This window comes from Astyanax mexicanus, chromosome 15 (genome assembly GCF_023375975.1).
Source record: "Astyanax mexicanus isolate ESR-SI-001 chromosome 15, AstMex3_surface, whole genome shotgun sequence".
NCBI classification, from domain to species: Eukaryota; Metazoa; Chordata; class Actinopteri; order Characiformes; family Acestrorhamphidae; genus Astyanax; species Astyanax mexicanus.
The window spans coordinates 23,616,501-24,145,288 of NC_064422.1; the positions used below are offsets into that span (position 1 = coordinate 23,616,501).

The 528,788-nt window shown below is 38.1% G+C and overlaps 13 protein-coding genes and 2 long non-coding RNA genes across 32 annotated transcripts; 10 read left to right on the top strand and 5 right to left on the bottom strand.

The window, feature by feature from the left end:
• Positions 1-2,050: 2,050 nt before the first annotated feature.
• On the bottom strand, positions 2,051-8,716 carry si:ch211-141o9.10 (probable endonuclease 4). 6 transcript variants are annotated; one of them, XM_007251259.4, is made up of 8 exons: positions 8,588-8,716; positions 5,104-5,312; positions 4,809-5,018; positions 3,885-4,064; positions 3,513-3,644; positions 2,947-3,051; positions 2,672-2,801; positions 2,051-2,374 (listed from the first exon to the last, which is right to left on the bottom strand). In XM_007251259.4, exons 2-8 carry the CDS (start codon positions 5,288-5,290, stop codon positions 2,317-2,319), a joined length of 1,002 nt encoding a protein of 333 aa, XP_007251321.1. In that variant the 5' UTR covers positions 5,291-5,312; positions 8,588-8,716; the 3' UTR covers positions 2,051-2,316. The 6 variants fall into 6 exon arrangements, with proteins under 6 accessions (XP_007251321.1, XP_007251320.1, XP_022524943.1 ...); XM_007251258.4 differs by having other exon boundaries at positions 8,476-8,599; XM_022669222.2 differs by lacking the exon at positions 8,588-8,716 and adding an exon at positions 8,235-8,332.
• tnrc6ba (trinucleotide repeat containing adaptor 6Ba) lies at positions 6,876-23,829 on the top strand. Of its 8 annotated transcripts, none has more exons than XM_049464481.1 (22): positions 6,876-6,965; positions 9,683-9,770; positions 9,892-9,913; positions 10,087-10,437; positions 10,561-13,329; positions 13,545-13,712; positions 13,877-14,049; positions 14,208-14,276; positions 14,391-14,597; positions 14,802-14,924; positions 15,171-15,290; positions 15,556-15,699; positions 16,727-16,843; positions 17,192-17,390; positions 19,401-19,547; positions 19,645-19,797; positions 19,930-20,073; positions 20,168-20,260; positions 20,420-20,653; positions 20,795-20,865; positions 21,171-21,310; positions 21,580-23,829. In XM_049464481.1, the coding sequence occupies exons 2-22, from the start codon at positions 9,714-9,716 to the stop codon at positions 22,148-22,150; spliced, it is 6,072 nt and encodes a 2,023-aa protein (XP_049320438.1). In that variant the 5' UTR covers positions 6,876-6,965; positions 9,683-9,713; the 3' UTR covers positions 22,151-23,829. The 8 variants fall into 8 exon arrangements, with proteins under 8 accessions (XP_049320438.1, XP_049320437.1, XP_049320432.1 ...); XM_049464480.1 differs by lacking the exon at positions 6,876-6,965 and adding an exon at positions 7,362-7,642; XM_049464475.1 differs by lacking the exon at positions 6,876-6,965 and adding an exon at positions 8,665-8,745.
• Positions 23,830-26,888: 3,059 nt separating this feature from the next.
• csnk1e (casein kinase 1, epsilon) lies at positions 26,889-41,090 on the top strand. The gene is made up of 11 exons (XM_007251255.4): positions 26,889-27,169; positions 30,220-30,315; positions 30,463-30,573; positions 30,681-30,829; positions 32,122-32,350; positions 32,997-33,167; positions 34,391-34,539; positions 36,043-36,241; positions 36,750-36,886; positions 38,804-38,871; positions 39,016-41,090. Exons 2-10 carry the CDS (start codon positions 30,240-30,242, stop codon positions 38,834-38,836), a joined length of 1,254 nt encoding a protein of 417 aa, XP_007251317.1. The 5' UTR covers positions 26,889-27,169; positions 30,220-30,239; the 3' UTR covers positions 38,837-38,871; positions 39,016-41,090.
• Positions 41,091-41,196: 106 nt separating this feature from the next.
• On the top strand, positions 41,197-56,642 carry tmem184ba (transmembrane protein 184ba). 2 transcript variants are annotated; one of them, XM_007251250.4, is made up of 10 exons: positions 41,197-41,553; positions 44,793-45,026; positions 45,943-46,108; positions 49,115-49,205; positions 49,500-49,575; positions 50,755-50,846; positions 50,930-51,099; positions 51,186-51,380; positions 52,298-52,324; positions 53,510-56,642. In XM_007251250.4, the coding sequence occupies exons 2-10, from the start codon at positions 44,793-44,795 to the stop codon at positions 53,737-53,739; spliced, it is 1,281 nt and encodes a 426-aa protein (XP_007251312.2). In that variant the 5' UTR covers positions 41,197-41,553; the 3' UTR covers positions 53,740-56,642. The 2 variants fall into 2 exon arrangements, with proteins under 2 accessions (XP_007251312.2, XP_007251313.2); XM_007251251.4 differs by lacking the exon at positions 52,298-52,324 and having other exon boundaries at positions 41,198-41,553.
• Positions 56,643-56,700: 58 nt separating this feature from the next.
• On the bottom strand, positions 56,701-312,239 carry maff (v-maf avian musculoaponeurotic fibrosarcoma oncogene homolog F). 3 transcript variants are annotated; one of them, XM_049464911.1, is made up of 3 exons: positions 312,232-312,239; positions 61,870-61,930; positions 56,701-59,591 (listed from the first exon to the last, which is right to left on the bottom strand). In XM_049464911.1, exons 2-3 carry the CDS (start codon positions 61,903-61,905, stop codon positions 59,148-59,150), a joined length of 480 nt encoding a protein of 159 aa, XP_049320868.1. In that variant the 5' UTR covers positions 61,906-61,930; positions 312,232-312,239; the 3' UTR covers positions 56,701-59,147. The 3 variants fall into 3 exon arrangements, with proteins under 3 accessions (XP_049320868.1, XP_007251314.1, XP_022524945.1); XM_007251252.4 differs by lacking the exon at positions 312,232-312,239 and adding an exon at positions 63,982-64,248; XM_022669224.2 differs by lacking the exon at positions 312,232-312,239 and adding an exon at positions 63,669-63,929.
• tomm22 (translocase of outer mitochondrial membrane 22 homolog (yeast)) lies at positions 68,443-73,147 on the top strand. The gene is made up of 4 exons (XM_007251249.4): positions 68,443-68,766; positions 71,059-71,177; positions 71,422-71,539; positions 71,823-73,147. The coding sequence occupies exons 1-4, from the start codon at positions 68,683-68,685 to the stop codon at positions 71,895-71,897; spliced, it is 396 nt and encodes a 131-aa protein (XP_007251311.1). The 5' UTR covers positions 68,443-68,682; the 3' UTR covers positions 71,898-73,147.
• Positions 76,315-80,680, top strand: dmc1 (DNA meiotic recombinase 1). Of its 2 annotated transcripts, none has more exons than XM_007251248.4 (14): positions 76,315-76,491; positions 77,053-77,110; positions 77,560-77,604; positions 77,695-77,841; positions 77,961-78,043; positions 78,288-78,340; positions 78,426-78,467; positions 78,555-78,627; positions 78,713-78,804; positions 78,887-78,960; positions 79,243-79,357; positions 79,851-79,911; positions 80,056-80,172; positions 80,371-80,680. In XM_007251248.4, the coding sequence occupies exons 1-14, from the start codon at positions 76,472-76,474 to the stop codon at positions 80,438-80,440; spliced, it is 1,050 nt and encodes a 349-aa protein (XP_007251310.1). In that variant the 5' UTR covers positions 76,315-76,471; the 3' UTR covers positions 80,441-80,680. The 2 variants fall into 2 exon arrangements, with proteins under 2 accessions (XP_007251310.1, XP_022524947.1); XM_022669226.2 differs by lacking the exon at positions 76,315-76,491 and adding an exon at positions 76,603-76,748.
• On the top strand, positions 81,780-94,603 carry gspt1 (G1 to S phase transition 1). The gene is made up of 14 exons (XM_022669225.2): positions 81,780-82,281; positions 84,170-84,211; positions 86,973-87,209; positions 87,322-87,355; positions 87,468-87,545; positions 88,302-88,482; positions 88,776-88,930; positions 89,918-90,058; positions 90,176-90,269; positions 90,889-90,969; positions 91,375-91,548; positions 91,636-91,725; positions 92,245-92,413; positions 93,521-94,603. The coding sequence occupies exons 1-14, from the start codon at positions 82,119-82,121 to the stop codon at positions 93,571-93,573; spliced, it is 1,692 nt and encodes a 563-aa protein (XP_022524946.2). The 5' UTR covers positions 81,780-82,118; the 3' UTR covers positions 93,574-94,603.
• Positions 99,869-106,617, bottom strand: rsl1d1 (ribosomal L1 domain containing 1). Its single transcript, XM_015606342.3, has 9 exons — positions 106,503-106,617; positions 105,600-105,736; positions 104,311-104,449; positions 103,875-104,023; positions 102,544-102,645; positions 102,194-102,287; positions 101,537-101,662; positions 101,049-101,243; positions 99,869-100,208 (listed from the first exon to the last, which is right to left on the bottom strand). The coding sequence occupies exons 1-9, from the start codon at positions 106,545-106,547 to the stop codon at positions 100,074-100,076; spliced, it is 1,122 nt and encodes a 373-aa protein (XP_015461828.3). The 5' UTR covers positions 106,548-106,617; the 3' UTR covers positions 99,869-100,073.
• LOC103021631 (uncharacterized) lies at positions 108,491-110,688 on the top strand. The gene is made up of 2 exons (XR_002648641.2): positions 108,491-109,128; positions 110,239-110,688. It is a non-coding gene; the product is annotated as an uncharacterized LOC103021631 (long non-coding RNA).
• On the top strand, positions 114,998-119,251 carry LOC111188876 (tumor necrosis factor receptor superfamily member 17). The gene is made up of 3 exons (XM_022662753.2): positions 114,998-115,256; positions 116,495-116,638; positions 118,961-119,251. Exons 1-3 carry the CDS (start codon positions 115,094-115,096, stop codon positions 119,230-119,232), a joined length of 579 nt encoding a protein of 192 aa, XP_022518474.2. The 5' UTR covers positions 114,998-115,093; the 3' UTR covers positions 119,233-119,251.
• snx29 (sorting nexin 29) lies at positions 120,941-310,587 on the top strand. Its single transcript, XM_049464910.1, has 21 exons — positions 120,941-121,425; positions 123,338-123,402; positions 123,595-123,647; positions 125,728-125,852; positions 129,665-129,845; positions 131,176-131,246; positions 132,774-133,028; positions 136,149-136,509; positions 138,866-138,990; positions 139,795-139,891; positions 139,983-140,065; positions 146,883-146,946; positions 148,116-148,244; positions 159,717-159,802; positions 203,480-203,586; positions 225,542-225,658; positions 231,961-232,016; positions 234,416-234,497; positions 266,926-267,066; positions 296,231-296,370; positions 309,124-310,587. The coding sequence occupies exons 1-21, from the start codon at positions 121,419-121,421 to the stop codon at positions 309,251-309,253; spliced, it is 2,475 nt and encodes an 824-aa protein (XP_049320867.1). The 5' UTR covers positions 120,941-121,418; the 3' UTR covers positions 309,254-310,587.
• Positions 312,240-392,552: 80,313 nt separating the features above from the next.
• shisa9a (shisa family member 9a) lies at positions 392,553-463,607 on the bottom strand. 2 transcript variants are annotated; one of them, XM_049464884.1, is made up of 5 exons: positions 463,515-463,607; positions 456,309-456,895; positions 448,089-448,195; positions 400,214-400,339; positions 392,553-396,529 (listed from the first exon to the last, which is right to left on the bottom strand). In XM_049464884.1, the coding sequence occupies exons 2-5, from the start codon at positions 456,842-456,844 to the stop codon at positions 396,129-396,131; spliced, it is 1,170 nt and encodes a 389-aa protein (XP_049320841.1). In that variant the 5' UTR covers positions 456,845-456,895; positions 463,515-463,607; the 3' UTR covers positions 392,553-396,128. The 2 variants fall into 2 exon arrangements, with proteins under 2 accessions (XP_049320841.1, XP_049320842.1); XM_049464885.1 differs by lacking the exon at positions 463,515-463,607 and having other exon boundaries at positions 392,553-396,526; positions 456,309-457,229.
• A 2,070-nt stretch (positions 463,608-465,677) lies between these two features.
• Positions 465,678-507,244, top strand: cpped1 (calcineurin-like phosphoesterase domain containing 1). The gene is made up of 4 exons (XM_049464886.1): positions 465,678-465,842; positions 477,920-478,138; positions 488,602-489,024; positions 505,204-507,244. The coding sequence occupies exons 1-4, from the start codon at positions 465,779-465,781 to the stop codon at positions 505,425-505,427; spliced, it is 930 nt and encodes a 309-aa protein (XP_049320843.1). The 5' UTR covers positions 465,678-465,778; the 3' UTR covers positions 505,428-507,244.
• On the bottom strand, positions 478,900-488,627 carry LOC125781284 (uncharacterized). The gene is made up of 3 exons (XR_007424492.1): positions 488,538-488,627; positions 487,613-487,735; positions 478,900-478,989 (listed from the first exon to the last, which is right to left on the bottom strand). It is a non-coding gene; the product is annotated as an uncharacterized LOC125781284 (long non-coding RNA).
• Positions 507,245-528,788: the final 21,544 nt, after the last annotated feature.

Below are 528,788 nucleotides of genomic sequence, written 5' to 3' on the forward strand. Positions count from 1 at the left end.
AAACATGTGACTAGTGGTATAAGACTTTGGCCCACATTTACTGTTGACAGTTGATCACTTGTATTTTTTATTTGTATTTACCACTTCAGTTTCTGTGTCAGTTTATCTGATTTTGCTATTTATAGGTATATGTTTGAGTAAAATGAACATTGTTGTTTTATTTTATAAACTATGGACAACATTTCTCCCAAATTCCAAATAAAAATATTGTCAATTAGACAATGGCTGAAAAAAACAAAAAAGATCTGAATCTTGCAGACCTCAAATAATGCAAAGAAAACAAGTTCATATTCATAAAGTTTTGAGAGTTCAGAAATCAATATTTGGTGGACTAACCCTGGTTTTTAATCACACTTTTCATGCATCGTGGCATGTTTTCTTCCACCAGTCTTACACACTGCTTTTGGACAACTTTATGCCACTTCTAGTGCAAAAAATCAAGCAGAACAGCTTCGTTTGATAATTGTGATCATCCATCTTCCTCTTGATTATATTCCAGAGGTTTTCAATTCAGCAGAATCGAAGAAACTCATCATTTTTAAGTGGAGCTTTAGACCTTGACCTACTGTATGAAAGGATGTTTCCAAGATGCTTGAACACTTTAACCCAGCAGACACTATGAGCAAAATGTACAGCATTATATCAGTGCACTGCCTCAGTTTATATTCTAGATTTCTAGGATCAACTGACAGGAATAAAATTTGGTAGGGAGTCATGGCAGACTGTCATGGAGTGATATAGAATCGTGGTTGGTCATCTTCAGTGGACCTTCTCACTTATGTCTTGGTGGAGATCAACAAATCTGTACATGGGGGCACTGTGATCATTCCCAAGGTGAACAGTTTTTCGCTTGTCACATGTCCAGAAGATCTGGTATGCGAGGTAGAGTTTTGTTCGATTTTGTTACAAGCACTTTTACAGCCCAAAGTTACGTAAAAAAATATCCTGCAACTAGTGGCACTAACTTTTCTGAACAGACACTTCAGTATGCTTTTTCTAACAAGACAATGCTCATCCACATACTGCTGTCGTCTCAAGAGCTTTCCATGGCCACTCACATTCGGTAGAATAGTTAAGTTGCATGGGATTGCCATTAGGAACCTCTACAACTCCTCTTGTAGTGTCTGGCATGTGATGTTACACATGCTTTACACACTACTCTTGTAGCTTATTGTTCAGGTAATCTTTATCTTCCTTCTGACTAGCATTGCATACTTCCGTTTCGGTGCCACTATTTTTGCAACTATTTCCTTGATGATAAGTGTATAAACTGATCAGAGGATGCATCTTTTGCCTCTTTAGTTTCCCACCACTTTTCCCACAATTGTGACCAAGAATAAAACTATTATTTTATACAAACATTTTCAGTTTAGGCTTTCAGTTTATATCTTACAGCTCTCCAGGAAGTAAAACTCATGCACTTAGATCGCTGGAACAAATTTGGGATAAAAAAAAAACAGATTTTCTATATTTTTATTTGCTGTCAGATTGTTATTTGTATTATGTGCTAAATAAAGCTGAGCTTTCACATCTTTGCAAACTGTGTCCAGCCCTGTGGTGTAAACTGGAATCCAGGAGGTCAGTTAGTTTGGATGTAAATCTGACTGGCATTTCCTGTAGGCTGGCACTGAGAGGGAGAAAAATTCCTAAGTCAGGCACCTTTCCCTTCCTGTCGAAATTTCACACTCAGACATGTTTCCTGCCTCAGAGACGCCGCTGCACCAAAAAACTGCGACTTCAATCAGAGACCTCATTGTCCAGGAACACCTCATGAATTTTAGGTAGCTGTCAGAGCTAGATTCCATTTCAGCCTGGTTCAGTCTGAGCTTGGACTGTTCCATGTCTGCATATGGCAAGGCTGAAGCAATGGAATTGTGTTTATTGGAGGTCAGCGGTGTTCGTGTGTGGTCTGGCGAGTTGTTTAATGCATTCAAACAGCTGCACCTGAGCAGCAGTGTGGACAAGGCGTGGTAGAAGAGGTGGATAAGGTTAAATGAGTTATTTCCTATTAAGAAGAAACTATTAAGAACAAGCAAGACAGTAAACGGACGAAAGTGGACGTGTTCTGTTTTACTCAGTCAAACTCACACAAGGATTTTGGTTGGGTAACGGCTCCCTCTGCTGATAAACAATACAATTCATACAGTGCCACACTGAACATATCTGAATTATTTAAATTCAACAATGTAATTTGTTGTAACAGGAACAAAATATAAGATCAAAAGATTGCTGGTTATGAACAGAATTGAACAAAAAGAAGGATTAAGGCTTTTGCCTTGTCTTTATCTTTGCCTTGCGAAGAGTCCTCAGGGTCTTCTAGTCCTCACAAAGAGAATATAGAAGCTTTATTTGTTCAGCGTACTCAAAACCTGGGCTGCAAAGAAAAGACAAAAAGAAAATGGCTTTAAATACATTATACCATAATATATAATGTTAATATACCATGCATTTAAAGTAAAACTATTCAGCAGAGATTAACAGCATATAGTTTTCTCCACATCTGCTTTCACAACTTTTGCATCACCATAGTCACTGCATTATGCATATAAACATCTAAACAATTACTTAATATTTGCTCATGGGCTGTGAGTATCCTGACCAATCATACATATTTCTAAATAATGCCAAATAATAATGTATTTTCTCCACAGTGTGAAACTGAAACAATTACCGTCCGGGAGTCTCAAGTATGAGAGGGATGTTGTCCAGGCGAGGCTCATTCACAATGTCTCGGAAAGCTGAGATCCCAATATTCCCACACCCTATGTCCTCATGGCGGTCCAAGTGACAGCCCAATATACCTGTAAAAAAACAGAGGACTGTGAATCTGCTACTTTACCAATATTGTAGAGTATGAAGCAATTACAGCTACAATTGTCAAAGGAATAATATTTCAATATGAATTGCATAATATATAATTAACCACAGAAAACATGGAAAGGATACCTTTTGAGTCATTGAGATGAAATGCTCTCAGGTAATGCAACCCAACCTCCTGATCAAACTGATCAAGCATAGATTTCACTCCTCCAGCCTTTGAAATGTCATAACCTGCAGCGACAAACAGACATGTATTTTTATTTTTTACTAAATTTCAAATTACAGTTTACAAACTAAAAATTTGCACTCCAAATAAATGTTGCATATGCACACTTTTTTCTGATTATTTTGCAGTGGTTATAATCATTTAGGTATCTATTTGTAAATATCTCACATCTCACATGTGGATGATCTACAGATTACTGTAGATTTAGGACCAGCAATAGATTGTATATACATAGACATACTCACATGCATGTAAACATATTCTTTTTCATTACATATCATTCTATTATTGTATTTTTTTCTTACTGTTATGTGTATATAAGTCTTATATCACTCACTTCAAGTCCCCAAATTATGAACAATATGATGCTATACTATATTATTCTCATGTATTTACAGCCAAACATTTTTATCTAACCTGAAATTACATCAGTTACAGAAAGACATAACTTTGCTCCAGTTCTCACCTGCGGCAAATGCATGACATGTGTCCAGACACACTCCAACACGTGTCTTGTCTCGAACGCGATCAATTATTCTCTTCAGCTCATTAAACTGTCCGCCTACAGTACTCCCCTGTCCACTCATATTTTCAAGCACTATTTGGAAATTGAGACATGTAGAGGCACAATTATACAGAGAAAGGGAGAGAGAGAAAACAAAGAATAAATGTTCAATAGAAAATTCAAATAACTAGAAAGGTAACATATCACTTTTTATTTGAAGCACCAAAAACACAACATGGTAAATATTTTTTAAATCTTCTCTTATCTAGCAACAGTAGACACGTGTTCATAACATGGATATCAAATGTGTTTATGGCTGAATGAGAACATCACCAGTGATGACAGCAGATGTTTGATTGTGAGCGTGGTTTATAGCTTGGGCAATCCTCTCGATGCACTTCTCTGTGCTGGAGTCAATGGAGGCCCCAGGGTGGAAATTAAACTGAGTGAGGCCCAAAGCACTGCAGCGACTTAGTTCATCGACCAGCATGGCCTGGCTCTTAGTAAACACATCTGAATCACAGCAAAAAAAGTGCAGAACAACAGAAGCTCCTATATTTAGATAATTATTTAAACCGATATCTGTCTTAGCATGGACTGAAAGTAAAGTTTATTACATCAGGTACTTTACTTCGGCCTTTACAGCTGAGGTTGTAGTTTTTCGAATGTTGACATAATTTGAATCTGGTAGTTTTTTACAACTTTAATCATGGACCAGTTAAAAAGCTCATAAATGACCTGGAACGAAATGTACAAAATCTCTAAAATTTCCTTTATTTTCTTTTCCAAAAAGGTTGCTGATTTGAAATTTGAGTTTTGTGTGAAGGCAACAAGAGGTTTGTTTCTAATGGAGCTAACGAGTTCAGTATGTTTATATAGAGCCAATTTGGTTAGCACTGTTTAAACTCCCTAATTAAGTCATCAACCATATCAAGTAAAAATATTCCCAGTCAGACAAATGTATATGGTTTCGCACACTGTTAGAAAAAGACATAAGGGATAGCAGAGCTATAAACCAGTAGTCTGGACAAACTGTAGATTTAAACATAAACAAATTAAATATAAAAATGCACAAAGTCAGCAGGCATTTAAGATGAAATAAAGCTAAACATCAGTACTATAAACCAGGTGTCTGGACAAACTGTTGATTTAAACATCAAATTAAATATAAAATGCAGCAGGCGTTTAAGATGAAATAAAACTGAACCAGCTTTACCTTCACCTGTGGCCATCAACGTTTAAATGTGGTGGACAAACCTTGCTTGGGTGAGCCGCAGTTCATCAGGTAAGATCCATGAGGAAGGATATGTGTCGGGTCAAATCCATGCTGAGCACAAGCCTTCTGGAATTTTACTGCAGCAGATTGATCGAGGGCCGGCCTTTGCCAGGTGCGCTGGGAGCCCAGAAATAAGGCAAAGCTGCGTCCCCCCAGCTCCACACTGTCTTCCACTGCTTTCCATATGCCTCCTTTAGAAAGTAGGGAATTATTAAACATCCTACATTCTTACATTTCTCTGAGTAAAATCAGCATCATATGCTGTATTTTACTTACCTGATATAGAGACATGAGCACCAATGTATTTCTTTCCTCCTTTAGTCCGGCTCTTCTTTCCGCTCACCACTTTACCTGCACTGCGTTCAGATGATTTTCCTGCTCCACTTGTATCTGCAACCTCTTCATCTTGAGCAGAATTTTCTTCTGCTTTTCTCTTCCTTTCTCCTCTCTTTCGTGGACCCATACTTATACCAAAGTTCAGTTTGCTGAGGGACACCAGACAGCAATAGCATCATTCAGACAACTTAGACCTTTTAGCATTGCTACTTGTCCAATAGACAAAAAAATGATTAAAATCTACCAAACAAATACATTTAAATTTTTCAAGGGTATAGTTGTATCACCTATTGTTTATTCTGGGGAGTCATAGTTGTTAAGACTCCTATACACAAATTCATAATTCATGTGATAACACTATTTCTGGCGATACGACAATTTTTTTTTTCTATTTCAAGAATATCCATTTTTAATACATTCAATAGAAACCAAAAATCTATAAACGTTTGTCTGCTTCATAAATGGAAACTGACCAAACCCTGATTTTGTATAAATAAATAATAGTATAGTGTAAATGGTGTATAAAAAATAAAGTGTAACAACAAAAGTGTACCACAAACCTAAAGTGTGCCATATGTTGTTGTGGCATAGATAATTATTGAAAACAAACAATTAAAAGTAATTACTGTAAATTGCAACATTAATACAAAATAGACTGCTTTTAAGGATATTGCAATATCACTATATGGAGTTTTTTTTATCTTGTCAGAATTTTTAGCAATATTATTGTGTATGATGTGATATGGCACATCACTACTAGACATATTACCAAAATAAAATAGCTTTAATATAATTTTGACTAGTTATGTGTTATCACTGATTTACATGGAATTTTACTTTCTTTTATCTATTACACTTCTACAAGTGTATACAGCTCTGAAAAAAAAGTAAAAGACCACTTAAAATTATGAGTTTCTTTGATTTTACCTAATTGAAACCTCTGGAATATAATCAAGAGAAAGATGGATGACCACAAGCCATCAAACCAAGCTGAACTGCTTGAATTTTTGCATCAGGAGTGGCATTGAGTTTCCAAAAGCAGTGTGGAGGACTGGTGGAGGAGAACATGACAAGATGACAAATGTTGATTTAACTCAAACATATACCTATAAACAGTAAAATCAGAGAAACTGACTCAGAAACTGAAGTGGTCTCTTATTTTTTTTTCCAGAGCTGGATTTTATAAACTAAATTATAGTTTATTTAACACTATCTTATTATACATGTCTGTAAGCTCCAATTATAGATATGTATATTAACTTCTTAACTAGTAAAAAATTGCATATTCCCAGATATCACGAGTCAAACCCCACGAGTTAAAACTGCACATGTTTAAAATACACATTACATTACATACAATTCTACATACAAAACTACTAACCATACCAGGCTAGTCTAACCCTCACACTTCTGCCTAGTAACTGAGAGGGTGAAGAGTGATTTGCATGCTAATGTGATGACAGAGCGCCGCTGTGTGGCTCTTAATCAGTACACCTTTATCTAGATAAAACACCCCCCTGATAGTAATGTAGTTACACAGGTCCTTAACTAGCTCAGAGCCTTCAGCTAAGGAAAAACTTCACCAAAAAAACCTACCTTTTACGTTATTTTAGTAACTTGAACGTGACTTTTCCTCTTAACCGGGACACGGGTTCACCTGAATATCGCCCTCATGCTTACATAGCTAGTTACAGGGCAGTCCAGGTCCAGACACTAAAAGTCCATCCCAGGATTTGGATCAGTTGAATAGGCTGCTCTGCTACAGCTCAGCGCAGCCCAGGCGGCTGGAACAAAAACGTGGGGTGGGTTTTTACTTTCTATACCACTTTTACAGCTACTTTTTTCTAGCGCAGTTTGTGTTAGTTATTAGCTAGCTTACCGAGTTAAGCACATAAAAGCTGTTTTATGACGGTGGCTGGCTGGCTGCTTTTTGAAACATGACGTCATTGTTTGGGTAGCCTTTACTGAAGAGGGGGGTGTATGTAAATGACTGTCTATAATAAAAGACTTTCTCATTCTGATGTTCTGAGTTCTTAACTATTAAACATTAAAACTTTTAATGTAACTGCACATATGTTCGGTTCTCGACCAGCGAGGGTCTGTGGACTTTTAGCTTTAATAGTGAAGGTCAAAAATTTCCCTTGGCTGCCCCCCCTTTCCGTCAAAAGCTGTTCACACACACAGTTCACACCGAGCAGGAAAATGGCCGACCGTCAACCAACTGACTTTTCAGCGCTTTAAAGACGAATTTGCATTCTTTTTCCTTTCGTTTACATTGTCGTAATACAGTACATCGTTACAGATCAGCACTGCAGAGAGAGTACTTTCGTCAGCGGCTGCACGGTTGGGAACTCGATGGAGTAAATGTATTTCAAGTCGCCTCGAATGCCTCAAATTTTAGACTTTCGCACTGAAGCACTTTAAGCTAGCAGTAGCAGCTGCACAGCGAGCTGAATTTCATGTAGGGTTCATTCCTGAGGTAAGTGGCTCTGTTCCATCGACTGAAAAGAAAAAAATACTTTAACAAATTAACGTTTAACGAGGTCTAGTCGCTGGACAGACTAAAACAATGCGCTTTCGACGTTTTCGACGACTGGGAAATGTAGCTAGCTAGCTTAGCATCATTAGCTTAGCACACTTAGCTAGCGTTAGCCTGTGCAAGCTGCTGGGTTTTCCAGCCTGTCAGCGCAAATCTTCTTGCAGCTCTTAGCTAAGCTAGCTGTCTAATATCAACATTAGTTGGCTTACCGAGCAGGTTTTAAATATCAGCATTAACACAGAGAGACCGCCGCTGGTTTGGGAGATAAGGCGGTGAAAATGTTTGGGCGAGGCGCGTCTGTTTGACAGGGGATTGTAACGCTAGTAACGCTAGCTAGATTAGCATAGCCAGCTGCTGAACGCGAGTTGTACCATCTAGCTTGGCTAACATTAGATAGCGTTAGCTAGCTCATCAAGCTAGCTTCTGCACACCGTCTGCTTGTCTGTGACTGTCTTTCGTTATTTTGCTCCCCGCTATAGCTAAATTCAACGAAGATTCCTCGTTTAACAACCACCATGACCATTAACGTTACCTATTAACATCGTACACGTTAACTGCTAACGTTACAGCCAGTTCGGATTCTCTTGCTATAGGATCAGTTGAACTGAAGTCTTGAGTCTTTGGAGGGTTTAATAACGCTAGCTAATTCAGTTCGTGCTAATTACAGTTAATCTAGCTAACGCTTCCTAACCTAGCTACTTGGCTAAACGCTGACTAACTAAGATGGTGATGTTTCGATACGGTTATGTAGTTAGAGAGTTGATTGTACGCACTTGCTCCAAATGCCAAGCTCAGAAGGAAATGGGCGGGTGAATGGAGGAGAGGCAGTAGTGTCAAAATATACGAGCCGATTCACACGATAAAGCGAACTTAACGCTAACCTACCGTTACTAACGCCGCCCGAGTGAGGACTACAGTTTAAATGATGCGCTCAGGGAATCCGGTGTTTTTGTGTGTCCCCCCTCAAATGATCGGGGTCTGTAGGTGCCCCCAATGCCTTACTTGACATTACGGTTTAAAGCCGCGACTCATTGGTTTGTAGTGTGGGTATAAATTAAAAACTAACTTAAGTTAAATAATCATCTTTAAAGACGTTACCAAGTAAAATAAAGGTCCTCCACTAAATCATAATGAGATACTAAGTTAAAATTATAAGAATACCCCCAAATCTTTCATGTCAAAATTATGACCTAGTATCTCATAATTGTCGTACTTCTTACAGTTTTGTCTTGCATTTCATCATAATGTCTTATAATGGTGACTTAGTATCTCATAATTGTCTTACGTCTTAAAATGTAGTACTTCTCATAATTTTGTCTTACGGTTTATCATTGACTTTGTATCTCATAATTATGACTTGGGATTTCATAATTCTGACTTAGTATCTCCTAACGTCATCTCAATTATGTCTTATGTTTCATAATTGTTGTGTGTCTCAATTGTCACCATCATTGTCTTACGTTTCATCATTGTCTTACGCTTCATCATGTCTTGTCAGTTAATTATGATTTAGTATCTCAATGTCTTTTCCTCTCATTGGCTTGTTTCATTATGTCTTATTTTCTCTTAATTATGACACAGTATTTCATAATGTCTTATCTCATAATTATGTCTTGCAAAAAAATAATTCCTTTAGGTTGCAGCTTGAGTAAAAATAAACCGTATTTAAACGTAGTTACTTCAGTATCAAAAAAGGTATGTGACTTTGAAATGTAGTAGAATTAAAGTAAAAAGTCAGGGGGAAAATGCACAGTAAGGAATTACATTTACTTTGTTACTGTCCACCACTGCAGCTGGCATCACTTCTCACGCTGATTGCTTTTGGATAAATGGTGTAGCTGAGAGGCAGGGAGATCACAGTCAGAAAAGGACAACTCACTCTTGTGATTCCATATATCAGTGTGTTGTTCAGTTTCTCCTCTTTAAAAAAAAACGTACATGGGGGAAATCTGTAATTGCAATGTCTTTTTATTTTATTAGAAAGGAGCACCGGGAAAGGGAACAGCAGTTCATGGAAGACAAGAAAAGGAAGAAGGAAGATAAAAGAAAAAGGGAAACCTCACAGAAGGTTATTGTCTTATCACATGTACCGCTACTATGATACACTAAACCTTTATAACTTAAACACATCTTTTAATGATGCTATCATTAACCTGTTGAACTTTTCTTTTTTGTGCATTTTTTTGTAGGTGGTCGAGCAAAAAAACAAAGGTAATTCACAATATTACACTAATATGTAAATCAGGTGTGTTGAATCTTGTAGCTGGAATGAAGTTTTGTGTTTGGATGCCAGTGTGTTGGTCACTTTGTTATATTACTTTAATCATCAAATGTTTGATACGTTTTTCTTCCCTAATTGGTATTTTTTTCCCCTGCATTGACAGTGCCAGAACTGACCAAGCCCCCATCTGCCCAGTCTCTTGCCACACCTAACTCGGTCTCCCCTAGCCCTGGCCCTGTTCCTTCTACAACCTCCTCCATTGCCACCCCGGCTGCTGGCACCCCCCCTCAGGGTGGGAACAATGCTAAGCGGCCGGCGGTGGCCAACGGACAGCCCTCCCCCAGCACCCAGGCCCCCCAGCGCTACATGCCCCGAGAAGTGCCCCCTCGATTCCGTTGCCAGCAGGACCACAAAGTGCTACTGAAAAGGGGCCAGCCTCCACTGTCCTCCATGCTGCTGGGGGGAAGCAACAATGGGGGAGACAGCCCCAGTGCAGCAGTGACTGCTGCTTCAGGTGACACACATTTATACATTGGTACAACATGCATCAATAATTTACTTGAGTGTGAAAATGTCAGGTTTTGTCTGTTTCGTCTTGATCAGTTCTGAAGATTTTTCTTTTGTATCCTTTCTCCAGATTCCAGCCTGGGTTCTGCAGGTCCAGCTGCTCCCTCTCTGTCCCACACGTCATCCTCCTCATCAATCGCTGCTTCTTCTACTACTACTTCTTCAAATTATGCAAATTCCATGTGGGGGGCAAGCTCTGGCAGCCAGCCCCTCTCTCAGGGCAGGGAGAAAGTGATAGTGGATGGGTCGGACCTGGAGGAATGGCCCAGCATTGCTGCTGGAGACGGGGCCAGAACAGGAGATGCGACAGTTACTGGAGGAGCAGATGGCAGCGTAGTACCGAACTGCAGTGCCTCATGGGGTGAACGGCACCTCCAGCAGCAGCCAAAGGCTGTGGGAGGAGGGAATGACGGAGGGAAAAGTGTCAGTTCTGGTAGCCCCTCCCCACCTTCATCCTCCTGTTCAACCAATGAATGTATGCAGCCTAGTAGTGTTGTTTGGGGGTCCCAGGGAGTCATAGGAGGAAATGCAGTAGCAGCAGGGTCATTACCCCCCATATCCAAAGCCTCCCCTCTCCCAGGGACTGATTGCTCTGTTGGCGTCAGCTGCGGAATTCCAGGTGCCAACTTTAACCCTAATGCCAACCCCTCTGCCTGGCCAGCTCTGGTACAGGATGGGGCTGGGGCAGCTGCAACAGAGGGTGGCCCCACTCCTCTCCAAAGCTCAAAGTCATTGTCTGCCAACAACTCCATTTCTGTGAATCAAGCCTCTCATCAGCACCAACTTCACCAAATGCAATACAGAGACGTAGAGCCATCCTGTAGAGACTGGGGTGGTGCGGCACTGGAGCCAGGAGCTGGACCAAAAAACACAGGCATGAAGGAAGGAGGTGATCTGGACTGTGGAAGTTCAGGTGGTGGGGATCTCTCTGCCTCGTCTTCCTCCTCCGCCTCTTCATGTGCTTGGAGAGCTCAGCCTTTTCCTGCAAATTCCAAAACGGGTGCCTCTAGGACTGATGCTTGGGAGAGTGGAGCAACAGGAAGCTCTGTCTCTGCTGAAGGGGGAAACTCATGGGGGTTCAGAGGACAAGATGATAGACAGGGTGGAAGTACATGGGGCACCGGAAATGGTGGTCAGATATCTGGGGTATCTCAGGGAGAATGGGGTGGGGGAGTTGGGGATTGGGGTAATTCAAGCGGTGTTGGCAATCCAAGTGGTGGAAATGGAGGTGGCTCAAGTAGTAACAGCAGCAGCAGTGGTGGCAGCGTAAGCAACCCTTCAGTTTCTTCCTCTACACCTTCGACTATGATAAGAGCTTGGGACAATCAGAAAGGAACTGGAGGAGATGGAGGGACAGGAGACACCAGTGAATGGGGAGGTCAAGGCAGCAGAGGCGGAGGAGGTACCTTATCCTCAAGTGGTGCAGAAAACTCGAGAAGTGGCAATCAGCACCATGGCCACCACCGCTCTCAACAGCCTTGCAACGCTGAAGTGGCCTTACAGAGTCTGCTTAGTCGGACGGACCTAGACCCTAGAGTGCTGTCAAACACGGGATGGGGACAGACACAGATTCGACAGAATGTGGCATGGGACTTGGAGGCAGATAGAGGAGCAGCAAGTGGAGCCAAATCTTCTGCACCAAGCCATCCACTGTATTCTGGCTCTACTGGAACATCAACCACTGCCCCATCATCTTCATCACTGATTCCTGGTGCACCCCAGAACTCAAATTCCAATTCCATCGTCGGACCCCCATCGGTCTCACCTCGTGAAGGCTGGGATAGCAGCAGTAGCAGCAGTGGTTCCTCTTTGCCCAGTCGAGGTCCACAACCCTCTGGCAACAGTATTCAAAACCCTGGTGTTTCACAGGTTGGAAGTGGAGTGGGTAATTCATCAGGGGGGCAGAGCAAGCATTTTGGGGGCTGGGGAGAGCCAAATCCATCTGAGAGCCAAGGAAAATGTTGGGGCAGTGAGGGACAGGAGTGGAGAGAAAACACAGCAGGGAGCGGGTCAAGTGGATGGGGTGATTTTCGACAACAGGGTACTCCAGCAGGTGGAGACTGGGGAAACAGTCAGGAGGAGAAAGGGACCGGAGGTTGGAAAGAGATGCGAAGAGGAGATGGGGGAAATTGGGGACAGAGAAGCGGTAATGAATGGGGAGAACGTGAGTCAAAGACAAGCAGTGGGGGTTGGGGTGGTGGGAAGGATGGTGGAGGTACAGGTGGAGATTCAGAAGTAGGTACATGGGGCAGCTGGGATGAAGGAGCTCCAAGAAAAGCTTGGGGAGCAGGAGGTACCGAGACAGGAGGTGTTGGGACAGGAGGGGGGAACATGGGAAACAAATCTCACTCAAGCTGGGGTGGCAGCGTACACCCTTCACAGATGCCAAACAGCCAGACGGCCTCTCTGAAAGGTCAGGCACAACAGCAGCAACAATCACAGCCCCAGCAGTCGCAGTCGCTGGATACAGGGGCCATGCAAGGGGGCTGGGGAAGACAAGGTGGTTCTTCAGCCCAGAGCCAAAGTTCAGGATGGACCTCAGGGCCCATACCTCAAATATCCAGTGGAACTGGAAGCAGTTCAGACCCTAGTGGTTGGGAGGAGCCTTCGCCACAGTCTATAAGCAGGAAAAAGGAAATAGATGATGGAACATCTGCCTGGGGTGATCCCAATAAGTATGCCTATGTCAATTATTGGGACAAAAACAATGACCCATCTGACCAACCGTTGCAGGCTCAGCCCCAGGGGCCTCCTCCACCTCAATCAGTAAGGAAGCCTGCAGCTCCTGCAAGCAGAGATGTGAACCTCACGCACTCCTCCAACAAGGGCCCTGCAATGGGTAAGAACACTTGCCATTTATAAAACCAACAATAAAATGATTGTAATTTGTCTGCTCTTTTAGGTATTGTAAAGTCTGGTAAAATTTGAACACAGAGACCTCACATATTGTATAACAGCTTTTCTTGCATCAAATATCTGGATACTACAAGGACCGGGGGTCGAACTGTAAGCAATTTATATAATGACTAATTTCTGATTTACAATGCTCTCCAGTAGCTCCGTCTGGATGGGGAGGGAATGGCTCTCCCTCCAGTCCGTGTGTGGACAACGGCACTGCAGCTTGGGGCAAGCCCACAGAAATACCTAGTGGTTGGGGTGACCCAGAAGACACTGGGAATGCCTCGGGCTGGGGTAACCCATCTCCCAACCCAGTAAAATCTGGTGAGTTATGGGCAATTCTTAATTAAGATATTCTAAACTTGCAGTCATTCCTAAAAATGCTTTAGAATCAGTATATATTCATGTAAAAAGCTTATGTTACCTTTATGCTTCAAAACCCCAGGTGTCTCTGCCATTGAGCTTGTCAATGTATTTGTGTTCTGCAGTTTCAAAGTCTATGCAAGAAGGTTGGGGTGAGCGAGAGGGATCTGTTAGTGCTTCACGCCACTCCAGCTGGGAAGAGGAGGAAGAAGGGGGCGTAATGTGGAACAGTGCTGGATCTCAAGGCAGCAGCTCTTCCTATAACTCTGGGGGCTGGGGAAACAAGAAGGGAAACAAGGTAACAAGCCAACATTGGTTTAATAGGAAATACTAGAACCTTGCTGGATCTAGATAGATCTAAACAGTTCTGAAAGCTGTAGTTAATGAATGTAATCTAGTTGCAGTAGTTAACGTTGAGGTAAATACTAAGATTAATGTGCGCTAATTTTCCCTCAGGGTCCAATAAAAAGTGGAGACTCTTGGATAAACCCTATTAATAGACAGTTCTCTAACATGGGGATTCTGGTAAGTGTTGCTTTAGTGCCTATTTCTATAATATAGTGTTACACAGCCATTTCTTTCGTTTGTTCGAAGAACAATACGCGTGCATTTTATTATTTTTTTAAATCCATCTTTCAGGGAGAGGATCCCAGTGGCCGTCCACTGGATCTGGCCCCTGGCCCTCCTCAAGATAAAAAGATGGATGGAGACAAACGAGGAGTGGGTTTGAGTGACTACAATGGAGATATGCGCAAAGGAGGTCGTGGAGGGCCAGGAGGCGTAGTCTTCCGTTCGTCTAGTTCCAAAGAGGTGGGGCCTGGTGAGCCTGGGCCTTACTATGACAAGGTAATTACAACCGGTCAACTGGTTGCTTCTCTGAAGTCTCTGACTTTTTATCATTTTTTGCTTGGTTAACTGAGCACCCTCTGTATCCCTGTGTTTTCCTTTTCAAATATTCTTAACTTCCCTTTATTCTCCCCCTTTCTCACACCTGTTTCCCTTTATTGAACCCTTTACTTTGGCCCTGTCTGCTTCGCCCTCTGTGATCAGCAGACCTTGCCTTTCACCAATCAGGATGGGTGCCTTGGGGAGGAGGGGCCTTGTTCTCCATATTCTCCACCCACAGTCTTCAAGCCCTCTCCCCTCTACAACCACCCCAATCCCCCTAGACAAGTAAGGCTGTGGCAATGTATCTCTCTTAGCCCATCTCAGTCTCACTGTATCACCTTTGGCCAGTTATCTTTTAAATGTTGTCTGAAAAATTATACACATTCATTGTCCAAACCCAAGTGTCACCCCAAATACCCATTTATCTCTGTTATTTCTCTTGGTAAGCTTTTCACCCCTACTGTAGTTTTACACTCATGGACTTGTTCAAGCACATGTTCATACTTTCCTTTCTCACTTGTTTCTCCACAGATGGGTAGTCATATGTTTGGAAGTAGTGGTGGGATGGCGCAACCCAGGCACCAGCAAGGAGTGCCACCCATTAACCCGACTGTACGAGCGCAAGTGCCTCATCAGTTCCTGTCACCTCAGGTAGAGAGCCTTTCAAGTATTAAATCAATGGTTTGGTTCAAAGTGTGTTCTTGGTCAACTTAGTTTTTTGGGGGGCAATGTAGCAAACGAGTGATGAAAGCTTATGTGTTTCACAGCACTGATGAAATTGTGAAGTAGGAGGAAAAAAGTTTTAATTAAGTTTAAAATAAATAATGTGTTTAAGTCAGTTATTTTACGTTTGTACTGTAAACTGGTTGGGAAAATGATGCATAGATAATCTGTTAATTATTATGCTGCCCTTTAGGTGCCAGGCTCTGTTCTGAAGCAAATGCCTCCTCCAAGCTGTGGCGTTGGAGGAGTCAGTGGAGGGGTTTTTCCACCTCAGCTTTCCCCACAGAACATCGCCATGCTCAGCAGCATTTATTCCCCTCAAATTCAGTTCCAGCTGGTGAGTGTCAGATTTGCTGCTGGCTGTTCTCTTCTGCAGAATTATTCATTAGTCTGGGTTGTTGTATTAGTCTTGGCTTGGTAGGTATTTCTTCTTTTCATTGAATAGACCTTTGGATTAAGCAAAATAATTTCTTGTCCCTGAGGTCTGCTTAGTTTGGTAATTTATCTGCCTGGAAATTAACCGATTAGTTTAATTTGGAGTGTGTTGAGCAAAATCACAAACAGTTTTGGACTAAGTTGCTCTGTCACAGTAATTATATTTTTGACATATTGTACAATATAAGGGCGTGACCTCAATAAATAAATAGTTAACAGGTTAATTTGAATAATCTGATATGTCAACTAGAGCTTAGATCGGGCCCAAAAAATCTAGCCCGATCCAGCTCATGCACGTTCTGCCCGAGTCCGACCCGCCCCGTATACTGTCATTATGAGTCCGAGTTAAACCCGACATTTTTTTAGTAAGTAGAGCGTTAAAATATTTTGGAGCTGTTTGAATGAGCAAAATTTTGCTTAGAATGATGGTATTAACATTGCAACACTAAAGAAGCATAGACCTGTTATTTAAGACAAAATGTTAATTAAGAACAGCTACAAACAGCGAACAAGTAGAGGAGCAGATGTGTGCGTGAGCCCCAGAGCTGCGTGATTATAACATTTCTAACTTGTGCAACTTTTATTTAAAACAGATGGATTTGTTACTTACCTATATTGTGATTATTACACCATAGCTTTATATAAAATAAATATAGCACTAAAAACAAACAGCCACTATGAGCAAAAGTGGTGGTAAACATGCCCAAGTTCACGCCGGGCCTCGGGTTGGGTCGGGTTCAGGTAGAAAATCTAAGCTCTACGTTGTTAAAAAGAGTGGTATTTGTTTTGATTTATTTAAACAACACAAATCAAAATAGTTATTGCAATGAGGCTTATTGCAACAACTACTTTGATTTGTATTGTTTTTGTTCCCTGAATAGGATTTCTATATGATCTTCTAATTATGTGATACTCTGGCTACTTCATAGGCCTGTCAGCTGCTCCTCCAGCAGCAGCCTCAACAGCAGCAGCCTCAACAGCCGCAGCTTTTGCAGAACCAGCGCAAGTTCCCTCCAAATGTGCGTCAGCAAGCAGACCCACAACAGGTATGGTTTATAAACCCTGCAGCCACAGTGCACTACAGTGAAACAGTAGCATGCTCTCTCTTTCCAACTCTCTTTCACACAGTTGATCTGGGCCATTCATGACTGCCACCAGTGATTTAAAGTCTTTAGCTAAACCCTTACGTTTAAGCTTGTTAGGCTCTCCACAGAGCTCTTTTGTGTGATGTGCTTGGTCTTATGATGTAATTTCTTATTCTAGTGAGAGTAGCTTATCCAGTGTGAGTGCTTTGGCACTTGAAAATGTTCTGGACAGAGTTTTTAAATTTTAAAGGTTCATGAATTCTAATGGGTTGCAATACACTCCTTGTAATCTGTATTATTGTTTCACAGCTTGCCAGAATCATGGCTGTTCTCCAGCAGCAGAGACAGCAACAGCAGCAGGTGGGTAGTACAGGTGGGAGCTCTAAGCTGTCCCCCTCTCACCTTGGCAGTGGTGGTCCAAAAATGCCCATGCCTGACTCCCTTACTCACCCTGCCATGGGAGGCTCAGTAGCTGACCTGCATCAGAAATCATCAGCTGCATATTCAGGTGAGCTCAGTCTGGTTTTGTGGTTGCTAAATAGGATTAGAGCAGTATGAACATTTCGTATTGTATTATGTACACTCTTGCTTATGCTTTAGAATGAATTTGTAGAATAATATTTAAACTACATATTGCATTACTTATTTGTAGCTGAAATGTTCTGTTGGATAAATGTGTGATGTATTTTGGCATCATGCAGTTCAAATTAATGTAGATGATTATTGTAATGAAACACTGGCATGACTAAAACCTATATTGATTTAAGAAATATTTACACAAAAAAAATCCAAAATGATAGATTTAGTAAATACTAGGCAAAATGAGTAAATCATGTTAACTCTTAACAACGCCAATGTATTAGATTTGACTGAAATCTCTCTGAAAACCCTGTAAATAAATTAACATCTAGGAATAATGTGGTCTGTAATATTCTAGAAATGACGTGTGTGCAATATATGCATATAAGACTGGATATTGGACTTTTATGGTGTAACGATATGTAAACTTGTCAACAATACTTACTGATCTGAAGGATTTGTTAGCAATTGTACAATTATACAATTTCGCTAAGGGGATATTTTTGGAATGAATGTATAAGGAAAATCTGTTTGAGTGTTAAGATGTTATCTTGTGAGTGAGCTTTAACATTTGCCAGCCTGCTCATGGCAAGGTGATGTAAATGAGCAAAGTTCGAGCAGGGCCTCGTAATGAGTGCCAGATGAATGGGACAATACATTTTTGTTAGTTATGTGGACATTAGGGCATAGATCGTGCCCAAAAAATCTAGCCTGACCCGACCCTGGGTAAGAAATAGGCCTTCCTTACCTGAACACACCAAGGAAAGTGGTGGGAGTTCACGGCCATGGCTGGCCTTTGGTCTGGGTCAACTGTTGGGCAGCGGCTCGGGATCAGCAGACAATTTAAACTCACTCAGGTGCTTGTGCAGTCTCTTGTCCTCTCAAGACTTGACTACTGCAACTCTCTACTGGCTGGTCTTCCGCTGCGAGCCACCAAAACCCTGCAACTAGTTCAGAATCAGTGGCAGCACGACTCATCTTCAATCTTCCGAAGTTCAGTCATGTGACTCCTTTTCTGCGTTCCTTCCTCCACTGGCTTCCTGTTGCCGCCCGCATCAAATTCAAAACCATGACGCTGGCCTACAAATCCAAAAACAGACCAGCTCCTTCCTAATTAATGGCAATGGTCAAAGCCAGATCTGTACCAAAAACTCTTAGAGATTCCAGTACGGCTCGGTTCGAGTCACCATCCCTCAAGACCAACAGAAAACAAACCAAGTTGGTGGAATGAACTTCCACTGGGTGTCAGAACAGCAGAGTCCCTTGTGGTCTTCAAACGTTGACTGACTACTCCTCTTTTCAAAGAGTTCTTAAACTAGTCTTTAAAAAAAAGGGGGGGGGGGGGGGGGTTCTAAACATCATCAAGCTTTTTTGTGTGTTTTTATCCTAATCTACATACTAGCTATAGATATTTTGAATTAAACAACAAAGCACTGTTGTAAGTCGCTCTGGATAAAGGGCGTCTGCTAAATACCTTAAATGTAAATGTAAACTCTAGTGGCCATTCAACGTTTCTCATTCCACCATGCACATGTATCTGGAATGTGCCATAGAATGCATTACCATGCACAGTGGACAGCACAGTGGGTGGTAATGATCATGATTAGCAGCGTCTGGATTGAATTGTCTTTGCAAACAGACAAGCAAATCTGGCAGAAATCCACATCACATCCACATTCATTTTGACAATCGTGCTCTGCAGGTCAGTGGTATTTAGCTTCTCTGGGTCATGGCAAAACTCATGGGAGACAAAGTCCTGTCTCTTGACTCATCATGTCAGTGGCATGTCTGTGTATTTGCAAGGCAAAACAGACACTGGCCAGTGCAGACCAAGAATTCCCATATTGCTGTATGCTTACATTAACCTTTGCTGTCTGTCTCAACCAAATGTCAGTTCTTTGTTGCTAATTAGCCTGTTCTGTTGTTCCGAAACCATCAGGGTTTGGTTCTGGCCTTGAGTTGGGTTCAATGGTTGGTGCTTCTTCTGGTTTAAAAGAAGGAGGTGGACAGCAATCCCGGTTTAAATGGATGATGGAAGGTCACTCACCAGCTCCCTCCTCTCCAGACAGCGCAATTCACAAAAATGGTGAGTGTAGACTGTAGATTATCATTATTTTGCCTTAGCTGTGAGTGCGTTTTTTTTTTTAATTCTACAGTTAATGATCTGTTATGTTATTTTTTAGGCCCCATTGCTGCTCCTGTGAAGAGAGGTAGCTCGCCATACTCCCAGTATGAGATGCTGGGGGTGGATAGTTTGGGTGTGCCTTCAGACAGCTGGCAGAGAACCCCTGGGAACAAAATGGGAAACAAAACGGGCACATCCACATGGCCTCCAGGTACATTAGATTTAACAGTGGCTAAAACGTTTTTGTTACACAATATTCGTTTTTACTCCTGATAATGATGTTATTGTTTGTTTCTTAAACATTACAGAGTGATTTGTCATTGGGTTTATTGGTTTGTTATAGAATTCCAGCCAGGGGTGCCTTGGAAAGGAATTCCGAGTGTTGATCCAGAATCAGACCCCTACATGACCCCTGGAGGTATACTGAGCTCATCGACCGTGTCGAGCATCAATGATACTGAGCACCCGTTGCTTCGAGATAACACAGGTACATATTCCCACAACAGAAACATTTCAGTCCTGTTGAGACAAAAAAAAAACAAAGTTGTATTTGATTTCTTGAATTGTGTGTTCGCATTCAGAATCAACCCCCTCCCTAAACACCTTGCTGCCTTCACCTGGTGCCTGGCCCTACAGTGCCTCAGACAGCCCCCTCAACAATGCACACAATCCAGGTAATGCTGAAGCTGTTTTTGTCACCGTGTGTACTACTGTTACTAGTTCTCACCGTCTCAGCTGGCATACACTCTGGCTTGTCCCAAACTTTCCCCCTTTTATCCCTGGCATAAATCGCTGGAAGGCTGTACGATTTATTTCCTGTTCTGTGCCCACAGCTAAGTACACAGAGTACAAGCCAAGCTGGCCCCCTGAGCCTATTGGACACAACAAGCCTTGGAAGACCAATCGCAGCACTTCCCAGCTGCCACGCCCACCTCCTGGACTAACCCATCAGAAGCAGCCCTCTGTGTCCCCGTGGGCGGGAGGAGCACCACGCTTGGGCAGGGGCTGGGGTGGCTCTGGAGGCAGCCAAGAAAGCAGATACGGGCCTGGTAATGTCATGACCTCAGGTGTGAAATATTCAACAACTGTGTATCTGACTTGTGCATTTTACAAATAGGTAAATGTATTTTAATTATTTTTGTTACAAGGATGTGCTTACTCACTCTCTTTCTTTCTGTCTGTGTCTGGCTGTCTGTCTATTTAATTAGGCTCAACATGGAGTGATGGTGGAGCTTCAAGGGGAAGCTGTTGGCTGGTGCTAAGTAATCTTACTCCCCAGGTATGCTGGTAAAAAAGTGAAAAGAAAGATGTGACTATTGCTTTGTTCATAGAAATGCAAATTTATTCAATTTCTGCAAGATTTTATAAGATTTTTGTAAATCTTATTTTAAAAAATAGCAGCAATCATCAGGTACTTTTTATAAAAGAAGTGGGGTAATTTTTCCACTATTCTAATATGTTGAGTGATGGAAAAATGTTGATATTTCTGGCCTGATTTACTTGTCATTGTATTGTATTTTATTGCATTGTAAAAAAAAATATGTATATTTTTTGGATAATTGTTTTCTCACATCTCCTATATAGATTGATGGTTCCACACTGCGCACTATCTGTATGCAGCATGGTCCACTGTTGACCTTTCACCTTGGTCTAACCCAGGGCAGTGCTCTGATTCGCTACAGTACTCGCCAAGAAGCAGCCAAAGCTCAGAGTGCCCTGCACATGTACGTTAATGTTCATTGTTGTCTATGTTTATTCTTCATGACTGCAAATTGTATGCAGTAAAGTCACTTTGTAAATCTACTGAATTTACCTGATATTTAAAAAAAACATATTTAAAAATGTCTGTCATCAAAAAATCTAAATCAAAAATAGCTTCTTTATAATCAGCATTAATTTCAAAGGGGTATAATGAGTGAATTGTTTGTTTGTTTAAATAAATCTTTTTTGCTTTGTTAAAAAAAAAAACTGAATTTGAACCCTTTCCACCCAGGTGCGTTCTGGGCAACACCACAATCCTGGCTGAGTTTGTGAGCGAGGAGGAGGTCGCTCGCTATTTTGCACATTCCCAGGCAGGTGGAGCTGGGAGCACAACTGGAGCCAGTGCGGGCGGCGCCGTTACCGGGCCAACAGGAGCGGCGGTGTCGTCTGGCCCCGGAGCAGTGGGTGCTGGAAGTGCCGGGAGTATACCTGGTGGAGAGAGGGAGCGGCCTGGTGGAGGAAGCACTATTGCAGGAGGTAGCAACAACGGGGCCGTTGGTGGACCTGCAGGGTCTGGCTGGCAGAGTTTGGACGGTACGGGCAACTCCCCTGATCCAGTCTCAGCCCAAGGCTCCGGTCTGGGCATCTTCGCCCAGTGGAGCAACGGTGCAGGCGGAGGTGTAATGGGCAGCGGCACGGCAGGCGTGGAGCCGTCCAGGCAGGGGCTTTGGGGGGGCATGGCAGCAGGGTACCCCAGCAGCAGCCTGTGGGGGTCTCCTGCTTTGGAAGACCGGCACCAAATGAGCAGCCCTGCAGCACTGTTGCCTGGAGACCTGCTGGGTGGCGGGTCCGACTCTATCTGACTGACGCAAACACACACACACACACACACACACACAGCACAGCACACACAGGACAAAAACATGAGTATATTGAAAAAGCACCCACTTATATATCTACAGTTAATTAAATACAAGCATATAGTCACTGTCAAATGAACAATTTGCATACGTAACCTCAGTGGATAGTCCCAGAGTACATTTGATATACAGTAATTAGTAAACACATTTGCCAAAAGAATTATATTAGATGCACTCAGATACATGGTACAGATCCATACATACACTCAAATATATTCAAATGCTGACTTACACAAATGTCATTATTACAAATACCAAAATGCATTATGACATTATGAGTTTCAGACAACACTGGTTGCAGATGTACACACACTGTTAAACACATCAGTTTCACACAGGAGCCGTGCTCCAGACCCTGCTCTCCATAATCCGATATCCATTATAAAGTCCATACTCAGGAGCATGGAGATTCAGAGTATGAAGCTCGGCCATTGTTTTTTGTTTGTTTGTTTGTTTGTTTGTTTTTTGTTTGTTTTTCATAAGTATTTGCAGTGCAAAACTGCTGACTGATATACAGACGCACATGCCTACACATCCCTCGTACACCTTTTATCCTTAAATGAAGACTTTTACAGCAAGACTTGAACAAAAAAAAAAAAAAAATAAACAGTTGGACCTTAAACACATGGAAAAATAAAAACTGGATGAAAATGACAAATATGTATGCATCATTACAATGTTCTATGTGATGTTGAACACTCGGCATAGAGGATTCTTCATATTGTTACAGCTCCCATTTACTGGCAAAGTCAAACACACTTCACTTGGCCTCGCTGTTCTGATGTCTGACTGTATTTTGTCTTTATTTGTTTTAAATGTGGAACAGTGGAATCCAGAGATGTCTCTCTTCCTTAATATGCTGACCTCGTTTTTTCTCCTTTTTTTTTCTTTTCATTTCCTCTTCAGTCAAGTTCGTCATGACTATGACTATGATCACTTGGATGTTAATTAGCTGTACAAGGCACCCTTTTGGCCTACGTGTGCATGAGAGAAGCCCTTAAATGGAGGAGGTGACACGAAGCATTAGTGTGGCATCAGTGAATGTGTGTCCTTGAGAGATTTACAAAGCGTGCTGTGCGTTTGCTAATATCTATGCTGGTTAGGGAGGCGAATAAATGTATGTGTGACAGCTTATTTCAGGTCTTTTGGCGTCTGTGTGCTGGATAAGTGTATGCAGAAACGTGTGAGTGTAGATGGAAAGTTCGAGAACATTGGCACTAATGAATATTTCTTAAGTTGTGGTTTTAGCAGCCTTTTTTTTTGTTTTATATATTGTCTGAATTGCAATAATATTAAAGAGAAAAAGCTTTTTGTTTTGTTTTTGTTTTGTCTTGTCTTTTTTTTTTTCTTTTTTTTTTTTAGAAGAAGAAAAAGAAGAAACAACCAACTGAAGGCATTCATACTGAGACATGCCAAACTTATTGTACCAAGCTGAGCTGGATGGATGTTTTAGGAACACTTAAAAGTTACCAATTGTTTATTTTTTGTTGTTGTGTACCATTTTAAATTAAGGCAGGCTTTATCACTCCTGTTCAGGTTGTTTGTTTTCTGATTTTACAAAGAAAAAGGAAAATTAATTTAACAAAAGAACAAGACGATTAATAAAGGTTGAATTAAAGTTTCTTTGTCATGTGTGCCAACTTTTATTTGTCCTTTTATCATGTTTGTTATTTGTAGCACAATAATGTAATACCCATCCTTAAGCATTTTTGGCCTACACTGAGCAGAGCTCTAATTTTGATGCTCTTTTTTCAGAGATCAGTCGAGTCCTTGTAATTTCTTTCTTTTTTTCAAAGCAAACAATCAACATGGCTCTGGTAGCATGGCTCCTGTAGCAGTCCTGCTAAGTTTTGATCATCTTTGGGCTGATTTTTTTTTCCCAGTGTAACATGAATTTATTTTTGTAATAACTCCACTGTATTTTCGAAACCATGAGCAGTCACACTTTCATAACTTTTTTTGTACCTCAACCTTATTAATCACCGGAGTTGTGTGGCATCATGAAGTGGTTCTTGTCTTTGTTTATTATTATACAAAAGACAAAATAGAAGCTCTTAAATAGAACTCTCTTAGTGTTTAACATTTGTACCCACAGTACAGTAAGACACAATTATGGACAAACACAATAAAACTAGAAACAAACAGGATTTTTTTTAGTAAAGAAACTGACGTTGGAATGGTCTCTAATGGTATTTGGTCTAATATTATTTGCTTATTCAGCTCTGAAAAAATATGAGACCTGAATCATTGTCTCTGATTTTGATATTTATATGTGTATATATACATTGTTGTTTTATTCTATAAACAACAAACATTTCTCTCAAATTCCAAATAAAAATATTGTCATTTAGAGCGTTTATTTTCAGAAACTTAGAAATGGCTGAAATAAAATAAGATGCTTAAATATTGCAAATAAAAAAGTTTATAATAAAATGAGTTAAGAAATCAATATTTGGTGGAATAACCCTGGTTTTTAATTACAGTTTTCATGCATCTTGACAGTCTTACACACTGCTTTTTGGCAACTTAATGCAACTCCTGGTGCAAAAATTCAAGCAGTTTATCTCGGTTTGATGGCTTGTAATCATCCATATTCCTCTCGATTATATTCCAGAGGTTTTTCAATTTGGTAAAATCTTTCTCTGTTACACAGTGTGTCAGCCATTTTGTAGTGCTGTTTGAAATCTCAACAGTACATTTTGTTTCCTATATCCACCTTATTCTGCCATTCCCACCTGCAAGAGTTTGTTGTTTTTTTGTTTGTGTTAGAACAGTGGTCTCAAACATTTTAGATCATGTACCGCTCACAGTCTAAAAATACAAACTGAAAACTAAAAGTACGACCTACAAGTCGTATTAGTAGAAGACAATATGAGCACAACGTGCAATGTTGATATGCTAGATGTTAGATGCTGTTGGATCCTTATATCCAACAATTAACAATTAAATAAATGCTATTGATTTTTTGAAAATATGACATAATATGACATTAGGAGAACATAATGTTAATTTTAGAGGTATAATGTTTTTGTCATTGTCTCCAATGAAACCAGGCAAATTCTGAAGACCCAATGATTTGGACATCTCCTGGTATCGCATGTATTTTATTTCATGTAACACCAGTGGTACACATACCACAGTTTAAGAACCAATGTGTTAGAATTTCCGGTCAGTTCAGATTTCATGATTTTTGGTCGTATCGTTTTTAAAGTAAATGCAGTCTGAAGTAGCTACTGCTGTGGAGACTGATCATTATGAAGCTATGCTAACTCATTTACAGCATAGTCATCTAGCTTTCACACACAACACATAAAAAGACAGGAGTGCTGTGCAGAGCTAGCTCACTAGCTAATCTAGCTAACTTATATCAATTTCAAACCCCCTACTGTCCATTTCTCTAGGCTTAGGCTGTTTTGGTGTTGGTTTGGTAAGAGTCATATAGAGGTAAGAGCAGACATATGGGCATTTGGTTGAATGTGTTCAATTTAGCCCTGTCAACAACTATAGATGCAGCACCTGATCTGTGGAAGGTGGTGAATTTAATATATTATTTATTTTTGTGTTGTGCACAAAACTCTTTTGTTCATGTAAAAATTTCCTCATCTTCTAATTATTGTGACTAACTGATTATATTACCTATTCTGTATGCGACTTATTAAGGCGTGGAAACAAGATAATTAAGTTGTGGGGGGGCACTTATTCAGGCGTGGAAACAAGATAATTAAGTTGTGTGGGGGCGACTTATTAAGGTGTAGAAACGGCATAATTAAGTGGTGGGGGCGACTTATCAAGGCGTGGAAACGAGATAATTAAGTTGTGGGTAGGGGTGACTTATGAAGGCGTGGGAACAAGATTATTAAGTCACAGAGACAATTTATTAAGGCATGGGAACAAGATAATTAAGTCGTAAGACTGCCTTATCAAGGCAGAGGAACGGGATAATTAAGTCGCAGGAATTAATTAAATACGTTCAGTGCTTTACAGCTCTGGAAAAAATTAGAGACCTCTTAAAAATACCATTTAAATATGAGTTTCCTTGATTTAACTAAATCGAAAACCTCTGGAATATAATCAAGATAAAGATGATCACAAGCCATCAAACCAAGCTGAACTGCTTGAATTTTTGCACTTCTATGCACCAGAAGTGGCATAAAGTTATCCAAAAGCAGTGTGTAAGACTGGTGGAGGAGAACATGCTAAGATGCCTGAAAACTGTGATTCAAAAACAGGGTTATTCCAACAAATATTGATTTCTAAACTCTTATAACTTTACGAATATGAACTTGTTTTATTTGCATTATTTGAGGTCTTAGAGATCTGCGTCCTTTTTTTATTTCAGCCATTTCTCATTTGCTGCAAATAAATGCTCTAAATGACAATGTTTTATTTGAAATTTTGGAGAAATAGTGTTCGTAGTTTTTAGAATAAAACAACAATGTTTATTTTACTCAAACATATACATATAAATAGCAAAAGCAGGAAAACTGATTCAGAACCTGAAGTGGTCTCTTATTTTTATTCAGAGCTGTATATCGTGGATTTAATATGGACAGATCACTGCGGTTCATCGGGGATTCGGTTTATTGCGGTTAGATAAGCTGAGCTAGATCACCGCGGTCCATTCGCGCGGCTCCTTGAAGTGATCCGGGTCCTTTCGCTCGGTTATGAATGACATCATTTTAGTCACCACAGTGCGCTGGGATACAAAACAAGGCAGGCGGGCGGGCGGTCGGTCGGGCGGCGGGCAGGCAGGGCTCTCACTGGCTCCGTAACGCAAGTAGGTCAGTCCGAGTGGCGGCGGTTTGGAGCGGAGACTTTAGGACCCCTAAAGAGACGCGGTGAATCAACAACATCCCTCTGGAATGAACCGTCTAAAAGCCCACTGCCACCCCTCGCTCTCCAGGGTCCTGACCGTGCAGCTCCGCCACTCCTCCACCAGCACCACCACCTTCTCCGCGGCAGGTAGGGGCCGCGGGCCGGGCCGGGGTCACTCCGGGACTCTGGAGGGGGTGGGGTGGGTATGAGGTTGCGTTAGCCGGACGGAAAGCCGTCTCACGCGGCCCGGCTGAGCCGCGGATTTCTCCGGAGTCGGGAGGCTGTAGGGCGCGGCTGCACAGCCATCGCCGAGGCCGCGGAGTCCTCCTCCAGCTCGGCCTGCTGGTGGAGCTCTAACCGAGTTACGCAAACGCGCTGCGGGTCGTAAAATACACAGAAAAATGCGTTTTTACAGCAGATCCGCTTTAATTCGCAGCACTGTAGAGATTTAAACAAGGGGCAGCAGCAGTAATGAATGAGATATGTGTGTGTGTGTGTGTGTGTGTGTGTGTGTCCTGCAGTGCAGGGAGGCTGTGTGAGGGTGTGTGTGTGTGTGTGTGTGTGTAGTAAGTAGATGCTGGAAATGGAGTAACAGCAGCAGCAGCTGCTGCCCTGTGTTCAAACCACACCATCAATCATACCAAGGGTCCTTCATATGCCTACAGTAGGACTCTCCCAGTGTTCCCAGTGTTCCCAGTGTTAGCTAGCACTGCAGTAGCCTCTGAGCTCCCCTGGGGAAGAGATGTGTGGCTTATCTGCTAACCAACTAGAAAACCAGTAGGGATTGATAGAATGGTACACAGTGATCTCAGATCAGACTGTTTTGTAATGTAGCTAGGTGTGTGTAAATGTGCATAGCCTATATGTGTGTGTGTTTGTGTGCGTGTGTGTGTGTTTTGGTTGCTAGCATATAGCTAGCTAATGGGTGTGTGATGATAACCTGAATCATCAGTTCAAATATCAGCTTTTGATGTGAAATGAAAAATGTGTCTATCTAGCAGAATTAATTATTACCTACTGTTTAAAATGCCTTTTAAATTCTAGCAAAATCTCAAGCTGATGATGTTTTATTATGTACCTATTGATCTCCAAATAAGCAGAATGTTTAGGTGATGCAGATATCCGATAAAATATACCCATTATATACGAAAGAAATCAAATACTCTATATTGACAAACGTATTGGGACATCTGCTCACACAACTGATTATTCTGCAATCAAAAGACATTTAAAAAGGATGTATCATTCTATTGTAGGAGTAACATCAACTCAACTATTGGATTAGATGGAGCACAATCTTATTTAGAGAACACAGTTCGACTGTGCTTCACAGCTCATTGCTGGAGGCCTTTATACCCCTTTCTTGTCCATGCCTGGCATTAGGCATGGTGTCAATAGGTTCAGGTTTATCTGCTCCATAGATCCTAGAAAGTACTCTGCAGGGCCTAGAGGAGCTGTTTGTGGGCGTGTATGTGTGTGTGTGTGTGTGTGTGTGTGTGTGCATTTGCACATCTGTGTCAGCAATGGTTGCACCTTAATGTACCTACATGCATTCATTAGAAGGGGTGTCCACAGACTTATAGTCGTATCTATAGCACATCTATATGGACGTATAGTGTATCTATAGCACAAACTCAGGCAGAGCTACTTATTTCTATGATAAATATTTAATTGAAAAATATCAGGTTTCACTGCATCAGTGACATGCCTAATTATAGGCTTATGGGCTTCTTCTCATACTATATTACCCTACCTGTGTGAGAGGGATCCTATATAAATCACTCTGGATAAGATCATCAGCCAAATGCTGTAAATGTGAATGTAAATATAAGTAAATATAACCTCCATAGCACCTGTATACCACACTGCTGCTTAAACGCCAAATACTGCAGTTGCCCTGATGCTGACTTTAACAGTTGCTGCTATTTTCACTGTGCTGCTGCTGTTGCTGCTGACATGGAGAAATGGTCAGTGGTGGAGAATTATTCAAGGGATAATGAGACATTAATATCACTACAGCAAGTTAAATAATCCTTTTCTAATGTCTTCTAATTTCTTTTTCTTTTTTTAGATAAATGTCCCTAAAACCAATTTCAGTATTGATAAAGAAGGATATAGTAGATGCCACTTATCTTCAAAAACTTAGGATCGCTGTGGAACAAGGGTAGTTGTGCACTTGTGGGCTTCTAAAAGAGGTTCAGGTGCTCATAAGGAGCACTGGTGAGCACCTTTGTTGGAGGCGTCAATGAAACTGGACGCTCTGTGGCTTTGTACACACTAGCAGTAGAGCTGTGCGTTGACAAGTACCTTTATGATACATAGCACCATACTGGGGTATTGTGATATATTGCGATTGTTTAATTATTTTGTTCATTTTTATTTTTTTAAACTTCTAGTATAAAAACATACTTTTGTATTTTTATAAAATAGAAATTCTTATAACAGAGTATCACACTGCTATATAGTTCTATCTAGTTTAAACACAACACAAAATGAACTACAGTCTTGACATCCATCTTTAAATGTTAACTAATTATCAGAAATTAATACTGTGGTTTTGAAAATGAAAACAGTATTGCAAACCAAAATATCACAATATGATGCAATATCAGTATTTACTTACACTCCTACCTAGCAAGCTTTAGACTTCTATTATAGGTTTCTGATGACAACAACAATAATGTTCAAAATTATATCCATGTGTAATGGCACTTCTTTTGGTCTTCTTTTGCTTTAACTCCTGTAGGTTGTAAGAGAACATGCACAAATACAAACAAAATCAATGCAGAGTATGGAGACAGCCTCCTGTATTTGTATCTGTAGTTAACATCGAGCAAAAATTAGCCTTTGGCAAAGACTATTATTGGGGTAGAGTGATATGTGTGTCCAGTCAGAGAATTGAATCATTGTGCTCCATGGGGATGACAGTGTTGTTATCTATTATGCTACACCAACCGTGTACAGGGAGTATGTACCAACCGTTTATGCACTTCTCTACAGTCCTTAATGCAGTTTTTCACCATTAATACAATTCTGTTTGTGTTACAGTGGCCATTACTGCTCTTACTCAGTTCAGTTCAGTTCTTGTGCTTTTCAAAACACAATATTCATCATCATTAGCATGTATATTTTGTTCACTAATAGCTGTGCACGTGTGATACAGCTTTATTATTAAACATTGTATTTCTATTTTTTAGGCAACTTTTAGAAAGAAATCATGGAGTTACGAGTTGGAAACAAGTACCGCCTTGGGCGGAAAATCGGAAGCGGCTCGTTTGGGGACATCTACCTTGGTAACTGACTGACTGTTTATGTGGATTATATTTGACTGTTGACCATGATTGCCCAAATGTTTGCTCCTCTTATTGACTCAGTAAGCTATTGATGGTCACTGCTTTGAATGTTTTGTAAAGCATGCCCGTCACTTCTATTCGCCGCAGGTGCGAACATTACGTCAGGAGAGGAGGTGGCTATCAAGCTGGAGAGTGTGAAGACTAAGCATCCCCAGCTGCACATCGAGAGCAAATTCTACAAGATGATGCAGGGAGGAGGTGAGGCCTGAGAGAGGCAGCTTAGTTTCCTTTTCAAGAGCAGATTAGAGCAATATGGCGTGGAATACGTTTGTTTGATAAGTCTGAGCGTCTCTTCTGGTTTGTAGTGGGTATTCCTTCCATCAAGTGGTGTGGCGCAGAGGGCGATTACAACGTAATGGTGATGGAGCTGCTTGGTCCCAGTCTGGAGGATCTGTTCAACTTCTGCTCAAGGAAATTCACCCTTAAGACGGTGCTGCTTCTCGCAGACCAGATGGTAATGAGATATCCTCGAGCATGTGTCGACACCATACAAGGTCACAAAGAGAACCAACAAGTGTTCTTTAGAGTGATGCTATTAAAAGAACTTCTGTTGGTTGCTGGAAGAACATCTCAGTTAATGGTCTTTTAAACAGCTTTTGCTGTAAATTATACTTTTAATGGTGAATAACCTGAACAAAATTTAAATATGTGTGGATTAATCCATCTGGCATCCATTATCAGGCCTTAGTTAAACCTCAGTAATTCACATCATTTTGCCATTAGCTAACTCACAAGATAACACCTCACAACTTATGCATTTCCAAGTCATTCCCTAAGGTAGAGCTTCATAATAAATGTACACACTACTATCCAATTATAATGCCATTTTAAATATCAGTGTTATGTAAAGGAAGTCATTTTTAGAACAATTCTTCAAATAGAGCTGAACCTTTACATCAGGTTAATTCTCACCCCTATCTCTTTCAAACATGAACATTTACAGAAAACAATTGAATTTATTCCAAAACCTAAAACCCTTCTTAATAAACAGATTAAACATAATAACAAAAACCTAAATATTATTTCTAAGAACACAAATCTATGCTGTTTTTTATCATCTAGCATGTTTACTTATTTATCTTTTAACATATCATATTATACAGTGTATCCTGTATAAACACAAATAAAAGGGCCCTTTGAGGGCCCTTTGAGGAATGCCATAAAAATTATATAGCGTGTGTACTCTTAATTAAAGGTTGGCAATATAACCCTAAAATATTTTTTTTACAAAATATTTAAATAAAAATATTCTTTTTCATGTTTTTAAATATTTTTAAACATTCAGAAGAAACAATGAAATCTGCAAACTTTTGTCTGTTTTGTGAACAACATTAGTTTATCGAGATTTTATATAAAATAATAATGTAACAAAAAACACACTTGAAGAATAGAACTAAAGGTTTAAGGAATCTTAACCTAATGTTAAACCCAATCAAGGTCTTTATGAAACCTTTACATTATGTAAATGTTGGCCAAACAAAGAACCCATTTTTGAATGTTTTTTATCCAGCTGCCCTTTACACTGACTGAATATTTCATGATGAATAGATCGATAGAAAAGGTCCGCAATTCCTTGGACTGCAGTCGTTTTATGTAAATGTACATCAAATTTAAGCATGGTTGTCTTTATTCCTTTATATTAGTTACCATCTTCCATTTGTTCTCTTTCTCAGTACTTTAATTATTTATTTATGTATTCATTTATTTTCTGATTATTCACTGATGTTCTTATCCCTCTCTCTTCAGATCAGCCGTATTGAATACATCCACTCCAAGAATTTCATTCACAGAGACATCAAACCTGATAACTTCTTGATGGGCCTCGGCAAGAAGGGCAATCTGGTCTATATCATTGACTTCGGCCTGGCCAAGAAGTACCGCGACGCTCGCACACATCAGCACATTCCCTACCGTGAGAATAAGAACCTGACTGGCACCGCCCGCTACGCCTCTATTAACACTCACCTGGGCATCGGTAAGAGCGGTCAGAACTTGGGTGTTTAAATGTCAGGGTCAGTCCAGTTCTTTAAGAAGTGATTTAGTGAATCACTGAATCTGTTCGTTAGCTTTAGAAATATGGTGAATATACTAAAGTGACCAGAGGAGCAGTTCAGACTGGGGATGTCCTGATCTAATCCAGTGGAGTAGCATCAGGTTAATCCAGGTATATTTTACCAGATTATAGCATTGGCTACATGAAGCCTGATCCACTTCCAGTCACTTTGTTGTTTCTTTTTTTGTACTCCAACTTTAGGCAAAATTCCACTACTACACTGTGTAACTTTGGTGAAGCTGCATGAGAACTTAGTGAAACACTGTATTACCTGAATCATATTTGTGTAAAATCGTGTAATATCACTCTACCATCTCAGACTACATGCTTCTTTCACTTTCAGTGATTGTTCTGATTGTTCTGTATGTACTTGTCAATAAATGCATGTGTACAGCTCTCTGCAAGGGGATGCTCAAAGTGTTTTTGTACAGTATATAAAGCTTATACACACGTTTACTATAACAGTTAATTATGACTGATATTAACTTTCTTAAATCGAGTATATCTGAACCACTGGATGTGTCTGTGCTCGTGCTTATTACCTCCCATCTCTTCACTGTTGTTACAGAGCAGTCTCGGCGGGATGACCTGGAGTCTCTTGGTTATGTGCTCATGTACTTCAACCTGGGCTCTCTACCCTGGCAAGGCCTGAAAGCCGCCACCAAACGTCAGAAATACGAGCGCATCAGTGAGAAGAAGATGTCTACCCCTATTGAAGTGCTTTGCAAGGGCTATCCATGTAAGTACAGACACAGATAAGGAATCACCTTAAAAAAGAGTAAAGCTTAATAAAAGCTTATCGGCTTAGACGTGTGATTTAAGTCCAAAGCTTTACATAGCATTACACAGAACTTTTACATATAGAGATTCTTTAAACGACATCAGTCCTAAGTGGATGGAAATTTAAGGGGGTGTAATTGGCCTTGCTCTCTCTGGGTGGGTCCCTCTCCCCCAACACTCAGTGTGATATCAGAGGAAGGACATGATAACCTTCACCCTTCCAGTGCTGGCAGCATTATGTGATATACAGATATACAGTACTTTAGAGTAGTCAGAAATAAGTTGAAAGGTGTTTTGAGTGTTTTAAAAAAACTGCCTGTCCCCACTAAAAACTGATTGACTGTCTCACAGACTGTTTGCAAAGAAGATGCCAATCAGAACCCTCTATGTTTTGCATGCGCTTCATGAATGTGCACATGGAGGGATCGCCTTTCTCTCCCTCTCTTTCACAAATGCGATTGGGGAAAAAAGTCTATGTTGCCTGCGTGCACATCTTGGGCCACTCAGTCTAGATTCTGGGAGATTTTATCTGATCTGCAGCCATCAGGGAGCCATTATTGATATGCGGTAAACAATATCAGTATCAGTAGACACAGCTTTGCTGTAAACAGCTGTAAATAAGGTTAAATAGCTTTTTGAAATGTTGAGTATATATGGAATTGAGTATATATAGTTACTTTATCTTCAGTGTTCACAGCAGTAGCTACTTTCTACTGCATTTACTTTGAATTAAATGCAACCATAAACCACCTAATTTTAACTGAGTGAACATCCTTACACAAACGCAGAGAACTTGAAGCAGAATATGGTGGGTTACATATCAATTTCAGCGATTTTGAATTGACCTGTTTTACAGCTCTTACAGTCAGTTTTGGTTCTCCTGGATATTCCTTTCAGTAAAGAGACACATTTTGTTAATTCTGAAGGTATATTTTAGGCTCTGTCCCATGTAATTTGCAATAGTGTTGGTGTTTTGACGAGCCATTAATTGAAATGTTTTAACAAAAAAGTGATTATTTTAAGGCAGCAATCTGAACACTTATGTTCATTTTTAAATACTCAGTTTCAGTTTTCTAGGCTTCAATAAATGCCTTGATTTTGATATCTTTGCTTGCTCCGAGCTTTTCCTGTTTCTGCCTTTCTGGTTACACACTTAATTCTTCTTCTGTGCTTCTCCTGCAGCTGAGTTCTCCACGTACATGAACTTCTGCCGCTCCCTGCGATTTGATGATAAGCCCGATTACTCCTACCTGAGACAGCTGTTCAGAAACCTCTTCCACAGACAGGGTTTCTCCTATGACTACGTCTTCGACTGGAACATGTTGAAATTCGTATGTAACACTTATTTACTTACAATGACTTTAAAATAAGCTTGATAATTGTGATGAAAAAGACAGAAATCTTTGGTTTTATTTTTACATCAGTGTTAAAAGTGTATGCCGCTGCTTAATTTATACTAATGTTTGTAGTTTTTGTCATTTTATGTACAGAAGTAATTAATATTATATTAATATTATATTAATATTTTATTAAATATTATTATATTAAATATTATATTAAAGTAGATTTCACAGAATTTATTGTTACATAAGTTACATCGTGCAGTGGATCACTAAAGAGATATTTGTTATCTGATCTTTAATACTTTAGTTTAGAATCACCAGTGTAGGACAAAAACATTATATTTTTACTTTTACATCTATTGAATTTAGGCACGTTTTTTCTTCTTTTGTAAAAGTTACATATATAAGTTTATTTAACAAAATTTGCCAGTAAAACTGCACGAATAGACATTTTCATTTAAGTTATAATTAGAACAGTTATTTAAAATGATTACTAGCCAGAGTTTATGTGCAGCTCTGAAAAAAATAAAAGACAACTTAATAATGATTATTTTATTTTATTTTACCAAATTAAAAACCTTTGGAATATAATCAAGAGGAAGATGGGTAATCTGCTTGAAACTGCTTGAAAGTTTGCACCAGAAGTGGCATAAAGTTATCCAAAAGCAGTGTGTAAGACTGGTGGAGGAGAACATGCCAAGATGCATGAAAACTGTAACTTAAAACCAGGGTTATTTAACCAAATATTGATTTCTGAACCCTTAAAACCTTATGAATATGAACTTGCTTTTGATTGTATTATTTGAGGTCTGAAAGCTCTGCATCCTTTTTGTTATTTCAGCCATTTCTCATTTCCTGCAAATAAATGCTCTAAAGGACAATATTTTTTTATTTGGAATTTGGGAGAAATGTTGTTTGTAGTTTATAAAATAAAACAACAATGTTCATTTTACTCAAACATATACCTATAAATAGCAAAATCAGTGACACTGATTCAGAAACTGAAGTGGTTTCTTAATTTTTTCCAGAGTTACACCATTCTAAACCATTGCAAAACAAATGTTTTGGATTTTGGATCCCAGCTAGACAAATTGTAACATTCCAAAAACTAAAACATTAAAACATTGCCATGTTTTCTGGATGTTCTTAGAACATTTTCATTGAATGTTATTAAATACATGCGGCTCTGTATTTGATTTGAATGAAAATGTTCTAAGAACATCCAGAAAACTTGACAGATTGAAATTTCTAAGAACGTTAATCGTAACCTTCACCAAAAACGGTTTGCTGGGAGTTTAGGCCCAGTGTTTGTTAGCAACATTAGCCAGTAATCTTCTGTGGTGAACTAAAGGTGCAGAACATCTTGACAGGCTAATTGTGTCTGGGGTCAGTTCATGGTACTGTAAATCCTATTAATTAGATTTTTTGCTAAACTACTCCACCAAACTAAGAATCACTGATGCTTACATCAACACCTTCCTTCTGTTACAGGGATCCAGCAGGACGGCAGAGGAGAAAGAGAAGGAACAGAGAGGAGGAGAGGGGGAGGAAAGGGATGAGAGAACCGGAGGGCCTCAGGGTTCTGCTGCCCGCGCTCTGCCATCTGGCCCCAATGTGCCAGCACCCAACAGAGTCCGTAACGGTCCTGACCCGGCCGGCTCTGCTCCAGCCTCACGTGTCCCGCAGTCTGGTGAGCCGCACACTCACAAGATCTTATTTCATCTCAAATGTGAACACCATGAATGTGTTGTGGTTATTAGCATGTATTAGCTACATACATGAATTAACAACAGGTTATGTTTGTGCTTCCTCTTTCTATGTAGGAATAACTATTACTAGCAAATATTAAAGTTTAACTTCAAAACAAAAAGCACAATATAGCTTAATGGGAGTTTGATTCTAGTGGGAAGTTGGAAATCGGCATAACACCACAAGTTCTGCAAAACTGCAATATAGTAAAACATATCTGGATACGTCCTTCTCTTTACAGCATTACAGTAGATGGACTATCAACATGGTTTTAAAGCTGTTTTAATGTAAAAATGCTGCATAATGGTGCTGAAAACATTTCCACACTCTGAGATGACTTCATTGGAGTGAATCATCTGGTCATGACCGGAATAGATTATGTAATATGTGTTGTTTGAGGGTCTGCGAGCTGATGTCACTGGGGTGTTGTGTGTTTCTTTCTCTTCCAGGGAACGCATCTCCCAGAGCAGGGCGGGGGGCTGAGCGGGAGAGGAGAGTGTGTCTGCGCCTTCACCGGGGGGCTCCAGCTAACGCCTCCCCTGATCTCCCACTGCGCCATGATCAGATACGCATCACACCCCCACAGGTACACACACACAAACGCACACCAACACACTCTAACCCAGCCTGCAGCGTGCGTTTACTCTACCTCACTCCCCCGCCATCGCAACAGACACTAGTTTTGCATTTGACAGATCTGTCCAGGGTTGATTCTGTCATCAGGACATTGCGGGATTCAGTCTTGATTCCAGGGATGCCACATCCAACTGTGGCCGGGAGTCCCAGAAAGAATAATTGGCCACACTCTCTCTGAGGGTGGGTAGGATGGCTCTTCTTCGCCATCTTTTACTCAGTGCGCTGCTGGTCAGAGTGGGCGTCTGTTAGCTGATGTAACAGAACTGACAGTTATGCTTCTTTCACATGTAGCCAGGCTGCAGTGCCTCAAATCTGCCTCAAATCTGATTTGTTTAGGACTGTGTAGTCATAGACATGGTCTAGTCATAGACATGAGCCAATTTGGCAGTGTTTACACTGAAGGACAAATCTGATTAGTTTTGCAAATCACATCTGTTGACGTGACTGTCCACACTGTTATTTGCAAGTGATCAGATCGGATTTGTGTGTCCAGATTTCAACAAACCTAGCTGCATGGGTTGCTGAAGTAACAAAGTCGGTGTCAGTAACTTCTACTTCTGTGTTAAACCTACGCCGTAGCCTACATGTCCCTGTTTCATAGGATACACATAGCCGTGTACCCTGCACCATAGCCTGTCCCACACCTCCCCATAAATGTAACTCCGACAAACCAAGTCTCCCTGAAGCTGCGGGAGTCTCCGCATTTCGGTAGTGGCTCCCTGATGCCCGCCAGTCACATATAATCTCCCGGAATTCAGAAGGAGTGCCCCAAGCAGTGGCGGAGCGCGGTGGGAAAGTAATGACAGGACGCTGACGATTTTAAAACGCATCTCACCCCCTCTTTTCCGGACTGTAAAGGCAGTTACCTCAAACAAAAGCAGGATAAACTCTTTTTTTGCATATGTACAGGACATACATAGAATTGAAATTACGTTACTCTCCTTCCCAATTTTACAGCAAGTACAGATAATAGATATAATAAAGGAGAATGGGAGACACTATGTGTACAATACAGCAGGGACACAAATAGACATACATGAGACAAAAACAAGGTGCAGTGGTGTGGGGGAGGAATAGATATATAAATATAAGTAAATAAGTAAAAATAGATATATAATTATAATATAAAAGAGTGGGAGACACTATATGTTCAATACAGCAAGACACAATAAACATACATAAGACAATAGTGCAATATTGATGGTGATTGAGATCGAATGACAGTAAAAATAGTAAATAACAGTAGTGCAAATACGGTATATGGTATATAGCTTAAGGCTGGTAAAGTGAATGGGTGCGTAAGTCCTTAAAGTTCACAGTTTAATTAAGTGGAATTAAAGTGTGTATGACAGTGCAAGTATATCAGTAGTGCAGGTGTTGTGTAGTGCAAGTCCGTTTGGAAGGGACCAGTACTTTGTGCATTGTAGTGCAGAGTTTCAATACTTTATTAGTGTTAGCTCCACAAGTAACTGTACCTGTAAAGATTTTCTCCTTGCTGCGACTACAAGACCAAGTTGCCTAGTTCCACTGATAGCCTGCATGCTCATGTTATAATAGTGCCTCCACTATGTTTCAAAGATCAGGTGATATTGTTCCAAATCATGAGTTTCAATGTTTATTTGTCATTAGCACATTACACCTCAGGACATAGAAATGCTTATGGTGAAGCTATGATAACAAATATATGCCAAGGTTATATAAATATACAGCATTAACAGAAAAATATACTAAATATGTAGAACCCTCTCTTTACTTTACTATACTTATAGGCCACACATTGCCCTGAAACTGCTTATTAATTAAGTATCCACTTACTTTTGAACCTGTTAAACATCTTTTTCTCTTTTACTTTATCTCTGTTTCTCAGGTCAGTGTGCCGTTTGAGCACATGGGGAAGTGAGCTTGGATCTTCTGTCATTTATTCTTTTCTAGGAGGTGGGTCATAATCAGAATAATTATTATCATCATAACTTTAGGATTTTATGTAAAATAACTGAAGAAAATTAGAAATTTTAACCAAATTTGTGCTTCAAATTTAGGTTTTTGATGAAAGTGCATTGTTTCTTGTCTCTTTAACAGGATTTAAACAAACAACTCCCCTAAAGCATTTGTATTCATCTTTCTATATAAGTCAGTGGGGGCGAGGAAACAGAAGTTGGGGAGAGGGGCAGAAAGTAAGTAACTTCTCTGTTGCAATGGACAAAGAGATCCACAACCCGGCTGCTCTGGAATGCTGAAGGTTTCTGGGGGATTTGGATGATGAGACATAAATGGTGAACTGGCATGACTCAACTATGGACAAGAGAAGTTTGGATCACAAGTCTCAGGCATAGAAATGATTACTGGAAATGAAAACTTTTTGCCCACAATGTGACTGTTATTCCTGTGTGGTCTGAAGAACAGATGCTACGAAAGACATGGAATAACTTCTTGGATTGTTCAAATTGATTGTTTATTAAGTGTGAGTCCAAATAAATGTATCACTCGCACTCTTACTTTTAACGCACACAGAAGTGTTGTACGTTGTCATACATGCTGATGTAGATGGTTTAGTGGAAAGCATCATTTTTTTTATGTTTGAACATATCGTATGCACAAGCTAAGAATCTTAACAGTGCGTTCAGTCGAACTTTCAGTGGTCGCTTTATTAGCTGGAGATTGGACTAATCATGCAGCGAAACATTAAAGAAAAAATTCTCCATTTGCATAGCATGGACTGACATTTACTGACATTTACCAAGATGTTAACCAGACCAGAGGTTACAGTCAACCGAACTAAAAATCAAAATAACATCCCAAACATCACTGCTGGCCTATATGTCTATATGTCAGATCCATAGAAATATATATGGCATATAAAGTGGAGTTAATCTAAAGAGGTATGTACTGGCATGTTTGGCCATGGGACCCAGATTTATAAATAAATTAATATGTTACAATAATCTGATAAACTGATGAGTTGTTCTGGAAAACACAGAAGTTAGTGGTTTCCAGCCTTGCACAACCCCTACACTATAATTTTCAGTGTTTTCATGATCTAATACAACCTCTCCAACTTATAAAACTTAGGAATACTTTGTAATTTAGCTAATTAGTTGGAAAGATGTGTTAGAGCATTAATGTGCAGAATGGGTCACTGAATGTGCATACTTGGAAACCACTGATGGAAGTTTAAACTTGCATTTTTCTGCAATATTAAAGTCATTCAGAGTGTATAAACAAGTCATTCAGATTTATTCTCTATTAGTTCTGAAATAAGGCTTTGGCCTAAAATGTATTTTTAAGGAGAATACAAATTTTCATATACAGTTTGTGCATGCTTCTCAAAACAGGCAAAATGCATCTAAAATATTTAATTGATTAAATATTTAATATTATTAAAAATAGAAAACATTCTACTGTAAAATCTACTAGGCCACCATTTTTGTTGCACCACAGATTAAACTAGAATATCACCCCAGAGAAGAAGTACACCAAATGTCTTATTTCCAGCAGTGTCACAACAGAAACTCTGCTCTTAAGGGACTTTAATCTATTTTTTTCCTACAGTATGTATATCTATATGTATATTATGATATATACATCTTCATTTGGCTTACACATGACTGTCATTTGTAATAGTGCTTGACATGACTTTTAAACATTATACATTATTTTTTCAGCATTTCATATTTACAGTCAGAGTTCATTTAAAATACATTTGCATATGGTCTTCAAAACAGCCACTTTACAGGAGAGAGGGAAAATGTAACTTTGAATAGAAGTCAATGTAAAAAAAAAAGTTTATTTCAGGTATTTTTTTGAGAATTTCTATTGGTCCATTCATCAAGAAATTTTGACACAGTGTAAAATCCACAAAAACAGAGATATAAAAATACAAAAATAAGGTAATATCATGCAGTAGTACAATTTGATATAAAAAATAGAAACATACAAATTTTCAACAGCACATAAAACCCAGGTTCCAACCAACACTGCAGTTTAAAGAAATTCGATAGAATTTATTTTCCCCACAATTCATTAATTAATTCACCTGAATGACTTTATCATCTTAATGATTGTCTTATTCAGAAATTCAGAGATGATGAGTAAAATGATAAATGATGTTGGTGTACTCCCTCTTTAACAGAGTTTAATAAAGACTTTCAGCAGTATTAGCCCTGTGAGGACTCTTATTTTGAAGGTGTGGAGGAGGAGGGGTCCATTTTGGGGATTGTGTGTGTGTGTGTGTGTGTGTGTGTGTGCGCGCGCGCGCGTGTGTGTGTGTGTTCAGTTATAATCCTCTCAGTGTCTGTCGGGCTGCGCTGTGTTGCTGCTGGTGAAGCGGCTGCTGGGAGAGTAGAGTTACTTACAGACGGGAAGTTTCTCCGGTTTTTCTACGGGACTTTCTGAGGGTAGAGCGGGTCTGAGCTTCTCTGAGAGGACGCTGTTTTTCCTAATGGCGGAGAGGAAAGCTGCTGTAAATCCTACGCTGCTCGGAGAAAGGAGGGTAAATAAACCCGCGGCCATGACGGAGAGGATTTAGGGCCCGAGCCGCTTCGTCTGCTGCTGCTGCTGCTGTCCCCTTCCTCCAGAGCCGCTGCGCCGCTTTCTTCACACACAGCGTTACTGAGCCTGGTGAGTAACGGTCATCTGAACTACGAACAACAAGGAGAATATCTCTCTAATACAGAGAAACACAGAGAGAGTCACTGTAACCTAAACTTACTGTTTATTAACTCATAATGAAGTGTAGCAGCTGAACTACTAACAATGAGGAGAATAAACCACTAATACAGAGAAACACAGAGAGAGTTAGTATAATCTAAACTAACTGTTTATTAACTCATACTGAAGTGTATCAGTTGAACCACTAACAATGAGGAGAATATACCTCTAATACAGAGAGAGAATTACTAAACCAGCTGTTTATTAACTCATACTAAAGTGTAGCAGCTGACTTAACTTTAATTGGGGAACTTTAATCTGTGGAAATTTGAGAGTATAATGATATTCCTATAGTTTTATGATTAACCTGAATAATGTATTTATATTGAGTTTATTGACTGTCTTTTTGTAAACATAATTTATTATATTACCTTCATTTTAAGGCAGTAGTATAACATTGATATAATGATAATATATTAGCATGAATATGTATTTCTATTTCTTTTACCAAAAATTATGAATAATTATAATTATTTAGAAATTAATTCTGTAATTTCAGTTTAAATATAATCTTTTTTATCTAGTTTATATGAGCATCTTAAAAACAATATAAACATAAATCACATATAGCAATATATGAAAGTCTTATACATATTATAAGTAGCCAATAGAATGAAAAATTCCAAGTTATGTTGTGTCCAAGTTGTATGTTCTGATAATGACCCTAATGTGACAGGTGGGAATGCACAGATGTGGGAATTCTTCAGTATTACTATAAATAAATTTAAATATAACATAGATTAAATAAATGAAATTTAAAATGGCGTGGTCAGTGTCATAATGCATTCCAAGTGACAGGCCTAACTGTGCGGTTGTAATGGGATGAACCACACTCTTCCCACCTTCAAGTACTAGAGCTATACGGTAAGTAGATTATCCAACATCTGGATGCAACCATTATTTTTAATAAGTAATAAACAATAATTCCCCAATTCTGGTCAAACTAATCACAGAAAGGGACACAGAAACATGAAATAGTTTTGATCTTCCATTAATACTTAAGATATTTTTACTATACATTTTTCTTGTCCCATACTCATATTGCAGTTACGATATCCTCTTGGTATCACATCTTCTATCGCTTCTTGTATATCTTGGTATTATTTATACTACTAAGGATTGCAGTGAGCTGTTAATTGACTTTAATTGATTCAATTATTTGATTAAATCACACTTAAACTGCTCACTCTCCACTATCCCACAACAAGATGCAGCCTCACACTGAGAGAATGTGATGTTTCTAACTAGGTTTGTTTGAGGACTTGATCAGACTTATTCTTTTATTTAAAATGTATTTAAATATTGGCTCAATTCACCCTTTACCGTAGTTAGCTGGCCATTTAGGGGTTAGTTTTGAAGCATATAGTTGACCTCACTGGTGAGCTTTACTTTGTGACTGATTTCAGATTTAGTGTCAGATTTTAGTTTCAGTAAAAACTGTCCTTTTTCGTCAGTGATGCTGTCTAGAGCCAGATTTCCATGGGTACATATTCTTACGTTATTGGTTGCTATGGGCAACTGGCTCTTTTCTGTCTTTGATAGGTTCATTGTCCAAGATACACCCACTCCCTCCGGTCAGTGTACATCACAACGTCAGTAAGGCGAACACAGTGACTCAGTGATATGTATTTATAGCTCCTAATTTACTAGATATGCTGCATACTTTTATGTTGTGGAGGACTGCCTGCGCCACTGTGTTAACACATCTGTGATGTCATTTCCTGTGAATTTTTTCTGGGAGAGGTTTAGAGACTGCTTAGAAATGAAACACGTTAGCACATCTTAAATTATTATTAATAAAAAAGCGAAACGCTTTATACACAGTATTTTATGTTTTACTGTTGTACTAATGTATATATTTTCTAAACCATTTTATTTATTATATTATTTATACTTATTTCCCATTTTCAAACCAATTTACACGACCAATTACACAACCCACTCATTAGGACTCCCCCTATCATTAGTGATGCCACAACACCAAGAGGGCAAAGACTAGCACATGCCTCCTCCGATACATGTAAAGTCAGCCACCGCCTCTTTTTGAACTGTTACCGTACTTATGTAGCATTACCGATTAGCCAGCGCGCTCTGAGGAAAGCACACCGACTCGGTTCCGATACATTAGCTGTTGTGCTGATCAACATCACTCTTTGGAGTGATGTGGGGAGAGTGTGCCATGTACCCAACCAGAGAGAGCAAGATCAATTGTGCTCTCTCAGGGCTCTGGTAGCTGATGGCAAGATACATGAACAGGATTTGAACCAACAATCTCCTGATCTTAATGCAGTTTCAGTCGATCAGTCAAGACAAGTCAAGTGGTAGTGGTTCTAAAGTGCCTGTAGTTTCGGACACGCTTGTCTCGCATTGCAATAAAAACATTGAAGAGGCCACTAAGAGATCCACTTAAAAATGATGAGCTTCTTTGATTTTACCAAATTGGAAACCTCTGGAATATAATTAAGAGGAAGATGGATGATCACAAGCCATCAAACCAAGCTGAACTGCTTGAATTTTTGCACCAGGAGTAACATAAAGTTATCCAAAAGCAGTGTGTAAGATTGGTGAAGGAGAACATGCCAAGATGCATGAAAACTGTGATTAAAAACCAGGGTTATTCCACCAAATATTGATTTCTGAACTCCTAAAACTTTATAAATATGAACTTGTTTTCTTTGCATTATTTGAGGTCTGACAGCTCTGAATCTTTTTTTGTTATTTCAGCCATTTCTCATTTTCTGCAAATAAATGCTCTAAATTACTATTTTTATTTGGGAGAAATGTTGTCTGCAGTTTATAGAATAAAGCAACAATGTACTCAAACATATACCTATAAATAGCAAAATCAAAAACACTGTTTCAGAAACTAAAGTGGTCTCTTAAGGCTGTATATGCAAATATATGGAATGCGCTACATTTTTAGTAAAGCCTTAAATCATGCATATCTACATTTCTTTTGTAGTGTTAATGAAAGAATGTCTGAAGCCTCTTGTACTACTTGATTGTGTATAAAATTTTAAGGAAAGGCATTTATAGTGTATAGATGAAATCATGAATTATGAGAGGTCACACATTGAGATTTTTTTTGCCAATATTGTAATACTGTGCTGTGATCATAGTGAGTTCATTAATTCTTTGATATATTTTAGATGTACCGGCTGTGGAGACGTGACGTACCGTTGCCAGAACGCTTTGGGGAAGACTCAGTGGCCGCGATGGCTCCAGGATCTCCAGCCACGGCGGCCCCTGCTGGCCCAAACATTTCCTGGCTGCCCGAGGTTCCACTGCTCACCCCCGAGCGCCCCATCTTCATCATGACCACCACGGCTCAGGCTCTTGCTGGATTCTTCGTGTGGACGGCTCTGCTGCTCACCTGCCACCAGGTAGATCAACATCGCACCCTATGTTTTTGGGGATTGTGTTAAAAGTATACGCTGGAAAGGTGCTTCTCACCACGCAAGAGGCCTGAGCAGTTGTGTGCCAGCTGCTTTAAAAACCATGATCAGTGCAGTCCTTTCTTACAGGAACTTGAGGCACTTTTTTGGCATTCTGTGTAAAAAGCCTGTAAATCAGACACTAATTACTGTATATTTAAATGATATTTTTGTTATTATTATTATATAGTCATATAATACATGAATTCTAGTATAACATACAGCACTGTGCAGAAGTTTTAGGCACCTAAATGATTATTTAAAACCTTTTATCTTGTTTTTGCTTGTAAGAATTTCAGATCACATTAGAACACAGGCAGTCAAACATAAACACAGTAAAATAAATAAGAATAAGAACTTCTCATTTTGTAGAAAATACCTTAAAACACTTAAGTTAGTTTGAAGAAAAAGTTCCAGATCTGTCCTGAATGCTTTTAGTATTACCGGCCTGATCTGATTTTACAGCATTTAGCACTGATTTACAAAACTTAGTGATGGTAACTATAAATTATACTAAAATCATAAGGAGAACTTTTATAGATGTTTTAAGGAACACAGTGATGTAAAATAATTCAGTTTAGTATGAATATTATTTGTATTTGTTCTAATATTAGTATATTTAAAACTTACAAGTGCTTGACACATTTGCACAGTACTGTATATGTTGTGTATAAACAAAATAGTTTAGTGTATAAATTGAATCAGTTTCTATCTAATATCCAGAGGACTTTTTACTAGCTCTGCTAGATCTGACAGTTAAAATAAATATACAGTTAGATCCTATTTAAAGGAAATCACATTTGTAAGAGCAGTCTGATTATTTTAAAGTGTGAAAATAAAAAATGCCCTTTTCTTTTCCTTTCAGATCTACATGCACTTGCGTTTCTACCGTTCTCCTAATGAGCAGCGACATATCGTACGCATCCTCTTCATCGTGCCCATCTATGCCTTTGACTCGTGGCTCAGCCTGCTTTTCTTCACTAATGATCAGTACTACGTCTACTTTGACACAGTGAGGGACTGCTATGAAGGTGAGTTTGTCTGGGCTTCACAAAGATTGAGTCTTCTGCCCTCTCAGCACGGTATTGATAAGAAGCGTAAGGAGGCGGGGCTTATTGTAGAGCGAGAATGATAAGTCAGAGGCTGTCAGAATTTTCTCACCATTATTTATCACCATTATACCATTACTGACACCTTAAAACATGCCATGATTAATGCTGTGTTCACTGATAGGTCAGGCTGCTCACAGCGCACAGTGAACTATCACAGTTCTAGTTTGTCTTGATAGTGTTGAGTGGTTAATATTCTGCACATGTTGTGTTATTTTGTGCAGAATTTAATATACATAGTGTGTCCTAGTCTGTCTGGATTTCTACACGCCAGCCTGCAGTGTGTGTATTCAGAGTCGTCTCTGAGGCCCTGTGTATTTGCTCTGGAGCTGCTGCTCTTCTGGGATTGCTTCAGGACTCCTGTCTGTTGCATGGCAACAGTGTCAGATTTATGGAGACGATATGCAGGAAATGGTTCACAGATAGCCTAATGGATCTGCTATTTTATTATCATCAGTCCTCCCCATTATTATTGGAGCAGACAGAGATTGTAACTTGTAGGAAAAACCATTAGCGCAAATAATTATTAAAGTAAATACTCACTGACCCGTTAACCTGCGGATCTGCGCCTGCACTTTAATTGCTCTCTCTCATTACTAACTAATTGGTGTCATGGTACCAATGGAGTTGGGGAGGGTGAATAGTTTGAATTTTTCATGGTAGGATAACCAGCTTTACTGTGTTTATGATGTAAAACAACTCTTTAAAACACATGAGATGTTAATTTAAGTAAATTTAAGGGAAATGTTTTATAAAATGTGACAATAAATACTAAAATAATAGACATTTAAATAAAACTTACATAGCCTTTTACCTTAAACTAACAACTTTAAAATCATGTTGATTCTCCATTAAACTGTAATAGTCAGTATTGTACCTTTTGCTTCTTTCGCATTATGTATAAATGGATAAAGTGGGCATGATGAAGCTTGCAAGAACTGCATAACATCTCATATCCCAACACAAATTTGTGTAAAATCCTGTAACACTACTCTGCCACTTCAGTCCACATTTTTTTCTTCTTCTCTCACTTTCAATGACTGTTCTGTTTTTCTCAGCTTGTCCAGAAATGCATGTGTAAAGCGTGTCATCAAAGCAAAATTACACTTCCTGAATGTAAGGGGAGCACAGGAGCAAGGAATAATTGGTTCTTGCATTAATGCTATTTTTAAATTGTAAAATTTAAAAGAGATTCATGAAGATCTGCCCTACTCTGCTTTGTTCTTTATTTCCTAACATGTTTAAATTTTGGAAGTAAGAGAAGAACATCCCTCTCAACCACTGATAAAATATTAGATATATGAGAAATTGGTAAATAATAACCAGCATATTATCAGTTTCACTATTGGTATTGGGAAAGAAAAAGTGATTTTGTACCATCTGTATATTTTATAATCGCGGTCATTATGTGTAAATTATGTGTTGAAGTGTACATAATGGACAGTTTGATATTTTGTTAATCAGTGAAAATTCATATATGGATATTTATTAGAAATAAATACTGGAGGATAACCCTTTTTTTTATCCTCAACATTTCCAACACTCTTATCCTTGGGGTCAGTTTGAGCCAAGCAACGTACAACTCCTGGAATTGATTATAATTATACAATATGTCAGGTCAAATTGACCATAAATATAATAGGAACTAAAGCGTTCCCTGAAGACTGCAATTAATAGAATCATCAGGAGGTTGGAGGTTTACATCCTTCACTGTTTATTAAATTTTGATACTTTGGTCTACCAGTGTTAAAAATAACTCTGTGCTTCCGGCTGTACAAATGAAGTCATTCTTGCTGTCACACCCGGGTAAAGTCAGCGGGAGCTGCTGAGTGTGACACACATGTGGGTGGGTGATTGTGGCGAGGGGGTGTATTAGAAAAGCTGATGTCTGCGTTAACAAGCCCTTCAGCTGCACTCTGCTACTGCCTGCTTTACTACTCAGCACCAGCCACCCACACTGAGCAGCTGTGTCCCCAGAGCATTCCCACTATATATAGAGACACACACACACACAATGTGTTTGCTCACTAGTCCACAGACCAACAGGCCATGGAATATAGACAAATTAAACCCACAGGGAGGAGGAACTGAGTGTAAGGGTTTGGTTGCTGCATGAGTTTAACACTTGGGAGAATTCTACAGGTCTTAGCAAAGTCTTAACACCTGTGGCCTAGATCCGCTGTATCCCATTGTTGCTTTAAATTGCGTTGATGTGTAAATAGAATGCACAAAAGTAAGTATTATAGTAAGTACTGTAAAACAAACAGTACATGTACTGTACATTTTCTGATTTAATTTTGAATAATGGCTCAAAAAAGGGTAAAAACATTTAGCTACACAATAATTCAGTAGCATGCAGAGAAATGCATTTAGACATGTATTATTAAAAGATAATTAAGGTTTTCATGGATTAATACCAGGCAACTTCTTCAAAACAGTTATTAAACTAATACTATAGCTAAGGATGAAAATGAATCTTTAGCCCTATCGGATGGGATTAGTTTCTCAGGGGGACGTCTGTGAAAAGTATTTCACACTTGTACTCAGTGATAAAACTCCTTCATCCGGACTGCAGTTGAAAAATCAGGAGGACCAGTAAGTTTTTTTTTTTTTTTTTTCCGTTTCCCAGTCACATGACATCACGCTCAGTAGCTCCTCCATTTCCACTCACTGTTGTGTTTTTACGGGGATCTCCGTGGAAAAATGCACCTTGTTTAAAAAGTATTCCAAGCTGAAACACTGTACAGCATAGACTGAATGGGTGAAAATATGCAAATACCTAATTGTTTGTGACATCACAACAGCACTACATTTGAAATGTGTTTATTTTTATTTTTATTTTCTCCATATTTGGGTAGTATGAACTGAGTTTAAAATGTAACAGTGTTTACATACTTTTTTTTGTTGTTTGTGCTTGTTATTTTTCAGCATTTGTGATCTATAACTTCCTGAGCCTTTGTTACGAGTATCTGGGAGGTGAAAGTGCCATCATGGCAGAGATCAGAGGGAAGCCTATTGAGTGAGTCAATGTGTATTTACACAATACTCTGAACTACTGCATGCATAATAAAAAAACATTCATATAGTGTCTGTTAACAATGGCAACCACCAGTGTACAGTAACTCTGCATAGTCTCATTACTGTATGTTTTAGCTACACTGCACAGTAATAAACACTTGAGTTTAATACATTTTTAAGTTCATTTGATTCTTTATCAACCAGACTTTGAGATTGAGGATAACAGCTGCATGTCAGTCATTTTGGTTAAGGCATTTCATCTCGTAAATATGTCATCTGATTTTGTTTCATTAAGGTCCAGCTGTATATATGGGACTTGCTGTCTCTGGGGCAAGACGTATTCCATTGGCTTCCTCAGATTCTGCAAACAGGTAAGACTGTAGTCTGCAGTGTCCTGACTTGCCTTTCTGCTATAAAAACATTCCACACATGTATGCAAACAGTTTCATTCACTGCATCTTAACCAGTCTTCTCTGTCTCAAAGCTATATGCATGGTCATGTGATACAGGGCTGTAGGTGTGTGCCATATTGTATCATAAGCAATAATAATGCCAATATTTTTTGGAATGTCGTGTACGATATTATACCCTGAAACATCGTGCAATGTCACCCACCTCTAATTATCACATCAGGGTAGCTTTTTTTAGCAAAATAAAAATTTGCATTCATTCATTGACTTCTGTTAGAATCTGATGAAAATTCTTGTATTTTTTATATCAGTTAGGGGTGTTCCATATCATATCTTATGCAATAATATAATTTAATTTTCATTTTGTTGTAGTAGTGTACTCTTTAAATAATGTTTGTCATATCACCAAGAGTATCATTATTGCGAAAATAAAATATGAAATATTGTGATATTGTTTTAGGGCCGTATCGCACACCCCTACAGGGCTGTCAGTCATACACATTCTTTAAAAATTTTAGACAATTCTCTGAGATATCTAATGAATGCAATTTGTCAATCATATTTCTGCTTTGTGTTTATATTTAGCTGAAAGCTAGAAATGAACACATACAATTTAGTATTAAAAAAACACAATATATTATTCCATTGTCCATGGGGTTTTAAGTAGGTTCTAAGTTGTTCTTTGTTAAATAAAAGCAAATTTTTATATCGTTGATTGGGGGGAAATATGCTCTGATGCTCTTTATAAACCTACTCATGGCCAGGGTAGCTTACAGCCTAGTATGGAAATCTGTTTTTTCCAATATCTAATTTTCCAATATCATGCAGTCCTGGTGTGTGGGTTGCTAGCTGAAGAGATTGTAGCCATTTGGCAAGGGTTAGCTTTTAGCTTAGCACAGCCCTTCTTCCATTGGTGCTTCCCTTGGACTCTCTCAGTGTGGTGTGCTGCTAGATATCTGAAGAGATCCATGTATATATGAGCTTTGATCAGTTATTTTATACAGATTTCCATTCTAGGACACCTCTAACAGATGGTTAATTTGTACTTTTTATAAAACAGCTGTGGGTGTATTGTGGTTATATATTCCTTGCAAGAGCGGGTGTAATTTTTTAAAATGCTAGAACATGTTTTTTCCTTAGGCCACGCTACAATTCTGTGTGGTGAAACCTCTGATGGCTGCGATCACCGTCATCCTGCAGGCCTTTGGGAAGTATCGTGATGGAGACTTCAAGTATGTATTGCTCTTTTTAAACTAAAATGTAAGATAAATAACATGTGAAAAAGTTTGCCTAATCCTTTGTTCTTCTGTAACAGTGTGGCCAGTGGTTACCTCTATGTGACCATCATCTACAACATCTCAGTCAGTCTGTCGCTCTACGCTCTCTTCCTCTTCTACTTCGCTACCCGAGACCTGCTAAGCCCCTACAGCCCCATGCTGAAGTTCTTAATGGTCAAATCGGTCATCTTCCTCTCCTTCTGGCAGGGTGAGTCTGTGATTCTCTCTTGTACCCAAAAACTTTTCAAAAGAATCATTTGAAACTTACAAATGATGCAAATATTGTATTCTCAGGTATGCTGCTGGCTATCCTGGAGAAGTGTGGTGCCATTCCTCAGATCAGCTCTGCAGAGGTGTCTGTTGGCGAGGGCACTGTGGCGGCAGGCTATCAGAACTTCATCATCTGCATTGAGATGTTCTTTGCTGCTCTGGCACTGCGCCATGCCTTCACATTTACAGTCTACATGGACAAGAGGCTGGACTCTCAGGGTGAGGGTTTGTTTTATCAATCCCAAACAAACTGGCAGAATATTTGGAAGGATTAAAGATGTGTATGTGTATTTCTGTTCTTAGTAAACTATTTAAGGTACTAGGATAAAAAAAAGCTGAAAACTATTTAACTAAACTCTGGGTAATGTTAGCTACATTTTGATTACTCTAACTGATGTTAGCCAGATGATAACTACACTAACCAAATTTAGCTGTTTAGTTAAAAACTACTACTACTATGCTGATTTTGGTTAATTGTTACCAGCTGTTGATGGTGTTAGAAAGACTACACAATTAATTACCACAAGCTGATGTTAGTCTAGAAACATGGTAGATTTTATTTGGCACTGTGTCCAATTATAAGAAGCTTCCTTGTGTATAAGTCCTCGTCTGCCTCCGACACCATACAGGTTAGCTTCGTTCATTCATTAGCAGCTCTTAAGAGTAAGCCCCAATTAGTCATCTGAAAAAAAAAGGCCTACTGATGTCCTGTGGCTATTTTTAAATAATTCACACGTATTCCTGTGTGTGCTGCATGTGAATGAATCATAACACACGCTGATATCTTCTGTACAGCTTTTATATTCTGTGCAAATCAAAAACATTCAACATTCACACATCCATTAGCTGATAAAAATTTGTTCCCACCACTCAAACAGCTTTACTTTTTACTGTTGCTCCTATTTTCATATCTGATTGCTCTTCCTTTCTCTTCTCTTCCCCCTTTCCTTTCTTTATTCTCTTCCTTCCCTTTTTTGGTTTCGTTGCAACAATTTTTTTTTTGTTGATGGAATCACCTTGATTTACTGGTTTTCTGCTGGATATTCCTCCTTGCAAAACCTGTGTTCCTACCATTTCCACTTTTTGGATCTTCTTCCATTCATTTTCTTTTTTCTCCTTTCCTTATGCTGCAAAAGGCCCTGTTCCAATATATGGACAGTACGGTATGCTTTCCTTTCTTTCTTACTGAAGATGTTAGTGTAGAGCATTTTCAGGAGTCTTTGACTAGCTTATGTTTTAAGCAATTAGTAATTTCAGGGCTAAAAGCACATTATCTTTATTACAACTGTAAACAGACACATTTTATTGCTAACTTTGTTGCCTTTTACTTTTTTTATTGTAAATCATTGACTTCCATTAAAATAAGAAGTTTTTTTACTTCTCTTGAAAAATTGCTTTTCAGTTTTTTTTTTTGTGTGACAGCAACATCATATAAACTACTTGTCCAAATATGTGTGGACACCCATTTTAACAAATGCATTTAGCCACTTATAAGTTTCCGCTACTTATAAACGGACACATCTAAATCCGCAAACATACTGACAACTTGATTTAACTATATTAAGTCCCTTTAAAGAAGTACTGCCAATATAATAGACATCCCTGGAGCAGATAAATATGGAACTATTAACACCGTAAGGCCAGGTATAGGTTTGATGTGTATAAATCCCCTCCCCATCCCTGGGCTGTGAAGCAGTGGCAGGATTGCGAGGAGCAGGAGAGGTTGGGCTGAGGTTGGGTGATGATCATCCTATCAACAACTTGACCTCACTTACTCTAGCTCTAGTACAGAATCCAGTAGAACACCTTCCTTGAACAGTTAAACATGAACAGCTCATGCTAAACTTAATTATACCACAGTTAGTTCCGACCCTGCAATGTGATTGGCTGAGAGGCACTCTGTGAGAGCCACTATCATCCAGTTATGCACTGTAACCAAAGCTCTCCATGTATTACTCCACCACATATAGGTAACCTAGCAACGATACAGCGCTTACAAGCCAAACAGCACAGCTACAAACAGAGCAGTAATGGAACTATTTTAACTCGCAGTATGTTTATAACCAAACAGATTATATTGTCTTGTCCTTTTTAACTCAAAATTTTTCAGTAAACAGCTATAATGGAACTGTGGTGTAATCGCAATAATACACTTGAGGTTCGTGCTAAAACATGTAATTTTGTCACTGCTGTGTCATTTTGGTACTCAACGACTCTACAGCCTCCAGCTGTGAGTGTATTATTGCTTAATGGAAGAGCATATGTCCCAATACTTTTGTCAATTTAAATGTACTGTATCTTTGCTTGCCTGTGTGTTTATTGTTCTCATTGTTTGCTTCGTCTCCCAGGGCGATCGGCCCCCATGAAAAGCATCTCCAGCAGCCTGAAGGAGACCATGAACCCTGGGGACATGGTGCAGGACGCCATCCACAACTTCTCCCCAGCCTATCAGCAATACACCCAGCAGTCCACTCTGGAACAGGGCACCACAGCACCACCGGTCTCTCGCAGTCACAGCTGCGTCAGCGCCAGGGACAATGAGAAAACCCTGCTGCTCAGCTCAGACGATGAGTTTTAACTCAGTACAGTAGTCTCCTTCTTCAGTGTCCCAGTCCACGTAGAGGTGCTCTTTTTCACGATGTCTCTAGGAACAGGTTCTGCAGTGCTGCAGTGGCTTCATGTACTGATGGTGTGAGTACAGCTGATTTCTCTTAGGGACACATCATCATCATTAGAGGACCATATGGCAACTAAACAATCCAAGGATTTATATGTTTAAAGCTGGTAGAAGAGTATTAGGATTACTGCTGCTTATTGTTTCATTATTACTCATGATGAAACAACAAAGACTTTAGTGAACGCCTTTTGGTACGCTATGGTCTGCCTTGCTTGCTTCTAGAAATAATAAAAAAAAATATTTAAAGGGTTTAGAACCTGATCACAGTTAAGTTTCAGTAGTTAAGCGACTGTATTTAGACAGTTTAAGAAGTGGTCATGAGCATTTGAGCACATTTATACTTGAAATGAGGTGACTTTGGGTGGGTTTTCCAGGTTGTGAGAATAAAAAAGTAATTTTTGAACTCCAGGAATGTTGCTAACTGTTAAATACGTGTAGGCCTGTCACAATAACTCCAAAAAAGGATTGGGATAAACAATATTATTGTCTTTTTAAGACAGTTATGCCTCTGGCATAATGATAATGCAATTACACTCTTTCATAGAGCAATTCACTTTTGATATTTAAGGATATTAAGTCATTGCATTTAGATTAAATATAGGTTTTGGCATATAAGAGGTTGGTATACTGGCTCATGCACATAAACACTTCACATAAAAACTCTTTACATTTATTATATAAACATAATAGAAAATACATTTATAACATGTTTATAACATTATCATTGTGATGGGCCTAAACATGTTGTTGTTGTTTTTTTTTCTTTTAATTTATTTTTAATATTTTTTGAAGAGGAGGATTTGCCTCTGATGTTTTCCAAGTTGAAGCTCCGCCCTGCATAAGATTGACAGCTTTGTTTTACAGTGTTCCCAGACGTGGTGTAAAGGGACAGAGCGAGGGAATATGCTGATCTGTGGCAGCTGTCTGGAGTACATTGTTGTCATTCTTTTTGTGTTTTTTTTTTGTTTTGTTTTTTTTCCGATTGATGCACAGGGAGCCGAGTAGAGGAGCAGTTGATGGGACTTGATGAGATTACAGATTAAGAGAAATCTGCTCTTGGCTTGGCTGAAGGGGGCGAGTGCTCAGCAGACTGGATTATAAGGGCGTAATTGGGGCGTTATTTTGCGCCGTGGAGATTAGCACAGGCTTTCGTCAATATGTCAGACAGGAGACCACTGCAGTAAAACCCACTATCTGGGTTAGCTGCGTGGGTGAAATAAAATCTAGGTTATAGATGCGCGGTGGAGTGGTCAGGGGCGTACTTAATGCTGCTAATATTCAAAGCAGAATCGTCAACAAAGACCCAGATGTTTCACAGTGAGGTGAAACATATAAAACATATAAGATGATGCTGTAAAAAATTCTTTGTTTTATAGTTTTATCTTTGTATTTTTTTGCTTTTACTTTTTAATGCTTATTAAGGCAGCAGGTATGTTATAAATTTAATTATTATAAATGAATAGGTTTACAATAGGTTCTTTAGGCTTGTTGTTTCTTGATAGCCAATAGAGGGCAGCATCTTGTACGTTTACGTCATTCACATGGGGACAGCTCCACCTTATCTCAGAAGGACACAGCAGCTGCTGCGTGTGTTTCAGTGGGAGGGTCACATTGATATTTCCTTCATGTTTGCTGTCGTTTTCTCTTTGATAGCACTAGAGCCTTACTGACTAGTCAGGGTCTGACCTGTGGGCTTTGATAGGTCTTTAGTATATCTAGTATATCAGGCAGCTTTGGAGTATTTAGTGCAATAGAGGCCAGTATACATGATCTAGCTGCATCAGCAGGCAAGTACAAACATTTATGGTACCTGCTTTTAGTTTTAGTTTTTGGCGTGTGATTATATATATTTTTATGACTATTTTTGCAAATATTTATCACTAGTGCACTAAAGGGGCTATTCTCCACATTCAGAAAATAGTGTCAGGCCTTTTTTTGTTGTTTTTCCTTTAAAAAGATAAGAAAGCTAATCCCTCATTTATTCTGAACAGTTTTTAGAGAGTGAGAGAAAGACAATGTTCACACTACAGAATATAATAAAGACAATTAGGGGTGTACTCTCACTATGTTGGCTTGTTTTGTACCATGCCCGGGCACAAGTGCTTGGGCTTAATCCCTGTCTTGTAAAACTGCCTCAATATGCCTGTTTTTTTTATTTTTTATCAACAACAATAATATAATAATAATTCATTGTGCCTAATTTGAAACTGCAAAACAAACAATTGCAGTATACCTTGGCTCCTACTAATAATCATCTTCTTTGGTTAAATTATTAATGGATAAACACCACAACCGGATTATTTACAAAGCCCTGTCCCCTCCTTATTTTACTTTTTTCTCTCTTTCTATGAAAATATGATGCAAGTCTTCTTAAATTAATACACATGCACAGATTTGGCGGACAGTGCAGACTGTATTTATTTTGTGGTTTATTTGGAGTCTATTATGAAACGGCGGCATGGTTGGTGACGATGACAGTAGATTCATACCGTTCCAAAGTCCAACCAAACTGTTCTTGGCCCACATCTGTAAGCAGGCCTGGGCAAAGTTTACTCTACTGAGCTCACTCTAGCGAAACAAACTGGGCTTTTGATTGGGAGCCTGCTCGCTCATGGTACGTAATTCATAGTGTGAGTAAACCCATAGAGACAGCATTAAAAGATGGGGATCAAGTAAATGCTAAATTGTTATTTTTACATTTTTTAAAAAGCTGTTGTATATTTTTCCTTCAAAGATTGTGCTTCTATTTTTCCTTGTGATGTTGCAACAAAGCTCTAGAACAATAAACAAGAATTTTGTCTGTACATTGACTCTGGGATTTAACAGCATTTTCCTTCATTCATTCAACAAGCACAGACAGAGTTTGTATGTACAATATATACATTTATTTCAATTAATGGTATAAAATAGACAATATATTTACTTTACCATAGAAAAATACAGGTAATAAATACTTATGTTTTGCTACTTTACAAAACATCCAGCATGTTTAGAAACAGAAAGCATAATGATATTAAGTCAAGTGCTCCTCAATATGAACATTGAAATAGCTAAACAGATTTAATAGGGAATTAGCAATAAAAATCTTTCCATCTACAAATATCAACCCCTATACAGCATATTACCCCCTCTTCTGGCTAATAGTTGGCAATTTTCTTGTCCAACTACGGGTTAAACGTGAACATTTACAGTCACTCCTGTCTGTATTTCTGTCCATCTCTCATTCCTTCTGTCACTTTCTTAACAACCTACTTTTCTCCTTTACTTCACTTCGCTGTCCAAAAAAAAAAAAAAATACTTTCCAATATTTTCCAACATTACTTGGAATAAAATCTCCTCTTCTGACTTTCATTTATACCCTTACAATTTCTCATTTTGTAGATACCTTTTATTTATTTATTTAGTTATTTTTTGGACAGCAACATGTTTTCTTAACTTTTCAATCAATCTCTTACCCTCTTTCTCCCCTCATCCCTTTCTTTCCCACATCTTCCTCTCATGTGATACTGTTTAAGCGTCCAGATGTATTTTGTTGTTATAAATATCAATAATTATCATTCTACTTTTAAATACAAAAAAATACCACTACTGACAAGCCACTATACTGTAATAACACAAATATGACCTTCACACACACACACACACTGAATCAAGTTACAGTAATAGAGCCATATCTCTAAACATAGCTAAATTCCTCATTAAAACAGTAAACCCTACATACGAAACCAAAAAAAAAAAAAAAATCATACCCATTACATTAATTCAGACACGGCAACATCCCTAAGCTAGTCATACATAAGCACATAAGCAGTATTTGGACTTAAAATCACAGCTCTTCTTAGCTTAAAGGTCTTCATCTTAAATAGAGATAAAACAGCTCTCGATTTTGCAGATTATTTGTCTTTTGTTTAAGTATTAAAAATAATTATTATACAGGAATGTTTAAGCTTGCATTGACGTGGCATTCTACTGGTCTGGGCCCAGTTTCCCAATAACAGCATCTCCGTATTAAGATGGCCTTAACTGGTAGATAAAGTGGATCACAGTGTGATGATGCTTGCTCTGCCATTTAGGAGTTAGGGTCTATCCTTGTGCCAAGATGCTTTGGGTAAACCGAGCCCAGTTCCGTGACTAATGGTAGTTATCAATATATTCCAGCAGTGTTTGCCAACTTATAGGAAAGTTGGTAGTCAAGAGATATTAAAGTCGAGTTCAGTCGTTACTCCAGTAAAGACCTGTACAGTTGTGACTAGTATCATCATGTAAGGCCAAAAAGTAAAGCATATAATATTAATGGTGTGATTAGGACATCTTTGAGCTAAATAGCATGTAAACTGACCAACAACACCCTACTCACATCTTTTTTTATACTGGTTAAAGTCAACGTTATAGGCTGACCATAGAAACATGAGTTTAACATCAGCTCATGGAGACGAAATGGTCATTCTAAATGTTGAAATTACAAACAAAAAACAAACAAATTAAGTGCCTCACAAGAGAGGCAGTGGACAGAAGCCAGTCTGGGACATTTACAAGAAAGTGGAACTCACCAGCTCACAATGTATGTATGAACTGTAATGATTGGTACAGGGTTGGACGGTACAACAGTAATACCATATTTTAAAGGTATCTCTAAAGACTGACATGCCAGATTTATGCTCTGTGTAAACTAACTAATACAGGCCAAAATAGCTTATTCATTCATGTGCATTTAATATGGCCACAGGATGGATGCGCACTCGAATTTAAGACAGAGCTCCTGTACGTTTAGCAATGTACTCTGTTCAAATCAAAGGAAAAGCCACTAAACTTAAAAACACATGCGTCTGCAGGATGTGCCTTACTCCTAAGATCATTTACTCGCTTGTGTGCGCAGGTTTGAAGCTTTATCTTCTAAATACCGCCCAACCCTAGGTAGGTATACTGTTAGACCTGTATACATGTAAGAGCTTGAGCCAATGACCAATCTGAAAACATACCTCATCATCAGTTCCACTGACTTCAGGAAAACATCTTTTAAGACATTTCTAAATCGAAATGCTTGCCAGTCAGTCCGTTATTCAGTTCAGCTTAAATGGTCCAGTTATTGTATCTGGTCTGTGTTGTGTACCTCTCTGTACACTCTTAAAAATAAAGGTTTCCATGTGCTTCTTGGCTTGGATAAAACCTCTCCTTGATAGGAACATTTTACACCATGGTGAAGATGTGAAGGCCCTTCACACTCACTCTCTCACCCACCCATGGCACCTTTATTTTTAAGAGTGTAGCTGCATGTGATTTTGTGCACCTGTTGCTAATAACAGCCATCCCTAGGACGCTTCCTGTTCTCTGTGGGCGTGGCCCTGCTGTGGGCTCTTCACTATGGTGATGACTGAGGCGGTGTTAAGGCGAGGGGCTGTGGCCAGAAGGCTTCCTCCTCCGGCCTCCAAGCCTCGGGCGAAGCGTTGCAGGGCGGCCAACCGAGCACCCAGCCCCTCCAGCTCCCGCCGCATGCCCGCGTTCTCAGCGCCCAGCCGCTCCACCTCGCGCTGAAGCTCCTTCTTCTGCTGTTCCAGAGCTTCTCGCTGAGATACGCGCTTCACCCTGCAGCTCGCAGCGTAGCCACGGTTCTTGAGCGTGCGCCGCCTCTGTTTCAGCTTCTGGATCTCCTCTCTCGATAAACCGCGCAGGTGCAGGTTCAGCTCGCGCACCGACAAAGACATGAGCTCACTGTCTGAAAGCACAGGAACATTTTCTCCACACTCCCTCTTCACCTGTAAAGAGAAGACAATAAGGTCATGCTTCCTGTGCATTCTGTTTTTTGTTTTGTTTTTTTCTACACAGTAGGGCCATGCCCTCCATCTATGCTTGCTGTGGGTGTGGCTCTTGTTTCTTCACTTCAAGTCAACAGAAACAGCTGAACAAGGGATTTAAATGCCCTTAAAATGTCCACAACATTGCCCTTAAAATGTGGAAAGTGCTGATATTTAATGAGGAAATGTGTAATCTGTTGTGTTTGGGCACTTTTGGAGACACAGGTCGAGTTGAGTGTAAACTGTGTTAGTGTCCCCAGCGCTTTGTGTAGTACTGCAAAATAACGATTAGTCGACAAATTTTTATAGCCCTATTACACAGTAGTGCACTCGATTGAAGGTTAATGATGACGTGGCTTAGGCACATGGTTCTGGGTATTTTTCAGGTGCTCATTCAATGTTTAAAACATTACTGATAACACTTTACTTGAAGGGTAGTTACAAAGGAACTCCATAATACAGTCATGAGCATTGAATAATGCATTTAAGAAGCAGTACTTAAACATTTAATAACAGCAACACAACAGATGTTGATGGAATATTAATTAAATGAGATTGTAATGACATAACATGCAAACATCTTCAATATATTAAGCTTTATACATGCATACCCCCTAAACCACAGATGTCATGTTGCTACATAAGCTACTTATAAATATCCAAATATTGCTTTATAAATACATTATTCATTGCTTAGGAATGTTTTATAGAGCACCTATGTAGGTACCTTTCAAATACAATTTTATCAAGCTATTTAGACCAACATCTAATTCAATTCAGTTTTTAAAAGAATCATTTTAATTAATGTTAATTAGGAAACCAAATGGGGTTCTCATATGGCCTAGTTTCTTCATATTCTTTTTTGGAGGGCTGGTGTCTAGAACACTGTGGTGGTTTCTCCACTCTGACACACCTGGATCACACTGTCTATAAATAATACATAACACATTACTAAACCCTTTAAAAGAACTTTGGACACCTCACTTTTAGAAATAAAACAGAGCAGTTCACTATATTAAACACTGATTATTATGACACCTTTGGCTTTTGCCACACTGAGAACAAAGATGTATGTAAGCAATAAGCTTCTATGGGTGTAAGGGAGAGAGAGATATGAGAGAAATGGGTTCAAAAATCTTAATATTCTTAATATTTCTTATTGCAATTTATATTGTTATTAAATCACTGTCCAGCCCTGGTAAAAAGCATGTCAGCATTCAATTTTGCCCTGTTTTAAAAACACCCTAAAGTAAGATCACAATCTTATCTGTTAAAGGTTAAAAGGGCTGATGTGTTTGAAGGTTATCATTCCAACAAAGCAGAAGCAGCTGATCAGTTATTTAAAAACTGAAACCCCTGATTTAAGAAGTAAAATCTGGTGAGCTCCTACATGGTTGGAATAAAGACCCGTAGCTACACTGGCCCTCACAGAAAGATTCAATTCCTCAAAAAACATGTTGGGGTGAGGAACACTGGAAACCCACTCCTTATACTCTTTAGATTAATTAGGCCAAACTGTGTTCCTTCAGTAATGCCTCAGGATAATCATTTTGGTTGTCTGAAGAACTACCGGTATTAAGTTGGTCAATGGATATGGCAGGTTGTGCCCTGAAAAAGCCTTTGTTGCGACTATTATTTGTGCTACTTGTTTTTGTTTTTAGTTTTTCTATAAAATATAATATCCTTTCTCATTTCTTGATTATTCTTATTTCACCCTAAATAACTGTTCTGAAACCATGATCAATGTAAAAGTTATACAACACTAAGAGTGTTTAAACCTTAAAAGGGGTTTCCACATTTATGCAACAGATTTACAAAAATGATTCTCTAAAGATCACCTGTTGAAAGCTTTTGAGGAAACCAAAACACAGCATTTCAAAACCATTTTTGTACTTTTCATTTTAAAAATGTACACTAGTTACTAGTTCAATTTAATAGTGTTCTTTAATGGATCCTAAATACAGGTGATATGTTTATATAGACGCATTAGAATGCATACAAATATTCTTCGAATTGGTAGAAAACATTTTTATGTGGTTCTTTGTAGCAAAGTGGGTTCCACTACAGCCTCAAGATTAATTACAGAATGCATTCATTTTTCCCATACTGGTTATACCATGAAAGAGTTTTCTGTAAAAATAAAATAATAACAATAATGCATTACTAGGTAATAATAAACATATCCTGATAAAGAGACAGACAAAGAGACAACAAATAGAGAAATATATCTTGAATTTACCTTGAGGGCTTTGCTGGCTCGGGCGTCTGATGTCATTGTTGCGTTTTTGTTTGCCTGGCGCCTGTGAATAGCAATTTATAAAGGTTACACTTCAACCTTATGGCCAGTGTCCAAGCAAATGTTAAGGTCAAACTAAATTACTAAAGTCATTCCTGACTGGACATTTTTTTGGTCTCTGCTGGTAGTAAATCTGTGTGTGAATGCTCATGTACAGGCCATACGATTTTTAATACATCAATGCAGACATGGACAATAAAACCAAAATAAACTAAAACTATAACCAAAATTGATTATAATAGGTCTAAAAGGAATCAGATAAAAATTGTTGACACACAATCTTTAATAATAAAATGTGTGTCAGATCCTGAGAGCTCTATTGTGTAGGGCTCAAGTTACTGAATTAACTCTGAGCTGACGTATTTGTTAGTTTAAAATAGATCGATAACCTGAAACACAAAGATTTGTACACCAAATTTCCATTACTTATCCAGGCCTGGAAATTGCTCTTTTCAAATTTCACACCTTTTCCAGGTTTTGTCTCATGACTGGACAAACGCGAATGTAAAACAATATTGTACATGGAGCTTTAATGTACCTCTAACTCTAACCCAAGATCACACAGTGGAAGGTTTAGGGGCTGTAAGTTTAGCCAAGTTCTGCCAAGGTCAGTGAAGTCTCTTACCACACTGCTTTCCTAATCAGCTCTTAGTTCAGCATTACTTCTCTTTTTTGTTCACTTGAACGGTTTAAAATAAGCTGAACCTGTCAGTGAACAGTGACCACACGTGAAGCAGCAATAGTTTAGTTACTAGTTGTCAAATTGAGAAATCCCAGTGAAAATAGCGACACTCATAACGTGTGTAAAACAGAAGGACACGTCTTCTGACGGCGGTTGAAATGTGGTCAAAGTCCAGAACAAGAGCTACACTTCACTGACATAACTACAGTTTCCAGAAATGAGAAGTGTGTGTGTGGGAAGAGTGCGGATCATGCACTGGGTGTTTTAACTTCAGAGTCACGGTGATTCAGCAGCACAAGTCTCCTCCCCAACGGGCCTCTCTCCATTCACATATTCACTCAGATAACCTTTAATGTGCCTGGAAATGCGGGATACTATATTTATTCAGTGTTTAATATTCTCGGTTAAAAGGAGAGAGCCAAACAACAGTGGCCAAGCTGTTGGGGACTGGGTAATAACGCGAAGGAGATACGCAGCTATCTGCCCAGCCTGCGTTATCTCATACACTTAGCTAGAGTTGGCTAGTTAGCAAACATGCTAGGAGTCAGCTTAGCTAAGCAAAAAAAAACATACAGACGTCAGCAATTCAGATAAAGGGAAAGAAAAAGAGACAGAGAGAAAAGGAGATCAAAGGGAGCACTATTATACTAGATATAGAGTTAATATTAGTAAGCTATTTAGTTGAAGGAACTGGCTAGCTAACTAGCCAAATAGATATAGCTACATAACCAATAGAAGAGCAAGCGTAGAGATGGGAAATCCAGGTCCAGAAAGTTACAATCCATTCCAGGCTTTTGCACTAACTGCCAGGGCGGCTCTGCTGCAGCTCAGCTCATCCCACGCAGTTGGAACAAAACCCTGGGATGGATTTTCACTTTCCGGAGCTGGGTTACCACATCTACAAGCTAACAGTGTGCTTAGACTGAACGTTAGCTCCTCATCATAAATTAATAATAAATTCCTATTTCGACTAAAATAAGAATTGGCTATCTGAAATATAAATAAATATTCAAATTTTTCGCAAAAGAAATAATAGATAGCTTTAAAGCTATTAGCTCACCTAGTTTGCTAGCTAGCGAGTAAAGTGTCATGTCATCCTGTTCTCGTGGTAAACAGACATATACACACACACACACGTAGACCAAGCACAGGCACAGCTCACTAGCTAACATCAATTATTAAAAGCACCCAGTCCTAAACACATAGCCACATAGCCTTCTGTAAATCTCCACCAACACACAAATACACATAAACACCGCTCCGGGTGTTAACCATGCTACACAGTTAGCTATCTAAGCTCGGTTAGCTAGCTAGCCATATAACCAGCGTTAGCCTGGGTACTGGGTGGGTGGGAAGCGCTCTGGTAAACATACCCAGTAAAAAGCAGCAGCAGCGGCAGCGGCTCGCCTGTTGTTTATTTTACTCTTTTCCTCCTCCTGCTCCTCCTCCGTCGCCGCAGCCCAGTAACAGATATCCGTCGATGTGCCTCAAAGTCGGAGTTCGGAAACTGAAGGGAAGACAAGTGAACGCGTTTAAAGGAGAAGCAGAGCGACCCGCCTTTTCCCGGAATCACCGCGGGACTCTCATTCATAAACACTCAGCGCGGAGGAGGAGGAGGAGTGACGCAGCAGCTCAGGAATGAGAGCACAGCTGTAAACAACACGCCGCGGTGTGGGGAGGTGGGGGTGGTTGTGGGGTTCAAGGCCCACCCTCTACTACTACATATTTACTACATATTCACTATATAAAATACATTATACATGCTCTAATTATGAGCGGTGTGCATACATATATGTGTGAAAATATTTTCATTTTGAATACGTAACAGAAAAGCAAAGAATAATTAAATAATAATAAAATAGGGATAAAAACGTTTAAAAAAATAAATGTTGTATGTATTTGTAAAAGAAATTTAATAATTGGAACATTCATCATGACATTTTGGTACTGTGTTATGTTTTAACAATACAGAACAATACTTATTTTGACAGAAACAATATATATTAAAATAAAATTTTCCTGTTTTGTTTACATACAAGGTGAAAAAAAATACATTCTGAACACTTTGTTTTTCACCTTTTTTATCCAATTTTCTCCCCAATGTACAAGGCCTATTACCTCACCCACTCATTAGGACTCCTCCTATCACTAGTGATGCCAAACACCAGGAGGGTGAAGACGAGCACATGCCTCCTCTGATGTGAAATTAGCCACCACCTCTTTTTGAACTGGTGCTGATGCTACATTGTTGTGAGGAAAGCACAGCCACTCTGTTTCAAAACATCAGCTCACAGACACCTTGTGCTGAGCGACATCACCCTTTGGAGTGATGTGGGGAGAAAGCACCATCTACCCACCCAGAAAGAGCAAGGCCATTTGTGCTCTCTCAGGGCTCCGGCAGCTGATGGCAAGCTACATGTTCTAGATTTGAACAAGCAGCATCTTTGTCTGCTGGACCAATCAGAACCTCATCAATGTATTTTAAGTTATTTTGGAGCATCCTATATGTACATTTGTCTTTAACTTTTTGGCACTATTTCAATTATAATTTCTAAAACCCAATTCTGGCAGCTGTCTTCTAATTTATTGCTACAGGCATGTACTAAGATTTCAAATAACATTATTTTACTTATATTATAATATTTATTGTTTTAGATTAAATAAAAAAATGCACTCACAGTTACTAAATTAATTAAATAGTTAATTGCTCTGAAACAAAACTACTAGTGTTAGTGTGATTCAGTGTAAACAATTAATTACAGAAATCTACTGTAGAATATGAAGCTTATGAAGACTAAAATACTACAACTGCTGACTTTTTTTCACCTCAACATTTTAACTTTATAATGTAATATTGAATGTATTGTAGTATTTATTCCTTCAAAGATCAGAAAATAAAAATAACACATTGGAAAATTATTCCAAACAAGTAAATAATAAATAACTCATTTTAATAACTTGTTTTGTTATTTTTAATGAAGTATTTTTGAATGACCCCTTAGTTAATTTCACCCTCTGAAGTAGCTTGAGGTCATTACTCACACATGGATGTTGTAAACTCTATATATAACCCAATATAGACACAATATGACCAAAAATCTCCCCCTTCAAATGACTGACTTCAGCTACTTTTAAGGGGAATTCCACTTATTTTTCTAAATTTCAGTTTAGTTGAGTCATGATGACAGAAAGTGCCTTATTGTGGTATTATTTGAAATGGTTCATTGGTGAAATTGACCATGTGCATCAGGCAGTGCAGCAGCTTTGTCACTGCAGAATTATGCCTTATGTCATGGATATATGTATTATATATATATATATATATATATATATATATATATATATATATATATATATATATATATATATATATATGTGTGTGTGTGTGTGTGTGTGTGTGTGTGTATAATATATATATAAATATATATATATATATATATATATCCATGACATAAGGCATAATTCTGCAGTGAAGAAGCTGCTGCACTGCCTGATGCACATGGTATATACTACAATACATTTAATATTACATTATAAAGCCACTGATATCAGGTGACTGATGTCCACATATATCAGGACATCAGTGGCTGGAACTTTAGTCATCGGAAGGCATGATCTTATATTGTACACTGTGATGTGCTAGGGAGTAGTAATATTCAGCGTTCAGATGTTTCTGAACTCATGGGACCTTTCTGGTTGGGGCTTACAGAAAGGTTACAGTAACTCTGATAACCACTCTGTACAATTGTGGTGAGCAGAAAAGTGTATCAGTATTTACAATATATCTGCTAAAAAAATAATCCAGAGGATGCAGTTGGCACCAAAACAGAAAAGTTGAAAACTGGAAGAATCTCATGAATCTGATCTCATGAATACTGATGTCGGCTAAGATGCACGAATAGTTGGGACAGACCTGTAGAAACGGTGTAATAGTGTGGGTCATGTTTCCTTGGCACAGTCTGGTTCAACTAAAACCAATCACCAATCATTTCTTGAATGCTATCGCCTATTTGCGTATTGTTGCTGACCCTGCGCATTTTTTCATGACCACAATTATTTATCTGCTAATGACTTCTACCAGCATGATAATACATCATGTTACAAAGCAGAAGTCATCTCAAACTTGTTTCATTTTCAGTCACTGGATCTAAATTCAATGCTATGAGATGTGGTAAATATGGAGATTTAAAAAAGTACGCCTGAATAATCTGCAGAAATTGTGTGATGCAATTATGAGACATACCACTATCTCAAAAGAATATTTCCAACATCTTGTGAAATCTATAGACCACTGAAATTGTGTCGTCATTTTGTAATCAGCGTCATGTTGTTATGCCCATATTTGGGACTCTGTGGAACAAGGGCTAGGTGGGTTTAAGGTAGTTTGTAAATGTCTTTTTACTGGGTTCCAAATTCCAAATCATTGCAGCCCACCTTAATTTCACAACCCAGATGGGACTAATGTTGAAACCCTTCTGGCCATATCACTGACCCTAATGGGGCCCATCATTGACATTTATATGTGTAGTCAACATGAAACCTGTGGACAACACTTCCCATCTGTGACCTTGTATTGTACATTTAGTTTCTATTTAATTCTTTCGTTATTTATAATTTTATAATTTGTAAGTCAATTATCGCTTTATGTATTTTTGCTGTAACTTTGGGAAGGAGAGTAACGCAATTTCCATCATCTGTATGTACTGTAGATATGCAGTATTGACAATAAAAAGGATATTCTACTGAATGGGTGCCATTTCTGTCCCCAGGAAAGTAAATGTATAAATGTGCACACAAAATAACTTTAAAATACATTTTACTATTAAGCATGGTGTCTTGTACATTGACCTAATTGCAAAAGTAATATATGTAATTAAATATATATATATATATTTTTTTATAAAAACTACTCAGGACACATATAGCATGTGTTACCTGTCCCCATTCTCTACTTAAAAACTTTACCATGAAATATAATTATTAAAATCCTTCAGAGATGTATTTTGTTTTGCATTGTTGTGTGAGACCAAATTTCCTCTTTGCTTAAAAATATTTTTTTCATAATAAATCCATAATATTTAGGTTAAAATACATATTTAAGTTGTGGCCCTGGGTTTTTATTAGTTCTTGTGACCGTAACACATCAGTTGGTTCTTCTGAAGACCATGTGAATACCAAAATGAAGTTTCCTCGTTTGTTTTTCTGTGTAATTGTTCTTATTTAACTATGAATAAGGAGGTCAATCTCAACACTCTGCCTTGTTACCTAAATTAATTCTTAGATGTTTATTTTTAAATAAGAATGCATTCAGTGTCCTCTTGCTATTAGCATAGCCGCCATTTAGCTATGTTTTATGTTTTTGCTAATTCTATGCTAAAAACTCATTCCTGTTAAAAAATAGGGAAAAAATAGGAATGAGTGCCAGTAACAGGAGTGATTTTTGTCATAAATATCAATTATTTTAACATGCAGTCAACCATTACTTTAAAATAAACACTGTCTTGAGAGACAAATTAAAGGAATTAGTGGACGTGACGTGCTTTTAAACATGCTTTTTAAATGTCACATGAGTTTTGTAACCATCTTCAGATTAGAAAATTTGTGAGAAATTAAGTAAAGCTGCCTGTGTTTAACCAGCACATGTTTTGAATAGTTAAATACATGTGTTATTAGATTCATTTAGAAGGGTTACAACACAGCACTAATTCGGTGGAATGGCCTGAAACTACTTGACTTAACTTGGGTTCTGTATGATGACTTTTTAGATCAGAGGTGGGTGGGTGCAGTAAGTCCTCTCCTGGTACAGGGGGCGCTGCTGGCGGTTCCCCAGCGCAGAGCCGCTGTGAGGACCTGCTTTACTCCGCGCACATGTAACCGAGTTGACCTCCGGCTGGAGCTCCGGATCACTGCAGTCATTCAGTCCGCAGTTCAGATTCATCGCCTGCCAACAGCTCTAAAACACACAGGCGACCGCATCGCCCCGTAGCTGCGCTGTGTGAACTGTCGCTGCGCTGGTCTTAGCGCGGGTTAGTGGGAGTGTGTGAGATCAGTGTGTGTGAGCTGTGTGTGCGGGGATGCAGGCGCTGTCTCCAGACGCGGGGCCTGTGGACACACGGCCTCATGAGGAAGACATCGAAGGAGACGATGAAGACGAAGAGGTGAGTTCAGTCTCCGCTCTGCAGAAACATCACGTGTGTTACTGTACTGTGTGTGGAGCAGCTACATGAGCATTAGCTACAGATTAGCTCTCCCAAAACACTCTCAGTGGAGCTCAGTGACTCTCATTCACTCTCAGTGACTTTCAGTGGAGCTCAGTGACTCTCATTCACTCTCAGTGACTCTCATTGGAGCTCAGCGACTCTTATTGGAGCTCAGTGACTCTTATTGGAGCTCAGTGACTCTTATTGGAGCTCAGTGACTCTTATTGGAGCTCAGTGACTCTCAGTGGAGCTCAGTGACTCATTCACTCTCAGTAGAGCTCAGTGACTCTCTTTCACTCTCAGTGACTCTCCGAGGAGCTCAGTGACTCGTTGACTCTCAGTGGAGCTCAGTGACTCTCAGTGGAGCTCAGTTATTCTCAGTGAATCTCACTAGAGCTCAGTGATTCATTGACTCTCAGTGACTCTCAGTTTAGCCCATTGACTCTCAGTGACTGTCAGCAATGTTGTAGTTTCACTCCTAAAGGATTAGTTATAAGTAATCAGACGGAGCAGTCAGTATATTGATTTGTTCATTAGCTAAAGCTTCCAGTACTTAGATTCTTTGTTCATTAAACAACTAACTAGTACTAGTTAACCAGCTTGCTAATGGCTAAAGTTGAATTTAGGAACACGAATGAATGGGAGTGTAACAACGCAAACTTCAATTCATTTTATACTTCATCTTCTTTGGCATGGTGTTGCCCAAAGACAACAGACCACTTTTTTTTGTTATTACACCATTTTTTTAATGTTCTTTTTAAAATATGTCACAACGTGCTTTCTTCCATTTCAGTTAGGGGTAGAAGTTGTTGATTTGAGATTTTGAAGGCAGAGTAATCATTTTAGGAGTTTGGGATTTTATAACAACAAATAGTTATTAACTAACTTTTTTACATTGTTAAATTTAAATAACAATCAATAAAATTATTGTGCGTAAATATGCAAATCCACACATTTGCACAAAGTTCAAAATGTGAAAATCATGTATTATATAGATGTATTACACACAGCGTGTGACCATCAGCAAATTTTGCATTTCATATGAAAATCAAGGGACCAGAGTCTGCAGGAAAAGTTAAGAGGCACACAGTCCAAACTGCTTGGGGTCTAATGTAAAGTTTCCACAGTCAGTGATGGTTTGTATAGTCATGTCATCTGCTGCTTTTGCAAAATTTTCAGCAGGGCTTGGCACACTGCCCACACTGCTAAAGGTATTGTCTTATACAATTGTTTTAATTTTCTGAGGCACTTATTTACAAGATTTCATTGGCTCTGTAAGCCATAATCATCCACAATAAAAGAAATAGCCACTTAAAATAGATCACTCTGTGTGTATTACATCTATATAATATTTGAACTGAATTACTAAAAGAGTGTTTTTTTTTTAAATGATGTACATTTTTTTAAAGGCACTAGTTTTTACATATGCATATTAAAGTAGTTTGACGTCGTTACATAACGTTACTATTTTATTGAAGTCATGGGGTATAGTTCCTGTATCATTTAAGTGATCTTATTTTTACATGTAGTGACACAATGGATCTCCGAAACAAGGATTAAGCCTAGTAACAGACTGTTTTCCTTTCAATGGGAAATCTCAGTTTAGAATGCTGCACAGTCCAAAACTGTGAAACTGCCTAGTATTTGTACCATATCGCCACCCTTATGTTACCCATGAAAAAATAGTTTTTGTGCAAAAGAACACAAATGTTGAAAGTGTACCTCTAGGTTTTTTTCCAGGATTGTATAATCTTCAGGGATTAGCTGGGTGGTTTCAGAATTGTTTGGGGTGGGGGTTGGATTATTTTTCTACTGCCTTAGTATACCCGGCAACCCTGCTGACCCCTTTCATTAGAAAGAACACAGAAATTGGCCTGTAATTACTGGAAGTGGGGTTTAAAAGAGAGGCTGATTTAATAAAAAGTCTCTATAGGAATCAATAATTAGAACAGCTTTGATTGAATGAGGAGACACAAAGTAGATTTTGTACATCTCTTAGCAAAGAGAGTGACGTTACTTTCAGTGTGACAAATGGACATCCAGACATGGGCTGCAAAAAGCCTGGTGTTGCTTAAATATATTGGAACAGTATTGACTGGGGATGAGTGAAGGGTTGTTGGAAAGCTGAATGAAAACATAAAACATACAAAATAATAACATCTCTACAAAAAAACTAGAACTAGAACATCTTACTATAAAAGTTTAATAGGTTCTGGTCACTAGCATTACATGTTTTTCTGTTTCCCTCAGCTGGATGAGACCATGCTGGAGAGGCTGTGGGGACTGACTGAGATGTTTCCAGACACCCTGCGGTCAGCAGCTGAAGTATCTGCACAGTGCTCACTGTCTGTAGCCAAGAAACTTTACAGGTAATTTCCAAGCTCTGTGCTGTTCATACTGTAGTGGTGTGAAAAGCTTTGAGTGAAATTGGGGTTTTGTAAACATTGTACACTGTCTCCTGCATACAGGTATATTTTTAATGGTTGGTTTATCGCACACAATTAGGATTGTTGCTTTTATTTAAGATTAAAGCCACAAGCTATTTAACCCAGAAGTTCATTCTGACAGCAATAAAGTTTATTTAAATGTTGTTTTTTCTTTTATGTTCTTCAGTTTTTCCCGCAGTGCACTGTGGGTGGGCACCACTTCCTTTATGATTCTGGTTCTTCCAGTTGTGTTTGAAACAGAGCGACTACAGCTTGAACAACAACAGCTACAACAGCAGAGACAGGTAATAGTTAGCAACAAACTGAGAATGCTTTATTTCATGTTTGTATTTTGATTTAAGCCTGATTTGAATTTTTATTAAACTGGTAAACAAAATATTTAGGGTTCAAATGTATCCTGGATCATGTGAATTTTAGCTTTTGGAAAAATAGCAAATTGCTTAAAATGTCCTTTTATTATTTCGGTTATTCAGCTGGAAAGTGCAAGAAAGTTGTCCTAAAATTTGTGGAAACCCTGTACCATGCTACCTGTCAGCCTCTTACTGTAATATTTTATACATCACACAGATTCTGTTGGGCCCAAATGCTGGCATGTCTGGAGGAATGTCCGGAATGATGCCCCCTGCTCCTGGAAAGCTCTGAAGAAAAATGTCCAGCACTGTCTTTACGCTGCAGTTCACAGGGGACCTGGAAAAGAAACACAGAGAGAGGGCGAACTGGGGGGGAGAGAACGAGGAGGTGGATGTCGGTCAACACACTGCAGGACTTAATTGGTTGAACATGGGAGGAAATGTGTCCTTTCTGAAGAGCAGCAAAATGTGTTTCTTTCTATATCTCTCTCACTCTGTGTCCAGCCTACACTTCTGAGCACTGACAGTTTGAGTTCCTTTTTTTATTTTATAGCTGTGTCATTACATCTCTCATATTTCTTTCTGAAAGTAAAATGGGTATTTCTCATTCTTTAGTAAAAGCAAGTTTGTCTGCAGTAAGATGTTCATGTTAACATGTTTAAATGGGTGTTGCATTATAAATGTTCGTTATGAACATTTTCTTAATGGATTACAAAGACCAGCTCTGAAAGACTCAAACATTCGCATGTTTAGTTGTTGCGATTGTCCTGCTTGTAAGTGTTAAAGCTTGGTAAAATTACTGTTTACCAACAGTCTCCTTTACAAATATGTTTTGTAAAGGGGAATTCCACACATTCTTTTACGTAATCTAAGCATACTTTCATTAGTGACATATTAACACTTACTAATGACACATACTGGTTTTATATAAACTGCTCCACTTGTAAGACAGAAATTGGAGTCAGCTACAGCACCAAGATATTGCAAGAAAGGGTTACAAATACATAGTTCTTTCCTGCTGGAGACCTTGAGATCCATACTTTCAATGCTTAACGGTCATATCAAACCACCAAGTTGTTATTTTAGGGATTGAATTATGCAGACATTTAGTAAAAATGTTGGAATTCCCCTTTGTCATCATCTAAAGGAAACACCATACATGCAATACAATGAGTAATGGATCACATTAAAGTTCACATGGATCAGGTTTAGCAACTGCACAACATTTATGGCTTGTAACTGTTTTTCATGGAAAGAGGAACAAAAGAGTTGTCACAAGCATGATGTTAGTGTCAGACTTACTGACCTAGTGGAAACACGGACTTATAAACACTTGTTAAGTAAACTTAAGTGTTTGCATGTGCTTGTAATGCTAAACCTGTACATTGTTTAAGCTTTGTAAGGACACTGCATTTGAGTTTTATGCATTTGTACAAATTATTTAACATCAAAACTATATAATGGCAATTTTTCATGTCAATCTCTCCCAAGAAGGTCTTTGTATATTCAACATGTCTAAAGGAATAAAGGAAAACAAACATGTCTGCTTGTTTGTATCTGCTGTTTTGAGAGATATGCTTTAAAAATAAAATATTACAGCCCACTGCAACAAAAGGAGAGGATTAAATGAGAAAATATACTATCTGTTGTAGCTAGCCTAAAAAAACACCAGTGAAATAAGCAGTAGCTCATTTTTTGTTAGAACTAAAATATTTCAAGTAAAAAAGATGTCAACTATAATAAAGCAAAAATGCCGAGCAAAGTCGAGCATTAACCCTTTCCAGTCTAGGGGCATTATCTCGATTTTTGGATATTTTCTTAATTTTGCCTTTAAAGGCACTTTCATTTAAAATAATACCCACATATTTTATATCAAAATGTTCAGAATAATCTCAACTATCTCAATAATAAGGGAATAAGTGGCCTGGAGGATGTATGAAGAGATTATGTGGCCCTAAACCTCAAAAATGTGAAATACGATTTAAAAATTATTCCTATATAATGTTAAAAATATATTTTACTTGTGTGGATAAAATGTTTTGGTGCTTGAAATTTATTTACTAAAGTCTTAGCTTCACATCAGTAGTTAACTATATATAAAATAATATATAAATGTAAAATAAAGATATAAAATTAAATTTTTGTAAAAACATTTATTCAGTAGCATGTTGCCATTGTACTTGACACAACAGCAAACAGCCATAAACTTGGACATAAACATAAAAAAAAAATCACTGTTCATTAGTAAATGTTTACTTTACTGTATTAAAAAACATTGTCTGTTCATTAGAAAATGCTTACTTTCACATATAAAAGCTAACTAAGTTTCCCTTTCTCCCACTCACCTAAGTGGAATGCAGAAGAGCCCACCTGAAGAGACGGTGGATTTACTCTCTTTTATTTCACTACACTTCACTTCACTTTACACCTAAACAGACTACCAGTGTTTTGCATTCACTACACACACAAATAAAAAATAAGAATAAAACTAAATACAACAAAGTCTAATTTGAACATAACAGTATGATATATATGGCACAATCCATCAGTGGTCATAAAATGTTTATTTGTATGCAATTTGTAAGTGAAGCTTACTTTTACTAAAAGAAAGAAAAAAAACTTTATACAATAAATATTTACTAATGGGTAGAAAATGAATTTTCCAATAGCAAAGTAAATATTTACTGTTTACTAATCAATTTTGTCAGATCATGACTACAGAAACCTAACTAGCTTCAGTGTTTACTGTGTGTGTGCATGAGTGAGTGAGTGAGTGAGTGAGAGAGAGAGAGAGAGAGAGAGAGAGTGTGTCGGTATGTGTGTGTGTGTGTGTGTGTGTGAAAGAGAGAGAGTGTGAGTGTGTGTGTTCGCGTGTGTGTATGGGAGAGAGAGAGAGAGAGAGAGAGAGAGAGAGAGAGAGAGAGAGAGAGAGAGATTCCAGCTTCTCTATCAGCCCTGCGTTTCCCCAAAGATCCTTTCTCTACATACGGCAGCAGCATTTAGCTCGCTAGCTCGCGAACTCACATAACAAAACATCCCTAATGAGTGACAGTTTTATAAATACACTAAATACACTCACAGATCTTCAGTTGGATCCTGATCGGTTCTATATTTTTCCTCATTATAAGAATCAAAGCCGCTGATGCACTTCTACCTAAAACCGCTGCTTCTCTAACGCTGCTGTAACTTGAGCCGCGGTGAACTGTTTACACCCCGCCCCCACGTGTCTTTCTATATGACTCAGACTGATGTAATCATGTGTGGGAGGGTTTTTTGTGATTTTCTGAAAGCCTATTGGTCAGTTTTACACAACCAACAGAGATGACAGACACATGAATCCACCAATTATAGATGAGAGGCTGGTGACAGACACATGAATCCACCAGTCGCAGATGAGAGGCTGGTGATAGACACGCGAATCCACCAGTCACACAAGAGAGGCGGACCGTATTGCTCGTCTAAAAGGCATATAAATCCGGACCTGAGTGACGTACAGACTCAGGATTGGATATCATAAAAGGGCGGACTCTGTTGATTCAGGAAATGTTTGAACTGTGTTTCTGTGCCGTATTATTGCAAATCTATTTATAGAAACACCCAGCAACGCTGCGTTTGACGCGCCCGCGCGTCCGTCGTCTGGAAAGGGTTAAAAAAAAATCAAATTTAGGATATTTGTAATTTAGTTTTGGCTAGTAGTATCCAAGATATTTGTTGTTAAATGTGACGGTTAGGTTGGAGTAGTAAGAAAAAAAAACAGCATTGCAGACTTTTTTTTATACTAATGAGGTCTATGTAACTCTAAGGACATGAGTAAGGATTTGTTGATATTGAAAATATGACAAGTTAAACAATTGATGTTATTACATGTTGCTTTATTATTAGCAAAAATATCTATTGATGAAAATGTATTCTTTTTTATTTTATTATATTATTTTAATTGTTTAAGATTGAATAATTTGTGTCATGAATTTAATTTTATTGGAGGGAAAAAAGCACAGCTTATAATGTCCTGAGGCAACAAATGAAAAACACTGTTTAAATAAATTAATTAAAACAAAAATGTAATTTAAAACCTTAGCATATTTCATTACATATTGATGCACAAATACATTTTTATTATTTTATCTTAAATCTTTTTAAATCTTTAAGTTTCTTTGATTTTACCAAATTGAAAACTTCTGGAATATGATCAAGCGAGAGATGGATAATCACAAGCCTTCAAACCAAGCTGAACTGCTTGAATTTTTGCACCAGGAAGGGCATAAAGTAAACCAAAAGCAGTGTGTAAAACTGGTTAAAGAGAACATGCCAAGATGCATGAAAACTATGATGAAAAACCAGGGTTATTGCACCAAATATTGGTTTCTAAAAAAAACTTTATGAATATGAACTAGTTTTTTTTGCATTATTTAAAGTCTGAAAGCTCAGCATATTTTTTTGCTATTTTAGCTATTTCCATTTTGTGCAAATAAATGCTTTAAATGACAATATTTTTATTTGTAACTTGGGAGAAATGTTGTCAGTGGTTTAAAGAACAAAACCACATTGTTCATTTTACTCAAATATATACCTATAAACAGTAAAATTAGAGAAAGCGATCATTTTGAAGTGGTCTCTTTTTTTTTTTTTTACAAAATTTTAAAACTAAAGTGATTCTGTAATCACAAAAAACAGGAGGACAACATCACGCGATGGGTGTTAAAATAAGCAGAAATATATATTTTATTATATAGAAAGCCTATTTTGAAGATGTTTATGATGAATTAAGTATTTTAGCTAGTTAGCTAGTTAACTAACCTGGCCCGCAGTTAGCCAGAGCACTTTGTAAGGTGTGGTGTGATTAGTGTCAAAGAAATAGCAAATTAAATGTCTGGACGACAGAAGAGGTAACTTATATGAAAGTTTCTCTTTTATTTTTCTAATGTGTTAGTCGATGTATTTTATTAGGGAAAAGTAGTAAAGAAGTTGAAGTATTAAAAAGAGCAGAAAGTAAAATCTGTCCTATTAGAAATTACAGAGGAGGCGGAAAGGAGCACCGGGAGCTGAGAGAGAGCTATTCAGCATAACTAACGCTATAGTACTTTAGTCAGGCATTTATATTCTCCTATTTAAACACTGCTTTTTAAGCGATTTTCATTTAAAGGTAAAAAAAAATATTTACATGTTTTAAGAGCTAAATAAAGAATGGAATGAATAATATTGTTAGCTAACATGGCTAACGTGTCAGAAACACGTTTAGCCGGGAAGCTAGGTAGTTATCTTAGCTTAGCTTAGCTTAGCTAACGTTAGCTAACTAGGTTAACTATTTAACTGGCTGCCTAGCTATTGCTAGCTAACATAGCTGATGTTTTAAATTGTAAATGTTACGTTACACACAGCTGTTGTGCTGTACAACTCACATGCTTTATTATTCTGAATTTTATATTTGATTTGTTATATTTTTACAGTATGAAGTCAGTGGAGGACCAGGTGGTGGAAGATGAGGCAGGGTATCAGGATGATGAGGTGAGGTAATGCTAGCTAGTGTGTTAGCATATAAGTAGCATATAAAGTCTTACCTCAGTTTTTACTAGTGAAACTCTAATCACAGTTCTCTATTAATGTAGTTTTTACTAGTATAAACTATAATTACAGTTATCTGGTAATGTAGTTTTCGCTAGTATAAACTCTAATTACAGTTCTCTATTAATGTAGTTTTTACTACTATAAACTCTTATTTCAAATATCAGCAATAAAGTAAAAAAAAAAACACTAAAAATCATTAACTCAGTGAAACACATTATTATTATATATTGTCCTCACAAATACACTTGAGTAGAAAAGGGAGTCTTATAAATTGAAAGTACAAATCCATCAGTTTCTCTTAAGCACATTTACAGGTTACAGATTTAGTAAGTATACCTAGTTACTACTGACTACTGTTGTCATCTTTTGTCTCTGCCTGCCACCTTCAGGAATCTTTCTTCCAAGACATTGATCTACTTCAGAAGTATGGGATTGTGAGTATATATACAATAATTACATTTTTCATTGATAACCACAATATTATATATATTAGTTTTCTCATTCATGGTGTTTTACTTCCACAGAACATGGCTGATATCAAGAAGCTAAAGTCTGTGGGAATATGTACAGTAAAAGGGATCCAGATGACAACACGGCGTGCACTCTGCAATGTTAAAGGCTTGTCTGAAGCAAAAGTGGACAAGATAAAGGAAGCTGCTGGGAAGTTGTTGGTAATCTTCCTTTGCAGTCTTCTTTTGGAAGTGTTTTTAATTAACTATTGAATTGGTATAGATACAAAACTCAAGACCCGAGTCTAGTTTTCTGGGGTTGTTTTTTTGTTTCACTGCAGATCTCTGGATTTCAGACAGCTTCTGAGTACAGTATGAAAAGAAGACAGGTGTTCCATATCACAACAGGCAGTCAGGAGTTTGAGTAAGACGTAAATTACTGTTAGACATTTAGCATATCACTCACATAAGCAGTTATTAGACTCATTTGGACATTAACTACTTTTCTGGATATATCTTTAATATTAAAACTGTTACATCACACTGCAAAAGACAACAACACATATCCCTCTATCATTTAAATAAAGTTTTTACACACAATTTGAGTAATATGTTGTTTCTATATTATGAAATATCATAACGAAAGAGATCATTGTATTTTTTTTCAGTAAACTTCTTGGAGGGGGAATAGAGAGCATGGCAATTACTGAAGCCTTTGGAGGTAAGCTGCAATTTGACATTGTTACCTCCCCCCTGCCGTATTTTGTCTTTTAAGCTGACTCTTTATTGTTTTAACATTTATCTAGAGTTCAGAACTGGAAAGACACAACTCTCTCACACACTGTGTGGTAAGTCATACAAACATCCATGTAAGTATTATGCATGTTGTGTCTGAGTTAAGAATGAACCTCCGTCCTAAATCTTGCTCTCTGAAGTTACCGCTCAGCTTCCCGGTGAGGATGGGTACACTGGAGGGAAAATCATTTTCATCGACACTGAAAACACTTTGTATCCTTCATAGCTTTTCCTGTGTTTAATGCATGTAATATAGCTGCTGTTGTTGTGGAGTTTTCCCTTTATTAGTAATGCTCAGTCGCCCAGACAGGCTAAAGGACATTGCAGACAGATTCAATGTGGATCATGAAGCTGTGCTTGATAATGTGCTGTATGCCCGAGCCTATACCAGTAAGACTTTTACATCACTTTTAGACTAACAGAGTTGCTGTCAGTTTGTTTGCAATTACTGTTCTGTATGTCAATATTTTAGGTGAACATCAGATGGAGCTATTAGACTTTGTTGCTGCTAAATTTCATGAAGAAGCAGGGGTCTTTAAACTGTTGGTGAGTGATATAGGAAAAACAAAACATTATATCATTGCTGTCCTTCAAATCACATGTATGTTTTAGCATTTTATAGTAAATGGACCAGAATAATGATGTCAATAATTTCCTTCCCTTCTTACATTTTAATTTTGGAAATACATGGATTTGTTTGCAAAGCGACAATATAGGAAGTGCACATATAGTTGGGTTATTGGTTCACTGTTTGAGGTGTGATTATTTGTGTGCTGAATCATTTAATCTTCATTTTAACTGGATAATTATTGAGTGTTTTTTCTTTAGATCATAGACTCCATCATGGCTCTCTTTCGGGTGGACTTCTCTGGAAGAGGTGAGCTGGCAGAGAGACAGCAGAAACTGGCACAGATGCTCTCAAGGCTTCAAAAAATCTCTGAAGGTCTGCAAAGTGTCTCCGTCCTTACTCTCTTTTCATTTATTGGTGTAAACTAATGAACCGACCAATTGTTTTTCTGTTTCAAGTAACTGTATCTTTTTGAAAGATACAGATTGTCTTAATATACAATATTATTGTCATTTTAACATCAACATTTTATGCCACTGATATAATAATTCTATAATAGCTTAATAATGCATTTACGCATTACTTTCAAAGAGCAGTGAGCTTTTAATTATCAGGAATAGTCAGACAAAAAAGTTTTAATATCCTAAATAATTAAACTGTAAATAAAATAAAACCAATGTTTTTAAACAAAGTTAATTAGTGTTAATAGGTTTGCATGCTAAGTAAGCACAATGTGCAATATCAAGGGCAGCACAAATGATTGAGGTCCTATCCATATATTGTCAATAAGACCTAGAATAATTAAGCAAGATATAAAGGAAACACGCTGGTATAAAAATTCAAAGATATTGCTCAATTCATTTGATAGAGTACAACGTTGCAGTGTTTGTGACCAATCAGATGACAGCAGACCCAGGAGCTGGGATGACGTAAGTGTAAAAAATAAAACAACTTTCTGTAAACTTAGTAAGCTATGATTAGTCTCCAGTGACTGTTTAAATGACTAGTGACTCTGTTAAAAAATGGAAGCTGTATTATGGTGCAGCGGCTGACGTGAAATCACTTTGCTGTAGATTTCAGGCAGATCCCAAAAAGCCCATAGGAGGACACATCTTGGCGCATGCCTCCACTACTCGTCTAAGTTTGAGGAAAGGACGTGGTGAAATGAGAATTGCCAAAATATTTGATAGGTAATTCATTTTTGTGACTATACCTCTCACATACATTTAAGGTAATTAAGAGCATAAACTCAAAAACCTGTTACTTGTGATTGACAGATTGACATAGCTTTCTTTTCTATTATAATTAGATGTATTATTACATTGCATTAAAATGTTTTATTAAATTAAACAGCATGTTTTTAACTCTGCTTGTCTTCTTTCTTTAAGCCCCGACATGCCAGAAAATGAAGCCACTTTTGCCATAACACCTGGAGGAGTAGCAGATGCCAAGGAGTAAAGGGACCACTCTGTGTCCTACACACAGGGTTAAATAAGATTTAATAAATTTAGGTTAACACACATGTAATCTTAATATTTATTTATTTATTTATTTATTAATAGTTTACAGATAATCTGGTTCTTTTTATGCATTAGGGTAAAGTTTGATGTCATTTCAGCATTGATTGTGTACTGAGCTATGCTTGATGTTTTTCAATAAACTGTTGGAACTGTTGGTTACTTAGTAGCTGAAAAATCATTCTCGTCTTTCGCGTTTTTGTTTAGCTTGGTCAATAAGTAAATTTAGTGACATAAAGAAAAATGTTGTTCCCAAAGTGATCCAAGAGAGCCCAACTATGGGCTGATATACACCAGGTGTATACCTTATAGCAATGCAAGGCAATGTACATCACTTCTCCATAGCAATGCATAGTGATATAAATAATTATTATGAACAGATGAAAAAGAGACACATAAAATAAATTGAGTGAAAGGCTTCCACCTTTCTTTTACATAAAATGGTTCATAGGGACTTTCAGAGTTCAAGTTTGTATTGTTTATCTGATTTTTTATGTTTAATGTTGTATTGGTTTCAAAGTAATTGCCACATACAGGAAAATAGCACATTAATTAATCTCAAAAACAAGCAAAACACCTTTGTTGGTAGCACACCCAAGATAATGAGCACCAGTGTTATAAGCTCTTAAAGATTCTATAAAATAAATAAAGCAATAAAACAGAAGTCTAAAAAATATTACATATCTACAAGTCAGTCAGATTTAAATATTCTACTGCCTTTTCCCACATTTCATAGTAGAATTTATATTTTGGGTCAAAAGAATGAAAGTAAAATTGTTTTCTTGCCTATTAATGCAGAAGATAAAATCGTTTAAGCTACTACTGTGCTAGGTTTACATATAGAGGTGTTACCTAAAACATTAGATAAATGTTCAATAATACTTTTCCAGAAAGGTATTACACATGGGCGTGAACATAATATATGGAGAAGTGACCCTTCTTCTTTTTTTACATCTCCAACACAGATTTGACACATGACCTTTGATTATAACCTTAAAAACATTATTTACTGACTTGAATCCAAAAACAAACTTAAACTTAAATTCACTGTGACTTTTATTCTCGCTGCTATAATGTAAAATGCTATATTTATACAGGATTTTTTTTATTATTATTTATTTATACATTTTTATCTTAAGTAAAAGAATGTAACGTTATGATAAAATGTTTTAGAAAGGTCAATAACCCACTGATATATGATATATTTTTGTTGTTTGTTTTGTTTCATAAGAGTGACGTCATGCAGGCTCGTGTGAATGAAAAAAATGAACGTGAAACTTCTCAGAAATGGATATTTGTGGGTTACTTTGAAGAGTTGCCCGTTTGGTGGCCATTTTCGGAGATCGTGTCCACCACGGTCGCTGTCTTCACACACCCCTGTCTCTGGGTTCGCCCATGCAGGACTGTCTGTGGTGGTGCTGCTGCTGCTGTCGTAGGGAAAAAGAGCAGGCGCCTCATGCCGTAGACCAGCCGCCCCTCCGAGCCTCTCCGCGCCCCTGAGCCCGCACGGTGACCCGGGAATAGCTGGTAGAATCAAGGCAGGCTGTTTAACCGTTAGTCAGGTGTTGGCTTTCTACTCTAAGTTATCTGTTCGGCTACAGTACGGTAGTGGAGCACTAATGGACTCCAGAGACACAGCCCCGGATAGCTGGGAGCAGGAGGACGATGTGGAGGCCCCGGACACGGAGCTGCAGTCCGCCTTCACCGGCCTGAACGTCAACGCTCCTGAGTTCGTCCCTTCCTTCATCCCCAGAGGAAACGCTGGAAGCGCTGGGCAAGACGGTAAAGACTGTCACAGGGCTCGAACAGACGGGGTTCAGCGCTGAACGCCAGCCTGCGGGTTCACTGCTCTGGCTAGCTAACCAAATGTTAGCATTAGCTAGCTCCGAGAGGTGGGTAACCTCTCGGAAAAATCCATCCCAGGTTTTTGTACCAACTGCCTGGGTGGCTCTGTGTATAGCTTAGCTGCAGCAGAGCCGCATAGGCAGTTGGTACAAAACCCTGGGATGGATTTTTACTTTGTGGCCCTGGGTTACCCACCTCTACTCCAAGAAGGATGTCGCTATGGAGAGTGTTAGCCAGTTAGCTAACAGTTAACTTAGCTAGCTAAGACGCCGCGATAAACAGCTGTTCACATGAAAACAAGCATTTTAAGAGATAAACCAGCCTGTAGGAGAGGACAAAGTGTAAGAAATAAAATGATAACACTCTTATTCGTCTGTATAATAAATGTCCAGATGTGTCGTGACACTACAGGCGTGTAACTTTCTCCATTTATAGCAGTGGTGGAAATAAGCAGCTAGCTAAGAGTTACCTTAACGGGCCAACAACAGCGTTCATTCTGAGGCTGGCTAGCTAGTTCACGTAGTTAACATAGCTAGCTAACAGCTAGTCGTCATTAGATGTAGTGCTGTTCTAATAAATTTATCTATTTAGATAATAGTATGGTAGTTAGTTATACCAAGTCTGTTTTCAATAGTGGAAAATATTAGCTGAAAGCTAGCTAGGTTTGTAGTTAACATCACAGTAGTGACAAACAGGTGTTCTGTCGAGTTATGCTACCCATCGATACGTGCTTCATAAAGGCACTGCGCATGCGCTGACGTACACGTTTTCATTATTTCTCGTGTTTTTTTTAAATAATAATACACCTGGACTCAGTCATTGCACAAACGTGTAAATGGAAATTAATAATATTAATTAATAATTATTAATAATATTAATACTTATCAATAAATTAATAATAACAAATACAAGAATTATTATTTAAAATATTTATTATAAATATTAAATAAAAAGACGAAAGCTGTATGTAATGACTTCTCATTGCCATAACTTGACCATGATACAGTGCTTTATGCTATACAAATATACTAACGCTACCTCTACTGGGACTCCTACTGGGAACATGCTCTAATATAAGTTCTTCTTTTGTATATTTACAGTTAAATATACACTAGGGTAGCATGGTTTGACAAGGTAGCACAACTCGACAGAACACCGGGTTAGTGTTAATGTATTGCTGGATAAAGCTGATCTGTGTAGTTTGTGCCACGTAGCTAAACAGTATTGTTATTTAGTCTAGCTAACTTGCTATTAACAGCTATTACTTGAAAGCTAATTATCAAAAGCTAATATATTCTGTGGGAGGGAGTTTCATGGTTTGGCAGTGTACCTACAGTTGAATGCAAAAGTTTGGACACCCTTGTTTAGTAACTGGCTTCATAAGACCTCCTACAAGAATTGCATAACCCTGTTATATTACTCCACTATCTCAATCCACATGCTTCTCTCACTACATACATTGGTTCTGTATCTCTCAGCTTGTCAACAGACCCTTGTGTACAGCTTTAATAAAGAATAAATTGTATTTACTGCAGTGGTGCAAATGTGGATTACACTCTCCAAAGCACAGGGAGTTATTCTCTGTAGATGATTTGTTCACCTATTTATACCTAGAAAAAAGCTACAATTTAAAGTAGCCTCACACCTTTTGTGCTTTTGTTATTCTGTGTTTTGACGGTCTTATACATAGTTGTGTATAGAATGTTCTGTTCAAATCAGTGTTTTATTGGTCAAACACATTTAACAGCATTACTACTACACTGTTACAAAAGCTGTCAGTTTATTTGCAATATGAACTGAGTAATTGCATTGTATTTCTCCATAGGTACAGATGCAGTTGCACACATGGAGATTTCGGAACCAGCAGGTGGGTGTTCTTTTATTTTTAAAAATGTGTATATAGATATTTTTCGCCTGTTTTTTTTTTTATCAGCACAGGCAAGTCACAGTTGTCATGTTCCTGCTGGTTGAGGTGTTGCTGTACTGTTTCTTCATTAATGTTAGTTCAACCATACAGAGGCCATGTGGAGACTGTTACATCATCCTTGCTGTGCACCCCATGTGTACTCAAATTACATGCATTCTCTCCACTTAACTTGTGCAAGCACAGCCAGCTACATAGTGAGTGAAGTCATCCGGTTCACAGCAGGTTTATCTATCTGTAACCAGGATAATGTGATGATTTGGCCCATGTTTAGTATCTTCTCACATTGCTTCTGAACAGAGGGAATCAAGGAAAATAATTGTAAAATACTTTGAGATACATTTTGTAGACTGTCCTCTCAGTAATGAGTGCAGTTTAGTAAAAAGCACAGCTTTAGGCAGGTTATTGAAGTGTGTAATTCCAGTGACCAGATCACAAGCATGTTGCTTAATCTGTTGCCAATGAAACTCTTTATCATAGCATTGTTAAAAAAAGTTTAACCGAACATGTGGTCATCACTTCAGCTCAGAAGAATAGGTATTCTGGCTGACCCAGGCAGGCCTGAGGTCAGCCAGGGCCAACCTGTCCCGCGGGATCAGGAAAGCTAAGAGGCTGTACTCAAAGAAGATTTCCCAACACTTCAGTGACAGCAGAGACACACAGAACCTGTGGCAGGGTATCCAGTCTATCACAGGCTATAAACCACATCCACAGACCTGCGACAGCGACACGTCTCTGCTGAACGACCTGAATGGGTTCTTCGCAAGGTTCGAGCCACTCAACAACACACCCGCCCAGAAATCCATCCTTCCTCCTGGTGACCAGGTGCTGACGCTGTCCCCAGACAGTGTGAGGAGAGCATTCAGCAGGATCAATGCTCTGAAAGCTCCTGGGCCTGACAACATTCCTGGCCGTGTGCTGAGAGACTGTGCCTGGGAACTCGCAGAGGTTTATACTGACATTTATAACACCTCTCTGAGTCAGGTGGTGGTTCCCACATGCTTCAAAGCCACCACCATCATCCCTGTCCCAAAGAAGGCATCGCCATGCTGTTTCAATGACTATCGTCCAGTTGCACTCACCCCCATCCTCATGAAGTGCTTTGAACGACTAGTCATGCATCACATCAAGTCTTTGCTCCCCCCCTCCCTGGACCCCTACCAGTTTGCTTATCGGTCAAATCGCTCAACCGATGATGCCATCTCCACTGTTCTCCACTCAGCCCTCACACACCTAGACAAGAAGAACACCTATGTCAGAATGCTGTTTGTTGACTTCAGCTCAGCATTCAACACAATCGTCCCCCAACAGCTCATACACAAACTGGACAGTCTGGGGCTGAGCACTTCACTGTGCAACTGGCTGTTAGACTTCCTGACTGGAAGACCACAGGCAGTGCGGGTTGGCAGCAGCACATCCAGCATCACCACACTGAACACAGGGGCTCCCCAAGGATGTGTGTTGAGCCCCCTTCTGTTCACTCTGCTGACCCACGATTGCACACCAGCACACACCTCCAACCTCTTCGTCAAGTTTGCGGATGACACGACGGTGGTGGGTCTCATCAGCAACAACGATGAGTCACACTACAGGAGCGAGGTGAGCCGCCTGGCCTCCTGGTGCAAACACAATAATCTCTCTCTGAACACAGAGAAGACCAAGGAGATTGTTGTGGACTTCAGGAGAACTCACACACTGCACACCCCTCTGTTCATCAACGGAACTGCTGTGGAGAGGGTGAGCAGCACCAAGTTCCTGGGTGTGCACGTCACAGAGGACCTCTCCTGGAGCACCAACTCAGCGTCACTGGCCAGGAAGGCAAACCAGCGTCTCTACTTTCTCCGCAAGCTGAGAAGAGCTGGAGCCCCCACCCCCATCATGACCACCTTCTACAGAGGGGCCATCGAGAGCATACTGACCAGCTGTTTCACCGCGTGGTACGGGGCCTGCACAGCATCCTGCCGCAGGACCCTCCAGCGCATCGTGAGAGCAGCTGAGAAGATTGTTGGCACCTCTCTCCCCTCCCTTCAGGACTTGTACAGCTCCCACCTTTTGTCTCATGTATGTCTATTTGTGTCCCTGCTGTATTGTACACATAGTGTCTCCCATTCTCCTTTATTATATCTATTATCTGTACTTGCTGTAAAATTGGGAAGGAGAGTAACGTAATTTCAATTCTCTGTATGTCCTGTACATATGCAGTATTGACAATAAAACTACTTGACTTGACTTGACTTGACTTTATTTGAAAGTTCAGCATTAAAGCAAACCTTTAGTATGATTATGATGATTAAAAACAAGCAGTCACTATGTTTAAATATCTATGCGATTTAGCTAAACCAAAGGTAAACCTTCACAAGTTTTATATGCCAAACATTATTATGCAGATGGTGGTACTGGAAGATGTGGCCAAAATTGACATGACAATGTATTTTTTATTTCAGTCGATACAATACAATGTTAATGTTCACATGAACTCCTATGCTTTTCTCCCGCCACACCTGACACAGAAAAGCCAATGCACCCCTACACAGATCATTTCATCCATTTCTGAAATGATGGTGCTTTATTTAATACATTTGGTTTGTAGGTTGCAGGTGAGGTGGGATGGTGATCATCCCTCCAGCATCCTAACCTCACTAAAGCTCTCGTCCCTGAATGCAGTTTATCATTAATGTCAGTGACTTTTGCTGTGTCCGCATAGCTGCTGTGGAGAACGGAGAGACTGATGCCAGCACAGCGGAGACATGGGAAGAGAAGGGGGAGCCAGATGAGGTGGAGCCTGGAGGCGGACCCATGGAAGAATGTGGAGCTCTTGGGGATGAGGCCCAAGATGAAATGATGGAGGAGGATGAAGAAATGCCTGTTCCCAAACTGCCTCCTCCTCCCCCAGATGCCCCCAAAAAGGAGCATGTTAATGTGGTGTTCATTGGACACGTGGGTGCGTCACTTTACAGCACCACTTTACAGTACATGCTATTAACCAATTACAGCCATAACTGTGATTGCTACTCTTTTAATTGACTCTCTACACTCTTTATCCCTTTCTTTAGATGCAGGAAAGTCAACCATTGGTGGTCAGATAATGTGAGTAAGAATCTGTTGAACCTAGTGTTGAAAAAGAGGTGCATGGTTAAATTCAATGTATTTACATATACACATACAATGTATATAATTAATTGTGCCATATTGTCTTTAGGTATTTGACAGGAATGGTGGAAAAAAGGACCCTGGAGAAATATGAAAGGGAAGCGAAGGAGAAGAACAGAGAAACATGGTACAAATACTTTGTAAAATAAGTTATCGTAAATTATATTAAAGTGGCATGACCCAGCCAGGGTGTAAAATTTTGGTATCCTTTTCCGTTCTGCATTTTCTCTTTCACTAAATCTGCTTTCTTTCATGTCCGCACAGAAATTTTACTCCCATTTATCATCAGATAGACTGGTTACCAGTGTCTTTTCAGAATAAATAAAAGTTCTTCCTTTGGGTCCTTTATTCTTATATTTTACTTTGCACACTCATGGCTCCATTATAAATACGTAACATGTTGTATCTGAATGACTAAATCCTTTTATTTGTCTTTTATATTGTTATGGACATTAAGGTCTCTGGCTTTTTACTGACATGTGTTTTTTGTTATGTTTCACTTGAACTACACTGTCCCCAAGGTTTCCACTGGTTCCGTACATATTTGTAACATTTCAAATGTGGATAAAAAGAACCCAGAGTCTTTTCCGTATATAATGTTGAGCATAAATGAGCCATTAAAGTCCCTGGCAGTACCGGTTTCTAGGCTTTCTTCGGTGGATGTTCTTAAAAACTTAGACAATACTTAAATACTTAGTGTTCTTAGACACTTAATCACCCCTTTATTTCTTTTAGTTGATTTTTTTAAGTAAATCCTTCAGTTCTGTTTAGTATAACTTTGGGGTTGTAGAATGACTTGAGAGGTTGTCTTTTTTTTGTATTTACTTAATATTTCTGTTTTGTCATTAGTTATACTAACATGTTGAGTTCTGTCTGTTTACAGGTATCTCTCCTGGGCATTAGACACAAACCAGGAGGAGAGAGACAAAGGGAAGACTGTGGAAGTAGGAAGAGCCTATTTTGAAACAGAGAAAAAGCACTTTACCATCCTGGACGCTCCCGGCCATAAAAGCTTTGTACCCAACATGATCGGTGGTGCCTCACAGGCTGACTTGGCAGTGCTGGTTAGTTTCACAACCTATTTATTTTACTGGTAACAGCTTTTTAGTATAGCTGTGCTGCTGTGTGACAAAATACACTTTCATTTTGGTAGTCAAGTTGTAGTTTACATTTCCCTTTTCCTTCATCTTGGGTGGTCTTTTGCTAACTTTCTGAGCCAAAAAGATTATTGATTCATAACTCATTCAACTGCACTGTTTCTGTGTTAGGAGAATCTAGTTAATTTGTTCTCTCGTTTTTCGCTTACAATGTACATTTAGCTAAAATGGACTTCTCCACTTTGGCTCTGTCTTGCCAGGTTATCTCTGCCCGAAAAGGGGAGTTTGAGACAGGCTTTGAAAAGGGAGGTCAGACCCGTGAGCATGCTATGCTGGCCAAAACTGCTGGAGTCAAACACCTGATAGTTCTCATCAACAAAATGGACGACCCTACTGTGAACTGGAGCTTGGATAGGTGAGTAGAGTGCAGTGACTTGTAGAAACATAAAGGAATAGTTTGATATACAAAATACATTTACTTCTCTAGCTCTTTAGTCAAGCAATTAAAATACAGTTTTGTGTCTAAGATTAGCTTGTTACCGTTTGCACTGTTTCTATGAGGCTAATGTAGGAAACAAATAAAACCTTAAAGCTGCTGATTAAAAAGAATATTCAGGCTTTAGGATGACAACTACTGTATGAACTGTATTTCGGGTTCATTTATATAGAAGTATCTTAATATAGAAGTATTTTAGTATCTAAATATATATAAAGAAATCTTAAATTAAAGAAACCTCATCATGAGACAGGAATATTTTTTTATTGTGTCCCATGACATTTGCCATGTCCTATGGAAGCTAAAGAACGCTGCACTGAATTGTGGGATATGCATGTGAGTCGCTTGTCTGTTCCCACGGAACATTTTATTCAGATGACTCTAGTCACAATCATCATTTCCCTCTGCACTGTCCTATGTGGGTGGTAATGCTTCCTATGATGTATTCACAGGACATGTGACACTATGAATTAAGAAACAATTAATGGCTGCACAACTTTAGAAATGCAATGTCTCATACATCTGGCACCCACTGCTATGCCTTGTGTAAACTTGCCATGAGCAGCTGGACAGTGTTTATCCTCACTCACTAGATAACACCACACAACCTATACAGGTGTGAATGTTCCCAAGCTGTCCCCTGAAATAACATTTCCTGATGAATTTACATCCTGATATTCTTTCATTTTTGTGCAAAACTAAACTAGCAAATTAATAAACACATCATAACTGGCTAACAGCAACAGTGGAATGTTAATGTTATTACTTACCTGCATATTTGTTTAGGTATTAAGGCATTGGGTATTTACTGTGTGGTTGTCAATATCAAAACATATTAATAGAGTACAGTCATATATTTTAAAGCATTTTATTATAAGTGTGCTACCAAAACTATTTTTTTTTCAGATATGAAGAATGTAAAGAAAAATTAGTGCCATTTCTAAAGAAAGTGGGCTTTAACCCAAAGAAAGACATCCACTTCATGCCCTGCTCTGGGCTAACTGGAGCCAACTTAAAGGAACCTTCAGATCTCTGTCCCTGGTACACGTAAGTGAAGCTTCTATTACAAAAAAAATACTCTCTATATAAATGTAAATATAAATATATATATATAAATAAATAAAACTATATATAGATAAAACATTGTGTTTCTTTTGTATTTAGGGGGCTACCATTTATTCCACATCTGGACAGCTTGCCAAACTTCAACAGATCAAGTGATGGTCCTCTCAGATTGCCCATTGTAGATAAGTACAGGGTAAGTTGATCATAATTTAATTGTATCAGATATGATTTGTAGATATGATTTTTGACATCAAGCAGACAGTAGACTACTGAAGAATTAGAATTAGAATTTTTTACAGATTTCTTTTAATGTCACACAGATCTTTCACAGATTTGTCAAGACTGTATGGACATGTCAAATCCAATCTTTTTAAAATAGACTGAATGTTCTGTACTCCTAGTAGTACTGGGCAATATGGCTAATAAATACATGAAAAACACATATCTTATGAGAATATGCTTGAGATTGTGATATATAAAAACAATATTAATAAAAACCTTAAAAAATTAAAGTTAAAGTATCAGTATTCGTTCATAACACCAAAATCATAGCATGCTGTTTTAATGATAAACTAAAACATATGGCAGCTGAATATCATTCCTCCAGAAACCAAACATTCACTACACAAATGTCGCGTGCACATTCTGTTTTTAATTAGGGTTACTTGAGGGTATAAGTTAGGAAATACAAAGCTAATGTAATGGGTTGACATTTAAATCAGGTAAACTGACTTGACTGTGATAAGTAGAAAATAAATGTTGTTTATTCTTTCCTATAATTGTTTGAATTGTCTTATTATTTTTTTGTACAGGACATGGGCACTGTGGTCCTTGGAAAACTGGAATCAGGAACTATAAGCAAAGCACAACAACTCATCATGATGCCAAATAGGGTACGTTTATTAATACAATAAACCATATGAGGTTTTGTGTTAAAGCGATTTTACAGCACATTACCTTCAGTAGTTAATGACTGTTGTACTACAGCAACATAATAAATGATAAAAGGGGCTTAAACTAATTTATGTTTCACATTAATTATTGGGATATCAAACAGCATTATCACATATTGGCCTTATTTTACTCCACTAAGTTGCATAGTTTCTGATAGTGTTAATTGGAGCATCTTCAACAAGCTATTTTACAGTGGCTATTTTTGGGGGTTGGATCATACAGTTAGATTTTAAAACCAGAACTGTCTGCAGTAAAAATGAACGGTTTGTCATCATATCTTACGTCAGGCATCTCTAGAGTTTAGGATCTGTGTGAATGAGACATGCCGTGTGACATTTTCACAGCACACTGTGGAGGTGCTGAGCCTGCTGTCTGATGAAGTAGAGACGGACGATGCAGGGCCTGGAGAAAACCTGAAACTGCGCCTCAAAGGCATTGAAGAGGAGGAGATTCTGCCTGGCTTTATCCTATGCAATCCTGAAAACCTTTGCCACTCAGGGCGCACGTTTGATGCACAGGTAGAACACTGACTGTAGTTGCTTGCTGAGCGAGGAGTTATATTTTTGTTTCATTCTTTCTCCTCTGTCTTTTTTTCTCCTCTACAGATTGTCATTATTGAACACAAATCCATTATATGTCCAGGTTACAACGCAGTCCTACACATCCATACCTGCATAGAGGAAGTGCAGATAACGGTAAAGAACTTGTCCCTTTCACCGTTTAACATGTCAGGGCTCCAGAATAATTTTTCCACAATTATCCCAAAGCTTTTGTCAATCCTTTCAAACTGAAATTAGTCAATGTAAAAAAATATATATATACAGCTCTGGAAAAAAATAAGAGACCACTTTAGTTTCTGAATCAGTTTCTCTGATTTTGCTATTTATAGGTATATGTTTGAGTAAAATGAACATTGTTGTTTTATTCTATAAACTACAGACAACATTTTTCCAAGTCCAAATAAAAATATTGTCATTTAAAGCATTTATTTGCATAAAATAAGCAATGGCTAAAATAATAAAAAGAGCTTTCAAAATCTATATAAATAATGCAAAGAAAACAAGTTCATATTCATAAAGTTTTGAGTTCTGAAATCAATATTTGGTGGAATAACCCTGGTTTTTAATCACAGTTTTCATGCATCTTGATATGTTCTCCTCCACCAGTCTTACACACTGCTTTTGGATAACTTTTGGTACCTTTTCTGTTCAAAGGCCTTAATCTGTCTGGTGGACAAGAAGACGGGAGAGAAGAGCAAGACACGCCCTCGTTTTGTCAAACAAGACCAAGTATGCATTGCCCGTCTCAGAGCGGCGGGAACCATCTGCTTAGAGACGTTTAAAGACTTCCCACAGATGGGTCGGTTCACTCTGAGGGATGAAGGTAAGATCTCGGATAGCTTGATCTTTATTACTAGATTCCCACCTGTAGCTAAAAATTATGTTATTACATAATGCTACCAGTGCTGGCAGAATAACATTGGCTAAACATTTTTGGAGAAGAACGCTAAGGTAACATCCTCATATTTTCAGATATAAAAAAAAAATGGTAATAATCATTCTAGAAAAATTATCCCCAGAAGAAAACACAGAGGTTAAATCCCAAATTACACACTGATTTCTATGTAGTGTACTAAAGATTTTAACTGTAAATTATATATTTATAATAGAATAGCATTTACATTCATAAATATGTGAAATCTAAAATCTAGTGGTAGCTTTGCAGTATTTTTATGCCTAATGTAATTTGCTAAATAAGGGTTTTGGAGGTACTTAAGATTCATACAAAAATTCCGGTTGGACTACCGGTTGTAATACCCTATTAATTTGAGTCAGAGAGACGTGGCTTAACTGCAGCTTGTTCAAAATGCAGCTGCTTGTCTTCTCATTAGGAGATAAAATGTAGGGAATATATTAACCCAGTGCTGCCCTCTTTTCACTGGCTGCCAGCGAGATTCAAAATTGATTTTAAAATTTTATTGTTGACCCACCAGGTTGTACATAATGAGCCTCCAGCATACATTACTAAGTTTGTGTTTTCCTAATAATGCAAGATTCCCTAAGGTCCTCCAACCTGGGGTTACTGATTGTTCCACAAGGTAAACTAAAGTTAAAAGTGTAACTGGGTTTTTGCAGCTTGTGCTCCATGAATTGAAATAATCTTCAGACTCAGCATGAAATATATATATATATATATATATATATATATATATATATATATATATATATATATATATATATATATATATATATATATATTTGTAAGGCACTTAAAATAAAGATTACTTACTTAAAGCTTGCCTTAAAGACACAAATACAATGCCATAGCCAGCCACACCTCCAGGCCCATCTCTAAATGAAAACGTGTTTAGAGAAGGATGTACCTAGATAAACTAATCATGCCCATTATGGACCATTAGCTGTAGCTATCTTGCTAATGAACTTCTAAGTGCAGCTTGTCTGATGTGTCCTATCCTTTTTATCTCTGCAGGTAAAACTATTGCTATTGGCAAGGTGTTGAAGTTGGTACCAGAGAAGGAGTAACTGACGTCATATAGACCCTTCTGCTGCTCTCTGGATCGAGGAGGAGGATGCAGCGGCCTTCCAACCGGATTCCTCCACTCTGCTCCATTCTCTTATTTGCAGATAAATCTAAAAGTAATAAGAGAAATCAGTTTGAAAAAGGACAATACGAGAATATGTTTTAGAAAGAACAATATTATAGAAAAAAAGCTCAGTGTGACAGCTTTCTCATATTGAGAGCTCAGCTATGCCACTCATGTAGCCCCATTTTAAAAGCCAGCCCCCTTTCCACTGGCCTAGATTTAATGATAAAATTGATGCAGTTTTGTTTTAAACTTCTGGCTTTTTAACTGCCTTCTAGTTTAAAAAAACTTATTTTAATAGTTACTTTGTTAACAGTCCTCAAGCAGCCTGAAACTGGTCATGTAAAGAATGGGGATTTTTTCTAAAGGAACCTCCGAATGGTCACTAGGATCTAAGCTCATGTTGACAGTTAAATAGGGGGTCTCTGCTCACCCTGCCCCTGTTGACCTTACCAGAAACAGGCTCCATGTGCTTAATAATCAGTGGCCAACGTTGCCTTCTTTTCAGATACTGTGATGATTTACGGTTTCAGACTGGCTGTGGACAGTGAGCACAGAAACTGCATGGAGCCCTTGAAAATGTGTTTATACAGGTAGTCACATCTGAGTCATTTTCATCCTCTTCTCGATCGGATTTTCAGAAACATCATCACATCTGTGGTTTGGACCATGTGCATGCATTTCAGTCAGTGATCAGAAAGTGGTGTTTTATATAAACCCCCAGATCCAATCAACTATTAACGATCATTATCAGCTGCTGTCTGAATGTAGCCAATCAGAATCACACTCACGACAAAGACCACGCACATTATAACCAGAAATGACTTACCCTAAAGAAATAGAGAGACAAAAAACACTCAAATACAAAATAACTGTGTTGGGTCACACATGCCTTTCAGGATCATGCTCCTGTTGGAAAGGTCACCGTTAACCTTCCTGAATAATAAAATCATAAATTGGTCATCTCATTCTTCTTGTTGCCTTCTGTTCCTACTGCAGCCTTGAAGCGGGGCTGTGTGTTGGTTGGGTGTTTTTGCCTTGTTTTTTCTTTTTTTTTTATACATTTAACAGCCGTATTAGTAAACAGGGGACATGAATTGAATGTGCACTTAAAGCAAACAAGTGAAATGTATTAAGATAAGATCTAAGTAGCCTGTAAAAGAACACAAGGAGGTTTGAAATTACATGGGATTTTTAATAATGGTTAAAATATTTTTTCTAAAAATCAGTTATATCAGAATTATTATGATTTGATATTTTCTTGGGATAATTATCTTTAAACATTGTTCTTCTGGGATAATTATATCTTGATAAGTAAAGAAATGTAACTGTGAGAGACATTGTAGATAAAAATTGACACCTTAAGTTACCCCTTCTGCCCTGTAGATGGCACCAGTGTGTTATTCACCGTGAGATACCTGTTAATGGGTATATGAAGATGCATATAGAAATAATTTATATATACAAGAAAGATTCATTTCCAATAATACGATTTTTATTGATGTATTTATTTTATTTTTACCCATTACAGAATGTTTTATCTCGTGTAGAGCAGTCTATTCATCAGATACATTTATTAGATTTTTTTTATTTTGAACATTTGACAGTATGTGTTTAAATTGTATTTATTAATATTGCTGCTGGTTTGTGTGACCAAAAATAATTGAATTAAATGGCTGGAGATCAGGCAGAATTTCTGAATAATTCTTTACAGTAAAATGTCATAGATTTTACCACAAAAAAGTCTACCTTTAATGAACTAATTTCCATAATTTAGTGCTTGTCCACAGTTGGTAAGTGATAAGATATTTACTATACTATAATCTTATCTCAGTAGCTAGGCAGGATGCATTGAATTGTAAAACTCAGCCCGTGTGCAACATTACAGTACAGTTACTCTTATGACCAGAGATGTATAATAACGAAGTATAACTACTTCACTAATGTATTTAAGTACTGAAATGCTGCATCTGCAGAAATATTACCTTTTTCTTCTACCTTCACTTTTACTTCAGTCTATATTTTTTATAAGCCTAATCCTTTAACTCTGACTTTTATGTGCTCGTTATAATTATAAAAATGTTAGAAATCAACCCAAACCCACATTATCACTGCCAGTGATAGATGCTCTGCACTGTGACTGTAATGAAGCTCCTCATCATCGAGCAAATCATGAGATCAAGCTGATCTTATAAGAAGACCGTGTTGCTCCAATACTGCCTTTAACTCTGCTGCCTGCATTTAGAGAACACTGGAGCTTTTATTAGTTTGTTTTGAGATGGAAGGCCCTTAAGAGTCAAATGAAAAATAAATATATAACGTGCCAGATCCTGAATTCCACACAAGTATATTTGTTTCTGCATGTGTAACACAAATAATCCTGGAATCACTTATACAAATTCAGCCATTAAAATACAATTATTGTACTGCTAAGGTGCACAAGAGGGTTAACATGAAAAAAATTAAATAGCTTCATAACTTCTCCAAGGAATAACAACTCCTCAATCCCTGCACTAACTGGGCCTCTATATAAAGTCTTAGCCCCTCCCTCCAGGTCAATCCAAGAAGAAGCTGCAATTAACTAAATTATCAAACATGTAAACCTGATAGTGAATTAAAGGCTATAAACCCAGATATTATAAACACTAAAGATTAGGATAGACACTAAAGCATAAACAAATAAATGTTCCTATCAAAATATGTCAGAAACATGAGGCTTCATTATAAAACCTCCCTGCCCTAACTACAGGAATGGTATGTGCCACACCTAAAGGCGGAACACTCTCTTATAAATAGCAAGATTGGCTCAGCTAGCTCTGTTTGTGAGTGTTGTACTGCTGCTGCTGCTCTCTGTATGTATTTCAATGCTTAGCTTTCAGGTAAGAACTGAATAAAAGCTCAATTAAGTAACTCTTGATGGATTGTGTGTTTATTTTCTTCTTCTTCTTTTTTTAACAGAGCAGGTAATATACTTAAAAATATAAAACTATATATTGTTTTTTTACTCTATGTTTAAATGTATTTTTAGGTAACGTTAAATAATCTTGTACTCTTACTCAACAGAGGTCTGAAGGCAGAACGTCTAATTTTACTGCAGTAATATGTTTCATTTTGAGTATCTCCACTTTAACTCAAGTGTGTAAGCTGTGTATTTTGTCCCCAGACAGTTAAAACATTTGGTTTTAGAATCTTATACAGCTGTTTATAAGCATGTTGAGTGACTTCAGAAAAGAGACATTACAAATTAACATTAAATTGAGTTTAATTACTGAACACAATTATATATAATATAAACAGGCCTTAATTTGAAGACCATGTTCTATTTAAAATATTTACAACCCTGTTTTTTTTTTATTAACAATCCATTAACATGATTCAAAATGTAAGGGATTAAAGTGATGTGCAAGTAATTAAATTCATTTTAGGTGAGCCAGTTTGACTGGCAATCACGAGGGATATGCAGTACACGAGTTCTGACAGGTCAGGCCTAGTTTTGGGTTACATGTCATTTTGAATGGAGAACCGTTATAGAAAGGAAAGTATAATCCAAAGCTAGGCCTTGTGGTCAGTTCTGGTACAGAAAGCTAATTATTTTTTAATTACCAAATTTGCATAGAAATGACTACAAAAATATTAAATGTAATTGGTATGTTATACATGCAGGAAAATATTTGGGTTAAACTCCTAAAAGAACTTGAAAGAGCATTTTTTTGCATCATGCATGCCGGAACCATTCTTTTCTGGGCATGAATTAAGTCTTGTCTAGACTACAGAACATTTTGAATACACTACTGGTCAAGTTTTTGTACTCATTTTTTGTAATCCAGCAGCAGTGCAGTACGGTTCAAACAATCTGCCTTTTTTTGTATCTTAGCAATGACCCCTACTGCACTTCACCTGTCTGACTCTTAGTATTCTCACTGCTAAAACAGATACTCATTCCAATGTTAAGCTAAGCTAAAGGCTTTCCAATGTGGGTCAGCCAGACCTCTTCCTGTACCAGGTTTCTCTAGTTTCAAAGAGTTTAAATGGCAAAAATAAACTGAACAAACTGGGGCTGTTCTAAAATTTCTGACCAGTAGTATAATCTACAATTAGGCTTAATCCTTGTTTGATTACATTTACCCAATATATCTCATTAGTAAGAGGTTTGAGCAAAAACAAACACCATGAAATGAAGGCCAATGCAGAAATAGAAAAATAATTATATTAAATACGTATAACAAATTAAAATGTGATTAATCTTATAAATAAACGTAGTGAACAAAATTTCACACATTTATCTTCTGCTTTAAATTCTGCAGTCCACAGATAACTCTCAATCCTCATCAAAAGATTCCATCGGAGTCTTCAGCCCTTTACGCTTCAGTTTGTCTTTGATGATGGGGAACCAAACCACTGCAACCAGAATGAACATCAGTCCTATTGACAGAAAGACCGGTCCCAGAACTTGGGGAACGCTGTTCTTCTCACTAGAAACCAGTGACAGCGCAACACCTGTACACAACACCAGGCCTCCAATGACCAGCACAAATATGGGTTTGTGGTAATGGGACCAGAGCGGACGCTCCACCGGCCCAGAATCCTCTGCAGGAAACAAAGGACTCTGAAAAGATTTGACCGTCTTCAAGTCTGTCTGTGGATCCTCAACACTGGAGAGCATCCTTGATGTTGACCTTCACACACATAAAAAGGGGGTTATACAGATGAGTCATCTATTAACATTGAAGAAAATGTTACATTAACTGATAATTTATCATTTGAATATAAAAAAATCTACAAAATGTGTAACTAGCACATTACTGCTGTTCAAAATGACACTCTAAACACCACACATACATCTATACATTTTTAAAATGCTCATATAAATCACTGCAGTGTTAGCAGCATAGTTTAAATTTCATTCAAAAAAATGTGTAACAATATTTTTCAAGATTTACTCTGAGGGAACGCATTCTTACAAAATATAGAATGCTTACTGTACCTTTTATATAGCTTACATGGAAAGTGGGTTGTTGGCCATATCCACAGTGCTGCATGATTAATTTGAATGAATCCTTTAAGTGGCTAAATACCACAATTAGTTTTTTTTTATTATACGCTGGGATAACAACCACTTTTAAAAAAGGTCCATTTGACAGCAGTAACATCACAACTTCCACTGATTTCTTTTCAAGGGACTAAAGACACTTGCTGCATATTTAAAAAAAAATCAAACCGGTTGAAACAGGTTGGACACAAGCATAACAGTGTTTAAGCTGGGAAAGAATCTGACGTTTTATAAATATGTGTGGGCAAAGGTCTCAAGTCACATTTTTAAAGTTTTTTCACATTTTTCTGAAAACCTATATATCTATATTCAGCTTTTCAACATATTTAGGTCAAAAAGAATAGGCTAACAATTCATTGAGCCTAACTCAAGAGACTCATTAGCTCCCTAATCTGGCACAATTTGAGACACAAATCCTAGTCTTGGTCTAGTCTGCAAATATAGACTGTATACTGTAAAGAAGAAGATATTTAACAACCCTTTTATGAGCTAAAGAGTGGTTTGCTGGATGTACAGAACAGAAGATAGTCCAAGACCAGTTAAAACCTACCTTAGCTTAAGATCGTCTAAAGACTTACCTTTCCCAAAAATAAGTGACTCCTGAAGATGTTCTGGCCACCCCTGTGGTGAATGTGAGCATTCAGAAGAGTTTGCAACCCCAGTACTGAATGGGTTACCTCTCACAATGTTGAACATGACAGAGGGAGGGGCATAAAAAAGCAGGACTGAGCAAACAAAGCTGCTCCAAGTTACATATCTGTGTCCAGTGCTGAATATATTGTAAATCAACATGGAAATTATGTAAAAAGTCAAGTTATTATAATTAGAAGACAGATCTCAACTTTACGCACCTGTTAAAAATTACAAATAAAAACAATTGGCACCAAACATTTAGGTCCGTTTGTTTCAACTCAAAATTGTTAATATTTTATATACTCAAACCCATAACAATAGACCACAGCTCATCCAAACTGACGGCCCTTAATAGGCTATCAAACAGAAAATGCAAACAGCAGCTGATCCAACACAGCCTGAGGCTCCAGTCTGCATCAGACAAAGCCAGTAACTCTACACCCACAGGTCTATGGAAGCTATAGTAAACAGTGTGGAGCTCTCTGGCTCTCCTGAAGGGACATTAAGTCAGGAGCACAATTAGACATTCAGTAACAGTCAGGCACAGTAATCGAGTACATGATGTTTATTTCTTTTCTTGAAGCTACAAAATAGCCTGATAGAAATTACAGGTACAAATAAATGGCAGGTATGAATCAGTCCTTGCCACAAACACTTAACATGCCATGAACATGAGGAATACAGGAGAACATGAGGAATACAGGAGAACAGGGGGTGATGTGTTAATGAGGGAAAAAGAAGTCCAAACAGCCATTTTAGACAGAAGGCACTTTCTTTTTTGTCTGTTTTCCTGCTTTTTTGCCAGGTTTTCTCTGTCCTGGTCTGGGCTTCATGTTTCTTTTGCCTGCAGTTGGTTTTGGAGCCTTTTTCGGTCCTGCTTTGGCTGGGGTCTAAAAACACAAAATGAGAACATTTAGAAAACCTAAGCACAACACTTTGGGGGAACAAAACAAAAAATAAAACACTGATATAAAGTGGATTTCTTTTGTACTTTTTTTTTTTTTTTTTTTACAGATAGTGCTACACTAAATTAAAGCTATTGAAAACCTTTAAGTGAGAACTGGCCTTTAATTTTTGGTTTAATACTTTATAAAAGTAATTTATAAAAAAAAAAGCTTAAGACAGAAGACAAAGGGCTAAACTAGTCTTATGTAAAACCGCACAGTCAGTTCAGAGGTTGACTGTACATACTGGTCACATGAAACTATTATATAGTTTCTATATTATATATTAAACCATTATAATCACTGTTTCAGTTTTGTACTTTGTACAGAACTCTAAAGCCTGGAGTCCTCCTATTGATGGATAAGTGGAAACTGATGCAGAGTTAAAGTTTTTCCTTTAAGGAAATATGCATCAACAACTACAATCATACACACAATAGCAAACAAAGTTAAAAAAAAAAAAAAAAGAACTCACGCTATGGTGCACAAAAATAATCCTCATTAAATATTTACTGAGCGATTTTCCTGCTTTATTTAAAAAAAAAAAAAAAAAAAAAAAAAAAAAAAAACGGTACAGCAGTGTTCTTAATTTTGCTGTTAACACTGTATTTTCAATGCTATCAGCATACCTAAAGCTACTCTGTTCAACATCATTTCCACACAATACACCACAAAGAACATGCAAAAACATGAAGGATAATTCAGTTTAAAAAAAATTACACAGGTTTTGTATCAAAAATCTGTTTTTATGATAATTCTTAATCAGTCTGTGTTATGAGCACTGACCTCCATCTTAATCTTTTTGACTGGAGTCTCAATGGGCACGAGCTGTGGGATTTCTTCATCTTCAACATCGTCGGCTTTTTTTCCCGGCTCTGCTTTAACGTTTTTCTTCTTCTTCATCTTTAAAGGAGTTTTCTCCATGCTCTTCCTCTTTAATCCAGCTTTCTTTTTGTGTGTTTTCTTTATTTCCTGTGTTCCCTGTAAAAATGAGAAGGTCAATGTAGTACAGGTTAATTCTGCACTCAAGTTAATGCTCCCTCACATACTATATAGGCAGCTTTATAAAGAGATCTTTATATTTATTTGAGCTAAAAAAAAATACACTGATGACAACTTAGTCTTGTGCTTAGTGTTTGTTCATTTGAGTAAATTACACTAGGATATTGTACATTAACTGTGAGGTCATTCCAAAAAAGCTGAATTACTAAAACCTACACAAGGATGGAGAATGAATCACTAATATACACGGTTACACTGATGTGTAGTCTTACCTTGGTTAATCCGGATTTCTGCAGCTCCTCCTCCAGCAGGGTGAGATGACTCAGGTCAGAAGTATAAATTGGAAGAGCAACAGAGGTGTGACTTTTCAAGTGAATGACTTTAATGCATTTTCCTTTCTGCAGGAAAAAAGAGAAAATGAAAAATGAAATTCAGAATCAAAAATTTCTATCAGCCAAACATGGTGAATAGTGAAGTCTATGATAGTGTACATTTATAGTCTTAAACCTGGTCCCTGCTTTAACACAACAAATTTAACTTAATGGACTGTTAATGATTCTGGTTTATTATATATTGAAAAATATTGTGATACTGTAAGCATGGCAATATACTGCTATTGCTTAAATTTTATAAAATAACAGTTTACATCAAAAGTTAACTTAATATGAATTTTTATAAACTTTTTCAACACACAATGAAACCCCAATCTTTATATGTAAACTGGAAAAAAACATATTTATGAAAATCGAATATATTGTGATACTGTACGCAAGGCATGAAAGAAAAGTTAAATGTTGGGATGTAAACTACTGATTAAGAAGTTCATTCTATTTGAAATCTGAATTGCAAATTGGGAAAACCCTGATTCATGTCCTTAATAAATGGTAAAATACTGTTTTATTGTATATTGCAACTTATTATATACTTACCATGTGCATCTTTGATGAAATGGTGTTTACTGTTGTGACTATGTTCTCAATGACCTCATCCGTCGTCATTCCTGTGTGTGCTACACGCACCATGCTAGCAAAACAAAAGGCAATCAGTTAATGAGGACGACAAACATCAAAATACAGCAGCGTTTTATGTAAATGGTGATGTACCAAAAGCTGTAGAGACAAGCTGCCACTGGAGATAGAGGCTCGTCTGGACTAACTCTTGATTTCCTCTGGCAACATTTTAACCCTTCTCCAGCACAGAAGCAGCTGGAGAGAGTTTGCAAAAGTGCCCACTGCTGATATTGAAACAGCAGTAGTAGATAGTAAAGGAGAATGTTTACCAGCAGGAGCCTTTCTTTGTGACTTTGAGGGTGGTGCCCTGAATGAGGCGCTCCATGTCTCTGGCTATGTGTTTGCTTTCCAGATCTACTGACAGCGGAACCCTGAAAAAAAAAACACAATGAATCAGGTCAGAGAGACAAAGAGAAAAGCAACATGGAATTATCTGACTAATGTCAGGCCTGAAACTATAACTTCTGGATAACTATAGCTGATCAAAATACTTAAATTATGATGCTAAATAAGATAATAAAAATATAACTAATTATTTCTGGTTTCACAAAGCAATCAAAACGCTGATTACGAATCACGCAATCAAACAACAATTTCAAATGACTAATCTCAAATCAGGACATTACTGGAAAGCCGGAATAGTGCTATTTATTTACTGACAACCAATCAGAAAGTAAGCTAACGATAATTTGCTTAAGAATAGTAAAAGTCCAGAGTAACTTTTACATTATAGACAGTATTAAAATGTTTATGCTGAAACCAAAAACACAATACAGCATTTGCTCAAATACCAAATATCAAACAATGTTTTGATTTCATTTTGCCAATTGTTCACCACAGAATTAATTAAATTGCCTGCATGTACTTTTATCTATCTTTTCGAATACATTTTTAAATATTTATTGAACATTAATTTTAATACACCAGCAGTCAAACCAACAAAGCACATACACATTCAACCAAATCATTAATTTACTTCAGCGGTGCTATTCTAATCATAGATTAACCTAAGCAGTGCTACTTAAGTGACATCTTTGATGACTTTTATGGTTAAATATTTCCTAACATAAGAGGACACACTGCCAAAAATATAGCAATAATAAGGAATAAAAATATTTTATTTTGGTTTTCTTATGTAGCTGACCACCAAAAGTTTTTTATTTCAGCCTTATTTATTATTTCAGCCTAATAATTTTGGTTGACAAATATTCTATGCACTTCTAGAACATCAGTGGGGGAAATTGAGCGAATTATAACTCGCAGGTACGTAATAAGTACATAACTATATTCCAAGTAGTACTAATCATAGCCACAACTGAGGATATATCAATGGAAAATTCCTGATAATTAGTACAGACATTAATAAAACACCATCAGCGGTTTAGAAGTCAACTTATATGTATAGTCTGGACCTCAGAACTGCAGTTTTGCAAGTTTTTGTGAGATTGTGGGAGAAATTAACTTTGCTGGTGTTTTTCTTTATTTTTTAAATTAAAATCTGTAAAGCAAGCTTTAAGACAGTAACAGCTATTAATAAATTGTACTGTAATGTATTAATAAAGTGCAAGTCAATCAATTTAAGCAGGAACTTCAATCCTACTTCTTCCGTTCGTAGAAATGCTTCCCAATGTGGGAGGGTAAACGACGCAGGATCCGAGCATCTGCAAGGAAGAGGTCAAAATTGCCCAGAAGTCTTCTTTTGGCTTCGAACGGCTTATATTCTGTCTTCAGGGCTTTAAAAGGAATCACCTATAGAGTAGGAGGAGAAGAGTAAATAATCATATCAAACTGACAACTGAATATTGCATTTTTTACATTCTGTTAATAAAACCTGTGTGCATCCAAAACATCTTTTGTTTCAAAGCTCGTAGAGACAAGATCCGACAGTGGCGGATGCTCGTCTGGATTTAACTCTGATTCACTCTTGCACTGTTTTGACCTAAACTCCACCACTGAGACAGGTGAGCAAGGTTTGCTAGAGTGCTTCTATAGCACACATTTCACTCACTCACACATGACAGACACATGCACACTACCTTGGGACTATGTTTCAGGCCCCTCTCTGTGAGTAATTTCTTGTAGAACCTCTCAGTCTGCTCTGCACTCATGTTAGGTTCATCTCGGGTGAAGAGGCACACCTCAGCGGAGTCCGTATGAAGCCCATAAGGCAAGGGACTGCAATAAGAAGTGAACAGAGCATTTGTTAGAAGGAGTTTTAAATAAGCTTTAAGACTGATTAGTAACTGATAATACAGGATGTATTTTCTTTTAAACATACATTGAGTTTAGACCTTTTTAAACAATCCTAATTTGTACATACAGAAAAATACAGAACATTTGTACATAGAGACTGAGACTTTCGAAATCCTATTAACTAAACCAACCATTTTAACTGTGGCATGACAGCAAAATGATTATAATAAACACAGGTCATTATTGATATTTGTATTATTTAGACCCTCTCAATCTACTTATATTTGGGGATGCACCAATGAGGGAACTCCAGACAGATGCAGACAATACACATTTATAACTTACAAATACTACACATTAGGGGTGGGCAATATTATATCGTATACAATATATTGTGACAAAGAAGTATTGTGATATTAAAAATCCATATCGTGATAGAGATGTTCTGTCTTAAAAGTAGTCTATTATTTACTGTGAAGGTTAAAGTGTATTTATTGTATAATTGTTTTAGTTTGCAGTTTATATGCATGCACTATAAATATTATGCAATATTTGTATTCTGCAATTTTTTTGCTGCATTATTTTAATTTATGCTATATTATTTATTTTGCCACATTATGATTATGCTGTTATACTCTTATACTATATTTCTGAAATTAATTAATTATTTTTCTGTTTTCCTATATCGCTAAGTATATACGCTGAAATATCGTGATATTATTTTAGAGCCATATCGCCCACCCCTACTACACACCCTGCATTACCTTATAAGCTTAAAACTAATAAAATGAATTAGTTTAAATTCATTTTAAAGCAGCGTGGTCAGTCCAGATCACTTGCAGTGGCGCTGCCAGCGTTGCTTGGTCCCAAGTATGTTTGGAAACATTGGCTAAATCTAAATGATTCTAGAAAATAAAGCAATTCTCAGCAGATACCAATATTATTTCGATATCACCACGCATCTCTACTTATACGGTCATTTCAAATATTTTTGTAATTTCAAGCAACTGGAAGCACTAAGAATGCATTACTGCAGTAAACACGTTAATGTTAATTACTGATTGTAAACCTAAGAGGGCTAGATGGACCAACAGTGTCCATCAATGACAGAAACAGAAATATAAAAACTTACATGCGGATGTTCTGATCTTGTGCGGGGACCTTCCATAATGTCAGGAGGAGACAGATCTGCTGACTCTCGTCCATAAAGACATTCTTGGTGGAGGTGCTTTTTAAATAAGCCTGTAGCGCCTGTACAGCCTTCTTTACCTGCAAATCAGAGAGCACGGTCACAACACACACATCACTGTTATCTGATCCTTGAACTTTAACTAGTAACTATTATCAGGAGAAACAAAAACAGCTTCTGAATACCAGCATGAGCAGAACTTTGTCAGATTGTTTATAAGTTATAGGTTAGAGGCTTGTACACAGAACACACTTGATTTCTGACTGCAGTAAATCTAAGAAATCCAGTTTGATGTTCCATTGTATGTTTGTTATACGATTGTTGAAGACAATATAGTAAACAAAACTAATATATACTTTTATTACAAGTAATAAACACTAATAAGATTATCATACAACTACCACGATTAAATCCTTATACATAGAACATAGGGCCTTTAAATTGCCGGTCACTGCATAAAGCAACACCGTGACAAAGGGCTGAGAGTTCAGTCTGTAAAGGAGGTCGGAGAACTCTGAAAATTGCACTAAAAAGTTTTAAACCCTTTAAGACTGGCGCAGATCTCTGTGGCGGGAAAATTAGGTTATGCGTTAAAAAAGATCAACATTTATTAATAATTATAAGCGTAGCTGGGCTGATCTAGTGATCTCTGCACTGGAGCGACCGGCTCGTGTATAAACACGCTGGTTAGCAGGCTAGCTAGCCCACCTAACTACAAACACTGTTCAAACCAGTTTAACACTTTAATCACCGGCAGAATCAGCCGCGCGCGCACACACCACACTCACACACACACCGGGAGATCAGTAACTGAACAGTCAGATAGACACACGTAGAGATTTTTACCTGAAAACTGTCGAGGTTGATCTTCTCTCCTGCTGGAGGCTCCATGGCACACGTGTGGAAGAACGAGACCACGCATGCGCGACATGCGTCATCACGTCAGCCTTCTCGCACCGACGCAGAGTTATTACGTAGCCGGTTCTCTGGTCATAAGCAGTGATGGGAAAATATGTAGTGAAGTAAAAGTGGATGTAGGAGAAAAAATAATACTCCAGTAGATACAGATACAGCTTTTTAGTACTCGAGTAGCCAATAGTGAATAGTTCTACTTCATTACTATACATCTCTGATAAGCCTTCAGATGTTTGCTATTTAAAATGGAAAACTGTCCCAATTTTTTAATGGTCTCAAACGATTTAACTCCACATTTTATGGACACATATATATAAAAATAAATAAATAATATATTCTAAACTTAGCTATAAAATGTGCACAGGTATATTTTAGGGGAAAAAAAGAAAAAGAAAACTCGACTTGATAAACACATGTTCTGTTGTCCCTGTAACAGTGTTCCCAAACCCTGGTTCTGGAGACGCACTAATCTAAGAAATTGTTTCCTCAAATCCAGCTGATCTTATAAAAATGTGCATGCGCCTGATTTTACTTTCCCTCCGCTGCCTGCAATTAAATATGCAAACTTTTGACTGCTTTTTGTAATAACTCCATAACAATACCTGTACTTTTACTTTCAGCGCTTGAGTAATAATAACCTACTTGCAATACTTAAGTAAAAATATATATTTAGTACTTCCACTTAAGTTAAAAGCAAAGCTTTGGCCAGACTTACACCAAATGACTTGTGACAAGTGATTTTCCCAGTCAAAGGCAAGTTTATGTAGTTATGATTTTAAGTTTCTATTCAGGTAACTCTCATTTGGATTTTATTAATCAGTAAAGCTTGATTAAATGTGAAATTCATGCCATGTAAAATTGGTTATGCAGAATTCATTTGTAATATTTATTATAAAATTAGAGAACAATGCAAAATAGAAGCCTTAGGCTGGATGTACCATCACGGTGAATGTGTGTGTATAAATAGTTTTATTATCTACTGTGCAAACGTTTTAGGCGTCTAAGCACATTGCTCAAAACCTCAGCATATTTTATTTAAAAAGATGAAAAAGTAACATACGAATGGCAATTCATATTCTGTGAACTAGTCTGAACAACAAAGTTTAGTTCTAGATTTTTTCCTGGATGCCCCAAACCACCATAAGGATGTGTTCAATTCCATCAACAGCTCATTCTGCCGTGATTTAACGTGAATTAAACCAGGTTTTATATGATAACTATAAATAATTCTAAACACCACGAGGAGAGCTTTGGAGATGTTTTAATGAACACAGTAATGTAAAACCATTACATTTGTATTTATTCTAATACTAGTGTTTTACTGAGATTTACTTACTGCCCAGAAAATGAACTTTAAATTAATAATTCCACAGGAAATTTACTATAGTACAGTTTGCACTGTACTGTAGTGCATAGCCAAATCTAATGTCAGCAATTGTAACTTGAAAAAAAAAATTAAATCTGTGAGAAGCTTAATGCCAGTGACAGTTTATGCCAGTCAATGTAGAAATATTAAATTGTTATAACACACTGGTTCATAGCCAATTAGATGGCTAATTACTCTTTAATAGTCTTGTAAATTGAAGATTAGGATTATACATTTCTGTATATACAGTACAGTAATGTTAGTAAGTTTGGCTGCTTTGGGAAAAGTGGAAACTGATTATTATTTAGGTATTACTAAATAATTACTAAATTACTAAATTACAAAAGGTATTTAGTAATTATTATAAAAATGTACATTCATGTTGCCCAATTTGGCCCCCTTGATGTCTTGATGTACACGGGGCTGCTATCAGCATTTGTGTGTGCAGGGATATTTCTGATGCTCTAAAGAGAGATAAAGGTGTAATTTGTTCAGCTGGTTCTTGCCAAAGGTTTATTCCTTCCAGTGAACTTTGACCACTTTTACAGAACAGGTCATGTTTCCCTCAGAACTCTACCACCAGCACTGAGGCCACTCGCCCTGATCCTTTCCCAACATTAAAGTCTTTTGGAAGATCTTGGAGTGTTTTGTAATATTTCAAAGTGGACAAAAGAAAAAAATATATCCTGCACTGAGGAAAGATCATCATGGAGAATCGAGTTCAGGGAGTTGGCCGGTGTAAGTTTGCCTTTTGGTTCGCTGTGTTCCATGATATTCTTGGCCTCCTCATCCTCTTGTCTGGTGTGTTTTGGAACATCTTCTTCCATGATTTTTTGGTCTATGCTGGATCTTTGATCATCTTCCTGAGCCTGATCTGGTGGGTGTTCTGGTACAGTGGTAACATTGAGGTTCCTCCTGCAGAACTGGAGGATGACATTGCGCAGTATAAAAAGAGCAAAGGGATCTCTGGAGTTGTGCGCAAAGTTTCTAATCGTATTTCAAACGGACTGAGGAATTCCTTCAGGAAGAGCGGGAGGTCCGGCAGGCAGGTGTGGAACTCTCGGCCAAACGGCACCAGTGGCTCAGTCTCTGCAGAGTGGCCTTCTATCTCCATGGTCTCCTATATCAACCCACCACCAGTGGACCCATCCAACAGCATGAACAGAGAATCATTATCAATATGACCTAGAGGTAACTTTAAGAAACAAATTTTAAATCAATATACTGTTTAAAAGAAAGGTTTTGTATTGTTTCTGGCCTGGTTTCCTGCTTTTCCGTTAAAAAAGGTAAATAACTTTCAAGACTGGGTACACTGTTACATTTTTATGCTGTTTTAAGGCCTGATTTTCAGTCTGGTTGAGTCTGTGCTGGATTTTTACCTTAATTTTAGCCCTGTCTCTCACTGGCTGAGCTTGTACTAAAGTGTACCCCAGTTTAAAAAAAAAATCTATGCTAGATTTTACAACAATTGTTGTAAAGTGTAGGTTTCCAATCTAGCTGAGTCTGTACTAGATTTTATTCTGATTTTGGCCCCAATTCCCAGTCTGCCTGAGTCTGTGGTGGGGTTGTACCATGATTTTAGCTTTTATTTGAACAAAATCATCAGTTTGCCTGAGTCTGGCATGATTTTCCCCCTGATTTTCAGTCTGTTTTGGTTGGTTCTAGTTCTTTTATAATTGGCTACAATTTTATGACACAGTTTACTTTGTTACTGGTATCTGGATTGTGTTCTTTTAAGATTGTATCGACATGCGTTTACACATGGTAGTCAAATGCATCTCCGTTTAATTTTGTTTGTTGAAAGACCACCTCTTCAGACCACCTCCTCAAGATGTTTGAATTTGAATCTGTGTTATGTGTGTTTTCGGTGTGTTTACCCTGGAAATTTTATGTGGTTTGGTCTTGTTCGGATTTAATCCTCAGTTGTAAATGGGGTCTTTGGGGGGGAGTTGTGTACCCAAAGCTTTAGATGTGGAAGACCTTTACATTCACATTCAGATCCTTCTTTAAAAAAAAAAAACATTTTATTGAGCATTTGGTTGTTTATGGTTATGTCTAAAATGTAACTGGCTTCATGATAAATAGCTATTGTCTTACTGGAGAGTGAACCATTTAAAAGAACCATTTAAGGCACCTTCATTTTTAAGATACAGCATGTACATAAGTATTGTATTTATCATGTTTATTTCACTCATCATGTCATTTGTAACCATGTTAATTATTACCAGCCTTCACACTGAGGTTGCATCTGACCGACTGAGAGAATCAAACAAAACTTATCTTTTACAACATTCTTTGCAGACTTTGCACTACAGTGAGTGGAGTGTGCTGATTGGTTGAAATCCTTGGTCATGTTTCCACAGCAAAGGACAACTTTACCTGCGCTCCATCAAGAAAGCACTTAACCGGAATGATGTTGATACGCTTTGAATCTCCTGCTGATTTGATCAGAACTGCTTTATTCTTGCATATTTATAATATTTTGTAAATGGTCTGTGTAATATGTAATGTACTGTATATTGTGCATATTTACAATATGATAATGTATACCAGTGATTGTAATTTCAATTCAACATATGCTGTATGTCATGTAGCATTATTTACTGTTTTCTTCTGACAAACTCAATACCTTGTATGTTGTTCTATACACCGGCTTGTGTTCTCCTTTTTAAAGTTCTGTTACCCTGTAGAGCAGGGGTGTAAAACTCCAATTACATAAATGAACCATATTAAAAAAATACAAAACTGGGGGCCAGAGGATGTGTATGTTTTTATTTTATTTTTAAATAACATTTTGCTGTATGATCTGTCCATCTGACCATTGTTTATTAAATTATGCCAAATAACTACACAGGCAAAGTGTATCAAGTTGAAATTAAGCAAAATGTTAAGTTAAAAATATTTCAAATATTTACACTGCTAATGTTTGAAGAGTTCAGAAATCAATCTTTGGTGGAATTACCCTGATTTTTAATCACAGTTTTCATGCACATTGGCATGTTGTTCTCCACCAGTCTTACACACTGCTTTTGGGTGACCTTATTCCACTCCCTACTGAAAACCTATGGAATGTAATCAAGAAGAAGATAGATGACCAGAAGCCATCAAACAAAGCTGAACTGCTTGAAGCCAGGAGTGGCGTAAGATCACCCAAAAGCAGTGTGAAAGACTGGTGGAGAGCATTTCGAGACACATGAAAGCTGTGATTAAAAATCTTGGTTATTCTACCAAATATTGATTCTAAACTCTTCCTTAGTTAAAACTTTAATATTGTTGTTTCTAAATGAGTATAAACTTAGTTTCTTTGAATTTTTGAAAGCAAATAAGATTTTCTGCAAATAGATGCTCTAAATTACAATATTTTTATTTGGAATTTGGGATAAATGTTGTCAGTAGTTTATAGAATAAAACAACAATGTTTATTTTACTCAAACATATACCTATAAATAGTTAAATCAGAGAAACTGATTATTTTAAAGTGGTCTAATATTTTTTTCCAGAGCTGTATATATAATGCATATATATGATATTTGATATTAATATTTAAATTTGTATTTTTATTTAATGTTTTAATTCATTCTTGAGATTACTTTCTGAGGAAAATAGAGGGGTCTGAAAAGCAGTTAAATTGGCAACACTTTGTTTCAACAACAACTACTGTTTTTTTTTAGGCACATGCTATTTGCACCCGGGTGTATGCAGCAGTGTGTGCTATTTGCACCCGGGTGTATGCAGCAGTGTGTGCTATTTGCACCCGGGTGTACATAGCAGTGTGTGCTATTTGCACCCGGGTGTACATAGCAGTGTGTGCTATTTGCACCCGGGTGCAAATAGCACACACTGCTGCATACACCCGGGTGCAAATAGCACACACTGCTGCATACACCCGGGTGCAAATAGCATGTGCCACACAGCAAGGCTATTTTCACCCCTTAATTAAAAAAAAAGAAAGAGAACTCATCTGCGCATGTCTACCAATGAATGCGAGGGAGCGAAAAGGCGCAAATTCACAGATGTTGTTTCAGTAAAAGGTTTATTTCCTTTATTCATGACTGGAATTTACTGTATTTATGTTCGTTTGGTAGCAAAAACTAAAATGCGGTGGAAAGCCTCCGTGTCGCGCCGCGCGCTCTCCCTGCACAGAGGAATCTCGCAGCGCAGAGCCGAAAGCTGTAACACTAGAACATTAATATTAAGCAGGTTAGAAACGTAGATAACTGACGGTGATCATGCATGATCTGTTATGAGATCCTGAGATCACCGTCATTTATCTACGTTTCTAACTGACGGTATGTGCTCTTTTCCCTCCGTTCCCTGCGCTGCAGGCCAAGCAGTTACAATTAAAATCAAAATACTGCGGCTTTAATCTCGTAATATTACGACTTTAATCTCGTTATATTAGACTTTATTCTCTAATTAAGAGTTGCCCTAAAACGCCACCGCAGAAGGCATGAACATCGCCGGAGACTGTGTTTATCCTGCCTGTGCATGCATGAACTAGAAATAAGAGTTGGCTTAATCGTTCGCTGGAATAAAAGAAATCGTTCGCACGAATTAGAGAAATTGTTGGCATGAACTGCTACATCGTTCGCTCGATTTAATTATTTTTTTTTACCCACGGCCCCTCCCGGGCTCTGTACTAGCCAGCAATAAGCTAGCTAGCTAGCTAAATTAATCAGAATAAGCAACAAAATACAAAACTTTTTACTTAATAACTAAGATAAGGTTAGATACAAGTTACCTAACTGCCTCAAACTTTAATTCAATCAAATAACTTAAACTGAGATCCACCAAAACACTAGCTTAGCTTATTCGTTTTCAGTCAACAGTGTTCGATAGATAATAATTCTCACACTCTGTCTTAAATATTTATCTTAAAATGTAGAGTTAAATTGAGTGATGGGCCTTTTGTACATAAATAATAACCAAATTCTGCTTACCATTTCCTATGGTCTCCGTTTCCCCATCTGTGAATTTGCGCCTTTTCGCTCCCTCGCATTCATTGGTAGACATGCGCAGATGAGTTCTCTTTCTTTTTTTTTTAATTAAGGGGTGAAAATAGCCTTGCTGTGTGGCACGTGCTATTTGCACCCGGGTGCAAATAGACACTCCGTTTTTTTTATTATTGTTACATTGCAGTGGATACTGGGAATTTTTATGAATAAACTCAATATTAATAGAATACCTAAATAATTTTACGACTCCACTGGCCTTGTGTTTGCCACATGGGCTGTTGAGTTAGTTAGTGAGTTTTAACCATGATCTTTTAGGGTATTAGTTATCCATGTTTGATCCATTTCAAATTTACCTTCCCTGATTAAACTAACTACTGCTTTTAGATGTCATTATTTGGCTGAAGGAGATATCATGGACTAATGTAAGAGTATTTTCACACCTGTAGTTGGTAAGAAGTATATGGTTAAGAGTGAGCAAAAGGAATTCAGAACAGTGTGACACTGTAAAATAAATGTTTGAGAGGACCCTGATCATTTCTGTATGCTAATGTTGATTGTGTTCTAATTATGTGAGTGCTGTGTTGACTATGGCAGTTTATTTCTAAATGAAAATGTAATAATATTTATATTAAAATATACAGTTTTATTTGGGTATTAAAGAATCACAGTGAAGCTATCTGGTACCTCTTTTATTGTCTATTGTAAGTATATCAAATCCTTATAGTATTAGAATGTATTATGCTATTGGAAAGCATTACTTGCTGACTGTACAAATCCTTCTGAGATATACCAATTATTTTGTCCACGGTAGTGAACATACTGTATCAGTCAAGATATTGTAGATTAATGTTCAAGACATGAAAACAATTAAAGGACACATATAAAATTATATTAAAAAATATTGTTGGAGTTGCTAATCAAGGAACTCCTTCAAGAGGCTGAAAAAAAATTCCAGGAGACTCTACCTCATGAAGACACTGATATTAAAATACCAAGAGTGCAGATCTGTCCTCAAAGCTTAGTTGTGCTCCTGTACAGATTTAATATCTTCAATATTAAAATTACAATAAAAAAAATCATAAAAAGAAAGAAAACACATTAGATAAGAAGAGGTGTGCCCAAACTTTTGATTGGTACTTTAACCTACTAGTAAAACTCTGTATGCACTCTGTTTCAACTGTACAGTCAAAAGGACATCCTGGGATTTCCAACTAGGCCCACTTGTGGGGGTGTGGCCAACAGAGCACAGATACTTTCTTTTCAAATCGCAAGGGGGGAGGGATGTGATATATTTTTAGATATTTTGCTGGTGTTGCTAATAATCAATTTGTTTCTTTAAAATGAGATTTTCCAGTTTTGTAAGATATTAGTATACATTTTTTTTACCATTTCCAACCACAGATTTCCTTGGAAAATCAGGAAAAGACTTGAAAATTAATACAACCCCTACATTTTGAGACCAAGCAATATAGCCACAGTTCGCTACAAGGGACGTAAAGCTCTGAAAAAAAAGAGACCACCCTAAATGTAGATGCATTTATTTTCAGAAAATGAGAAATGGCTGAAATAACAAAAAAGATGCAGAGCTTTCTGACCTTTTCAGAAGTTCATATTCATAAAGTTTTGAGAGTTCAGAAATTAATATTTGGTGGAATAACCCTGGTTTTTAATCACAGTTTTCATGCATCTTGGCATGTTCTCATCCACCATTCTTACACACTGCTTTTGGATAACTTTATGCCACTCCTGGTGCAAAAATTCAAGCAGTTCAGCTTGGTTTGATGGCTTGTGATCATCCATCTACCTCTTGATTATATTCCAGAGGTTTTTAATTTGGTAAAATTTAAGAAAATCATAATTTTTAAGTGGTCTCTTATTTTTTTTCCAGAGAATATGAATATTAAAATATTTTTTTCGGGATCTCAGGAGTAAAGTGTAAAGTATCAGTAAGCTAACAATACGTCAGTATCTCTCGTGCTTTGAATCATCATGAGAGTGCAAAGAAGAAGAACAGCAGAAAAGAGGAGAAGAGTAATCATGAGACTTTACTTGAACATCTCTCAGGTTAAAAAAAAACTGAACTTTAGGATGAGTTTGTTCAACTGTACAGGGACTTCCCCTTCCTCAGCGATTATTTACATACTGCAAATATAAATACTGTTTTCTCGAGATTAGGATCGATTCACAGCCCTCGCTGAAAGATGATCCTCTACTTATGGCTTTTCCTTTATATCGCTGCCATAGCTGAGGGCAAATGTGAACCCAATTTCTATCCTGATAAACTTATGGAGAACTGTCAGCACTGCTCCAAGAGATGCAACTCTCCTCCACCCGACTGCACCACGTATTGTAGGCCTTCCTCCTGTAAGTACGCCTGTTCGTGCGCTGATAAATGATTTAGTAGCTATAGGCTTTGTGATGCTGTGACAGGTTAATGTTTATGATGGCCTTATTGCATGTAATGGACCATATGATATAAAATCATTAGCAGAGTAAAAATGTAACCCTCCAATTATCTTTGAGGTAATTTAATTGATCCTATTGAGTGTTTAACACAGTTTAATTTTGTGTTTAACGTCTAATATCTTTTTTTCTAAATTATAGAGGCCAAACAGGTAAATAAAATTAGGATGGAATAATGATCTGATGCTTAAACTTTGCTAACAGGTTTAATAATTATAATATTTTTTGGAGGTGTATATTTTGGGGTCAAACTGACTTAAGGATTATAGAATGTAAGTAAATTCTGAGGATAACAGAAGGTGGCAAGTTTTGTGGTTTGGGGAATGATTAGGCCTTAACATGGGGCATATATTACCAGTCAAAAGTTTGGACACACCTTCTCATTCAATGTTTTTCTTCATTTCCTTATTTGATGTATTTGCTAATAGTAAATACATTTAAACAATTAAGTGACACATATGGAATTATGTAGTAAACAAAAAAGTGTTTATCCTCCACAATCCCCTGATCTTAACCCAACTGATATGGGTGAGCTGGACCACAGTTTGGAGGAACCTCCAGGACCTCCTTTAAGAGGATGAGAAAACTATTCCAGGTGACTCTACCTCATGAAGACATTGAGATTAAAATACCAAGAGTGTGCAGATCTGTCCTTAAAGCTAAATGTGCTACATAGAAGAATCTTAAGCATAAAACATATTCTGGTTTGTTTAACACAAAATAATTCTGCATATGTTTCTGTATAGCTTTAATATAGTCTTCAATATTAATTTTACAATATAAAAAATCATAAAAAGAAAGAAAAACACACATTGAATGAGAAGAAGTGTGTCCAAACTTTTGACTGGTACTGTATATTGGTGTTAAAACCTTTTTTTATTATACTGTTTAGTGTGACAGATGTCCTATTACATAATGTAGTATCAGAAGTATACCACTAAGTGTTATGTGAAACCAGTGCATGTGACAATTATGCAAAAATCAAGAGAGGACAGATATGGCTGAACACTACAGAAATGCAGCAGAGTTTCAGTCAGTTGTGACTAATAAACATCTCTCCTATAATCAATGGTCACATTAATTAATAGGACAGAAATTGTGAATGTGTGAATAAATGTGTGTTTGTGTGTCTTATACAGCTGGGAAGAAAGAAGCTGGAGAAAACCAGAATGCACGTATAATCCTCATAGTGCTTATTGTGTTTCTCGGCACTTGTTTGGCGCTGATGGGAATCCTGACGGTCATTCGTAGGAAGGCCTGTAAGCACGTCCTCATAGCTAAAGGTATAGAGAGTGTTAAAGAGTAACGGTTTATTTTACCTTGAGTGTATTGACAAATATCTTTCAATAATGATTACTTATCTTAGTATCTATAATTACATAATTATTGTGTGAAACCTTGTATTTTATAGGCATTAACCAATACTCACATTATATTTGATCATTTTTACTCACAGTGTATTTTACACGCATTTATATAAAAGATTAACCAATAATCACAATATATCCTTTACACATATAGTAAAACATTGTTTGATATGGCATGTGACTAACACAGACTTTATTATATGACAGATTAACCCACATTAACATATAACATATGAGATGTAGCTCAGGCTTGAAGTATTTTGTTTTACTGCATGACCCTAACTAACGGTCATCAATTCGACTGGTACGGGGCTAATTTGCTACAAAAAGGCTATTAGATCAAAGCAGCCTTTTGGTCAGTGAGTGCCTCCCTAAAAAACCTCTACTTCAAAGCGGGGGGTGACGCACACACACAGATAGTGCCATGAGGTTCCATTCTGGAAGAATACAGTCAAGGTCAAACACTAGTGGTCCAGTCAGACACGTGAAACTTCAGTATTAACACGTGCATGCTAACATGAGATGATTTTAACAACGCCTCATCAACAGGCTTACGTCATTTTGGGTATAAAACATGGAGTCAGATCAGAGGGGGTCAGAACTCTTACTTAGACGGCTGTAACACTGTCTTATATGTATTGGTTCTCCTGAATATTCAGTACTTTGTAATAAATACTTGGTTTGCTTTCAGCTTCACTCCACCTGTCTGACTCTCTCTATCAAACGAACACGCAGGGGAAGTTGTACCCCGGACGAGAGGTGGGGGTAGCCCACCTTTCATTTTCTTTTCTACAACAGTGTTCTACACACCCTTTACTGTAGTGTGTTTTCAGTCTTGGTTGCAGACCATAATTTTATATTTAATATGGGTATTTTGTTAATAATATTGGACAAAATTATTTTTTTCAAAATATGTAATATATCACAGTGGTATACTAATAATGTGTAATATGCTTTTTCTAACAAGGAAAATATTTATTTCCTTTCTATTTTCTTCCAAAAATCTTCTGTAGATCTGTTGAAAATTGTTGTATGATATATACAGCTCTGAAAAAAATAAGAGGACACTTAAAAATTATGTTTCTTTGATTTTACCAAATTGAAAACCTCTGGAATATAATCAAGAGAATACTGGATGTTCACAGCCATCAAACCAAGCTGAACTGCTTGAACTTTTGCACCAGGAGTGGCATAAAGTTATCCAAAAGCAGTGTGTAAGACTGGTGGAGGAGAACATGCCAAGATGCATGAAAAATGTGATTAAAAACCAGGGTTATTCCACCAAATATTTAATTCTGAACTCTTAAAACTTTATAAATATGAACTTGTTTTCTTTGCATTGGTTGAGATTTGAAAGCTCTGCATCTTTTTTGTTATTTCAGCCATTTCTCATTTTCTGCAAATAAATGCTCTATATAACAATATTTTTATATATTTTATAAATGTATATTTTATAATATATATATAGGTACATTTTCAAACATATCCCTATAAATAGCAAAATCAGAGAAACTGATTAAGAAACTGAAGTGGTCTTTACATTTTTTCCAGAGCTGTATATAATTTACACAGTTTTAAATAAATCTAAATAATTTGTCACAGCATTAAAAGTTTTTTTGTTAAAAAAATAAAATCATACCAAAAAAATGAAAAAATGCATGTAAATACCATAAAAAGTAACAAGAATTTCAAATTTCACAAACACACACACACACACACATTTTCTGATATAATGATGGAAATATGAAGTGGACATGCTCTCCATAAACCGGGTGTGGTGTCACCTCTAGAGACAGCTAGTAACACACACACACACACACACACACACACACACACAAATCCAAAATATACGTATCCATATGTTATGCGTAAATGTGTTCCTCCCTTATAGTATACTTACATTTTGTGTGTGTGTGTGTGTTTTGATTTTGTGGCATGTGTAATTATAATTTCATCACATTGTTCCCAAATGCATACAGTCTTATAAAATGATTTGGGCATCTCTATGCTGTTAACCTTAAAAATGTACACAAGTTCACACCCTGTTATAAGGCATCATTACTGTTTATTTCCTCAGGTATAACTTAAAATAATTCCAACATGTTTCACTGGACCAGGGTGTCAACTTTCTTTCTTTGCAAAAGACTGTCTAATTTCATTTCCTAGCATTGGCTATCTGCACACGTTATGTAACTGGTGTTCATAATGATTTATTATTATCCTATTATCTCTCACCAGCAGCTCAAGAACGAGACTCTTCTGAAAGTGAGAGAGGCTCTGATACGACTGAGCAGTCCGAGGACGTGGATGGATCAGCAGCAGCAGCGAATACAGCAGTGAATGTAGAAGAGGAAATGAGCTCAACTCACTACAACACCAACCTGCCTCTGCCCTCCACTGAGGAGGGCACCACTGTGCTGGTCACTACGAAGACAGTGCAGACGTATAACTGCAGTACGCAGTACACACGGGGGGTGACACTAGGTGTGTGGACAACTGCTGCTGTATGAGAGCAGGACGAATCACACACTGACAATATTCTGTTTTTTCTTTAAAACATTCAACAAACAAGACAGCTGCATCACTTATTTACCAAGTGATAGTTTTTGGTCAAATTGGTCAGTTTCAGTAGGCACATGAAACAGCCTGTCAAATGTATATTTAACTGCATTGTTAGATGTGGTGAACATACTGTACAATGAAAACAGAGGGGACGTCAGCTTATGCTAGATTCTATTTAAACTCTGATGTCAAAATTAGTTTTTAGTTAGAAGTAGGAATTCTGTACAGTTTATTATCATTAATATTATCACTGTGTCTTATTTAAGCAGTCATTGTACCTACTGCAAGTCTTCATAATGTAATAAAGTATTATGTGCTAGCAATTGGTATTAATAACAATGTAATGTTTTACTAACAGTAAAATGATGACATTGATCATACATGATCATACACTGTATTGTGTTGTGAAACTGAGAATGTATCATTTATGAAACGTACAGCACTATTTCATCATTTTTAAAACCTTTTTAGCATAGCTTTCTTATGTAGGGAGTTTTTCCTTGCCACTGTTGGCTCAATCACTGTGGTGCTTACTCATAAGAGGCTTGGGCCCATATCTTTGTAAAGCTGCCTTGTAACATATATGCTATTTAAATACAATTTAATTTGAATATGTAGTCTCTGACTAAAATGGAAGGAAGCTGCCTTGCTTTCCCATTATTCAGTACCTTACAAAGCTACAGAGTCCGGGAGGGGCCATGGATAAAAAAATATATTAAATTGAGTGAAAGATGTAGCAGTTCTTGCTCACATTTTCTTTAAATCGTGTGAACGATTTTCAATGTGTGCTTACGTTTTCATAAATTCAAGCAAATTATTACACAATTTGTCCTCAATCAGTAAAAGAAATCTTTTACAATTTGATGTGCAACATGGTTTAAAATTTTTCCAATGTTAAAAGTGAGTTTTAATTTACTATACCTTTGCAAGAAGTTAATGTACATCCTTTTTTTAACCTGTCTTTCTTTTTAAATAAAAGACCTTGTACACCTCTAGTGCACAAAATGGGTCAAAAATGACCCACATTCATTTTCTATGTAACTCTATGTATGAGTGTTTCTTTGATATACCTTATTCAGTATTTAAGGAATTCTTTTATTATCTTGTTTTCGATCATCTAACATTCTTATTTAATTTTTTTCATTCTTTTTTTCTTTTAAAATAAAAGCCCTTTTGTATCACTACACCTCTAATGCCAACATGGGTCAAAAATGACCTACATTCATTTTCTGTGTAACACCATGTATGGCTGAGGGTTTCTTTTCTTACTTTATGAAGAAACTTTTGTATTTCTACATCAAGTTTACACACACAGGTCAGACATTTCACAGCTCAGCACAGCTTCAGTCTCACAACTCAAAACAATGTAGGTTTGAGCGCGTTTTCTCACACACAGCGTCCTTCGAAACGATCTGAGACGTTTCAGTGTTTGTTGGTGGTGAACGTCCCTTTTTGTAGGTAACGGTAACAGTGAGCAGACAAACACTGTAGAATTTATACTAGGCATTTCCTTTATGTTTAAATATATATATGGGATAAACAATAATACTAACTAAAAAACGGTATTAAAGTTATTTAAATACAGTGAGGTCGCTTTAATGATATATAAAACGAGTGGTCGGTTTGGTCACATGACCACAGTAGCGCTGCGTCATGTGACTGAAACAAAATGAAATGCTGTGCAGGGCTGAGGGCTGGCTAGCGTCCTCCCGTCAGCACAGGGCCGCTTAACTCAGCCTGGGAGGTGAAATAACGGCGGACAGCCTTTACAGGATGGTGGTAAATGTGCTGCACGCTGTTTGTGCTAACGCGGGGGGTGAAATTTGTAGTTAAAGGTGTTTTCAGTGTGTGGACAGGCCTCTGTTTACAGCTAACCAGCTAGCCTAGCTAACCCGGGTTACTTAGTTACCCAGCTCGCGCGCCTTCCTCCTCTTCCCTGAACAGCAGTCAGTGAAACACAGCGGGCTTAATGAGGAATTATTACAGCAGCCTCTGCTGTTAAACATGTAAAATATCCTGTTGGGAAGCACAGCTCAGAGCCTGAGTGCAGAAACTGGCGGACCTGAGGAGGGAAGCCTGTATTCATGCCGTTTAATAAAGGGAACAGCTTCATCTTCTGCAGTGGTTTGACAGGATGAACGGTGAGTTGTTCATGACTGGGGGTGCTTTTATACACCGAACAGAGGCGCCTGTTTTTTTTTTCACTAGCTAAGCAAATAAGCCCCGTTGCCACATCCGTGCCAACTCACTATTCCTTAGCCAGCTAGGTAAACTAACCTAGGTTATGGTTCCTAGTTTTAATTTTGGTTTTGACCACAGGTTAGCTGAATGCTGTCTCAGTATTTATAAGTGCCCCCTGTGAGTATTACACATGTTCTATAGGCTGCAGATTGATTGCAGGCTGATTTAAAGTGAAATAAACTGGCAAAATGAGGAAATGTACTTTACTTTCACTTTGGGTTTGAGCGAATCTGATATCCTCCTTGACCGACTGACTGAGTACCAGCATACACCCGCATGCTAGGTTTTGTTTCTGTGTGTTTTCTTAAAAACACTGCAGAAACAGCCACATTTTACAGTTTAAGATTAAGGCCAAACACAGCCCTTAAATCTATAAAACCAAGTGTATCATATCTGTAGCTACATATTAGATTTTTTGATAGCCTCTGCAACACCGGTGTGTTCATTCACTTAGTGACGATTAGTGTTTTTTTATTGATTTAGGGTGCCCGTTATTTTATTAACAGAGGCTAAAACAGCACTGATTTTATATCAGCGGTAGAACAGTAGTTTACTGCTGCACTTTCAGTGATATATTTTGTGAAAATTGAAAATTGTTAATAAATTTGCAGTCTAATTATAGAAATAAATGTAATAAAAAGTGTGAAAATAGCTATGAATATTTTTCAGGGCTGCTACTGGGGCTGCAAATTGCCCCCCTTGGTACTATGCCAGTTAATATATAATATTAAGTAATATATAGTGTATGCAGTAATTGTCATAAAAATGTGAAAATAACATTACATTGAACATTGTGAGGGTTAATGCTGATTTAACAAAATAATGAAATGAGTATCAAGGTCAGTGGGGAGACTCCTATCGTGGAACCAAAAAATACAAAAGACAAAAAAAAACCTTAAATTATATATAGCCTGACAGGCAAAAAATAAACACATAATTAAGGACGCACAGCCAATAGCTAGATTTGGACAATATTTCAAACTGATACTTGTTGATGTTTTTATTGAATGTTGGAATAGGACCAGGTGACACTGGCTGCATTACTACATCTGGCACTGACCAAAAAAAATATAAAAACGTATTTCTCAGGAGCTGCCTTTTATTCTATTGTCTACACACACAGAGTTGGTTGATGTAAAAATGTAAGGCAGGGTGTGTAGTGTCTGTAAATTATAAATGTGTATATTGGTATTGTTAGATACGTACATGTGTGATATCTGCTTTGGCCCATAATTCCAACATTAGTGCCTTCCAACACATAATAATGAATTACATGAATAATAAAGTTACACTCACAAGAAAAATAATAATTATGGATGAATTTACTTTTTGTAAGGTGTTAAATGCCAAATGTAAATCTCAAAAATGTTTAAGGGGTTAAACGTTTTTGTGTTCTGTACGCTGTAGTTTTTCTGTACATTACAGATGTATAAAATATTAGGTTCACTTTTATAGCCAACAACAAATCATCACTTTAGGACAAAACTGCCAGATTTACATTGTCTAAAATACAAAAATGGAGATATAAAGTTTTTGTCTGACAGTAAACTTTGTAAAATGCATTCATGTTTTTTCTTCTTTTTTTTTTAAACACTGTATCAAAGTTTACCAATTACCTACACACCTATCACAGTACGATATCTCTCATTAGTTTATTTTTTACCATGTGATGTGTAATTACCACAGATGTACTTCACACCGAGAATACCAGCTGCATGTAAATGAGCAGGAATTAAGGCACATGAGGAAATGCTTTTTGTTTTTTGAGAAGAAAATATTTTGGGTTTAATCCATTGTCTTTGTCTCTTTCAGGGACACAGCAAAATGATGTGAAAAGACAACACTTGCTAGAGAGACTGCTGGATGCAGTTAAACAGGTGCAAATCATTTTATTTTATTTTCTCTCAGATATTGCACAAATTTTAAACTATTATAACTCTGCAATGATCATATGATCATATCAGGGATTTGATGTTTCCTATATTTGTGAATGTGTGTAGATATCAGAGGAACTAATGATTTTCTAAAATGTTTAATAAAAATATTGTGTATTTAAAAATGATTTGCAGTGCCAAATCCGCTTTGGTGGAAGAAAGGAGATTGCTTCAGACTCTGATAGCAGGTAAGATGAGACTTTGCTCCTTTATTTATTTCATAATTTGGGCTTTTGTATCCTAATACAGTTCTGATATTGTTTTTGATATATGTTGTATGTATGTTTTTATATGGTATGGTATAGCCATAACTAAAAAAAGACATGCGCGTAACCCACTTCCACCCCACAACATCACCATATCTCTGCTTGAGAGATTTTAGTCCTGAAACAGGTGTCGGTGTCGATCTACTGACGTTTTCACACCAATAATTTGTTTGCTCTGGTCAAAATAAAATTAAACAAGTCTGTAAACCTTTAGAGTTTTTCCTTCATTTGGTCTCTATACTGGGGAAACAATCAAGTGCACTGAAATACATCACAGCAACCCATGTGTGAATGTTCTCTCCGATGACTGTGGTAAGAATAAGTAAGTAAAACAGAAAATATTTAACTTAGTTTAACTCAATGATAAAGATTTTAGTTGTTAATAGCTGTGATAGCTCAAACTTGAGGAGTACATCTGATAGTTGGGTCAGTTTGAGGTCAGGACATGTTCTGACTGGACTGAGACCACTTCCTCCCAAGGGTCTTAGTGTAGTTGTTTTTGTTGTAAAATCCGGAAGACATCTTTGGAGATGTCTACCCACAGATCTTGCAAAATAAAGCAAAAAACAAAAATTAAAAAAATAGAAAGATGCTTATGTTGAGTTGCATTTCTCATGGCTTAGCCAACCACAGGTCAGCATAACTGGCCTAATTCCTAATCTCTGGTTGGTAAGAATTTCCCTCTCTCTAAGTGCATTTAGCTCTTAAACAGAGTTGCTTTAGTGATTGTCTAAAAACATTTAGTTAGCTGGCATCTGCTGCTGGGCTTTATAGGTTTGTTTTAATTTGTTTGGTAAAATGCCTAATACTAAAGGATGCAACAGAAAAGCACAGAACAAAACATAAAGCTGTTTAATTTATACATAGATACACACTCACACACACACACACACAGTTTTCGCATCCCAATGATTTTAAATATTCCTAAAGTTTCTGTTACTGTACGAGTAGCCTCACTGTCTTTCTTTCTCTCTCTACAAATATACACATACATGCACACCTGGACTTTCTGAACATGAGACAGTGATGTTGAAAATGCAAATGTTTCTGAGATAAAGTGCACTCAAACAGTCTGTTTTCTTTTTGTTGTTTGTTGATGCAAAATATTTAATAGTTTATATTATTAAATGTAAGTTGTTATTACAAGTTATACAGAACATCGACTGTGTCTAAAAATACATTTTATTTATGCTAAGGTGAACACAAGTGGCAACATTTCATGAAAACCTTGAAAAACCTTTTCCACCAGAAATGATTTTTTTTTTTGTTTTAACTTCAGCTGTTAAATATGTATAACTGTAGTAACATGTCACAAGCCACTGTTACTGTTTTCTAATAGACTTATACATATATTCAACTGTGCCCAGTTTCTATCTATCAAATATTTTCTTTAAAAAAAAGAAGGGATGAAGCAAAGTTTTAACTTCTGGCAGAAACAGAAAACAAATTCATTGGTCATTTGGCGATTTTTAATCGTTATATTTGATTATTATTTTTTGCCCGTACATAAAATATGTTGTTTTAGGAGAAAGCCACAAACCTATATATAAAGTCCCAGTCATGATAAAAAACATAAAAATATAAAAATATAAATGCTAAGATATACTGTGTAACTGACATAATTGTAAAAAAGTAAAACATATTATTAGCCATAGTGCCAATTAATTCCCCTCCAGAATACATCCAGGATTTTCTGCTAATATGAACCTGATACTGATACCTAATTTCAGTTTGACCCCATCTTTAATTTGTGAATCATCACATGCAAATACTAACAAAACCCCACAGCAGTATTGTTATTTCTCACTTTTTTAGAAATGAATAATATGAAAAGAGCTTTGAGTGCAGTGTTCCTGTTATAGCAGCTTTAAATGGAGTTTTTTGCTTCATTGCATTTAGGTGTAGGCTTCTTTTGTCAGCAGGGTAACCATTACGCATCTGTTCCTGTGAGTACTGACTCCCACGTGTGTGTGTGTGTGTGTGTGGGTGTGTTTCTCCACAGAGTCATATGCCTGTGTGCCCAGTTTGAGGCAGTGTTTCAGCATGGCCTGAGGAAGAGCCGGGGCCTGGCTCTCACCGCTGCCGCCATAAAGCAGGCTGCGGGTTTCACCAGCAAAGCAGAAGCAGGTAAAGCAAAACAGAGGAACGTGGAAACGTTGAACTAAAAGCCATGACTTATTCAGAAGGCACATTTTGCACATTTTCACAGATACTCCAATCTTAGTTAGTTAACTTATTTAGTGTAGCACTGTTGCTATAATGGTGATATAGTGTGTAAACTGTTAAAAAAACAAATAACTCAACATGGATTGAGACAAGTGTGTACTGGAGTCCTTAGATTTTTTTGCTGTTAATGTTTGGCTGTAAGACAAATCGCAATCGCACGCAACATACTCTTAACCACCTTGAGTCCTGTAGCGACCTGTAGTCCTGTCGTTTACCTGATCTCCATGTTTTTGGGCTGTTGGGAGAGCCAATGCAGACACTGGGAAAACATGGAAACTGCACCCAGATAGAGACTTGAAACCCAGACCATAGTAATGCTAGGATAGTGATGCTAGGATGGTGTTTACTAGAGCTGAGAGGTGATAAAAAATTAACCAGTCAATTAACTACCCTGTGCCCTGTGATTAATTCATCAAGATTAATAACATTTAAACACATACAAACACATACAAAAGTATTTTAAACAGTACAATTAAATTGAATTTTAGCTTAGAAGAAAATGAATGAATGCATAACTGAAAGACTTAAAAGCTCCCTGTAATGAACCTCAGTCAGTAACTGCTGTAAATACTGTATATCTCTTACAAGACCATTTTTTTTATAGCTTCACCTTTATAAAATTGCAAAACAATTACAGAAGATGGACATGCATGCCAGAGGTTATTTTCAGGAGAGAAAAAAGGGACTACCCTATATTACATTTTTAGCATTTATAGCTGAAATATTTTTTTCTCTATAATAATAAAATATACCTGCCCTGCTTAAAATGCTTAAAAAATGAGATGCAAATATTAACAGAATTCGGATATTTTACCATATTAAAAAGTTTAAAAAAGTAAGTTTACTAGTTCAAGTCCAAATAAATTATAATAGTCCAAATAAAATAAAGAAAATAGATGTACTTTATTAGTATTTTATCATTTAGACTTACTGGCGATGCTGACTGTTTTTAATGGCTGATGTTTGATGACTGATGAAGGGCACTTTGCTGGTTAAATTAGTAGGCATATATCTAAATTTTACTTTTATTCCTTGATTCTGTGATTCCGTCCGTGTTTTTTGCTTTGCGGAAATCATAGGGCCCTACTAGGAGAATCACAAGGCCAACTACAAGGCCATCATGCTGGCCAAAAAAAATGTAAAGAAGATTTGAAATTAAACATGTCTTGGCTGATTAATATATTTGAGATAAAAGCATGTAAGCATATAAAAATGTGTAAATCAGAGATTTTCTGCTCAACACATGGCTTTAAGCTTCACATGCTCTCTGATCATATTCACTGAGAGCCTTCCATGTAGAAGCCTGTTCTAGAAACATGCATTTGAAGAAACTTTGGTGAAAGTTGGCTTTAATAAACAGCTAGCGTAATCAGTTTGTCTTACTTTCCGCTCCTGGGAGGCAGAGCCTCGGAGGTGTCCTTAGTAACAGAGAGTAGCTACAGTGCTGTGGGCTGTCCATAGAGGAAACAGATGCTTCAGAGGGCCCATACAGGGAAAGCAGGTGCCGAGACTGTTTCTGAAACCAGATGGTTATGCAACAAACGCCGCAAAAATGGCCAGAAAAGAGAAACAGACTGTCTCTGAGGTTCAGTCCCAACACCTGCTGCGGTTTTGAGGTTTTAAAAAGCAACAGCAGGACTAAGAACGATACCACTTATCAATGCACAAGAGTTCAGAGTGATTAAGAGTTTTGCTGCAAGGAAAATTTTGTTGACATCCTCGTTTGGCTGTCTTACAGTTGGTGAGCAAAACTAGTGTCATCAGAAAAACGTGCTTCAGAGATGTCTCAGGCTTTTTAATCTTTTTTTCTTTATAAAAAAGATTTTAAAAGATACATATAAAAGATAAAGTTAAAATGAGAGATCTTAGCTCAGTTGTTGGCTATTGCATTGCTATTGAAATACTGCAGATATATTAAAGGAATAATAGGCTTTTATGACACATTATCGCTGTTCATGGTCTCTTGTAAAGCTGCTTTCTAGTTGTTTTTGCTTAAAGAGGCACATTAAATCCCCTGGGTCTCTCACAAAGTGAAGTTTTGCACATTTCTCAGGGTCTTTTTTTTTGTTGCCTTTTTTTTAAAATCGGGCCCCCTATTTTCCTTGTTATCATGCCTCTGAAACTGAAAGCATCTCTATCTCGGATCTTTTTTTTTGTTGCAAAGTTACTGTATAAAAATAATCATAAGCCCTCAGATGACCTTTAATGTAGAGTTTTGTGTATTTGGCACAATAGGAAACAGAAAAAAACTACTACTATCATACAAATAATCACAAGAGATCATGGATGGATTTTTTTTTCTGATCTTCAGTGTTAACATTTGTAAACAATTACGGTGTAACATTTGTAGTCAAGCTAAATATAACACATTTTTTGTAATTTGGCATAACCAGCCATGGAAAAAGTTTTTCATGTTATTTCATCACCCTAATAATATTTTCATTTACTTTAGAACAATCAACTGTGTGAAATGCAGGAAAAGATGAAAGGGGAGAAAAGATAAAAGGGGAGCAAATAAAAAAAAAAAACTAGAATGCAAACAAATATATACAGCTCTGGAAAAAAATAAGAGACCATTTAGTTTCTGAATCAGTTTCTCTGATTTTGCTATTTATAGGTTTTTGTTTGAGGAAAAAATATATATTCTATAAACTACAGATGACATTTTTCTTTCAAATGGTCATTTAGAGCATTTATTTGCAGAAAATGAGAAATAGCTGAAATAACAAAAAAAAGATGCAGAGTTTTCAGACCTCAAATAATGCAAGTTCATACTCATAAAGTTTTAAGAGTTCAGAAATCAGTATTTGGTGGGATAACCCTGTTTTTTAATCACAGTTTTCATACATCTTGGCATGTTCTCCTCCACCAGTCTTACACACTGCTTTTGGATAACTTTATGCCACTCCTGGTGCAAAAATCCATGCAGTTCAGCTTGGTTTGATGGGTTGTGATCATCCATCTTCTTGATTATATTCCAGAGGTTTTAAAATTTAAAAACAAAAAGAGAAACTCATAATTTTTAAGTGGTCTCTTATTTTCAGAGCTGTATATATACCAAATAAATATATATGTTTATCCATATATACATGTATATCCAAACAAAATTATTAACATTTGCATATTTACCTTTTTTTTAAATCTTGTGTTTGATTAATATGTCTTTTATTGTAGTGTTTAAATTAGATGTGTCCAAATTGAGTGTGAATCAGTGACTCTGATGGGTTCTGTTTGTGTCTAAAGAGAGATTCTCTGTTAACAGTTTTTTTCCAGTTTTAGATGTTAAATTTATTTATTTTTTCCAGTTCATTCTGTTTTTTTTGTCCCGTTTTCTGTTGTTGTATTAGTAGTTGATGTATCTCCTAGTAGGCAGAGTGATGATGTTGGGTGGTTATGGATGGATAGGGCAGGAGAAAGGAGGGAGAAAACTTTTTGCCAGCTATTTTAATAATCAGCAAAAAAAAAAAAAAACTCATGTAATTTTTTGGTATTTGAAACAATGAAGAACAGAAAACTAGTATCAATTGATTGAGATTTTTGTAATGAAGTCATTTTAACTTCATAGATCTTTATTAAGCTTCATCTAACCAGAGCTTAAACTCACACTTCAGACTGTGACAGTACAGCAATGTAGGGAAATTAACTGAACTGAGGTAAAAGTCACACTGATCAGATCAGATTGTGTTTAACACTTCTGCTACTGTGTGTTGCAGAATTGACCTTCTGGTTCTTCGTGAAGGAGCACCTGAACCGGCATGAACTGCAGCGTTTCTACTCTCTGAGGAACATCTGGTCTGAGCTGGGTCGCGGCCGGGCCTGGCTCCGCTGTGCCCTCAATGAACACTCCCTTGAGCGCTATCTCCACATGCTGCTGGCTGACCGCACCCGTCTCAGGTACCCCTCAGCTCAATACTTAAACATCATTTAGGTAGCTTGCAGTTAGACAAGCAGAAGAATAACCAAAGCAGAAACATGACAAAACCTCAGCACAGTTAAAACTGCTGTTAAATTGTAGTAATGGGGAAAAACAGAATGCGGTTTTACTGAAGTATGTATGATAAATACTGTTGAATGAGAAGCTGGACTACATTTTGAATAAAAAAAAGTTTTTAACCACCATGTGAAAATAATTTTATACAAATTTTAACGAAACTAATAACCCACATTGTTCATTGTTTTTACTAATAAGCACATAAAGTATAATGCATTGACTTTTTGTAACTTTTATTAAAAGTAGCAGTCTGTATTATTTTGTTGTTCATTCTAAACTGAGTGTGCTGGAACGACCTTCCCTGCTAAGCCTAATACTTAATATATTCATTCTAAAAACTAGGGTGTCGGGTCGCTTTTCGTGGGAGTTCTTCTGCCGACGTCACATGTCTTTACGTACTTACGCAACATGAGCAGCCTCTAAAAGAGGATCCGGCTTAGTTTTACTGAACCCAAACGGCTGGTGGAGCAATGGAGACTTCAGAGGGGGAACTCAGCTCAGTAACTCGTTCACTCATAATAAACCAAAGAAATGAAGGAGTGAAATTTCTGAGTGAGCACGCTCTCTCTCTCTCTTTCTCTGACTGAACATAGTCTAGTTACCACCCATTCTCAGCAGATAGGGCCCTAATCACCCAGTGCTAACATTTACAGATTTTATCAGCCTTAAAGCAACTGTGGAACCAAGACTTCCTTTCTTGTCATCTTAATATGCACACTATTTAACAATAAAGTCAAAGTCACAGTCACACAGAGGTTCACTTACTTTTTCTAGCCTGCACTGTGGATATTTACTTAATGTGCTCAGCCAAAAAAACATAAACAGTACAACTATTTGTTTAATATTTTAGCTAGTTTGTGTATAACTTTGACTTATTTTAAAAAGGATCAGACTGACAAAACAAAATACAGACATATTCAATGCACCTTGTTACTTTGTGTTCGAGCAGAGCAATTCTCAAACTGTGCTGAATAGCAGAAACTGTAGGAGCAAAGTTAAAGAGCCCTATCATACAACTACATAAGCCTGTTACTTATTAGCTACAGTACATTAGCCTTATACTGTAGGTCATGTGTGACGTTAAAGAAGCAAAACTGCTTTAGGGGGCAAGGTTAAATATTTGACTGAACCACATTTTTAACAACAAAATTAACCTAGTCATCATTCCATTCATGACTTCATTCCAGTACTATTTGCACTTTATAAGAATTAATGTCTGATTTGTGTCTTTAGTGCCTTGTATGAAGAGTGGGCCTTTGTTCTTGATGAGGAGAGGGCAAGTATGCTCCCTACTATGGCTGCAGGTCAGTGCTTTTGTTTACTAATATACAACTACAATGAAAGTGTGTTTACTAGGGATGCAGTGAAATCGAATTTTATGTCTGCTAAAGGCTGAATAACCGTTGTTATAAATTACCTAATGTTTTCCACCATTAAATTAAATTGCAAAGCCTAAATGTATTTTTTTCAATCTAAACTGAAAGCAGAAGGATTTCTGAGTGGAGAAGGGACAAAATATTGTGTTTAATGGTACCAGTGTGCTGGACGACCATCCCTGCTAAGCCTAATATATTTATTCTAAAAGCTGGGGTGTCTGGTCTCTTTTCATGGAAGTTCTTGATGTTTTCCACCATTAAATTAAATTACAAAGCCTAAATGTATTTTTTTTGTCTTATAAAATAAAAGCAATTACAAGCAAGTTTAAAATATTGATTGATAACACTACACATGGTAAATACACACTGTACCAACAAAGCAGAATATATTTACTCCAGCAGTGCTATTCTAATAATTCCTGTATTACCGCATTGCTATTTTAGTCACACATTTAGCAAGCAAGCAACCTCAGCAAGAATCACTTTTAAGCATATGTTGTGAAACGTAATTTAATAAAGCATCACAGCTGCAAGAATTCTGCATGAAGGAATGGGAAAAACTCTATCCCTGTAAATGTCAGAGATTGGGTAGATTTGTATAGGATATGTCTAATAGAGATTATTGTAGCAAAACTAGTAAATAACACCAATTAGGTCACAGGTCCTAACCAGGATTTTTTTTTTGATTATTACATTTACAAATTATGTTAAATATTAATTATATGAGCTATGTAGTATTAAGCCCAACCCTTGTGAAAATGAAGTGGACTTGAGAACATGCATGTAAAAGTATGTTTAATTAGGTAAAGAAAACTAAAAGTGCATTTTCAATGTAATATACCTTATAAAAATACACATTAAATATACTTTCTCTGTATTTTCATAAAAATTGATTTTCAAGCAAATATGCTTAAGATTTTATGTTGTATTGATAGAAAATATATATAGTAGCATTAAATACTGCTTAAAGTGCAAGTTAGTGTTATTTTTTTAGCAGTAGCATTAAGATGTACACAATACGTGCATCTATATGCAAAGTAGTACATTTACAATATACTTTAAGTGAATTAAAAAAGGTGTTTGAAAAACACATATTTAAATCAACTTAAGTTTTTAGAAGTTCAAGGAAAAAAGCACTCAAAATCACAGTTTAATGCTTTTATGTTGTGTTTAAATATAGCTTAATTGCAATTAAAATACACTTAAGTTGGCATAAGTTGTTCCAAAATAGTATGTTAGTATGTACTTAAGTACATAATTAATTTTCAATGGGATATATACTTTTAAAATATATATATTTTTTATCATTCCACCTCTAAATCAGACATTCTGCAGTTAAGATGTGCTGATAATGGGCTTCCAGGATTAAATATTAAAAGTTTATATTTGTGGTTTAATCTTTGGTCACTGCTGCTATTTTCTGAGGCACATGCTCTGTTCTGTTTGTGGAAACAGGCCTGAACTCCATCCTGTTCGCCATCAACATTGACAACACGGACCTGAATGGGCAGGTGCGCACAGGCTCAGCCGTGTCTCACCTGCTGAAAGAGGGCACACAGGGCATGAGCAGCTTGTGGAAGGAGTCGGCACAGGGTGTCAGCACTCTGCTGCGGGAGATCGGTACGGCCACAGCTGTGGTACCTGGCTTCAGCCCGCGATCAGACTGTCCCTCGGACCCTCTGCCTGTCCTGCCTCGCAGCACCTCTGCAGGTACGCAGAAGCAACACTAAAGACAGTAAAGAACACTCAGACAGATTGATTTAGATAAAAAACACTTAATTCTTTGAACCTTAAGCTGAAGCTTATTGTGTCCCTAGGTTTCCAACAGTTCACTAGTTCAAGCAATGATGCTACTGTTGATGTTACAGGTTTTTGTATTTAGCTTTAAATGGTTTTTCACAGCGGAATAGGCCATATTAGGACATCCTCAGACCTGCCAACATGTAGCTACGCAGTTTGCGTAATGGTTATGCAATTTGTCCTAATTCCATGCTCTGAAGTATGCATATTGCTTGTTCTTACACTACAATGCGTCGTCCCCCGTTTTTCTGTTGTCTGGGTGTTCACGGCTGCTCACGCTGTTGAGCTGGCCGGTTAGCAAACATGCTAATCCAGCAAGCTACCTGTCGATCCATCTGCTACTTTCATCCACTTAATTTTTCTCCAAACTGTCAAAACAACATTACTGTGCTGAAGAATCTCAGGTGCTCACTCACTCACTCACTCACTCACTCACTCACTCACTCACTCACTCACTCACTCACTCACTCACTCTGTCTCCCTCCTTGGCACAATCCCATTTCATCCTTTGGCCCTACCACTTACCCCTACCCCTTCTTTTCGAATGTAACCCTACCCCTTGGAACAGAATTACAAAGAAAAGGGGTGAAATCCTCCTCCTAGGATTTGGGACAAAACTTTAAGCACCCAATACGTCTTCAGGAGCGCTAAAGTTCAGTAACCTAGGTGCTGCTGGTTAACTAGTTAACTTTAGTGCTTTATTGTATTTCTTCAGGAAGGAGGTAGATGTTGCAGAAATTAATTATTACTGTCCATTTCTTAATTCCTCTGTGATGGGGACGTGAAATTAGCTTTGATTGTATTGAATTTTTCCGTATTCTTTTGTTATTTTATTTTTTCTTAAATGCTGCATCCCCTGCATCTGTTGTACCATTTAAGGTGGAATGGAAAAGTTACTGAGCCAAACTACTGGCAATCTTTTTTATGCTGCTTATGAAGAATTCAGCCATAAAACACTGAAAATACACATTAAACTATGATAATATAGTGCTAATCATCACTTATAACAAGAAACATACATTTGTCGATTTTTTTGGGCGCTTGTTCTGCCATCTTACCAGTGATTCTCATACCTCTCGATCTGTAGTGTGCATCTGAAAAATATCAGTATGAAAGGCTAACAAGCCCTATCCCTTCCCCCCTACCCCTCCAGCCTAACAAGAATTGAGACAAGTATGTGGTAGGGCAAGGGGTGAAATGGAATTGGGCCTTTGTCACTCTCACAAACACACACACACACACACACACACACACACACACACACACACATGTGGGTGCCTGCCACAGCTGGTGGAATGAGAGAATATGCAGCTAGTCTACTGTTCATTTTCTCTATTAAAGCTCTCAGTTAAACTCAGTAACTCAGCACATCACAATATTATTCTTTAAAAAGCATTAAAAGTACCCTTACATATTATAATACAGTGACAAATTGATTCCAATCTGCCAACCTAAACCACACTACACTATTATTATGTCCAAAAATACAGGGAAGTTCCAGCATTATAAAAAACAAAACAAAAAAGAAATCGTGATTTCCAAGATTGCAATTAAGTCATTATTCATTTTTACATAAATATTTAAATAAATATCATTTTTTATCCTTAGCAGTTACTAGTTCAGTTCGAGTAATTAAACTCAATATGTAAGCAGGAAGCTAGACTGCTTTGCTTGTTTTTTTCTGGGTTATTTTTCTTCTCACGGTCTTGTGTTTACTGCACCGTATCTCTACTGTCATCACGTGAGGTATTCTTGTGGTTGCTGGTGTAAATATGTGACCTACTCTGCTCTCGCTGAGCTTTGTGGACCTATAGGCATTTCTGCACCATTTTTCAGGTTAGACTTGTTACAGTAACAGATCTGATTCAAGGGCTACTTTCCTCTGATTTCTGAAACAACAGACTTTACTGGAATACTGAATGAATCTTTAGCATGATTCTTTAGCATGAATGAGCAGCAATGAACTTTTGTAACTACTTCTGTCATTCCTGTAATGCATACAAAAAAATAAGTTCTATTTTGATAGTTGTCATACTTACTTAAAATTATTTTAAGGCATTTACACAGAGCAGATGTTGATATTTTAAGGAAATTCTACTTTGATGTCTTCAGTGATCAAAAATGTAACCAATCTCTTTTATTTGAGAGAGATTTTTATAATAATTTACTGGAGGGGAGATGTGTAAGTACACACAGTTTTTTTATTAATGTAAATTGTCATAACGTCTGTTAATTATTTTTATTTTATTTGTTAATTCATTAGTAATTGCTTCTTTTAGTTTTAATATGTATTTGTATTGCGCTCTTGATTCACCTCTGTAACCCTAATTGCCATGTCTACAGTTTTCCAGCCAAAATGGGTTTGTTTGTTAGTCATGTGTAAAAATTCAAAGGTGATGGTTGCTTTTTCTCTTAGCTACTTTTATATTTGTTGCGGCCGCCAAAAAGCCTTAATTGCAAACCATTCCAAATGAAAATGTACTGCAGTGTGAATGTCTGTGGCAACCTTAGATATTGGGCTAGTTTAAGATTTTGGCAGGTGGGTTTTAGACAGACAGGACATGTTATTTTGCTGGACCTGGCAACCCTGGCTGCAGCTCGTGGTAACTTGCTGTCTGCTTTTTCTTTTTTGATCCAAAGACAGCAGAAGGCATTGGGTGTGTAATTTTAATGATGAGAATATGTTTGAATGTATAATGGACTGATGTACAGTTAGTTTACCTGTTGTCTTGTCCCTAATCTGGTGTGTTTACATTTCTGGAGACATGGAGAGCAAGCAGCGAATGCTTGAGCCCATTCCCTGTGTCACGAGGTGTAGCCCACTCAATCACACATTATGGTGACTAATCGATATTGATGTTCCCAAAGCCATTACTGTTATTAGTATCTAGAAACATTTGGAGCTACAGTACAGTGTACAGTTCTCTGTCTGTTTCCTGCATGGAATAATCCCTCTTGCTAAGCACTAATTCTAAAATAACAGCAGAAGTCATTTAAAGCCTTCCCCTTTCTGTTCCCTTTGCCATTTAGACTCCGGTTTGAGGAAGGAGCGCAGACGGAAGAAGAAAATCACCAACATCATCTCGTTCGATGATGATTTGGATGCGGGAGCGGAGGATGAAGAGGATGGCAGTGAGGACGTAGGGAGGAGTGTGAGGAAGAGTGTAACAGGGCGTGTGAGCTCAGAGGAGACTCTGGAGCCCCCCGACTTCCTGCCCAGCCAGAACGGGCTCCCTGAGCCAGATCACGGCATCGTCAGCTGGGCTGAAACCCCTCCACAGAATGGAGTTCTCCCTGACTCCAAAAGCATTGACAACGAGGAAGATGATGATGAAGATTTTTACGGAAGGAGCCGGCTAGAGCCACGGGAAGACCCCTTGCCTGGAGAGCAGTGAGTTCATGCAGGTTCATTTTATTAGTGGGAAAAGCCATGAAAGCAGTGACTACTTTAAAATGTGCCCCTTGTAACAAGTAGCACTTTCAATATTCAGTAAAGCAAAAAACTGTTAAACAACTGCACTAACATATTAGCTATTGGCTAAAGTTTTAGAGGTCTGTGAATTGATACGGCCCTAGTAAAAATAAATAATCATCTTCACAAAAAAAAAAGCCTGTACCCTCTATTTTAGTGGAAAATACTTTTACATATCAGAAGTCTTAGGAAAGCAGTGTGTAAATTGAGCTTGGAAACGGACACACCTGTATAAATTGTGAGGTCTTGTCTGTGTATGACAAGGTGACTCGTATCATGGTTTTTGGGTGTGAGTGAGGCCTGATGGTGATTGCATTCCATTTCCATTCCAATGTCGTGTGTATAAGGAATATGTCATAGAAGGCATTAACACCTGCAGTGAACAGTGCAGTAAAAATATTTTTAAAGGAGAACTCCAGTGTGAAATTTGTTTTTGGTGTAGCAAAACAACCTTCGTTGAATAGCCTACCTCCGTTCTCTCGCAACTTTCCGACATCCAGCAATTTTGTGCAGTTTGTCCAAGGAGGATAGAATAGCTTTTAAAGGGGCATATTTTCTACCTTTAATGGTAGAATCCAGATGAGCCCTGACATTTAAAATGAGGCATTAAGAACTTTAACATGACGGCGCCCAGAGATGTAGGTTACTCTACGGGTTGTAAACAGTGTTTTTTAATAAACTTCTGCACTTTTAAAGTTCTTAATGCCTCGTTTTATATGTCAGAGCTCTCCAAACTCTACCAATACGGTGTGGAGCTAATTTAAGCCTGGATAACGTTGTAAAATAATGTATCTGCAGGGGCAAAACATGCCCCATTAAAACCCATTCTAGCCTGTTTGGACAAACCAAATAAAATTGCTGGCTCTTGAAAAGCTGTGAGAGAACAGAGGTGGGCTATTCAAGTATAGGCCATCAGTATCGTGCACTTGTTGTCGACATTTTACTAAATCTGATAACAGTGCTGTGACCGCATATCTGGTTTGCTTGTTAACAGTATTAACGTCACCTTGTGTCTCTTGAGCTTTTTTAAACTTGTTAAGCTAACATCAGATTCCAAACATATCTTGCCTGATTAACTGCATTTGTGGTCAGTGATAAATCATGTTAATTTGGCTCTTTAAATGGCAAATCTCTTTCTAGAATAGGTATTTCATAATGGATCTGATTTTAAGTAGTTTTCATATAATAACACAGAAATTTATTTATTTATTTCTGTTCCATTTATAAATGTATTTATAGAATGGAAGCTTAATATTTATGAGAAACACAATGTATTAGACTTATTCTCATTTACGAATATACAGTGTGAATAGGGAATAGTGAGAGGGAATTTTGGAATCTGTTTTTTTGGATTTGCCCTGCACAGTGTGAAGTCTAGAAATGACGGTTCTTAGGAGGTCCACATTTTTAAGTGTATATACTCGCTTTCTTGTTATTATTTCAGATTATTGTAAAGGCTATGGAAGTATAGTTGGTAGTATTTCACCATCCACCCACAAAAACTAGGTCTCAGTTCCACCCAGGCAAGAACAAGAGGTCTTGTTCAAGTCTTTGAGCAACACTGCATTCATCCACTTCAGTAAATCAAATCATTAAATTTTAAATTGCTCAGCATCAGAGCATCTGCCGAATGTATGTAAAGTTAAAAATGGTTTCATTGCGTTTTTTTACGCATGACTGGCTGCAGTTTAGCATGACCTCATCTCACACACTTACATTTCCAGAGTGATTCTTGAGTGTTCCTCTTCTTAGATTCAAATTGTGTCAACAAATTTGCAAAGTGCACCTGACAGCTGAGTCAGAGTCCCTTGCTTTAATGCAAAAAAAAGTAAAATATTGTTATTATAATTTTCCTTTATTTTTTATTTATTTATTATAAATCATTCTGCTTTAAATTATTTCACTAGTTCTTTTTAAAACACTTGTTTATGTTGGTTGTATAGTTCTCCATTATTTGGATTAAAACAAGAAACAGGCTTATAGCAACACAAGTGGGCCTAATCTAGACTTTTACTTTTTTTTTTTTTTAACATTTATTTATGTAAAAACTAGACTAAAAATGTCATTAATTAAGAGAAAATAAGGTTGAATTACTAAAACGTTCATGTAAAGTTGCCTTATTGGGGCCTTCTTATTGAATGATGCTGATATTGCAGGCATAACTTGTACTTTTATTTATATTAATTCCTATTTGTTACGTTTTAGTGATTTTTCATTAGCTAAACTGATGAATCTTCTTTCCTGGTCTCAATGATGTTTGTGTTTTTCTGTTCAGAGTCGTGGTCGGGAGCTTGTCCAGCGTGTCGACATGGAGCCCCAGACAGATCATTACAGAGACTGACAACGACAGCTCTGACGTGCTCATCCCTGTCACCCCAGCAGAGCCTTACACACGACAAGGTCTGAACTGTACACTCTCACTCATTGAGAGTGATTCCTTTTGTTGTATTAAAAAGGAGACTATTTAGAATGTGGCATGCATACTTGTTGAGTTTATATAGATTATTTGTGTCTGTATTGGGTTTATTACCCAGTATGTAGTCATGCAAAAAATGGTTTCCATGAAGAAATGAAAGATTATCATCTTTCACACATCATTTTCTGCTTTGAATGTTATGACCTCAATCAGACTAAATACTAACTACAGTGCTGTCTGTTTCTGATGGTAAATGATGTAGTTTAATATTAGCCATTGCAGAAGCAACCTGTAATTACTGGCAATTGTTGGAGATCTCTTTATGTATACTGCCGTCTGCTCTGCGGCTGAAATTTCTATATCAGAATTTTTTTTTTTAAGTTATTAGTTGAATATTCAGTTATTTTTTCTGACATTTCTTCTATCACTGCCTCCTATGAGCTCAGCTCCTGTTGTATTGCACTCTTACCTCCCATGCTCAAATCTGTACACCTGTGAAAGTCACCATGTTGTATAGTCTCTGCCTTAAAATAATTTTATTAATGACAGAAAAAGCTGTATATAAAACGTGTGAACTGTGAACTGAGTGAGTGAGCAGCCTTCAATCTCTTGATATTGTTCCAATATAGATAAATTGTTAGTATGTTAAATATATTAAAACATTTTATTAACATATTGACTTTAACTGGCGCATTAACTTCTGTTGTACACCACTTTTTGAAAGGATGCTGATTAGTAGAACATTATTGTGTATGTGTCACTGTGATCAGCTGTTGTTTTACTTTCAGATACCGGCTCTGTAGAAATGATAGGATTTCAAGGCCAAGCGGAAAGCTTAAGCTCTGCCACTGACAATGAAAAAGTGAAAGCTCCAGCACAGTTCAGGTAACCTCATTTTTGGAATTCTCACTGATTGTCCCTCTGGCCTGCTAATCATTAACTTCTGTGCGTTGTTTTTTCCTTCTTTTACTCTCAGCATGGAGCCCAGCCCTCCAACCTCAAATGCCTCTTTAACCAGTACACTGGCCACCCCTAGCCTGCCTGACTCCATGACCGTGGGTGAGTTGATTTTCATACAAAACGAGAGCCAGACTCATTAAAGGAGTGCTTCAGGCTGCCCTTTGGCTTCTGTACTCAGTTTGTTTTGAGACAACACGTTTTCCATTCTTTTCTTTACTAAGTGCAGTAAAATGCATCCCAATTACTGCCCATTGTTCTGTAGACTGTGGGCTGCAGTTGTGGCAGATAGACATTAGGTAGAAAAACTCTAGTTATTAGACACTCATAAGACACTTTCTTGCGTTTTTTTTTTTTTTTTTGTAAAAGCACAACCACACTTTCCTGCCATGTCTAGTTGGCACCTGTGTCCCTGCCAATGTCAGTGAGCCCACTGTAGCTGTCTGTCACGTCTTCCTGTGTCAGAGGGGTCTGCCGTGTTCTGAGGTGTTCTTCACTATAACTAGGCCCTGGTGTCAGATAAAACACCTGATGTGCTGGTTGTTAGGGGATTCTCCTGTGCTCATGGGCTCATGACTGGCTCACTCGGCTAATGAGGGAGTAAAATACAATACATTACCAGGGACCAGTATGAAGATTGTGATTTAACTGCATCAATATTGAAAGTTTAAAAATGGTTTAGTAAGAATCTTTATCCAACTTAAGTAAAGTGGAGTAAATTAATGTACAGCTCTGAATCAACTAAATTAAGGCAAAGCATGGTCAGATTTGAGACACTTTGGTGCTTAAAATTAGGATTTGGGCAACTCCTGAATGTAATGAACATCACTGATATATGGAATATATGACAATTGGCAAAATTCTAAAGGTCGCAGCTCCCACTGAAAACAGGGGATGTGTCCCATAGTGCACACTACCACACTAAATAGTGTGTTAGCTTTGGGCTAGATCAGGCAGATTTTTTTTTATGAAATCTGGTTGCCATAAACCCAGATATCGGTTGAGGAACTCTGTCAGTCACAGCTGGTGGATAAAGTTACAGGTTCTTCTGTAGGTATTCTTTGGTATTTTGTTGTTAATGCCATTATTGCTCGTGGATAATCATATTTTTTTGTTTGTATTTCGTTGTTTTCTGCAGTAAGAGCTGTAATCACTGTTGCTTTGAAACATGCTACACAAAAGTAAAGAATGAATTTCTATTGATGATAAGACGCACAGTATTTTGATGAAGTTTCAAGCTCTTAGTCGACTTGATGTTTGCATTGTAGTCATTCTAAAAAAAAACATTGTGTTGTGAGGTAATACTGTGCTTGAACCATGTTTGCTGTTTAGACAACTTGGCATCTGACTGTCCCAAGAATATTTTTTTTAAGATAGTAGTAATGTCTCCGCTCAAGTGCATGCAAATAAACACAAAGACAGGTCTAGCTAAATTCTTTAGAGTTCTAATAAAAGTTCCTGTATAAAACCTAGAACATGTAGTTTTGTCCCAGAATTGTCTTTCTGTTATTACCTTTTGGGAAAGAAAAATATTCATATTCATATATGTATTTTATACTGCCTTTCAGCTAAAAAATAGTGCAGTATTATTTTTGATTAATATTACCCAGCCCTAGTAAAACTATTACATCTTAATATTTAAAGAATTCTTCACAATACACAATATTTATCACATTTTTATCTGTGGGGAAAAAAATACATACATAGTAGTGGCAAATAAAAATGCCTAATAAATTCTACAGTTATTTAGATACAGTAAATTTTATTCAAAATGTGTTGCACTTTATTCATTTAAACAGCACTAAAATTGCACTGTCTGTAACCACATGTGCAGTGGGTCAGTGTTTTTTTTTTTTTTTAAACATTACGATAAAGTCAGAGAAGCAGATCATTCATCACAATAACAAATGTATCATGATACTATAAAATTTCATGTCATGTTGCCCAGCTATAGTAGCTCTCTGTAGTTAATCCCTGGATGGAAATTAGGGGTGAATCACAATTAAATCAGAAGTCTGTGAGTAGTTTAGTACAACTTTTACAGTAGCAAGGTTTAAGTGCAGAAAATGTGCTTTTGACGGGGGAAAAAAAAACTACTGGAGTCATGCTGGCATCTGATATCAGTGCGATAGTAGCTTCTGACTCACTTTATTGCTTTCCTATCAGAATCGTCTGGGAGGTGTAGACCACAGAGAAGCTTGCTGTATCATAACACAGTGATATCGTGTCTCTCTAAGCATAAACAGAGAGGAGGCTGCTGTTCCTGTCTGTCTGCTTTCCTCCAGTGGAGGGCACTGTTGGTCTGCAGTCTACCGTCACCTACCCGAGCTTTCTTCAGTGCATGAAAACACTGTACTAGTAGAGAGCCAGGGGTGGCTCTTGGCTTAGTTTGGCTTTCAGAACTAGAAAGGAGCAAGATGAAAAGAGGGAATGTGTGCCATGTAGGAACTGTGACATGGCTGGAAAACCTATTTGCGCTCCCAGAAGCTGAGCAGGGAAAAACAAAATTTAACACCTAGCCTGATATTTCTTTGCTCAGTATGCACCACCAATAGCACAATAATCACTGAATATGGATCTGCTCAGTGTTTAAATGGCTAAAAAGCTGCTGCCCAGGATTGTGTGATCTTTGTGAAAGGCGGGTGTGAAACCAGATCTCAGCCTTGTTTGTTTAATTTGTATCATCCTTTCATCCCCCAAACTAATCTGAATTACATAAGAATCCCCCCTGTTAATGTAAACAGAACTTGGGTGTTAATTTGCAAGGATAAAGTGCTGTGAGCCTCTTAGTCAAACCAAATATGGCCACTTTTTGTTGCCGTGGTGGTAAATATGTGTGTGTGTGTCTGCCTCTATTTGTTGGCTTTTGTGTGTGTGTGTATGGATACTGCCTCTGTGATTACTCATGAATTATGTGTGGGCCCGCACGACACACGAATGTGTGTCTGTAGGTCCGAGGTGTGGACGAGTCACCAGGGTGTGTTTCTCCTCCAGATGGAGGCTCCAGGGAGAAGGCGGGCTCATCTGCTTCACTCCTCGGGCAGATCCTCCTCCTGTGTCGCACGCAGACACGCACTTACACTCACTCGGACTTTGCCTACACACGCCGTCATTACACATATGTACAGTATGTGAAAGACGTAAGGCGGCGTATGGCCGTGCATCATTCTGCACTGTGTTTCATTTCCATGTATGGAATTTTGGCTAACAGCAGTGCCTGGTCATAATGTTTTTTTTTTTTTTTTTTTACACACAACCAAATTGACCATTGACCATTTATTTATTTGTTAAGCTCATGCTGTATGGGTGAAATGGACAAACAAAACTTTTCAAATCACATATCCAGTAGATATGCTTCTCTACACACAGGGTTTATGATCAGAGCTGGGAAATATATTGTAAATATTGATATATTCAACACAGTACAATTCAATACAAGATATTAAGAATGGCAGTATTGTAATATTGCGTATGGGTAATTTTTTTGTTCTCCCCAATCAATTTACAAGGCCAATTACCCAACCCACTCATTAGGACTCCCACTATGACTAGTGAAACCCCACCACCAGTAGGGTTAAGACTAACACATGCCTCCTCCGATACATGTGAACTCAGCCACTGCATCTTTTCTAACTGCTGCTGATGCAGCATTGTTGAGTAGCAACACAGGGCGCTCGGAGGAAAGCGCAACGACTCAGTTCCAGTACATCAGCTCACAGACGCCTTGTGTTGAGTAACATTTAGGGTGTGGGAAGAGAGCACCATCTACCCACCCAGAAAGAGCAAGGCCAGTTGTGCTCTCTCAGGGCTCCGGTAGCCGATGGCATGCTACATGAACAGGATTCGAACCAGCAGTCTCCTGATCATAGTGGCAGCGTTTAGCCCGCTGGACCACTCAAAGCCCCACAAATATCATAATTAAAGAACCATTAAAGATGATATTTCACAAAAATCTGTGTGGGTTGTAGTGTCCGAATCTGCCCAATCTACCCTTCCCCCAGTCCCATTCTCACACTTAGGGTTGCCAGGTATAGACAACATTAAGCAGTCAGTCTGATTCAGTTACAGAAATGGGAGAACTTGGAAACTTGGAAAATTTACCACAACCATAAGAGAAGTAAACACAGGCATTTTGCATTTAAAAACTTATATATTTACTGATTAGCTACAGACTAAGATATGTCACTGCTTGCCACTGCTGTGTGTCAATCTGGCAACTTGCATGAGCCTTGCATCTGGGGAGGGACAGGTGGGGCAGAAAACTCTATCCAGTGTTTGAAATTTGGAATTTCACACTCTCGCTTGCATTTATTACAGAAAAGTATACTGAAATGCAGTGATAATAAAGGGCCATATGGGCAGTCCAGGTACAACTTTTTTGCTGTTTGTAGCAAAAGGAAAATTCACTCTGTTCTCATTTCCCATTTAATATCTACTGACAGATTCTATCTGTCCAGTGCCATTTATTTTACTTCAATCCTGGATATATGGAGTGCATTATTAGCATCCGGACTTTGATTCCAGTCTGATGAAAATCTTAATTAGGGTAGGGCCATCACATGCAATAATATTGGCAAATAAAATTTTAAGTTTACTTTACTAACTTCCTAGCGTGTTGTGTTTAAACATTTAAATTGCCTTGTGTACAGTATCACTTTATCGTGATAAATATTGTGTAGCCAAGTTTTTGCCAATACACAGCCATGGTCAGCGATGGGTGAATCTTAGTAGCTGAATAATGCATTCATTAGAAGAGGGTACTCTTCTATTGTAAATATAGTGAGTATAAGCTGTGTTTGTATCCTTCAGCTCGCAGTAGAAGTGCTCCTTCAAGTATGTGTGTTAGAGTTGAGTTTTTTCGGGCAGAGAACTTCATCGATCTTCATTGATTCTGGCATTCGCTGACAAGCAGTGTAGCTCCCTGAGAAATAACACAGACGTCTTACTGCTTCGTTGTGCTGAGATTTTACCTGTTCCTTTTTTTGAGACCCCTGAATGTTTTTTTATACACGGCTTTGTCTACAGTTCCACCTGAGATCGGTTTAATGATAATAAGCAGTGAAGAAGTGTTGAGGCTTTGTCTCCTGGAGGCAGGAGAAGCAGGTTATCCCTCAGGTGCGGGGGGGCTACGGAGACGCAACACTTCCGTTCTCTCTGCTGCTGCTGATGCCAGAGTCTGCTGGATTTACGCACCGCCTGCAGCCGCAGCCTTTTGAGTGCCATGTTCTGCTACTTTAGATAAAGCCCTCAGGTCAGTAAAGGCCCAGCACTCTATCTGGGCTAGCTCTCGAGATTGGCTTGAGGTGTTTTTCTTTATCAGTGATTGCTGTTGATTTATTTGACTGCTGTGTCATTAATTGTACATTAATTACTGGGATTCTGTGTTGCTAGTTTGGTTTTTAGTTTGTAGCAAATGCTTATTGATCCAAAATAGTAACTTTGAAGGAGAGGCAAAATATTCCGTTTCATTGCTTGCCGTGAGGCTTAGGAACAAAGCAAAAAAGAATATAGTAAATATACAGAATTAAATATATAATAATATACAGAAAATATAATAATGCTAATATAATAATAATAATACAGAAATATACAAAAATTGGGTTCTAGGTATCTGAACTCTCTACTACAGCTCTGGAAAAAATTAAGAGACCACTTCAGTTTCTGAGTCAGTTTCTCTGATTTTGCTATTTAAAGGTATATGTTTGAGTAAAATGAACATTGTTGTTTTATTCTATAAACTACAGACAACATTTCTCCTAAATTCCAAATTATATTATATCAATATTGTTATTTAGAGCATTTATTTGCAGAAAATGAGAAATGGCTGAATGAATAAAAAAGAAAAAAGAAAACAAGTTCATATTTATAAAGTTTTAGAGAGTTCAGAAATCAATATTTGGTGGAATAACCCTGGTTTTTAATCACAGTTTTCATGCATCTTGGCATGTTCTCCTCCACCAGTCTTACACACTGCTTTTGGATAACTTTATGCCACTCCTGGTGCAAAAATTCAAGCAGTTCAGTTTGGTTCTTTGAGCACTAGTGATATCTATAAAATAATTGTGAAAGTGTGTGTATATATATATATATATATATATATATATATATATATATATATATATATATATATATATATATATATATACAAACACACACTTTCACAATTATTTTATTATATATATATATATTAGTGTGAACTGAATAATTATTGGGTACTAAATTGGTTGATACTTAACTATTACCACTTATTTGATAAAGCATAGATACTGAATAGTTAGTAGTTACTGGATAATTAATGTGGAGTGAATAATTAGTGGGCGGGCAGTTTATAATGTATATAAAAAGGCTGGGGTTTAAGGGGTTAATCGTGAATTGTTTGTTGCTTCCGGTTTTAAAGTGATGCAGCATGAATGGAAATGGTTTGAGCTTAATAAAGGTGTTCAGACAGCTCAGAGTTTATGAACTCTATGGGAAGTTGTTACTGGTTATGTAAATTGGCCAGTAATAACCATTGTCTGTCAGTTGAGTGTTCACAGACAGCCGGATGCTGAGGTGAAATCAGCGGAGTAACGCTCTCACTGTGCTGCGTTATAAATGTCTTACCCTTTCATGTCACCTTCACTTAAAAGAAATTAATGTCTGGCTGGTATTTTAAGCCCCACAAAGTTTCCTTTATTAGTTCCATGGTGCTACACAAATGAAAATGTCAGCAATCTGGAACAGTATCCATTATTGGAAAAAAAGTACAGGTCTGCACGGGACACTTAATCTCAGCACGATATTGAGTCTTATTATTGTTCTTTCAGGAGCGGAGCACTCCCCCCTCCACTCCCCCCTCATAGCTAAGGGAAAATTCAGTCACGCTCGAGTAGTTTTTTTAATTTTGATGCCTTATTAAGATTAACTTCTGTTCCCACAGTTGAACTACGCCAAGCTATTGTGGCCATGATGAACAGGAAGGATGAACTGACTGAGCAGAATACGTGAGTGCTTTTCTTTCTCTTTATACTTTATTCCTGTTCCCTCAGTGAGTCATTGTGTTTAAACTAGGGGTGGGCGATATGGCCCTAAAATAAAAATATCACAATATTTCGGATGTCTGTGTTAGTCCTATATTTGGTAGGTTTTCTAATGACTTAATATAATGTTATCATTCTCATTTCAAAATAAAATACTTTTTTATTTCTAAATTCAGGCTGTGTGTTGGACCCCCTGGTACTCTAAAAAACATATGGAGTAGGAAAGGATAGAAATGCAATCTCTGTCATGAGCTGTAAAGGTGCTCAGAACAAAAACACACTTTAAAAAAAAACTCTACTAGGCCTGTCACGATAATTACGGTTCATAGCATATATGGACATGACCTAAACAATTTTGCTGATCTTGATATTGTAGCTAGTTCCATAAAATGACAACATACTCACTGTTCTTTGAGTATTGTAATTTAGTTAATTTAATCACTAATCCTAATTAAAACAAGTTTTAGGGCGCTGAGTGGTCTAGCGGTCTAAATCGCTGCCACTATGATTGGGAAATCGCTGGTTCGACTCCTGGTCATGCAGCTTGCCATCAGCTGCCAGAGCCCTGGGGGAGCACAATTGGCCTTGCTCTCTCTGGGTGGGTAGATGGCACTCTCTCCCCACATCACTCCAAAGGGTGATGTTGATCAACACAAGGCGTCTGTGAGCTGATGTATCAGAACCGAGTCGCTGCACTTTCCTCCAAGTGCAGCGCTCTAATGCTACTCAGCAATGCTGCATCAGCAGCAGCTCGAAAAGAGGCGATTGCTGCCTTCACATGTGTCTGAAGAGGCATGTGTTAATTTTCACCCTTCTTGTGTTGGGGCATCACCTGTGATGGAGATATACAGCTGAATGGGTAGGAAAATTGACCTACCTTAATTGGAGAAAATGGGAACAAATTTGAAATAAATAAAAAAATATATATATATATTATTTTTTTATTATACATCATCATGCCATGACAAAGTTAGAACAATTTATACAATTTATGACAGAAATGTCAGAATTATAGAAGTAAGTTAATATGCTGTGGCAGTGAGCATCACTGGTGCTGTGAATTTGACACTTGCAGCTGGAGTCCTGTTGTTTTGTCCCGCTGAGTTTTGCACGTTGTGTGTTTCTGGGTCCAGATCTCTGCGCAGTCTGCTGGATGGAGAGATGGAGCACTCTGCTGGGCTGCGGCTCGAGGTGGACAGCCTAAAGAAGAAGCTGGCTGACCTGGAGGAGAGACATGCTGCCAAAGTCCAGGCTCTCGGCAGGTACTGAACGTTGCTTTAAGTTTGAGTAGGACGTTTTTGAACTAAGTATGAATACTTGAGACCGTAGGACTGGGCATGTTTGGAGGAAAGGGTCAACATCACAGGTTTATTTTCACACATGAGAATTTTTGTTGAAGCGTAGATCAATACTAGTGAAACCAGTTGATTACTCCCAACACTGAAACTGTGGGGAACATCCAGCAGTTCTAAATCTTCTCGCTTGAGTTGATTTTTAGTCATGTGGGCTGTCATGAAGAGTGTTTTATATAATAGACTCTGCACTGTACTTTTAACAAAACAAAAAAAGTTTAGTTAATTGGGATGGTCTGTGTTTGCTGAAGAAAAAAAAACACCACAATACACTTTTCATTTCCCACTAAGAATATAAAGAAAAACTAAATCTCTCTGTAAGGCTACATTCACACTGCCATGCTTGATTATCCCAATGTGACCAATCAATTTTTTTAGGTCTGTGTGGACATTGGTTTACTGGTCACTACTTGCGTTAAATTGTTAGCATTGTTAGCATTGTTAGCTTCATTTGCACTAGGTCTCATACATGTATATATTTCTGTGGTGGAGGTTTACCCAAAGCTTTACTACCCAAAGCTAATAAACAAGTGGTAAAGATTTATATACACGTTATATGAAGTATTTTACCTTAAAAGTTATGTGGATTATGAATACTTACACCATTTAGACCTGTTCATGTCATATAAATTTCTATAAACTTCTCTATGACATTTCTTGTGCTGTCCAGTTTTTCGACTACACAGATGCAGAGCGCTTAAAAATATTGTAATTTAGAGCATTCATTTGCAAAAATGGAATATGGCTGAAATAATAAAAAGATGCAGAGCTTTCAGACCTCAAATAATGCAGAGAAAACAAGTTCATGTTCATAAAGTTTCAAGAGTTCTGAAATCAATATTTGGTGGAATAACCCTGGTTTTTAATCACAGTGTTCATGCATCTTGGCATGTTCTCCTCCACCAGTCTTACACACTGCTTTTGGATAAATCTATGCAACTCCTGGTGCACAAATTCAAGCAGTTTAGCTTGGTTTGGTGGCTTGTGATCATCCAGCTTCCTCTTGATTATATTCTAGAGGTTTTTAATTCGGTAAGTGGTTTTAAGTGGTCTCTTATTTTTTTCCAGAGCTGTATTTTCCAGTTTATTTTCATATAGAAAATATTATATTTAAATATTTTAATCGACTCAATCTTTTAAATATTGAATAAATAATTGTACTTATTCTGATACACCACAGCTTTGGTTCAGTAAAGAAACTTGTGCTCACAGATGTATAAAAAGCTTTACTAAAGTATGAGTAGAATGATAAATCCCTGTACTGATCAGTTATGAGTGTAACTAAGCTATACTAAGGCATGAGTAGACTGATAAATCACTGTGCTGATAATCAGTTATTTATCTCAGTGTAACTGAGCTCTACTAAAGCATGAGTAGACTGATAAATCCCTGTACTGATTGGCTACATTTTTGTTTTGAGTTTGTACAGTGTTAGATTCACTATACTGTCTAAAAAAATAGGCTCTCAGGTTCATTTTTAGTACTTCCGGCCTGATCGCAGGAATGTGGGAGACTTAAGCCGGTCTTATTTTGACTTCTCCAGTCTTCGGTTTTTAGACTTGAAGGCAGAGGGAGTCAATCAAAGTGTCTGACTCAAATGTAATCTAGCCAAGTCAATAAAGACTAAAAATAAGGGCAGGGCTGCTTGGTGGGAGATCTTTGGAGCTGTGCTCACAGGCCGCGCAGCATTGATTCAGTCCGGCTCAGTGGGCAGTGCTTAAGACGTGGGCTCTGCTCAGCGCCAGGCTGACATACACACACATACATACACACACACACTCACCTCCTCAGCCAGAATGCTGCCTGACCCACTATGACGTTAAACTTCCCCCCATTGCTGGAAGCTGGCCAGCACAGAGAAGACAGTTTGGGTGAAAGCACATTCATTCATAATGTGGGTAGGTGGTCTCTGTGACCGTCTGTGGCAGGGAAAAGAAAGCACTCCTCCTCTACACACGCGGTGTTGGTAGAGACGTCTTGCTCACGCTGACGTCTCTTTAGCTGTAGCGTAGCGGCGTCTCGTGGGGATAACGCTCAGTTTGAGAGAACAAGCCGATTCGTTTAGCGCAGTAGTAGCAAGGCATCTGCTGGGAGCGGGATGCAAGAGTTAGCATAATTTCCACTGAGAGAACTGTGTCAGAAAGAGGATGAAGGGGTGGGAGAAAAGAAGAAGACCACCACGCTTGCTGTCGCACTGTGACCCTCACCTGTGTAGTAGACTGAGTTGCTGAGTCATTTACATTTATTTTCTATATTGATTCTTGCTCTATTTTCTCACAGTGTAGGTGTCTCTCAAGGGCCAGTCTTGTGAAAGTCACCTACATTTATATACACTGCTCAAAAAAATAAAGGGAACACTCAAATAACACAATATAACTCCAAGTAAATCAAACTTCTGTGAAATTAAACTGTCCACTTAGGAAGCAACACTGATTGACAATCAATTTCACCTGCTGTTGTGCAAATGGAATAGACAACAGGTGGAAATTATTGGCAATTAGCAAGACACACTCAATAAAGGAGTGGTTCTGCAGGTGGGGACCACAGACCACGTCTCAGAACCTATGCTGTCTGGCTGATGTTTTGGTCAGTTTTGAATGTTGGTGGTTCTTTCACACTCGTGGTAGCATGAGACGGACTCTACAACCCACACAAGTGGCTCAGGTAGTGCAGCTCATCCAGGATGGCACATCAATGCGAGCTGTGGCAAGAAGGTTTGCTGTGTCTGTCAGCGTAGTGTCTAGAGGCTGGAGGCGCTACCAGGAGACAGGCCAGTACACCAGGAGACGTGGAGGAGGCCGTAGGAGGGCAACAACCGAGCAGCAGGACCGCTACCTCCGCCTTTGTGCAAGAAGGAACAGGAGGAGCACTGCCAGAGCCCTGCAAAATGACCTCCATTAGGCCGCAAATGTGCATGTGTCTGCACAAACGGTTAGAAACCGACTCCATGAGGATGGTATGAGGGCCCGACGTCCACAGATGGGGGTTGTGCTCACAGCCCAACACCGTGCAGGACGCTTGGCTTTTGCCAGAGAACACCAGGATTGGCAAATTCGCCACTGGCGCCTTGTGCTCTTCACAGATGAAAGCAGGTTCATACTGAGCACATGACAGACGTGACAGAGTCTGGAGACGCCGTGGAGAGCGGTCTGCTGCCTGCAACATCCTTCAGCATGACCGGTTTGGCAGTGGGTCAGTAATGGTGTGGGGTGGCATTTCTTTGGAGGGCCGCACAGCCCTCCATGTGCTCACCAGAGGTAGCCTGACTGCCATTAGGTACCGAGATGAGATCCTCAGACCCCTTGTGAGACCATATGCTGGTGCGGTTGGCCCTGGGTTCCTCCTAATGCAGGACAATGCTAGACCTCATGTGGCTGGAGTGTGTCAGCAGTTCCTGCAAGATGAAGGCATTGAAGCTATGGACTGGCCCGCCCGTTCCCCAGACCTGAATCCGATTGAGCACATCTGGGACATCATGTCTCGCTCCATCCACCAACGTCACGTTGCACCACAGACTGTCCAGGAGTTGGCGGATGCTTTAGTCCAGGTCTGGGAGGAGATCCCTCAGGAGACCATCCGCCACCTCATCAGGAGCATGCCCAGGCGTTGTAGGGAGGTCATACAGGCACGTGGAGGCCACACACAATACTGAGCCTCATTTTGACTTGTTTTAAGGACATTACATTAAAGTTGGATCAGCCTGTAGTGTGTTTTTTCACTTTAATTTTGTGTGTGGCTCCAAATCCAGGCCTCCATTGGTTAATAAATTTGATTTCCATTGATGATTTTTGTGTGATTTTGTTGTCAGCACATTCAACTTTGTACAGAACAAAGTATTCAATGAGAATATTTCATTCATTCAGATCTAGGATGTGTTATTTGAGTGTTCCCTTTATTTTTTTGAGCAGTGTGTATATATATACCCGCACTGTAGTGGGCCTTGAGATATCTACAATTAATAATCATAATATTATTGATAACATTAGTAATCTGTAATATTGCTTTTAGTTGCATTATGTAAATATTTGTATGTGAGGATTTCTTTTATCTAAGCTCCCCCTACAATTTGTGCTCTGAGTCACCAATAAAAGACATTTTGTACACATGCATTTCTAGGCAAGCTGAAAGATACGGAAGAGTTTAGATTCTCTGTTTCTCTTCAATTTCTTTAAGCTCTGTTGCTTAGGCTCAAGAAAATGATCTGTGACATGGGCCTACATTATTTAATGCTATTTTTTGTTTCATATAAAGCTTTGGTATAAGTATCACAATATAGTAATAATATATTAAAAGTAAGAAATCACGCTGTGGTATAAAACCAAAAAAGTTACACAAGTTAGTCTTACAAGCACGTAGCAGTTTACATGTGAGCTCCTAAACTTGTCCTTATTTGTTTATAGCTTTAGCCTTCCGCACAGCTAAAATTAATAGCTCTCCACATTGGTAAATTGCTGTGCTGGCAAAAACTAGGCAAGAAAATGAAAACTTTTGGAGGTAGAAATCAGGAGGTACAGGCACCTTAGATATGTGCCTCAAGTGAGCATAAACACCCCCAACTCCCAAAAATGGAGGGAAAAAACATGGAGGCAAAAAAAAAAAATCAGTTTTAAAATCAAAATTAATATGAAAACACAGCATGTTCTGTCATGTGCTGGTTGACATACCTAAAATTCAATGTGAAACCAAAACTAACTGAACCATATTTATACAATCTAACAAACAAATGGACCTTGGTTTGGACTTTGGGCTGGACTTTTAGGTGTGCAAAAGCAGTTAATCGCTGTAAGTACATAAATTGCATATATATTTATATATTTATTATATATATATATATATATATATATATATGGCACAGTTTTGCCAAGATATTTCCAGCTGAATTCACAGATATTTCCAGCTATTCACTTTTGTAATCCCATGATAAAACTCTCTTATTTACCTTTAAAAAAGCTATTTATATGCCTGATTAAAGGGCCGATTACTGTTGTTTTGCTGTTTTCCTCGCGTTTTGAGAGCTCGGCTTGACTCAGCTCTCGATCGGTCTGAATGCGAGACAGTTTGCGTGTGGGGGCGGGGCTGGCGCCTCATTGTTTAATATTGTGATATATATCGTTGAAAAAAGAAAACATTTACAATGTAAATTATTTTCCAATATCGTGCAGCCCTACTGTGTTATGTTTATTATGTCTGTACGCTATTCTGATCTTTAGTTATGAATCTCAGAACACAGTTATTCGATTTCTGACTCGAGTCCGGTCTCCAAGGGGTTCTGAGTGGTACAGCTCCAAATCTATGTTAAAAAGCATGGAAACATGGAATCCCACAATATGTCCAGAAATGTTTCTAATGTCCTAATTCATCATGCTGCTCAGAACCAATTACTTCTTTGCATACTTCATAAGATCCATTTAGACAAATTATTCATGATTTAAAATCAAAGAAAAATATTTAAAAATCAAGGCAGGTATTGACTGATTCTGATGCTGTTTAGAAGTGTGTTGAATGTGTTCACAAAACAGCTGACAGGTGCTGGAACTTCTGGATGTTTGGAGGTCATGACTGAAATGCCATTTGACCCCAGGTCTGTACAGTAGAGCACTAATGTTAATGATGATGTTCTATTACACTTTAATATTAATAATGGCTGTCCCTGCATAATGGCTGACCTGCCATAAGGGTCAGTGTTTGACATTTTCCCTGTCTGGAGCCTTGAGGACACTTAGAGCGGGGGAGGAGGGGTGGCTGTTTGGGAAAGGGAGGAGGGACGAGGGGGATGGTCCTGCTGAACTTGTCTGTTGCAGCTGTGGTGCACAGTCATTACCTTCCTACCATTCTTTAACATGCGAGGACACTACATAGTGTGACATAGACACTGTGCAGACATGTCTAATTTGAACGGACCCTCCATTGCACCATCTTCTGTGGAGCTCTGTGCCTTTCTCCTTCATTAGCCCTTGTGAAAGGGCACTGTGAGCCTGTGTGGCTCACTCTGTTCCTGCTCCCTGATGGCATTGCCTGTTCTTCTGATACCTTTCTGTGATCCAATTTCACTAATGGCTTTATGTTGAGAGAATCCATTTAGGCTTTTTAAGGAGAGAGTGGGAGGGGGGGGCTATCCCCTCTATGAACTGTCTGGGGCGAATCACGCCCTGTCCCCTGTTAAGAGCGATCCCAGACCTCAGATACACTTATTCTGGACGTGTCTGATGTGCAATAAACCTGCATTCATCACTTCAACAGCAGGACATGCTGTACAAGCTGGTGTGAACAAGCAGTCCTTACTGGCTTGTTGATCTGTTGTTATTATTGTGACCTCAATATCTTCAATAGTATAGTTTTTCTGTATTTTTTACTTCTTTATTGAGACTGTGAGACTCCTGTATACAGCTTCTTCTATAAATCAACTAAAGCATGAGTAGACTGATAAATCACTGTGCTGATAATCTCTACTAAAACACTACTTTAGCTATACTGAAGCATGACTAGACTAATAAATCACTGTGTTGATGATCAGTTATTTATCTAAGTGTAACTGAGCACCAGTAAAGCATGAGTAGACTGATCACTTTGTTGGTCAGTTATTTATCTCAGTGTTACTGTTACATAGTGCACGAGTAGACTGATAAATCATTGTGCTGATGATCAGTTGTTTAACCTAGTTTAACTGAGCTGTACTAAATTAAGAGTAGACTGAAAAATAACTGTGCTGATAATCAGTTATTTATCTCAATGTATATGACATCAACCAAAGCATGAGTAGATCAAAAAATCACTTTGCTGATGATCAGTTATTAGTTTAACTGAGCTCTACTAAAGCATAAGTAGACTGATAAATCACTGTACTGATCAGTTATGAGTGTTACTAAGCTCTACTAAAACAGGAGTAGACTGATAAATCACTTTACTGATGATCAATTATTATCTCAGTGTTACTGAGGTCTGCTAAAGCATGAATAGACTGATTAACCACTTTTGAGGGACACATTATTTTTTGTACTGAATGGAAAAGACCTAAACATCTAAATATTGCTACCTGTTTCAGAAAACAAAGAATACAGCTAAATTCAAAATGCAAAAAAGAATGATTAAAAAAACATTTTTTTTCATCTAAAATGAATAAATTATAATGTGACGAGCCATAAGTAACATGATTATAACGTTCTGAAATGCCAAATCCAAAAAATACTCTGCCGAACATGTCTGCAGTGCTTTCTTAGAACTGTCTAGTGTGTTTGCACTCTCAGATGTGTGGGGCACATTGGCACACCACTTTTATTACATTATCCAGCTTTTGAGCGATTTTAAAGGTTCTTTAAAGGAAACTGACTATCTCATTTTCAGCAAGTAACGCATTTAGCAATGTTGTAACGTTTTGTTTTTTTCTCAGGAACTTTAAAATGGCTCACTTGTTCAAATTGGTTGTTATAATATTGTGAAAGGAGCTGCTCTTTACCACCTCCATCATGCTGCTAAAATGGTGAAAGCTCTGATGATAAGCTGCAGGAATCACAAAGAAACCTTCCATTTCATGATGAAAATGTTAATTCAGACAGTTGGAGAATTAAAAGACTCCATGTATATCCATTAAAATGTTAATGTCATCAGATATGTTCCGTCAGAAGTTTCCTCATTAGCTACATGCTATAGCAAGCGCACTGGCATGCTCCGTGAGAATCAGACTGATACTTCTTCTTTATAAAATACCACTAAAACCCACAGTGCCTACTGAGTTCAGGCTGCTGCGGCTCCATCAAAACGGCGTATTGTGTAGATTTGACAGAAAGAACCTCGGAGAGTGAAAAGAGAGCGAGGCTGCAGAATGCTGTGTAACAATTGCTTTCTTTTATTTCTTCCCTTCTTTTTTATTGTTTCGAATAAAGGATGGGTGCATTACAAAGAGATTTCAGTGCTGCTGCCGTATGACAGAAACAGAATCTATTGTACGTCAGATTTGACTCAGGGAACGAAATACAGCATAGATCTCTATTCATTTCCATATGTAGATAGATACGTGGTACTTTTGCAAAAAGTAAAACATGAGCCGTATGTTTGCATCAGATCATGTAAATAAAGTGAATTTAATAAGTAATGTTTGCATGTTACTGCTGTTTAAAAGGCATTTGCGGACATTATCTTTTAACGTTATACGGCCAAACCTTAATTCATTTAGCTAATTTAACTGTTACCCATTTGCTGACACATGTATAAATGCACTCACACACACACACACACACACACACACACACACACACACACACACACACACACACACACACACACACACACACACAGCCTACCTGCTGCTAAATTACACCATTTGTACAAGACACAGGCCTTATTGATACAGTGTAAATTATATCGCTGATCAGTTATGAGTGTTACTAAGCTCTACTAAAACAGGAGTAGACTGATAAATCACTGTACTGATGATCAATTATTATCTCATTGTTACTGAGGTCTGCTAAAGCATGAATAGACTGATTAACCACTTTTGAGGGACACATTATTTTTTGTACTGAATGGAAAAGACCTAAACATCTAAATATTGCTACCTGTTTCAGAAAACAAAGAATACAGCTAAATTCAATATATTCTATATAAATGGTCTGCTGAAGCACTGGAAAACACGAGGAAACAAACATGGCCCCCTCCCTATCATCATGCAAAATAAGGCAAATAATGCTGGTGTTTAAACACTGATTGTGAATATAGTGTATTTTACTTACAGTTTACTCAAGATTTTTCAGAGTTTTTATGAATTGGTCCATTGAAATGATCAATAAAGGGACTTAAATAAAATATACAGCTCTGGAAAATAATTGGAGACCACTTAAAAATGAAAAAATTGAGATTCTTTGATTTTATCATCATACCAAGCTGAACTGCTTGAATTTTTGCACCAGGAGTAGCATAGTTATTCAAAAGCAGTGTGTAAGACTGGTGGAGGAGAAGATGTTAAGATGCATGAAAACTGTGATTACAAGCCAGGGTTATTCCACCAAATATTGATTTCTGAACTCTTTAAACTTTCTGAATATTATATTTTTTATTTGAGGTCTGAAAGCTCTGTCCTTTTTGTTGTTTCAGACATTTCTCTTTTTCTGCAAATAAATCTTCTGAATGAAAATATTTTTATTTGGAATTTGGGAGAAATGTTGTCTGTAGTTTATAGAATAAAACAACAATGTTCATTTTACTCAAACATATACGTACAAATAGCAAAATCAGAGAAACTGATTCAGGAACTGAAGTGATCGCTTAATTTTTTCCAGAGCTGTATAATAATTCCAGTTGACAGTTTAACCTGAACACAGAACAGCTTTAAAATGGCACTGCTTTTTTACGTCTGTCATCTTTTCAATGAGCGATTTGTCAACCTCACTATAATGATATCCCTCTCAACCTGTGTCCAGACCCCCTCTAATGTGATATCCTGCCTGCGTCATTCCGTCTTCTGGTCAACCTACAGTGTGCTGGGCAGTGCATGTAATGATTTGTTTTTCATGTGGGATTTCTACTTAATGAGCAAATCACTGTTGGTTATGTAATGTTTTTAGCTCTTCAGGCTTAACCATACTGTACGGCTCTACTGTACTGAGTGGCTGCTCTCAGCCTCCTAATTACTGCGCTCAGCCAGGCAGGAGCATGACATAGGAATGTAATACATGATCTACAGTGACTGCCCAAGGTGGTCCTCATTAGATAAACAGATCTTTCCCTTATGGTTCTGTATTGCAGTAGCTGGGACCCCCAAGCCCTTCAGAGAGATGCGAGCGCTCCGGTTCTTGTGTGACATCGTAATTCCTCTAATATGAATTTGTTGGCATGGGAGAATCCGAAGGCCTGTCCAGCAGGGACAATGGAAAAGATGGATGTGGAGCACCTCAGCGGCGGCGAGCTCCCCACAGAGGAGCTGCCATTTATTAGCTTTAATTAAATCGCAGCGGAATTGCACGCGGCTCGCCAGCTCCCGATAACGATGCAGGCGCTCCCCCTTTGTGAATGTGCCGGACGCCTCCGGAAAAGCCTCTGTTTCCACCTGGCTATTGAAGGCTGTAAAATAGGGGTGTGATAAGCGAGCTGCGAGAGAGGCGCTCTGTGAGAATAGGGATAGGCTTCTTTTCACAGCCGTGCAAACCTGAATTGATTTTGATTGATTTTTCCCAAACCAGCAGTAATCAGCCAGGCTTGGTGTAAGCACACATGCTGCGCGGCCCACGGCTTTGGAAATAGACGTCCAAAAGTTACTCACCGGCAGCTGTAAAGCGCTTTCCCCGAATTGAATCAGGTTTTTATTAGACGAGGTGGGAGAGTGCCGTGCGCTGGTTTTACACACACCAGCCATTCTTTAAGAAGCATGAGGGCCTGGTTTGTCATAGAAGCTCCAGGTTAGAACTGATATATGTTTCCTTTTCTCTTTAGAACACACAACGTTCCACCTCCTACAAACTCTCTGTTTTTAGAGCACATGTGGATCTGAGTTTTGTATGTTTTTGCCTTGGGGGCTTTGCACCATAGGTGTTTAGATCTAGGTCAATACGTAAGATGATGAGCTGTCTATAAAGCTGTTAATCGATCTATCGATCTATCTATCGATCTATCTATCGATCTATCTATCATCTATCGAGCGATCTATCGAGTGATCTATCGAGTGATCTATCGAGTGATCTATCGAGCGATCTATCGAGCGATCTATCGAGCGATCTATCAAGCTATGTCAACCTTTCTATTCATTAATTAATCTATATGTCTACCTACCTCTCTTGCTGTAGTTCTGTTAAAAAAGACAAGCTTTGTTTACTTATTCCATTCAAGATGGCCGTTACATTCTTCATTTGCAGTGGATCTTTTCAGTAGAGAATTTACACCTAAATATCAATGAGTGTGTTTAACTTCTAACACCGAATTTTGTGTTTTGTACATACGGAAATCTCCCTGCAGAAACACTGAAGCAGAACTTAGAATCTTCTAGAATCTTCTTTTAGGATGCTGTATGGTCCAGGCGAAGCCTTAATCTCTGTCCATGAATCCATAATATTCAGTCTATAAGTAAATAATATTCATTCAAAATGCTTAACAGTTGGCTTGAGGTTGAACAGTCCTTGGGGTTGAATAGCATACCTTTACTCCTCCAGACTTACCTAATATCATTATGACCATAAAACTATCCTCCATGTAAACTTCATTTTCTTACATATCGAGTGTGAAAAAGTGAAAAAGGAAACTGGAGACATGAGTATGTGCTTTATGTGCTTAAAACATACCATAAATGGACAAATGGAGGAGCACATAATCTAATATGAATAATAATTAAAACAGATGACCTGTTGTGGGTGTATTGCTTTGTCCATTGCTGAATATCTGCCTGTATTTTTTTCCCAGAGAAAACGAGGTGCTGAAGGTCCAGCTGAAGAAGTATGTGGGCGCTGTCCAAATGCTGAAACGAGAAGGCAACCAGAGCGTCGACTGTAAGTCACATTGCAATCCACATGAAAATTAGCCAGGAAATGACTGATATGAACCGGTGTAGCTTCTGCTCATATGTCATTCTCCGCATCACTCCACATCAGAGTAGAAGCAAGAAATGTCTTTTTCATTAGCCTAGTTTCTGAGCATAGCAACTTTTTAGCATGTCCTTGGGGGTTTTTAATAAAAGCTGGTCTACTGGAGGCTGAAAACGTGCTGTGCGAAGGGTATTCAGATAAGACAGCTTTATCAAACCCAAACAAGCTTAACATATAAGATTTCTAGGGGAAAAACTAAGTGCTAATTGCATTTTAGGAGAAAAAGGTAGTTATCAGTACAGCCTGCTGAGTGAATACCCTCAGGCACTCTTTGACCGCCCCTAGAGGCCCACAGTGTGGAACAGACCAGAATAATTGTCTAATAAAAGTATTGTTTTATGGAAATGGAGCTCGACGTGCTTTATTATTTCTGTGACCATGAATAACTTAGAGGTGTTTGAACCGTTTCAGAACCGAATGGATTTGATGTGAATCTTTTGTGAGCATGGCACTGCGCTCTGGTGTCTTTATGTGGTTTATGAATGTTGAGTTTGATGAATGACGAGTCTCTTACAGGGGTGAAATCACATGTGATCAGTCTTTATGTACATTTTTGTGCCACTTCTTCAGATATGCAGGGAATTTCAAATACATGAATGTCATTTCTAAATCTGGATCTGAATCTAGGTTACAAATTTGATTTCAAAGCACTGCTTATGTGTGTGAACTCTAAATATCATGCACCAAAGGCAAACCTTTCACATTGCAGCCTCCAGTGCTAATTGAAAGCTTTTGAGTGGGTTTGTTTGCGTGATTTTTTATTTCTCGGTAGATTCATGTCATGTCATACCCTGTGTGATAAGGTGTTGTGTTTCTCTAAAGGAGTTGATTTGTTTCACGACCTGCCTTTGTATTTTCTACATAGTTTCTCTGAGCAGTGGTAGAAAGTACATGTTTGTAGACTTGTCTTAATGTTTTGTGGGAATATAAACATCACAAACTTTAAAACATTTTTTTTTGTAAATAGTCTTTGCTAGGTTCCAAAAAGTTGAGTTGTCTTCTAGAAAGAATAAACATGTTCATTCTTGCTGTAATACGTACTAATGGTTGAGTGACAAATCACTGGGGTCCACACACCAACTGCAATTATTTATTATTTATTAAGCCAAAATGCATACAGCTCTGAGAGGATGAGAAAATACGATCTGTTTGGTTATAAACACTCCGCGAGTTAAAATAATTCCATTGCTGCTCTGTGTGTGTGTTTGTGTGCGTGCATGACTGTAAGAGAGTAAATGAGAGAGGGAGAGACAGAAAGAGAGAGACTTTTGATGTCCTTTATTTAAACCATTCAACAGTCACACTGTCATCTTAAAGTCCATGAAAATAATAAATGGATCAGTCAATTATTAAAATAAATTGAGGAGATAAAAGTACACAACCCAAATAGCAAACTAGAGTGTAAAAGTAATGTTTAAAGACATAAAAACAGTCTTCAAAAAATCAAATAAAGGAAGCAGCCTAAAACAATGCATAAAGGCTGGAAGCAGAAAGGGCACTGTGGTAAAATCTCAGGGTTTACAACAGAAATAAAAGCGTTAACTGAAATAATACCATGTAAAATTCTCCAATGCTGATCAGCAACCTTTTTAGCTAATGGTGGAATCACGTCACGTCATGGAATGTCAGTTCTTCAGTCTTTTTTTTGTTCAGACCCTTTACACAGGCTCTGTACAGCAGTTTACTCGACACTGTACTCAAGTTCATACTGCATTTCCCCCCCTTACACTCCAGAAGGGAGCGCTCACAGCCCTCCAGGTTGGGCGTGATGGTGACCTCAGGAAACGGGTCATCCTCCTGCCACAAGGAAAGAGAAAGAGAGATAGAGAGAGAGAAAGGGAGTGAAACTTTAGTTTCAACCTCAGGTAGTCTACAGGGGTTCTTGGTGGTATGCTGACATTACCCTGGATACCGTGGCTCTTGATACATCACAAAGACTTGCTGTCTTGGTCACAGATGCGCCAGCAAGACGTGCACCAACAATTTGTCCTCTTTTGAACTCTGGTATTTCACCCGTAATGTTGTGTGCATTGCAATATTTTGAGCAAAACTGTGCTCTTACCCTGCTAATTGAACCTTCAAACTCTGCTCTTACTGGTGCTTAATGTGCAATTAATGAAGATTGGCCACCAGGCTGCTCCAATTTAGCCATGAAACCTCCCACACTAAAATGACAGGTGTTTCAGTTTCATTGTCCAACCCCTGTACCTTCTCAACTCAACAGTAAGAGTTGCTGTGCTATATCGCTAAATACAATTGCTAGTGTGTCACCAGGCTCCGTCAATTGTCACGTGATTAACTTAAAATTAACTTAAAATTAACTAAAAATATTGACACGTTAATCAGTTTACTATTTAACTGCATGCATTATCGCTTTAATGTCGAGAGCCTTACACAGCAAAAAGGCAAGTGTTAAATTAACTCCCACAGATTTGATTTTAACTCTTTTTCAGGGTTTATATAGGTCCACACTCTTTGGAGTTAAATCAATACTTTCAAAAGAGTTAAACATTTAACACCTTGCCAGAGTTCCTTTTAACTCACATTTGTATTTATTTTAACTTCCTAAATTGTTACACTAACCCTGGAAAGAGTTAAAAAAATATATAAATGAGAAGAAGATTAGTTAATTAATATGACTTTTAATGACTATTAATTAATTATTATTTAGGACAGGTTAGCGTGTAATTTTCCATTGTATTTCTTAGTGCATTACCAACACTTTATCACAAAGGATGGAAACTTGCTCTTATAGCCTACAATATGTTGGCTAGACAAACAACCATTAAACAAAATATAACACACTACCCAATGGAAGGTAGCCCTGGTGGGCAGGATTTCACACTGATGGTAAGTTAGGATCTGGGGGACACACCCATTATGCAAATAACATGTTTAACTGGGCGGAGTTTAATAAAATCTCTGTGGAGTTGGCCAGTATTTATTGGGTTTAGTGGGATTAACACTGAAATATTCAACTCTGTCAAATAATTCCAACATGAACACCATTTAACACTGAAAGAGTTAAAATTACACTTTGAGAGTGAAAGTGAACTCTCAGCTGTTTAACTCTGAAATTTCAACTCTCCTGTTTTTGCTGTGTACTTTCTCCATGTGCAGTATATTACATAAGGAATTGGCAAACTGCTTGTGTGTGTGTGTGTGCATGCTCCCAGAGGGTGTGATCCATAGAGAGGCCCCAGTGAGAATCCTAATAATGAGCCTTTATCCAGCCGGGTGTGAGCTGTCCGGGTGTGAGCTCCTGGCAGACGCCTTCACAACAGGTTCTGCTGTCGATTGAAATCTCCCAATTTTGCCCCTCCTCTGCCATGTGTTTTTCCACAGCCTCGCCGCCTTGTTTCTGCAAAGACCTAAATGATCTTGCTCTCTCTTTTGTCCCTCTCTCACTCTTTTTCTCTCCTTGCTTCATGCCTGCTCCACTAATGACGCCTTACTGTAACTCCGTGTGCTTTGATGTTGAGTAACAGCTGAAAGAGATGATGGGAAACACCAAATTGATGCACAGGCATGCAGTACAGGCCTTCTTTTAACATCCTGTCAGAGCGCTCACCTCAGGTGAGGCTTTTTGAAACTCCTCGTTCTTCTCCTTCTTTTTCTGACACCTCTGCCATGTTTTTGAACGTCAGTTCTGTCTGAAAGTCGAGCCTTCTCCCGTGCCGGCGCACGTCTCAGTGTTTATTTCCATCACCCCCTCGTCGATTAAGTGCTACCCTGCACAGTCTCCCAACAAAAAAAAAGAGTGAACGAGTGGCACTCTATCGTCATCTTATCATATTCTGTCTTTATTAAACACTGTAAATAAGCAGGGAAATCATGTAAATGAGCGTGTCTTAAGTGGCCTGTCAGATGCAGAGGGGTTTGAGTGTGGGGTGGAGGGGTGGAGGGTGTTTTTGAGTACCGTAGCTCTGTTTTTATCTGGGTCAGGAGGGAGCATTCGCTGCAGGGAATACCCCAGAGAAGCCTTTCCGCAAGAGGAACAGTGTGTGTGTAGTGTATATTATAGTGAGCGCTATTCATCAGTCTCAGTCTTCTAATGAGAAGTGATGGCCCTGTTGTAGGGTTTAATTTTTTAAATGTGTCATTTGTCTCTCAGTAGTAGATGTGGTTTAATTAAATATTTGTCACAATAATGATTGTTATAATGACTACTGTTCTGTTTTTTTAAGGCGTATTTCTTCAAAAAAAAGTAAAAAAAAAAAAAATCATCTTAACAGGAGTGGCTCAGCAGACTAAGATGCTGACACTTCGGTCTGTAGATCACCATCATCAGCTGAAGTCCACTAATTACTTCCATTGTGATGCTTGCCACAGGCTTCTGTTGGCTGTTGTATCATAGCTGGAAACCCTGCACTTTCCTCTGAGCACATTGCCTGCTTAGAGATGCTGCATTGGTGGCAGTTCAAAAAGAGGTGGTGGCTAACCTGACCCTCCTAGTGTTGGATTCATTGCAAGTGATATGGAGAGGCCTAATGAGTGGATGGGTTAATTTGGTGAAAACAGAGTCTGAAACGTAAAACAGACTAGCACAATTCCAATATATTTAAAATAATGTAAAATAATCCATTAGTAATCCCACAGCTGTGAAATTTGCAATGCTACTGCATTCTTTCGCTATTTTGTTATTTATAGGTATATGTTTGAGAAAAGTGAACATTGTTTTGTTCTATAAACTATGGACAAAATTTCTCCCAAATTTCAAAAACAAAGTATTGTCATTTAGAGCATTTATTTGCAGAAAATGAGAAATGGCTGAAATAGAAAAAAAGATTCAGAGCTTTTAGACCTCAAATAATGCAAAGAAAACAAGTTCATATTCATAAAGTTTTAAGAGTTCAGAAATTAATATTTGGTGGAATACCCCAGGTTTTTAAATACAGTTTCCATGCATCTTCGCAAATAATACATGTACCGTTACACCCCTATTCACTATTAAATTACTTCAGAAGCAGTCGTGTGAACTACACCAAATTTATGTAAATCATTTTTACATTCAGTCCATTTTGGGTGAATCCCATTTCTCCCCTTGGCCCTACCCCTTACCCCTACCCCTCTGTTTTGCGCGTGCACGTCAAGGGGTAGGGGTGTCCCGATTCCTGTTAGGATGAAGTGGTAGGGGTAAGGGGTAGGGCTAGTTAGCCCTTCAAACGGAGATTTTCCAGACCCACACTTCGTACCGAGGGGTATGAGAATGACTGGCAAGATGGCGGAACAAGCGACCAAAGAAAGTATTTTCCATGTTAAAAATTACGATTAGCACTGTATTACCTTAGTTTATTGTGTAGTTTTGATGTTTTATGGCTGAATTCTTCGTAACAAGCATAAAAAGTTCGCTAGTAGTTCGTTTCGGTAGCTAGCTAGCTAGCTAACTTTCCCGTTCCACCTTAAATGGTGCAACAGACGGCAGGCGCTACCGCATTTAAGGCGGAACGGAAAAAATAAATCAAATAAAAAATAATCAGAGCTAATTTCAGCTCCCCATCACAGAGGAATTAAGGAATGGACAATATTAATTAATTTCTGCACCTCCTGCCCCCTTTCTGTACACATACGATGCCCTAAAGTTAACTAGTTAACCAGCAGCTAGGCTACTGAACTTTAGCGCTCCACTGCTATCATCACATCAGCCCAGCAGGGTCACCTACACACCACCGCTAGTAGCCTGGTCATTAATCAGTGCTATTTATTTATGTATTTATTGTTCATTGACAAACGTCATTGTGATATACCAGTGATTCCTCTGTCACTGAGGACCCATATTCTTGCACATTATATTGTTTTTGTAACACATTACCTGCTCCAGGACCAGTGTTGGGAACCAGTGTGATATACAATTTCTAGTATATTATGGAGGCTATTTTCAATAAGATTCACCTTTCACCGGGTTCAAGGGTTGTCCCAATTCCTAGGGGTAGGATTTTACCCCTTCCCCTTGTAACTCCGTTCCAAGGGGAAGGATTACACTCGAAAAGAAGGGGTAGGGGTAAGGGGTAGGGCCAAGGGGAGAAATGGGATTCACAATGTCAGTTTGATATTGACGTTTATTGATTACTATGATTATGCTTGAGTGACTTCTTCTATGCAAGTCTACGCCAGTGTAGAAGTATGACGCATGTATAGCGACAGTTTGACGACAGCAGGGTCATCGAGCTTAGCTTTGTTGATTGTGTTGATGGTAATAATGGTGATCCAGTGATGTAGTGATTGGATTTAAAAAGGGTTAACTAGTCATTAATAGAAAAATATCTAATAAATATGTAAATATGTAACGATAAGTTGGAGCCCTGCTGTTCTATTGTGTGCTTCTGGCCCAATGATGAATCATACATCTGGAAGTGGATTGTGCCAATAAGGAACAATGAATGAATAAACACTCACTAGGCCTTTGATTCAGGGCTGACAGCCACACTTAATGAATCAACGAAGGCCATTATTCACCAGTCTAACCCGGAAGAGCGTTAATAATTTCATCTTTCAAATTCATTACACACTGGCTCTCTTTTCCCCTGGCGGCCTGCTAAGGGTAGCCGGTTTGTTCCGCCACTCTCCTTTTTCTAGCTGAGAGCGCTAGCAGCAGCCGCGGCGTGTGGGGGAATGTGGATTATTGTGTTTACTTTGACTAATGCGGACCCCTGGTGAGCGCAGGAGGGGCTGCCCTTTATTTAACAGAAGGGGTGTGTGCGGACGGCGGAGAGGAGGTGAGAGAGCCAGGTGGCCCGCTGTCCGGGAGATCGCGTCCCCGTCACCTGTTAACGAACGGTGTTAATGAACATTTTAATCATCACCTGCAGGTTAAACAGCGTACCTGACAGCACTCCACCTCCGCCTCCCCTCCTCCCCGCGTCAGTTATTGCTCTGGCCTCGTCTCCCTGCAGATGGACCGAGCGGATTGGCTGACGGCCGGGAGCCCTCGGGAGGAGCACCTGGACGGGCTCTTGGCGATGAGCTGTCTGCCCGGCTCCCGTCACCCACGGTTATTTTTCATCTCCTCCTCCGTCAATCCTTCAACACCTCCACAGGTGCTGCCCCGCAGCTATGCACTCCCCTCCGGTCCCGCAGGTCCGCTCAACACAGGACCTCCACTCACCCGACATCAGTCACAGCGTGAAGGCAGCAGCGGATTTGTGATTCAGGCTCTGCTCTGGCTCCAGATTGAGCGAGTGAACGAGCGAGTGCGCGCGAGAGAGAACGAGAGAGAGAGAGAACAGGAGAGCAAGCACACAGCAGCAGCAGCAAGAGTGTAAGAGCAATTACGTTTCCCCACTATATTACCCAGGACACTTCGCCCCCAAATCCCCCGAATTATCAGCATAAGTGCTGATTTACTGCGTGACTGATCTCCCTGATAAAACGTACACGCAGAGATTTTAAACCCAGCATGAAAAGCTGGATTAATAAAAAGACTTGCAAATGCAAATAGGGTGACTGATGTGGACAAAAAATAGAGAATAATACAGTTTTACCCATCTTTGCTATGACTACTAATCAGTATGGACATAAAAAACAATGTTCAAAAAAGTGGACATTAGGGGTGTGATGAGATCTCGTCCTTTAAGATATCAAAAGATTAAAATAGCACTTTATTTCTTGTCTGGTGTTAAATATGTCTCGTGAGACTTATGCACAGGTAACCAAAACAAATGTTTGGGCGACAAACAGCAGCATAAGTGAGCCACACACGTGCACGCACACCTCTCTGTATTTGCTGATTTTAACATGTTGTTCTGTGTTCGGTTAATCGTACGGTGTGCCAAGCCTTGCGTTCCATCTAACATAATCTCACTTTTGCAGTTTCAACTGCAGAACAATGCAGAATCGTGAAGACATGTTGTCGTAGGTTGCCAGGCTTGGATAGAACCCTAAATGGGAATTGCCAGTTGAACACGTAACCACATCACTGGAGGGATTCTGGCAATAGTTTTAAGGTCCATAAAGAGATTAATAAGATTATACAGGAGAGAAGTTCTTGGGTTTGTGGAAAAACCAGCTGCAGTACTTACATACTGTTCTGTCTTTGACTGTATTTGATAAATCATACAAAATTCAGAAACAAAGTAAAACATTTTTGACATCTATTAGTAGTTGATTTACTTACAAAATATAAAAAAGTGATTTTTTTTCCAGTCATATATTTCAGTGTTGAGATCTAGAAATATACAGCTCTCGAGAAAATTTAGAGCCCACTTCAGTTTCTGAATCGGTTTCTCTGATTTTGCTATTTATAGGTAAATGTTTGAATAAAATGAACATTTTATTCTATAAACTACAGACAACACTCTCCCAAATTCCAAATTAAAATATTGTCATTTAGAGCATTTATGTGCAGAAAATTAGACATGGCTGAAATAAAAAAAAGAGACAGAGCTTTCAGACCTCAAATAATGCAAAGAAAACAAGTTCATATTCATTAAGTTGAGAAATTAATTATTGCTGGAATAACCCTTATTTGTTTATCACAGTAATCACATGTTCTACTCCACCAGTCCTACACGCTGCTTTTGGATAACTTTATGCCACTCCTGGTGCAAAAATTCAAGCAGTTCATCTTGGTTTTAATGGCTTGTGATCATCCATCTTCCTCTTGATTATATTCCAGAGGTTTTCAATTTGGTAAAATCAAAGAAACTCATCATTTTTAAGTGGTCTCTTATTTTTTTCCCAGAGCTGCATATTGCTAAAATCTCATCTCGTTGTAGTGAACTCAGTATCTTTTTGTAGAGAATTATCATGTAATAAAGCTCTTATGATCTTTGCAGATTCGTTTTGTTATGGCAACGGCAGCTGCAACTGTTTTTTTTGGGGGTGTTGAGGAGATTGGGATGAAGTAATGGTACACTAAAGAGTGTCTTATACAAACTGACAGGGGATCAGTGTCAACATCAAGGTTTGGGCAGTAGTTCTGGTTTAAAGCACTTGAAACACTTGCTGATATCATTGCTACATTAATAATAATTTTTTTATGTTCTATGAGTTTCACAGTTTTAAAGTGAAGTAGTGAGCGGTAGAGAAAATCGATTAACACGCCTTGAAGCTGTTTCATTCCCGGTCTTACTACAACAGAGTTAATGAGTTATCTAACTGCAGACGCACTCAGGTAAACAAAAACTTTTTCTACTTCAATAGATTTTCAGTGTGTTTATTCTAACATAAGTCATTGATTTTCAAATGAGTGATTCAGTAAGTCTATATCAGAATCTATAACTCATGTATGACAGCAGGCAAGCCAGTTTGACGACAGCACAGAGCAACGGGGTCACAAGAACAGATCTTTGATTGATGGAGATGACGGTGATGCAGTGATGAGAAACAGGAGGAGTAACTGAAGAAATAATAACTAGTAATTATTTGAAAAACAAAATTGGATCAATTTATAACGTTCAGTCGCAGTTCTGATATTTATTTGTGTGTACTGAAAAAGTAATGAGTCATTCATCTGGTACCGCATTGCGTCATATGAATGAATAAATACTCTTTCGGCCTTTATTCGCTCGATGACGTTGGCGTTGTTTGATTTACTTCTTCAAAATAATAGATAATAAATTGTGGTTCTTGGGCTATTCCACTGAATCGATGCCATTTCTTTCCCCAGGAAATTACATGTATAAATGTGCGCACAAAAGAACTTCATTTTATTATTAAGAATAGTGTCTTGTACACTATAATTAAATGAAAACATTAATAAAAACTACTTAAAACACTAAAAATATTTTTTTTACATGTCCCCACTCTCTAACTATAAACTTTATCATGAAATATAATTATTAAAATCCTTCAGATGTATTTTCTTTTGCATGGTTGTGTGACTCCAAATCCCATCTATGCATTAAAAATATATATTTTTCATAATAAATCCATTATATTTAAGTTAAAATATACATTTTAGTTGTGTCCCTGGGTTTCACTCATTCCTGTTACTGTAACATTTTACCCCATCTGAAACATCTGAAACATTCTACATGTCACATCTACAACAGGAAGTGACATCAGTTGGTTCTTCTAAAGACCACAAGAAGACCAAAATTAAGTTCCCTTGTCTTTTTGTACATTTGATCTTATTGTAACTGTATGACTAAGGAGGTCAATCTCAACACTCTCTCCTGTTATTTAAATAAATTCTTAGATCTTATTCATTTATTTTTAAAATACAAATTTTGGGGAAATCACTAGAATGTGCTCAGTGTCCTCATGCTATCAGCAAACGCATTCTGTTACTCAAAACATAAAAAGTAACAGGACTGAGTGCCAGTAACAGGAGTGAATTTTTTGTCATAAATATCAATTATTTGAACATGCAACCATTTCTTTAAAATAAAGACTTTCTTCAGAGAAAATTAAAGGAATTAGTGGACTTTCTTTAGATTCAGAGTTAAATAAAAAAAAAAATTGAGTTACAACAAGCAAATTTCACCCATTTGGTGAAATGGCCCTCATATAAAAAATACAACAGAATGAGAATATTTTACAACTAAAATGTTTTTATGCACTGTTTTTTTTTTTTTTTTCTTTTTTTTTCCCCAAAAACATCCTTCTGTCATATGCTAGTGGCGGAATTACCGAATATATAATTACCGAATAAATAAAACCAAAGCTAACTCTAAAAACAAGTTAGCTAGACCTCAGAATTGTTGGCTATTGCCCATCTCTGTGAATCTCTATAAATGACCAACACATAATTAATAAATACTAAAAACCCAAGCTAATTACAATTCGGGATATTTGAGGGCTCTGATCTGGTATTGTTGTATCATCTTTAGGAAAGTGACTTCCTTTGTTTTGACCTGCTCTTGGGGTGGGTTTGGGATTCTGAGGGGGAGAGCGGTCAATGAAATCAAGCAACAGCTGTCCGCCTGGCGTGCCTGCGGTTTGTCTGATGTTATTCTGATGGAGGAGGACTTTAGAGGCTAGCTCCATGCTGAGGTTCTCTGATGACTCTCGGTTGGAGCTCCACAGGCAGGGAAGCTGGTGCTGCTATTGTAATCAAAGAGCATCTGCCCGCACGTCCTGCCTGTCCTCAGGCTTCCAGCACACTGATAGAATAAAGACCTTGCTGGCACTCTTAACCACCTTGCCCTAATCGTACTGATAGGCCTGAGGATATGCGTGCGGTCGTTATCATCATCACGCCCTGTCGGCTTCTTGTTAATGTAGCAGCTGTAATGCAGAGGTGATGGTCATTGGCAAGCGGTACATTTTAAATACATGCATACCTTTATTTTTTTTGTGCAAAATAAAGATTCGACCAAACGTCAAACTCACCTTTTGGGCGCCGAGTGGTCCAGCGGTCTAAAGCGCTGCCACTATGAGCGGGAGGTCGCAGGTTTGAACCCTCGCTCATGCAGCTTTGCCATCAAGCTACCGGTGCTCAGAGGGAGCAAAATTGGCCTTGCTCCCTCCGGGTGGTTAGATGGCACTCTCTCCCCACATCACTCCTAGGGTGTATCAAGCACACAACATGCATTATTTCTCTCTCTCTCTCTCTCTCTCTCTCTATATATATATATATATATATATATATATATATATATATATATATATACACACTATCGTTCAAAAGTTTGGGGTCACTCAAACAATTTTGTGTTTTCCATGAAAAGTCACACTTATTCACCACCATACGTTGTGAAATGAATAGAAAATAGAGTCAAGACATTGACAAGGTTAGAAATAATGATTTGTATTTGAAATAACATTGTTTTTACATCAAACTTTGCTTTCATCAAAGAATCCTCCATTTGCAGCAATTACAGCATTGCACACCTTTGGCATTCTAGCTGTTAATTTGTTGAGGTAAGCTGGAGAAATTGCACCCCACGCTTCTAGAAGCAGCTCCCACAAGTTGGATTGGTTGGATGGGCACTTCTGGCGTACCATACGGTCAAGCTGCTCCCACAACAGCTCAATGGGGTTCAGATCTGGTGACTGCGCTGGCCACTGCATTACCAATAGAATACCAGCTGCCTGCTTCTGCTGTAAATAGTTCTTGCACAATTTGGAGGTGTGTTTAGGGTCATTGTCCTGTTGTAGGACGAAATTGGCTCCGATCAGGCGCTGTCCACTGGTTATGGCATGGCGTTGCAAAATGGAGTGATAGCCTTCCTTATTCAGAATCCCTTTTACCCTGTACAAATCTCCCACCTTACCAGCACCAAAGCAACCCCAGACCATCACATTACCTCCACCATGCTTAACAGATGGCGTCAGGCATTCTTCCAGCATCTTTTCATTTGTTCTGCGTCTCACAAACGTTCTTCTTTGTGATCCAAACACCTCAAACTTGGATTCATCCGTCCACAACACTTTTTTCCAGTCTTCCTCTGTCCAATGTCTGTGTTCTTTTGCCCATCTTAATCTTTTTCTTTTATTAGCCAGTCTCAGATATGGCTTTTTCTTTGCCACTCTGCCCTGAAGCCCAAAATCCCACAGCCGCCTCTTCACTGTAGATGTTGACACTGGTGTTTTGCGGGTACTATTTAATGAAGATGCCAGTTGGGGACTTGTGAGGCGTCTGTTTCTCAAACTAGAGACTCTTATGTACTTATCTTCTTGCTTAGTTGTGCAACGCGGCCTCCCATTTCTCTTTCTACTCTGGTTAGAGCCTGTTTGTGCTGTCCTCTGAAGGGAGTAGTACACACCTTTGTAGGAAATCTTCAATTTCTTTGCAATTTCTCGCATGGAATAGCCTTCATTTCTAAGAACAAGAATAGACTGCCGAGTTTCAGATGAAAGTTCTCTTTTTCTGGCCATTTTGAGCGTTTAATTGACCCCACAAATGTGATGCTCCAGAAACTCAATCTGCTCAAAGGAAGGTCAGTTTTGTAGCTTCTGTAATGAGCTAGACTGTTTTCAGGTGTGTGAACATGATTGCACAAGGGTTTTCTAATCATCAATTAGCCTTCTGATCCAATGAGCAAACACATTGTACCATTAGAACACTGGAGTGATAGTTGCTGGAAATGGGCCTCTATACACCTATGTAGATATTGCACCAAAACCAGACATTTGCAGCTAGAATAGTCATTTACCACATTAGCAATGTACAGAGTGTATTTGTTTAAAGTTAGGACTAGTTTAAAGTTATCTTCATTGAAAAGTACAGTGCTTTTCCTTCAGAAATAAGGATGTTTCAATGTGACCCCAAACTTTTGAACGGTAGTGTATATGAATAAAATACATATGTAAAATAAAAAAATCTAAAAGAACATGAAAAAAACAAATTGACACATAAAAAGTAAAGAATTTATAAAATATAAAATAAAGAAAAAGATAATAGCAAAAGTAAAGTAAATAAAAAAAATAATAATGAACTAAGAACATAAGAATCAAAATATAAAACTTAAATAAATAAGTAAAATAAATAAACAATTAAAATAATAAGAAAAAGATAAACTAATTAAAAAAATAATAATATAATAATCATAATAATAAATGACCTGCTCATTCATTGGTCATTCTGAAATCAAGGATTTTTAAAAGAGTTTAGTTGGTTATTGTTAGTTGGTTAAGTTTTTCCCACTCCTCCATGCAGAACTCTTTCAGCTGAGTGAAGTTTAATTAGGCTTTTGCATGCTTAAACCAGTTTTAATCACCCCATATCACCTCAGTAGTATTAAGATCCAGGCTTTTCAGGCTAAATCTAAGTTTAAAGGTTTAAAGGGTTAAAGTAAAGTCCAGAAGTAGTTTTTTAAGTGTTTTAAAAAGTTTATTGCCTTGTTTCTGTTTATTAATGACTAAACCCATGGTATTACATGTGCTAATTTGCTGTGTGAAAGCCATATTGGGCAGTTTTATAAGCAACTTAGTCCTTTCAAGCACGTTGTGGGCCGTGTAATCAGGTTGCGTCCCACAGAAAGCTCTGTTGTAGCTGGAGGGCCGGCTGGCTAATAACATTTCTCATCATAGCTTTCAACTCGCAGGTCTTTAATGATCCCCAGAGGCCCTTCACAGGCTTACCTTCAGACTGAAGATTAAGCTCAGTGATGTTTAGAGTAGTGGGCATCAGCATTTTGTTTCTAGAGTAGGTGTGAGCAGTTAATAACAGCAGATTAGTTGGTGGATGTGGGTTCTGCATGTCTTCTCAGTCTCCGAGGTCTGATTAGAGACTCAGAGCGGAGATTCAGGAACAATTTTTTTTTGTTCAAAAATTATCCTCACTTGCATTGTTTCGCTTTATTCCACCTTATTTCAAATTGGTCAGTCAGCCAATGAATGTTAACACTTATTTATTGCACTTTATCAACTGTGCAAACCTCATGTGTGTGTGTTCTTGAGCAAAAGTCTTTTTCCCTAAAATGGATGATTAACTGTTTTTATGAATTTCAGAAGGACTTTTAAGAAGTTTTGTGTGGAAGTGGTTCCTCTGTGGAATTAAGCTGCCACCCTCTCATTGGCTGATCATGTGACCTTTAGTATTTGTAGTGTTCTCATTGGTTGTTTTGGTTTGTTTTAAAAGCTGGAATGTTATTAACTTTTGTCTTTTAACCCTGATGAAGACCTGAGCGCCGAAACGCGTTGGTTATTCTTGTATTGCTAATAAATCAGAAATTCTCCAGTCAACAATTGCTGCTGGTTTTCTACCATTTTTTGATCAGTGATTTTATTGCCAGGCACCTTGTTGTGCAGTGAAGTTGCACCAGATCCATCTGCTTCCCAAACCTCATGTAAGTCATCTTAAATTTGACTTCAACTATATAGAGGTGTAAAGTATGTCTTAAATGGCTTATGTGGAATGCCTGTTTTCACAGCTGTTTTCACGTCGCATAAAAATGCTTTTTGGTAATTGGCTCACTTTCTGAGTTCACCTCACCACATGAAAGGCCAGGTGTGAACACAAACAATAGTAATATTTAAAAAACCAACCCATTAAGCATATGTGTGGTTTAGTGATCTGATTCAGTTCATACATTTAAAAAAAAAAAAATTATTTACTTAGAGGCTCCAGAAACAAATTCCCGTTGACCTATATTGATCTATATAGATACCATTAAATATATAACTGTTCTATTCTATTTTCTTTTCTCACTTTCTCAATGCCATGTTTTAGTATTGAAATGTAAAACCTTGGGATGCTTTGTGTTGGATAGAGGAAGGTAACTGGGTGGGTGAAGTATAATAATAAAAAAAATATATATATATATACACTGTTATAAATTCCAATAATTGAAAATTCATTTTTACATAAAAGCCAAGACACATTGCAATCAGCATTTCTCCCAAATTCCAAATAAAAATATTGTCGTTTAGAGAGAATTTATTTGCAGAAAATGAGAAATGGCTACAATAACAAACTATTTGGTGGAATAACCCTAATTTTTAATCACAGTTTTCATGCATCTTGGCATGTTCTCCTCCACCAGTCGTACACACTGCTTTTGAATAACTTTACGCTGCTCCTGGTACAAAAAAATCAAACAGTTCAGTTTGGTTTGATGGCTTGTGATCATCCATCTTTCTCTTGATTATATTCCAGAGGTTTTCTAATTTGTAAAATCAAAGAAACACATAATTTGTAAGTGGTCTCTTATTTGTTTTTTTCCAGAGTTGTGTATACATATTCTTGTTAGCTACAGTAGCCTCATAGCTCTGAGTGAAATTCAGATATAAAACAACATGTCTTGGGGATTTCAGCTATATTTGGGTGAAAATTGTTTGCCTTTGATAATCAAAGGTTTGATGCTCCTCCTAATCTTGCAGATTCATTAATATTATTGCGAGATTCATGGTGCTGTCACAAATGATTAGTATTGCTTGACCCTTTTGACCTCCTCTGTTTTGTTTGCGATCTGCAGTTAAGGTTTAATTAAGAGCTTTTCATGCGTTCATTAAGTCCTTGGAGATGTTTATTGTTGCATATGTATCAGCCCTCTCCAAGCAGATATTATGTGAAGTGTTCATTTGCTTTCAGCTAGTCTTGTAACATAGCGCTGCTTGAAGCAGAGCAGACACAGCTCGTGATTGGGGGGGGGGGGGGGGGGGGGACTTCCAAGATAAAAAGTCTTTATAGAATCATTTAAATGTATTGAATTTGATTTTGACTGCACGTCTTACTTGCCTACTTGGCTTTGCTCCAGTGTTTGATAGAGTGTATTAAAAACACGGATTAGAGAAGATTTCTCTTCAAAATAGAATATTCGCTCTTACTGATTAGAAGGATTGGCATAATTCATTTTGTTCCGTGTGTGGAGAGCTTCTGAATTAATCTTGAGAAAGCGCTGGCTCTCATCTTCCACACTGCACAAAATATGAAAGGTTACAAATTTAACAGATTTAAGAAGAACTTAGCAAACTTGTCTGAATGTACTAATCAGAAAACATTGGAGTGAAAAGGACCCAAAAGGTTCTAGAGCCAGGCCTTCTCTAGTTCACCTCATTACTTTGACTCTTTTACGTTTTACACATGTTAAAAGTTGACATTGAGACTGAACCACTGAAGCGCTCGGGTTCAGTGAACATGAAGCATTACTTTAATGCTGGGAATAAAAATATATATTCTATGTCCAATAGTAGAGAAGTACAGTATGGTGTATATTAGGGATGGGCGATATGGCTCTAAAATAATATCTCGATATATTTTGTGGTATTTTCGTGATAACGATACTCTTGGCGATATAAAAAAAAATGAATAAAATATATTTCAGAATACACTACTGCAACAAAATGCAAGTTAAATTGTATTATTGCATACAATATAATATGGCACACCCCTAACTGAGATATTAAAAAATACAAGAATTTGATCAGATTTGTAACAGAAATCAATAATACAGAATGTCATGATCCTAATTATGCACTCCAGTTATCTCCATATATCCTGAACTGAAGTAAAATAAATTATGCTATGCAGATAAAATCTGACTTCAGTAGATATATAAAAAGAAATAAGAATAGTGTGAATTTTTATTTTGCTAAAAACAGCTAAAAAGTAGCACCCTAATGGGATAATTCGTGGTAGGTGATATAGCACAATATTTTAGGGTATAACATCATTTTTGGTATTGAAAAATGTTGCATATGATAAGATATTGCACACCCCTAGTGTATATACAGTATACCATGACCTGATATTTACTTTTCCCAGAATCTGATTTAAGTTGCTGAGACACTTTACTGTAGCTGCAGCTTTGTTACTAAATTGTGTGATTTAAAAAGTATTTTTTGGCATTTTTGGCATCAATTTAAAAATATAAATACCATAACGATACCAACACCCAAACAATACTTTTCGATACATTTTTTTAAAATTGTAACAAAAAAATAAATACAAAAAGCAATAATTATTAACACATGAATGTAACGTAATGCACATGCTGCTGCACAGTAGAGCAGTGCACCACCACTTCAAACAAAGACTTCTAAACATTGCTGAATCTTTCATGGAGTCTGGTAGAGCTTTATTTGCTCTACTACCAAGAAAACAGGTTGTGGGATTGTATTATCAACTACACAGCCACACAGCTCTGATATCTCAGCTACCAGATGCCTGTGCTGACTGACATAATTTTGGGAGTGATGTGGAGAGAGAGAATGCCATCTACCCACCCAAAGAGCTCAAGGCCAATTGGGCTTTCTCGGGCTCCGGCTGCTGATGGCCTGCAGCATGACCCCTGGTGATTCTCAGAGCATAGTAGCAGCATCTTAGTCCACCTCTCCCCTCACTCAGTAATCAGACACCTTTATGGAGCATCACATTTCCATCTCAGCCCTGAAACTTCTTTTCTTTCTTTTCACTGAAATTTACTCCACTGCTGGGGTTGAGTTTAGCTGGGTGTCATCTTCAGTATTCTGAATCTTCTTTCTAGCCTCCAATCCTCACTGTTTGTGGGCAGAATCTGCGCGGAGGCTGGATGTGTGCTTTATCCTTTTCAGCATTTTCTGGCTTTTTGGAAAGTTGTGTATTCAAAGCCAACTGAAACTTCCGACTGATATGAGCTGGTATTGAATGCGAATAAGGATACGCTGGAAATTCTGCATTTATTTAAAGGTTTCATAACAGCCTTTGTGCGCTAAGCACACACACTGAATATTTGATGGTTGTTTCATGTGTGTTTCGGAGGAGCTGACCTTCTGACCTCGGTCTGAGTTATCTTTCTTCTGAATGCTTGAGGCTTAGAAAAACAAGACAGATGGTGGTCGGTTAGCTTTTTTCTTTTCTTTTGTTTTTTTTTTTAAATTGTCATGTTAGCCTATCTGCAAGAATTGATTTCTTCTTTCTTTTCAGATAAAGAAGCTTTTGAATTATTTTACATTTTTCTTTGTGTTTATGTGCTCAGCATAAATCCTGCCAAAGCCAGGCCCCGTTGGAGCAGCTGTGTGCACCAGCTGAGCGCTCTTCATAAATGTCTTAGGCTGCGGCTGCTATCACTATTACTGAGGAAAAGAATGGATCTGGCCTCATTAGACCTCCAGGCTTTTAGACGTGGCTGTGTTACGGTTAGATATTGCTGTTCTCCTAATTTCTTCTCTTTGACCGAAAAACACTGCAGCCATTGTCGGCTCTTTACTGCCGGCTGGAAGAGTGGCGTACTTGGATGTTATTTATCAATCGTTTGTCGGCCGTGCTTGGCTGCGTCTCTTCGAGGTGATGATTATTTGATTCCTAATACATAAGAGAGCGCATTATGCTAATGGACGTAGCCATCAGAAATGCATAAGCCATATGGGCGCAGAGGAACATCGACTTAAGGTCCTCATCACAATCCGTAAGGGTATTAACACTTTGCGAGCAGAGTCTTAATGTCTAATGGCGGTTTAATCTAAATTGTAATCAGGTTTCTACTTGATTAAATTAGATATGCGGGTTAGAGCTTATTTATGTGTGTTTGCATGCACGTCTGCTGAAGAGCTGTACTTAATTCCCTGCAACAGGATGTCCTCTTCTCAACCTTGAAAGATTTCCGTACTGTCTTAATTATCTCGACGGATATAATGATGGAAAGCGACACCCACGGCATGGTGAAGAGTAAACACCACACAAAAAGTGCACCTAACATTATTTGACTCATGATGGCTTAACTTTTTTATAGATATATTTAGGAAGCTAGTGAGGTTTGAAGTGTCTAAAAAGTGTCTGATATGGCAAGATAGCAACATTCATTTTGTCTGTGCATGATTAGCCAATCAGAATACATAAAACAAAATTCAGCTGTAGCTTTAGACACCCTCTGAAACAGTGTTTCTCATTGCAAAGTGGTTTTGCATTCTTTCAGCACAACTTCCAAAAAAAACCCAAAAGTCTCTAAACTAGGCATGTTGATGTAATTCCATCAAGTCCGTTGGGATCAGTACAGTTCCAGACATATTTGAGTATATGAGGTATTGACTATTCTAATCCTAGTCCTTTTCTAATTCTTTGTTTTTGCCACCTTTTTTATATTAAAGTCCCCTTTGTCCTTACTGACACTTCACATCAGTGAGGAGAGTTCTCAGAACTAAACTAAACAGTTTAGAGTCTGCATTTAACAGTCTGATTTGACAGTTTTTAGTTATATTATAAGAAACTGTCAAATTTTTGACCACATGCATTTCTCTCTTGGTAGTCTCTGGTTAGTCAGACTGAAATCCAATTGCGCTTTAGGAGGAATATTCAAATTGGCTTGTTGTTGCTGGTTGCAACTTAGTGTGTTAGTTGTACTGGGAGGAGTTTTAGTCATCTAATGCCACTTGAAGAAATGGGTGCGTTTACTCTGTTATAACGTGACTCCAGGTCATTTCCTAAACTGGTTCGATTTTACTTTTTGAATATCTTTGTATCTGTTTTAAAGAATATTGGGTCATTTTGCGGCTTGATCTTCAATCAACGTGATTTTCCTTCAGTATTAATAAGAAGTATATAGGGCTGCACGATATTGGAAAGTTTTGACATTGCAATGTTTTTTCGAATATCATGATATTAAACACTGCTGGACCAATGTTGTCACCAGGCCTTTTCCCTACTTCGTGCTGACTCGCTTTTAGAGATCTGGACCATCCGAGAGCTTTAGAGTTAGCCAATCACCCAGAACTGAGGAAAACAACAATAATCGGCCATTCAATCTGGCATTTAAATGGTCTTTTAAAAGCTAAATAAGAGCATTCTTCTGTGATTAAAAGCGCGATTTCAGCTGTAACTTCAAATATCTACGCAAAACTGTTGACAGACTGAGGTGCACAGCTTTCAACAGGCTATCAGCCGCTGTGTTTACAAGCACATGCCCAGCCATGTGGAGGCCATGCAGTTACCTCGTGTTTCCATTAAATGTGCCACTTTTAATAAACACCATTTAATAAATTGCATAGCTTTAATGTATTCTTGTCTTGCTTTTGAGCCTATTACAGTACAGTTTGAAACCATTTATTGAACAATTTATTGAACATTTTTAATATCACAGTAGACAAAAAAACAACAAAGCACAACACATTTACCTCAGCAGTGGCATTCTAATTATGAATTTACTTCAGAAGTGCTGTTCTAATCATTACTGTAATTGACTTTATCAGTGCTATTGTAGTTACACCTTTACTTGCTACCTTAGTACTTTAGTGCTATTCTAATCTTACATGTACTGCAGCAGCGCTGCTGACATTACTACCATTATCTTCATTCTGTATCTCTCATATGTTGTGAAAAGATATTAAACTTATACTATGCATGGCATAAGATTGGATTGCATTAATAAGGTGATATAGGGCATATATATAATCTACATTTAGTAGATCTGTCCTGTGGAAACTAATGACTGAATGTTTCATTACAAACTTTCCAGTGCTGATATGACTTCTGTTTCAAACGGTATCACTTTAAATGACTTTGTTTAAGTTTTCCTAACAGCTTAATCATGTTGAATGTCTGTTTGTAAGTGTTTTACCTGCAGCTATCTCTGTGTACCTGCAGTGATTAAAGTGCTGGCTGCTTCACCACCGGTGTGCTATCGTTTAGTTTATGTGTGTGTGATTCTTTCTACAGATGTTCGTATGTCTGTGTTTGGGATTCAGGGCATACGGTCTGTTGTCATTTATGAAACCCCAGATGGGAGATGGTGTGGAGATGAAAAATTCACCACGCTTTAAACAGTGGCTCTTCTGTATTCCGTACCATGAGCTGTAAGTGTGACTGCTGGGATTTTGGTGGCCTGGTGTGACCAATATGAGGTTATTGACGTCTTGTGGCGGTCACGTGGTTCCTACAGCACACTTTCCAGTGTGATGAGGGGGTGAGTTGTTTGTTGCGCTGATTGGAGTAGTTTATCTTTTATTAGTGAAGCATTTTCGAGTCTTTGTAAGGCTCGTAATGATTTGTTGTTGCTTAATTATGTCTGTTTTTTATTATTTTCCTCTTTTTGTAACCTCTGATTGCTTGAATAATTATCAGAATAAAGTAGATTGCTGATGAAATTGGTAGCGACAGTCACAAGAAGAACAGAGAATATTAATAGAATAGACTTTGTCCTGAGGAGAACTGAGAGGGGTGATGTTGAAGGAAAGGTAGGCTGAGGTAAAGGTAGACCGTGTCAGCGTTTGAGATTAGTCTGCGCTGTTCGACGCGAGCTCGTCAGGCCGATCTCATCACAGGAACACGCTTCCTTTTCATGTGCCTGGGAAATGATCAGATCCGCATTTACAGCTTATTGTACTGGAATTGGACTGCTGTCTGCTTTCAGGGGGGAGAGAATTTGCTGTTAAATTGCTCAGAAAGACGTCTTTCTCAGGCCTGCTTTGTGATGACCTTCGAGTCAGCCTGGAGGCTGGCTCATTCACTTGTGCACGATGATAAAGGTGAAGAATCAACCTGCAAATTATGTTAGAAATTGGCAAACTATGTTTTGGGAAGCACTGAAGGGCTGTATAATGTCTCCTCATATGTATTCAGAACATTTCTGCCTTTTTAGATTTGCTTCCTGACTTTTCTGTGAACTCCAGTCTCTGTATGGATTCGTTCAGTTTCACTGGCAGCTCACCTGATTCACTTAAATCAGGAATTAATAAGGTTAACTAGATGCTTGTTGTGAACCTCTAATACTGGATATAATCCAGGTTTTTATGTGAATTGGACCTAATATAAAAATAATAGGTTGATATTACAGTGTATTTTTTCTGATGATGATTTTCTTGGTGATATGACAACACTAAAAAATATTTTATTATTCATTATTAAGAATATACTATTTCAACAAAATGAATATTAATATTTTATTTGTAAGTAGAACTGGTTTTAACAATCAGTAGAAACAAGAGAATCAGTAAACAAATTATGTACCAAATTAACCAAACTCTGATTTTGTGAATAATAATAATAATCATAGAAATGTGACAAAATAAGGTAACATGAAAAATAATGTTACAGCAGAACCACAAGTAAAAAGTGCACAATACTTAGTTCATGTATATAAACTTCAAAAAAAAAAAAAAGGATTAAAGCTTTACAGTAGGGGGCCGAGTGGTCCAGGGGTTCTGAAGCGCTGCCACTATGATCTCTGGTTAGAATCACAGTCATGCAGCTTGCCATCAGCTGCTGGTGCAAGGCCTTGCTCTCTCTGGGTGGGTAGATGGTGCTCTTTCCCCTGATCAATTCTAGGGTAATGTTGGCCAGCACAAAGGGTCTTCAGTGAGGGAAAAAAAATGTAAGAATGCTGTTCTCTGTCTGTAATGCACAGAAATGAGAACTCTACTACTCTACTATAAAATCTAAATAAATCCAATTAGCTAAAATATGTAAAAATTAGCTGTTACTTTGCCTCAATGGCTCTAGTGCTACTGGTGTTCCAGTACAGTTTTTTTTTTTTTTTTTTTTTATTATACAGTTTCATTGGTTTATAAACTTGTTCATTAGATCCTTCATGGTGTATTTTGATGGACAACAGCTCTTAAATAATTTTCTGTGCAACCAAACTTTTTTTTTAAATAGATAAATTACATGATGTCCATTGTAATGCATGCAGGGTCTGAAAGGGCAAAAAAAAATATATATATATATATATATATATATATATACGTGTATATATATATATATATATATATATATATATATATATATATATATAAATAAAATATGCTTTCTTGTCAGAAACAGGAGGGTTGTAAGGTGGAAAAGGTTGACAATCCCTACACAGTCTATAGTTTAAAGCCATCTGTTAACAAATCTTGTTTGACCTTTTTTACCGTCTGCAGGGCGCCTAGAATGAACCCCAGCGTATATGCTAAAAGGTACTCTGACTGAATGTGCACTTACAGGCTCTAGTTTTAAATGACTTTTTAGTGATACCATTGGCGCCAATGCCAGATTAGAGTGGACAGTGTATCACTGAAATAAATCAAAGAGACAATTAATCAAAGAAGCAATTAATCGTGAAAGCCAACAGTCAGTTCTCGTAGTCGCAGCGTTGGATAGGGAAGAAGGGGCAGGCGTGAAGACCTTGAACGACTTTGACAAGAGCTTAATCGTTATGTCCAGACAACTGGGGTGGAGTTGGAGTGTATCCAGAACTGCAAGGCTTGTGGGATGCTCTCTGTCTTAAGTGATGAGAGCCTACTGGCAGGAGTCCAAGAAGGCACAAGCCACGAACCAGTGGATGGGTGTTGGGCCCCCAAGGCTCATCAAAGGTGCACCAACATGGAGGACCAACTGCTTATCGGCCGTTGACAGTCATGTGTGTTTATTGTGCATGATGTTACCAAAGTGCCTTGTTTAAGGTATGAATTAATGTAAGCAGTTCAGTGACAGAAGAAGAGATTGACTTACTTTTATAATCTGTTATAAGCAATTAAAGTGATAAAACTGGTGAAACAAACCTGAAGTAGGATAACACCAAGATGCAAGCAGAGCAAGAACTGATTTCTTGAAATGTTTTAAGTATCATTCTCTGTAAACTTGAGTTAATTAAATTAAACTTGAATAAATTCCAATTTAACTTCATTATTTCAACTTAAAACTTCTGCTTTTTACAGTTACACTTAAATATTGATAAAAAAATAGATGGATAACAGTATCACACAGTTAGCAAAACATACAGCTCAGAAAAAAATTAAGAGACCACTTAAAAATTATGAGTTTCTTTGATTTTACCAAAATTAAAAACCTCTGGAATATATCATGATCAAGAGAAAGATGGATGATCACAAGCCATCAAACCAAGCTGAACTGCTTGAATTTTTGCACCAGGTGTGGCATAAAGTTATCCAAAAGCAGTGTGTAAGACTGTGGAGGAGATCATGCCAAGATGCATGACAACTGTGATTAAAACTCTTAAAACTTTATGAATATGAACTTGTTTTCTTTGCATTATTTGAGGTCTGAAAGCTCTGCATCTTTTTTGTTATTTCAGCCATTTCTCATTTTCTGCAAATAAATGCTCTAAATGACAATATTGTTTTGGGGAATTTGGGAGAAATGTTGTCTGTAGTTTATAGAATAAAACAACAATGTTCATTTTACTCAAACATATACCTATAAATACTAAAATCAGAGAAACTGATTCAGAAACAGTAGTGTTTTCTTATTTTTTTCCAGAGCTGTATAATGCTTGGCTTTACAGCCTACAACCTTGAGGCCAGGTAGTTAAATGATATTTACAAGTTTACCTAAGGTAGAATAGGGGGGGCTGACTACACACAGACAGAGGCGTCAAAAACTGGAAGGCATACCCAGTATACAAATCGGAGGTGCCAGAGGCCAATGGAAAAGTCAAAGATCCAATTTAAATGCATGTGTGGCCTCAAATGTTCACCTAAGTTAAAGTAGTTGAGTAATATTTGGAAATATCCATTTCAAACAAATTGTGGATTTACAGACATATATGTATATGCATATATGTACTAGCTTAGCTAATCCAAAAAAATGCACAAGCGTAATGCTAGCATTAGCTAGCTTGTTACTACATAAGATAAAAAAATCTATCCAACACACAGCATTAACATGCCATCATTAAGGAACTCCACTAAGAAAAAGTACAGTAACTTAAAATAAGATGAATGCAGAGCAGCTTTGATCACAGATTTGATCACCAAATTTCACCTTTATACGTCGTCTGATTGGTGTCCAGTCCTCTTTGTGAGTGCACACAAGATGTTGGCTTTTGACCAAGTGGAATATGCTTGATTTGATGTTAGTGTTAAAACCATCTCAGACTGATGTTATATATATTAATGCCTGCATCTCTAATGGTAGTGATCTAATGAAGGAGGGACGTGATGTGAATTAAAATGGAAAGGATTGAGAGATGTGGGGAGATGTGGAAGTCAAATATAACTGCAATGTGACTGAAGAAGGAGATGGTATACTGCATGCTTTAGCTTTTAAGCTAAAGTTTTGGATGTATTGCTGCTTATTATTGCAGGATTTTGCACACAGTGGTGCATGGAACAGTTAAGTTGTCTGCTGAAGTTGTTTAACGTGATGAGGCCATTTCAGTCATCAGATGTACAGGCATGAGACGCATTATATAAGGCAGACGCTTTTATCTAAAGCGATTTACAATTAAAGATGTACGTTTAGTAATAGAGGACATAGAAGTTATTTTGAGGACTAAGATATTTTGAGGACTTTTAAATACGGTTAAAACGTTAATATTAACATATCAAATTCTGAGGCTAATTCTGTGAAAAAGCCTGAAGACATAAGAAGAGTTATACCACAGTTAGTTTGGCTGAAAGGCGTTTTATGAGTGACATTACTAGCTAGTAATGCACTGTAAGCGAAGCTCTCCATGTATTACTCCGCCACATACAGGTAACCTAGCAACGATGCAGCGCTTACAATCCAAACAGCACAGCTACAAACAAAGCAGCAATGGAACTATTTTTATAACCAGATAGTATTTTCTTGTCCTCTTTAACTCTAAATCTTTTATTAAACAGCAATAATGGAACTGTGGTATAATCCCAATAATACACATGAGGTTCGTGCTATAGTGTGTAGTATTGCCACTGCTGTGTTGTGGACGTAGGCTTGTAATGTTGTAATATAATTTTAAACACTTTTCAAATAAACGTTAATATTAACATATCAAACTCTGAGGTTAAATGAACCAAACGTTATGTATGAAAAAGCCTCTAATAAACCAGTCTGATAAAAAAAAATAATAATATTGAGCATATCAGCTAGTGTTCATTGTTTCAGGATCTGTATTGGTATTGAAAAAGACATTGTGATGGATACAGTGTCCTCTCTGGTTTGCTGTGCAGTTGTGCCTTCCAGTGGTGGGGTGTTCTGTGATGTGATGTGATGTGGTTGGAGATGCGTGTGGGCTGGGTCTCATTTGCATATGATTATCTGGAGGTAGCTAAGCTCTAAGAGCTCCAGTGGCCCGGCTGGTCCTTAGCACATCTGTAAAGCAGGAGAAAATATTAATGGGGGGGTCGTAGGTGGTGTGCTGATGGCCTCTCCAGAGACTCATTGTCAGTCCTCTCTAGAGGAATGCGCTCAATTACCCTATAGATGGACGTCGATGGCTGAGAAAAAAAAAAGAAAAGAAGAAGCTCCTATTGGAGCCAGTGTCAGGCTGCTCCCTCTCATAATAGAGGCATGATAGCATCAGCTATCACTGAGTCCTGCTGCCAGCCAAGATATGGCCCCTTCCCAAACCCCAAAATAGGAACCGTCTAAATTACACTGACTAATGGAATGCAGAGACAGTGATTCTCTCTCTCTCTCTCTCTCTCTCTCTCTCTCTCTTTTCTTTTTTCCTCTCGTCCGTCCGCTTCTCTCTTTAATTCTCTATCAGGGACAGAGCACATTTCATTTGATATGAAATGAAAGGCTTTTTCTTATCAACTTTGGCGGAAAAGACGAGTAAAGCAGAGGAGAGCTTTAGGATGAAGGCCTGACCACTTCACTTTGCTGACAAGCACTGCACTCCATACCCGAATTCTTCCTATTTTCTTCTTCTTCTTCTTCTTCTTCTTCTTTTTTTTTTTCTTTTTCCTTTTTTTTATGTTTTTTTTTCTCCAGCCAGTGTCTTGCTTTCTTTCTCACCAGATGGGGGGACATCAATACTTAATGTGCATGGAGTTCCCACCCATTCCTGCTCCTGCTGCTAAATAAACGACCAGCTCACATTAAACAGGCTGATCGAGTGTGACATTCGCTGTATTCCACTTGATTTTACTGTGGAAATTGACTTAATTTTAAAAGTCTCCTTAAAAGAACTGCAAGTATTAATATAGTACAATACAGTAGCAAGAAAAATATTAGAAACCTTTTAAATTATATGGATTTCTGCATTGACTGCTAAAAAAAATGCTGCCTTTCACTATTTTAGACAATTTAAGCACAATTTAACTAGAGTAAAAGCAACAGTAGCTCTGTACTGTTTGTGTCTTTTAATGAGCACATTGAACACATTGTGAACATTTGTGGTGCAGGCTAGAAAAAGTAAGTATGTGAACTTGAACTTGAATTTAATAAGGAAACCTCTTGAGACAGCTCTCTTCAGGTCATCTCACAGCATTTCTATAGGATTAAGGTCAGCTCTTGAATTGAATTGTTTTAATTCCTTTGAATTCTGTGCTTTGAGTTATTGTCTTGTTGCATAACCCAGCATCTCTTCAGCTTGAGTTAATGGAATTCTTCCCTTACATTAATGCACTAATATATGTATCAAAATGTTTTGAAAACGACCTTTGAATTCTTTGTTGACTCCATGATCACAGAATGCTCAGGCCCTAGATTTGTGAGTGAACACACTTTCAATCTCATCTTCTCAATCGAAACATTCTGTCGATTAGTTCTAGTCGTCATATTAACACAAAGATTCACTTAATTTTTCTAGCCCACACTGTGGACTAGAAATGTGTTCACTATATTTCCTTAATAAAAGACTTAACTATTTATAGTTTATATATATATATATAATATATATATAAATATATTTATAATATATATTTATAGTTTGCTTGGGTTAGAAAAAAAAACAGACCATACTTTTTAAGAGACGAGTTTCTTGCTAATGCAAAAGAAACAAAACAAATACAACTCTGGAAAAAAAAATAAGAGACCACTTAAAAATGATGAGTTTATTTGATTTTACCAAATAAAAAAAATCTCTGGAATATAATCAAGTGGAAGAAGGATGATCACATGCCATCAAACCATGCTAAACTGCTTCCAAAAGCAGTGTGTAAGACTGGTGGAGGAGAACATGCCAAGATGCATAAAAACTGTGAGTAAAAACAAGGGTTACTTCACCAAATATTGATTTCTGAACTCTTAAAACGTTATGAATATGAGCTTGTTTTCTTTGCATTTTTTGAGGTCTGAAAGCTCTGCATCTTTATTATTTCAGCCATTCCTCTGTTTCTGCAAATAAATGCTCTAAATTACAATATTTTTATTTGTTTTTTGGCAGAAATGTTGTGCGTAGTTTATGGAATAAAACAACAATGTTCATTTTACTCAAACATGAACCTATAAATAGCACAATCAGAGAAACTGATTCAGAAACTGAAGCGGTCTCTTATATTTTTTTCCAGACTGTATATACCCTCTGTTTGTAGGTTTGCAGGCCTATGGAAATAAAAGCATGTCAAGTGTGTTGGCCACTGATATAGAGGTTGTTGTTACTGCCACATGCTGCTGGAAGCTTCCCAAAGACTCTATATTGTAATAGCAGGGCTTTCCCAAAATGGATGCTTCCTCACTTCGCTTCTTCTGTGTGTTTTCCAGACCCAGACCACAGAGCTAATCTTAATTGGATCATGCCTTTACCGCTGTTTAAGCTGCGGGCCGTGACAGAACATTCTGTATTTGTTTCAGTAATGAATGGAGTCGGGTTGGTGTATTACTCAGGTGGGTCACGGCTGACCCCAAACAGTCACCAGAGTGGCGGTCCAAGATTAGTCTTGATCCGGGAGCAGACTCCACCTTTGTCAAGTCAAAGTCAAAGTCAAAGTGGTTTTTATTGTCATTTCAGCTATATACAGAGTACACAGTGAAAGGAAACAGCGTTCCTCCAGGGACCATGGTGCACATAAACACAGTGTAGACAGAACAATAGTGCAACAGTACAAAAGTGCAGACAGACAATACAACACAATACAAACAAAGAATAATAAATAACAAGACAGTGTGCAAATTATGCAGTGTGCAAAAAGTGTGCAAAAAAAGTGTGCAAAAGTGCGGAGCCCCGGTGACGTGTTACCTTTAGGCTGTTGCTGAGTATTTCCCCCACCACTTTTCATATTGAAATAATTGATTTGACCCACTTTAACATTTGTCGTTAGTCATCGGCAAAGTTTATCTGCCGTCATGCATTTAATTATCGCACGCAGGCAAATTAGTCATCTGTGTGCTTCTCTCTCTCTCTCTCTCTGGGAGGGACAGCCCCCTTAACTGCTGTCAGGCCTATTAACACAATAACGAAAAAGCAATTAGATTGACTTTTGGAAATGGCAGTCAATTACAGCGCCTGCATCAGGGTAGCTCAGTGACTGATAAAGTATCTTCCCCTGATAACAACAGGCATTTCTCACCTCTGTTGCATTAGCCTCATTGGTCTTGGCTCAGCGTGGTGGATCGCAGGGCTGTGCTCTCTTGCTGAGCTCCAGTGGGAGCAGTGGTCTCACATACCCATGACTGACTATGCAGATTAGCCTTCGTTACAGTAATACAATAATATAATCATATTACACTACAGCGCATGTAGTAAGTGTATTGCACTGATGTTTAGCAGCTGGCGTTGAATGTTTATGTATCCTGCTTGTTCGGTTAAAGGAGAACTCTGGTGTGAAATGGACATTGGGTTTATTCAAATGTGATTAAAATTACCTACCTTTTGTTGAATAGACCACCTCCTCTCTTCCGCAAATTCCTGAGATCCAGTATTTTGTGCACTTTGCCCAAACTGCCTGTAGAGTGAGAGAGCTGGGGCATATATTTTATCCCTGCAGATAAATCGCTTTTTCTTGAGGCTCAAAGTAGCTTCACACTTCATTGGTAGAATCTGGAGAGCCCTGACATTTAAAATGAGCCATTTAGAACTTTAAAACTGCACAAGAAGCTAATTAAAACCACTGTTTACATCCCATAGCATATGTAAAGCTTCGGGCACTGCCATCTTAAGTTTAAGTCACAATAAATCAACCGTCAAGCACAAACGAATAGGTAGAATAGTCGAGCAGATTGCAGAATTAATTCCTTGGAAATACATTTTCTTTTAAAGTCAAACATGCACAGGATGTTGATCTACATGGATTTCTCTCCTGAAAACGGTTTATTTGGGTGAGTAAAATGCTTCCATTTATTTACAGTAAGCTTAGATTTCCATATTTTCACTAAGGCTTGGTGCAGCAGCGTTAGTAAATGTCGCCCGACACTGAGGAATGCTGAGTGTTTTGGTAAGCCAGGGCGATATTAACTAGCGGTTTGTCCCACATAGCTTGTTTTAACACTACAGTCCAATATACTCACCTCTAAAAGGCGAAAGAGCTAGAGCTTAGCACGGTTAGTGGGTAATGCTAATGTTGCTCTAGCAGTGCTAGCTGTGGTTAGCAGCAGGCTACAGTCCGATAATACTCACCTCTAGTGCGGTTAGCGGCTAATTCTAATACTGCTCCAGCCTTAGTGCAGGAGAACTAAACTGAAACTCCTGTATAACACTGCTGTACTTCAGTGGAGTGGCTTTACTGCTCCTTACAACCTGACTGGAAAAATTCATACATAAGGCGCACTGGATTAAAAGCCGCACTGACTATTTTTAGGTGAAGGGTTTTTTTAAGTGCACCTTATAGTGCAAAAAATACCAGAATAGCAGCTATGCTACTGTGGCTCTGTAGCAGGATTATCCTATATTAAAGACTAGCTAAAAATTCAGCACCACTGAATACATTCATTGCTCTGTTTCTAATTCTTTCTTCTCTACATGTTTGTGAGTGGGGTTTTCTCAATGCAACCATTTTGTTTACTGCACTAATATTTATAAATGGTGGAATAATGATTGTATAAATGGTAAGTGGATATTGCCCAATGCTACAGCACAATACAGTAAGTGCACTGTTGATACAAAATCATGCATTGTACTGCTACTTCCCTAATTGCAAATCACATAACAATCGCAGTATGTAGCTTTATAATAGCTGTATATTACATTTTATTCACACGCATCACGCAGCCGTGGTGAGCTGCGCATCTAGCAGTGTCTGAATTCTCCTGTGGCCTCAAGTCCTCATTTACCTTTTGTCTGAAACGCTAGAGCTACATATTGCCAGTCTAGATCCTGTTCTCAAGCCATTGGTCCCTGGGTTGCTGTATTATTCATTCACAATAGGGCAGGAAATGATGGTGCCAGCTCCAGCCATCGTGAATGATCATTATTCCTTGGCTTTGTGTGCTCGTCTCTTGGAGATAGAGGGGATGTTTTCATTTTTTTCCTCCTTTCAAATTAATAGGCAGTGGCAACACCGACTCAGTGTTTCCAGTGGAGACATTTTTAGGTCAAAATTTCTTAAATATTTGCTTTGATCATGATGAAAATAATGAGGGATTCTTATCTTTCTTATACTAATACTGTAAACACACTCACTCCCTCTCGCACACATTTTTTTTTACATTATAGTAAACAACCTACATAACAAGCAGCTGATGAGGGTGATTTAATCCGCTTACGTATAGCCGGCTGTCTTAATGTTTTAGATGTCCACTCACACTGAGACACACCGGCACCGAGTATAAACTCCTGCTTTCAGAGAAGAGAAGATGCCGATCTTCTCCGGCATCTTCTCTTCTCTGAAAGCAGGAGTTTATACTCGGTGCCGGTGTGTCTCAGTGTGAGTGGACATCTAAAACATTAAGACAGCCGGCTATACGTAAGCGGATTAAATCACCCTCATCAGCTGCTTGTTATGTAGGTTGTTTAGATCAAAAGTTTTAAACAGCTCTATTTGTTGTGCTGCATTGTACAGGCACTAAGCTGTGAACATGAGAATACTTATTGAGTAATTATTGAGCAGGTCACGAACGTGGTGAAAATTTGAATAATGCTTGGTATCTGAATATGTTTATCTTCATAGTGAGCGGTTTTGATTTCGAATCTAACCACCTGCACTGGCAGTGACAGGCCAATCATAGATATTACACTTCACGGCTATATTTTTTTCCCCACATAAAATGTAAAACGTCTTTTTTATGGTGTGTAAAATGTATTTTTTATGGTGCGCAGAATGTCCTTTTTATGGTTTCTGTCAGGGATGTTGTCATTTTTCATTGAGATGTAGTAAAACTATTGTTTTTGTCTGTTTAATAAAAGTTATTAGGGTCTTTGCTGTACTGTAACTCTTGTTTAAGAAGGAAAAAGAAAAGAGCAGAATAGATTGACCCTGCCTGCTGTACACAAAGTTCATGTTTGTATATACGTTAATTAAAAAGCATAGTTTTAGTACATTATTTTTTTGGTATTTAAATAATTAAAGAGTAGTGATGCTATGACTGCGTCCGCCTAACCTTTACTGATATTCCTGTTTTACTGTTTTTTAAATCATTTGAGCTTTCCCTAAATGTCTGCCATAAATGCTGTATGAATGTAGCTTGTCTAAAGTCAAAATACCTAATATTGTGTTGGGCCCCCTTATATTGACAACTTTGGTATGTGCAAAAATTGCATGGGGAGAAAACTCCACAATTATTTACATATACAGCACTGGAAAAAAAAAAAACGAGACCACTTCAGTTTTTGAATCAGTTTCTCTGACTTTGCTATTTGTTGATACATGTTTGAGTAAAATGAACATTGTTGTTTTATTCTTTAAACTACAGACATAACTTCTCCTAAATTCCAAATAAAAATATTGTTTGTAACATTATATTTTTGAAGTTAGTCCTGCTTTTATTGGTCTAACTATATCTACTGTCCAGGGTAGACTTGAATTTGGAGCATAGAAATGAGGATTTGATTGCATATACAGCTCTGGAAAAAAAATAAAAGACCACTTAAAAATGATGAGTTTCTTTGATTTTACTCAATTGAAACCCTCTGGAATATACTCAAGAGGAAGAGGGATGATCATAAGTCATTAAACCAAGCTGAACCACCAAAAACAGTATGTAAGACTGGTGGAGGAGAACATGCCAAGATGCATTAAAAACTGTGAGTAAAAAATAGGGTTATTGCACCAAATATTAATTTCTGAACTTTATGAATATGAACTTGTTTTCTTTGCATTATTTGCTCTGCATCTTTTTTGTTATTTCTCATTTTTGGCAAATAGATGCTCTAAATGACAATATTTTTATTTGGAATTTGGGAAAAATGTTGTCCGTAGTTTAAAGAAAAAAACCCCACAATGTACATTTTATTTAAACATATTCCTATAATTAGCAAAATCAGAGAAACTGATTCCGAAACTGAAGTGGTCGCTTAACTTTTTCCAGAGCTGTAGCTATGAGAGAGTTAGTAAAGTCAAATCATTGCTTAGCAATAGTTGCTGTCTGCCTCTGCAATTCGAAAATTGTTAGCATACAAATCTGTGTTTTTGAGGTTTATGTTTAAAGTCATCAAAAATAAAAAGCACCCATAGAGTCACAATCATGCCATGAAACCTTCATATTAAGCATTTTTCTCTAAGGAATTATCGCACCTTAATTCTTTCAGGTAAAAGATGTGCTTGTCTTCCAGCGACTGACCGCAGCTATGGCCCAGGGTTATTCTCCATCAGTCTTCACTGTAGGACCTGACATCACTCTATTACCAGCGTTGACTCGTTTATTGATCTGTTTCAATTTCCCATACAGGGATATGATCACATACAGAATGCCCTTTCTTTGACTGGCGGAAGCTCAGACATAAAGGAGGCGCTTGCGGCGTGTGTTGAAATTGAAGGAAAATTGCCCCTGATGGGCAGAATATGATTTATGGGACTTTATTAGATGTGTGGCGGAAGGGAGTCACAACAAATTTGGACTCACAGGGACAGGCAAACACTGATCTGTTGATGTTTGGTCAGCCTGGAGGTGTGTATTGACAGAAAGGATGAATGGATTTGTTTGTTGTCAAATATTCTACCTTTAAAACAGCGTATCAGAAGACACATGCAGAAATATTAATAATGTGATTATATTTCTAAATATTGCAACTATAAGAGACCCTGCAATAAATTAGAATTGTAGTGGTGATCATTTGCTTATAATTTGCTGGATTACATGAATGAGGTCCTTCATTATTATAGCTGCAGCAACTCATCTGGAAGTGTGATTGGAGTGCATCCATTCAGTACACAATTTGTTTTGGCTGAACTGTGGTGCAGGTTTAGAATGTCAATAACACAGAGACGTGAACTTGTTTAGCCATTGAACACTGCTGCTACACCTGCAGTTATTTGAAAATAATTTTAGTTTTTTTATGTGGATTTTGCTGCTAAAGTCTGGAATGAACTATTTGCTTTTGCTTCATATTTTTCTTCTATGTATAAATGTATGTATGTACGTATATGTATATAATCTGCAATTTTGATTGTAGATTTTATATTTTTGTCTAGAACTTTTGGCACAAAATTAACTCTATAAATATCTCCTTACCAATTTTACATGCATTTTTTATTTTACATAGACCAAATATTCTCTTTTTAAAATCGTTTTACTTTTTCACAAATTGGTGTCATTTCAATACACCTATCCTGCATAAGCTTTAACTACATTGGACATTCCTATTTGGCTTATTAGTGATACTAGTGTTATTTTTCTAGCATTAGAGTTTTGAAATGCATCTGCCTATAATCAGATCATCACTCTCTGGCAAAGGACAGATGAGTGACAGGACAGGGGCACTTCAGGGGGCCAATCAGATATCAACTGGGGCAAACGACTCTGTGGGCCCACCCTTAGAGCTGCCCGTGAGTATCATACATTATAACATCTATCAGTCTGTGGACAGGTTTTGTGGTGTTTGGATATGAACGATACTGTTTCATGCATTGTAATAATCTGGTATTATTAAACTCCAAATATTTAGCTAACTGTTTAAAAAAATAAAAACATTGAAAAAATGATCTGAAAATGTCAGCTTAGCGTAGGTTTTAGCGGTATGACATTAATACCGTTTACTGCGGTATTAAACATTTAACTAAACATTATTTCCAAACTATTTCATAAATATCACGTGTCTGAAGTGCTAATTTCGGCTTTGTGTCACTAATACAACCCCTGGCAAAAAGTATGGAATCACCAGTCTTGGATGAGCACTCCTTCAGACATTTCATTCTGTAAAACAAACTCTGATCAAAAACATGATACAATAATAAGGTCATTCCAAAGTGCAACTTGTTGGCTTTCAGGAACACTCAAAGAAATGAAGAAAAAACATTGTGGAAGTCAGTGAATGTTACTTTTATTGACCAACCACAGGGAAAAAAATATGGAATCACTCAATTCTGAGGAAAAAAGTATGGAATCATGAAAAACAGATAAACAAAAGATGATTCAAAATACATCACTAGTATTTAGTTGCACCACCTTTGGCTTTTATAACGGCTTTCAGTCTCTGAGGCATGGACTTGATGAGTGACAAACAGTATTCTGCATCAATTTGGTGCCAACTCTCTTTGATAGCAGTTGCCAGATCAGCTTTGCAGGTCGGAGCCTTCTTGTGGACCATTTTTTTCAATTTCCACCACAGGTTTTCAATTGGGTTGAGATCTGGACTATTTGCAGGCCATGACATCGACTGAATGTGTATTTCTCCAAGGAATGCCTTCACTTTTTTTGCCCTATGGCACGATGCATTGTCATCTTGGAAAATTATTTCATTATCTCAAAACATCTGATCAATTGAAGGGATGAGAAAACTGTCCAAAATGTCAATGTAAACTTGTGCATTGATAGAAGAATTAACCACAGTCATCTCCCCAGTGCCTTTGCCTGACATGCAGCCCCATATCATCAAGGACTGTGGAAATTTGGTTGTTTTCTTCAGGCAGGCCTCTTCATAAATCTCACTGGAACGGCACCAAACAAAAGTTCCAGCATCATCACCTTGTCCAATGCAGATTCTTGACTCATCACTGAAGATAACTTTCATCCAGTCATCCACAGTCCATGATTGCCTCTCCTTAGCCCACTGCAGTCTTATTCTTTTATGTTTAGGTGTCAATGATGGTTTTCTTTAAGCTTTCCTGTATTGAAATCCCATTTCCTTTAGGCGATTTCTTACGGTTCGGTCACATACATTGGCTCCAGCTTCTTCCCATTTATGCTTTATCTGTTTAGTTGAACTTTTTCGGTTTTCAAGACAAATGGCCTTAAGTTGCTTGTCTTGACGCTTTGATGTCTTTCTCGGTCTACCAGTACGCTTGGCTTTAACAACCATTCCATGCTGTTTGTATTTGGTCCATATATTGGATACAGCTGACTGTGAACAGCCCACATCTTTAGCAACCATGCGTGAAGAGTTACCTTCTTCAAGAAGTTTCACAATCCTCTCATTTGTTTCAAGAGACATTTCTCTTGTTGGAGCCATGGTTCTTGCCACTCTAATTCGTCCAGCAGCCCTCCAAGGTGTCATGACTGCAGGTGTTTTTAACTGCAGACTAACGAGCAGATCTAATCTGAGGCAGGTGTCCATTTAGGGAAAGGAAATTGACTGGGTGTGTCCTTATTTTCTACCTTCAATTTGAGTGATTCCATACTTTTTTCCTCAGAATTGAGTGATTCCATATTTTTTTCCCTGTGGTTGGTCAATAAAAGTAACATTCACTGACTTCCACAATGTTTTTTCTTCATTTCTTTGAGTGTTCCTGAAAGCCAACAAGTTGCACTTTGGAATGACCTTATTATTGTATCATGTTTTTGATCAGAGTTTGTTTTACAGAATGAAATGTCTGAAGGAGTGCTCATCCAAGACTGGTGATTCCATACTTTTTGCCAGGGGTTGTATAGGCCAAAATAGCTAATTTATTCATGTGCATTTTAACTGGCCACAGAATGGGGGCGCTCACGGAATTTGAAGTTTCTCTCCTGAAACGGAAAAAATCAAGGCCCACCTTAGTTCAGGCAAAGGAGTCTGCACGATGTTCCTCAGAACTTTCCGGAGATTATTCACTCGACTCTGGGCGCAGGTTTGTTTTTTTCTCCTCTAACGGTGTGATTTGAGCCTGACTTGACTCGATTTGCTTGGTGGCGGTTAGTTTTCAGTCTTTTAGCTAACGCTGTCAGGCTGTGCTGTTAGCTTGTTAGTTGACGTTATCGGTCTGTGCTGTTAGCGGTTAGCTTGTTAGTTAACGCTATCGGTCTGTACTGTTAGCGGTTAGCTTGTTAGCTAACGCTATTGGTCTGGGCTGGGCTGTTAGCGGTTAGCTTGTTAGCTATCGTTATCCCCTTGTGTTGGGCTTTTAGCGGTTAGCTTGTGGGACCTGTTCTGTTTAGCGGTTAGCTTGTGGGACCTGTTCTGTTTAGCGGTTAGCTTGTTAGCTAACGTTATCCATTTGTGCTGGGCTGTTAGCGGTTAGCTTGTGGAACTTGTTCTGTTTAGCGGTTAGCTTTTTAGCTAACGTTATCCTGTTGTGCTGGGCTGTTAGCGGTTAGCTTGTGGAACCTGTTCTGTTTAGCGGTTAGATTGTTAGCTAACGTTATCCATTTGTGCTGGGCTGTTAGCGGTTAGCTTGTTTCGCCTGTTCTGTTTAGCGGTTAGCTTGTTGGCAAACGTTATCATTATGTGCTGTTTAAAACTAACCCTTAATTTGATGCTGTTGTAGACTTGTAAACAAAAAACAACAGAGCTGCTACCTTTTTCCTAAACAGGTAACGTTAAGCTAACCGGCTAGCTGACTAGTCAGGTAATTTATCACCACCACCAGGTTAGCCCACTAGAGACTTCATTTTTATTTAGTATTTAATTTACTAGTTTACTTGTTTCGTATTTGCACTTAGGTCGCACAGTTTTGATTGGATAAAAAGAAAGTATTGTTTTTTTTTTTACTTGGATTTGATACATATGGTTTTTTTTTTAATACCATGGCAGTTTTGCTAAATGTAATAAAAAACAAATTGCAGTCTATTGTCTTCCTTACAATATCGCAACATAATGAAATCAGTTAAATTGTAACCCTTTTATTGCGATTATATAGACTAAATCAGTAGATTCATGCCCATACACAGCCCTAGTTAACAGGTGACTGGTTTGGCAGGTCTACAAGATGAATTTTCATTTTACGCTCAGCTTTCCTCACCCCTATTTGTGTGGATCTCCCAGATTTGCCCCGGTTCTGCTGGAGGCCAGGTGATTGTGTATGCGTGAAGTAAGTGAATGTAGTGAGTGCTACTGAAAGCCTGAGGAGCATGTGTGTGTGTGTATGCCTTACGCAAGGTGTGCAGTCTGTTTGGTATGCGATTTCACGTTTTGACTGTCAGATTGACAGCGTTATGTAATTTGAGGCGATCGCTTTCTGACTGAATGATACGCTGTCTTTATCTCCAGCAGCCGCACAGGAAGCGGCTGCTGCTTGATGGGGAAAATTACTTTGATCAACACATTCATTAACTCTGCTGCATGTCCCCCCTCCCCTCAGTAAAACGTCAACAGATTGCCATCGTGCATCTGTCTGTCACGCTAAAACATGCCTTCATCTCTGCCGCTCTGTCCCAGAGCCCTGTTTCTACATGTGCATTGTTTGAAGCAGATTGTTAGCATCTGTTTGAATGTGTAGTTAAATGCTTTTAGACACAGCTTATTGTTAACCGTGCCTTTTCGGTGAATGGTGTATTTGAATGGCTTATCGTACGCACTGCGTCAAGTGCCAAGATGTTGGGATACACATGGTGGTACCAGGTTAAGACATGTTTAGCGGGATTTTAGTAATCAGCAATCTATAAGCAAGTGCTACAATGTGCTAATATGTTGCCACAATCGGTGTAGTTTTGTTTTTTAGTGTTGTTTGCTTATTAAAAGTGTTATGAAATGCTCTGACCTCATTTAAATCAGGATTTAAATCAGGATAAGGCCAAGCAACAGACATGCAGGTGTGGACACACTTAAGACTCATTAATTATAGAAATGGTTTAGTTTAAGCCTGAATCTCACCCATTTCCCCACAAATAAGCTACATCTAAGTTTACAAGAACAATTTGATTTACCATTTATAAGAGCATAACTTCCAACTGTTTCACCATTTAAAGACACATCATTATTCTGTTCAGACTTTTCAGAAGAAATTCACAAAACTTATTTGTGAGATATTTGTGAATGAGAAACACTGATATCTCTAGCATTCAAGATATTTTTGGTTCTTGACTTGGCTTGGTTAAAAATGCAATAATATATTTTTGTTTCCTGGTACTAAGAAGATTAGAAAAGTCAATCACCTTTCCAGAGATCCAAGAAAGTGCTACAATATTTAAGAGGAGTGTTTATATAGAAAAAACAAGAAAAGCTTTTGTCTTTTGTTTATTAGAATAGTCTGTTTCAGTATTCCTTCTTCTTTGTACAATGTAACAGTGTGTCAGATCATGATGCTAACACCACCATTCTTAACAGTACTAAATGATATAGAAGCAATTGAAAGGAACTGTAAGAAACATAATATTAATAATTGTCTTTTACAGTTCCTCTTAAAAATAACATTTAAAGAAATCATATTTTCCCACAAGGCCCAAGCATTTAGAGCTCTAGAGCTCTGATCATTACAACATTAAAAAGAAAGCTAAACAGAGTTGAAGTTAAACACTACATGTTCCTATATTTTACTAATTATTGTCCTTGGTGAGGCTCATATATGCTTGGCACTTAAACGTTAAGGGCACTTGTCAGTGTTTTAGCCGTGCTTTATTGATTTCACAGTGCTGAAGTGCAGGGCTGCGGGCACTGAGCATATGTCCACAGTTTGGGTGATGCTGGGACTGAAGGGCCTGGGCGTTTTGCTCTACATGAACACTCCCTGAAGGACACAGTGTGTGTTCAGCTGCACAGCTTGTCTGCTTCTGCGCAGTCTTTGTCTCTCTTTCAACATCTATAGAACCGATACTGGATTATGCCAGCTTTGATGCCCATTAGTTTTCTCCTACTGTGATTAATTTATTAAATTTAAATTAAATTACAGGTTACAGAAGATTGGAGACATGGTAAAAAAACCCCACAAACTATATATAGAAAAAACAGCAGAAGATTAAAGTGAAAATAGGAGAATGCATCCTCTTCAAAGAAAAAACTTGCAGATTTGAATGCGTAATTACCCTTTATTTGATTAAATTAATGTATTGATTAGAAAATAAGTCAGATGTGTTAAACTGCTGTGTTCAGGCACAAAATAAATGTTCTGCACCTCATTACTTTTATATGTTCTATCGAAATATAAAACTAAAGTCCTCATATGTGGACGTAATTTTTCTCAGGAACTACATCATGTAAAAAGATGATTCTTAGTTTTTACTCTAATCAGGTTCTAATTAGCCATATATATATATATATATATATATATATATATATATATATATATATATATATATATATATATATATATATATAATATTTTATAGAGTATGTTTGTAGGATTCATTATTTTTTCTTTAAGGTTTGTCTTGCATTTCTAGAAAAAAATTTGGTCATAATTTACGAAAGGGAAATACATTTTCCTTGCTTAATTTTTTTGTCTTAAGAGAAAAGTTTTGTTAAAAAGAAAAAACAACTTTTATCCTTATTTTTTATAATGGCAAACAATAAAGCCTGCAGTAATGAAAGAAATAATTGAACTTAATGATCAGGTGCTCAGCCATCAACAGCTTGTATCTGTGGACCATTCAGAGCAGAGTAATCTTTAAAGAAAAGCCGGAATTGCTGCCATTGTTATTGCTGCACTCGTTTTAAGGTTGTCTGAAACCTAGAAAACAAATCAATTTTTGCTACATGCCCTAATCAATAAGAAGGAAAGAGGAATGTCTCTCTGCTATTATAGCCGTAAACTGACGACATATTCCGGTTTGTCTGCTTGCATTGACGCACTGAACACACACACACACACACACACACACACACACACAGACTCGCACATGGCGATATAAGCGGTGTGTAGAGATTAAGGGTAAATTGGTTTCAGTTATAGGGGACAATCCGCTCTATCTGTTTGTATAGTGCGAGTCAGTGTACACACACACACACACACACTCTCTCTCTCTCTCTTCTTATTGAGACGGAACTGGGTGTGGATTGGTATGGGCAGTGTGGGCTGTTGTTGCTGACAGCAGCGCTGTGTGGGTTAGAGGGCTACACAGGCTATTGGAGAAGCAGGAGATAAGGCAGAGTGTTGAAATGGCAGGTGGCTGTGTGCAGGTGCAGTGATAATGCATAGACCATATCAGGCCTGTTGACTTCTTCTCCACGCTCTTTTATTTAGAGAGGCTTTGTAGTGAAACTCTGCAGTTGCACAGCTGGCCCAGCAGCAACGTGCCTCCGGGGCTCGCTGTGCACAACTATCTGCTCTATTCCTCTCCTTCAGCCTCGGCCACTCCCCCTCTTATCAGGCTGCTGTCTGCAGTACACTGATACTTAACAACCGTCCTGCCCGTCCTAATCCTGCCATCGCGCACCTCCTCGAATCAATTTCCCCTCTACGTCCTGCAAAGCTGCACTTTATTTTACAGACTTTGCTTTTGCTCCGGTAGTTTTTTGAAGTGCTGCCTCTTTGTAAACAAAAGCCATATCCGGACAGGATTAGTTTCTTAGGGGGACGTCAGTGATAAACCTGAACTCTTGCATCCAGACTGCAGTTGAAAAAAACAAAAGGACCAGTGGGTTTGTTGGCTTTCTCAGTCACATGACATCGCATTGAGTAGCTCCTCCATTTCCACTTGCGGTTGTGTTTTACATGGATCTCAGTGGAAACTCGCGCCCAAAGTGTAATTATGATGCAGGCACTGGATAAATAGATATTTTATTAAACACGAGGTGATGAAACTCAGACATGTGTGTCCAGACAGGAGTTGAAAAACAGTAGGTAATTCAGCCTGTAATTTTCTCAGAGGACGTCTGAAAAAAAAAAAAAAACATTCATGGTCATTCCGGACAGGAATAAAATAACAAAGGACCCCCCCATAAAAGAGAAAATTACTTAGAGAGAAAGAAACCCATCACTTAATGTTGTTTTTCCTTGATTTTACCAAATTAGAAACCTCTGGAATATAATCAAGAGGAAGATGGATGATCACAACCATCAAACCAAGCTGAACTGCTTGCATTTTTGTACAAGGAGTGACAGTTATCCAAAAGCAGTGTGTAAGACTGCTGGAGGAGAACATACCAAGATGGATGAAAACTGTGATTAAAACCAGGTTTATTCCACCAAATATTGATTTCTAAACTCTTAAAACTTTGAGTACGAACTTGTTTTCTTTGCATTATTTGTTATTTCAGCCATTTGTCATTTCCTGCAAATAAATGCTCTAAATTAAATATTTTTATTTGGAATTTGGAAGAAATGTTGTACGTAGTTTATAGAATAAAACAACAGCTTCAATTTAATCAAACATACCTATAAATAGCAAAATCGGAGAAACTGGTTCAGAACTTGAAGTGTTCTCCTATTTTTTATTCCCAGAGCTGTATATCTACTGATGCCAGTACACTGCACATATTTATAACTTACAGACTATACACCCCAGTTTAACTTTCAAAACAAATGTAACGTATATATATGCTTTGCATTTTAGTTTTCAACCAACTGTATACAAGCAATAAACTGAAGGGTATCTCCTAAGACATTTGGTTTACTTTTTTTTGCATTCACATGTATTTAGCTAACTGGTCTTTACACAGCTTGCAGCTTTAAACCCTCTTTTTTAATTAGCAGGTTAAATAAAAAATAGATCAATTGAAACAAATAAAAATGAGCTTAAATCAGTTAATTGTGTAGTAGTTTGGAAAGTATTGGCTCATTGTAGTTGCATGGCCATCGCTTGGTCCTTTTTCGACAAACAATATGACTATTCTAAATGAAGCAGTTATCAGCCGATACTGGTATAATCATTGTGCATTACTACTACAAATCATGGAGCCTCTGGTACTATATTTAACTCTCTTATTGCAGGAGTGTGAGCTTTCCTTCTGTGATTTCTCTTCTACTTTGAGAGCTTCTGCTACTGTCTCTCGCCCTGTGGCGTCTCTCTGCTTTAAGTAGTTGAGGCAGTGCTGTTTGCGTTGTCAAAAGTTGAGTTTTAATGGCTTTTAATTGAGTTTGCAGTGCGGGGAGAAGATCCATGGTGCTTTTTATGAAATCTGTGGAGCTCAGCCTCCAGTAGCAGCTACATGTGCTTCACTGAAACTAGATTACGCCATGTTTGCAGGCTAGATGAGTTCTGTTTACCGGCATGAAGTGATGAACCATTTTAAAAAATGTTTGGAAGGAATAAAGGAGTCTGTTGATACAAAAAGTCCAGAAGGCAAAAGAGAATCTTTTCATGTTAATTCCCACCAGACACGTCGGTCGTTTAAAGCAAGCTGTGCGCCGACTCGCTGAAAACGGTGCTGCTTAAATGGCTGACTGTTCAATAAATCCTTTCATATCTCTCTGTTTTGACGATAAACAGCTCTTATTGTCCTCCAGACCACATTCAGGGACCCTCATTGTCGTTGCTCTCTGAAAGTGCTGTGCCGTTTTGGCTAATGGCCTGTAATTCTTGTTGTCCTGCAGCTCTGCCCATGCTGAGGAACTGTGAGGCCTCTATTTCTACACCACAGCACAGGTCTGTAGCTGATGTGGAGGAGCAAGCGGCCAGCTATGAACGGAAGCTCATTGAGGTGAGTGATTTACTTAGTAGTGTGTTATACTAATGTTTAGTACCTGCAATAAAAAGCGTTTTTGGTATAGAGCTTTTGTATATTTATGAAAGTTGTACCCTAGTACCATCAAAAGCAAAGCTGGGGAGGTATATTATGGGTGCCAGTATTTCAGGATAATGGCACTTTGAATGCATCTTTGTAAATATCAGTCCTGGCATTAACCAGAAGCCATTAAAAAGCAATTGGCAAGTTTAACAACCTGTTTAAAGAAAAGAACTCCCAAAGAATGCCCAATCCCATTTCACCCTAATTTCTTCTGTGATGAGGAGCTGAAATTAGCTTTGATTAGCTTTTATTTTATTTTATTTTTATGTTCCGCCATTTAAGGTGGAACTGGAAAGTTAGCTAGCTAGCTACTGAGACAAACTACTAGCGATCTTTTTTTTATTCCTTTTATGAAGAATTTGGCCATAAAACTTTGAACTACACATTAACCTATGGTAATAGAGTGCTAGTTGTCAATTTTAGAAAGAAAAATACTTCAATTTGTGGATGTCTTTGGTCATTGTTAAGCCGTCTTACCAGTGATTCTCATACCCTTCGGTTTGAAGTGTTCATCTTAAAAATATTTGGGGCTTTCATTTGGTGCCCCCTTTAGTGCAGCGCCCCTATGCGTCACATAGGCTGCTTACCCCCTTTATAGGTGTATGTTTGGCTGCATTTTTCCTCCAGTGGAAACAATAAACGGCAACAGAGTGACCAACAAGAAACAAACCATATGTAAATACTTTAATTAAACTTGCACACGTGACTGTTTCATAGGCAGGTGTACTAATCCCTTAGCTCTGTACTGTATTTAAAAAAAATTCTGTCTCTGTTTGCACTTGCATAGCCTTAATATAACTGGTTATTGTTATGAATAGTTAAATTACAAGAGATTTAGGAGAAAAAAAACACAAACCATAGTCTTAATATGACTGCTTGTGGTTTGCACTTATTGTTTGCACTATATAAGACCTAGAAAAGTTTTATTTTTATTTATTATTCTTATTTTTTATTATTATTCTTATTTCTATTTCTTATAGAATCAATGTGTGAGAGAAACCAGTCTGTAAAGCTTGCGTTATATGATTTCGTCAAACAAAAGGTTTTCTTTAAAATTTTATTTTTAAATCTCGTCTCGTCTCGTTCTCGTGAACCCATTATCGTGTCTCGTCTCGTCTCGTGATATTAGTGTCTCGTCACACCCCTAATGGTTATGCTTTAATGCAGTAGGCAGCACACACACATCTCACAGATCAGTGCACTGTTCTTTAGATTCCATTGGCCATGACAAAACTATTCAGTTGATTGATCTTAACAAGTACTTATTATTATTTATTTATTTTACATTAGTTTGTATTATACCCTTAGAAAGCTTGTGAAACATACTGATGCAGAGCAAAACAAAGCAAAGCAATGCAATACTGCCTTAAACATCATCTTTTAATCATGATTTGAAACCACTGGACTGAATGATGAACCACACATTCCTCTTCTCTAGGTCAGTGGAGTTTGAATTATCTCTACTTGTCATAGTTCAGTGTTTTCTCTGCTCTGACACAGAAAGCCCACTCGTGTTCCTCTCAAAACAGGGTTGTTTATTCACTGATGAGTTGAAGCAGGGAAATCTCTTGAGTGTCACATTTTGGTAGCTTTTGTTAAGCTAAAACTTGTGCCTGGAAGCTTGGGTCCACTGAGGGCTTATGTGTTGAGTGCTTATTTCAGTTAGTTTTAGAGTTCAGTTCGAGTTCACTGGATTCGGACCCTCTGGGTTTATATCTCCGGGGGTTTATTTTAGCGAGGACGTGCTTAGAGACCTGTCAAGGAACTGATATCTGCAGCAATGGGAGGACCTTGGAAGTTGTTTTGTTAAAAGCAGCTGCTTATATATTTCTTTAATGAGTTCTGATTCTGTGTATGTTCGAGGGGGAAAGTATACCTTAACTTATTTATGTGTTTATGTATTATGAATTTTTGAAGATGATTGTTTATTCATGTCAACATTTGCTTTGCTGCCGGCTTAGGTACGGAATTACAAACATGGCAGGAGAAATGTTGCTTGTTTTTCCAATATGGATTCTCAGATTCTGAACTCTAATGGCTTTATTTGACATACTTTGGCAAACAAATGCAGCTCTGGGCTCAAGCTCTCCGCCGTAGCTCTAGCTCTGGCTCTCTTTCTCTCTGGGGGCTTAAATACCTGCAGTGTGTTTGGTTAAACCAGTCAGTGGCTGACTTTCTGCTCTTTGAAAAAAGGCTCTTATCACTGAAAGAGCAGATGATGTCGGGAAATGGACACATTACAGAATCTGCAGTTTATTTTTAACTCGAGTGTCGGATCTGTGTTTATTCGGAGCGCTGTGGCGCCACATGATAGCAGTTGTATTTAGAGATGGGGCTTGAACGGAGAGCTGCGGCGGTACAGCAACGCAGGCGAGTTTCCCAAAGCTACTGTAACCTGAGATCACCCTAAGTGGGTTCAAATGAATCGCTCTCCCCTATCTGACTGTAATATTAGAGCTGAGAAGCTACTGAGAAAATACCCTTAGAGTCGTGACGTAGAGGGAGCGTGTGTATGTATACAGCAGCTCTTATCGGTCGTTTTAAATGGAAATGGGAAACCCAGAATGTGAGCTGCCTATAGTATAATGTGTGCACACTAATTATAGCAAAAGCAGAAGCAGAAGACTATATGGACAAAACACCTGCTTATTTATTGTTGACTTTATTCTCTATTGTTCAGGGAAGGATTTCTACTAGAATGTGGAGCTCTGTTTGATTGCAGCTAATGATAAGCATTTATTAGGTCAAGATATTGGATCATTACCATCTCCTCATCTTGTCCCAAATTCCATTGAATATACTGTAGCACCATAATTCAATTAAATAATCTAAAACTCAATGCTGGGGTGCATGGTGCCAATAAGGTCATGTTTATATGCTCCAGCTTATTGTGTTTACTTCTGTAAAGGGACTAGACAAGCTGTGCATGTGCACAACTGCAATAAGTACAGTTTAAATGAACTGAATGCCATTTTAAAGGGGACGTTCATCATTTATCGTTCAGACATGTAGTGTAATAAATTGAATTGAATTGAATTGAAGTGTATATTTATTAAATTACATCTCACATTTTGGTTGTATCAAATGAAGTTCATCAACCAAGGAAAGTTTGGTGTTCTTTACTTTTGCACTCACAAGAGTCACAAGGCTACTCTATCTTAAATAAATACGTTTTGGCCATCGGTTTATTACTGTATTGCATCACTCAATTGAGTATTTTATCAAGCTTAAATTAATAATTCAGTGCATTCAGTGTTTTTTTTATCATTGTCCTTTCACCACAATGCCCTGTATGCATTACACAAGACTATAATAAAGACATTTTCTATTGCAGCATTTCATTTAGCTTTAACATTGATCAAAACAGTTAGCTAAAGACTTGAAAATTTATAACAACTGGTTTGACAATCCTTTCCCAGTATTATATGGCACATCCAACCAAAATGCATCACAGCAAACATACCAGTGGCAAACCAAACAAAGAGCATGTTTTGCAGAGTGTAATGATTTTCTAAATCAAAGAAAAGCCACAGTACACAGTACAAACTGTGAAGCATGGGTGTGGCAACATCATGGTTTTAGGATGGTTTTGGGCTGACCAATAATTTGAGTTACTTTTTATTGAGACCTTATAAGCAGGAAATTCTTCTGGAAAATGTCAGGGGCATTTGTTCAGGAACTGCAACTGAAATGGCCAAGTCAAAGTTCAGATGTTAGCACAATAATATTGTTGTGGAAGGACCTAAAAAGAGCAGTGAATGCAAGGAAGCACACCAATGTCACTTGAGTTTACTGAATGGTCGCTTGTGCTGTATGGAACTATGCTCTTTTTTCTTCTTCCTCACTGTAAGACTGCTTCAACAGTAGCACACAGTATATGTAGGTTAGACACAGCAGTGAGGGCTCAGCAGGATGGAGGAGCATGCTGTGCGTGCGGTTCTGCTGTGTGTTGGTCAGTAGCAGTACCTGGTTCAGTAGCTCCAGTAGCAGGCAGGAAAAGATCTGCTTTAGACCAATAAATCAGCAACTCTACACTTCCGTGTATGGCACTTCAGTACCTGTGTGCCATATCGTATCGTACACGATATTATACCCTGAAATATCGTGCCGTATCACTCACCCCTAATTATCACATCAGGGTACTACTTTTATGCTGTTTTTAGCAAAAGAAATATTCACACTGTTCTCCTTTCCCTTTATATATCTACTAGAGACAGATTATATTTGTCCAGTATCATTTATTTTACTGGATATATGGAGATTTGTAGAATGCATTATTAATACCATGACATTCTGGATTAATGTTCTTGAACTTCTGTTACAAGTCATTTCTGGTATTTTTTAAAATCTCAGTTAAGGGTGTGCCATATCAAATCACGTGCAATAATAAAATTTAATATTCATTTTGGTGCACTAGTGTATTCTTGAAATATTTTTTTTTAATTCAGTATTTCGTCATATCGCTAAGAGTATCGTTATCGCGAAAATACCATGAAATATCGTGATATTATTTTACGGCCATATCGCCCACCCCTACTGCCAGCACATAAGCATTTTGTGTAACGGGCGCGCATTTTGACCTCCTTATTAGGGATAGGTATCTTTTTAAAATGTCCAATACCAGTACCGATGCAATACTTTGAGTTCGATACCGATACCCAAGCGATACTTTTTTTTTTATACATTTTTCTGAATTGTAACCAAAAAAATACTATAAAAATTTACAATACATTTTTTTTGTTTACGATATATTGTCCCAGAAATTATTGCGATAAACAATATTTTTTTGTAATTTTAAGACTATTAAATGACACTGACATGATAACAGATTAGCATAAAAAAGGAATTATACACTTTTTAAACACTTAAATGTTTTAATCAATCACTTTAAAGAATTAATCATTTATTGTTATTATAGTTATACACTTACTTTTTCACCTAGTTTAGTTCACACTGTGTATGGAGTCAAAGTTATTGAAGCATGATTGGCTTAAGTACTGTTCACTGTTATATATGTGAACAAACATGCAAATAAACAAAATACATGATATCACGATTATCAAAAATGATTGCGGTCAGGTTCATTTATTGTACGATCAATCGATATTGCAATTATTGTGACAGGCCTAAAATATAATTATTTATTAATTTATTATGTTTATATAATTATTCTCACACAACATATATTTATTTAACAGCTGAAAAAAGTAATCTCTTTCTCATACTGTCATCATGAGGGCTCCATCTTTTTGGATCTTGTTGGAGCAAACAAACAGTGAGCATTCTGTTTGTGGCGCTTTATTAAGTACAAAAACTACAGCATTACTTTAACTGCTTAAACTACAAATATTTTTCCCCTAACAATATTACTGGATGCAGTTTAGTTTTGAAGAGTTCTTTTTAAGAAATATACAAAATATCAGCTTAGATTGGCAAAATATATGATATAAATTATATTTATTTTAGTGATGTCAATTAGTTATTTTTAGTTATAGTCATGATGCCTTTTTTTGTTTAAGCTGATATTTTGTATTTGATATTATATTTGAGAGGGGGACAGTAATAATAGTCTAGTCTGGCGCTGTGTGCGCTGTCCGCGTTTGGCACGTTTGTGTGGGCTTCATGCAAAGCATCAAAAAAAAGGCACCAAATTTTCTTAGACCCTTCTGTACTCTGTAGTACTGAGACATTTCGGTTGGTTCCTTTTTGGTATCGAATTATAATATATTACATTTGTAGAGCTTTTGAGACCCCATCCCCTGAGACAACACACTGCTTTCCCATGACTTTTGTCAGGCATGTTTTGGTGTAGGGCTGCAACTAATGATTATTTTGGTGGTCGACTAATCTGATGATTATTTTTTCGATTAGTCAGTGATTATTTTTGCCATGTCCTCCATCTCTAAAAACGATAGAAACAACTGAACATGAGATTAAAAGGCATTCAAACATCTAGATGTTGTTTAAATGTGGAAGTACTGATATTTAGTAAGTAAATATGTAATCTGTTGTGTTTGATCACTTTTGGAGACACAAACTTTTTGAGTTTAAACTGTGTGAGTGAGAGATTTACCCATCTCCCATTGCACCTCTGTCCCCAGCACTTTGTGTAATGCCATACTGTTACAAATTAGCGATTACTCGACAATTAAATTTGTAGTCGACAAATTTAAATAATCAACATTGTCGGTTATATCGACTAATCGTTGCAGCCCTAATTTGGTGCAGGACTTAAGTTTATAAATAAAGAGCACAAAACCAATAATCTGTAGGTCAGAGGTTTACAGACATTTTTACTACATTCCATTGGACAAAAACCCGTTTAAACCTATGCCTAAATAGTAAAGGTCACCTCAAGTTTGAAAAAAAATCCTGATTGTAAGCTGGAGAGGACTTTAGTCTCTTTGAGAAGATCAATTAGGCCATGACTTTCTCTTTTGGACAGGAGGTGTCTTCTTTAAGAAAGCCATAGATAAGAACTCGATGATGAGTCTGTGTGCGCTGATTACTGTAGAGAAGCTAGGCTTCGACATATAATGATGCTTCTCAGAGCCACCTGCCCTCATTTGTCTGCTTCATGCTGGGACCTAATGTATCAAAAGCTTTAAGAGTTTCCTCATGATTATGAGTGGATGTGTCTGACTGTGTAACTAGAAGTACAGGAAAAAAAAGGTTAAAAAAGGAGCTCTCGCTTTTGGCAAGAAAGATGATTGTCTTGCTTTCATCACAACCGACAACCTTGACCAGACAGCTAGAGGGTTATATCTGTATCTAATAACTGCTAATAACGGTCAAACTATGTTGCAGTGCTCACTGCTTTGCATCTACATGGTCTTCTGTAGTTGGATATTTTTTTAATGCCAAAACATTCTGTCCACATGCATCAGAATATTTTTAATATCAGAAGATTTTTTTCTTCTTTTGCCCTCCCATTCAAGTGATAATTGTTTTGGTGTGGTCTCTGTGAGGGCAGAGGCAAAAATATAGTTGGTCTGATGTTTGTTTTCTTTATTGGTTTCTGGCTAACCCCACAACCCTTCCTTTTGAAGCAAATAATATACAGCTCTGGAAAAAAAAATAAAAGACCACTTAATTTTTTTCTTTTTTCACCAAATTGAAAATCTCTGGAATGTAATCAAGAGGAAGCCATCAAACCAAGCTAAACTTGCACCATGAGTGGCATAAAGTTATCAAAAAGCAGTGTGTAAGACTGGTGGAGAAGAACTTGCCAAAATGCATTAAATCTGTGATTTAAAAAACAGGGTTATTCCACCAAATATTGATTTCTGAACTCTTAAAACTTTTTGAATATGAACTTGTTTTCTTTGCATTATTTGAGGTCTAAAAGCTTCACATCTTTTTTGTTATTTTAGCTATTTCTCATTTTCTGCAAATACATGCTCTAAATGACAATATTTTTATTTGGAATTTGCGAGGAATGTTGTCGGTAGTCTATAGAACAAAACAACATTGTTCATTTTACTCATATACCTATACATTTAAACTTTAAAATTTAAACATATACCTATAAATACCAAAATCAGAGTAACTGATTCAGAAACTGAAGTGGTCTCTTAATTGTTTTTCCAGAGCTGTGTATGAACTTATATAAGTGAAGGCCAGTGGTTCTGTATTTGTTTTATTTTTAATTTTTTTAAATACAGTGTCAAAAAATATATACACACAGCACACCATATGTTTGGATACATTTCTTCTACCAAATACCATGTTGACTATATGCTTTTGATAGTCACTTCTGACAGAAATCTAGTTGCATTTTGACCACTATTCTTTGAGTTAAATAAATGTTTTGGGTTCCCTTGTACAGACTCTGCAATTTAGAGATTAGGTGATTTGAAAAGCTTAAAATTTGCCTGCTTTATCTTTTCCTCTATACTAAAAAAAAGTGTCCGCTTTTGTGGGCAGCAACTGTGTTTTTACAGTAAACCTACAATATTTATGGTGATTATGGCCAAACTGTTCAAGCTTTTTCTCATCTGACAATAAAATGCCACAAACCTCTGAAAGTTCTATTTTGTCCAGAGGGGTTAAACTTTGTGGATAGCAGTCTTTTAGTCCATAGTGATGGAAAACTTTGGAGGTTCTTTGGACTGCTACAGACTGGAACCCTGTTGTCTTTAACGACATTTCTCGGTTCTGTTTGGAATTCAACAGTGTCAGATTTGAGCGAAGGCCTTGTGTCGAGGACCTCTGTCCCACCTTTGCTCTAGAGCGACACTCTGCTTTAACTGCTGGTGTGATGATCTGTGTTCCTGTGTGAGTTTAAGAGTATATTCCTGTCCAGCAGCCAGCGGCCAGTTCTACATCCTTTAGTGGAGCACAGGATTGTGCTGTTCTCTGACAGGATGCAGTGTGTGAAGAGCAGGGGTGTAAATCTGCACCAGTGTCTCTACACACTCTCAGACCAGACGTCCAGGTCAGAATTCTCCCTTACACACATTACCCGCTCTGCTGAGTTGCATAGCCACCCATAGAAGCCTTAAGACATACACACACACACACACACAATCTCTTTGCCTCTTTATCTTTGTCATTTTTTTTCAGCTAAGATCTTGTCCCATCTTGTTTTCATGCATTGTTTAATGCATCATTGATTAAATGTGTCACCATATGGTATTTATTTTTCTCTGACCTTTCTTATCCTTTAATGGAAATAAACCTAGACAGCTGATTATACTCTTTATCATGTCGCATGTAAATATGGTAAAAATTACATATTATCCAGTAACAGGCATTCACATATGGCATGTGGAGGTACTGGTTGCAAGGTTATATTCTGTGCACTGTGTTGTATGAGCTCTGCCAGCTATGAGTTTTTCCGCTCATATTGGATCATATTTCTCGGTAAATCAATGATCATGTCCAATATTTTTATATCATTTTTTTATAAAATGTGATGAATGTTTAGATGAAACTTAGGCAGAAATATAGAAAATTCCAAAGTGTTGACAAACCTTCAAGTACCAATGTACAGTGTGGGAGGTTTCATGGCTAAATTGGAGCAGCCTGGTGGCCAATCTTAAATACATTAATTGCACATTGCATCAGTAAGAGCAGAGTGTGAAGGAAGAATTAGCAGGGTAAAAGCACAGTTTTGCTCAAAATATTGCAATGCACACAGCATTACGGGTGACATACCAGAGTTGTTCAAAAGAGAACAAATTGTTGGTGCACGTCTTGCTGGAGCATCTGTGACCAAGACAGCAAGTTTTTGGGATGTATCAAGAGCCACGGTATCCAGTGTAATGTCAGCTTATAACCAAGAAGAACCAACCACATCTAACAGGATTAACTGTGGACTCAAGAGGAAGCTGTCTAAAAGGGATGTTCGGGCTAACCCGGAATTGTATCCAAAAAACATAAAACCAAGGTCAGAGAAAAATAAATACCATATGCTGCCCAAATCACGGCAGAATTCAATGTGCACCTCAACTCTCCTGTTTCCACCAGAACTGTCCGTTCCCACAATAAATTATTGTGGTCTAAAACCAGGTGTTTCAGTTTCATTGTCCAACCCCTGAATATAGTATTATAAGTGGGTTAAATAAGTGGGACACACTCATTCTCACTGAGATGAGTGAGTGTATAGATGAAAGGGTTAATTGACCTATATGATGAGAGTAATTATCATTACATGAGAATAAAGTAACAATGCTAAACTGGCTGATATGTTGTGTCTAATGAAGACTAATGATGAGCTAATCAGATGCTGGATGTGGAGCTGATGTGCTGCAGTGTGTTGTGCACTGTAGATAAGTGAAAGGTTGAACTGAGTGATAGTGAGTCGCTTTCTTTTCTCTTTTTTCAGCGCTTCTCTCGCTTTCCAGTGCTCTGTTCTGACGTCTCTATCAGTTCCCGCTCCTCCAACTTCATCTTTCTCTTCCTATTAGAAACTACTTGGGCTGCTAGCCTCATTCTCTCTCTCTCGCTCTGAGTATCTCACTTCAGCTCATCCTTTCGTTTGCTCACTCAGACTCTCACTCTCTCTCCTTGTGTCAGACTAAATCTGCGGTAGTAGACACTGACACCAGCATTCATTCATTCTCTCTCACTCTCTCATTCATTCTCTCTCTCTTGCTCGCTTACCCTGTTTTTCTCTTGACGCTTTCGACCCAATCTTTTTCTTTCTTGCTTTCACACTTTTGCTTTTTGTTTTCTTATATTTGCACTGCTGCGTCTCTCTTTTTTTTATAATGTAATTTTTTATCTAATTTTTTCCCTATTTTCTCTCCAATTTACACGGCCAGTTACCCAACCCTCTCATTAGGACTCCCCCTATCACTTGTGATGCCCCAACACCAGGAGGGTAAAGACTAGCACATGCCTCCTCTGATACATGTGAAGTCAGCCACCGCATCTTTTTGACCTGCTGCTGATACAGCATTGCAGAGTAGCATCACAGCGCACTCTGAGAAAAGCGCAGCGACTCTGTTCTGATACATCAGCTCACAGATGCCCTGTACTTCGGACATCACCTTTTCAGAGTAATGAGGGGAGAGAGCGCCATCTACCCACCCAGAGAGAGCAAGGCCAATTGTGCTCTCTCAGGGCTCCGGTAGCCGATGTCAAGCTACAAGAACAGGATTCAAACCAGAGTTCTCCTCAGCCTAGCCCACTGGACCAATTGGAGCCTTTCTGTTTTTCTCTTTTACTGTGATTGAGACTGAGCAATATATTATTTTAGCATTGATATTGCAATGTTAGCATGTGCAATAGTCACATCACAAGATATAACTGTTTTTTTTTATATTGCAATTTAATTTGTGAAAAAACATTGCAATGTGAGTTTCTTTCTTTCCTTCTTTATTTGTTTTTTGTGTGCTTCTCTCTCTCTCTCTCTCTCTCTCTTTCACGCTCTCTCTCTTTCTCTTGTGCTCTCTCTCTCTCTCTTTGTCTGTCTGTCTAGCTTTCTCTCTTTTTCTCTCTCTGTCTCTCTCTCTTCTCTGTCTCTCTTTCTCTCTCTCACTCACTCTTCCCCTCCCTCTCTTTCCTCTCTGCCAGTACAGGTCGGTGTGTGTTTGCTAAGCCTGTCCTCTCTCTCCGTTTTTTTTTTTTTTTTTTTTTTTTGCGCGCCTCAAACTTATTTCACATCCAATTACGGGCATTAGAGCTGCAGCAGGCCACGCTGCCCCCACTTCTGCTTAGATGGAGGCTTTGCCATTCAGGAACACCTGCTTCAGCACTATCTCTCTCTCCCCCTCTCTCTTCCCCTCTCTCTTTTTCTCTGCTTGTCTCTCTCTCTCTCTTTCTGGCACGCTGTTGGCCCTGTAGCCCAGCTGTCAGCAACACCTCTGTCTCACAGCCACACGCCTGCCACACAAAGCCACAGCAACAGCTTTCCCCAGCAAACACAGTGTGTCATAAATCCTGGAGTTTGCAGGATTGTTCCCTGTCTATTTGAGTTTTAAAGTAACCCAGTCTCGCTGACTTTCTTCACTAATATACTCCCACTGCATGCAGGAAACACAGCGCGGGTTGAAATAAACTGGGACGTTTGCTTTTCAGTTTTTCAGACTGTCACACACGTCATTACGGTCGCTTGAGGTCAGCTTAATAAAGGTGATGCACAGGTAGTTCCCTCCTTCAGCTTCAGTGTTGAAAAATACACAATTCTTAGTGTTTATAACAAAAATAATGCTCCAGGAAGGAGTAGTGGGAATGGAATAAAAACTCATGTCTGTTAATGTATGTTAATTTTGATCAGTGTAATCTAAGTGATTACAATAATGATACAATTAAACAGAAAGAAAGCTCTAGTACCATGTTGGGTAGCTTGTGCCATATTTGCCCACAGTTGTTCAATAAATACCCAAATGTCTATAAAACTGGTGACCTGGTGGAAGAAGGTAGTGTTGCAGTTCAGAAGATACAGTATATTCCTGAAAAACCCTTGCTATGTGTGGGTGAGCATTATCCTGCTGAAAAATGCTAATTTCTCAAACCCTCCTATGAAAGGCAGTGACCACATGATGTCCTGCATATATCACTGATCTGTTGGTGTCCCTCATATCACTACTACGTGTGAGAGAGGTGTTGTATGTTATTATCATTAGCAATTCTGATTTCTCCTTCACAACACCACAGCAAACAAAGGTGATTGGGTCTGAGTGATGGATTGCCTAGATGGCATCCCACTTTTTTCAGTCCAATTATATGTTTCCTCTTAAAAAGTCTGTAAACTGGGCAAAATGTATTTGAGTGCATTGCAGAGGCATGTCTAGCAGACTACAGTCTCTCACCAAGAGACCAAGAGGTACACTATCCAAAATTAGCTTCTGAGTACCTTTTTATGGGCCATAGGTTAGAATAAATTAGATTGAGCTCTGATTGGGTGTATTGAGTACAGAGAATGTGACGCATTTTAACATCCTATCTAATTTAGGGCTGCAACGTTTATTAATTAGTTAGTAAATTAATTAGTTAGTAATAAATTGTAGACGCAGAATTTCCTTGACGATGCGATTGTAATGTGGGATGATGCGGCAGAAGGAGAGAGTCCAAGCAAAAGAAAAAAAGGGCAAGAGAGGAAGACACACATAGTGAGAGAGTGACAAATCCTGCGCATCCTGATTGCCTCTCTTTATGCTTAGTTGGCCAATGAGGTTTCAGTGTGGGTGGGACTTGCAGAGCATGAGAGAGTGGCAGAGAGAAAGTGGTAAAAACATAAAGTTTAATAACAACGATGCTTCCATTAAACACACAAAAAAAATACATTTAACTCCACAAAAATTCCCTACAGTCTTTAATACTTCTGTACAGTTTAAACTAGGGCTGTGAATCTTTGGGAATCCCACAATTCAATTCAGAAACGATTCTTGGGGTCACGATTCGATTTTCTTCCGATTCTTTCAAATTGGTTGGTTTCTTTTTCTTCATCCTCCATGCTTTAGCGGCGCAACAACAAACACCATAACACAGCACTACACGCCCCTCTGTAGCCTTATAGGGAAAGGCAGTAAGAGCAAAAATTTTCCCTGTCCTGTTGCTGCTGTCTTGCGACACACACCTACTGTCCCGCGAAGCTTTTTATCTGTCTCGCGGAGCTACGCTACTGTCCTGCGGAGGTCAGCTACTGTCCTGCAGAGCTCTTTAACAGTTAAAGAGCTCCGCACAATAGTAGCTGAGTGCAGAGCTCGGCGCGACAGTAGCTGAGCCCGCAAAAAAAAAAAAAAATAGATTTTTTGAAAATGAAAATCGATTCTGAATTGTTCAATGTGAGAAACGCGATTCGAGCTTGAATCGATTTTTACCTGAACCCCTAGTTTAAACACTGACTTCTCTAATACCCGTGGTGATTTAAATTAAAGCAGAGTGCTGCTGATGTGAGAGTAAACAGCCTTTACTCCTAATATGAGTTAAACATTAAATAACATTACTAACATAAGTTAAACTAACGTTAGCTGGCCAAGTGTAAGCGAGACACTGTACTCTGTCCACTCCATTAAAATTGTGTTAGTTACTACAGAATAAAAAAACAGTCATTTCAGGGAGGTGTTTTCTTGGAAAAAAAAAATAAAATAAAATATATATATATATATATATATATATATATATATGAAAAGAAGTATCCTAGAATCTCCTGAAAATAACATCCAGCCTGTGTGAATGTTTTCTGTAATATACTTTGTAATTTAATGTAGTGTAGTTTAATATAGGTACATCAAACATGAAAATTTACTGCAAAATTGATCTTGGGACTAAAAAAAGTTTAGCGGCCCTTACCAGTAGTAAGTACAAATTGAGAGCATGACAAAAAATAATTAATCGCAACTCTGCAGATTAGTCGACTACTTAAATAGTCATTAGTTGCAGCCCTAATCTAAATAGAGAGAGCCAAAAGGTAACACAGACAGTAGCACCCTAAAACACTGGCATCGATCCACTCCACCGTTCCACAAACCTGCCTGATTGTGTGATAACTAAGTATATATTTTCTCCTGAGTATATACATATATACACTGCTCAAAAAAATAAAGGGAACACTCAAATAACACTATATAACTCCAAGTAAATCAAACTTCTGTGAAATTAAACTGTCCACTTAGGAAGCAACACTGATTGACAATCAATTTCACCTGCTGTTGTGCAAATGGAATAGACAACAGGTGGAAATTATTGGCAATTAGCAAGACACACTCAATAAAGGAGTGGTTCTGCAGGTGGGGACCACAGACCACTTCTCAGAACCTATGCTGTCTGGCTGATGTTTTGGTCAGTTTTGAATGTTGGTGGTGCTTTCACACTCGTGGTAGCATGAGACGGACTCTACAACCCACACAAGTGGCTCAGGTAGTGCAGCTCATCCAGGATGGCACATCAATGCGAGCTGTGGCAAGAAGGTTTGCTGTGTCTGTCAGCGTAGTGTCCAGAGGCTGGAGGCGCTACCAGGAGACAGGCCAGTACACCAGGAGACGTGGAGGAGGCCGTAGGAGGGCAACAACCCAGCAGCAGGACCGCTACCTCCGCCTTTGTGCAAGAAGGAACAGAAGGAACACTGCCAGAGCCCTGCAAAATGACCTCCAGCAGGCCACAAATGTGCATGTGTCTGCACAAACGGTTAGAAACCGACTCCATGAGGATGGTATGAGGGCCCGACGTCCACAGATGGGGGTTGTGCTCACAGCCCAACACCGTGCAGGACGCTTGGCATTTGCCAGAGAACACCAGGATTGGCAAATTCGCCACTGGCGCCTTGTGCTCTTCACAGATGAAAGCAGGTTCACACTGAGCACATGACAGACGTGACAGAGTCTGGAGACGCCGTGGAGAGCGGTCTGCTGCCTGCAACATCCTTCAGCATGACCGGTTTGGCAGTGGGTCAGTAATGGTGTGGGGTGGCATTTCTTTGGAGGGCCGCACAGCCCTCCATGTGCTCACCAGAGGTAGCCTGACTGCCATTAGGTACCGAGATGAGATCCTCAGACCCCTTGTAAGACCATATGCTGGTGTGGTTGGCCCTGGGTTCCTCCTAATGCAGGACAATGCTAGACCTCATGTGGCTGGAGTGTGTCAGCAGTTCCTGCAAGATGAAGGCATTGAAGCTATGGACTGGCCCGCCCGTTCCCCAGACCTGAATCCGATTGAGCACATCTGGGACATCATGTCTCGCTCCATCCACCAACGTCACGTTGCACCACAGACTGTCCAGGAGTTGGCGGATGCTTTAGTCCAGGTCTGGGAGGAGATCCCTCAGGAGACCATCCGCCACCTCATCAGGAGCATGCCCAGGCGTTGTAGGGAGGTCATACAGGCACGTGTAGGCCACACACAATACTGAGCCTCATTTTGACTTGTTTTAAGGACATTACATTAAAGTTGGATCAGCCTGTAGTGTGTTTTTTCACTTTAATTTTGTGTGTGGCTCCAAATCCAGGCCTCCATTGGTTAATAAATTTGATTTCCATTGATGATTTTTGTGTGATTTTATTGTCAGCACATTCAACTTTGTACAGAACAAAGTATTCAATGAGAATATTTCATTCATTCAGATCTAGGATGTGTTATTTGAGTGTTCCCTTTATTTTTTTGAGCAGTGTATATTTTTGCATGCAGAGTAGGAACAATAGAAATAATGAACCCCTCGAGTCCATGCGAGCTGTTGAAGCCTCCTGGTGGTTGCATTTTCACTGCCTGTGAGCACTTCAGCAATCCCAGTTCTACTGTAAATGAGTTAGTGCTGAATCTCACCCAGCCTCAATTTTCCTCACCTCGCCTTCTAGCGAGGAGTTAACCCTCCCCACTTCCTCACAGAGCGCTTTCTGCACCAGTGCCTTCACGTTCACTCGATTGATAAAGTGGTCTAATTGTGGAGAGAGCAGCTAGCGTTGGAGCTGCACTCGAAGCCCCCGGAAGTCCGTAATTAGAACAGTAGTGAAGCAGTGGTAGTGCTCTTAGCGTGCGGCGGTGGGCCAGTAATGCGCTTTGATGTGTGTGTGAATGGTGTGAACCTGTCGGTCATTCAGCAAATTGGAGGCACCAGAGCCGGCAGCTGAAAATACACACTTACTCATTAGAGTGCCAGTCAAATAACAAAGTGATTAAAGCTCTCTCGCTCACACACGCTCTCATTCATTCACTCCCTCTTTCTCTCATGTTCTCTTTCCCCCCTTGACTGATTTCCTCTTTCTTTTACTCCCTCCCTTTTCCCCACATTTTTCTCTTCCCCTCCCCTTTTCTCTCTCCTCTCTCTCCGTTTCTTTTTCTCCAGGCCCCTATTTCTCTCTGTTTTCCCTCCTATCGTTTTCTCCCCCCTCTCTCGTTCTCTCTCTCTCACTCACTCATACATGCACACTCTCACAGAAAATTAATTGGGTTCCTTCACGCTTAAAATTAATTCCCATTTTTTAATGTCCCACTTTAAAGCCACGGTACGAAATAAATAATTATGATTACTGAGAGCCATGAATGTGGTATATGAGCAAGTGTCAGAGTGTGTTTGAGAGAAAGAGAGAGAGAAAGAGTAAGTGCATACAGCTCTGGAAAAAATTAAGAGACCACTTCAATTTCTGAATCAGTTTCTCTGATTTTGCTTTTTATAGGTATATGTTTCAGTAAAATGAACATTTCTGTTTTATTCTATAAACTACGGACAACATTTCTTCTAAATTCCAAATTAAAATATTGTCATTTAGAGCATTTATTTGCAGAAAATAAGAAATGGCTGAAATAACAAAAAAAGATGCAGAGCTTTCAGATCAAACAAGTTCATATTTATAACATTTTGAGAGTTCAGAAATCAATATTTGGTGGAATAACCCTGGTTTTTAACCACAGTTTTCATGCATCTTGGCATGTTCTCCTCCACCAGTCTTACACACTGCTTTTGGGTAACTTTGTGCCACTCCTGGTGCATAAATCCATGTGATCATCCATCTTCCTCTTGAATATATTCCAGAGGTCTTCATTTTGGAAAAAATTGAGAAAAAACATCATCATTAAGTGATCTCTTATTTTTTTTCCAAAGCTGTATGTGTCTATTTAAGTATGTTGAACAGATAATTGGAAACATTCTTCAAAAACTCAGTGCTGTTACTGCTGTAAAACATGTGGAACATCCATAGTAATGACCTTGATTTCAGAAGAAATGTATAATACCATAGCAATACCAAAGCAACCACCTAAGATGCCACAGCAGCAGCACAGCAACCACTTACAGTAACAGCACAGCAACCAATTGGGATACTATAGCAATCACCATAGCAACCACCTTGCAAACCAACATTTTAGCAACTCAGTAGTAGCCATCTACCAACCACTTTGCAACAGCACAGCAGCAGTCACCTGGCAATTACTTAGCAACACCATAGCAACCATTTAAGAAACTCAAGTGAGCATATAGCGACACCTAGCAACTGCCTGGGTTTGTGAAACACATAAGCTGCGCAACAACACACTTATATTTCTTTGAGATCTATAATCAACATTCAATATAAATTATAGAAATTTGGAAATATTGATCCAGGCAGAAACATTGATCCCTGATCAGGGATGCTTTCTATGTTCAGGCTACAGAAAAAGAGTTTTTCAGAAATATTTGTTCGCATTTCTTTTTGTTTGAAGGACCGCGGTCAATAAGCATGCTACTGCGCTCCAGTGCCCTTCTGCAGACACTCGAGTTAGCGCTGCGGATGTGCTGGTGCTCCAGCTGCTGCATCATTTCCTCTGTCTTCACTTCAAGAGCTCCTCCACTTCACTCAACAATAGTGAATTTAAAATAGTCCGAGCCTTGTTTTTTTTTTTTTTTGAGCAAAATCGTTTGGGTTTTTGAAGTCCATCTTAACTTGTGAAACAAACTAGAAGATAAAATGCATCTGAATGCTGTGAATAGCCATGCTGGAATGCTATTTAAAGCCCAGACTTTTTGTGTTGTCTAAAGCTTTGTATGAAATGCTGTTTATATAAACTTTAAGAAATCTTTTGACTTTTTGGCTTGCTTCTCTAAATATCTCGCTTGAGTTAAAGGCCTTGTGTTGTATAATCAGGTCTGCAACTGTGTTATTAATAATGGACTAAAGACACTGGTCTTTAGTCCGTTTAATTTAAATGTCAGGCAAATGCCATGCACTTTTTCTTTCTCTTTCACTTTGATTGTAAATAAATGAGCTGACAGAGCCTGTCGTTAGCGGTGTTTAAATATCCATCATTTTTAGATAAACCGTATCCCTTCATTTAGAGCTTGATGCTGTGATTTGAGCAAATTTTGGCTTTTAAATTGGCCTGCATGTGCCGTGTGCATGACAGTGGAACCTATTAAAGGTAAAGTGTTTTCAGTGTTATGTTGTATGTTTTGTGCTTGAAGGAGTAGGAGTGGATCAAACACAGCAGTGCTGCTGGAGTTTTTAAACAATATGTCCACATACTGTTTACTGTAGGGTTGTCACGATACCAGAATTTTGACTTGGGTACCGACACCAACTGTAGTAACATGAATCTCGATACCAAAACAATACTTGGAAGAAGAATAAAACAACAATATAATTGTCTGAACAGTAAGTTATTTCTGCCAATTAAGTTCTGAATAAGGAAAATAAAGAGTGAGAAGAACATTTTAGTAATGTTGTGTTAATTTGAACACTCAGTTTTGCTAATCAACATTTTACAGTTTTAAAGTAGCCCACGCTCAATTTAACGATCAAAAAGGCTACGTGCCTGACATTCAATTTGTGATGGAAACGCAAAAACGTGAACAGGAGTTCACACTGCAAGACTGTAGTCTATCTTATCCCTGAAATTTAAACCTTTGAGTTAGAAGTCGCTAGTAAATCTTAGTAAAGCTACAGAGTGAAAATAACTAACTCCACTAACCTCTCCACCTCTCAGGTGTCTGTAAAGGTCAGGGTGCTCGTGTTTGCTCCTTTGCTCCGGAGAGATTTTTAACACCGTTTATGAACTGGGTTTGTGATGTTGGTTGGGTTTCCGTCTTCATTAGCGATATAAGCAAAACACGCCCACACTTTACTCTTCGTGCATGTTTTGACCACAAATTGCGGACGAACGAGGACATCTTTTATCTTAGCCGTCATCATTCTACTTTTGCTGCTGCCCTGCTCTCTCGCTGCTGGCTTGCGTGTGCGCGTGTCGCTCAACTGAGTCAAATTAGTAAATGCGAATTGATTCATTTGTTCAGAATACTAGGTTTACTTTAATCCTACCATGCCGTGGTGTGTTTTCTTATGAATTGAATCAAATCGTGCTAATTTGACTCATTTGAAGCTAGCAACTGGGCTATATAGCTACAGTATTGAAAGCATTGAACGTTAAAGAACTGAATTGCTTGTGACCACGTTGTATTGATAAAGCTTTAAACGTTAAAGAATCAAATTGTTTGTAAGAACGTTGTACTGAAAAAGCATTGAACATTATAGAACTGAACCGTTTGTGACCACGTTGTATTGAAAAAGCATCGAACGTTTGGTGCAATGTGCAACTCTAGTCCATTGTATTAGACCTAGCTATTCTTACATAGCTACTCCACCTTGTAGATGTAAAGTCAGAGACAGAAACTCATTGTTATGCCTGATCTGTTTATATTGGATTATTAACTTCAATTAAATTGTGGAATTTGGTGGGAATTCCTGTATATTTAATATTACAATAAATAACCCAGAACAATGATATTTTCTGAAGTTTCCATTATTATTAGCTTAACCGTATCCCTTTCTTTAAAGCTTCTCGGTTCTATTGTGATCTATTGTGCGCTTTTTGGCTTTTAAATTGGCCTGCACCTGCTGTCTGCATTAGAGTGGAACCTATTAAAAAGCACCTCTGAAAGACGGCAAGCCAGTAATCGCAACAAACATGTCAGAATTGACATAATTCATCTGTCAGGTGAGGCGGTGCCTCCCCAAATGTACACTGACGTACGATTTCCATAAGCAAATGAATGCTGGCCCTGGCTGGCAGACAGGGACCTGTCTCCCTGTCTCTGTCACTTATGTCGTGTGACAGCTGACGAGCAAGCTGGCAGAAGTGGCACCTGCTCTAATGAGGAGCTCCTTCTACCCCAGCCAAACATGCTCCTCACACACCTGCGGGAAGTGGACCAGCACACTCATACACACACATTCACACCACTTGGCAGATGAATAAAAGGCCCGGGGGTAACAGTATGTGCCACTGATTGTTGCTTTTAATAGCTAAATGCTGCTTCATATGTAAACTCATCTTAAATTTATACATATCCAGTTCTATTCAAAGGGTAGGACTTCCTCTATGATTCGTTGCTAGGGAGTGGGGATGACTGATGTGCTTTTTTTGTGTCAACTATTACCCCAAGACCATAGAACAGCTGAACACGCTTGGAGGAGAACACTAACCGCCAGTTATGTTATATGTAACCAATAATACTCTCAAGGTTCATGCTATAACATGTAATTTTGGCACTGCTGTGCCACTGGCCGAGTACTGTAGATCAGCACAGCAGTGCCAATATTACATGTTATAGCACAAACCTTGAGTGTATTATTGCGATTATACCACAGTTCCATTATCGCTGTTTATTGAGAGATTTTGATTTTGGTTATGAACAGTCCTAGAGTTAAAATAGTTCCATTGCTGCTCTGTTTGTAGCTTTGCAGTTTGGCATGTAAGAGCTGCATTGCTGCTAGGTTACCTGTATATGGTGGAGTAATACATAAAGAGTTTTGGTTACAGTGCATTACCGGCTGATAGCGGCACCCATAGAACGCCTTTCAGCCAATCACATTGCAGGGTCGGAACTAACTGTGGTATAAGGACTAACAGACACCCGCACTCATTAACAAAACACATTTTTAAGCGTAAAACTAAAGGCCAGTTATGGCCTGTAGGAGCCTGTTCACATCTATTATTTTTGGCCAGATTGCCTTTACCTTTTTCTCTTTTTTTTTTTTCCTTTTTTTTTTTTAACAGTACAAACAATTTGCATCCAGACAAGATTGTACTTTCCTGTGTGAACACAGCGCCTAAAAACAACACCTAAGCAAGCTTAGATTTCCAATATTGAAGCACAGTTAGCAGCAGCACAGTGCTAGCCACAGTTAGCAGTGCTTAACGCCCGTAAAATGCCGCCCAACAGCGACACACTGAGGAATTTTGAGTGTTACGGTAAGCCAGGGCACTATCAGCTAGCAGTTCGTTCCACATAGCTTGTTTTAACATGGTAAACACGCAGGCTACAGTTATAGATATACTGACCTGAATGGTGAAAGAGCTACTGCTGTGGTTAGCGGCTAATGCTAATACTGCTCCAGCCTTGGTGCTGGAGAAACTTCACTGAAACTCCTGTATAATGCTGCACTTGGCGAAGTGGCTTTACTGCTCCTTTCAACCTGACTGATAAAAATCCATACAAAAGTGCATTGGCTTATTTTAGCTAATTTAAAGAATTTAAAGTGTGCCTCATAAGTGCACCTCTTGCTTAGATGACTATTTTACACATCTTGGCATGAGTTAGTCACCTGGAATGACTTTTATTTACCAGCTGTGCTGAACTTGTCGAGTTATTTACTTTAAGTAACTTTTTTTCCTCTTAATGTGTTTGAGAGCATCAGTTGTCGTGTTGTGAATAGGTAGAGTTGGTGGTATACAGTGAATAGTCCCAGTTGATTAATGTTTTAATCCATATTAAACCAAGAACGGCTCACTTAAAGTAAACAAGAAAATGTTTAAGTAATGAAGGTCGGTCAATCCAAACAAATTTCAAGAACTTTCAAGAAGTTTATCTTCAAATAAAGTCTCAAAGACCATCAAAAACATTATGATAAATTATTATCCTAAATCTTAAACGTAGGTAAGAAAGTGTAGAATATGTATGAGATTAAAAGATGTGAGAACTAATAAGATGCTCTGTTTGTGTTTTTATATTTAGGTGGCTGAGATGCATGGCGAGCTGATTGAGTTTAATGAGAGGCTGTATCGTTCATTAATGGCCAAAGACAACCTGATTGGCCAGATGAGGCAAGAGCTCATTGATCTGCGAGGCCCGGTAAGTACATAAGTACACACACTTACACACACACACACACGCACGCACTGTAGAAATGTATGTGTTTAATTAAAAGTATAGGTAACTAGAACATTACATACAGCATTGTAGTTGTTTGCTTAAAGAGGTGTTTGACAGCTTAGCAAAGGTTGGTTTCGAATTTACAACCCTGTGATCAATAACCCAAACACTGAATCATCTGACCATTCTGGTAGTGGTCACCTCTTTTGCTAATGCAGTAAAGTCGACTGTTTAGGGATAAAAGTCAATATAATATTGTTAAGTGTTATAATACTGTATTAATTCTCAAAAACACAGTGTAGATATTTATTTAGAAGTTAAATTTAATGTTAATTTTTTCCAGAGCTGTATATTTAAGAGACCGCTTCAGTTTCTAAATCAGTTTCTCTGATTTTGCTTTTTGTAGGTATATGTTTGAGTAAAATGAACATTGTTGTTTTATTCTATAAACGACGTGCAACATTTCTCCCAAATTCCCCAAAAAATATTATCATTTAGAGCATTTATTTGCAGAAAATGAGAAATGGCTGACATAACAAAAAAAGATGCAGAGCTTTCAGGCCTCAAATAATGTAAAGGAAACAAGTTTATATTCATAAAGTTCAGAAAAATATATTTGGTGCAATAACCCTGGTTTTTGTTCACAGTTTTCATGCATCTTGGCATGTTCTCCTCCACCAGTCTTACACACTGCTTTTGGATAACTTTATACCACTCCAGGTGCAACAATCCAAGCAGTTCAGTTTGGTTTGATGGCTTGTGATCATCCATCTTCCTCTTGATTATACTGTAGAAGTTTTTAATTTGGTCTCTTATTTTTTTCCAGAGCTGTATATATAAAAAGTATAAATATATCTATATAGATCAGTGGCAGACAGTGGTTCATTTTGTGTTGTGTTTTAACCTCGACCACTAGATTGTTGTTGTACTGTCATCACATCCCACTGTTCTGATTGGATAAAAAGTAAGATTTTCTTTTGCTTAGAGTATGTGCATATATAGAGACAGTTTATACTATGACAGGTATTTATAAATCTGATTAATTGCAATATTGCTCACATTATTGCAATATATCACAATACATTGAATTGTAACACCTATATTGTGATATGTGTTGTACTGCCAGGTTCAAGGATAAACCACTTTCTTACTGAGATATTATTAAATGTTCCCATAGAAATGTAAGCTGTGGATGTGTAGACTGTAAAACACATGCACACACACACACACACACACACACACACACACACACACATACATTTGTCTTTGTACAGGGCATCTCATCTTCTAGCAGGAATATCACTGTGTTCTCTGTTCTCTATCGCTCCAGAGCAGACACGTTCTGCTAACACCACTGTTCCCTCTATAGGTCTGCCCCCTTCTCAATCAATAGCACTCAGACACACACACACATACACACACACACAAACCTGTGTCCTGTGTGTGTAATCCTAGTGGACTTGGCTGGGAAATCTGCCACTGTAGTTTATTTCTACACTCTACCCCTTTCTCTCCCTGCTGTTCACTCTTTCTGATTGTGCTTTCAGTGAGTCCAGAACATGAGCTTCTAGCATTTAAATCTACCTTACTGCTCTGACCATTTACTGGACTTGCTGTTTAATGAATTGACCGTTTGCTGGTGTTGTAATTTGTTAAACTAGCCATTTAGTGCACTGATTGTTTACTGGACTGTGCACTCTATAAACTGAAGCTGTGGGTTTAAATGACCATTTAATGGAAAGATTTGTAGTTACAAATCACCAAACTGATCATTTAACATTGATTACTCATTCATTGAATTGACCATTTAGTGTATGTGTAGTAAGTACAGGTTAATAATCATTTTTATGTAACTGCTCCACTGACTGTAATAGAGACAATGACATCTCTGTAAATGCCACTCCGCCCTCAGTATGCTGCTATTGCACTATGTAACTTTGGTAAAGCTGCGTGCGAACTCTCGCAAAACATGTGTAAAACTATGCAAGTCATATTCAGGACTACATAAATTATGACGTGGTTGCACATATCGTATTTTTCGCACAGTAAGGCGCACTTAAAATCCTTTAATTTACCCAAAAATCATCAGTGTATCTTTTAAGGCAGTGCACCTTATGTATGAATTTGACCAGTCAGGTTGTAAGGAGCAGTAAAGGAGCTGTAAAGCCACTCTGCTGAAGTACAGCCGGGTTATACAGGAGTTTCTGTTTAGTTCTCTGTCACCGGGGCTGGAGTAGCATTAGCATTAGCCACTAACCACTATTTCTTCGTTCAGAGATGGGTATTTTCGGACTGTAGCCTGCTGCTAACCCCGGCTAGCACTGCTGTAGCAGCCTTAGCATTGCCCACTGACGGAGCCAGCTCTTTCGCCGTTCAGACAGGGGTATATCAGACTGTAGCCTGCTGCTAACCCCGACTAGCACTGCTGGAGCAGCATTAGCATAACCGGCTGATGGAGCCAGCTCTTTCGCCGTTCAGACAGGAATATATCAGACTGTAGCCTGCTGCTAACCCCGACTAGCACTGCTGGAGCAGCATTAGCATTACCCGCTAACAGCGCTAGCTCTTTCGCTGTGCAGAGGGGAGTATATTGTATTGACTGTAGTTTGACTGTAGTTTACCGTGTTGAAACAAGCTACGTGCAACGAACTGCTGACTAATATTGCCCTGGCTTACCGGTTCCTCAGTGTAGCGCTGTCGGTTCCTCACTGATAGTGCCCCTTATAATCTGGTGTGCCTTAAAGTGCAACAAATAAGGTACTTATATTATTAGGTAAATGTTAGGTAAAAAAATTTTTTTCATCCGTAAAACACGTAGTAGATCATGCCTTCTTCCTGTTACTGTTAGGCAGGCTGAGTGTTTTAATAAATACAAAGAAAGAATTAAAATGTGTAGAAAGTTTCATTCGGTATCCCGAATGGGACAGTCCTTTTCTCGGGAGCGCGCCTATGCTGCCTGAAAATGCTGTCTAGTTGGGCAGCTCCCTTCAGATTGGACCACAGCTTTAGACTAATTGTAGAGAGCCTGTGAACACAGCAACAGCCAGTGTACAACAAGTACAATAACTCTATGCAAAGGATGAAGTTTTGTCTCCTTTGCTATTTAATTAGATTTTTTTAAGTTATTTTAAAACATCAGCTACTGTTTAGCTGCTTCAGTTGTGTAACCTTGGAGAGGAGAAATATAATGATGCATATTGTATTTTTGTCATTATACCCAGCTCTAATTACTGGAGTTCCATCTAGAGAGAAACCCCTGTGATGCAAACACACATATACACACACACACACACACACACACACACATACAAATAGGATTACAGTGCCATTGCTTGTAGGCTGTGAGTGATTCGAGGGGGAAGGGATTAGTGTAATAGAAGGTAAATGTATCAGTTCATTGAGCTTTCTCTTTTTCCATCCAAATATGGCTTTTCTGTAGTATGCACTAATCGTCCATTAACAGGGCCAATATTTTAAACTACAGGACTTCCATTTTTATAGACTGACAATATGAAAATAAAATAAATTCGTAAAACATTAATTTCCTACTCTTTAACCTAATATGAATATTTAGACTACAGCTCTGGAAAAAACAAGAGAACAATTCAGTTTCTGAATCAGTTTCTCTGATTTTGCTGTTTATAGGTATATGTTTGAGTTAAATGAACAGTGTTGCTTTATTCTATAAACTGCAGACATTTCTCCCAAATCCCAAAAGAAATGGCTGAAATAACAAAAAAGATGCAGAGCTTTCAGAGTTCAAATAATACAAAGAAAACAAGTTCATATTCATAAAGGTTTAAGAGTTCAGAAATCGATATTTGGTGATATAACCCTGGTTTTTAATCACAGTTTTTATTCATCTAGGCATGTTCTCCTCCACCAGTCTTACATACTGCTTTTTGATAACTTTTTGCCACTCCTGGTGTAAAAAATTAAGAAGTTCAGCTTGGATTGATGGAAGTTCCTCTTGATTATGTTCCAGAGGTTTTCAATTTGGTAAAATTAAAGAAACTCTTCATTTTAAAGGGGTCTCTTATTTTGTGTGTATGTATATATATATATATATATATATATATATTTATTTTAGTGTGTATATGATGCATATGTTTAACAGACTTATGTACATATAGCTGTGAAGCAGCAGTGGCTGGGGGCTGTGGGTTGAGTGTCTGTTTTCCAACTATAGTAAGAATGTAGAGGAGTGACAACAAGAATTTGATTGGTCAAAAGCTGTAATGGCTTCTGATTGGCCAAAGACTTTCTGCGGCTTTGTTGATTTGAAATTATAGCCAAGAGCAGGGAAGTGGGGAAAATTGAGTTTATTCTCAAACTTTCAAAACATAAGAACAGATCAATCGTACAGGAGCAGTGTGTGCACAAGAGCACAGCTAATTTGGGCAAGAGCATATAGTACATTTGAGTGAGCATTTATACAGAACATTTTGCATGTGAATAAATTAAATCTGTGAGTGCTGCATTAATTTTGCTCTTCAGCCAATCAGTAAATAATGCTATAAGGGTCCAGCACTCGTTTCCATTAATTATGTAGGAAAAGAGTGCAGTGGATACATTGACTATTTATACCAATTATGCCAATTATAGAGCCTCCATACATACAAAGCAAACTGCGACTGAGGCTAATAGGTGTTTTTCCCAAACAGTCGCGGTTAATTGCATTTTTTCTTCTTATCATTGAAACTTTTAATAATTAATATTTAAATGTTAAACAGAAAAATCATTTTAATTATATCACAGTGTGTTTTTTTATTTTAGTTTGTTTAATTGTATCTTAATATGCCAGGAAGTTGTGCCAAAACTTGGTAAAAAGGTATTAATTATATATTTTTTATGCATTTATCATGTTTACCCATTTTATATACAGCTCTGGAAAAAAGTTAAGAGACCGCTTCAGTTGTGAATCAGTTTTTCTGATTTTGCTATTTTTAGGTATACGTTTGAGTAAAATGAACATCGTTGTTTTAAACTACGAAAAACATTTCTCACAAATTAAAAACAAAAGATGCAGAGCTTTCAGACCACGAATAATGCAAAGAAAGCAAGTTCATATTCATCCAGTTTTAAGAGTTCAGAAATCATTATTTGGTGGAATAACCCTGGTTTTTAATCATAGTTTTCATGAATCTTGGCATGTTCTCCTCCACCAGTCTTACACACTGCCTTTGGATAAATTTATTCCACTTCTGGTATAAACATTCAAGCAGTTCAGCTTGGTTTGGTGGGTTTTGATCGTCCATCTTCCTTTTGATTATATTCGAGGTTTTCAATTTGGTAAAATCAAGGAAAAACATCATCATTAAGTGGATTTTTTTTCAAAGCTGTATATATATAAGACAGGGTGATATTAGCTGGTGGTTTGTGCCATATAGCTTGTTTTTTTACACAGTAAACATGCAGACTACAGGCCAATATACTCTCCTCTGAACACTGAAAGAACTAGTGCTTAGCACGGTTAATGGCTAATGCTAATACTGCTCCAGCCTCAGTGCCTACAGGTCTAGGTGATTCTACTAAAAGTGATTACAGATGTAATTTGTCAAGAGTTCACTTACTTTTCTAGTCTTCTGGGCTTAATAAACATAAGTAGAACAACTGTCTGTTTGCTGTTAATTTAGCTAAATTGTGTGTATTGTGTCTATAATAGTCTATAGTTGACTTAGATAACGATTGGCTCACTTTTTTTTTTAAGTAATTAAAGCAGAAATCTAGATCATTCCAAAAGGCCCAGTTATTATTACTTGTTGCTGTGTGTTATGCAAAGGCTGCTCGATATGTATCGTTTGTTCATTATCTTCACTATATTGACCTTTGCATTATTGATGTTGTAGAAGGCTCCAATATAGTGCTGTCAGTATGAAAAATACTAGTAATTAAGCAATATATAGATTTTTTTTTGCTGATCTACGGTATGACCTGTTATTAAAGGGACTTATTCATGAAACACAAAAAAAACAAGTAGAAGATTTAAAAAGAAAGATATATAGCTGAACATTGTGTCCATTGTATTATCTTACAATCGTAAATCCTATAAATTAAAATGAAAGAAAAAAATTAGCTTTTTATGTTGCCACATTAGGAATGTGTTCATAATGTGTTTAATATATTTTCTGGGCAAATTGCTATGATATGTAGCAATACAGAGAGAGCATTGCATTTGATACTTATTTCAAGGCTCTAGTTTCCTGTGAATCCATGTGAAGATAGATTCTCCTATGAGTAGAATTCTGGTAGGTTAACATTCTGCTTTCTGCTCTGTACAGGTGCCCGGGGACCTGAGCCAAACCTCTGATGATCCGAGCCTGTCCGACTTTGAGACGTAAGTGCCCCCGCTTGCTCTTCTGTGGGGTATTTTTGGTGCTGGTGTATTTCTCTGTGCCTGTTGGGTGGGTGGCGTACAATATGGGTGGATTTACTTCTTTTCAAAATCGCCACTAGAGCCAATAGGGCGATTGCGTCACGCTAAGTCGAAGTGAATGGTCTAAGAATAGACGGGCTGAAGGCTTTTGCTTTCTGTGAAACGTTGCTGCTGAAAACTTTCAAAAACCATTTCCACCAAGCTGTGCTTTTGAATTATAAAAGCGACATCCAGTATGAATGATTTTTCTCTTGATTGATTGTGGTTGAACCACAGCATGCGTTTAAAATGTACAGATATTTCATCAAAGGTTGCTAATCAAGAGTCTGTAGTTTACTTGAAGTTCAGTTTTGCGCTGGAGCTGCGAAGCTAATGAAGCTAAAAGTGATTTAAGTTTATACTGCACCAGTTAGCACAGCGCAAACTGCATGCCTGGTTTATTGCACACTTGCCCCAAACTGTGACAAGGTGATCTCAGATACTGTAAGTGCTTGTAATTTTGACATTTGAACACACTCTTGTCTAAAATGCGTACTGTTAATTAGTTTTAAGTATTTTAATATTATTATTTATTTATTTATATTTATTATTATTATTTTTTTTTGCATTACTGGGCTTTTTCATGTATTAGTTTGAGACTAATTCTACTGTCAAGGGTACATCGAATATAATACATTAAGGTTTTTAATTCAAGGCTTTTATTAGTATGGGATTTGCTTTGTCCCACAAAATTACACAATATATGATTGAATCAGTCTGCATTTACAAACAATAGAAAGTTTAAAATGAAATATGCCAACTACTTCCTTTTCAAAACTAAAAATATTCAAAAAAAACTTTTCAAAACTAAAAATATTCAAATAATTATTTCTCAAATGTTTTATTGCACAAGGAAGACCAAAGCTTAATATCAATGTACAGTGTTATCCTAGATGCCAAGGCATTACAGTAATACGTGGCTGTCTATCAGTCACAATTGCCTTGGTTCTGCAGTTTACCAATAAAACATTCCAAATTTTATTGTGCTCTGATATTATCACTATCAGCACTCTTGCTCCAATACAGACTGTTAGCTTGTTATGGTAACTTATGCTAACAGATGTATACAGTGTGGTTTTTTTAGCGGTGCTGTTCCATGCAGTGTACCTCAGTGCTCCTAGCAGTTTGGGGGTATATAAAAAAAATTCATACCGGACGGGAAATTAAAACCGATATACTGCCCAGCACTACTGTTAACTGTTAACAAAATATGGCCAAGCTTCTGCCTATAATTGTTAACACTCTCTGAAACTTTTATTAAGATTTATTAAGATTAAGATATTCTACCATCTTTTTTGCTCTGTAAGGCAAAAAATTCATTTAAAATTCTTTGTTTTCCCAACAATTTAGAGTGCGCCTTATAATCCGGTGTACTGAAGTACAGTATTATACAGGAGTTTCAGTTTAGTTCTCCAGCACCGAGACTTAGCATTAGCAGAATTAGCATTAGCCGCTAACGGTAGCTCTTTTGCTGTTCAGAGTTGAGTATTATCAGCCTTTAGTCTGCGTGTTTATCGTGTTTAAAAAAATGGCAAGACCTGCCTATTAGACACTCTATAAGACATTAGTTCCATAGATAGATAGGTAGATAGATAGATAGATACTTAATTGATCCCGAAGGAAATTTAGCAAGTATTACTAGTATTGCATAATGTACCTTATAATCCGTTAAAAATAGACCAGAAATTAGAGGTTTGTTGATAGTTCGCCTAATAGTGCAAAAAATACGATAAAAAACCTACAGAAACTGATACTTACTAAAGCTGATTTTTATCTGAGCAGCATACAGTACATTTGTTTATATCATTCAGTGTCAGGCTACACATTGGAGACCTTTGCAATTAAAGCTATATTCAACTCCATTGTGATTGATTTTATAAGGTTATTAGTAAAAAGTACAAACATTCAGCCCCTAGCAATAAACCAGTTAATGTAGAATAATGTAGCTCATTTAGCTCAACACAAGTAAATTCTCCAAATTTAACATAATACAGTGGCTTTATTGACTCTTTTTTAATGAATACTTTATCCCCTTTATGACCTAATGTCTTTAATATTTAAAAGGTAGAGTGCCTTTACGTTAAGCTGCTGCAAATATGATGCATAGCCAGACAGCAGCTTTTGGCAGCGCTCCTGAGAACTCTTAGCCTATTATCATTCGTTATCTTTCATTTAGTTTATTGTGAAAACTCATATTGCGATAACAGTAAAGATGTTATTTATCACACAGTCCTACAGTACATCAGACCGGCTGCGGGGGTGGTGAATGTCAGCAGTGCTGTTTGCGTATCTTGAACACTGTTCTCTGTGCTTCTGCTTAGAGCTCACCGCGCTCTCGTCAACGTATGGATCCCTTCTGTGTTCCTGCAAGGCCGAGCTGCCAATGCCTACCACGTCTACCAGGTAACATCTCCCACCCGCATCCGTCTACACCACGCTACACCACGGCCTGCTGCAGTTCTCTACACATCCCATTCATATCCACCCACCTTCAGGAGGAAACACACACACTCACACACTCTCTCAGGCTGCTTTATTGACCTGCGTTGTCAGGTGGATTGTGCGTGTTGTGTTTGCTGCTTAAGACATTTTTTCTGTTCTTCTTGGCTGAATCTCCTGGTGTCATACTTAATAGAAAGAGATGAGTGAAGTGATGGAGTTCTATAAGTGTGATCAAAGAGTTTAGAGTCTTCCTTCTGTAGCTGTGTCTCATTTGACATTATTTAAAGCTTATTAAAAAGCTGCTTAAAAAAAAACATAACAGAAGAAGGAAAATAAATCCGAACCATTTATAGTAGGGGTTACGGCTGCACAATATTGAAAAAAAAAATGATATTGCAAAATATCAATACAATATATATCACAATATTAAACAATGCAGGATCCTTGATGTCACCAGCCACGCTGTTTACATAAAAATCTTTTTTTACTGAGATTTTATGCAGCTGTGAAGGTGTGTTTTGAAAAATAATGTTTCACCTTTCTTTACAGTATTGCAATACTTATACAAAATATATTGACTTGTAACCCTGTGATACATAATTTTATCTTCAGTTTTATGACAATACACAGTCCTAATCAATCGTTAATATGTCTATATTTGCTGTTTCTCACTTCTAACATAAAACAGATCTGACAGTTGTTTTTTAATGCCTTGCTTTAATGTTTCATGTTAAATGTAACAATTAAATAGAAATGACCTGCAATAAAGTCCTTTTATATTCATGTAAAGTTATTTAAAACTAAGTTTTAAATAACTAAGTCTATGGGCCCTATGTGCAGAGACATTAACTTTCCACTGTGCAGCTTGATTTAGGGTGTGTCAGTATGTCTTTGGATTACATTGTTACGACGGCAAAAGCATGCGTAGCTTGAAAAAGCCATGTACTAATTCTCTTAATTAATCACAAGTGTGTTTAAGGCGTGATGTGCAACAAACCAATCAGCGTGTCACTTGCCATTCTCTTTAAGAGCCAGTTTTTGAGGATTGCTATTTTAACAGTGCAGCTGCCTAGACGTGTCCAACACACCTCAACAGCTGTGAACGTGCAGGTTCTCATTTCGACCACACCCATAATTGCGGATATATATCTATAATATATATTAATAATAAATATATGTACAATAGACTCTTGGTGGTATGTAAGATGAGCAATGAGCATGACCACATGCCTTGCATAGGGTATAAGAAAGGGCTTTATGTCTGAAAATGTAACTTTTATTTTGGTCCATTTCATTTTGGAGTGTTTCCATTGGTCTATTTTTCATAAAAGTGTAACTCTGAGGAAAGAACAATCGCAAGATTTAAATGATGTCAAAAAAGTGAAAAAGGACCAAATTAGAGGTAAACAGTTTTTTTTTTGTAACTTTTGTGTTTGAAGCCAGACAGTCAGACACACTGAAAATAAACCGCTTGGATCTGTGTGTTGCTGTGATTTCAGCACAGCTGAGGTTAAATAAGCCTGCTAAGCCTGCTGCAACATTAAATTACGCTTAAATTACAGCAGCACGCTGCCATTTAGTGGCTTATTGCTTTGGAGATGGTTCAGACCAGGGGTCTCGAATCCTCTGGCGAACTACCATCCTTTAGGGTTTAGCTCCTGACCCAGTCCAGCAAACCTGCTCCAGATAATCTTCCAGCAGCTATGTGTGTTTAGCTCTCTTTAGTACCTTAGATCTTCAGGACCAGGTTAGAGCATCTATAGCTTAGAAGAAGCATCATTCCTCAGAGTGCGTTTTAACACACGTGATTCTTCAGCATCAGTTAATAGCTGAGAAAATTGAATTTTTTGTTTCCCCCTTCGCTCTTTCTGCTTTTTCTCCTGAGTCGAACATTATAATGGATCCCTATGGAAACGGGTCTGTTGTTGGCGCAGGGCTTGATTGATGGCTAATGTTTTCCATTGTTTTAGATATAACCCAGTTGTCCCCAAGGCTTCGATTCCCGAACATGACTGATGAGGCCAGGATCCCACACATGAACACTAATGACATGCGGATGATCCTGAATCTGGGAACATACCAGTATTTAATTTTCTCCCTGATGGATGGAAGCATCCTTGCCCACATGTTTGTCTACAGGAACAGAGTGTGAAGATTTTTTTCCTCCCAAAAGGCTTTACATAAAAGAATGAAAAAGAGTCTCTCTTACTAAACGTTTATTTATTTACTTATTTTCAGGAATATGGGCATTTATATATGTCCATATAGGTGGTCATGGACTCTTAATATAATGCTGGGAAAATGACCTTAAATCTGAACATCTGAATTGTTTTTGTACAATTGGGTTGTCTGAGTTGTATGTGCATGCTGCACATGAAACTGTTCTTCAACCCCCATTGTCTGCAGTAGCTAGTAAAAGAGAGTATTCAGAAAAGTGAGTCGATCAGGAAAAGCACTGTCTTCGTCAACTCGCGAGTTCATGGCCTAGTCCACCTTGGTTCGGGATCGTCCACAGATAGAGCTAAAGCCGGGCTGCAGCAGAAACGACAATGTCTCGTCAACTAAAGAGCTAACAGCTTACACAGATCTTGTGTAAGTAACCGTAGGTTTAAATCGGATCTCCGGTTGATTTCGCGTTTTACCGAGACCTTAAATGTACACTATAGTTCCCTAGCACGGTTTGACAAGGTAGCACAACTCAACAGAACACTGGTTAAAGTGGGCGCTGTGTGTTTAATGGTTTAACTTTACCTATAACTTAGTGCTACATCTTTATAACTAAACCTGTATTTCTAAAAAAATGTTGTTCTTTGAGTTTTAGAGCTGTAAAATTGATTGTGGGGGAGAAGGGTCACATTCTCTGCTGCAGTGCTGTTAGCCAATCTGAGGCGATATGTTTACATATATGAATATTTATGAGCAAGAGACAAAATCCTGTCTTTCTTCAGAGACCAGTAATTCAGTGAACTAAAGCAGGGTTTTACAGAAACATTGAAGCAATTTTTTTGTTCACAAAAAAACAGCTTACATGGCATTTATTCATTCTGGAGACCATAACTAGACATTTTAAAATTAATGAAAAAACGATGGAAAGAGATCTTGGCCTTTCTGACCGTAATCGTAAGTTATTTTATAGTAGTGGTGGTTTAATGTCCTCTGTAATTGTATTTAATAGTAGTGATGTAGTTTAGTTTATATCAAGTGGACACTGATAACAGTAAAATTAACACTGTAATGATTATGAAAGGAATAGTTTATCAACAATCATCAGATTGAACATTTACGGTCTAAATCCAGTTTTTATTAGCGATGTTACCTTAGCATCTTCCATTCTAATCTAAAGAAAAAACAAAAATATATCAAACATTTCTAGTCTGTTTGATTGACTTTTAGTGTTTTACTATTAATTAACTGCTAATTATTTACCTTTAAATGCATTTTTGACTCATTTTGCTTACAGTCATAGGTCAAGAGCATGCTGTTATGTAAAAAAAAGAGCACTACAGACAGACAGACAGGCGGAGAGAAAGACTAATGGCAGACATTTCTAGTAGAACCTTTATGTGACATTACCACCACTGTGAGAAATTACAGTGTATTCTGTATCTTAAAGTTCCTGGCTGTGTGTGTGAGTGTGTGTGTGTGTGTGTATTTTTTGATCAGATGGTCCAGCACAGCTATTAAGTTCCTCGGGGAAATGCTCTATTTGACTCCTATTTGCTGGAACCTTTCAGTGGAGCCTCCAGGCAGTGGGAACTGACTGCCTCTGCTCGTGTAGAGGATACAGCTCTATGAACCTTCTCTGCGCAGGCTTTATTTTCAGATATCACTTCGCGCCCACTGATACCCAATCTGAAATAACCTTCTTTTTTGCAAAAACTTTTCTACCGGACTATCAGATGTCTCGACGAGTGTTATCTCCTCCACCTCGGGGCATGGCTTCACTCTTGTTTTGGCGAGACAGAAGTTTTTTCTTTTATCTGCATTGCCGCCGCTGCCAGCTTGCTCGCTAGCACCTGACTAGCCTTTTGTTCTGCGAGCATTCAGAAGATCTGTGCTGCCTGAGGAGGAACTGGCGGCTGACGTGCAGTACGCTTCTCTTCCAGTTCCTATTGACGTTTATAGGCTTATATGAGGAGCAGATATTTTTTACTTCCAGATGAAAAGCTTTATTCACTGACTTTTTCACTGTCAAGCCTTTGTAGATGGTGAGATGGACAACATGATGTCACCGAGCGTTGAGACCACTTCCTTCATTTTTTAAATTTATTTCTGTTACTGATGATTGTATTAAAATCTTGACTTTGTCTTTTAAAATAGTGTTTTGTTTCACTAAAGCACCTTCACTGATGATAAGCGCATCTCTATCTTAAGTTAGACTGTCTAGGTTCTCTACGTCTGCTCAAGCACGACGTTACATAATACTAACAATATGCCCTGTCTACAGAGCTTAAAACAGTATGATTTGATTAAATCGCGACTCTAGGAAATGAGATACTGTATCAAAAAATCTAATCTAATCAGTGGATTGAATTACAATCAATACTTCCACCAGTGTTTTCACCTATTTCTTATGATCTCTTCATTATACGGTGTTGCCAGTGTTGGGAAGATACATCACACATGATCTTGGCAAGTACTAGTAGTATGCTCAGGCTTTTTTAAGCTGCTCTTTTGAGATTTGTCTTTCCTGCCCAGAGACTGTAAAAAAAGATGGACGCCGTGTCGCCGTTCCCATTCATTCAATGAAAATGAAGCCAAAATCTTCCACCATGTTGACGATCCTGATACCCGAGTCTGCGCAGTAGAGACCAGATGAGAAAGAAAGACTGTGGAGAGACAGCCTACTCATGTAAATAACCCCGCCCCTGAGGGCTGCCTCGCGGTCACAGGCTGCGGAGCTGACAGTCTGTTATTGGCCACGCCCACAACCAGCCCTTTTACAATAACCACACCTTGTTTAAATAGAGCTGAATAACGTTTTAAAAAACGAGTTCTGTGGGGATATAAAAATTTAACAATATAAGCAGAGGTTACACTAGCTGTTACATTTAAATAAAGGAGGTAGAATTACAGTATATTGGAAAAAAAACGTGATTGAAAGTTGTCTGTTTTGCCATTGAAACCTATGGGGATGGGTGGGGTTACATAGCTTTCTGCAACCGAACAGCAGGGGGTGCCCGACCTGTGGTGGCTTCACTTTTGAGAGAAGATGCTCTGTCCAGCTATACACAGTCTATGTTCCTGCCTGCTTCACCAGAGATGCATAGTGCAGCTGCCAGCATGCTAAGCCTGGAATTGAAAGGGTACAGATGCTAATCTCTCTATTAGAAGTCAATAGAAAATTACAATGATTTTAAAACTGATATTTAAAGGCTAAATACTACATAATCTTTCATTCACATTGTTTTTTTGTTTGTTGGGTAAAGCTGACTGTGAAAAAGTAGATTGGCTTTATTGGTCAGTTTGGTTGAAAGGCTTGCATTTAGATATGCAATGTAGCTTCTGTTGCATAACGATTTGTATTGTGATGCATTGTTTGTGCAGATTCTTATGTGCAAATTTGTTTAGAGTTTAGATTCTCTGCCCGAACCCAACCCGATATTTCCCACCACTTTCCTCGGGGGTCAGCCTCGAGAAAATAATCTGTGACGTATATCTACGTTTTTATATCTTCATAAAGCTATGGCATGATAATTACAATATAGCAAAGTAATAAAAATTAAACTGTGTTTTACATAAAAGTTGCACTAGTCTATATTACAGTGCAGTGCAGTGCAGTGCATTGCCTTATTACTGTTTTGTGTGTTTTTGCACATGGACTATAAGCTCAATATAAAAAGTTTGCCTGTTTAAAAATTATTTTATCTTCTTAAACCATGTTAAATTAGATTAGAAAAACATCATTCAGACATAATTCTTGTAGCCTAATTCACTGATCTTTAGGCTGTGGATCATTGTTCGCATTGTTTGTTTTAATCTTTCAGAGATCTGTTCTTAATAACCATTTTTTCTTAAAAAATAGGTCTATGCTTCTTCAGTGTTGCAGTGTAAATTAATTATTAATCATTCTGAACAGATTTCGCTCATTCAGACTTTTTGAAAATGTTTGTAAAAGCTCAGATTTAAAGCTCTACTTCATTAAAAATCTGGGGTATATATCGTGCTCGGGTTTAAAATGACAGTGTATCTGTCGGGCTCGGGCAGAACGTGCATGGGCTCGGGCCAGGTTGCCACTTTGCTATGTCTGAGCTGTCTTGCTGAGTATTAGGACTTCTCAGGTGTCTCTTAGTGAGTTTTTGTCTCTCTGCATATTGATTGGTCTGAAGCCTCGGCCAAACACAAGGGGATAAAAATCCAAACCTGGCTTTCCGTGATTGTGTCGATGACTGGTTGATGCAGTCAGCCTAAGCTGTCTCCTCATTAAAGGTGATTCTATTCAGAGGAGCCTTTTAGCATCGTAATCCATTTGCACAGCACTAGAGGATGTTGGATGGATATTAATGTACTTAGTATTTATATTATATTATATTATATTTATTATAGTCTCTCAAGACAAGAACTGCACTGTGGAGCCCAGAGTTAAAACACAACCAAAAGGCCTGCTTATCCAGCTCTTAAACACACCTTATTTTAAAGATGTGTCCTTCAGCTTTCCTATTGTTGCTACTGCTGCACTTTTGCTCATAGTATAGTTTTGTATGGGTCTAAACTGTGTTTGTTAGCTTAGCTGTGCTGCTAAGCACATATCTACTCACTGTATAGGCTAAAAAAGCACTCTCAAAAGGGGTTTCCAGTTCCATGTTTTAAAAAAAATCTTATTCTACATAGTTAATGTAAATAATAAGTTTGTCAGAAACAACAAAATCAGCTGTGGGCTTTGTAGTTTGATCCAGAATTTGAACTCTAAATTGCAGCTTCCTGTAACCTAGTCAACCTCACACAGAGCTGCTGTAATCTTTAGCTCGTGAATAGGATCTGATTTGTTCACAGGATTGGAGATTGGAGAAATTTCATCAGATTGCTGATCTCAAATTGTAGCGGAAAATTGAAAGATACTGATATATAACTGATTAATCTTTCCATCTGTACTCAACACTGGCTTGCACATACTCTTAGGATATCCTCTGTATGTCCCAGTATCCCTTTTTTTTCACGTAAGTTGGTGTCAATTTTGGTGCAGTTTCTTTTTTAATGATGGCGCTGCTTACAGCTTGGCATCGTTGGCATTGATTCTGAATGCACATCTGGACTGAGTCACTGTTATAGTGCCCAAAGGAGCTTACGAGCCATGGTCAACTGAACGGAATAAAAGTGTCTAGCTCTGCTTTATGTCCGTCTTTGAGCCTGCAGAGAAAATGATGGCGAGTTTATGAGACATGAGCTCATTCTGAATCCAGCTACGTTACAATGATCCAGGCTGGAGGTCGAGGTGTGTCGTCCTCAGGGACGGCCGGCAGGAATTCCCTACGGCTAGCCGGCCAGAACTGGCACAAAAAAAGGTTGTTTCAGCAAATTTATGTGGGAGCTGAGCATTTCCCACAGGAGGAATCCCTGCTACCATGCCCCCCCCCACACACACGGTTGAAATAATGCTTCATGAAACGAGATCTGGATGGCTTCGGGATGCCTATAGTAAGAGCACAGCCGGTCTTCAGCATTATTGGCGCTGCTTTGTTTAGCAGTGAGGAATTTCTCTGCTTCTCATTCTTGTCACATAATGAAAAAATATAACAGCTGCTGTGGAAGCGCTTGCTCTTGCTTATAGAATTTCCTGGGGAAAAAGGGTTATTAAAAAAAAAAAAAGAAGAAGAACATGGTGTAATGACTCTATCAAAGAAACGCTCGTGTTATCAAACTACGCCACCGAGGCTGATTTCAATGGCCTTTTTGAGTTCATGTGCTGTACAGTGTGATTGCGATTGAAGCCGGTGTGATCAGAGGACTCGTCCTTGATGTTAATAGTGTCAGGGTGCCTCTGGAAATAAAATAAAAAAAGTCCTCTGTGAATCTGCAGCGGTGGCGAAGATGAGCAGATTTATTACGAGACTTCAGAACTGGTCAGAGGAAAGAGTGCTCATCAGTGACCGTATAGCCCAGAGCCAGCTGACTCAACACAGATCATTCCATCTTTAACTTTTATTGACTGTTGAGTTTAGCCTGTCTGTGACCGAAGCTGTGACCTAAACAGTGCCGTGTGCTCTCGCTTTTGCTGATCCAGGCACATTTTAGCAGATTAGTATCTTCTGTATTAAGCTTAATTCAATTCTGAGCTCTGGTTAAAGCTACTGTAGCCCACTGAACTCCGTTTCCTCTGGACATTCCCACAGCTTGAGATATTGAAGCATGAGTTTATGATTTTATGAAGTTGGCCTTTTATAAAAGCCTGTAGTTTATTTAGCTGAGGTTTGCTTTTTTCAGATTTTATGAGTTTATGTCTCAAAACCTCTTTGGATTCATTCATGCTTACATGTCGATTTTTCAACCTCTTTTTACTTTATGCTTTTAAATAAATAGTTTTAAAAAATCTAGATAAATCAATAGACAGACATTCACACAGTACATACAGTATCCAACAAAAACAAATATTTTTTTTTATTATATATTTTTGTAGGACAACAATATAGAAATGAAACTTTGATACCCAGATTATGATAACAGTATAAATTTACTTAGTATTTTGACAATAAATGAACACAGCCTTTTATCTTCAATCTCTAAATAGCTGGCAGCACAAATAAGTACACCTCACAGTAATCATATCCAAATTGTCACATGTCATGTGACTCGCTAGTGCTACAAGGTTTTTAAGTGTCAATGTGAAGCAGGTCTGTTAAATTTGGTGTAAAAAAAAAGTGGTGTTTTTGTTGCAGCTCTCTTATACTGCCCAATGGATATTCAACAAGGCACCTCTTGGCAAAGAGCTTTCTCAGGATGTGAGAAATAGAATTGTTGCTCTCCATTGATGGTCTTGTGTATGAGAAGATTGCTAACACCCTGAAACTGTGCTACAGCACATTGGCCAAGTTCATACAGCAGCTTTCTATGACTGGTTCGATTACACTTTAGTGTAAATGGACAACTATGATTCGCTGTAGTCTTAGTAGGCAGATATACACTGAAATGACCAATGGGATAGCTGTGTAAAAAGGATCATTGGAAAAGTCACTGTGGATTCTTAAACTTCGGATCCGTTGTAAAGCTCTAATACTAGCAAATGTCTACTCAGTGTCTACTCTACTTCTTTAGTTGACAAATCTATTCATATACTGTGTGTTTACATATATGTGTAAAAAAGATCCTAACATTGACAAGCAGACGTATTTACTCCTGCTGTTTCTGATATTAGATGTGTTGAATTATATATAATATGAAAAAGCCATTACATGTTTATTTACTATGCATTAACTGCCATTCCACAAGCAATAATAAGGTAATTGTGGTAAATGGTAAATGTAGTAATCTGCTAAATCCTGTAACCCAAGCAGCATCTCTGGCTATTTTTTTGAAGTCTGCATGATCTCCACAGTGTCTGAGAGTCCAGAGATTGGAGTGTTGACAAAGATTGTCTGGAGAATTTTTCTCATTTAAAGCAACAATTTTACCTTAGGTAGCAAATTTACCTTAAAATAACAGTTTAAAAACCCTCTGTTGCTTGTCTGACTTGTATTAGGAAGAATAACTGAATCTCTGAATGGCTACATCTCTCAAATTGCTTGTCTGGGCTGGACCTCTGTTACTGCACTTTGTAACTTAAGTGGAGCTGCATTAAACTATTTAATGATGTGTAACTAGAGCTTAAATTGGGCCCAAAAATTCCAACCCGACCCGACCTGAGCCCATGCACGTTTTGCCTGAGCCAGACCCAACCCGCCCCATAAACTGTCATTATGAGCACTGCCCGACTTTTTTTTAAGTAAGAAGAGCATTAAAACTGAGCTTTTTAAAAACATTTTCAGGCTGTTCGGATGAGCAAAATCTGTTCAGAATTATGTTAAATAACATTGCAACACTGAAGAAGCATAGACCGAGGAAAGTGGTGGGAAATCGGGTTGGACTCAAGCAGAGAATCTAAACTCTGTGTAAACTCAGTCATATTTATATAAAATCCTGTAATTTTACTGTAACACATCTACTGTCCACATGCTTCTTTATTTTACTTCATCTCTCATATTGTCAACAAATGCATGTATACAACTTTTCTTTTTTGCTGTTTGACAGGGGCATAAACCAGATGTAGTTTTAGCGCTTGTTAAATGGAATAGCCGTACAACACAAACACACCCTTGTACTTGAACTTAATAAATTGATAGGAGTGTTCTTGAAGTGTACTTTTATAAGTACAATACAGAAAATTCAGGATAGGTATTACTAGATCTTCTGCATTGTATTTTGTATTTGCTGATTGAGATCAGGGGGAAAAATAACTTATTTAGGACATCCATGAAGGGTTTTTCCTGCTTTTAATTAGCTGACGGAGCTTGTGAAGGACTAAGGTAATTGGATGGATGGATGGATGGATGGATGGATGGATGGATGGATGAGGGACAGATTAAAGTACCCAGTACCCGGGTTCAGCTGCGTCTCTGTGTGCAGTGCAGTGGAAGAGAGTGAAGGCCGGCAGTAGCAGCCGTAGCAGCAGCACATACATCAGCTCCGGTGTTCTGAATTCACTGAGTCTTTTTAAATGAGTTATTCCCTTTGATCAGCAAACCAGCTGAGCCCGACGTCTCCCAACTCAGCAAAGTTCTGGCTTTTTTTTATTAGGCTAATGAGATTTGATAACTCTTGGTTTTTCTCCTTCTCTCGGCCCTTTTATTTGAATTCCGAATATTTCCCATTTCTTATGATTAGTGTGGCTGGGCAGGAAAATTGCGCGTGTTTATTAATGTGTGTGTCTGCGTGGGGGCAGGGGAAGCGAACGAGGGAGAAGGAGAGAGAGAGAGAGAAATGGAGAAATATGAGGTTCTCCCATGCACACACTCTGCACAGTTATTATATAAGTTTATGGCTAATGATTTCTGTACTGATGTCGTTGAATATGCACATATAAAGTCACGTCTATTGAATCTGTATAAATCTGTGTGAATGCGGGTATCTGCATAATTCATGACGTTTTTGTCCTCTGGGAGGACACTGGAGGATGTCGAAGCGCCTTTAATATCAATATCAGTGCCTCTATTCACTTGCCAAAGAAAGCAGATCAGGATGTTTTTGTTCACTTTAAAACTGAAGAAACAGTGTTCTGCGTTTACAAGCAGCGCGTGATGTCACGCTCACGATTGCATTGTCGATGATTGATTATTGCAATAATTAGAGGCAGGATATTTAGTATGGTAATGATTTAAATAACCAGTAAATTGCCCTGCGGCTATTGCACTCCACTCAGTGCTTCTGATTGACGTTTTGTACAGACAGCTCTAGTGATAAGCAGATCACTCATTCAGGACTGCAGGTCCTGAATTCACACCAGAAGTCATGGGATAGCAGTATGTAAATTGATTATGAAGTTTTACTTCAGGGGATATCTTGGGAATGCCCACACCTGAGTAAGTTGTGAGGTATTATTTTTTGAGTAGGATGTGGGTGTCGAATTAATGGAACATTCAATTACCAAAGTTGTGCAGCCATTTACTTTATATTTTTTACATTACATTACATTTGGCAGACGCTTTTGTCCAAAGCAACTTACAATAGTGAAGTACAAAAGTAATAGAAGTTAAAGGTAAAAACATCTTTAAATTGGGCCTAAAGGAGGTCAAAGGGAGATAATGGGATAGAGGTGTAGAGAAGGAGAATAAGAAAATGGGGTTAGAAGTAGTTAGTGTGTTAGAGGTATTAAGAGAGTAAGTGCTCTTTGAAGAGCTCTGTCTTCAGGAGTTTCTTAAAGATAGCGAGAGATTCTCCTGATCTGGTAGTGGAAGGTAGTTTGTTCCACCATTGGGGAACTCTGTATGAGAACAGTCTGGATTGCTTTGTGTGAATGTTTGCTAAAGCAACGTTCATTGGAGGAGCGCAGCGGCCGGGAGGTAGCGTAAGCCTTCAGGAGTGAGTACAGGTAGGAAGGAGCCTGTTCTGTCATCACCTTGTAGGCGATTGTAAGAGCTTTGAATTTGATGCGAGCAGCAACTGGTAGCCAATGGAGCTCAATGAGCAGCGGGGTGACGTGCCTGTTTTGGCTGGTTGTGCTGCTGCATTCCGAATCATCTCTAGGACAATGAGTGTATTTGGAATATATCAATACCAAAAGGATTGTGACTGGCTGGATCTGGTTAGTTTTGTTTTGTGCAAACAGGCTATTCTGGCAGAAACCATCCACATTCAATGTAGTTGGCCCACATGCATATTGCATAAAACAGCTTAAAAGTGCAGCATTCTGCTCTTCTCACCCAACTTTTTACTGCTTCTGTTTCTCTTCCCTGTTTTCTTCTTCTCTTTTCTTCGTTTCTTTAGCTTCTTTAGCAGGATCTTCTCTCATGACTTTTGTCATGACCGTGGATTTACAGCACATACTAGTTTACACCATAAAAATAATAAAATTCTTCTGTACAAAGTTTTCTAAACCTAAAACCTTTCGAAGGCTCAGATTTGAATATCTTGATTAGCAAATCAAGTATATAAACGAACTGTCATCTCCGCTGCTCATTGAGCTCCATTGGCTACCAGTTGCTTCTCGTATCAAATTCAAAGCTCTTACAATCGCCTACAAAGTGATGACAGAACAGCTCCTTCCTACCTGCACTGATCACTTCTGAAGGCTTACGCCACCTCCCGGCCGCTGCGCTCCTCCAATGAACGTCGCCTCGCTTTACCAAACAAACATTCACACAAAGCAATCCAGACTGTTCTCATACAGAGTTCCCCAACGGTGGAACAAACTACCTTCCACTACCAGATCAGGAGAATCTCTCACTATCTTTAATAAACTCCTGAAGACAGAGCTCTTCAAAGAGCACTTACTCTCCTAACACCTCTAACACACTAACTACTTCTAACCCCATTTCCTACTTCCCTTTTATTTAAAATTTAGCAAAAGTGCAAATAGTTGAAGCATAAAAAGCAAGACTGCAGGATGACAGACAAGCTTTGCAACATTCAGTTTATGGATATTGAATGTTATTAAAACGGTTGTTCAGGGGAACCGTGGAAGTCAACATGACGTATGGATGACCCTCAGAGAGGATTGTTTATATATGCTGGCAAGAAAGGCAAATTAGTAGCCTGAAATGAACTATGAATTGTCCATTGTCCAAGTTTCTGAAGTAAGCTCTTTTTCATGCACTAATTTCTTTAAAAAAAATTTAGTTAGTCATTGGCAGTGATGTTTGATATTGGTATCTCTTAAAACATTTTTGTCAGAAGCTTCCCTTAATTTATGTTTTTTTCCCAGTTAAATGATTTTGGATATTTGAAAGGCTGGGCATGTTTTTTTAATGTCAGTTTTTTTCCAATTGTTTGACCTTTATTAAAACTCTGATTATGCAATTAATCATCCAGATAAACAATGAATTACTCCAGTGCTCATGTAATTGATGCTAATAAAATCCTAGTTGTCAGCATGATGCTCCGCTCTCACACTACACACCTCAGTTAGTAGCTTTTAGCTGAGTTGTGTGTTCAGCGCTGTTAGAATAGAGAGAATTCATTGTTGGGTTTGTGAGCAGAGCTGAAGTGATGCTAAATGCAGTAATTGGGGAGAGTTTGTTAACTCTGCAGGAGGAGACGCAGACAGGGTGTGTGAGTGTGTTTAACCTTTTAAACTGCTGCTCGTTACAAAGCTGAGCTGATCTCCTGTTCATCCTCATTACAGTGGCTGAGCGGCCCGCGCTCCCTCTCATTCATATGGATGAGAAAACTGCAGCTCTCCAGCACCAAAAACCCCCACTGACAAACCAACCAGCCAACACACACTCTTCTACTTCTTCTCTTCTTTTCTTCTCTCTTCTACTCTCTTCTCCTTTTTTCTTTCCTCCTTCTCTCTTCTCTTCTTCTACTGTCTTCTTTTTTACTTTTTATTATTCTCATTCACTGTTATCGCTTTTGTTCTCCTTTCTTCCTTCTTATTCGTACTCTTCTTTTTCTTCTCTTATTTCTTCTTTAACATAAGTTCTCCTCACTTCTTGTTATCCTCTCTTCTCCTTTTTTACTTTCCTCCTTTTTTCTCTTCCTTTTTCTCTTCTCTTCTTCCTTTGTTCTTAACTCTGCTCATCTATTCTCTTCTCTGTCCTCCAATCTTATCTCCTCTTTTCCTCTCTTTTCTTATTCCTCTCTGTTCCTCTTTTTTCTCCTTCTTTTCATTCCTCACTTTTCATTCCTCTTTCTCTCTTCTCTTCTTTTCTTTGTTCGGTACCACTTTAAAATAAGACTACCTTTATAAAGGGTTTTTAAATGGTTTACAATTAGTTTATTAATGGTTACTAATTAGGTTATAAATGCCTTAAAAATCATTAATAATCAGTTATAACATAATTAGAAAGGGCAACAATATAAATGCTGTGGGTTCACTATTTGGCAAACAACAGGTCATTGTTGCCCTTTTTACAAATGTGTTATAACTGATTATTAATGATTTTTAAGGCATTTACAACCTTATTATTAACCATTAATAAACTAATTGTAAACCATTTATAAACGCTTTATAAAGATAGTCTTATTTTAAAGTGGTACCATTTGTTTTTCTCTTCTCCTACTGCCTGCTCTTCTTTCTTCTTACCGCTTTTGTTCTGCTTTCTTTCTTCTTATTCCTACTCTTCATTTTTATTTTATTTTTCTTCTCTAACAGAATTTCTCCTCACTTCTCTCTTTTTACCTTTCCTCATTTTTTACTTCCTTTTTTCTTTTCTTTTCTCTTCTTCCTTTCTTCTCAACTCTACTTGTCTCTTCTCTTCTCAACTTTTTACTTCTTTTCTCTTCTTATAATCCTTCTTTTCTTCTTATTACATCTTATATAGTTTCATCTGTCCTCTCCCTCTGTCCTCTTTCTGTTCTTCTGATCCAACTTTTTACCTTTTCTCTGCTTATCTGGTTTTCTCCTCTATTTTGTTCTTCTCATCTTTTCTCCTCTTCTTCTCTCTTTTCAAATCTTATCTCCTTTTTCTCTTTTTTCTTATTCCTCATAGTTGTCTTTTCTTGTCCCCTCTGTTTTTCCTTTTTCTACTTCTTTTCATAGCTTTGACCTTCTCATATTTTTTACCTCTCTTCTTCTCTGTCCTTCTCTTTTATTAAATCTTATCTCCTCTTTATTCCTTATAGTTGTAGTTTTCTTGTCTCCTCTGTGCCTCCTTTTTCTCCTTCTTTTCATTCCTCCTTCTCTCTTCTCTTCCTTTTTTGTTCTTCTCTTCTCCTACTCTCTTCTCTTTTACTTTATTCTTCTGTTCCACTGTTATCACTTTTGTTCTCATTTCTTCCTTTTCATTCACAATGTTCTTTTTTCTTCTTTAACAGAAGTTCTCCTCACATCCTTTCTTCTTTTTTCTCCTATCCTCTTCTTTTTTTCTTCTCAGCTCTACTAATCCATTTTCCTCTCATCTATTCTCTTCTCACTTTTTGACTTCTCCATTTTTTACTAACATCTTATCGTTTCATCTGTCCTTTCTGTTTGTTATTCTCTGCCAACTTCTTACATTTGCTTTTGTCCCCTTTGCTGTTCCTCTTATTCCTCAAAGTTGTCCTTTCTCGTCTCCTTCTTTTCATCCTTCACTTATCTTAGTTATTATTCTTTATTATTATTGTATATTTGATCTTACCCTTTCTCCTCTCCTCTGCACATCTTTTCTCTCCTGTACTCCTCTCCTCTCTCCTTTTTAAACCTTTTCATATTGATCTTATCTCTTTTTTATTGTCCTCTACTTTCTTCTACTGTCTTCTCATATTGTGTCTTCTTTACTGTTCCTGTCTGAACTGTTTGTCCTCTTCTTCTTTTCTCTGATGTTGTGTAAGGTACACTGGCAGTGAGCATGCTCTTTATTTTGTGTGAAAAACACACTGAGATTCAGGCATCGACATGCATGACTGGATATATCTGGAGTCACGCACCGCTCCCCAAATACAATCAATTTAGACAGAGCTTCCTCTGGGATGCAAATCAATTTCTGAATATATTTCCGTGTGCCGGGTGTTACCTGTGGAAGACCGAGCAGCTCCTGCGTACAGTTCCATCAGCTGCCAGATTCACCGCTGTTCCAAAAGCTAACCATGGATGTCTAGATACATTTTTCTGTACAGAGCAAATCATAATTTGTCTTTTTCTGCTTCGTTCTTTTCGCAGCAGCGGCAGTGTGAAATATGATGCTGTATCTGTTGCATAACATTTTAAATGATTTAGGCATTTCATAACTCAGTTTATAAAACAGTGCCTGTCCATCCAACCTCCAACCTTTTCCCTGTAATATAGAGACTGTGGAAGACATTTTCCCGAAATTGTGTGATCTAATATAGGTCTGGCCCTTTTCTGACCGTTCTGGACAGCGGATGAGGTGAGAGAGGGTCAGAGCTCCCTGTAGAGCTGCTGAAAACTAGACAGCCTACACTGGGCTTCCTCAGCTGCTCCACAGCTCTAAAACAAGCAGCTTTGATCAGATATCTGTTAGGTTTTTAGATATACAGTTATATGGCGCATTTAGAAATTGTAGTTCTTGTGTAAATATTAGTAAATTAATAGTTTTCTGCACTAAGAAGCTTCTGTGGTGCAGCTTCTATTTAATTACGGATACATCAACAGGGTTGGAGTGCAAACAAAAACAAGAATTTGGAATATGTGTGCAGAGTACAAATACAATTGAAGCATTAATATTCAATCTATGTTTCAACGTTAAAAAAAATGACATTCAAAATATTGAGCTACTGAGGTAAATGTTTAAACTTGTGTCTATCTGATTTAAATTAACTTTTTGTAAAAATGACAATTACATTATTCAAAAATGATAGAGTTTGTGTTGATCTTCTGTTTGTACCTAGTAGTTTTAAATTTGTACTTAAAAATGTTACTTATGGCCAAAACATGCATATTCTTTTAAGATAAGGTGAGAAGCAAGAGCATAGCTCCTTTTATCTGATAAGATCATGTCGTATATACAGCAGCACTGTGTGAGGCTCCTCAGTCACAGAGCACTACAGTTCCTTGATTAGCCTCTGGATAGAACTACAGAACTTGTGGAAGGAATGAAGCAAAGACTTTTAACACCACTAAATAGATACCCCTCTCAAAAGTACATGCCACAGCAGAGCTCACAAACACTACTAACCGCACAAGACAGTGTGACCAAAACGGTGCGCATCAAGATTAACAATGTCAAAAACTAGAGATGAGACCGATCCGATACAATATCGTTATCGGGCCTGATATTGATGTAATTTAACTAATCAGATATCGGGCAAGCGTGGCCGATCCACTTACCGATCCATATTCCAATCCGCAGCTTGAGCTGGACAATAAACCCACCGTAACATTAACACGAAACGCATCACTTATCCGGGTTCCAGTTCCACAGTTTACCCTGAACCCCCACAGCAGCTTCAGTCTGTGGCTGACTGAGTAAACTTTAGCTGACAACTGTATTTTGGTGTTGTGAGGGTATTAACTACACGCTGGAGTAAACTATGGTCATAATACACATACTCTATAAAACCACAGGGTCTACAAACACTAACCAGCACTGTTGTTAAAAACAGTGATTAATTTAGTTTAGAAATAGCGTTAGCATGGCCAGTTAGCCGTTAGCCATCTCCATTAAGATCAACAGTATGTTAGCCTAGCTAGCATCAGGCCGTCAGCTGCATTCTGGCATTGTGAATGTAATAAATACCTATCCCAAGTAAACTACAATCATAATCCACTTTGAATATCAAACAATAGATCATACTTACTCTAACCTGCTCTAGGAAAGCAACCTGTTATTAAAAAACAGTGATTCATTTTGCTCAGAAATACAGTTAGCGTCGCTGGTTAGCCTTAGCCATTGCAGTTAATTTACTATGCTCCTGCGCAACCAGTGCAAAAAAATTGTCTAGAGCCCTGTTTTTAATATTTAAGATATTTAATATTGAACTTTTTTTTGTATTTTAATAAAAAAAATTATATTTAATTTGAAAGAAAACTGTTGTGTGTTTTGTAAATAAAATGTTTCACATAAATTACTTTAGAATGCATTTACATTAAATGCACTTGTGTATACTCTGTAAAGGGCTGTGTGGTCTGTTTCAGCCTCATTATGTAACCTTAATCATAGTACTAATAAGAAACAAAAAGTATTGGTATTTGTATTGGTGTCGGCAGGTTTATATTAGTTTTATATCGGAATCGGATCAGAGCTGAAAAAAAGTGGATCGTCCAATCACTTTCAAAAACTATTAAATAACTTTTTAGTAAACTATAACTTGCCTCTGTTGCTGTAACTTGCCTACATTTGAACTTGTGTAGAATTAGTTCTAACCACTCCTTGAATCTAACCTGAACTTTCACTGTTTATGGCCCATCTGCTGCTCCAATAGGTGCCTTCTGCCTGCCTTCAGCTCCATCTCTCCCTCCCGCCAGCACTTTTTCTCTCACTCTGCTCTCACACTCTGAGCAGACAAGCTGTGTTATTCGATCCTGCATCCTGAAACACGGACTGGATAATAGTTAGATCACTTTTGCAGAAGCAGGGAAGAGGTGACATTATTATACTCCAGGCCTTATAATGAGATAGATCAATATCCGTCAGAGGAAAGGTCAGCCCTGCCTTTCTGCCTGGCTCTCTGAGTCTTCTCTTTGTTGTTATTCTGTTGTTTGATTCTGTGTCTGAATGTTCTTGCCATGCTTCTGTAAAGCGGAGTAGTGCTGTCGTCTCGTGTCACTGCCTGTTTCTGTACATGTTCATGAAGAGGCCAGATAAGGTCAGGCTGTCATGTCTGACTGTTGGGATGCTGTTGATCAGTTAGCCTGGTTTTCCTCTGAGGGTAATGGAGTTAGCATTCGCTGCAGACAGCACAGCTGTGTGTTTTGTGTGGCATTGTGTTTTTATTTGTGCTGCAGCATTGCAGAGCATTAAATATGGATTAGCTTGATATTTTAAATATATTTACAGCTCTGAAAAAAATAAGAGACCACTTCATGATGAGTTTCTTTGATTTTATTAAATCGAAAAAAACTGTGGATTATAATCAAGAGGAAGATGGATGATCACAAGCCATCAAACCAAGCTGATGACCTGCTTGAATTTTTGCACCAGGAGTAGCATAAAGTTATCCAAAAGCAGTGTGTTAGACTGGTGGAGGAGAACATGCCAAGATGCCTGAAAACTAACATAAAAAGACAGGGTTATTCTACCAAATATTAATTTCTGAACTCTTAAAACTTTATGAATATGAACTTGTTTTGCATTATTTAAGGTCTGAAAGCTCTGCATATTTTTTATTATTTCAGCCATTTCTCATTTTCTGCAAATAAATGCTCTAAATGACTTTTTTTTTTTTTTTTTTTGGAATGTGGGAGAAATGTTGTCCGTAGTTTATAGAATAAAACAACAATGTTCATTTTACTCAAACATATACCTATACATAGCAAAATCAGAGAAACTGATTTAAAAACTGAAGTATGTCTGACCTCATGTACATATTTAATTTAGCTTAATTTTTTTTTTATTTACTTTACTTTAATTTGTAAAGGCGCACTATCAGTAAACATCTATTTTCATAAATAAGGTGCGCCATGTTATAAGGCGCATTTTAAGTGACAATAGTAAGGAACAAGGGTGTCGCCATGTTGTTAATTTACACATTTTTCTTCTGAATACTGTTTATTTCCGCACTTCTGTTTTTTTTTTTCCCACAGTAAGCTTAGATTTCCAATATTTTCTAAAGCAGCACAGTTAGGAGCAGTGCTAGATGCTGCCCGACAGACCTACACTGAGGAACCCTGAGTGTTCGGGTAACCCAGAGCCACATCAGCTAGCGGTTTGTCCCACATAGCTTGTTTTAACACGGTAAACACGCAGACTACAGTCCGAAATACTCACATTTGAACGACGAAAGAGGTAACGCTGTGGTTAGCAGCTATTGCTAATACTGCTCCAGCCTTGGTGCTGGAGGAACTTAACTCAAACTCTTTTATAACGATGTATTTCAGCGGAGTGGGTTTACTGCTCCGTACAACATGACTAGTGAAATTCATACTGATCATAAGGCACACTGTCGATTTAAAAAAAAATTAAGAATTTTACGTGCGCTTTATAGTGCATAAATACAGTACTAGTTATTCCTTACATTTTAATTTAGACTCAATACATTCATATATAGTGTGAAATGAAATTCATTCCTAAATTCCAGTGCTTTCCTATTCCTATTATTAACCATAGCACTGTAATACTGAGTGTTCTTAGGAACATTGTTAGTAAAGAAAAACTCTATTCAGATGGCATTAAATTTGCATGGGATCCAGGAGTGGGTTTCTCTTTGCTCAGGGGGCTCCACAGTTATTTCCATCTGGATGTTCCATGTCTGTTTATCTCAGTTTTCCTCTGAGAAAATTACCGGCAGAATTACCTGCTGTTTTTCACAGAACTCGTTGGTCTGCTCAGTGGAGGTCTAATAATTTCAGTTCTGTCCAGAATCTTACTTATTTTTGCCAACAACATTTTCTCATTAAACATAGACTTTCCCATTTGTATAACTAAAACTTTCTGAAGAAAGAAAAATCCACATCCATAATTTATTGCAGTTTCTCCAAAAATATCCTAAATCATGAAACAAAGTTTCTACACAAAAGAAAAATATTTGCGTATTCTGTATATATTGTGTATTCAAATTGTGAAGAAATCTGTCTGAAAACACTCCAAATTGCAAAATGAATCTAAGTCAAAATGTTGAGGAAATTTGCCCTGAAATAAAAGCCAGTGTCTCTTTGACTGAAGCTTTCAAATAATATACAGTCATAAATTTAATTGTCGTTCCGATGTGAGAGTTTCATCACTGAGGAGAAATAGCGTAGCCCCCCGATAAACTAATCAAATCTCTGCTGGGTTGAGTCAGTTCTTTTATAGATATATATTTTTTTAATTTCAGACAAGGTACATTTTTTCTTTCATGACATTACATTACATTACATTACATTACATTACATTACATTACATTTGACAGGCGCTTTTGTCCAAAGCGACTTACAGTAGTGAAGTACAAAAGTAATAGAAGTTTAAAGGTAAAACATCTTTAAATGGGGCTTAAAGAAGGTCAAAGAGAAATAATAGGATAGAGGAGTGAAGGAGGGGAAGAAGGAAATGAGGTTAGAAGTAGTTAGTTTGTTAGGGGTGTTAAGAGAGTAAGTGCTCTTTGAAGAGTTCTGTCTTCAGGAGTTTATTAAAGAAAGCGAGAGATTCTCCTGATCTCTTTTAGTCAATGTTCTCCATATATGATAGTTGGGTCTGAATCGAGACCCTTAGACTGCAGTTCTAAATTTAAACCTTTGAAGTGATCAGTTTAAAGAGTTAAATACTTAGATCTAATGTCTATTGGTTCAAGATCAAATGTGAAGATTGTTCCTACACTACTTTTTAAGAAAAATTATCATGGCGCAGAGGATTTTTTTAAATAAGTTGTTTCCTCTACAGTCACCTCTGGCTTTTGTTTTTAAAAGTTGTTAAGAGTATGTACGTTGATTGGAATGTGGAGATCTAACAAATTGTCAAAATTAGGGGGCCTAATAAATGAACATAAATTGTAAACAGCTTTTCTGCACTTGGCTATTCTTCACTATGTTATTGCAACTCTTTCAATATGTTAAAAGTTAAAACTCATATAATGATTACAATAAAAATATGAATAATTGTACAGCCCTAGTCGACATTAAACGTTCTAATCTACGCTCGTATAATAAAGCCCACGAAATCTTCTCATCTTCATTTCAATATCTCTCAATGTTCTCTCCACGATCACACAGAGACAAAATTTCATCTGTATCATACACACACACACACACACACACACACACACACACAGTCACTCACTAACTCACTCACTCATACACACGCAGTCAGTTTTCTCACCCAAGAGTCACTTCACTCCACACAGGTGACAGATGCTGCTGCTGAATAATTCTAATTAAAGTGTCCCTCCTCATTCCTTACTGCTCCTCTTCTCCTCCTCCCTCCCTCTCTTTTTCTCTCTCTCTGTCTTTTACTTTCTGTCTTTCTCTTCTTCTCGCTCTTTCTGCTCTCTCTCCTCTTACTCCCTTGCTCTCCTTCCCCCTGACTCTCCCGACAATTTTCCAAATGAATTCTATTTTCTGCCTAATTTGGTAAATGTTGCGTCTCTGTGGGTCTGTAGAGGAGAAAGTGAACTTGGCTGGGTGAGAGGATAAGTTTCCGTGGTTTGTAGCCTCCTGTCTTCTTCTCCCACAGCTCTGTGGAATCAGTGTAATTAGATCGTGCAGGTGAATGTATCACTTCTTTAAGGTCCATTACTGCTGCCTGTTCTCTGCTCGGGTTTAGACGGGAGGCCCATTGAGTGCACAAAAGAATCAATGAGGAATGGACCGGGCCAGCTAGAGAATGATTTCCACCAGGATCTTGGCTAAAAGAGACACCTGCTAAGAAAGGAACTGCTCATGCCCAAACACATTTCCCCCTGCTGTCTGTAGTGTGGTTAAATTCAGGAGGATGCCCTGCTCCCGTCTTCATTTCTCCCCTGACCAAACACTGAGGCCAGATGCAGTGTGATAGTCTCAACCTGTGTACCGGAAGACCCTACCTGGCTAGTTTGGAAATTTTATTTTAGTGACTGCTTTCTTGGGATTTGCTGCCATTTTTACTGCCCAAATCTGACTTTTGGCATCTAGATTTTATGCAGATTCATTTTTGATAGTTTACACAGCCACAAACCACATAAAATCTGATTTCTGGCTTGTCTATATTGTATCCAGATAAATTTTTGACAGTCTGGACAGCCAGAAACCACATGGAACCAAACTTTTGGCATATCTAAATTGTATCCAGATTACTCTGACAGTGTGGACAGCCAGAAACCACGTGGAATCCAATATTTGACATATCTAAATTGAATCGAGTTTTTTTTTTTTTTTTTATAGTCTGGACAGCCAGAAACCACATGGAAGCCATATTTGGTATATATAGATTGTATCTAGATTAATTTTTGATAGTCTGGACAGCCAGAATCCACATGGAACTTGACTTTTGGCATATCTAAATTTTAGCCAGATACTTTTTTAATCGTCTGAACGGCCAGAAATCACATGGAATTTGACTTTTGGCATTTCTAGATTGTATCCAGATTATTTTTTGATAGTCTGGACAGCCAGAAACCACAAGGAATCTGATTTTTGGCATATCTAGAATTTATCCAGATTCATTTTTCATAGTTTGCACAGCCAGATACTACATGAAATCGGATTTGTTAAATCAATCAGAAAATGATTGATTTAACAAGTTAGCAAATTTTGTGTCACATATTTTATGTTCCTTTGCTAGTGTTCCTACTATTTGTATTGTTCCTATGGTTAGTGGTTCTCACATTACAAATTTGAACTTCCTGTTCCATCCACCTGTTCCAGCGGCTTACCTTAGTCCAGCGTTTTACCCAATTAAAAATTAAAACTACCAGACTACAGAGAAACTTCTTTCCACACACCATTACACTCGCAAACAGTTGAACATTACATCACAGCTTTTTGGATACAAGTTGGTACATACATACTGTACATGGTTATTATTCTTCTCTGTTGATGAATAAGTATATTCAGTGGAAGTGCATGAATTTAAAAATCCTACCTATTTCTCCATGCGCAAATTGCATGGGCTATATTGACCCCAAAGATAATATTAGGGTTAAAAACTGAATTGAGTATGGATTCTTTCAAAAAACACACTACTCACCTCTTCATTCTACAGAAGGACTGATGAGTCAAATTAGAGTAATTGTCTTAATAGTGGTGCTAAAATAATATTTCATTAATAGAAATATGTAATTAATTGTTAATTTGCCAGCTTTGATGGCATTTGTTTTTACAGAAAATTGGATTGGTTTTATAGGTCAGAAATGGACATCCTTAAAAAAATCTCATGCTCACTCTAATGTCATAAATGTGAGAAAAAATAACTCTGCGAGTGAAAGTGTGTGTGCCCTGACTGTAGTGTGTGTGTGTGTTCTCAGTGTGATCATCAGCCTCTGTAGCTCGGGGCTAAGGCACTCATCTTTCCACTGACAGCTCCGGCTCTGCCACGCACCTCAGCAGGGGGGGTGTGTCTACTGAAGTTCCTATAGGTAGATACGGGTCCCCCGGGAAGGATGGAGGTAGGGCCCTCAGCGTGATTCCTCTGGAGATGGAGGGGTTCAAACCGAAACTTTTACCTCAGCTGGGCACCGGCAATTAGACACGCTGCCAGGCTGCATTTTAAACCCAGCACTCTCCGGCTTCAGTCGAGCAGCATGCGGGCCCAATACACCAACTATCACAAAGAAATGAAGTCCTGGAGTTTTGTGTCTGAGTGTTTTTGTGTATGTGAGTGTGTATTTGTGTGTGTGTGTGTGTGTGTGTATGTGTGTGTGTATGTGCGTGTGTGTGTGTGTGTGTGTGTGTGTATGTGTTTGTGTGTTAATCTCTCAGCAAAATGTCTCTTCTCTATCTCAGTCCCCCGGTGAGGTACACTTCCTCTTTCAATAAGGATATAATGAGATATTGTAAATGCCTTCATGGTTGGGCAAAAAATATTAGCATCCTCCCCCAGGCTGACATTTGCTTTTAGTATGAATCATTCACTGTGGCTGCTCTTTCCTCTCGCTTATTATTGTTTCTTCCAAAAAGAAGATAAATGTTGCCGGAGCCATTATCATGTTTAACGATGCTTTATGGCTTTTCTGTGTCTGCGGAAGAGCACGTCTGTATTCCTGACAGGCTTGTTCATCCGAACCACTCTGAATGATTACTGCATCTTAAAATGCTAAAAAAAAAAAAAAAAAAAAAAAGATGAGAATTTGTCAAAAAGTATCAAGAAATTTGGTATTTGTGTAACACATAGACTGTGTATAGCTGGACAGAACATCGTCTCTCAAAAGTGAAGCCACCACAGGTCGGGCGCCCCCTGCTGTTCGGTTTCAGAAAGCTGTGTAACCCCACCCATTCCCATAGGTTTCAATGGCAAAACAGACAACTTTCAATCACGTTTTTTTCTAATATACTGTAATTCTACCTCCATTATTTAAATGCAGCAGCTAGTGTAACCTCTGCTTATATTGTCAAATTTTTATATCCTCACAGAATTTGTGTTTAAGAAGTTTATTCAGTTCTATTCAAAAAAGGTGTGGTTATTGTAAAAGAGCTGGTTATGGGCGGGACCAATAACAGACAGTCAGCTCCGCTCCGCCCGCTCTGCAGTCTGTGACCGCGAGTCAGCCCTCAGGGGCGGGGTTATTTAAATGAGTAGGCTGTCTCAACACAGTCTTTCTCCCTCCTCTGGTCTCTACTGCGCAGAATCTGGTGTAAGGATCGCCAACATGGCGGAAGATTTTGGCTTCATTTTCATTGAATGAATGGGAACGGCGACACAGTGTCCCTCTTTTTTTTACAGTCTCTGGTGTAACAACATAAAAATAGGACAAAGGCCTTCATGACAGGTTAACACAGCTATATGATTTCTTAATGAGATGTCTGATATGTAGGGATCAGATTACCGTATACTTAAAATAATTAAATTTTCCCCAAAAATTGTCAGTGCACCTTATGTATGAATTTAAACCAGTCAAGTTGTAAGAAGCAGTAAAGCAAAAGCTATGCGCAAGCTCTTTGGCCATTCAGAGGTGGGTATTATCGGCCTGTAGCCTGCTGCTAACCCCGGCTAGCACTGCTGGAGCAGCATTAGCATTGCGGCTAGTGGTTAGCCGTTATAATGATCCAGCTTTAGTGGAAATCTGGAAATCTAAGCTTACTGTAAATAAACATAAGCACTTTACTCACCCAAATAAACAGTTTTCAGAAGAGACATTTCTGTAGATTAACATCCAGCAATCGTTTGACTTGTCTGACTTTGTTTTTTTTTGTTTTGTTTTGTTTTTTGTTTTTAGGAATTACACTTTTGATTACTTAACTTACTTTGCTTTAGAAGTCTTGCCACCCAGTAGCCAGACCTGCTGAAAACATGGAAACACCCCTGTGCCTTACTATAGTTGTATAAAATGCGCCTTATAGTCCGGTGCATCGTATGAAAATAGACCAGAAAAATACGGTAAGAAATTTGGTCAAGAGAGCTGGATTTTAGCTCAGTTATCATATTTGTCACTAAGAGAAAGTGGTACCAGAAATAAGCAAAAAACCTGTGTGATGGCAACAAATCACTTTTAGAGCAATGCTGAAAATGAAGGTTTAAATAAACCTCATCTTCTAGCTGATCTACACTCACATTGTAGCTGAGAAGTGAGGAGCGGTGTGTGTATTTATTTATTTATTTCCTTATTTCCTTACCGTGTCTGCACAGATCTGATTGGCAGAGGAGTGCGTTTGGTGATCTTACCCCACACGTGATTGGTCTGTGAGTTTACTGCGCCACAAAGCACGAATACAATTAAATCCTTCTCAGTAGTTTATTGGTTTGGGTCCGCATTGGACAATGTTTGTGTCCGGACACCTATTAGTGACCTCTGGTCTATATGATTAATTACAATTTGTTGTCTTTAAAAAGGTATAATTGCTTTGTTATGCTATAATATTATCATTATGTCAGTGGCATTTATTGCTCTTAATATACTTTCCTGGGACGATATGTAATCCACAAAAAATATTTATTGTGACTGGCCGAGACATCTAAGACATCTAGATCTGTATATATATAGTTCCAAGTAAAACGGTTGTAACCTGAAATGTTTCCATTATTGTGTATGTAAATGACATTAATAAAGGATAATATTAGTTTGTTTAGGCTAATATTGTGATGGCTGACAGTATTATAAATGCACTGTGTGTGCAGCCGTTGTGTCAGTCTGACCCACTTACACCTAGAAGAGTTCCAGTCATCTGACCACTAATGTTACCTGCTGGAAGCGCTGTGTGACACATCAGTGCTAACGTATCAGTGGCCTCAACAACTGTCTGTTTAAAACAGCCCTGCTTTAAGTTGGACAGTTTGAAGGCCTGTTTCTTTAAATTCTAATAATCCTCTGCTAATCCCACACCCTGTTTTTATTACCCCTTCCCTAAGGCTGCTCAATGTTTTAGAATTCTCTTCTGTTTATTCTCTTGTTGTCCGTATTTGCTTGGTAACATTTTCTTCACCTTGAGTTCACGTTTCTATGTGATTAATAACAATTAACTACCGTACAGAGAAAGATGTGTTTAATAGAGATGAATTACTGTAATCATTTCATTTGACAGCTCTTGTATATTTTTGCTCATTATTCAGAAACATGCTGCTGTTATTTTATCAATAGTTTATGTTCATGTTTAGCATATTTCAGAGTCTTATATCCGTGTAGACGAACGTTACTGGCTGATGTATCGTCAGGCTGTGGCTCCGTAATCCTTTATCAAAGATGTGCTTTGATTTTTGAATCTTGCCAGTTATGACATTTAGCAGGAATTGATAGTTTTTCTCCTGAGCCATTCTTAGTGGAGGAAAAAAAATGTGTAATTAATTGAACCGATTCCAGTGATTTATGATGTGTTGCCAGCGCCATTATCATGTTTAACGATGATTTTATTTGCGGCAACAAAGCGTCAATTTCCGCTGGCATGCCGAGTCCTGGCCCCTCACATTCACTTTTTTGTTAAAGATAAAGGAAGAATTAATTTGCAATTACTGAGGGGGAATGATTGCTCTTTAGAGGATGATCTGTTTCCATAAATACGTATGCTAATGAGGCCACCTCAATGCGATTACGCTTGCTTTAATACACCGTGAGTTTGTCATTTGATTTCCTTCGTTTGAGAGTGTGGATCTGCGTGGAGCAGACTTTGGGTGCTCTTTATAGTTGTGACGGCGTCTAAAAAGCTCCTTTGATTAATGGATACCGTGTCTGATCATTGGTTGATTAGATTGTGTATCAATGCAGAAAAGCAGCTTTTACTGAGCTTAATATGATAAAATGATTGCTTGAATCTCATGAGTATTAGCTTTGAACTTTCTCTTCAATTCTTGTTTAATTTACAATCCTGTCAAAAAAAAAAAGTTGAAACACAATAAACACAGTGTTTCTCACGTTTGCTTAAAGGTATATTTTATTGCCATGCTCAATCTACTCAACTATATTTCCTTTTTTAATATATATCCATTCCTAAAAAAGTTCAGGTAGTGTAGCATTTGCCTCTTTGTAATTAGCTATTTCTTAAGGGTGTCCTTTAGCTAAAATTCACTTTTTCTTGTGCTTTGTAAAATACAATAGGCCTCTCTGAGTTGTTTATGCATGCTCATATGAAACTCTTCCTCAACCGCCATTGTCTGCAGTAGTTAGTAAAAGAAAATTCTCAGAAAAGTACTGTGTCTACGTCAACCCGTGAATTAGTATTCATGGCCTCGCCCCCCTATGAACAGTGATGGGAACAGCATGGCCGTACATTTCTGTGTTGTGTGTGCAAATAACACTTCAGTCCTATATGCTTTGCCCAGTAATTCAGAGCTTAGGAAATTTTTTTTAGAATTTGTCTATGGAACACCACCAGCGAAGTACAAGTAAGATAAGTAGATGCATTTTTGAACAGTTCTGTTTACACTAGTAAAAAAAAGTACACTGGGGTGGATTTTTACTTTCTGAACTTGGACTATTCACCTCTGTGTGTAAGTAACTATAGGTTTAAATAGGATCTCCGGTGGATTTCACGTTTTAAAGAGACTATAAGACTAGGTCAGTGGCTGAACTGCACTTAGCAGGACATTGCATGTGTTGTAAAGAAACATATGTGCCTCCTGGTGTCGCAGTGCTGTTAGTCAATCAGAGGTGATATGTTGGCATGTATGAATATTCATGAGCAAGAGCTGAAATCCTATCATTTCTCTCACCTCACTCCTCCACCGGACTAAAGCAGCGTTATACTGGATCAACGGAGTACTTTTTTTGTTTTGTTTGTTTTTTTCCCACAAAAATCAGCTCACATGGCATTCATGTATACTAGAGGCGACAACTAGACATTTTAAAATGAATGAAAAAGTGATGGAATGAGACCTTTAAGACTAATTTTACACAGAGGACACTAAAGACCAGGTGTTATTTGGTCCCATTGTTTCTGGAAACTTTTGTTAGAGTTTCCAATAATCCAGGGTTATCATTGTCACAGTCTACTTTTCAAAAGTAGACTGTGGCTTGGCCTTTATCTGAACCCACTTCTTTTGCAGCCATGCCTTTAAAATATTTGTGCAGCATGTGGTTTTGCATTGTTTTGATGAAAAATTCATGGATGTTCCTGGAGCGAATATGTAGTCTTGAAGGTAGCAGATGACCTCAGTGCACTTTTCTGCATTAATGCTGCCATCAAAGACGTGTACGGACATACCCACATACCGTGACGAACCCTGACTGTTGGACTTGCTGATAACAGTGTGGATGGTCATTTTTGTCATCATTTAATGTTCCCAAAAATCATCAGTATGCCTTATAATCCAGTGCATCTTATGTATGAATTCTCTCAGTCAGGTATTAAGAAGCAGTAAAGCCACTCTGTTGAAGTACAGCCTTATACAGGAGTTTCAGTTTAGTTCTCAAACATCGTGACTGAAGCACTATTGCTAAATCTGTGTAGGTTAATGTCCAGCACTCTTTTGACTTTAAAATATATATATTTTTAAAAACGTTTAGTTTTGTTTTATACTTAGCTTAGCTTTACTTAACTTAGTCACCACCCACCACCACCACCCAGTGGCGAGGCCTGGGAAATTAGAAGGAAAACATGGTGACATCTCTGTTCCTTACTAGTGTCACATAATGACATAATAATTGATAGTGCGCCTTGTAATACGATGTGCCTTATAGTGCGAAAAATACTCAGTGAAATTGACTTTGAAGCTCCGTTAATTAGATATGGATACCAAATGTATAGCTTACTGCTTGTGTCTGTTCTATGAATAATGTATTTTCCTATTACTCTCATGTTTAATGGGATCCAGCTCTTGGAGTTAAATATATTTCTGATGTTTGTGTGGATAGCATGTGCAGGGTTTGGCATCTCTACTATGAGTCCCCATGGCTGTTCTCCAAGTGCTGTATGGAAGTGCGGATCTTTTATGTGTCCTTTAGCCATTGATGTGACAGGAGAGATGCCAAAACCAGACCCCTGTCCTGCTTTGATGTAGTGCACTTATTTAACTCCCCAAACTAGTACAACTCACAGTTGGAGATCACTGATACGTCCCTGTCATTTACACTGCAGCACTGAAGTTTATAGTTGTGTGTGTACACAGAATATGCATCAGTTTAGGCACCTTTGCTCATAATATATGAATGACTTTAAAAGTAAAAATTGGTTCTGACACAAGAATTATAAAAAAATATTTCAGCCAAATCTCTTAGTTCTGCAGTCGTAACAGTAAAAATTAAATGATTAAATCTCTTATTGTTCTAACATCATAATAGTAAAAATTAAATGATTAAATCTCTTATTGGTCTAACATCATAATAGTAAAAATTAAACGATTAAATCTCTTATTGGTCTAACATCATAACAGTAAAAATTAAATGATTAAATCTCTTATTGTTCTAACATCATAATAGTAAAAATTAAATGATTAAATCTCTTATTGGTCTAACATCATAACAGTAAAAATTAAATGATTAAATCTCTTTTTGTTCTAACATCATAGTAAAAATGAAATGATTAAATCTCTTATTGTTCTGACAAAATAATTGTAAAATACTGTTATTAAATATTTTATGTTTTTTTTTTATCTCATAACAATAAATATGTATGTAAAATCTCTGGTAGGTCTGACCTCATTTTATTAAAAATAAAATTGTCCAATCAGCTTCCGACATCATAAAAGTAAAAATAAAATACCTTTTATTAGGGGTGGGCGATATGGCTCTAAAATAATATCACCATATTTCAGGGTATTTTTGCGATAACGATATATCTGGCGATATAGGAAAACTAAAATAAATCATTAATTTCAGGAATATAGTATAATAGTATAACAGCATAATCATAATGTGGCAAAATAAATAATAAAGCATAAAATAATATAATGCAGCAAAAAATATTGCAGAATATTTAGTGCATGCTCATAAACTGCAAACTAAAACAATCAAACCAAACATTCACTTAAAGCTTCACAGTAAATAATAGACTACTTTTAAGACAGAAAAGCCCTATTATCACGATATGGATTTTTAATATCATGATATTGCTATCACGATATATTGTATACGATATAATATTGCCCACCCCTACCTTTTATCATTGATGACTGACATTTTAATAGTGTAAATATCTAATAATTCTGACGTCCTTATAGTAAATTTATTAAATTGTATTAAGTAGTCAAATATCTGATCTTTCTCTCATAGTAACAATACTAACAATGAAATTCGTTTAAATCTTATTTCCAACTGTTTAATGGTTTCTAATGGTTATCATTAAAAAATTAAGTTTTGTCAAATTGTTGGTGCCGCTGAGAAAAAAAAAAATCAAATCAAATCTCTGATGTTTTGGCCATCATAATAACATAGCGACAGTAATAGAAATCTGATGATGTTTATTGTCTGTAAATCTGCATCAAAGAAAGTTATTAAAAAATGGTCAGACACACAGTGCCTGATGCCTCACTGTTATAATTTTGAGAATAATTTAAGACTAATTGTTTTTAGGCTTTGCTGTACATACATAGTTTTGTAAATCTGATAATCCAGAAAGAAAGAAAATTTCATATACAGCTGAAAGCGTTTTTAGATTAATTTGTGCTTTTGAATAGTAATTTCTTTTTCTTGCAATTTCACATAAGACCATTCTGAACATCTGAAACACTGAATTATGCAGAGATGTTTAAACACTGACCTATCATGACTTTGTACACACACACACACACACACACACACACACTCAACAAACAAATGCACACAGTCCAGTGCTGTTCATCCCCAGTGGAGATGCTGTGTGAGAGTAAGTGTGTGATGTTAGTGTGATCAGAAGGTCTATGTGGTTCATTTGAGTGAAGGCTACAGGGCACTGAGGGGTGAGAAGAGAGGTAGGCGTGAAAAAGCATCAGTCTCCTCAGTCGACCTCTTTATCCTCTTTATGTAATTGACCACCTTATGCACTTTTCACTCATCCCTCACGCATGTCTGACTAACACAGTCAAGCAAGTTCTGAATGTGAATGAATGTAAACATTTACATATTTGGCAGATATTATTTCAAAGTTTTTTGTTTGGCTTTTGATAATTATTTTCACTTTTTTCATAGTTTTTGGTTCATGGTTCATGTGTTTTAGGTGTACATCAGGATCTTGGACAACGAGTGGAATGTGTACCGGCGCTACGCTGAGTTCAGATCGCTACACAACAACCTCCGCTCCCAGTTCCCCCAAGTCGACACTTTCAGCTTCCCTCCCAAAAAAGCCATTGGAAACAAGGTAAGTGCACATGGTGCATTCTCACGCTCTGATTAGAATGCTTCAGATCTAAATCAGAATAGTCTGGCAAAGTGAATTCAGTTTTATAAAAGCTGCCAAAAATGCTCAAATGCTGCCACACATCATTGTTTTTACTGTTTATATGCTTTCCTAATGCAGAGGTTTACCCATCCCATACTTTTGGGCCTTCAGCCAATCTCTGTATTTATTCGGTTTTATTAGCTCTATAAAATAAAAGAGTGAAGAGTCACACGTATAAAGAGGACCAGATTGAAATCTGTCTCTTTTCTGTGAATTAAGTTTCTTTCCATCAAAGTGGAAGAGCAGATTCTATAGTCATGGGGTGGGTGATTATTACAGGGTTCATACGGTCATGAAACACCTGGGAAAGTCATGGAATTTAAAAAAAAGCAATTTGCAGACCTGGATAAGTTTAGGAAAAATAAAAATACCTAGAAAGTTTTGGAAAAGTCATGAAATCTTCACAATGGAACTCTCAGGAATTGATTTACATTTTTGTATTAAAGATTGGGACTCAACATTTTACCTGATTCATTTTAGACCTACTATAATCCATTTTGATTGTTGTTTTAGTTGATTTTTGGTTTTATTGTCCATGTCTGCACTGATGTTTTAAAATCGTAAGGTCATTAAAATTTGCCTTGAAGGCATGGAAAAGTAATGAAAAAATAATTGAAATTTATTGGAGAACCCTTTTATTAGCATAGTTGCAAATGCGTTGAGATATGAAGCAATTTTGTTTCATTTGATTACTAGAATAAAAGCTGCCATTTTTAACATGGGGTTTTTACACGTTTGTAAGAAAAAGCAGTTGTTCTTTTCAGAAATCGCCACTGAAGATTGTTTAAACTGTGGAACTACAATGACGTGGATGCGATTTCTGACTGTGTCTATTGTCTGCACGCACAATTCTAGACCAGATGTAAATAAGAATCTATTCCTACGTTCACATTACCAGGATGAAGCGACCCAAATCAGATTTTTTCTCAATGTGGTTCAGGTCTTATTTTTTCAAAAATCTGATTTGGCACATTCACACAGCCATGAAAAAATCAGACCTGAACCACATTGAGAAAAAAATCTGATTTGGCACATTCACACAATGTGGTTCAGGTCTGAATTTTTCATGGCTGTGTGAATGTGCCAAATCAGATTTTTTAAAATCAAATTTGAGTCACTTTAATATGTGGTTCTAAACCCGATATGTATCCGATCCATGGACATGCGACATGAATGTGAACGGTCAAATAGAAATGTATGTGTCTTTTTGCTTTTACGCATGCGCTATGTGCTTCTCTCTCGTACCCACACATCTCTTGGTGCAGCTGCAGCAAAACAGCAAAAGCAAACCACCTGGCCTTTTTTCACCTCCTTGACCTGAGCATGAACTTCAGACCAGCTGTTTGCTGTTTCTCCACTTATGAGCTGCTAACGCATCCATTTCCCTTTATAAAGCTACGAGTTGTCTCTTAAATGTGAAGTTTTTTCATTATTTTTTGTTTGTGAAGAAGGTGACGCTTATTCGCGTATCAATGTGCGCATGTGAGGCGTTTTGGGGACTGATTTGTTCCCATTACACACATTACACACAGGTCACTTACATTTGTGAATGTGAATCGTCAAGATAGCCAAATCTGATTTGTAATGTGAACGTAGACTCCAAAGATCTTTTGTGATCAGATCAGTCAAAGCAAGATATCCCAGGTGTAAACCAGGCCTTGCTATGCATGTGCACAATTGGTACATTTATTATTAAACTGCATTAAAGTTGTTGTTTTAAGAATTGACAATGCTCTTGTAAAATACAGGAAAATTTTCTTAGGTGTTTGTAAAATATTGACACCTTACTCCAGCGAGGTTGTTGTAAAAGTGGTGCTGTGTATCAGTGACACTGTGTATCCTTGTCTATTCCACCCCCTAAACAGTTTCTTTCCTCTTCAGGTGTAATATTTTTGCTATTTTTCATCTTTTCCATGTCTCTGTCCGGTCAGGTGACCTCGCACAGAGTAAAGGGTGGTAGATTGGTTTGGCGGGGTGATCCAACCCTCTACCCTGCAGCCCATCAGAGTCATCAGAGGAGCAGGGCCACACAGGCTAATGAGGCTGGCCCCTCTCATCCCCCTCCTGGCTTTTCATTTCCCTTCTTATTTTGTGGCTCAGTTGAGCTGGTGGACGGTAATTGGCCCGTAGCTCCACTTCCTATTTTTCCCACGTGTGATTCTGAGCGGGTGCCAGACGGGCCTGGTGGCCTCGGTTCAACCCTTCAAAGGTAGACTTTTTAGAGCGTGAAAGACAGAGCTGATTCACCAGGACAGCATCAGCCTGCCTCCTGCCTCAAGGACCACCAATCAGAAGAGGCAATCAGCCCTTAGGCAGCTGTGCTGAGAACTTGATGCTGCTCTGTGAAGAACATGAGGAACTGTGCAGCATCCTGAAACCAGGTGTTGCTTTTTAACATAAAAAAAAAAAACTTAAGGCAGGCTCCCAAATAGGGCGCCCTTTAAAATGTTCCTTATTAATTGGAGATTAAACACTGTTTGATCCCTGGAGTCTAATAGAGCAGAAATGGCCTCACTCTCTAGATGAGTTGAATGGATCGCCCTTTTCCCCATTACTTATTAGTGCGATGCTCGGTGATGTGACAGAGCTGGCAGTTAGGCTGCATTTACACAGCAGGGAAAAGTGGCACAAATCTTACCTTTTTGATTATTTGTGACAAGGGCTGCATGATATTGGAAAATGGTTATGTTTCCAGTGATATATATCACAGTATTAAACAATGCAGGGCCCATGACGTCACCAGTCCAGCCCCCACCCTGGCGCCGTCTCACATCTGGACCGGTCAAGAGCTGAATCAGAGCAGAGCACTCAAAACCCGAGGAAAACAACAAAACAACAGTAATCGGCCCTTTAATCAGGCATTTAAATGGCTTTTTAAAAGGGAAATAAGAGTGTTTTCCTCGGATTAAAAACGTGAATTCAGCTGTAACTGAAAATATCTGTGCAAAACTGTGCTGGACTGAGGTGCACAGCTTTTGACATCTGCATTTACAAGCACATGCCCAACCACGTGGATTGAGGTTACCTCGTGTTTACTCCAGCCCCCCCCCAGTGTATCTACTTCTTGTGTCTAGAATCAAAACATTGCAACATAACGTGTTTGATTGAATTACATTAAGTGACATTGCACGTCTTGCGATGTGACTATTGCGCATGCGCACATCCAGATGATGATGCTTAAATGATATATCATGCAGTCCTATTTGTGACGCACTGAATCTGACTTTTACTACCAATTTGGGCCACTCACAAATGTGAGTTTGAACATCCACATCGGAATTCATGAGACATTTACAGCGCCCTCCATAATTATTGGCACCCCTGGTTAAGAAGGGTTTTAATATATATATTTTTTAATTATACAGGACAACAGTGCAAAAAAAGGTGAAAATCGAAGCTTTAATTCAAATGTCTTTATTTGGTTGGAAATAAAATCACACATTAAAAAACAAATATTTTAAATGCAATCATGTCTCTCTTCTTCAGCTCACCCCACAGCTTTTTTTATTGGGTTGAAGTCTGGGGACTGAGATGGCCGTGAGAGGAGCTTGATTTTGTGCTTTGTGAAGTATTTTTGAGTAGATTTGGCCTCATGTTTAGGATCATTATCTTGCTGAATGACCCAGTGACGACCCATCTTCTGCTTTCCGGCAGAGATTGGGATGAATTACTAATTAAAGGTTCCAAGATACTTTGATCCACTTTATAAACTACAGTAGAAATGGCATAAATGGTTCTAATACATTTACAGTATTTACAAAAAAAACTGTGAAGGGTGCCAATAATTATAGAACAGGTAATTTTATGAAAAAAATATATATTTTTTTAATTCACTTGATTGAAGATTGCTTTTTTTTTTCAGAGTGGGATGCTTCTGATTGCTTCTGCAACAAAAAATAATTAATTTTAAGGCTTTCAACACTTTTTAACTAGGGGTGCCAATAATTATGGAGGGTGCTATACCTCAAGCAGAATGAAACAAAGACTGTGTGGGGATGGGAAATGGGCATGACTAAACCAGAAAATGGATGAAAGTAGTGAATGATGGTTTCAGTGGTATGAAAGCGAGGTAGCAGACCTCATAAATATTTGTGATGTGTCTGTTACAATAATATTAAAAGGCCAATGTGGAAAATAGCTTAAAATAGCCTAAAAACGATGTACAAAAAAAAAAGAAACCATGGCTCAGTGTGGTATATTGCTGAGCAAATGCTAGCTAGCAGAGAAGTTTGCGATACTCTTAAGTTTTTCCTGTTTTTCTCAAGTTTCTTTGTGTAATGGTGACACATTCCTGGGTGCTGACCTCTGAGTGGTGTGTCTGATCCAGATAGCGGCTTGGTTTTGCTGATGCAGAGGAGCTTCTCACTCACTGTAAGCAGAAAGCCTCTCTGTGTTCTCGGCCTTTTGTTGTAGAAGCGCCGCTAACTGCTTGTCACCAAAGTGTTGGCAGGAACTTTGACATGCAAATCCAACTGGAGTGTAGAAGCCCTGAGGGCTCTGTTAGAACAAGAAAGTGAGCGAGAGAGAGAGAGAGCATGCGAGGAAGAGAGAGAAAGAAAGAGACCCTTTACAGTGTAATGAGCACAGCAGCGGTGGTTTGATGGTAACAGAGTTTTTTTTTGTTGTTGTTGCTGTTGATGTTAGTTGACCGTCATGTGAGTTTTAATCCCATTACTGTTTTCCACGACTGACCTTCATCATCATCATCATCATCAGCAGCAGCATTAGCAGCAGCAGCATTGCTTTAAGTGTTCCTTACTTTGGTGAAGTGTTGAAGTACTGGACTCACCTCTTGATGCATCTTATCCTTACAGCTTGTCTTGTCATTGACTGTACTAAAGAACCCCTGAAGAACCCTTGATTCTATACACTTCTTTTACTCCTAATGGCGTCTATGTTGCACTGAATGTGGATGTGATTTCTGCTGGAGTCACTTGTCTGTTCAGATGGGCGATTGTAGCCAGACCATCATCAGGGTCTCAAACCAGCGATTGGGTATATGAAGATTGCACCAGCTTTATTGGAAACATATCTGAAATTCTGCAGACAAGCTGGCTCTTTGCAAATAAGATTTAGGTTTTAGACCTGTTACGATCCTTTCTGTTGCCAAGAATCTAAGAAAACATAATTAAATATATTGTCTGTTTTGTCAGGTGCAAGCCAATGCAAGAATGTGTTAGATTAATTTACTTTTACATGTTTATTATCCTATTTTCTTCCAATTCGGATCCAACACACTCTTATTGACTTCCCCTAATAATAGGGTTGCAACCTTTCAGAAATGACTCCTGTGTTCTGACTCCTGTGTTCTGGTGTTTTTTAGTAAATGTGTGGTCAAGACAATTAGCCAGCAATTAGCCATAATTAAAGCTTAAAATGCTTTATCACCAATGAACACATTCTCTTATAAAGTGCAGTTAATTCAATCTTAAATGAGAATGAGAGTTTGTGTGTGGAGTGTGAGACAATGAACTTTTAATCTATATAATAAACTAAATAAATTGTGAACTTAATGTAACTTTATATGTGCATACCTTTATGGCTCTCTTACAATCCTGGGGACAGTTTTACATAAAGAGGGAAAAAAAACACTTGTACATGTTTTTTTAACTGAACTCTGTATTCCTTAAAAATATATAAACGTTTATTTATTAACATATTAACTGTTAATCCATTAATATGATTTGTTCTTTAAATGAACGTATAATACATTTATATAGGCTAATATGGCTGTGTATTATATAAATTATCATTCATTTGACTTTTAAAGTTCTCTATATCCTAAACAGTCAAATCGCAATAGTACACTGAAATAAGCTATATCCATGCACTGACATCTTCTGGCAAAAGCACAATCAGAAAGTAAATCAATGGTTCGATATGGGACATGACATTTAATTGTCAAATAAAAGACAATTCTGTATTTTACGTGACTGGTGGCAACCCTACCTATTACTAGTAATGCTAGTAAAGCTTACACTACCCAAGGTGCTGTACATAAAATGTCTAATGCCTACACATAAATACATACAACCAAAACACATAGGTAAAAGAAATCACTTAAATAACGTATTAAAATAAGTATCCCAACATAAAACAGAAATAAAATAAAGAGTGCTAAAATACAAATTAACTCTTTCTTTGCTCAGAGGAACGTGCCGAAACCCAGCGCTGATGCATCAGCTAACAGATGCCTGTGCTAACTAACATCACACTATGAGTGATGTGGGCAGAGAGAGCACCATCTACCCACCCAGAGAGAGCAAGACAAGTTGTACTCTCTTGGGCAGCTGATGGCATCAGTTTGAATCCTGTTCATGTAGCTTGCCATCAGCTGCTGGAGCCCTGAGAGAACAATTGGGTTGGGCAATTGGCCTTGTAAATTGGGGAGGAAATGGAAAAAAAAAAATTAAAATATTAAAAGAAAAGATCTCAAACTGAAAATCTAAATCTACCTCATTATTCACAATTTACTACCTAAAAACATAAACTGAAGCATTTGGGAAAAACCCTCACAGTCCCCTGACCTAAATATCATACAACATAACATTCCAGCTACAAGATCTACTGGATCGACTTTCAACAGACAAAAAAAAAAGTCTTGAGCCTAGGTTGCACAAACTTTTGAATAAAGCTGTAGCTGCTCCTCCATTCTCCTGCTTTCTGGACTCCTGCTTTCTCAGCAACTCAGGGCTCATGTCTCCTCAGGATCATATTCTGCCACTAAGAGACCAGCTTATTATCGCTTCTTAACAAGGAGTCTCTGACCTGTCCCTCAGCATGATTGTTAGGCCTAACTTAGACCTGCCTATGTCAAGTATGTTATCCTGTAATGATGAGGGAAAGCAAACAGAGGTGCCAATTGGAAGCTCTCCAAAACCTTTCTGAACATATGCACTGCTGCAAATGGGGTCTTCCTCAGCCCTGGATCTCACCTCTGCCTGAGTGAATCACATGGTATGCCATGGTAAGCCACGGCTCAGTTAATACTCTTAGCCTGCTTTCACCCATAATTGACCAGTTTTATGCTGTCAAATCTTTATATACATCAGCAAAATGGGAAAACATGGAAAGCTGCTTAAACAAGCTATACAGGTCCTGGAGGGCTTCCCCTGTTACATGGACAGGAATGGATGGGGCTGGATTAAAAATCTAGATGTTAAAGATAAAGTCTTTGGAGACCTCTATTAGAGTTTTAGTGATTAGTTGAAACCCTTTATGGGGTTCCATTATGGAAAAGGCCAATACATTGTTTACTTAAAACAAAAGTGCTTTACAGTTATTTGTAACTAAATGTAACTGATAACTATAGACTAGGATGTTTTTTTACTTGTTTTTTGGGCCTTAAAGATCCTGTTTCGAAATGTTTTTGAACATCAGGATTAAATGATGAGATCAAGCCACAGAAAGTTTAAATACACCCAAAGCTCATTTAAAACAGATACAAATCCAATCCATTAAACCACTTGAGGAGATGGGCTATGTTATAGCAGTGTAAACATATTCATTAATTTCTCCAACGTTTGACAGCAGAAACTCGTTTCTAATTCAGTTGTTTTTGCCCATGGTGCGACAGAAGTTCACATTAACCAGTTGTCACCTGCCAATGTGAATGCAACGGGAGTTAGAAGAAATGTGCAACGATGTGTTAAATAGCAAATTTCAATGCAGCAAACCACCTTTAGCAAAGCACATAAAGAAGTTGAATGAATAAACAGCTGGCTGGCGCATAATGGGTGCGTTCACATTACTAGGCTGAAGTGACTCAAATCTTATTTTTTTTATGGCTGTGTGAATTTTTTCAAATCAGATTTAAGTCACTTTCGTATGTGGTCCTAAATCGGATACGTATCCGATCCATTTGCTTTTTTGCATGCACATAGGCTTCCCACTTGTGACCTTTTTTCTCCTCCTCGACCTGAGCATGTACTTCAGACGAGCTGTTTGCTATCCACTCGAGCAAAAAATGCTCCACATATGAGCTGCAAATACATCTATTTAACCTTTATAAAACTAAAAAAAAGAAAAGTCGTCTCTCAAATATGATTTTTTTTGTTGTTGGTGAAGACAGTGATTATTATACATGTATCAATGTGCGCATATGAGGCGTTTCAGGGACACACATTACACACAGATACAGCTCACTTATATTTGGAAATTGCGAACCGTCAAGATAAATCGGATTTGAGCAGTGTGGCTTGTAATGTGAACGTAGCCAAAAATTAGATTTGTGCATTGTACCCCACACAGCAATGCAGTTTCAGTCAGACTAACCAGGGATCTATTTGACTACCAAATGTTAAATGCATTTGGTTAAAATCTTCCCAGAATTCCCAGAGCCCTGAGAGACCACAATTGGCCTTGCTCTTTCTGGGTTTGTAGATGGCGCATGCCCCACATCATATATATATATATATATCAGTGGTGTGCAGTGAATATAGTGGGTACTCTTTCTGCAACCACCTCCCCATATCCCCCCCCCCACCCCGCCGCATGAATCTGATTGGTTAGACTGTCCTTTGACTTTGCTAAGGGCCCTGCTAGGAGAAGGGCCCACGCAGACACAAGGGGGCAGAAGCCATTTTAAAAAGCTTTGATAGGTTAAAACCGCCTTCAGTCAGATAAGAGTCCAATAGCAACTGAAAAACACAGACTAATGCTTTGAATTAGTTGCTGTTTTTTTTATTTTAGCTGATGTATAAAATAAATTCTTACACTTACAATAGCTATGATATATATTTCCTGATTAAAACATATAAAAATTATTTACATTCATTTATTGCACCCCTTTTCTGAAGGGTTAGAAGGGCCTCACTGCACACCACTGTTTATGTATATATATATATATATATATATATATATATATATATATATATATATATATATATATATATATATATATATAATCTTACCAGTGTACAATCCAGATACTTGCCACATTAATCAGTAAAGAGTTGTAACCACAGTTGCACTGGTACTATAGCTTAATTAAATTAGATTTCTCAGTGTAATACGCGTGACAGGTTTTAGAGTAAGTACACTGCCGGAGTTCCCCACACAACCCAGGGAAATCCCAGCGCTCTCAGCTCTCGTGAACGAGCTGGAGAAGCTCTGTGTTTTGGGGCCGTTCCTGGAATAGGAGTCGTGTGCTGTGAGGGAATGTGTGACCGAGTACTGCCGGTCTCCTTGCGTCCCACACCCCCCTCACCCTCTCCCCCACCCCGTCTGCTCGGGGCATGTCAGGCCTTTCCGCACACAGCTGTTCTGACAGCTCCTCAACAGCTGATTTGTCAGGGCCCGGACCCAGCTAAACGTGCTAAACGTTCCCGAGCGTGCTTCTTCAAATCTGCCCCAACTGCAGCCAAGCCCAGCCAGCCATGCTGAGAATGATGACATCAAAGAGCATAGCTGTCTACTCTCTCAGTCAAACTGTCACCGCCTCGGCTCCTCAGCCTCCACTTCTTTACAGCTCAGAAGATCCTTATCAGGACCGTACCGTATCCTTACAGTCGCTGTACTGAGCCTGCGCCCCCTCGGCCTCGCACGAGGACTTTTAAATAGGGAGTAAATTGTAGTGGTTCTGTTTAAGACACTGACAGAGAAACGGTAGAGCTTGTGTCTCCCTATAGTGATAGTCCACCTATTGTAGCTTAAACCAAAGCAGGTTCCATAAAATTCCAAATCTAAATTTAATTAAATTTAACTTATTAGTAAGTCGATTAAGTCATTTATTTTGCTTATATGGTCTTTAGCACTGAGTAATTTTCTCCCATCTTCTATAATGCTGTTTGTTTTGGTAAGAGTACTCTAGGGTTTATCTTACCGTGTGCACTCATTAATTTTGAGTAACTGTAAGACTTGATGAACAAATACAAAATTTACTTTACTGTGGAAATTACACAAACAACAAAGCAAAGGAAATCAGTTAATAATAAAGATTGATAACATCTAGGTAAATTGACTTGAGATTGTTTGTAATTGTTAGTCTAGAGTCGTTAACATCTGGGTAGCTTTGGCTTAGAGTAGTTAACATACAGCAAACATCAGTCTAGAGTAGTTAAAATCTGGCAGACAATCTTAGAGTAGTTAACATCTAGTTTAGAGCAGTTAATATCTGGCAAACATTGCTTTTGGGTAGGTAACATTCAGAAAACATCAGTCTAGAGTTGTTAACACCCAGCAAACATTGTTTTAGGGTTGGTAACGTCTCAGACATCAGCCTAGAATTGGTAACATCCAGCAAACATCAATATAGAGTACCTTCATTAGTTAACATCTAGTCTAGATTAGTTTACGTCTGGCAAAAATTGCTTTTGGGTAGGCAATTCAGCAAAAATCGGCCTAAAGTCGTTAACATCTAGCAAACATTGTTCTAGAGTTGATAACATCTAGCAAACATTGTTCTAGGGTTGGTAACACCTAGCAAACATTGTTCTAGAGTTGATAACATCTAGCAAACATTGTTCTAGGGTTGGTAACACCTCAGACAGCCTAGAATTGTTAACGTTCAACAAACATCAATATAAAGTAGAGTAGTTGACATCTAGCTAATACTGGTCTGGAGTTATCATCTAGCAAACATTAACCTTGAGAGGTTGAAATTTAGCAAACTTAATTCGAAAGATGTTAACATCTAGTACTTACCATTTAGCAAACACTGGTCTAGAGTAGGCAGACATTAGTCTAGAGTAGTTAACATTTGGCAGAGATTAGTCTAAAGTAGTTACTGTCTAAATTAAATGCATCCTCAGTAACAGTTGCTGATGTGTCTCTGGGCTGAGAGGCCAATGGAAGGATGTGATTTGGACCTGTACTTGAGGAAGCCTCTGGCTGGCTTTGTGGCTGGGTGGGTGCATGGTGTAGCTATAGACATAATGGCAGATTGGTGAGTGGTAGCGCCAGCCCCCTGTGCCTGTTCTTTACTGATAGCAGCCAGGCTGAATAGGAGCGAGCTAATCTACACACCTGTTCACTTCACTGATACTACTTGAGAAACTGCGCTCCTGAACTTCTACATGTACACTAATCCATCATACTCATCGCTTTGGCCCTGATGTAATGAGAAAGCTATATTGCAATAATATTATTAAGTATATACACTTTTCAATATATACAGTGCTGTGAAAAAAAAAGTATTTGCCCCCTATTTTCTGGTCTATTTTTATACATATGGTGCACCAGATTATAAGGCGCATTGTGCAACACTATTAGGAACTTCTAATTCAGCAGGTCTTGCCGCTGGGTGGTGGTTGGGGAGTGTAGGTAAATAAGTTAAGTAAAGCTAAGCTAAGAAACAAAACTGTAATAAAAAAAAGACTGTCTTTTAAAGTCAAACAAGTGCTGGATGTTAATCTAAAAACTGTTTATTTGAGTGAGTCAAGTGCTTCTGTTTATTTACTGTAAAATTAGATTACCGAATTTCTCCCGCACAAAGGTTGGAGCATTAGCATTAGCTACTAATACATGCTAATGCTGCTCCAGCAGTGCTAGCCGGGGTTAGCAGCAGGCTAAGGCGCACTGGATTATAAGGCGCATTAATGATGAATTTTTTTAGGGAAAATTAAAGGATTTTAAGTGCGCCTTATAGTGCGAAATATACAATAATGTAATCAAACTCTACATGTCTGGCAGTAATCAGACATGTGTGTGGCTAGAGAAATGTAACTATTCTTTCCATAAAATGTGATAAATTACAGTTAATTAATAGGGGCAGTACATTTTTTTCACATAGTGCATGTTAGTTTGGATTGCTTTTTTCTCTTGTTAAAGAAATAATCATTTAAGTACAGTACAGTATAGTTCATATGGTTCATAGTTCATATTGTTATCAATGATACACAGTAGAGCTTTTTATCTTGTGTCATCCCAGAATCCATATTATGTTTCCGTTTCTTTAGTGAGGAATACACCTCCATGTGTCCTGAGCTTACCTCGCTCAGCCAGTTGTTCATCTTCCCCAGCAGCTGTGCTGCACAGATGGAGGGAGGAATGAAGCTGGTGTTAGAATCCTCTTGTGCACTACCACAGGCTAGAACTGAGCCGGAGCCGGAGCCAGCCGGCACGTAAATAGAGCCAGTGCCTCCGATTGTGCTGTGTGCTTCCACCGCTGGGAAAATCCAAGCCTTTCCGACCCACGTAGACCTGCTGGTCTGGAACCGGGGATCTGATGGTGTAATTGTCAGAGGGTTGGGGTAATGTCATCATGTAAAGTCACTCACTGGAGTCTGCCATTTTATTTTCTTTGTGTGAAAAATGAGCGAGGACAGCTTTAAATAACAAACAGCCTTAAAGGAGAACTCTGGTGTAAAATTGACTTTTGGTGTAGTAAAACATAATAAAGTACACATTTTTTTTTAAGTGCACACCGCCACTCTCCTACAGCTTTCTGAGATACAGTAATTTTAAGCTTTTTGCCCAGCTCTTTGTACAACGGCTGCTTCAGGGCATATTTTGCCCCAAAAAATAGCTTTTTACACTGTTATCCAGACTCAAAATAGCTCCACATTTTATTGGTAGAATCTGGAAAGCCCTGACATTTAAAACGATCCATTAAGAACTTTAAAAGTGCTCAAGACGCTTGTTAAAAAAACACTGTGTACATCCCATATAGTGCAGGTAAATCTCTGGGGGCATCCATCATTGTACTGATAATGTCATAGACATATATACATAGACTCTACAAAGCCTGCCTCCTGGCGCCCAGTGCATTAATTTACACTGAAGACGGTATTTAGTACACCTATAATAATCACATCTCTACCATTTTATAGCCGATGTTCACGATTTGGTTTGGTTTGGTACAAATGGCAGTGATATAGTTATGATTTATGATGCTCTCACACATTACAAATATGTGCTTTCAAGCTAAAATACTTTGTATTATGCTCTTTAACAAAGACAGACATGGTATGGCATATTAATAATTATTATTGTTACGTGTTTATATATAACGTGTGTTCATGTATATGTGTATACATATTTATTGTGATTTTTATAAGTGTATTAAACACTTTCCTCAGTGTAAATAAATCCACTGGACGCTAGGAGGCAGGCTTTAGAGTCTATGTATATATGTCTGACACTAACAGTGCAAAAATTGGCGGCGCCTGGAGATTTACCATACTTACACTATGGGATGTAAACAGTGGTTTTAAATAAGCTTCTTATGCACTTTTAAAATTATTAATGGCTCAATTTAAATGTCAGGGCTCTCCAGATTCTACCAATGAGATGTGAAGCTACTTTTAGGTAATTTAGGAAATTAGATTTATTAGGGCAAAATATTGAACAGATTGCTGGGCAAAAAGCACAAAATTAATGGATCTTGGAAAGCTGTGGGAGGACGAAGGTGTGCTATTCAACAAAGGTAAGTACTCTATCATGTTTTACTACATCGAAAGTCAATTTAACACTGGAGTTCTCCTTTAAATACGGAAACAAGAAGGATGTTGTGCTTATTGACAGAGAATAGCTAATTTTTTTGTCTTAGAGGGAAGGTAGGATCTGCTTCTCTGGTCTTTCAACTTGACACTTTTAGACAGCCGCTTTGCTGCCAGTTCTCCTAGTGAGAAGCTCCCCTGACTGAACTGTTTAGCGCGCCCGTGCCACATCTCACCAGCTTCAGTCATTTGTCACTGTTCCCCTGTGCTGGGCCCCGCGGATCCTGGCGACAGTCCTAGACCTGTCCAGTCACTCTCTTCCACTGTTTTGGTGAATTATTCATCAGATTTGCGGAGGACCAGGTGCATTAGGTGGCCTATTTATTCATGTTTTCTTTTTTTCTTTCTTTCTTTTCTTTTTTTTTTTCCTTCCCAGCCTCTAGTTTATGTTCAGGAACTTTGTGAGCTAGCTTCCTTCATGGTCCATATTTCTGTGGTCATTACGGTCCATTATGCGACGCACTGCCTCCTTCATGTAATATTAACCTGGTACAGGCCTGAAATAAAAGGTGGAGGGAAGCATGTGAACAGAAGCCCGGGTTCTGGAGCCGGGTGCTGTGCCTCTCTGGGCTTTTCCGAGCAGCTTAAGTTGAGCTCGGCATTATCGCTGCATTAAAGATGATGCCCCCAGGTGGACGTAGCCTTCGCTCGTTACTCCTCAGTCTCCCAACCCTGCATTCTCTCTGAGTCAAAGTGAATAAATTATGACTCTCGTATTGTTGTACGCATATGCAACATGCGTACATGTGTAATGTGTTTTTCCCCCATCCCCCTTCAACATGAAAAAGGTTACATGCGATGGCTTAATGCAGCTTTATGGTTCTTTGTCAAGTTGGTTAGTTAGCTTAGAGTGGGATTGCTGGGACATAGTAGTGCTATGATTGGATGATAGATAACCTATTAAAAGAGAACTCTGGTGTAAAATGAACTTTTGTTGTAGTAAAACATGATAAAAAGTACTTACCTCTGATGAATAGCACACCTCCATTCTCTCACAGTGTTCCAAGATCCAGAAATTTTAAGTTTGTCCAAACACCCTTCAGACTGGGTGACACAGGGCATAATTTGCCCTGATAAATCGCTTTTTCTACTCTTATCCAGCTCAAAGTAGCTTCACACCTCCTAGCTAGAATCTGGAGAGCCCTGATATTTAAAAACGAGGCATTAATAACTTAAAAGTGCACAAGAAGCTTATTAAAAAACACTGTTTACATCCCATAAAGCAAGCTTCAGCTCCGTGCCCCGTGTCACCCAGTCTGAAGGGTGTTTGGACAAACTGTTAAAATTTCTGGATCTCGGAACGCTCTGGGAGAACAGAGGTGTGCTATTCATCAAAGGTAGGTAATTTTTATCATGTTTTACTACACCAAAAGTCCTTTTTACACCAGAGTTCTCCTTTAAGTTACATAAAGAGGTCAGTTTACAATTACTTTATCACAGTAGCATCTTTTGTCAATTAATCAAGCAATAAACCTTTATTTTAACTCTACTATACATGAAAGGTAACCCTCATTTTCAGTAGAGCATTTAGAGTATTTACAGCTGAAAGGGATTAAAAAATATATATATATATATATATATTATCATGAAATTTAATCATCAAAAGGAGGAACTGCATAAACAGACTAACAATAAAAGTAATTAAAACCAACATACAATGTAAAATTTGATTAAGGTTTGATTCAGTGAAAACACTGTGAAAATAATTTAACTTAAATGGATAAGTGAAGAAGCTAAAAATGTAATGCAGTCTAACTGAAAGACTATAACAACATAAATAATTAAAATAATACATAATAATACTCTTCTTATTCTTACTTGAATTGCAATGTCATTGTTAATGTTGTGGACCAATTATAACGTGAATATTTTATAAACTAATTCATAAAAAAAATGGGTACAATGTAAGGGCCATCCCCCCAAATGGGTGCCATTTCTGTTCCCAGGAAATTACATGAATAAATGTGCACACAAAACTTTTAAATACATTTTATTATTAAGCAAAATGATTAAGAGACACCAGTGAGCTAATAGTTGGAGACTCCTATAGCACAAAGCAGACTATAAATACAAAAATCTTATATTTTAAAACATAAGAGTTCATCAGTATTATCTGTGGAACATTTCCACATTCGTGGCGTTTAGAACGTACACACTGATGTCTAATGAAATTGCATTAAAGCACTTTACAAAGAGCATAATCTTTGTATAGCAATATGACAGCCTAATTACCTGCTCCCTGCCCATTGTAAGTGTTTCATATTCATTATTGAAGTTTAAACCATTATTAAAGGTCTCAAATCAGTATCCAATTAAGTACTTTGCCCGTCTGGACAAAAGCACTTTGCAGGCTCGCAGGAAGCTGGAGTGGAGGCTTTTGATTGGTCTGGACAGTGTAAAACAGCACTTGACCTTAAGCCTGAGACTAACCTGGAGGTCACATGATGTTCTGTTTATGAACAAATAAAGTGCATGCCATAAACCCCCCTGATTAACCACCCATTTCTTCATCTTTTCATCTAGCCGCTAACCGCTCGACCCAGATTCTCTCCTCCCTCTGCTGTCTCCTTTTCCATTAGCATCTCGCTGGAGGAAGTCATGGTCCGCTCCTCTCCGACGTACTGGAACTGCATGACTAACACCTTCTCTCGCTCTAATTTATGGACAGTGTGTCTTTTTAGTTTAACACAGAGACCTGCCAGCCTGTGCCCTTCCATGCATCTCGCCCTGCGCTGAGTGATACTCTGTCTACACTGCTATAATTTATAAGCAAGATATTGCTTTTCAATTTTAGTGATGTTTTTAGGAAAGCATTAGCGATCTCCCCATTGCCAAGCAGTCTGTTTTTGTTTTTTAAATGTTTTCACTTTGCTCAAATTATCCAGTACCTGACAGTTTACTGCAGTGTACACATGCCATTTGCTGAGTGCTCCTAATTGTTTTGAAAGAACAGTTTAAAATGCATGAAAACAAAATAAGTGCTAAGTTTTCTTTCGAGAAAAACCCAACTCTGCTGTTAGGTGTAATTTTGCAAGAAGAAAACATAAGAAAACAGCCCGACACAATGAGCTCTGTCAGGTTTCTAAGATGTTTTTTTAGTGCAAAGCAGCAGCTCTCACTATTAAAATGCAAAGTTGCTAACTTTCAAGAATCCAACTCCACCCCTTTTTTATTAGTTATACATGTACAATTTACGTTTATATTCATTTTGACAGAGGCTTTTATCCAGAGCAATTTGCACCGAATCCCAGCCTGACACATGTTGTATGTTTGGGAAATTGTAAGAGATATATACCTAAATTTTAAAAAATAAAGGTACACTTTAGATGGTAGTATATATCCCCTTATCCTAAACCTGTGCCTTCACTAAACACTAAGACAAAAGCCTGGTCCTAATCCTGTTTCTAACCTTGTGTCTTTTACCTCAACACAAAACCTGGTCTTGATCATAATACTAGCCCTAAACCTAATCTTACTTTAAAACAAAACCTAGCCCTGATCTTAGTCCACTGTCTAACCAAAACCCAGCCCTGGTCCTCATCCCTAACCTCAACCCAAAACCTATATCCCTATTCCTAATCCTGTCCCAAATCTCAACCTCAACTCAAAACCTATATCCCTATTCCTAATCCTGTCCCAAATCTCAACCTCAACTCAAAACCTATATCCCTATTCCTAATCCTGTCCCAAATCTCAACCTCAACTCAAAACCTATATCCCTATTTCTAATCCTGTCTCAAATCTCAACCTCAAAACAAAAGCTATATCCCTGCTCTTAATCCGATCTTTACCAGATAGTTTGAAAGTTATAGTATAAGAAGTAGAAGTACAAAATGTTTATCTGTTAAATGTTTCAACCAAAGATTGACTTTTTTGTACTGTTTTTCTCTTTAACAGTAACAGAATTGTTCCTTTTTCATAGCCTGATTTTGTAACATTATACATTGCCTGTTTTTACCCAGACCTGCATATCTTTGCTTATACATGTTGTATCACAGTGCAATATGTGTTGATAGTAGAATATCATGCTGTATTTGGGCAGAAAAGTCTGATTTTTCAGCCGGCAGCAAACAACTGACCCAAAGAGTCAATCAGAGGAAATGTTTGCAGAGATTTGCAGCGTTCCGCTGGGCATCGCTGGGCAGATCACAGGGTGCTTTGTCGGTTTCTTTCCTTTCCTGAGCCGTGGTGTTTGTGTGAATAGGCGAGTGCTCGTGTTTACTGATACGGAGGCATGCGGTGCACTCGCTGATCCACACACACACTGTACATCTGATAATGCCTGTTATTACATCCACTTCCAATAAAATGCTTGTGTCCTCCGCTGTGAAGCCGTGTTTGCTTTGGAGCCATGATCACGCCTGTGCCGAGCCCTGCCCAACACACAGTTTTGCACGTTTTCCTCAGAGAAGCACTCAAGGGTTCCAATTAGGTGAATGATTAAATGTTTAGAAAAGAAACATTTAAAATTACAGCGCCGGCTTTGTCTGTGAAGCACAAATCAGAAACAGGATTTTTGTCACGTCTCGTCGTCTTCTCTCTCTGTGTCATGCAGAGGACAGTGCAACAACAATTAGATTCCTTCCTGTCTTGATGAGAAGGTTGTTTGCTGCTCTGTCAGCTGGCATTGTGAACAGGATATGGCAACCTGGGATTAGAAACAGTAGGAGAAATGATAGCTAATCTTATTTTGTGAGTTGAGTGGCAAACATTAGGTGGTAGACTGTTCCGTAGTTTCTGAGCTTAAACTGCAACCTTTAAGTTTGTGACGAGCTTTAGGAACAGCAAAGAAAAGTAATTGAAAATTATACCACAGTAGGTTCCGACCCTGCAATGTGATTGGCTGGGAGGCGTTTACGAGTGACATTATTAGCCAGTAATGCACTGTAACTCACCATGAAGCTCACCATGTATTACTCATACAGATACATATACACATACAGGTAACCTAGCAACAATGCAGCACTTACAAACCAAATACAAACCAAATGCAATGTCATTATTTACCACTGGGAGGCACTAGATCCCATAGGCACAGTGCAGAAACGCCATGTCTCCAATAGGCAACGCAGGCAAAGATGTGATCCACACAAATGAATAAGCCAAGCGATTCGAAAATACACATTATTACACACATTATCAGCCATCAATATCAGGTTAAGAGTTTTTTCAGTTATTTTTCAGTTAATATAGGGTATTTTAAGCTGAATGTAAGGAGAATTCCGCAGGTCTTGCCGCTTGGGGGCGAATAAACAAAACATTAATTTTTAAAAAACATTTTCTTTCAGTCAAACGAGCACTGGATTTTATTCTACACAGATTTCCCTCCTAAAAACCATTTATTTGGGTGAGTAAAGGACTTCTATTTTAAACAATTTTAACACGCAGAGTTTTTATAACCAAACTGATCGCATTTTCTCTTTAACTCAAAAATCTTTTAATAAACAGTGATAATGGAACTGTGGTATAATCGCAATAATACACTTAAGGTTCGTGCTATAATCTGTAATATTGGCACTATTACATGTTATAGCAAACCCTCTTGTGCATTATTGCTTAAGTAACCATTAACATGGGGTTCCACAGCAACCACTTGGCAATATCATGGCAACTGCCTGAAATACCCTAGCAATACATTGCCACACTTTAGCACCCTTCTAGCATCCATTTAGCATCATCATTGGAAAGCTATGGGATGCCATAAAAAAAAAAACATATAACACCACTATGGAAGATAAAAATTAAGGGAAAAATTTAGAGTGAGGGGCGTTAATGCTGCATTATAACCAAAATTGTAAATTACTGCCTTCAACAGCATCTAATCAAACAAAAATATAGTACAAAATACTTTAATCACCAGGCTGACCTAAACTGTAGAACTGTTCACAGCTCTTCTCTTATAATGATAAATCCCATATAGTTCCCTAATAAGAAACCATTGCTGAATGTCAGAATATCCATCAAAACTAAGTGGGTTTTAAAAAGAAATGTATTCTTGTTGTTTATTCTTGTATTTATAGCATCAAAATCCAGCACTTTCTTTTGAAAACACCTTAGGAAGGATCAAGTGTTCTGATTTGCTCTGACTAAAAGAGATGTGACAGCTTTATTGTCTCCACTGCTTGATGAATCCATTTCTTTTTCCTCTTCCTCTGCTGCTCACATGGTCAGAGAATACAGCCCATTAGACAGCACTGGATGTGAAGTACTAAACGCTTTAAAATGGCTTTATTTTTAGCATCCTGTGAAGAACTGTATCAAGCTGTTTGAAACTAAAAATATACTTCCATTAGTTTCGCCACTGTTCTGCCATAATAATATTAATATTTATTCAGATGATATATATCCGTTACAGTTTAAAGAAGCAGTTTTTTTTTTGTTGAATTGAAAGCAGCAGTATTCTTGGGCTGTAAGCGCACAAAACATTTTAATAAATGGTTTTAGTTTCTTGGCATAGCAATTCCTACATCTAATATAGTCCTTTAAAAAATGACTGGTCTGGTAGGTTTGTTGGATGTATTTGCTCTATGAACAAAGAAAAAATGAACTAAATAATATACTCAAAAACACAAAATTTCACACAGCTGTTCATTTTCATTAACCTGCATTAAATGCACTCTTTCAAGAAGCTTACTGCCTTAATGGAGTCTCTAAATCCACAAAACGTACAGTAAAAATGTAAAACAGTGCAGCTGATGCAGTTGATACAATTAATATGAAATAATAAAAAAATGAAAAGTTAAGTAAAGCTAAGCTAAGTAAACAACACTGTAACGCAGCAGCGCGTCTGGTCTTCAACCAGCCAAAACGGGCACATGTCACCCCGCTGCTCATTGAGCTCCATTGGCTACCAGTTGCTGCTCGCATCAAATTCAAAGCTCTTACAATCGCCTACAAGGTGATGACAGAACAGCTCCTTCCTACCTGCACTCACTCCTGAAGGCTTACGCCACCTCCCGGCCGCTGCGCTCCTCCAATGAACGTCGCCTCGCTTTGCCAAACACTCACACAAAGCAATCCAGACTGTTCTCATACAGAGTTCCCCAATGGTGGAACAAACTACCTTCCACTACCAGATCAGGAGAATCTCTCACTATCTTTAAGAAACTCCTGAAGACAGAGCTCTTCAAAGAGCACTTACTCTCCTAACACCTCTAACACACTAACTACTTCTAACTAGGGCTGGGGCGGTATTGATTTTTTATAACCGCGGTAAAAAACTAACGCATCACCGCGATATTGCGGTTAACCGCGAGACCCCAAAAACCCCCCCCCCACCCCCCAAAAAAAAAAACCCCACAAATTTATTGGTAACAAATCTTTATTCTTCAAACCATACAGCCTACATACAACCTCTACATAAACCATAAATACAGCATAACAAGTGAACATATGCTGCCTGTATAATTCGTCATTGTACAGCTAACCTGTCTTTTTCCGAGCAGACTTTTTGAAGGAGGAGCTTGTCCGCCTCCCCCTTCTCCATCCATAGATCTATTTTAGGGCTGGCCCGAATAGCGGTTTTGAGCTCAGGATATTCGGCAGTAATTGGTAGCGAATATTCTAATATTCGTTTAAAAAAAAAAAAGACGAATTAATCCACAGCAAAATTTTCCACTGAAAAAAATATATTTCTCACCCCTTTCCTCGGGCCGTTCGGGCTCAAGGCTCAAGAAGTCTGTGATAGGCGTCTGTTTTTTTTTTTTATTCACACTCTTCTTATTTCTCATTAAATATCTACTAGATACAGATTATATCTGTACAGTATCATTTATTTCACTTCCCTCCTGAATATTTGGAGTGCATTATGTCTCCTTATGTTGTGTAGTTATGTAGTTTTCACCCCAGAATTTCTGCTGCCTCACACCAGGCTTCGGCTGCATCGCAGGGCAGGAGCGCAGCTGCGTTACGGCTATTTCGTTTGAATTGTGCAGTGCAGAGTATTAGATTTTGTATTTTTGCACTTGGGCTATTAGCTCAATATTAAATATTTCGTTTGTTTATAAATTATTTTATATTCTTAAACCATGTTAAATTATATTCGATTGGAGGAAATTAATTCAGACATCATTTCTTTTTTGTCCCGTTACCGTTCCGCAAAAAAAAAATCCTTCTTTTAATCCCGCATCAGCCCGCCACATACACAGTTTTGCCGCACCTACCCCGCGGTCCTAAATAAATTTAATAAATTACATTTAGTGCTTAAAATAAAAAAAAATATTTATTAAAACCGCGCTGAATAGTGCGGTCACGTTTCTTATCACATTACAAAAAAAAATCGGTGTGTTCGCGTGTCGATCCATTCTCCGCTCCTTTTTTGTGCTTAGGGTTTTTTTTGTTGCGTGCATGAGAATCACTGCGTGATTATTACAATTTTCTTAACTATTTATTAATGTGCTCCCACATCCTCTGGATTGATTAAACTCCTGTTCCCGCCAATAACAATTCAGTTCTGTCTGTGCCGCAAGATATCGGCTCGCAAGAGACAACCGACCAAAAAAAAGACATTAGTTCCATTTTAAAATAATAGAAACCTGTCCTTTATGTTTGACAATTTTTGTTTCACTTTACGTGTCCTTACTCATCTGAAGTTTATTTATCTGAACTGAGTTTTATATGGTTATATTTGTAGCGGTTCTGAACTCAGTTCAGCGTGCTGTGAAAGAGACAAGGCGCAGCGCATTTTACCTCAGACTTGGTCAGATAACAACATTTCAGTAAAGATGGTGGTTATAGTTTTATATCATTGCTTTGCTGTTTGAACTACACTTCAACCAACCTTACTATTTTTACCAAGACTGAGGCGCAATGCCGCGCGTTCTCCGCGGTGCTCACGCAGAACAGCCAGCAGCCAGACAATGAATTAATATATTTTACTTTCTCAAAATGTGACCACGGAACACCTTACATGGCTCTATGGTTTACCTTGAGGTGGGTGAATTAGTTTGATGTGTTGGTGAGAGGTGCAGACACCACTTTCCGGCAAATCTTGCAGATGATTCTCTTCTGTTCTGAGTCTTTTTCTTCCTTTTTTCTCAACTTACTGAGCCTGCCCTGTAGCTTCCATTTCCGAGCCAATATTAGTGCTGCTAATCTTCACTCTCTTCAGCAGCCTCAATGGAGACGAAGTGAGCAGGAGACTCCAGAGCTGTTCTGACCTCAATGAGTACCACGCACCGCGTTTTGCTTAACCCATTCGCTGCCGCGCCAGTGCAGCGGCAGCACAGATAAATGACAAAAAATTTTATATTCGATATTATGAATTTTGAGATCGTTTGACACCAATATCTATCGCGGTCAAAATGTATTTGATATATTGCACAGCCCTATAGTGTAGGACTTACACTTGACATATTAATACTGAATTCACCACAGTTGTGCTTATATGGAGCATTTTACTACCGCTCAAAACGCAGTCAATCAGATTTGACGGTAATGAGCTCATCACCGCGGTGACGTCCCATAACCGCGGTATTGCGGTAATAAAATTATCGTCACAGCCCTACTTCTAACCTCATTTCCTTCTTCCCCTCCTTCACTCCTCTATCCTATTATTCCCCTTTGACCTCCTTTTATCCCTATCCAAAGATGTTTTACCTTTAAACTTATTTTACATTGTACTTGACTATTGTAAGTCGCTTTGGACAAAAGCGTCTGCCAAATGTAATGTAATGTAATGTAATGTAATTCTAAAAAAAAAAAAAAAACATTTTCTTTTAAAGTCAAATAATGCTGGATGTTAATCTACACAGATTTCTCTCCTGAAAACTGTTTATTTGGGTGCATAAAGTGCTTCTTTTTATTTACAGTAAGCTCAGATTTCCACTAAAGTAGCACAACAGCACTACACTGAGGAACCCAGGTAAAGCCAGGGCGATATTAGCTAGTTGTTAGTCCTATGTAGCTTGTTTAATACAGTAATCATGCAGAATATAGTCCGATATACTCACCTCTGAGCATCGAAAGAGCTAGCACCTAATGCAGTTATTGGCTAATGCTGCTCCAGCAGTGCTAGCCTAGGGTTAGCAGCAGCTACAGTCTGATATACTCACCTCTGAACGGCAAAAGAGCTAGTGCTTAGTAAGCGGCTAATACTAATACTGCTCCAGTCCAGGTTCTGGAAAACTAAATTGAAACTCCTGTATACTACTGTGTGGCTTTAATTCCTTCTTAATACCTGACTAGTAAAATACATAATCATACATAAGGCACACCGGATTATAAGGCGCACTGACAATTTTTAGGAAAATTAAAGGATGGTAAGCAATTATAGCTGCGTACATAATTATTATGTATATTCTCCACTCTCTGATTGGTTGTCCATGGGGTATTCCTTGCTTTGCACCCCATGATTCCAGGTAGGCTCCAAACCCACTGCAACTCTGCCCAGAAAAAAGCAGTAATGATTGAAACACGGATGAATTATTTTCTTCTCAGTTGTCTTCACATTTCCCATTCCCATCCACTATCAATGACCCACCCCCCTCCTTATATCAAATAGTGCTATCAGTGCTGAGAGGGTAAAGACCAGCATGTCCTTCATGTGTCACATAAGGCTCCAGCACATCTTTCTGAACTCCTGCTAACACAGCAGTATTGGACAGCTGAACATGCTTGGTGATGGGAGAGGGAATTGACTGGGGAGAGAACGGGCCAGGCTACCCACCCAGATAGAGCAGAGCTAATTATGCTCTCTGGGATTCCCGGCCTCAGATGGAGATGTAGAATCAGGCCTGTGATCTCCTGATGACAGGACCAGTGCAGAGACAGTTGCATAACTCTGAAGCCACCTGAGCAACTGTGACAAGGGACAAATTGTTATGGTCAGGCAGCTGAATGAGGTTTGTGAATTGCTCACCTTCAACAGTATAGTGAAATTTTAACAGCGGCAATAAGGTTTTTCGTTTTTATTGTCCAGTTAGAAGTAATGCTATGTATGCTATATAGCAGGGGTCTGCATTTAGGTTTGGCCGCGGGCCAGATATTTACCAAGCCATTATGTGGCGGACCACCAAAAAAAAATCTGTTTTGGAAAATTAAGTGTAATGGAATGGAGTGCTACAGACTAGTAGCTCTCTAGCCCAGAGGGTTGTTGAACCCAATTGCAGAACAGTTGATCTCAAAGCAGGTAAACCCAAGAAGAAAGGAAAAAAAAAACCCAAACACACCACCGTTTCTCATGCGGGATCAAACCCATGTCGTCAGAGTCGCAGTCCAATACACTATCGCTGCCCCGGCTGGTGAATTGGGAACAGGAGGAAATAGGAGATTCGGCAGAAACTAAAGTTATGCCGAGCGCGACAGAGACAGAGGGGAGAAATGTAAATAAAAGCTTAATAGAGAAGCATTTTATTTTATTATTATTTTTTATTTATTTATTAGTTTAAACAACCTCATGAGCCAGAAGTTTCATGCTTGAGGGCCACATCTGGCTTTTGGGCCGCCTATTGCCGACCCCTGCTATATAGTTAGTAGTAATTGGTAGGCTAAAGTAATTTTTGCCTTAATGTGAAACAGATCAGTTTTCTTTCAGGGCTGTGTGGATATTAACCTAGTTCACATCGCAAGTAAAGTGGCCCAAAGCTGATTTTCTCACCATATCAGACTGTTCACATTCTCTTTTTAATGTGACCTAAATCCAATATTGTGCTTCTAAACTTCATCTGATGCAAATACACAAAATAGCAATGCTATATTGTAATGCTAATAGCAGTGAACCTGTTCTCTTTAGCATTGATGTAAATGTAGCATGAATTCAGATCTATCCGTTTCTGTTCAGACTGGGACGCATTTGCTGTGTATTGGACATTGATAGGAATAAAGGACTGAAAGATGTACGAAATGACAATTGACCAAAATCAGAACACTTTCACAGATGACCCATTTAAAATTTGTTTTAATTTCTCATACACTCATCATCATCAGAAAAACAAACAAACAAAAAACTGATCCAATAAATCCATACTTGGATGCACTGTGGTCAGTACCAGGATTAATGTTTATTGTCATGCATCACATGTTTAAAAGGTCTGGTATCTTTGTGTAGGGTGCAATTTCGTTCTATGCCAGTTTACCATTGGCCTTCATTGAATGCACTTTGCCAACTCAACATTACATTATTAAGCTTCTGCATCCAGTGGCCTTGCCTTTTCTAAATGCACACTTTTGTGCATTATTTTAAAAGGACAGTGATTTGTCCACATACTGCTGCTGTCTCAGGAAATTGCTTTTAAGACTTTATGCAACAGCACAAGACACCATGAGGGACCTCTACATCTGCCTGTCGTTCCGTTACGTGTATATTAATGGTCATTATTGGCAACCAAAAGCACTAGCTAATATTTTTTTCTTCCAAAATGGATGTAGAACGTGTTGATTGGCCTGTTTTACTATTATGAAGTCCATCTTCAAAATCATGGCTTTTTTAAAGCTGATGTCTGTACATTTTTTAATTCTGGAATTCTGGAGAAAGGATAATTGCACAGAGCATGCAGAAGAATCATTTTAAACTGTATGGGTGTGATGCGGTCTTTCAGAGCGGATGAATCCGATTCGAGGTCATGTTTAGTCAGAGAATTTCTTTGTTTTTACGATGAGTAAATGAGCTTTTGAGATATAATTTTCCCGTTCTAAAGTCTCTGTTGTTCCACCAGCTGCTTGCGTTCAGTAAAACTGATCTGGATCCTTTTTTAGAGGCTGTGCATCTGATATAAGTACGTAAAGGCTTGTGACGTGGCCAGAAGGACTCTCAGGAAAAGCGAGCCGACACCCCAGTTTTTAGAATGAATATATTAGGCATAGCACGGATGGTCGTTCCAGCACACTGGTACCATTAAACACAATATTTTATCCCTTCCCTACTCAGAAATGCTTCTGCTTTCAGTTTAGAATAACAACTAAATATTACAGATTGACAATTTAATTATTGGTGTACTAAGTATATCCACATATATTTATTGGTGTTTTTATTCTAGAAGTTGTTTTGTTTCTGGTTTTACATACTACATAAGAAGATAAGCGTGTGGTGGGCTGTAAACGTGTCAGCTGTGCAGCAGCTCTGTGAGGATACTGGGTTTGAGACAGAGCATTAAATGAACAGTGGCAAGCACAGCCCTCACAAGGAAACTGATCTGACAGCACTGATCTCCCCCTCAGATCCCATGACATAATCAACTTTTATGCCTTTTCATGCCTGTTAAAGCTAGATCACTATTAGAACTTCATGCCCTAGCCACCAGCATATGGTGGTGTACATGACTCACATCCACTCAAACCCTCTTTCATTGCCAGTCAGTCAGGCATGCCACAGCCATATGCCATGGATAGGGTGACCATATAAATATATACAGCTCTGGAAAAGATAAGAGACCACGTAAAAATGATTAGTTTCTTTGATTTTACCAAATTGAAAACCTCTCGAATATAATCAAGAGGAAGATGAATGGTCAAAGGCATCAAAACCAAGCTGAACTGCTTGAATTTTTGCACCAGGAGTGACATAAAGTTATCCAAAAGCAGTGTGTAAGACTGGTGGAGGAGAACAAGCCAAGATGCATGAAAACTGATTAAACGTATTAAAAAGCAGGGTTATTCCACCAAATATTGATTTCTGAATAAAACTTGAATATGAATGTTTTTTGTTATTTCAGACATTTCTCATTTTCTGCGTATAAATGCTCTGAATGACTATTTTTATTTCGAATTTTATAGAAGTTTATAGAATAAAACAATGTTCATTTTACTCAGACATATACCTCAGAGAAACTGATTTAGAAACTGAAGTGGTCTCTTATATTTTCCAGAGCTGTATGTATATACATGTTAGTATTACCATCTTTTCAACACAACCTCTCTATAAGCATCGACTCTCTCTCTCTCTCACCGACAAAGGTTGCTAGGAACCTGGGTGTTATGGTTGATGATCAGCTCTCCTTCACGCACCATGTGGCCTCGGTTGCTCGATCCTGCCGCTTTGCGCTTTATAACATCAGGAAAATTAGACAGTTTCTGACGCAACAGGCCACCCAACTCCTGGTACAAGCAGTCGTCATCTCACGCCTCGACTACTGCAATGCCGTACTAACTGGCCTCCCGGCCTGCGTAGTAAAACCACTCCAAATGATCCAGAATGCAGCAGCACGTCTGGTTTTCAACCAACCAAAACGGGCACATGTCACCCCGCTGCTCATTGAGCTCCACTGGCTACCAGTTGCTGCTCGTATCAAATTCAAAACTCTTACAATCGCCTACAAGGTGATGACAGAACAGCTCCTTCCTACCTGCACTCACTCCTGAAGGCTTACGCTACCTCCCGGCCGCTGCGTTCCTCCATTGAACGTCGCCTCGCTTTGCCAAACACTCACACAAAGCAATCCAGACTGTTCTCATACAGAGTTCCCCAATGGTGGAACAAACTACCCTCCACTACCAGATCAGGAGAATCTCTCACTATCTTTAATAAACTCCTGAAGACAGAGCTCTTCAAAGAGCACTTACTCTCCTAACACCTCTAACACACTAACTACTTCTAACCACATTTCCTTCTTCCCCTCCTTCACTTCTCTATCCCTTTATTTCCCTTCGACCTCCTTTAAGCCCTATCTAAAAATGGGTTATCTAAATTCCTATTACTTTTGTACTTCATTATTGTAAGTCGCTTTGGACAAAAGCGTCTGCCAAATGAAATGTAATGTAATGTAATGTATTAAATTAAATTAACATACTATTCCTTTTTTTCTCTCCAAAATTACTAAATGCATGAACTTTACAGGATGACAGGGATGTATACACAAAGAACAATGCTGTATATTGAAAGAAACACTTGTATTTAAGGTACTGTTCTCTGGGTCTGCAACAAGACTACTACAAATATAAGGAAAGCGCTGCCTTCTATTAAACTTCCATATTTACAGCAGAACATTAGTGATAAGCTATCAGTGGACATTCATTCAACTACTCTCTGATCGAATCTCAGTGTCACATGAGCTGGATGTGCTAATCCTTTAGCAGCAGGTGTCTGGCACAAATAGGATGCAGTCTGTGTGAAAAATCGTGGATGATTTGTATGAAACGGGTGTACGAGCGTAAATGTGCCGTTTACGTGGCTTGCACCTGGTGAAGTGAAAAATGTGTTTATCTCCACAATACATATGCATTTGTGAGAAGATGATGCCAAATGTGAGAAGATTATGCAGAAAACTGGTGTAGATACTGGATGAATGGCTGGTGGCATATTTTGTTTGATTGACACGGTTAAATTCCTCCATCCTTCCTTGGATGAACTGCTGTTTGTGTCTTGGCCATTCGAAAATGTCAATTTTTCTATTTTAGCCAAAGTACCATTGCGTTGTAGACTTGCCTTTTTTGTGCTTAGGCTTGTTCATGGACAACTACCCCAATCAATGCTCTTTGTTAAAACGTGCTGGTACAATTCAGATTTTTTTTTTATATAATAATGATCCATGATACTACCACCCCCAAGCTTAACAGTTGTTATGAGTTTCAATATGCTGGAAAAATAGTTTTTTCACAAATCTAATGCTTTTTATTTGGATTCTTCTTTTGTCTTCAAACCGTATGTACAGTATTACTACACATTCAGACAATGTATTACAAATGTGTTTCGTATGTGTGTGTGTTTTCAGGATGCCAAGTTTGTGGAGGAGAGAAGGAAGCAGCTGCAGGGTTACCTGCGCATGGTGATGAACAAGCTGATCCAGACACTGCCCGAGTTCACTGCCCGCCCCAGCAAGGAGACACTGCTGCAGCTGCTGCCATTCTGCCAGTGAGTTTACACACACATGTACACTTGTGTATATATGTTATAGCTGTAAATAGCATCTATTGCTTTTCCTCAGTCACAGCGGCTACCTTAAAATAACAGCTTAAAAACCAGTGTGATGCTTCACTGTTCTGTTACAGAGAGAATGGTACTACTATTTTTGGCTTTACACATTGCTAGCTGCACTGTGTAACTTTGGTGAAGTGGGCAGGATTATGCTTGTGAGAAATATGTAACGGTGCATAGCATATCGTCATATTTGCGGGATGCACTGATGGCATTTTTTGATACAGACGCAAGATTTTTAGGTGCAGAGTACCAATACAGATACCAGTATAAACTCTGACTGTTGTATATTTTGTATATGTATCATTCCATTTTCACTAGAATTTATTTTGGTAAAGTAAGTGGTCTGCGCTGTAAAAAAAAAAAAGAAAAAGAAATTCACAGTGCACTAATGCATGCCACAGACATTCTGCTGTCTTGAGAGAGTCGTCAAATAGTGGTGCACGAGCGTGTCAGTTACTCCTTCATGGTATGGTGACAAAACTGTGTGTAAGTGCCAGTATTAGTGCAGATACTAAAACAATATCGGTATCAGTTGCAACACTGCAGGATAGTTTTGGTTTCACACTGCAGTTTGGTGAATGCAGTAAAGAACTTGGCTACATTCTGTAGTTGTGACTTATGTGGACTTAGAACACGAGAGGTAGTGTGTTATCACTAATAACATCACGGCTGTGGTTTGGCCGTAGACCTTAAATATGTTCTATTGCTTTTCTACAATAGTTTTTTTTATTTTATTTTAGTTCCACAACAAGCGAGCTGTAACAGAGCTGTAACTACAAAACAGCGTACGGTTTATAGAGGCTGACCCCATGAACATTAACTTTAAATCAAAATTGGGTATTAGTGAAGAACAGTGAAAGTTAAGGTAGTTGGTAAAAGTTAGGACCGTGAAATAGCACTAAAACTCTCCTCTCCTGCTCCGTGGAGTCGTCTCCGTGTGAAAGCTGCACGTTTGCGAGCATTTCTGCCTGTTTCCTGGGTGGTGTTGGTTAGCTAGTTGGCAGGCTAGCTGTGCCTTAAGGGCTGTGGTTAGGTTAGCTTAGCATTAGCTTAGTTTAGCTTAGCCTAGCCTGGCTGGTTACCGATCCGGGTATCAGACTGAAGCCGATGTGACTGATGGAGTGGCTGGGCACTAGCTGGTGCTAAGCTAGTGCTGCTGCTAGAGGTGATGATACAAAAATGTCTTGTTGGCAAAGTAATACAGATTTAGTGTGAGAATGCTGTGCTGTTATCACAAATATCAGCACTGTTAGAACACTTCTCAACCAATCAGATTGTGAGATCGGAACTCTATGTTGTATAAGATTGAATAATTGATTTCTAGAAGGCTTTGCTTTCGATTTCAGCATGCTATCAGTTCAGCAAGTCGACTTTCCAGAGGCGGTGTCGAATTTTGCCTACCTACCAGAATTCGACTCCCTGTTGCTTTCCCTCAATTGCTCTGGCTAATTCTCCATGCTGTTTTTAGAGCGCCGACTTGGCTCCTCCATCTATCAGCTTCACCCTTCTTTCACACGTGGCGTATCACTGAATTACTGTCAGTCCACTGACTCTCCGCCAGCTCCAATTACAAACAGGAGATTAATGAAAAAATCTCCTTCTCCTACATCAAAATCTTCCCTATGAATTCAAAAGGAATTCCTGGCACAGCTTTGCAAATTACAAGCTAATTTAATGGCTTTTGGGTTGATGTAATTTGTGTGTAGAGCCAGGCGAGGCGTTGATGGGTCCAGCTGGGGTTTGGAGGAGGTTGAGGGAGGTGTGAGGGTGTGAGCAACACGAAGAGGAGGAAGCTGAAATTAAGGGAGTTGTTTTTTTTTTCTCTTTGCTGCGAGTGTGTGTGTGCGTTTGAGAGTATATTTGTGTGCATGAAAAATGTGGGTCTCAGCCTGCAACAGAAATAAGTTATGATTCATTGGACTACTGTTGATACTGTATCCAGAGTGTTTTGCTTTTTGTAGGCATTTTGCCCCGCTGTAGTAAATGTGTGATTATCTCTGGATGAGTAAAAAGACTGTATTTTTAGGAATATAAATCTCCGCTTTCACGACACTGAATCTACAAATGAACAGAGTTAGATACAGGGTACCTAATGAACCTTAGCTGAGAACAGAGATAGCATAAAAGGAGTAGAGTTCACTGAGTGAATATGAAAGTGAACTCTGAACATGGTGTCTATAAATTGGAATGTTAAAAAAAGTCAGCTTGTAAGAAAAACTCAAGATTCTGCAGAACTATTGCCACAGATATCTTGGCTGTTTAAATCTGTAGGAAACCTAGGGTGTTATACAATGTGAAAGACTGAAATTTAGAAGACGAGCTTAAAGATACCTCAGAGGTTCAATGGCTTTTGCACCTTTGCAAACCATTGTGTAGCATAACCTATGGCAGACATGCTTCTAAAAAAAAACATATAAAGTTAAGCCCATAAATATTTGGACAGTGATATAATCTTCATGATTCAGGCTCTGCATGCCACTACACTGGATTTAAAATTAAACAAATAAGATGGAATTAAAGGGATAAATATAAAATATAATTTGAAGTTTTTAAGAATTACAACTATTTTTTTTCCCCACAAAACCTTCTCTTATTAGGGGCTTAAAGGCTATTTTATGGGATTCATGGAATATTACCTTAATCCATCATCAGTTAAGCAGGTAAAATGTCTGGAGCATTTGGAAGCTGTTACTGTAAACTAGGGCTGCACGATATATCGTTTAAGCATCATTGTGATGTGCGCATGCACAGTAGTCACATTGCAGGATGTGGGATGTGACTTAAGGCAATTAAATCAAACACATTATGATGTTGCAATGTTTTGATTCTTGTCACAAAAAGTAGATACACAGCGCTGTCTCTGTGTCTGTGTAAGTGACAGGCTGCTGCTGCCTGAGCGCAGGGGGGGTTAGGAGTAAACACGAGGTAACCACATGGCCTCCATCCACATGGTTGGGCACGTGCTGGTAAACGCTCGTGTCAAAAGCTGTGCACCTCAGTCCAGCACAGTTTTGTGCAGATATTTCCAGTTACAGCTGAATTCACTCTTTTAATCCCAGAATAAAATCTCTTATTTACCTTTTAAAAAGCCATTTAAATTCCTTGGGTTTTGAGTGCTTGGCACTGACTGGTGGGGAGCGGGGCTGGAGGCGTCATGGGCTCTGCATTGTTTAATATCGAGATCTATATTGCTGAAAAAAGAACATTTGCAATGTATTTTTTTTCCCAATTTCTTGCAGTCCTAATTAATTTTAGTCAAGTTATGAGGAGAAAGGCTCCAGAATCTCAGTTAAAAGGTGGAAGTCTGGCAGTGCAGACCGATGTTTTGTCATTTATCTTTAAGCACCTGATAAGCCCTGTGGTGTTTTAGGGAATTGATGTGTCCAGTGTAAATCCTCTGCAGCAGTTTGATCACATGTCTGTGTGATTGAGAAATGTGACAGGCTGTAAGAAGCTGTGAGGTTGTGGGATTTTGTCACCTGCTTTTGTGCTTCTGCAGAGACGCTCCCGCAGCCAGTGGCTAAACGGCTTTGGTACAGCGCTGCTTTCACACCGGCGCTAAAGTGTCCCGCTCTGATAAACCTGTATAAACAAACTCTGCTCTCCTGGCAGAGACTGAGCAGAGAGCAGAGTGTCACGCACGGGTTCTGGAGCGAGTGTGGAAGCGCTGCTGAGGAAACCCTTTCATGTGAAAATCAGTGTGTGAGCGTGGAATCCTGGTGTCTCCTCCTGACTCCTCACCAGCATGTTTTTTTTCTAGAACTGGAGAAGCTGAAAGAGGGGGAGGAGGAGGGGTATTTTTAAACAATGTGATCAGCTGTAGAACAAAGGGTCTGACCAGTTCTAAAAAATAACATTGTAATACATATATTAATATAAATATACATTCTCACAGCCTCATCAAAACCTTCCAATATTAGTTTTTCTTTTGCTTAATGTGAATGATTTAAAGGTGCCCCTCCGCTAAAATCCACTTTTTCTTTTTTTTTTTGTTCTTTGTGAAATAAAATGGGTCTCTCTGAGTTGTATATGACGCTGCACATAAAACTGTTCCTTAACCTCCACTGTCAGAAAAAGGAGTCATTCAGGAAAAAGCACCGTTTCTACGTCAACCTGTGAATTAGTATTCATGGCCTCGCCCACCTTGGCTGTGACCGCCCACAGACAGTGCTGAAGCCACACAGTCAGGCGTGTCTCGTCAGACAGGAGGTAACAGCAATAGTAACAGTATGGCAGTTCGTTCCTCTCTTATTTGTGCAAATAACATCAGTTTTATACTGTATTACACTTTAGCTCTGAATTACTTGGCAGTAATTTAGAGCTTAAGAACAATGGTTAGAATTTGTCTATGGAACACCACCAGTAAAGTACAATCGAGGTTGGTAGGGGTATTTTTTTTAACAGTTCTCTTTATAGTAGTTCAAAGTAAAAAAAAAAAATATTTTTTTTTCTCTCCATTTTTACTTTCTGGACCTTGACTACCCACCTCTGTGTGAGTAACTATGTTTACATAGGACCTTTGGTGGATTTTGCCACCAGTTATTGGCTGAACTGCACTTAGCAGGACATTACACATGTTGTAAAGTAACATGTGACATTGCAAAGGCTGTTGTCTGTCTTGCTGGTGTGAAATTCTATCATTTCTCCCCACCTCCATGGGACTAAAGCAGCATTATAGCGGATCTCTTTTTTTCTTTTCACAAAAAACAGCTCACATGGCATCCATTTATACTAGAGACCACATTTTTTTTCTTTTAAAATGAATTTAAAAAACGATGAGACCTTTAAACACAATCTCTCTTTTTTTAATGCTGAAAGGACCAATGAAAACCGACCAGAGTTACTTGTTTTCTTATTACATTAAAGAGCCCATATGGTAAAATTGGACATACTTTCCTACTTTTTAGGTTTTCTTAAAGCTTGTGTATGGTTTTATTTAAGAAGTACAGTCGCAACTCCTTTTAGCAAAACTTCCAACTGTGTTTGCAAATGTGAATTAAATAGGCAGATATAGCAGAATTCATACATTTAGAAATGTTCTGTTGTGAAGAAACAATGTAAACATTTCCCAACCTCTTAAAAATCTGCTAAATCTTTTGCTTTTGCAGTCAAACAGGATTTTAAATAGCTTACAAGCCTTTGCTGTGGGCATCATTTATTTTCATTTTCAAAGTACTAGGCAGCTGACTACAGGAGTCAATGGCCACTGATCCTTGGGACAAAGTCAAGAGCATTTACATTTTTGACATTTGTGTCACCTGGCCTTTCCTAGCCAAGATTGTGTACATGCCATAGCCTTAACAGATCTGAAACTTTTATAGAAGCTAGGTTTACATAGGATGTGTTTACATAGTTTCGCGTTTTACAAAGACTCTAAGACTAGGTCAGTGGCTGAACTTAGCAGTGCAGTTTAAAGTGAGAGTTTACTTTTCTTTTTTTTTTTGCCCAAACTTTTGCCTGTACAATTGTACAATTTTTGTAAAATTTTCTAGGTATCAAGTGATGCATCTATTTTTAATTTATTTGGCTTTTGTTTGAAGTTGATTATTAATTGGTGGATTTCAGTTTAGTCCTTTATTTTACATTGCTGCAAGTAGTAATTTTTGGGGTTCACTATGATCTATTGTAGGGCTATTGTAAGCCCAAATAATGTACAATGTTTTTTAGACTGACTTCTTATAGTAATAGATTTGGGGTCTACTAAGGGAATTTATGGGTGTGAATGTGTGTAAGGGTTGAACAGCCATTAGCCATCAGTTGCTCAAAAATCTGTAGAACCTATTTCTTTGTTTGTTTGTTTTTGCTAGTGTGTAAACATCATAGAGAATTCAGTTTCTGTAATAAATAAAGTAACAAATGGTTTAGCTCCACCCATTCATTGATGTTATATGGGATGTTTTAGCCTGGAGAGCTTTTTGAATTGTGCACAGTACCGATCGACCAATCAGAGTTTGTTTACATTAACAATACAGTTAGTGTATAGTTGTAAGGGCTGGAGAGGCTGTTAAATTGATATGTAAAGTGAAATAAAGCAGTTTTAGTAGTTAAATCTATACGGTGTGATAAGTGCACCTCAAGGAAAACAGCAGAACACTAGAATAATAAATGAACCGTTGCTTTCATTACAACCCAACAGTACATTAGAGAGACGCAGGAGTGCAGGCTGTGGTGTGGTGACTCTGAGACGCTCTGAAACTGGAGTGTGTGTTCATCTCTGCTTATCTGTCGGACGATCTGTCAGTACTGGATGCTGACAGTGATGCTGCTGCTGCACTGTTCTCCGCTCTGAGGGAATCAGATCATCTGCTGGAGGGAGTGTTAGTGTTGAGTTATTAAGGCAATGTGATGGGTAAAGGCTAAAACACTGCTCTGTTTCTGATGCTTATATAATGACTCAGATGTTTAGACCGTGTGTGTGTGTGTGTGTGTGTGTGTGTGTGTGTGTGTAAAAGCAGAGCTAGACTGATAAATAGATAGTCAGTAGTGTGGCAGCCCCTTTCTTACCTGCAGCTACCTTGTCCCTGCTGTTTATCCTGGATTGAAGTTTCTCAGCAGCAGTTGGCAGCTCCCTCTCTCTTTCTTGCACAGATTTATCTGTCTATCTATCCGTCCGCCCATCTGTCTGTGTTAATTCTATCTATCCATTGTCAGTTATTTCTCCTATCACTTACTCACTCTTTCCTACATAATTTCTCTCAAAGTCTGCTCTGTCTTAGTCTCTTTGTATCTTATTGTTTTTGTCTCTGTTTTGTCTCTTCCTCTCTCAATATATCTTCCCTTTCCTCCCACTAGATCTAATTCAGTTTTTTTTTTATCCACAAAGTTTTTACATTTTTTTAATTGCACATAAAAAGCTCAAAATTCAAATATCAACCCAAACATCACAGAAAATTCTGATAGACAAAGTGGAAATTCAGAATACCATTAACCCATAAGAGCCCAGAGCCATTTCTGAATATTGATGCCAAATTCAAATTCAGTAAGCAGCTCATTCATGCTCTTTTCTTATTGTGGAAACATGACTGTAAATATTTTAAATTCCTTAATTTTCTTATTTTCAGAACGTATTTTAAAATTCAGTTCTAGAAATTGCTGAAACTATTTATATTGAGTAACAGGAATTATTTGTTTTAAATAAACAATGATGTATAAAGGTGAAACCACCTCTGGTGTCTGTTTAGAATAGTCCTGGAAAAGTCATGGAATTTAAAAATAGCAATTTCCAGGCCTGGGTAAGTTTTGGAAAAATATAAATACTGATAAACTTTGGAAAAGTCATGGAAATCTGGTCTACAAATCTTTGTTTCCATTTATTGATGGAGAAAATCTATTTTGAGCTGACAAATATGTTCAGCTCAGAGTTAATTCAGTAATTTAGCCCAACACAATGGAGCTCTCAGGATCTGTAAAACATTTTATTATTAAAGATTGTCTGTCAAATTGATTTTAGTTCTACTATAATAATTTTAGTTGTTTTGTTTGCACTGATGTTTCAAAAATCGTATGGTCATGAAAATGTGCCTTGAAGGCATGGAAAAGTCATGAAGAAATATACTGTCTGTTTTTCAGCCCTCAGTAATGAGCCATTGCTCATTCTGCCCTGTGAAACCTGATCAATTTGTTTATTCTGCTTGTTTCGAAGCAGCTGCTAATCACAGTAGTAAACATCATCTGAAGTTTTGGGCATGGGTAATTACACATAACTTTTGTAAAACACTTAAATGGAAACACTTGTCTCTCTTTTCCTCACGTTCTCCAGCCCCAAATCTAACGTTGTGTGTGTAACTTTGTGCATCAGTGCATCCGACAGCCACCAAGTTGTGCCACAGTCTGTCGCTCAATGTTTCCCTTATCCAGGAGAACATCCCCCAGATAATACACTGTCTCATCAGGAGCGTACCCATACGTTTTAGGAAGGGCTTACTGGCATGTGGAGGCCTTACACACAGCTAAGTAACATTATGAGTTGCTGTAATGAAATTCACAGAAGTTGATATACACTGGATTCCAGTGTATTTACTTTTAATTTTGGTTTTCTGTATGATTTTGATTCCAGCTCTTCATGGGTTAATGGTTTCAGTTTCCATTCACTGTTGTCATTTTGTTCTCAACTAATTCCACAATTTATATCTGTAAAAGAGTTTTTAGCTTGGATTATTCGAACACCAAGATCCAAGGTGTTTTTGGAGTAGTCTACATTTTTTACATTTGAAGTGAAAAGCTTGGTTTATTGATAGGAGAAATGTGATTGGAATGTGTTTTGATCACAATCATAATGATAAAGCAGGGTGTATTTGGCAGTATGATCAGTTGCACTTGGTTGCTGCGGTGACGTTTCCACCCTGGGGTTTGTGGCTGAGAAATAGGAAAATGGCTTCAATCATTATTAAATAGGTTGCTGGCGGTTCCACCCGCCATGTCTGATCATCAGGCTGACTGAGAGTAAAACAGCTGCTAGATGTGTTCTGAAATAAAGTCATGTAGCATAAAAGCCAGTAGCCAGTGGAAAAACTGATTACTTTTTGGGTTGCACTGAATATTTGATATGCAACCAAAATTTTATAAATTAATTAGTGAAAAGAGGGAAGAATTTATACTGAACAATGACAAATTTAATTTGTCATACTGTGCTTTTTCATTGAAAAGCAAGACATACAAAAATACATTTCGGCTTTTTTTAATATACGCAGTGGTGAAAAACTGCAATGGGTTTGGCCAAATATTTCAGATTGTATTAACAATACCTACTGAGTCATTGATTCAATATTTTTCTAGTGCTTTTAACAAAATCTGATTTGGTAAATTATGATCATATGTACCCTTTTTTAATTTTACGAATAAGGCAAAAGCTGGGAGTAGGAAAAAGTGTGAGCGGGGCCAGTGGGGACGATATGGAGGGTATTGAGTCATAAACAGAATCACAAGTGGAATCACACTGTAGTGCAAACAACACAACTATAGTAGATATGTATTAATATACTATTGTTTATTCTGTTATGAGGCATTATACTCTGGTTGAAACACAAAAGACAGCACAAAGAAGCTACTAAACGCAATGTCATGTGACCAAGGAAGCCAAAAAACTCACTGGTTCTCCTGTTTTTTCACTGAGTAGAAGTGTGAAAATTTTTTCACAGTTGTCCCCCTGAAAAACAGGTGAAGATCTTTCTCACTTGATACTGATGCTTTAAAAATTATGTGATTGAGCCCAATTTCTGATCACATCAGGGACATCCCTAGTATTTACTGTATTAACGTGTATGTTTTTTTTTCCCCCTGTGCTACTGTTTGCAATGAACCATGACACTACAGGAGCGTGTGGTATTTTGTATAGCTATAACACTGATTGTGTGTCTGCATAACTGGAAAAGACCATCAGAAAACTCTGAATGCCTATTCATCACAGTTCAGTCTTCATCAGTACTGTGTGTGCCCGCGCTGCTGAGGGAACAGACAAGAGTTAGCGACAGAGAGAACGAAGGCAGAAAGAACAAACGCTGGTGGCCTGTTCTTCTGAAATGTTCAGCAGGACATTAATGGAAACAGTATAAATAGACAGAAGTGTGTGTTGGGTCTCCTCTGTGGATCCACGCATTGAGAACAGGCTGCCTCTGTTCTTCTCCAGCGCACGCAGCTCTCTGTCCTTCAGGGCAGGAAATCAACCAAGTTTCTGATGTCTTTGCTTTGTCTTAGCACCCCCTTTCCTTCACGCACACACAGACACACACATGCACACTCACACACAAAGAAGAAGCCACAGGGGCATGATTTTCTCAGGTGGTCGATAGCTCCCCTGGCTCCTGAGTAGTGTGGTTGTCATGGTAGCCAGTGAGTGAGGTAGCGATCTAACAGTATGGCACAGTATTGTGTGTGTGTGTGTGTGTGTGTAAGAGTCTGGGTGTGTAACTGCATCTGATATCTATCTAATCAGCACCCTTATGCTACTTCTGCTTTCGCCTTTTTCCAGAAACCACAGTAATCCTGTCTTTCACTGAATTTCATACAGAACCTCTGTTTTCATACAGAAATATTGTATGCAGTTTTTAAAGCTTGTAAATCATGTAATCATGTAAATCTTTTTAGGGCTGTATATTTGCAAGGTGCTGAAAATGCATCACAATACAGCGATTCAAATTCAGTGTACTGCACTATATTTCGATTCTGCTCGTGAGGTGATGTATTTTACCTAATCAAATATTAGTGTCATAGTGTAACACTTGATTACACTTAGGTGGAAGACTAATGAATTAATTATCTAGTGTTCAGGGTTTAAACACCACCTAAAATTATATGTCTGTCCTCAGTCCTTGCTATAAACTATTATTTAAAACTCTATACTAGCTGATACAGCTGAATAAGACTGTTGGAAGTTTGAATCGTGTATCATGCTGCTCTTTTAGCAGCAGCTGGAGTCCAACAGAGCAAAATCAGCCATGTTTTTCTGTGATTCTGACCGGCACAGGCATCTGTTAGCTGATGTATCAAAGATAGGGACAGTTCTAAGTAGGTGAGGTACGACGACCATACACCAAACAATTTTTAAGCGATTTCACTGTAGCAATTTCAAGTGTTGTGAGGCTTGCGTTCAGATAAAATCAACATTGTTTAATATTATCATAAGTCTTGAGACCTGGCTCACGCAAATAGTGACGTGAACAATGTTACCAACCAATAGGAGAGCTATGGGAAGCCACACAGCAAGCGCGGGAACATATATGTTCACTTAACCAGGGTCACGGATGGAGTGAAAAAAGGGGGGGAAGAGAGAGAGATAAGAACTTTAGGTTATTGCAACATCATTTCAATAAATACAATCCTGTTCATATATACTGAAACAATGTAATATGTTATATTTACAGACCATTTGAAAAAAGCTGCACTAATTATTCTAGTTCGTTACTAGCATTGACTGCCAGGCAAGTAGCTAACAAACATTACCCCTATATTTTGTTTCTAGCCTACCTGCTACTTAATTAAATAAATTGTACAATACATCTTTTTTATAACAATTTATCCAGCATAAATTATTACTTACCACTGTCTTGCTTTTCGCTGTCAAGGTAATCCTGGGCATTCACCATGTCCTTGCTGTTTGGCTGTGTAAACATTGCTACAAGTTCAGAATCCCTCAGTCCAGTGTGGGCACGGTCTCCACACCTCCTCCTGAAGAGCTACTCTTAAATATAATGTCAGAACTTCAGAACAGTAATTAGCTGGATCAGTCGGTGTGGAATAGGTTTGGCTTCAAATTTAAGATCACTGTCCTGGGGGAGAATTGGAGACGACTGATAAATGGAAACTATTATTATTTCACAACCATACACAAATTCACATCGGAGCAGCGGTAGAGTCCAGCAGGTTTGTTTGCTGATTCGCATTGTAATAATTGCTACTGCAGGCAGTGTGTAGCAGAGTTACTGCCGTCGAAAGAAATGTGGTGTTTTTCCCCCACTGATGTGCCAGACAATTTAATACTGAAATTTAGCCATTTGAACCGGCACGCCACACTGCAGCTGATCTCATGAACGTGTCATTTACATATACGTTGTTCATGCCAGATATATAAAAATAGTATTTGCGATCACTCCCTGCAAAAACTGAAGCAAAACTACAGTGTTATGTTTCAATGTTAGGTAAAACTATTGTGTTTTATATGTTGTTCTTTTTAAAGTAGTGAAACATAAAATAAATAGTTTGAACATGTATTTTTTTTATGAAAACGAGTTAATTATTTTAAATGAACCACTACCTCTTAGACGTTAGGAACATCACTGCACTAAATATAGATAAAATAATTTGTAAAGGAGTTAGTAATGAAATATTTACACTGATTGTTAGGATTTTTTTGGTTTCTCTTTTGGATAATTAAAGATGCACCGGGTCAAACTGAACAAATGAACAGAACAGGAGGGTTAATTTTAATGATTTAATTGTTGTTAATCAAGGCAATATATTCTGCTGTAAATCCTGTTAATTATTGTGCCCTTAATGTAAAGTGTTACCTAATTTCCTGACATAGGACCAGACTTCCCAAGTTGCAGGAGTCTACCGCATATTAATAACAATGCGGGCTCACTTATGCCCACAATCAGATAAAATCTCCTGGAATCTAGAATGAGTCCAGGTCTGGGGGTACCTCTCGAATTAATTTTTGCAACTTAGGATATCTGTATTACTATATTATACTTGTAAGGGAGTACATAATTTGGAATTAAATCTCTTCTCTCTCTCTCTCTCTTTATAAAGGTACTTATTGAAACCTTGTTAGAACAAATTGTATACAAGTTTAAACCAACTCAACTGAAGGTTTGAGGTTATTCTAAAGAATTTTGAAATGGTCATTTCTCATTCTAATCCTTTTCACACCAGTTTTACTGACAGCAAAACAGACCAGGGGCATGTTGCTACCACCATCATGCTTAACAGTTTTAAGATTGTACTAGATGATGAAACCTTACCTTTACTTTACATTTGGACATAAAGTGTACAGAAGGTTTGCATGAAATGACTTACTAAAATCTCATGACAAACTAAAAAAAAAAAAAGTCTTATTAAGTACATGATAAACCTGTTGGAGTATTCTGAGTTTAAACTCTGCAGTATGTCCATATGATTGACGAGTGTGAGTCTGAAAGCAGCTGTGAGCGGGTGTGAGTCTATAACCTTTTTTTTGTGTTTCTCTCACAGGGACACTCCAGCTGCCAACGAGAGTGGGAGCAAATCGAGCCGATCAAAAGCCTCGTCCCGATTCCCCCGGCTGGGCCGAAGCTCCGGCCGCGAAGCCCGCAACCCAGAACCCCAGAGCGGCGACCTTTAACCTTTCATTGGCTAGACTCACAGTGATGGCGCTAATGACCTCTGACCTGTGGATTCTGTGTGAGATGATCTGACAGGGTGTGGGAGTGGGGCAGGACGGTGGTCTCAACCCTCCAGACTCGTTATTAGGACTGAATTATGCTGAACTTAGCAACCCTTTTCTATTATGGATTTACACAGAGCCAGCAGCGGAACTAGCTCAGTGCAGGAGGAGCGGGGGTCCGACAGAAGCAGGGTGGGTTTGCATACTTTTCTGTTCCTCTCTCGGTTTCGTGGTGGAGCTTTCTGTTACTATGGTGCCTCGTGTTTTATAGCAGATGTTGTTTTCAGGAGAAAACAGGATGTAATTCTTACAAAAAACATAAATCTTTGATGAAGCCGCACCCAGACGCGGGGCATCATCTGGAAATAACTTGCACATGGTCCTGTACTCAACTCGACCACAATTAAAGGGGACACACCTTTTTGTTTTGTTACTATGTTATCATGTTAGGCACAACCATGTATTAAAGTGATGTCTTAAATGACGGCTCTGTAACCGAGCAAAACCAATCACCAACACAATCATCTTCACTTCTACACAGCTTAACTGTCGCTAAAATTATGTATCAGGATAGTAGATTGTAGCTGAATGTGTGACGATGGTTTAAAAACAAAAAAAGACTTGAATATGCTGCTCATAGAACTGCATGGACCTTGCTGATGAATTTTGCAGTCTGTGCACTCATGCCTACATTTACCCAGGTTGTGGGAGCCCTTTGTGGAAAGGAAATTTCCAGGATCCACGCTGTCTTTGATGACCCCGAATCTCATTACACACAGCCAAATGCACAGCGCACAGTGGGGACTGACTACAGCAATTATATTAGTGGATGGAGCTCCGCTGAACAGACGAACGCATCATAATTCAATGTTTAGAACTGAGCACAATGACAAACCTGTGTATTCACCAAATGCAGATTTCTGTTCAACATATTTCCAAATGACAAAGTTGCTTATCGACTGTTAACATGTACATTATGATAAATGAAATCATAGTCAAAGTACCTTGTTGAAATGCATTGTATATAATGGCATTGCCATTTGCCTATATTAGCTTCGTGTCCATCTGTCGATACCTGTTGCCATAACTCAGCAGCTTTATACTGTGCATCAGTTTTGCAGCCTTTTGTAATTCACCACTACTAAGCAGACTGTATTTGATGGTTTCTCTTATCAAGCAGCTTCTGTACCAGGATGGTTTACCAGTTAACAGCTGTTTCAGAGTGGCATGGCCGCCAGCCTTAAACCAGTAAAAAGAGCAAAATCAATACGTGAATAAAGAAATGAAACAAAGCCTTGTTGTATTGTGTCAAATCTGTGGACTACATGTCTTTGCATAGAAGTAAGTAAGTATATCAGGGCCCTAAGATTTTCACAATGAGGAGAATGTGGAGGGAATAAATACAGAATTCAGCTATAAACACCGAATACACACAATTAAAAATAACCGGCCATGCAGCCGGGTGCTGATGTTCTAACCTCCATAACTGAAGAGAGTAACGTACAAACAATCTGTGCACTTAAATATCAGGGCCCTCAGAATTCTACCAATGATATGTGGAGCTACTTAAACTTAAAATAGTGATTTCTTAGCAAGGCTAACACTATTAGAAAAGTAAAGTTCAATAATGAACTTTAATTGGCTTGGTAAAGCTTGTTTATAAACAGCTATAAAACTTTAAAAGTCTAAAAAACTAAAGGACTTTTGAAAAATTGGGCTAAATAATGGATTCACCAGAGAGAGAGAGAGAGAGATACAAGTATTAAAAAAAGAGAAAGACATGTAGAGAGAGGAAAAAGAGAGGCAAGCAGAGAGAGAAATGGAGAAAAATAAAAGAAAAAGAGATACAAGAAGAGGGAAGAGTGAGAGAAGTAGACAAAGAGGAAAAGTAAAATAAAAAGAAAGAAAGAAAGTAGAAAGAAATAGATAAGTAAGCTGACAAGTAGAGAAAGAGAGAAGTAGAGAGGAGGAGGGAAGTAAAGAGAGAAAGAAATAGGGAAACAGACAAGTAGAGAGAGAACCTGGTAGAGAGAAACAAGTACAAAGAAAGATAAATAGACTGACAAGTAGAGAAATAGAGAGGAAGAGGGAGATTAATAGAGAAAGAGAGAGAAGTAGAGAGAAAAAGAGAGTGAAGAGGAGAGAGAAAGAGAGGGAGAAAAACATTTTATCAAATAGCATAAAGCTGGAACAAATTGTTTACACTTCAACATGCCACCATTCATTCTTATTTGTAGGATATTAATAATAAGTTCTAAGGAGTAAAACGATCTTCACGGTTTTACCTGGGAAAACTGCTGTATGAAAAAACAAAGTATTGTTGCCCAAGCAATGTAATGTAGGTCCTACAACCCAGTCTTCCAAGCTTACTGAAAAAAGCTCTAATTCAGAAAGAGTGCAGAACTCTATGCGAGATATTAAGAAAAACAGTGCTGTTTATTTGCTGCATTTTCTTTGTTTTTTGTCTGCATCCTAAGCTTTGAGTGACGGAGGTTAGATAATGAGATTAAAAGAGCATTAGCAAAGTTATCTGTAACATCTCCAAATCCCCTCTGTGGGAAGCTTTTACTCATGAAAGGATGGGTTTCAGTGGCCTGAAGTAATTTCCTTATTGATCCAAACTGCTTACACATGTTTACCAGCATATGATATAAAGCTGATTCCGGTCATCAGATTAACAACAATCAAAACTCATTATCTGTTGACCATGAAATGTGCATGTGAACATTTACAGGCGAGTGAGCTCAGGCCAGACATGCTCTCTGTACGTTCAGATATTAATTTTTCTGATTTTGTCCTGTTTTCTCCCTAATTTGAAAGGCAGATTAAACCGTATCTAAATCATATGATTGCCCATCATCACTGGCAACGCCCTCCAGCTAACCAACATCAACAACTAAGAGTGGAGATGGGGAAAGAAAACACCATCTACCCACCCAGTAAAAAGCAGGGTCAACTGTGCTCTCTCAGACTTCGGCTGCTGATGGAAAGCAGCAGGATCTGGGATTTAGATTTGAGGTTTCAGAGCCCCATATTTATTTTACTGAATGAACTACAAACATCGTTGTTAAATGTTCCTCACGGTTTTCCCAAATGTAGGGTTTGCCATGAATGCCCACCACTTACCCACTACAATCTGCTTTTATAGTGTACCCTCAGACCATCCATCTAATCTGGTCCATTTTGCCTATTTCTTTTGTTCAACTGAATATGATTTCCATGCATTGTCCTTTGTCTGCAGGACACAAGCGGAAAAGCTGACCTTACTTAAGACAAGGTTGTTGTATAAATAGCTTCTTAAGCCATGGCTATATGAATATAACAAAAGCAAAGCCTAGCCTGGATATAATTGAATTACAACTCTAGAGCCACTGGCAACAAGAGAACAGAAAAATATGAACCAAAGCTCATTTTAAATCTTCTCTTAAAGGGTTTGTGTTTAGCAGGATAGTGCACTTGGGTTGCCAGGTCTTTAAATATATATATATATATTTTTTTTTTTATTGTAGAACTCCCTATCCAGATATTCTGACCCACTGATTTATCCACATTTTTAGATTTTTTAGATTTTTCACATTTTTATAGATTATATACTGGGTATAAGAGACACACACTTTAGGCAAGTATTTTGCTGCCAATCCATTTAGAAAATGTTTTTTATATATTAAAATGATTGTAGTTAGGGCTAAAAAGATAACTGAACTACTGTTTTAATGTGATTTTCCAAATGGGATAATCAAGAAGGTAAATCTTTATATACAGAAGCTGCAGAGTGAATATCAGACATTTACTTTGGTTTAAATCCTGTAAACAACTTGTGTGGCAGTAATGTTCAAATTTTGCACTTTTCTTACCAAAATACAAGGACATTGTGTTTACAATTGAAGGGGCTCCCTTTAAAAAAAACTAAATAGAACTAAAAATCTAAATCAAAATTGAGAATCATTCATATATTTAAAAAGATCAAGATTTTTTTTTTTTGTATTAACGTTTGCTGCAAATCTACACTGTTATTTAGGCTATACACTGACTAGTGAACATTGTATCAAAGTGTCATATCTTCAGAGTTGTTCCAAGAAAAGGTAATACAAAATGTATAAAAATGTGAGGGGTTTACTCACTTCTGTGATATACTGTATGCTGATCTAAGAATTCCATGTATATTACTGCATTAATGCTGCATCACCGAAGGGCAAAGAATAAAAAAAAAAACGTAATACAGAAACACAGGGAAACAAACGCTCAATAAAATCACAGAGTGGCAATATCTCACAAAGAAGTAGAAACCAGGTATACAGCTCTGGAAAAAATAAAGAGACCAATTTTGCTATTTATAGGTTTATGTTTGAGTAAAATGAATATTGTTATTTTATCCTTTAAACTACAGACAACATTTCTCCCAAATTCCAAATAAAAATAGTCATTTAGAGAATTTATTTGCAGAAAATGAGAAATGGCGGAAATAAGACAAAAGATGCAGAGCTTTCAGACCTCAAATAATGCAAAGAAAACAAGTTAATAATCATAACGTTTTAAGAGTTCAGAAATCAATATTTTTATCACAGTTTTTATGCATATTGTCATGTTCTCCTCCACCAGTCTTACACACTGCTTTGGATAACTTTATGCCACTCCTGGTACAAAACTTCAAGCAGTTCAGCTTGGTTTGATGGCTTGTGATCATCCATCTTCCTCTTGATTATATTCCAAGAGGAATATATTCAATTTAGTGAAACCAAAGAAACTCATCCTTTTTAAGTGGTCTCTCATTTTTTTCCAGAGCTGTATATAGAGCCAAAGATTAAGAAAAGATCCTGGTCAGGTGAAAGTGAGGACGGAGTCAGCCTCAATAGTCTGGGCAGGCCGAACTCTGAACTGTGGATTTGGAAGCTAGGTGTGACAAAATATTTTAAAATCCTTATGCAACATGAAAATTTCATTATTTAAATCAATCAATTTCATTATTTAAAGCATTTAAACTGTTAAAATGTGTGAGAAAATTGAACTTTTAAAAGGATCTAAAAGGAAATTATCTCTAACTAAGGTGTCTCACATGATAACACACTGTCCTTCACTTTAACTCATGATGTCTCAAAGTGACCAATACTGAACATCCTGAGAGCATCACAGGACAGAGTGAGGATCTTCAGTAAACATCTTTTAAAAGGGTCTGTCACACACATGGACTCTTTTGGGCTAAATATGTCTGGACAGGGACATCCCTGCAGTTTGTGTATTAGAGCGTGTAGAGTGTCGGGGACAGTGACGTATATTTGGAGTCGCAGGTGAAATATTTAGACTGGAAGCAATGACACAGGGGGGGCATTCTGGCTGAGAGCAGCTAGTCCAGAAGTCTGCAGAAACTGCCAACCAATCCCACAGAGGATAGACCAGCAGCTGTAGAAGTTAAGTAGCGGCAGCGTGTTCCCCGTCAGCATCTCACTCGCTCCCCAAACGGAGGCGTGATGAGGAAGAGCAGCCGACAGGTTTGTAAATACAACATGTGTCGTTTGCATAAGCGTTGGGGACTGAAAGATGAGCCAGATCTGGAGGGTAATTTGTTGTAGCGCAGGGATCAGCTGCTGCTGTTGCTCTGGGCCCGGGCTGCTTTTTGGCTCAGCTGGAGCTGAAAGAGGGAACCCTTCTTTAAGGTGGAACTGTGTACTGATTGTTAAACAGGGTAGAGTATGGAACATAGGCTTTTAATAGGGGTGTGACATATCATATCGTACGTGATAATATAGCCAACATTTTTGAATATCGTGAACGATATTAAACCCTGAAATATCGTGCCAAATCACCCACCACTATTAATCACATCAGGGTACTACTTTTTTGGTGTTTGTAGCAAAAGAAAAATTCACACTGTTCTCATTTCCAATTAAATATCTACTAAAGACAGATTATATCTGTCCAGTATCATTAATGTTTCTGCAGCACAGGATATGGAGATATATGGAGTGCATTATTAGCATTGTGCAGTAGTGTATTCTTGAAAAAACAAAAAAAGTGTTTTGTCATATCGTCAAGAGTATCGTTATTGCAAAGAAAACATGAAATATTGTGATATTATTTTAGGGCCATATCACACACCCCTACTTTTTAGCCATGTATACACAGTACTATTTAAATATTTGGACATTTCTATAGGCCATAAACATAAAACAAATTTAAAACAGGAGTCCCCTGAAAACGGGACAACATATTCAATATTCTAATAAACTGTATCAGTGTGTTTCTGTGACTATCCCGACAAAGCCAAATATATTCATTGTTAAAACAGAGTGTACTGTAATGTCTTTGCCTGCAAGAAAAAAAAAATTCTACTGTTTTCTATTTTAAATATTACAAAAATGTTAAGACCTTAACACAATAATTCTATATTCTAATAATATTATCTCTTATAATAATTTCTGTGCGTCTTCTCCATGGGGTGAGGCTTTACAATGAGGTGACTAAAAGAGAACGCTGCGTAGGGCCCTGCAAATGAATAAAGGCCCCCATTAGGAAGTTACAGAGAGTCAATGTCCACTAGACAAAGCAAATTACACAATTTTATTTTTTATAATTTTTTTTTTCCCCCCAGGTAATCCTAGTTTTGAACCATTTCTTTGACCTCATATTGTAGTTTTTTGTAGAGGAAAAAAAAATGATTATAGTTAGATTTTTGGTGAAAAATTAAAAGATTTTTTTTTTAAGGCCAGTTACTCCAACTAAATTCATTAAGAAAATTAGAAAGCTTATTCGGGAGATACTAGAGCGACTACGAACAAGAAGATATCTGCACTGCATCAACATCATTACACAAAAAACCCCACACAATTAGAACTGAAGAGAAACTAAAAGAAAGCACAACAGATTCCTAAAAAAACACCAGACTCATCTGCCATAAAAGGAGACTGCATCACAATGCACGTTATTAAAAAAAAAGGTACTTTTCCACATTCGCGATACAACCACATATTCTCACCAGAGATACCACCAAATTCCCAAAACTAAGAGACTGTCACTTAAATAAACAAGTCTTTGACTATGTCTAGAAGCAATGGACGAATATAAAAATGACATTGGAAGCTGTATAGCAGAATTGTTATAATCAAATTAAATAGAACATTTATATTAGCGTGAGGTAGAGGTAAATTATCTCCTCCAGCAGCACACTTCAAAAGAAATTTCAGAACTGATATGAGAGGTAATGAAACACTGTCTGAAAGTGTTTTAAACTCTATACACACTGGAACACTTATAGTCTTTATCTCCACACCTTATTAAAAGTATGCGGTCAGCTAACGTTCCGCCAAACACAGAAACAACTAGTCCAGTTTTACCAAAGAACACAAGCCGACATTTAAGTAACTTTAGGCCTCATTGTCTTAGATAAATTCACTGTACTTGATTGAACAATTACAATGAGACTGGGTGAAAATGATATCCACTCACTAGGGGAGTGTCAGAGTGTGACCAAAGGAAAAGCAAGGTAGCACATTTTTTGCAGACTTTAAACTTTTTACAAACATATTATGCATAATTAACCCCTTAATAGGCCAGGATTTTTGCCAATAGTCTGCCTGTCATTACACTACTAAACCTTAAGTATTTCTATTCAAGTATTACATAAAAATGTCATGTTTGACAAGGAACATTACTAAAAAGAATCATTGTAATTGTAATAGAAAAAAAAATTAAGTAAATCTGCTAATGTCAAAATATAATGAATACAATCATTAAATTGACTCTTTTCTAAACTTCATTTTAAAATAAATTTTCTCCTGAAAATCAAACAGTTAATGTCCTCGAAACCTTTCGTTTTGTTAGGAGTGAACAGCTTCTTCAAGTGTCCTTCAAGAGATTTTAAAGCTCTCAAATTTTCAGAATCAGCTGACAGCACTATTAAAAACCTAAAAATCCAAAATGTGACAAAAAAAAACAATAAAAACAGAAAAAATAAAACTACTTGAGCAATCCCCAAACCACCCCCTCAGTTGTCGAAGTGGCTCCCAGCAGCTTTTTTGGTGTGTTCTTACTACATGAACACAAAAACTTTTGATACAATTTTCTATAAACTAATTAGTGTCAGGAGTTTCACAAAGCGAATGCCATACACACAGTAAAACATGGTGGTGGTAGGAGAGTTAAGTATAGTAATGCTTTGCTAAATCAGAATCTGGGTGCCCTGCCACTAGACCCATGAATTAAACTTTCTACCGATTTTATACATTTAAATGCTAGTGTGAACAATTAGTGACATTTATCTTTAGGGATCCTCTAGCGAAATAACTTGTGGTGTAGGACTTTAGAGCCAGATACTCCATTACAGGTTTTAGACAGAGGTACAATGGAATGTAGCATCTGCTTACTTTATTCTCGCTGCCTTCTGGTCCTGAGCCTGTGTAACCGGGTTACTTCTGCGTTGCGTTGATTGTAGAGATTAATGAAGACACCAGCATTGCAGCTCAGCAGATCGGGCTTTTATTCTTTTATCCTGTATAAAATGCACACAAGACAGAGATTTAGCTGGTGTGCTCTTGCTCTCGGTCCGCTCCACCTGTTAAGCACTGTGCACTGGTTACCAGGCAAGCACAGCATTACACACAGTTACACAACTGTTACAGCTAGTGCTGCCACCAGTCCTGTCCTATACAGAATCTTCCTTTATATGGCAATTAAATGGACATGATTAGTTTGTATTTCTATAAATGTCCAATACACGTATGTTACACACACATCAACACTAAATGTAACAATAATTATCAATAAATCAATAATGTTTACATTTAAAATTATGCATTTCTTTGATTTTAACAAACTGTAAACCTCTGGAATATAATCAAGAGGAAGATGGATGATCACAAGTCATCAAACCAAACTGAAATTAACTGCTTAAATTTTTGCACCAGGAGTGGCATAAAGTTATCCAAAAGCAGTGTGTAAGACTGATGGAGGAGAACATGCCAAGATGCATAAAACTGTGATTAAAAACCAGGTTATTGCACCAAATATTGATTTCTGAACTCTTAAAACTTTATAAATATGAACTTGTTTTCTTTGCATTATTTGAAGTCTGAAAGCTCTGCATCTTTTGTTATTTCAGCCATTTCTCATTTACTGAAAATAAATGGTCTAAATGAGAATATTTTTATTTGGAATTTGGGAGAAATGTTGTCCGTAGTTTATAGAATAAAACAACAACGTTCCTTTTATTCAAACATATACCTATAAATAGCAAAATCAGAGAATCTGATCCAGAAACTAAAGTGGTCTCTTAATTTTTTCCAGAGCTGTAAAGTTATATAATTATATTTTGACTCCAGATGAGTCAGCTCGTGGTGGCCGTCCCTTATTTTTATTTATAAAAGGTGGCAATTTTATTTAAAATGAACAGAACACGCTGCACTGTGGGGTTCTCCTATCATATTAAACACAATAAAGAAATAAATAAAAGAATGAAAGAGTGTCCAGTGAACAGTTAGCACCCATACTAGCATTCCTCCTTAAAAATTCCACCTTAACACAATTCGCGCCAAACAGCGAGCAAAAGCGTACTAAACACACATAAAGCAGCGTTTTTACTCGGACTGAACGCAACCAGTGTGTAACTAAACAATTGTTTGACTGAATAAACCACTTATATGTAGAAATTGGGACATGTATCACCGCTTTAGAGCACAAAGTTACGGAGCTGCGCTGCAACATAACCTACCTCCTGTAAACATGCCGCTTTCCAGAGAGGACCATAGACATGCGTGTCTATGGAGAGGACGACAAGCGGCAGAAACTCCGCCTATACGGACATAACTACTAAATTAAATTATACACATTTTTAATATTTATCGATATAATGTGTCTTATGAACAAATTGACCAATAAAATAAATAAGCTTCAAAATTTACAAAGAAAAATACTTTTTATATTTTTATATATTTATGGAATAATCCAATCTCTCAGTCCTTTGTGAAGAGCTCCAGCAACTAAACACTTAACACCATTTTAAATTTTTTACCATGATTTGAACCATGTAGCTCAGGGGTGTCCAAAAAGTGGCTCCCAATGTATTTTAGAAATAAAATGAAAGTTGACCCGCAGATTTTTATAATGTGAGATTCAAAGTTTAAACGCTACGTGTCAGAAAACGGCCCAAATAGGCTAAAAGCGGTGAGAATGCGCAGTTGTGGCACAGAATACGGGCCAAAGAGTCTAAAAGCGGCGAGAAGGGCGCAGTTGTAGCGCAGAAAACGGACCAAAGAGTCTAAAAGCGGAGAGAATGCGCAGTTGTAAATGAGCCAAAGAGTCTAACAACTCCAAAGAAATGAAAAATGGACAGCAAATGCTTAGAAATTCAGACATGTTAGGAAAATGATTATTTTTTAACTGAATTTAGAGGGAAGTGTGTATGTATAATTTGTCAAGAATCAGTTGCCTAATTAGGAGTATAATATTAAGAGACATGGTGTGTAAATGATAGTATTTGTTTTATTACAGAGTCTGTGGCCAGTGACTGAAAAAAAGTTTGGACAGCCCTGATGTAGCTGCTCTTTATACTCTGTAAATAATTACTCCTTAGTGAAGATTTCATAAACAAAATTTTCTTTAAAATATAAAGAGTACAATGGTGTAGCTAATGTTGTCCATAAAGGTTTAATAATGCTGGTTGAATCTTATATGCAATTTTACACCGTCTCCAAGTTTAATCCTTTGCCTTATATAGACAGTCGAGCCCTCAGAAGTGAAAACTGTTCTAATAAACATAATAGAGAAATATTTAATAACACAATAAAAATTAGACCATGAGGAATATCATATTAAATTGGGCGTTTTACAGAGATATTTTTGTCCTTGTTTGTATTATGTTGTTTTTGGAAATTAATAAAAAAATACTGTGTAAATAATTATGCATTAATGGACAAATTTAAATGCTCTAAAATCTTATTTCATATTACTACCATTTAAAGTTAACCCTTTCAGACCCTGCATCAATTACATCGGACATCATGGACAATTCTTTCTTTATTTTTCATCATCAGAATAGACCTACTAAACCTTATAAAACTTCCAATAAACTAGTTTTTAAACCAGAAGTAACTTGGCCCCGCCAACTGCACTGGGAAAACATTAGTACTATTAAAACTGTTATTATATTTTAGATAATTTGATATATTTGCTCTATACTTTATTGTAGAATATTAGGGTCTCCTAACAGAAAACTGCATTCTTACATTTTTTTTCTATCACTGTGGATAATTTAAGTCTGAAAGGGTCAAGTACATTTTTGACTGTTCCTGTAAATTCAACATTTTGGAGATACATGTGTTTCAAAATAAAATCCATGAAAATGTAAGAATCTAGTGGGACATCACAGCCCTTCCACACCTGCATATATTAACCTAATTTTACCCTCAGCTTCTACCAGTGAACTCGTTTTAACCCATCACCCACATTTTCCAGTTTGTGTGTTAAATTTAAGAATGTGATGTGGCTTATATTTTTGGTGGACTAATCTGGACTCACACCTACAGTTGGTTTGATTTGGTTGAAATCAATAAAGAAGTATGTCAACTAAGAGTATTTTCCCATTGGTTTGGTTAGTATTCACACAGTGAAAATCCAAGTGCTTCTTTTTTGTTTATTTGTATCAGAGTACTGTGTTCACACTTACCCAAATAAACCACACCAAGGGTAAAAAAACAAACCAGTCTTTTAAAGGCACAGTACAAGAAACAATTAACAATTAACAATATTAACAATATGAGGAATACTGGAAAATATTCCTGTGAATCTACACCTGAAACAAAAGGACAAAAAAAACACCCTGCTAAAAAAATCCAGCCTAAGGCCAGCTGGCCACCTGGAGAAAAAAGCATACCCTATGCTGGTGGAGAGCTAGTTAATGAGCTAGCCTACCAGCACAGGGTATGTTTATTCTTGATGACCAGCTGGTCTTGAGCTGAAATTTTTAGCAGGGCAATTATAAGAAAAATGCAGAATGTGGGTTCTGTTCCCTACAGGAGGAACCAGACTCTGTTCTGATGTGATCTGGATATATGCTATGCATTCAGCAAACATCATTTATTGAGATTTATTCAGAGAAATTAGGCAGGTGTACACTGGCTGTGCCCTGGCTGATATTAGATCACAGAGTACAGTGCATGCTAAAGACAACACAGAGAGCCAGACCATGCTACACTACACTACACTACACTTCATCTCCTGAATCTGGAGTAGCTTTTCTTTTGCAACAAAATTGTGTAGCTCGCAATTAACAGAGAAAGAGAGCTTATCCTAGAGCTCTGAAACAGCAGGCAGCCCAACAAGACAGCCATTCCTGTAATGAACGGCTATTTGTGTGCTGTTTTCCAAGCAGATCCTTTGTTTGTAGTAGATGTAATTAGCTCTAAATTATGGTGATTATGCTAATTTAGGGAGAACTAGTATTCGGGATAAATAATGCAAATAACAATGAGCAGGTAGTGACTGAAGCAGAATCTCGGAGTGGTTTATAAGGTTCAGTAAAAGCTACAGTATGTAAATGTTTTTTTTAATCTTATAGACTAAAAATCTTATAGACGTCTGTTAATTAACCCTGCCTGAACTGTATTCTAATCGCTACACATTACTCTAAAACCCCTGCAACTTGTTGAGTAATCTCGGGCAAGATTTGCATATACACACTGTGATCTACATTGCTGTGAAAAGGTATGTTCCCCATCTGAATTTATAAAATGTCAGAATTACATTACATTATAAACCAAGAATTTCATAATAGGTTTTTTGTGTACTTACTAAGTAAAACAATATTTACACCATGGCTTATGTGAAAAAGTAGTTGTCCCCCTTCTTTTCAATAGGTCATTACTCTCCTCCACTTACTTAAAGGTGTCCTTCTGCTAAAATCTACTTTTTCTTGTTCTTTGTGAAATATAATAGGTCTCTCTGAGTTGTATATGATGTTGCACATGAAATTCTTCCTCAACCTCCATTGTCTGCAGTAGCTAGTAAAAGAAAATATTCAGAAAAACAAGTCGATCAGGAAAAGCAGCCGTTTCTACATCAACCTGAGAATTAGTATTCATGTCCTCGCCCAAATAGGAAAAAGCAGCGCTAGGAAAAACATGCCAGTTCGTTCCTGTTTTATTTGTGTAAATATCACATCAGTGTTATACTGTATGCTTTGCCCAGTAATTCAGAGCTAAGGAACAAATGGTTAGAATTTGTCTATGGAACACCACCAGCAAGTAAAAATCCACAGATTCAGTGTCTAAACTGCACTTAGCAGGTCATTACACATGTTGTAAAGTAACATATGACATTGCAAAGACTGTTATTAGTGTAAAAATGTCTATTTTAAAACATTTCTAACTGTTGTCTGTTTTGCTGCCTCGCAGTGCTGTTAGCCAATCAGAGGCGATATGTTTGCATCTATGAGTATTCATGAGCAAGAGCTAAAATCCTGTTGTTTTCCCACCTCCACTCCTCCACTGGACTAAAACATGGTTATACCAGATCACTGGAGCACTTCTTTCTTTCACTAAAAAACTGCTCACATGGTGTTGTATTCATTCATTCATTATATATTTTTTTTGTAGTGTTGTAGTTTTATGTTGCACTATCGTTACACTATTGTCTATTGTGTTGTTCAGTGTTGCACTTTGGTTCCGGAGGAATAGAATTTCATTACACTGTGTACCTGTACTCAGATGTAATGACAATAAAAGCCTCTTGACTTGACTTGTAAATTATATTACCCAGACTTTATCTTGTAAGGCTCCTACTATACTACTATAGTAAACACTGTGTAATGTCTGAGTGATCCCATGTGTGACCAGAGCAGGTAATTTTACGTAAAATTCGCAATGGGTTCTTCCATGCCCTGTGCACATGCTACACATAACTAAAATTTTGTTAAGTTCTGGATAAGACCTGTAAAATTCTAGGACCAGCCCTACACATTAGCCCCCACTGTCAATAAAAATCTAAAAACACAACACATTTGGGTTGTTCTGTGTATAATGCACTATTTCTGTAACAGGGAGTGATTCCTAATGTTATCTTATGATTAGCCTTGTAAAAAGAATGAGATGGAGAGAGAGAAGCGCAGCAACACCAAAGAAGCTGAGGAAGTTTGGGGCGTGTGCGGTGAGACAGAAAGTAATTGGAGTGCAGGAGGGTGGGAGGAATCACCTAGAATGTGTGTGATGAGGGAAAATACCACAGTAAATGGGTGTGAAATGTAACAAGTCTGCACAATGGTTTGTGTAGAGAGTGCGGAAGAAGGAAGCAGCGGAAGGGGAAGGAAGCTCAAAGGCTAAGAACTTTCTGGTGTTCTTTTAAAACTAACTTTTTGTGCGGATAGAGTCTGGCACCTTATCCACCTTCCCCGCTCACATCGGTGTGTGGTATTGTCATGTTTAGTCTGAGCTTTTCATCGTGGAGAACGTTTATCACTGATGGCAGAAAAGTGGTAATAAGTGAGGGAACATCCCTGTAGTAGAGCGTTTCATCGCTCATCTGTCCTTGCCCATCAGCCCTGAGACGAAGTGTTCCTGTGGAATGGACAAACGGGACTGACCTCCATCACTCAACTGTCCCAAATGAGTCCGGCCTGACAGCTATCTGTCCTTCCCTTGAGCAAATAGAGTACAATACCTCAGCAGGAATGTCTGACAGAGGTCACTTAAAGACTCAGGTTGGTAGTTGGACCATATCTGGAACCTCCTTTTTTTTTTTTTTTTTTTTGGTCTTTTTGGCGCTAGCTGAATCTGGCAAAGAAAAAGAAAAGCATGTATGTTTCTGTCAATACAAAAAAACTGCTATACACCATTAAAACGAGAGGTTTGTTGAAATTATGTACAATTGAAAAGTAAAATAAGAAAAGATGACTTCCTAAAATGGTTGAAATAAATGAATTAGGGCTGTCAATATTGACACAATAACACATGCAGTTTATCTTCAAACGTTAATGCGTATTATTATTTTTTATTCAAATTAATCACGAGACAAAATTGGTGATGCAATAGAAGTTTTATTTAGCGACATAACAGCAACACAATCATGCCTGTGGAGCTACACTAGTGTTGATTTTCTTCATTAATACTCTCAGTTAAACTTATAACTCAGCACAATATTCTAGTTTTAAAAAAGCATTAAAACTACTCTGAGATATTATAACACAGTAAAAAAAAAAGGATGTAGTCTGACAGGTATATAAATCACACTACACCATTATTACTGCCCCCTCCCTAAAATACTATTAAGTACCAGCATTTAATAAAATGTAATCATGATTTTATCTATGATTTATTCACAGAATAGTGTTGTGATTAATAATATTATTTTTTAACCAATAATGCAAATGTAAGTGTTTATAAACACTGATTAATTTATTCACGCTTAGTCATTATTTTCTTCATTATAGTAGTTTCAGTGCTCTTTAAATTAGAATATTTTAATGTGTTGAGTAAAAGTTTAAAGGAGAGCTTTCGCATCAAACAGAAATCTCGGGCACTGAAGATCTAATGGAGGAAATGTACGCTACCACACCACACCACAGCTCAGAACATTAAAACGGTTGTTTAACGGGTGTTAATGGGTGTTTTAATCCAGGTAAGAAAGTAAATAAATGGCAAAACTATAGAATAAAACAAGAATGTTCATTTTAAATCATTCAAACATGATTTAAAAACTGAAGTGTTCGCTTATTTTTTTCCAGATAAAAATACATTCAGAGTAATGCATTAGCCTCTATAAATAAAATAATAAATTATGGGATGGAGTTGGTTGATTGTGTAAAAGTCTTCAGATAAATAATCTGCACCATCCCGCTAATGATAAAAGCACTTGTAAAAAGACAATAACTTTTCAGAGGATGTATAGATATTTTTCTCAATTTAATCTCTATTTAATTTCTTTTTTCTTTTACACCTTTCTCTTTCAATCAAAATAGAATGCATGCTGAAAAATATAGTAGAAAATTCAGCACTGGCAATCTTTCAATGACTTTTTAACCACATCCAGTGCTGGGAAGGATCTCTGTATCAAGGTTTTTTTCTACTCTATTTAGGGCAGCAGACCAGTGTGTCCAACCTAATTTTTTATCTCTGTTACTTTTCCTTTTTTTCTAGCAGCTCCACAGTTCGAGGTATCACCTCCCACCATCAACTTCCACTTGATGTGATTAAGTGTCCAATTAGACTCTGCTCCAGGTCCTTTCTCCACAATAGAGTAGATTTCCAGTAGTGCCGGCACTCTCGCCATACTGTAGATGAGGAAGGAAACCACACTGTGCTCCAGGTTAAACAGCACAAGTTCCAGAACGTTCCTGTAGACTTTCAGCTCAAGCTAGAGTAAAGAAAAAAAAAGCAGATGCAGTGACAGACACTGATCAGTTAAGTTACCCAGTGAGAGCACTAACAGGCGAGCAGATCTGTGTCTGTGTGCCAGCTTCACCAGTGCTGGCGCATGTGGCTGAATGAATGGGTCCAGGTGGTCGGAGGCTAAGGGCCGTATGCTGTGATAGATCATTACCGTGCCGCCGATCGTCTAGCTCCCACTACAGCCACTCAGGAGGGTGCAGGACTGATCTATGGAGCTCCGGAGCACATGTGGAGAAGCACTCATTACAGCCAGCATGGACAAGTCTCCAAGTCTGAAAGTGAGGGCTGAAAAATATTTCATATACCTGCTGCTCCCTCTGAAGTGTCTCAAGGACATCTGAAGGACCTTTAAAGTAAAGTAAAAGTTCTTTATATAAAGACATGTTACACTGAGTTGCCAAAACCTATTGCATTACTTTTGCCATATCCTATGTAAGCGAAGGAATGCTGCACTGACCTTCGGGATATGCATGTGGGGCCTCGCTTCCAGCTAACGATGTTTGGTTAGTAGAACTTTTCTGCATGATACAATTAACATTTAAGAATGTTAAATCTGTCAAGTTTTTTTAACGTTTTGGAAACGTTTAAATTATAATATTGTACATTTCAGAATGTTACGTTTAATGTTTCTGTAATGTTAAGGCCAATTTATACTTCTGTGTCCAGGCAACATGTTAAATATGGCACAGCCGATGTTACCTTCCCATGTTTCTGCGCCACTGTGTGGACCAATCACAGCTGCTGCTAATTGTGACGCACAGTTACATTTGTAAGAATACGTGTGTGAGGCCATGGTGTAGGCTATAGTGTAGGGTCCGCAGATATGTTTATGTTTAAAGCATGTCTAGTTAGAAAGGTTGTGTGGGAAACGCTCTAATAACGTTGTGTGCAACTCATTACGTTTCTTTTTTTTTTTTGTAATGTTTCTCCCAAATTCCAAATAAAAATATTGTCATTTAGAGTATTTATTTGCAGAAAATGAGAAATGGATAAAATGACAAAAAAGATGCAGGGTTTTCCGACCTCAAATAATACAAAGAAAACAAGTTCACAAGCTATAAGAGTTCAGAAATCAATATTTGGTGGAATAACCCTGTTTTTATGCATCTTGGCATGTTCTCCTCCACCAGTCTTACACACTGCTTTTGGATAACTTTATTCCACTCCTGGTGCAAAAATACAAGCAGTTCAGCTTGGTTTGATGGCTTGTGATCATCCATCTTCCTCTTAATTATATTCCAGAGGTTCCAGAGTCACATTTTTAAGTGGTCTCTTATATTTCAGAGCTGTACGTGTAATAATATACCTGTTTACCACAAATTAGCACATTTAGCATGTTTTGTGTGCTGCATCAAGGTTCTCTCATCATGCTGAACAACACGGTGGTGACGAGTTTGGTGCAGAATATGAAGACGCAGCAGCCGCTGACCTCTTGCTGTGTAGCCAGTCGCAATAAAAGGCAAATTTCCATTCAGTTTGAAGGGAACAGCCGGTCTCCTAAGGTTAACCTTTAGCCTAGCATGGACGTCAGCCAGCTTGCCACACTTCTGTTTCCGCTCACACAGAGGGCTGCTTGGCACAAACGCTGCTTACAAAGCACTGTGTCAAGTTAAATGCTAGCTAGCTACAGCTACAAACCAAACTCAGCACTTGAGCACAAGAACCTCGTACCTACTGTGAAACATGAAAGTAGAAATGTCATAATTTGGAGCTGCTTTGCTGCAGTAGGGCATAGCAAGCTGTCAATCATAGATCCACTATGAATTCTTTACTATATCAGATGGTGCTTGAGGAAAATTTAACTACCTGTTCAAAAACTGAAGCTAAAGTGAAGATGGACCATGCTAAATGACAACAACCCAAAACATTCAAGTAAACCCACCAAACAAAGGCTTAAAAGAAAGAAAGAAAGAAAGAAATTCTGGTTCAAGGCTGGATCTTATTCTCATGAAAAAGCTGTGAGGGCATGAAACCCTTCAAACATCCCATAGCTGAAAGAATTCTAAATGGAGTAATGGGAAACACTTTTCTTAGTCGACGTCATGTGAGGTGTTATCTTGTGAGTAAGGCTGAGTGCTCATGGCAAAGGCATGTGAATTATAGAGGGAGTTTGAGGCCTGAGACTAGTGCTGTGCGATATGACGATAAATATTGTGGGGAAGATAGAAAAGTGTCTATCGTGCTACTTATCTTCTATCGTCCCTATCGTTTCTACAGACATTTCATTTCCAGAGTGTTATATGTGTACATTTGTAGGGGGTGGTAATGATTGTGACTGGTGATGTCTAGCACAATTAGCACAATTAACAGTTAGGAGAATGTTTTTTACATGTTACAATTAACATTTTAGAACCTTTATTCTATTAATTTTTCTGTGTGTTCTTATAATATTTTTATTTAAGACTTTAAATATTTTGGTAATGTTTCTAAATCGTCACTTTTTTTTTTTTTACAGTTTTGGGAATGATACTTAGCTTCCATAATAGTAGTATCTGTCTAGCTGGGAATTCTATGCGAACAACTGTTCATATAACGTTGTGATACAAATCAGTATTGTCACACTTTTTCTGGAATATTACTTCTGTGAAGTTACAGGTTAAACTTCCTGTAATGTTTTTAAAACGCTGTTAAACATTCTTATAACATCCTCTGTTAGCTGGGATGCACCCCTACCAGCAGCTGCTGTACTCAAGCAAACAAAATATACATTTTAAGAATTTGTAATGTAATAACCCTCTGTTATTACATTGTTATTTTAGACGCCAAGGTCAGGAGTGAAACTCCTACAGGCAGCAGTTAACTCAAAGGCATGCCTACAGGGCTTTTAGTATCATGTATAAATGTGTAATTTAAAACCAAATTACCCTGTACTGAACATTATTCACTGTATAATCTATGTAATCCGATTCCTAGAAAAGCCAGGTGTATAGTATAATACTGTGGTGCAGATCTAACTCATTCTGCAGCCATTTATCCCAGTGACTGATGTTACTGAGGCAGGATGTGAAACTCTCACTCTTCACCACCCACAAAGAACCTTGACCTTGAGGAAGGCAAGTGAGCAGCGGGCTGAGGAAATGCCTGGCTGAAACTGAGCATAGTAAACACGCATTGTTCTCTTCTCATATGAACAGAAAACACGGGCAGAACGAGGTAAGAGAGGCATCGCTGCAATAGCGTGTTTTATATGGACGTCAGCGAGGGCTTATAAACAGGTTTCCGTTCAACAGACGGCATTTCGTCTGAAGCGATGTGCCGATGCGCCGGATCGAGGCTTTCTGCGTTAGTGGTAAACAGATACTCATCTCTCGGGTAATTTTCAAGAGCACGACATGGTTTTATTCCATTTGGAGCCACTGAGGCACATATGTAAACATCCATTTCCCCAGCCCGGCCCGATCCACCTCGTATATGCTTTTTCAGGTGGGACTAGCCGAGCGAGTCATTTTGCGTCTGTCACACATTTATTCATCTGTCGCACATTCATCCTTGTAGTGTATTTGCTCGAGCGAAGGTCAGGCGTCAGCAGACAGACATGCTGTCAGGTTAGACTGACGCAGCCGAGCAAATCACTTCCAGAAGGCTGCCCTGCTGTCCTGCAGTATATTGAAGCATCTTAAAGCGACTGTTACTGCGGTGCAAATTCAGATTTACCCTGTTTTACAACTGCCTAGTCCACCTAGTCCACCTAATCCAGGGTGCGAATCACCAGGGGCGATTGGGATTGGGGGATTCTGACACCCCTAATTAAGACTTGAACCCACCAAAAAGGAATAACATAGGTATAAAATAAAATAAAAAATAATTAACTATAATGTTAAAATAATTACAATTAAATTCCTATAAATTTACTATATACATGCCTGAATAAATCTTGTAATATGATTTTAAACCTCTAAAGTGGATCTTACCATTCATTGTTATCTCTCCTCTGCCACTGGTCACGGGGCTTGCGTCTTCATTAAGGTGCACCCGCACTACAACTACAGCACTTCATTGTCTTCAGTAAATCACCCCCATTAAGATGTTAGATTATTTGCATTTACCATTCCACCTTAAATGCTGCTGTGGCTACTCTAGAGATTGGGCCCAAAATATCCAGTTTGGCCCAGCTTGATCCCATGCACGTTCTGCCCGAGCCCGACCCAACCCACCCCATAAACTGTCATTATGAGCTCAAATTAAACCCAACATTTTTTTTCGTAAGTAGAGCGTTAAAACTGAGCTTTTAATATACATTTTTGGCTTTTCAGAACGATGTTAATTAACATTGCACTACATTACACTGAAGAAAAAATATTATTGTAAAATGTTTATTAAGAACAGATCTCTCACAGAATAAAACATGAACAATATGAACAATGATGCACAGGCATCAGTAAATTAGGCTACAAGAATTATGTCAGAAAGATTTTCCTCTAATCTAATAGAATTTAACATGGTTTAGGAATATAAAATACTTTCTAAACACACCATTTTTCTATATTGAGCTTATAGTCTATGTGCAAAAACACACAAAAAACAGTTATAAGGCTATGCACTGCACAGCACAGCACAGCGCTGCAAGTCAAGTGTGCAATACAGACAAGTCGAGTCAGTACAGTTTGATTTGTTACTTCGCTATATTGTGATTATCACGCCATAGCTTTACATATAATAAAAATAGCATTAAAAACACGGCTGTCAGATTATTTTCTTTTTTTAAATATTTTTTCTTTAAATTTTTCCCATTTTCTCCCCAATTTACATGGCCAATTACCCAATCCACTCATTAGGACTTCCCCTATCACTAGTGATGCCGTAACACATCAGGAGGGTGAAGACTAACACACGCTTCCTCAGACACATGTGAAGTCAGCCACCGTTTTTTTTTTCGAGCTGCTGATGATGCAGCATTGCTGAGCAGCCAGCGCGCTTGGAGGAAAGCGCAGCGGCTCGGTTCCGGTACATCAGCTCACAGACGCCCTGTGCTGCAGACATCACCCTAGGAGTGATGTGGGGAGAGAGCGCCATCTACCCACCCGGAGGGAGCAGGGCCAATTGTGCTCCCTCTGAGCGCTGGCAGCTTGATGGCAACAGATTATTTTTTAAGCAGAAAATCTAAGCTCTAAACTACTCGGCAATGCTGCATCAGAAGCACTTTGAAAAGAGGAGGTGGCTGACTTCATATGTATCGGAGGAGGCATGTGCTAGTCAGAATTACTTGTGATGGTGGATCTACAGCTGAGTAGCAGCTGAATGGGTGGTACAATCAGACAAGCTAAATTGAGACTAAAATAGGAAAAAAAACCCTGCTTTGAAACTGAAAACGAGTAAAAAAACAGCACAGTCTCCTGTGTGCTGACATACTATTCCTGCTGGATAGATGAGAGGCAACAGGTAGCCTCCATCTATCTAATGATAATAATGTACGGCTCTGCTGAGGCACTGCTGCAGAACACGCCCAGGACACACACTATCCTGTGGAGCGCTGGTGAATTTGATGTTCTTGGAGAGGCAGAGGTTGGATGAGCTGATTGGTTTTATTGCTTCAGAGGTAGGGCTGAACGATTTTGGAAAATAATCTAATTGCAATTTTTTATCTATAAATTGCGATTGCGATTTAAAATGCGATTTTTTTTGTCCTCAAGTATTTTTCAACAACAGAAGCAATAAATCAATCTGTTTAATAATAAACAATGTCAGATTTATTTAAAGCACAGATAACAATAAAGCAAAAAAATCTATGCTTTTCCTTTTCATCATTTGTTTTTTTTTATAGAAAAATAAATAGATAAATAGCTTTTCCTTTTCACCGTTTTTTTTTATTAGGAAAAACAATAGATATACAAAATTTAACTTACTGCTCTCCAGCTAGTAACATCATGAAAAATTAAAGTGCAAAAAACATAAAGAGAATCTGCTTTAACCAACTCGTTATTTTCTGTATTTGAAGATGCAGCACTGGTCGTTGGCATTTTAGCCTTGCAAATACCACACAAGGCTTTGTGGTGTTTTTTTAAATGCTGAAAAAGGTTTGTAGTGTTACCTCGCGTCGTAGCAACAGTAGCAAGGCACGTTTAGCACAGTACCTGACGTTGAGCAGCATCTTCTTTTTTAAAGCCAAAGTAATTCTACACAACTGACGTGTTCCTTCGAGCCTGAAGCCATTGTGCAACAAGGGCGTGTTCACACCTGTAGTTTGTTTCTAATGAGTTCGTTTACTTGGAGCGTTTTCTGGCTCTGTTCGGTCTGGTTTCCCACAGGCATAAATGTAAACGCACCAAAATGCGCATCAATAAACCACGCGAGCAGCCTGTGTCCTCTGATTGGTCAGAGCTGTCTGACACGGGAGTACATTAAATATAAATATACGAATATTTACAGCGAGAAGATTTTGTGTTCCAGCGCAAATATCTGTGCTTTAACACTGAACGCTGAAACACTGCACTTTCAAACACAGAGCATAAACAGAGCAGTGAATGCAGCGCTTGCATGGACACAGTGTTTGTTCACAGCTGTGGTAATTAGCTTTACCTGGCTCATATATTAGTTTAAACTATGCTTGCTTTTTTAGCAGTTTAGCTCAAATAAATGGCTTATATTTAATAGCTGGATCCGATCAAGACCGGATCACGTTCTCACCACAAGCGAACCGCTCCAGAGTTCGTTTGGTACTGGACCGAGACCACCTCCTCTAGCTGGTCTCGGTCCGGTTCTTTTGATCCGCACCCCAGTGCGATTACTGTTTTTACACCTGCTCAATCGAACCGCACTAAAGTTACAAACGGACCAGAGTTCATTTTAACCGGACCAAATAGTGCTGGTGTGAAAACGCCCTAAAGTGCGCTGTGTTGGCTTCACTTCTCCACCTCCCTGCCTTCTGCTCAGGTATGCTCCGCTCGTCCTCTGCTTGGCTCGCTCCCGAGTCACGTGACCAGTCAAATCGCAGCCTGTGCGGTTAGAGAATCGCGTTTTAAAATATCGCGAGATTATCGCAAATGCAATTAATCGTTCAGCCCTATTCAGAGGTTTGTTTTTGTGGTGGGTTGGGAAGCTACATGCTGTTGTTTGTCAATTTGAATTTGTCTGTGTGAAAGAACTCACCCTTAGCGTACAGACACAAAACAGAAAAAAAACATATACACAACTTTGTTTTTCTCTGTATTTTTTTTTCCTTTGCTGAAAAGAGAGTTATTTAATTTGCTTTTAAAATTTGTTGACAAAAGGTTTAGGTTAAATTGGATTAAAAGCAAGAATACTTTTGTTAAACATGGCCTTTTTTCTTTGCTGCATTGTTGTGCATGACATTTGCAATTTTCTGTGCATTGTATTTTAGGAAAAAATGTACTTTATATTTTGTAATAAACCACATTTAATGTGTTGTAAGTGTTGAGGACTGTGACAGTGACTGTGGTCTGCATCTGCATTTGATGTTTTGTGCAGTTAGTGGTGTTTGTTAGCTCTACTGTCTTCTGATAAGCTGTAATGGGCTGAGTGATGTGCTTTTAAGAGGGGTATCTGGTTAGTTCTTAACTTCTAACCATTAGTTCTTACACATAGTTAGTTCTTAATTTCTAAAACTCTTGAATAATACCAAAAAGTAAAAACTAGATAAAAAAATTGAGTGCCTAATAGCAGCAAAACTCTAACAGTTTATCACTTTGACTGTGTGAACTATTATGTTTACATTACAAGCCACATTGCTCAAATCATCAGGTCGAGGAGGTAAAAAAAGGCCAGGCAGTTTGCTTTTGCTGTTTTTACAGCTAAAGCTAAACATCTGCACCAAGAGATATATGTGGGTACGAGAGAGATGCACGTAGCGCATGAGTAAATGCAAAAAAGATGCATAAATTATGATTTGATCATTCACATTCATGTCACATGTCCATGGATCGGATGGACCACATATGAAAGTGATTCAAATTTGGCATGTTCACACAGCCATGAAAAAAAATCAGATCTAAGCCACATGGAACAAAAAAAAAAAAAAATCAGATATGAGTCACTTCAGCCTGGTAATGTTAACGCAGCAGAGATGTTAGAAGATGTGGTAGTTTTTGTTGCTGGTGCCGCTGTAGTGCTGTCAGTGCTGGTGCTGTGGTGTAAGCAGCACTGCTCTGAGTGAGAGTGAGAGTGCTTTTCTCCATTAGTGTAGCAGTCAGATCACAAAACACCAGCCTGTCTAATTGCATAAGCCCCTACACTACACAAACCAAGAAGCTCCATGAGAGGGACTCCCAGCAGCGTCGTTATCCTCGTGTAATCCCCTCTACAGGGACGTGTCCTCGTGTAGTGTGGCCAAGCCAGTGGCTTGACCTCTTGCAGTGGCTTTGTGATGAGGACTGGTCTTGTTTATAGATGTGGTGGGATAATCTTCATCAGTGAACAGTTTGTCTTTAATATCAGTTATGTGATTATCTGGCCATTTTTAGCGCCCTGGTACTCTCCCTTTCTAAAGAGAGCCTCATCAAACCCAAATTCAGAACGCAAGATGGGTGCAACAGTAGTAAAAGCAGCAGCAATATACAGTTTATTAGCACTTCTACCTATTTGTGTCTCATTAAATCAGTCATACACAAAGTACTGTCTAACAACAATTTGAGAAAATGTTTACATGCTGGTTAGAGATAAACAAATTAGTGTATAATGCAGTGTAGATCAACTGGTATAGCTAACAATGCTAACCTGGCAAGTGTTAAAAATAAATATATACAGCTCTGGAAAAAAAAATAAGAGTCCACTTAAAGGTGATCATTTTTATGATTTTACCAAATTGAAAAAATAGAGGAAGATGGATGATCACAAGCCATCAAACCAAGCTAAACTGCCTAAATTGAAAAGCAGTGTGTAAGACTGGTGGAGGAGAACATGCCAAGATGCATAAAAACTGTGATTAAAAACCAGGGTTATTCGATTTTGAGGTCTAAAAGTTCTGCATCTTTTTTGTTGTTTCAGCCATTTTTCATTTTCTGCAAACAAATGCTTTATATGACAATATTTTTATTTGGAATCTGGTAGCAATGTTTTCCGTAGTTTATCGAATAAAACAACAATGTTTGTTTTACACAAACATAAACCTATAAATAGCAAAATCAGAGAAACTGATTCAGAAAATTATGTGGTGTCTTATTTTTTTCCAGAGCTGTATACAACCTGGGGCATAACAGGAGGAATATATTGGATTGACCATAAACATAAATAACTGGCCATTCAGTTGGGGAAGTTTTCAGGTAGTAGTTTTTTGGAAAAGTTTAGTCTCATTCTAAAATCTGACATGAGAAAAAATGCAGCATATGAGGACGTTGTTTGGGGCAAAATATGCTCAGATGCAGTTTTACAAATGGATTTACAACCTGTAATTTTGTGTGGTGGATTGGCTGGGTATATATTTTGGAAATGCAAACGAAAAAGAAACCAGAATACACAATTTATAATTGGTCAATTTTAGAGCTATGATTTGTGTATTCATTTTTTTCCTTTTGAATAAAGAGACAAAAGTGTTCAGAATAATACAATTGTTCATTCTAGGGCACCTTTAATTCATGCTCAATCAGAAAGGCTAATCTGATAACATGAAATGTCTTTAAGAAGCCATTTTGTGTGAACATGTGGGCCCTCCCTGTCCAGCATGTAAATGCAGTACCACTGTACATCACCATGGAAACGTTTTTAAAAATTCAACCCCAGCCAGTGTCTGAAATTATGCTTGAACGTTATTATCAAACTGATTGAAAAATATTCTTTACTCAGTGAATTACCCCCCTCCCCCTTTCACCAGCGGTAAAGTGCTTTATTGAGTAGGCATTGAGTACCAGAGCGGATGTTCATGCTGGACTCTCCACCTGATTCAGCGCAGGGTTGCTTTGTTGTTGAGATCAGAACAGATCTCAGGGCTGCTTGAAAAGGCCTTTTTCCTCTCTACCCTGCATTTCAAACAGCTCGTCAGTCAACTCTTATGTTCCGCCTCCATCTTACACTGGCTAGGAAATTTCATGCTTGTGACCAATTTGAAAGAAATGCTCATATGCAGATGGATGCAGTGAGGAAAAAAAGGCTAAAAACGACAAATACAGTCCAGTCTATTCAAAAAAAGTATTAGGTTTCGCTCTGCATTAAAGATTTGAGGTTTGAGATCAAATCATTTATGTTGGGTTGATGGATCAGAATTAGTACTTTAACAGACCACCCAGCTTTTAGGACAGTAAAGAAGGGAGGGGTTCTTTCTTCAGTTTCAGTGGCCAGTCTAAAACCTTTCATTTCTTTTTACAGATTGAGGTCCTTTGTTGTGTTGGAAGTGATGGGTCTTGCTCCATGATAACGTGGCCCAATTTGAATGCTTCCAGTTACATTTCTTTCTAAATTGGCTTATGTATACTTCTGAATTCCTTCTAACATTTTAATATTACCATTAATGATTACCACCTACAATCTAAGTAGCTGATTTATTGTATATATTCAGTCCAGTTCATTTTGTTTTCACACTGCAGTTAGTGAGCAGACTTAGCTAACTAAGTTAAGTAAAGCTAAGCAAACTGTAAACAAAACTGTAACAAAAACAACTTTCTTTTTGAACGAAAAGAAACTGGATGGTAATTTACACAGTTTTCTCTCCTGAAAACTGCTTAATTGGGTGAGTAAAGCACTTCTGAAGAGCTAGCAAGGTTAGTGGCTAATACTAATGCTGCTTCAGCAGTGCTAGCCAGGGTTAGTAGCAGGCTACAGTCCAAAATACTCCCCTCTAAATGGCTAAAGAGTGAGAACTTAGCATGATTAGCGGGATTTTAAATGAGTCTTATTGAGATAATCTAACTGTCTAGACAAACATAGATAATCTGCCATATAGAATAGTCATAGTTTACCATTTACTGTGAATTAGACAAGATGATCACCCTACTACTAATTCTGAGTGGTAGAATTAGAATAGCACAACCATCATGTATATGACATTTGTCTCAATAACACACAACACAACATGACTTTCGAGGCTGTTCTGGCTACTGCACCTACACAGATCTCCACATCAAAGTAGGCAATCGCCACTAGCATTCAGATTGCGGTGTAACCCAGCAGGATGATTGGCCGTTTTTGTTGGAGGGCAAGACTTTATCTAAAAACAGAGGCCATATTGAGTATTATGAGAACTTCTATCCATAATCTGACCAATGGGTGTTGTCCTCATTTATAACATCTCTAGTGTAGAACTTCTGGCAAACTGGCCTCCAGGCATCCATCCACTTATCCAGTTCTTTCTGATTAGGGTTGTGCTACCTCTGGAGCCTCCCAAAATCATTGGGCACAAGGCAGGAATACCCACAAGAATACCCACTGGACATTGTGCCAATCCATTACAGGATCTGATGGAGTAGAGTTATCGTGAGTAAGTGGGGTAAAAGATGAGTGATCTGGAGCATGCAGTGTTTACATGTCCATATGATTCCCATATGTCTTAAGGGTGTATGTATGTGTGTGTGTGTGTGTGTATTTGTGTTGGTGTATCTGGGTTTCATCAATACATCTGCTCCATTTGAACTTGCAAGAAAGCCCCAGCGATGACCGTCACATCTGCGCTGTAACGAGGATTAATGTAATTCCTGAAGTGATAAGACAACAGTAGTGCATCTGCATGGCTTCATTCCAGACAAGAACAGGGTCTACATTTCACCATGACTACACAGCACAACCCAGCTGGGACCTGCCTTATGAGGATGGCGGGCTGATGGAATATGTAAAGCTGGGTCAGCGTAATTCGCAGCATGGATCGCTCGGCATGCTCGCCGCCCGTGAGCTCCACTCTGCAGCACGGGGATGCATTACGCTGCACATCACCAGTGCACTAACATTATAGATATTGACCACACACACAGGCAGGAGATTCTGGATTTTCGATTGCATGAATGCTATGAATTGGTTTAAATGAATGTGGGATCACTATTTGTCAAGCAAGAGGCCACTGAGGCTCTTTCTATTTATATGTTGTAACTGCTAATTAATGTTTTGTGGTATTTACATCCTAATTAACAACAATTAATGAGCACTGAGAGGTCCAGTGGTCTAAACCACTACTAAACTACTACTATGATCAGCAGATCCCTGGTTCCAATCTCGGTCATGTAGCTTGCCATCAGCTGCAAGAGCCCTGAGAGAGCACAATTGGTCTTGCTCTTTCCAGGTGGGTAGATGGCGCTTATTCCCCTCATCGCTCCAAAGGGTAATGCCTATCAGCACAAGGTGGCACGGTGGCTTAGTGGTTAGCACGTTCGCCTCCCAGCAGTGGGGTCTTGGGTTCAAGTCCATATCTGGGTGGAGTTTCCATGTTCTACCCGTGTCTGCATGGGTTTTCTCCAGGGACTCCGATTTCCTTTCACAGTCCAAAAACATGGAGATCAGATAAAATGAATACTCCAAATTGCCCAGAAAAATTCAATATGCTAAATTGATCTGGCAAATTGGATACTCTAAAGTGCCCAGAAAAAAATAATTACTCTAAATTGATCTGGTGTGTATGTGTGGTAAGTGTGTAAATGTGTGTATGACTGTGCCCAGGTATTAATTGGCACTCCGTCCTGGGTAAATGCTGTAGTGCCCGATGCAGTTCTCCAGGTGGACTGACGTTTCCTGTTGAGAGTAGGCTGTGCGCTATTGGCTACCGTTTCTCACCGGTGTGTGGATGAGTGCTAAGTGTAAATGGTTGTGCGTAAAACGTGTAAAATTGTAAAGCGTCCCTGGGTTTCTAGAAAGGTGCTATATAAGATGAACTTCATCATCAAGGCCGGATCGCTGCACTTTCCTCTGAGGGCACTGTGATGCTATAGTAGGCAATGCTGCATCAGCTCAAAAAGATGCCGGTGGCTGACTTCACATGTATCGGAAGACGCATGTGCTAGTCTTCACCCTCCTGGTATTGGGGCATCACTAGTGTTGGGGGATATACAGTTGAGTAGCAGTTTAATAGGTTGGACAGTTTGCCTAGCTAAATTGTGAGAAATATTGACTGTTCTTGTGAGCCAGTCCTGCCTGTAAATATCACAGACCAAACAGCATTAAGTTGCGTTCCCCACAGTAGTACCGTACCACCTCTTTTGATTTCGCTCATTGACTCCCATTTTTAATTTTTTATTGTAATTTTTCAGAATTTCAAGCATCGCACTTGTGTGCTTGTGTCACACGTAACCTGGGTGGGGTGGGTTTTCCACTCTTGAGGGCTAAGTTTGCTTGCTATTGTTGTAGGTAGCGCACCTGTTACACTAGTCAGAGAATCAAGTCATTATATCTGCCTACATTTTCTACAGAATGAACAAAATATCTATATATCTATATATATCTAACAACCCACCCATCCATCAGATTTATGGGGAGGTTGACAGCCGGGTCCGCATGCAGGCCGTTAGCAGTCTTTAGTAACGCGATAAAAATATTTGGAGAGTAAATCAGTGGCCTGGTTCCAGACAGGAAATGGAAGAGGCCAGAGGAATATTAATTATGGCTTTAACTTAGACCTAGATGCCATATCTTCCACTCACATCTGGATCTTTGCTGCAGCGACACTAATGGAGTTCAGATTCCAATTTCCCTACATGCCCCTGCTCTCCACTCAGGTCACACCTCTGGTGGTAATTGGTTCGCTACTGTAGATTTGCAGCATGCGTGGAAACGGTGTCAAGTGGCAGACTGCTGAGGTCTCCGACAATAAAGAGGAAGACCTTTCTAAAAAAAACTGATTAGAATTGGCAGCAGGTGCAGGGCTGTTATATGAAGGGATTGCATATTATACACTCATCATCCAAAAAATCACTGCACCAGAAGGGATCAAACAACAGGAATGAAACTTGGTGGACAAGCTTGTCACTGTGAGATGTGAAACGAATACTATGCCTGTGCCATTGATTGAAAATGTGTTGGATGCTCTTGGACGTGCAATCAACACTCCACCACTACTGAACAATCTGCAGGAACTGTGTGAAAATATTCCAGCACCAATTTTCACACCTGGTGCCACAGGTGCCCTAGACTCTTCCACACTCAACTCTGCCTGAAATCTCCAGACTCCGGACTATGTTACCCAGAACACACCTTAACATGACATCACTCACTCACACAATCAATTTACTCTGCACCCAGCATGTCCAGGAAGCAAATCACCAGAATTCTAAACACCTGTATAAATAAAACTTCAGTACATACACTAGTCGCCAAGTAATAGTCTGGTTTACCTGCATTACAAAGCATTATTTCCTTGCCTGTGTTTTTCGTTCATGTATTACCTTAAACTGTCTATTCACCGATTTCTGCCTTTTCTCCATTACTGCCCTGCTGTACATGACCCCTGGACTGCTCATCGTTTATGGTATGTGTGTTCTATCTTGCTGCTGTTTATCCTTACGGTTGTCGACCCTGCTTGTTTCAACAACCCTTTGTATTCCGATTTATTTATAGGTGTCTGAGCCATGACACTTGTCCAGTTATGACACCAATACGAACATCAATTATTCATTGATGATGAGTGAATTATTCTTAGTGTGGCATGCAGACGTTTTGGCACCCCATGTCTAATAAAATGCTGTGATGTAACGTTGTTTTTAACATTTTGGGCAAGATATTATAATTGTATATTATTTTTTCTGTTCCATTTCTGAGTGGAAAGAAACAAAAATCATCTAAAAGTAAAAATTGAGCTTTCAGATAAGTTTGACTAAGGTCTCAGACATCATTTAGCTTGTTAAGGTAATCTTTTGTTAAACATCACCATTAGGAAAGGCTACAGGATCCAAACAAATATTAAAAATTCTTAATACTGATCCCTCCTCATTTCTTTATCAATAATCCACAGCCATGAGCTTTTATTTTCTTGTAGGTATCCATATGGACTTTTTGCCAGTTCAAAACAAGAAAGACAAGAGAGGAAAGATCTTTGGGTTGGAGTTTGGATAGCTTCAACATGTCATATTAAGCAAGTCCCCTATGTCCTATAAATAGAGTCAGGAAGGAGAGATCATGAGAATCATAACACGTAAGTGAAATACAGGGGAATTTTAGGATGTTACAAGGGAAGGTTCTGGGGAGGTTCAGGCATGTCCCTCTTTCCAAAACGTTATTTCATAACTACACTTATTTTGACTTAGATTTTTGTATGTAGCTCTGAATAAGGGTGTCTTCTAAACGCATTAAATGAAAATGTATACATGTTTAAGTAAAAGACCACAGACTTAAAAAAAAAAAAAAACAACAACTGTTAAGCATGGTGGTGCATTGATCATAATTTGAGCCATTAGCACAGTACACATTTTACTGGTAGAGCAAAGCCACAAAAAAGTGAACATGAAATAGCATAGAAGACGTCTTCTATGCCAAATAAATTAAAAAATCATACCCTAGTGAAAAAAGGAGATTCAAATACTAAGCATTATTACGCTTTTTACATACTTATTATACTTTAACTGTATAAAATTAGTACAAAAGTCTTAAATTGTGCTAATTGTACTTAACTGTACTAAAATGGAACTATTTTAAATATACTTAAGTAACATTTAAACTTACTACTTCATGAATGTAACCCCATATTTATAAAATATGCTTACAGTAAAACTGTTATACCACATTTAATGAGTATTACAAGTTTATCACTGTTATATACCTGGTATAATAGAAATGTATTAATGTAAGAATTGATGTTAAATATATTTACATTAGAGTACAAATATGCTTCCTGTTCTTGTCTTTTGTAAGTAGCACACTGTTACAAATTAACTTACTTTTTTTTATTAGTAGCAGTAATTTTATTAACTTTCTAAAAAGTTACTTTTAAGTGAACTACTGTAACAGTTGTTTTTAACACACTTTGCTAACAATGTACAAAGGTATATTAGTAAATAAGTATTTTAGAAGTATATTGAACTAAATTAAACTAAAAGTTTACTTCATAGTACTCTATTTTTTAAAAATACACTATATTGTAATTTTTTATATATTTTATATATATTAAATAAGTACATGCATCTGTTAGTATATTTACAGCATACTTAGACATTTCTCAATATGCATTTTTTTCACCAGGGTACACACACTTAAAAATCCAATATAGACCAAAGAGCAGTACAGTACAAAAGCCCTCACATATCTCACATAGCTAGAAACCTTTTGCAAGCAGCAATTAGCAAAAATGCCCCAAACAAGCACTGAAAGTCCCCAAGCTTTTACTTAAAGCATTTACAGTCTCACTCCTCTGGATTTATAAGGTAATTAGGAGCTATACTGCAGTGATTTTAGAATGGTATACCTGCATCTTCTGAAGGTGCCTAGTACTTTTTTTTGTTGCAAGAAAAAAAAACCTTTTCTTCCTAAATGTTCCTCTAATACACCTCCAGACTCATTTGTGGAGTACATCACCACATATCAAGCCAATGATCCGAAGCGAACTGTTCCGGCCACTGAGGGCTTCTGGATGTGAGAAAAGTGGAAGAATTTTAACTTATCAAGCCCCTTTTTAATTTATTTCCAATCACACCTGCATTTCAGCTTGATTAATAGATAATGAGCAGATAACAGCCACAGCAGACTCTGAAATGAAAAGGAAAAGTAGAAAGATGATGATGATGATAATGACATCAGAGGATTGCTGGCTACATGCAGTTGGAAACTGGAAAAAGAAAGTAGTATATTTTCAAACCACAAAGCTGTTCACATCTACACTCAGAAAATGATTAATCCTATTGTCCTATTTTCCTCAAAAATCGAACAAATGCTAATTTAATCCTTCAGATATGCATTGATTACAATGGACATCATGTATTTTCTTTGTTTGTGTTCTGTTTGCACATAACACTTATTAAGAGCTGTTGTCCATCAAAATAGACAGTGAACCAGCCAATGAAAAGGTTTGTTTGCAAGCCACTGAAACAGAATTATAGCCCCTCCCACTGTGCTGGAAAAAAAAATCAGCAATTCAGTTATTTTAGGCCATGGCAGCACAATGAGCCAATGAGGCAAAGCAAGAGTTCACTTTTACTAATTTATGTTATTTAGAACACTTTTTAAATCATGTTAATTTTTCTGTTTATGGCTGGTTTGTAATAGCTGGAATAGGTTTCTCTGTGTCTCTCCTTGTCTCTGTCCATGTCTCGCCACCTGTGTTCATTTGTAGCTCCGCCCCCTCATTACCTGTCCCCAGATGTTTTTTGTTTCCAGTTCCGGCCATGTGTATTTAAGCCCCTGTGTTTTCAGTGTTAGTTTGTCTGGTCTTGTGCATGTTCCACGTCAGTCAGGTTGCTGGTTCTTTGATTTCTGTTTTGTTAGTTTATTTAGTGTTAATTCTAGTGTTAAATCCTGTCTGTTCTTGTATCTTGTTTTGAGTTTAGTTTTGGTTCATCCTCCCTGCTGCTCTCCCTGACAACTTTTTAAAATTCTATTTTATTTTAGAATATTAGGGTGAATCCCATTTCTCCCCTTGGCCCTACCCCTTACCCCTACCCCTCTGTTTTGCGCGTGCACGTCAAGGGGTAGGGGTGTCCCGATTCCTGTTAGGATGAAGTGGTAGGGGTAAGGGGTAGGGCTAGTTAGCCCTTCAAACGGAGATTTTCCAGACCCACACTTCGTACCGAGGGGTATGAGAATGACTGGCAAGATGGCGGAACAAGCGACCAAAGAAAGTATTTTCCATGTTAAAAATTATGATTAGTACTGTATTACCTTAGTTTATTGTGTAGTTTTGATGTTTTATGGCTGAATTCTTCGTAACAAGCATAAAAAGTTCGCTAGTAGTTCGTTTCGGTAGCTAGCTAGCTAGCTAACTTTCCCGTTCCACCTTAAATGGTGCAACAGACGGCAGGCGCTACCGCATTTAAGGCGGAACGGAAAAAATAAATCAAATAAAAAATAATCAGAGCTAATTTCAGCTCCCCATCACAGAGGAATTAAGGAATGGACAATATTAATTAATTTCTGCACCTCCTGCCCCCTTTCTGTACACATACGATGCCCTAAAGTTAACTAGTTAACCAGCAGCTAGGCTACTGAACTTTAGCGCTCCACTGCTATCATCACATCAGCCCAGCAGGGTCACCTACACACCACCGCTAGTAGCCTGGTCATAAATCAGTGCTATTTATTTATGTATTTATTGTTCATTGACAAACGTCATTGTGATATACCAGTGATTCCTCTGTCACTGAGGACCCATATTCTTGCACATTATATTGTTTTTGTAACACATTACCTGCTCCAGGACCAGTGTTGGGAACCAGTGTGATATACAATTTCTAGTATATTATGGAGGCTATTTTCAATAAGATTCACCTTTCACCGGGTGCTTGAAGGGTTGTCCCAATTCCTAGGGGTAGGATTTTACCCCTTCCCCTTGTAACTCCGTTCCAAGGGGAAGGATTACACTCGAAAAGAAGGGGTAGGGGTAAGGGGTAGGGCCAAGGGGAGAAATGGGATTCACCCTTAGAATCTTCTTTTGTTTGGATTACTGACGTAAAAACTAGTGATGGGATTTTCGGCTCTATTTTGAGATGCGGCTCTAATGGCTCTTCTTACTGTGGAGAGCTGGCTCTTTTGGCTCCCAAACGGCTCCCCATATATATTTTTTACATTAATTAATTAATAGCTTAAACCTAATTTTATAACATTTTGTTTCATTATTGACATTTTTAAGCACTTGTGAGGAGTAAAAACGCTGCGTAACAAAGTGGACAAACTTTTTTTTCAGTGTTTCCCCGTCACGTAATTGAAAGCTGGGTGTGATTGGTCAGATGTGTGGAGCACATGCTTGACATGGGGACAGTGGAGACATTAAGGCACCAACTGAGAGACGGTGGGAGGGCGGGCAAAAAAAACGACGCAGAGAGACAGCGAGACACTGAAGGAAAATAACGGCTCCCAAATAGGATCCTAAAACAGCTCCCATTGTGGAGCCGGTTCCAATCGTTCACTTCTTAGAGCCGGATCATTCACGAACAACACATCACTAGTAAAAACAGCACTCTTATATTTTCCATCACTGGAACATCATTCAGGTTTCAAAGAGTAAATGCACAACTTTAATTACATTTGTGGTCTGCATCCCCTTATTCCTCCTAATCTGGATTGGTTTTATATGGAATGTTTTCAGTTCAGGTGTTGTGCCGAATCCAAGTGTATGCTGTACTTATTTAAAAAAAAATGTGCAAATGAACAAAACCACAGTTTAGATTATCTAAAAGGAGACCGTCTCTACAAGTTGAACCAGGTTTTGGGACTTTAATCTGGAATGTGGCTCACAGCACATTTTACATTTGCTTTTTATTGGTAGACTAAGACCAAACAAGAAAGCTGGAAGGTTTAGACCAAACAAGTTAAACATGAAAAAACATTGGTGATTTTCGCAATCTATGAGTTAGTTTTAAGATGATGTTTTCTTAATCACGGCTGGTGAACACGGCCCATTCTGTGCAAAGTCTGCTGTTTGCTGTGTGTCTTTTAAAGTTCTCTACTTCTACACTGGGGCTCCAGAGGCTCGTACAGATTCCAGATTCTCATTCTCTCCATCCTCTGTGGCCTGCTTCTGCTTCTGCTAAAGAAAATAAACCTACAAACAGTGAGGCACAGAAACCTTCAAAGAAACTTCAGTCCCTCTACACAACACCAGTTCTGCAGAGGCTCGCTCTCTCCTTAGCTCCCAGCCATTATTACAGTTGAGGGCCTTTAAAATGTCTATCGTCTAATGTCTATCAAATAGAAAAATGTCTATCGTGCTACTTATCTCCCTATCGTTTCTACAGTAATTTCGTCAATTATTCATGCAAATATAAAATAAAATGTATCGGTGTGGTCACTTTGCATGAACTCAGTTTATATAAGTGATAATAAAGTAATCTTCACAAAAAAGCTTCATAATGTGGTTTTGTGACATGATGCTGCTTTGCGTTATTGCGCGGATACACACAGACACGCAGGTTTTTACGACATGCTTTACATTATTAAACTCATGAGAGCTGAACAACTGATACATATATATTGCTGCACTAAAAGGTAGTAATTCTCATTTGTGAAAGTTTGGTTTAATGTCACTTTGAAATAAAGTTGGAAAAAAGTAAGCAATTATATTATTTTGTCATTTTCCGAAGAATAACTGAAAACATACTTAAATGTGGTATATTATGATATATCGTTATCGTGATATAAAAAATTCCATATCGTGTTATATACGATTTTTCCCATATCGCTCAGCACTATTTGCATGTATGAATATTCATGAGTAAGATCCAAAATCCTATAGTTTCTCCTCCCCCATTTCTCCACTGGACTAAAGCACTGTTATATCGGATCACTGGAGCACTTTTTCACAAAAAATCAGCTCACATGGCATTCATTCATACTAGAGACCACAAGTAGACATTTTAAAATGAAGGAAAAATCCCAAAAGTTACTCCTTTACCCACCAATCCTTCTCCTCTCCCCATGACCTGACAACTGATTTATTGACACCACTTTCGCACCTGTCCAAATAACAAGAGGAGACAAAAATGTTAGAAAATATAGTATTTTCTTTTCTCGTTTAATCATCCACTATTGATTAACTGGGCAAGTTCAGGGTGAGCTGAAAGCGAGCGCTGCGATTGGCTCGGTTCATCAGTAGTCAACATCCTATTAACAGGAATCAGCTGTCCCATTTCCCCAAATTACAGCTCCTTCTCTCCATTTCTCCTCTCCTCAATTCCTCCACATTCTTCCAGTAGGAGAGAAACAGCAGGAAAAGAGGGGGAGGAGAGGAGGAGTAGCAAAAGTTTCTGGACGCAGTCTGTTTGTTCTTAATGTTTAAGACTTATTCCTCTCTCTCTCTCTCTCTCTCTCTGATATTTACAGCACATCCTCCTGCCCTACTCTGTATGTATTTTCCCTCTGAATGAACGGGTGCCTCGGTTCACAGATCATTTCAGTGCTTTTGAACTCTAGATGTGGAGATATAGACAGAGTTCCTCCTATCTACCATCAATCACCCAGCGTGACGTTATCGGCATCCCAACCAGCTTCTAATCTGCTTTCGCTTCCACATCCATCATGGATCACGCCGCTGCAGTGTTCTGCTGTCAGCCCTTTCAGCTTCTTCTCATGTCTGGTAATTTTACGAGCACGGTGATGTATTACTAACTCTGCCTTATTGATTTCAAATCATTATCTTCCTCAAAACTGGAATACATTTTCACTTCTGAGGCACAGATCAAGTCGCTAAAACAAAAGCTGTTGCCCCTTGCCCACTCGTTTTCTGACTGTTTGTTGTTTATTAGCTTGTTAGTCATGAATCAAAATTCTTTTTACAAAATGCAGAGAAATATATGCTGCAGTTAAAAATGCATTGATACTCATACAGTACGTTTATTTCTTTTATTTGCATTGAAACAACACAAAATAACTCCCTTTTTAAATTGTGAGAAATAACTGCATTCATGTCATGTGATTTGTATTTATGCTAAGTAACAGGTGCTGGTAATACAAAATTCACATTCAACAAGTTAGAGTAGGGATTACAAAAATGTTAACAGTCTTTTCTTTAAGAACAAAGAAAAGAAAGCACAGCATGTGAGAATTAAAACTATCGAAAGCTACGGTCCTTCATCGTCTGAATGAAGAGAGATTCTATGGAAGAACACTCAGGAAGACCCCACTGTTGACACTGATACCTACATCTATTGGCATACAAAATATCAAGGGACACAGGGCCTCATGAATTTTGCAATATCTCATGGAAACTCAAACAATCAATATTGCCTTGCCATGAGCATACTGGCCAGTGTTTAACCTCTCTCACACGATAACCCCTCACAACCTATACAGCTATCCCATGAAAAGGTAACAGTTCATGAATAGTTTACATACTGCTATCCCATAACTTCAATGTACCAATTACAAAAAATGTAATGAGGCCTGTAAAGAAAGAAGACAAGGTGGAGGTTTATTTTGTTTTGGGGTCATTTTACTACTTTTTTAGCACCAGATGTGTGGCATTATGAACACCAAAGCATTTGTTATTGCAATAGAGTTCTGGGAGAAATGGCAGAATTTCTGAATATTTCTAAAAGAAGTGCAGGTTTGCTGAAATTTTGAACATGACTGGACTATAAACACGGCCTACCAGTAAGAACTCCACAGCCGATGTGAGCAAAATTTGTTCAAGTCCTCTAAGATTTTAACAGTATTGATTTTGGAAGGTATTTTTATTCATGTTACTCTGCTCTCCTTGACTTTCAGTCTTCAAGTTTAAATAAAGGCTACAGGGAAAGTTCTACCAGGAGACTCTAATGTTAAATCACCTTTACCTTGACCAATCACCAGCAACCATCTGTCTTTAAAAGGCCTCTACCTCCATGCCTGCTTTGTTGCTCTTAGCAGCACGCATTTGGCATGACATTTTGGCTACGTTCACATTACAATCCACATGGCTCAAACCTGTTTTTTTTTTTACTTAGATCGGATTTGTTGGTTCACATTCACAAATGTCGGATTTGTCGGTTCACATTCACAAATGTAAGTGACCTGTATCTGTGTATAATGTGAACGAATCTGTCCCAGACACGCCTCACATGCACACTTTGATACGCGTGTAAACGTCGCTTTTTTTCACCAACAACAAAAAAAAAGTCATATTTGAGAGACGACTCGTAGCTTTATAAAGGGAAATGGATGAATTAACAGCTCATATGTGGAGCATCTTTTGCTGGAGTGGAGAGCAAACAGCTGGTCTGAAGTACATCTGAAGAAAAAAGGCCAGGCAGTGTGCTTTTGCTGTTTTTGCAGCTATAGCTGCACAGCTGCACCAAGAGATGTGTGGGTAAGAGAGAGAAGCACAGTGCATGTGTAAAAGCAAAAATGTAAAATGTCACATGTCCATGGATCAGATATGTATCTGAATTAGGACCACATATGGAAGTGACTCAAATCTAATTTGAAAAAAAATTGGCATGGATTTGGCACGTTTACACAGCCATGAAATGTTTTTATCTAAGTCACCTTAAGCAAAAAATCAGATTTGAGTCACTTGAAATCTGAGCCTTTGTCTTTTAACTCTAATGGCACCACCACCATGTTGGTCCTGTCCAGTTGCCTAGAAGGTTGAATTGTTTCTATATACATCAGGATCCAGATGCTACTCAAAAAATCCTTAGTCCGATTAGCGCTGAGTGGTCTAGCGGTCTAAAGAGCTGCCACTATGAGCGGGAGGTCGCAGGTTCAAACCCCAGCTCATGCAGCTTTTCCATCAGCTGCCAGCGCTCAGAGGGAGCAAAATTGTCCCTGCTCCCTCCGGGGGGTAGATGGCGCTCTCTCCCCACATTACTTCTAGGGTGATGTCCACAGCACAGGGCGTCTGTGAGCTGATGTACCGGAACCGCTGTGCTTTCCTCCGAGTGCGCTGGCTACTCAGCAATGCTGCATCAGCAGCAGTTTCAAAAGAAGCGGTGGCTGATTTCACATGTATCGGAGGAAGCATATGCTAGTCTTCACCCTCCTGGTGTGTTGGGGCATTACTAGTGATAGGGGGAGTCCTAATGAACGGGTTGGGTAATTGACTGTGCTAAATTGGGGAGAATAAAATTATAGAAGAAAAAAAGAATCCTTAGTCCTGAACGTTATGGTGCCTTTAAAATATGGGGGTTTGAATTAGTGCTGTAATAAAAAAAAAATGTAAAAGACAAAATAAAAGAAAATGTCTTAAACTGTGCGTATATAAATAGCACTGTGTCTTTGTTTAAATTAGAAGATGGTCATCTGTTCATTATAATGCATTCATCTGTAAGTGCTGGAAAGTTCCACATGTGGTCTTTGTTAATTGTGGTGCGTTTGTGTGGGGGGGCAGCTGCCACTGAGGGATGCCAACCCTCGCAAATCTGCCAAATGGAGCAGAACAGGCGACCTGGCAGCGCACAGCCACTAAAGGTGGAGTCACTCAGCCATGTGGCTGTGCCTAATAGCATGAGCTGCACAACTCCAAGAGTTTCTTCAGGAGCTGGAAACCCACTGCTCTTTCCCACAAGCTTAGGTCCAGGAAATGCAGTGCAGCTCTGTCCAACATAGGTTTACAGTATTATAAATTCTAATGACTAGAGAAGACTGTAATTCCAGACTAACACTCTTCACTTAGGTGCTATCTAATCAGAGGCTACATAACACACATTCATACCCACTGAATAATGCATTTAAAGCAATGCTTAAGTATTTATGAATTTACTATTAATGAAGGTGTTATGAATGAAAAATGGGCTGCCACTTTAGTTCGAAAGCCACAAAATAATTTACAGAATTGATATGCATCATTAACACATTACCTTATATAGACTTATAAACTCTGCGTCCAATGGAAACGATGTTTCATATCGGTGTTATGGATGAAGCATAGGTTTATCACTTCAGATCACATCAAATCTCTTAAAAATATACTCAAAAATAAGTCCTAGCAGGCAAGTCGTGTCCTGGTGAAAGAGAGTGGAGAGAGTGTACAGTACCAGACAAAACTTTGGGCTTTAAAATAACTTAAATTCAGTGTTTTTTCATGATTTTAACATTTATTTTCTACATATAGATTAATACTAAAACCATCCAAACCATGAAAATATATGCACATACATAAGATTTACATAAGCAGCATCTCTTGCTTATATGACAGATTTGCACATCCTGTATTTTTTTCCTCTGTTAGCTGAGCTAGTCACCTGAAATGGTTTTCAGTTAACAGCTGTTCATATTATGTCAAGAACTATTTAACTATACAAAGTAAAAAATACTTTAAGAAACAAAGGTCAAGTCAGTCCGAAACATTTCAAGAACTTTTAAATTATCCTCAAGTGCAGTCGCAAAGATAATCAAAAACATTATGATGAAACTGGCACTTATTAGGACCACATCTGGAAAGAAAGTCCAAGAGTTCCCTCTGTTGCACATGATAAGTTCATTAGAATTACCAGCCTCAAAAACCACAAGTTAACAGCACCCCAGATAAGAGCACCTAAATATATAGTATAGTTTTGGTTTGTTTGACACTTTTAAGTTACTACATGATTCCTGGTGTTCATTCATAGTCTGGATGACTTCAGTATTAATTTACAATATAGGAAAAATTTGAATTATTGAATTAGGCATGTCTGGTACTGTATGTATAGTATTTTACATATAATTAAATCCATATAAATATAAATACATATAAATGTAAACATGCTATTCTACACAAATGCATGTTATGTCAAAACAGATTCATGTTTCTATCATTTCGAAATGTCTTACGTTATGATACACTGGCATAAGCTATTTATAAATATTTACACTATTGCTTCATAAATCTATTATTTAATGCTTATAAATGTGGTATGAAGCCCCTTTGTAGTGCCCTTCAAATGAAGTGTCACTGAACTATTGTAAAATATTTTTGCATGATGCACTACAAGTTTATATAATTCATAGAATTATATTTAATATATTTTATTTTTATATAATTTATATAATTTTAGCAAGTTGCTTTCCTAGGTGTCTCTCCTTAGTTGCACATGCATCACACAACAGTGTAACATGTCTTGGATTCCTTGAATCTCTGTTTACAATAACAGTTAATCTACAGTTACAGTAGATACAGAAATCTGCTCATGTGCCCATATTGCTGAGTGCACATGTTCACATGAAAATGGGTCAGAATTTGGCACAACACCAGTTCTTTTTTTTTTCCTTTTATAGTGTAATGATGACGATAGCTTGCCTTAATTTCCTGTAATTAGTCTAAAAGTTTGAATCATCTAGAAAAGTGTTTTCAAACTGCGAACAAACCAAACCACAGTTTACTTGATCTTGCCTGAGGCCACTTCTATCGACTTGACCAAATTTTGGTTTGCAGCATCTTTCATACCTGATATGTTGGTACAGATCAAAAGAAAGCAGCAATAGTTTACCATTTCAAGTGTAAGAAACTTGCAAATTCTAGCTAAACAGTCTCAATAAAGACTGGAACAAAAGCTTGAAACCACTGTAGTTTTCAAAAAGTGTCAATTGTGGGCGAAGGCACATTGCTTTTTTTTTCTTCTCAATAATACTAGAGCATGATTATCTCCATTCTTGTAAATGTGTTGGCCCTCAGTATCACCAGAACAAAAAGAACACTGAAATATGAAGAGAATAAGCACTTAATCTGCAGTGTTGAGAATTGAGAACTGTTATACTGTAGAGTTCATGTGCCTCAGTCTCTCTCTCTCTCTCTCTCTCTCTCTCTCTATGGCCTGAAGATCTCATGTTTTCTCCTGTTCTCCATTGTGTTCCAGCAGTAATAATGTGCTAGCAGGGGGGATAGAGAGAGAGAGAGAGGTCTTCTGTGAAGCTCAGGCCAGCAACCGTCTGCACCGAGCAATTCACCCAGGCATTCACCCACTAAACAATAACACAGCCCCGCTCCCTGCTCTCTGCTCGCACAATAGAAGAGTCCTCAGCAGCCAAGAACCAGCCTTCTCTTCCCCTCCTGCCAAAATCACCTGTTTATTCATTGCTAAACAGGGGCTGCACAATATAGTGCTAATTGACCCATCTCATGTACGCTCTGCTCACAAGTGTGTACAGGGTGGTACTGTAGTGAGTAGACACGGGTCAATAAAAGTATTATATGATCCACAGCATAGTTGTTTCAATTTCATACAGACTCTGTGTTACAGCATGTTTCTCACTGTAAAGCAATGGTTCACATTCATTACTCAGGTAGAAGTATCGATACCTGGATTTTTACTCAAGTAAAACTGTAAAAGTACTGGTTTTAAAACTACTTATAGTACAGCTCTGGAAAAAAACAGACCACTTAAAAATGAAGAGTTTCTTTGATTTTACCAAATTGATAACCTCTGGAATATAATCAGGAGGAAGATGGATGATCACAAGCCATCAATCCAAGCTGAACTGCTTGAATTTTTGAACCAGGAGTGTAAAGCATGAAGTTCTCTAAAAGCAGTGTGTAAGACTGGTGTAGGAGAACATGCCAAGATGCATGAAAACTGTGACTAAAAATCAGGGTTACTCCACCAAATATTGATTTCTGAACACTTAAAACTTTATGAATATGGACGTGTTTTCTTTGCATTATTTTTTTTTCCAGACATTTCTGCAAAAAAATGCTCTAAATCACAATACTTTTATTTGGAATTTGGGAGAAATGCTGTCCGTAGTTTATAGAACAAAACAAAAATGATCATTTTATAACATATATCTATAAATAGCAAAATCAGATAAACTGATTTACAAACTGAAGTGGTATCTTAATTTGTTTAAGAGCTGTATAAAGAAAAAAGTAATGTAAAGAAAAAAAGATTAGGCTGTGTCACAGGGCCCTATAGTGCATTGCTTCCCTCCCCAAAACACATTTTTTTTTTAAATAGTAGCCATAATGACTATAATGTTATATTAAAATGTTAATGTTGCAATATAATGTAAAAAAATACTACAGTAAAATACAAAAAAAACAACACAATTTAAGAAAACAAGTAAGGTAAAGTATTTGTAGTTCTTTACTTGACATCTCAAACATTTTATACAGTATTCTTTAATGTGAGAGTGGCGATTGCCATGTTTGCAGTGCTGTCTGAATAATTATTAGTAGTTAGTAGTAGTTAAATAAGAGAATTTGTTTTCAAAATTATATTTGCTTCAAGTTTTAAAGATTGTTTTACATATGATTTATAGGTTTTAATAAAAAAATATCAAGCTATTTAAACAAGAATTCCAAGAATTTCATGTTCCACTCTTCCACTCTTTTTTGGATCAGTTTAATTTCAAGAGACTGAGGACACTTGCTGCATAATATACTAATATTATTAATTTTAATCTAATATGTAAAATATTGTCTCTATACTTAGCTGAGGTAAAGCTTAAGCTGTCTATCCTGTCTTGGGTAAATATCATGATTTAAAATAATTCGATCATCTTGAACAATTTAACATGTTTGCAGCTCTAGGTCAACCATGTTTTCATAAAAAAAGCCAATTTTTGCCAAAACTCTCCACACTGTTGTGCAGCTTACATGATAGGCACAACAGGAAACAAAAACAGTGGGAAAAAAAAGATTCATCTGGATTAACATGATTTCTGTGAAGTCTGAGTTCTTATATTATAAATAGAAAAAAAATAATAAAAAAATAAGAAATAAATTATAATTTTTGAGGTCGAACAGATTTTAAAAGATCTGAACAACAGGCAATGTACATTTTGTCGCTGTCCAATGAAAAACACCTTTTCCCATTTTTGTCGTTTTTTATTTTACTACATAATTTGAACAGACAAACTGTCCCTTATACTGTGCCCAAATTTATTGATGAACGGGCCAATAGAAACTCTTCAAAATGACCTGAAAGAAACTCTTTTTACATCGACTTATATTGAAAGTTTACAATGTTTTTTCTCCCTCCTGTAAAGTTGCTGATTTGGAGACAAGTGTTTTTCATTGGACAGCAAAGATTTACATTGACAGGAGCTATATTTTTCAAAAAGATACTTTTGATTTGTCTGATTTTTGTTATTATGATATAAACTTTACTTTTTTGGGAAGATGATGATCCAAAACTGACCTCAAAATCCACCATAGACAGAACATACACTGACAGTTACCTCACAGCCCACTGACTTAAACACTATAAAAAAATTAGCAGCATATTTCTTACTGTACTGAAGAGAGAGTTTGTTTTCGTCAGGAAGATCAGTGAAAACTTTGGATTAGAATAATCAGGAAGAGATGAATACTGGAACAACAAATAATCAGGAAGAGATGAATACTGGAACAACAAATTTAGCATCTTTGAATGAGAGCCTGGCTCAAAGGTTCAAAGCAAAGGGAAGAGTCAAAACATAGTTTGCAAATCACTAGAGAAAATTTAAGTTAAGGATAATAGATTAAAATTCATAATGTCATAATGTAGATATAAAAATGTTGTGAGCAAAAATGTAGGATATGTGTAGGATAATTGGTGCTCTCGTTTGACCTGTGCATCACTGGCAAAACAGAGGACCAAAACTGCAAAGGATCTGACCAATGGGTAGCGTGCAAATGATGAACAGAAGAGGGCCAGGAACTGAGCCCTGGGGAACTCCTGGTGTAATGACTGAGGAAAATCTGCTTGCTTAAAGCAACAGATCAAAATGTGCAATAATATTTTATGTTTGAGTGGCTACAGAATTTTGTATTTCTCAATAAAGAGAAATAAAAAAAAAATCCACATATACTGTATTTTTTTTGTTTCTGTTAGCACACCAGCTAATACGACAATTAGACAGCTGTTGTTAAAGCAGCAGCAGAATCAGCAACATTTTCCGTCCTCTGCCTTCAGCTGCGGAATGTAATAAACTGCTTCATATTTAGAGAAGCACAGGTGCTCAATACTTCTTGCTGAAGTCCAGCCGTCTGGTCTGACAAACTGCCCCACTCCTTCTGAAACACAGCACAGCAGCAGCAGCACAGCCATTTTTCACCCAACCCACAGATATAGTCTTTAATTTTTATGGACCGATCAATCAGAGCTTAGATAATGTTACTGAATTGTAAAAGGAGAGCAGTGTTTTATGAGCCTTGAAGTTGGTTTCATTTTCTCATATTGAAACATTTCTTTTTGTAATAGCTTTCTAACAGTGTGCCAAAAAGGTTAATTAACAACCAAAACAAACAGGTTAGATCACGGTTTCATGTGAAATTGAGAAATAAATTAATTTCTATGAACTGTGAAACTCGAAAGTTTGTTTCTGTTTTCAAAGACATTTCAAAGGATAATCACCGGGTCCATGCACTACAGTGCAGACGAGCTAGTCTCCTCAAAAGGAGATTTCTGCACTGGACAATTCTATTATAGTTCAGGAATGAAGTAGCGTGCATACTCGTTGTCTATACAAACATGCCCCAATACACCAGTTGTAAAGAGTGCTGGGCAAAAAGTACAAAATTACTGGATCTCAGAAAGCTGTGGGAGAGCGGAGGTGGGCTATTCAACAAAGGTAAGTACTTTTTATTATGTTTTACTACACCAAGTCCATTTTACATCAGAGTTCTCCTTTAAATTAAACATACATTATTCAAACAGTACTTCTGACTGAATGCCTCAACTAATTATTAGATACTATTATTAACAGACACTACAGTAATTATAACATGATTGTGTTATTTTTTTAAACTACTGTCTCATATCTTTTTCTTATTATTATTTACAACAATCCTACGGATAACAAAAATAGCCATGTTTAAAAATTGTCTTAACACATTCTAATTAAACATTATTTGAGACACTACTTAAACTGAATTTATTACTAAGGGCTAACATGGGTTTTTAAGTACCATTCTATGTAGTTTTATCCGAACAGGATTAGTGAAAAATATTTTACACTTCTACACTTCTACAAACTCTTGCATCTGGACTGCAATTGAAAAAACAGAAGGACCAGTGAGTTTTTTGGTTTTCTCAGTCACATGACATCATGTTCAGTAGCTCCTCTATTTCCACTCGCTTTGTGTTTACAGGGATCTCCGTGGAAACGCGTACCCAAAGTGTAATTACGGTGCATGGCGGTGGACAAATAGCTATTTTATTTAACGCAAGGTGATGTGCGTCCGGACAGGACTACAATTACTGGAGGACCACGGAGTTCAGTGAAAAACAGTAGATAATTTTCTCAGAGGATGTCTGAGAAAAACACACATACACGGATGTTCCGGACGAGAATAAAATCACAGAGGACCCCCCCCCCATAAAGGAGAAAATTACTCCAGCACCCCCTGTGAAAAACTAACTATTGCCGTCCGGATAGGGCTTATGTACGGATATCCCAGCTGCATTATTTAGGGTGATACAGAAAACATGAATAAGAAGCTGATAAATAAAGAATCTACATCAGCAATTTCCCTAAAATGTATAATGTTCCAATTTTGATTTGTTTAAAGTTCATCAGTATGTTATGTAGGAGCTTTTTTCATGTTGGTATCTTTGACAAATAAAATAAAAACCTTTTGTCAACAAACCTTTTTGAACGTGATTGAGTTATATCACAGCTGCAACATACAGCACAGTGTACACGCAATATGATATTTTTTGTCCATATTGTGAAGCTCTGCTACAGAATCACCCTTAAAGCACACACGCAAACACACACACTCACATACACACATAATCCAATCATTTCTGTGCAGCTGCTGCTGCATGTAACTGTACCCTGCCGTGTAGATTTGGTGGAGAAAATCCTTTAGAAATAATGACCCGTGAGGCATTGTGAACGAACCCATCCATTCCGTTTCCGCTCCAACTGCTTGCGCTGCTCCTGTTATTGTTTCTATTCTGGATGAAACGTGTGCATTATCATCGCTGTGTCAAGTGTCTCTGAGTTCACTCAGTTTTGCCTTTTAATTGATATTCAAATTCAGTCCTGATTTAGCGCCTCCATCTCTCGGTCTTTAATGATTTTTTCCTGCCAATGTTACAGATACAAAACGGAAATAGTGCAGAAACAAAGAGAAAGAGAGAGAGAGAGAGAGAGACTGACTGCATCGTAGTACAAATGAAAAAGAATCACTCCTGGCATTTTCCAGCAACCACAAACAGGAAAACTTAATGAAGCTCATTAAAACAAGGTTTACTACAACGCACAAAGGCCATTAGCTCAGCCTATGATTTATTCATCGCCCTCATGGACAATAAATATGGAAATAACTTTGGCTTGCTTGGGAATGTTCAGCAAAAAGTAGCCCCAAACTTCACCACGCTGATGACACGTCTGACTCATCACTTAAAGTTGATGATTTTGTAAATTCAAATGGGACGTTTGGGTTGAAGGAACTGACTGAAGTTTAGTTTAGTCTGACGCCATGGGCAACTCACAACTTACAAGGCCTATAGAGACTTTTTAAAAAGACCACACTCCTAAAAAGTGATTCTGCAGTGCTGTTCATTTGGAGCGTCTCTCTTGTTGAGGTTTCTTAACTAAAATTTAACTGAGTGAAAGTACATATAATACTACGCTTATGTCCATGTACCTGCCATGTTGTGAACAATTAACCAGTTTAAAGTTCTCAACAACCCTGGTTCCACATAGTTAAAAAAAACGTAATTCTTCATCAAAAGCGTAGGAGCGGATTTGATATTGGAGGGGAACACATTTGCTAAAATAAATCAAAGCCCACCCTACAGTGACTTAGAACAACATTTGTGCAATTGCAGCTAATAAAAAAAAATATATATATATTTTGTTCTGTACTTAGTTTATTATAAGCTAAATGCAAACAAAAACTACTTTACAACCTAAACATGTTCCTCCACATTACATTTTATGTTAAAAAATATGTGTGCGCAATGTCTGAATTATATACATATTTGACAAAAACTGATCAGTTATCACCTAATATTTAAAATATCATAACAGATTTGGTTGTTATTATTATTAATCATCATTATTATTGTTAATTATGTATTGGCATGTAAATTCTGTTGTATACTTACATTTTCTCCACTCTGTAGCATTTTTTAATGTTGAGAGCACTTCTTACAATGGTGTTCTCTTATTAAACAAAAGTAACTTTATGTTTTATAGAGATTTTTAGCAGAAGTTAATCTAAACTTTAGATAACCCAAACCCTCCCAGTCTGTTAGCAGAACAAGACATTACCTAAAAGCTGTTTATAGCGTAGTTTATTCTTATTGTTGGGATTTATTACTTTCCTCATTGACCTCTCGTGTAAAACCGGTGTTTACCGAATTCAGAACCCCCGCTAGGAAAAGCACCCCCTCTCGGGTGCGTGCACACACCATCTTTTTGGCTTGAACATCACTTAGAAAATGGAAATACCCAAGATACTGTTCTAAGCTACTCTGACTCGTAAGAAATAAGGAAAAAAAGATATCTGCAGCCTCTTCCGAGAGGGGGTCTTTTTACTGGTGGAGGTGCTGAATTCTGCACCATAGTACTGCCAGGAAAAGCACCCCCTCTCGGCAGCACATATGCACCTCCTTCTTGATAAAAGAAGATAAGCACTTTAGCTAACTTTACTTAGAAACACACTCCCAAGAGGAGGTACTTTTCATGGCGGGGTGCAGTTTTTGGAATGCTTTAAAATAATAATCAAATTCTGCTTTTTCTGCGATATCATTTTTGGGGGGGGGGGGGGGGGGAATGCACCTATTTCTGATGTTGGGTGGCACATGTCCTATCCACCCCAGTTCCTACGCCAATGTTCTTCATAATAATTTTACATACTGCTATTTCATGACTTTTAGCATGTCAGTATATTACACGGAAGCTGCTTACTCTCAGGGATGATAAGGTTTTAGTTCAGAGTAGATTTTTTTTTACATATGTATGTAATCGATTACCTCCACTATTGCTGCTGCCAATGTCATGCTGTGATGTACAGTATGCAATAGTCTGAAACTGTGTTGTTTTGTAGCGTCTAGTGGAGAATAAACAGACTGTCAGTGCTACAGTAACTGGGTTTAAATCAGCACCACGGACAGCTTCCTGTCTGCTACAGCGTACAGTGAGCGAGTGCTACAGCGTAAACACGCCTTTGACCCAATTGCTTGCTTCATTTGACTGTATTAAACAGAGTTCCTTTTTTTCTTATTTTCCCTATTTTCACTTAAGGCTTGCCCTCCTTTACACACGTATACACACACACACACACACACACACACACAGTGTTCTAATATGGTGAATTGAGCACACAAATAAGGGTCCATGAATCGAGCACAGCAGCTGAACAGATCAAAGGCAAAAGTGCTGTTCTGTGCTCCGACTTATGTAATGTGAAAACACAGATGTTCCCGAGGGTGCGCTCAGCGCTGGAATGTCTCAGTAGGCTAATGAATCTGGGCTGAGTTCTCTGGAGGCATGCTCGTAAGTGGAGCACTAAACAAATCTCAACCACTTCCACAATCAAAGCAAGTGTTACTTTGACACAGCTCATCATTGCTGATGCAGAAAACACAACAATAATAAAAAAAAAAATACTTCTGAAACTAAATTCAGAATCTAATCTAGTGTATAATGTGGTAATCTAATCTAATCTGGTTTAATGTAACATACCTGAGGCCTTTTGCTGTGGCTGTTAAGTGAAATAAATATATTCAGTGCTCATACAAAAAAAGCTTTAAAAGCTAAAATAAATTGCTTTTTCTTAAAGTAAAACGTCTTAAGTTTTTGGTAAAAAACATCACTAAGGTTGGGTATACACTGTATAACAAGTTTTGGAACCCTTCTCTAATTTTACAACATACAAAATCACATAAAATTATAAATAAAAAAGGTACCATGGATGACCCTATAAAAAAGCAGAAAAATTATTGTAAAATTAGGTAATCCTTGGTAAAACTTGGTTTTTGGTCCAGCCATTCCTGGGACACATGAGCACCTGATTTAAACACACAAACACTAACATCGGGTAAATTACACCAATCACAACCTCTATCACTAAAATCAGATGAAAAAAACAGATGATAAGAAGGAATCAACCATAACATTCATGACATCAATGGATTCTCTAAAGCTACCCAAAGTCCCCACGCAACTTAGACAGCAGCAACACAATGAAAATCACATGAAAAAAATTGTGTGGGTGAAAATCACCCAGTGTTGGCGTTCTAGGGTTAAAGTAATAGTGTAAGTTTTTTGCTGAAAATGTAGAATTGCACAAAGCATGCTGAAAGTTCTTAAAAATCATGCATTGTCTCTTTTCAGAGTGGAATATAAATCTGGTTTTAAATTTTAGCCAGGAATCTCATTTATTGTGCTCTTAGACGAAGCCTGAGTGTGTATATGCCCTGATATCTCCATGTTTACAGTAGCTCTGCTATGAGCACCATTAGCAGCACTGTGGTTGCTCAGCAGCAAAGTAAGCAGCAAAAACTTTTATAGCAACAAAAAAAAGGTATCAGACACCCTGCTCTCATTTTTTTATATGAATACATGTGGAGTTGCAGAAAGCAGCACACTGATGGCTTTTATTTTAACTGTTTGTCCACTCCACCTTCAGGAACACTCCTACTTTCAATTTAAAAGAAAAAAAATCTTAAGGACTGCTGCTTTAACTGTTAATGTGCATAAAGAGAGTATGCTGATGTGACACAGATCAATTATATTTTGAATCTAAACATTTTTTTTTTTCAATGCAAATGAATGGGCTTTTGGAATTGCTTCATTATATACCGTAAAAACTGCGCACATGGAATGATCTGGCATGGCCATGCTCACAACTAATCTCATGAGAGTACCTTGAATATACTTGCCTTAAGCTTGGGCATTGCAAACTTGATGAGTAAACTCTACACCTTTCCTTTTGGCTCCTGGCAGAACCTATTTGCATACTGGGTGACTGGCTTATCACCCTCAATCACTGTCACTGTGTAGTCTTTCCCCCCAGGCTGCCCTGCCCAACTGTTTACATGCAATTTATATTGAACTGTGCTTGCTTCAGTTTTGTAAAAGTCTGTAAAAGCAAGTTAACTGTTTCTCTGCTGATAAGTGTGACTGTTGGCCAGAGATGTATAGTAACAAAGTAGAACTACTTCATGTTAATAAGTGTGTTTATTGTTTGTGAGCTATTGCTTTTATACTCCTGCTTAATAAACAACTGTTGAAAGAAGAAAGAAGAACAATACTTTACCACTTAGGTAATTGGCAGAAGCAGGGAGGCAATCGTTCAATATACTGACCTTATTCTGCACTGTACTAGACTACCAACTAAGGCTGATTATTTTTTTTATCTTGACAACTTCACAATTTCACAGATCTAAACAAAAACGTATAAATAAGACATGTATCAACATCTTTACTTACATACAATTCTTCTACTTGTGTTTACAAGAGTGGATGGACGTTAATAGTCTTGTACGCTGTTACACCGTGTGCATGAACTAACTAAACAAACTCATTAAAACAAAGATGGCTTCCCCACAAGTCAAAGGGCAATTACTATGGCAACCATGTGAAAACTATCTATTTAAAGGAACCACTACACTAAATCGCAATGGATAGGCAGTACAGACCTTACTAGCCTTCCCTGAACAGTAGAGACAGCGACCTAACAAAAGCAGGATTTTTTTGATAGATAGCCTTGATTTTAGAAGAAACAAAGAATGAGTAGGAATCCCACTACTTTTGTCCTTATAGTGTATTTTAATACTGTATGGTAATGTCACGGTTGATGCAGGGAGAGGACGCGGGCTGCGGACGCAAAAGTGCAAGTAATTTATTGAAAATATTAACAAGGAAACAAAGAAAGAATCAGAAATAAAGAGAAATAAACCAAAACATAAAAACAAGGAATACACTGACCTAAGAGATGACGTAAAGGAAAGGACAAAGGAAACCGGAAACACCAGGCTATAAATACAGACACAAGGCGGGAAAGGAAACAGGGAACACCTGCAGCATTTCCACATATACATATACAAATAGCAGAGCCCCCCACAGCCTGCACAAATTGCCTCCAGCTGTTTCCTGGACTCCAGATGTGCTGCCACACCTGTGCTAAAGCCTCTCCGCCCTCAGCGCCGCTGTGGGAGTATTACGGCCAGATGATGTCAGATCAAATTACTCAGCTTGATCAGAATTACACGTTACAAATAGGTGACGTGTGACCTCCTTATCAGAATACATTACACCTAATAAACTCTCTGTACCGTCAAAACGTGAGCTGTACTCTCGGTTCTGCAGCCTTTTCACAGACCAAGTTAAGAGAAGTCATGAAAATAAAGGTTACTTGTTGATTCTTTGCTTGAATGTTTGGTTCTAGAAAAATATATTTTTTATATTTTACACCTAGACACATCCTAATATCTGGATTGTATCCTGATAAGGTTTTTACCACATACATTTACACTTGCTAGTCAAATGTCTCTCCAATTAGTCAGACTGAAATCTGATTGCTCTGTGGGACAAAATATGTAAATACATGCATGCCAATACATGTTTGACAATTATGACTAGTGTTTTTCAGTTGTACTGGGTTTCTAAATATATAATGTAGAGAAATGCATCATGTGCCATTTATACTGCTGTAACGTGGCTTAAATGACCGCAATGACCACTTTCTGAAATGATTTGGAGTGACTGGATTAGTATCTGTTCAAGTGCATCTTGGGTGTGTTTACACTTGCATTATGATCTGGTTTTAACCTCTTCAAAGGAACCCATGTTACAATATAGGTTTATCAGTGTCTTCTTATAGGTTGGTTCTTAACTTGAATGTACAGTATGGTTTTAAGAAACAAAATTAATTGTTGTAGAACTTTTATATTATGGGGAGCTTCTTATATGGTTTGCACACAAAGAACACTTTTTGGAACCCCTTTATCCCCTTATTTGTAATGTATGCTTTAACAAAATTGAAATAGAGCCAATCATTGGAAGATTTTTGGGGGAATCAATAATGAAGAATCCACTTTGCATCCTTAATTTTTGAGTTCGAAGCTTATATACCTTGTATATGTTCAATATTTAGTATGGATATGGACAGATCCGTTCTCAGTGTTTATTGATTCTGTATTTTTGCACATTCTCTTAAAGCTTATGGATGCAGATATAGAAAATTATTAGCACTGGAAATTGTGGGCACAGTGTAGGAGAACAAATTGGAAGGCTAATTACCCAAACCAGGTTTATATGAACTTCCTATTAATGCCTACAAAACTGGAAGAGTGAAGGACTAGCACATGCCTCCTCTGATACAGGTGAAATTTTCAAATGTATCATCACTGAGTAGCCAGAATATTTGGAGGAAATCAAAGTTTTTCCAGCTTTAATAGAGAATGGTTCTGGAAGCTTTGCTCCACCTTTGGGACTTGTTCTGTAAGTGTGTTGCAGTCGGAGCTCCATCAGCATTAGCAGCGTTGGTTGTTGTCATCTGTGGAGGTTTTGCTTAACACCTATGCCAACATAAAGGATTCATAGAAAAATGTATTTAGTGACTGATACAATGTTTTAAATGAACATATACATTTTCATATGTAAGTGTAGCATAAATGAGCCTTTTGAGTAGATCATGCATATTTGTTTATAATTTAAGTTTATAATAGATTTTTTAACCACTCACAGTAATTAATCTTTTTTTTTTTTTTTATTACTGCAGACATTTATCAGATACGGCCAAACTACCTGCCAATATCTGCGACTGCAAATTACCTTCAGGTCAAATATTCTCATCAATATCTCAGTGCAGTCGATACTGTAGAAGCAGATGCAGCACTTTATGTATTTGGTAAACAGATACAGAACTCCAGTCTATGTGAGGCAGAAACACCTCTAAGTGACCCATTAGTGAAACTGGGGCTGTGACAGAAGTGGCAAGAAGTAGTGGTTTGGAAACTGGGTCTGATTTCATATAATTGCATCATGCATGTGTTTTGTTGACTTCACTGTGCTGATCATTTGATGATGGAACTGTGGAGAAGATTGAAGAAAAAGAGCTCCAGACACAAAAGTTCCTTTGTTGTCACGTAAAGACATCAGCAGATTAGGCAGTCCTTATATGTTTTAGCTCTTGCAAACTACTGGCAGACACTCCAAGCTAAAATGGTATCTTGACTCGTAAGATTAGGGGAACCCTTTTTTAAGTTTCTATACACCATGTACAAAAAAGGTCTTCCACCAATCCGAAGAACCTTTTAAGCATATTTTTGGTTCTTTAAATCGTACTTTAATTCTGTTCTGAATCAAAGCCCTTACTAAAAACTCTTGCAGGTCCTTTTTACGGTTTAGATATCTGTATATTTACAGAATTGGGTACCACTTTAAAATAAGACTACCTTTATAAAGGGTTTATAAATGGTTTACAATTAGTTTATTAATGGTTACTCATTAGGTTGTAAATGCCTTATAAAAATTAATAATCAGTTATAACATAATTAGAAAGGGCAACAATATAGATGGCTGTGGGTTCACTATTTGACAAACAACAGGTCATTGTTGCCCTTTCTACATATGTGTTATAACTGATTATTAATGATTTTTAAGGCATTTACAACCTAATTAGTAACCATTAATAAACTAATTGTAAACCTTTTAAAAAGCCTTCATAAAGGTAGTCTTATATTAAAGTTGCACAAAGAATTGTATATTTCAAGTCTATTTCTTAGAACTTAGTCCATATTTTACATTGAAAATCAAATGCAACAGGAAAAATAACACTACAAAACATTGTGCCCTATCTTACACCCTACACACGGAACATTGCAACAGTTTATTTTTTTTAAGCCTTGTGTCTTTGTCACTTAAACAGCTACAGTAAATGCTTTGTAAATACACCTACGCCAATGGCCGTGTTGTCCTGGAAGTAAGGTGTATCAGTTTGGTCAGGTAAATTTCTTGTATATTGCTATCTTGGCATAAGAAATCACAGATGTGTCCTTGAGCAAGACTCCCAACACTACATTGGACCACCTCTGTAATATGAATAACCTTATAAGTAAATCACTCTGGATAAGAGAATCAGAGAAAGCAGTGCACAAACCCATACTGTGTGCCAGTTGGCAGCTACAGTATGTGTTTGTCCTTAAAGGTTGTTTTGAAGTATTTAATATTATTCTACAAAGTAGAAAATAAGATAAGGAAAGAAAAAGAAAACTCAATGAGAAGGTGTGTCCAAACTTTTGACTGGTACTGTAAAAGTATTTTTTTTTTATTTGGCAACATCTCCTAATGTTTTGGCCAGTGTTTGTAACAATGGTGATTGAGAAAATGGTATAATAGAATGAAATTATTTTATAGGGATGCACCAATACCACCTTTTCTATACCGATACCAATACGATACCAGCTTTTCTGGTATCGGCCAATACAAAGTACGGATACCAACTGTCTTATCCTGAATAAGATATAATAACCTGATTGGCTGTGCTGCAGTTTCTGCCTTTGAACATGTAATTATCAAAATATGGGCTGTCTACCCCGCTATTTTTAACGCATTCCAAATCCGGAAATGGTATCGGCCGATACCCATTGCCGATACCAATACTGTGTGTAAGTGCCAGTATCCCTACTATTTTACAGTAAACAGCAATCACTGTGCTGTGGTAAAATAGAACAGTGATTAACACTTGGCACCATTACAATCTTGGCATATACTATACGTCTTTATAGCTCTCCCTCTTATATATTTTTGCCTATATAATATATTGCTTGATTATATTCTTGCAGCTGCATAAATAATACAGAATTTTGCAATGAAACTCAAGTCACACAATCAACTCTAAAATAATTAATCATAATATTCACACATTGTATGAATGCATAAATCTCATTCATCATATTTATGTGATTTAATAATCACTGTTCTCAGCTTTGCAGCAGTTCGCTGCAGTTTATTAGTCCAAATGGACAGTTCAGGTCCAGGCCAAGCCTGCGAGTGCTGGAGTGCTGATTAATCACACCGTGCAGGATTACCAGGATATTGCGTAAGAGGCAGAAGACAGGCAGTAGTGTAAATACATCAGATCATTCCTGTCACATAAACACAGAGACAGAGAATAACAAATGCACCGTCCTTGAATTCAACTGTTTTCCTGAGTTGCGTAAGGCACCATTATTCCTGACACTGAGACAGAAGAGCTCTGAAAAGGAACACATTATATTCTGAATTATTGGGAATTCAGTGGTTTTAACAATGCTGTTGATATGGAAATAAATATGTAATTGACCTTTAATATTGACTGGCATGTCTATCAGCCAATCTGAGCCACCAGCAAATCTGCAGTAAATCTGCATAAATAGTACCTAGGTTCCTCTAACTTAATTATAGTATGTACACATTTACAGTTAGGAAGGGCTTTGATTCATTTTAGCAATTGTGCCCTCCCCCCCAATTACTTACAAAATGACTTACACAAGAAATCTAACACCATAGACTGTGTATAGCATAGGTTTTAATGGCAAAACAGACAACTTTCAATCCTGTTTTTTTTCCCAATATACTGTAACTCTACGTCCATTATTTAAATGCAGCAGCTAGTGTAACCTCTGCTTATATTCCCAAATGTTTATATCCCCACAAAATTTGTTTTTTAAACGTTATTCAGCTCTATTCAAAATGGTGTGGTTTTAGTAAAAGGGCTGGTTTACACCTAGCCGGGATGAGACCAATAACTGTATGGTCGGGACCATAGAGTGTGTATAGCTCTGTGGAGGCAGCCCTCAGGGGCGGGTTTATTTATATGAGTAGGCTGTCTCTCCACAGTCTTTCTCCCTCCTCTCGCAGACTCTGGTTTCAGGAATATTTTGGCTTCATTTTTATTAAATGAATGGGAAAGGCGACACAGCTTCCATCTTTTTTACAGTCTCTGGCTAACGCTAATTAGCTCTGTAAACAGAAGCTGTAAACAGAGTAAACAGAGCTGTTAGCTATTCCTTAGCTATAGTTCCTAATGCTGTAGACCGGGTTTAGCCCTGCCTGTGGGCGGTTCTAAGCCGAGGTGGGCGAGACCATGTAGTCACTGGTTGACGTAAACACCCTAACGTCGCTCTGATTAACTCGTATTTCTGAGGATTTTCTTTTACTAGCTACTGCAGACACGGGAGGCTGAAGAACAGTTTCATATGAAGCGTGCAAATACAACTCAGACAGACCTAAAATATTATACAAAGAACAAAAAAATGTGGATTTTAGCAGAAGGAGACCTTTAAAGGGAAATGAAAAATAAAGTGCAGGAGACAGTAGTGAGTGGCTCCATAGGTAGCTTTCTGGATTAGCATCCTTGCTAACTGGCCATAAATCAGCCACAAACACACTTACAATACACAAACGTGGGATAACATGGAAAAAAGTCAAAATGTGTGGCCGTTACGCAACAACGCATACATGTTGGCATGTTTGCTCGTTAGGGTTTCTGTAGATCTGGAGCCTTTCCAGAGTCAAATGGGTGCAATGCATGAATATCTCGACAGGTCACCAAAGATTACCACCTACTACCATTCACTAAAAAAAACCCTCACACCTGGGAGGCAATTTAGCACGACCAGTTAACCTCCCACACGTATTTTTGGGAGGCAGGAGAAAACTCGAATGCACACGACAAGAATACATCTCCCAGACAGAGACCAGAGCAGGAACCAACAACCAACCACAGGCTTCCTGAGCAGATCGAGACACACACCTCACACAAAAACATTTCAATTTAAATAAATTCTATTACTTTAGGTTTGCATGTCTATGTTTATTTCCATGTCAAGAAACTGCAAAATTGTAATAAAGCAGATATATTGTAGTATGGTAGATAGTATGGTCTTTACTTCACGTTCATGTTCAAAATAATTCCAAAAGCAAGAACTGAAATATGTATAAACTGAATTACTTTTACATATATCATAAATATATATTGGTCATGGACAAACAACCAGTGGGGTAATAATGAGAAGGCATGGTGGCTACAAACTACACAGACAATGGCAAAATAATGAAGAAAGCAAACCAGAGAGAGGAGATAAATATAAACAATAGCAAAAGCACAAGGATTTCAAACCATGAGGGGCCAAACTGAGACCGGAAAACCTTGACAAAACTGTGTAAAAATGGAAAGAATGTTTTTTTTTTTGTTTCCAAACAAGGCTAAAGAACAGCAACTTTTTTTATACAATCAAAATAATACCTTCCCCTTCTGTTCCCAAACATGGATTTAGGCTAATGTTTGGATTCTGCACTATTACTAAGTTTTAATAAGTTTAGGACTGTACCCGTGAGCTTAAAGTGAGCCTATTCGATATCTATATGATGAGTGTCTTTGATTTTACCAAATTAAAAAACCTATAAAAGTTATCAAAAAGCAGTGTGTAAGACTGGTGGAAGAGAACATGCCAGGATGCAGGAAATCTGTGAACAAACCAGGATTATTCCACCAAATACTGATTTATGAACTCTTAAAATGTTAATTATTTAAGGTCTAAAAGCTCTGCATTTTTTTTTTTTTTGTAATTTCAGCCATATATTTATTTTTCCGATTAACTACAAAGTTGGCGTTTACTACTTTTCAATTAAAAATAATACAAAATGGCCAAGGGTTTCTAAATCTTTAAAAGTACTACTGTATTGATGTATAAATGTGAAGGGTGGAGAAACAAAAAAATACTGTAAAAATTTATGTACTTCAAAAGTTATGTACTTCATACAAATGTGCTGTTTACGACTGTTCTTTCTACCCCATTTAAATGTAGTTCTTGGTCATTATCTTTATATACAGTGAGGATGCAGTATGTTCTCTAAGTGTATATTCATATATAGTGCAGTCTGTCAGTAAGAGGATAGTGGCACCGTTTGTATTGTACTGCATTGTTTTAGCTGTATACACTCCAGCACAATGGTTTTTAAATAATGACTGAGGTTAATGTGCCAATGTCATTATGAAATCAATGAAAAAAACTGAGCATTGTCCAATTACTTAGAATCCCCTGAAATAAAGAGAGGGGGGCACTGTGTATAAAACAGCTGTTCTTAATGAGCTATTTCTGTGTAGTCCATTAAGTGTGGATATGAATGCCTGCAAATTAAAGCTGACATTCTGCCCTTTAACTTCATATTCATTGTTTCATTGTTTCACTTTAAATGCAGTTAACTGAAGGGAATTAACATTAGCTGTTTCACACTAGGCTGACTAGTGGACTGTCCTCTGTGTGTGTGTGTGTGTGTGTGTGTGTGTGTGTGTGTGTGTGTGTGTGTGTGTGTGTGTGTGTGTGTGTGTGTGTGTGTGTGAATATTGTGTTTTAATAAACAGGTGCACTCTTATAGGCCTCAGAATCCACCTAAAAGAGATGAGGTGCCTTAAAAAGGTGTCACTATGATTTACCTACAGATCCCAATGCCAAAAAGAATCGAAATTTAGAATTGTATAATTCTACATTACATTTTGGTGCTAAGATACTTAAATTATCAAGACAGTATTATTTCTTGCTCCTTTGCTCCCCTACAATTGGGAGGTACAAAGCCATGCTTCAGTAACTTACTTTGCACATGCATTTCTGGACAAGCTGAGAGACGCAGAGCGGTTAGTAAAAGTGAAAGAAGCATGGCTTTACATGAAAAAGTTGGGAGGTCTTCTCTTGCTCTGCATTTTGAAACACACTGGTTTACTTTTGTTTTTAAAGCACTTTCTGGCCATATGTCAACGTACATCACACAAACGCTTATTTACAAAAATAAAACAACTAACCAGACTCGCTCCAGTAATTGGATAATACTTCAGGTACCAAGACTTTTTACTGAACTGGGAAAATCTGCTTTTAGCTACAGAGCTAAAACATTTAAACACCCAGTCTCTAACCACATCTAGACAGCCTTCCACTGTTATAGTTGATTTTATTTTTTACTTTTACTTTATGATTTTTTTAGTTGTTTTTGGTCTTAGTTTTTTTTTTTTTTTTTTTTAAATGTTGGTTCGTGTTAGTTGCCTCCCTTTTATAGTTACTTTAATTTATTCTTTTTTTAATTGTTTTTAGTTATAGCTTATTATTTTTGTACTATTTCTTTATGTACTTAGCTTTATTTATTCAGTAATTGCATTCTTTAAATTTTTTTATTACTTTAAATGTTACTTACCCATGATGTAATTTCTCACGAAATTCTTATTTTTATCTTATCTTTTTTTATATATATTATTTCAAAATATACTATATTCAGTTGCAAGAAAAGGTATGTAAACCCTTTGGGATTACTTGGATTTATGCATGAATTAATTATTATATGTGTTCTGATCTTCATTCAAGTTACAACAACAGACAAACACAGTCTGCTTAAACTAATACCACACCAAAAATGATATGTTTGCATTGTTTTATTGAACACAGCATGTTAACAAGTCTTTAGCTGACACTCTAGGATTCTTTCTCAGCTCATTGATCATTCTACGCTGTGCTCTTACAGTCATCTTTACAGGACGACCCCGACTAGGGAGAGTAGCAACAGTGCTGAACTTTCTCTATTTGTGTGTCCATCCGTCTGTCTTACTGTGGACACAGATACTTTTAGAGATACTTTGTTAACCCTTTTCAGCTTCATGCAAGTCAACAAATCTTTAACATAGGTCTTCTGAGAACTGGTGTGTGTTTTTATAGGGCAGGGCAGCTTTAACTAACACATCCAATCTCATCACATCCTGGCTCCAGTTATTTCTTAAAAGAAATCATTAGCCTAGGGGTTCACATACTTCTCCCCCCTCACTGTAACTGTTAACATGTCGCACAAAAATATAATTTTTGTGTGGTATTAGTTTAAGCAGATTGTGTTTGTCTATTGTTGTGATTTAGAAGTTTATGCAGAAATCCAAGTAATCCCAAAGGCTTCACATGCTTTTTCTTGTAACTGTATCTTAATTAAATGCTGGGTCTTTTTTATTTATTTATTCCTTTTCTTTGATTACACCTTCCTTATGTATTGGCTCGGCTACACTGTAAATGAGGGTCAACCTCAATTGATTGATTTATTGATTGCATGTGTACTGAGGTGATAATTTTACATGATTTTACACAAACATATAATCACAAGTGTTGTCCTGTACACTTCACCAAAACCCGAAGTAGCAATGAAGGAGATGCTATGCTTACTATAAATAAATGCTTTATAACATAATGCTTAATTACTACACACTTTTTTGTTACGTTTGTGTACTATTTGAGTTTCTGATATAGTGTAGGGAACAGAAAGCACACTGGATCTAAACTTTTTTAGAAAGTAGAAAGCTGATAGTTACTGAGGTGAGCTGCAGTAGAGCACTAGAGAAAGTTCTCTCTCTCTCTTTCTCTCTCTTTCTGTTATACGCCCCACCAACAGCCACATCTGTCTGTATGACAACACACACCTGGAGCATGTCCCACCTTACTGTGCAGCGGTCAAACAGGTCAGAGCTGCACCGCTGCAGTCAAACTCCTGTCTCCTTACATCTGATCAGCCAGACAGCATTAGATAAAGACCCTCTCTTAAAGTACTGCTTCAAACACACACTTTTCCACATCACTCCAGTGTAGTAAACAAGGCAAGAGATCTGTAGGTTTAAGTTTAAGCTGTCAGAACAGTGTGTGATGCATGACAGCAAAACGTCCAATGTTACATTAATAAGGTCCTGCAATCCGCGGCCCGACAAAACAATGCACGTCCACACAAACACACTGCCATCTCAAGATACTATGATGCTATGCTATAGCATGGGCAGCTGCTTCTCCAGATCTACTGAAGAATGAAAATGTGTAAAATGCTATTTTACAGGTTACAAACACTCAAGCTCTACCACAAATTTGCAGTAATATTCAAGATGCATGGGACACCATTAGGAACCTCTACAACTAAGAGATGCTAAGAGACATCCGTCATGTTGCAGCTTTACATACTATTTCTGCATGTGCAGCTCAATAACAAAAAAAAGGCTTATATTTGCAGTCTAAATAAATGTAGTGTTCCTGGTAACCTTCATCTTCCTTACGAATAGCAATGTAATTTGACATTTCTTCTGAATGTTTGTCTGCAATATGTTTCTAGCTATGGTGACCTTAGGCTCTCTCTTTTACATGTTAATAAACACAAATCAGTTTGACAAACAAAGACAAGACAGGCACTTTTTACAGTCTTTAACTGATGTTGTTTGCTTTATTATTTTTTTTAAGTGTACATATATGAGTATCATTCTGCACACTGCAGTCCAGTTTGAAAGTAGAACTGTACCATAAAGAAGGACTTTATCTTGAGCACAATATAATTTCAATTTGGATTTTCTTTTTTAATACCAAATCATTTTTTATGTGTTTACATGGATTTACATGGATATGGTGGCTCATAAAAACAAAATAGACATTTATTTAGTAGCGATGTGCCATATCGTATCGTATGCAATAATATGGCTATATTATATTCTTTTATATCATGAACGATATCATACCCTAAAAATATTGTGCCGTTTCGCCTTCCCCTAATGATCGTATCAGGGTACTACTAAGAAAAATTCACACTGTTTTCATTTCCCATTATATACTGTATCTACTAGAGATTTATTTTACTTTAATTCTGGATATATGAAGATATTTGGAGTGCATTATTATTAGTATCATGACATTCTGGATCACTGACTTCTGTTACAAATCTTATACAATTCTTGTATTTTTAATATATCAGTTAGGGGTGTGCCATATTATATTGTATGGAATAATCAAATTTAACTGTCATTTTGTTGCAGTAGTGTATTCTCAATTTTTTTAATCAGTGTTTTGTCGTATCGCCAAGTTTAGTATAGTTATCGTAAAAATACCATAAAATATTGTGATATTATTTTCCCCCATTTATATCGCCCATCCCTAGTATTTATAAAGGTAAATTATTTCAGATAAAATACTTGTGAATAATTTGTTAGCCTAGGTTGTTGTACATTAAATAAGTAAAGAATTAACCTTCAAATATCAAACATGTCTTGGTTGACTGACTGGATCTGATAGTGATAAATCATTTAATAGTATCTAATCATCCATGTATTTCCAGGAGAAATCAAACCGCAAGAATTCTGTTTCCTTTTTCACTCTGTTTTAAATCTCTGATCACGTTTTAAACGCATAAGAGCACGATAAATACGACAAAGTAAAATGTTTACTCCTCACTGACAGAATCCTAAATAGCTGCTGAGTGCTATAGAGCTCTGTGGAAATAGCTGGAATCACATTCACATCTTATTGAACACGGTGCTAGCAGCTTTGTCACCCAGTCAGCCATCTGTTAAAGCTGGCCAGTGGCCCGACACAAGGGCACAACCAGTATGGCCAGGTTTGGCTCGGACGTGAGGTGTGAAAATTAGCATGGAGATGGGGATGCGCTCACAGAACAAGCAGCAGCTATCTCACACTGCATACAGACCTCCCAACTGCCATATGCACCACCGCTCATTAGACGCTACCCAACACCTGCTTTCGGATATCCTACCAAGCGCTCCAGTTTTGTAACCAAAGGAGGGAGATTGGGCTCTTAAAGACGAAGTGAAAGTGTTCCACATTTCAAACAAAGCCAGCCCTGTTAGCACGTATGCTAAGTGCTTCTCGTTCCCTGAAGCTAATCAGATGGTAGTGGCTGTGGTAATTACAGGTACTTAGACAGTAAGCTGTACATGCGGTGATTACATCTGGCAGGAGCAGAGTATGTGGCTGATTGATGATTGCTTGTTGTGCTTATGAGTGATGTGCAAAACATACGGCACCATTCAGAATTTGTAAAAGAGCTTAGGAAATCATCCTGGGCTGCACTGGAATGCATGGGACCAAAATTAAAATAAACAAACAAACAAATCTAAACGCCAAAGCTGTGAGCATGCTGTTGTACAACTCTCTACCCAATCAGAGTGCACTAGAACTTTTTACCCACTTACATTCTCTACTAGAGCTTTCTCCCCATTTACACTGCACACTGGAACAGTGTAAAGTTCATAGAAAATATCTAGTACAGTGTATATGGAGACAATGCTCTAGAACTTTTCTACCAATTTACACTGTTTTAGATCATTTTGCCCATTCACACTGTATTAGAACTTGTCCACCCACTGCTCTACACCATTCTCTACATTCTAACTGTACTAAAAGTTGTACTTACTCATATTTTGCTTGATAATTTTTCCCATTCACACTGTAGTAAAATTTTTACTTACCGTACTCTGTTCTAGAGCTTCATCCCCATTCCCCCTCTACACAAACTTTTCTATCCAATTACACTGTTTAGATCTTTTCCCTATTCACACTGTACTATAACTTTTTTTACCCATTTACCGTACTGCGTTCTAGAGCTTAATCCCCATTCCCACTGTATTAGAACTTTTCTATCCACTTACATGTTTTTTTTTTACACATTCACACACTACTACAACTTTTCTACCCACTGTTCTAATCCATGCTCCACACTCACACTGTACTAGAACTTTCCAACTCACTCACACTGTTCTATACATATCTCCCCATTCACACACTACTAGAACTTACCCACTTACACTGTTCTACACATATCTCCCCGTTCACATTGTACTAGAACTTTTCTTCCAACTTATACTGTTTTAGATCATTTTTTCCCCATTCACACTGTACTAGAACTTGTCCACCCACACCATTCTCCACATTCTAACTGTACTAAAAGTTGCACTTACTCATACTTTGCTAGATCGTTCTCCCCATTCACACTGTACTAGAACTTTTCTACCCGCTTACAATGTTCTAGAGCTTCGTCCCTATTCACACTCTACTAGAATTTTTTACCCACATACACTGTTCTATGACTTCGTCCCCATTCACACTGTACTAGAAGTTTTGTCCCACTTTAGTGTACTCTGTTCTAGAGCTTAATCCCCATTTACACTGTACTAAAACTTTTTTACCCACTCACACTGTTCTACAGCATTCTCCACATTCACACTGTATTAGAACTGTTTTACCCACTCACACTGTTCTACAGCATTCTCCACATTCACACTGTATTAGAACTGTTTTACCCACTCACACTGTTCTACAGCATTCTCCACATTCACACTGTATTAGAACTTTTTTACCCACTTACACCGTTTTAGATCTTTTCCCTATTCACAGTCTACTAGAACTTTTTCACACTCTTCTTCCCATTTACGCTGTTTTTAGAGTTTGCCCCTATTTACACTATACTATAACTTTTTACCCACTTATGCTTTACTAGACCAAAAATGAACAGTAATTAGCTATTATTAGTTTAGTTAGATTTTGATGGATGATCACAAGCCACACACAAAAGCAGTGTGTAAGACTTTTTTTTGCAAAAAACAAAAATGCTCTAAATGACAATATTTTTATTTGGAATTTGGGAGAAATGTTGTTTGTAGTTTATAGAATAAAACAACAATGTTAATTACAACAATGTTAATTTTACTCAAACATATAGTTATCTATAAATAGCAAAATCAGAGAAACTGATTCAGAAACTGAAGTGGTCTCTTAAGTTTTTTTCAGAGCTGTATACTCAATATTGACTTAACTGTTAGGGGGAACTGTGGAAGTCAACGCAAGATCAGGAAGAATCAGAAAACTCCAAGACAGGATTGCTCATATTCTGCTCCAAAAGCAAAACAAATGTCTTTCATATAAAAAAAAGCTGAACAGCGTGAGCTATTTAAAAGAAGGCAGATTTAGGGCAGGAAGAGCAGCTGTGTGGGGGGTAAGAGAGAGAAGCTGATACTCCTAATCCAGCACTTTTGGGTGGGAGATCCTGTACAGTAACTCAGGCTGGATGTGTTAATCCTGATGAAGCTCTGCTGACTAACACTCTCGTGTTTCAGGATTTTATCTCAGGCTATCGTGCCGATGAATTTGGGAGCATAAACAATGCAGGCGTGTGAATAAGCGCCATGCCTACAGCACTTCCCCCCCACCCCTACACCCCCCCCCCCAACCAACCAACTGCCACCCCCTCTCCACCTAGCCACAGTTGTTGCCGTGGAAACATACAAAGAGATTTCTAAGCAGGCGGCACAAGTTCTGTCACCGTGGCAACCGCTGGCTTTCATCCAAGCTTTCGGGGTCTAGTTCTCTCCATTCGCACCGTTTTGCCAAACTGACCACCGACCGTTTCGACTACTCTCATACACGCTGCAAAATAACCGCACACTGCCGCCAACGCATTAGCATAATAGCGTGATACAGATTCACACACACAGCACAAGCGGCCACGGGCTTTGGACAGTGTCATGTTATTGGCTGCAAGTCCAGCAAAAGTTCTCCCTGATTGAAAAACTTATCTTCTATTATCTGTAGCAGATATTAATATAAATACCTTTTGTTTCTGAAAAAAGGTTTAAAGGTTTAAATTTCATACAAACACTAAGATTTTATTTTTTAAATTATTACAAATATAGTGGAATGTTAGTCTTTACTTAAAAAAAAAAAACCTTTTTGTACATTTAACACAATTTTCTTCAATGTGGGTATGGACACCATCTGCAGCGTTGCTTGGTTAAGTTTGAATAATTTATTTGAACGGGTAAAAAAAAAAAAGTATGTTTTTTATTTGTATATATAATTTCGATATTTATTTATTTATTTAGCTTGTCACGTAGAAAAAGGGTGAGAGGACGGACGTAATTGCAGGTATATATTTATATTCAACAAAATAAGGAACACTAAATATACAGTGAGTCCAAGAAGTATTTGATCCCTTGCTGATTTTCTTCGTTGGCCCACTAATAAGACATGATCATTCTATACTTTTAATGGTAGATGTATTCTTACATGGAGAGACAGAATATTAAAAAGAAAATCCAGAAAATAAATCTAAGGAATATATATTAATTGATTTGTATTTCATGGAGTGAAATAAGTATTTGATCCCTTAGTATTCATTAGCAGTTCTGGCTTTTACAGACCAGTTAGACACTCCCAATCAACTTGTTACCTGACCTGAAGCCACCTGTTCTCACTAATCACTTGTGTGAAAAACACCTGTCCACAGAATCAGACAGATCACACAGATTTCAAGTCTCCAACATGGGTAAAACCAAAGAGCTGTCACAGGACCTCAGAGGCAGAATTGTTGACCTTCACAAAGCTGGAATGGGCTACAAAAAGATTAGTAAGGTGTTGGATGTGAAAGTAACAACTATTGGTGCAATTATCAGAAAGTTTAAAGAGTATAACATGACAATCAACAGACCTCTGCCCGGTGCTCCAAAGAAGATTTCGCCTCGTGGGGTGGCAATGATGCTGAGAACGGTCAGAAATCGTCCTGCAACCACTCGGCAGGAGTTAGCAAATGACCTGAAGGCAGCTGGGACCACAGTTTGCAAGGAAACAATTGGCAACACTTTGCGCAACAATGGATTCACATCCTGCAGTGCCCGAAAGGTACCCCTGCTGAAGAGAGCACATGTGGAGGCGCGCCTCAAGTATGCCAATGATCATTTGAAAGATGAAACAAGTTATTGGGAGAAGGTTTTGTGGTCAGACGAGACCAAAATTGAACCTTTTGGCCTCAACTCCACCCGCCATGTGTGGAGGAAGAAAAATGCTGCCTATGACCCCAAGAACACTGTGCCCACCGTCAAGCATGGAGTTGGAAGCATAATGTTTTGGGGGTGTTTCTCTGCCAAGGGTACAGGGCTACTTCACCGCATCACTGGGAAGATGGATGGAGTCATGTACCGCACAATCCTGAGGGACAACCTCCTCCCCTCTGCCAGGGGTCTGAAAATGGGCCGTGGTTGGGTCTTCCAACATGATAACGACCCTAAACATACAGCAAAGGCAACACAGGATTGGCTCAAGAAAAATCACATTAAGGTCATGGAGTGGCCCAGCCAGTCGCCAGACCTCAATCTGATCGAAAATCTATGGAGGGAGCTGAAGGTCAGAGTTGCCAAGCGACAGCCCACCAACCTTCATGATTTAGAGAGGATCTGCAAAGAAGAGTGGGCCAAAATTCCCCCTGGTGTGTGTGCTAAACTTGTGGTTAACTACAACAAACGACTCACCGCTGTGCTTGCAAACAAAGGCTTTGCCTCTAAGTATTGAGTGTGTTTGGCAAGAGGGATCAAATAATTATTTTCCTCATTGAAATACAAATTAATTAAAATATATTCTTTAAAATTATATTCTGGATTTTTGTCTTGATATTCTGTCTCTCCATGTTAGAATATATCTACCATTAAAAGTGCAGAAGGATAGTGTCTTTATTAGTGGGCAAACAAAGAAAATCAGCAAGGGATCAAATACTTCTTGGACTCACTGTATATATATATATATATATATATATATATATATATATATATATATATATATATATATATATATATATATATACACACATACACACACAAGGAGGACGAGGAACACCTGGGCCAGGAAACGGGATGGCGGGGTTACAAACAAGACACAAGGTGACAACACTAGTGGAGACAGGATAGTAACAAAACAAGGAATAAAACAAGGCCATGTGCTTAAAACAGCACATGCATAGCTATTCTTATAAAACATCAAACTATTTACATGTCTAAGAAAAAAGTATGTCCTCTTATGGGACAGTAGTTTATCATCATTTAAAAATGGTCCTTGCCACTTGAAATTGAATTACATTACATTAAACTAAAAGTGTACTTCATATTAGTCTATTTTTTTTTAAATACACTATAGTGTACTTTTTACTATCAAACATTAGATGAAAGCATAATATTAATATTAATGTTCTTTTAATTTATTTAAGTAAATACATAAATCTGTTAGTATATGTACAGCATACTTAGACATTTCTCGTCTTATGTTTTAAATGCAATTAAGTAAAAAAAAAATGTCACCAGGGTAAGCTGAGAAAATATGATTTATGTGTATTAAAATGCCTTATTTTTTTATGACCAGTCTAATTCACTCTGATGGATGAACCCAGACTGTTTCATAAATCCAGACGTCCATCTATAATATAGCCAGCAAAGGCTAACTTGTGCCCAGAGCTCACCTGGGCCTGGTTTAATTTAAGGAATACAAAAGCTTCACAGATCCTGTCAGTTACAAAGAGCAGATATTATTAGAATTTCCCACCACTCAGCTTTAATTACTCAGGATGATGTCCCACTGCAGAGTGAAAGAACTGATCAGAAGATTTCTTCTCCACATCTCAGCCTCCCGCTGTATCTGCTCTTCTGACCTGCCATGATTTATTCATCACTTTACTGGATAAGAGCATCTGCATGAAGAAGAGGAATCTTCTTGTTATTTAGTTTTGTGAACTGATGTTTGTGTTTCCCTGTGTTTGTGCTTTTGATTATTTTGAATATTTATGAGACTACACAGAAATCAGCTTTTTTTCCAGCTTAATCACCTTTTATTTTCACTTTTTATTTCGTGTCATGCTCAAATGCCATCTGCTGTGTGGACAGTAAATTTTAGAAAATTGGAATTGATGAAAGCAATATAAATATACAGTATATTAATAGATCAATATAAACATTGTCATTTAGAGCCTTTATTTGCAGAAATTGAGAAGTGGCTGAAAAAAAAGGTGCAGAGCTTTCAAACCTCAAATAATGCAAAGACAAACAACAAAGTACATATTCATAAAGTTTTAAGAGTTCAGAAATCAATATTTGGTGGAATTACCCTGTTTTTTAATCACAGTTTTAATCATTCATCTTGTCATGTTCTCCTCCACCATTCTTACACACTGCTTTTGGAAAACTTTATGCCAATTCTGGTGCAAAATTTCAAGCAGTTAAGTTTGGTTTGATGGTTTTTGATCCCCCATCTTCCATCTTGTTTATATTCCAGAGATTTTAAATATGGGAAAATCTTATTTTTTAGAGAGCTGTATATTAATTACACCACAACATTCAGACAGTTTAAGCTTTAACTCAGCAAAGTATGGAGAAATAGTATGGAAGAAATATCAGATACATTAATATTATTAATTCAGTGTCTTCAGGCCCTTGAAAATAAAACAGTTGTGATGTCACTGATGTTCATGGTTACTATCTTTAAAGAGGGGGATATCTAAAGTATGCATGTATGTACTACATATGCAATTTGTATTGCATAATCAAAAGCATTAGCATGTGCCCGATTACATCAAAAAAATAAAATCTGTTTGGCACATTCATGTCATTTAGAAAATATTGCACAATTTAAATAGGTGTCTGAACAATAAGAAATATTCAGAAATATGCAGAGAGATATAACTAAACTAATTTGGTGAGAATCAGTTACGGATGATTTCATCAGGAGAGCTCATTATACCTCAATACAAGTGTATCAGTTTACAAGCAAATATTTAGCGTTCCAGTACAGCAGATGTGCAGACGATCTCTGTAAGAACGTCCTTATCAATATTAAATAATTAAATATTAGTGCTAACTAACGAACCACAACAAATGCTAATCTTAGAAACATAAGTACTGTTTAGTGTCAGATAAGACATAGAGATATGCACAATCTTTTATAGATAAACATCAAAGCCAGCTAATCAGTTAAAGTGAGTTTTCTCTCTCTTTTCTTTCATACACAACATACATAATGTATTTTATATAAAGTAACATCCAACAATCTGCTCTGGTGTTTGTCCAACATGTTTTTAAATAGTAGAGAATACCTTACTGTATCAAATAAAAACAGAGGGAACACTTAAACAACACAATGTAACTCCAAGTAAATCAAACTTCTGTGAAATCAACCTGTCCAGTTAGGAAGCAACACTGATTGTGAACCAATTTCACCTGCTGTTATGCAAATGGAACAGACAACAGGTAGAAGTGAGAGGCAATTAGCAAGACAACTCCTATAGAGAAGTGGTTCTGCAGGTGGTGATCAGTGATCACAGACCTTTTCTCTGTTCTCATCCTTTCTGGCTGATGTTTTGGTCACTTTTGCATTTTGTCTGTTCTCTCTTCATAGAGGTAGCATGAGGCGGAGTCTACAACCCACAGAAGTTGCTCAGGTAGTGCAGCTCATCCAGGATGGCACAGCAATGCGAGCTCTGGCAAGAAGGTTTGCCGTGTCCGTCAGCACAGTGTCCAGGAGACAGGCCAGTACACCAGGAGACGTGGAGGGGGCCGTAGAAGGGCAACAACCCAACAGCAGGACCACTACCTCCAAGAGCCCTGCAAAATTACTTCCAGCAGGCCACTAATATTCATGCTTCTGCTCAAACCATGAGGGTGGTATGAGGGCACGAAGTTCCCAAATGGGGCTTGTGCTTACAGCCCAACACTGTGCAGGGCGATTGGCATTTTCCAGAGAACATAAAGATTGGCAGATTGGCTATTGGCGCCCTGTGCTCCTCACGGATCAGAGCAGATTCACACTGAGCACATGGAAGAAACATTTCTCAGGAGAACATCCGCCACCTAATCAGCAGCATGCCCAGGCATTGTAGGGAGGTCATACAGGCACGTGGAGGCCACACACACTACTGAGCCTCATTTTGACTTTTCATTTGATTTTCCACTTTGATTTTAAGTATGATTTCAAATCCAGACCTCCATGAGATAATAATTTTGATTTACATTGATCATTTTTGTTATTTTGTTCTCCACTATATAATGAATAAAGATTTTTCAACTAGCATATTTTATTCATTGAGATCTAGGATGTGTTCTTTTTTTGCCTTTATTTCTTTGAGCCATATTCACCATATTTGTAGGAATTTGAACTCTGCCTTTAACCCACCCATGTAATGAAAACAAAAATACACACAAGCGTTCTGTACCTGCTTTCTGGATGGCTGCAGACCAGACACCAAGCTGATGAATGATGGCATTTCAACCTCCCACAAAGGTTGAAGATCTCCCACACTGCGGTACAGAATATGTTGGGAAACAGCTGCAGCAGGTCCTGCTTTTTTCCTGATCTTCACCTCTGCCCTAAATCCATCCATGCAATGGAAACACAAATACACACAAAGGTTATATGTTAGAGGCTATGTGTTAAGTTAAGTGTTGTATGTTAAGTTAAGGGTTGCGTGTTAAGTTAAGGGTTGCGTGTTAAGTTAAGGGTTGCGTGTTAAGTTAAGGGTTGCGTGTTAAGTTAAGGGTTGCGTGTTAAGTTAAGGGTTGCGTGTTAAGTTAAGGGTTGCGTGTTAAGTTAAGGGTTGCGTGTTAAGTTAAGGGTTGCGTGTTAAGTTAAGGGTTGCGTGTTAAGTTAAGGGTTGCGTGTTAAGTTAAGGGTTGCGTGTTAAGTTAAGGGTTGCGTGTTAAGTTAAGGGAGAACTCCAGTGTCAAATGGACTTTTGTTGTAGTAAAACATGATAAAAAGTACTAACCTTTGATGAATAGCACACCTCCGTTCTCCCACAGTCCAAACACCCTTCAGACTGGTTGACATGGAGCATAATTTCCCCCCGATAAATCACTGTTTCCACTGTTATCCAGACTCAAAGTAGCTTCACACCTCCTTGGTAGAATTCGGAGAGCCCTGACATAAAAAAAGACATTAATAACTTAAAAAGTGCACAAGAAGCTTATTAAAAACCACAGTTTACATCCTATAACGCTAGCTTTAGCTCTGAACGCTACCATTACTCCTGGCCCTGGCTGCTACTCTATGCAGAGTCTATGTAGATTTGGAAAAAGTGATTTTTGGGGCAAATTATGCCCCGTGTCACCAAATCTGAAGGGTGTTTTTTGACAAACTGTTCAAATTTCTGGATCTCGGAACGCTGTGGGAGAACGGAGGTGTGCTATTCATCAATGGTAAGTACTTTTTATCATGTTTTACAACACCAAAAGTCCATTTTACACCAGAGTTCTCCTTTAAGGGGTTGTGTGTAGGTTAACCTAACACACATCCGTTACCCTAACACATAACCCTAAACTTAACACATAACCTTTGTATGCAATTGTGTTTCCATTGCATGGATGGGTTTAAGTAAACAGCTGCAGCTGTTTCCCCAACATTAAGTGAACAAGCTTATACTGTACTGCCAACCATCATCAGCTTGGTGTCTGGTCTGCAGCCATCCAGAAAGCAGGTATAGAAACCTTGTGTGTATTATTTTTTTTACATGTTTAATTTACCTGTACTACACAATGACAAATTAAATGTGCCTTCAAATATATGAGCATATATAGGAGAAAATATATGAGATAAAATGTGTACAAGTTACTGTCTGTGGTAATCAACAGCACACTACAGATGCAGCAGATGGATGAATGAGAAACACTTGACTAATTTTGTCTCCTGGCTCTCTTTCCAAAACTCGGCATACTTTTCTCAGAGACAGCAGAAGATGGGGGTCATATCAGGCACTGGTGGGAGCACTTGCTCACGACTGGGGGATGGGGACATGATGCAGTAAAGTGCTGTTTAGAGAGAGCAAGACATGAGCTCATCTTTCATGAGAGCTTCTCACCCTCTCACCTTAAGCCTTACTGCTGGACATTCCCCTACAGAGGACGGATGTAGCAAGAAAGATTCAGCCTGGGCTCTTACTCACATGTACCTGGTAATCAGTCAGGTAGACAGGAGCCCCTGATGGCCTTTAAAGAAGCTCTTCTACAGGAGCCTTTTATCTGGGCCTCGGCGGACCAGATGGTGGGCCACAAGTGTGGATGCTGGGCTCCTCTCAGACAGGGACCTGACCTTCTGTGTCTGAGCATAGTCCTATTAACAGGGAAAGATCAGAGATAGGAGGGTAAAGAACCTTTAAATTGGAGAAAAATAGTCTAAAAGTAGTGGAAAGTACATTCATACATTCAAATGGCAGGTATTATTTGAGGGGTGGATCATTCTCAGAACTGCAGTGACTGTACTGACATGGTGGTGTGTTTGTGACAGTGTGTGTTAGTGTGTGCCAAAATGAGGGGATCAAACACAGAAGTGCTGCTATATATTTTTTAAACAACTCAGAGTCAATGTTAAACTTAGAACCAGAAACATATGGCTAACAGTGTCCTGTAGTCAGCTTCCAGTGGGCAGCAACCAATGGGAAGTGTTCTGTGATAACTACTGAAGGACTACATGATGATGGTATATTTATTTAAACTCCAGCAAAAATCAGAATATACTGGAGTCCTCTTAACAAAGTAATAAGATAAATATTTCCCATTCACAGAACCAGTAAATTAAGTAAACAAATTAAAATAAATATGTATATAAAAAATAGATATTTATACTACACACTGTATTTCTCAAATATTACCCAGAATTATATTTATTAGCAAACAGACACTGAGACAAACAAATAAATGCGGGGTACCCCTTTTTCTTGGTGTGTGTGTCAGCGTCAGGCCTGAATCGCTGCTTGTGAACGTTGTGGCCTCAAACTAAATGGTCCGAATAACGTTTTTTTGAGCTCCGGATATCCGGCACTGATTGGTAGCGAATATTCACTTTAAAAAGACTGATTAAAAACAAATTAAAGTATGAAAAAATCCAACTCACAGCCCCCTTAATTCAAAGCAAAATTTTCTACGTACCCCCGCCCCGAACAAAAAAATAATTGCCACCACTTTCCTCGGGCCGGGAATTGGTCTTTGATAGGCGCCTGTTTTTTTTTTTTAAATTCACACTTTTCTTATTTCTAATTAAATATATACTAGAGACAGATTATATCAGTACAGTATCATTTATGTCACGTTAGTCCTGGATATATGGAGTGCATTATCACATTATTATTATGTGCTGCGTGCTCTGACCGATGAGACGTTTTCACCCCAGATTTTTTTGTGTTTTCACCCCGGATTTTTTGCTGCCCACACCACGGCTTCTCCGCTGCGTGCGCAGGCCAGACAAAAAAAAACGTTTGTTCAAAAAGTATTTTATATTCTTAAACTTTTTTTTAATTATATTACAGTAGTAGAAAGTCATAGTAAATTATGTTACTGTACTGATAGTGCGGTGCATAGCTGTATTACTGATTTTTGTGTTTTTGCACTTGGGCTATAAGCTCAATATAAAACAGTTTGTTTGTTTAGAAATTATTTAATATTCTTAAGCCATGTTAAATTTTATTAGATTAGGGGAAATTCATTCAGACATCATTCTTGTAGGCTTGTTTTTTTGTACCTGATTTAGTCCCTACTGTTGCCACATTACCCCTTACATTTTATTATATAAATCAGTTTCGAAGTGCTTGCAAGTTTATATCATGTATAACATTACTTTTAATGTCAGACAGAAGCTGCCTTATTATGGCAATACATGGCAGACACAAGTTAAGTTTGCTGGCAGGAATAATCTTGTCTTTTTGTTTTTTTTTTACAGCATCAAGAAATAATACTTACCGCATTTAGATGGTTCCTCGAGCTTGATGTGCCACCGTGATATGCTAAATGAATATCCAATGTTTTTATGTCTACACTCAAATTGAAATATTTCTAATCAGCTGAGGTTCTCGGCATTTTGACTCTTTTGTACCTTATCATTAACCTGAACAGAAGTGTGATGTTAAAGCGAGGTGGAGCTAAAGAAAGAAAATAGACGAATATCCGAAAACCTACTCAACGAGCGAATATCCGAATACCCGGATATTCGGGTCCAGCCCTATGGCCGCATCTCGCTCTTTTGCGCCAAAAAAAGCACTTTGCGTGGTGTAAAATGGTGAGCAATGGGGTGGAGAGCTGCTACCTTGTTTCTGAGAGGGAAATCCAGCGTTGTCAGAGGAAGTCTGAGCCTCGCGGCAGCTCAGAGCGCTATCTGGTGACGGTGGAGGCTCTGGTTCAGTTCACTGGGGAAGCGAACTTCCGCTAACTCGGGTGCTGTTAGCTAACGCTAGCAGAGTCTCGTGCAGACCTCTGCAGCAGAACTTCAGTCAGAACTTCACTTTACGATGGAGAATTTCACTCTTTTCTCACTCTTTGGCTTATTAGTCCACTTTAAGCTTCTCTGGTTGACAACCCAGCGCTTGACTCGCCGATAAAATGACAAAATATAACGTGTTTTACATTATTACATTTTCACCTCTCACCCCTCTTTTCTGCTTCTCCCTCACAAACACACACTGTCCGCCCGCCCCCTACAGTCAAAGCACCAATCAACTGGAAAAGGCACACTCTAACAATGAGTGACAACACTTTTAGCCAATGAAAACGCTTTTCAACTTTAGAGTCTCATACTCTGTATTTTAACACATTTTATATACAGTATTTTAACCCATGAGCTTTATACTTTTTAACCTTATTAAACAGATTTTAGGGATTTTAAACACTTTAACACTTTATTTATATTTATTTATTTATTTTTGAAATACATCCAAAATGTACCAGGGGCTACACACAAACTATTTATGATATGGTTACATTACTCATGCATTAAAAAAAAATCATCAAATCATAAATAAAATTAAATAAAAAAATAAAACTGGCCATAATTTGAGTATGAAGTGACATAAACTGTTTAATCAAGCATTAATAAATTATTATTAATTAATAATACACTTGAGGTTTGTGCTGTAACATGTAATATATATATATATATATATATATATATATATATATATATATATATATATATATATATATATATATATATATTACAAATATTTGCAGCTGAATGTAATGCTACATTCACATTATCAGGCTGAATTGACTCGAATCTAAAATCTTTTTTCCTCAATGTGGTTCAGATCAGATTCTTTTATGGCTGTGTGAACGGGCCAAATCTGACTGATTTTTAATTTTTTTTTATTAGATTTGAGCCACTTCCATATGTGGTCCTAAATCATGTTCGAATCCGATTTATGGACATGCAACATGTGAACGTGAATGTGAATGTGAACAGTCAAATCTTAATTTATGCGTCTTTTTGCTTTTACGCATGCGCTACATGCTTCTCTCTCGTACCCAGACATCTCTTGGTGCTGCTATAGCTGCAAAAACCGCAAAAGCAAACCGCCTGGCTTTTTTTTACCTCCTCGACCCGAGCATGTACCTCAGACCAGCTGTTTACTCTCCACTCCAGCAAAAGATGCTCCACATATGAGATGCTAACACATCCATTTCCCTTTATAAAGCTACGAGTCGTCTCTCAAATATAACGTTATTTGTTGTTGGTGAAGAAGGCAAACGTTTATACACGTATCAATGAGCGCATGTGAGACTTTTCAGGGACAGATTCGTTCACATTACACACAGATACAGGTCACTTACAGTATATTTGTGAATGTGAACCGTCACGTGGCTTGTAATGTGAATGTAGCGTGTGTAAAGTGTAAGACCAATTTAAAGACTAAAGAACCTCAACATAAACTTTCCTACTAATTAAGTGTCACACTAGATCTGTAAGCCCAAGTAAGCCCAACCTGAGAACTGCTGAAGAGCCCTAATTTTTGAAGTCGCTGGACTGTCAGAGATGTTAGCGTGGTTTAGTTTGATGAAGGAACAGCACATTTGGTGAAGACCCATTAGAAATCCCTATATGAGATCACTGTCTGCAATAACAGATTGCATCAGTAGATTGTTTTGCACAGTTAATTGGGTTCTTTCAAACAGTCTAAGTGAGAAGGTGCTGCTGTAATTAAGGCAGGAAAACTCGGCTAGCTTTTGTTCGTGTTTCAGTGTGTGCTCTGGAGAGCCCCTCCGCGCGGGGCCAGGAGGGATAGTGTGTAATTAATGTGTGGGAAAACTGGTGCTGTTCGCTCACGAATGGGGGCACCTGCGTTTGTGTTCTCATGAGCTGCCAGTACATTTGAAGTGGAAAAAAGAGAAAAATATAAAGAAAATCAACAGCAAGCAGAAAAACAATACTCAGCACTGAACAGAAGGTTTGGATTTGGCAGGCGTAGTTTGCGCTGTTTCAGTCCAAGTACAGGAATTCTCTGCAAATTATGCGTTTATCATGATGGGGAAAGGTTTTGTTTTTAGAGTAAATTGAGCTGCAGAAACTAAATTAATGAAAAATAGGTGACAGGACGCAGGATACAGGCCTATTCTTTTGGTGCCAACAAAGAAAATGGTAAACAAAGCATTTTATTGAACAAATGTATCAAAGTACATTTGATATCAGTAATGATAATTGTTATCTACAGTGGTTAACACTAAATGGTGCAATGTAGATTTTTTGATGTATGACATTGATTTAAACATTCAGAAAAAAAGGATATGATTTTCATTGGTGATTTAGGGTCTACAGTGTGAGAATCTAGATTTATTGTTCTTCTTGTAAAGTATCTCTATTTTTGTAGTTTTTTTAGTTTACTACATAATTTAAACACACGTGTACGTTTTACAATCGTCCTGTTATTACTTGCCCACACGCTCCGCAAAACCAGCAAGCTGATTGGCTGTTTCTCCGGAGAGGAAATTTATTTGGGGCTTTGATTTGGCGCCCCCTCTAGTGCAGCGCCCCTATGCGTCGCATAGGCTGCATACCCTCTTTTGGCGCCACTGGGTGTGGCTAGAATACAGAGTGCTGAACACTGGTAAATCTGTTCCAGCCCTTTCCTGACACCTACAGTATGTACCATATTAATCCTTGTTGTGGTTGACCAGTTTCCTAAGACCTGCAAAATTGTTGCTGTGGCTAAGGCCAAATTGGCCAATGAGACAGTCATGCAGATACTACAGAATGCAGAAATTTGTATGAAGGGGTTCTCCAGCCATTTTGTAAGGATTTCGGATGCTGCCAAGATATTTGGCGAGTGTGTCTTCAGGTTTTCACCCCTAGTCTAACTGCCAGACTGGAAGGGTCAAAAACAACCATTAGACATCACAGTGTCTGACATCTGTCAACCCTTTCTCCTGGTCCAAGCACCTACACTGGATGGAGAATGGCCACACTACTCTTTGGCATTCCTTGGTGGGAATCAAGCTAGATTTCTGCCAGAAGCTTGTGGAGGACCACCAAAAACATCTGATTTAATTGGAAAACCCAGATAACATGCCTATGTGGGGCCTGTATGGGCAGCCCAAGTGAAAATCAAAAGGTTTTGTTTGCTGGTTCCATGTCGCCCCTACATATAAATGCATATAAATGTCAGTGGTGGGACCAGGAGGGGTTGAACATGGGCCCAGTATAGGTTGTAGATTGAAAGTTTGAGCTGATGCGACAAATATTGATTTGTTTGGCCACAATAATGACCAAAGTTATGTTTGGAAGAGTGAAGGTAAGGCATTTAACTCCAAAAGCACTGTTTCACTTATTAAACATGGTGGTGGGAGCATCATACTCCATGCTTTATGCTTTTAATGCCAGTGGAACTGGTACATTGCACTAGACACAGAAGTTAATGAAACAATTAAAAGAACTGAACCCATTATACCAAGAAGATGTCAAGGTCAATCATCAAAACCAGAATTCTGGTGGGTTGTACACTGCACATGGAGCCTGGATGGGACCTTCAAGAAGGGATTAAGGAGGGCTGTAATGATGGTTCTCTTTGGAAGAACGACTGGGTCACTGGGATCATGCTCACCTGAAACACAACTAGCCCACCCCATTCCATCCATGTGAGCCCACATGAGAACGATGGCTGGGTCAGCTCCTTAAATATAGGTAACCAACTGATTGCAGATGGTAACTGGACCCTAAATTTGACCTTGGTCAGCAGGTCTGATGCTCTACTAAAGACCTTCTGCTGCATCTTGAGAACTGGATGATAGCCCAATGGCAAGTTCGGCAGGTCATTTTTCTTTTACAGAGATTTTAATGGTAAATGTTAAACTATATGGATGAGCTTAAAGTCTGATTAGTTGTTAAAGTCTTATGATGTCTAAATTGGTCATGAATCTAATAATAATTTGATGTTCTTATCTTAAATTCAATATCATCACTACAGTGAACCCATGTCACCAGCCTAAATTCAATTAACATTTGCTATAATGACTACTGGCATGATCAAACTGTTAAAACTGAAGCTCAGTCAGAGCATATTATACAGGATTATTGGAAAAGGTATGTCTACTTAAGTTTAAGCAGTGAAATGTAAAACTGTAGATACAACATATCTTGCCTATTCTTCCTACGTCTTGACATATATAGCTCTGGAAAAAAAAAAAAAGCGACGACTTAAAATGATGAGTTTCTTTGATTTTACCAAATTGAAAACCTCTGGAATATAATCAAAAGGAAGATTAATAATGATCACAAGCCATCAAACCAAGCTGAACTGCTTGAATTTTTGCACAAGGAGTGGCATAAGGTTATTCAATAGCAGTGTGTAAGACTGGTGGAGGAGAACATGCCAAGATGCATGAAAACTGTGATTAAAAAAAACAGGGTTATTCCACCATATTAATTTCTGAATTTTTAAAACTTTATGAACATGAACTTGTTTTCTTTGTATTATTTGAGGTCTGAAAGATCTGTATTTTTTGTTATTTCATCCATTTCTTATTTTCTGCAAATAAAAATATTTTTATTTGAAATTGGGAGAATTCCAGAGCTGTTTATACTCTTATACAAGCTGTGCATGGACTACTGTAAGTTATAATATATCTAATTTTCATTTTCATAGTTTTATTCCATGAGAAGATATAATAAACTATTTGCAGAAATGTGACGAATGTTCTCCATTGTATATATTAATATGACTCTTCATCAGCAGGAGTTGGAACATTTTGGGAGGTGCAGCAGGAGCTTCATCTGCATCCTGCATGCCGTAGCTGAATAGACCACCCGGTCGGTTGGCTGATTGTGTCTGAGTGCAGAACAGACTGCAGACTGAGAGAGGCTGATTCTGCTAATTAGGTCACTTGCACCTGGCACCTTAATGCGCCTCCATTCAACAAGCCCAAAGTTTGATTTTTGGCAGAGCAACAAAGCCCCATCCGAAACGAGCGCATTCAACCACTGGCTAATTCCAGCCACCTGTTTAGAGGTGAAGGGGTGCCAGCTGAGGATTGGATTAGCCGCCTTACTCTTGCTCCAAGAACCGAATCGAATCAATCAGAGCCTATTTTCTCCTCTGCTCCTCATTGGAGCTCAGCGCAGTCTGTGAAGATGAAGATGAAGAAGGACTTCAGGCTTGATTCTTCTACTTCTACAAGCAGGAGCAGAAAAGGCCTGTTTACACTGCAGGATTAAATAAAATAATGCGTTGAATGATCTATCTAAGAAATTATGGACTGTTACTGCATTGTAAAATTTTGCATCTCAAATTTAGACAATATGATGAATGTGTCTATATTATATGATACACGTCTATTGTATATGTAATTGTTCTTTTACAGAAAGTCTTGGGGCCCTATCTTACACCATGCCGAATACTCAAAAGTCTATTTACAGTGCTTTGCACACACGCAATTAAAATAGCCATGGAGCTTGTGAATAATTCTACACTTATGTGTGTGGTGGTCTCTATCTTCCCCTCCTCTATCCCACTATTTCTCCTCCTTTCCTCCTTTATCCCACTATTTCTCCTCCTTTCTTACTCAGTCTTCATTAGGCCCTGCCGGAAAAAAATGTTAAGCCTTAAACTTCTATGTCTTTTTATTATTATTATAAGTCGCTTTGGATAAAGCATCTGCCAAATATAATGTAATGTTATGTAATCTTGGCAGCGAAAAAAAAACAGGTGCGCCACTGACTGAAACGATCCTAGGCAACAGTCAATCGCCAGACGCCCATACTGTACCTTATCTTGGCCGCACAGATGTACCAGTGATTCTGAAAATCATTTATACTGTTAAAACTCGGAATCTTTCCAGATGATTTTCTTACTTTGTCTTTTCCATCAGTCAGCATTAACATTTCTGTTAATAAATGTATTCATTCAACCATAATAACATATTAAATGACTAAACTGACTTTCTATATTATTTTATTAAATATTTTGTTTCTTTCTATTTATGTGTTTTAAGTGCTAATTCATGTTTTTTATGCATTTACAACTTTATTAATGGTTATAAATTACTCCTTTATAAACTATTTATCAACCCTTGGTAAAGGAGCCTTATTTTAAAGTGGTATCTGTCTTTCTGTCTTGGAATGAAGGCTACATTCACACTGCAGGTAAAAGTGGCCCAAATCAGATATGTTTCATCATATTTAACACTAATGTTTTATCTGTGTGCCGGTGTGAACAGCAAAACACCTTTTTTTGTTTTGATTCTGTTTTGTGGTACTGAAATCAGATGCATTTTACGCAAAGAGATTCACTCAGGGCAAAAGGAAAAGGATGACAGTAGTGAGGGAGGTGTTTAGCAGTGGAACAGGGATGTAACAGACCTACATATAGTTAAATATAAATAAATACAGATTGATGATGTCTCTGTGCAAACAAAATTGGACGGTGCATATCCAAAACTATTCATGTTTGAAGTTTGTGTTTGAGGAAATCAAGGTTATTACTATAAAGAAGTGCCTGTGGCTGAATAATGTGGCCTCATTCTCAGTGAGAAGAAGTCCAGCCAGCTGTCAGCCACATGAAGTCCTTGATGATGATGCTCCTGGGATGCTGGTACGAAGAAACAGAAACTTTATGTCAAGCATTGCTCTTCTGCTCACACCAATCAGTCCAGATCAGTCGAAAATTCTGTTTTTATTACCGAATGCACAGATGTAATAAAGAAAGATGCCGGAGAGAATAAAGAAAGAAAAGTTTATTTTATTCCAATATTATGACTCGATTCTGAAAGGTACTGTTATTTCCAGAACGACCACATCCACTATATTGTGATGCAGCAGCAGAAACACTGTTATCTGGAATGTACAATTGAGTGAAAAAGACAAATAGATAAGAATAAAATTAAACACAACTCCAACAAGCTAATTCTTGGCACAATGTACTGTTATCATTTGCATACATATATATACTGGCGATAGTATAAATATATATATACCTTTAAAATCGCTTTTTTTTTTTTTTTTTTTTTTTTCCAACAGAAGGTCTGTCTGAAAAAATAATGCTCCTCCAGGACTACTCAACTACCGAAATCAAAGTGCTAAAAACCCTGTGGTTGCAACTGAGCTGCGAATACATCTACGGTCGTGAAGAAACATCTGACAAATAGTTCAACATGCTCTTATGCGTTTGAGAGGGTTACAATAAAACACATAAGAAATGAATGTTAAATATTCCCCAGGGAGATCAAACACTTATTTCCCAAGATCAAGAGCTAACAGGCACAATCTGCAGCAGAGTGACCATGTTCATTAACAGTGCTTTTTCACCGCGTGTCCTCGTCTCCCGGACTGCCAGTGCTACCTCATGGTACTCTGTGACAAATATAGTAGAAATCATCTCCTCGAAAGATAATACTAGCTCTTGAGAAACGGAGCGCGCTTCGCGAGGCTCGTTACACGGCGGAGATCTGCGGGAGCGGATGAATTAAACCAAACCTCCCTCATCTTCACCTGTGAAGCTCTTTTTTTGAAGTGAAAATGAAAGGTACAGCCCTAGAATAGCAGTCCATGATATGACAGTTCATTTGTGTTTCTATCACCTCTTCCCTAACACAAAAAGAACTGCAGTAATACTGGATTATACGAAATTAGAAGATTTCTTTAGTGCTGTACGACTCTTTTTAGCTTTGGTTTTAGTATTGGGGTATTTTTTCTGTTGCAGTCATTTCATTAACATGTTTTACTGAGTTTTGTAGAGCAGTGATGTGGAATTTATACAAAGTAAACCCTGTTATGAAACTATTAACTTTTAAATATTCAATCAGACAGCAAAATGCTATAAATTCTGTAACCAGTTGCATACTTTTTTTTGCATGATTTCCTACTTTTGGGAGCTATCCCCTTGCTCTTGAGAAAGTCTAAAATTATTGAAAGTTGGCTACTGATACCTGCTGCTTTGGTGCTGAATAGGCAATCATTTAACCCTCCTGTTATGTTCTGGGTCAAACTGACCCGTTTTAAAGTTTGAAAATCTTAGAAAAATAGAGACTGCTAGACTGCTAGAGCTAGACTGCTCCAGCTCTAGCTGTTTGTGAAATTGAGAATTGTTGATATTTTGTGTTTTTAGGCTTTTAGGCTGGTATTTTTGGAACTGTTACCCTATTTTATATGTTAGGCTAGAAGAATTAGCCAGCATTCTTTATAAACTTACTGCAGGGCTGAGATTGTGCAGATTTGTATGATTAGTTTAAACAGAATTTGCATAGTAAATGTTTTAATTAAGCAATAATACACTTGAGGTTTATGCTATAACCTGTAACATTAGAGCAGTGCCAGTATCACAGGTTATAGCACAAACCTCAAGTGTATTATTGCGATTATACTACAGTCTAATTATTGCTGTTTGTTGAAAGATTTTTGAGTTAAACAGGACGAGAAAATCTGTATCTGGATTATATTCTGATACAACTTTACGAAATGCATTTACACCTGGTCATTTCATGTGACTAGTGTCTTTAGATTGTATTCTGATCCAGATTTACCAAATGCATTTAAACCTGGTCATTTCATGTAAAAGGTATCTGGATTGTACTCTGATCTAATTTTACCAAACACATTCAAATGAATCTGGTGGTCAAATGCACCTTAAAACTGGAATCTGATTGCTGTGTGGAAGGAATATGCAAATTCACGCAGTGTGTCACAATTATTAGTTTTTCATTTGTTGAATTTGAATTTGAAGCAGTTTACACTGCTATAACGTGGCTACAAAAGAAGTGGTATGAATGATCAGATTTGTACCTTTGGATGAGTTTACACTTCGACTAATCCAGATATATTCCTGATAATCCTGGTTGAGTGACCAAGTCTAAACAAGGTTTTCCAGACCCAACCTATCAGTGAAAAGCAGACATGGAGGAGGCGGGGCTTATGCTATACCCATACCTATATTTTAATGATTGGGCTTTGTTTAACATTTTTTTTAATTGTTAAGGTTGTGAGTTTAAGGATTCTGTTTATTACATTTGATTTATTATTGCATAAATAATTATGTATCAACAGGATCATGTTTTATATGAAATTAAATGATGATTTCAAGCTGTACAGCACACATTTTTTATTTTTCAAATTACTGTAATATCTCTGTAATATTTATATAGAACTGTCATATAATAGTCTGTAATACTTGTGTTATTGTAGCAATTATCTGAAGGTACTTTACAATAATTGTAATCCTTATATGATTAATAAAATGCTGTAGAAATTAAAATAGCATTATGACTTGTACAATATATAAATATGATCTCAATCATTTTTGCAGACCTCAATATTGCCCATGGTGTTCATCTAGCAAAGAAAGCCCATGAGCTGGTATGTCTTCTCTGTATAAAAACAGTGTTTGATTTTTATGCTTTATTTTGTTGGGGATTTAAAAAAAAATATAGTCAGATTCTATTGTCTGATTTTTTAAACACTAGAATGCTATTATATTATCAATTCATCAGTTAAAATTGACCTAAACTGGCAATAATATCAATAGTAGTTGTTGCAGTATTACTGTAGTTCTTTTCACACCAGGGTTTCAACAGTATTTTCATATTAAGGCATCTACCGCCATGTTCCATCGCATACAGTAAACAGTAAACCGTAACCTCAGCAGTGTAGAAATGATCTGAGGGAAGATCCAGCTAAACAGACATCGTGTACAGTAAGTAGATCGTCGTGTCGTGTAGAGTTCTGGCGCTCATGTTTCACACTCCACGCTAGCCCTTGGACCTTTGGGCTCGATACTGTGATGCATTTGTATTTGTGTTTGTAAGAGTCAGCGTTTTTACAGCGTTTATTTGTAGTTTAGTTGTTTATTAGATCATATTTATTGCTTGCTTATGTTTTCATCTGACTCTTTTATTCTTTTCTTTTCTTTTCTTTTTTTCTTCTCTTTTTTTCTTCGCTGATTCTAGACATTTTTCAGTCTAAAAGTGTATCATGTCATGTTGTGGACTGAACACAAACTGAACACATTTTTAGGTACAAATTTTAGGCAAAATTTCAGCGGAAACAGTTTGTTCTGGATTGTTCCTGTTATCACAGTCAGCCATCGTCATGGTAAGGTCTGTAGGTGACTGTCTACAGTGGCCAATCACATTGAGGCCTTTCTCAACTGTGCAGTTACGCCTCCACTCCACTAGGGGCAGACTGAAGGTTGACTGTCAGGATAGTGATTGATTCTACTTCCTTCCTTTCTTCCTTACTTCCTTACTTCCTGCTTCCGTCGTTCTCTCTGCAGAGGCTCGGGCGGCCTCTCGGAGGCAGGTTGGTCTCTCACACGGTCACTTCCGTCTTGCTGTTGGTGACGAAGTACGGCTGCGTGGGCAGGTAGTGGTGGCTGCGGGCAGTGTGGAGCTGGTTCATCTGACCCACCGGGCAGGGCTTCTTTGGGCCGTAGGTTTTGCGCCGGCCCATGGTCTCTGTGCCGTCCCAGCCCTTCAGCATGCCTGGGGCGGCTATGGTGTTGGAGCTGTAGGCCACGTGGTGCTGCACGTGAGGCTTGGGGGGCTTGGGTTTCTGTCCGTTCTGCTTGGGGCAGGGGATTTCGGTCACGTAGGTGGCGGTGGGCTCCACATGCTCCATCCTCATGGTGTGCAGGGGCAGGGTGCCTTTCGCCGCCAGTTCCGTCAAGTGGTGGTGCTGCTTGTTGTAAAAGTCGCCATTGGCTTTCGCTGCTAGCAGCAACACATACACACACACACACACACACACACACACACACACACACACACACACAGAAAATAAGAAGAATTAATGAGGCGATTAGAAATTAAATTAAATTGCAAAAAATGAGGAGCAATTTGTCTTACTTGGTCATTCTTTAAAGGACCGTCTGGCTTGTACAAAATTAGGCATGCATCTTAATAACAAAGCACCTCAGTCTTAATGTCACTTGCATACTTGAGAGGTTCGCTGCGCTTCCAGGCCTTATTGCTATATTGTTATATTTGCTGTCAGTAACAGGTGACGTGACCTGTTCATTAGGGCTGATTCAATCTATTTCACATTAGTCATACACCAGTGACTAATTGAAGCCTGCTCTCCTGACCAGCACCAAATTCATGGAATGAAGCCCCTCTGAACATCGCATTCTTCGGGTTCTTCCAGTGGAAATGCTCATTGATCTATGAGTCTGCTCTCTGTGCACAACACAACAGCATTGTCAGCCTTCCAGGGCTAACATGGCCACCCCAGAGGGCTCTAATGTTCTCACTGGCATTTGTTTATCAAATGTCTTCTTCTGACCTTTAATCTGTCATGCAGTTTATTCCGAGGCGGCGCCCGCATCTAGTTGGGCGCTCCCACCGTGCCCCTCGCTCCGGAACACTAATGGGACATTTCGCTCGTTTGTAAAAGTCCTCAATTAGCCGCCGAGCGCAGACGAGGGGGTTTCAAACGAGCTCCTTTTGCTCTTTTTAGCACCTCTTCAACGCGACTACAAGAGTTCTCAATTAAGCACAATTGGGGCCGCATTGATATTCAGCGCACCAAGCTAGTGTTATCACTACAGCAAGCTTAGTTTAACTACATTGATCTACTCATCAATCTCGGCCCAGCGTGAGTCGTACCTGTCGCCCACAGTTACAAGATGTGTCCTTTCTCCAGGTGATGCACGTTCACCACAAAATTTTATATACACACGTTATATATATCGCCGTAGCCGCGAGCTGTGGGCGTCCCCGGTGCGACTTTCTCCCTCGGTGCTCGACGGTTGGCTGCTTTAACGTCCTTGAAGAAAAACTTTTCACGCATGCTGAGTTCGGTGTGCGCTGCGATGATAAATCTTATTTATCGCTCGTCTGTCCGGTGGGAGGTGAACGAGACGTTGTTTGCGGCGTTCTTTCTCCCCCCCCAACGGACGCCCGACTGTGCACAGCGACTCACTGAGCCGTCGCACCAGTCAATTTCACTGCTCAATAGCACATGCTCCGCTCACCCGTAAAAAGGCCGAATCCTTGATTTGGAGACAAATGGCCCCAGATGGAGTTCAAATATCTATTAGATCCCTGTTCTGTTAGTCCACACATTGAGTTAGTGTCAGCTCCGCTCCGGGCAGCTCTGTTTCTAAACACAGGGAAGACCTGTGCGATTGATTTACAGAAGAACACATACAGTATAGTTGTGCTCCCTTAGCTTAAGGTTTTTCTGTGCATGCTTGTACTGTATAGGCATGTATGAATGTTGTATGAAAGTTTCCCAAAAAGATTCTTAGCAAAAAGATGATTCTTAGATGGTCGAGCTAGCTTCACCCTGAGCACTCTCTCTCTCTCTGTAACCTATGTTAAGATATTCCTAATGCTAAGATGCGTTTATCTGAGTGCTACTGAGCTCTGCTAAAGCATGAGTAGACTGATAAATCAATCACTGTGCTGATGATCAGTTATTTATCTCACTGTTATTGAGATCTACTAAAGCAGGAGTAGACTAAAAAATCATTGTGCTGATGATCAGTTATTAATCTCAGTGTTACTGAGCTCTACTAAAGCATGAGTAGACTGATACATCACCGTGCTGATGATCAGTTATTTATCTCAGTGTTACTGAGCTCTTCTAAAGCACTCCTTAGTAGTGGACACGTTCATGAATGATAAAGTGTTCTGTCTGCAGGATCTGCAGGAATTGTGTAATGTTTCAACATGGACCAGAACCTCATAGCTGGTTTCCACCAACGTGTTGTGGAAGGAAACTTGTTTTAATAGTAAACAGAGGCCCTAGACAGTATCTTATTAAGTATACAGCTCTGGAAAAAAGAGACCACTTAAAACAATGAGTTTCTTTGATTTTACCAAATTAAAAACCTTTAGAATATAATCAAGAGGAAGATGAATGATTCACAAATCAATCATCAAATCAAGCTGAACTTCTTGAATTTTTTTTTGCACCAGGAGTGACAAAGTTATCCAAAAGCAGTGTGTAAAACTGGTGGAGGAGAACATGCCAAGATGCATGAAAACTGTGATTAAAAACCAGGTTTATTCCACCAAATATTGATTTCTGACTCTTAAAACAGATATGAATAGAATAGAATATGAACTTGTGTTCTTTGCATATACATATAAAAAGCTAAAAATCAGAGAAACTGATTCAGAAAGTGAAGTGAGTGGTCTTCTAATTTTCCAGAGCTATATATTTCTAACCAAGCACTCAATGTGTGTACTAGTATGTGTGTGGACAGAGAAATGCTAAATGCCTGCACACCCTTTGGAAGAGGAAAGTGGAAAATTCATGTTGCCTTGCCGTGAGCACAAGTCAAATACGTATCGAATATGAAACACGTGGCTTTAGAGGGTTATGAACTCAGTTGTGGACTGAACATGGATAGGACAATTAACAGCCTTTATACCTATGTGCTTTAAATCTATTTTTGATAAGAGGAAAATGGGCAAACCAAGCCCAGTCTGGGCATCCATTAGTGACTAGTGTGTTCTGTATAGAAGGCCACTTGTTTTCTCTTGGATGCAGAGACATGAGAAGTAATTGGCCTGATTTGTCTCCATAAAGGAGAGATAGGCTATCCAAATATCTCAGAGGTGAATTTCCTGCTGCATTTTCCTTTACTGGTCAGCCCCGCTTCTCCATGTCCAGGAGAAATCCAATAGTGTGACCTTAGAGATGCATTGGAGAGACCGGGAAGATAACTATCGATTGGTAGAACTGTGGCTTATCAGCTCCCGGACAGCGACTTCGGCTCCTTTGGGAATTTTCTGGGGGAAGGCAATTAAATCAAAAAGAAAAGAAATAACAGTGACTCTAGGGAGTCCGTTTTTCCTCTTTTCAATGATCTCTCAGCGTGTCACTCGTGATGAGGGGAAATTAGGCCGTGGGGCTGGCCTTGTGGACCAGAGAAGGAGGAGGAAGAAACACACCAGCAGCCAATGGATTGAATACATTTCATGCTTGAGTGATGCTCTTTTCCATTGGGCTTAGGCCAGCCGGTGAATGAGATGTTTCAGTAGAGGAGGAGGAGACAATAGCGCTGCTGAGCACCACAGTGCTGAAAGAAGAATAGCAAAGAATTCTTGGAATTAAGTTCGGCTTATGTTGGCTGTAATTACACATTTTTAATTGTTTTGAAATGATGTAATCATTTGATTGAACTTATTGTTGAGTGTATGAATGACCGTGTCAGTTTTCTTTATTTGGTAAAGAATTAATAAGAAAAAAAAGAATGAGATGGCTTTATAATAAAGCAAAAGCAAAAGAGAATCCAAACGGTCTCTCCTTTTTTTCAATACAAAAAAGATTTGTATACATTTTTATAATTATCACAGTACGGTCCATATTCAGAAACTAATCAGAAAAATCAGCCTTTAGATTTAGTCTAAAGAGAGAATATAAATATGAAATTTTGTGCTTACCCACAGCCTTTAATGAGGCATATTTGTTGAGCTCTTTTGCAGGCTGCTGTTGCTCGTACATGGGCGCCAGCTGGCTGAGGGCAGGGTATGGGTGTGGCTGACTCATGTTGTGCATCTGGGCCGCCTCTAAGATTAAGAAGAAGAAGAAGAATGAGAAGGTTAGAGAGACCTGTGTCATTCCAATAAATCATAGACAGTCAGAAAGAAAATGTTAAAACCAACATTTAAAAAAAAAATACAGCAGCATGTATGGTTCTGTGATCTTAAACAAATCTAAAACAAATCCACAACTAACCAACTTAAAATGCACAAACTGAGAGTATTGCTATAGCCTGCACAGTTCTCCAGCCTAAACAGCATAACAATTTTTTTGTGATCTGTGAAAGACCAGAAAAGACCAGTGAAACATTATAGCCCACAAATTTCACATAACTGGAAGTCTTTTACAGAGAAGAAGAATGGCTGAAACTCTACTAAACAATGAATAGAAGAAAAAAAAACAACTCTGACCCATCAAGTCATAGACTTCATAATATATAGCCAGAATAAACTTTACTAGCCATCATAATTTTAACATTAATTTTATTAGTTTGTGTTCCAGTAGATCATCTGTGAGATCACAGAGCAGATGGACCAGCCTTGACTTCAGTCTTCCCCACAGACATCAGTAAGACTATCACCCTGTCGCTGGTTCTCTGGATGTCCTTTCTTGGGGCACTTTTAAAGGTATTAACCACTTCAAATCAAATCAAATTTATTTGATAGCTCTTTTTTACAACTAATGCTGTCACAAAGCAGCTTTACAGAAACATGATCACATGACAAAGAATCAGGCAAAACATTAAACATAATAAATACAGAATACAGAACCCCCAGTGAGCGTGGAGGCAAGGAAAAACTCCCCCAGAGCTAAAAGAGGAGGAAGAAACCACTGGTCAAACAGCTTTTAAATTAATTTTGAAAAGTCTTTTATACATCCACATAGGTCTTGTATATTCAGGAGTATAGCAGCACCACTATATGAAGCAGTTAGAATTCTTTATATTGGGAACCGTCCACAAAACCTACCTGAGGTATTGGAGATGTTCTGACTCTGGACTAGAATCACAATTAGAATCTTTTCAAATTCACTTTTGAGAATTTTTGAGAACTATCCCCTTGCTGCCATCCCAGCCAACACGGCCAACAAAGAAAAGCTCAATGTCATCCCCTTTACTTTAAGTGAGTGGTGTTAATATTATGTTTCTCTGGTGGAAGGAATGACGAGGAGAGTGGACACACACGTAAATAAACTTTAATAACAACAGGAAACAAACAATAAACCAAACAGGAACTTGGAGAACAAACTGAATTACAAACAGAACAAAAACCCAAAGGAGAGGCGCATAACACGCACAAGAACCGACAAACTAACACTGAAGACAAAGGAGCTTAAATACACACAGGGCAAGGAAGGGACATTATGACTGATCTGTGTTTGCCTGAATGATTTGCCCCAGTTAGAAAAAGTTTCTTCTCTAGACATTCTTTTATTTTTTCATCTCCTCATGTTTACAGTGTCACCATGGGGACTTTATTACTTCAGACTCTGAGGTCACAAAGGCCGCAACAAACGTAGCTAATGGCCATTTGGGAGAAACATCTCAGAAAAGTCCAGTTAACGAACAGATATCCTTTTTTTATATATATAATTTTATATCAAATTTTTCCCTTTTTCTCCCCAATTTAGCACAGCCAATTACCCAACCCACTCATTAGGACTCCCCTTATCACTAGTGATGCCCCAACACACCAGAAGGATGAAGACTAACACACGCTTCCTCTGATACATGTGAAATCAGCCACCGCTTCTTTTGAAGCTGCTGCTGATGCAGCATTGCTGAGTAGCATCACAGCGCATTCAGAGGAAAGCGCAGCGACTCGGTTCCGATACATCAGCTCACAGACGCCCTGTGCTGCAGACATCACCCTAGGAGTGATGTGGGGAGAGAGCGCCATCTACCCACCCGGAGGGAGCAGGGCCAATTTTGCTCCCTCTGAGCGCCGGCAGCTTGATGGCAAAGCTGCATAAGCAGGGGTTTGAACCTGTGACCTCCCGCTCATAGTGGCAGAGCTTTAGAGCGCTGGACCACTTGGTACCCGAACAAACAGATATACTTTTATCAGTGTTTGCATTGCTGAACAAATCAACGGTGCTGAACAGTGGTCCAGATGGAGCTGCTGGTTGTATGCCTGATCTGTAGGCCGACTACAGAGGTTCCACTGTACAGGTATCACTGTAGCAGCTCCTCGCCCGTATCCGCCGTGTGACAGACAAAGACACAGACTAGAATGAAGGAATGATGCGAGCGTGCGGCTCCATTGATCTCCTCCTTGCCTCGCTCCGCTTGGTGGAGATGGATTGTCAGCGGTGAATGACAATCAAAGCGGTGTAACCTGCCTGGCGTAGCTGTCAGCGAGCAGCTCCTGTTGTGACTAATTAATCACTTAGCCTTGCTGCAGGGTTGCTGACACACATCGGCACAGAGCGCCACGCAATGAGTCACACATATATAGTCTCACACACACACACACACACACACTCACACACTCAGACACACCAGTCTACGTGCTGAATCCTCGCTGTAACGCTGTCGACTGCAGAGAGTTTCATACAGTAAACAAAGCCAGCCAGCCTGGACGGATGGATTTTCCGAGGAAGTCGTCATCATAAATCGATGGCCGCTCCTGTCTTTCTCCCGAGCACTTTATTCTCCACGTGTCTCATCGCGGCTTCATTAATCACAGAAGCAATTTAACCTGAACCTGGACATCTCCCAGATAGATCGCGAGGATATTAAAAAATCATTCGCCAAAAACGGCAGATTTACCACCTTCATATTAAACCTCTGTCTTGCTGGCTCGTTTTTTTCCTGACAGGGCAAGCCACACAATTAAGGCCTGAAGAAATGACTATTTTGGTCCCATCAATCAATTTTGTATTACTTTTTTTGTTTTAGATTTTTTTTACAGGACTGCATCAAAGACATCTTCGCAAAACGCAATCACAAAAATGTGAAAGTTCAGCAAAAACAAGATAATTCCATTTTGTTTTCTCAATTCAGTTCTACACTTCTACAGAATTTGACAAAAGTTGTGAATTGAAAGCTTCAGCAAAAGTTTTACTAGAACTTCCTAAGTTCTGCAACTGTACTCCTACCTCAACCAATCATGAGCTTCCACCTGCAGACATGTGTAAAGTACTACAGATCCAGATTTAAGATTAAAATACAAGTAGTCTATCAAAAAAGTGACTTGAGTAGAAGTTGAGGTGTTCTTTAAGCATCATACTTAAGTTTTCTACTTAAGTATTGCAAGTAGTTTATTCAAAAATGTTATACTCAAGTACTAAAAGTAAAAGTACAAGTACTGCAGTGTGTAGTTATTAGAGAAAGAAGTCAAAAGTTCTGTGACTGGCTGACAACACACACACGTACGCACACACGCGCACATACACACATGTGCGTGCTCAGCAGAGAGAACATAGATTATCATTGGCGGTTCCTGAGCCCCTAAAAAAAACAGCGACGCCCCTGGTAAGAAGTAACTAAGCAGCAGGTAAAAAATGTATCAAAGTATTAAACTCAGTGAAAAAGTGTAGTGAAGTAAAAGTAGAAGTAGGTAAAAAAAAATACTCCAGTAAAGTACAGATACTGCATTTTACTACTACTAGTGAAGTAGTTCTACTTTGTTACTATACATCTCTGTACATGCCTGCTTTGCTGCTTACAGACGCTTACATTTCCCTCCATTTTTTCCCTCCGTCCTCCTCACCACCACCACTTCAGTTCTGCCTAGTTGCCCATAGAATTGGCTCTACCCCTTGCCTCCTACGTAAGGGAGGATCTGCGAATGCCTAGATTAATAGTTCTAAGTGCTTTTTAAAGCCCTTCTGAGACTCATCTGCATCTAAAATCCTCTTTCTGAAGGTCTTAGAGAACTCTCTGCATCTGGCCATAGAGATCCACATGTTTGAACAATCAAGAGCAAACCTAACCAATGTCTGAGGTTTAAATAAGACAGACTCCTCCAAAGTCCTCTTTCACCATGTTAACCATGCTAATCATCTACAGTTAATGTACTAAAATTGATTATAAATACAGCTTTGGAAAAAATTAAGAAACCACTTCAGTTTCTGAATCAGTTTCTCTGATTGTGCTATTTATAGGTATATGTTTGAGTAAAATAAATATTGTTGTTTTATTCTATAAACTACAGACAACATTTCTCCTATATTCCAAATAAAAATATTGTCATTTAGAGCATTTACTTGCAGAAAATGAGAAATGGCTGAAATAACAAATAAGATGCAGAGCTTTCAGACCTCAAATAATGCAAAGAAAACTATTTCATATTCATAAAGTAAAAGAAATCAATATTTAGTGGAATAACCCTGGTTTTTAATCCCAGTTTTCATGCGTCTTGGCATTTTCTCCTCCATCGGTCTTACACACTGCTTTTGGATAACTTTATGCCACTACTGGTGCAAAAATTCAAGCAATTCAGTTTGGTTTGATGGCTTGTGATCATCCATCTTCCTCTTGATTATATTCCAGAGTTTTTTCAATTTGGTAAAATCAACAAAAAAGATCTCTTATTTTTTCCAGAGCTATATAATGTTTAGGTTGACCATATTTTTGACCATTTTATGGGGACTGTAGGGACTGGTGTCCACCCTGGTTAGCAATGTGTGTTTGAGAGACAGAGAGAGGGCGGGAGAGAGATTTCTGTATTAAACAATGTGATTCTAGCAATCTCTTCAGTAGAATCCTTTCTCTTCAGCGTTTCTTCACAATGAAAAAAACATTTAAAGGTTAGAGTGTTCACACACTCTCCTCGAGCCCGGCGGCAATGTGTCCCAGAAGCCTAGACTGTGCTAAGACTCCGGGCTCAGCCCCTGACGACATGTTGCCCTATGAAATGTTCATGACATCAGCTTACGAATGAAATCAGATCTTCCTGTGATCCTGAGGGTTTGGTTTATTCTATCCCTTCTACTTCTACTGCATTTAATGCAGCGTTACTGTAACTGTCTTGCTGAAACGTCTTTTCTTTCAGTGAGAGACAGTGAGAACCTGTGCAAACACAGAGACTGGAGTTCCAGTGTAGAAGTAGAAGGATTAAAGGGGCAATAAATGAAATAAGCTCTGTGTAAACACTTTTCTGTGGTATCTGGGTAGATACAGCGAAGTGAGCCTTTCTGTTGGTTAGGCCTTCATCAGTAAAACTGAAATATTAATAAGTTTAGATAGACTCTTGCTTTCAACTCAGTGCAACTTAGGTTATATTCTTCTTAGAGGGTCAAAAAAAGTGGTCATGCGAGGAAGATTAAATTGTGGTTGTTTATTAGCAAAAAAATGTGTGGCAATTTTAACAACTATGCTTTGGCATTATTATGTAAAGCATTTGTTCTGTACTGTTAGATTATTTTCTCACATATATAGTTTAGTTATACACAGTCCAACTAGCAGTGAAATTATTTGAATATTTGAACTACCTGCTAGCAATATAAAATATAGAATATATAGTGACAAACATAATGTATCACAACAGTGAGCAACAAAAGTAATAAGTACAGTTAATAAGTCATAGTTTAACAGAGAGAAAGACAATAGTAAAAGAGGTTCCCTCTTAAAATGGTACTCCGTTGTAGAGCATAGATCAGGCCCAAAAAATCCAGCCTGATCTGAGCTCATAAACTGTTTTTGTGAGCCCGAGTCTGATTTAAACCGACATTTTTTTAGTAAACACTAAAACTGAAAATCGTTAAAAGTGAAAAAACTGAAAATAATTTTGTGCTGTTTAAATGAGCAAAATCTGTTTAGAATGATGAATTAACATTGCAACACTGAAGAAGCATAGACCTATTAATTAAGAAAAATGTTTATTAAGAACAGCTACACACATAGTCATAGCTTTATATTAAATAAAAACACCATAAAAAACAGAGCTATTGTGGAAGGTAAATAAGGTCTCTACCAGTAAAGTAGAGCTCAGATTCTCTGCCCGTTCCCTGAGCCAAAAAATCTAAGCTCTACTCCACTGGTAGAGACCTTTTTCACCCTCCACACTAACACCAGGAGAGCGAATAATGCTCCACCAGTGAAACTGGTGAAACTCAATTAAACTATATAAATGCAAACACACACACAATACCCCCAATTTAACCACAAAAGAATAAAAGACACTGTACATGCTAGGGACGTTTCCTCCTTTCAGTTCATGCTGCATCAACAGTTTTAAAGTGTCTAACTTTCTCACTTAACTTTGAAATCTGTTAATGGGGTGGGATTACTTCCTGTTAAACCAAGACCACTTATAATCTGTATAACCACTACCACTATTAGGAACTGTCTGAGGGATTAATCATGCATTAATGTACAATGAGAACTTGCAATTTCTGTATAAGTGTTGTTGATAATTACAGACATGTATTTTATAATTCCTAGAAATCATTTAGCCTTTTCTAAAGGATCTCTATGAGTTCTCCACTGTTCATTCAATATTAATCATCTCACTTATATCATTTTTGAAGCAAGCAAAGAAGGTTTTATTGAAAATGCAGGCCCTGGACTTAATTATTATTACGTCAGTACATAGAACATTGTAAGAAGAAAGATATACAGTCTGTTTCTGCTTTAAAGGAAAGTAATTCAGAACTGCATATTCAAACCTGCCCATACAGGATACTGTATACGTAAGCAATTATATAATAACACTTAAATAATAAAGTAAAAGTAAGTAATGCACTGCAATTCCACAACCTGTAAAAAACTCCCAGCACTTTGTTCAAAGTTTCACACAAATGAGGCTAACTTTGGGCTGTTAAAAAAATCAAACCCTTGACCTGAAGTGTCCTCAGATGTATTGAATCCATCGTGACTTCAGGCCAAATCTACCGGGAGAGCTCCTTTTCTGACTTGCCTTTAACCCGCCTTGCCTTCACACATCTCCTGCTCCGCCCGGGGAGGGTTTTTACACATACTCTGCTGCCTATTACTGCAATGCTCTGCTGAAACATGTGAGGCAGACAAGCCATGGATAAAGAAGCAACCCCAAACAAATTCATAATCTGGATGAGTGATCAACAGGTTTCTGCATGTGGATGAAACAATCAAGCAATTTCTTAATGGCAGAGCAAACACTTAGATGGCCAAGCAGCTCATTATCAATTCTAGAAGATATTTATGAAGGGACTAAACATGGTAAAATTCACTTCTATGCAGAAGAGAAGGATAGAGAAAAATAGGACCTTTTCAGAGACATACAGCTCTGGAAAAGAAAATAAGAGACCACTTAAAATGATGAGTATCTTTGATTTTACCCAATTGAAAACCTCTGGAATATAATCAAGAGGAAGATGGATGTTCACAAGCCATCAAACCAAGCTGAACTGCTTGAATTTTTGCACCAGGAGTAGCATAAAGTTATCCAAAAGCAGTGTGTAAGACTGGTGGAGGAGAACATGCCGAGATGCATGAAAACTGTGATTAAAAAACAGGGTTATTCCACCAAATACTGATTTCTAAACTCTTAAAATTTTATAAATATGAACTTATTTTCTTTGCATTATTTGAGGTCTGATCTCTATTTTTTTTTTTGTTATTTCAGCCATTTCTCATTTTCTGCAAATAAATGCTCTAAATGACAATATTTGTATTTGGAATTTGGGAGAAATATTCTTTGTAGTTTATAGAATAAAACAACAATGTTCATTTTACTCAAACATATACCTATAAATAGCAAAATCAGAGAAACTGATTCAGAAACTGAAGTGGTCTTTTATTTTTTTCCAGAGCTGTATGTCAGATATGGGTCACATTAAAAGATGAACAGCCTTAAAAATAAACATCAGCTTTTGTAAGAAACTCAAATGTGGGTCACTTTTCACTTTTCACTCAGTGAATGCGGCCATAGAGAGAGAAGAGAATTTTAAGCTCTACTCTCACTTCAAAACATCAATGTGTCTCTGTCCATCTTTGCACTGTGAGACTGAAAGGATGTGGAAATGATTAATTATCAAATTTCCTACTTAGAAAATAAAACACTGACTCAGATGTTGAGAAGCAGTTAATTCTTCTAAAACAAAGTTTGAATACTGGAGTTGTGAACATTTTGAAGTTATCCAAAAAGTTGAGTTATCCAAAGGAAGCCTGAAATGAAAGTGAGTTTCCCAAAGGTAATGGATGGAGTCACTTCTTAAATAGGATTCAAAATAAGTCCAGAGCTTGACTGATGTGTGGTAGCATTGGCTTATACTCGATATCAACCATGCAGAATTAAGACGAATATAGTTTATACTCAGCAACCATTCCCTTAGAGCCATTTCCCATATTATACGTGGCATCCGGGGTGCCAGCACAAGCAGCTTGGGCCGATTGCCATATTATACCTGCCAATCAGGTTGTTGGCACATGTGGCTTGAGCTGTTTGCTGTATTATCCTGTGCAACTAGGGGTTGGCACACGCAGCACTTGGCCCAGATGTGAGCCAAACATTTAGGCCAGAATGTGACCTAGATGAAGACTGGACTTGGTCCGATGCAACTCAGCCTTAGCATGTGATATTTGGCCCAGAAATTACCCAAGTGATATTTGTTCTATGAGTGAGAGTTGAAGTTCTTGTCCATTGTGAAAAAACAACCTCTTTGTGTTCAGACCACCTCTACAGCGACAACATCCTCGACAACAACATTTTGTTGTCCAACAAGTGCTGTTGGACGGACTCGCTGCTGTTAAACGTCCATGCTGTTCATTTCGTTTCAGCACAGATTTGTCGGCCTACTCACTTGAAAAATTGACAAAAGTAGCAGCTAAGTGGGAGTGATCCCATGCTTGGTTCTGTTCAGTCGCGAGGGGTATCTCGACGTTTGTTTATGCTTTGGCGTTCGGAGCTGACTCATTTCTACAGGGACGACTTCCGCCCAAGTATTCAGCTGTAAATTGCCTATACGCCGTCTTATCCTCACGCTATCTTGCTCGTCATGGCAACACATCTGTTTGTGTTCCATTTGCGATGCATGAAGCTGCTCGCATGCTGTCCAACCACCCACATGCCAAGCAAGCAGTGTTTGCAATCGATGGAAGTGCGATGCTTATTCATGTGTCTAGAAATAACCTGTTTCTATCAGACTGCAGAGCTGGGAAACCATGTGTAGCGCTTGCATTAATGGGCAATTCTTAACAACCGCTTTCAGTTAAACACGCGAGGCAAGGAAATTACATCTCGTTTCAGATAATTGGCAAGCAAAGGAAGCCTCCATGTTTGCAGCGCAGCACTGTCTGTCAGGGTTTAATAGAGAGGGAGAGGTTTCAATGCTAAATGCTCCTTTGTTCACACTGCTGTCTTTTGTGGCTAACGTTACAGATGCGGCCCCGGTCTCAGTCAGGCTTTCCTCTCACAGAGAGCAGGGCAAAATGGCACTCGCCATGATGAAAGCTTTGGGCGGACAAGGCCAGTTCACAGCATGAGAGGACCTCCCACTGCCTCCTCACAGGTTGCCTGTACCAAGAGTTTCACACCAAAAGTACTAGAAAATAATGACCATTTTCTCCCACTGGCTTTGCAGAGACTCTGTTCAGCATACCCTGAGTTCCCACCTGATTAGACCACTACTGAACTTTGTACCTCAGTCATTCCACAAAGCAGCTGCCATTCACATTCACAACATGAGACAACTCTGATGAGACATATTACACACAACATGCGTCAAAGAGTGTTTCCAAAGTTTAAAAGTATCGATTCACATGTTCATGTTAATGTCTTAATAATCACAATACTATGTCCACCACCTTGTGACCATATAGCTGTTGGCTGGATATTGCTGGTTGGTGACACTGAGGTGTTTAAAAACTCAATCCAGCCATACCAGCATTTTTTAACTTGACCCTTTTTAGTATATAGACTGTAAAAACAAACATTTTTAAACTAGTTGAAGGTACCTGTATTTATAGAAGAATCTGTTTTTGAGGATAAGTACATCTTACCTAAAACGTGGAAATGGCACCTGTAAAAGCGTTTGTCCCAGTATATTTTACAGTATTGTTCTGATTTTTTTAAATCTGGAAAACCACCATCTTTTCTGGAAACTTTAAGGAATTTAAAAGAAGTTCCCTTTGTTATGAAATAGGAAAAACTTAATTGTAATTTTACAAAAAGAATATAGGCTAGCTTTTTGCAGATGTATCAAATACAGTTTATAACTGCAAAAACATGCAAAACAATACATTTTCTGTCTCCCCTGCTCCCCATCTTCAATGTGGAGTTTTTTTAGTGTATAGCTTGTATAGACAATAAAGAGAATAAAGTAAATGAACTCTTAATCTACATTTAAAGAAAGTTATTAATTTAATTTAAATAGGTAATTTAAAAGAAAACGAATGCTTTTTTATGGAGAGACACAAAAATCTTTCACTTTCTCACACCCCTGCTGCTAGAAATTTTTACCAAAATCTCTGCCACAATGATCAGAATATTGCCAAATGGTTCGAAACCTGTTCATGTAGATTGCCATTGGGTACCAGAGCCTTGAGAGAGCACAATTGGCCTTGCTCTCTTCAGGTGGGTAAATGGCACTCTCTCCCCACATCACTCCAAAGGGTGATGTCGATCAGCACAAGGCATCTGTGAGCTGATGTATCAGAACCAAGTGGCTGGGCTTTCCTCTGAGCACATTGTGAAGCTACTCAGCAATGCTGCATCAGCAGCAGTTTGAAAAGAGGTGGTGGCTGACTTCACATGTATCAGAGGAGGCATGTGCTACTGTTTACCCTTCTGGTGTTTGGGCATCACCAGTGATAAGGGGAGTCCTAATGAGTGGGTTGGGTAATTGGCCCAAAGTTTTAAACGGTATATTTACACCTGTAAGCCACCAACATATAACATATAGGTGCAGAAATTAGGTTTGCACTTAGCGACTGCAGCCCAACTGTTGCTTTATAATTTATCATCTCTTTATATAAGTATGTTTGTGTTGATCAGAAAATGGCCAAGTGAGTGTAGGCAGAAGGTATCACACACTGTGTTTGTGTGTGCGTATGCGTGTGTGTGTGTGTTACATTTACTTGACCTCTGACCATCAGTGCAGTGCAGCAGAAGGTACTCAGACTTTAAAATGAGTGAATGAGAGCAGAGGGGATGCAGCTGCAGTGAGAGCATGTAATACAGAATGTTTACAGTGTATGTATTCTTCTAGAAGGTGTGAGATTTACTAGCCTGGTGTTACAAACGCTGCCTCTCTTCAAAATCACATCCATCTGTTCATCTGTTCATTTCTGATCATTAGTCATGCAGAATGCTGCTTTCTGCCAGGCTTAAGAAGACAGCACTGGTCTCTGTTCTAAAGAACACAGTGGTCACAATTAGGGACAAATTTACTCTTTTCTGTAATTTAACTGTGAAAACCATAAAAAAAAATATATATATATATACATATTATTCCCCCCAAAAAAGTAGTGGTGTCAATCGATACAAATAAAAGGATTGGATTGGCTTTTATTATTTGGGTACCCTGGCGAAAAAAAATCATACTTAATTGTATTTAAAACATATTGAGAAATGTCTATGTATGCTGTAATTATACTAATAGATGTATCTATGTACTTAAATTAAAATTATGCTTTCATCAAATGTTTGAAAGTAAACTTTGATCATACTTTTTAAAAAATACAATATAGTGTATTTTAAATAAATCGTACTATGAAGTACATGTTAAGTTTAATGTAATTCAGTATACTTATAAAATATTTATTTCCAAATATACTTTTGTGCAAAGTGTGTTAAAAACAACAGTTACAGTAGTTAACTTAAAGTACAATGTATCATGTAACTTTTTAGAAAGTAAATTCAATTGCTACTACTAATAAAAAAAATTAAAGAACAAAAGGTAACACACTAAACTTGTAGTACAGTATATTAAAATAGATTTTAATACCCAATACTAGGACTGTGCAACTTACAGTAAATATTTTTTTATGTAAATATGTAGTTAATGTAAATATATGTAACATAAATTCTTAATACATCTCTAATATACCCGGTGTATAATAGCGACAGTTGTAAAACTCATTAAATGTATCATAATTTTACTATAAGCATTTTTAAAATATGGGGTTACATACAAAATGTAGTATTTTTAAATGAAATATACATATATTAAAACAGTTCCATTTCAGTACAGTTAAGTGTGTATATATATATATATATATATATATATATATATATATATATATATATATATATATATATATATACACACACATACACACAGGCCTGACACAGGCATGTTATCTGAGCATTACACTGAAGATTCTGTGTATTAATTAAAGCAATTATAAAACTATGATGTGTAAAACCATAAAAAATAAGGTTAAGAACTAATATTGTGAAGGTGTTAAGATTGCCTAATGCTTGGGCTGTCTAATGCAAGTCAAAACAATCTTTCAATTATATGCCTCATTTAAAAGCACTCTGCAAAATTGTGTAATCATTATTTCATTATAATTCATGAAATTCTGCAGTAGTGACGACATTCATTTTGTTGTTATTAAGGATGATAATTAAGCCTGTATGTATGTAGTGAAAACTGTACTGTGCTTTGTTGGTATGTTTGCTGGGATGGTAATGTTTCATTTTATTTATTTATTTAATGTTTTATTTCACTTATTTAAAGCTGATGTTTGTACGTTTTGGAATTTAGGGCCCTCTTTACTGAGAATGGAAAATTGCACAGAGCATGAGGAAGAATTCTTTTAAACTGGATGGGTGTGATGCGGTCTCCTTTCAGAGCGGATGAATCCAATTCCAGGTTATGTTCAGAGACTGACAGAGAGAGAGAGATACAGAGAACGAGCGAGAGAGAGTGTGCTCAGTCAGAAACTTCACTCCTTCATTTCTTTGCTATTACTAGGAGTAAATGAGCTACTGATGTCTGAGTTTCCCCTTCTGAGGTCTCCATTGCTCCACCAGCCGCTCGTGTTCAGTAAAACTGAGCCCAATAGAAAACATTATATTGTATATTGGACTGTAGTCTCATGTTTACAGTGTTAAAACAAGCTTTGTGGGACAAACCGCTAGCTGATAGCACCCTGGCTTACCAGAACACTCAGGGTTCCTCAGTGTAGCGCTGTCAGTTGGCATTTATTTGCGCTAAATTGCCCAGAAAAAAGACGTTCAGTGATAGAGCTCCTTATAATACGGTGCACCTTATAGTCCCTGTAATACAGTATTTACATTATGGAAATGTTAAAATTAACATTCCTAGAACTGAAAATTAAAACGCAGACACGTTGCAAAGATGTTATCAGAAGGTTTTAAAACATTAAATAAAAAAAACATTTTAAGAACATCCAGCAAACCTGACAGACTGAACCTTCTAAGTATGTTAACTATAAAATTCTGAAAACGTTCTACTAACCATTTGTAGTTTTGTTTGGTTTTTAAGCTTCAAATGTTCAATTTCAGTAAATCCCTACCTATTCAGATTTAACTAAATAAAACTCTTATTATTGTTTCCTGAATTGACTCATTCACTCACTGTTTACCAGCTAAAATATATAAGATGGAAAAGAGATTTAGCAACGTTAGCTGAGCTAACAGACCATTAGCATCCGTCTTAAAAGTCTTTATAGTGGCTGCTTTTTTTTGGTATAACTTTTAAGTGATCTGCTGCTGCTGCTGTTTCTTTTTCTTGTTCTGGGTTTAATGATGCAGTAATATTAAAATTCTAAGTGGCTCTGAGTGAAATTAAACAGTACATGGAGTTGCCAGGCTCCACAGCTAATCATGGAAAGCGTTACTGGCTGTGTGCGCACCTTAATTAAAAACAATGAATTTCAATTTTTGGACACTGCTAGGAGTGGTGTGTCCAGTGTGTGGCGGCCTTTAGGTTATTTGGCGTTTTCTGGAAATTGATTATTTTACTAAACTTTGTTTGCTATGACTTCATTTTGCCCTATTTGCTAATTATGTTATGAAGCCACAGAGGAGGAGAGATGTTGCTGACCACTGCCGTAGAAAATGCTCAATGCTACACACAATGGGATGTAATGTTATAGTAATGAACTCAAGCACGGACACGGAAAGTACGTATTTCTGCTAATTAAAATGAAACTAAACGTAGCTAATTCACTTGAAAGAGGCTTTTGTTAGGCTATGACAGGCAGCTAATTGCTTGCTATTACTCAGCTACTCATACGTAAACCAGTGAGCAGTAATCACAGTGGCAGCAATGTCTCTTTTCCCCATTCACACAAAAGAAATCAATTACGATTGAGAGAAAAAGACAGAATACAACTGATTAACTTGGTAGACTCATGTTTTTTAGAGGCTTCACTGAAATATTCATCCTCCCAACTCCCAAAACTGTACCGACTCCCCAGCGCGCATAGATTATCGGCCCAGGCGGAACCTGGATTTATATCCGACTTTCTAACGGGACTTTGATGATGAGTTTTAAAATCAGAAGTTAGGCAGGATGAAAGCAACAGCTTTGGGGCAGGTGGGCTTGATTTCCGTTCATTTCCGCAGCGATTCCTTCCTCATCTGACAGCACAATCACTCAGAATGGCAAATGAACATATGCCCTTATATCTATGAAGAGATCAGATATGAACATAAAGAGCTGACAATTCACAATTCTCTCCCCAAACCACACCTTAAAACAACGCTGAAGGAACACACAGGAAGTGTGCTTTCATATGTGCAATAAACTGTAAATCCAGAAGTATCCAGACACACCTTCTGCTGACATGAGCATTTTCACAAAGAAAGCTTTTCTTATAGACGAGACTTACTGAAACCTACAGTCATCATGTCCAATGCCAGCTAACGTTTAAAAAAAAACAACAACAAAAAAACTCAATGCCCTGGCTGACACCTGACTGTACCATTAGCATCTGACCCTGCTAATACTCTCATTTAGTGTTAAAAGCAGTCAAATCCTCAAAGCAATATTTCAAAATCTTGTGGAAATCCATCCTAGAAAATAAAGACTATTACAACCACAGTAAAATGGCGAACAAACTACATATTAATACTCTTTTTTTCAGAATGAATTGAAACGTATCTATTTCCACATTAATCAAATATCACACCAATGCAACATACCTTGAGCAATGACTTATGCATAAACATGTATTAAGGATTACAAAACCCCTAAGGTGACATCATGTACAAGTTCCTAATGTGTGGCCACAATGTATTAAGGCGTGAAAATGAGATTAATAAGTTGTGTGGACGGCTCATCCGGCCAGAACTCAAGTACAGTGGCTTTTCCATATTTTGTCACATTACAACCACAAACAGAAATATATTTCAATAGTATTTAATGAAAAAAACAACAACAACACAAAGTGGTATACAATTGTGCAGTGGAAAGAAAATTCTGCTTGATACAAAAACATTTTTACAAATAAAAAACTATGGTGAGTATGGTGTGCAAAAGTATTCAGCCCCCCTGAGTCAATACTTTGTGGAACCACCTTTGCTGCAATTGGTTCCTTCCAAGGTTTCTTCCTCTTAAAGGGAGTTTTTCCTTGCCACTGTGTCACCATAAAATTGGCATCTCTGTGGTGCTGCTCATAAGAGGCGTGGACCTGTTTTTCCTGTAAAGCGGCTTTGTGACAACCTTTGTTGTAAAAAGCGCTATATAAATAAAATTGAATTGAATTGAATTGAATTGAATTGCAATTCCAGCTGCAAGTCTTTTAGGGTATGTCTCCACCAGCTTTGCACATCTAGTGACTAGAATATTTGCCCCATTCTTCTTTGCATATCAGCTCAAGCTAAGTAAGATTAGAGAGCGTTTGTGAACAGCAGTTTTCAGATCTTGTCAGAAGTTCTCGATTGGATTCAGGTCTGGACATTGACTGTGCTATACTAACACATGAATATGTTTTGTTTTAAACCACTCTACTGTAGCCCTGATTTTATTTTTTGGGGTGGTTGTTCTGCTGGAAGGTGAACCTCAGCCACAGTCTGAAGTCTTTTGCAGACTTCAACAGGTTTTCTTCCAAGATTGATCAATTTGTGCATTTGGTTCCATCCATCTTCCCATCAACTCTGACCCAACCAGTGTTAATTCTCCACCATACATGGTGTTTTGCATTCTGGACAAAGCACCTTGTTCCACACGTTAGCTGTGTCCCCAACATGGCTTCCAGCTAATTACAAACGGGACTTTTTATGGTTTTCTTTTACCAATGACTTTCTTCTTGCCATTTTTCCATTAAGACCACATTTGTGGAGTGCACGACTAATAGCTGTCCTTTGGACAGATTCCCCCACCATAGCTGTGGATCTCTGCATTTCGTCCAGAGTCACCATGGGTCTCTTGGCTACATCTCCGATCAGTGCTCTTCTTGATCGGCCTGTAAGTTTAGGTGGACGACCTTGTCTTGGTAGGTTTACAGATGTGCCATATTGTTTCCATTTCCAGATAATGGATTGAACAGAGCTCAGTGAGATGTTCAAAGCTTGGGAAATCTTTTTATAGCCTAAGCCTGAATTAAACCTCTCCACAACCTTATTACTGACCTGTCTGGTGTGTTCTTTGGACTTCACGATGAAAAAGTGCTGTTTACTCCCCAATATTCGCTTAATCAACCTCTAAGGCAGTCACGGAGCAGCTGTATTTGTACTGAGATTGGATTACACACATGTGGACTCTTTTTATTCATCATCAGGCAACTTCTGAATGCAACTGGTTGCAAAGGTTTTTATTTGTAAAAAATTTCCACTTCACAATTATATACCACTTTGTGTTGGTATTTTGAATTAAGTTCTTATCAAATATGTTTAGGTTTGTGGTTGTAATGTGACAAAATATGGAAAAGTTCAATGGTTATGAATACTTTTGCAAGCTACTGTAAATACTACAAAGAAATGACAATCAAACATGGCACTAACCTACTATTAACTGTATGAATGTCCTAATAAACTGATTAATAAGTGTCTATGTCAGGAGTTATGTATGTATCTACAGCATTTAAAGAACTCTTTTCTTTTTTCCCCCCACACAAGAAGTATTTTGCCAGCACAGAGGTGTGAGCATTGTGCTGAATTAATAATCACAGCAGTGTCCAAAGCACTATTACTTAATCTTTCTTACAGTAAGTGCGGTTAGTAAGTGCTAATCTCCGGCCGGCTCATCAGCGCTCACAGAGCGCGGCTTTCTCCCGACTCTCCATCTTGTTTTCCTCCCACAAACTATCTTGTTAATTCTTTATTGCCTTGAAAGAGAGGCTTTATTAGATATATCACCTTAAGATATGCATGCATGTTTCCTGTGCGTGCTATCTGGGTCAGACGCCTGCTGTGTGCTGGGAACAGCAGATAAACACCAGACTCTAACTTACTTCTCCCTCTTCTGTACTGGTCCGGTTTAAACAAGCATGCAGAGTTGATAATAACTAGTTATATTTATTCAGATAAAAACGTGTCCTGTATTATCTTGCTCTACTTTAAGTTCACTTACCGGATAACATGCTCATATGGGGCCTGTATGGGTAGCCCAGCTGGCAAAGAGAAAATTTTGTCCACAGATTCCATGTTGGTCCCACATATGGATGATGACATTGCCACAATGGTTAATCTTAGCAGTGCAACAAGAAATGTCCTGGCAAATGGTACACCCTGCGCAAGGTGTGTCACGATGCTCGCTGCTATCTTACACCCAGTCAACAGTCCATTTTCACTCCTTGCGACCACGCCATTAAAATAGCGTCAGAGATTAGAAATATACAGCTCTGAAAAAAATGAGAGATCACTTAAAATGATGAGTTTCTTTGATTTTACCAAATTGAAAAATATGGAATATACTCAAGAGGAAGACGGATGATCACAAACCATCTGCTGCCAACTGCTTACATTTTTGCACCAGGAGAAGCATAAAGTTATTCAATAGCAGTGTGCAAGACTGGTGGAGAAAAACATGCTAAAATGCATAAAATCTGTGATTAAAATCCAGGGTTATTCCACTAAATATTGATTTCTGAACGTTTTAAACTTTATGAATATGAACTTGTTTTCTTTGCATTATTTAAGGTCTGAAAACTCCATATTCCATTTTGTCCCAAAGTGGCTTTTGCTTTTAGACTGGAACTGTTTTTACTAGTGGGCTCTGTGTACATGAAACTAGAGGGAGTTCATTTAATTTAATGAGTCAGAACCGTTATGTAGGGGGTGTGCCATATTGTATTGTATGCAAAAATATCAAGGTACAACTTTTTTTACTCAGTGTAGCAAAATATTAACATTAAATATCTACTAAAAATAGATTATATCTGCCCAGTATCATTTATTTTACTTTAATCCTGGATATTTAGAGAGCACTATTAATATCATGACGTGTTGGATCATTGACTTTTGTTACTGTCACTGAAACCCCTACAACTACTACAACCACTGAAACCCCTACAACCAATGAAACCCCATCACTATCTGTAAGCTGATTTATCGGAACCCAGTCGCTGCATTTTCCTCCGAGCGCACTGTGATGCTACTTGGCAATGTTGCATCAGCAGCATGTGGTGGTGGCTGACTTGGCTACCTGTATCGGAGGAGGCATGAGCTAGTCTTCCCCCTCCTTATGTTGGGACATCACTAGTGATAGGGGAGGTCTTAATGAGTGGGTTGGGTAATTGGTCTTGTAAATTGGGGAGAAAATGGGAGAAAATATGTATTTTAAAAAGTACCCTGAAATATTCTAAAAATATCCCCCCCCCCCCCCCCCCCAGTTATGTAACAGTTTCGGGGTTTTAGAATTGTGGTGTGTTTTACAGCTCTGTTTAGATTCTATGTATCAAGCGCTCATTTTTCAACTCTGCAAAAATAAAGAAATACTCTGTATAAACAAAGCACACCTATGGCACCATCTATGCTTCTAATGTTGGATGTACTAGAATTTTTCACTGCAGTTTTATAGACAGTGAATTAGTGTTTTTAGCTATATGCTAAAACAAAACCAGGCCAACTCAGGCTGGTAAAACTGGTTAAGCTGGTGAGCTAAAAACATATTGAGTTTGATGGATTAGCTGGTCTACCAGTGTGAACAACCTGAACAAACTTGTCAACCAGGTATTCCAAGCTGGTCAACCTCCAAGACCAGGATTAATGAGCAGTATTACCAGGGTATCAAAGCTGGTTGACCAACATGAACCCACTGGTCCACCAACACAGCCAACTTGACCAAACTACTCAACCTGCTTGCTTAATTGTCTCATGCTAATAAACCAGTTTAATCACCAAACTCTAAATATTTTAGCTCATTAAAGAGTTAAACTGATCAACCAACTTAACTAGCTGACCAACCAGCATGGGTTATGCTTTCACCATCAAAAAACATGTGAAAAAATCTAACAGCAAAAGCAGAGATATCACTGAAGTGAGAATACATTTACATGAGCCTGAGTCTAGATTTCCCCACACATCTCTCTGACTGTATGTTGGTAATATTGTATCAAATAATGAGAAAATTGCTTCTTATTGAGCCTCCGCACGCATTTCTCAATGTGTTCCACATTTCCATAAACAAATTCCTCTCAAAATGCTGTAGCTGTAGTTCAGGAGCCCCTTGATTTGAGAGGACAGACATCAAATCAGTGGAATAGGTGAGGTGTGTTGTTTGTGGCCTATTTCCATTATACATGCTGATCGGCAAAAACGTCAGCTCTCTGAAGTGAGCAATCCATCACATCTGTTTATACTGGTGACGGACGTGCTTCAGTCTGTTGCTTCAGCCAAAGCTTTGTTAGCGGAGGTGGGAAAGATACTGTCAAATTAATTCGTAAAGCTCTCGTTTCTCAGCATACTGGAAAACAGAGATCAAGGCAAACAGATCAATCGAGTTTCTTTCCAAGTTGTGAAACATATTGGCTCACATCTGTTTATCGCCGCGTTCGTCAGTCAACCTTGAAGAGTCTGTCTGGGGAAAGGCATCCATTCCATCTCCGTGTGTTTCTTCTCTGTATCTGTTGTTTGCTTAAGGTTATAGTTATAGGCAGAAAAGCCCAAACAAATCGAAATTTATTTCCCTATAGTTCGAATGTAGTCCATCAACCAAGATGTGTGTTTTTGGCTTTACTTCTAAGTTTACTTCTTCAGTCTTGAAGAAGTACTTCAGATGTGAGCTTCAGGTTAAGTTGCTAATATTACTAGTTGCTAGTATTACTCAAACCCGAGTCTTCGTTTGGCCACGATTCTCAATATAAAGCAGACTTAATAGAATAATAGAACTTACTTGAGACCAACTGAGACCAGACCTTAATTGTTAGTCCCAGAGCTACCGCCAAGCTTCATTCTTCCTTCTCTAGACATACCCCCAAAGTCCACCAATGCTTGGTTTTAGAAGAAGTCCTGGAGGATTCAGGAATGACCTTCATAGGATTAAGAAAGCAGTTACTACTCACTAACCCATGAATACCAGTGTTAATTATTATTTTATTATATATTAATTATATTATTATATATTAAATTAGTGTAGAAGCTGGTGTCTGGCTATGAATCACATTCACAGCAAGTCATAACAGCAAAAGGGTGCTCTACTCTGTACTAAAAATGTTTGAATGGTTCAAAGACTACAGTTTTTATTATAAGTGTATTTTTGTGGTAAATATGGAGAAACCACTTTTGTTGAGCATTAGTTCTATTGTGTATATTGTGGTCATTTTGATGACCAGCTTTGTCATCCTTAGCTAAATTTGTAGTAAACAAATGCTGTGAATCTAAATATATATAGCTGACAGGCAAGCATTTCACAGAATTCCTCCTTAAATCATACAGGTAGTATGTAAATGTAAGAATAATAGATAAATAAGAGGTGACCGAGGTGATAATTACAGGCTTTCTAACTATGCCTCTGATGCCTGAATGTGATGTGTCAGAGACTGCAGCAGGGAGGACATAAGGCGGACATAAATGCAGGCTAATTTATTTATAAGAAAACAAACAATTAACCAAAACTAGATAAACTCAAAACAAGATACAAGAACGGACAGGACTACTGGAATTAACACTAAATATAAAAACACTAAATAAAACATTAAACACTAAATAAAAAAAAAAACAGAAACCAAAGAAACAGCAACCTGACTGATGTGAAACACACACAAGAACCAACAACTAACACTGAAAACAAAGGGGCTTAAATACACACGGAGGGAACAGCAAACAGGAAACATCTGGGGGAAGGCAACGAGGGGGTGGGGTTACACTAAAGGAGGAGACATGGGAGGAGCACATGGCAAGCACAGAACGAGACGAGAATGTGACATGATGTTGGGGACTGTAGGGGAGGAGACAAAGGTGTGGGTTGTGGTTTAGCTCGATGACAGGGGGAGTGATGGGAGGAGTACAAAAAAATCTTGCCTACTTTGATCCAAAATAAAAGAGAAACAAAAATGTAGTCTCTTAAATTGTTTGAAACTATGGGCTGTGCTTAATATGATCAAAGACATGACCTTTTGATCTTGGGTTGCCTTTAAAATGACGATGATTTAGGAACCCAGTTTCCATTACTTGTTAGAAGTATTAGCAGTGTAACTCCACTGTAAAACTAATTTGAGAGTTTTCTTGGGTCAAAAGTTAATTTTGGTCAAAAAGAGAATACCCCTTTAAATATGTCAGGGTTACCACAAAGCAGACAGAGGGCAAGTCAACAGTGTGGCCATGAGATACCTTTCGAGGGGCTCATTAAAGATGCAGGAGAGTATTTCGGGAGCTGCAGGGTCTCGCGGGACGGCAGTGTGAGAAGGGCATCTGGGCTCGCGAGTGATTTCCGTTCCACATCACAGACGACTCTCCTCCTCATGTCTGCCTCTTGTTCTTGACATTAGTGAAATGCAGGCGATGCAGGAAGACTCGAGCATCCTGACTGTGAAATGTCAAGTATCATCTCCTCAGAGGCTCCTTCTCTCTGCCCTGAGCTGCTGCGTTCTCTGTGCTCCTCCATTCTTTATCTCAGGGCCGAAAACAACAGCTAGACAAAGCTGCTCCAGCCCATTTCTGAGGCGAATTTTGTCACTCTTAGGATCGCTGAGGTAAGTTGATGACGTATGCAGTTCGTACCAGACATTAAAAAAGAACACTGTAACAGACTTAACAAGAAATACTTCCTCAATATGTGTTTATTTCTCCATAAACCCATAAACTACTGACCAGAAACAATTCACTGCTGAGTTATTAAAAAATAAAAGAGTGATGTCAGATAAGGTAGAGCAAGGTAGAGTAAGGAAAAGTGAGGCAGAGTGAGGCTGACTGAGGTACATTAACCCCTTTACATGCCTCGTCCTGTATACGGACTACAGGTGTAGGTTATAGAAATCCATTTTTTCTGCAGTAAAATAACTTACTTACATTCTGAAAAATTAGGGGCTTTGAAATCTTCTATAGGACACTTGGAAAAGCTGCCTGTTTTCTCTAAACTCCACTTAATATTTCCAGATCAGTAACAGGAATCAGAAACCCAAATTCTGCATGTTTGAAAATAGATGTAAAAAACTAGACGAACATAATGAAACTGGAGGTTTGGAGGACATGTTTGTTTTTATTTTGGAAAATGCTGATTTTTAAATTAAGTTCAGGAAAGAGACAATTTTACGATTTTATTCATTATATTTTGACATTAGCAGATTTACTTGAATATTTGTATATATTTTCTATTACAATTACAATTATGCATTTTAGTAACGTTCATTATCAAAACATGAAACCTTTTTATGTAATGCTTAAGTCCTCGAGATTTAGTGGTATAATGTCAGGCAGACAACTGACAAAAATCCTGGCCTGTTAAGGGGTTAAAGGAGAGTGAGGTAAAGTAACAGAATAATTGCTCACGCAAATTACTGGAGCTAAATCTAACTTAGAATCTTCAACTAATTTGAAGTGCTTCACATCGATATCGAGTTATCCAACATCGTTATTGTATATTACAATTTTTATCCATATCGTACAACTATACAACAATATTGGAAAAACTTTACAATGCAAATGTTTTTTTTTTTTTATGATATATATATTGCTATGTTAAACAATGCAGGGCATGATGGGGCTGCATGATGTCACCAGTCTCGCGTCTGGACCGATCAAGAGCTGAGTCAGTGCCGAGCACTTAAAACTTGAGGAAAACAGCAAAAGCAAGCACATGCCCAACTGTGGTTGGAGGCCATGCAGTTACCTCGTGTTTACTCCTGCTCCCCCTTCCCTCGCACTTCTCAGGCAGCAGCAGCCTGTCACTCACACAGACACAGAGACAGCGCTGTGTATCTACTTCTTGTGTCAAGAATCAAAATATTGCACACACGTGATGACGATGCGTAAATGATATATCGTGCAGCCCTACGTACAACCCTACTGCCCAGTTATATTAATGTCCTATGGTCAGTTTCTCAAACAGGGATTAAGCATAGCTTTGGACTACACAGCATTTTTTACTGACTGCCTACCTGTCCAGCCCGATACCAATGTTTACCCTGTCTGGCCAAACTAATGGAAGTTTCTCAAAATCAGCCTTCCTATCACCCACCACAGATCAGCTGCCATTTTGCAACATGCCTCAAACTAGTTGCTCACTCTCCACTACCGATTACATCCAAATTTACATGAACTCTAACTGCTTTCATTGCTTGTGTTGCTATACATCTGAATATATTCAACCTGTGTTGATGTATAATTACTTTTTAACATTCATTTAAAAGATGTCTGGTCCCCCTTATATGTGAGTCTTGGTTCTCCCATATAAGTTTTATATGGGTTCAGAAATTAATACTGGTTTTCAATCACAGTTTTTATGCTTCTTGGCATTTTCTCCTCCACCAGTCTTACACACTGCTTTTAGATAACTTTATGCTGCTCCTGATGCAAACATTTAAGTAGTTTAGCTTGGTTTGATGTCATGTGATCATCCATCTTCCTCTTAATTATTCCAGAGGTTTTCAATTTGGTAAAATCAAAGAAACTCATCATTTTTAAGATTCCAACGCTGTATATATTACACCCAATGTTCATAAATCCAATACTGAAGCAACCCTGTGAAAGAATTCTCCACTGTTTTTACTTTTGCATAAGAATAAAGAATTCAGTGGGAATTTGTACGTGTGTCAAATTTATACTTGGTATTTTCTGGCATATGCAGTCGAGGTAGATCAGAACGCACTCATCTGTGAACAGTAAGAATAACAGTCCATCATAAATCATATCTGAGACGTTTTCATATCAGAGGCAGTAAGTGTGCATTATGCATGGCTTCAGTTGCAGCTGAACACAGCGATCCTCCCTCAAACCTCACAGCCCAGCTTTTGTGCTGCAATAGGCTCAGTGATTTTAGCAGAAATCAGAAAGTGCCTTAAACATTCAGCCTTGAGGAGAATTTAGGCTTTCTGCAGCCTTGGAGATGTCAGTAATGATGTGTAGAAAATAAAATATGTGCATTGCATTGTTCATTATGACGAGACGGAGCGAAGCGACATTCGGAACGGTTGATGTTTACCTCGAAAGCGCTGGAAAACGCTCGAGCTCGAGAACTAAGCACAAGCGCTGCTCTCTTCTCTTCAAAAAAATAAAAAATAAAAACGCTGAAAGACAGCAATGGAGCCAGAGATAAAGCCTTAGCAACAGCACTCGAGAAACTCAAGTTTTTCCAAGGCAGAGGATCTCCTCTAACAGATGAAAAACCAGTGCCAAGGCATGCCTTTCTTCTGAAGGGAAAAAAAAAAAATGCAGCAGGGAATCCCATATGCAGCCACAGTATCCGCCTGAGCTAAAAGTGCTATCGCCAGCTGAGAGCGGAGATGAAAAATGATGGAGGGAGCATATACATATCATACATCAAGGCTTAACATTGAGGACAGGACTAGAGGGAGATATGTCCATATTATACACATGTAACTTATCAGTAACACTACCGGCTTCTTTAAAGCAGAAGAAAAAAGCTTCATTGGTGAATTTTTTAAAGCAATACTTCAGTGCGTTCCAAGCCTAATCTCTGTCTGACACATCTGTAGCATAGCTAGAGGGGGACATGGCTGAAAATATAATAACATGAAAGTTACACATCATGTTGTGCCAGAATATTTTACATTTATTTTTAACATCTCAGACGTTGACATCAGCAAAAATGATACTGTGATGACCAAAGGCATCATCTACAAGGGGCTTTTATAGGCTTAAAGATGCGCCTCTTGATGTAAAGGCACTTCAGTAACATATTTTAAGTTTCTTTAAATTCACACATCTATATTAATCTATTCATGGTTGGGTGCTGGTGACTGCCTACCTCTGGATCAAGCTCTTCCTGTTGTGTTACCTCACCAGTATTTGCCAGTATCCTGTTAACCTCCTTCTTTCTAACTCTTTACCATGTTTTCTAATGTATATATCGTATCATTTTTGTTTATAAAACATTATCAATATGATTCAGTAATGCAGATGCTGTGATCATTTGCGGCAATGTTTGTTGTGAAAAGTGCTATATTGAACTAAGTTTAATATTAATTAAAATATTTAAGTTCTTAATGCAACAAAAAGTATTTCTTCTTTTTCTGGAACCTTCTGAAGCACATTTATTTTAAACAGTGTACACAAAAGTTTCTTTTAATTATTTCCAGTTGGTGCAGATGTTGCTTTTTAAAGAGTTTTAAAGAGTAACAGAAGTAAAATAATGTATTTAATGTATGAATATAAAGTACTTTATAAAGCACAGCTTGTTATATTGTGACTTTTGTAGTTTTTAATTTGTTGGAACATGTCAGCAACTCTTCAATTGCTACTATAGTGAGTCTGTGTTCAGTGGGGTTTCTGCTACTTTTGAGTATAAAATAGAGCTGAGAGAGAGAGAGAGAGAGAGAGAGAGAGATGCAAAAAAAAAAAAACTCTAATATTTCACCAGGCTCTGTTAATAAGATAACGTGATTAATTTCCATATAAAAAATGCATTCTAGTTTCCAGATTAACTGCATGTACTTTGTTAACTTGTTAACACTGACAGCGCTTGTGTAAAGATGTGCATCACTATTGAAAAGCACTGAAAAACTTATCCGAAGATAAGTTTCCTCAGATCTGGTCCTGGAGGGCTGGTCTTTTGCACAGTTTACTGATTTCCCCACTGAGAAACACCTGGATCAATTCTTTTATAAATGACCAGGTGTTGCAGGTCTGTTTGAGCAGAGAAAACTGGACACTGGTCCTCCAGGAGCAGTTATCTGACAAAGTTTTCACACACACACACACACACACACACACACACACAGACATACACCCAGAGGAGGCCATTACCAGAACTGTTTCAAAAGCTTAATTATCAAGTCCAAACCGGTTAACACCTGTTAGGTAATTAATACCAATTGCGGTCTCCAGGGAAAATCTTCCCATTATAATAAGATTTCACTCTTCCTGTGAATCCCGAGCTGCAGCTCATTACATATTCCGACCTGTGCTCTTCTCCCGCTGCTGGAACTGGGTTAATGTGTGAATACTCAATCATAAACAAATACTCAACCTCCGTTTGGCTTCGCCTGTGAGTGCCACTCATCTGTACATTCTCTGGCACATTCATATTCATCTTCCACTACAGATGGCACACGCTGGGGTCTACACTCCAAGTGCTACCTACTGATGATCTCACAAGCTGCGTACGTCCTTATTCATATTCATTAGCTCATTTCACTAAAACTACACAAGTAATACACTTGTGCCATTTTGGTGGGGGTGGTGGGTTTGGGAGGAGTTTTGGGTTTCAGGTGGTGGTGAAATTTTGCCCACTTAAAGTGTGAGCTGAGCAGACAGGGAACAGAAATTATTCCAATTCCTGTCATGTAAAATGATGAAGGGTCTAATGATGCTAAGTGTTCTGCTGGAAATCCATTATTCTGTCACCTTCTTCACTGCTGAAAACTACATGTAATGAATTATGCAACAGTTTTAGCTGGAGAATTGTTGATCTAAGGTATAAGGGTGTGTATGTGTGTGTTGTAAAGTGTGTGTGTGTGTGTGTGTGTGTGTGTGTCTGTTTTTGAACATTAGGAGAACACAACGTACCAACTATGTTGGAAAATCAGAAGAAATCAAGACTACCATCCAAAATCAAGAGCATTAAAAAGTGATTATTTTTGCACAGAAGCTGCATTTATATAAAAAAACATGTTTTAGGTTACATTTCATTCTCATTAAAAATACAACTCTGAGAAAAAAGAATATTAAGTTTCTCAGATTTTGCTATTTATATGTGTAAGTAAAATGAACATTGTTGTTTTATTCTACAAACTACGGACAGCATTTCTCCCAAATTCCAAATAATTTTTTTGTCATTTAGAGCATTTATTTGCAGAAAATAAGAAATGTCTGAAATAACAAAAAAGCTTTTAGACCTCAAATAATGCAAAGAAAACAAGCTCATATTCATAAAGTTTTAAGAGTTCAGAAATCAATATTTGGTGGAATAACCCTGGTTTTTAATCACAGTTTTCATGCATCTCGGCATGTTCTCTCCACTAATCATACACAATGCTTTTGGATAAATTTATGCCACTCCTGGTGCAAAAATTCAAGCAGTTCAGCTTGGTTTGATGGCTTGTGATCATCCATCTTCCTCTTTATTACATTTCAGAGGTTTTCAATTTGGTAAAATTAAATAAATTCATAATTTTTAAGTTGTTTCTTATTTTTTTCCAGAGCTGTATCTACATAACAATATAGCTAACAATAAAACAGTCTGAATTTTATGACTTTCTTGTTTTTGCATTTTTTCGCCTTTACTCTGCTTATTTATAGAAGCACTTCGTAGTTCTGTCATTACTGGTTGTAGTCCTTCTGTTTTTACTATAGGATAATTTATTATACTTCTTTTACCTTGTTCTTCAATGGCCAGGACCCCACAGGACCACCGCAGAGCAGCTGTTATTTGGGTGGTAATGCTGACATGGAGGTGATGTATGAGGTGTTAGTGTGTGTTTTGGTGGTAGGAGTGGATCATAGGGGTGCGAATCTCTCAGTGTCTGGTGATTCGATTCCGATTTTTGGGGGCACGATTCGATTCAGAAACGATTTTCGATTCTGGAACGATTTTTCAATTCAAATGGCCTATATGGATGGAGCTCATCTACTGTCGCGCGGAGCTCATCTACTGTCGCGCGGAGCTCATCTACTGTCGCGCGGAGCTCATCTACTGTCGCGCGGAGCTCATCTACTGTCGCGCGGAGCTCATCTACTGTCGCGCGGAGCTCATCTACTGTCGCGCGGAGCTCATCTACTGTCGCGCGGAGCTTTTTAACAGTTAAAGAGCTCCGCGGTACGGTTAAAATGCTCCGCGCGGCAGAAGCTTCACCCAAAAAAGAATAGTTTTTTTGAAAATGAGAATCGATTCTGAATCGTTCAATGATAGAATCACGATTCAAGCTCGAAGCGATTTTTTCCTGCACCTCTAGTGGATCAGACACATCAGTGCTGCTGGAGTTTTTAAACACCTCAGTGTCACTGCTGGACTGACAGTAGTCCACTAACCAGAATCATTCAGGCAATGTCCTGTGACCAGCTTCCTGTGATCAGCTCCCTGTGACCTCTGACGATGGACTAGAAAATGCCTACACAAGCTGTAAAGCAAAAGATGAGCTTCTGTCTCTGACTTTATATCTACAAGCTGGAGCAGCTAGGAAGGAATGTCTTGCAGGGTCCCGACCAGTGAAAAATAATTTGAAAGGAACATAATAAATAACCAGAGAATAAAAAACAGTCTTAGGTTTAGTTACTGTTTTTTCCTTTAGGTCCAGAACTGCAAAATGTAAACACAGATAATAAAAACGATAATATATAATTTATTATATATAGTAATTAGAACCATTTACATTTATCACTCAAATTGGACAGGATGTAATTAAATATAATACATATGGGGCATTAATATTTCAGATGGATTGTATGTTTATGTGCAAGCTGTGATAAAGCACACACTCCACAATCACATGTGGGAAAAGAAGAAGGAAGCAGCTCAGCACACTCTGATTCAAAATTAAAATAATCTGATTAAAATAATAATTTAACCTAACAATGGGTTGCAAATAATAAAAAAAATAATAAACCTGTACATAAAGTTTATTAAAGTGAAGGCTAATATTCCTCTATATTTGTAATGATGTGTTCATTCAGAGTAAAATAATAATATATGCATTGTTACACAGTGTTTGTAAAAAAATACAGCAAAGAGACATATATTAGAAACTGACACTTTTGTTCTGTTTTAGGAGAATACCCTAAATCAGCCACAGACTGGTAGCTGGCACCATTTTTTATTTCTTTGTTATGGCTGACATGCCCCAAATAGCAAACAATACCAGGCTGAATATGGCCCAGTTAAGGCCCTTATGGGTCAGTTCTGGTAATGGCAAGTCAAAACTGGGCCAGCAGCAGCAGTGACATTTAAGGTTTGTCATGGCCAAGGGTGTGAATATGGTTTAAATATTACAGAGGTTGAATATGACTAGGGCATAGTCTTAATGTAGTGCAGGAGCATGAACAATACATTTCTGTTGCAACGTTCTGCTTTTGACAAGACCCCGAAAAAAACACACCATCAACTAATACAATTTACTTTATTCCATGCCAGACATTTTAGCCTGTACATCATTTTACAGGGGGGTAGAAAAAAAAAGTTACGCAAGTAGCTGGCGTGACGCCAAACCCACTGCCGGCTGCCTGCGAGAGATTAAATTCACACTGCGTTCCTCTGCCGAGTTTTAGCGACAGCATCTGAGATCTGCATAGATACTCAAATGGTGCATTAGCATACATGCATGAGAGAAAATAAACCCCTGGATAAAGGGCAAAAAAACAAACCTTCATTAACATAATGCTCTTCCACTATTTACCTCACGGCTGGAAAAAGCCTTCCAGATAGACCACACCAAAGGTCAGAGAGGGAGCAGCAGAAATGCCTCCTTTATACCTCGTAACTTTTCAACGACCAGTTTGTGTATGCAGCTAGCGTGCCTGCATTACGCAATTCCTGCAGTTTTTTCAGGAGGACTTTTTTCGTGCTGAAAATGCACCATTCTGTCACACTCAAAAAGGTACTACTGGATTCAGATACACTACTAAAGGTTTAGAAGATGAGCAACACAAACTGAGCAACAACAACAGATGACCAGGTGAAACAGCTAGGTAGGAGTAGACAGTGATTGGACACAGTGTTTAGGAACTCCAGCAGCACTGCTGTGTCTGATCCACTTGTACACACTGTGCAACACACACACTAACACAACATGCAGGGGGACACAGAGTATACAAAAAAACTACTAAAAGCTCCTATATGCTCAGTGGAGCTGATGGACATCAGATGGACAATGATTAAGTGTAGAACCAATGAGGTATAAGCATCATTTTACACACGTTTATACATTATAAAGTATTGTGCAAATGTTTTAGGCACTTGTGGGAATTTTAGTAAAGAGAAAGCTTCTAATCTGTGAAGTAAGTGTTTATTACCTCAGTAAAACACCAGCATTACAATAAATACAAACAGCAATTTTTCAAAAAGCAAAGCTTTTACAGCCCTGTTCTCCTTAAAACATCTCATAATCTCTCTTTATATGAGTTAATAGAGTTATTTCTAATTCTCATCATATTAATCAACACCGGGTTTGGTAAATTGTTAAATATCGTAAATCAGGTGAGCTGCTGACGGAACTGAACATATACACATGCTGGCTGAGGAGCATCCAGGAGAAATCTGGAACTTTACTTTGTTCTTCAGCTTGGCTCACAGGATATAACATACTTAGTTAAAAATGAGAGTTTCTTGTTATGTTTTACTGTATGTATGTTTATTTGCATCTCTTCAAATCATATGTGGTGTTTGTATTGCTGAGATAAATGGATTAGTGTAATTTGCTTTGGTGCTTAAAACTTTTGCACAGTACTGTATAAAACTACTTATTAACACTTTCATGCTTTTCACGGGACAACAGACTACTTAAAGGCTTAAACCAAAATCTGTGTTAATTATGAATTAAACTTTCATATTCTTTCATATTCTACTTTATTTTAAACTTGATTGCAGTCTTTATTTCTGCTGCTGCTGTTGTTGTTATAGATGTCAGTATGTAGTAGTCTCAGTAGCTACAGTGTGGTGTGTGTGGTGTGTGTGATAATGAGGAGCAGACTGGTGTATTTGAAGTAAAATTAGCTCTGGCATGAAGCGAGCGGACCTGTGTGTGCCCTGCTTTAGTGACGCACTTCAGATGGCCACATGGCTGTTTCCCCAGTGTGCTGGAGCTCAGGAGGAAACGGGCTGCCAGCCGCTCCTGCGGGGGTCAGACCTGAGCCAGTTCTGCTCAGAGGAGTTTTCTGAGAGCGGGGCGGCCAGGCTGGCCCAAATACGCTCCCAGCAGGGGGCTCCTGTCGCTGCAGAGGGGCCGCGCTGGTGGCTGCGCTCACAGAGCCAACAGAAATATGCTGCCTGCCTCAAGGAGCATGAACCATGGCCCAGTAATCAGACCAGGACAGCGCCTCCGGAGAGAGAGGCGATACACCGCCACGGGCACACACACACGCACACACACACACACACACTGTTCTAATACTGCCAACGAGAGAGAGAGAGAGAGAGAGAGAGAGAGAAAAATGGAGGAGGGGGGAAGAGTTGGGACAGTGCGATTATGAGAGAGAGGGAGAGAGGGGAGGGAAACAGTGAGAGCGAGAAACAACAGGCTGAGAGAGTGAGAGAGAGGGACAGAGAAAAAGGTAAAAGAGAAAAAAGAGAGAAAAGTGACAAAAGGGAAATAAGTAGAAGACAAAACTGGGGGAAAATCAAAAGAGACATAGGAGTGAGCACGAGAGAGAAGACTGAGTGAAAGTGGTAGGAAGTTTGGAAAACAGGGTGAGAGCATGAGAGAGAAGGGGAAGTATGGAACAGAGAGCGTAAGAGAGCGAGAAAGTGAGATATACCAATTGTGACACAAGGCGAGAGAGAGAGGGGGCGAAGTAGTAGAGAACAGAATGAGAGAGAGGAGGAGAACAGTGAGAACGAGAGAGGAACAACAGGTTGAGAGAGTGAGAGAGAGGGACAGAGAGAAAGATAAAAGAGAAAAAAGGGGGAGAGATAAAGGTAAAAGTGAAAAAGAGAATCTGGAAAAAGCAGGATTTGTTACAAAATGTGAGAAAGAAAGAGGGAGGAGTAGAGGGCAATAGAGAGAGAGTGAGAGGAAGAGAGACAGATAGTATGAGAGGGAGAGAAAGAGTAAGAGAGAGTGGGGAACAGAGAGAGTGAGAGAAAGAGGAGTGTGGAACAGAGAGAAAGTAAGAGATAGAGAGTGGGATCGGAGACTGAGAGAGAAAGAGGAGGGGGAAAACAGAGATTGAGAGAGTAAGAGAGGGGAGTGTGGTACGGAGAGTGAGAGAGTAACAGAGAGAGAGTGTGGGGAACGGAGAGTGAGAGAGTAATAGAGAGAGAGTGTTGGGAACAGAGTGAGAGAGTAAGAGAGGACAGTGTGGAAAAGAAAGAGTGAGAGAATGGGGAAAGGAGAGTTAGAAAATAAGAGAGAGCAGTGAGGAACAGAGAGAGAGAGAAAGAAAGAGAGAGAGAGAAAGAGGAGTGGGTAAACAAGAAAGAGTAAGATAGAGAGTGAGAGAGTAAGAGAGAGAGGACTGTGGAACAGAGAGAGTGATAGAGTAAGATAGAGAGAGTGGAATGGAGAGTGAGAGAGTTAGAGAGAGGAGTGTGGAATAGAAAGAGTGAGAGAGTACGATAGAGAGAGTGGGGAATGAAGAGTAAGAGAGAGAAGTGTGGAATAGAAAGAGTGAGAGAGTAAACGAGAGAGAGAAAAGTGGGTAACCGAGAGAGTGAGAGTAAGAGAAAGTGGAGAATGGAGAGTGAGAAAGTAAGAAAGACAGAGACAGAGAGAGAAAGAGACAGAAAAAGAGAGAGAGAGAAGGAGAGAGAGAAAGAAGACTGGGGAACAGAGAGAGTGAGCGCGAGAGCATGCTTTGTGGTGGATTATTTATAGAGCTTTATGGTGGTGGAAGAAGAGCAGAACACATGGATTCTTCACAATGAGCTGCTGAGAAAATGAGCAAGTCTTTGAGAAGAGCTGGAGATTAAGGGGGATTTCTCACCATCAGGAATTTCAGACGGCTTAATGGTGCTTTAATCCCTCTTTGTGCTTTTGTCCCTCTTCTCTGGACTTATGGTTATAAACGCTATCTTACTTGTTAGCGGGAAACTGTGCAGCTTCTGCAGACTCTGCGTGAGAATAGCTTGGGTCGTCTGAACTGACTGGAGTTAATTCACTCCAAGAAGATTTATATTATATTGGATCACATTAAAATCCCTGTTTGAACATATTTTCACTAAAGCAACACAAAGCAGTGTGAATTACAACACACACATCAAACACGCAGCAGCGCTGACCCACAAATATGACACTTCATCTTCAAGAGGAAAAGAATACACTCACCAGGGACATTTAGTACACATGGAATTGATCTATTGATCTATGCTCCACCCACAGTGCGTTCCTTCATAGCAATTATTGGTAGTTTAAATAAGCTTTGAAGAATGTTGCTTAAAAAACATTTACATTCTGACTGTTACATGCACATCTTTTATTAGAGCAGGTATAACATTTCTACAACCAAAACGTTTAGCAGAACATTCCCACAGAACAACAAATGCATGGAAATAATGGAGTAATGGAAATTGAGACTGCATGGAAAGCGCAAATTAGAAAATAAGCTCAGTGTTTCTCTCATTTTTCTTGCAACATATTCCAAAACATTCACAAAATTCTCAGGCTGCCTGCTCTGAACTTTGAATTACTTAAAGACTCCAATTCCCAGCATGCACTCACACCGGACTTCCCTGACTCATTCCCTGATCATGTGACGCTACAGTGTTCCCACTCCCGCAGTTACTGATTGTTTCCACCTGGCCTGTCTGGTATAAATACTCCTCAGTTTGTTCAGTTCCCTGCCGAATATTAAATCTAGCTATATAACTTTTCTACAGCATGTTTTCTTTGTTTATTGCCTTTAGTTACTGACTTTTTTTTTTGTTTCCGACTCTCGATTGTGGCCTTGCCTGCTTTATTCTTTATTTCTGTTGTCAACCATTTTTGTGTATTTTGGACTACTCCTTTGCCTTAGCCCTCTCTCTGTTTTACTGTTACTGTTCCTGCCTGCCCTAGACCCTTTGTTAATAAACTGTGTGTTTGGTATCTGAAAGTGTTTGTCATGTGTCTAGCCAGTGAAAAAAATGTAGGGCTAGAACTGAAGTAAAAACTAACTAATGGTAATAATTTCAAACAGGTAATATCAACATTATTGATTATAATTATGATTTAAGGAGTAAAAGATAAGCAGTCAAAAGCCTGCATTTGTAACACACGTATGAGAAAATGACTGAAATGTTTAAGAACAATATTTCTCAAAGAAAGATTGGAAAGAATTGGCATATTTCTCCCTCTGCAGTGCATAATATCAAATAATCGGTTGTAATTTCAGTGCATAAAGAGCAAGGGCACAAGCCTATGCTAAACATCCGTGAACATCTTAGAAAAACATACTGTATTTTCCCTTCAGTATCACATTTTTTACAGTACAATGCAAAACCACATGCTGCACACATTTTAAAGATAGGCCTGTGAATGAACAGAGTATGGCACTCATAGAATGCCTCTTAGCCAATCACATCACCGGGTTGGAATTAACTGTTGTATAATTAATAGAATTAACCCCAGTATAAATCTCTGTCCCTAAACCTAATCTATCAATAACGTCAACTCAAAACCTAACCCTAGCCCTAAACCTAAAACCTCTAAACCTAATCTTAATCTACAGATTTGATCATGGGCTGTCCAAATAAGGTGAAAAATGAACAAAAAGTGAATTCATGATTTAAAAGTCTCTTGATCATTCATCTACTTAATGTACTGAGATTCTGATACATTGTTGTCGTGTTACAGAGAGTGTGTGCTGAGTGTTTCATCTTAAAGTCTCCCCATATACCAATTCTCTTCATCTTCTCTTATTCTATTTTGGATGTTTTGACTGTCATGTCTTCACTTCACAGAGAACTAGCAGTTACTCAGAGCAGGCCAAAAGGTTGCAGATTACTTTTACAGCTTCATTCAGGCTGCTTTCATGTCCTCACCACTCCCAGCACTCTCACCCCCAAATTAATGAAATGAAATGATATCAGACCTCTACTAGTAGCACGTTCTTCTGCTTTCATGTTGAGAGAGATGCACTGGGTTTATTGAAATTTCAAAATCAGCTCTGCGTTTGAAACAGCTGGGAGTCAATTTAGGTTTAATAGTAGACTATAGACTATAGAAATGTCAAAGTCATGGGATATAGCAGTGTGTAAATGATCATGAAATATTGTCTGTATAATTTGAGGTGAGGTGTTATCTTGTGACAGATGCTGAACAATGGCAAGCTTGCAGGAGTTCGGGCAAGGAGTTGTGTGGGTATTCCTAACATTCCTTGATGCACAGTGTAATACATGTGTACCAAGAAATACATCAAAGAGGGCATTACCACCCCCAGTGGACAGCACAGATTGTGGTAATGAAATAAAGAAAGAATTGTCCATAGGAACAGTCAACCCAGATAGCAAGTATACGCTGGCTCAAAGCTGGCTCAACAGCATTGTTTAGGTTGACATGACTCTGGCCAATCACGTTGATCCAACGCATTTTGGCCAGTAGGCCTACGTTGGCCTGGTGTTGGGTGTCAACCATTGTTTGATGTTGAGACTACTTTGGCATGATGTTGCGTGTCAACTAATGTTTGATGTTAGGCATAAGTTGGGCCTACATTGGCCTGACGTTGGGTTTCAACCAATGTTTGACGTTGGGACTACATTGTCCTGGCGTTGGGTGTCAACCAATGTTTTATATTGGGACTACATTGGCCTGACGTTGGGTGTTAACCAATGTTTGATGTTGGGATTACGTTGGACTGATGTTGGGTGTCAACCAATGTTTGATGTTGGGACTACATTGGCCTGCAGTTAGGCGTTAACCAATGTTTGATGTTGGGATTACATTGCCTGACGTTAGGCGTTAACCAATGTTTTATGTTGGGACTACATTGGCTTGAAGTTGGGTGTTAACCAATGTTTGATATTGGGACTACGTTGGACTGGTGTTGGGTGTCAACCAATGTTTGACGTTGGGACTACATTGGCCTGGCGTTGGGTGTCAACCAATGTTTGATGTTGGGACTACATTGGCCTGCCGTTGGGCGTTAACCAATGTTTGATGTTGTGACTACTTTGGACTGGCGTTGGGTGTCAACCAATGTTTTACGTTGGGACTACATTGTCCTGGTGTTGGGTGTCAACCAATGTTTGATAATGGGATTATGTTGGCCTGACGTTGGGTGTCAACCAATGTTTGACGTTGGGCCTACATTGGCCTAATATTGGCTTCTAACCAGTTAACGTTAGCAAGACAAGGGCTTTGTAAACCTTTAGATAGTGATATCTATTAGCCAACAAATTTGCATAACTGAATGTAAAAAGAATGTTATGTATTGTACATACACAGCAGCCATGTTCCAGCCATGCTCCAAAACTTGTGGGTGTGTGTGACTTGGGCTATTGGGAAAAAGCGACCAAGGTGAAGCTAACATTGAAACAACGTTGCCATTTTGACACCTACCTCCTCTCCTTAATAACCATTACCCAACGTTCTAAAAATACTGCCAACCACAGACCAACGTTGGCTTGACATCGAAATTCGACGTGCGAAAGAGGCGACATTTACCAATGTTGGACTAACGTACTGTTGCTATCTGGGAAGCAACTCTAACAGAAATCACATCTACAGTAGTCGTGGGCGATATGTATCGTTTGCGAAATTATCGTGAATGTTGATTTGACGATGTGTAATTTTGTAATATCGAGTTTTTTTTTTTTTTTTTTTTTTAAACGCCAAAAAATAATTAACTGCATCGTATTTTAAGGCTGTTATTTATATATTTATACATATACATAATGTAAGTAAAAACAACTGATTAACTAAACTCAGAGTGCGTTGTGTATAAAGTAGAGACCTGCACCGCTGGACCCAATGCATAGTAGTGCAGCGCAGGGCAAATTTTGAAAGCTCATTGCGGGCGGGTGAGGCAGACGGAAAGTCTCGGAAAGCTAACCTTAGCTGCTCTTCCTTTCGTTGTGCTGGTTCTGGTTAAGCTGGTGCTTTGCCAGTCGTTACATTGTTGTTTGTTTATTTCTTTGTTTCTGGGTGATTTAATGTATTTGGTGTCGTCGTCCAGACGCAGTTTATTTACTTTATTATTTACTTATTTATTGTTTTCCTACTTTTGTGTGACGTTTTTATGTTTCATCTTTTGCAATTCGTTAGATTATAGTTTCGTTAGTATTTTGGGTTTAGTTTAGTTTGTTTGTTTTATAATTTTATTTGTTTTTGCGATTTATTATTCATTTATTTTCCTTAAAGAGAGGGCCTTGGCCTGTGTCTTGTGTCTTGGCCTGCAGGCCCTGTTTGCTTTCAGTTGTGTTTGCTTTATTGTGGCGTTTATTTGTTTGGGTCTGTAGGTGGGTTTTGTTTAGTTACTTCTTTTTTTAGTTCTAATTGTTTACTTTTTAGTTTGTTTTGTGTAAGAATTTATTTGTTATTTTGGTTAAATATTTCTGTTTATTTGAATATTTTGTCATTGCAGCTAGCTTAGTGATGTGTTCAGCTAAGTACATCACTTTTAATTCCTCAAGCCAATGACAAGAACTGCCTTGAGCAGTAACGCGAACGTCGGAATCATGCGGGAATTGCGGGCGGGAGTGGGACTGAAAATCATATTTTTTTGCGGGAGCAGGACTGGAAATGCTGTCCCGCGCAGGTCTCTAGTATTAACACGCCCTGTCCCGCCGGCGGGCCAGAAAAATATCATAATTCATATCTGGCTGTGTTTGAGTAAGTATAGGCTCAATATAGACACCCAATATGCCATTTTAAAGCTAAGAATCTCTACTTTTCAGTCACATTTAGCTGTATTTCGTTTTAGAGCTGAAAGCGTGCGCTAGACGGTCCGGTTTGTGATAAAAACACGCTCTTTGATCCGCCCGGGGTACCTGCAGAACCCCCCCCCACACCCAAACAGAGCGAATCAGCACCTACCTGAGAGCACTGGCTTCAGAATCCACCCAACCATCAGAAAATCCATCAATCCAGTCTCCAATAATCCCCATTTATGTCTGAGAAGCGCTCTTATAAATCCGACGCAGATTAAAACTATTGAAAACTCCAGCGCTGTGTTCTGAGACTTTTCCTTTGTTCTGGAGCGATCAAACTGCGCATGCGTGTTACCATGGTAGTTGGGCAGACTGAGAGCCCCCCTCTGCCCCCCTACATTCTGTCAGCCAATCAGGTGGCGAGTTATGTGGGACAGAGGTGAAGCCCGCTCTGAAACCGGACACTCTGAGAGCGCTCCCCCCTCCCTCTGGAAAATCTGCTCCAGCAGGTCTATTCTATAGGGAGAGAACAGGCTGAGAGACCTTCTTTATTGCGAAATAAGTTATAAAATTAATAGTTTTTATTCTTCTAAAGTTTCCAGTCCTTTTCAGAAAGAAAGGACCATCCCAGGTTCAGATCTCTATCATATCTAGGGAGCAGTTTATAATTTTACACGGTGATTTTAAAACTTCTAATAGCAGAATATAGAGCTACTAAAACACTTCATCCACATAAATATATCATTTTATGGATCTAAAAATAAAAAATAGAAATAGAAAATCTGAAAAGCGCCTAAACAATTTCCTGTTTTTTACCATATTTTGAACCTTACATGTTCAATTGAATACTTTTTTTTAGAATAGTTTTGTATTTTTTTGGAAAATATCGTCAAAATATCGTTATCGCAAAAATCCAAAAAAATATCGAGATATATTTTTTTGCCCATATCGCCCACCCCTAATCTACAGTCAATGCAGGAGACCCCCCCCCCCCCCCCCCCCACCAACCAACACACACATACACATCCCACAGGGCATTGCACTGTTCTGTAGCTTTACCTGACCCATGACCTATACAGTATATATACAGGATATATAAGGACCTGCCCTGAAGAGGTATATGCAGTTTGATGTTTCTCAGGCAAAGGACAGACTGGGATTTGGTAGGTGTGAAAATAAATAGGAATGAATGGGAAGAATCTATGATAGAAAACAAAGCAACACAAAAATATTTGCAGGAATTTGTTTTTGTGGTCATGCCCCTGAGCATATTCAGAACTGTGTGTATTTTGTAAGCAGGAGTACAGTAGATGTGGGTGCACTTCTGGTCCCTATTTATTCTTAAAGTTCATACAAAAACCATGAGGCCACACAAAAAGTTGTATACAAGCACACATCACACATTATTTATATATAGCTCTAAAAAAAAAATAGAGACCACTTAAAAATGATGTGTTTCTTTGATTTTACCAAATTGAAAACCTCTGGAATATAATCAAGACTAAGATGGATGATCACAAGCCATCAAACCAAGCTGAACTGCTTGAATTTCTGCACCAGGAGTGGCATAAATTTATCCAAAAGCGGTGTGTAAGACTGGTGGAGGAGAACATGCCGAGATGCATGAAAACTGTGATTAAAAAACAGGGTTATTCCACCAAATATTGATTTCTGAACTCTTAAAACTTTATAAATATGAACTTGTTTTCTTTGTCTATTTGACCTATGTGTTCAAAGACAAATAACAAATATATATTTTTAACTATATTCACTCCAGCATAACAATTAAGGAGAAAATGTAAAAAAAGAATCTAAGCAATGCACAACCGTAATAATTCAATCTGCTACTATAAAAATTGATTAAATCATCCGTGTGCATGTGGATTGGAGGTACCAAACACATTTTTTTAATGCTTGAAAGTAACTAAACACATCACAAAACAGTAAATCCAAATATAATTCCTGCAAACTGTCATCAACTCTTACCATGGATCATTAAACTCAATGACTGCAGAAAGCTTGTGCACCCCCATGTTGGCACCTGAATATCGTAGGTAACGTGTAACGTGAGCCACGTACATGGTGGTTTGTGTGGTCAGGAATCTGGTTGCATAGTGTATAATGTCTAGTCCTGTAGTGTGTGCTCTATTCTGATACAGAATCTACAAGAATCTGCACAAAACTATTGTGTAGTGTATTATGTTATGTCTGTTCCGACTTTAACATTTATATTTATTCAGATTCTATAAATATCAGCAAAAAACAGTTGTGTAGTGATGTAGATATGTCCAGCATGTTTCTATTTTGCTCCCTTGTGTAGTGTACAAAACGTTTAAGACTAAAATTCAAGGTTTAGCCTACCCAAGTATATATAGTTCGCACCCCAAACGCCCCTAAACAAAGCATAACATATCCCTGTAAAGTTTCTGTATCTGTATTTGTACTTTCCCAGACTTTCACTTGTACATTTAACACACCGTGCACTCGCGTGTGTAAGGCGGTTTCAGTCGTTGGTCGATTCCAGCCGTCTGCTGCACACGACTCTAATAAACACCAGATAATAGATTCCTGCTGCTTCTTCGGGAAAGCCAATTAAGGTAATTAGTTTGAGCAAAGGTATTGGAATGAACCCCTCGGACTTGTGTGTGTGTGCTTGCGTGTGTGTGCGTGTGTGAGCACGAGTGCGGAAACAAAAGAGATTGGGAAACGAAAACGACTCTCAGGGATGTAATCAGTAATGTGTTGCTGCTCAGGTTTGCGGGAGTTTTGTGAAGACTGAATGCAGAACAGTGAGAAATTTAAACTGAGGCACAAACGACTGTTGTGTGAGAACAGAAAAATATATAGTACTTCTAAATTAATTCAATTTGAAGCAGCATTACTTGCGAGCTATATATTTTTTTGCTCCTGGGCTCCCCCTAGAGGTGGAGGTAACTGTAACTGACTGCAGTAAAGCAAATCATGTTTTGAGCCCTTTTTTTCCTCAAAGAATTTGTGAATTTTAAAAGCTGAGAGATGAAAGCTGACAGAGTCATGTAAAATGATCCAGCGGAGCAATATTAGCAGGTTTTACATGAATAAGACTGGGATTATGCAATCCTGCACAGTTCTTATGTGCAGAGTGTTTTTTCTGCCTGTTTCTACTATGTGTTAAATAGTTTGTGGTCTCTGGCCTGCTGTGTCTGGAGTAGCAGCATGATTTTAAAGCTGTTGTAAGTATTACATCCCTGCTGTACAATGAAACATATTATTTTTTTCTTTATCATTTGAACCACGTAACTGCACTGTACATTATGCAAAGAATTCTTGATTAAATGGACCGATAGAAATGCTGTAATTACATGACAAACTCTTAAAGACTTAAAAACTATGAAGGAACACATATGCAATTAGGCAGTAGACAAAAAAAGGGGAAAAAACAGGAGAAATATCGAGTGTGGTGTGACAATGTGAGAGTAGTAAAGCCAACTATGTGATGCATTAGATGCATTAGAATCGGCAGATCTGTGAGACTTATCAAAATGACTTGATCAGTGTATATTGAGTCAGTGCAACTGTAAATGACAGAATCCTTTCCTCTGCACGTTCCACAACTAAAACCTCTGCAGTACAACCAAAACTCCTCACAGTACAATTAAAACTCCTTGCAGTACAACTGGAATTCTCCCTAAGAAGTCAATCATTACATTTGGAGTTATTTTTGGAGTTATTCACTTTAAACTGTCAGTCTCTTGTCAGCAGTTAAAGTTGTGAATTTCAGGGCAGCAACCATGTCAGGCACAGCATCTTAACCATTTTCAGCTGATTTTTATCATTCGAAAAGAAAACTCGGACCAGGAGCCACATCCACAGTTGATAGAGATGGAGGACAAAAATAGCAATCAAATAATCAGAAAATAATCAACAGATAATTCACCAACCATGACCATCATTAGTTGCAATCCTAGTGTAAACGGGATCTAAATTATGGTTATAGAGGTTCATTATTTTGACACCAACAAAAAAGAAGGCCTGGTTAAACCTTTCAAAAATGCTATTAGGAAGTACAAGCACAGAGAACACAAGTAACAAAGTGTATGTGCACCTCAAGCACAAAATGCTACAATCCCATAAAGCCATAAAGCAGAGAGGGCTAAATTCCTTGCTCAAGGCTTCAACAATGGCAGCTTTCTGAGCATGGGTATCACACCCACAACCTTGTTACTAATAACTTAGCATGTGCTGGTTCTTAATCTAACTTTGTTCTCAGGTATAGTTCTACAGGTTTCTCAGTCGTTTACATTCACCTACATCTAAAGTTCATCATTCTAAAAAAAAAAAAAAAAAAAAAAACAAAAAAAAAAATGCAAAAGACATATTTCCTTCTAATATTTCTAATAAAACCCCTGAAAGGACACAGGATTAGCATTTTACATTTATTTTTACATCTGCTATTATTTATAGATTTAATCAAAGCTTTAAACATCAGTTTAGCTTAAAATGATCTCATACTCTATTAAACTGGTCAGCACATGGAGTGTATTCTGATTAACACAGAGAGGCTAATGTTTGAAAGCTCTGTCTAAAAGCCAAAACTGATCTTCTGGAGATGATTTCTAACTGGATGTGGCAGAGTGGCTTTCAGTTAGCATCTGTTTTAGACCTCAAGATGACAACACTGTCAGTCTCATTGGTTTCAGTATCTCTATTTGTGTATTATCAGTGCCTTCCCATTAGATATGATCTTCTGCTTTTGTTTTTACTGTATTAAATTCTGAACTATTATGAAAGATGTGCTGTTCTCTTGCTAGGTCACCCCCATGTGAGACTTTTCTAATTACATCATAAGTGTGTAGTGTTTCCAACTATTTTCTTTAGTAAGAAACAGTCTGAGGACTTTAGTGGACCAGGACTGCAACTGGATTATTTCTCCAATGTAATGGGATTTTTTTTTAAATAAAGTAGATGCATTTTGTTGCCTATGATTTAATAATATTTAATTGAATAAAAAAAAATTGTAGTATTTTAGCAATTTGTTTTCCTGCCATTCAAAAAAACTGTCACCAAAAAAAAAATATTATTCCACAGTTAGTTCCGACCCTGCAATGTGATTGGCTGACAGGTGTTCTATGAGTGCCATTATCAGATAGTAATGCATTGTAACCGAAGATCTCCATGTATTACTCCGCCATATACAGGTAACCTAGCAACGATACAGCGCTTACAAGCCAAACAGCGCAGCTACAGAAGCAGCAGCAATGGAACTATTTTAACTTGCGGACCAAACAGATGGTATTTTCTCGTCCTCTTTAACTCTAAATCTTTCAGTAAACAGAGATAATGGAACTGTGGTATAATCGCAATATTACACTTTTTTTGGGAGAGTCTTTGGGAGTTTAGAGCAACCAATGTTTTCGTAAAGATAGGGCTTTTTATTTGATATATCCTTAATATATCGCAAATTATGAGATATATATATATCGTAATATTGAGTTTTTTGTTCCACTCCTAGTGTAAAATACATTCTAGATCATTCTACAGAACTCCACCCTGTCATAAGAGGGAGCAATGATACTGAAAATCTGAGACTGAGAGTGGGCTTCTCATTACAGTGAAATGAACAGCTTTCCCCACCAACTGTTCATGGTTTTGGGGTCAGGGACTGTCCAGAGAAAAAGGGACAGTAGAGCTGCAGGCTGGTGACGAGCTCTAATGAAACAGATGAAAACAGGACAAATTGTTATTTAAAATACCGGCCAGTTTAATTTCCATCTGCTGAATGTTCAAATGCATTCTGAACACATTGTTTCTACAAGCAGTGTGAGTATCTTAGGGTTTATAAGTGCTGAATATTTTTGTCTTAGATTTTTGTGTGTTGCCAGAGCCTGGTCTCTTTCTAATCACCCCCTTTTAACAGTCTTATAACACTTCCCACCACCCATTTACAGTTAAATATACAGGTTGTAGCTGAATTTTACTGTAAGAAATAGAGCAATTGGTTACGCTTGGGGTCTGAGAGGGTTAATCTTGATAGTAGGGGTGTCACGATTCTAAATCCTCGATAAGATTTTATGCCCGATTTTAGGGTCACGATTCAATTCTCGATTTTCTTTTTCTTTTTTTTTTTTTACAGCAGAGAGGCCTATACCAGTTTTAGATTAGTCTATGGTCATTGAGTGGTTTGATTTATCAAATTTACAATATTTTATTTCAAAAGGTGAGCTTGATATAAGTGATGCAAAGTGGTACATTTGTAATGCCATCTAGTGGCTTTTTTTGGTAGCAGCAGTGTGCATATAACAAAATAAATAATAAAAAAAAATACAGGAACAGTCATGTAAAAAATAATACAACAATTAGAGCCTTAATAAACTGAACTCTATCCTACTATAACAGTTAAACATGAAAAATAAGACTCGGTCCCTGAGAATGACAAGTTTTTTTCTTTAACAAAGATATATTATTAACTTAATCTGAGAGAAAGATGCTCCTTAAGGTACCAAAACTATTAACATATTTGAGGCTAGACAAAACAACTGTTATTTTTATATTTTCAAGTTTTTCTATAAGAAGATAAGAATGTCCACATTCTCTGGAGAAAGAGCTGTTCTTTGAGCTACAGTGTGCTGCGCCATTTGCGTAGCGTGCTGCGCCATTTGCGGGAGGGATTGTCGATCCTCTTTTTGACTTCGATGCTCGAGACCATGACATAATTTAGATCGATTTCGATGAACTATCGAAATCGTGACACCCCTACTTGATAGTAAAGGGTGCTCTAAAACATTGCAGAATAATGAGAAGTAAAAAAAAAATCAAAAGTAAACTAAATCCTTTTTTTTCAGCTCCAAAAATGGGTTACACATCAAGGTTGAAGTAATTCACACAATAATTAATTAAGTTTTTCATAAAGTTAAGTACTGGAGAGCCTTTAGGATTGCACTTGTCCTTGATGTTGCGACTAAGGAACATTCTGGAGCTTTCTTCCTTTATTCTGACGCCACTGGAAAAGTTTTAAAATGACAAAAAACAAAAAAACGGACTATTCTACCAAATCACCTCACTGAAGTTTAGCCATTTTATATGAAACACAGTCTGATGGATGGGGTTGATTAGTGTGGGGAGATGAGATCTGCACTATATAAATATCTTTTAACCCTGTTGTTATCTCACTCTTATCCGTGGTCCAGGTGCTCGGTTTGATAAAGAGCAATCGATACTCCCAGGCTGTTTGTTAGTCAGTCTGAGATGTGGGAAAGTGATTTTACCAGTTATGTCATAGCTCACAAATGTATGGCCGTGACATCATCGCTGTGGAGTGTCATTATCTCACTGATGAAACCAGAAGGAAAGATCTACAGCTATGTACGTTCTCGAGCAACACAACACAAATCCCTCAGAGCACATCTCTGAAATCTATGCCATGCTTTGTGTCGCTTCCACACACACACTGTGTGTTTAGGCTGATGAGCATCGAGCATGCGGGGAGGTGATGTAATCGCTCTGGAGAAGAGCATGAGGAGCATGGTTAGATGATCCAGAAAGAGACGTTCACTTTCACACGTTTGATCCCAAAGTCGAACAATTACAATACGCTGAACTGCTGAACAGTCGCAGCCCACGGGACCTGCCGGAAATAGGCGGCTTTTACACCCAAGAAATTCACTCTGTAAACATTCTGATGGGTAAAATGTAAATGTAAACAAATGCAACTAAAATTATAAAGGCTTATTTTCCACACTCTGCCAAAAGATCCAAATTCATATTCAAAAAAATCATTTTGGTGCCATTTTTGGTGCATTTCAAGTGCAGGACGATTTTCGATATAACACTAGTTTTTAAAATACATACAGTCTTAAATATAAATAAACTAGCCGTGTCAATCGATTAAAACATTTAATCCGATTAATCACAACAAAATTCTGTGATTAACTGCGATTAATTTGTTTTTCTTCAGATGCAAATTATTATAGTGGATATTTAAATGTAAATAAAAGAATAAATGTAAGAAATGTAAAATGCAATTATATGTATATTAGTTGTGTCAATTAAAATTATAGTAAATACTTGTATGTTTGAGGGGAGATAAAATCAACGTAGGGAGCTGGAATAAAGAATGCATGATAAATTGGATTGTAAATATCTCAGCTTGGTTGTGAGGATTTCTGAATTTCTGTATGTGTGCACGTGTGCGCACGAGAGAAAGATTCACAGAGAGAGAGAGAGAGAGAGAGAGAGAGAGAGAGAGAGAGAGAGGAATAAAGCTCTCTGACCGGGTCTGAGCTGAAAGTTCAGAGAGCGCCATTCAATCATTCAGCCAGACAATAGATCAGTGCGTTGGGCGGGGACGGGGCAGATAATGGAGGAAGTAGTATTTAAATATGGTGCCTTAATTAACTTGCGTTAAAAAAAATGCTAACGCATTACTGATTCCAAATTACCAGCGTGCATTAACGCTTTAACATTGAGAGCCCTAACATAATAAAACATTTATTTTACTTATTGAAAAAGGCTCATAAATAAAGTTACACTACCTGTCCAAACAATAGTCAGAACCAAAAACACTCTAATATTTGGTTGGAGAGGTTCAGAAGAACAGTAGGGGGTTTTCCACAACATTGATGGTTCACATTCATGTAAAGACTCTATAAGGTAATGATTAGAACTGTGGTTTAAACAAAGGAGCACAATCCATTATACTGCATAAAGCTGCCCGCTGTGATCAATCATCTGCTCGTAAATAACTACACAAATTTAAGTAAGACATCAAGTATTTTTTTTTTAATATGGCCTTAGAGAACTTTAACAAAACATGAAAAAGTGTCTGAAATCTGATTTCTCATAATAGAAACTAATTCCGATTTTAAGATGCTTTCTAATGTGGTGCTGAAATCCAGTATGTATCTGATCTGCAGCAAAACGACCTCAGTCTTACCAGCCAGGTTAGTATTCAGGCCAGTTCCACGTCAATCCAGCTCAGTCCTCATCATAACTTCACGCAAGTCCTTACAGCATATTCAAAACGCCTGTTACTATGGTTACACTTTACATTTTTCTTTTAGCAGGATGAACCAGAGAGTTTGGTGCTCTCTAAAGGAAAACTCAAACAAATGAGTCTTCATAATCAGGGTTACTTCAAGCCAAGGATATTTAAAAAAAGAGTTGCAGATCAGCTCTCTTATTCCAGTATGTATTTCTGCTCTCTCTCAGTTTGTGTGCCTTTGTTAGCTTTTTTCATCACTGCAGATAAACTAAAGAAACTTGTAGTAAACTAAAATATATATATATATATATATTTTTCATTTTGTTGCAGTAGTGTATTCTTGAAATGTTTTTATTTTTGATTAAATTTATCGTTATCACAAAAATACCATGAAATATTGTGATATTATTTTAGGGCCATATCGCCCACCCTTAATAACAAAAACCTCCAACAACCACTTAGGAACAACAAATTAACCACCTGTGAATCCTTATTGACCACACAGCTTCACCAAAACAACCAAACCAACCAAACACATAGCAACACCATAGCAACCACCTGGGATACCATTGCAACCACATAAAATACCTCCCAGCAACAACCAAGCAAAAACTTGGAAACTACTCAATGCATTCAATGTAGGAGGCCCCAGGTGCATATCCCATAAGTCAGTGCAGTGTTGTTTAGCTCCCACAGGACAAGTATCATGTCCCATGACTTTTGCATTCAATGCACTAGTTTTTGGCATGTTAGTGTATTACTGATTAATTTAGTAACAATAAAACCAGATGATAAAATGTGAACACTTTTATGCGCTTAATTCAAGTGCAATATATGTGCAGCCGTGCATCGCTGGCTAGCGTTCCAGCGCGGCTGCTGAAGTGCCAGACTGAGAGAAAAGCAGCAGCTCCAGAGTGACTTACGCATGTTGTTGGCTCTGGCCTGCATGTTGTCGTAGTGCTGAGCGTGAATGCCGATGGCTTCTTCGTGTTCCACCTGACAGGCGCCCTGCATCACGCTGGCTACAGCTCTGTGGAGAGGCAGATATAGCACTGTAGATCAGCAACAATCACATGACATCAAAACACTCACATACAGTATCTTTTAATCTCAGTTTTATTTACATTCATCATTATAAACATATATCTGTAACATAGTGAGTTTAGAATAAAGCACAAATTTTCTTTTCTCATTTTCCCCCAAAAACTGAATAATGGTGCCCATGAGGTTTAACTTGCTTATTCTGAGTCACATTCTGAGCCAGCCAATTACTTCTTTTAAAACTTTCACAAACGCATTGTGAGTGCATAGCTCAGGGGTGTCCAAACTATGGCCCGCGGGCCATTTGCGGCCCGTTTCCTTTTTTGGAGCGGCCGGCGAGGTATTTTAGAAATAGAATGAAAGTTGGCCCGCTTTTAAGCAGGTTTTTATAATGTGAGATTCAAAGTTTGAACGCTAGGTGTCAGAAACGGGCCAAAGAGTCTAAAAGCAGAGAGAGTGCACATTTCAAGCGCAGAAAAACAGGCCAAAGAGTCTAAAAGCGGAGAGAGTGCGCATTTCTAGCTTTCTAACTTTTAGACAAAGAGTCTAAAAGCGGAGAGAGTGTGCATTTCTAGCGCAGAAAAACGGGCCAAAGAGTCTAAAAGCGGAGAGAGTGCGCATTTCTAGCTTTCTAACTTTTAGACAAAGAGTCTAAAAGCAGAGAGAGTGCGCATTCTAGCCCAGAAAAAAGGGTCTAAAAGTTGCCATAATTAAGGAGTTTTATATTAAGAGACATCATGAAATTAAACATCAATTTGAAAAATCTTAGTTTACACAACACTGTCAAAGATAAAGATAAAGATAGTAAGTCAAGTAAAATTGTGTGTAAATAAAATAATAGGGAAAAAAGTATTATTTAAAGAGACTTCAAATATATTTCTCCTTCTGGCCCCCAACAAAAAAAGTTTGGACACCCCTAGCATAGCTGAACACGTTTGAAGGAGAACACTAAATGACACAGACACCCACACTGAGTAGCACTATTGCAGAGTGATGGGGGAGATGGAGGACCATCATACACCACCAAGAGAGCCTATTTAAGAACACCACATGTCCTTTGCATCGTATGAAGGTTTCTTGAAGCATGGACTAATACAAACTCTCCAAAATGACTTGAAATACAATAATACAATTCTCTCTTTCCTTTTCCTGTAAAGCTGGCATTTTAGTCATAAATATATTTTAGGGCTGCACGATAGTGGAAACAAATTACATTGCAAAAGTTATTTTTTCGATGATATATATAACGATCGATATTAAACAATGCAGGGCCCATGACTTCACCAGTTCCACCCCAACCTGCACTGTCTCATGTCCGGACCGATCAAGAGCTAAATCAGCGCTGAGCACTTAAAACCCGAGGAAAACAGCAAAACAACAGTAATCTGCCCTTTAATTAGGCATTTAAATGGCTTTTTAAAGAGTAAATAAGAGCATTTTTCTGAGATTAAAAGCGTGATATCTGTGCAAAAAATATCTGTGCAAAACGTAAAACTGTGCTGGACTGAGGTGCACAGCTTTCCACACGAGCTCACGTTTACGATCACGTGCCCACTTCTCAGGCAGCAGCAGCCTGTAACTCACACAAATACAGAGACAGCACTGTGTATCTACTTCTTGTGTCAAGAATCAAAATATTGCAACATGACGTGTTTGATTTAATTGCCTTAAGTGACATCACACGTCCTGTAATGTGACTACTGCGCATGCACACATCGCAATGAGGATGCTTTAATTATATATTTTGCAGCCCAAATATATTTGTTACGCTAGACTGATTGGCTCTGTATATCTATTTTATTAAACTGACTTTATTGTGTGTTCATGCCTACAATTACCCTAACAGGTAAGCCAACTGTCTGCTTGCTGTGCATACCTTTTTGTGAATAGGTTTTTTGGGGGGGAAACTACTTACAGTTGCAAAGCAAAGATCCAAAAACACAGTTTTATCAACAAAAGTTTCTAGACATGCATAATTCCACATGTACCTACATAAACATCATAAGCAAACCATCAAGCATATATGTATAGAAAATGTAGCATACCGGCCCTTTTATATGACTATAGTTTACTATAGTTTATAAGTAAACAGAACACTGTGAGCTTTACATGTTTAGAGGCCAATAAACCTCATGGCTGAAGGGTTTCCACACCGACCATTCATCACACAGATAATGAAGTGCTTGATAGGGCACTAACCCATTAGTTAGATAAGGAGTGACCTGTGGTGGACTAAGTTCAGAGCTGATCTTTGTAGGACAGTAAATATTCATCAGCAGTGTTGGTGGCAAAAGCTAATGGACATGGACCATTTTAAGGTTCTTCAAACTCAGGAATGTTAATTCCACCTCCTACCCACTCTCATTTTAAAATGAATTTGAAAAAATCACAAAAAAATCACAAAAAATCTGAAAATCTTAAAAACAGTTTTCAAGAATGTCTGGAAAATGGGTTTGCTAAAATGCTGACTTGCAGTGTTAAAAACAACCCATAGAATCTGCTCAATAAATTAGAGGGAACATTTGAACTCAATCTATTTGAGTGATATTATGAGTATTTAATCCAGCACAGAGTTACTTTACTGCAGTTCTCAGTAAGGAAATGGTAACCTGCTCGTACAGCCTACAACCCTGAGGCCAGACAGTCAACCACTATATGAAATATGATTTAATACACAATAGACTGATGGTTAGTGAGGGTTTGGCATATACAGCTCTGAAAAATAATAAGAGACCACTTAAAAATGATGAGTTTCTTTGATTTTAACAAATTGAAAACCTCTGGAAAATAATTAAGAGGAAGATGGATGATCACAAGCTATCAAACCAAACTGAACTGCTTAAATTTTTTGCATCAGGAGTGGCATAAAGTTATCCAAAAGCAGTGTGTAAGACTGGTGGAGGAGAACACGCCAAGATGCATGAAAACTGTGATTAAAAACCAGGGTTATTCCACCAAATATTGATTTCTGAACTTTATTAATACGAACTTGTTTTCTTTGCATTATTTGAGGTATGAACGCTCTGCATCTTTTTTGTTATTTGAGCCATTTCTCATTTACTGCAAATAAATGCTCTAAATGATAATATTTTTATTTGTAATTTGGAAAATTTAGTCTGCAGTTTATAGAATAGAACAACAATGTTCATTTTACTCAAACATTTAACTATAAATAGCAAAATCAGAGAAAATGAATCAGAAACTGAATTGGTCTCTCCATTTTTTGGGCCTGTATGCATATACCAATGATACCAGGAGACAATGTTCAAGGAAAGATGTTCTTTTTGTGTAAATTACAGACAAAAATTACCTCAGAAACTCTGTGATTGTACATTTAAAATTAGAGGTACTTCTTTGGGAAGTAAACGTGATAAACTAAAAGATGCAAAAACTAAGCACAGCTTTTCACGTTACATTGCATCATTTGGTGTTTGTTACTGTAATTAGGAAACTCTCACCAAATGGCCACTAAATATACCCAAAATGCTTATTGATCCACAACAGTGTTCTGTATTTAATTAAAACAGTACTTTACTGTTAGACTCTTCTAGTAAAAATGACTTAAATTTGCAACAGTGTACCTTCTAAAGCTTTTTTAATACAGTAGAGCTCTGTGGCGTGATCTGTGGAGCTGTCTGTGGTGCTGAATGAATAGAAAGTGAAAATGAATAGAAGCCAGTGGCAGCTGCTTTACATGTGGGTCCAGAGCTGGACCCATCACCACATCCCCCAGCCTTCAGCTTCAGCTCACTCTACCTGCTTTCACTGGTGCCCACCTTCCCTTAAACGGCCGCTGTAGGTGTCCACACTGGAGGGGGGATGTTACTGCTGTTCTTTTCGCAGCAGCGTCTTGAAACGGATAGCAAGGCTCAGCAGCAGATAAAGCAGGTAAAGAAGCATGCGGTGGGCACAATGCAAGGAAGCGCACAAGGAACCCCCCCCCCCTCAAATCCTGGGGATTTTCAACCTCATCACAGCACCATGTGCTCAGTGCATTGAATGAGAATGGATGAGATACACGCCTTCCTCGAGAATGCGTTCAAAAGCATAACATAATGCTGCCATTCAGAGCAGGCTGGAACACAGTGATGCTGAACAGCACCGTCTCGTGTGTACAGTATGTAGCTGTTATAAACACTCATATGGACATATCCATCAGTTCTTGTTGTACACAGCATTCTGTTCTCGTTTTCCGTGGCTGCCAAGAGTGTGCATGCATCCAGACGCAGCGTCCACACTGTACTGTCTATTAGAGTTTGTGTTCTTATTGTGTTTGAGTGATAAAGGGATACTTTAATACTGGTTCATATTAATCTTTATTCACAGGGCATTTCCAGATAAGATATTAGAAGAAAATTGTCTACGACACTTCACGGCATCTGTTTTACTGAGGAGGATAAAATACTCCTAAAAAAAGCAAAAACCAGGAATTATGGATTTATTGGTTTCAACCTCAGAGAATTTTAACAGGTTGACAGTATTCTTTTGATTAGCGCCACCATGTGGAGTAATGGTGGTTATAGGAGGTTTAGGCAGCTTAGACACATGTGAAGTCAGCCACAGTCTCTTTCCGAACGGCTGCTGATGCTGCATTGTGATGAGTGATGAGGGGATCTCATCAATCTAACCCCCCCCGAGAGAGAAAGGCCAATTGTGCTCTCTCAGGGCTCTGGCAGCTTATGGACTGCTGCATGACCGGGATTCAAACCAACAATCTCCTGATCATAGTTGCATAGTTGCTTTAGACTGCTGAAACACTCGAACATAAAAATGTACTTATGATGGAAGTCAATAGGCAGATGCTCATTGACTATTGTAGATTTAATTCATTAACATCAACTCGCTGACTTTTATTATACATATGTGAGTTCAGGTGAACTGCTTTTCTGCTATTTTCTATGTACAGATCAGTTGTTGTCCATGGCAACCTACAGATACAGCAGATAGATATAGAAAAATGAGGGGATATATCACGCTTTAATGTGAGCTTTATGTCCTTGATCAAACCAAAAAGAATTAGTCTCAGTTTTAGATGGTATAGAGCATTTGCCTGGGCTGCAAAAGACACAGACGCAGCACTCACACTGCATTGTCTACTGGAGTGTGTATTGTGTGTGCTGTCCTATTTTGAAAGGTACACTTCAATACTAGATCATTTTCATATCTGTATGTTAAGTCTGTAGCATACAGTTGAGCACCACGGATAATCATGTTCCAGTGTTTTAAAGAACAGAAAAAATAACTGATTTAAAATATACATACTGTAGAAATCAATGGGAAGAAGTTTCTACTGTTCACATTCTACACTTTAACACCAACCCATTGACTTCTGATACAAGTGAGTTTCAGCAGAACATCTTTCTGCTCTTTTATGAGTGCAGACTAGTTGTTGTCCATGGCAACTGATTGTGTGTTAAGAGATACAGCAGATTCTGTTTGGAAAATGAGGCAGTATATCACACATTAACATGGGTTTTTCTCTTTTATACAGGAGTGTTTTGGAGATCAAACCAAGACTTAAGTCTCAACTTTCCCCACACCTATTGTGGTATATAAATCTAACCCTAGTTTTTAGTATTGGGCCCAATAATTAGTCTTTGGTCGTACTATGTTTCAAGATGTAGCTTTTACACTGTACTGTCTGTTACAGTGTGTTGTCCTCTTTTTGGAAAAGCCAATTTTGACTAGGGATTAAGGGTGTAACGGTACAGAAAATTCACGCTGCAATATAAACTCTACAGTTCGGTATGTTGTTTGGTACAATGTTTTTTTTTTAAATACTTTAAATACAGTAATGGGACCTATCTGATTTCACATCTAGAGGCTGCTTAAAAGCAGTGGGGATAAGTAGTTTGGTTGAAGTTCATTTTTATTAGTTCTGGTAATTGGTAGTTCAATAGTTGCATTAAGCCCAATTTATAGTTCTGCATTGAACCTATGCCATAGCCTACGCGTATCCAGCGAGAGTGCGCTACACAGCAGAACGTGTTTATACTTCTGCCTGCGCGTATCAGCAGCTCTGCGTCCCCCTGCACTATAAACCATGAAGGCGGGAATGTGTGGGCGGGATCCCGAAGACCGGCTGGCCAATCACAGCTGTGCCTATTCGAGTCGCGTGACACGTAGTTACCTGGATGTGTTTCCACAAACACACTGTACCCAAAAGTATTCCCACACAGTTGATTTAAAGCAGCAGGCGGGTCCTCTGATGATAATTTGCATTGGAACTGCTTTTACTGTTCTACGTATTCAATTCTTTAGCATCAACCCACTGACTTCTATTAACAGTCTGTTTATGGTTAAGACTTGTTCTGCTGTTTCTGAAGATCAGACCAGTTGTCCATGCATGGCAACCTACAGATACAGTACGCCTGACAGGGGTTGAACCAAAAAGTGGGAAACAATAGAAAAACTGTGACTTTAATCAGATGTGTTTGCTCCACACCTTCTTCTACCACTTCATCCCAGTCTTACTGCCTTATTTTCTTATTGTCTTTAGTTTTAGATATTATACAGCATGTGCATGAGCTGCAAAAAGCAGCCTTCACAATGTAGTGTCTATTCTTCTGGGGTAGGCTATTAAATGGATACTTCCACAAATGAACTATATGTTAAAGTCAAAATCTTGCATATACAGTTGAGTACCACTGATGATACACTTTTATAAATACACTTATCATAATAGAAGTCAATGGGTGGCTGCTTCTATTGTTCATATTTAGTGCTTTACACTGTACAAAGGGGTATTTGAGTAGCAGTTAAAGTAATGTAATATTTTTATTAATAAAATTATTATAACTTAAATACTCGTACTAGAAAAGTTTGGGATCACTTAAGCTTATTAGATTAAACTAGCTCAAAATGAACAGCTGATATACGCACTCGGTTCATTTGTATACATTTTTGAGTTAAGGTGGATTGATTCATTTGAGGTATACTGACTGCAGTTATTTATTTAAATAAAATATGTTGACCTTCAGGGTATGTCTTATGTTTGTGTAGTGCAACATTAATGAGTAAAACCCCTTTCCCATTGGTTCCTTTTCTCATCATCTACAAGTAGTCTCTTTTAGTACATAAGGTGGTGCAGCTAGGTTAGGGTTAGTGTTAAAGGTTGTAAGAGCAAGTTAATCCTTTGTAGCCAGCAGAGAGTGTTCTTAAGTTGGCTAAAAGCCACATTGGCCACTAGAACTGTTACAATAACTTTTTAAAGATATGCTGTTGCAGAAATTATTGCTAAAAAGATATTATTGACATTTTAAGAGCATTAAATGCCACTGATTCAATGATTATATAATATTATAACCAAGCACTTACACACTGGGCAATTGAATCCAAAAGCAGTATGTAAAACTGGCGAAGGTAAATATGGCAAGATGCATAAAAAACTCAAATTAAAAACTAGGGTTATTGCACCAAATATTGATTTCTGAACTACATCTTTTTTGTTATTTTAGTTATTTCTCATTTTCTGCAAATAAATGCTCTAAAGGACAATATTTGGGAGAAATGTCCGTAGTTTATAGAATAAAACAACAATGTTCATTTTACTCAAAATTATATCTGTAAGTTGCAAAAAAAAATCTGATTCAGAAATTTAATTTGTCTCTGAAAATTGGTCTTTTTATTTTTTTCCAGTATGTATTCTTGTAAGCTTATTTGTATGTGAGCAAATGGATATGATGATCAACATTATTAAGGTCATGTCCATTTATTGTGTAATTATTGTGACAGTGTGTACTTGCGGTCACTCATGCAAATCTATGCCAACAATACCTGGTATATTTTCTTTTTTCTTTTAGTTGGTCCAACAAGTGTTTTTTTTTTTCAGTGTAAAGCACCAACCCACAGACTGTTATTTTTATTATTAAGTTTACAGGAAAAGATGTTTTAACGACCTGCTCTTTTTAAAGTTGTTGTCCATGCATAGCAACCTATACAGTATATACACCTGACAGAGGTTTAAGCAAAAAGTCTTTTCAACAACAGAAAACAATAGGAAACAATCTAAAACAAAGGGAAACAATCTAAAACCAACGGAAACAATAGAAAACAAATGGAAAGTTTGTCTCAGACATATCCACACCACCTACAGCACCTACCTGGTCATGTTTTCTCTGTGCGGCCTCTGCGCCTTCTCTAGTCCAAGTTTGGTAAAGATCCCCACCAGAGCCATGATGGCCACCACGCCGCAGATGACGTAGACGATCATGTTGGTCTTATCCTTGGTGGGGTCGTGCCTGGGGTCGTTCTTCTTGTAGGGCGTCTGGCCCTTCAGCCACACGGGCGTGTCGTAGTTCTTGCACGTGCTCTGGTCCAGGCGCGAGTCCCTGAAGGCGCAGCAGAAGCGGAATCCACAGGTGCCGCAGCAGTACAGGTAGCTGCCGGTCTGGCAGATGAACGGCGGGTCCCACTGGCCCATCACGTCGTAGTAGCCTCGGCACTCCTCCTGCGTGTGCGGCGCCTCGGACACGGTGCCTACGCCGCCGCCGCCGCCACTGTCCTCCTCGCGCGAGCCGTTGGAGCCCGCCAGCATGATGAAGCCGTCCAGCTGCTGCTCGGGCTCACCGTCCGCGCGACACACCAGCACCATCACTTTCACCAGCAGGTACTCGAAGAGCAGAGCTGTCCGTTTCATTCTGCCTCCGCGCGCGCGCGCCCGCCCGCCCGAGCGACTGAGCACACTTCTCTTTGTGGAAAAAAGAGCGAGGGAGAGGAAGAGATAGAGAGAGAGAAAGGGACAGAGGTAGAAAAAGAAGAAAGAAAAATAAAAGATAGAGAGAATGAGAGAAAAACAGAAGTTGAGGCTAGCACTCGTCAAAATGCGTAAATCCAACCGAAAAGGCGCCTAACAAAAGCAAAAGCGCGCGGACGCAGCCGTTCCTCATGTTGCGCAGGCTTTAAGGTTCGCGGAGCGCGCGCTCGGAGAAGCTCTCGCGCCGCTGAAGGAAGCGCTGCTGAAGTCCAGGCGCACGAGCGCAAAGTGCAGCCCAGCGCTCGCGCGCAACGCAAAGCAACGCAACACGCTCCACACTGACTCTCTCAAGAGTGAGTGTGAGTGTGAGTGAGTGAGAGAGAGAGAGAGAGAGAGAGAGAGAGAGAGAGAGAGAGAGAGAAAGAGAGAAAGAGTGTGTGAGAGAGAGAAGGAAAGAGAGAGAGAGATGTTATATCATAGAAGAAGGAGGAGTAGCAGGAGGAGAAGGAGAAAAAGAGGGAGGGGTTCAGCAACATAATGCTCGTCCTGAAAGCTCTTTGTGGTTTATGTGCATATACCTTGCATGCACTCTTTGTGTATGTAGTAGGATTGCAGTGCTTAACACACATGCCACACACTAAAGGGTTGTGTTTAGGACCAGGACCAGACTATCAGATTCTGTGATCATTTGCCGCTCGAACCAATTCTCTACTGGGTCTTGTTTCTATTTAATTGCTTCACTAAATAAACTGTAAACTATGTTTTATTTTAAATAAAATGGGTTATACACACAGTAGTACTGAAATGACTTTGACTTGCAACATAGGGGTACTAAAACCATGTTTACTGGGTTTTATACAGATTCCCCTAGAGACTACCCCTGTATTTAAAAAATCATGTGAAGAGCCAGACAAGGATCTTAGAGTTAGCGTGGTTCTAAACAGAATAACAGTCTACAGTCAACAGTTTACTAAATACATTTTATAGAATCCCCTTGTAAAAATTTTTACTGAAAAGTAATTTTTTGACATAATAATAATGGTACAAGAACACATTTACAAGGTTATATAAGTAACAAAATAAAAAGCACATAGTACTGAAAAGGGATTGTTGACTTGTAGCATGTCATGCACAGATATATACAGAGCCCTCTACCAGAGGATTTTCTTGAAATTAAAGAATCATTTAACCAGATGAACAACTATTTAAACAATCAAACGTTTCCTTCACCTGTCATAGAACCTTTGTCTTTACTAAAGAAACTTTGAAGCACCACATATTTAGGGGTGTCTGTCCAACCAAGCTTTCCCAATGCTCAGTTTATCTGAACAACTTGCACTAAGCTTGCACTGTGCTTTCTTTGGAAACTCACCAAACAAAAAAAAAAAAACAGCACCAACAAAATGGGTTATCTGTTTCACTCACACTGTTTTCCATTAGTCATTCTTATATTGGGTGTAAAGTGGCACACCACTGAGGTGGTTAGTTGCCTCAGGCAAAGACCACTGTGCACTGCATGTAGTTTCTTGGGTATAGCCTTTTCTGGCTCTAGTCCTGGTAAAGCCTTCTTTAACACATTGACACACTTACACGTATATGTAATTGGAAAAGATCAGGAAGGCAAAGATGCCTAAATGAGAAATAAGAAGGGGAAATTGAATAATGTGGATAATGAAACAGGAGGCACAGTGACTAATAGATTATTACCACTATTTGAGACACATAATGGTACAGAATCCTTTGCTGTCACTTTCAATGACCCTAATAACCAATTACTCTAATAACACTCCTGCACTGATGCTCTAATGGGGCTCTAGCCTTGATATATGGGAGGTCTGAGCAAAATAGGTGTTTACGGGATACTAGTATGATTAAAGGGCTGAAAACTGAATATTCTCCATCATGTTTACCCAGATAAATTGTGTAATGTCATATATTTTGTGCCAACAGGGGCATTTCGGTGTGAAAACATACAAATAAACAGTTCACACTTTTTGTATATCTCGGTATTTAGAGCAACCAAAAAACACTGATATACACACTGCATGGCCAAAGGTATGTGGACACCTGGCCATCATGCCCCTCAGTACTTAGTAAGCATCTCAATCTAAAAGAAAATTATTTTACAATTATCTTGAAGCTAAAGTGGTTTGACCAGCCAGTTTGCTAGGCTGTTGCAACAGTTACTATGGTATTGCAGTTGACTGGTAACTGGTTTCTGCAGTGTGTTGCTACGTTTTTTTCCTAAAGTGTTGCTAAGTGGATGCAATGGTGTTGCTGTGGTATTACAGGTGGTCAATATCGTCGTTGTCCAATGAAAAACAAGTATCTCCATTTTTGACAATTTTTAGTTTACTACATAATTAAACAGACAATGTGTCTCTTACACCGTCCCCAAATTTCTTGATGAACAGACAAATACAAATATTTACAAATAACCTAAAATAAACACTTTTCACATTGACTTCCATTGAGAAGGTATTTCTCTCTCCTGTAAAGTTGGTGTTTTTAAGATATGTGTCTTTCATTGGACAGTGATAATATGGATTTACTACGTAGTTGCTATGGCATTTCAGGTGATTAATGTGGTTCAGGTGATTAAAGTGGTTGCCAAATTTTGGATATGTTTTGGGCATGCATCTAGATGCTGTGCCACATGGTTGAATCTGCTTCTCTCTCTCTCTCTCTCTCTCTCTCTCTCTCTTATCCCTAACCCAGTGTTCTGACCACATAACCAGTCCACCACTGCCCAGAATTTTAACATGCTTGTGTCATGAATGTAGCAGTATTCATTTTTCAGCAAATTAAGAACCAATTTCAAGAGACAAACATGTTGTACAAGAAAGTCAGTGAGAAATGCAAGAAAAAGTCAAATATGGACCTTTCAATGTGTCACATATGTCTTTTTATTTTACTATTCTATGGTAGTAGCAGCAGCAGTCACAGCGGAACTGTGTGGTTCAGTTATTTGAAGTAATTCTAACCATTTTACCACCTTACTGAGTGGGCAGGAAGTGACTTGTTGTCTTAAGACCTTTACACCCTGTGCTGGAATAGAGTGTGGTCAGACCTCAGTAGACTCCAGCGATGCTGACCAGCTGTAGCACTGCAGGGCTTCAGAGTCAATAGTTTCACTTTCTCTGACTGACAAACATCTATCTATTCCTTGGACCTTAGCTTAGCACATGCAGTTCTGCAATACTGAGACTGTTTATCTTCAACTCCTGCCTCCAGACCACATCCCTGACTGGAATGAAGGTCTGCTCACTGGACAAAAGAAAGGCTAAAATCTGCCCGCTTGGTCCATCATACACTTTTTTTGACAAATTGAAACAAATGAGCTATATTTCATGATGCACAAGTCTTACTTTTTAGCCTGAAATGATCTTTTGATCAGCTTTCGTTATTTATATTAGGGTACATTACGCTTAAGCTTTGAGAGCAATTCTGTTCTAAAAAAATTCAGGCAATTTGTTTTTCTTGTCATTGAAAAATGAATAAATTGTACCTAATGGTCTTTTGGACTAAAAATAAATGGACTCTGATTTTTGCATAGTATTGTAGATACTGGTGCTTTGTATTCCTATAATTGAGCATGTCAGCTTCCATGAATACCTGGCTGCAGCTGTTTATTGAATACTTTTATACCTTTGAGTAGGTCCGCAGTTGAATAGAACAATTTTCTTGGTTTTATATAAGAAAATAGTCTGGGCCAAAAAAACGATCTGCTTTAAAATGCCTTTTGCATAAGTTCTGTGGAGGCTTCTGGGATTAACTGTCGAAAGATGAGGACACCATAATGAGGACACAGCTTGCTTACAATTGCTTTCTACCTGTGAATCATTAAAGAAGTTCACCTTTTCTGAATAAAAAAAAAATCCTAATACTGGACTTATCCTGATAATTTGAAGTAAGGTATTCAAGTTGACAAATCTTTTTCTCATCCTGACGTTCCAATAAAAGAAACCGTGTTTAAAATGATCGTACCACATTTCTATCCTCTCTCTTGACTCAATTAGTACATGTACCATAATCCACCTTTTACAGAGGACTCTCTGTGGAGGACTCTTGTCCTTCTTCATCAACCATTAACAGTTCTCAAATTTGTCATCACCTAAGTACCAGATCAGAAATTTTGTTAACCAAATAGTGACCCTGCAAAATTGTCATTGTAAAGTAATGACAAACTGACTTTAGACATCAGTGTCAGACCTTAAGCCTTTAACATAAAAATATTTTTAAAGTCTTCTAGTGTTTTATTAACACTAGTTCGTGTACCATTGGTCAGATTGTGAATCTAAAAACAGGAAACCTAAGAAATGAAGAGCAAAAAGCAGTTTAAGGTGCACAGTATGGTGTATGGATGCACCATATACAGCCACCTACAAATGCACAAAACAGGAAAAGGCTACAGAATAATATTAAAGTGCTCAGATACCTCAGTGAGCACTGCTGGGTCGATTGTGAGGAAATGGAAGCTGCACCTGACAGCAGGGGACTTGTGAGGGAAGCCAAAGAGAGGCCAAAAATCTCTTTGAAGAAGCTACAGAGTGGCAGAGACTATTAAAGGTGCACTAGTCAGCAATATTATGAGCTCTCAATACAACCGGGCTGAATAGGAGAATGGCTAGAAGGAGTCTGTTTCTGAAGAAGAAAAAAACATTTTCTGCTTCACGGTTGCCAGAGGACACGAAATAGAACATTTTAGCCCAGTTCAAAAAGTTCTGTGTGTAACTCTGCCCATTTCCCAAAAGTAAAGCATGGTGGTGGAAGCATCATGTTGTGGGAAAGCTTTGAAAGAGAGATGGTGCAATACAGTCTGCTTCATCCTTTCCTAATCATTATCTACTTCTTCCTAGTAAGACACACATTGGATAAAAAGCAAGAATTCACTCTGGTCACAGACATTTACTCAGACACTCGCAGGGCTCTGACCTGTATGACACATGCACTTTTTGTAGATGAAAAACACAAAACCTAAACAACACAAAAGTTGGTAGCAAACAATCTAGTTAACAACCTATGGCACAATGTCTGCTGTTCAGACTGCCAACCCAAATCAGATTTGCATATCTAGATTGAATGCAGATTGATTTTCATAGTGTAGACAGCCAGAAACCACAAAAAATCCAATGTGAATCAGATTTGCAATTACAATCGGATTTGGAGAGATGTGTCTTAATCTGGATGCTCTGGCCGGACGAATCAGGTTTCAAATGTCTTTTACATCACTCACAATGCAACAAACAACAACCTCGCCAAATTTAGAGTGACAGAAGTGTCAATCTAAAAAATCTGTATGTACAGACACGCAAATCTGATCTGATCACAGTGAAACAGATCACATATCTCAACAGACCTTATTTGCCTGCATTCTGAATGTAGCCTATTTGCTAAATCCGAAAAGTGAAAATGACTGCAATGCACTCTAGCAGATGTAAAACTGTAAACGCATCAAAAAGATGCACTAGTCTACCAAATACTAGCCTGAAATGGAATCAGGGATGGACTGGTCATAGAGAGAACCAGGACAATTCCTGGTGGCCGACTAAAAAAAACAAAATGAAACACGATTCATGTATTATAAAATTAAATTATGCATAGGTCCACTTTAGAGTCAGCCGATAACTCAAAACTGCAAAACAACAATAATCTGCAATTTAATCGGCATTTAAACAGCTTTTTAGTAGGTAAATAAGAGTGTTTTTCTGGGATTAAAAGCAGCAAAACATTGCAACATGATATGTTAGATTTAATTGCCTTAACTGAGTACTGCACATACACACATCGCAATGCCGATGATAAAATATATATTGTGCATCCTTAATCCCTGGCTGGACAAGCACACTGAGCAAGAACTACACTATTTACAATTTACAGCTGAGTGTGTTACTGCATTTTCTACCTCAGTATTCAGATTGCTCTCATTGTGTCTAGAAAAAGACACTTAACAACAGAACACAGACAGAGCGTTATAAACTCCTTGAAGTGAAGCCTTTTCTTTCAGATAAATTACAAATAGAAAACTGTATTCACAATCAAAGACTAAAGAGAAAAGGAAAAAACTAAAGAGGTCTGGTCCAGGAAGAAGTCTGACAGACTCAAACCCACACCTGCTTTAAAAGACAAGTGTCTAATAGTCTGTGAGTTTTCTGAGAGTTTTGTAAAGATTTGAAAGGCAGCTCAATGCTCAATGACTCAATGCTTCAAAGCTCAGCTAAACACTGGTCCAAATCTCAGTTTAAACTGTAAATAGAACACTTAAAGATGCAGGTTTGGCAGGTCAAATGGCAGCAAAAAGTATTGCTTAGATGGTAAAATATAAAAAATAAGCTTGACTGTGCCATGCTACACTGCCAGTAGACTACTGATGGTGTTCTAAAACATTTCAGATAAGATAAGAAAAGCTAGGATAATGCTTTATCTTATCTGAAATGTAATGTATGTCTACTCAAATGTGGCTACTACTGTGGCCACTTTTATAAGACATGTGTTGTGTGTCTACTGTCTTAACGCTAAATAAAAACAAAAAAAATAATATATTAATTTATTTCAGCTTATTAAATCATACACTTGCTTAACTAAATCATCAGGATCTGTATTTCCAACTCACCTGGACTAGAAGTGCTGATGAAGTGTTTTTGTGCTGATGTATCCATTACAGTCATACATACAGAACAAGCTGATTTAAGCTTGGTCGATGGCTCTGCAACAAACAAGGTGAAATGGTCAGGTTAATCTGGAGGGGACCTCAAAATTATGAGTGTGATTAAAGGGCATCCTATAATTATCATCTTTTATTTACCAAAAAACAAATGTAAAACACTGGAAGAGTAAATATCATTGATTGTAAGATGTTTTTTCCCACTCCGTCATGCAAAATTATTTCAGGTGTTTTAAATCAGTCCACAGAGCCTTTATGAACAGCCAAGTCAAAGCTTGGTTTTTCATTTGTTAAAGTTTAACAAATGAAAAACCAAGCTGTGACTTGGCTGTTCAACAACTCTCTATTCCTTACCTTAGAGCCATTCCTTGGTGAATTTACTGAAATGTTTTGGGTCACTGAAATTTTGCACGGACTGTCTGACCAGTGTTAAAAAAAAAAAACACTGTTTCTGTCATCTTAAGGTGCAGGTAAAAGTAGTAGTGCACTATAGGCTTCTGTGGATTGGCCTAAGCTTTTGTCCTTAATGGAATTCTTTTTTCTCCTTACATTACTTTTACTTTTATACTTTAAGTAGTTTTAACATAAGTTTTTTTTTTTTTAAACCTAAGCCCCTTTTTTCAATGAGTTTATGTCAATACGTTTCACACTACATTATGTGTTTACCTTAAATATCCATTAAATGTTAGTTAAGATAACATATGTTAAGCTAAGCTAACTACATAAGTAGTAGCTTACTCTGGGTGGGTTTGAACATTTGCTTTCAGTCAGTACTAAATTGTTCATAAACGGTTGGTTCCAGAGCAGACCTGGGCATTGTACAGCCTTGTACGGCCCACAACCTGCCCTCCGACCATCTCTGACCGGCCCGCGTGAGATTTTTGCTAAATTAGAAGTCGTGCTATCCCCACCGAAACATGTGTGGGCACCTAAATTGTGTTTTACGGTAGCGGAGCTGAAGGAGCAGAGGCTCGCGCTTTTCCTGCAGAGACTGAAAATGGAACAGAAACGAGTTTTACAGCTAAATAAACATGATTTACCAGGTCTAATAAACAACTATGCACCAGAAAGACTACTGGCTATCTGTAGAACAGTGTTACATTTTGGAAATGTTTGGAGTCCTATAAAACAAACAAATCTAAAGGTTATCAAATGGTACCACAAAAGTATTGAAGACTATTGTTAACTGTTAACTGATTGTGTATGATTCCAGTAATAATTATGAAAAATAAGACAAGAGTTTGAAGTCCTATAAACATGAAAATCAAAAGATTATTATATCACACCACTAAATTCTTAAAGTTTTCTTTCTCTTGGATTCAAGATATATTTTTCACGCTATATTACTCTATCATTTTGGAGTAATGGGATACCAAACGTAGGGAAAATCTATATTCAGTTGTTCATAAAACAGATTTAATCATTTGTTTTCTGTCCTCCACATTTCCACATTAGATATTCAGCCTGACTTTAATGCACATGTTCAAAACAGGTTAGATTTCTATCACTGAACACACAAAAAAGAACTGAGGTAGAACAAACCTGCTGGTGTTTTGAAAACCACGATTTTAGTTTGAAGTTGTGTAGCTGATAGTGCTGCTAGTTCTTAACATTGTTAATGTTGCACATTATCTCCATAAATGTTTGTTAAATATTTACATAATTATGTGCTCAACATTTTCACTGCATCGCAATAATGTTTAATTTACTGTCCATTATTAAGTTAAAGCGATGTTGCTCTTTGAAAAACTTGCTATTTTATGTCAGGTTGTGGTTGTGGTGCTAGTCAACAATAGTCAACAATGCAAGTTTACAGTTTTCTAAACTAAACCATCTCATGTTTAATAAATACATATATATGTTTTAGAGGCAAAGTTTACTTTTTTATTTTTAGTAGAGACGTCTAGGTATTAGAAACTGTTTGAACTTTATTAAACACGTTTATAATTACCCATTCATATCCTAAAAGTCTCAGGCTGTACCTCCGCTCGGCTGTGTGACCGCAGCTCTACTAAGTTACAGATCAGCGCTACACTAACCGACTCCTGCCAGGCGGCTCTGCTACTAATGGATCACCGAGTGCATCGAGCTGGGGTTTGAAGTCAGTCAGGCAGAAGCAGCTGCGCGCTCAGTGCCACAACTTGGGTCCGGATTTTGACACTGTTCTGTTCAGTTCAGTGGGCTGTTTCTGCGGTGTGTGCTGGTAGTTACTGATGGCAGGAGACGAGGACATCTTTCTAAGAGCACAACAACGGACCTATAAGGGTTTGACTGAAGGTACAGCAGCTAGTCATGTCTGGTTTTAGTTTATTTTGGACGCTATAGCTTAGAAACGGTTGTTTGTGTAAGAACTAGTTAACCTATTGTAGTTAACTAACCCTAGCTAACGTCACCTGTTTACACTGTGAGTCTGCAGCCTGCATGTGGTTTAAACATGTCAGTTTAGCTTTCTGTGATTATATTTATTCACCTTTTATTTATGTCCAAATAATCGTGGTATATCCTCCTTAGGGTGTTTAAGCATTGATTAGACTGTAACCTTAGTCAAACATTAATAGATAGCTTATCAAACCATGAAAAGTCAGTGAGTTTAAACGATAAACTTAGTAAACGGACTATAAGAAAAATAGGTTAGCTAGGATAGTAATGGTGTGTTTACAGATGAAGTTCAGCTTAATTTGTTAATACTAGCTAGCTGTCCTGTAACCTTTAACGTTACTGTATTGCCTTTGTTTACTGGTATGCATTGCTTAGCTTAATCTGTGCTTGTTTCTGTAACTTTAGCACTTAGCTATTTTAATAGAGAATTATATGTACAAATTAAACATGGATCTGGCTAATATATAAAATGTTGCTCTACAACATGTACTTTAAGTATCAAACTTTATTAACAACTGGAACTAATGCAGAAATCATCTGTCAGCAGTAATTTCATCACTCATGCCCATTGAATGAACCCGATCATCTGACATTCAAAAACACCCATAAAATCCAATCTGATTGTTCACATTAAGAGACCACTTCTGTTTTGATATGTTTGAGTAATATAAACATTATTGTTTTATTCTATAAACTACAGACAACTTTTCTCCCAAATAAAAATATTGTCATTTAGAGCATTTATTTGCAGAAAATGGGAAATGGCTGAAATAACAAAAAAGATGCAGAGCTTATAGACCTCAAATAATGCAAAAAAGTTGAAATAGATATGAAAAAAAAGTTCATATCTAAGTTTTAAGAGTTCAGAAATCAATATTTGGTGAAATAACCCTATTTTTTTGTTTGTTTGTTTGTTTGTTTTTTGATACAGTATATGACTTTTAAATCTATTCCCAAACTCTCATACATCTACAACATTCTTTATGAAGGCATCTCCTTGCCTCTTTCAGTGGTGATCCACTCACTTTAGGAATTAAGATCAAAACGAACAAAATGGCTGAGGTTTAAATAAGATGGGCTCCTCTAATGTTCTTTCTTACCATGATCATATCATCTGTTTTTAAGTAACAAAAAACTCCTTACAAGAAGATTCCTATTAAGTAAACTTTACTAAATCTGTTTGGTTATACACTATATTGCCAAAAGTATTCACTCAACCATCCAAAACATTGTCAGTGATATTATATTATATCACAGTGGAAGCTACTGGGAGTAAAGCAACTCATTGTAAATGTAAAATGACAGAGCAGGGCCAAAGCAGAAGCTGAGGTCACCAACTTTCTGCAGTTATCAGAGCCAATCACTACAGAGCTTAAAAATTCATGTGGTTTTCATTTTAACTTAAGAACAGTAGAGCGTAGTCAGCTTAATGGAATGGGTTTCCATGGCCAAGCAGATTCATCCAAGCCTCACATCACCAAACGCAATGCAGGGAAGTTGATACTTTTGGCAATTTAGTGTATTGTATCAAATCTCCAGTGTTCTTAAAATGAAGATCAAATATTGATCAAAATACTGTACTATATGCAATCTCTCCTGCATGCAGTAGTTACATAAGTGCCGCACTCTTCCACCAGTTAAGCGGATTGTCTGGCATTGTGTGCAAATGATTGACAATTCTGTTTCAGTGAAATCATCCATTGTCCTTTTCACCTAATCAAAATTAACAGATTGATTAAAATTGTTTTACAGTAGTTTAATGAAATCACAACACAGACTGCATAGAATTTCTTGCAAAAGTTTGGGCACTCCCAGATGAATTCCACATTTAGTTCACTAAATTTTACACTTATTTCACACTTATTTCATTCCTAATTATATTCTAAATTTAGCATATTAAAAACTCAGTGACGGTTTTATTTACATGGCTCTCCAGGGAAACGCGCCCAAAGTGTAATTACAGTGTGTAGCAGTGGACAAATAGTGGACAAAAACACTATATAATTCAGCCTGTATTTTTCTTAAAGGATGTCTGAGACAAACACATACGTGGTCATTCTGGATGGGTAAAAACCCGTCTAGATAGGGCTTTTTTGCATACACCACATTTATTGTTATTTTTCTATCATGAGAAATAAATCAAATAAAATTATGATCAGAAATTATGATTTAGAATGTGCATAAATGTGTGTCTGTAGAGTTTATGAACTTATTTGCACTTTAAAAATCAGCAACACATGCAATTTAACTTGGGTGCCAAAGCTTTTGCACTCGACTTGACTTATAACATGAAGAAGGGAAAATTGGATCTCATCTAGTCACACTAGGGATGCAATTTAGTGAGATGTGTGAATGGAATACGGCCAAAGGATATTCAAATATGATCCGGACATGAAACACATGTTGATTCGAGGCGTAAACAAGCTCTCTCAAAAGCAATCAGACACCCATCTGCCACGTACATGACAGCACATCCAAATCTAAGTGCCAGCCTGGTGTTTGTTCAGTGTTCAAGCCTCAAGAACCACTGGTGCTGGTGCTCTTAGCCAAAAGATAACTAGACCTTAATTCATAATAATGATTACAGACAGTCGTGATATTTCATGTTGCATGTTGCTATATTGGATAAACCCTTTCAGACTTTCAGACACTTGTTATCATTATTGGTCTGCTTTTGGTATGTTATCAGACTTGTGGGAAGAGCCTGTTTAAATGCTGCACTGTGCAAGTTTTAGGTTTAAAACAGAACAGACACCCTTCTTTCTCTGTGTTCTTCAGTGGTCAGGATCCTACAGGACCACCACAGATGAGCTACTATTTGGGTGGTGGGTCATTCTCAGCACTGCAGGCACTGCACTGGCATGGTGGTAGTGTGTTAGTAGTGTGTGTTGTGCTGGTACGAGTGGATTATATACAGCAGTGTTGCTGGAGTTTTTAAACACTGTGTTCTCTCAATGTTTATTCTATTGGACCCTTTCCAAGTTGTTTGATAAATTAATAATATTTTTTTCTTTAAAACACACAACTGAAACAATCAAACATGGTTAAAGAGGAACCGGATTCTGATGGGGAATTGAAATTTGACTTAACATTGGTGCTGGCTAATGATAAAAAAAAGTCAAAATCACACTTAAAATCCAGTCGGTTTGCCAGCGAACCAGATATGTATCTAATCTAGGACCACATACAAAAGCCACTCAAACTCTGATTGACAAAGATATTGATCAAATTTTGATATGTCCACACAGCCCTGAAAAAATGATCTAATCTGTGTCACATTAAAGTAAAAAAAGTCAGGTGTGCATAAACAAATAAATGTATAAAGGTGTACCGTTTCAGTAGCAATTTCGTTAACATTACAGACAGATACAGGTCACTTATATTTATGATATCCAAATCTGATAATTCTTTATGATACTTTATGGCATCTGTGTTGCTGAAGAGGATAAAATACTCCTAAATAAGCAAATACAGAATTTGACAACCGGTATATTTTTTTTTTACTGCAGGTTAACCCTATTCATTTGATTATTAATTATTAATATTTGATGCCACGCATCGATACGATCTATCGCAATATCAATATTTTGTCCCACTTCTATGGATTAATGAGGCTGAGATCTGTTTACAATTAAACTACACAATGTCACCACAGTTATTTTAGCCTTATGTCAGCTCAAATTATGTGTTCTTTTACTGACCTATTGAAACATGAGACTGATCTTTTATAGTTTTTGAATACAAACTTCATTTCTCATGTAGTTTGTATGTATGCACATACAAACATATAAACGTCTGTATGCTGAATACTGAATTATTTTGTTTGTTTTGTGTACCCTAACTGCAGACTTCTGGAAAAGGTGGCTTATTTGGGTTTGCTCCTCTTTCCTTTTTGTCTTTTATAGCAGGTATTGGAACGCTTTCATCTTGAATTATGATTAGCTTGTGTTTGAACGCTCTATCTGCCACTTCAGATATCCCCCTGATTTATGTTTGAGGAAAGCTCTGCGTGTTTGCTGAAAGAAGCTTGTGCTTATCGCCCGTCATGGGAGCTTTGCCTGCTCTTCTCAATTCAGCTGTTTAAAACTCAACCACAACTCTTTGCTCGGTCTTTCTGACGAGTTCAGCTGTGATTCGTGCTGCGTCAGATAGAGCTAGTGATTTGTTTAAGTCCCTAGTTCACATTTTTTAGTTTGACTTTACTGTCATAATTAATATGTGTTTTATTGGCCCTAAAATTGAATGTGACACCACAAAATAGGCTAAATAAAACAAACAAAAAAAGCACAGATTCTGCAAAAGCATTCATTAATAACTGAATAAAAATCCTAGGATTTAAGTCTTAAGAGATAAAAAAAATGGACAGTACAGGCAATAACCTATAGATGACTAATAATACATATTCTATTATTAAAGGAGAAGTATACCCATGCATGCTAACAAGGAGTAGAAGCTAGTGGTCACCAATTACGGTTGCATGTAAAAGTCACACTGTACTCTGTTACTCTGAATAGTTAAGTGAGTAAATAATGACTGAAGTTAAAGAAGTTAAAGTGCGTAAATTTAGAATCTGTAGAAAATGTTAAATCTAGAGATTACTACCGTATCTACCTGGCATTACAGACAAATATGTCTTTTTATTTCCCATAGGGTTGGAATTGCAGTTAAACTGCAGATAAAATGCAGATAGTGTTGGTGCTGGTGTTAAATGTAAGCTTTTGTTAATCTCTTGAGTTTGCATTTCCAAACTGATATATATATATCTGAGAAACGGGAAATTACCAGTAAATGATACTGGCCAAAACCTAAAATCAACTTTATTAAGAAGAAAAAGAAATCTAATAACCAAAAGGGAACTGGGAGGCCAAAAATAATCATGTGAATATTACGCTCATGATTCCTGTAGATTTTTGTAACCGTGGATGAACCTTTTTGAGTACATTTATTTTAACAGAAATAAAAGCAATCTAAGGGTAAATCTGGGTAAAACTTGTTCTGCTACACGAAGCACATGCACCCAAACACCCTGCCTCAAAACATCTTTTGCCTTGAGCTTCTGTGTCCTCTATTGCTAAATGTCTATCATTATTTGTAAGTCACTTTGGATAAAAGAGTCAATTGTAATATAATGTAATTAAAGGAGTCAGATTCTGGTAGGAAGGTTGAATTCAGCATAGCACCTGAAAAGGCAACTCTAACAAACTAACAACACGGCATCATCTGACACCACACTTCTACAAAGTTCTTTAGTGCAGTCATTAAAACCAAAACCATGTGAAACCAAAACTAACCAAATCAAATGTATACAGTATAACAAAAACATGAGTATTGGTTTAGACTTTGTTGTGGACGTTCATGTATAAAAACACCCTTAAAGTTTGTGGGACCTTTTACAAGAGGAAAGTCTTGTAATTTTTTTTATTTTGGTTACACATTACACATTATTGTCCTATCTGAAATCTAAAACTCTGAAATCTGAAGTGTGATGTGATCTGAAGTTTGTCTTTACATTGTCTCAACATTTTTAATGAATTGGACAGTAAAAAAGCATTTTGCATTATTTTGCACTTTCATCGAAAGCAAAACTTCAACACTATAAAAAATATCAACGCTAATAGATGAGGCTGAATTACAACAAGCTGAACAGGCTGATATAGAGGTAAACGTGCACAATGATATTAGAATTGTATCAATTTCGACCGATAATTTTCTTTTATTTATTTTTTATTTATTTATTTTTAGAATTATCAGCATCAGGCCGATTCCTAGATTTGGCCGATATTTCAAACCGATACTAGATGGTGTTTTTATTGTATGCCGGAAAGGGACGAAGTGAAGCACCCAACACTGACCGCGCTATTTTAAAATATATTGATTTTAGCTCATTTTTAATAGTTTTAATAGATGTACTGTTTTACTTGATTTGTTCATTTAAAAAGAGGGTTAAAAGGTTTAAAGCTATGGCCAGTCTATGTAAAAAACAGTTTGCTAAATGAATGTGAATCCAGAAAAAAAGTGAAATTATAAAAATGTGAAATAATGAACTGATGTTCGAGATAAACTGTATTCTGCAGATGCAGTTTAATGTGGTATATTGCCCAGAAAATAACTACAGTTATAATTAAATGCCATCTATGCCGTAAGCTCTGTGTTAAATTGCACAGAAATATGCACTAGTCCTTCTTGTTGCATTAACATTCATGCTCATGCCTGAGCAATAAGAGAGAGAACGATCTTCCATAGTTTATTGTAACACCTTTTGAGGTAGAGCTGGGCGATATGTTTTTTTTTTTTTTATCCGATTTATAAATAAAGATGAAAATAAAGATGATTTTAAAAAAAGGTTAAAAAATAGTTTTTATTTATTTAGTTTTCACTTAAAGGTCCCCTTTGTGGTAAAAGTGCAACCAGAAACAAGCAAAGGTACAAGTTTAGGTACTGACACAATGCACCCTCAAACTCAAAAAATAAATAGAAAGAAATAAAATGGTGCCCTTTTTGATAAAAACTTACAAAATAGAAAACAAGTACAATTTAATATGCTATTAAGTAAAGAGTTTTCCCCATTGGGCTTGAATTGCAAAACAAAGCTTTTAAATAAGTACCAGTGTTCTATAAAATGAGATGATCTTTTCTCATGAATATACAAAAATCATAAACTGTAGTGCATACAGAAGCTGGTACATGGTTGGAAGATGTGTGATTTTCATAAAAACACATCGTCCTTAACTGTAAATTCGAATGAATCGATAAAATTGATTAATCGCCCAGCTCTTTTTTGAGGAATTAGATTTTTTCCTGTGTATAATTTAAGACCTAATCCCCAAAGGGATTATTTTCTCATGGGGTCCCGTCCGGAGGCACATCTCTGAGTTCCGTCACCTCGTGTTTAATAAAATAGCTGTTTGTTCACTGCTACTCACCATAATTACACTTTGGGTGCGCATTTCCACGAAGATTCACGTAAACACAACAACGATTTGAAATGGAGGAGCTACTGAACACAATGTCATGCAACTGAGAAAGCCAGAAAACTCACTGGTCATCCTGTTTTTTCATTTACAGTCTGGATGCAAGAGATGTATCACTAAATAGAAGTGATAAATCTCTTGCATTCCCTCCAGATAGGGCTTAATTTGAATTAAAGTGTGCCAGTGTGGTGTTTGGTGTAGCTCTTGTAAAAGAGCAGGCCAAAATTGTGATAGATTGCTTTTAAGGTCATTTCTATTTTAATAGCATGATTTCACATAGTCAATAGTGCTGTCAGGGCTAAAACAGTGAAGCTGTTAATAGCTCGTTCTGATGTGGAGCATTATTCACGTCCTTTTATCTGTCTGCGTGTCCTTCAAAGAACGCTTCTCCTTCTACTTACTTAATGATGATAGCAAAGAGCAGAGTCAGGAACTTGTTATTGCGTTCCCAGTAGGAAGGCTCTCTTTTTTTGTTGTTGTTCTTCTTCTCTTCGCCCAAGTTAGGATGGACTATTACCATAAATTCATTCGGGAAGAGGATAAGGATGCACATAGATTGTGTGTGTGTGTGTGTGTGTGTGTGTGAGAGAGTGTGTGATTGGAGAAACACACACTCAAGTTGTAAGGTCGAGGAGGAGGGTGTGCACCACAAGCCCCGCGAGGCGGAAGCTGCAGCTCTACTCATGTTAGTGTTTCCTCCAACACAAGAGATGATGCATCTTTCATTTGCATTTCCCAACCGGGGGAATGTTTTCCTTGGCACAGCAGCCGCGTCCTTCATGAGCTTTCCCTGCCCCACTTCTGATAGGTCGCAGAGTAAAAGAGCCCCGATGAAGATGGAGGGTTTTGATGAATATTTCAGAATGATCTGATTGTAAGTGTCTTACGTAATGTTAGATTATGTAAAACAATTTGTCATGCTAGCATCAACATCCATAAATGCAGGATTAATTATTGAGGTCCTTTGTTGACTAGCAGTGCAGCGCAGCAGCGGATACTGGGGATGTAGAATGCGTTGTTTGTTAAATGGTATAGCAGTTTAGCAGGGCTTTGCGATTCTCAGAGCTTAAACACACTAATAAACTAATAATAAGTGGGGTAACCATAAACAAATTTTACTGTTTTGTTTGTTTGCTCGCTTTAAGCATCCTTAAAATCCAGGTTTATCCAGTTTATCTTGATCATGATCATTTTGGTCAAAGTAACTCAACCCCAGTAATTCAACAGGTCACATATAGGATCACCTGTGTTTTAAAGTAGCAGTCTTGTATAATTTTGTTTCCAAACTGAAAGCAGAACATTTCTAAATGGACAAGAGATAAAATATTGTATTTAATGATACCAGTGTGCTGGAACAATCCTCCCTGCTAAGCCCAATATATTCATTCTAAAAACTGGGGTGTTGATTTGCTCTTCGCCGGAGTTCTTCTGGCCACATAACACGTCTTTACATACTTACGTCACACGTACAGCCTCTAAAAGAGGATCCGGCTCAGTTTTAATGAACACGAGAAGCTGGTGGAGCAATGGAGACTTCAGAAGGGAAACTTAGACCTCAGTAGCTCCTTCACCTATAGTAAAACCAAAGAAATGAAGGAGTGAAGTTTCTGACTGAGTGCTCTCTCTCTCTCTCTCTCTCTCTATCTTCCTTTCTCCCTCTCTCTCTCTCTCCCTCTCTCTCTGTCCCTCCCTCTCTCTCTCTGTCTCTCTTTCCCTCTCTCTCTCTCTCTTTCTCTTTCTCTCTCTCTGAATGAACATAACCTGGAATCAGATTCATCCGCTCTAAAAGGAGACCACATCACACCTGCCAAGTTTAAAATGATTCTCCTGTTGTATAGCTCCCCCACATGTAGTTAATACAGTCTATAGTGCAGAGATGAAAAAATTAATCGGTTATGTATCGTTTTGGCAAATTTTCTGATATGGTACCATAATTTAACCAATCTGTTCATATTTAATGGTTACAGAAAGCTGTAGTTACTTGTTCAACTGCTATAAAGAATTACACAGCTTTTTCCGGATTCAATGTGCTATTCCACTCAGTCTATTTTTTACTGTATTTGACTCAACCTCACGTTTGTAGGATGTATAAAACGAACATGTTAGTACAGTTAAAGACATCTAACAACTGCTAACTGGATTCCCCTATTGAGAGTGGTATCACCACTCAGCCCTGTACAATGAGTGCTAGTACAGCAATACAGTAGAGCCATCGGTATCCTCCCCAAAAACACTGATCAGTAGATATCTACTGTAGTGTTTTAGTTTTAGTTATAAGTGGTTATACATTTTATAAGTGTAAATAAAAAGATAAAAAGAACCATTTGGCTAGACAGTTGAGACAGGTGCACCAACAAAAGCAGGGTAAACTTTAATACCCTTGATTTCAGAAGAAAAAAAAATACACCACGATGCGTTGGTACCTAACGTAAATATAAAGGAATGAAAATCTACAATTTAGTACTATAATGTACCGTTTTTGTCAGTGTATTAGTAAAATAAAAACAAATATCTTTGCTTTCAACACGTAAAAAAACATTTTATGGTTAATAAAGGTTATAATTTATTTTTAACCTTAGAATGTTCAATTTGGTGTGTTTAATGTCTTTTAATTCAACTTGAATGTCCTTCTTGATTACCTGGCCAGTAGTTACTTTAAAGTACTCCACGCTATTTTGCTACTCAGGGACTACTTTGAAGTAATGTAATGTATAGTAAAATGATCTAATTTTTCTCTAACACTTGGGCATTAGCTATTCTTTTTCTCTTGGCTTTCAGCATGTTTTTTCCAGTTAAAAAGCATGAAGAATTGCTAATGGATTCAGTAATGAAAAATGCATACAAAAATAGAAACAAGCAAATTTACAACTGAACCAGATCATTCTTGTCAGGGGAGAAGAATAACATCTATGATTTCTTTGCTTAACATGAATATTTAATTCGTTTTCGAGCAATAATGGCTTTATTAAGAGTTTATGCAGTAATCCATCTCATTAGGAAATAACTAGAGCATACGGGTAAGATTTTCTGTCTCAACTGGAGGTTTAAATGGCACATACAATGGCTCCACAGTGGCAAAGTTGGTCTAGAGAGGGTAGTCTGCAGAGACACCCAGTTAACATTTGTTTGATATACAGCTCTGGAAAATGTTTCTCTGATTCTCTGCCATTTATAGGTATATGTTTGAGTAAAATTAATATTGTTTTTATTTTATAAACTGAGGACAACAAAAAGATGCAGAACTTTCAGACCTCAAGTAATGCAGAGGAAGCAAGTTCATATTCATAAGGAGTTCATAAATCAATATTTGGTGGAATGGTTTTTAATCACAGTTTTCATGAATCTTGGCATGTTTTCCTCCACCAGTCTTACACACTGCTTTTGGATAACTTTATGCCCCTCCTGTTGCAAATTTAAGCAGTTCAGCTTGGTTTGATGGCTTGTGATCATCTATCTTCCTCTTGATTATATTTCAGAGGTTTTCAATTTAGTAAAATCAAAGAAACTCATCATTTTACCTTGAACTTCTATTAACTCTATGTACATCATTATTGTAAGTCACTTTGGACAAAAGAGTCTGCCAAATGTAATGTAATGTAATTTTTAGAGCTGTATATGTCTATATATAAATGTTTCTATTTGAGATTTAACTAATTTTAGTTAAAGCGACAGGTTTTTTTTTTAGACCACTGTGATGAGAATGCACAATTGCAAAGAGATTGTGGGGAAAAACGCAGTTTAAGTGAATTTTATTACTATGTGAAATTCTGTGATTTTAAGACCTCTCTGGTGAGAATGTGTGTTTGCACAGAGCATGTGAAAAAATGCAAGTTGTGTGAATAAACTGCAGTGTGAATGTCATGATAGAGCAGGTCTCAGACACTCGCAGATGCAAATCAAAATGTACTTTATTGAATAAAATATAAGACAAAGGGATGGCCAGACAAAGCAAGGTCAATACCAAAGGTAAATAGCAGCAACAAAGATAAAAAATAAAATACCAGGGAAGATAAACTGTCCAGAGGTCAGAACAAGGCAAGGCAAAATCAGAGGGCAGGCAAAAATCAAGGTCAGTAATACAATGCAAGTTCGAAAACGAGGCAACACAGACAACGGAAAATATGCATTGTACGAGGGTAAACCGTCAATACTCAGTAAAGTCTAAGAGCAAATGAGCTGCTTCCTGGAAGTGTCATGTGTTGATCTGGATTGGGTGCGATGTCAGTGTGTGTGCTGCATCCTGGGCAACATAGTCTAGAGGCTGCAGATCTCAGGCAGGGCAGAGTGTGGGAGAGATAGGAGTGCTCTCTTTTTTAGGATAATGTTTTGTTTATTTAAAATACTCTCAAAATGTGGAGAGCAATTGAACACCTAACAACAACCTGTCAGACCACTTTGTTTTCAGAATAAATATATTAGATGTTGCTAGGATGGACATGCCAGAGCACTAATACCATTAATTAGAATATTTTGTCCCCTCCCAACTCAGGAGTACTACTGATTTTAATTTAGAAGAAAAAAAATTCAGGAGGGCTGCTTTAACTAAGTTTAACAAACAAAATTAGAACTCTTTCCATGTCTTCTAATTTGTGGTTTAGTGCTGTAACTCTGTATTTGCTGAGAACACTTTAGACATAGTTTTTTTTATTGTTTTAGCAGCTTAAAATCTTAATAAACTTGGCCACTGTAGACAAGCAGCAGGATTTTTGTGTGGTAATGAGCACATCACACGAGTAAGCTGCTGAGAATCTATTCTGAAAAGAAACGCAACAATTTCTCCTCTTCTAGGACATCTTGGAGTAGACGTCAGAACCAAAAAGATGTTCTAAATTGTTAATCTGACATATTGTGTGAATAAATTGGCAGGCAGCCAACGCTAGTACTAGGGACCCCAATTGTTGTGGGGTATTTTGCTACAGTGCTCCACTTCAGTATCAATCCTGAAGGCAATGTTCTGGTATCATAACTCTACTAGCAGCAATGTTCTTTTCCTGTGCTCCACAGATAAGGAGAAAGAATGGAAGGGGCCATTCTGCTTCATCCAGGCAGCGGACCCTCAGCTGGGCCTGATGAAGGCTTGGAGGGTGGGGGATTGTGATAATGGAGGAGATGAATGGTCAGAGGAGGTCCAGCTCACCAAGCAGGCTGTCCAGGCCATCAATAAACTGCAGCCGCGGCCCCGCTTCATTGCTCTTTGTGGGGATTTGGTCCACGCAATGCCGGGTAAGATCAGGGTTCAGAAAGTCAATGGAAGCTGGCCAACATTTAATCACGGCTTCAGAACTTGGGATTAGGCTGAATGGGGATAAACTACTCGGAAATCCACTTTTATTGAGTCCCAGTGCTGTGGTGCCGTTTCATTTGGATTTCCTTAAAATGTTGGTTCAGCGAAAAAAATCAAATGTACACAATTTTCTCCTTACCTTTAGATGTTCAGACTAAATCATCAAACACTGCTTGATTCAAACCACATCAAGCTATTTAGTAACCTTTAAAAGGCTTGTCTATATGATTTCTGACTATGTATATAAACCGGATAATAGTACGTTGTATGTTGCATAGCAAACGTTAGATTTTTTTTCCATATTTATGGTGTCAGAAACAACATAAGCAACTTCAGAGCTCTGAAGTTTTGAAGTCAGTTCAGTGTGAGGTTTTTTTTTTGGAAAGGGGAGCAGTGTTTTTTGTGAGGGGCATCTTTGCACACTGGCATGGTGGAGAGGAGGGGCTGGGGGCGGTGGGATATGATTTGTGTTGTGGGATTTAAGTAGTTATTAACATTATTAACTGGAGACAATATTTCCCAACATCAGCTCTCATTATTTTTATGATGCAATACTAATTTTCATCAGGAAATACAAAATCTAATTATGAGATGACTTACTGTACTGTAGGCTACTCATGGAATATGGTGCTCCTGCATTGTCCTAAGTGTGTCTGCCTGCATCGTCTTCTTTTTTACCCGGATACAACTTTTTCTTCTTCTTCTGAACTCTGCTGGAAACCACTTGATGCCTGCTCTTCACCTGTAGTTGAAAATAGCGGTGCATCTTGGTGGGCGTCCTACTAATTTCCTTGCAAGACAGATAAGACAAGGTGTGGCATGTGAGTATGTAAGCTGTATGAAATTCATTACACTGGAGAGCCCTGCAACTTAATACTAATTCATTACAAATGGTATTTGAAGCAAGAATATCACAATTACGAAAAACAGTACAAAACAGCATAATGCTAACTGGTGGCTATTACAAAATTTGCTTCCCTCATTATTAAATGATATGCATTTATGGGGGGCCCCAATGGTCCAGCGGGCTAATTACTGCCACTATAATCAGGAGATCGCCAGTTCAAATCCTGTTTATGAAGCTTGCCATCGGCTACTGGAACCATGCTCTCTCTGGGTGGGTAGAGACGTCTGTAAACTGATATATCGCAACTGAGTCGCTGCGCTTTCCTCCGAGTGCGCTGTGATGCTACTCAGCTGCATCAGCAGCAGTTCAAAAAGAGGCGGAGTCTGATTTCACATGTGTCGAAGGAGGCATGTGCTAGTCTTCACCCTCCTGGTGTTGGGGCTTTAATAGTGATAGGAGGAGTCCTATTGAGTGGGTTGGGTAATCGGCTGTTTAAATTGGGTAATGAAAAATAAAATTATATAATAAATTATAATAATGTATTCATGCAGTTAGCCTCACAGCTTCGGTAAAGAACTAAAGAAGCACACTTCAAATGTAAAACAGGTTTTACTTTAAATTAGATTTAACATTTAGGCTTTTGATTTTCTGCAAGCAAACTTTCCTTTAATTTTAACAGGATTCACTGTGATAACTGTAACTAGGTCAGCAACTTTCTGCAAATACATTTTGGGACAGTTTACCAGACAGGGATTAAGCCTAGTCCTGAACTATGTAGCACTGTAAATAAAGATTCTGCATTAAAATGAAAATTACTTATAATAGTTTATGACCAAGCTTAATCCCATTCCAACAAATCAACACTTTGTGTGTGAAAACTGTATATCAACAACTAGTTGTGCTACAGCTCTAAAATAGAAGAATGCTAATGTTAGCAGGTTCTTAAGACAATCATGTCTCCATGTGTCTCTAAATAAATCCATAAGAAAGATAGATAAAGAAAGAAAGAAAGAAAGAAAGAAAGAAAGAAAGAAAGAAAGAAAGAAAGAAAGAAAGAAAGAAAGAAAGAAAGGGAGAGAGCATTTGCAGTTAGTGAGGGGAAAGTTTTCTCATTCTCTTGATTTCTAGTTACTGTTTGCTGTAGGTGAGTTAACTAGCCAGCATGCTAATCGCCAAGTTAGCTCCTCAAGCTGACACACAAATTGCCCCTTGCCCCAAACATGGCAGTTATATATACTGTTTTGTACTAAAATCTTTGGTGGCTAGTATGTTAATATCTTAAACATAAACATAAGCACTTTGTGTTTTGTTAATGGTAACTGAGTTGCCAGCATGCTAATTGCTAAGTTAGCTCTTGACTAAGCTGAAATGGCTTAAATCACCTGCTGCTGCAAACCACAGCTGTCATTCAGCTGTGTTTTCTTCATACTGAAATTCATCTCTTTACTTAGATTAGTAAATATTCCCTTGGAATAATTATGTTTATGTTATAACTGGACAGCAAATGTTTGCATGCTAATAGAACCAAAACAGCAAACCTTGTGAAGACCAGGCATAAATAAATACGCCATTATTCTAAACATCTCTAATGGAGGTATTACATTTTTCTTACTTCGCATTTACTTGGGATCCTTAGCCCTAGCATTATTTTTTTTGTTTACCCAATAACAATAGCATAATGTAGCAGCCCTAGTCTGGTTCTTTATATTATATTATTTGTGAATTATTAGTTAAAGAGTGTTCTAACTGCCAGTTCTGTTACATTAGATAAAGGACAACCACAATGGCTAACATAAAACTGTAGCCACATTTATTGACTTTGGCACCCCTGGGTACTCAACCTGAGACCTCCTGATTTTAGAACCAATACTGTGCCACTCATTTACCACCCATTATTTATTCTAAAGCATTGTGCTCTATAATTCTAAGTATAATTGTTAGACCTGAAACAGTGGAAGAAATAGAAAGAATACAAATCCAACTTCCAACATTTTGGAACCTGAAAATAAAATGCACATATGCTATCAGGGCTATTCTTTTATTTTTGTAGAAATGGCTAGCTGGAGCAAGAGTTCTTTTGAAGAATGCCTTTTTAGTAAGTCCTTTAAAGTTCTGTTCTTTGTAGTGTTTGAGGTGATGAGTGTATGAAAGTGCATGTTGCCCTGCCAGCTGCCCTCATGGCCCCCAAAACCTCCAGCCGCTATCCCAAATCTTATCAAATTGGCTCACTCCAAAGAGCTTCACACAGAGAGCAATCAAAAGAGCCTCGGGAGACAGAAAGGTGCTTGCACTGTATCGGTGTATTCACCCACTGGAGGAACGACTTCTGAAGTCTTTTCTTTTTTTTTTTGCAGAAATCCGTAATGATGAGAAAATACAACGATTAAAAGTAGTAGGCCTGTAAAAATGTACTTCTGCTCAAATAATAGTAGTCTTCTCATTTTTTTGCTTGACTGATTTATCACTAGGCCAATAATAATATGTATTAGCCTATAACATTTGATCATCTCATAACATCTGGGCATGCCAAGGTCTGGAATATATGTTACAGTGCTTATCAAAATAATTCACCTTCTTTCATTCAGTATGGATTCAAACATTTATCAAATAGGGTTATTCTTTGTATACCAACTCTGCCTCATGACAACACAGCTGATGTTCTCAAACACTATTAAAGGAGAACTCTGGTGTAAAATGTACTTTTGATGTAGTAAAACATGATAAAATGTTCTTACCTTTGATGAATAGCACTCCTCCGCTCTCCCACAGTGAAATTTTAACAGTTTGTCCAAACACCCTTCAGACTGGGTGACCCAGGCATAATTTGCACCGATAAATCGCTTTTTACACCATTATTCAGGCTCAAAGTAGCTCCACACCTCATTGCTAGAATCCGGAGAGCCCTGCTATTTAAAACGAGGCATTAATAACTTTAAAAGTGCACAGCAAGCTTAATAAAAACCCTGTTTACATCTCATTATGCTAGCTTCAGCTCCGTGCGCCATCAAATTTGTATTGATATTGTCATAGACTGTCACATCCTGGATAACAGTGGAAAAAGCAATTTATCGGGGCAAATTATGCCCTGTGTCACGCAGTCTGAAGGGTGTTTGGACAAACTTTTCAAATTTCTGGATCTCAGAATGCTGTGGGAGAATGGAGGTGTGCTGTTCATCAAAGGTAAGTACTTTTTATCATGTTTTACTACACCAAAAGTCAATTTTACATAGAAGTTGTCCTGTAAGAGGCAAGAAATTCAAGTAAATAACTCTTGAGTTAAGTTCACCACAGCTGTTAACTGAAAGCCATTAGAGGTCACTCTACCTCATAAAGCGTTTGAGAAAATCCAGCTAAGAAAATGTCATCTAAGCAAAAGGTGCCTACTTTGAAAAATCTAAAATCTAAAACATATTCTGGTTTGTTTAACACTTTTTGTTTACTAAATAATTCCATATGTTTTTCCGCATAGTTTGGTTGATTATAGTAATAATCTATAATGTAGAAAAAATAAATAAATAATGAAAAATCACAGAATTTTTATGTCTCCAAACTTTTGACTGGTTCTGTACATATACTCTACCTTGGTCCTCACCAAAGTCAGTTTTGATGTCAGCCACATAATGTCCTTATTGGTTCATATTGGAACCCCAATTCTTTCTTATGACCGTATCAGCCTGGTTTTATTTCACCAAATGATAAGCTGAATCACATCAGTGTGAAAATCTTCCTCTGGTGAAAAGACTTTATGGTGTCATATTCCTTGATTTAGTATGAGGCCTGGGGCTGTGCATGGCCTGATGGGTGTAATTTGTAGGTCAGATTATGAGTGGAGGCTGTAAAGGCACAGCTGGTTCTCTCAGGGGAGGGGGTTCTGGGGACCTTTTAAACGGCCTGGCGTCAACACCCATTACCATCAGGCCCTGCGAGCAGGCGGACTGTGGCAGATGCATTACATGGCCCGTCCGTCACGCAACTTCTCTTCACCACCCAGAAATCAACAGAGGCCTCCACTGACATTTCCTCTGTGAAGCGCTCGGAGGAAAAAAGAAAACGACTTTATGGAGACTCTGCACAGCTGTAGGGTCGGGGAGGGGTTTTATGTTTTCATTTGGACTTATGCCAGATTTTTAACTCTTTCAAGCAATATTACAGCATTTTGTTTCTGATCCCAATCTCCTGTATGTGCTGTACCATCGGGTTCCATGGCCTGTGAAAAATAGCAGAAAGAAGATTTTGACCGCTGTGAAAGGACGTACAATATGAAAGCTGCCATATTTCATTTCTGAAATAAAAGGGTGTCCTTTGAATTTTGTCTCACCCTGTACTTTTAATAAGATTTAAAATAAAAAATTAGAATTTAGTTTATTTAGGGTTCGTATGATTGTGAAAAACCTGAAAAAGTCATGGATTTGGAAAATAGCAATTTCAAGGCCTGGCTAAGTTTTGGAAACACCCAGATAATACCCCGGAATCTTTGGAAAAGTCATGGAAATTTGGTCTACAAATTTTTTGTGTTTCCGTTAATCGATGAAGTTTAGAGAGCACGCTTAAGAACTTGTCACTAACAACAGAGCTACACTGAGTGGGTTGGGTAGCTGGCCATGTAAATTGAGGAGAAACTGGGGGAAAAAATAAGAACGCCTCTGAAAATTAATGAAAGCTCAATACTATTACAAGTGTGTGTAAACTTCTGACCACAGCTGTATCTCACATTTGTAATAACCCAATTAATTTAGAAATGCTTTGCATTTTTTAAAATACAGGGTAAATTACTGACAGTGGCAAATATTCGTACAGTAAGATAAATGCAGTAAAAAGACCTGGAATTGAAATATTACCCTGTACACCAGGCAGACACTGTGTTCAGTTAGACTCCTATATGCACCCTATTTGGGATTTTAGGATTTAAGAGGTTAAAGTTCTGCTCAACAAAGTAGTTTTGTGGGCTTTAGGGCAGTTTTCCAGTCCAGAGTTGAATTGACTTTCATGATGAAACATATTGCTGTGACTCCGTGATGGCGTTTAAAAATGAGTTTTGGGTGACCATAAAAGCAGTATGGAACGATTTGATTACGGCACACTCCCTCATTCTCACCTTCACTGAACACACACTCCAGCCACTTCAGGCCTCATTGGTGGCCAGATTGGACTGGGCTTCTGCAGTCCTCTCTTCTGCGTTTTTAAAGCTCCCCCTTGTCACAAACCGCAGACTGCAATATTTCAAACCAGTGATGTTCCAGACTGATGTCAAGGGCTGCCTCTTTCATGCAGTTCTAGAGTTAGTGTGAAGATAGGATCAGATTAGGATTCTCTCCTAAGGAGGACTACAAAGTCCAGTATGCCTGTGGGCTTTGAGGGTAAGGCTGTATTGTACCCAGTAATCCCTGTCCCACATAGGTTAGCCCTTTAATTGGTGTTGAAAGCGGATAAAAGTTGAGTTCTCCGAGGGGTTGTTGAGGCTGACCGGAGGGAAATGATTTTAGAAAGAGGCCAAGCCTCTCCTGTGTGTGTTTATCTGGCAGACTGCTCTGTTGGGGGAGCTTTTAATAGGTTTCTTTGGGGTTTGTCACTGGCTGGGACCTGTTGAAGTGAGATGTGCTCTACTTCAGACGAGCGAAGGCAAAATCCATCAGCTTAGCGAAACCTTACCCGCTGAGAACAATCCTGTAACACAGGCTTTAAACGTAACAATTCTTTAGCTTAAAGGCAGACTGTTTGGTTGACAACCACAATGACAATTTAATGCATATTGTTGTCTTACTGTGGGGACAACCTAGCATTTTACACCTCAAAAGTTGGGACAGAGTGGAAAACCATTGCTTTCTTTTTTTAATTTTATTTATTTGCAGAAAGTAGGGATTCAAGATATGGTATGTTTTATCTGCTCAACTTCAATTAACTTCGTTTCTTCACCTCAGACCTGTAACAGTCCAAAAATGTTGACAGGGACGATTTAGGGTTAGTAAAAAGGGTAAAATAGAAATAATGGTGATTTTAAAGAGGTGATGTCAATAGGTAAAGGTAATATTGATTTGGTACAAAAGGGGAATCAGGAGGTTAAACATTATTAAAATGTAAAAATCAATTTTGGAAGAGATAGACATTGTTTGTATCGGACCAAAAATGAAAAGGACCATCCAGTCTGTTATCAGCAAGTCCAAAGGCCAGAGCATGTCACGGTGTGGGACTTTGACAGTACGCTTGTACTGTGATGGCAGCATTATTGCAGAAAAGTACACTGAAGCCTTAGAGCAACATATAAAAGTGTTGTGAAAAGGAATGGCAACATTACAGAGTGTTAAATCCTTTTACTCCCCAACTATTTTGAAATTTGTTGCAGATGTCAATTTGGTGTCCTGATGTGCAGGAATAATATGAAGTTGACTAAACAAAATATAAAATATATTAAGTTCATACTGGCAGCAATGAAAATCAATGTAAGAAACACTATGTATTTTTTATTTAATTAATTTATTTGCTAAATGTATCAAACTGAATGAACAACCTGACAGAAATTCTGGAAATAACACTAGACTTAGAAGCTTTCACTGAAGCCAGGATAACATAATGTCCACAAGTAGTGTAAAGAAGCCTTTTGTAACACACCAAAAAGAACATTTCTGGCAAAAACTGATATTCAGGAAATCACCCAGCTGGGTTTTTTTTTAGGTCACAGTAAAATAAGGGATATGCTTTTTTCTATAATTTAGCTTAAAGACCATCTTTTCCTATATATATCAGGATGTTCTAATGTCTAAGAGGGTAAAAAGTGATCTGGTTTAGACAAAAAAAGTGTTCTTTTCCCAAAAACAAGCAGTGATAAACATTGAAGTAAAGTTCTTTAAAATATACTCTAAATGCTGAACAATACATTTAGTGTATTTGTGTTAACGGAGACTTTAGGGATTCCTTCCCTTTTTAGGGCATACTTCAAAAAGGTCAAAAGTAAAAAGTGCCCCCAGGCTTGTGGCAGGCAGTGCGTTTTATGAAAAGACTCAACCGGGATGCTGTTTTTTGCATACTTATTATTAGAGTCTTATTGTGAGATTGTGCTCATAATTTAATCTAATCAAAACGTGTACTTAAGCTCATCAAACAGTTTTATACACTAGCCTTGCCTGTGGTGTTTCACAAATTGCAGATTAGCAGAAGTGTGTGTATGTGTGTGTGTGTTGTGTGTATCGTGTTTTAATGGCCTAACTGTTGTCTTACAACCTATTAGCCAGTGATTTCTAGCCTGCTAGGGCTGCTCACGCTCCACAGTAGCTGTGCTAGCCAGCGACAGCACCCCTAATTTCCTCTTCTCATCAAGCCTCAAATCTTCCTCAGGCAATTAGCAAGACGCCCCACTTGTCACAGTAGAAACTAACAAAGGCTGTTATTACTGAGCTTCAAAACTCTGCGCACCGTCGTCTGCCTTTACACCAGAGAAATGCGTCTGGACTCTGTTTACTCGGCTCTCTTGCCTTATGGATAAAAATAGTTCCTTTTTTTTTCTTTGAATCCACGGTGCATTTGTAGTTCCTCTTTACTTGTGATGGCTGGAATGACCTGAGGTAAATATAGAGGTGTATGAGCTGTTATTTGTGAAATGTCTGACAACGGCCTCTTTGTCGGCTATCTTTTGTCTGCAGCAGACTTTGATTTCTTTCATAACAAGAATAGGTAGCTTTAATGACATGGCAGAGAGTGTCCCTGAAATAACAAATGCTTCTCAGTAAAACAGTGGGTGGGAGGGGCAGCTTCCCTCAATATAAACAGTGTATTTTTGCCCTTTTGCAAATATGCCTACATCCAATATTTTTAAACATTAAATCATACTGATGTTACTTGTTTATTGTTCTATTTCTTAGATTGTTGAGCAAATTTCACACTGATCACTCTCTCTCTCTCTCTATGTTAAGATGTTATTAATGCTAAGATGCTTTTGGGAAAATGGGCCCTGGTCAGTTAAAGGAGAACTCCAGTGTAAAATTGACTTTGGGTGTAGTAAAACATGATAAAGAGTACTAACCTTTGTTCACTAGCTCACCTCTGTTCTCCCACAGCTTTCCAATATCCAGTGAATTTTTTACAGTTAGTTCAGAAATGCTTTAGAATGGATGATATGGGGCGTATTTTAAAAGTGAGCAAGAAGCTTGTTAAAAACCCCTATTTACAACCCTTAGTGTAACCTAATCTCTAATAAGCTTCTTGTGCACTTTTAAAGTTATTAATGCCTCATTTTAAATGTCAGAGCTCTCTGGATTCTACCAATGAGGTGTTGAGCCACTTTGAGCCTGGTTAACGCTGTAAAAGGGGCAAAATATGCCCCATATCATCCATTCTAAAGCATTTTTGGACAAACTGTAAAAAATGACTGGATCTCGGAAAGCTGTGGGAGAACAGCGGTGAGCTATTTAAAAAAGGTTAGTACTCTTTATCATGTTTTACTACACCATAATTCACTGGAATTCTCCTTTAAGTTTTATGGGGGCTTGTTAATTAGTTTCAGCTGCTTTGGCATCACTACTTTTCCCATTGTGCAGTATCTGGACCCTACAGATGTAGGTCCATCAATATGTACCATTGCCAGAAGGGTGGCTGTGTCTCCCAGCACAGTCTGGAGAAGATCCAACACTTTCAGGTTGCAATTCACACTGTCCAGGAGCTCAGTGATGCCCTGGTACAAATCTGTGAGGAGATTGCACTGTAACACATCACAACATTTCATTTGTAATTTTTTTAAATGGTTAAAAAAACTTTTAATACAGCTCCGAAAAAAATAAGAGACCTTATTAAAATGTGTTTCTTTGATTTTCCCTCTTTCTTTAAATTAAAAACCTCTGGAATATTATTAAGAGGAAGGTGGATGATCACAAGCAATCAAACCAAGCTGAACTGCTTGAATTTTTGCACCAGGAGTGGCATAAAGTTATCCAAAAGCAGTATGGAATACTCGTGGAGGAAAACATGCCAAGATGCATGAAAACTGTGATTAAAAACCAGGGTTATTCCACCAAATATTGATTTCTGAACTCTTAAAACTTTATGAATATGAACTTCTTTGCATTATTTGTTTTTATAAGTTTTAAAAGTTTTTTGTAATTATAAGTTTTTCATTCCTTTTTTTTCTGCAAATAAATGTTCTTAATGACAATATTTTTATTTGGAATTTGGCTGAAATCATGTCTGTAGTTTACAGAATAAAACAACAATGTTCATTTTACTCAAACTTATACCTATAAATAGCGAAATCAGAGAAACCGATTCCGAAAGTGAAGTGGTCATCTAATTTTTTCCAGAGCTGTATATGTAACATATAACCATTTATATATTTATTAGAGCATTTGAATTGTGAGGTAAGGAACTTATCACCCCTTTTAAAGGGTCTGTGACTCATACATCTCCATGGGCACTTTTGGGTTAACTTTAATTCATCAATAATTCAACAACTTATATGGTTACAGCAAAGCACAACAAAGCAAAGTTAGAAAGTTGAATTAACTCACGTGTGACCATGTTCTGAATGCTCAGCTGGTGGGGAAAATAGCCCTCTCCTCTGTTTTTCCTCAGGTTGCACTTTCAGGGAAGAGCAGGAGCGAGACCTGAAGGATGCTCTGCGGGACACTGATCCAGATATCCCCCTGGTTTTTGTCAGTGGCAACCACGACCTTGGCAACGCGCCCACTTCGGACACGGTGGAGCAGTACTGCCGTTGCTGGGGGGACGATTACTTCAGTTTCTGGGTGGGCGGGGTGCTGTTCCTGGTGCTGAACTCCCAGCTCTTCTTCGACGCGTCCGGCTGCCCTCAGCTGGAGCAGGCTCATGAGGACTGGCTGGAGCAGCAGCTGCAGAGCGCAGCTCAGAGCTCGGCACGCCACGTCCTCATCCTCCAGCACATCCCCCTGTACCTGCAGACGCCCCACGAGGAGGACAATTACTTTAACCTGCAGACAGCCAAGAGGGAGAGCCTGATCCACAGATTCCTCCAAGCAGGTACTGATAATCACTTCACATCAGAGTACACAGAGCAGTACCGTGTCCAAATATATTTGAGGTTCATAATTGTCATGCAGATAAACAGAAATAATATTTTTGTAGATCAATAGGAGCTCTATATTATAATAATTTCTGAAGCCAAATAGGAAATAATTATTTTCCCATGTTAAAAATGAGGCAAAAATAAAGTGACAAGTACCTGCCAATGCATTGCAGTACTGTGATTAAATAATAAAATACTTTATTTTGGGAAAAATCTAAATGATAATAAATAACTGTCTGCTTTTTGTACTTTGTCTGAGAACACTATACAGTGTATCTTAAAAGTGAGTACACCCCTCACATTTCTGCAGATATTTAAGTATATATTTTAATGAGACAACACAATAAAAAGTAGTCTGTGTGCAGCTTATATAACAGTGTTAATTTATCCTAGTTAAACACAATTTCTGCTTGTCTTCAATTATCTCTGTGCTGTTGAACAATAATATAGTCACTTAAGAATATAGACAATATAGAAATCACTTATTTAATCAATCAATTACTTAATTTCCTTTTAATATTGCAGGACCACCACCACGCCAACAGACTAAAAGAGGCCGTTTTTCTTACTAAGTAAAGACTGAAGATCCACTTTAAATGACCCTGCAACACCATTAGCATCGCCATTAACATCGTTACCACAGCATTAGCATTGCTACCATGGCATTAGGATTAACTAGGTTAGCCTAAGTATTTGCTGCCAAACTATAAGCTTTGCTGACATGCTATTAATATGGCTATCAAGTCATTAGCATCGCTACCATGGCATCAGAATCCAGTATTGTCTTTTACGCTTTAACTTTTAGCATCGTTTCTGCTATGCTAGAATTGCTATCTTACCATTAACATTCACTTACTGGCATTAGCAGCATTATTACGGTGGTATTAGATGTCATTTTATGCCACCTCACCTTTTCCTTTTTCAAAATGAAAAGCATCCCCTTTCTTTAAATGACATTAATGATTCTGTGCAGTCAGTGGTGGTCCAAAACTAGATTTAGGACCAGACATATAAAAATTAAACATGCAAGACTGACAATGTTACACACCCTAATAGTATTAGGATGTTCCTAGGAAAGTCAACTAAATTTCATCGTCCAGGTTTATGCATCAGAGCATTTCTACACCCCTCGTAACGGTTAAAAACTGAGCAATTAGGGAAGGATAAAGAGAACATATGTGATGCTGTCTATAATATCCTCATCAGCTGTGACAGGATTAGAAAGCAAAGATGTTGTGTAGAGCTGTGTGATGTAACCATCTGGCTCAGACTGGCAGGTGGAACTATAGGAAGATGGTTAGACCGTGGAGATCTACTGTAGCAGGGTTTTATTATGTTTAGCGTGTCCTGAAATGCACTTTAAAGATGCCTGATTCAGAGCATGAGCAGTACATTGATTAACCACACATATCAGCCATTACTCAGCAAAACTGCTCAGTTTTACTAGAAAAATACACAAATTAATTCCTGGAGTGGGTGTGGCTAAGAGACAGTGCCTGACAGTCACCTGTAGATTGTGTGGTCTGTCTTTCACTGTAGGCCCTGGTTAATCCTAACTAGCACTGGTTTGTTCATTTAAACATGTTGATGCTTTCAATAATGACACTTATGTATGTTACTCTCATTTTTAGTTCTGTATAATAGCACACTCATTTACTACACTCTCACTGACACTAGTTTTAACACTCCAATTTAAACACTCATTAACACTACATTTCAACACTTTCATTTATAATACACATTTACTACACTCTTGTTGAAACTGATGTTTAACACTATCATTTGTGACACTTTTATTTGTGACACTCTCATATATGGCACTCATGTACTACACTCTCCTTTGTGACACTCATTTGTGTAATTCTCATTTATGACACTTTCATTTGTGGCATTTTTATTAATTATACTCTCATATATTACACTCATGTACTACACTTTCATTTGTGGCATTCTTATTTGTGACGCTCTCACTTATGACACTTATTTGTGACACTCATTAATGACACTCATGTACTGCACTCTCATTTGTAACACTTTAATTTGTGGCACTCTCACTTATGACACTCATTTGTGTCATTCTCATTTATGACACTTTACTTTGTGACACTTATTAATAATACTCTTATTTATTACACTCATGTACTACACTCATTTGTGTCATTCTCATTTATGGTATTTTCATTTGTGACACCCATTTATGACACTTTTAATAATAACACTCTCATTTGTGGCACTCTCACTTATGACACTTTTATTAGAGACACTCTCATTAGTGACACTCATGTACTACAATTATTTGTGGCACTCTCATTTATGACACTCATGTACTACACTCTCATTTGTGGCACTCTCATTTATGACACTTTTATTTGTGACACTCTCATTGATGACACTCATGTACTACACTTAATTGTGGCACTCTCATTTGTGACACTCTTATTTGTGATAATCATATTTGTGACACCTATGACACTTTTATTTGTGATACTTTCATTTATGACACTCATGTACTACACTCTCATTTGTGTCATTCTAATTTGTGACACTCTCATTTGTGCCATTCTCATTTATGACACTTTTATTAGTGACACTCTCATTTATGACACTTTAATTTGTGGCACTCTGTTGTGTGGCACTCTGTTTTTGGCACTCTCATTTGTGACACTCATTTGTGTAATTCTCATTTATGACACTAGACTTTCATTTATGACACTCATTTATGTCGCTCTCATTTTTTTTGCCTATTTTCAACAGTATTTTGTGACGCACTCAGCTAGGGACTAAACTAGTGGGCTTTAGTCTTTCTTTTGAATACACTGGCTTCTTTATTTTGTTAGGTTTTTTTATTTTTTTCTGCAGTGAGTTATTTTCCTTTCACATGGGTTCATTAAGACTGTGCTCATTGTCCATCAGCTTTGTGTGTAAGAAAGCAGATTTGGAGACGTGAGGCAAGAGGCTGTTCTGGTCTTCTTTGTGTTTTTGGTCCCTGAAGCATGAAAAAAGCTAAATCTAAAAAATTTATAGTAATCATCAGAAAGCAAAAGTGTAAAGACCAGTGCTTTTCTGTGTGTAAAACAGACGTTCAGAAACACAAATATGGTGTTGACAGAAAGATTACAATCTGCTCTTTCGGCTCTCGCCTCTCTCTTGTTCAGTGGGCTGCAAGTGAGAAGTAATTACAATAAAATGACACTGTGCTTTTGTTGTTAGTGATAACTGTGAGTGTTAAAGCTTAGCAGAGAAGGGCGCAGTAATCCGCTCTCGTTCCACACACCCCTGCTCCACGCATCATCAACACTTTCAGACTTTCTGAAGTTAATTATGAACTGTATAGGAGGCGTGGGGTGTAGAGGTTAATTATTGATTACAGATCTTGGCGCTCTGACTTTCTGGGTTGCATGGTGTTTTATTTAAAAGCAGCTTGAACGTACACACCATATCACCCAAGTGCTGTTCTTCTAGAGTGTCTAATGAGTGTTTGCTCTTCAGGATGGCTGTGTCCAAATTATTCTACTCTGGTCCTTTGTTAGGCTCCAGGCTGGAGACAAACATGAATTATTTTAATAATGTTGTAAAGTCCAAAGATTTCTCTAAAAAAATACATTTCTAATTTAAAATACAGTTATTTCAAAACACTATAATTTTAAGATGGTGACTTATACTGAACTTAAATTGAAATTGTGTAAAAACAGAGTACTACACTAGCATCACCAAGTTAACTGCACGGTTGTGGTTGGTATGGCACAGTGGGTAACAGCACTACCTGCCAGTGAGCTACCCTATTGCCCCAGAGACTGGGGTTCAATTCCTGCTCTGAATGAATATGCTGCGCTACACCCAAAAAAATCCTTGGACAAGTAATCGTTTTCCCTCACCCCCACCCCCACATATTTAGTGTAAATAATATACAGTATAGGCAACATAACTACAGTTAGAGGCATCTGTTATTACAGATATTACACAGCAAAAAGTCAAGTGTTTAATTAACTTCCACAGAGTTGATTTTAGCTCTTTCCCAGGGTTTATATAGCTCCACACTCTTTAGAGGTAAATCAACACTTTCAAAATAGTAAAAAATGTAGAACCTTGCCAGAGTTCCTTTTTAACTTACATTTGTATTTATTTAACTCCCTAAATTGTTACGCTAACAATGAATAGGTAAAAAACATCCATAAGTCAATTGATAAGACGATTTATTGTTGAATTATTATTAAGGGGAGGTTACCTTGTGTTTATGGTTCCTACTACAGAATAAAACACCCCTGCTTACATCCTACCAGTGTATTTTTCTTTAATCCTGCATTGCAGTTGTCAGTGCATTGTCACAATTTACAGTGCAGAAGAAGGTAACTTGCTCTTATAGCCTACAACATGTTGGCTAGGCAAACAACCAGCCTTGGTGAGCAAGACTACACACTGATGGTAAGTTAGGATTGGCTGGACATGCCCACTATGCAAATAATGTATAATGTAATTAAGTATTTATTATGTTTATTTGGGTTAAAGCTGAAATATTTAACTCTTAATATTTAACTCCAAATAACTCCTACACTAAACACCATTTAAATCTGAATTAGTTAAAATTACACTTTGAAAGTGAAACTCAACTCTCAGCTGTTTAACTCTCCAGTTTCAACTCTCCAGTTTTTGCTGTGTACAAAAGCAAACAATCCACAGATATTTTGTTGAGTTTTTATTATTTAATTTCTTGACAAATGTGTACAAAGTCAGTGGAAACCTGCTTAATGACACATTTAGGAGGATCTGCCTCATCACACAGCTCATTCACCCAGGTATGGAGCTGCAGTGAGTGCTAACGCTCTGAGCTAATTTTCTTTGTTTTTTTGAGTCTGGGAGCGTTTCTTTACCCAGTCCATGTGGTCTTTTAGAGTGTTGTTTTGGCATTGCTCTTACTGAGTGGGATGGTCAGCAGGGTTCCTTTTCTTCCAGAAGTAGACTTTGAGTTCTTCTCAAAGCTGTTTGATGTAACTGGAAAAATGCTTTTGGCAGGCTTCACATACTCCCGCACTTTGGTGGCGCAATTGAGGGCCGCCATTGGAGTCCATTTCAACGAAACGTTTGAAAAACGTCTATTGTTTTATTCAAGCCTCACTTTTCAAAAGGGAAATTCTCAATAATCTGAATGAGCAGGCGCTTCAGTGGGCCTTTTCACGGCTTTACCCCCGAAAGCATTTTTAGTGTTTCTATTTCATGGCGCATTTAATGATTGTCAGGGAATTTATCGAGTCCACAAAACGGGAGGGATAAAAAGAAGCATCTGTTTGACAGAATAAGACCATCATTTTATCTATTAACGCGGCCACTGAACTCTGGGAATGGGCCGCTTACAGAGGGCCGCCGCCAACAAAACCGAAACCTCCCGTATTAATGGAGTCCTTTAATTTATAACGGCAAATTGTATTCGTTTTAAATCTACGGTATCTGAGGCGGGAGACTGTGGAAAGAGCATATATTTTGAGTCATTGTCTCCGAGGCCAGGGGCGCTGATCACTCAGCTCTTTGTTAGCTGTGGGGCTGCTCTGTAGTGTGTGGCATTTACGATCATTATGATAATATACTGTTCCCTAACAGAAACCCTCATGATCTAATGTTCTTCTGCGCTTGTTTATTATTAAACCAGGGATACATACTGTACATGAAGTAAAGTTTTACCTCCGGGCTCAGGGCCATGATGTCAGAATAGCAAGTAAACATTTTCATATCTCATACAGCTCACTCACGCACTGGAAGATATATTAGATTCAGGTGAGGACCCCTTGAACCTAGGCTTATTATTCATTTATTAATATTATTGGCCCTGCATTGTTTTATATTGTGATATATATATATAGTCGAAAAGAGAACATTTGCAATGAATGAAAGTGTTCCAAGTTTTTTGGAATTGGGCTTACATTAAATCAATGAGAATCATGATTCCCATGTAATGAAGAACCTTGCACCCTACTACTGTGGCTGTATACACTGTAGTTACAGTATGAGACTGAGTAACTGTGATGTGGACTCATACATACAACAGACCCTTAGGGTATAAGGGGTTAAAATAATCCAGAATCCCAGCCAGATGTACAGTAAATACGAGTGCAGACGTAGTGCAATGTGTGCCTGAATGCTGCTACAGTGCTAGGAGTTTTATTTAGTTATTACATAACTGCCTGATCACAATTATTAGAGCTGACTGCAATTGCTTTTCACAGTTTTTGGCAAACTGAGTGCATTTTCATGTGAGAATTTAAAAGGAATATACGTACTGGCATATAGTAACAGTTTTGGCTTCAATAAAAGTATAATAAATTAGTTTAAGCATAGTGTAAGCCTATTTCCTTTTTTTTTTTGGCTGAGGTAGTTGGTTATGGTAACTATCTGGAAGGAGAAACCAAACAATTATAGGCCAGTGTTGCTGTAAACTGTCAACCGATTTAAGTTACAACACATTGCGATTCTCATTGCTGCCTTTTATTCCAACAGTCTATTTTCATGCCTTCCGACTGCGTCATTTAAACAGCAATGGTGCTTGTCAATATATCCACGTTGATGGGTGTGGTGGTCTCAAAATAAGGTAAATGTTCAGGTAAATATCTGCCATATTGATAGCTTGGCGACAGAAAACACAGGTGTACCACTGCCTGAAAACAACCGTCAGATGTTCATTGCTATCTTGGCAGTGAAGTGTCATCACAGGCACGTCCCCAACGTGTGTACACCCCTGCTTGTTACGCACACATGGACACGCAGCAGTGCACAAACCCATAGCCTGTGTCTCTTGGCAACTATGCAAACTTTTACATCAACAATAAACAAAAAGAAACAAGTTTGAATAAGCAGGTCAGTTTGCTCTGCTAAGAAGCATTGGACATGTTCAGATAGCTGTGTCTCTAAAATAGCGATGCATCAAAGTCAGAGTGCACCTGGCTCTTAAAGGGAATGGTAAGTGACACGCTGATTGGTTTATTGCATGTTTAACCCAAAACACAGCTCAACACAAAACACAATTATCTAATTAAGTTAATTAGTACAAGCCTTTCGAGACATGCAAGGTGTACTTTTACCATTAAGATAGCAAAGACACACTGACATGCCCTTAATCAAGCTGGACTGCTCACCTATAGATCATGTCATGATGTAGGGTGCAAGTTTGTACAATACCAAAGCACATTTGGTGATAATTAACATTACGTTAATAAGGTCTTTTTATGCACGACTTTTTATAAATGCACACTCTGGACAATGCTCATCAAGACACAAATGCTATGCCATGGTCAACTCATCACTATACCTATTCCAGATTGAAAATTACTAGAATACTATTGGACACACTATCAGTATTCAAGATGCACATGTGTTTTAATCATTTAAATTTCATTTTCATGTACCTGGTGACCTTTGTTCTCCTTCTGAATCACTTTTCATTTCAACATCTAGTTGGAGTATGTTTAGTTTTTGTGTACATATCCCACCCCTTAACAGGCACAATTGTAACAAGATAATCAATATTCTTTTCTTTTTCTTTCAGTGAGTTTAATGTGATGGCTGATATGAGTCTTTGTAGACTGCAGCTTAATTCAGGATCAATGTTTTCGGAGGTGCTTATGGACCATAGACTGGTTTAATATTCTGCAGAAAAGGCTCTGAGCTGGCACTGAAAGTGGATTGTAGAATTCATGAATACTTCAGACAAAGCCCTCAGCACTTGAGAGATCTACTCTAATCCCAACAAACAAAAAAATCTAATGCTTAAACATAGTGGAAATCTTTTCTTTTGGTTTGTGTGTCCCACTGGCTAAAAGACATATATAGCTAAATATATCCCACCTATTCTCTTTAACACCACAGCAAATTAACTGCCTCCTACCGTCACAAGGTCTTTTCATGGCACAGCTCATAGTATTGTGTATATGTTGCTATTTATATTTAAATAACCATTCAGAACTTCTTGCACAGCCATAGGCGCCAACTTGTGCTGAGCTAATTAGCCGAGATAAGCCAAGTGTTTCCTTCGCGATCTCTGCTGCCCCAAGGCTCTTAGTCAGTGCAAGCCAATGTAAATTAAGTATGAGTCTTTGTAAACCACGGGAGCGTTTGTCATCAGCGGAGCATTGGAGATAAGCTGAGACCCATATTGTCTGGGAGGATGAGGAACAGGCTGAGCTCAGGGGTTGTGATGGAGATGATAATGTGGTGGAGTGCAGAGTTTCACTGTTGTGTAGCTTCATATAGCTGCTAAATGACCTCGGGGAAACAGTGACTACACGTTGCTCTTTATGGTCCTGCATTGTGGATGAGATGTAGTTAGTTTAGATGTTAATAAAAACCTCTGCTAGATAGGCCGTAAGTGGAAAGACCTTTTGGTATACTATTTTCACTATCGCAATTATGCATGTCGTGATGCTCATTGCTTTGTTACACCTCGCCTGCAGTATATTTTCATGCTTTGCACTTGTGTCACTTAAATAGCAAAGACGCTTGGAAATATATCTACGCTGATGGGTGTGGTGGTATTGGAAAAAAGTGTGTTCATTTCTGTCTTGGCAGTGAATTGTCAACCCAGGCCGCATCCCCAATGCGTGCACACCCCTGCTTGTTATGCACACATGGACATGCTGCAGTGCACAAACTCATATTGCATGTCTTTTGGTGGCTATGCTAACACTTACATCAACAATAAACAGAATGAATGAGCTTGAATGAGCAGGTCCGTTTTCTCTGCTGAGAAGCTTTGGACACATCTAAGTAGCTGCGCCCTTAAACTAGCAATGCAAAAAGATGGTTTTATTTTGCCTCAGTCCCAACTTCTTTGGAATTGGTGTTGTATTATGAATACAGTCTTTATAAATATAAAACCAGATGTTAATACATTAATATATCCCTAATTGAGCTGTATATGTTTCTAAAATGAGACTGAAAAAAAAATAGTGTCTAGAGTAAAGCTAAAATGACAATTAATATCAAGAATGCATCATATTTCAAAAGTGGTTATCAAATCTGGAGACAGAAAACCTGACGTAAAACAACAGTATATTTTTATTATGCAACAGTTTTGGTCACACAGCAGGTAAAAGTAGCCCAAATCTGATATTTCATGTCATATGCGACAGAGTGTTGTTTGTGTGACAGTGTGAGCTGCAAAAACACACTGACCCTGACATTTTCAATTCCGATTTGGGATGCTGTTTTATTATGTGGTATTAAAATCTGATACATATCTGACTCGCAGCAATGTGAATCTGAAACGGCTGGATCGGCATACGTTGCAAAATGGTGAGTTGAGAAACAGTTGAGAACTTATTTTAATTGTGTTTTTCTTTTTAAGCATTTGATTTTTATCACATACATATGTTATGATCTCGCTACACTAACATCTATACAAAGGTCCAGCAGCCAGGTAGCACAGAGCCTGGTCACGCCTGGTGGGCAAATGAATATCAATGTTCTTCTCTGCAGTTTTGATGATGCGGTGCAGTATGTGAATGCTCTGTTGTGTAACAGAGCTGCACTGGGCGCTGTGACTAGGCTGTGTAAAGCTGAACCTCTACCAGTAGCTCCTGTGGCAGCTACTGTATGAACGTCTTTAGCTGGCATGCAAAGCGCATTCTCTGGTTTCTGATTCCAAGAACCCGAGGGCCTCCACAGCCGCCGTCATGGTCTTGTCAAAGATGTTAAGGGGTTGGCTGGGTGCTACCTTGCTGGGAGGGTGAAGGCCAGCATGCGCTTCCTATGAAACACATGGAATTCTGCCTGAAATGTCTTTGAACCGCTGCTAAGATAACATCTTTGAACAGCAGCTGAACATGCTTGGAGGAGTTTTGTAACTTGAGTGAGGCAGGCATTGGTAAAGACTGGCTCTATGTTGCTCTTCATGCTAGAGCAGTGGTCTTCAGTGGTCTAGAGCAAGAAATTATTTCGCCAAAACGCATATAAAGCAAGAAATAATAATCTGAATATCTAAATATTCAAATGGTGTTAACAGACAGTGACCGGTGGTATCTGGCTAGAACTGTCCATGCAAACAAACTAAAAAGCTACTGTGGCAGAAATGGTGTTTTCATCATATGCACATGCATATCCCTCTGTGTAGTGTTTTCCAAGCTTCAATGACAAAAGTGGCAAAAGTCATGGGACATGATAACTAATTCCTGTTCAATTAGATTTGGTATAGAAATGTACTTCATTTCTTTCACATACACTTGATTTATTGGCGAGAATAATCGTTCAATTAATATGCGTTCATTTTAACGCTCCGTCAAAGCCTTAACAGTGGACGGTAAGTGAGCCATACAACCATCTGTGATGTGGATACCGCAGCCAGTGGAAAAAGAACGTCCTGGCTCTACCTCTATTTTTATGTAAAACTGCACTCGTGCGCAAAGCAATTTGGAGCCTCCCCGGTGCGCCGCTCTTCACCCATGTACGTTTGGATGCAATCATAATTGCTTACTCCACACACAATGCACTGGCTGTCCCTCGCCGATGGCTCCATAAAGAGATGCGTGGTAATAAATGAGTGTGATATATGACCAGCAGAAGCGCTGTGTGCTCATCGCACATCATTTCGTCTTTCCTTCTGTCATGCAAATTATACACAGGCGCGGTTTGGTGATTAATTTCTCCCAGTGGCCTAATAAGAAGGCATACGGAGGCAAACACACAGAAGCACACACACACATGCATGCGTGCAGCTACCGTCTTAAACTAAGAAATAAATTCTCTCTGACTTGTTTGGATAGAAGACGGATAGAGCGAGGATTTACATATCATCCCAATCTGGCAGTCAGCCCTGTAAGCTGTCTGGCTATGAATAGAGGCATCGGCACGGCATTAAGCGCGTCTCGGGAGAACTGAAACCAGACCTACGTCGTACTTCCTTATTCATTAGAGCTCGGCTTCATTTGGTGTGACAGTTTATTTTCAGAATCCGTTACTTACTGTTTTCTCAGGCCCTTGGCAGACTTTAGCCTCGCTCAGCTAGAATGCACGGTGGTCCCTTGGTGGTGGTATTTCTGTTGTAGCGAGTCTATTTAAGAGTCGACAATTTAATAAGGCTCCATGAAAAGGCAAACACAAGGTGTGAGAGACTGTAAGGCAATCCTGGATGTGGGTGTGTGTGTGTGTGTGTGTTGATATTTTATTGAATAATAACTTAAACAGTGTAGCACTGTTATATACAGTTTTTATTTTTTTGCAATGCACAATGCTGCACACCAGCATCAAAATCTTGTTCCAGCTGTGAAGCATGGTGGACGGAGCATCATGCTTCTTTTGCATAACCATGCCAACATTCTATCCTGAGATAGAATGTAATATGCTTTAATAAGAATATTGTCTCTCGAGATAAAATGTAAGATGTTAAAACTTTACGCATATACAGGGAAAATGGGCTAATTCTAAGGATCGATCTTGAGTTTATATAAATCAATATCGTATCATTCAAATCTAAAAAAATCCTTGCTATTAGACAGGATGAGTCCATGGATTCAAAATGTATGTGCCATGTTTATTTCACCCTATCACTGGTGTGCCTGAACAGAAATCCAAATTCCAAATTTTCCTCTCTTCCGTCCACCTCAAGCTTCAGTGTGTTGTCCATAACAAATTATCCTTTCTGTCAGCTCAAACCAAACTAGCTATTCTCCATCGACTGGTTTAGGAAACAAGACATTTCTGCCTCACTGGATGTTCTATCTTTATATTTTACTTTATATAAGACTTATAATTCCAGGAAATCATCAATTCCTGGAATACCTAAATCAGCCATTTTGGAACCAACAATCATGCCACACTCAAAATCACTGAGATCACATTTTCTACATTCTAAAGGTCGCTGTGAACATTACCAAGCTGTTGGCCCATATACAGGAGGCTTGATTTCCTATATTGCTGTGTTGGCACATGATTGGGTGATTAGATAATTGCATGATTGAATAGGTGTATAAATTACTTGGTGAGTAATTGGTGTAATACAGTATATAGCAGTTTATTCTATGTATCAGAATTCTGAGGCAGCCACAGGGTCAGCCAGGGCAAGTCATAGTTAAATGATCACAGCTAATTAATCCAGCCCTGCTTTAGAGCCCTGCTGGTGGGTGTACAGGCTCCCTGTTCCGGTTTAAATCCCAGACTCAAAAACAAGGGTGGGACCACAAGTGGAGTTAGAGAGATTTTACTCTGCTGTTTTATCCTCTTCAGTAACACTGTGCTGTGAAGTATCATAGAGAATTGTCATGTGATATATGATGATTTTATTGTCGTGGGCAGTGTATCGTGATAACATACAGCTCTGGAAAAAAAAAAAATTAAGAGACCACTTCAGTTTCTGAATCATTTTCTCTGATTTTCCTATTTATAGGTATATATTTGAGTAAAATGAACATTGTTGTTTTATTCTATAAACTTTGGACAACATTTCTCCCAAATTCCAAATAAAAATATTGTTATTTAGAGCATTTATTTGCAGAAAATGTGAAATGGCTAAAAAAACAAAAAAGATACAAAGCTTTCAGACCTCAAATAATGCAAAGAAAACAAGTTCATATTCATAAAGTTTTAATTCAGAAATCAGAAATCAATATTTGGTGGAGTAACCCTGGTTTTTAAATCACAGTTTTCATGCATCTGGGCATGTTCTCCTCCACCAGTCTTACACACTGCTTTTGAATAACTTTATGGCACTCATGGATCATCATTTTTAAGTGGCCTCTTATTTTTTTCCAGAGCTGTATTATGAGATACCCTGCGATTCCCTTAAAATGTTACTTAAAAATACTTAAAATGCTGATGGATGGCTAGATTTAGAGCTACAGTGATGTAGTAAGAAGTTACAGCATATCTGTGCTGCTTTTTTCCATGTGTGCAGTCATTAGCACATTACTGCATGTATAATTATTGTATCTGATGCAGTACAGTGTTGGTCCTTTGAGTAAAAGACTTGTTTAAGAAGCACTTTGATTTTTTTCCCCCCCTTCCACTATCCGCTGTTTCACATCTGACTTCTCTAGATAATTGGATGCTCTTTTATATCTGCTTATGTCATGTTTCTGTTTCTGAGGGGTGGAAGGGAGGTTATGATTCAGAAGGCATGTTTGAGATGTGCATAATCAAACTGCTTCTCTGCTTTTTCCGTAATAATATTCTTTTTTATGTTATTATGTTTCATCCCAGTGATTTTAATAAAAACCTCTCCTGTTCTCATGTTTTTGCCTATTTTGGCTACATCCCAGCGCTGTTGTGTAATGGTGTAAGGGTGAAGGTGTCTGCAGTTGTGTAATACTGCATAATTATCTGCATTCTTAAGTTTAGGCTTCAGCAGCATTTCGAGGCAAAAGCTGTGTGCTTTAGATGCTTGTCCAACATTGCTCCAGGGTCTTGGAAATCTGCTGATTTGAGAAATACTGTAACTGTAAGCAGTCTTCAAAGAATGTCTGAATGTTTCATATGTATGTATAGAGCTTTCTAGCTTTTTTTTGGCAGCTGTTCTAACTCACTACATATGGGATATTATAAGATTTAAGTCTAGCTCTATTATGCTGCTCCAAAATCTGAATTTTGATTAGATCTGAGCTGTTTGATGTTCTCTCTGCAGATAATGGTAAACAACTACATTTTGTTTAAAGTTAAAGCAGGAAACAACCTGATTATGAACATTAGCCACCAATTATAAAGTAAAAGCGGAAGTATATAGTCAATTTAATGACCATGACCAGATGGCACATGACTGCAGGAGCCAGCATTGCACTTCACTCTGTGTGCTGTGTGCTGTGTTTGCATCTTACGTAAACTTAATTCACTAATATGCCTTGTGCAGAAAGCAGGGCAAAAACTTAACACCACTAACCAGATATCCCTCTTAAGAGAGTACCTCACTCATTCCAGTACAGTGAGTAGCTATTACCACAGCAACAAAGCAAAGTTAACAAACACTTCTAACCGCGCAAAACAGCAAACAGAGCAGAACACATTTAACCACAACCAAAAGTGCAACAACAGTGGAGTTTTAGCATGAAAGTTAGATAAGCAGCTTGTTTTTTTTTGGTTGTGTTTCCACCATAAGCTCCATGACGCAGTTCCGCACAGGGATTTACAGGCTCTCTCAGCTTGTGGTTGTGTTTAAAATGTTGGTAATGTGGTTGATTTCTAAAAAAAAGTAAAAAAAAAAAAAAAAAAAGTAAAGTATGTCTCATCTTGAGAGATAATGCAGAACATTACAAAAGCCATGCACAATGATGCATTGCCAAATTTGCTAGGTTCTGCCGCACCCTCAATCTGTAAAGGCGATCAACCAATTGTATGATGCACGTAAATTGGTGAATGGTAACTCCAATCTGCCCATCTTTATTTTATGACAATGGATGCTTATTAGTTAAGGATTTTATAAATGTTTGTGTAGGTTAACAACAGTTGTAGGAGCCTTAGGACAATTGTTGTAATGTTGGAAGTAGGGCTGCAACTAATGATTATTTTGGGAGTCGACTAATTTGATGATATGTTTTTTCGATTAGCCGATTAGTCTAAAAACTATAGAAACATCTATTCTGATATTTAGTGAGAAAATATGTAATCTGTTGTGTTTGGGGACTTTTGGAGACACAGACTAAGTTGAATATAAACTGTGTGAGTGAGCCATTAACCCCACTATCTCCTATTGCGCTTCTGTCCCCAGCACTTTGTGTAATGCAATACTGTTATAAATTAGCGATCAGTCGACATTGAAGTTTGTAGTCTGCAATTTTCAATAATCAACATTGTCGATTATATCCACTAGTCGTTGCAGCCCTAGTTGGAAGTCTTACAAAAGCTACCTAGTTAAATAAAACACCCCAATAAAGGTGTCACTGCATTGATGTGCTCATTGTTGACTTTGTTATTGGTATTTTAAGCACAGTCCTAAATTCTTTTCATTACTGGAGGCTTTTCGTGTAGCACATTCACTGTGGGGGGAAACTCATTTCAGCAAGTCATTTCAACAAGTCTGTGGCAAGAATGTGTTTCTGAAATGGTATTGTGGCTGTTATCTGCACTGAAGTATGGACTGGATGGGCTGTATACCTTAATACACCCATTACCACAGTATGTGGCCTCCATTGGTGGAATATATTTTCTTTTTTTATAAGCAAAGCTTCGAATGATTTCACCATAAATCACACTGCCAGCCTCTGTTCCCTCAAAAATAGAAGAGAACTCATTTGTGCGTTCCATTCTGTGCTGGCTTGCTTGGCCAACTGTGGTGATTGTGCAATCAGTCCACAATTTTGCATTCCTCAACGGCAGAAGCTCGTCCACTGCTGCAGGGGGAGGCGAGATGAAAACCTTCAGCGTGATTATTTAGATCAATAGAGAAACTAGATTTCTGCAGTTAGACCAGGTTTCTGTGAACTTTTACGCTCGGACGGCCAGCGGCACAGCGGTGGTCAGTCTGAAAGGAGATGCAGTGACTGCGTGTTTCATGGTCAAGGTCAATTTAAGTAACTTTCTTCTCCATGTTTTAATTGACTCCACTGTTTAATAAGCATATCAGAGGCAATCAATTAGTGTAATTGCTCTGTCTCGTGTGTGTGTGTGTGTGTGTCCATGCACAGAGCCTATTTTCCCTCTACTAAATGAGAGCATCCTAAGTATTTCTCACATAGTCAGAGAGTTCTTTGCTACGAGGTGCCAAGTTGAATATTCAGTGGCCGGTAATGAGAAAATTGTACCAAAACACCAAATTTACAAGACACCCCTTGTGAAAAAGCTGTATATTTAAATATAAAAATTGTGTACTTAAACAGGCCACTTAAAAATTATGAGTTTCTTTGACTTTTTGACCAAATTGAAATTTTTATTAGGAATTTGGGAGAAATGTTGTCCGTAGTTTATAGGATAAAATTTTACTCAAACATATACCTATAAATAGCAAAATCAGAGAAACTGATTCAGAAACTGAAGTGATCTCTTATTTTTTTCTGTAGTTCTGACTGAGATTGGTTTGCATTATTGAGTGAATGGCTTCTATAAGCGCTTTATAAATGCAAGTGTAGTCAAACATGTAAAGTTGCAGATTAGTATAATAGCTCTGGTAAAAATTACTGTAGTGATGATATCCACAAATCCTTCAAGCCTAATCTACTGCTACTCTTTTTCAGGCGTTAAAGCCGTGTTCTCTGGACACTACCATCGCAACGCCGGGGGCTGCCACGATGGCTTGGACATGGTGGTGACCTCAGCTATTGGCTGCCAACTGGGTGAGGACACACACGGAGTCCGAGTGGTGGTGGTGACTGCTGATGAGGTCATTCATCGTTACCAAAGTCTGGAGCAGTTAAACCAGAAAGGAATGGATGAAGATCTTAAAAAACTCTTGGCTTAAACTTGATACTTATTTTTATTGTGGGAATCTATGAAATGATGGCAATTCGGTGGTTTATATAATTACTAGGGTACGGATGGGGAATCAAATATTCTAGGTGTTTGTGGGCTTAAAAAAAATTCCAAAAAGCTATGCATATGTTAAAAATGTTGTGTGTACATATACTTAAAAAATAAGAAACATTTTTTTAATGGTTGCATTTATCGAGACAGATTCATATAGCACACCACTAGATTTACCATAGCGTTAAGAGAAAACACTATAGAGTCACAATAACAGATCTGGTCTTTCATAAACAATGATTTTCCTATTTTTTATCCCATTTAATTGTGCCATTAGCAATCTAAAAACCTCTTTAAGAATTAAAACCTGTAGCAGATTCATGTAATATGTGTTATGTCCTGTAACTACTGATTCACCTCAATATGTGGATGCTTTTTTTTTTTTTTTTTCACTTTTTTGACCTAACACAGTGCAGAATAATAATACACTCTTTTTCTCCATTTAGGAGAAAAGTAAAAATTTCACATTGACATTGCGCAAAACATTAAACATCTTGCAATATGACTATTGTGCATGCGCACATCGCAATAACAATGCTGAAACAAAACTTTTTTCCATTAATTGTTTGTTGCTGTATTTTACCATTTAACTGTATTTCTGCTCTTTTTATTATGATCAGTAGCTCTGATTCAGAGAATTGCTAAATGCTAGGTGATATATACTAGTAATTATTATATATTAATGTGGAATTTTTTTATTGCTATCACAGGGATTTGCATTCCATAAACTGACACTTCAGTGTTATAGCTTCAGGAATTTTGAGCTAAAGCTGTCCTAATGACCCTTAATCCTTTAGCATTAAACAAAATTAGTTAAATAATAAGGTAGTTATATCTTTAACCAGTAACTAATGACCATATAGATCAAAGACACAGTGGTTCCACTCTCTTCCATTCTATAGAAATGAAACCAATGTCCACCATGTTGCTGAATTTGCAACCAGATTCTGCATAGAAAAAAGCCAGAGGTGGAGCCAGACTTCGACACTCATTTGGGAGGCATGCCAGGCAACCAGATCAAGCGTCTCAGACTGCCTTCATTGAGTTTACACTACAACCTAAAAGTTTTTTTTTGTTCTAATTTTCATCCCATTTTCTCCCCAATTAATCAACCCACTCATTAGGACTCCCCCCATCACTAGTTATGCCCCAACACCAGGAGGGTAAAGACTAGAACATGCCTCCTCCGTTACATGTGAAGTCAGACACCGCCTCTTTTCAAACTGCTGTTGATACATCAGCTCACAAACGCCTGATCGACATCACCCTTTGGAGTAATGTGGGGAGAGCGCCATCTACCCACCCAGAGAGCGCAAGGCCAATTGTGCTCCCTCAGGGCTCCAGCAGACGATGGCAAGCTGCATGAGCGGGATTCGAATCAGCGATCTCCTGATCATAGTGGCAGTGCTTAGCCAACTAGACCACTCAGAGCCTCCTAGCCTAAAGGATGTTTTGAAAGGAATTTTTTACTGTATACCTAGTTTGTAAAGCGAGTGTAATGTTTCACATTAACTTTCAGTTTCAGTTAATGTATTAATTATTTTGAGTGATTTAAATCCCCTGAGTATTAAGTAGGTGTTTGGGACCTTTGGGATAAGTTGGAATGGCAATTTGTGATTCAGAAATAATTATTCAGGTCCTGATCTGACCTCACTAATGATCAGGGCCAATTGGCAAAGTGCACCGCTCTTAATTACGGTCTTAATTGTTTATTCATTTATATTGATGTCAGTGTTTTTGTTTTTGTTTGTTAAAAATATGTTATCGAAACTCACTACTGCTGACTTTTTCAGTATGGTGGAAATCAGCACTGGAACTTGTGCACAGGGATTTTCTGTTTGCTAGATAATTATATAAGGGTAAAAACATGAACGAGTAGTCAAATATATTCATTTTAAACGGCCGAATGTGATTCGACTGACAAAATTTGAGGTCAGTTACAGCCCTACGAAGAATCAAAGACATCAGGCATGAACTGCTAGCTCACCTGAACAACAGTAGCCATTTTGAGTAAAAAGCCTCCCTGCAGTGCAGCTGCTTGTGGCTACCACGTCTCTTAAAGAGCACTATGTCTTAAGCTGTCATCAGAGAGCCATCTTCATCTCTCAGTCCCACGTCTTTTGCTGCAATTATGTTTTTTTTGTAGATTTCAGAGTTTGCTCCTCCCTAAAGTCAAAAACAAGAGATCCCTGAGTGCAATTTCACGAAATCCAACACCTCTCACTCTGTCTTACTTTTCAGCTTTGATATTTAATCAAGGGTCTTAACACTTCAGTCATGCAGACGCACCTCAGAAGCCCTTCATCCCTTTACGAGCCCATCACCTTATCATACTAATAAGCACAGGGAAAAGAAAATGGCTAGTTTAACAGCGTGGAGGCTGGCGAGCTGGTGATTTCATTCCCTGCTTCTGCACCTATTACGCTCTCCCAACTCCGAGAGGTGAGAAGAGGCGATCTCCATGGAAACCTTTGAAAGACATTGCTGTTATTAGTAGGACTTAGGCTTGCTTGGTTGGCGGATCATCAAAAAAACGTTATTGCTGACCTCCAGCTCACATTTGTGGCTTTGTTTATCGGGGTCAGAGAGACACTTTGATGACTTCATGCAAGAAAGGGTTTTATCTCATTTTAAGTCAGGGGTCTCAAAGTAGCGGCCCGCGACGCGGTTTCAAACGGCCCCTCACGGGTTAACAAAATAAACATACATCTGGCCCGCAATTCAATTTAATTATTTATGCTTTATTATGTTCGTTTTCATATTTTATCTTAACTTGTATTTTGGTGTGTGTGTGTTTTTTTTTTTTTTTTTTTGCTTACGCTGCGTTGCCTGCTTTAGTAGTCTTCAGTAGCCTTCAACAGTCTAACCTTGCAGCCGTGGTGTGTCCACTAAACTCCGTAGTTATAAACATCCTGAGGTTAGCAGCGCGCTAACTGACCTGTTTATAATGTAATCCGAGCAGTGACTCCGTGACGCTGCTCTAAACTGCTGCTGTTAGCTGCTTGGGCTGAAAGATGAACTGTAGAGAGCTGTATTATCCGGTTAGTGGGGTTATTTTATTTCATACACAGAAGAACTTACAAATTTTTAAAAACGCTCCAGACTGGCTCAGCTGAGCCCTGTAGCCCGTGGCTGGGCTGCAGCTCTGACTAAGCAAAGACTGCGGGCTTGTGGTGCTGCAGCTGCAGCTCCGACTAGTGGTTGGATGAGGAACTGCTAAATCTGAGGAAATGCTAAATCTGTCACAGCTCACAATTTTTGATTTTATATTTATTAAGCCTTATTTCAGTATCAAACGTTTTGATCAAAGTTAATATAACTTATAAATTAAAAGGATTTATGTTAATAGAGCAACAAGCAACCATTTTTCCATGCAACTGTAATATTTTATTGAATAAATAATATATTGAGAGTTATTTAACATTAAGGAGTAATTACATTCATTTTGTATTACATCTGGTTACATTTTCTTATATTTATAAGTTACATCTGGCCCTCAGAGGACAGCCAATATACCAATGTGGCCCTCGGCAAAAATGAGTTTGAGACCCCTGTTTTAAGTCGATGTCCGAGCTGGGACTCGCCATCGTTTGAGTCCATCTGTCTTTTTAATGTTCAAAACAGTTCTGCGCTGAAAACTGGAGGAGGCAAATTCTGAACTCCTGCCTGAGAGCTGAATGTGCTTTCCTCCTTAAAGGAATGCTCAAGTGCTTTTCAGCCTAATCTCTTATCTGCTGCAGCTGTAGCCTAGATTCCATTAGTTCAGACATTAATTTCAGTGCAGTTCCCTGCAGACACAGCTCATAATAAAACGTCAATAAGCAGAATTGGACATTGGAAACGTGACAATATGACATGAATTCAGAACCACATGCGTTTACACAGTTAAATTGACCGTGTTAAATTAACTCATTAAGAGTTGAATTTAATACTGTCCTAGATAACACATGGCCCCACTCACTCTAGTGTTAAAGTAGCTCAAACACAAGGGTTAACATTTTAGAGTTAATACATTAACTCTACATATATACCTCTCATCAGTGTTAACACATTTTACCCCACAGGATAAAACAACGCTCAAAATTCACCTGAAACTATATACCAGAGTATCTATAAAACATTATATGCAAAATGTGAGCTATCCCCCAGAACAAATTACTTTTTTATCCTATCTAAGCTTGATTTAGAACAAGAAAGACCATCAGTGGTTCTCCCATAACACAATCCAACCCAACACCAAGACGGTGAATAACACTCCATCAGGGAAACACCACAACTAAATCATATTTACCTACAAACACATATAAGACACACACAGACAATAACCCCAAAGAAGGAATAATGGTGACTGCAGAACATGTCTAAGAGTGAACCGAATCAAGTTGAATTTTAACTCTGAATAATAACACCAACAATGTGGATTGTTCATCACTGAGGGTTGTTAGAAAAACATGTTTACACTGTGACTTTAACACTGTGGATTTTACTGTGTACATGACATGAGGCAATGTGTGCAGTATGTGGTTCTGTATTGTCTTGTTGAAAAATGCATGGGCTCTTAAAAGCAGCATGTGCCCATTATCCCATTGATTTCAGGCAGTTCCCTGTAGGTCAAGCCTATAATAATATAATAATAATAATCCAAAAAACAACCAATAAGTCCATAGCTGGGTACTTGGAGTACTCCTCCTGGGTTACTTTGTGTCTCGTATTAAATTAAAAATGTTTTATAACCTCTTTACTGCAGTATACTAACCATGCGCTGAAATCTCATTTATATATTATTCACGTTTTAATCCCAAGGCACACTTATTCCTTGAAAACATGGTCAACGAGGTAAATTACAAACTGAATTATAAGCATTGGCGAAGTAGCTGCAATAAAAGAAAGTCCACTGCAGACAGATTATGTTTGTTTAGAAAGAGTCTTGAAGTGAACATATAAATCCCTTTAGACACACGAGTGTCCATTAAAATTAGGATGTAGTGTCTGGGGGGCTTTAATTAGGCTTCTGTTGTAGGACCATGGCAGTGTGTACAGGGGTATATGTGAGGTTAGGAGGAAGTCTACATTCATGATACACTTTGTTGAAGCACTTGTGTATTGGACTAGTTTTGTCAATCAATAAAAAATGGATCAGGTTGTAATAACAGCAATATTCTCTGATTAGTCATGAGTTAAAATATATATATGTGTGTATATATATATATATATATATATATATATATATATATATATATATATATATATATATATATATATTTTTTTTTTTTTTTTTTTTTTTTTTTACTGGTCTTGTTCAACATTGCTACCCAAAAACACATCTTTTCCATAAATGCTACCAGAGTATTAGTGTGCTGGCTACTGGCCTCATCCAACATCACTACTGCAGCAGAAACACACAGGCTGTAGGGGTCATCCAACATCACTACCACAGCATTAGCACACCAGCTACAGGTCTTAACCAACATTGCTACTGCAACATTAACCCATTGGCTACTGGCAAACATCACTACCACAGTGTTAGCATGCTGCATAAAGGCCCTCTGTTGAAGTACACTAACTATGGATTAATTTACTTTATTTTATTAGTGTAAGCAATACATTGATTGCAACATAACTATTACTATTAATGTTACTAAGGAATATCTGTCATTTAAATTCAGATTATTTACAATCGTTTACTCCTCAATTATCACTGTAAAAATAAAAATTTGAAAAAGTAAAAAAGTTATTATTATTGTCAGTAATCACTTTATAGTACCTCTCAAAGTAAAACTAACCCAACTCGATCTGGGCTTCAGATTATGATCCGGGTTAATTTTACTATCAATGTTCAATGTTCATTTAGTGAAGGTGAATTTGAGTGACCTTCCATGGTAGCTTCTCTCCTGGACGAGGGAGCTTGGCATGCACATGAAGTCTTTGCTCTGGAACAGAAGGGTGTCTGACATTTAGCAGGTTGCCATTCCTCACACAGCAGAATGAACTCCCACACTCTGAAAATCAGAGCCTTATCTCAAACCACTCATAACAACCATCCCTGAGCCAAAAGCGCCTTTGTCTCCAGCATTTACGCTTAGGTGTGACGCAGCTTACCTTACCTACTCTTATCACTAAAAAAGCTTTTGACCACTTAAATAGTAATGTATAACGTATTTTTCGCACTATAAGGCGCACTATCAATGAACGTCTGTTTTTTGGTTTATCATCATACACAAGGCACACTAGATTTTAAGGCACATTTTAAGAGACACTATAAGGAACTGCTATGTGCTGGATGTTAATCTACACAGATTTTTCTCCTGAAAACTGTTTACTTGGGTGAGTAAAGCGCTTCTGTTTAATTACAGTAAGCTTAGATTTCCGATTTCTCCAGCACTAAGGTTAGAGCATTAGCAGTAGCTAATAACCACTAGTGATTAGCGGTTAATGCCGCCCAGCAGAGCTACACTGAATAACCCTGAACCCTAAATCTTTTTTGATGATGAGTTTAAACGGTGTCTGTTCTGACTGGCTGGCTTGTATTGTGATTCAGAAAACCTATTCTGCCTCAGAAATACTCCTTATAACATAAAACTGTTTTGAAGACTGAATGCGTGGGCATATATAAGTGAGTTATTTTATACAGTACCAGTACTCAATTAATATATTATTTAATATATTTATTTTTATGATTTTTCACATTGTAGAATATGAAGGAACACACATATTCAACTATGAAATTTCCAAAAAAAAAAGTGTTAAACATTATAAAATATGTTTTATACTGTACGTTGTTCATAGTACGTCCTTTTGCTTTGATGTCAACTTTGCCCACTCCTGGCATTATTCTCTCAGTCTTTTCATGAGGTAGAAGCTGATTGTAGCTGATTGGTGTTTCAACTGTCTTATAGGAGTTCTAAAGTTGCTAAGCTCTTGTTAAGTGATTTTCCTTAACTCTGAGCTCCAACTCATCCCTAAAAACTTGGGTTGGGTTTTATGTCAGGTGATTGTGAAGGCCAAACTCTTTTTTTTGCCTACTACCTACAGTAATTCTGTAATTGTATATGTGTTCCTTCATTGTTTTTAAATATTTAATATAAATCTACAATGTAGTAAGTAATACAAATGAAGAGCAATTATTAAATAAGAATGTCCAAACCTTTGACTTGTACTGTATATAATCACAACCACTGTTTTGCAGCATAGTTTCCATATACTATATTTCCATTATTTGTAAAGTTTTATGCCAGCCGCGACAGGTCACTCACATTCTTGCTACACTTTGTTTAGAACTGTCCACCGCTGCTCACCCAGGCTTTGACAGATTGCTGAGCATATTCACCCCCATCTGCATGCCATTACCGAGAGGCTGAACAATAATAGAGTCATTTTCAGAGAGCAGTGCACAAAGTGGAGGAGACATTAGTGGAGATGAAGAGGTGATGACACGCTGAGTCACGAAGATCCCTCAAATGACTCAAAGCAGGAATATATGCAGTATCATATAAGAAGAAAAGAAGAGTCCATTTGGCAAATAATACTTTCATTATTTGTTACAGGAAGCCCTGATAGTTGAGACTGTAGTGATGTAAAGCGATGAGGCCCACTCATCATACACACTGTGTATGATGTACATGCCTGTTGCTTTGTGGATAATCAACCACAAAAGCAACACCATCACAACCATATAGCTGCACTACAGCCATCCCTTAGAATACCATAGCAGCCAACAAGCAACACTATACCCAACAACTGGATACTAAAGTAACCACTTGGGAACACCACAACAACCACACTGATGAGTTACAAAGATTCCTCAAATTACTGCAGGCCAAAAGCACTGGCACGGAGATTGCAGGTTCGAATCCCAGTCATGCAGCTTGCCATCAGCTGCCAAAGCCCAGAGAAAGCACAATTGGCCTAGATCTCTCTTGGTGGGTAGATGGCACTCTTACCCCTTATTACACCAAGGGGTCAGTGAGCTGAACATCATATTTAAGAGACGACTCGTAGCTTTATAAAGGGAAATGAATGCGTAAGCAGCTCATATGTGGAGCATCTTTTGCTCGAGTGTAGAGCAAACAGCTTGAGGAGGTGAAAAAAGGACAGGCTTTTGCTGTTTTTGCAACAAGTGACAAGCATGTAGCGAATGCGTAAAAGCAAAAAGATGCATGAATTCCGATTTGACCATTCATTTTTCATGTCCATGGATTGGATACAGATCCGATTTAGGACCACATATGAAAGTGACTCAAATCTGATTGGAAAAAAATCAGATTTATCACGTTCACACAGCCATAAAAAAAGAAGATCTGAACAACACAGAGCCAAAAATCAGATTTGAGTCCCTTCAGCATCGTAATGTGAACGTAGCCTTTGTTGTGTGGACTGCTGTATCACAGGGGCGTGCCACAATAGACTGAAATTTGTAAACCTCTGCAGCTATTCAGGAATGTTCTCCAACATAAACTGGAAGTATTCTAGCCTCTGCTGTAAATCACTCTGGATAAGGGTGTCTGTTAAATGCCTTAAATGAAAACGTAGAAGAAAACTTTCGGCAAACTCCTTTTATTTGTTAAAGTAATCCCTGATTATAGAGACAGTAGTGATGTCCAGTAGTAAGGCCCACTCCTACTGTGTATGATTTACATGCTTTGAGCTTAGTGCTACTGTTTATTTTGTGATAATTCCATTGTTTCGGCAAGCTGTAACAAAGCTAATAGGGATAATCTGACTGTTTTTTCTTCTCAGTCTGGACAGCCTTGACTTTCATCATTTCTCTCAATTAGATTTGCATTCGTAATGCTAATATTTGGGTTAAAAGGAATTACTGAAAAGCCTGAATTCTTTTTTTTTTCTAACCGTCTCATCTTGGACTTATCAGCTGCACTGCAGCTTGCAAGAGTTCACGGTTTCCACTGCATCTGTGGTTCTAAAATAAATAAATAAATAAACAGACAAACAAACCAGCCATCCTGGATAGGGAGTTAAGAATTTTTTTGTTATGTAACCGGCAATCAGTTCATGCTGTACGCTGGAGCATGCAGTCTACTGTAAGCTAGAGGTAGGTTCCCAGCTCTTGCATATTAAGCTGCCGTTTACTGACAGCTTCTGGTTCCCTCATTCAAATTTCATTACGCCTCCCCAAAAGGGGTTTCGAGTTTTCCCCCGTCAGGGTCATAGCCAGCGTGCTGCAAGTACTTTCTGACATCATACAAACTAGATGTCATGTTTGCGATGTTTGTGATCATTTCGCTGGGCTGCTTTTCATCCCCCTTCAGCGGGCTGACTGTATCTGCAGTGCTACTGTAACTGTTCCACTACAGTTCAGACATAGAATGACTATGGTAAAGCAGAATAACTTTTAATGCAGCTTTAATGATTAACAGAAGCCCAGAAAACAATAGTAAATACATGAAATGAGGTTTATGAAGCAATAAAAGCCTTTATTAGCGTTTGATGGTATAGTCTGCAGAGTACACTGGAGTGTGTAGCTGAGTTCACACTTCATTTCCTCACTCTCATAAGCATTGGGAGTTGGGCAGGAAGTTTAGAAAAAGGAGTAAAGCCTAAACAATGCACATACTCTACTTAATGTATTCAGTCATTAAAATTCTGAATACAAATTTGGAGTACATCTCAAAACAGTATATAAGGGAGAAAACACCATAGCCATGCCTCAAAACACACTTGTCCAGTGCAACGCACTTATTATAAGCTTATTTCAGTGTTCAGTAACACTGAGATATATAACTAATCAGCAGAACACTGATTGCTTTATTAGTCTACTCATGCCTTAGTAGAGCTCATTTACACTGAGATACATACAGGGGTTGGAAAATGAAACTGAAACACCTGTCATTTTAGTGTGTGAGGTTTAATGGCTAAATTGGGCCAGCTTCATTATTTGCACATTGCACCAGTAAGAGCAGAGTGTGAAGGTTCAATTAGCAGGGTAAGAGCACAGTTTTGCTCAAAATATTGCAATGCACACAACACTACGTGTGACATACCAGAGTTCAAAAGAGTTGGTGCACGTCTTGCTGGAGCATTTGTGACCAAGACAGCCGCAAGTCTTTGTGATGTATCAAGAGCCACGGTATCCAGGGTAATGTCAGCATACCACCAACAAGGACGAACCACATCCAACAGGATTAACTGTGGACGCAACAGTAAGCTGTCTAAAAGGGATGTTCGGGTGCTAACCCATATTGTATCCAAAAAACATAAAACCACGGCTGCCCAAATCACGGCAGAATTCCATGTGCACCTCAACTGTCCTGTTTCCACCAGAACTGTCCGTCGGGACAATAGATTATTGTGGTCTAAAACCAGGTGTTTCAGTTTCATTGTCCAACCCCTGTAACTGATCATCAGCACAGTGATTTATCAGTCTACTCATGCTTTAGTAGAGCTCAGTTACACTGAGATACATAACTGATCAGCACAACAGTGATTTATCAGTACAGTCATTCTTCAGTTATAAGAAAAAGATATAAGATAATTCAAACAATTGTTCTAAATACAGTGAGTTCTTGTACTAAGCCACAGGAGTAGGAAAAAGTAGTGTCCCTCTTGGTGCAAGATCGTTGACTGCTAGACATGCCTCTAAAATACAGGACAGGGCAATCTAATGCAATGCCTCTCATATTAGGTCTCCCAACTGGTATTTTTCAGCAGGATAATGCTCACCCACACACAGGAAGAATGTCTTCTCCAGATTGCAACAGTTCCTTGACCTGCTCAGTTACCAAATTTATCACCAGTTGAGAGTTTATGTGACCTGCTGGGCTGCCATCTTCAGCACTCTATTAATGTGCAGCATCTACAGACCCAGCTGCAACAGTTGGAAATTGGAAAAGGAAAATTTGCTGCAAGACGCCATGCAGAACCCGTTTGCTTCCATGCCCACCTGTATCTCATCTTGTATGAAGACAATTGTACAATTTCCCCCTAATAAACCTATTCCTTTTTTTCTAATCTATAATAATTTACACACAGTATATCATCATTACATTCACACACTGTATGCCACATTGTTATCTATTTAAAAACAAGTAATACAGATCAAATCCAGTATTTATGTGTGTCTGTTTGTAATAGTTTTAGTATTGCCTTGTAGATTTGACTCTGTTTTCACAGATGTCAGAAACAGGGCCAGAAACATAAGTAAGTCTATTTGATATTTTATTAAAAACTAGACATGGCTTGAGTTGAGTGTGTGATGATTTAGGAATGATGTTTGCACAGTGGTAACCTAGCAGCTATATGTTTTTTTACATTGTTGGCAACATTAGCCTCATAGCTCTAGAGCTAAAATCTCAAGGGCTTCTCAATTCTATTTTAGTTAAGGGAATAAAATCTGTGGTAAAAGTTTGGGGAAAATGTAAGACGTTGTTGACGTAAACTTTTGCTGTAATGGGAAAAACAGTTTTCGTTCAGTTTAATTTGTCGCCAAACTGTTTCCATATTCAGACAGAGGGAGAGGTCAGCCATACCACAGCGGCTCGAAAGCCTGAGGGGATTGAATGCCTTTCTTCACTCGTCCCCCCCTGTGAGCGGCTCTGGGTTTTAGCCGGAGGCTCTGCTGCTGAGATTCTGGCCTGTGAGTAGCCTGAGGCCTCCCACTCTGCTGTGGAAGCTGGATGAGCGAGGGGCTTACAGCTGCTGAAGCTTGCCTTCCAGCATTCCAGCTACATCTGCATGAAGATGTTCTGCTTCAAATAACTGTCCATTCAAATCTTCTGCCCACGAAGAGCTTCATCCACACTTCTGCCCAGGGTTTAACCTCGGTACCAGTTTTCAGCCTTTTCACAACCGACACTAAAGCTGCACCTGATCTCAGAGCTGCACCTGTTTCACTGCATTATTCAGCTCTGTACTTTCTGAAAACCACACACACACACACACCTCTTCATAGCTGCCTGTTTAATATGAGGCTTTTTTTTGTTTCTTACCTCACCATCTCTCTATTTCTCTTGCTCTTTATCTCTCTTCCCATCGATTTTCTGTACCCTTCTTTCACAATTTTTCTCTCTCTATTTCACTACTTTCTCTTTCTTATCTCTGCTTCTCAATATCAGAAACTTTCTCTCACTTTTCTTTCAAAATCCCTTTCTCACTTATTTTCTCTACCACTCTCTTGCACACTCTCCCTTACTCTCTAAGTTTTTTTTCACTATCTATTACATTCTCTCTTTCTATTTCTTACTTTTTGGTTCCTCCTAAGGTTTCTTCCTCTTAATGTAAGGGAAGTTTTTCTTTGCCACTGTTTTACCATAATAATTGGAATCTCTGTGGTGCTCACTCATAAGAGACATGGACCTGGTTTTCTCTGCAAAGCTGCTTTGTGACAACTTTAGTTGTAAAAAGGGCTATATAAATAAAATTTAATTTAATTTAACGTTCTCCCTAACTTTTTAATTCTCTCGTTTTTACAATCTTACTTGCTTTCTTTAAACTTCATTCTCCCTATCTCTGACTCTCTCACACTTTTTCAAAGCCTCTCTCTTTATTTCCTACGAAGCCCCTAAGGTGACATCATGAAAAAAAGGCATGGGAACAAGATCCTAATGCGAGGGAACGTGATAAGGCATGAGAATGAGTTAATTAAATGGTAGCCATTAAGGCGTGTCCAAAAGATCCTTTAGTTTTACAGTTAACATAGCAAGCTGCTCTCAGGGGTTGTGAATGATATGATTGTGACTGCAAGAAATATCACCATAATTTATTCAGAGATTAAAATAAAAAGAAACCAGTTCACTACTCATTTTCTTACTAAAGATTATCCTTGGATTAAAGGAGCTTTGATGTAATACTCAGTTTCTTAATGGCTATTAATTTACAGAAAGCAAGCTTTATTATTTTCCAGTTTAGTAAGTAAGTAAGTCTTAGTAAGTAGTGGCCATGCCTTAATTATCTCATTCCCACGCTTTAGGATCTTGTTCCCACGCCTTAGGATATTGTTCCTAAACCTTATGATCTTGTTCCTATGCCTTAGGATCTTGTTCCCACACCATATTAAGCACGCTTTTTTACACAATGTCACCTTAGGGGCTCCGTAATTTCCTTTTCTTTGCTTTTGCTCTTTTCTCGTCATATCTCAACCTCTCTCTTATTTTCTCGTACAATCTTTTACTAGTTTTTTTCTATTCCCCTTGTCCCTATCTCTAGCTCTTACTGTCTATCTATTTTCTCTATATCTCTACCTTTGGCTCTTACCCCTTTTCTTTGTCTCCTTTCCTTTGCTTTCTTCTTATTTTCTATCTCTTTCTTTGTTTATTTCTTTGCTTTATCTCTTTACCTTTTCTCCCATCCCTGCCTCTCTCCCTCAGTTTTCTCTCACAATCTCCACAGTAACCTTTTCGCATATTTATACTTCTCTACTCCGAATTCTTCATATTTCCTTCTCGCTCTCACACTCTTTCACACTTCCTTTCAAAATTTCACTCTTTCTTTTTCTATTTCTACTTATCTCTTCTCTTTCTCTAACAATCTCTAGCTCATGTCTATTATAAATCTCCACATTATTACTTCTCTTTCTCGCTCATGCTCCTCTCACACTCTCTTTATTTCCTGTTCTCCCCTAGTCCCCACCTCTTACTCCTTTCTCTCACAATCACTCTTTCTTTTTTCCTGCTTTTTCCTTATCTGTACCTCTCTCTCTCTCCCTTTCTCTAAGATTTCTCACTTTCCCATTGTCTCAAAAATATCTATATCTCTCTTACAATCTCTTACTATTACTCTATTCATTATTCTACCTATCTGTTTTCTCTTTCACACTTTTTAATCACAATTTCTCACTCACTCTTTCTACGTGTTTTTATCTTTATCTGTATCTCTCTCACTTTCTTTCTCATTCTTTTCTCTCACTCTTTTTCTTGTATACTCCTTTCCTCTGTCTCGCTCACATATTTTTCCCTCACAAATTTTCTCTCTTTCTCTGTTCCCCTTTTTCCTGTTTCTACTTCTCTTGTGCGTCCTTCTTTCCTCACATAATCTCTCCCTCTCCCTCTCGCTCATCAGCTCTTTCTCTCTACCTCTGCGTCTCTCTCTCTGTATTTTGTGTCTCACTCTCATTTCCTTCTCTCTCCCATCATTCTCTGCCTCTCTCTCCCTCCGTTTCTCTCTCTGTCTCCCTCTTTCTCTCTCTGTCACCGGCTCGGTGTCACCGCGGTTTTGCTAAAATGGATCTGACAGCCCGAGAGGCTTTTTCACAGCTCGTGTGAAAGCGCTGCATTTTTGGCAGAGCGGAGGGCTTCCCTCTGCTTCTCCTCTCCCTTTGGCCAAGTAGGGCTTCTTTTCTTCAGGCTGCTCGCAGATTGCAGAGCTCAGTCTTCAGGAAACAGCCAGAAGAAAGACGGAAAGTAGGTCTGGTGGTGTTAATGTTCCGGCCACCCTTAATGTAGGCTAAAGAACTCCAGCTGACAAGTGATGCCCCATTATATTATTCAGGGCTTTCGAGTGCTCTGACTTCGACCAGCCTGAGTACAGGGCTTATTATTGTGAGGGAGCGAGGGAGCGAATGAGTGAGTGAGAGAGTAAGCGAGTGGTTGCCAAATAAACCTACTGTAGGTGCTTTTTCCATTTCATTCATATTTCAGCAGACAGTGGAGAAATAAGCTGAATAAATATCTAATGGAAGTCAAGGACCAACTACTGGGGAACACATTTTGGGTTACTGTGCCTAACCTACCTCTCTCTTTCTCTCTCTATCACTCTCTCTTTCTGCTGTGAAATCAATTAATCTTCACTTGCCAAGCTCAGCAGCACATCCTGTTTAAAATGCTCAGCATAAAATGACAGTCCACTGCAAATAATCCAAATGAACTCAGTGTTAACTGTCTTGTATGAATAAGACGTGCACTGCAATTGTAACCTTTTACCATTGGTTCCGATCATGGTTTACAACATTCTTACAATGTTGTACTTAAGAACATGTATGGGTATATACAGGTGTATATGTAATTGAAGCAAAATTGTGTGAGAAAAGGCATTTCATGCTCCTAAGCTCCCCCTACAGCTTGAGAAGCAGTTGTACTCACCCCAATGGATACGCTTTACACATGCATTTCTGGACAAGCTGAGAGATCCATCCTCAGAGCCATCAGCGAAACTGAAAGAAGCACATGGACCAAATTAATAACGGTAATAATACAGGATTGTGCATAAATAAGACACAAATAGGGTTATGCACACTTATCACAGGAGCATTCCTGCTGGGATTTCCAGAGTTACATGGTGCAGTTAGCAGCATGCCATGCATGGAGAAGCAATGATAGAGACAATATTCTATGTATTTGAAGTGGAGCATCACAATGATATTGAAGCTGATATTTCAGTATAAAAATGTAACATAATGTTGCTTTAAAGCCCTGTTCACATTGTTAAAAGTGTCTACAAGAAAAGGGTTGAGTGTGGGTACATGCCGGGGTCAATATCTAAATGAATCTACACACAGTAACTTAGTTGATTGAGATCCAGTTAAACAATTGTGTAAACAGAAGCCTATATGACTTTTAAGGGAGGTATCAGAATTATGGTAAATACAACCCCTGGCAAAAAGTATGGAATCACCAGTATTGGATGAGCACTCATTTAGACATTTCATTCTGTAAAACAAACTCAGATCAAAAACATGATACAATAATAAGGTCATTCCAAAGTGCAACTTGTTGGCTTTCAGGAACACTCAAAGAAATGAAGAGAAAACATTGTGGAAGTCAGTGAATGTTACTTTTATTGACCAAGCACAGGGAAAAAAATATGGAATCACTCAATTCTGATGAAAAAAGTATGGAATCACTCAAATTGGAGGTAGAAAATAAGGACACAACCAGTCAATTTCCTTTTTCTAAATGGACACCTGCCAGTCATGACACCTTGGAGGGCTGCTGGATGAAGTGGAGTGGCAAGAACCATGGCTCCAACAAGAGAAATGTCTCTTGAAACAAAAGAGAGGATTGTGAAACTTCTAGAAGAAGGTAACTCTTCACGCATGGTTGCTAAAGATGTGGGCTGTTTACAGTCAGCTGTATCCAAGATATGGACCAAATACAAACAGCATGGAATGGTTGTTAAAGCCAAGCGTACTGGTAGACCGAGAAAGACATCAAAGCGTCAAGACAAGCAACTTAAGGCCATTTGTCTTGAAAACTGAAAAAGTACAACTAAACAAATGAAGCATAAATAGGAAGAAGCTGGAGCAAATGTATGTGACCGATCTGTAAGAAATCGCCTAAAGGAAATGGGATTTCAATACAGGAAAGCTAAAAGAAAACCATCATTGACACCTAAAGAGGGTGGCAAAGAGAGGCAATCATGGACTGTGGATGACTGGATGAAAGTTATATTCAGTAATGAGTCAAGAATCTGCATTGGACAAGGTGATGATGCTGGAACTTTTGTTTGGTGCCGTTCCAGTGAGATTTATGAAGAGGCCTGCCTGAAGAAAACAACCAAATTTCCACAGTCCTTGATGATATGGGGCTGCATGTCAGGCAAAGGCACTGGGGAGATGACTGTGGTTAGTTCTTCTATCAATGCTTCTATCAAGTTTACTTTGATATTTTGGACAGTTTTCTCATCCCGTCAATCGAACAGATGTTTGGAGGTGATTAAATAAATTTCCAAGATGACAGTGCATCGTGCCATAGGGCAAAAACAGTGAAGGCATTCCTTGGAGAAAGACACATTCAGTCGATGTCATGGCCTGCAAATAGTCCAGATCTCAACATAATTAGAAACCTGTGGTGGAAATTTAACAAATTGTCCACAAGAAGGCTCCAACCTGCAAAGCTGATCTGGCAACTGCTATCAAAGAGAGTTGGCACCAAATTAATGCAAAATACTGTTTGTCACTCATCAAGTCCATGCCTCAGAGACTGAAAGCCATTATAAAAGCCAAAGGTGGTGCAACTAAATACTAGTGATGTATTTTTAACCGTCTTTTGTTTTTCACGATTCCATACTTTTTTTCCTCAGAATTGAGTGATTCCATATTTTTTTCCCTGTGCTTGGTCAATAAAAGTAACATTCACTGCCTTCCACAATGTTTTCTCTTCATTTCTTTGAGTGTTCCTGAAAGCCAAAAGTTGCACTTTGGAATGACCTTATTATTGTATCATGTTTTTGATCTGAGTTTGTTTTACAGAATGAAATGTCTGAATGAGTGTTCAACCATGACTGGTGATTCCATACTTTTTGCCAGGGGTTGTATATACTTTTACATGCTTCTGCATGTTACACTTGTTCTTAGAAAAAAAAGGAAAAAACAAAAAAAGGAATTCACAAAAAAAGATTTATGGTAAATATGATTACTTGACTTGAATGTTCCACAAATTGTTATTTGTAGGAGAAAATTTTAACATGGTAACATTTACATTACGTTTGTGTATTTTATTTTACTTATTAATCTATGTGCATTTAACGTGGCATAGAACAATGCTATTTATCCTTTTATCTGTAGGAAATTGACTACTCTACCAGTGTGGTGCAAGTTACTTTTTCAATGAAAAGGTTTGGCTTCGTAATGTTGTTTTGTAACGTTCACACATGCAAAATGGACCCTACCACATACCATTGGACTGTCTCTGTCTTGGTCAAAAATTTAATACTGTTATAATAAATACGTCAGATTATGTGTACTTCAAATAGCAAAGCAATGTTATTAAACACATTATAACCACCATCTTTACTGAAATGTTATACTGTTGTTTCACCAAGATTGAGGCAAAATGTACTGCACCTTTTATTTTCCGCAGCGCATAGAAATTAGTTTAGATAGAGCACAGCTACAAACATAACCATATACCATATAAAACTCAATTCAGTAAAATAAGATGTCAGAAGTCAGTTAGAACGTAAGGTGGGCAAGGACATGTAACGTTAATCGAATATTATCAAATATAAAGTATAGGTTGAGGTTTTGGTGTGCTGTTTCCATTATTTAAAAGTAAAACTAATGTCAGTTAGCCAGTAGCTTTAGCCATTCCAATGTTAAAGTTAGTGAACAGCTGGTGTGCATGGATACTGCTGAACATGTTCCAGTCTGGTTATATGCTACTGTCAGCAAGTAGTGGGAGGTGCCTCTTTAAGAAGGATTCTTATAAGAGTGCTATTGTTCTTTCCTGCATTGACTGTCACAGATTGTAAACAGCCTCTCATAGTTTGTTGTTGCTTTCAATACATATCCAGTCATTGTCTGGGGACCCCAGGCAGTTGCTTGGTTTGCCTGTCATGTTGCAACGGACCTGCTTGACACCTCTGATTGTTATACAATCTGAAAATGTGAGGGGTGTACACTTTTCTCACTTTTGTGAGACACTGTTTAATGCAGTGGTGGTATTTAAAAATGCCCAGTAATATAGCTAATAGGTATTATTAAGTATCCACACATGCAGTATGAGTTTAAGCGTATTTATCTGTTGTGTAGAAGACTGTAGCTGGATTACTAATCTTCGTCCTTGAGCGTTCCTTCAATATGTATTAGCTTTTATCTCGTGTACAAATCAAATGTGTAATGTATTTTGCCTTTGCTTACTGAAGTGTTTTGGTGTGTGTGCTGTGCTGTGCTGGATTAGCTCCTGTGTGTTAGGAAAGCCTAGAGTATGTGTTTATACAGTTCTGAAAACTGCGTAATGAGCCGCTGACTACATAATTAGTGACTGTATTTAAATCTTATGAAAGATTTAGTCATTATACCTTCCTGCAAATCCACAACAGCGGAGCGGCTTAAAACGCCTGTTTTAATGTGTCCCACTTAAACCTGAACAGCGGGAGAGCAGAGCGGCGCTGAGCTCAGTGCGGCGCTCTGCTGCCCTCTACAGACCTGACTCACACAGTGCAGCTACAGCACAGTGGGGCACAGCTCTGGGGATTTTTCATTATACATATTATTTACATTATTTACACCTAAATTCAAGCATGTCCAACTGCAGTCCTCGTACCTGTTTAAAAAAATGATCCAGCCAAAATAAGAAATTTTACTTTACAAAATATCCTACACAACACGTTTTGGTTGTCTTTCTGCTAGGGTTGCAGCGGTAACCGGTTTCACGGTATACCATGGTATTAAAATGCACGGTTATCATACCGTGTGTGTTTGCTTATTACCGGTAAAACGCAAGCCAGCGGAGAAACTCACCCGCGCAACTCTGCTCCGCTTCAGCTGCTCAGCACACAGCGGTGAGAACAGCAGAAAGAGCATCAGACTAAACAAATCTCCGTCCGCCTAAAAAAAGGCTAAACTAAAATCAGCAGTGTGGGACTATTTCAGAGACCCGCCGAACGCACCCGAGGATGGTTATCCGATTTATAATCAATGTGGCCGTAAAGTCACAGCTAAAGGTGGACATACGTCAAACCTGCTCTCCCATCTCCAAGAACACCACCCCGCCGTGCAGCGCAAAGTATGTGTTTAGTTTATAATTTTAATCTGAACATAAATAAAATCTCTTTGTAGTCGTGCACAACCCATGCGGTAAGCGCCCGCAAAAGCGCTGAGTTATCCTAAATGTGGGCACGCAGGTACAGGCGTGAAGTGCGTGCTACGACGGACTCACGTGTCCGTGTAAAGGTCCTCGCCGGACTGGATGTGAAAGACGCCATTCATTTACATGCGTTCATTTTTAAATTCTGACGTGCCTGTTTTTCATGTGTTAAAACCAGACTCGGTGTGAAAGCCTTAAAATAGAAATCTCTATTGTGAGGATCATGTCAGAAATAAATCCCCTCTTTCTGCAGTATCTGGTTATTTACCAACTTGGCAGTAAAACGGACGTTTACAACAGTCGTTGATCAGACACTGACCCAGGCTCAGTTTATCAGATATTAAATAATTTAAACTTAAATAATGTAATTGAATATTTTAAATACAGGATCTTTACTTCTTAGAGGACATGTAATGAGTGTAACGTGTGTGTGTGTGTGTGTATATATATATACACAATATTTATGCCCTTAAGAGTAGTGGAAAAACTGGTTTCCTTCACCTGATGGTGTACAGCTTATTTTTTTTTAAAGGAGAACTTAAAATTATAGTTGTTCCAGGTTTCTACAATAAATAGTTAATTGAACAAAAAACCTTTGTTGTAATTTCTTTAAGGGTCAGTTTAATAATATATGTAACAAACTGTGATACCGTGATAACCGTGATACCGCGGTATTTTCTGAGAAGGTAATCATACCGTGAAAATCTCATACCGTTGCAACCCTACTTTCTGCAGACTTCCCAAGTCTCCCGGAAGTCAATAACGGATTCTGATTGGCTCTAATATTGAAACGGTAGCATAAATTGCTAAATAAAGTGGTACAATGATTGCATATATTAATGTATATGATGCACAATGTGTCTTTAATAAATCTAAATTAATCAATTTATATGGAGAATGTTGATTTCTCTCATTATTTCTCTAGAGAGGCTTAGTCATAACACTATGTTGAAACTACTGCCACCATGTTTATTCTGTACTGTAGCCTGGCTTGCTTTTACTGAACTGTATGCTCCTCCATTTTCCTCAGAATTTGGATGTCAGTGCACGGAATGATGTCTTACCTAAGTTGAGTGTATTCCAGTTACATGCAATTGTTCACCATATTAAAATATTATAAATATAAAAAAAAACACACTTTGGGTTTACCTCAACTCAAGTCTTTACAGTGTTTCCAGCCAAAATGTGTTCCACTTTTTATGCCATAGGTTAGCACTGTTAGCTCTAACAGTGCTAACCTATGGCATAAAAAGTGGAACACATTTTGGCTGGAAAAAATAAAAAGTGGAACACATGTTTACAGATAAAAGTAGGACATTTTTGTGTGTACAACTGATTTAATGAGTCACACATAGATGTGCAGTGCAGCCAGGTTGGATTCTAAACTGAAATTTGAAACTGAACTAAAACATCCTACTTTAAGCTCAGAAATGTTATATGTTTTTATGTAAGTACTTTTCACTCACTGACCCATGGATGAAAATACTGATTTTGTTCTGGTAGTCATTTGGTTTCTATACTCTTTAAAGTGTTTTAGGTAATTGTCATGTTCAATCTTCAAATTTAGCCAAATAGTATCCTGGTATTTCTCAGATAACATAATGCCAGTGATTTTCATAAGGGAGCCAAGCAACAAAACAAAGCTCTCTTCATGCCAAACAGAGCAATGATGATGACTGTAATTAAAAGTTCAGTTCTTGTCTGAACCACAGCACCTGCTCTCAGTTACAGTGCCAACGGGGTTTGGCAGCGTCCTTCAGTTACTGCTCCTCCGCAAACAGCAGGGGTTTTCTTCTGGCAGTCCTTCCAATTAGCTTGTAAGTGAAATCTTAAAGGCTCATATCTTGCATAACCCTTTTTCTTGCAGTTTTTTTTTCCACAGAGCGTGACTTCTGTTATATGTTTTGGTTTTATATACCATAATTTGTGTCAGAAATTAGTTACACACTATTTAACAACCCCTTGTTTTGCACACAGACATCTACATTACATATGTGGTGTTTAGGTCCACTGGATCCACATATAATAAAAGCTTTTTCCCATCATTCTGTCCTACTCCTACATGACCTGCTATAGCACAGAAAACATACCCGACATATGTCGAGCCTGTATGGGTAGCCCAACTGGGAACCAGAAAGGTTTGTTTATGGGTTCCATTCTGGCCGAGCATATGATGGAATATGAAGGAGTTGTACATGGGCTGATTAAGGTGGGCTGTAATGATGGGGTCAGTTTGGGAAGCCCAACTGGATCCCAGTAAAGTCATGTAGCAAATGACCACCTAAAACCCTCCTAATCAATGTTCCACCCATGTGCGCCCCACATTAGCATGCCTACACGCTGCAGCTTACCCTGTCTTCCTGTCCTGTATGGATGGGTTGATGGCTAATTTCGCATGGTGACCATGTGACAATAAAGGCAATTCTTTTTCTGATTTGTTGTGCATTTGTCTGTATTTTTTCAATAAAAATAATATGTGAGATCCACTTTATTGTGTGTTACTACTGTTATTTTTTTTTTTAAAGATTATGCCATTGATTGATATATAAAAGCAGGTAAGAAATGAGAGTAATTAAAATTGTTTTAAAAATTTTAGAAAATGTAAGGAGACTAAACTGTAGGCTAAATATGCTTATATACAGTTGTGTTGGAAGTAGAAGAAGTAGAAGTAGAAGAAGACAAAAAGAGGAGAAGAAGAAGAAGAAGAAGAAGAATGCAATTCAAATGACAATATAGTTACTTTGCTTTGGAATTTGTAACAAATGAATTGAAATCATGGTGCTTTGACAAGTAGTTCTGTTCAATAACTTTACTAAACAAGGGAGAGAGAGACAATAACCACTGGCAGAGACCCTTCTTCACCCTCCACACTAACACCAGAAGGATGAATAACACTCCACCGGTAGAGCTGCCACCTAACATAGAGAATCTGTCAAATATTACTGGTGTTAAGAAGTCCTAAACTATTCACATTTTTCAGTAATTTGTGTTTGTTCATTGATTTCTTTTATTGCTGTTTGTTTTGGTTGCAGCTCATGGTACACGCTGAAATCAGCTTTGTAACCTCTCACACAAGCTGTGAAATTCTCCACCATTGAGAATGGTACAGATAAAAATAACACTTTTCCGTATTACACAGTGCTGCTGCTAATTCTGATTCCTTTTCTGACAGTGATTCACACACTAAATGCAGGTCATGTGTGTAGAGTGTGTGTAGGCAGAGCTGTGTACCATAAATGGATACAGATTCACTGAACACAAACACAGATGGAGGGGGATCAAATCCTGACGTGCTAAAATTGTGCAGTGTTGCTGATTCACATTTGTTTTCCCTCCTGCTTCCATCTCAATCATTGCTGCTAAACGTGTGCACCACTCATTCACTGTCAGAACAGACTGACAGCACCCACCTCCATTCACCACCTCTATTCACCACTGTTTACTGTTCAGAGGAGTAACTGCATATTGTCTTATTTTTCCCAGATGTAAGACAGAGTAAGACAGTTTCAGAGCCACCAGATCACAAACACAGCATTTTTTACAGTTACACAACCTCTGGAGCACATCGCCTCATTCCCACTTTCTTTTGTTTCTGGTTAAATTATAAAAAGAGCGGCCTTAAAAACAACACAGGCTTCAGTGGATCTGTCTGTCAGCCTCAGTAACTGCTGTGATCATGTATGACTGTTACGTGCATGTAGAATGTATTCTTCTGTCTTTCCTCACGCTTCTCTCTCCCTGTCTTTCTCTGTCTCTGATTTGCTGATTAGGTTTGGTGGGTGGATCCAGTAGGAGAAGCGTCGCCTTGCCGCCCAATAGATGGT

What these genes read in the sequence shown, in the direction of transcription:
- si:ch211-141o9.10 (XM_007251259.4), bottom strand. Translation starts at nt 5,290, where the DNA reads ATGGGTCCACGAAAGAGAGGAGAAAGGAAGAGAAAAGCAGAAGAAAAT. An exon ending in CTGCGGCTCACCCAAGCAAG is followed by an intron (nt 4,065 to 4,808) that starts GTTTGTCCACCA and finishes GCTGTGATTCAG; the next exon opens with ATGTGTTTACTAAGAGCCAG. An exon ending in AACATCTGCTGTCATCACTG is followed by an intron (nt 3,645 to 3,884) that starts GTGATGTTCTCA and finishes ATTTCCAAATAG; the next exon opens with TGCTTGAAAATATGAGTGGA.
- tnrc6ba (XM_049464475.1), top strand. Translation starts at nt 8,696, where the DNA reads ATGCCTTACTTGACATTACGGTTTAAAGCCGCGACTCATTGGTTTGTA. An exon ending in CTGGGCCTTACTATGACAAG is followed by an intron (nt 14,598 to 14,801) that starts GTAATTACAACC and finishes CTCTGTGATCAG; the next exon opens with CAGACCTTGCCTTTCACCAA. An exon ending in GTTGCTTCGAGATAACACAG is followed by an intron (nt 20,074 to 20,167) that starts GTACATATTCCC and finishes GTTCGCATTCAG; the next exon opens with AATCAACCCCCTCCCTAAAC.
- csnk1e (XM_007251255.4), top strand. Translation starts at nt 30,240, where the DNA reads ATGGAGTTACGAGTTGGAAACAAGTACCGCCTTGGGCGGAAAATCGGA. An exon ending in TGCTTCTCGCAGACCAGATG is followed by an intron (nt 30,830 to 32,121) that starts GTAATGAGATAT and finishes CTCTCTCTTCAG; the next exon opens with ATCAGCCGTATTGAATACAT. An exon ending in GCTTTGCAAGGGCTATCCAT is followed by an intron (nt 33,168 to 34,390) that starts GTAAGTACAGAC and finishes CTTCTCCTGCAG; the next exon opens with CTGAGTTCTCCACGTACATG.
- tmem184ba (XM_007251250.4), top strand. Translation starts at nt 44,793, where the DNA reads ATGTACCGGCTGTGGAGACGTGACGTACCGTTGCCAGAACGCTTTGGG. An exon ending in ATCAGAGGGAAGCCTATTGA is followed by an intron (nt 49,206 to 49,499) that starts GTGAGTCAATGT and finishes TGTTTCATTAAG; the next exon opens with GTCCAGCTGTATATATGGGA. An exon ending in TCCAATATATGGACAGTACG is followed by an intron (nt 52,325 to 53,509) that starts GTATGCTTTCCT and finishes TTCGTCTCCCAG; the next exon opens with GGCGATCGGCCCCCATGAAA.
- maff (XM_049464911.1), bottom strand. Translation starts at nt 61,905, where the DNA reads ATGACATCAGACGCCCGAGCCAGCAAAGCCCTCAAG. An exon ending in GAGCCAGCAAAGCCCTCAAG is followed by an intron (nt 59,592 to 61,869) that starts GTAAATTCAAGA and finishes TTCTCTTTACAG; the next exon opens with GTGAAGAGGGAGTGTGGAGA.
- tomm22 (XM_007251249.4), top strand. Translation starts at nt 68,683, where the DNA reads ATGCAGGCGCTGTCTCCAGACGCGGGGCCTGTGGACACACGGCCTCAT. An exon ending in GTAGCCAAGAAACTTTACAG is followed by an intron (nt 71,178 to 71,421) that starts GTAATTTCCAAG and finishes TATGTTCTTCAG; the next exon opens with TTTTTCCCGCAGTGCACTGT. An exon ending in AGCTACAACAGCAGAGACAG is followed by an intron (nt 71,540 to 71,822) that starts GTAATAGTTAGC and finishes TACATCACACAG; the next exon opens with ATTCTGTTGGGCCCAAATGC.
- dmc1 (XM_007251248.4), top strand. Translation starts at nt 76,472, where the DNA reads ATGTCTGGACGACAGAAGAG. An exon ending in AATTACTGAAGCCTTTGGAG is followed by an intron (nt 78,341 to 78,425) that starts GTAAGCTGCAAT and finishes ACATTTATCTAG; the next exon opens with AGTTCAGAACTGGAAAGACA. An exon ending in GCTTCAAAAAATCTCTGAAG is followed by an intron (nt 79,358 to 79,850) that starts GTCTGCAAAGTG and finishes TTCATTTGATAG; the next exon opens with AGTACAACGTTGCAGTGTTT.
- gspt1 (XM_022669225.2), top strand. Translation starts at nt 82,119, where the DNA reads ATGGACTCCAGAGACACAGCCCCGGATAGCTGGGAGCAGGAGGACGAT. An exon ending in TGGAAGCGCTGGGCAAGACG is followed by an intron (nt 82,282 to 84,169) that starts GTAAAGACTGTC and finishes ATTTCTCCATAG; the next exon opens with GTACAGATGCAGTTGCACAC. An exon ending in GATCTCTGTCCCTGGTACAC is followed by an intron (nt 90,059 to 90,175) that starts GTAAGTGAAGCT and finishes TTTTGTATTTAG; the next exon opens with GGGGCTACCATTTATTCCAC.
- rsl1d1 (XM_015606342.3), bottom strand. Translation starts at nt 106,547, where the DNA reads ATGGAGCCTCCAGCAGGAGAGAAGATCAACCTCGACAGTTTTCAG. An exon ending in CATTTCTACGAACGGAAGAA is followed by an intron (nt 102,646 to 103,874) that starts GTAGGATTGAAG and finishes TTTTTTTTTCAG; the next exon opens with GGTTCCGCTGTCAGTAGATC. An exon ending in TCAAAAAGATTAAGATGGAG is followed by an intron (nt 100,209 to 101,048) that starts GTCAGTGCTCAT and finishes TTGTGTTTTTAG; the next exon opens with ACCCCAGCCAAAGCAGGACC.
- LOC111188876 (XM_022662753.2), top strand. Translation starts at nt 115,094, where the DNA reads ATGATCCTCTACTTATGGCTTTTCCTTTATATCGCTGCCATAGCTGAG. An exon ending in GTATTGTAGGCCTTCCTCCT is followed by an intron (nt 115,257 to 116,494) that starts GTAAGTACGCCT and finishes TGTCTTATACAG; the next exon opens with CTGGGAAGAAAGAAGCTGGA. An exon ending in GCACGTCCTCATAGCTAAAG is followed by an intron (nt 116,639 to 118,960) that starts GTATAGAGAGTG and finishes ATCTCTCACCAG; the next exon opens with CAGCTCAAGAACGAGACTCT.
- snx29 (XM_049464910.1), top strand. An exon ending in AAAGTCCAGGCTCTCGGCAG is followed by an intron (nt 148,245 to 159,716) that starts GTACTGAACGTT and finishes TTTTTTTCCCAG; the next exon opens with AGAAAACGAGGTGCTGAAGG. An exon ending in CAGCTGCTGCCATTCTGCCA is followed by an intron (nt 296,371 to 309,123) that starts GTGAGTTTACAC and finishes TTTCTCTCACAG; the next exon opens with GGACACTCCAGCTGCCAACG.
- shisa9a (XM_049464884.1), bottom strand. Translation starts at nt 456,844, where the DNA reads ATGAAACGGACAGCTCTGCTCTTCGAGTACCTGCTGGTGAAAGTGATG. An exon ending in CACAGAGAAAACATGACCAG is followed by an intron (nt 448,196 to 456,308) that starts GTAGGTGCTGTA and finishes GCCTCTCCACAG; the next exon opens with AGCTGTAGCCAGCGTGATGC. An exon ending in TGCCTCATTAAAGGCTGTGG is followed by an intron (nt 396,530 to 400,213) that starts GTAAGCACAAAA and finishes TGTTGCTGCTAG; the next exon opens with CAGCGAAAGCCAATGGCGAC.
- cpped1 (XM_049464886.1), top strand. Translation starts at nt 465,779, where the DNA reads ATGGCAGGAGACGAGGACATCTTTCTAAGAGCACAACAACGGACCTAT. An exon ending in TTTGGTCCACGCAATGCCGG is followed by an intron (nt 478,139 to 488,601) that starts GTAAGATCAGGG and finishes GTTTTTCCTCAG; the next exon opens with GTTGCACTTTCAGGGAAGAG. An exon ending in CCACAGATTCCTCCAAGCAG is followed by an intron (nt 489,025 to 505,203) that starts GTACTGATAATC and finishes ACTCTTTTTCAG; the next exon opens with GCGTTAAAGCCGTGTTCTCT.